At 45.9% G+C, this 576716-nt stretch overlaps 1 protein-coding gene and 1 long non-coding RNA gene across 2 annotated transcripts; one reads left to right on the top strand and one right to left on the bottom strand.

Moving 5' to 3' along the window:
• Positions 1-8661: 8661 nt before the first annotated feature.
• ITIH6 (inter-alpha-trypsin inhibitor heavy chain family member 6) lies at positions 8662-467301 on the bottom strand. The gene is made up of 15 exons (XM_069645329.1): positions 467084-467301; positions 362851-362886; positions 227265-227419; positions 168509-168619; positions 163942-164189; positions 160739-160908; positions 150033-150149; positions 148900-149071; positions 93511-95109; positions 92682-92711; positions 87341-87364; positions 24738-24782; positions 24537-24650; positions 17237-17617; positions 8662-15026 (listed from the first exon to the last, which is right to left on the bottom strand). Exons 1-15 carry the CDS (start codon positions 467189-467191, stop codon positions 14773-14775), a joined length of 3564 nt encoding a protein of 1187 aa, XP_069501430.1. The 5' UTR covers positions 467192-467301; the 3' UTR covers positions 8662-14772.
• Positions 147039-147943, top strand: LOC138567282 (uncharacterized). Its single transcript, XR_011302151.1, has 3 exons — positions 147039-147167; positions 147608-147737; positions 147876-147943. It is a non-coding gene; the product is annotated as an uncharacterized lncRNA (long non-coding RNA).
• Positions 467302-576716: the final 109415 nt, after the last annotated feature.

Here is a 576716-nt window from a genome sequence, read left to right on the forward strand (position 1 = left end):
AGACAAAGTCGGGTCAGGGGCCAGTATTTGGAAATGAGTTTTCATATTTTTTGAGAGTGGGTACCGTGTGTGATGACACAGGTGGTCCTAGCACGGGAGCTGGGTGTTTTTATTTCAGGTGCCAATAGAGCCTCCCTATTGTAGAATCTGGCACTTTTTCTGATTTAGAGATTATGTGACGTGGATATCCTCTCAGGGTCAATCTGCTACCTAGATCCTGTGCATGTTCATAGAAATCTTCAATGTCAGTACAATTTCGTCTAATTCTTAAAAACTGACCAAAAGGAAGGTTTTCTCTAAGGTGTTTCGGGTGGTCGCTGGAAAAGTGGAGAAGAGTGTTTCTGTCACTTGGTTTGCGAAAAAGGTTGCATTTTATCCTCCCTTCTTTGTGCTTTATTTCCAAATCCAGGAAGTTCACCGTGATCTCACTAAATTCCATTGTGAATTGGATATTGGTGTTCACATTATTGAGCCAAGTTAGGAAGTTGTTAACAGTATCATTGGTGCCCTCCCATATGAAGAGAATGTCGTCGATATATCTCTTCCATTGGTGTATCTGACTTTTGAATGGGTTAATCTTAGCAAAAATGTTGGTCTCCTCAAACTCTGACATAAAGAGGACAGCTAAACTTGGTGCAAATGTCGCGGCCATTGCTGTCCCTTTTGTCTGGAGATAGAACTGGCCATCAAAATCAAAGTAGTTCTTGCTCAGGGCCAGCGATAGTAACTCAATAATGAAAGGTACGGGGACTCTGTTCTGAAGGTCATATTTAATCAGTTGTCTCCTCATACATTCATTCGTCTCACCCTGCGGTATGCTAGCATACAAGGATTTAATATCCATGGTTACTAGCAGGTGTAATGCCGGGTCAATGGGTAGGCCTTTGAAGGTTTGGATAGTATGGGTAGTGTCACGTAAATATGTGGGGGTCAGGACGCTCATGGGTTTCAGGACAAAATATATGAATTTACAAACTGGTTCCAGGGTAGATCCACACCCAGACACAATCGGCCGGCCTGGTGGGTTAACACTATTCTTGTGGATCTTAGGGAGGGCATAGATGGTAGGTACCCTCCCTTGATTGTTGGTCAGGAATTCTAATTCTTTCTTATTAATCCAGTCTCTATCTCTGGAATAGTTGGCAGTCTCAATAATCTCATCAGAGATGTTTTTTGACGGATCTTGTCTTATTTTCATGTAGCTTGTTCCAGCAGCTAGGAGGTCGTTGACCATGAGTAAATATTGGGTTGGTGTCATCAGGACAATGCCACCGCCTTTGTTCGCTGGTTTAATAACCAGTGAGCGGTTTTTGGATAATTCAATGCTTGCTCGGTTTTCCTCTCTCGATAGATTATGGTGGTAATTACATTTTTCTTTTTTTTAAGTTATGTAGATCTTTGAGGACACATTTCTCAAAGGTAATAATTTCAGGGGGTACCTGATGGTCCTGTACCAAACAGTATCAAAGTGGAACATGAGGTAAAAACACTAGCCTTTTACCTTGACTCAAACCTGTCATTCGCCAAACAAGTCAACTCTTTAGCGTCCACTACGGCTTACACGTGCAAACTCATCCGCACAGCTAAGCCGTTTCTCTTTGACACTAGCTGCACCATCCTGGCCAGAGCCCTCATCCTGTCTCGCCTGGACTACTGCAACGCCCTCTATCTAGGGTCAACTATAGCCACTATCAGAAAAATCCAAACTTTACAAAACAATGCCCTCAGAGCGGCATTAGGCATTTCTAGAAGATACCACATCTCTGAGAGTAGTCGACAGAATAACTGGCTCCCAACAAACGACAAAATACTTCTAAAAACTCTGTCACTCACCGACAAATCTCTCAACAATGCTGCCCCTATTTACCTGGTCGACAGATTCCATAAACAGATCTCCCTGAGACCTTCTAGAACAGCTTACAGAGATCCCCTCTCCATTCCTAGCTTCAATCGATCCACAATCGGAGGCAACAGCTTCCTTGTGAAAGCAGCTAAATTGTGGAACTCCCTACCTCCCACACTGAGAACTGACCAATCCTACCAAAATTTCAGGAATAACACTATCCTGTGGCTGAAATCGAAGGATCATTAATGATACCCCCTGCCTAGCAAGTAGCCAGGATTCACTGCTGTTGGTAGTTACAACTACTGTTGTACTTGTACTCTACTAACACCTACATGTGCATACACTGCTGATGTGAGTTGTTTCATTTGTATATTTGCTTCTGTACTATCCACCTGTAAATAGGTACTATTTGTATATACCCTATGTAATTAATACCTGTATGTACATTTTGACTTTGATGTGTAACCAAGCTTTGCATATACATGTAACTGCTGCGCCCTGTTACCTTAGGGTATGCTGCAAATTATAAATATTAAAACAAACGAACAAACAAACTTGATGTGTGGATATGAGTAATTGAAAATATTTTTGTATTATTGTACTATATCAATAAATTCAGTTAAAAAATAGAAGAGTATGTAAAGTTTGCAGGCTCTGACGAGGCATTATTACAATAATAGGTTATTTATAATGCGCCAGAGGTTTCTAAGCGCGGACACGGGGATCGCACCTGTGTTGCTCTGCGTCATCTTGTTCAAAGTTCACCTACACTAACTATGCAGATGATACCCAGATCCTCCTCCCGCTTTCAGGGGATTATGAAAAGGATTTGGCCTTGGTGAATAGAGTGTACATCATCACCCAGGCATGGATGGCCACGCATGGACTATGCCTGAATGATGAGAAAACCGAACTCATCATCCTGGGCACCCCCTCCAGCCTAAAAAAACTAGGATCTGACTATTCCTCATTTATAATTGATGGCAACAGTATAAAAGTAGATATATATATATACAGACAATAGGGGTGCCCCTTTGTGCAAGCGTGAGGGGGGCAGGGTATACTTTTTAAACAAAACCAAATAAGGTACCCACGCTGTAGACAGTCCTAATTTCTGTCAGTTATTTTAGTTAAATCTCCAAAGTAATGTAGAAGGAATGTGCTTTCAAAAAAAAGTCACAAAAAAGGAACAGATACTACCAGGGTGTATAAATAATTACCCTGGTAGATTAGAGTGAGAAGTTATTCAATCAACTGAGTTTATATGGTTATCTGCCAACATGTAGGAGAGATCATAGACTTGTTCCCAAAATACTTCCAATAAAATAGGGAACGAAACACATGGATAAAACGTTTCGGCGTGCCAGAAGGGCATCAGTAGTTGGGGCCTTCCTCAGGGCAGGAATAATGTGGTGAGATAGTTTCTCCCTAAAGGGGGAAGAAAAGAATGGGACATGGTTTATACAAAGAGTACTCTATTGGACATGTTCTGAGGTATAACAAAGTCTATTACTGCTGTCACAAATACACGGATCACTCACCCTGTATGCACATTGGGGACAGGGGGAATCCGTGATGCTGTCTTCCCGGTATATTAGGATTCTTGCACTGGCTCTCAGTGAGAGTACTGCAGCCAAATGAACAACCTGGGCTGGTGCTCTAACTTGCTGTGCTAAGAGTACAGCAACTGTGGGAGCAAGAAGAAGGAAAGAGGTCCTCAGGCATATAAGAAAAGATCAAAAGGTCAGCAGGTAAAAGTACTGCAAGCGAGCATCAACATGTAGTGTGTTAGTATGTTGCTGGGCACAGGCCAAAAGTGAGTGTGCCGGGTTTAAATGAACACTGATTAATGTGGTCAATGTAGAAAAAATAAATGAATAAGTAGGTTGGGCAAAAAGAAGAAACGGCAGACACAATTACTGGATGGCTCCAGCACCACAGGCCAAGGGCGAAAAAGAGCGGATGCTCGTGGAAGTGAGGTAAGGCGCATGTGAATCACACCAGTGGAATAATGTAGTATGGCAAGAGTGCAAGAAAATGCAGAAAGTTATACCTTTTTGGCGGTTTACAGATGAGACTGGACTGGATCTGGGGCACTCAGAGGTTGGGCTAATAGGCACGGACCAAATCCGGTGGCACACGTAGTACTGTAGAGGACACAACCGACCAGAAAGAGTAAAAATAAAAAAGTAAAAAGGTTGGCATGTTTGTTATTGTAATTGTTAAAAGCACCTGATAAATGAAGCAACTGGTCGTGCCACAAAAGCGGGGGCCCTAGGTTGCGTGAAAAGAGGGAGAGCGCATCTGGTAATCTGCTTACCTATGCACTCTCGAGACGGCGACCGCTCATCTAAAGGGACTCCTGAAACTGGAGCGGACAGCAGGGAGAAAGCTGGGGCGTCATGCTGCTGGAGATGTTACAGCAAAGCCTTCGCGGGACGTGCAGCTGAGGGTTAATGGAGCCGGCTTGCAAGTCACGTAAAGGTTGCCGTGGCAATCTGGCTCCAGGCAATGGGAGCGGGGGGGTGTCAAGCACCGAGGCACGAAACGCAACTCATAGTGGAACGAGTCACGGGGCTGTTTGACCAATAGGACAGGAGGTAAGTCACCTGCCTCTGGTGTAGTCACAGCCTAACTGGGAAAGTGGACAGAAGGGGTTGGAAGTGGAGCAACGTGCGGCTGAAGTAAATAGCGGCAAGTCAGCGTACCAGAGAAAGACTGAAAAAGTCAAAAGGGCAAAAGTGCCAGTGGTTCATGGAATGACAAATCTGTTTGTGGGGAGGACACGGAGGTGGGGGGGTCTGTAAGGTGGGGGGTGGGTGGGAAAGGGGGAAAGAAGGAGGAATGGGTGGGAGGGGAGGGGCGGGGGGTTTCAGGTGATACTAGCCAAAGTCAAGATGGATGATAGTGACAGACCAAGTGAGAGCAAGGAACAAAATCTGGGAGCAAGGTTATGGCTGTGAATATGACTAAGTAACTAGTCATAGTGTGCATGACTGCTATTCAAGGCCGAGGAGGGGTCATATTGGAGGTATACATTCCTCATTCAGGCCATTGCGAAAAGAGTCAAGCCGATGGATCCATCGGGCTTCTTTAGATAGAAGACTCATGAGGGCATTCGACGAGTTGACTATTATGTCTACAATCCACCAAGTAATGTTGTCAACTGAGGGGTGAAATTTGACATAGTGCCTTACAAGGGGTGCACTCAAGGTCTTGCAGCGAATTCTGGAACGATGTTCACAGATTCTGATGTGGGCTGCACGCATCGTCTGACCCACGTATCTGAGGCCACAAGGGCACTCTATAACATACACCACTTGCTTGCTCTTGCAGTTGGTTAGATTGTGGAGAGTCCATGGTCTTCCATTTACCACAAAGTCTTTTGTCTTTCTTGTGAATTTACAGGCCGTACAGTTCCCACAGGCAAAATGGCCCACAGTGCTCCTCAGGTTCCACAGGCCTAATCTGGGTGCAGGCTAAACAAATCTGGAGTGGACAAGGTGATCTCTTAAGTTCTTGCCACGTTTGTAGGCAAATCTAGGGACTGGCTCATCCTGGAGACAAAGTCGGGTCAGGGGCCAGTATTTGGAAATTAGTTTTCATATTTTTTGAGAGTGGGTACCGTGTGTGATGACACAGGTGGTCCTAGCACGGGAGCTGGGTGTTTTTATTTCAGGTGCCAATAGAGCCTCCCTATTGTAGAATCTGGCACTTTTTCTGATTTAGAGATTATGTGACGTGGATATCCTCTCAGGGTCAATCTGCTACCTAGATCCTGTGCATGTTCATAGAAATCTTCAATGTCAGTACAATTTCGTCTAATTCTTAAAAACTGACCAAAAGGAAGGTTTTCTCTAAGGTGTTTCGGGTGGTCGCTGGAAAAGTGGAGAAGAGTGTTTCTGTCACTTGGTTTGCGAAAAAGGTTGCATTTTATCCTCCCTTCTTTGTGCTTTATTTCCAAATCCAGGAAGTTCACCGTGATCTCACTAAATTCCATTGTGAATTGGATATTGGTGTTCACATTATTGAGCCAAGTTAGGAAGTTGTTAAGAGTATCATTGGTGCCCTCCCATATGAAGAGAATGTCGTCGATATATCTCTTCCATTGGTGTATCTGACTTTTGAATGGGTTAACCCTAGCAAAAATGTTGGTCTTCTCAAACTCTGACATAAAGAGGACAGCTAAACTTGGTGCAAATGTCGCGGCCATTGCTGTCCCTTTTGTCTGGAGATAGAACTGGCCATCAAAATCAAAGTAGTTCTTGCTCAGGGCCAGCGATAGTAACTCAATAATGAAAGGTACGGGGACTCTGTTCTGAAGGTCATATTTAATCAGTTGTCTCCTCATACATTCATTCGTCTCACCCTGCGGTATGCTAGTATACAAGGATTTAATATCCATGGTTACTAGCAGGTGTAATGCCGGGTCAATGGGTAGGCCTTTGAAGGTTTGGATAGTATGGGTAGTGACACGTAAATATGTGGGGGTCAGGACGCTCATGGGTTTCAGGACAAAATATATGAATTTAGAAACTGGTTCCAGGGTAGATCCACACCCAGACACAATCGGCCGGCCTGGTGGGTTAACACTATTCTTGTGGATTTTAGGGAGGGCATAGATGGTAGGTACCCTCCCTTGATTGTTGGTCAGGAATTCTAATTCTTTCTTATTAATCCAGTCTCTATCTCTGGAATAGTTGGCAGTCTCAATAATCTCATCAGAGATGTTTTTTGACGGATCTTGTCTTATTTTCATGTAGCTTGTTCCAGCAGCTAGGAGGTCGTTGACCATGAGTAAATATTGGGTTGGTGTCATCAGGACAATGCCACCGCCTTTGTTCGCTGGTTTAATAACCAGTGAGCGGTTTTTGGATAATTCAATGCTTGCTCGGTTTTCCTCTCTCGATAGATTATGGTGGTAATTACATTTTTCTTTTTTTAAGTTATGTAGATCTTTGAGGACACATTTCTCAAAGGTAATAATTTCAGGGGGTACCTGATGGTCCTGTACCAAACAGTATCAAAGTAGAACATGAGGTAAAAACACTAGCCTTTTACCTTGACTCAAACCTGTCATTCGCCAAACAAGTCAACTCTTTAGCATCCACTACGGCTTACACGTGCAAACTCATCCGCACAGCTAAGCAGTTTCTCTCTGACACTAGCTGCACCATCCTGGCCAGAGCCCTCATCCTGTCTCGCCTGGACTACTGCAACGCCCTCTATCTAGGGTCAACTATAGCCACTATCAGAAAAATCCAAACTTTACAAAACAATGCCCTCAGAGCGGCATTAGGCATTTCTAGAAGATACCACATCTCTGAGAGTAGTCAACAGAATAACTGGCTCCCAACAAACGACAAAACACTTCTAAAAACTCTGTCAATCACCCACAAATCTCTCAACAATGCTGCCCCTATTTACCTGGTCGACAGATTCCATAAACAGATCTCCCTGAGACCTTCTAGAACAGCTTACAGAGATCCCCTCTCCATTCCTAGCTTCAATCGATCCACAATCGGAGGCAACAGCTTCCCTGTGAAAGCAGCCAAATTGTGGAACTCCCTACCTCCCACACTGAGAACTGACCAATCCTACCAAAATTTCAGGACTAACACTATCCTGTGGCTGAAATCGAAGGATCATTAATGATACCCCCTGCCTAGCAAGTAGCCAGGATTCACTGCTGTTGGTAGTTACAACTACTGTTGTACTTGTACTCTACTAACACCTACATGTGCATACACTGCTGATGTAAGTTGTTTCATTTGTATATTTGCTTCTGTACTATCCACCTGTAAATAGGTACTATTTGTATATACCCTATGTAATTAATACCTGTATGTACATTTTGACTTTGATGTGTAACCAAGCTTTGCATATACATGTAACTGCTGCGCCCTGTTACCTTAGGGTATGCTGCAAATTATAAATATTAAAACAAACGAACAAACAAACTTGATGTGTGGATACGAGTAATTGAAAATATTTTTGTATTATTGTACTATATCAATAAATTCAGTTAAAAAATAGAAGAGTATGTAAAGTTTGCAGGCTCTGACGAGGCATTATTACAATAATAGGTTATTTATAATGCGCCAGAGGTTTCTAAGCGCGGACACGGGGATCGCACCTGTGTTGCTCTGCGTCATCTTGTTCAAAGGCGAGCACGTTGCCCCTGAGCTATCCTCCCAAGACATTGATGCTTGAAGTGCAGGGTTCTGTAGAGAGAGCATGTGTTAACGAGCATGTGTGAGTGAATGCAGGTCTGGTGGTTGAAGAATTGGATTTAAATTAGGTTGTATGGTTTGGAAGAGCATGGATGTTGGTTTTTTGTTTGGGCGTGAGATGGGGGGATCCTGACTACTGAATGTGGTGTGATCCACATGTTGATGCCTTACCTCAAGCGAGACATGCAGGGTTCCTTGTACTGTGACCAGCCATGCCAACCACGTCCAAACTGGAGAATCCCTTTGCTGCCGAGGTCTGGGCGAGGATGCCATGGGGAAATGCTGCAGGAGACCGGAGGGTGCCACGTGGCAGTGTTCTCCCAATCTGGCATGTGAATCACACAACTGCAATGTTTAGGGGTATGCGATCCTGCTGCTAGGCAAGGAGGTACGTGTCAGATCGCAGAGGGGCTGTATCTTCATGCATTCTTCTCCTTGTGTAACAGTTTTGTAATATTGTTATTAGAAACTATAAGAACTAGGCATGCCTTTCACATATACGAAGTAAGGGTATGTGATGTTGGGTCTCACAATTTAACACTGCCCCCTATCACTGTGGGCAACAAGGCACAGACCAACATATTATAATAATTAGATCTTTATTATATAGACAATATAATCTTTCCTTTGTCTTACAAAATATACATATCTTTAAAATACACATAAACAACAATTAAAACCTGTTATTTCATAGCTTACGAAGAAAGAAAACAGAAATTTTAAAAATAAACAGGTCAGTCCTCCGATGACTTGCTTGCTTACTTGGTTTGTGCATCTTATAAGCCAACATGAGCAACGTTTATTGGTCGGCATCTCAATACTTTGGAGTTACCCTTATGAAGTGTTTTCATAAATAACTTGCAAGAACAGAAAAACCGTAAGCAAATGGCAATGGATCTGCCTCTCGCTAGGACTTTTTTAGCTTAAACAAAGTTTTTAAATTCATTCAGAATAGGCAGTTAGTTTCACATCTAAGCTCTTTTATATATACGGCAAGAGCCAACCACACCTGCCCCTGATTGGAGAAGCTCCCATTGCCTTACTCGTGGTCTCTGGCCACCAATGTTCAGTGAGATGTTTTCTCCTACACACGGCTTAGTGCATTGAAATAAGCCCAGGTCTGAAGGTACTGTTTCTTTCTGCGCGGTCTCCTTTAAGGAATTCTCAGGGGCAAGGAGTTTCAAACATTGTTAAATTACATGATTGGTTGCCCGATTATAAAACCTTGTACCATCAGCACCACCCACCCACTTTTGTTCGAACTAACTTGTAGGGGGGGTCTTCATTTGAAAAATCACAAAGCAGATCACAAGTTATGTGGTCCATTCCTGGTTCCAGTTTAGCTTTTCCTTTGAGGCATCTTTGCCACATCAGGTACCTTGCTCTTTTGGGCATTTGATCCTACTCATGGCTGCCAGATTCCAAGAGAGCTATGTGATCATGACGACCCCCAGAATTTCGACAGCTGAAAATGCAGACTTTTTTTTCCAACCCACTTTACACCTCCTTAGCCCCCCTCATATTACTATTATATCCCATACCCCTAGACATGTATATGTGGTGTAAGGGGGGGGTAAAGAAAAAATCGGAATTCCGGGAGTCGGAATTCTGAGGGCGACATTTTGGTGCATTTCCGTTCCAAGTATTTCTTTTGAAAGATCATGCTAATACTAAGAGAGAAGGGAGACTGTGCCAATTGTGCCTAACTGGCTTTGCAATGGTTTTGAGGGCTTTCCAGCACTGCCAATAACTTTGTTGCTGGTGAGATCCATTCATATATTTTAGCTCTCGCCATAATTGCAGAATAGCCTTTTTTGCATGTTAGTGTTTATCGTCACTTAAGTTTGACAGTTTTGATGTTGGTGATCATCCCAGCAGATCCAGATGTTAGCCTACATTATGCTGATATTTGTACCTCCATATTATACCGGTGGATTTTCTGCTTCATGCATAGTCAGGAGCATTTGTAGTAAGTACCCAGTCAGCCCTTTTAGGTTTCTGTAGGCAGAATAGCACCGAAAGGGGTTTACTTGTTTGGATCTCAGGTGTATTTACCCGATGGTTTGGTATTATGATGCCCAAGTAAGGGGCATGTCCGACTTTTGCCATTTTACCCCCTCAAGAAGCCTTATTTTACAGTGACCAAAAACCATTGTTTTCTACTTCTCAACATTTAAAGCTTAGATTTGGGGAGGATGTTGAAGCCCAGTTGGAGTCTGGCCAAGCAACATCTACAAGGCTAGGTGGAGACATTGTAGGGTACTAGAAACCAAAGGCAGCCAGTTCAGTGAGTAAGGTGGGGCTCCTCATCACTATTCTTCCACATCAAGCAAGAAGACAACTGTTATATTGCTGCTGCTGTTGTTTGATTGGATGCAGCAGAGCTGCACACGCTTAAGCTGCGTGTATGCGCTACCACATCCAAATCTCCAGAGTAACAGCTGGGGAAGAGGTTTACAGGGATACTGGTAGGCAGGGTCTCCTAACAGGATAGATGTATTGCTTAAGACTTGGAATTGTCTAACATGAGACCCGAGCCACTATTTTGCTAGTGAGTGGCCAAGTCTCTGTGCACACAGTTGATTGGCCAATAACCACTCAAGTGGGATTTCTGCCAGCGTGTTACATTTTGATTGGTCAGTAAATCTCTGCTTGGCAGCAAATGCAACTTTATATATTTATTCATTTATTTATTTAAGATTTATAAAGCGCGAACTAGGGGCCGAAGGCATCAAGGCGCTGAATGGTGGGACATTGTGAATGTTGTCATCCTGTTCCTGCAGGCTGGTTCCATTGTGCCTGTTCCTCCTTTGGCGTACAGCATCATTACCCTCCCACTCTCTTCCAGGTCATCCACTTCTGTGCCAGTGCTGCTGCCGCTGCAGGATGAGTGGGATAAGGGTCAGTGCAGTGCTCACAGCATGAAGAAGTCCACGGCACTGCCTGTCAGTGAGTGGGCTCATAACTGACTACAGCTCTGTGCCACTGCCTGGGTTTGCCTTCTGATGTGTCCCTAATGTGCTAATGTGTTAGGTAGTCCTTGAATGTGTGCCTGTGTGTGATTATGTATGACGGCTTTGTGCATAGTGTTCAAAGGTCAACATGTTCCTGAGGCCATGTTTTGCTAATGCTGCCGGAGAGGACATATTTGCTAAGCTCTGACAATGTGTAACTGTCATGGCAATGCATGCTTTGCTGGGCTGATGGTTAAACTGGGATAGCAATGTGTGCTTTATGGGGGCCATGAGGAAACTTCCCCAGTAACAGCCAAATTGTCAGGATGCTAATGTGGAACCTGGCATCATGGCTATATCTTTAGCCTAGTGGATAGTTCTGATGTTAGAGGCATCAGTAAGATTTGTTGGGGGTGATCTATGCCTTGCTCCAGCCCTAGCAGTCTCTATATACATCACATTACTGGCATATTGAGCAGCCTTTTCATATATGAAGATCCCCAATGGAACAGAGCAGCTAGGTCTATTTGAGCAACCAAGGCCTATTGACGAGTGGGAATGAAAGAATGAAGCATAAAGCAACACTGTGGCTTATTTGAGCAGCACCCTCACCTGTGTGACTGCACCCTTGGTTTAAAAGCCACACTGCAGCACCGAAACATATTTGAGAAATACCGGATGGCATTGGCAACACCCTGAAATATTTGTGCAACATTTCGATTAAGATGTATGTTGGAAGCCATGTTACATTGAAAGATAGCCTACCTCCCCTCATGTCAGGGTGTCCTTATGTCATTTTATTGTATGGCAGCTATTTGGTGGCCTATTAACTACATACTCCTGGCAGAGTTTTTGAAAACGGCGTTGTTCTCGTGGCACAGGATCCCTGGTGGGAATTTCTTCTAGTGGGCGTGCTGCTCACGTTTGGGGATTTTTGTCAGGAACGTATATGTGGGAAGGCTTCTTGGCAGTCGCTTCGTGAATAGGGTGTCCCCACTACCATAGTCTATGTATTGATCAGATTAATTCTCAAACTGTTATGCCATAGCTAGTTGCTGCTTTATATCCGGCATCTCAAGAAGTTTACTCTGGCACCATCTAAGCTAGAAGGTACTGCACATCAATGTGTTTAAAGGAAGTGGATATAGAATAAACGGTACTGGGGATTTGGGAGAGTCGTGTGGTGCGCATCACCCAATTCTTTGGGCTGCTAACTGGATGGAAGAAAGGTCATTATGTAGGCTTCAATTTATTTAAAGGTTTGATCCTGCTCAGTGCCTTATTTCGAGGATTGTGAAGTAGAGTGATCAATCGTGTTGAAGGCGGCTGGCCAGTCTTGACAGACTGGCACCATGACACCAGAGTTCTCTACCACACTCTGTCTTTCATGATCAACACTACTGATAATTCCCTCCCCTCAGGGCTCTAACATAGTGTTGGACTCACTTGTGGGTAGCACACAATTGCTTGTTCGATGAGTTTTCAGGTGACCTGATTTGGAATAGGCAAAAAATGTGCCGTCAGTTGAGTCTTTCTCATTGTTTGTGTTTTAGTAGTGGTGTAGCACATGCACATTGCAGATCAGGTCACACCTCTCTATGGCTCCATGATGCATGTTTGCCTAAATTGCAGGAATAATGTTCTACATAATTCTGAAAGTGCAGGGCAATGGAGTTATTTGCGATTCACACTTCCGGTCAGAGAAATGGGCTGTTTTGGGCTTTTGTATTTATCTCCATGCTTTCTTATATCCTGCATATATGATTTTACTGGTCTCGTTGTAGTGTTCCTTTGCCTCCTCATTCTGGGTGGAGCAGGGGGGAGGAGATAACACATTTGGCTATTCTGCTTCTTTGTTATGGTGCATTGTTGGATGGTTTTGCGGCTTTCCAATCCTGTTGTAATCTGTGCTCTACCCAGAGAAATGAGAAGAGATTTATCAAATGTCTCGCCAAACAGTGTTAAATTCCTGCTTCCATACTGTGGCAAAATTGGAAGGTCAAGTAAAACTGCCCAGTTAGGAGGTCATATAGAGCACGGGAGTTTAGCAAGGGCATTTAAAGTGCCCTCTATTCTCAACAGTATAGCCAACATATGGCATTCTTTATCAGGGGGTTCAAACGCTTGCAGAATGAATTAAAGAGCTTGCAAATTTGAAATACAATGTTGTGAGGCAAGCTGTCCTTGCATGTTCACCCACATATTGTAATCACATTAATGTGTTAAGTAATCATGGCTCTTATGAGAACCCTTTATAGGACCATGATCCGCTGCTACCATTAACAGGAATCATTTTTAGGCTACAACTTACTAAGCTTTTTGTTGCAAAATCTGTACGTCCTGATCAGGGTACAAAATTGGCACTAGCCACAGGCTAGGGAAGATTGTCTCTTGGCGAGTATGAGATTGTGTGCTGTGTGTATGTGGAGGTTTGAGGTAGCAAGTTACCTTTTATGGCTGGTTAGTAGCTTGCAATTTGATTTTTTTCTGCTTTTCCTGATCATTCATCTATGTATAAAACAAGATCCTTGACTTTCATTGGAGGCAGTCATTTTAAAGCGTGTAATCCTGGGTTCGGATGGCTGTAATCATTAGAAGCCTGTATTTGTTGCCCTCAACTTTAGGGGTGGGTTATACAGGTATGATCCTCTGCTCATACTGCTAGTAATCCTTCATAACATGATAATTTCTGGATGATTCCATTGGCTGGATTCCTTGTAAGTGTATGAGCCTCCTTTTTTTCATTGGTAGAATTCATTGATGAGGCTTTAATGGTTCTCTCGTTCAGTAAAGTCCTTTATGATCATTTGCTTTTGTTGGTGGAATTCTTTAATGAGCAATGATCCTCAGTTCGCATTTGTAGGAACTGCATTAAGATCAATATATACCAGCTACAACAGAATGACTAGCATAGTGGGAGGTGGGGCAGGGGAGTTAAAAATATAAAAAGGGGATGGGATTGGGGTGGGGAAAGATGGTGGTGGGGGAGCCGGCCGTCAGGTGGCTTGGAACGCAGGCTTACACCGGCAGTTCAAGCACGCGTTCGGAGCCACCTGATTGGCTTTTTCCCGCCTGATGGGTGTAATGAACAATCGATTTAGGGTGGAAGAGATGTGAACAGTTGAGGGAGATGTGATTGTGAAATGGAGGTGGGAATGGGGGAGCTGCTAACATGTAATGGGGTTATGGGGGAGAGTTGTGAATTGGAACTGGGGGATGTTAATAAATACTATAGGTTGGGTGGGTGAGATGTGAATGAGAAATAGATTTTGAATTTGGTAAGATATGAATGAGTGAACAAGTTGGGGTAGGGAGACATGTGAATGAGTACAGTTGGGGCTGGGGAATCAAAATGAGTGATGCAGCTAGGGAGATGTATATGACATTATAGACTGATGGGGAGAGATTTAAATTAGTAATGAGCTGAGGGAGTCAATGATGAAAATGTGTTGTAGAGGTACGGCTATGTTAATGTCTTTCCTGGAATGGTGAACAGCCCCTCACTCCCAGGTACGCTGTTTGTACCAGCAGGGTGTGCTGTCTCTTGCCCCCCCCCCCCCACTCTTGCTGCACTGGCAAGGCTGCATGCCCACACCTGCTAGTCTTTGGCTCATTCTCAGTGTTTAGCAGACTCCTAGAGAAGGTGTCCGTTTCAGCTCTATGTTGCGATAAGTCTAGAAAGTCAGAGGTTGCTGCCACTCCACCACAGCAGCACCTACCCAGCCCATTCCCTGGCTTCTCACATGTCCAAAAGATGAGAGACTAAGTAGCTGCTGTATACACCATCCAGAATGGCATCCACATCATCATGCTTCACCAGCCAGCACTGACCCTCATGTGAGTGCAGGCTGGAGTCCTTCAGCATCTTTGTTACCAAGGTTACAGGCACAACCAGGTTGTTCCTCTGCAAGGTTGCTGTGGAAGTAGGAGGGCCGTCCAAATTGGCCACAATTGTCTCTTTGATGAGGTGCATATCAGCACTCTGGAATTGACCTGTAAGAAAGCACAGTGATCAAGATCTGCTCCTCCACTGTTCGGTCAAAATACTTCCAAACGCAGGTTAATTGCTGTGCTCTAAGTTAAGGAAACTCAAGTGGCCTGTAAGAGCTGTTCTTCAACGCTCCCACATTACATAGATACACATCCTCTGATGGCTAATCATCATTTATGAGAATCTATGGCAGATGTCAATGCTGTAGAAAATGCACCAACCAATGTACCCACCCAGAGAGCGGGCCAGGAGCCATCTTGCAATGCACATTCTTCACATAAGCAGTACTCTCCATGGATGGCCCCTGGAACTTCTCCGGAAAAGGCTGCCCCAAAGCAACAGGTCTACGGCGCAAGCTCACATCTTCCCTAGCACGGGTACTGCATAGCCACATAAACGTGGACCACGCCTTCATTTTAGAACATTTAAAGGAGTTAAGTATTTAGCACAGGTTCTGTAGAAAAGGATGGTTCTGGTGAAGGGTATTTTTCTAGAGTTTCCAGTGTCTCCGTTTCAGAGTACTTACTGTTATGGGCGGACTCCATAAATGTAGAACTACCTCACAGACCTGATGTTCCTTCTAGAAGATCTGCTCTAATAAGCCGATTTTTCTTTTCCCTTGAGCACTCTATCTGTATGCAGTACATACCAAAGACATATCAGCCACTTATAAACTCCCATAAGCTTTATTCATCTCTAAACCTTACTGATGCTTCCTTACTTGAAAGAGTTTTCTGCTGGCCACCTAGCACAATATTACACCTTGTGTGATGAGAACATGCAGGGCACAGCATCAGAGCTGCTCACTGTCCTTCTTGGATTCTTATTGAAATGTTTCCTCTCTCACTGGTCCTTAGAGGCACACAGCATCTAAACGTAACATGAGTGATGTTTGTGCGCACCCTCCTCTACAAAAATAGCCAACAAAGTCTTTGGCATTTAAAACCTTACAGTCTCAAAGGTTCATCATGGAACTGATGATGAACACAATCCCGTGAAATGGCTGTCGGGCCTATGGTGGAAGTTCTATGGGAGCTTCATCAATGTTTGTATGAAAGATCCAGGCAATTATGCATTATTCTATAGGGCGGTGTCAGGGGTTTTACTATAATAAATCAACTCTGTGGGGTAATTAGGGCACCACCAGCAGTGAGGAATCAGATGGCGCCATTTGGGGTCTAAAACAACACATTTGGATACATTGTAAGGGGGCGTGGGAGCCAAAATGGCAATTTGCCTCGTGCTGCATACATACTTGTTCTGGGTTGAGTTAATGGTTCTAAACAAACAATGGCTTTGGAAATATAAATCTTTTTGGAATATGAATTGTGACCGTTCACTGAGAGGTACATTCTCAGTCTGGGGATTTGCTTCCAATTTCCTGCAGTAACTGCAGTTCAAAATTGTGGGACTACACAACCCTGCGTTGTTAGCCTCCAATGCTGCTAAAGGAAACGTGCAAACCTAATACACAATTAGAACCAGCTGTTCAAAAGCTTCCACAAATCTCCATGATTTCACACTGCAATGGGTGTAGTGCTCTGGGACAGACAGACAGACTAATTATATTGTGACAGACAACACCAGGGTAGACCTGGCATGGTCTTTTTAATTCAGTGGGTACTAAAATGGGCATTTAAAATGGGTTCTTGGATGGATGAATATTTCCACTACAACAACTTAATGGGACTGGTTCCTTATCGATGGGGGAATTGACAGCCTGAATGGGCCTGGCAATTTGTAGCAGTGAAATAGTCTGACTGTTCCACTCTGCGTATTTTTGTCGGATATGGGTTGTTTGACCTAAACAATTTGACCTACTGCCCATTTGACCACATTTTTTTAACCTAATTTATTTTACCTACTGCGGAGGGAGAGCCGCACAACCCCCCTAATGTGGCGGCAGACCACCGTTCCCCCCGCCCCCGACTTCGACCCACCTCAACCTATTCCCTTACCCCACCCCAACCCACAGCTATCTTTTAAATAAAGTGTACCATTTGACCTACCAAATTAGGTCAAAAAGATGCGGTCAAATGGGAGTAGGTCAAGTTGGCATTAGGTCAACTATGCAATACCTTTTTATCCAAATGAATATCTCATTTTACATGTGAGTAAAAATTGATTCCCATCAATATTAGTGGGTTTATGAAATTTAAACCCCAGTCTATTGCTTCAAGAAAAATGCTCCTGTAAGCTTGATTTTACTCACCTAGAAGTCCATGTGCCGCAGAGGACAGGGTCTCCGCCTTCACAAGGTAGAAGCCAAGATGGTCCAGCTGGAGGTATGTCGGGTGCCTATAATGGTGGAATAGAACCATCAGCTCTAGGCCTTTGCCAATCGAGATGGTGATATTGGAGGATGGGGACACCTTGAGCACCAGGTTAGGCTTCTTGATGAAGGCCGGCTGCTTGGCAGGGATGGTCAGGTGGCCTTCACTTTGGATGTTAATTGCATCTAGGGTAATATTGATGACATAATTTATGCGTGGCTTTTCTATGAGGATAGTAATAATGTCAAAGTAAGTGCGTATTCGATCTTCATGGCCCTTCTTGAAAGGAGCAGCCAGTAGGTGACCGTTGACTGTCACTCCTAGAGGAGAAGCAGAGCAAGGAAGTTTTAGTTGCATTGGAGAAACTCGCCATCCTGATATTATTCCAGGGTAATACCCCTCCTGCTTCCATCTTTCTCTTGGAGAACATTCCCTTCACCTTTCTCCTGCAGAACATACACATTCTGTATGTATTACAGAAGTCTTGTTTCTAATAGGCATCAGCCCACCCTGTTTCTACTAGCAAAAAGTCCCCAATCGCTTTATAATATGAATATGGCGACCCTGTTTCCACTGCAACACATGCACAGACTGTTTGTATTGGAAAAGTACACACTTTTTTTGATGAGCATGCTGAGAACTTGCTGGTCCTGTTTGTGTACAAGACAGCAAACACTCTGTTTCGTTCAGAGAAATTACACAGCCTTTCTTCAATGCAGCACACCTGATCTTCCATTGGAAAAGGTGCACACCTTGTGTTCTATTTCCATGAAGAAGGTACAGAACCTCTCCCCCCCTAGTTAATTTCCAAAAGAACATTCTTGTAATCCCTTAATTGTCAGCCCTCTGTGTCCCCACACACCCTTTCCTCTTGCCTTGCTCCCTTTTTTCTCCTTCCCTTAGCATATTTTAGACTGCTTAGTTTTCCCAACCTCTTCATCAGCTGGGTTAGAGGACAATTGATCTTTTAATTTTCTGTGGCATCGGAAGATCTGATGGCTGTGTCATAGGAACTTATGCATTGCTTGTAAAGAGCATGACCATGCGCAATTTGTTAAAAGGGTCTAGAAGCACATGGCTACTCCCCTGCTCTAGCTATCATTTACCTCCCACAATGTCATCAAGGATTACTGTGTCCCGATAAGGATACATCAATAAAAGTAACCCCATTGTCTGTAACTTGGTCAAGGCTCAAACCCCAGAACTCCAGGCTGCACAGTGACAAACTGGACTAGACTTTATTTACTTCTCAACAGCAAGACCATGACAGAACTACGGCGCACAGCTCACTGTCATTGTTCTAGGTAGCTTCTCCCACTATACTTTTGCACCCTTTCAGAGTAGCCTCTCGCTGACCAATAAATGTAACACATTGTCCACAGAATTTGCATCACTGGGCAATGAATATCTGTACCACCCATATACTCTATAAATATTGGAATGGATGATCCATCTCTGCATTAAGTTCCCGTTGCTTACATCCTTCATGCAGAGCTTTTAGGATCTCTGCCTACTTTACCTAAACAAGACTATCCAGAAACGTATAACCGCCCATTCGCTGTGCACCTAAGTGCTTGGATTGCACATCAGACTGCATTGTCACAGTCATGGTTATGGATGAATAAGCTCACAATATGCAGTACACAAATGGCAATCTCTCCTCTCACTGCTCTTCCGTACTGTCCTGAGACACAGAACTGTGCACCTTACTGTGGAAAATTGCTGATGGTGTGTTTCCACAATTTCTCCAGCATGGGGTCTGGCATGGATTCACATGCTCATGGGAATCCTTGGTAAAAGAAAAAATACTTTCACTTACAAACTGTATTTCTCCTTTAAACCAATCACTGTCCTCTGGGTCATACTGCCCCCATCCAATGACAGTTCTCTCCTTAAGCCCCTCCTCTTGCAGCCATCTTTAGATTGGTACTGGACACTTCAGTGTTGGGAGTCCTTGAGTTTGCTCTGCGAGCTACTATGTTTGTTCACATTTTCGATGAAAAAAGGTTCTATTTTTGTTCCAAAAGAGACCTTATGCTCTCTTCTCCATCGGCCAGCAGCGGGGATCCGTTGTCGGTGAAATTCAGCACCCTTCAAGGGCAAATATCGTCAAAGATTCTAGAAGGCCATCGGGCCTACTTCGTGCCCTCTGACCATGACGGAGGAGAAGAAGGAGGAAAGGTCCCTCTTCAAGCCCTGCACCAAATGCGAGCTACGGAATGTGTTTGTGGAAGACAATCACCTCCAATGCCTCTACTGCCTGCATCCGGACCACAAGGAAGTTGAGATATACCTCGGGTTCTCCAAAAAGACGTTGAGGGACATGCATAGCAGACTGGCAGTGTGGCTTAACGCCAGGGTCTCTTCCCCATGCTCAGAGCAGGGTCATGTCTCACCCAGGACCGGCCGGTCCGAGGAGTGGTCTTCTAAGTCCTTTGAGGGCACCTCATCTGTGGAGCCCCAAGACAAGGCCGTGAACCGCAAGTATGAATCCACTGGGTTCGCCGCAGAATTGTGTCCTAACGGGGATAGGGCGCGATGGACATCACCCTTCGCCTCCATTGCCAGCCGGCAATCAAGCTCCCCCTCGAAGAGGAAATCATCTAATGCGGCTAAACTGCAGGAGAAGTGTGAGAAGCAGCGGACGGAGGAGAGGAAGGCCGAACAGCCCAAACAGGCCCAATCGGCACAGGCCAAGACTTCGTTGTTGATGGAGTTGGTGGCGGCTACTACTGCGACGGCTAAGGGAGCTGACCCTGCAAATGTAGACCCAGCAGCATAGAAGGACACCGCCGCAGTGCCTTTGGCAAAGTCTGCTGGCACGCCAGAAGGGGGGGAAACTGGCTCAGACCCCGGTTCGAAGCCCTGCAGGGGGGAAACTATAGAGGGGGTGAGGAGGCCCCCGAAACAGCCCCCCCAGACCGTGGCCCAAGCCATGGAGGTCTCGTCCACGGACAATGATAACCAGGAGTGCTTGCACACGGTCCATAAGGACGTGGAAGAGGGGGATGACGACAACGGCGCAGGCCTAGTTTTCCAATCCCGCCAGTTCAGCCGAGGGATGTGTCTCTGGACATTCTGTCAAACCCTGCACACCTGGGTGTCAGAGATCCAGAGGAGGATGCCCCCAGACCCGGGTCCGGTTGTCCCCCAGGTTCCCGATCAGCCTCCAATAAAGAGGTAGCGTCATCCGACGCCCCCATTCCAGCTTCCACCTCCACTTTGGGCCCCTTCTTCCCCAGCAGACCCAGACACGGGGACAGATACGGCCACGACAACAGACAACGACAAAGATATCGTTGCAGAAGATGGCAAGTCTCCGCATTTGGAAGCTCCTGACAGGGTGTCCCCACCGGACAAAGTGGGATCGTCCCACTCCATGATCTCCAGAGCCTCCAAGCTTTTCCAGCTTGTGCCCGAGGACACCAGGAAGGGGGGTTTCTTGTACCAGAGGCAAGAGGCCAAGAGGAAGACAATCATGGTGGTGCCCCTTCTGGATGATGTGTGGGAAGAGGGCCTAGCCCTCTGGAAGAACCCTTGCACAGCTCCAGCCAAACAGGATAGGCTGGAGAAGAGGTATCGGGTGACGGACTCTGCACTCAAGTGCCTGAGGTCGGAGCCATCGGCGGATTCGGTGGTATCGGTGGCTGCGAGGAAACGGAACCCGTCCTTGTCTTCGGTCCCTCCGGACAGTGAGGGGAAGAGGATGGATGCCATGGAAAGGAAGGTGATTTACACCACAGCGTCTACTATCAAGGCGGCCAACGCACTGGCGATCCTAGCCAGGTACGACGGAGAGTTGTGGTACATGCTGGGGCCTATTCTGGAGTTCCTCCCCGACGACAAGAGGATGGAGGCAATCATGCTCTTTCAGGAGGGGGAAGTAGCGTCTGATCACGCCATCGCAGTGGCGTTGGGCGTCGCCGACAGAGGGTTCTGGCAGATGGGGAAGGGTGTCTGCCTTTCGTCGCCAAGGCTGGAGGAAGGCCACGAATTTCTGGCAGGAGGTGCAGGCGAAGGTGTTGGACATGCCCTTCGACGGAGAGGACTTGTTGGGGAAGGTCATTGACGAGTCCCTCCAGGCCATCAAGGCAGATACGGAGACGGTCCTCCAGGGGAAAGTCGAGCAGGTCTGCCAAAGGTTTCTCAGCTTCGTACCATCAGCCCTCCAGATCCACAACTCAGGAAGTCTACAAAGGCTGTTCCCAGGCCTACAGTAGCGGAGGACAGTGTCGTTGCTGGCGATGAAGCAAGATTTAACTGGCCGGGATGTCGGGCCCCCACGCATGCACTCCGGTGGGAGGCCGGCTGGTGAGGTTCATCAGCGAGTGGAAGAAGATCACCGACAGATGGGTGCTGGATGCTCTCGCCCAGGGACACACCTTGGAATTTCCATGCAGGTGTCCGCAGATCCCTCCGGTTGCCAGTCAGGAGCAGCACATCTCTCAATTCCTGGAAGAGGTACGGGCCATGCTGTGAAAAGGGGCGATAGAGCTAGTTCCCCAATGGCTCTGGGGCTACGGAGTCTATTCCCGATAATTTCTGGTCAGAAAGAAGACAGGGGGCTGGAGGCCAATCCGAGACCTGGGACGTCTCAACAAATACCTGAAGTCCTAAAAGTTCAGGATGGTCACGTTTCAACACTTGCTCGGCCAACTGGAGAAAGGAGACTTCTTGACGTCGCTGAACCTGGAGGACGCCTATTTCCACATCCTCAGTCACAAGACAAATCTGCTGTTTCTGCGTTTCGTAGTGCAGAGACAGCACTACCAGTTCAAGGCTCTACGTTTCGGATTTAAGTCACAAAATACCTGGCGCCGTTGGCTGCCCATCTACGTCTACGGGGCATACACGTACACCCGTACCTCGAAGACTGGCTCATTCGGGCCCGCTCGCGGGAGTTGGCCGTCGGACACACAGAGAGGACCGGCCAGCTACTGACGGATCTTGTCATGAACCATGGACATAGCCCCTTCTGGTCTTCCTGGTCCTGGTCCAGACGGAGAGTGTGCTCCTTGATACTTCCAACATGGCCGTGCCCAGTGCCGTGTTCCGTACTAGCCTGTACGTCGGACACGGAACGTTCTATAAATGGGCCACGCCCCCGCACCTCCGCGCGTCTCAACGCTATCTCTAGGTAGTGTCTCGACGTGTGTGTGCTGCTCGGCGTTACACTTCCAAGTTCCTGGCCAACTCCCTTATTCTTTCTTCCCTTTTCCCCTGTTTCCAGTATCTCTTACCTTTCTTCGATCCTCTTCCTGGATGTCCTGGAACACGCGACTTCCTGGAACTTTGAACGCTTGCGCTGGAGTCAGACTCGACTCGCGCGCACTTATGCAAGTCCCAGTCCGGCCAGGAGAAGGAGTCCTCCGCGGAACGCCACAAGAAGAGAACTCAGGTGAGCCGGGGGGAAACCTTTGACAGATCTGGGATTCTCCATCAACTATCCTAAGTCCTGCTTAACACGTTCGCAGAACACGCTGATCCTAGACGCCAGACTCAATACGGTGTCCTGCCTGGCATCACCCTCGGAGCAGGGCATGATGTCGTCCTGCATCTACCTCATCCAGCTCTGCAGGTTGCATATGTTACCCCTTCAGGAGTTCCTCGATACTCACTGGATACAGGTGTCCGGAAGCTTTGCGGTCAAGATCCCTCTCGACAACGAGTTACGTCAGGCCATAGGATGGTGGTGCGTCCGCTCCAACGTTGCCCAGGACTACGGTCACACGTGGAAGCATTTAGCTACGTAGTGCCGGTCACAGAAGATTACCCCTTTGAGGGTCACGGCCCCACAGGTCCTTCCATACTTGCTATCCTTGGCCAAGGCCGGACTGGCACACGCCTCTATCAAGGTACATCTGGCGGCTATCTCCCGCTACACCAGGTCACCAGAAAGATCTTCAGTTTGGTCCCACCGACTCATCAAAACAGCTTTCCTTGTGGCCATCACCTCTGCCAGGAGGGGTAGGTGAGATCCAGGCCCTATCCTGCAAGCAGCCTTACCTGACTTTGCACGAATCGAGATTGGTGCTGCGTATGCACCCCTCCTTCATGCCGAAGGTTCCATTGGAATTCCACCTCAACGAGCCTTTGGTGTTACCTGTTTTTTTCCGCAAAACCTTCATCTCCAGTGGAAAGGGCCTTGCACTCGGTGGACGTTGAAGAGTTTTCGGAAGACTTCACAGCTGTTCGTGAACTTTGGTCCTGTGAACCATGGAAGGTCTTTTCCAAGGCTTCCATTTCAAGATGGCTCTCCGGCTGCAACACGCACTGTTATCGGTTGGCTAATCGCCTGCTGCCCGGCCACCAGAGAGCCCACTCCACCAGAGCAATTGCTGCGATGACAACGTTCCTGTCTGGTGTGCCACTGCTCAACATCTGCAGGGCTGATATGTAGAGGTCCACGCACACCTTCAAAAAATTCTACTGCGTCAACAGGGATTCCAGAGAGGAGTCCAGATTTGGCCAAGCAGTGCTACGCAAAGTGTTTTGCTTGAGGTGAGTATGTTCCAGGGGTAAGTGTAATTGCTTCTGTTGAGCCTTGCCACCTCCCGTTGTTGTGTAATGTTGTACTGCTATGTATTCATTATTCATGAGCATGTGAATCCATGCCAGACCCCATGCTGGAGAAGGAACAAGTTACTTACCTGTAACTATTGTTCTCCAACATGGGTCTGACATGGATTCACAAGCAAACCCTCCCTCCGTCCCCTCTGCGGCTCTTCTTGGTCATACTGCCACTTTACATGCTTACCAAATCTGAAAATGGCTGTAACTAGAGGGGCTTACGGAAAGAACTGTCATTGGATGTGGGCAGTATGACCCAGAGGACAGTGATTGGTTTAAAGGAAAAATACAGTTTGTAAGTGAAAGTGAAACTGTTTTTTCTTTTACTGAGGATTCCCAGCCTGACGACAGGGAATATTCATGAGCATGTGAATTCATGCCAGACCCATGCTGCAGAACAATAGTTACAGGTAAGTAACTTAAACTTTCCAAAGTACATTGGTATATCCAGTGCTGGCATCTCCTAAACAAACAAATAACCATACGTAGTTCCATCTAGATTTGATATACCGTTACCAATGACCAAGAAGAAGTCTCTCTTTTCTGTTCCCACACATTGCTTTGATCGCCTGTGGGAGCCACTGGCTATGCATTCACCCCCTGAATGTATTTTGTATGACAAATAGCTTCCTTCAAATATTAAATGATTGCATTTTCTTTACTCTTCACCTGCAATAGGATCAGACAGAAGTCTTAGGATGTCATCAGGGCGCCCATCAACCGTGAAGCACAGCTTGTCCTGCGAGGAGGGCAGCCTCACCACAAAGTGTGGGTCTCCATCAGCTGAAAGGAAGATGAGGGTGAATTTATCGACTTGACAACTGAGGTGTTCTCTTATGCTCCTGCTAGATCAGAGCAGAGATGCCTTACCTGATGATGTGAAGGACTGGGCCCCTGTAGATCCAAGCATGTAATCTGCAATGAAAAAGTGGGTTCATGGTCATAGCACAATAAAATACACTATCTTGCTCACCCACTTTTAGTGGTCTAAACATATCGTTAAGAATTGGCATTCCACATCTACTGGACCCAAAACATGTTGTCCCTAAGTGATTCCACTTCCTGACTCTAATACAACCCTATGGCACTGTAATTGGCTGCAGTGGGTTGCTAGTTACGCCTCATCACACAAACATGACTCTCATTGCATGACGGCTGCACTGGTTCTTTCCTCAGTCATTTAGTGTGTTGCTTCTGTCACCCACAACCCTACAACTGTGCTTCAGCTATATTCTGTTGGTTCTGAGTGAAGCCCCCATTCTCTTCACTTGTGACCTATATAAGCATAAGCTGCCTAACCTGTTGGGTGCAGGAAGTGATTGGCAAGGGAGCAGGGTACCACCACAAGCTGCATGATGCTCGACCAGTGGTCAGACTGGGGTGGATCTCCTGGCTAACCCCACTATGCCACCCTCTGGCAGCACAGGCTCTCCACATGGGACCCTCTGGGGGAACCAATTGCTTTTATGGCTCACAGAAGTACTGATAGCAGCAACAATACCGTGACACCAGAAATACTGTCTGTCCCTTTAAGGACTGTAAGCATGTGGAATTATTCCCAGTATATCAGAGAACTCTCTGCACCCATTTACAATTGGCCAAATCCTATTACACTGAAACTAATGGTGTGTCTTCACTTACCACCGGAGAGGCATTCCACAGGGCAAGGAGCTCAAGCAATATGGTGACCATGTGGAGTGAGAAACACCAATTCTCGTGCTTCTATGCACCATGTCAAGAATCTGAGATGATGGACAAGCTTCTTGTAGGCTAGGACCACATCGCAGCATGGGTCAGAGGTTCCACTGATTCAATTGAACAGACTAAAGCCTTTTCTGCAGTCAACCAATCACATGTCAGGCACAATCAGGCTGGTTCTATGTCATTTCATCGATGGGTGAAATTTCAATGGGTTTTTTCCAGAGTATTTCTTAACGAAAAAACTCATTGAAATTGATTTTTATTTTATTTTTGGGTGGCCCCCCAAACCCCTCATCCCCTATTCGTTTTTACCTATTCCTGACCAACCTCACCCCATATATATACTTTTCTAACTCCCTAAACATTTCGATGAGTTTTTTTGTTAAAAAATACTCCGAAAAAAAAACATCAAAATTTCACCCATCGATGAAAGAACGCTATACCATCAGGCTAGCCAGGTGCACACAATCATGATCCTGCTGGCTATGGGGGGGGGTAGGAACAGTGGCCATATATGTCTGGGCCCAAAGGGTAGGTGTGGATGTTCTTTGGCAGAATGAGTTCTGAGGTTGATGGTGACCAGTGTTTGGAGAGGCCTTTAGGGATTTACTGAGAGGGTGTGGAAGGGAGTTAAACAGGAGGTGGTGGAGGGAACAATTAAGGAGGAGGAGAAGGAGAGAGAAGGAATGGAGGACGTGGCAACGAGAGGTAAGGCGTAAGTACGGGAGAGAAGAACCAAGGAGGATGTGGTTGAGGGGGAAGTTGAGAGGAAGTGACATCTCCTGCCCCCCAAACCAATAGCGTGAATGACAAGGGGGTGAAGAGGAACACGCATGGGGTGATGCATCAAGGAGGATGTACAGTATTTTACAAACACTGCAGCGAGCAAGAGACAAGTAGGGGAAGATAAGTCGAGAACAAGCAAGCAGAAAGGTGGTGAGAAGGGCAGTCCGTTTGGGTTGGCGGTGGCTGAGGGTTAGGGAGATAGTTCAGGGCCAAGAGATTAACCTTCAAAGTACATGCAATGGTCTCTTCTCTAGCGAAGGCTTTAGGCATTCTTGAGACAAGTCGATGAAAGCTAGAACCCTTGACCAAGGGAGCAAGGGCACATTAGTAGTTACCAAACATTTTAGAACATTTGGCCATTCTGAGTTTCCTTGTACAGCCTCCAAATCATTCTTTGTTAGATTTTGCTTTGGTTATTGTATCCTTTGTGCATAGAATTGAATATGCGTTGACAGGGCTATTATAAGAGCCCTTGCAAGCATTAATAGTACACAGTTGTGTCAAGAAATAATATCTTACAGTCCCCCACCTTTCAGTTTAAAAATGGCCATGCACCGTGGTTAATCACCACACATTAACAAAAATTGAGGTATTAAAATAACAATGCAAAGGAATAGAAATAGGTCTTGCATAGGAGAGCCAGGCAAAGAAAAAGCCTTGTCCGCTGGCTTTTCTCAGGTAAGCTAGTGTTGGAAGGACCCAAGACAGCGCACCGTTCTTAAAAGGAATGGCCTTCAAAATACTTTTTATAAAATAACATTTTTAAGTAATTGGTCATAGATACTGTTACTTTCACTGGCCTGGGCTCTCAAGCATTGTCTATCACAATTCTCTCCGTTTTGGGGCCCTTCTCTCTGACTCACGTTCTGGTGCCAACGGGCTGGATATCATTACATGTTTTTATTTGTTTTTGATTCTTAAAGAACCCTTACAAAATTTAACAACAATAAAAACATTCACTTTTTCAATTTAAAAACTTAACGGATACACCGTACTGAATACAATTCATCATTATTTGTTACAAACGGACTGTCGCTGTTACAATAACACTACTTCAGTTATACACGTATTGCAATTCCCTCAAAGCACCGAAACGTTAAAACCCTTCAGCATGTTAAAAAATATATTTCATCAAATTAGGTAAAACGCATAAAACACATACAAACTCTATTATACTTGGGTTAACACAAGTAATCTACAAGCCTCGCAAAGTATGGGTGCCTATTCAAGGCATCTCTATTTAATGCTAGACATTTTTCAATGTGACTCCATACCCAATACAAGGCAATGTGAGCATTCTCCGAGTTACTATTGAGGCAATAATCCAAAACGCCTCACTCTTTATTGAATCCTAATTATGCACATACTTGCCAAGTAAGGGCATGTATATGGACCCCAGGACTTTGCATTTAGTAAAAACATGCTTTGGAGTCTCAGTTGACCCTGATGTATTGCAAATGCCCCATGTGCTTTGAGCTAAAGGTATTTTAAGTTTTGTGCACCCTTGAATATGAAAAGTGGGAGTTGGTTTGTACGCAGCCTAAGCATTAAATTGAACACTGCCAGGCTTGGACTCTGCTGCAAATAACTTTGGGTTATTAAGAACTTATGAGTAACTTTTGAGACGTATTCATAGGCTCGCAGGGTTGAAAGGCGAGCGTAGTTATTAGTGCAATCCCATTGCTCCAATCTTTTACTAAATAAGGCTTTTAAGATGTCAAATTTGGTCCCCCATTCAAAGTTTGGGTGCCAATTAATATTAAGAGTTGGAATTCACTACCACCACTGTTTTCTGAATCCCCCCTCCTACTGCCAGTAGTTGTCATTTGGGTTAGAGTTCGCTTTTAGGTACAGTACACCTTGTCTTGCCAATAATAGGCCCTTCAAAGATACTAAACCCAATTCAAGCATAAGAAATTCTACCGGGCCGAGGGAGGGAGCTTTAAAACTCTTCTCCAGAAATATCCCTCCACCTTATCTAGCCAGCCTAAGTCACTCATAGCCAGAGCTTCCAGGCCATACAAAACCATGGGACAGTAGCATTGTTTGTAGAGGATGATTAACCCCTTGATCGAGTAGCCAGCCTTATGATTGGCAAATTTGCCAATCATATATTTCAGGAGACACGCCTTTATCTTCTTGGCTTCTATTATGTATGCGTAGTCTTTTCTGGCACGAATTTCCAGTCCCAAGTAAGGGTATTCCTCAACATAGGCCAGATTGACCAAGGTAGTAGAGAATACGGGTCGATTGGTCTTTTTAGCTGTTATCAACATCACTTTTGTTTTTTCCATGTTGATGATAATGTCATTTTCAGCAGCGTATTTGACCAGTTCTTCGAACATCCCCCTTGCTCCACTGTAAGCGTGATTCAAACATCACTAAATCATTGGTGTAGAGCATACAAGGGATGGGCAATCCCCCGATTCTAGTACAACATTCGACTGCTGCAGAGAAGCTTCAGTGAAGATCAACAAGATATATATTGAACAGGAGGGGGCCAAAGCACATCCTTGTTAAAGTCTTTGGGTTGCCCGAGTAAAGGGTGGGCTGGTGTTCCTGAGGAACATGCATCTCCTGACCTGGTAAGTCGCCCATCAGCTTCTGTATTTCCTATTTTGTTTCTTCATGAGCTTCTCTCATTGAGCTTCTTCCCCCATGACCAATTACTGCTGTATACACATTTTCAGTATGGAGATGCTGAGCTACGGTCAGGGGCCGGACTTCAGACAGGACAGCTTCTTCAGGTTCTTTTTCTTATAACATTGGGCTATCTATCTGGCTGTTCCTTAGGATTCTTGACATGTTTTCTGTGGCCAGATGTTATGAACATTGCTCTGGAATTTTCCCGCCTCTCTAAATGAGTTCTGTTACTCCAACTCCATTATTTCCCTTGCTGCAAGGACACCTGTTTCTCTGTAGCTTCTCTGGAAACATTCTATTGCCAGGTCTCTATTAAGGGACTGTTGCTCCACTGTGCCAGGGATTTTTAGATTTAATCTTTGAAACCTTTTGCTCAGCTGTGTTCTCCTGATACTTCTTCTCTTTGGGACTTTCACATTTTAGAGTCCATTTTGCAATTACCTTTGGAGTCCAGGTTCTTGGAGCAGGGCTGCCTGGCTTATTTCCATTCTGAGGGAGTCGTTGGTCTTGCACTAGACATTTCAGGAATCTTTCTTTAGTGTTATTGATTAACTGCCACTTGTTTCTACCTGCCTAGTCTCGCCCTGAAAGGACATATCTGAATCATTGCTTCCTTTGGCTAATTATACTTTTTTAGGATACCCTCTCCGTTTCAGAGAATACATCATTGAGTAGCCCAAAACACCTAGAGCTAAACACGTTCACTTGGATTTATTTGGAGAAAAGAAAATCCTTCCTCGCTTTCTATTTTTCTATGGTACTTCTTGAGTGACTGGTTCCCTAATCAACCAAAGAGTTATCTTTCCTCTGCACACTGTGAATGGTAGGGGTAATCTCAAACTTTGTCCTACATTATGGTTTCCCGAAATCTAAGCTTATGCCAGTTAAGTGTTTCTCAATGTTGCAGTTCTTTTTTTATTGTGTCACTTTTGTTTCATCCATAATGCTGTGCTCTTCTGGCTCTCTCTCCATGTGCCTTCTACCAAGCCTGCTCCCAGATGGTGGGTCCACATTGTACCTGTGGAATCGACACAGCTCCCTTGCTTCTGTTCCCCTTTCTGCAAGTAATGTTCTAGTTGATATATATTCTGAACTCTTCAAAGGCTTCCGCATTCCACCAATGCTGAGACACATCTCTACACCTTGCCATCTACACCCCAGATAAGCTGACCTGGCAATGTAGGTGCTTTACCCCATCCAGGAGAGGACTGGCAACCTTCGGCCTGGGAGGTAAGTACAATTGTTTGACCCATGGTGCAGTGGCCCAAGCCCACAATGAAGTGGCCCGACTTCCAGAACAACCAAACTCAATACCAACCCTTCCCCCACGCAAACATTTTCAGGTATATATAGTAGACATTATTGACATTACTTTCCTTTCATGCAACATCTCTTTCTTGAGTTTAGACACGAACCCCAGGAGACCTACCCCACATACCAAAAGTAGTAAAATGATTTAACCAGGATAATATAATTTGATATAATGGGAAAGTGGGGATTTGGGCACAGGTTTCCTCGTGTACCAGTTTGCAATTTGACAGCAGGCTACATCTCCTCCCATCTCATCTCATCTCATCTTTAGTTTTATGCCAATGTAAAATGGTGAAGAGACTGCTAGCAAATTCATAGTGAGGGCTGTGCCAGGGGGACTGGCTCTGCTCTAAAAGCTTTCAAACATACTCTGGCACACCAACAGACACATATATGTCTTCCTGCCTCTACACCCCACAACACAAAACCCATACCTGGCACCCCCCTGATCTACCCCAACCCCACAACGTAAGAACTTCACTTGGCATCCTGCCTCCCCGCCAGTACACATTATGTAAATGGTAATTTTTTATTTTTGGAGTAACATTATAGATTATAGGATAAAGAAAACCAGGCACAGTGATTAAAAAAGTGATTTGCTCAGGACCACATAATGTGTCAATTGTGGAAGATGGGGATTTGAACCCTAGCTTCGTGGTTCCATAGTTTCAAACTGAGACAGCAGAATAGACTTCATCTTCTCTTTCATTTACAATATTGAAACCAACAAAATGCTTTCTGCAAAGCCGTTATTCATGGGATAAGCTAGTATACTGTTAAATAAATCTGGTGTTCAAAACACCAGATCACATGATAAGGCAACCTGACATAATATAAGAGAATTCTTAACTGAAACATATTTTCATAAAGCAAGTATGCATCACATCATTAGAAAAATGAAAGGGGTTGGCCAGTCCCACAATTGGATGCAGTGGGATGTAGGTCAGGCACGGATCTCAGCCACAGTCAGTCAATCTATTGGCCTAGCAACCACATGTGCACCTCTATCTAATTTACCCTATTTCCATCACCCTCCAGGGTTTTTCTGCACCACGTCCTCAATGCCCCTTCTCCCATTCCTTAAAATGAACTGTCAGACTTCCATTGCCCTTTTTCTCCATCCCTTAAACCTGAACTCAATCCCCTCCCTTAGCTCGCGCACACCATCTTCCCTTGCCCAGACTGTTCTCCACTTGGACAATGCAGACGGCAAGGAAACAGGGCTTTTATTGTGCTCACAGGATAGACTTTCCTGGAAAGTTGGCTGCATGTTTCAGTAGATGGAAGCAGTGAGAACTGCGAGGGGAGTCCACCGGGCCTCTGGTGATGGAGAGGGAGTAAGAGTGGCCTATCAAATGTAGGAAGTTGTGAGTTATACATATGTGGAAGGCTGTATCTGTATTCATGTGACTATGTATCTATACATGTGAATATGTTTTGTGTGTGTGTCTTTTTGTTGGTCACATAGAATTTTGGACAAGACAGAAAAGTGAACACTTTAAGGGCTAATTCAGAGCTGGGTGTTATTGGTAAAATTGGCAGTATTTGGGAAATATTCCCGATTTATTATTGACCCAATTCAGGGTTTGATCAAATACCACTGTCAGTATTCCATGGGAATGCCAATGGCAGTATTTTCGGCTGCCTTTCTGCAGAAAGTCTGTCTATTATCTGTGGTGGTAAAAAAAAACTTGGCCCCAATTTATTTATAAAGCTTTTTTACTGAACAGACGGGAAGTGCAGACACTTCCCTTCAATAAAGTGAACACTTTTTTTCTTTTACAAAGGGCCATGATTAGTGGGAGAAAAAGTGGCCATCTGTGATGTGCCCACTCACTGCCTTAACAATGCAATGCATGCATGGGTCAGAATTTACACTTTTGTGCACAAAAAAGCGCAGTAGTGGTGTGAATAACTACTCTACATGCTGCATTTACATCTTCACACTGAAGGTGCAAATGGCTGGATTTTGTTTATAAAATACCTTTTTACATTACCACTGGCGGAGGTAATATTTGTAAAAATCTCTGGTGGTATTCCAGAAATACCTCACCTGCCAATGGTAAACTATGAATTAGACTGATTTCCAGAAATACCACAGGTGGAGGTGATAAGGTGATGTCTTTCTCCAGCGGTATTTCAAGCAAAGCCACACAACTATGAATTACCCCCTAGTTTGTCGTCTACTAATAATAACTGAATGTTACATCTTTCTGTGTGTGTTTTTCATCTATGCCCAAAAGTGAGTACCACAAACAATTCAATGTCCATTTCTTTAAGCCCCGTATAGTAACATCCAAGGGGGCTATTCCGGGTGCTAATGGGCTCTTTTTTTGTAAGTAACTTCACCAGTGATCAAGAAATTCACCTGAGCGCAGGGGAAGCATTCATTCAGAATGAAACCGAGGCCAAACTCCAATAAGATCTGGACCCTTACTTTCTTGGCAAGTAGAGCTGGGAGAGCCAGGAAACCAAGGGAGAGGAGAGGGCCAAGCCAGGGCGTCTGGCCTGGATCCAGGGGCCAAACATGGGCTTAAACAGGAAATTGGCAGCGGAAATCGGTGGCCAGTGGATAAAGTAGATGATGGTGAGGGGAAAGGCGAAAGGACAACATCAGTGAATTTGTGGATGGCTAAGGAAGGGAAGGAGAGACAGTGGAGCTACAGAGGGTGGTGGGGGTGTAAGGAAAGCACTGGTTTATCTTTGGATGGTTCAAGGGAAGGGGGGCGGGGGAAGTGACGAGGGATAGTAGTGACTTTTGGGACATCAGCAATGTTTTTTGAGTGGTGCGGGAGGTGGGCTGGGAAAGAGGGATAGCAGTGCTGAGGGAGGGGGGCGGGTAGGCACAGTACTGGTTGTATTTTTGGATGGGCCTGCGGAAGAGAAAAGGGGTTGGCTGTACTGGTATTGGAGGGACAATTGGAAATGGCTGCTACCAGGGAGGTGTAGAGAGTGGGCCTAGAGTGGGGCAGAAATTGGTGGCACCCATTTTATAAAGCAGTAAACATGCTTTAGATGTGTCACCATCCACTACACCATATCAGGAGGTGCAGTGCTCTTCCTTTCCTGCAGCAGCCAGGGAAGGCTTTGAGGCAGGCTGGATTCTGAAGTATTTATATTTACAAATGTGTTTTACATACTGCAGCTCTGGGGGGGTGGCGGTGTGTGGGGGTATGGAGGTATTAGCCTCCTTGCCCTCCTTCCTACCCCGACCCTGGCCCCATCATAGTACATTTTGGAGATGGTGACTAAAGGTCCCAATATGTCCAAACATTACCATAAATCCAATCTTAACATTTTAAAGAATGAGTTCTCACACGTTTACTTTTTGCAATGTAGTCCCTTGCCTAACATTGGGGATAGACAGTGGAGTGGTCCAATGGGCTGCAGGCGGCCCCAAGCTAGTGAATGCTGGACCTGGAGGAGACTTACGGTAGATCCCCAGACCACCCTCACTGCTTCCCTGCACCAAGGCAGGGGACAGTCACAGGATCCCTACTAAACCTACAATCACTAATGACATTGAAGGTAAGGGGGTGTGGGACAGGCATGGTATCAAGAGAGACACAGGCTCAGGTATTAGTGTTAAAACCTTTATTATAATACTGGGGTTGGTGTAATTCCTAACTGGCCCTAACAGCTGAGCAAAGGCCAGATCTGGGGGTTCCATGTCTTAAAATAGCGGCAAAAATGGCAGTGAATACAAAATATCAGGGCAAAAATGCTGTGATTTTTTGCGCTACAATCATGTAAAGGTTGCGGGGGCCACCACTGTAACCCCCTGTCCCATTATACCATTTAAGGGAAGCGGGGGACACCCCTGCAACTCCCACTCCCCTTAAATGGTATAATGGGGTACACCTCTACCAGGTCAAACCACAGCATTTTTGCCACGATTATTTTTACCGGTGACATTTTTGCCGCAATTCTATTACCTGATACCAATCTGGGAGCATGTCAGAATTTTCATCACCTACTAGACGAGGTTGGGAAGGAGTATGTTGTTTATCAGCATCCCCAAAGCTAAAGTATCCCTCTCAGTGGTATCTCTAACAGCCTCTTCCTTGGGGATAGGTATCATTACCCTCTCAAGTATTCCTCGGGCTATTTGATCGCCTGTCTGTATGATCAAGGTTTCCTCTCCATGATTGTGGAGTAGTAACTTTACTTCCCGTCGAAAGTCCAGATCAATCATTCCTGCCAGGACATCAATACCATATTTCCAGGCAAGTCCTGACTCGGGTGTTAACCGGATATGGGTTCTGGGAGGTGGTATAAGGACAAGATCTGTAGGGATAAGACATCTTTCTTTTGGTGGAATGGCAAAGGTCAAACCCAACAGAGCCCTTCATGGCTACAGTGGGGTTAGACACTCTGCTGCTTACCTTTTCATACTTTAGGTTTCCCTAACTTGTTTCAGTTGAGTCAGATCCCACAGCTGACACCATATGTGAGACATGCATAGTATCAAGAGCGACACAGACTTGTGTATTATAGTTTCAAAACCTTTATTCACTATAATGCTGGGGTTGGTTTAATACCTAAATGGCCTTAGCTCTAGCTCTAAAGGGATGGTCCCCTCAACTGATGTTTCTAAGGGCTGTCGAAGTCTGAAAGTCCAAAACCAAAATATGTCTGTATCTAAAGCTATGCTTGCCCTCACCCTCTGATAAAATGTGATAGGACATCTCTTTAAAGAAAAATAATGATCCAAAAAGAAATATATATCACGGCTGTTTTCAGGTGGTCTTCTCACCAGTGGTGGCTCGGTCAGTATCATCAAAGGTCAGCACAATCAAAAAGAGGTTGTTCATTAACTCTTCTCCACAAAGTTCTTGCACTCTGTTCAAACAACTCCCAATGTCTTTAGTTCCTGGGGATTCCCTTGCACGAGATTCAATCCTTCCAAGTTTCAGACACAACAAAAATATAACAGTTACTCTCAGGCTCCTCAGGGTTCACTTCCCCAAGCTTATTCCTCCTTGTTTCCTCAAATAAGTATTCACCTTTGTTAGACCTCTTATAGTTCCCATCCCCAAGATTAGGCCCCGTCAGTTCCAAACACAAGTTCAGTTTGATAACACAACTCCCCTTAGGCCTCTCAGGGTTGCCTTTCCCAAGCTTAGGCCCCTTCAGTTACAAATACAAAGTTCAGTTTGATAACACAACTCCCCTTAGGCCTCTCAGGGTTGCCTTTCCCAAGCTTAGGCCCCTTCAGTTCCAAATACAAAGTTCAACCTGTCAGGATGTATCTTCTACTTATTTACAGTTCCTTATACACACAACCTTCTGATAGGGTAACATCAGAGACTTTTGAAAATGCTAGGTTCTTTGCTCCTCATAAGCATGACCAATCTGATCTATATCACCTTTATGTATTTCTTATACCTGCTTTCACCTTCAGGTGCCTCCTGCACCCCTTGTTCTCTTCCGCTTTGCTGAGCAGGCTGGCGCCTTTCTCCTCTTTCACCTTGTCGTGACCCTGACACCTTTCTTTGATTCACTTGTTTCACTCCTCGGTGCTCACTTGCACCTTTCCTTTCCTTTTGGGTCACTCACACCCTTCTTATTCACCTTCAAGCCTTTTGCTTTCTTTCTGCTCTCTCAGCACCTTTCTCTCACTTTCCAGTCACTTTCCGCTTTCTCTCTTGCTTTCCGCTTAATGGTGTTTTTCAAAATCTGTCTTTCTCCCTTCCCGCTCCAGCTAGCCGCACGCTCCTGAGTCTCTCCCGCTTACTGACTGGAAACTCACTGGGTAGCATTGTGCTAGCAAGCTGGTTCTCTCCAGACATCTGGGATCGAGGTCAGGGTCTCACCACCTGCCCCTCAGACCCCCTTCGGACAGGCACACGTCCCAAGGGAACAAGCACTTTTCCGCACGCCGCCAGCGGGACATGCCTCGCTCCGGCTCCCTGGAGATACGGCTCCCTTACCACACTGCAGCCACTTTGAAACACAGGGCCAGCATCTTGCATGCTGTTCTCCTCCAGATCCTCCAGGCTTCTCTCCCTGCAGCTCCCTGCTCATTGGCTTCTCGGCTTCTTTCAGGATTCATAGCTCTCTCTCCTGAAAAACAGCACCTTTTATACCTAAAACAGAGTGAAGTGCAGCCAGGTGTGAGTAGTCAGTGTTAAATGTTTGACCCTGCCTGACTCTATTAATGGGACAACCTAATGGTAGTAGGTGGAAGTCTTCCTTCTGTTTCTCAAGGTGTTTCTTGCAGGTAATCCTCACTACTCTCAGTTGCCTCTTCTTCCCAGTATTAGTCGGAAATGGGGGGTGGTGGGAGCTAGAATGGGATTGAAAATATCCCATGAAGGCTGAGGAAGGGGTTTCTGATGGAAAATGGGGAGGGTGGAATACCATTACTCCCCCTCGGGCATTCTCCTCCCAATCCCCTGTGACCCTACACTCAGGTGATCCTCCCTCGCTTGTCCACCCCTAGGGTCGGGATCCAAAAGCGATGGCCCTTCCCTTGCCACCTGAATGGAAGATCCTGGGGGAGTAGGTGGGAGAACACCGTCAGGTTTCTCCCAGGGATCCGACACAAACCCCTTTAGGATCTCTCTGATCATAATACAAGAGTTTCTGGAGAGCTATTCCAGCCCCTTAAACCTGACCAAAACACCCACGGTAGGATTAAAACATTTCCCATAAAGGATATAGAGTTGCAGCATTTTGACTTCACGAATGACTGTGGAAACAGATTTCTTCGATCAGCTGCTGAAGAAACATTCACAAGAATGAATCAGGCTACAACGTTGTGCCGGACAAACAAAATGAAACGTGGGTGTGTTATCCATGTGAGGGACAAATAATATTGCCATACCTCTCCCACTCATGTTGCAGAGATTGCAAAGTTGCTATTTTCCGGTGACCACTGCTTTACATTTCTAACAGCTTCCTTTGCTTACCAAAGGTTTCCCTGGCTTTTGATTTAAACACTGGGAAAACAGAGGGACCCTGTTCAAATCAGTCATCATCAGCAGGGCTCCAATGGGGGAGGGAACGAGACCAAACACATGTCCAAGACAGGTTTAGAATTCAAGATGGTGGCTGGCATTAATATAAGCTTAGGCCAATCCCCTTCCAGCCCACATGACAACAGGCACATGGCCCAATCAGCGGACAGTCCTACATACACTATACAGGTGCAACCCACATCCCTCTTACCACCCAAGGGGAGGAGATCCCAAACTATAAAAGTGATCTTGCTCAGAGAGTTTGGGGTGTTCAAGGAGGAGCTGGAGGAAGGTGTATGGAGGAGTTTGGTGAATGAGATATCTATAGCGTGGAGAGCTGGAATGACATTTTGGAGATTGAATGGAGGGAGTTACATTGTGAGTTACCATTTGAAGATATACTGAGGAGGTTGCAGGAAGAGCATTACCATCTGGAGAGTGCTATACGATAGAGGTTGGATGGGTAGAGTTACCATCTGGAGAGAGCTATTCTGAGGAGGTTGGAGACAGATTATTGACATGTGGAGAGACTTATACTCTCTACATCTGGAGAAGAGGCCTGGAGGAGGTGGGTGAAGGAGAGAACCATTGCCATCTGGGGAAGAGGAAATCCAGAAGGGGAGCTAGATTTGAAAAATCTGAAGAGGAGAGAGAATGGGCATCTATGCTAGCCAGATAGCCCAGGCCAGATTTCAGCAATGGGAGGAGGTTGAGATGGGGCAACGGCACTGTGGCTACATGGGTAGTGGAATGTCAAGGGAACCAGTACAACAGAAGTGGGAGGTGATCTGGTGACAGGGCACCCCCAAATTCCCAAAGAGTTGACCGCTGATGAGAAAGATCCTGCTTGGCCTTCAACTTCTCAATAGACTTCAAGTTTTGTTCAAACCTTTGGCATCTTGGTAGTAAAGGCCCCTCACCACATACTTAGTGGAAATGTGTTTGGGAACCCCAGAAACCCACAACACGAAAACAAAGATGATGGTTTTTGGCTGGAAATTGTATTGGAGCCAAGACAAGCCCAAATTAACAACTTTCATGGGGACTTCTCCTTTGCTCACGATTCTCTGGTCAAAAAAACATCTTTGTGTTGTGTAAATAAACATCACCTTCATGAGAACCATATATTTGTATGAGCCTCTTTGTGCTTCCTGCTCGCGCGGCCCACACCACTACACAATCCACAGTCTAGTGGCGCTTAAGATAATTCTTCCAGGTACTGGTATACTGAATACACAGAGAAGTGTCATATTTAATATCGATCCAGAACACTGAACATTGGCAGGGTTGTGAGAATTGCCTATTCCTTTAGACATGTTCTGGTAGATTTCATTGATAAAGGGAGGTGAATTACCTGAGTAACCATACACAGAGATTGGACCATACATGGAGATTGGACAGGTCGGCTGTCCTTTTACTGCAGGGAATCAGTCATGATTCACTTATTTTCTTGCTCAAATAAAATGTCAGCTTTTAGCTGTCCTCGAACATGTTTGAGATTAGCAGCTGATATCAAATCTACATCACCCCAGATAGCGTGTCCTGGAGTCCATAAGACATGTGAGCAGTAGTACTGTTTCCCATATTAGCCAGACAGGAGATGCTTTCTATTCACCTGTTCTTGGTTCCAGCAGTGCTACTTCTGCGCAGTACACAATGCCGGCCATGAAATTGATCATTCAGCCCCCACTAAAGAGGTTCACTAACTCTGTCATTCATTGCTTTCATGTTGACCTACACCACCATCTCCACACAGCCCCAATACCTTCCTAAAAGCAGGAAATGGAATCCTGACCTGCTAAATCTGCACTGGCTCACTTCTCCCCGGGAGCCTGGCACACACATATGGGCCCTCATTACAACTCAGGCGTTAAGGGTTTAACGGCGCCGTCTGCGCCGTCAACCCTTAACGCCTGATTACAAGTGTCCCTTTGCGGGTTGGTGTTTAACGCCTGCTTTCAGCAGGCGTTAAAAATCCAACCGGCAAAGGGACTTTGGAGCTAATTACGGCACCGTAATTTACAGTGCTGTAATTAGTGCCTTCCCCATTCCCATTATGCCCTATGGGGGCAAAAATGGGAATGGGCCATGGTGAATGGGGAATTACCGCCCCGCCAACCTTGTAATGGGGCGGTAATTCCGCCATCCACCATGGCGGAATCGTAACCTTAGCGGCATGGACCATGGTGCTAATAGCACCATGGTCCTCCGCCAAGGTTGTAATGAGGGCCATGGTGTCTCTGCTTAGATTAATATTCATTTTAGGTACAGTTAATGAATTGATTTAGATACAAACACATTCTAGTAAATTGCTTTGCACCCATGGTTTCCCAGTAGTAAGAGAAGATTATTTACTCATTTAGAGAAACATGATACCAAATAATTGCTTTTCATAAAATGTACTTAAACACAGTTAATCATATCAGCGTTCTGCTGGGCAGTATTCCTCCCAATGCCTTCACTTTGATCCACTTCTTTCTAGACATTAATTCTTTACAGAACCAACTTTATACACTCCCTCAATTCCGTCTGTTTTAAATCATTAGTATATCTCACCCAATATAGATGTACACTTAAATCAATTACACAGCTTTGGCCCCTAGATAGATGCAATCTAATTTACAAACAAAAAACACTTTCTCCTGAAACTGTCAATGTTATCTTTGTGGATCTTTTGTAGTCACCCTTGGGCAAAATAAAATAAACAGTCTACACCTGTTTGAACTATACACTATTTGCCCATCTTCTTCAGGACAAACGTTAATGAAGTTTGTCATTTACACCAGTAATATGCTGTTAAGCAATGACATGTAAATTGATCTTGGATAGGTTATGTTAAGGATATTTTATAATGATCCCATCAACACTGTAGTGGTTTTATAGTGCTAAACCTTGTCCAAATAGTCGCGATGAATTGTGGCCCTGCCAGGGGTAAACCAGACTGATCTGTGAAGGGCAAATGAAAACAGGAGTAGTTAAGTGGGTGGGACTACTGGAAATCGGACAAGACGAGACATATGAAAAGATGTGTAGTCCAAAGGGAGTTGAACCTAATAACGCTTGAAGGGGAACACCCATGAGGAAGAGAATCATCAGTGCCCCACCCCTGAAGAGACTTGTGAATGCCCAGTGGAAGAAAAATGAGAGGATGAGAGATTCCATCAACTACAAAGCACTGTGTGGATAAAAAGAATAAAGACTGGAGCACTGGAGCAGGAGCTCCTATGTGGCAGTTCCCTGAGCTGCATACTGCACTCCAGCCCTGTGACGCCCAAGGAATGCTGGGCAGAGTCCTTAGACCTTGAGGGACTTCAGAGTGGTGGCCACTTTATCAAACAGTACTTACCTCACTGGGAACCACTCCTTGGTTCCCTGATAGACTGCAGCACGGCCACCATTCCAGAAATATAGCAGCCCCATGCGGAGAAAAGCAGCCGCCTTAACCCACTATTTCAAACATTCTATAATACTGATCCCTCCCGGGTGCGGTAAACAGAACCAGATTGGCCACGGCCAGATGACCAATAAGGATGTAGGTAGGGAGTTAAAAGAAGCAACAGAAAGCGGGAAGGTGTGGGTTGTTTGGGTGAGTCTAGAGGAGAAGAGTTGAGACCAAGAGAGCAGCAGGAGAAAGGACGGTGGACTGGATTGTGGAGGCGACATTTGTAGCAGTTGAGGAATTGGTTAGTGAGTAGAAGTGTTATTGTGTTGTGAGTGTGACAGATGAAAGTGTGGCAAATGTGTTTAGGAGACGAAAGGCAGGGAGTGAATATGAAGTTATTTTGTTAATGAAAGAAGGGTGTTTGAGTAGAAGGTGGGGTGAAGTAGTTGTGCAAGACGGAGCAGTATTGTGGAAGAGGGAGTATTACTATCAGGGAGGAAGTAGTAACATCAAAGGGTGGAGGCAAAGCTTGGAGGTAAGAGACATCAGAAGGACATAGGAGGGGGATGCAGGGGAAACAAGGAGTGAAGGAGGGAGGTGTTAAAAGGAAGAGAGCAGCGAGAGAAGAAAACCAATAAGGGATATTGAAAGGGGACTGCACCGGGTAGAGTGTCTGTAAGGCACAATCCAATACCCCAATTAGAACACTAACCTCTGGATAGAGTAGGGACAGTCTAGGAAGTCCTTGAGAAAGTTTAGACAGAGAAGGCCTTCAGGTTATTAGACCTTCACTTCTAGATCTATTAATAACTTATATAGGGTGGAGTCTTCAATACATACTTACCTGGGGAGTAAGGATGCCTGTGTTAGGGTGGATTGGGGCTTTTTAGACTAGGGAGAGAGAGTGACGGCTTTAAGGACCAGAACATTCAAACTCCTTTTAGCCTGGATGAGTGAAGGAGGTAGTCCACAAGATCCAAACACCCCCAGGAAGAGATATACCTTAAGCCCTATAAAATACCTGAGACCTGAAACAAATAATTTGAGAGGAATTCATGAAGATGCTTGAATTGGGGGTCACTAAGAAGTCGTACAGTGAGAGGTCCTCCCCCTTCATCCTCATCTTGAAACCTGATAGCACATGGTGATTTTGCATCGACTTCTGCTGGTTCAATGCTTATCCTATGCCACGGATTGACTAGTTGGAGGAGACCCTACGGAATGGACGATTCATTTCAAAACATGACTTGACAAAGGGTTACTGGCGAGGACCCCTGGATGAAGAGGCAAAACCTAGGCTTACATTCTCCACCCCGGAGGGGCTGTCTCAATTCACTGTACTGTCCTTTGGTCTACATGGAGCCCCAGCAACATTCAGTTCATTTGCCTGGGCCTTCCTCAATGATATTGTCATCCATACTCCCATCTGGAGAAGCATCCGACAGCTTTCTGTGAACAAATGTGGAAGGCCCAACTTACTTCCAACCCAGTTAAGTGCTACCTAGTGTGTTCCAGTGTATAATACCTACACTTCCAAGTTGGTAAAAGACAGGGACTAACTCTGCTGGTCAAGGTTAAAGGCATTCCAAAAAGCCCCCCGGCCAATTACAAAGATGGACAGAAGAGATTTTCCGGGGATTAGTTGGCTACTACATACTCTTGATACCAAACTTCTCCAGCAAGGCTGGATCCTTAACCGACGATTGGGGATGAGCCATCCCAAATATTGCCCAGTGGGATAATGCAGCACAAGTTGCGATTAACCAACTCAAGGAAGCCTTGTACAAAAGCCTAGTGTTGACTATGCCAGACTTCTCTAATGAGTTTATTCTACAAACCAATGCCTACACTATTGGCCTTGGGGAGGTACTACCACAAATACAGGAGCAGGAGGAAAAAACGATCATGTATGCCAGCCGAAAACTATTCCTCAGGGAAAATAATTATACCTTAGTGCGACCTGAATTCTTCACAACAAAATGGTCTGTGGAACTATCCTTATAGGCTGGCAATTCAAATTAGTAACAGATGACACTCCCTTAGTTTGGATGGGCAGGAATAGCAATACAAATCTCTGTATCTTGAGATGGTTCTTGGCCCTACAACACAATAGTTCACACCAGAACCAGGGGGAATGACGCCCTTGCCCTGCAGTTTGTTGTTCAAATGTACTTTCAGTTTCTTCAACTTTCAGGACCAGGAGAATGACACCCTTCTCCAGGTATTGGTTCACACACTCTAATATAGCCCACACCAAAGCCAACAGGAATTACTCCCTTCCCCTGGCGTCTCTTGATCCGAAAGGGCTTCCAGTTTCTTCAACTTTCAGGACCAGGAGAATGACTCTCTTCTCATGGTATTGTCAAAGTCCCAAGTACTTCTTGGATGTCAGTGGACATTTCCCTGCCACTTTCGACGGTGATGCTTCCCTCGGATATTTAATATGCTTATGTCGGGGTCCCAGGCCCTTCTTTGGTAGTCAGTGTGTATGTTGCTGCCACTGCGATGAGGAAGTTCTCCTGTGATGCTTGATTCACTTGTGTTAGGGTCCCACACCCTTCTTTGGTGGTCGGTAGGCGTGTTGCTGTAACTGTGATGAGGATGTTTTCCTTGGATGCTCGTTGCACTTGTGTTGGGGTCCAATACCCTTTTCTATTGGTCAGTGGTTTTATTGTTGCCACTGCTATGAGTAAGTTCTCCTCAGATGCTCAATATGCTTGTGTTGGGGTCCCAGACCCTTCTCTGATGGTCAGTGGGCCTATTGTTGCCACTGCGACAAGGAAGTTCTCCACAGATGTTCAAAACAGGGGGGGGGTCTGGGAATCTCTCTACCAGCACGAACACAGCCCAATGACCTGTTCTTGGGTGAATAACCCCTCGGAGAGACTCTACCAAGTCTTTAGTTCACTGTCCCCTTCACAGAGAAGAAATGTCCCTGCATATCAGTCTTTGTAATGCCCAGGGGCAGTCCAGCACCGAAATACTAGGCAATTTTCCTCTGAACAAGAGTACCAACAGCAACCCCATACAAGTGTTTCAGCCTTGTTGGGCATCATCAGTTAGGTGAAGCTGTGCCTCTCTAAGCAGATGTTCAATAAATCCTTCCAACCTTGTCTCCCCTCCAGGTCTCTGGTATCTCCCGTTACCTTCTTTGGGGCTTTGGTACGCCAGCGGGGCTTCCAGGGTGTGGGGCCCAGCTCTTCAGGCTTCTCTCCTCTGCTTCTGTAGCACTACGGCACCTTTGCGCTAGTCTGGTGTGCTCAGCTCTCTCTTCCTGCTTCATGTTGGGGTCCTTTCCAGCTGGACCCATGGAGAACTCCCTCAGCACTTCACTGGCAACATCTGCTCTTCAACATCCCGGTCAGCTAACAGGACCCACTCTGAATGTTTTCCACACCTGCTGCCTCTCCCGGCTGAGCTTGACCAAATCTTCAGTCCCTCTTCTCTTCTTATACATTGTTGTCAGTCTCGCCCTGGCACATTGTCGAAGTCCTTTGTTGTTTTTGATGGATTGATCTTCATGCTTCCTCTGGGCCACCTCATACCAGTACTAGCAAAGTTAGCAATCTTCATGTGTTCTGTGCTATTATTCGTCCAGGTCTGTGCTATTATTCGTCCAGGTACTTTCTGTTGTGGCTGTTTCTCCTACACTACAGTAATACATGGTTCTACTCTCAAGGAAATGGTATGGCATAGAGGGGGTTTGGGCTGTGACATTGGCCAACGGGATATTCCCTAGGTGATCAACCTTATTCCCAGAGGGGGTGTCCCTACCCATGAGGTCCTCCCACATTCTACCACCCCTGAGGGAACTATTGGGTAGCGGCCGCACCTCCCTATCCTTATGGGAAAGGGCTCCCTTTGGGGAGAAGTGTCGATACCTAGCGAATCGTCACAATATGCTTCTTAAATAATAGATTTGATAGAGTAGGTCCGATGGTGTGTATACATTGAGATCCCCTGACTCCTTCTCTGAAATGCACACACACGGAAGATGTATTCTTGGAGCCAAAAGGATATCTTATTGTGTGCATATCTAGAAAAATAAGGTAATTTAAGTAATTTCCTGGTTACATCACCAAGCAGAGTCCTGTTACCAGTGATACGTTATTCAAGGAAAAGCAAAAGGATTATTCACTACCCCTTTTCCACCTTTAAATTGCCCATTGAAAATGTACATTTTTCACATTATTGCAATAGAAACACCACTGAAGGGAATTTAGCAAATGTATGCTTTCAATTTGTAAGCGATTCACACGCAAGAATGTTGAGTAGCTGGTTTCAATTGAGTTTTCTAGAATGCTGCTTAAAATTCTGACATGTCCATTGATTGGGCGGGAGGTGCAAAAAGCTTATTTACGATGAATAAGAAGCAGAATGATTTAGGTAGGCAGGGATGCTCTGTTTTAATTTGGTTTCCGATAAATGGCAATTTTATCCTGAGTCCCCATATGCTGTTCAATGCAAGGTGGATGCATGCTCAGGATAAATCAGATGTATAGATGGTGACGTGTGTGTTTTGCGACTAATCTAGCAATATTGCCACTGATTCTCTGTAGGGAAGCTTCTTTGACGTGGCCGGGAAAATGCAGAAGCTACCTGACTCCAGCCCTGGGGATGATTATATGCGGGAGGACCACACAGGGGAAGACCAAATCCAGTTTGGTAGGAAAACCATAATGCTAAATAACCTGGCAAACTTAATTCCACATGACACCCATACACCTGAACAACATACTTGTATGGCTTATTGAGACATAGAGGAAGAAATCCCTGTTTCTTCCAGCCAAATTCCTTCTGCCCCGTCCATTTAAGTACTGAGACAAGAAAGAGTGATGGAGCAATGAAGATGCCTAGAAGTGGTAAGCCAACGATGCGTTCTAGTCTTTGTAAACAATTGACTGATCATAGGGAAGACAGACCGGCTGACAGGACGTGTGCCTGGTTAGGGGACTGAACGAGAAGCCAAAGGGGAGACATAAGGGCCGCCAGAGACGCCCAGTAAACCAAGGGAAAGGGAATGGGTTACCATGGTGCCTAACAGTGAATGCTGTGTCACGCTGAGCATGCGAGAGAAAGTAATTGAAAATAGTAAAGGGACAGATATAAATGAGAACATTGTTAAAGACGGGTTGCACAATCTGTATACAGCCCTGCCTGAAGATCGTTCTGTCTGTTCCCCCTTTTCTTCCCCCCCTTAATGTGCAGTTGAAAAAACTGCAGAATTGCGGGCAGGCCTATTGGCTGTATCTAAACTGTTAAATGTATAATATTGCACTTAATCTGCCTGTACAGACCGTTATTGTCTCCGAAATTAAAGGGCTCTGAGCGACTGTTGTTTTTCCCCATGTTCCTTCCCTCCTTGAGTGCTTTGAAACACTTGCCTGTGTATAGGCGCTACATAAATAAACATTACCAATTGGCAAAAGTTGGTGACCCACTATTCCAAAGGAGGGAATTATGTGTATGTGAACATTGTTGAACGTGAGACGGAAGCCCAAAACAGTAAGAGAGGAACTGTTATACATACAGGCACAGTTGAAAATGAGTCGGAGACCCAACCTTTGGAAAGGGGATACAAAGTAAATACGAACTCTATTAGAAAGAGGTCAGTGACCCAACTGTGGAAAGCATACATTTGCTAAATTCCCTTCAGTGGTGTTTCTATTGCAATAATGTGAAAAATGTACATTTTCAATGGGCAATTTAAAGGTGGAAAAGGGGTAGCGAATAATCCTTTTGCTTTTCCTTGAATAACGTATCACTGGTAACAGGACTCTGCTTGGTGATGTAACCAGGAAATGACTTAAATGACCTTATTTTTCTGGATATGCACACAGTAAGATATACTTTTGGCTCCAAGAATACATCTTCCGTGTGTGTGCATTTCAGAGAAGGAGTCAGGGGATGAAAGAAAGAGTGAATAAAGAAAGAGAAAGCCCAGGCAGGTTATACCCAGCAGGGGGAGATATGAAGCAAAGTGATATCCTGGCAGGAGAGTAAACCATGAATGAGAAGCAAAGTGATATCTTGGCAGGACATTAAACCAGGAGTGAGAAGTGAAGTGGTATCCTAGCAGGAAAGTAAACCAGCGGTTAGAAGCAAAGTGATATAATGGGAAGGAAGTAAACCATGAGTTAGAAGTGAAACACTACCCTGATATTGGAGCAAACCAGGAGTGAGAGGAGAGGTAAAGTGATATCCTGGCAAATGGGCAAACCAGAAGTGAGAGGAGAAGTAAAGTGATATCCTGGCAAGGGAGTAAACCAGGAGTGTGAAGGCAAATAAACTTGGAAGTTGTCGAAACAAAAGGGAAGACTCATACCCTTTTTTAAGGATTGAAGAGAAAGTCACAAATACCCTGGCAGGAGAGTACACTGGCGGTTTTAAGTGGACAAAGTGTAACATTGTAAAGAAAGTGCATGCTTGAAGGACATTCAAAGGAAGGCTCATGTCCTTGTGAATACTGTTAAACCGCGAGAAAGAGAAGAAATTAAACAAACAAGAGATCTGTGTGCTTAAGAGAAATGCAAGGGAGGAATCATACCCCTGGAGTAAAGTTGAATTATAATATATAATAGGCGAAGGAACTGGAAGAGAAGATTCATTCTCCTGATGCTAAGTGGAATGGTCTTAAAGTGGGAAGTATTGAAAGTGAACTCTGTAAAGGAAAAGCAGAATTTTCCATAAAACTGTGGAATTGTAAGAAAAGAAGAACTTCAAGGGAGAAGGTGTTCCCCCTTGAATTGGGAAGTAAAATACTGTGAGAAGAGTGATACATAGGGGAGAACCTAACCCCCATCACCATTTGTGTGGATCATTACTGATAGTCATCCGGGGGTGCTGGATAAACTTCTAAATTACTAGAGAAAACCAAGGGGAAGGAAAGATCCCTTTCTCTGTCAAAACGTGCATGTCCGTTTTCTCATCTGCACCTTGAAACTTTCTGTTGATAACTTTTTAAACAAGCTACAAGTATATATCTTATCAGAGCCTCCCTGTACACATTATAGTGCGTTTAGAGTCTAAGGGCCAGATTAGGATTTTTGGACACAGGGCAATCTTTTGTTTACATCCAAACACAGACGTTGCTTAGTTTTGTTGAGGTAGGGAAACCCCTCCTAAATGTAGGGATAGGTAGGATTTCACCATCTCGTCTTATTTTTTTTTATCAATAAAATATCAAAATTTTATCCAGACTGGTGACTGTGTCTAAATCTTTCTCTTGACCCCTTACAGTTAGCATAAGTCTATTCAAGTAAATGTAGCATAGAAAGTAATGCGACCAGTGTATTAATAATTCTTCATTGAAGTTTCATAGATGCAGAATTGGTTGAAATTTACATTGATTCAATTATTTCTATTTATTAATAAACAGACCTTCTGCGCAACCCTGTGTGTTTATTGACCTGAAAAGGGAGGGAGGCTGTAGGGAATCACTATTGTTAAATTAGGGGTTCCAGGTTAATAAAAAAGAAGGATATTAAATAAATGAAAATTGTGCATGCCTGATTTGGGGTGGATTGGAAATTGCCACTTACTAGGTGTCCGATTAAAACCTCCTACAAAACTGATGGTCCCACCAAGATAAGATTTCAGAGATTTTTAATGTCATTGCAACAGACAATTTATAACCCAAACCCAAATTTTACAGAGTGCATGAATGCGTGTGTAAGCTTTTGCTACATTTCAGTTACATGGTATTGACACTACAAGGCACAGGACAAGGCGGGATTCTTAAGCACAACACACTCCCGGGCTTCTCTGGCACAAGCTCACAGTTCCTCTTCTCTATATCAGAGCCTTCTGTGCCCAAGTCTCTTCTCATGCAAGGTCTCTTGCCCCAGAGTGCCTGATATGCCAAAGCAACAAAACAAAGGTTCCTTCTGGTAACCTTCACGTCGGGTGATTATTCTTCCCCCTAGGACCCTGCCCCTAAGCCGGGCTCCGATATACTTCTTTCAGCGTTAGTCTCTCAAAGTACTTGCCAATTTAAACAGAGGCTTCTGAAAGGCGATAACGTCTCATTGGGTCACTCTGTTATTCTATGGCAAGTGTGTGCTTCACAATATCATACTTTGCACAGCGTTACCCTCAGCCGGGTGCAAATGCCAGTTTCACAATTCCCTCAGTTGGGTTCACACTTCCACAGTTCACAATTTCGACAGCGTGTCAAGGACTTTTTGTACAAGGGGTTTGGCTTGACCCTTGTATGACCACCTTGACACCTCACGCCGGTCTTCTCTATGGCCTCTTGGTACTTGTAGTTTTAACCTCTTTTAGCTCAATACTTTCTTTGTTCAGGAGTGGAGTACCATCCAAAGACTTTCGAATGAGCGCACATGTGGCGCTGGACCACTCTATCTCTGGTACCAGGTTCGTTCACAAAAGACCTCTGTATCTTAATCTTCTGAATGTTGCCACTGCAACCTTGAGCCTAACACAGTCTGGCCCACTATCATGTTCGTCCGACTCTCTGTCTGTGCTGACCTCGGACTCAAGGATGGTACCATGATGGCAAGTGCGGGAGGGTTCCATGTACCGCTGACATCTGTCACACCATTTGCCAGCTGCGATTCCTAGTGTTATGTTTCTTTTGTTGGAGGCTTTGTTGGAGGCTTTGCGGGTCTGTGTTGAAAATGGCAAGGGCAACTCCCTCCTTGACGTCGTTTCAGGTCTTGCCGCCTTTCTCCTCCGTTTCAACTGCCATCCTACAATGGCTGCTTTCTCATGCGTTTGGCCTTGCTCCGAGTGTGCTCTTGTCCTCCACCTTTTATCCCACTGGGGAAAGGAAAGGGCAGTCAAGTGTGTGTAGTCTGCAATTGCCTGACTCTGCCTGACCCTGGTGTTGGGACATGTCAGGTAAACGGCTCTGGTATTAGTCTGTTGTCGCTCATGGAGTGAGAAAGTGTTTGTGATGGAAAGCGGGGGGGGGGGTTAGAGCTTCAAAGTATCCTACTGGGCAGTGGGGGGAAAAGGTGTCATAAGGAATGGGATATCGCATCTCACCCTTCGGTGATCCACTTCCACTCCCCAAAGACACCCCATCCAGGTGATCCTCCCGCACTGGTCCACCCCTAGGAACTGCATCCTATAGCGATGGCCGTGTCCTGGCCACCTGGATGACAGATTACCGGGGTCTAGTGGGTGAGACACCTTCAGGTTCCTTACAGTACCCAGTGAAGAAATCAACAGGGGGGTTGTGGATATTTATTCAGGATCTTCGCCCCTAAACAAAATTGTTGGTGCAGAGTTTCCTCTGGTTTTCGAACCCTGATACAAAATTAAGTAACATCCTAGCTAAAGCCAAATATTTTACAGATATAGATTAAAAGAATGCCTTCTTTTCAATTCCCCTTCACGGAGACTCACAAGATTAGACTCCCTTTTTGTATAGAAATCAGTGATTAAAACATACAAGACTGCCTCAGGGGTACTGTGAGTTCCCATCAATTTTTAATAGAGTCCTTTAGATGAATTTAGGTATTGTACAACTTGAGAGCATGATAATTCAGTACGTAGATGACTTATTAGTGTGAAGTGAGCGAGAGGAACGATGCTGGGAAGACTCCATTCGACTAATGACAATACTAGCAGAGAAAGGATAAAAGGTAGACAGAGAGAAGCTACAATATTGTCAGGAAGAGGCCCTGTAGATGGGACAGCTTATCTCTCAAGATGGGAGAAAAGTGACACCTGAAAGAGCAGAAGCAATCATGAGAACTGCAGAACCTGAGACAGTAAGAGAAATGCAAATGCTTCTAGGCCTATGTAATTATTGTAGAGCCTGGGTTTTTGACTACATTACATGTATTCAAGCACTTTTAAAGGAAGCACAGAAGAGCAAAAGTAAAATAATATGGGCAGATGACATGACTGAAGGATTCAATGAATTAAAAAGAGCGATTTGTACAGCCCCAATGTTAGGAGTACCAGACTATAATAAAGAGTTTGACTTATTCTCACATTCAAATGGAGAAAGGGATGACAGCAGTGCTTACACAAAAGACGACATTATGACAGGGAAACAAACCACTAGCCTATTATGTGGGATTTAGACCCGGTAATGAAAGGACATTATCCATGTGAACAAGTGCTAACGGCTGCTGCTTTCACGATTGGGAAAGCCACCAGTATTACAATGAGATTCTTAATAAAATTATTTGTCGAGAACACCCTATTTGCCATTTTGGAGAAACCCAAAAGTACATTGACTACACAAAGGGCGTCTGGATACAAAGTGATTATTTTGAATCCAGCAATAAAAATTGTTAGATGTAGACTAGTGCATCTGCGACATTTATAGCAGAACCAGCAGGAAAGGATGACAATGTATATGACTGCACAACGTATACTGAATTTTATGATGCTATTCCTCATATTAGAGAAAATATATTTTCCAAATATTTCAGATTTTTTATTAGAGGATGTTAAGCAAGTATCAGAATGATGCATGTTGATGCAATAGACATGCATCGCGCCTTGAAACACTTGTGTATAGGCACGTTACAAATGCCATATCATATGAATAACAATGTCATATGTTATCCATTGTACAGTTAATTGAGCTGCAAGGTCGAGCTCCACAGGAAGAGCAGAATTTGTGGAGAAAACAGGGTTGTTCTTTATCCCCCACTGAGGCTTCATGGAGACAGGACAGCACTGGGAAGCCAGTTATGCCTCTAGCATTATTGAAGTTGGCGCTGGAGCAACTTCACTACCCCACGTACACCGCCAGAGAGAGTCTTGCTGCACCAAACGCAGAAGACTGGTTCACACCAAATCTTTTAGAACATGTGGCACAGTTTATTATAAATTGCATTGTGTGCCAGAAATGTACAGCAGGGCACATGAGCAATCCCTAGGTCCAATGGTCCATTTCAGCATCTACATATAGATTATGTGGATATGTTACAAGTATGTCATGGTTATAAGTACATGCTAGTAGTAGTACGTCCCTTTTCTAGATGGATTGTGGCAGGTCCATGCATGCACCCCGATGCCACATGCACTGCCAAGTTTCACGTGCGGGAGATGTTTCCTAGATGGGTGTGTGCGAAGTCCTGGGGTCTGATAATGGGCCGTATATTGTAAAGAAGTTGTTTGAAGTGATAGTTCTTCTAGCATAAAACACACGTGTTCCTCAGCTTATCACCCACAGGCGAGTGGTGTTTGTGAGAGGCTAAACAGACTTCTCAAAGAAGAGATAGCTCAAATAAAAATTGCTCTGAAGAAGGGATGGCTACATTGACTACCCCTTGCTTTATTTGCCCTGAGAATTCAGCTTGGCTCACATCACCACCTAACTCTTCATGAGTTGGAGACTGGATGCCGCATGAGAGTACCCACTCGAGTAAAAATTGATGCCCACATGTAGCAAAAACATTAGGTGATGAGATGCATGATTATTTTACAAGTATGACCACTAGCGTTTCTTTTATTTCTCTACAGATCAACAATCAGAGGGAAGGGTTGAAGAAGATTGAGGAAGACAACCAACCAACTGATTTTATTGATACACTCAAACAGCCTAGTTTGTATTCAGGGGATCAAGCGCTCATTGAGAGCTTTGTTAGAACTTTGAATAAGCCTCGTTTTGAGGGACTGTACCTAGTAGAGGGGGTCACTCCCACTGCAGTAAAAATCCAGGGACGAAGAGCCTGGCTGCACTTGAATTATGTGAAGCTCTACAAAGGAGAGACTCGACAGCAAGAGAAGAGGTTCCACGGATGCTAAACAGATCGGCTACCAAGGGCAAGGATAAAGAATCAAAGGATTCAAAAACACTGGGGAACAAATTGACATTTCCTAAGTCTAATAGGGAATGAATGGACTTGCTGCAGTTCCAGAACTTTCTCATTTGAACTAAAAGTAGATTGAACATTGAAAACACAACTGTCAAAATACTGAAGTAGTAGGATCCTGCAGGAGTGAAGCTGGCCCATCTAGCCTCCAAAGCCTGCCTGCTCAACAATCCTGCTTCTTTAAAACTATTGGCCAGGCAAACCCAAGGGGAAAGGGGAATGGATAAAACAACAAAAGACAAGAACTCCCACTGCAGGTACTTCAGAACGTCTTCCTGGAAGGTTATGGCTCAGACGGGATGTTCCTAAAAGGAAAATACAACTTTAAATGAATCTGTTCTTTTAATATCTTTCTGACTACACTTTGTTATATAATACTTTCTCCTAAATAAATATTACCTGTTGCCTAAGCTTGATTTGCCGATAGGCTGCTTCAGAGAGGTATATTTATATATTGCTGTGTGGCTGACTGTAGCTACTCATAGAACTTTCTTCTCTTTTTGTCTTTCTGCACTCTTGTTCTCTTTATTTTCTTGAATTGAATTCCTTAAAGAAAAAAAAATCATACCCAAAAATATTGTTGTCACTATTATCTATGTAAATCTACTCAGGCTGTAATTATAGAATAAAGATGTATGTAATGTCCATTACCTTTTGTGATTCAGATGACTCTTAGTAAAATGACTGAAATATTTAAAGTTCCAACAAAGATATTGTGCAGCGTACATCTAAAACTGCCTCTTACTGAGAATGTCTCTTTCCATTAAACACTCCGAAAAATCGCTGCTCACTCGAACTTCAAATGCTGTCTATTCTGCTTTATTCCGTTAGACTTACAACGAAGAAAATGAAGAGAAAACAATTGACTTTTAAAATGGCCGCGACGCACACGTGACGTCGCTGGGTCCTTTCTTCTAACTGCGCTTGGAAATCTTCAGGAGTACGCGACACTCTCTCGCCAACCGAACGAATAATAAAACTAAGGTTAATTCGTTACCCGAACTATGTTAAATGTTAAATACGCGGCGAATACAGTCCGCGCGCCTGATTAGTAATAAACGTTAATTTACTCTTAAATAAAAAATTATTCTTAATAGAATTTTTTATCAACAATTATATACATTGAAAAAATAAACGAATGTATATTTTTCCCAAGTCTTTCTCTACAACTTCAGTTAAAAAAATAATGAGTCTTCAATTAAAATACTGAAATCCACTTAGCTTATCAGTTTTTTCTAGGACTTGACTCTTCACAAGTTCAGCAGCAGACTGGAACTGGATTTCTTCAACTGCAGACGATCCATCCGTTATCTAACAACTAATACTAAGATATCTTTGGGATTAAACAAATGGATACTAATATCCTTTAAAAAGGGAAACTTTAATAGGAATTACTCAGGAGCTAATAAGTTTATGACCTACTCAGCTACAAACTTTAATGAAAGGCAGTTGAAAATTGCCATGAACATTCTAAATGACATCACAATACTGTATGTTGTAAGCTAAACCAATCACTACTGCAAAAGTGTTCCACCATCTTGGCTTCGGGGCATTTCATCTTTCTAAATGAAAGTTAGTTAAGGGACAATAGAATAATGTAAAAAAGAAATTTCCTGTTCTCTAAACAGAATTTATTTAGTATTTCAACCACACTCTCTCTCTAACTTTCCTGGAAAGATATTTGAAACTCCCTATTCTCTTAGGAATCTTATCAATGTGAGGTACCAAATGTGAAAACCTGACAGTACCCCCCCGTAAAGCCCTGTCCCAGGGCCAGGTTTAAAAGGTTGTAAACAGTGAAACTTTTTTATTAATCTCGAAACATGAACATCCTCACTTTTAACCCAAGATCTCTCTTCGGGACCGTACCCCTTCCAATCCACTAAATATTACAAATGTCCTCGAACCATTCTAGAATCCAAAATAGCTTGAACTTCATATTCAGAATCATCATCAGAAAATACTGGACCAGGTGTTCCCAATAATCTAGTGTCATTTCTACATGGTTTCAATAATTTAACATGAAATGTAGGATGTAGCTTCATGCTAGATGGCAACTTCAATTTCACGGTAACTGGGGAAAATACTGTTTCCACTTCAAATGGTCCAATAAAACGGGGACTAAATTTGTTCTTTCCTTTCAAAGCTACATTTTTTGTGGATAACCATACTTTATCTCCTTCTTAATATTTAGGAGCCTCTCTACGTTTCTTATCAGCAAAATTTTTATAACTCAATTTGCTTACTTTCAAAGCTCGAATTGCCTTTTCCAAATGTTGTCCCATAGTTATTAATCTACTTTCCACATCAGGAACCTCCACTTCCTCTAGAACTACTCCCCTCAAAAAACGTGGATGAAACCCCTGGTTCACAAAAAACAGTGACATAGAGGTTGATTCTTTCACTGTATTGTTATAACAAAATTCTGCCAACCACAACAACTCCACCCAACTGTGATCAGAACTTAAATAGCAACAAATGTATTTTTCTAATTCCTGATTTACCCTTTCTGTTTGGCCATTTCCCTAGGGATGATAACTAGTTGTCAGATTAATTTCAATTCCCTATTCCTTACAGAATGCCTTCCAAAATTTAGACACAAATTGTGTGCCTCGAACAGAAATCACTTGACATGGTAAACCGTGAAGTTTTACTACATTCTGCAAAAAAGCTTGCGCTAAAGACGTAGCTGTAGCCGCTCCCTTAATGGGAATAAAATGTCCTGCTTTAGAAAAAATATCTACTACCACCAAAATTGTAGAACATCCCTTGTCAAATGGTAACTCAACAATGTAATCCATTGATATTGTGTGCCACGGACGAGGTGGAATGGGTAGAGGTACTAATAATCTAGCAGCCTTTTGATGGACTGATTTTGCTCTGCTACAAACTTCACATGTTCTAACATAGTTTTCAGTGTCTTCACGCATTTTCTCCCACCAAAACTCTCTTCGAAGAAGTTCCAAGGTTTTCTTAACTCCAGGATGACCAGCTAATGGTGAATCATGATATGATATGATATGACATTTGTAACGCGCCTATACACAAGTGTTTCAAGGCGCGACGAGGCAGGGAGGGGGGAACAAGGGGAAGACAGACAACGATCCTACTAGGCCAGGTGTCATTCAGACCGCGCAAGTGCAGGGGTAGGGGGAAGGGAAAAGTGCAAGGGGAAGGGGAGGGGGGAAGTGCAGTACAAGTAAGTAGAATAAGTAAATAAATAGGGCCAGCTGGTGGCAAGTGCAAGGTAAGTCAGACAAGTGCTGGGAAAGGGGGGGCTGTAGGGATACAGAGACAATCCCTCAGTGCAGGGGTTGCTAGGGAGGCAGTGCAAGAGGAGAGTGGCTGGGACCAGGACCGAGGTCGGTGAGAGTGGTCCAGTTGCAGATTCGGTGCAGATTCAGTCGAGACTTTAGCAGGGGAGAGGGAGAGAGAAAGCAGAAGCAAAGAGGAAGGTTTTGAGGTGCTTCCGGAACCGGAGATGGTTCTCCTCAAGTTTCAGGGAGGCAGGAAGGCTGTTCCAGAGGGAGGCCCCTGCCACGGCGAGAGATCGACCCCCGACTCGTTGCTTCGAGAAGCGGCTGACCCTGAGGGAGTTGGATATGGATGAGCGAAGGGCTCGGGAAGGAAGATATTTAGGAAGAGCGAGTTGAAGGTATTTAGGCCCCAGGCTCCAGAAGGCCTTGTGGACAATGCAGAGGGTTTTGAACTTAATCCTCGCAGCCACTGGGAGCCAGTGTAGAGATTTCAGTCCTGGAGAGATACGGTCCCTGGGCTTGAGGCCAAGGACAAGTCTCGCAGTTCTGTTCTGGATGAGTTGTAGGGGGCGGAGAGTGGAGGCAGGCAGATTAAGATAGAGGCTGTTACAGTAGTCCAGCTTAGAGAGAACCAGGGCTCCGGAGACAGTGAGCTTCTGGGGGAAGGAGAGGAAGGGAAGAATACCTCTGAGGAGGTGCAGCTGGTAGTGTGACTTCTTAGAGATGTCAGATATATGAGGAGAGAAGGAGAGTGTGGAGTCGAAGATGACCCCGAGGTTTTTTGCCTTGCAGGTAGGAGCAGGAGGAGGGCCAAGCGAGGATGGCCAGAGAGCTACAGGGAAGGAGGGAGTGGGTGTGCCGATGAGTAGAATCTCAGTCTTACTAGCATTAAGGCAGAGGTCATTGGCGGCACACCATTCCTGGATGGCAGACAGACAGTCAGAGATGAGGGAAGGAAAGGAGGAAGCCGTGGGTAGCCTGAAAATGAGCTGGGTGTCATCCGCATAGCACTGAAAGTAGGGGCAGAGAGCAGCGATGCGGAGGGCAAGGAGTGCCAGATACTGGTTGAACAGCCAGGGAGAGAGATTAGAAAGATCATGGCAATTCTTCAGCGCCTCTTCCTGTAATTCTTCAGAAGGAAGATACAACTTTGTGTCTACATAAGGCAATCCTTCTCTAATATTTCGCACAGGATCTCCAGCTTCCCATTCTTCCAATTCTTCTTTAGATAATAAACGATGAATTTGTTCTCGAAAATCTACTTCTTTATGTACTTCACCCACCACAAAATTCTTCTCCGACAAGAGTGACACTGGAATACAATCATCAGCCTTCAAACTTCCTGGGAAACATCGCGATAAGGCATCAGCCTTTCCATTCAATCGCCCAGGCTTGAATGTTATTACAAAATCAAATTCTGCAAAGAACAGCGACCAACGTAGTTCTCTTGATGTTAAAGTCTTGGCGGAACGAAGAAAAGTCAAATTTCTGTGATCAGTTAAAACTGTAACTCGATGACGTGCACCCAACAGATAATGTCGCCATTCTTCAAACGCCCACTTAATGGCTAAATGTTCCCTGTCTGTAATAGTATAATTCCTCTCATCCGATGTAAATTTCTTTGAAAAGAATGCTACTGGATGAATCTGTCCAGTTTCTGTATGGCACTGCGATAACACTGCTCCCATGGCATAGTCTGAAGCATCTGCTTCCACAAAAAAGGGTTGATCAACATCCGGGTGTAACAAAATTGGTCCAGAACAAAATTTCTCTTTAAGAAATTTAAAGGCATTTTCTGCTTCATCACTCCATATAACTTTCGTTCCTTTTTTCAACAAGTTAGTAATAGGAGAAACCACTTCTGAAAAATTTTGAATAAATCGACGATAAAAGTTTGCAAATCCAATACAACTTTTAATATCTTTTACTGAACTTGGTTGTGGCCAATCTTTTACTGCTTTTACTTTACTCGAGTCCATCTCTAGACCTTCCGGCGATAACACAAAGCCTAAAAATTCCACACAATTAGTGTGAACCTGACTCTTTTCCAGTTTTGCAAAGAGGTGATTCTCGCGTAACTTCATTAAAACCTTCTTAACATGTTCCAAATGTTCTTCTTCTTCTTTTGAGAAAATTAAAATGTCGTCAATGTAAACCACTACAAATACATCCAAGTATTCACGAAGGACTTGATTTATGAAAAAACTGAAAGGCCGCTGGTGCGTTACACAGACCAAATGGCATCACCTGATACTCAAAAAGTCCATAACGAGTTCTAAATGCAGCCTTCCATTCGTCTCCTTCGCGAACACAAACCAAATGATAGGCTCCTCGTAGATCCAATTTTGTGAAAATTTTAGCTCCTTGAATCCTATCCAACATTACTGATATTAGAGGTAATGGATAGGGATTTTTATAGTTATTTTATTCAGAGCTCTGAAGTCGATGCAAGTTCTCAGAGTCTTGTCTTTCTTTGGTACAAAGAATAACGGTGAGGCTGCTGGTGATTGCGAATGTCTAATAAAGCCTTTAGCAAGATTTTACTAAATATACTTTTAAAAATTAATTTTCTTTCTCAGTAAGGGCATAAATTCTTCCACAAGGAATTGGTGCTGCAACTTCAAGATCTATTTTGCAATCGAATTCTCTATGAGGTGGTAATTCATTAGCTTCTTTTTTAACAAAAACATCTTGAAATTCCTTATAGCACTCAGGTAAGACCCCAGCTATTGCCCCCACTATATGCTCTTTCACTAATCCTGCAGCTAAACAAGCCCCAATAGATTTAGAAATTTCTCCCTGACCTTCTTTCGTCAATTTTATCAAACATTGTTCTATACAAAAACCCGACTTGAACTCTACTGTTCTTTTTGCCCAATCAATCAGAGGATTATGTAAGGAAAGCCATGGCATGCCTAATATAATCTGTAACTGTGGTGCATCAATTAGTTCAAATTCCATTTTCTCACAATGCTCTTCCCCAATTTTCATCTCCAATTTAGCAGTCATTTGAGTTATCAACCCAGAGGTAAGTGGCGACCCGTCTACAGCTCGTACTTGTTCAGGTATTCCCTTTTTAACTAATGGAATTCCCAATCTCCTAGCAAGACCAATATCAAAAAAATGTCCTGTTGCCCCAGAATCAATCACACATGGTCCACCACATCTTGACTTACCTTCCCATGTAAAGGATACGTTTAAAATGATGTAGGGAACTGCAGTCTGAACTGTATTCGCCACCTGTTGATCCTTTCATGGAAAATGGGGGAGATCGCTTCGGGGCACGTGGACATTTCCCTACAAAGTGAGTATTATCACCACAATACAAACACAAATTTTCTTTTCTTCTTCTGTCTTTTTCTTCCTTAGTCAATGGAGGTCTAACTGAGTTAAATGTATCATTCCGCATTGAACCCTTACCCTCTTTAATAACCTGTTCTGTTCTGGGACGTAGACTGCTGAACCAAACCTTATTCTCAGAAAAATTTCTGCGCTTTTCCAATCTCCTATCACCCAATCTTATGTCTAATTGCATCACCAAATTTATCAGATCTTCACTTGAAGTAGGTCTCTCTACAATATTTGATAGAGCATCTTTCAACTCATCACGCAGACCCCTATAAAATATGGAAGCTCTTTTTTCTTCTGGCCAACCACTTTCTAACACTAATCCTCTGAACTGAGTGATGTAGGAAATTAATTCACAATTCCCTTGACGTAACTCTAAAAGTTCTCCATCCACACACTGGGAATGAGTTCTTCTATCAAACATCTTTCCAAAAACCTTCTTAAAATCCAACCAATTGTGTACCTCTTATGCCCCTCTCTCTACATAAGGCACCGACCAAGCTGCTGCTCCTCCCGTGAGATAAGAGATTAAAAATGCTACTCGGGAAGTTTCTGTAGGGAATGCCTCTGGTCTGCACATATAGTGTAATTCACATTGCATAATAAACAATTTGATTTTTCTGAAATCCCCTCCAAATCTTTCTGGGGGAGCTAATGGTGTAGAAACTATTGTTCCTCCTGAAAACATTTTTTCCCCACTTCTCTTCTCTTTAACTACTCTAGATTATTTGATTTCAACTCCTTCTGGGTATAAGATGGGTGGTTCTCTCTCTATTCCAAAGCTCAAACCTAAAGCTCCTGCCGAATCCTCCTTTCTCACTTTACTATTCAGCTCCTCCATCTTAATTCCAGGGACAATGTCTCCTTTCTAGTCTCCTTTAATTCTGTCTTTAATTCTAGTAATATCTTTTGCAAAGTTACCAAACTGAACCCTGACTCTGGGTCCATTTTCACTCAGGCAGGATCAATTTCGTGGGCCTTTCATTCTGTCAAAATACTGAAGTAGTGGGATCCTGCAGGAGTGAAGCTGGCCCACCTAGCCCCCAAAGCCTGCCTGCTCAGCAATCCTGCTTCTTTAAAACTATTGGCCAGGCAAACCCAAGGGGAAAGGGGAATGGATAAAAAAACAAAAGACAAGAACTCCCACTGCAGGTACTTCAGAACGTCTTTCTTGAAGGTTTTGGCTCAGATGGGATGTTCCTAAAAGGAAAATACAACTTTAAATAAATCTGTTCTTTTAATATCTTTCTGACTACACTTTGTTATATAATACTTTCTCCTAAATAAATATTACCTGTTGCCTAAGCTTAATTTGCCAATAGGCTGCTTCAGAGAGGTATATTTATATATTGCTGTGTGGCTGACTGTAGCTACTCATAGAACTTTCTTCTCGTTTTGTCTTTCTGCACTCTTGTTCTCTTTATTTTCTTGAATTGAATTCCTTAAAGAAAAAAAAATCATACCCAAAAATATTGTTGTCACTATTATCTATGTAAATCTACTCAGGCTGTAATTATAGAATAAAGATGTATGTAATGTTCATTACCTTTTGTGATTCAGATGACTCTTAGTAAAATTACTGAAATATTTAAAGTTCCAACAAAAAATATTGTGCAGCGTACATCTAAAACTGCCTCTTACTGAGAATGTCTCTTTCCATTAAACACTCCGAAAAAATCGCTGCTCACTCGAACTTCAAATGCTGTCTATTCTGCTTTCTTCCGTTAGACTTACAACGAAGAAAATGAAGAGAAAACAATTGACTTTTAAAATGGCCGCGACGCACGCGCGACGTCGCTGGGTCCTTTCTTCTAACTGCGCTTGGAAATCTTCAGGAGTACGCGACACTCTCTCGCCAACCGAACGAATAATAAAACTAAGGTTAATTCGTTACCCGAACTATGTTAAATGTTAAATAGACGGCGAATACAGTCCGCGCGCCTGATTAGTAATAAACGTTAATTTACTCTTAAATAAAAAATAATTCTTAATAGAATTTTTTATCAACAATTATATACATTGAAAAAATAAATGAATGTATATTTTTTCCCAAGTCTTTCTCTACAACTTCAGTTAAAAAAATAATGAGTCTTCAATTAAAATACTGAAATCCACTTAGCTTATCAGTTTTTTCTAGGACTTGACTCTTCACAAGTTCAGCAGCAGACTGGAACTGGATTTCTTCAACTGCAGACGATCCATCCGTTATCTAACAACTAATACTAAGATATCTTTGGGATTAAACGAATGGATACTAATATCCTTTAAAAAGGGAAACTTTAATAGGAATTACTCAGGAGCTAATACATTTATGACCTACTCAGCTACAAACTTTAATGAAAGGCAGTTGAAAATTGCCATGAACATTCTAAATGACATCAAAACACTGTATGTTGTAAGCTAAACCAATCACTACTGCAAAAGAGTTCCACCATCTTGGCTTGGGTGCATTTCATCTTTCTAAATGAAAGTTAGTTAAGGGACAATAGAATAATGTAAAAAGAAATTTCCTGTTCTCTAAACAGAATTTATTTAGTATTTCAACCACACTCTCTCTCTAACTTTCCTGGAAAGATATTTGAAACTCCCTATTCTCTTAGGAATCTTATCAATGTGAGGTACCAAATGTGAAAACCTGACAACAACACAAATATTGCACTACACAGTCTATGTTGCCTGATACGTTGCACGCATTTTTGCATACTGTTTTTGTTTACATATTCCAGACATATCCAGCTCTAGTGTGATGAAACGTGGACGTTGTGGTATGTTTGGGCCTTGTTACACTTTCTGTTTGTGCGGAAGTCATAGAAGGTGGGGAGGCAGATTGAGTTTGATAGCTGACTAAGGAGTTTCATACGTTGCAAGTGCTACTTTTTCTCCTTTTTTTGGTTGATACCACATGAGTGTTTCAGGCATTGGGGGTGGGAATTGGGAGGGAGGGGATGGCAAAAGGGGAGGGAGTTGGGTATAATGTTTAAGAAATGTTAATGCGACAGACGCTGATCTTGTTCTGTGATATGTTGTTGTTTGGTATATGTTAAAACCAATAAATAAATGTCATTAAAATGAGAGAGGTGGGGCGGGGAACATCAGATGAAATCTGCTACATATGTTCTCTCATCCCTTATGCCATGAACAAGGCCAGAACATTAATTGCAAAAGAAATACCCACACATGATGCAAAGTGTTTCAGCAATATAGCAGCATGCAGAACAAGAGGGCAATTTGAAGGAAGATGGGCAACTCTACAATGGCGATCGAAGAAATAATTTCCACATGAAGATGCTTACATAAAAACACAGAAGATGGAAAAAGACATAGGTTGAATGAGCAGAATGCTCATATATTCATGCCTGGCTGGAGAACAAATAAGGATTGCTGAACGAAAGCTATTGGTGTATGGGCGAGTTGCCACCAGTACAGGATGGGAAGAAGGAATGCTAGCATGCTGTGCACATTTATTGATGACCTCACCAGTACAAATAGTGAATGATGAATGCCTAAAGTCATGGGCCAAATATTTGAAATTACTGACATGGGTTGGAAATGAAGCAGTACCAGTATCCATAGTGCCAATGAAGAACACAACACTGTGTTTCAGAAACAAAGGCCTGATCCCAGCTGGAGAAAATAAAGGATGCAATCAAATAATCAATGCACCAGGAATGAATGGAGGAATTGCTGTTCTGATGGCCATTATTGGGCTTGTGAATCCAATGCCTTAGTGATCATATATGTTCGGGCATTGGTGATTCCCCAAAGTGATCACCATATTGAAGCTTCCCGAAAATTGATGCATACCTGAGAAGGAAAAGATCGCTTAGCCTCATTCAACGAAAGAGGGAGAACAATTTTTCAGCAAAATCAATAGAAGCCTATCATGACATTCCAGGTGAGCATACATTGTTCAGCAAAACAGCAGTGATATTTACAGCTATATTCATGCCAGGAATTCAGACTGCAGTAAATGCCAAGTGGTTACAGATCACTAGATGGGATCTGTTACAAACGATCAACACACCAATAAAAGGGTTCAATGCGATTAGAGAAGAACTGAAGGCCATCAGACTCATGACCTCCCACAACAGGTATGTGTTGGACTTAATCATAGCAATGGAAGAAGGCACGTGCGCCAAGATTGAGCCTTCTTGCTGTACATTCACACCTGCCCATGATGGAAAAAATGTAACCCTGACAGAAGAAATAACTATGCTGTCAACCCTGCATACGAAGATGGTGGATGAAGTAGACGAGACCGAGGATAAAGATGGGTTTTCGTCCCTGTTGTCATGGGGTCCAACCTGGCTGGCGAATGCCTTCAAACTTCTTGGAGCAATACTAGTGTTAGTGTTGCTAGGATTTTGTCTTCTAAGGATATTCATAGGACAGTGCAAGAAGACAGCAAAGAAAGCATTTGGGATACCGATAATGATCAATGTGAATGCTGTGACTGAGGAGCACACAGACATAAAACACTACCCTTGAGCACTTGAAAGAAAGTCATCTGGCACCCCCAGGAACAAAGTTCTATTACCCTTAGGATCATAAGAACTATGTAGGACGTCGGGTGTTCTGCCAACCAACTGCGGAGTGCTACATGACATGGAGCGTGGATGAACACATCAAGAACGCAGGTGATCTGAGGAGGGGGTGACTAAGATATGGATCTCAAAATAAATCATTCTGTAGAAAAATTAAGAGAATTGAGGAAGAGGAGATGGTTGAGGACTTGACCTGACGGCGGAATGTAGAGGAGTAGACATGCACGACACCACCACCTCACATCTGACTTATTTTTGTTTGTTTGTTTATTTATTTGGTAATGTGCAAACAAACCCTTAGGTAGCGGGGCGCAACAGAGACAAGAAGGTTTAAAGCTTAGTTACAACATATACAATACATACAACATATGCAATAGGTACAGTAGCCTAGTTACAAAATATACAATAGGTCCAGCAGGTACATATAACTTAGTCACGACATGTCGGTTACAAGAAATGGTGGTGCTATAGTTCACTATATAAATTAGTTACAATATATACAATAGGTATACCTGGGACATAGACCTTAGTAACCAATGTCGGTTACAAGGATACAGTGGTGCTATAGGTAACGTAGCAGAGAAGAGTGGGATTAGGTAAATAGGTTAAGGTCAGTGCTGGTCATTGGGCCGACTCTCGGCGGATCCGAGATCCGGCACCAGATATGGAGCCAGATCTCGGGATCCGGCCAGAGTCCACCGCCCAAGCCCATGAACCGTGCTGCAATAGTAAAATAAAAAAATAAAACTGCACGCGACGGCAGCATTGCCTTTTACCGTGGCTTTGGCACTGGTGTGTAATGCACAATGCTGTGCCAAAGCTGGCGGTAAAAGGCAATGATGCAGTCGCAGGCGTTTTTTTTGTTTATTCTTTTTTTTAACGTATTCCAGCATTGCTGGTTGTCCACTACGAGCCCCGCCTCCTCTAGGCCCCGCCCCCTCGGGCACCGTCCCCCCAACTCCTCCCCCACCCCGGCTCTTGTGTTGTGGGATCCCCACCACATTTTTTCCATTTCCACCAATGTTTAAGGTAGGTACTGTGGGTGCAATAGAGGCGTAGGCCAAGGTACCATGTGACAGTTTGTAAAGAGGTTCGGGGATAGGTTAGAGAAGTGTGGTGTAAATGATCATTTGTTCGCAGCCAGTTCAACATGATGCGTCTGAATTTAAGATAAGGTTGTTCAATTCTAAGGGCTGGGGGAGAACATTCCAGGATGTGGCAGCTTTGACCGGGAAGCTTGAACCGCCTGCTTTGGTACATTTGTATCTGGGGATTCTTGGAGATGGGTGTTGGCTGATCTGGTTGGACGTGGATGAGCAACAGGAAGAAACTGTGAATGACACCTGGTATTATTCCAATACCGTATTGAGTGTATGAGAGACATTATGCACTCAGACAACCCTATCAAATGTACCCTTGAACTGAAGTGGTAGTAGGAGATTTGCACACATCATTGAATATGAAGGAGCTTTAAAGAGAACCTGACAGGTGCAAAGTGATGCCATAAGGAGAAATGACGCAATAAAATGACATAAGAATACTTAAAGAACGAAGAGATAATAATAATTAATAATAATAATAATTTAGCATTTATATAATAATAATTTAGCATTTATATAGGACTACAAACCCTAAGGCATCTGACCACTGTTTATTATTACCCACGGTGTGTTGTGCTCATTTATCGACCTCGGAAGGATGAAAGGCTGAGTTTGGCCTTGCTGGGATTCGAACCTGCGTCAGCAGGCTCTGCACAGATGTCAAAACGAGTGCTCTTCTCACTGTGCTATCCGACCGGCTATTAAAGATAATTGAAGAAACAAGATTAACCATACATACAAGTGAGAAGAAACCATATATACAAAGAAGATAAGTAACCAGATGAGTAGTAAATGTATATATGCAGAAATGCAAGGAAGATGAGCCATATAGAATCTTGCTGCAGTAGAAAATAGAACACAGGTAAAGTGGCCATGTGTTACACCTAATATGGTTGTTGGTTCTATATCCCGACTCTCGTACACGGCGTGAGCTGTTCCGGGTGTTTGCGGAACGAGCTGTAACGCTCTAGCGTTTTTACCGGATCTCAACCGAAGGTTGGCCACGCCCCCAGACTTCCGCACAGTATATCCGGACAATCAACCTGTGGCAAGGCGTGTTGCTTCTCTCCTTCTGAGTAGCTGTATGCTCCGTAGGTTCATGTAGATTTCAATCTGCTGCTACTACTTACTTTCCTCACTTCTTTATGCTGTTATCTCTAATAAACTGTGACGTTCTTTATTTTCTTCTTAGTGAAACCCACCGGGCTTCCAGCCAATGGTCTTTCCACCCTTACGGGTTCTGCTAGCCTCTTCAGCGACTCTATCAGGTGCGTTACTACGTACTTATTCTTACGGCCCTTTACTTTTGTCAATCATTATCTGGAGATTCTTTATCATTGTTCTAATCCTATTTTCCCCGTAGCACTTCTGATTCTAGCCACAGCACCAGAAGAAGTAGGATATCCTACCGGAAGTACAGGAAAGGGATTTCCCTTCGGTTTATTGGCTCAGGCGGTAAGGGAAGCATTTTGTGTTTCAAGACAAAGCCACTTGCACAAGACTTGAAGATTTATAACTTTATCCTTCTTTAGCTCATTTAGATTAGGAGTGAGCCTCTTCCCGCCTTTTTTCTTACATTTAGGATTGACCGAATAACACCCAGGTAATCCTTGTTTCCACTCTATTCTCATTCCTTATCCTTTCTACTCTCAAGTATTTACTAGCCTGTTACCTTTTGTATTATTACACCCAGTTTCCTGTTCCACTGACGATCACCAACTACCTTTGGCTGAGGAACATCACCCTATCTGTCCTCAGGATTCTACGGACCCTAGCAGCCCAACACAGGGTTTTTCCCCCGATTGGGGGTTTTCCCTGGGGGCTCCTTTGCGTTCTGGCTCTTGGAGCGGGAGGTGAAGGGATCCCTAGGAGGAACCTCATAGCCTTCAATAGAACAATTTCAAGCTCCAGGGAACAATCAAGTCTCGAGGTGGGTAATATCTTGTATGTTGACGCTTGAGTTTGATGAATAGTACAAGATTTGAAATTAGACATTACACCATGTTGGAAAGATGGACTCCGGCTTTCAAAATTAGTAAGCAAAGCGCTCGAAGGAAAGATATCAGGGCTGCAGAGCTGACAGAGGCTGGAAATATAAATTGGGCATGAACAAAGAATAGCTGTTGGCCAGAGATCAAGGATGCCACAGCGGGAAGCTACTGAAGGGTACAAGGGGAGTCAACGAGGATAAGCAATGTACGCAGGACATATTTCTCTTAGATTAAGTAAATGAGGGAACATTTGTGAATGGCAAGTAATGTTGAATAAAGATGCAGAAAAGCATACGTGAGATGGAGCAACAAAGTCCCCAGAGGCTGAAGAGGGTAATGACACTCGACATAATTGAATCAAATATCACTAAATAGAAGGCCAAATGGACAAAATCGTGGTCTCTTCAGACGTGGTGCAAGACCAGAAAACAAGGCCTACTCATAAGGCCTTGGGCGAAGATAACAATGTACCTTAACTCTCCTTAAGGTTCCAGAGAAGAGAACATCCAGCAAGGTCAAGTACAAAGGAGAAGCCTTGGCTGAAGGCTTGGCTGATGAGAGATGGTAGACTAATTGGGCAAGTGGCCAGTAGTCTGACTTTCTCTGCACCTGGGTTTCGAATTACTTACGTGCTGCTAACGAGCCGAGTGTCCAAGGTTGGGAGAGAATGCCAACTAATCGAAGAGTGGGCATTTATTGATTTATTGATGGGCATTCCAGCCAAGCAACTGCACAGGCTTCAAAAAGATCCAAATGCGGCCATTAGACTGGTCTGTCGTTTAGGCAGATCTGCTCATGTATCCCTCCTCTGCCTGACCTTACACTGGTTGACAGTGGAAGACTGTATTAAATTTAAGGTGGCGTGTCTGATCTTTAAGTGCTTAAATGGTCTGGGCGCGGATTATTTGAGCAATAAAATGTGTCATTATCAGCCAACTAGGACGATACGATTAAAAGACCAGTTGCTTTTGACTGTTACGTCGTCAGTATGTGCCACAAGGTGAGATGAAAGGTTTGCACTCTTCGGGCCCAGGCTATGTAATAGGATCCCTAAAGAGATTAGAGCTTATGAGATGCTGTATCAGTTTCGAAAAGAAAAGCCGTCATGGCCCTTCTTTTCAAATAAGAGGTATGAGGGAAATTGAGGAGCTCTTTTTCATTCATATTTTAAAAGGGTCTTTGTTGTGCACCATTCTTTCGTCTATCAATCATTGGTTCCAGCTGTGCTGTTAAACGGTTAAGTCTGTGTCCTGTGCATGTTATAAATAACCAAAATCAAATCAAACCTCTTCTGGCAGCACTTCAAAACTTTGATGGAAAGGATATTTCTGTCAATGGGATTGCGTATCTGGAATCAAAATCTGAAGCATCCTGTGATCGTTGTGGCTTCAGGTGGCACACCCATTATACTGCGAACAATTTTCTTCAGCAGGTGCAATCTGATTGTGTGAACCGTGTTCTCAGGACTCAAACAAACTATCCAATCAAGTTGAAGAGGAGTGACAATTATGTCAGTCTGAATGACACTTGTTACTTGATTGAACAACATTGCAACCAAATTGAATTGAATTTTCAGAATAATCTCGAGATCATTATTATCCCAGCAGGAGAACAAAGTAGTGAGGGGACCTCTTTTGAACTCATGAAAATGTATCCCTCTCCCAACAAGAAGTGATCTTCTAAGTTGTAAGGGGATACCTTGAAGTAGTTCTACACTCAGGAGTACCCCAAAGAATTCCAAAGTTCTCCTGAAAGAGTCCACAAACATATATTCATAATTTGACCGTCATTCAGAAAAAGGGTGAACGCACTTTCTTCTCCATTCAGATATGGAAAGATGGAGGGAAAGATCCTGTTCTCGCCAAAATCTGCTTTGATTTGACAAACAAATGGGAAGTTTTTGTCTGAAAAATCAAGATTCAAAACATATACTACCTAGCATGCTAATAATTGCAATTGGTGATAAAACTATTGACCGATATTGTTGAATCATTAGAGATGTGACAGGTGAAACAATTTATAAACATGTGTCATAACCACCAACAACAAGGATTGTCCCTACATCCTGCACCACTGGTTGGACCTAAATCAAATATTGGTGGATAACAGCGATCCTCAAAGTGTTACTTTGGGTGCAGTCACCTCTATTAGAATGGTGGTTGATTCCCAATTCTATTCTGCTGATTTAGAAAATTAAATTATAGATCCAATTGAAGATTGTTATGACAAGACAGATGGTATCTGAACGGAAAAGATTCATACCTGACAGGGGGGATTTCTTGGTCTATTATTCATGCCCTTACAGGGTAGATGAAGCTACCTGTGTGATAGGGTGGCCCGCCACAATTAACCACACTCGAGAGTGGAAGAAGTCCCAAGGGTTTGTTGAAAATTACAAGTGGTTGGTCTAAGAGATTCCAGGGTAGGTCTTGGGGTCCTTGGGGAATTTGACACTAGGGTCGTCCCTCTCTCTCGCAACTTCAGCGGTCTTCCCCACTTCCCTAACCAAGGCATATTTGGAGGTTAGTAGCTAGCTCCAGGTGACCCCTACTGTCTCTTGTTCTTTAGTGTGGCTTCCTTAAGATATTGGCTACCTGACTCCCTAAGGGTCTTCTAAATCTCCATCTCCTAGACCCGCTTAGTGTACTAGGGGTTTTATGGGATGGTGCTTCCTTCCACCCAGGTCCACCTGCTCGTCTTGCCCACACGGTCTCGCCTGACCCTTCCCTGCGCTATGTCCCAAGATACTCTCCTCCCACCATACTACTGCCCCTCCGATCTCTCACTCTACCCTTTCCACCTCCACCCTTTGATCTGACTTACTTCTCAGCTCCTTCACTTCTTACTGTCACCACCTCCTGTTGCCTTCCTTCTTTCTCCCAATCTACTTCATGCTATTCTTCTTGTTATAGATGCTGTCTCTCTCTAGCTCTACTCTTACCACTAGCTACTCCTCTCCTCCCACTCCCTGTTGCTCCTACTACTCTTCCTCTGCTACTATCCCTACTCTGTTATTAATGCTATCCCTTTATTACCTTTACTTTCTTCTACTACTATCAGTCTGCTGATGCAGAAAAACCAGGCAACCCAGAGTGTAATACATCTCTATCACATTCAAAATAATTTAATGTGACATCATCAAATCCATTATGACCACAGTACATTGGAATACACCTTGGCTTTAATCCAAGTTTAATACCTCCAGATCTCAAATACATAATCATCAAAATCATGGATCCAGCAATCCATAAATGACCCGAATATGATAAGACATTTTAGACATCTAACCCTTGTTCTAACCCAGACATATAGTAAGAGGCTCCACAGCCCACTTTCAATGTGGTAAATACCATCCAAAGATGGCGCCCAAATTGCGCCCATAGAGAGTCTGTCTTTTAATTTTTTTGGACTGTCCACCGGCACGCGAGTACGCTGGTCTCCACGGAAACCAGAATGAACAGAGAGAACTCCCAGCACGCGAAGGAGAATGATCCCGTGGTGAACCCGCGACAAGTAAGATTAAGATTTTGATCCTCATCGATTCACATAGTTTATCTGCAAAACCACATCAGATAAAAAGATACAATATAGTACCCTCTCGTTCCAGACATGCGATCGTTAGAGACACAGTGAATTTAGAGAATGCGCAGCTGCATTCGCCACGAAAAGAAAGCGCTTGGACGGGAACGAGAAAACAAGAGGCTGCGACCTGCGCAGAGGATAAGGTATGACCATTTATGTTTTAAAACCAGATAACAAATAATATAACATCCCGGCCTATTACGAACTAAATAGAGGTTGTTTCCTCCAGGCTTATCTAATCATCAGAGTTTCCTGTATACATACAAGAACATCGCAGATCCGCACTTTGCAATAGACTCAAGATTTTGGACTCCAGGTTTAACTTTGTCTTAAACAGAACTCGTATCACGAGGTGAACACTTTTATGCTAAAAAACGTTTGTGCAATATAAAAATGAAGGGCTCAGAATTGGGACACAGCGCTATTACGTAGCGACTGCTCGCAATTCTAGCCCACCTTTCATGACCAAACTCATGAAGGACATTGTCACTCATTCACAGATTCAGCTCCCTGAGCAAGAGGAGACTGATATACCAGCCAACACGTATTTCCACAATTTCTAGCCAGGCTATACCGCTAGCACATTAAGGTCAGTAGGTTTTGACATGTCGTAGCAAAAATATATAATTTCTTTAGTTAAATTGTAAAACACAGTCCAAAAAGACTGTCAATATACCTTTTATTTAATTTTTAGGAATTCTATGAATTTTTTGAACTGTCCATACCTGATGAAGGGCAAACTAGCCCGAAACGCATTGTATAGAGATACGATATATAACTCAACTATATGTATATCAAAATGCATCTCACCAATGGACTTTGAACTATCTTTGTTCTTACCAATTTCAGCTTATTCTGTGAAGTGTAATACTCACACATTTGATTTGTTTGAAAACATATGTTATCTTTTGTAAAATTGTAAACCACTGTATTATTTGTTGAATACATCACACCAAGGAGTGTGAATTGACTATCTGAACACTGTATTTACCACAATTGCGAATTAACTTGATTAATCTATACTTACCTTATTAATATGTACACTATTAAACACTTTATTTTTTACATTTGAATTGTTTTAGCATTGATCTTGCTACATGGTGTGCACAGAGCTATAGTTCCACTGATACAGCGGAGCTCACTTCTTTTCTATTGTGTAAACCAATCTTTAAGCCCAAGATCAGCATCTGTTGCACCTAAATACCATTAAAAAGGTTCAATATTGGACACATTCATTTAAGAGCAATAACAACTACTAACATTTTGAGTGCCCCTCTACACTGTCATTTGTTGTAGCAAATTTGTCTATATGCCATGGATCCCATAGACACAACATTTGCTGGCCCGGTTCACTTGGGGTCTTTGCGGTCTGATGGTCCGAAGGGCTGACCTTTGATGGCATACTTTCTCCATCCAAGCATCCAAACCAGGACATTTCCGTCCTATTATGAGATCCTCCAGAAGATTGGGATTTACGAAAACCTTGGTTTCCCAAGAAGATTCTCCGAGTTGGATGGGAATCTTAGTTGACATGTAGTATACCCAGTCATATTGGACACAACAGGTGGCTTCAGGTTTCCCATCAAACTAGCTGTTTGCGGGTACGAATTCTGGGCGGATGCTGCTGTAAGTGCTGCCAGAGTCTAAGAAGGCCCAGGTGGTATTATCTTGTCCCTTCACCTGCACACGGTATTCATCTTCCAGGAAGTCACCCTGGGCGTACAACAACCAAACCGTGGAGCCTTTTCGGAGCTCTTCCTTCTTCCTCTGTCCTTTTGTTTTTCCCTTGTGAGTATGGTTTGAGCGTGTATCCCTGGGGCTCGGGTCCAAGTCTGTCACAGCTGACCCAATCTCCTCTGTATGTTCATCATCACGCTCCTGCATAAAGTATTCTGGCCATTGTTGGAACAAGACAGCCCTCAATTGGGCTATCTCTCCTGGTAAGGGACCTTCCTCTTCTTCGTCTGAAAAGGTGTCGGATCTCAAGGTTGGGGTCTCGGGCTGGCTTCCGGTGTTGCTTCTCGGAAAATTGCCATTTTCTGGAGGTTTTGGGGTTATTGGGGTCGTATGACCCTTTTTAAAGCCCTTTTCAATGTTGTAACAAGATTTCCAACTGGATTAATTCCCCAAGAAATCATCTGGCTTCGGACATACTTGCAGGCTTGGCTCTGGGTTTTAGGACTTGCCTTAAGTGAGCTCTGACACAGTTGCTTAGCAGGTACATGACTTGACATCTTTTTCTTGTTATTTTCCTCTGGGATCGTCATCGGTGTTGGGGATAAACCTATACAGTCTTTTCTAATTTCTTCACGTGGCATGGTATTTCCTGCTCCAGTTTGAATTTGAGCATCCTGTCTCTCTGAACCCGAGTGGCTGCCAGTCTTCAGATCTAACTTGGATCTCCTGGGTATGAGTGCTGGATCCAAGAGCCTATATTTAGCCACAGACCTCTCAGTTTCTCCAGATAGGGTAGCTTTGCTGTCACTCTTGTAGCAATATCTCAGCTTTCTGGGGTTTGCATGAGGCCTTCTGTCAGAATCCCTGCAGGGTTGGTTCTGTGACAGACCTCAGACTTTCTCTGCTTTCGCTTCCAAACATAACTCAGTCTCCCAGACAGTATCGAAACAGAAGTAATTGAATACTTCCCCTCGCAGGTGAAGAGGACCCATAGATAGGTTCACCACGAGGGCTTGGATGTTGGCTGGATACTGTGCATGCTGATGACTTTGAGCACATCATACTGGGACTTTATTTGAGCCTGGTAGGCTGGAGCGAAATATCAAATACAGTCTTGGGGTAGATCCACTCTCAAGTCTGTCTCAATCAGAGCCTTCTTGTTGATGGGAAATAAATGATCATGCGCACTGCGGACTTGATAAGAAGTCTCCCACAAGGATCTCCGGGTTAGTATATGTGCACAAGTGGGCAATGGTTGGAAAATCAACCCCGCAATTCTGGTTCCTGGTAATAGATGTTCCAATGGCTCCCCCAGGGGATACATCTCTGTGTGCGTTGTTGTCTTTTTTATAGGTGTAGGCGATCTCTGGTTCGGCACCTGGCAAATCTCACTTCTAACACCACATGAGATGGGGCAGCCTGATGGGACGGCCTGCCACAAATAACCACATTCAAGACTAGAAGAATTTCCAAAAGTGTTTTTTAAAATTACAAATGGTTAGTCTAAAGGATTCACGGGTAGGGCTCCGGGTTCTTGAGGAATTTGGCGCTAAGGCCATCGCTACCTCTCTCAACTACACCGGTCTTCCTCACTTCCCTTACGTAGGCATCCGTGATGGGAGGTTAGTAGCTAGCGCCAGGTGACCCCTACTGTGACTTCCCTAAGGCGTTGGCTACCTCGGGGTCTTCTAACTTTCCCTCTCCTAGCCCCGCTTAGTGTCGTAGTAGTGTTATAGGATGGTACCTCCTTCCACCCAGGTCCACCTGCTCATCTTGCCCACGCAGTCTTGCCTGACCCTTCCCTGTGATATGTTCCAAGATACTCTCCTCCCACTGTACTACTGTCCCTTTGATCTCTCACTCTGCCTTTGATTTAACTTCTCCTCTTCTCCAGCATGGGGTCTGGCATGGATTCACATGCTCATGAATATTCCCTGTCGTCAGGCTGGGAATCCTCGGTAAAGAAAAAATCAGTTTCAGTTTCGTTTCTGAACTGTCTTTCTACTAGTAACCAATCACTGGTCTCTGGGTCATACTGCCCACAGCCAATGACTGCCCTCTACCTAAGCCCCTCCTCTGGCAGCCATCTTCAGATTTTTACAGCACGTTCAAGTGTTGGGAGTCCTCGTGTTTAGCGCTTGAGCTTTTACTGTGTATTGCGTTTTTTCAAAGAGTTTACTGTAATTTTTCGGTCAATTCGAGCCTCAAGCTCCACCGATTAACGGGGACCCGTTTCGGAAATTTCTCCGCCCCTCAAGGCCAAATTTTCATCAAATTCCACTTCTTGGAGGATTCCGGAAGATCTTTGAGGCCTACCCCGCGTGGACATGGGCCAGGACAAAGGTGATTCGACGCCCACTGGATCCAAGCTGTTTAGGAACTGCCCAGGATGTGGACTGCAGAACGTCTTTAAGGAGGATGAACACTCCTGGTGCCTCTACAGCCTGCACGCCGACAAGTCGCACGTGGAGGAAAACTGTGCGTTCTGCAAGAACATGTCCGCCCGGACCATGAAGGCCCATCGTAAACGACTCGCTAACTGGCTGGAGGCGAAGAGCACAGCAGCGGGTGAGAAGAAGAAGTCCAAGCGGTCTTCTAAAACCTTTAAGGGTGCTCCAGAGACAGGGGCCCAACAAAAGGCAAAGCACTGCGAGTCCGCGGGCACCGGGAGCGCCGTTGGTTCAGGCTCCTTGGCTGCCAGGCAGGGCACGATGTCACCAACGCCGTCAACCAGGAGCCAACGCTCCGGCTCGGTGAAAAGGAAGTTGGAGAACCCGAGTAAGCTTCGGGAGAAGCTCCGTTCCATCCCGACGGAGAAAGCCGAGGGGGAGCGAGGTGGGGACCCTCCCCCCACAGTGTAGGCCTCAGACGCGCCCAAGGTCGTGAAGGCCCAGATTCACCTGGATAAGGCCTCGATTGAGGGAGTCGTAGCGGCCCTGACAAAGCCTGCGGGGGGCGCCCCCAGTGGAGATGACTTCCGGGCCTTGAGTTTCCCTGCCACCCCAGAGGGAATCATCTTTCCAGCCTATCGAAAAGACCCCTGTGAAATCCCGGGACGAGAAGGAGGGGGGGGGCACGGTAGCCCTAACAGACTCAGATACCTCCTCTGAGGATGAGAGCTGTCTGGCGTCAAAGCTATCCTGGACAAGAGGTTCGAGGAGGTCAGGACCTACGGGAAGGATCCCGACGAGGTGGATGTAGAGAGTGACAGTGGAGCTGACGAGGAGCGGCGGGCTTGGGAGGAAAAGAGGACACCACGCCCCTGCCGACATTCCCGTCGCAACCGATGCCTCAGCTGCAGGACAGTTCTGGAGCAATCTTGATGGCTTTGCAGACCCTGTGCACAGAGATAAGGACAAGGTTGCCCTTACCTCCAGCGGACGATCCAGCGGCGCCTGGATCATCGGGGACCCCGCCAAACAAGCTGGAGGCGAGTCCACCCTCCCCCTCCCTTCCATCCTTCACCTGCATCCCCTCCGCCGAGGGACGAGACGGGGACAGTGACGGCGACAACAGGGACGCACGACGGTGGCGACGATGGAATGGATCTCCTGTCACCTCCCACCCGGGCGTCCCCTCCCGACGAAATTGGCTCCTTTCACGCCATGATCGCCAGGGCCTCGGAGCTCTTCCAGCTGTGCCCCAAGGAGCAGAAGAAAGAGGGATTTCTTTACCAGCGACGGGAAGCCAACAGGAAAACCGTACTCTTAGTCCCACTGTTGGATGACATATGGGACGAAGGGCTGTCCCTTTTGAAGAACCCGTCCACGGCCCCTGCGAAGAGAGACCGGTACGAGAAGAAGTACCGGGTCCCGGACTCCGCTCCTATGTGCCTCAGGGCACAACCGACTCTGGACTCAGTGCTCTCCGCGGCAGCCAAGAAGAAAGCGGCTGGGGCGACAGCGCCATCTTCCACTTGCCTGCCGGATGGCGAGGGGAAGAAGCTAGATGCTGTGGGACGTCGGGCCATCTCGTCAGCAGCGACGACCATCAAGGCGGCCAACGCCCTTGCGATTGTGGCTCGCTATGATAGGGAGCTGTGGTTCAAGATTGCTCCTATCCTGGACTTCCTCCCAGACGACAAGAGGGCGGAAGACCTTGAAATCCTACAAGAGGGCGAGGTGGCTTTGGATCATGCCATCACAGTAGCTACGGATATCGCGGATACCGGATTTCGTCAGATGGGCAACAGCAATGGCCTGCGCCGGCGCGGTTGGCTCAGGGCCACCGACTTCCGTCAGGATGTGGAGACCAGGGTACTGGACATGCCCTTTGACGGAAACAACCTGTTTGGCAAAGCAGTGGATGAGTCACTGCAGGCCATCAAGGCAGAAACAGAGACGGCCCGTGCCTTGGGCACTCTCCATCAGCGACAGCCATCCTTTCGGACCTCCAGAGGCAAATCTCAAGGTGCCTCCAAAGGATTCGGCGGCAGTTCCTCGTCGTACCGCCAAGTGGCCCGTTCCTCATCGCAGGAAGCATATAGAGACCGCAGCAAGGCTGGTGGATACCGTCATCATCGCCAAGGAGCCCAGGGTGGCAAGGCCTTGGCGAAACAGGACTGAACCAGCCGTGATGTCGGCCCCCACCTGAGCACCCCAGTGGGTGGCCGGCGGGTGAACTTCGTCAGCGTGTGGGAGTCCATCTCCACTGACCGTTGGGTGCTAGATGCCCTGGCCCACGGGCACACTGTGGCGGTCCAAAGGAAGTACCCCCATTTCCCACCTGTGGCCAGGAAAGAAAACCATGTTCCACAGCTGCTTCTGGAGGTACGAGCCATGCTGAGAAAGGGCGCGATAGAACTCGTCCCGAAGAGGCTCCGGGGCTCCAGAGTATACTCGCGGTACTTCCTCGTCCGAAAGAAGACCAGCGGCTGGTGACCCATCCTAGACCTTCGCCGCCTCAACAAATACATCAAATCCCAGAAGTTCCGGATGGTTACCCTTCAGCACGTGCTGGGACAGCTGTAGGAAGGCGACTTCGTGTCATCGCTGGACTTGGAGGATGCCTACTTCCACATCCCCATACACAAAGGACATCAAAAGTTCCTACGATTCGTGGTCCAAGGGTGGCACTACCAGTTCAGGGTCCTGCCCTTTGGGTTAAAGTCGGGCCCAAGGGTCTTTACCAAGTGCCTGGCACTGGTGGCGGTGCGGCTGTGCCTGCAGGGGATCCACGTATACCCCTACCTGGACGATTGGCTCATCCAAGAAAAGTCAAGAGAACTCACCGTCGACCACACAGCGAAGAGCGTCCGCCTGCTCACAGAACTGGGATTCTCGATCAACTTTGCGAAGTCTCACTTGGTACCATCGCAGGACGCCCTGTTCCTAGGAGCCAGACTCGACACAGTGGCGCGGTTGGCTTCACCGTTGGAGGAGAGGATGAAGGCCATCCTGGGCAAGGTACACCAGCTGTTGACCATGGAAGTGGCCAGGGTGAGGTCCCTGCTCGGCATGATGTCATTGTGCATCTACCTCATGCGTCTGTGCAGGTTGCGGATGCGGCCTCTGCAGGAGTTCCTCGACGCCCGTTGGATGCAAGTGGCAGGAAGCTTCGAAGACAAGATCCCCCTCAACGAGACTTTCCGTCAAGCGATCCGGTGGTGGGGCACCCGCGCGCATCTCGCAGCGGGCATGGACTTCCAGACCCCAGCACATCAGGAAATGGTGATGACGGACGCCTCCCTGGAGGGATGGGGAGCGCACACCGGAGATCTCCACGCAAGAGGCCTGTGGCTCCCAGAGGACAGGTCCCTGCACATTAACGTCTTGGAGCTCTGGGCCGTGTTCTGGGCCCTCAGGTCTTTCCTTCCGTCCCTCAAGGGCAACACCACCACGATGTTCTACATCTGTTAACAGGGGGGTACCAGATCCCCAGCCCTATCCAAGGAAGCGCAGGATCGGTGGCACTGGGCCATCACCCAGGATGTTCCTGGTACCTTTTCATCTGGCAGGAGTAAAGAACACTGTTGCTGACTCACTCAGCAGGGAGCTGTGCTCTTGCCATGAGTGGGAGCTTCAGCAGGATCAAGTGGATCTCCTATTCTGACGATGGGGCAATCCCCAGATCTATCTGTTCGCAACAGCGGCGAACACCAAGTGCCGGAGGTTCGCCAGCAGGTTTCCCTAACCGGGGAGCATGGGCGATGCATTCTCCTTCCCCTGGGACAGCCTGTTCCTGTATGCATTCCCGATGCTGCCGTTGTTTCTGCGACTCATCAGTCAACTCAGATGGTCTCGGTGCAGGATGATCCTCGTCGCACCAGCATGGCCAAGGCAGATATGGTTCCCGGACATTTTGGACATGTCGGCGTCCCCCGCAGTCAAACTGCCAACGGACGCAGATCTCGCCCGGGAAGGAGGCACCATCCTACATCACGACCCGGGATTGCTGAACCTGCAGGCCTGGCTCCTGCAGCACTAGAGTTCGGAGGCTACGATATCCCAGCGGACTGCAAGGAGGTGCTTGCAAAGGCCAGGGCATCCTCGACTATTATGTGCTATGGACATAAGTAGAAGAGGTTCTCTGTCTGGTGCCGTGCACAGAAGATCAACCCTCTATGGATTACGGCCCCTCAAGTGCTGCCGTACTTGCTGTCGCTGGCCAAGGCGGGGGTGGCACATGCCTCCATCAAAATCCATCTGGCGGCTATCTCCCGCTACACCAGAACTCCGGGGCGGTCGTCGTTGTGGTCTCATCGCCTGCTGAAGGAGTTCATGAAAGGACTGTTCCACTCATTCCCGCCGGTGAAGGCTGCGGCCTTGGCGTGGGAACTCAATGTGGTGCTGACCAGGCTCATGGGTCCGCCATTCGAGCCCTTGCATTCGGCACCGCCGAAGTTCCTATCGTGGAAGTTTCTTGTGGCCATCACCTCCGCATGGCGAGTGGGAGAGATCCAGGCCCTCTCCTGTAAGCCTCCATATCTGACTTTCCACAAGACGAGGGTAGTGCTGAGGACGCACCCCTCCTTCATGCCCAAGGTGCCGTCGGACTTACATCTCAACGAGCCCTTGGTGTTACCTGTTTTCTTCCCGTCGCCTTCGTTCACCGGCTGAAAGGACTTTGCACTCGCTGGATGTGGCTAGAGCGCTGAAGTTCTACGTGGACGGCACAAACAGTTTTCGGAAGATGTCACAGCTGTTTGTGAACTTTGGGCCTGTGAAACAAGGGAAGGCCCTCTCGAAGGCTTCCATTTCCAGATGGCTCTCCGGCTGCATCATGCACTGTCACCGGTTGGCAAACCGACCGTTGCCCGGCCGTCCAAGAGCACATTCGACCAGAGCGATCGCTGCTACTACGGCGTTCCTGAGTGGTGTGCCCCTGCTGGACATCTGCAGGGCTGCTATGTGGAGGTCGACACACACCTTCACGAGATTCTACTGCCACAACCGGGATTCCACGGAAGAGTCCAGAGTCGGCCAGGCAGTGCTGCGCAACCTGTTCGCTTGAATGTGAGCCTGGTGAGTTGTTGAAATGCTTAATGTTGAGCCTATCCACCTCTCGTGGTTGTGCATGTGTGTACTGCTATGTATTATTGTATTCATGAGCATGTGAATCCATGCCAGACCCCATGCTGGAGAAGGAACAAGTTACGTACCTGTAACTGTTGTTCTCCAGCATGGGTTGATTGCTGACGACTTATATCACTGTATCTATTGTACATGTTGTCCCTGTGGCCCTGCATCACCTGATTTATTGCACTTCTATTTGCCAGAGACAAGGATCATCCCTGCTACACCTAGCCCCTCACTTAACTCACACTCCAAGCTGCCTCGCTTCCACCACTCAATCCTGTTACAATGCATCCCTCACTCCCTCTGCTACTATTACTCACTATTTGCTTTTTCTGTCTCCCTTAAGGCCCTTGCCCCTTAAGAAACACATTGTGTTTAGGCGTATTATAAATACCCAATACATAAAATAAGACATTCCTTACATCCCCTCCAACCTGCTCTCCCCTTCAACCCATCATATCGCTGCATGTCGCCCATCCCAGAAAGGGCCATCTGGCTGTCTACCACTCTATACTTACATCTTTACCCTAGGCTTCCCGTCCTGTACTTCATCCATCTCCCCCTCATTTTAGTCCACTCTTGCTCTTCGGCTCTGGAATGCCGAATTATTCTACGAAAAAAACCCTTTCTCACGGGTCATTGCTCCACTCATATTCCCACACTAATGGTAATGGGTTTTAGCGAAGCCTGGATCTCAGCTCTGCTACCTCGGCTGCCCTGCACACCGACCCATCACCCTTTATCCAATCCCGCCTATTTAAAAGAGGTGGCTGAATGTGACCCATGTTAAATAGGGCTAATTCCTCTGCACCCTTTCACAATCAGACTTTCTACCACTCCCCTTTGAGCTCAGGGTCACCTTACTAGTATCACTCTTAAGCAAATTGTGCTCTCCCCCACGCAGAACAAAGATAACACCCTAGGCTTAGTCTTTACATTATCTCCCCTTATCACCTGCACAGATCCTAATCCACTCGAGAGGTTTGACCTCACGACCCTCACACTGTTGATACCCACTTCAACACGGCTCAGAAAGGCCAGGCTAAACGCCCCCTCACTCAGCGCTGATCATTCAAAACCTTTGCGGTCATTGAGCTGAAAGCACATTTTGCAGACTTTCCCACTACAGTGAATTCCTCGACCCTCCAAGAACTATTTAACAGCCCACTATGAAATTGGTGGACACTCATGCCCCCCTAAACACCAGCTGTGCTAAGAATGAACCCTCAGCCCCATGGTACACTCCTGAGCTCGCCTCTAACAAATGCTGAATCAAAACCCTAGAGAAACAACGACACAAAAACCGTAACTCTGGAGAAGACACCAACCTCCAATCTCTTCACACAAACTGTAGGATTCTAATTACTGACGCCAAAGCTGCTTACTACTCCGCCATCATTGCGATAGCCTGTAACAGGAGGAAAGGGTATCGTACTAAAATACCGAACGTGAAAATCGCGAACAAAAACATGCAGAATTTCCCTATGCACATTTCACCACAATTATATGTGGGGGAGGTTAGGGTATTTAAACATATGAGGGGAGTATGGTATGGAGCTGCGTAGTGTCTCCCCCCGCATATAACTCGATAACATGTGCAGAAAAAAAACAAAATGTTCATGTTCGGGATTATTTTTTGTAGTATTCACATAGATCCAGATCAAAGAGATCAAAGCCCTCTTTGAAGTAGTAAAGCATTGTCCCCAACCCTCAAGAACATGAGGTGCCAGCAATTCAGTAGAAATATGTCAGTATCAACACATTTTTTATTGAAAAATAGACAACATCCAACAAATCATAAAATCAATCTTCCACAGCATCATCCCTCCCCTCCCCACCCCCATGCCACCCTGTACCTTAGCATGCATATTGCCTCTCTGGACTAAATTCTCTCCTCTTATCTCCCCCAGACCTTAAAACAGTCTTGTCCCTCAAACCTAGTACGTACTCTGACAATATCATCCCAGCCTCCATCATCAAACAATCGATGGGCCTGGCGCTCAACGCACTGCTGAGCATCATTAATGCCTCCCTCACCAAAGGGTAATTCCGAATACCCTCAAGACTGATCTTATACCACTTCTTTTAAAAAAAAACGACCCTAGACCCAGAAGACCTGGCCAACTATCGGCCCATTATAAACCTGCAATTTATTATTTTTGTTCTTTTTTTTTTTTATTTGGCAGTGCTTATAAAGTGTTTGTATCCAAAGTGCTTTACAAAGGAAAAACAAAGCAGTACAATAACATGAATATGAGGAAAGACAAGCATGATCCAAGGATTTAGTTCATATGACGATTCTGGGAGATTTCAATCTGTAAAAGATGGTTTTTAAGCAATTATTTTAAATGAGTGACATAAAGACATGAGCGCATATCTAGAGTTAGGGAATTCCAGTGTTTGGGAGCAAGGAGTTGAAAAGATCAAAAAAGAGAAGCTGAACAAGAGGGATGAGGTACTAATAGAAAGACTGTGAGCAGAAGGAAGATTTTGACTAGGATGGTAGAGAGAGATCAGGGAGCAGAGAAAAGCAGGGGCAAGGGCGTGGAGACTTTTAAACACTAAGCAAAGATACTAATATTCACAATGCTGTTGAATTGAAAGCCAATGAAGATGAGCGAGATAAGGAGAAAAGAAAAAGGAATATAAAAAAAGAATCCTAACTGCTGAGTTTAAGATGGAGCATAAATGAAGAAAAGCGTAGTTTGGGAGGCTTACATTGAGGGAACAAGCGAAATGAAGATGAGAAAGAACCAGAGTTTGAAGCAAGGTTTTAGCAGAAGAAAAGGTAAGCAGATGATGAATTTTACTCATATTGGAACAGATAATAATGGCAAGATTGAACAACAGTTGCAATTGTATTTAATTATTTAAAGTTATTGTAATTACTTTGCCTATCATCCCCTGTCCTCTCCCTGTTGCTTTGTGAGTGCTTTGAAACATAAGCGCCTAACAAGTTAACAATAAATAAAATAAATACATTTGAAGCTGAAAAGAAAGAGAAGGGTCAAATATGGCACCCAGATTACACGTTTGAAGAGCGCTAGGAGGCTGAAGGGGAGAAAAGAGAAAATGAGCAGACATCCAGGATTCAACAGCGGAAAGACAGAAGGAAAGACAATGGTAAATAGAGTAATTGAAAGAAGGGAATGACATTAAAATGTGAGAATCAACAATGTAAAGATGGACCTGAAAGCCAAAATCTGATATTAAGGAAGCAAAAGAAGACGTATAAACCGTGAATAGTACCGGAACAACAACTGATCCCTGGAGAACACTGCAGAAAAGAGGCAAGGCGCATGAGGTCGAAGCCTTCCAGGACATTGTGAAGGAGCACATTAAAAAGATAGGAAGAGAACCATTTAATGACAGTACCAGAAAAATCCAATGGAAAAAGAATGAAAAATAGAGAGGGATGATCGACCGTATGAAACGCGGCACTGAGGTTGAGCAAAATCAAGATAGAAGAAAGTTTAAAATGCCGGGTTCGAAGAATAGAATAAGATACTAAAAGAAATGCAGTTTCAGTAGAGAAGAGAGTTGAACATAAACTTAAAGGAAAAAAGCCCTCCTGTCGCGCTTCTCAAAATAAAGTAATGACACTAATGGTGATATTCAACAAGATATTTAATTATAAGTCATTAAATTCAAGCATAGATAAGACAGACAAGCCTGGATACAGTGACAAAAGCAAAAAAGATCTTTTCTGATACTGTGACAAAATCCACAGTATCATTTAGTGAATAGACCCTGTGCTACAGACTAAACAACGTATTCTTCAATTATGTGGAAATCACCATTTTAACATCATTGACCTCGCACATAAATCTAAATAAAATTGTTCTACACCACAATCCTCCTGAAGAACCGCCGCGCATCAGCGGCGGGGAAACACGTGTTGAGGAATCACACTGCTTCGCTCTGCTAAACCATAAACCTTTTAAGCCTCAATCATCTTTATTAACTATCTCATTGAAATCAGGACTTCTACCGCGTTATCTAGTGAATACAACTAAGGATATTATAATTTGGAACTTTACTGGATTGCGGAACCATATTGCTTCGCTCTGTCAAACTAAAATCATTCAAGCCTCAATCATCTTCATAAACTATCTTATTTGAAACCAGGACTTCTATTCCAATACCTAGTGAACACAACTAAGGATATCACAATTTGGAATCTAACTGGATCAAAATAAAGCATCAGCAAACTTAGTGACGACAACTAAGTATTCTTACAAAAACAATCACAGCTAACGTGCAATTTACTTTGAGGACTTTGCGGCAGCAATTTAGGACATTAAAAGCCATCATCACTTCCATTAATTTTCTTTTTTTTGGAACCAGGATCCTTTCCTTGGATTTTGTCACAGTATCAGAAAAGATCTTTTTTGCTTTTGTCACCGTATCCAGGCTTGTCTGTCTTATCTATGCTTGAATTTAATGACTTATAATTAAATATCTTGTTGAATATCACTATTAGTGTCATTACTTTATTTTGAGAAGCGCGACAGGAGGGCTTTTTTCCTTTATAGCTTTCCGAGCCCAGGTCAGCCTCTGTGGCATCCCTCAGTTGCAGCATCTCAAACTCTTTTCCAATTGTCAGTCGGCTCAATATCATCCGCCCAGAGCGCCATCACTGTTTCTAAGGCTGATCCCTCCCCCTACTTCACTATGAACATAAACTTAAAGTTCCAAAAGTTTAGAAAGATAGGGAATAAGGAAAATTGGACAAAAATTAGAAGGCTACAAAGAGTTCAGTCAAGGCTTTTTAAGAAGTGGAACAACAGTTGCTACCTTAAACGCAGAAGGAAAATAACCCGACGATAAGGGGAGATTAAAATTAAATAGTAAAAACAGAAGCAAGAGCAGGAAATATAGACTTGACTATGGGGGCAGGAAAAGTATCCAAATGGGGCAGCCTGAGTGATCATAGAGGTAGTATCACCCTCATCAATTAGCAAAAGGAGGAAAGGAGTCACCTAAAACAAACATATCACGAGAAGGATAATCTCTACTGAAAGAGACAGAAGAAACATCATTAATTAGTGAGGATCTAATGTTTTTGATCTCAGAAAGAAATTTGCAATGTCTTCAGAGGAAAGGCTAGAAGGCATAGAAGGATCAATAGTGGGAGGAGCAAGAATTGTATTAAGAGTTGAAAAGAGCATTTTAGAGGAGTTTGCCTGAGATTGGATGAGTCTTTGAAAGTAGTTGGCCTGTTTAAGAGAGGAAGAATACGATTAGAGCAATGAAGAGAATAGTTGCTAGATGGAACCAGATTTATTTTTTTGCCAACATCGCTCAGCTCTGCGAAGTTAAATCCTAAGAGATTTTAGGAAAGGAGAAAAATTCAGAAAGAGGGGAAATAGTATCTGGAGATGAGCGCATAATAGAGATTTGTAATAAACGGGTCAATATTGGCAGAAAGAAAATGAGCATGATCTGATAACTGTGAAAATATGGAAGTAATAAGAGCGAAGGAATCCAAGTTATGCAAGTCACGACCCAACACCTATGTCAACACACCCTCCACACCCCACCTTACCTGAGACTGGGTAAAATGATCCCCATTATTCCCTCCCCTGGTTGTTTGTACTTCCCTTGCTGACAAATTGCCCGCCTTCCACCTCCCCTGTTGTTAGCTCCTCACTCCCTTGTTTTTCTGCCCCCCCACACCACGTTCTTCGCCCTATGATTGTAAAACGCTCTGTTGCTTCTCGAAGCGAGGTCCGCACTCTATTAACACCCTAATAATAATAAATAATTAAAAAAACATAAAAGAGCAAGAAAGTAAAAAATGATCAGCAGTTTACATAATGTTCGTATGAATAGATTCAAGACTGGAAGAAACAAAGATTAGGTTAAGATACCCTAACCCCCTTTCGGATGTGTAGAATGTGAGGGGAGCAGATTGTAAGCTGATTTATTGGCAAAATACAAAACTACCCACCAGAATCTAACAACTGCACCTCCTGAACTATCAGTCGGGGATCCACTCCAAGTGTAGCATTGAGACAGCCACCATCCAGGTGGTGGATGATACCCTCCAAATTATGGATGAGCATGACTCACGTCTCCTCGTCCCCCTTGACCTCTCTGTGTGGTAGATCACAATTAGGAGATGTACAAGGAGGCATGTGTTCAAACCTTACTTTTATTGTTATCTCAGAGAAACAAGACCTAAGTTGAGTTGTCCCTCAGTCTTGGGAACTAGATCCTATTTTATAACAAAAAGGTGTAAACGGGTGCTCGTCGGGATGTCTCTGATAAAACAACAGAAAAAAGTCCCCTGGACAAAACGTATACTTGCCTAAACTCTGACCCTGCCACTATCAAATAACCAAAGCAAATTAAGGGACAATACATTTGGGCCTTGGCCTTCGAAAATTGATAGCTACAGTGGGAAACCCGAATGCAGGGGACCAGCAGGGTCTGCTGGCCAGTCTGCATCTGGAAGCAACAATCCCATAGGCTACCCGAGACTATTCCCCAAACTTACCAAGATGGTCCCAGGCAGCAGACTTCGAAAAATGAACATGCACATTGAATTTCCTACACCTCTGTAGCCATTATGTGGCTGGCCTGCACAGAAAGAGTGGGTGGGGCATAGCCCACTTTTGAAGACTTCCTCGTGCACATACACACCCTGGGAGGGAAAGAGCGGAGAGCCAGGAAAAGCTGTCCACTTAGTACAGAGGGAGGGAAGTATAAGCAGGGGACAGGAAACGCTTATTGTGGGTTTTTCGGGTGAGGTTAGCAGTGGAGGTGGAGGAAGGAGTTGTTTGAGTAATGTTTTGGAGGGGGAGAGTAGTAGCTGGAGGCAGTAGTAGTTGGAGGGATGAAAATAGTAGTGATAGGAGGAGAGTAGTGGTGTTAGGGGGTAGAGTAGTGGTGTGGAGGAGTAGTACAACGGAGTGGGAGGAGAGGTAACATCAAAGGGTGGTGGCAAGGACTAGATTGTGAGAAAGAGACCAGAGGGACAGAGAGACACACACAGTGGGATAAGGGGAGGTGGAGTGTAGAAAGAGAGGGAGAAGAAAGGAGAGGACAGAGCGGACATGGAAGATAAGAAATCTTACAGTATGTTTGCAATGCACCTCCCAATTTCCTGTAGAATACTAACATATGGATTGAATAGGGAAAGCTAGGAGGTTCATCAGGGAGTTTAGATAGAAAAGGTTTTAGGTAGCCATCCATAGCCAAAGGTAGTAATTAGGCAGTAATAACATCACAAAATTCTGCAGAATTAGATATTTTTCTAATACCCTGAGGAAACTATATACTAGAAAATGTATTCCCATAGTTTGTAATAATTGACAGGATTTGTCTGACCAAAATGAAGAATTCCAATCCAAAGTTACTAAGTCCGCCCAAAGATGCCATAAGGATGTACTACACAGTCACGTGGTTAGTGTGGACATGGCCATGGCAATGACCTTTCACAGTATTGTACGGTTGCATGACTTTTCCTGGAAAAAAACGTTGTCCACAAAATACTTAGGTTTGCCGGAGCACATCTCGAGCCGCTCACTGATCCAAACCTTACATGTTCACCTTACTATACTCTGTTTCTTTTGTTTTATCAGTCATTTACACATTTTCTATTAATAACACACCTTTACAGCCTAAACAGACTCTGGTACCCTTCTCTTTATTACACACTAGTTTTCCAGTCAATGATTTCCAGCAAATTAAGGTTCTGCCATCCCTGGTATGGGGCAGACTCCGACAAGGTTTACACGCTTTAAAACCACTACGATGGTGAACTGGCGCAGCATTAAAAAAACAATACTAATAATAGCAAGAGGTGAAATGTCCCCTTGCAACTGCATGCTTCTACCCATCCCTGCCCTGTTTGTACTTACGAGTGTCGTCAACATCCGCAAAATCTTTGAAAAGAAAGAAAAGGAAGAGCACAGTTAGAATCTTTAGACTGTGCCCTGACGTACATCTGTCAAGCATGATAGCAAAAAGCACGTAGATTGTGCTTTAGTACAGGATCAATGCATTTAGTTGCGTATTACAGCTCTGGGAATTAGGTATTCAATGAACTTTGTGTGCAGTTCAGGTTATAACTCATGGAGCATCCAAACAACCTACAACCAACGACATTGGTCACGTTTGAAGAAATCCACCTTTTTTGTGCAGTTGTTGCCTTCAAGGGATAGATCCCACAAGTAAATTCCTTCGTAAACAGCGTAGTCTAGAGATGAGGCTGTACCCTACCAGTCATATACTAGTGTAACTTTGGCGCGACAGGAAAGCACCATTTCCTCATGTTATGATGGCACACATGAACAATAGCCCTTTTTTGCTAAAGGTGGAATGCTGTGCATGAAATCCTTAAAGTGGGCTTTGTCCATAGCACAGCAGACCAGGAACATCTCAACAATTTTAAGGAATTTAAATGAGAACCCTTATAACCGATCGGCAGGCTTAACCGGAGAATGGACTGGTTCACTATTCATGCCACAGGAGTCCAAGGCACACCCCACCAGCCAGGTTATAGCATTGAAGACCTTTGCATCGTACATGACTAAAGATCTGATGACAAGCCATGGCACATCTCCAACTATACTACAGGGTGGATTGTCACGGTGCAGGTTTAAAGGCCTTGAACATGTTGTCCATGTGCATGGTAATAGCATGGAAATCCTATTAAGAAAAGGTACAAGGGTAACACAGGATACATATTAGCCATATAGCAGTAGTTAAATGGGAACTTCACTAGTCACCTTGGGGATTAGTCTGGAACCAGCTGTACACATGTCACAAAGGTAAATCCGGCCTCTGGCTAGCGATGCTCCACAAATAAAATAGGAACCGCCGCCACCCCGTTATAGAAGCAAGCATTGACGTGCCCTAGCCATGTTACTGAAATAAAACCGTGGCATGCTAACTACAAGTTACAGGAATGCAAGTGCTGGAAAGCCATGTTACAGGAATAACATGTTTTACCACAATAACCATGTTAGGGGAATGAAACCAGGACCAAACTACACATGATTTAGAATTCAAATGGGAATAGCACTAGCAGTGTTAAAGAAATGCAAAATGATTGGCACTAACCATGTTAAATCATTATACAGGAAAAGCACTTAAAATGTAAAACATACTTTACAAACTATAGAACGCTAAGGAAGTCAAAACCCTGGGTGGTTATCTAGACTCCAACCTCTCCCTAAAAAACGAGTGAATTCCACAGCCTCTACTACGACATATACCAATAAACTAATCACTGCCTGCAAACCTTTCTTGCCCACACCCAGCTGCCTTTACACTAACCAGAGCATTAATCGTATCCAAACTGGACTATTGTAACACCTTATTCCTTGGTACCACTGAATGTAATCTGAACAGATGACAAGTACTGCAGAACAATGCCTTGAGGTCTGCCATGAATATTCCACGCTCTAGTCACACCTCTGCCATCCGACGGGACACACACTGGCTCCCAGTACGAGAGGGAATCCTGCTAGACACACTAGTCATCACGCAGAAATGCCTCTCACAAACAGCGCCCAAATGCCTGACTGACAAATTCTTGAGGAACTTACCCTCGAGACCGACCAGATCTCCATACCTTCATTGCCACAAAATCCCTGAGTATAAACTGGAAACTGCCGGAGGGTCTAGCTTTCCTGTGCTAGCAGCCAAGGGCTGCAATGCACTCCCTTCTACTATCAGAGCCGAATCGTCTTTCTGGACATTCAGATCCAAAGTGAAAGACTGGCTCTTTGCCCAGCATAACTAACTTACACTTCAGCTATTCGCTTGTCCCTGTAGGTTAGCTACCTGCTGCACTTGTGCCTCTGTACTTTCCAGTCATTACTTTGTGCAACAAGGACTGTTCCTCTGCGTCTTGTATGTATTACTTCTGTTGTAATGTTGACCAATCTGTAACATGGTCTTTATGCCTTGCCGCTTTACTTGTAACCGTACCTGTAACGATTCAACTATACTCAAAGCCCCCAGATACCTCAGGGTTAGGTGCGCTCTATAAATAAATAACCTACACTAAAATATAGAAGTAAAATGGCACGAGTACTGCAGGAGTAAAACGGGAACCACACTAGCCACCCTGCATGGGTAAATCTGAACAGAATAATAGTATTTTCGGGGGCGCAAGGACTAAAGCTCACCTTATATTGCTGTTTGTTGATGTGTATTTGTAAAAGTTGTTTTGTTTTTTGAACCTCTATTCTTATGTGTTGTATTGTAAGTCATTATGTTTTTATAGCCGTTTTCGTGTACTTCAGTTTGGCATGCACTATCCAAGTGCCCCCACACCACTATATGATGGGAAATTTTCTCTTGATCAATGGTTATTGTAATGCCCATGGTTGTGGGGTGACGAGAGCTACCTAATCCATGACCAGGGAAAGCTGAACTTGCTCCCACAACCAAGTGGTGTGAGTGATTGAGTGGGAAAGAGCACTCTCTTCTCCTGTAGCGCTATCATCTTGCACTGTTTCATTAGAAAGTGAGGACACCAACAATTCGTTTTCTTCAGAAAGATGCAGCTAGTGTGGTGATTGGACTATGGCATTAGTGTCAATTAGAGTGTAGTATCGATTACCTCACTATGGCGCTCATTACGGGTTTGGTGGTGTGAACAGAGTTACCACCGCATTACCGCCGCATTACCACACCGCTGAACTACAGGCTTGGAGATAAAGCAGAGGAAACACCTTCAGCAGAATGCTGGAGGTAATACCTCCTCCTCATTGCCCAAAAATGGCCAAATCGGCAGTATTACCGCTGGTTGTAATACCGCAGGTGGAAATACAACCGTAGCAAGTGGTGGTAACGGTAACACTATTTGGTTGTAACTCACTAGTATTACCGCCAAGATAACACCAAACTCGTAATGAGGCTGAATGCACTCATATCGCTGGCACGGACTTGCATATATACTAAACTGTCCAAATCGTGTGCCTTGTTATCTGCACGAATTATGACAGTGAAATGGGGTCATTTAATGGATGTGCCTTTTACTTTCCTCTTTTGGAACTACTGGTCTGCGAAGTGTATATGCTTTAGACTTGCAATATGACACCTTTATAAAGATAGGGCAGTGAGTGAAAATTATACTAACACAATCTCCAGAAATCTTTAGCAGCCTTTGGGGAGCCAGTTCTAACCTGCCAAAAGAGATACGTGTTCTTCACCGCATGCTATGAGAGGAAGGCGCTTGCCCCTAGGAACAGGATGAAGGGCCAGGTCGCCAATAGTAACCCCCGAGTTCTTGGGACCTTGGTTTCAGACACTGGGCTAGTGGCGGCTGGTGCACTTTTTGAATGTAGGGATCTACATTTTTCCCACAATTCAGCGCGAGCGACCGAGCGCGGCGTGGGATCCCACAGGAGGGATCTCCCCTGAGAAAAATGTTGAATAATGGGTTAAAATGGCGCATTATACAGCACACTTTCAGAAAAATTAGGTAAAAAGCCAGGCAGTTTGCAAACAGTTTTGTAGAGTAACTCATGGGAAAATCCAATACATGCAAGCCACCAACCCTACATGGGAGCATTTCACAACGCATTTTTATGATGCCTTCCTCCACAATATATGCCAGTATAATGTTTACGATGGCTGTGCCAATATATGCCAGGATTCTCATATAAGAACATAAACATGTTTGCTTTGCGCATAATGCCAGTATCCCCTTGGAAGAGCATACTCCTGTTAAATTGCCGTTTCAAATGCCGTGCCAAAATTAAAATAAAAAGTCTAAATTAGCTTCAACAATGTACGCCAGTTTATTCGAGTAAGTCTATTACAATGCTTGCTTACTGTTAAATGCCCAGTAAAAAATGCCATGCCACAGTAGCGAATCATAGCTGTGTGTGAGGTGTTTGCGCGCTCGTGTTCGTTGTGCCCGATTATTTTGTGCGTTACCCAGTTTTTTTTATTATTTCGTATTGTCTATCCAGCCCTACTGTGTGTTGGGTTTGGAGCATTTTCTTGTGCATTCCACTGTATATTTTTTAATTTTCGCAGGATTTTTTTTTAGTTTTTTTGTACCAGCAACCCTACTGCGCATCTATGAATATTTATATATTTTTTCCTTACAAAGTGAATATTCGATTTTCAAACTTTTTTTCAGAGTGCACAACATGGCAGACTAAAGCTAATGTGCGTGCCAAAATCCTAAACATTGAAGGAATCCATTTTGAGATATGCGGCACAAAAACATGATTTTTAAGCCTCTCTGGAAAGTGGGCGCATTTAACAACAATAGGGTGCTGGCTCCCTATTGAGATAATTACCTCCCTGCTGCGATGACGGAGGGGGTGGTTTTCATTACAATAGGGCGCTGATGAGTGATTAACTCCCTGCTCTGGCGCGGGAGTGGGGAGATAATCATCTTAATAGGGTGCCTCAGTACCCTATTGTTGTTAAAAGCACCCGCTCCCGCGAGCGCATTTAATTTCAAAAGGACGCCTTCTCCCAACACCAAAAAGAAACATTTGGTGCCTCCAACCCTCCCCCCTAACCCCCTAATTGACATGGGGCGCGCCAAATTGTTCTTTTTCTGACCGGGCGCTGCCGCCACTAAGGCCGGCACTGATCACATGGTTATGACTTTGGGTGATGCTGCTATATGCTTATAGGTGTAAATAATTGTTAGTCCAATATTATACAGTTGTTTTATTCTCTAAAGTTTTACTGGACTTTAGTTGTGGTTTTAGTGAATTTTTTCCCAAATGTTCATGCACTTTTTAACGTGGATTTCAAGAGGATACGTGGACGGCTAAATAAAGGTTATACTAGATTGGTTGGACTATGATTTCCGGTTTGCTGGACCTAAAAGAAAATTGCTTCATTTTCACTTCCTTATTAGCCAAGTGAACTCATTCGACTTGTTTGCGTGGATTCGACGGGCCTACAGTGGTTCTTGTGTGCCTTTCATCCGAGTTTTGTTTTAACTGTAGACAGGTGATATTCATAGTCACAAACATGAAGGGTGCTACCAAAGTCAGCTGGAAGTTGCAAAGCACTGGCTAAACGTCGCTGGTAGAGCACATGGCATGGTTAATCGAGGCAACTTGTTGTTGAGCACTGCCAATTAGTATCACCCTTGAGAAGGCCTCAGCCACACACATGCTTCCTATCTCACCAGATTTCACCGAAGAGATCTGTTCCTCTACCCGCTTTGGCAAACCCCTCTGCTTCTCAGTTAGAGTTTTGAAGTGCACATACCTGTGTAGTCATCGTAGTCCCCTGCAATGTCTGAGGAGGAGAAAGCAATGCAAGAATTAATGACCTATTCGCGGAAGTATACAAACCAACTTTTTGCAAATACCTTCCAGCCTCAGTATTAAAGGAAACATACTCCCTGTCCCATCAGAGATAGGCGTTGGGCAGGGTTCACTGTTTTTGTTTGATTTTTATTTTTTGTAAAAGAACAAACACCACCCTTATCAACCATCATCTTATATCTTCCATACCGCGCCTTACCACCACTCACAGGTGAACCCCCAGGCTGTCCACCACACCCCTCCATGTCCCCCTGATGGACAGCTATCTTGCCCTATGAGATGACCTGGCATTCTGGGCATTGCCTATCATGTCTCACCAACTCAGATACACCTCCATCTTTTGATGTTTCCCCTCACAATCTGGCACCCTCCACTTCGGTCCTTATATGTCATGGCTCCTCATCTCTCTCTAATGAACACCCATCTTTAACCTTGTGAATCAAATGGAATAATCTGCACCGAATGGACCATCATCTTGAATGTGGTCTTCAATACTACATAATCTTTCCCATCAACGACCAGTACCCTTATGTCTATAATATTTGACAATCTTCCCAAGATAAACTGCCACCTGGGATCAAACCTCTTTATTTGTCACAACCTCACAGCTATATTTGCTGTTCCATTTCAAGTCTCAGATGGCCCCCAAATGAATTAACCAACATTTTCTGTCTAACATTTCATACCACCCCAGGTCTCTGAGATAAACTAATGCCATGGCCCTCATAGCCCAAAATATCCCTCAGTTGAACACGGAGCTTCAAACTCACCTTTATCCCCAATAACATCTGTATCAGTCGTCAGAAAGCTGTACATGGGTGGAGGGTTTAGGGACTCCACAAACATCATGTCCCTGTCGGAGAAGGCTAGCAGTTCTGACTCTTGCATGGGGTCCAGCAGCTGAAGGGAGATGGGGCTCGTGGAGGTCATAAGACTGGGCAAAGTCCGGACTGATGTTCCATGTACACTGTCCAGCCCCGGCTGAGTCCCTGGCAGGGCAGTTGTATTGTGTGGAATGGTGGGGAGTCCAGAAGTAGTATTGAGCAGCACTTCAGCCTGCGCTTCAGTTGTAGGGACCGCAGTCGCGACATGAATATGAGTCACAGCCGTGGCTGTGCTAAATGCAATGGGGAGTTTTTCAGTTCTAGGGACACTGGGGGCCACTGACACAGGACTGTGGGGGTGGTGTTCAGCAGTCGGAAGTGACGTGGTATCATACTGATTCAGAGTTTTAGAGGTTTGAACTATAGCCCCTGCCGTGGGAAGATTTACAGTGTGTGTCGTCTTTGGCAACAGCAGCGGTGTCTCTGTGAGTGGCGCTCCCTTGGTACTCCCTATATTCCCTTTTGTCACCGGAGCCGGTGTTGTTTTGGGGTTCCCTGGTTTACTTGTAGAAGGGATTGCACCAGCTCTAGTGGTTTTGACCACTGGTTTGGCAACTCTTGGAGCGGACGTTGCCTTGGCTTTGGGAATGGTCGTGCTTGGGCGACTAGTGGTGGAAGCAGTGGTGGCTTTTGTGGTGCTTGGGGCCAATGTTGTCGGTGCCACCAGTGTTACAGGTGCGGCAGAGGTTGACATTTTTAGCCGCTTGTCTCTTTCCACTTGATCTGGCTTCACCACGATCATGGAGGTCACTGGTGTCACAAAGTTGTACTTGAGCGACAGGTTGGTTGCCTTTTCTGTCAGCAGCCTGCGGGTGGTGGTATCATTGGCTTTGATCCGAGCTTGCAGCAAGTCCTGGATGGTGAAGTACGCCCACAGCCGCTGTACAAAGATTTGAATTTGGTCAAGGTCCTCGGAGCAACCGAATGTTGGCTCACTGGCATTGCCTGTCACTGGTATGTCATTCTCCAAGCTGACCCTGTCCTTGTAATTTTGGGCCGTCATCCTTATCTGCAGGTCAGCCACCCCTGGCTTTACCTTTCCTGCCACCACTAGTTCGGAGCCAGCAAAGTAGTTGGGGAAGAGTGTCTGGGTGACATCTTGTACACTATTGCCCAGGTAGGCCAGCTGAATGTCATATAGAAGCGGGCTGGCTATCTCATCATAGAAGCCCTTCAGTTGCAACGTGGCATCGGCGTCTTCATAGATCCGTCGTGCCACACCGCGGTTGTCCAGTGAGAGGCGCCGCATCAAGTTGTAGTCTGCATCATCCCCGAAGGCCAGACCGAAAAGCGAGATGCTGCCCCCCATGGCCTGGCGGGCATTTGAAAGGATGCGACCGGCGGTGGTCACCCCAGAGGTTGGCTCTCCATCGGTGAGAAAGATGATGAGTGGGATTTTCTTCTTTGCTTTGGCTTTTTCCTTCTCTGGGAGTGTCTGGTTAAAGACAGAAGCAGCAGCAAGCAGGGCGGCATTTATATCAGTCCCTGGCAAGTAAGAGAGAAAGGCAATGGGATGAATTCCTAGAACAAGAAACATTGTCAAGTTAGTCATCTTTGCTCCTCTATGGAACACTTTCCAGAGCCTGAACGGAGCCGCCAAGAGATGAAGCTGGAGATGCTAGACGTGGAGCCTCATTACAAGTTGGGTGGATATTCTGGCAGAAACACCCCAGCCGTATATAATATCTCCACCAGTTGACTGTCTTTAAATCTTCGCAATTCATTGGCCCTCATTACAAGTCAGGCGGTGGACCATGATGCTATTAGCACCATGGTCCATGCCGGATTCCGCCATGGTGGATGGCGGAATTACCACCCCATTCCAAGGTGAGTGGGGCGGTAATTCCCCATTCACCATTTTCCCTTCCCCATTCCCATTTTTGCCCCATAGGGCATAATGGGGATGGGGAAGGCGCTAATTACGGCACCGTAAATTACGGTGCCGTAATTAGCACCAAGGTCGCTTGCAAAAAGCAGGCGTTAAAGTGTGAATCAGGCGTTAAGGGTTTAACGGCGCCGACGCTCTTTACGGCGCCGTTAACTCCTTAACCCCTGACTTGTAATGAGGGCCATAGTGTCATAGTTTACTACTGGCAGATGCACTGCTGTGATGCCACTGGGCATTATTCCAGCAATTCCACCTCCGCCCGTGGTAACCTTAAAGGCTATATATTCTCACTTATTTCTTCTACTCCTTCCCCTCTTCACTGTGAAGGTGGAAATGCATAATGTACAGTAGTCGTTTCTATGTACATTTCTGACCCTTTTCTGCAGTACATGGGGAATGGTGGCGTGATGAGGGGCATCAGGAATTCCCACTTTCTCAGCCTGCTTCAATGTCCCCGTGTCAACCTTCTAAACAGTTAAAAGGGTATCAGGTAATAATGTCCCCATACATAACGTCGCCGGGAAAAGCCATTGGCAACATTATATATGGTGACATTAGGTATGGGGACGGATTGCGGGGATGTGCCCTGCTCCCCATGTATAAAAAATAAAATTGGGGGTTGCGGGATGTCCCCCACATGTTAAATGGAATAATGTCTCTGCAAAAAACAGTGACATTTTTGTTAGGAGACATTTTTGCGGGGACATTATTACATGGAACAGTTAAAAGGGGATTGGAGGCCTTTTCACATTTTTTCCTCCCTCTCTGGAGTGGAGTTCAAAATAAATGGATTTTCAGGCTGTAAATCTGCCTAAGAAAACCTCTAGTGGTATTGCCACATAATTTCCCTCCAACTCTGAATCCGGCAGACGGTATAATTCTGGCAGTGTCTGGCAAACCCCGCCCAGTTTACAGTTGCCGCCAAAGACAAAATGGCCCCCGTTGGCCTAATGAGTTCAATGCTTTACATCTGATCCATGTACATCTATGTATACAGCTCTGCAGTTGCACCAATGGTCCCACTCGTACCACTCAGACTCTCACACAGGCGTTAAAAAGGTAAACATTAGCCAAAGCATGCCCTGCAGTATTGGATGCCCACTTAGAACGCTAGACTGCTCTTTTAACCTTCCATGCACTTATGCTGCTTTTGGGGTTCCTCATAGGCTGCCACATTCTGTCCCTCTCATAGGAGTATTATCTGCAAGGTATGGGATAAGATTGCAGGCTATTGGGAGAGCTCACAACTCCCGCAGTTTCTGCCTCTGACAGCAGATGACGCTGTAGGAAATGGCACAGAAAGCCTTGGTTTGTCAATGACTGCTGTGGCGGCGGAGATGGGTGTATTTACGAGGTTGGGTGGGGGAAACAGGGGATGGCCAGCCCTCCTCAACCTTTTTTTGGACTTGCCAACTTTAACATGATTGCATCTGCAAGATGTAATTGCAATCATTTCTTCAGATCGCTCCTACACTTAGCGGGCACACGGGCAGCAGGCAACAATGTCTAAGGCAACTTAAGGTCTGATGCACAGAAGTGTTTTATAATGGCGCTATCCCATAGGAAAATGTTCTGTGAATCAGGCCCTACTATAGTGGACCTCATTACGAATTTGGCAGTAGTGGTAAAACATCTGGTATTCTAGAATACCGGATGTTTTACCACTGTGCCAAATCATGAGTTTCACCACCGAAATGATTCCAAACTGCCTCCTTTTTGTGGAGGAAATGTCCTCCACACGAATTGCTTTGCATGCATGCGTTGTTACCCACGTGGTATTACCATACACCCTCAATGGAGCCCTACGGGACTGAAAGGGACGCATGACTATTACAGACGGACGCGTCCCGTTACCACCTGTGTACTGCATGCGATGGCTGTAAACAAGTTTGGTGGTATTACCACAGGAAATACTGCCAAACTCATAATGCGACCCAAAGTAACACTTACAAAGCCTTTAACCTCTGGATGGATGGGTTATTGCACTGGATAACACTCTCTCTAGCCGCTTCATAAAAGGGCTAAGCCTGGTAGTTGCCATCACTGATTGCTTTTGACAGACATCTCCCACTCCTAAATGAGCATTGCAAACACATGTCTTTGTTTGTCTTGGGTCACATAGTGCTTTGAATAGAAATACTTTACAAAAAGAGCATCAGTAAACACAATAGCCTCATTCCAGGTCCTTCACAATATTAGTCAAGTATATTTGAGTCCTCAACCTGTGGTGAGGAGGAAGTGGGACCATGAAAATGGGGGACAGGACATACTGACAGCATGGATGGCTGTTTACAGCATGTGCATTATTTCCGACAGTTTCATAATAAGCATGGGAGCAGGCATGGCTACACATGAAAGAAAACCAAGGGATCAGTAAAGCCTGGATCAAAATGGCTAACATTGCCTCCCCCACAAAGGGATAGTCCAGAAAAGGATCCAGGAGAGTTGGGAGGCCGGGGCTGCACCCATTAAACGCTGGGAGAAACGAGTTGATAGTCAACTTGATGGGGTCAGAAAAAGACTGGAAGACCCTTCGCATCAAAAGATAGGGGCAAGCCCCAATAGGGTGCAGAGAGTCGGTAATCAGAAGATCCACCTGAAAACAAGAAGGTACCATTACCTACGAAGAAAGACAACTGCAGGATGTACATGGAGGTAGAGGTCAGGTCCCTTTTGCTACAGCTACAAAATTTCTCGGACGAGGATGAGGGACCCTCTCCGAATTAAATAGCACACCTTACGGCTGTAGTACTACAGCAATGCGCCGAACAGGAAGAAAAAGAATTTGACCTCACATTCAGCTGGGAGAGCAAGACTGAGGAAATGTTGTGACTTGTCGGTGAGGTTAGGGGGCCCATTGAAAATCTGTGCACTCTCCCCATATACAATGAGCCAGATCTTACCCCATCATCGAAACCAGCACCACAAGGAAAGAGCAAGAGAAAGCCTTCCAAGGGAGTTATTGCCATCTATATGCCCGGGGTGACCTTGTGATAAATTGCCATCTGGCAAGGGTGTGAAGGCCCTGGCTTTTTAAATTTGTATTGAATAATAAAAAGATGTGGGTAATTCCATCTTTGAAAGGGAAATCTGCTATTCAGATTTCCCTTTCAAAAGCTCAGTGCCAAAAGCATAGTGTCTACGTGTGCCTTGCTGCATCAGTATCCTGATTCGCTGCACCATCTTTACCAGTAGCACAGAGCAGGTTCAGAGGTCACAGGCGCCCTCTTAACAGCTACAGTGACACCCAAGTCTCTGCACCGCAGGGGCAGGATTTAAAATATGCGCAGTTGATACAAAAATGACCTCTGAAGATGTTCTCCTGGTGGCACATAAAACTGTAAATATAAGCCATACCTGAGTTCGGGTACGGTGGCCAGCATCTCTCAGAGTTATCCCAGCCACATTAAATTGATATTGCACGTGTGTCAGCCTTGTGGACACAATTCAGCTGTGGAAGGGTTATGTGTATTCCCCCAGACAGGCTGGGCCCTGCCCTACTGGCAGGAAGGTAGCCTAGCGGGGTGCCTCTCTTTGATCCTTTGTAAGGACAGGAAACAACCTTCCCCCTGGGACAACAACCCCACAGGATGCTGGCCTGGGAAGAGAATCCAAGAGGCACACCCATTCACAGAGAGCCTGGGCTCACACCAGAGTGCTGCATTTCTAAAGGCCTTTGATCCTATTGAAAAGAAGAAGGGGCTGAATTGGGATAAGCCAGAGAGGGATCTGTGCAGTTTTGGGAGGGTTCTGCCATCTTCATTCTCTCTGCCTCTTTCACTGTCATGTCCCCTCCACCTCCATTTCCTCTGGAGCAAAGCACTTTGGGTGTGACATCATAAGGGAAAGATCCACACATTTCAAGAGCAGGGACTAGACCCCGAAAGCATGTTAGCTTTAGTCCAAGCATGTGGGAATTTTTTCCTATAAAAGAAGGGGTCTCCCACCACTACTTTGAATCATCTTGAAGCATCTTTCGATCATCACTTAAGAAGCTTTCGTTAGACCCAGATGAAAGAGCAGTCCTCTCTAAAGTCCTCCAGTTGTGAGGTGAAGGCAGGTCTTCCCTGGCAGAGACCAGCTCTATCCCCTAACCATCAGCAGGGACTATTGGGGGCGATCTGCTGCTGGAACAGCACATGCCTCTCCGCCAGCCACAGTGGTGCCTAGGACCTCGTCATGTTGGAGGACCCCTGCGTTTGTGTGCCAGCCTCCCCTGTGTTTAGGAAAGCAGGAAAAGGACTCAGCATGTATCTTAGCCTCTGGATTGGGACTCACAGCACTCTGAGAACCACCAAGACAGACAGGAGTCTAGTGTTTTTTGCAGTTGAACTGCTTGGAGCGTGTTTCGAGAACTATTCAGCACATTTGAACCAGCAGGACCCTCTGCTGCTGCCTTGCGCTCTCTCCTGATCTGCGGACAGCACAAAGAAGTCTGGTGTGATGCTGCTGAACCACCAAGCACTGCAATGATGGTACTATTGACTACTAACTACCCCCTTGCTCCAATTTTGGGCCCTATAGACTGGTTAGGCACTTTGAACCCTTTTTGCTAACAAGTACATATCCTTTTCCAAAAGTATTGGTGCTTTTGCTTGCCCTTCACCACTGATTCATTACCAAGAGTGTTGCATCTACTATCTTTGCTTATTATGTGTTTTTCCCTAGGGGTGAGCTTTGTGTAGTGTTTCACACACCTCTTAAGAGTATAGCCTTCCCTCGGACCATGTTACCAGAAAAGGCAAAGGAGGTACATCTCTTGACTGTGCCTGTTTTACCTTTATGACTGTGTTGGCTCTTGGTTTGTAGAAGTGTGAGGGCTGAGTGGGTGTTTTAGCATCTACTCATCCTTGTACTTCGTCAGGGTAGAAATCAATTCATCACATTGGCGGGCGGCGGTTGGGATTTGGAACACACTCTGCCTACAGCCTAATCAGCCAAGTGTACATCTAACGTTAGGTTTCACAGCCAAGGCATTTTCTTTTTTTTATTGAAATCTTTTTATTGGTAAATATTTAAAAGAAAAAAAAAACACTGCCCTAACTGGGGTGACTAGCATATAAGGTGCTCAACAACAGACCATACATTTCCAGTCTTGTACAGAAATTCCAAGTAACCCCCTCAATTCACCCAACTACCCCCATATCCCACCCCCACTGTGCATGACACAAAACAAAAAAGAAAGAGAAAGAAATCTGAGGGGACAGCAACAGAACCATTGAGTATCCAACATAGGCCTCTAGAGGCCACTCTAAGCTCGGCATGCACAGCAGGCACTATCATTACAATAATAGAGCATGAAGCATATAGCACAAATAGCAAGAATAGCGCGGAGGAGAACAATGTCCATAACCACTGGGCAAAAAAGTCCAACCCATAAGCGCGTGTGATGCTTCAGACATCCCATCTTCATCTCCCTGCTCCCAGCTAGATGACGCCACCCTCCACCATCCCAAGATCAAACATCAGAGAACTTTAAATATATTGATTGAATAGATCCCACATCTGATCCGCCCTGGTAGAGCAATGATGGTTACTATAAGCCCTTCTCTCGCAAGAGGAAAGCCTAGACACCAGGCCCTCGCACATACTTTGAGCCAGTGCATTCTGTGATTTCCACTTAATCAGGATTGCGTTAAGAGCAGCAAATAGCATAATGTGCATCAACATCCTGGCATGGTTATTATCATGCCAATCATCATCTCAGCGCCAAATACCATGGGTCGGGTTCCAGAATTGGAGCCACCCTCACGATTTTAACAAGCCTATTGAATTACAGTCCCTGAAAATGATTGCATCAGTAGATAAGTAGATCAGTTTTAATTTTAGATGGTGGTGGGGGGTAGTTGTATTGGACCAAACTATCAAACTGGGCGCTAATGCGCAGGATATTTAATTGCATGCATATGCAATTTGAAGGGGCCACACCACCCATATTCCATGGTCTGTTAGTCCTCAAGGGCATCACTTCCGATTTTTCATAATTAATCTTATATCCTGTCATCGGGCCATATTCCATTCTTGCAATATACTGCAGATACCCGGGAGATATGGTATATTTTTTAAGTGCACACTGGAACTTGATATAAGTGACGCAGCCACCTTGTCAGTAGGTGAACTGTGAGAGCTTTCTTAAGCTAGGGGTCTCGCCTATGGCAGATAGGTAAAGAAAACGGAATTGCTGAAAAGTCTCCAAGCTTTTGAGGGAGCTAGGGGGCTGAAAGGTTCCCTGTGGGCCAGCTTCAATGCTGAGCCTCCAGTTGAAGATCCCATTTCTCTGAAGAGCAAAGAAGTGGATGGTGGTGGGCGACAGTGGTAGCGCTTCGCACCATTCCCCTCAGAGAACAGGTCTGATAGTCTCCCAGAGGTACCAGAAATCTCACAGGTCCCAGGCCTCATCCAGGTCCCAAACCTCTGTATGGACAAGGGCTTCCGTTAAATCGAAGTTTAGCCAACCTGGAGCGTAGTTAACCAATAGGGAACCCTTCCTTGATGAAAAGAAGTGGGCTTTAGAAGTACTGAAGCAGAAGGACTCTGCTGCTCTGGAGAGACAGAAACAGAGGGCTGCTGTGGCGTTAGAAGAACAGAAACAGCAGAACTGTGTAGTCCTGTGCAAGATGGAGATCGAGCATCGAAGGGAAGAAAGGAGGTCTTCTAATGGGGAAGGGGGTTCCTCCAGTGCTGGCACCCAAGGGAAGCCTAGGCACCATATCCCCAAGTACTTAATCCCTCCTTATGAGATGGGGAAGGACATCATTGATTGGTTTGAGGCACTGGAGCTCGCCTTTTGCATTCAGGATGTGAAAGAAGAGTTGTGAGGTGCAGCCCTTATGAGCTGTCTATTGACGGCTGATACTGATGTTCTTATTCAATTGGCTTCTGAGGAGAGGCCTCATTTATAAGAACATGAAGGCAACTGACCTCAGGATGTTCTGCAAGATCCCAAGCAGTACCTCAGGATCTGTAGAGAGCTCACCAAGAAAGGAGGACACACTTTTGAGACGTTTTATGCATCAATTCAGGAAGAAGCTGAATGGACTGGGTTACATGTAACAAAGGTGACACATTTGAGGGCATGTTCAATTTGACTGCATGTAAGAGTATCCTTGAAATTGTGAGAAGGAGTTTGTTTGTTTATTTATTGTGCGCGCCGGACCCTGAGGTAGCAGGGCGCATGCGACAAGAGGGCTTACAGCTTAGTTACATACGTAACAAGTTTGCAGAAGTTACAAGTTTACAGAACATGGTAGAACAGTTTTCTTGGCTCCACAGGATGAGGGTTAGGCAATAGAGTACAAGTACAAGCGGTATGCTGACAACAAGCAAGTTACACCAGCATTTAGTGGTCAAGAATATCACAGACCCTAGGGAGCTTGCCAAGGCTGCTAACAGGTATGTGATTATGTGATCACGCGAGTCCAGAAAAAGTCCCAGGCTAATTCATCGAAGTCAGATGACAAGGGAAATTATAACAATCACAAGGAGGGAAAAGACAGAGGTTCTGACCCTTTCTCAAAGAAAGCCCCCCGAAAACATGAAGGGAAATCGCAGTCCCATGGTTCCCCACATAAATTAAGAGTGAGGGCCCCTCTAACACTGAGACATCTGCACCATCAACACACAAGGGTTGTTTTCTGTGTGAGGATATGACACATAGAAAGGGAGATCACGCTTGCATGGGCGGACCTAAGCAAGCATTGGCAACTATTGGACTCCTGGGAGAGGAGGCTATAGTTAATGTGGGCATCTTAGCAGATGAAGTTCCACTAGGCCAGGGAGTGGCCGAAAATGCCCTCATTCTGGGTGGGAACGGTACCAGTTCCTTTGAGGGGGCTCGATTTCCCACCAATACGTAGATATTTCTGGACATTGTGTCCATAAATGGGGAAAAGTCTTTCTCTATACGTGATAGTGCAGCAAGTATCACAGCCTTCAGGTGACAATGAGTGAAGGAAGAGCAGTAGGTTCGAGGACCAAAACAACTGGTAAGATGGTTTGATGGTCTGTCTTACTGTCCCTTAGCATTAGTAGATCTTAGTAGGAGGGGTAAGACCTCCCTGCACCGTGTTGCAGTCAAGAACTCCATTCCAGTTGGGTGTTTGTTAGGAAATGACCTCCCTGACCCAGACATAGTTGAGGCAGTGGTATGGTATGGAACAATACTTGTTAATCACAAACATTCACCTTACCAAGAAGCATCATGGCGCTGAAATAGTGGGTGCAAAATGATCCTGTCAGGCAGATGACAGAGATCCACTCCCCCCCCCTAGCCTCCTCACTCATGGTGGAAACAGAAACGTCTTTACTTTGTGACGGAAGATGACTTTCAATCCTCAGCAAATTTATCGGAAGCAAGTTTCACAGCAGGGCGGCTTGTACGGAAAAAGAACAACCTCCCCATTTTACCCATTTAAATTTAGGCACAGATAGTACATTGGTGGAGGCAGAATGCAGGCATCACCTGGGGACAGGACATAACTGCAGAGTTTAGCACTGATAAAGTTGGCAGATCAACCGTATAAAGCTCAAAGGACAATGTGCAGTGTCTTAAAGTTTATTTGTTTCTCGACCGGGAGCCAATGGAGCGCTTGCAGAACTGGCGATATATGCTTTCTCCGTCCCACTTTCACCAACAGCTGCATTCTGTATTCTTTGAAGTCTGCCTACTACAATCGTAGGCAGAATTAGATATGATGGGCTACAGAAATCAAGCCTGCTGGAAATAAAGGCATTCACAATTTGGATTTTATGCGCAAAGGCAAAATAATCCAAAAGATATTTTAGAGTCCGCAGATGAAAATAACAGGCATTGGAGACTTGAGGTATCTGTCTCTCCAAAAATGGAGAAGAATCGAGCCAGACTCCTAGATTATTTGCTTTTGGAGAGTGGGAGGGCAATTCCCAAGGGAAGCGGCCCAGAACTGAGACATCCATCTTGACGCCTCCTCAGCCCCAAAATTGCTGGGACTAGGACTAGCCGTGTGTGCCGAGCAGATCAGCATCTCCATTTTGACGTTAAACGTCAGCCTATTCTTTCACATCCATGTGCTGACCTGTTCCAAACACAATTTCACCGTATTACCAAGAAGGTCATCATCCTCGCCTTTTTGAAAAATGAACTGAGTATCATCCGCATAGATATAAAAGTAGACACCCGCTGACCTAATTATGTGTGCCAGAGGTCTCATAAAGATTAAAAAGCAGGGGGCTCAGAAATTAACCCTGCTTAACTCCACAAGATACTGATTTTACACCTGATTCAAAGGGGAGTTATACCACAACCTGCGATCTATCAGATAAAGCCAACGCAGTGCTCTATCTCTCACACCATAGCTGCTTAATCTGGACAAGAGAATAGCATGGTTGACAATATCGAAGGACGCTGACCGATCCAATAAAAATAATATCCCAGCACCTCCAGGGTCAACTGCCCATCTCAAATCGTACACTGCCACCACCACTACTGACTCGGTGCTGTTACCTGGTCTACAACCTGCTTGAGCTGCATCCAGCCACTCCGGTGAATCCATGTGAGTCTGTATTTGCTCTGCAGCTAAGTTTTCCATTAACTTGCTGATATAGGGAAGTCATGAGTTAGGCCTACAATCAGGCGTGGGCTGGCCCACCGGGACACCGGGAGTTTCCCCGCTAGGCCTCCGGCACATAGGGCCTCTTTTCTTTGGGGAAGGATACACAAGATGTACGGCCAAAGCAGCTGCCCTTTCAATATGAAGCCATGTTTGCATAATGTTTCATTATATTTATGATTGCCTGGAGCACTGACTGGGGATGGGGAACATACATTAGTCTGACACCCAGATCCACCCTGGGTGGGTTTAGTTCACATTGCAATCTGCCCATTGATTTGGCAGCTCACGCCTGCGCATTGTGGAGGGGATCGTAGGAAAAATGCGGCCCTTGCTCTGTGTTCCGGCGGCGAGCTGTGACCTGTGCTGCAAGGGTGACTGTGGCTGGTATTGGGGCTGAGGCCAGAGGCTCAGCTGAACACCCCGCTTGCTTAGCCAAGAAGATGAAGTAAAAAGACATCTGGCGGTGGCGGGCTTCTGCCACTGGCACCGACAGTCCCCTGCAGCTCGCTATAGTGCCTCCCTCACCGCTGCGGGCCTGCTTTCAGCTGACTGCTGCCACCACCAGTGCCACTGTGCACATGTACACATTCTCTCGCCAGTCGCCGTCGGAAGCTACACTACTGTCGCCATTGGGCCGCCCGCGACCTCTTCAATAATTTTTGTTTGTCATTTTAATAATCTGTAGTGTACTGTAACCTTTTCTGGGGTGCACAGAGTTATTGTATTACACGCGCCTTGTTCTTTTTCTGGAGGAAGGGGATAGAGTATTACCCAGTGAAGTGAATATTCTGGGTAGCCTCACATTGAGCTGTTACCAAAAACACGTTGCTAGCTCAAGCCATGGCTGTAAAAATGAACAGATGAAAGGGATCCTTTGTATTATTTTCTCGCAGTGTTTATTCGTGGCTTTCTCCCCGACTGTAATAGCAGTTTTCTTATGCCGCTCTGGGAGTCCTCATTGCCTTGCTAAATATTCCATGCATGGCGCACAGCGCTTACCTGCCAACTCGTGTTTATTAGCGGGTTGTACGCAAACGTGCGCAACAAGTAAAACAAGGGCAGATTAAAACAAAATAATGACGTGAAATAGTGCACTGGAATACCACTAAATGCCCACATAGTTCGTGGGCCCTACTTCTTTTCTGTGTAATTCATTCGCTTTGCAATTCCAAGCATTTGTTTCCGCTCAGTTTTACTTCCCCCATTTTCAAAAGGAGAGCTTTCAAAGCTGCTATGTCAGCAAGAATAAGCAACCCTCAAGTGTCTACCATGGCCTGACCTTGAGAAAGGAGGTATAAACCCTTCTATTGCAAGCAGGGCATGTGTGTTTTTTTAAACAATTTTGCGAGTGGGTCGAGGTCACAGCTCACCTGAGGGGCGGGCAGTGGCTGTCAGGGACGTCATTAGGGCCTTTCAGACTTTTCAAATGAAAGGGGCTTTGAGCCCCTTTCACTTGAAACTGCCCCCATGTAGCCAGTCAGCAATCGTGTAACACGGCAACATATTAATTTCCATATTTTAGTTCTGGGGCTTCAAATGTGCACTTTGCACCGCTCGAATAACAAGCTGCGTTTTCTCTATACAGAAGTGTTATCCACCTTTAAATGATCCAGGGGCATTCTGATGGCCCCAGGAGGCAGTTTGCTGACCGCTTGCCACGTCCGAACCGTCCCTGGGGGAAACTTGTCCCTCGTACCCTACGCGTCCCCCATCCACCTTGTGAGAGCCGAGCCTGATAGGCGCCCACAATGAAGCAACAAATGCGAATTTCCTCCACATCATGCATACGCGCTATTAAATACAAATGTGAGTTCACTTCTTGCTGATGTTGCTGGTTTCTCCCCAATGCCCGCTACCTGAATCCCACTTTTGCCAATGCATCAGGGCCAGTTGAAGAGGGTGAAATATAAATAGCCGGGTAACTTTTCAGTTATCTGTGATATTCCAACTCATACGGTGCCTTGTTTAAGTCCTAACTAATATACAGGAGGCCCACCTTCTTCGACAGGCAACCTATCATATTAAGCAGCACTAGCCGTCACCTGAGCTACCTTGTGAAGTAATGCATTTCAAATAATTCAAACTAGACATGCATGGAGTACAAACAAGCCGCCTACCTAATTCCCTCATTACCCTGAACTGAGCGTAGCCCAACACTGCAGTTGTTGAGGAGTCTGACTATCCTTATTGGTACAAGCACTCGCTGTACCTCCCCCAGCCTTAGTGGGCAAAAGGTAAGCATTGGGGCATTGGGGTTTCCTTCTCAACTAAGATTGCCCTGTAACTCTGCTTTGACAGATGCTATGTCACAACAGATTTGCCATTAAACCAATTCAGCCACTTTTCTTCTTTCTTGATGCTAAATGAGTTCGTCCTGTTGTGGGTGGGTGCTGCTGCCATGAACAAGAGTGGGTTCTTATGGAGGTAGAGTTTTTTCAATTTAAAACTCAAAATTCTCTCTCTGTAAGCTGCCTTTCCTCCCCAAAAGGCCTTACCCCTTCATTTGTTCTATGAACAACCATTGCCCTTGTTTGCATTTCCCTGATATATCTCACTTTCCTCCAGGAAAGTAGAGATGGGTGCAGTGGTGGACTGGCCTACAAGGAACTATGGATATTTCTTAGTGGGCCTCTGCACCATGGACCTCTTTTGTGTGGTTACCTTCGTTTTCAGGTCCTCTTACCCTCACTCTTCCATGCACCCTAACCCATTTCTTCCACCTCTCCACATCCCTTTTTTGTGTTTAACTACTTTTAATCCCAATATAGTAACACATATGCAACCAAATTCCCGATTTGGAGTCATTTATTAAATGTATTCTTATGGGGGAAACACCCAAAACCTCCTCAGAGGGGTTGGGCTTGCTCATATGGTGTAGAATGGGCCACTTTGAAAAACATTTCCTGGGCTTTTTCTGTTCCCAGTCCAGCCCTGCCTACAATTTGAACAGCAGGAGAGATCAATAATAGGTTTCTACAACAAAGGGGCCACTATGGCCTTCTTCAGCAAAGATGTTAGCACACCGAACTCGAAAGAGCTGTTAATGATTTAACACAACTCATGTGCAATCACCCCATCACAGCTTTTAGAATTGTTGCTGGACAGGGATCATAAACTGATCGACATTTTGCCATCACCTTCAATAAGTGTTCATGACTAATCTGAGTGATGTAAACAACCACCAACCACTGGCAACTCCAGAATCGAATCAATAACATCCAAGTGCAGGGACAGAGTTTAATTACTGAAGTTCTTCTTGGATTTTACTCATTTTACCCAAGAAGAAATCACTCAATTCTTCACAAAACTGTTGAAAGGGGGTCATGGTCTTCTTAATAGCCACCAGTTCACGAAGTTCACCCAAAACATAAACATGTCCTGGTCTATATTTGGACTGTGAATATGCAGTACTTGGAGTGCGAGCCAGAACAGCCGTACAAGAGGAATCGCTTCAGGGCCAAGGCCACAGGCTTCCTTAGCTGGAGAGTGCAAGAGACTGGTCACACAGGTTGTTTCCATTCCAGGCTGGAAGTGCCCTAATGCTCCTACTCGTGTGAGAGAAAACTCAGCGGCCACTGAAGTGACTATGGAGTTAGCACAGGATTCAATGATTTCAAGGTGGCATAGGGGCCTAGAGGAGATACCTGAGATGGCAGACAGGGAAGTTTCAGACCTGAAGGGCCTGACAGAGCAAGAAGAGTTGTCTTCAGCTGGAGGCCCAGGTCATGTTGACTTTTGCCAGGAACAGAGGGACTCCCACTCTGGTGAGTCTGTTGAGGCAGACACAGGAGCAGGGCAGGGGTCCTGAACCACTCCTAAAAAGGGAACAGGTGTAGAGCGAAGGTCCTGGCCTTTTCCAAAATCAGGAACCAGTGCAAGGCAGAAGCCCTAACCAGTTCACAGACAAGGAGCCCAAGAATTCTGGGGCAGGGCAAAGCCAGGAGTAGGTTGTTCACCCTGGCACCAGGGGTTTCCTACCAGACTGGGTTCATGATAAACCTGCTGGCCACTTAGATGTGGCTGCAGTGCTTTAAATGGGCTGGGGCCTGCCCAACTCCACCAAGCCGCGGCAGGTGCATCTCCCACCACAGATGCAACGGTAGATGACGTAGCCGGCCACCCATCAAGAGGTCAGGCACAGTAGAGTCAGGCAACAGGCAAAGCTGTGACAGACAGACTTGCCAGCCAGTCACAGCTTGAGCGACGCTGTGACTGGCTGACACTTCTGCCAGTCACAGCTGCCTGCTCCCAGAAGAGCATTACCTTGGAAACTAACTTCCTCTGCCAACCCCTCGCAAGGGTTACCAGAGGAAGTTAGAGAGTCCCAGCCTGGGAGGGTTCGACATCGCATAGACTTGCATTTCTTACCTGCTTTGGCACTGGATTCTGCGACAACCGGTGACGACCACCATCTGACGAGAAGGAGAAGCTACAAAATCACAGTAAGTGACTCCTGCCACTGGCTTTACTGATCCTGGTTGCAGTTTCAACTGGTCAAGGTAAACTTCGCACTTCAGTGTGTTCACCTCGGCCAGCTGAAACTGCAAAAAACACTTCTGTTGCTTTCACGATCTGACTGTATTTTTCCTTTGTTCCCTTTACTTTTCTGCTCGCATGCTTTTTCTTTCATTTATTTTCCTTTTTCCAAACGTTCTGCTGTTTGTTCCCTCGCATTGCTCAATGTGAGGGAACAAACAGCAGAAAGTTTGGAACAAGGAAAATAAATGAAAGAACAAGCATGCAAACAAACCGCAGAACGCATAGAACAGGGAAAATAAATTAAAGAAAATGCATGCGAGCAGAAAAGTAAAGGGAACAAAGGAAAAATACAGTCAGAGTGTGAAAGCAACAGAAGCCTTTCATTTATTTTCCCTGTTCTAAACGTTCTGCTGTTTGTTCCCTCGCATTGCTCTATTTTTCCCATGCACCATTTGTTGCACCAAAGTCAGCAGTATCCTCATGGTGGCTCTGTGAACCAGCCTGGTGCGCCCTGATATTCAGTTGTCTTTGGTCCTCTGGACCATCTTGGTTGCGTGAAGCAACATGGGCATTATGTTGGGTAGTTTTCCTTTGCCTAGCACAAATATGAAGCATTCTCCTGATCCTTGATGATCATTTTCTTTCATTTATGTTCCCCTGATTTTTATTCCTGGTGCTAATTACTGTAAGGCCGCATTTGGCATGGCATACCGGATTTGATACTGTTTTTGTTTCACACAATGCTGGCACTAACATCCTGATCTTTATTCCTGGTGCTAATTACTGTATGTCCATGAGCCGACATTCCACTTTCACAATATCCATTCCAATGTACCATCCATTCCAATGTATTTCGTTTTTTTGACTCATGGTTGGGACTTTGCTGTATTCTAATTTCATAACAAAATGGGAGACGGGTTTCAATCAGGTGTTGACAAATCCTACCCTTGTTACTTGAGTGTGGGCCAATACACCAGATAAGGCCTTGGCCCTGGGCTATAACATCCCACTATGGCATTAGAATACTGCCTTTGTCACTGCCTAACTTTTCAATATTCCTGAAAATTGTAATTGTCACAAGTGGTTTGCGGTGTATTTAACTGTTGCAAATGAACATTTTAAAATGCCACCTGGCAAATACACTTTTTTTTTCTTTTTCTTTTGCAATGTTTTCTTTTGCAATGTGACTCACTAGCAATGTGCCCTTATTGCCAATTTTTGTTCTATAAAAAATGCATGGGCATAGCATAAGGGGCAGGCATCGGTAGCATAAACTCAGGTTCACAAAAAGATAAGCTATGTTCAGTACAGTAAACCACATTTTCATTTTTTACAGATAGGAAGCTGAGAATTTCAAGCGTGCGTTAGAAACAGATCCGCTAGTGATATATCCAAGATTTTCTGCAGCCATTAACGATGTCGGCAAAGCCTGCTGTACTTCCCAAGGGTAAGTTTGTGCCGACTTCGCTATTTGACTACTTGCCATCACCGAAAAGATGTAAGGTGGCGGAGGCTGCCAACATTCTGAGTGGGGATGAGGAAGCTAGCCCATTCAATTGGAGAAGTGAGGCAGCAGAAATATGCCAGGATCTCCCGCTACACTGCAACTTGTACCAGAGCCCTGTGCTTCTAACCCCTGATTGCTGGAGCGAGCAGCAATGGTGCTATTTTAAGGGAGAATATGAATGGATTTTTCTGGCTTCAGGTCACATTGGATGATCTGTGTGTAGGGACGTGAGAGCAACAGGTGGCTTATCCGTGCACTCCTGTGGGCAAGGTTTGCGCATAAGCATGGAATGGGCTGATGGAAAGGTGGGTCCTTCAGGTTCTGGCAAACATGCTAGGCAGAAGCAGCTCCGAAAGAAGATTATAGAGCACAAGTCAAGTGGTGCTCATAAGGCATCAGAAGACATTCTAACAGCGCGAAAAAAGAACCACTTGACAGAAGCCATGCAGCAAAGCAGTGGCAAACATTTCAAAAGCACATGCAGAGTGTTTCACACTGTTTTCTACCTGACCAAAAAGAATCGGCCATTCACAGATCACCCTGATTTGGTGGACCTCCAGGAGGTGAATGCTGTTGAAATGGGTCGTGTGTTGCGCAGTAATGTTACTGCAACAGAGATAGTGAGACATATTGGGCCTCATTAGGGCTCTGGCGCTAAACCATGGTGCTATTAGCACCATGGTCCATGCCGGAGTCCGCCATGGCGGAATGGGGAATTACCACCCCATTCTGAGGTTGGTGGGGCGGTAATTCCCCATGCCGCCATAGCCCTTCCTCATTCCCATTTTTGCCCCATAGGGCTCAATGGGAATGCGCTAATTATGGTACCGCAAATTGTGGTACCGTAATTAGCACCAAGGTCCCTTTGCGGGTCCCTACTTTAACGGCTGGTAAAACCAGCCGTTAAGGCCGGGTCCCGCAAAGGGACCTCGTAATTAGGCGCTAGGTGTTTAACGGCGCCGCAGCCTTTTACAGCGCCGTTAAACACTTAGCGCCTGGGTCATAATGGGGCCCATTGCATCAGAAATGCAAAATAAGTTAGTGTGTTATATCAGAGAACAAAAGCCAAAGATTTCTGTGTTTGTGGACGAGAGCACCACTGTCAGCAACAACTCAACTTTGATTATTTATCTGCGGGGTCTTTTTGGGGCTCATGGTAAACCAGTCACCATTTTCTTTGGACTAGTGGAGCTTCAAGAGACAAATGCCTTGGCCATAAAGGAAGCTCTGCTGGGGTATTTTGAGAATGTTGGCATCACAAAGACCCTGTTGCATGAGATCTGGATTGCTATATGTTCAGATGGTGCAGCTGTAATGTTTGGTAGCAAAGGGGGGGTGACAACATTATTGCAAGTGGAAATTCCCAAATCTTGTGTTATCGTGGCATTGTCTAGCTCACCGCCTTGAAATGACCGTTGGAGACACTACTGATGAGGTTGGTGGGGCCAATCATTTTAAAATGTTCATGGACTCTTTATATGCCACATACAGCATGTCACCAAAAAACACAAGACAGCTACAAATGGCTGCCAGTGATCTGGGTTTGCAGCTGCAGAAGATAGGGAGGATGCTGGACACACAATGGGTTGCATCAAGTTATAGGACGGTTCAAACTGTTTGGAACTGCTTCCCTGCTTTGTGTAAGCATTTTGGAGAAGCAGCTAAGAATCTCTCAAGACCCATAAGGGACCGAAGCAAATAAGAGGGTCTGCTTAAGAAGATTACCTCCTGTTCTTTCTTGAAAGATTTAGGGCTTATGTGCGATGCCCTTCAAGAACTGAAAGACTTGTCTCTGGCTCTTCGGAGCCGGGATATCACAATTGTGGATGCACACAGACTCTTGGTGGGGCAAGTCCGGAGATTCTTTGCGATGAAAGAATCTCCGGGGGAGTTTGCTTCTACTGCTCAGAGTGCAGTTGATTGTGGACACTTCAAGGGCAATCATATTTCCCAGGGAAGGGCAAACTCTGTGTCTCTGAATGAAAGGCAATTTGATAAAAGCCTTTCAGTTAACCTTGCCAAAAGGTATGCTCCAGACTTGGATAAAGAACTTGTAGCCAGTTTCAGTGTCTTGGATGCAAAGAATTTACCGTATGATGAAGACATTGTACTTATGGTTAAAATGAGATTCAGAGACTGTGTACGAAATTTTATCTCCCAATTAGAGTCACCATCCATGCCTTCAGGGATTTTAAGGACTTTGGTGACAAAAGGTGCCCTGAAGCATTTAGGGCTTTGGTTGCTTGCATGGAAACGTTGCCCGCAAGAAATGCAGATTGCGAAAGGGGCTTCAGCGTCATGAATTTAATTGCTTCGCCAAGCCGAGCATCCCTCCATGTGGCCACTATTTCCTCATGTTTATGGCTGAAACTTAATGGCCCTCCAGTAAAAGCATTTAAGCCATTGTCCTTTGTGAAAAGCTGGCTGGCAAAAGTGAGACGAACAGCGGAGGAAACGCACTGTGAGCAAGCTAATGCAAAGAAGGACTCCCTTGAAGATTATTATGTGGGGTTCTGGGAAATTGTCAATTAATTGTTTACAAATTTGAATGCACCTGCTAATGTACCTCAACACCTATCCTTTCGTCAACGGCCCAGTTAAGGGTCCAATAAATAATCACCTTGAGCTTTGATTTGTTATACTTTAAGCCATGTAGCAAGCAGTCTGCTACACAATATGTACTTAGTAATGTAGGCCCGACCAGTTTTACCATGTCACATTTAGGCCCCGCCCACCAATTAGGCCACGCCCATCATGTCTTAGGCCACGCCCCTGAATGAGGGCCCCCCCCCCCCTCAGTTTCTTACCCACTTAAAGCACTGTGTGGCTGGGACATCTGACAACTTGTCAGGTAATTTCAGTAATCCACGTGTGAGATGGAAACTATGCCCTCTGCAAAGTTCTGCCCAATTACTGTAATGGTGCAGAGACAGGAGGCTGACACAGGTAGGCCATGTTGGGTGATACAGACGTTTATTAAAAGTAAAAGTAAAGGGGGTTGGGGAAACTCCTACCTTTCCCTAAAGCTATGAGGAATTTCCCTGCCTCAATCAAAATCACTAATATTTCCGTCAGGATGTCAAAAGAAAGCATCCACTGTCCTGTGCCAGAAACTTAACTCTGTCACTAACATTCTATCATAAACTAAAGAAAAACTGGGTGGCTTCTTAATGCAGAAGGGGACTTCTTTCGTTCCTCCGGATGCAAATTGAAATGTTCAGTTATTGATGAGGAAATACAATTTAACTTAAAAGTTCTTGATGTTGGATGCTCCTCCAGATGCTTACAAAAACAAAGTTTCCAAGTATCAGGGAGGACTATTCCCCTATTTATTTCTCCAGTGCACAAATGTAGCATCAAGTCTGGTTCACTATCCTGCCAGACTTAACCGTAAATCTTGTCACAACATACAGTTCACAAGTATCAAGGGGCCTCTTCCCCAATTCTTTTCCCAATTCACAAATGTAGTATCAAGTCTGGTTCACTATCCTGCCAGACTGGACTGTAGATCTTCTTATCAAAACAACCAAGGCCAATGACTCCCTTGCCCTGGTTCCTTGTCTTGGCAATGCTTGTACTACAACAGCCAAGGGCAATGACTACCTTGCCCTGGTTCTTTCTCTTGGCAATGCTTGTACCACAACATCCAGGGGCAATGACTCCCTTGCCCTGGTTCCTTCTCTTGGCAATGCTTGTACTACAACAGCCAGGGGCAATGGCTTCCTTGCCCTGGTTCCTTCTCTTGGCAATGCTTGTACTACAACACCCAGGAGCAATGACTCCCTTGCCCTGGTTCTTTCTCTTGGCAATGCTTGTACCACAACAGCCAGGGGCAATGACTCCATTGCCCTGGTTCCTTCTCTTGGCAATGCTTGTACTACAACAGCTAAGGGCAATGACTTCCTTGCCCTGGTTCCTTCACTTGGCAATGCTTGTACTACAACAGCCAGGGGCAATGACTCCCTTGCCCTGCACTGGTTCCTTCTCTTGGCAATGCCTCACTTGCCCTGCTTCATTCGCCTGACAATGCTTGTACCACAACAACCAGGGACAATGACTCCCTTGCCCTGCTTCATTCTCCTGACAATGCCTGTACCACAATAACCAGGGACAATGACTCACTTGCCCTGGTTCCTTCTCTTGGCAATTCCCTAGGCCAAGATAATGCCTCTCTTCTCTTGGCTGAATACTATGTTCAATACCAGGGGAAAATCCCTTTCTTCCCTTGGCTTTCCTCAAGTTGATGAACTGTCCCAGGTTTCCCAGTCTCTCCAATCTATTTGGTGTCCCAGACTCACCAACTCACCCAGTACTGGGACTATGAAGATTATGGTGAAGGAAGTTTCAAACACAGTCATTTCTTAGGTTCTCCTTGTCCTTACGAAATGCACCTGGTTCACTAACCTGCCAGGTTTCTTAAGGTTCTCTTCTCTTGGTTTCCAGACCCTGTTAGGCAGCCCTGGCTTCCTTCCTGACCAGGTATTGCAATGAAGGAGAGTTTTAGGGATGACCTCCTTCTTGGGTCCTGACCCTTCTTTCCACTTAATGTAGTGTTCTTGGGATACCTGTTCACAGATCTGCCAGGTATCCCGGTAATTCTGGCTTCTGATTACTTCCAATGGGTCCCAGACCCTTGTAATATGTTTTCCCGGGCTCCCCATTATGGCCCTGACTTCCCCTCTACCTTCAGGGTTCCCGCGGGTGCTTCCTCGCCAGACTCAGGGTTCCCCTATACCTTTGGGTTTCCCACAGGTGCTTCCTCGCCAGACTCAGGCTTCCCCTGCACTTTCAGGGTTCCTGCGGGTGCTTCCTCACCAGGCTCGTGCTTCTCCATGGACGTCTCAGTTTCTGCCTTGTGTTTGTGTCGCTTTGCGCAGCTCTGCAGTGTCTCTTGTGAAGCAGACGGCGCGTTTGCAATCCGGTTGTCTCCCTGGCCTGGACTTACATTTCTTTCTCTTTTCGGTCTGTCAGTGGAAACGCCTTGCCCCTTCGCTCTCGTTTTTATCTGCAACATTTTATCTGTAAGGTCTTCCCCCCATGAAACCAATGACGGTACTTTGGGATTCATCACAGCACTGGCAGGGCAAGAGAGGCACACCAGACCCTGTTAAATCTACTACCTATGGTTGTGTGGTCGTGTGAGAGGAAAAGTAATTTCTTTCATGTGGGATCTGGAGGTGTAGCGGTGCATCAGTGTACCTGCATAAGTACTGTGGACTCCTTCAATAAACCAAACAAATAGTCACTTTGTTCCTACCAGTTTACCATATTGGAGCTAGCTTTAAATGCGCTTTCCAGAAGATGCAGTGAGTAAGTGTAGCATGGCTTTGATTACAACCTGGAAAGCGGACGCTACAAGGGGCTGCCTTGTTTGACAGATGCACCTGTAAAAAACGAGTGGCAGCAAAGCAGTTTTGCACGGTTTATAGTCATTGCATCGAATGCAATAGCATCGAATGCCATACCAGAGATAAAAAATCATCGAAAAAAAGCATTGGCAATACCCAGATATCGTTTTGCACAGTGCTTAGTGCGCAGTCAATCCAGACATTGACGAAGATCAGACGGTTTTCATTTGCACCACTGGAAATACACGGGTATGGTATTTTGTTGTAGTGTAACTTTTGTTTGACCGTTTACTATTACAAACTTTTCTGGGTCAACACAATCCGCTCATAGAGCATATTTAACTTCTCAGTGCAGTAACATTGCAATGCAACTGATGTTATGGACTTGCCAAGCCCCAGGGCCCTCACAAGGAAGGGGTCAAACAGCTTCACCTTGTTCTGGGAATTAGAGACGCCCTAAACAAACGGCAGGTGTCAAAATGAGCACTGTATTTTGGTTTCCTTTTACTCACGTATGGTAGTAATCAAGTGTAAACGGGTTATGTTAGAGCCGAGTCAGTAGCATTTTTTCTAGACAGCCAACAGTACCGCAGGCAACTAAATATGTCGATTTTGCCTGCCGAACCTGCGTGTTTAGCTGGGACATTCTGGGTTTTGAGAAGAGCGTGGACTCTCTGAGTTTTCAATCCTTTATCCAGGTCTGTGATAGTTCGATCGTCAAACAGGCTTTCTAATGTAAAGAAAAGTAAGATGACATTGCCACCTTGTGGTATAATAGTAAATCAAGTATACAGAAACGTCCAAGACATTTCTTCTAACATAGAAGAAACACTGGGCCTCATTACAACTGACCCGGTATGGAAACAACGGTGGCGGTAAACCCGAGGCCACCGTTGTTTCCATGCTAGGTGATCACAACTCCTGCAGGCGGAGGCATCAAACCCGCCAGGTCTGACCTGCAGGCGGACGAGGAAACACCGGCACCATCAGGAGATGGTGCCGGTGTTTCCCTGATCCCTGTTTCCATTGAGTCCTATGGGAGATTAACACCATTGCGCCTACGGAATTTCCGGGTCACCGGGGTTGTGATGCCCCGGTAATTCCGGGAATCACGGAGGCGAATGGTAATACGAGTCTGGCGGTAACCAGGCGGTTTTACCGCCTCAGTTACCGCCGGATCCATAATGAGGCCCAGAATGTGTATTTCAGTGTTTTGTGTAGCGCACAGGTTTCATTGGTATGTTTTTGGAGCATATAGAGGATTTTTCCCCTGTTATAAAGCACTGTAACATAATTACTCAAAGCAATGTATAGGGGTATAAATCCCAGAATCAACTCAAAGAGGCTGGAAAGGTAGTCTACAAATGGAATGGTCTGTGGCACTGTAAACCTACTAAATTAGCTTTTTAAGGGCACAGGCACAGTTTCGTTTGGTGCAGTTTTGTGCACATACTCGATCACACGGTCAATATAGTTTATAGATTATAATAGAAATAGGTTTTCTAGTAAAAATCCCATTTATTACAATCAACTAAAAGTACAAACTGCAAACGGTGTTTCTAATAGCAGCTACAACAACTTAGTTTACCTTTTTGACATGTGGGTGGAGCCTTGGGTACTTCGGTGGAGTCTTGTGTGGCTGTGGGAGGGGCATACATTTCAGGGTATTTGATTATTCAGATGTCGGCAGGTATGGTGAAAGCTGGTAAAGCTTGCAAGTACAGTCTGTCAGTCGTCACTGTGCCAAGCGTCGGATTGTATGGAGGCTGGGCTGTAATGAGTGCCTAGTAGTAAGTAAATTGCTTCCGGGCCTGAGCTGTATCCAGATTTGCAGAGTGGCAATAAGGTCCGAGTGACAACCTAAGAGGAGCTGTTCCTTCACTCTACCTCTAGACTGGACTTGAGGAAAGTGCAAAGAAGATATACTGGACTCGATGTGAAGGTACCATGCCGTGGGTCTGGCAGGCTTTGCTAGGGCCTATTCTCAATTTGTGACAGCTTTGAGGGGTCAGTAATGCGAGGAGGACAACTGCTTGTAGTTTTCTCAGTAATTGACATTTTATGATGAACACAAATTACACAGATAACCTAACTAAGTCAACTCTACCACGGGATTCCTTACCTAGTATAGGATCTAAGGGAAATCTCCTAGCATACACAAACCTGGCCCTCACACTAAACAACAAAACATTCAAAACAAAGCATAAACAACATAAATGAAAGATGACCAAATAACCAGTGTCATGGATGACCACCACTTGTCCTGGGTAGACCTTGTTCCACAGGAATGTCCAAAGGCAATCTCTTCCAAAGAAAAATAAAGTCTTAAATCAGTTCTTGAAAAGTTCCAAAGAAAAAAGGTTTCATCATACAAAAATACTCTGGTAACAGTTCCTTCTTCGTTGGTTGAAAAAGGTCCCTTCCCAAGCTCCACAAAGAAAATAGCACCAGTGGTAATCCTGGATAACCTCCTTCCAGGATGGAATGGATAAAGTTCAAAACAAAAGTACCACTTTGTGTTTAACCATATTTCTTCTTCTGTATCCTCTGCAGCATCTTTAATACAACTTGTCAGGATGCTTCTTTTAAGGGGTTCCTTTCTCCTTGACACCTCCCCTTTGCCAATGATACTGTGAAAGCAGGCTCCTTTGCCTCACAGTCAACTACTACTTCAACTCCATTCAAATAGAAATGTTCTAACAAAATGATAGACAACCACAGTTCTACTGCTTCTGCTGCATGTGATACTTTGGAAAATATATTAGACAACTAAGACCCATTGACCTCTACAGGTAGGCAAGGCACTCTTCTTTCATGTATCATAAGAAAGGGCAGCCTCTTGACCTCTTTTGTCTGTCTTACAGCTACCAAAAAAATCTGTCTCTGCATCTAGACTGCTTCTCACTCTCAGCTTCTGGACTGCTTCTCTCTCTCAGCTTCAACAGTCTCAGCTTCACAGATTATTGCTTGGTTCTTTTAACAAGCACCTAGCACCCTTCCCCAGCTTTATGCACACCTTCCGGCTTCCAGTAGTTACCCCAAAGCTGTAGTGCCACTCCTCCAGCCTGGGTTAACCTTGTCACCCTTCTATCAACAACTTCAAAGCACCAGTGTTCAGGTTTTAAATGGACTGGTTACGCTTAGAAAGGAACTGCCTAATGGCTGGGGTAATGCTTGTTCTTTTCATGTCTTCGGCAACTTCTACAACTACTTGATAATTGTTCTGAATTTTACAAGAGTTAGGTTTCACTTTGGAAACAAATTTAGGTAAATGCAATCTCTGATGTTAAACTTGCACTTAAAGACATGCGTTCACTTTTGTGCAGTGTTCTGCTTTAACGTGGATCGGGAAACACAGTTTCATACACCTGACCTCTCTTTGATGTCGGACTGTCTGGTAACACTTCAGGAAAGTCAGCTTCTATTTCATTTAAATGCTACTGGCAATGTTCTTCCTATTAATATGAGACACATGGCCACTCTGGTAATAGTTTAAATGCAACAGATGGAAAAGGAAAGGTTTTCTTTCCATGCAAACACTTTAACTTTTGCGAATAAGCACATGATACAATTCCCTTTGATTTCCCACGGCCACAAAAACTTTACTCGCTTCTACTTACAAGCGAGCATCAATTCAGCTGGTTACAGTTACCGACAAGGAGTTTAGTGTGCTTTGGAGTACAGCGCTTCATTCACCGGCCCAAAGCCACAGAGGTTGTGAGCTGCATCCTCTTCCTGACTCTCCTTCTTCTATTACTACTGCTATGAACACTCTTTGGACCCACTCCCCTCTGCAGCATGGGTGTTTCAGATCCAGCCTCAACTGTGGAGAGTCTTCCTTTCTACGGCTTCCCTCGGCTTGCTTCTGCACACGGCCCTCGGATGGATGCATGACTTCAGATCTGCATTCACAGCAATTAGGCACACTTGGAAAGACTGCTAAATGCTCCCAGTTTCTTCCAAGGCTGCCACAGCCAAACAGGGTTTGTGAGCACATGACCAACTCAGAGCCTGTAGGTGGAATCTGCTCTTCTATTGCTCTGGCGTCCCTTCTGTTGTCACACTTCCTAGTGAACTGCCGGCCTCGTGCTCTGCTTCTTCTGCTACTGCTGCTCACCTTGCAGCTTCTGCTTCTTTCTACTGCCCCTTTCTGCTGCAGTCCTTTATGCCTCTCATGTGAGGCAATTGGCTTCAGGTGCAGGCTCTTAGAGTAAATTGCCAGACCCTGCCAAAGGCTGTTGTCCCTGCCTGTCTGTCCTTTACCTCTACATGCCTCTTCGGCCCTCTTTTTCATCACAGTCTCTGAGGGATTCTGGGACATGTAGTACTTTTTAGGGAAATTCGGTTTTCTTACTACTTTATTATTTTAACAAGGATTTCATTTCCCCTGATGTTGTTAGAGGAGAGAGTGTAGGGTTTAAACTTTCTAGAGACAGATGGAACAGGAGAGGCCATATTTCCGTCATTCCTATTGGCATACTCTTGGCGTTGGGGAGAACATGGGATTTTGGGTGTACAAAAGGCCTGGTCTTTGGACACAATACCTTGTTGGATTACACCCTTGGAGTTTACCCTTCCATCCTTAGTAGGAGCTCAAGATATATCAAAATGACAATAAGACAATTCTTCCTTTAACATAGTGTTAAGAGGATCTCTCTCCAAGGAGAACTACCGTGTCTAATCCTGCAAAGTCTACAACCCAGGTGATCCAGCCGCAGTACACTACCCCCAAGATTGGGATCAGGAAGCATCTTCCCTCTCCTGCCCACCTGGGAGGAGACTTTAGGCACGGGTTTAGTGGGTGAACCGTAGGATTCTCCACACAGCACTGAGTCACATGAAAAAAGTCACAGTTGAAAAATCAGGACCTTGGCATCAAACTCCCTTTCCATATCTTTTAATCAAAATGTTATTTTAGCGAATGCGTATGCAGAAGGCTCTGCAAAGTCTTGTGTACAACCCTTTTTTTAACGGTCTGCTTTAGACTCAGCAGCAATTATCTGTCAAGCCAGGATGTGATGCAATATCAGTTGCTTTAGATGTACCCTTCTTGTAGCGTACGCAAAGGCAAATATCATTTAATGTCTTATCTACGAGATGTGTACCACTTTAGTTTTCAGTAAAATGTACTTTTGTGTGGCGGGTCTTGCGAGATTGTATGTGATATTACTGCTATGTAGTTATTATTTGGCGTGGGAAGTGCATATTTATGAGTGGCCTGCAAAGTTTAGTTTCAGCAGGCGTTGCTGTCATTATCTCTGCCTTGACAGAGCTCCACAAAAACATACCCCAGAGACCAAAAGGTGATATTCCATAACCCTATGCTCCACTTTCTACCCTAATCTCAAAAGTGTACTTTGACTAATGAGTAATGCCACAGTAACACGTACAATCTTATACCAGAGAATCAATAATGACGTAACAATTTGCACAATAAGCCGTCATTTTTAATGCGTTTGAAGTCCTGCCTTAGTAGTGATGTAAAAGCAATGGGTGCATGTGCTGCTAGTTTAGCAGGGTGCGACAATTACAACCAGTCTGTCAGATTGGCTGTTACTAAAGAAAAGCTATTACAAGAGCACTCAATAAAAAGGTGCTAAGCCCCAGTGCCATATGTATTTTGGTCCAATTATAGACTGTGACATAAAGGATAACCACTGATCTCATGGTTTTGAAATGTGTTTAAGTTCGGTACTGTGAGAAACCAGAAGGCGTCTCACCCACTAGTTCCTGGGGATCTGTCATCCAGGTGGCTAGGACACCGCCATCACTTTTGGATCCAGTTTCTGGGGGTGGACCAGTGCGGCAGGATCACCTGGCTGAGGGGTCTTCAGGGAGTGGGACACTGGATGGTGAGACGCGGTATCCCCCTCCCTGTAACACCTTTACTCCATACTACCCGGTAGGATATTTAGGAACTTTCTCACTGACAGCCGTCTCTAAGGGAAAACAGACTAACACCCGAGCCGTGTACCCGACATGTCCGAAAACTATGGTCAAGCGAGGTCAGACAATTATCGACAATTACTCACACCTGACTTCCATTACACTTCCCCACTTGGATAAAAGGCGGAGCACGAGAGCACACTCTGAGCTAGGCAAAGCACACGAGGAAACAGCAGTTCCAAGATGGCAGTTTAACAAGAGGATAAAGATGGCGAAACAGAAGGGGGTCGCAAGGAGGGAAGTTCCTGTGACTGTTTCAACAAGAACCAGTTACTTTCACAAAACCTTGAGAGAAAGCATAAGATCAGGAAACCAGGCTGCAGAATCCTGTTGTGTGTCGGAGGTACCCAGGGCCTTCCTGCATCAGTAATCAAGATGGGGAGAATCTCCAGCCACCGTGGTACTGTCCTTGGCTCCCAGAACAAAGCTGCTTCAGTGAAAGCAACACAGCCGGTGATATAAGACCCATCTGTGTTGAAACCAAGGTTACAAGCAGCAACATTGTATGGGGAGTGCTGGAACGAACATTGTTAAAACGCGTGTGATAAGATACGCGAATGAAGTTAAACTGCTAATGGGTGATTGAACTTTAAATCAAGCTACAAAACTTTGACAGAGTGGTCCGGCACCGCGTGGGTGCTCAATCAAAGATCTCTGTAAGGTAGCCAGCTGCGAACTGATAAAACTAGATAAAGTTGATCCGAGCCCGGTGGAGGGAGATCAATTGAAAGAGACGACTAAATGTGAATCGAAGTGGTCCTGCGACGGGTCAAGTCAAATCTTGCATGCAGTTGAAAGTCTTCGATTTCGATCAAGTAGAGAAAGTTTGAAAAAGAACATGGATTTGGTCTGAGCCCGACAGAGGGAGATCAATTGAAAGCTTTGTGTTAAAGTGGTCTGAGCCTGGCGGAGTGGTCCCGGGGGGGGGGGGGAATTGAAAATCACCCAAGAAGTTATATGTGAGAATGCGGAAGAGAAACAAACTTTTTAATGTTTGTTTTTCCCATCAGGCCCTCTGAAGTAAGAGACTTTGCATGGCAAAGAGACTTTGACATAGAAGGCCCTGATACTAAGATTTTACCTGCATCCTCGTGCTAACGAAGCCAGATAGTGTTCTAAGCTCGAGTGTGCCTCCTTGTCCCATGCTGAAAATGTTGAGAAGGGAGGCCAACAGCTTGAATATCCTGACATATCATTTCTTGAACACTTTTCTTTTGCATAACATTGTTTCCTGCACTATTTGTATTTAGAAGTAAGGATTGGCAATAGCTTTATTACTATAGGCCATTTTATTTTGAAAAGACACCACTAGATTTAGGATTATTAGGTGTTTTTTAAATTCAGTTGAAGTTCAATAAACACCTATGAAATGTGATCACTTGTGTCTGTTGTATGGTTTGATACCATGCCTTCCTTACCGTACTTAATAAAAAAAATAAATCCACTTCTGTGGTTCTTCCAGGCCAATACATTTTGATAGATTTTTTGATGTACGCTGAGGTGTCCATACCAAAGTGTGGCACTTTGCTCATATAGCTGCCAGTGCTGGGTTTTATATGCAAAGGACTTACCTACAATTATACAATGAACAAAGTATATATACAACCAAATACAGGTTTAGCACCTTTGAGGAATAATTTTCTCCATAACAGTGTGTGTAAGGTGCTTGTTCTCATTTGAAATGTATAATAAATAACCATAAGCTTGGATTATTTGTCTTGAATGATTGACGTAGTGCATTATGCCATCCTTCTATTTGTATTGTTGGTTTTTGCATGTCCTTTCACTACTGATTCATAACAATTCTATAATTTCTTATCAATTCTCGCTCGTCTTCTTGATCTGCTTCTAGTTAACTGTCCTATCCAAGTTGTATCAAAATAATCGAGCAGTGATTCTAAGTATTGTTCATTGATTTTATAAAATTCAGAGTCAGTAAAATGTTCGTCATATTCTTCAACATGATTAATCGGGACAAAGGCTAATGAAAACAGTAATTTTATGTTGTACTGGAATTCTAAATCATCAATGTACCTTGACTGCATGCCATTTTGCCGTAATTTTTGCCAAATTGATTGTGCGAAATGTAAAACATCCCTGGATTTTGCACGATTGAAAAGGTTCATTAATTGCTTTAATTTGCTTTATTTCGTAATCAGGAACAATGATTTCAGGTGATTTGGGGGTAATGTTCTCACAAAGGAATCTAAAAATATGTTTAGATTGTTCTTCGGACTTGTTTGGCATAAGGACATATATTAACAGTACTAGTGATTTTCAATCATTGCATGTATACTATAAAACTGTGAAAAAGGCTTAGGACAAACTTTGAATGTTGCATCAACATGCCATATTTGTGAGTTTTTTAAGTATTTCATATTTGTGGAGGGTCTAAAAATCAATAATATTTGGTTGTCTGTTTCTTTATTTAATAATAAGAACCTTTCATTTGTATCCATTACTGTCATTCCTGGTGGTAATTCTATCGCTTGAAAGGTTTCAGGTGTTTTCGGAAATTTTGTTTTAGCTTGTCTTTGTTTACATATTTGCCTTTGCAATGTTTGAATCTGAGGCATCTGACCAGCAACATGGAATGGGAGCTTTGAGCATACATGTTTAATCACAGATCCATTTGGTTCGTCCTCATTTTCTTCAGCTGTTTCTTTCAGTTGTGTTATGTTATTTTTTAATCACGATTTTTGCACTATCTGGCAAGTGTTTGCGTTCCACGTTGTGAATTACGTTGTCCCCATGGGTTACAGACCTGCCTTTACATTTGTTGATGAAATTATCAGAATATTTCCAGTACATTTTTTCATTCATCTCTTTTTCCTTGTTGTATGTATAACCTTTATGTACTAGTTGCTGTTTTCCCCTTTTTGAAACCACAAATTCCATTGGTTCGGTCATTTTGTCGCACTATAAAATGTTAGAGAAATATGTTTGTTTTCATTTCCTTATTTGATGTATCTATTGATTTAATAAACGGTTCTATTTAACTAGTACTATGAATGTTCACTAACCTGTATTACTTCGAAATCTTTGAAATTGACCTGCTTTCTGCACTCACACAATTCGCCTCACAGGATAGCTGGTGAATGACAAAAGACTGTTGTTATCAATGATGTACTTCGTTAGGGCCCTTTCCTCATACTGTACTTTGCCTCATTGAACCTGCTAATCATTTCGATGAATCAGTATCAATGAATGTTCACTTTTATTTATATTAATAATGATTCAATGGTAAAGTTTTCAATGAAAAAGTTTAGTTGGAACATATTTCCGATGAAAGAAATTCAATGAAAAGACATGTAAACTCTTGCCGTGGCTTAGCTAAACAGCCTTGATGTCAGCCTTCTTTATTCTGCCAAATAGAATGTCGGCCGCCCTAATCCCTTTTTGTTTCTTCATGTGCTCTTACCAATGCTGCATCCGATCTCACTTTGACTGGCTCCTCCACTTGCTTCCATGTACTTGGTGAACTGACACATTTCTGCATATGCCTTCATAATCCCCTCCTACGTGTGTTCAGAGGCTGACCGGCCCCCGCAGGGGGCGCTAGAGGGACAGCCTACATAGCGGGCTGTCCCTTCTGGCCACCCCCTTCCGGTCGCTGGTCAGGCCTCTCTCCTCTTCCTCTCCTCCTCTGAAGGGGAAGAGGCGTTCCCAGGGGGACCTGGCTTCCGGTGAGGTCCCCCTGCGGACACTTATAAGGGCGGGAGCTGCTGGCCATCAGTCTCTTTGCCCAGCAGCTCCCGCCCAGTGTGAATTGACGTTCGTCGGTGCCCAGCAGTTCGGTCGGCCGCAGCAAGGACTTGGTAAGTATCGGGGGACGCGAGGGGTCTGCTCGCTGGCCGCCGTGCCAGCTTGAGCGGATCCGTTTATGTAAAGGAGGGAACGGATTGCGCCTTCCCCCCCTTTTTTCTGTTGCGACTGCCAACGTTATAACTGCCCGAGCTCTATTCACCCGTTTTTACGTGTTAACTATTAAGCCAGTCTCTGTGGCACAGTCAGTAAGTGTTGTGGCCTGTACCGGAGACGTTGTGGGTTCGAGCCTCAAGCGTCAAAATTCCGAAAGTGTTTTGTGAAATAATTATGGCCGACGGTTTGCAATCTTTGTATGTGATGGGGTTATTTGGTTTACGATTTTTTTGTTATTCGGCGCTACATTGCCGCCGCGGGTTTTTGTAGTTTAAAGTTGGAATTTGATTACATCTACAGTGTGACCACGACAGTAGGCTGTGGTAGTTGATGTCTTCCCGAGCGCAATTTACCCGTGTTTTCGTTTTCCTTATGTTTTAATTTCTCGCTGCCGCGCCACGCAATTTTGTGGCTCGAATATGCAAATTACAACAATATCATATGCGGCGGTTTGCTATCTGGCCGCCGCTCAGGTTTCCACATGCAACAATGGTGGCCGCCGCGCTTTAGCAATTCTAATGGCCTCTGCCACAATACCATAGGCGGCCACGTGTAAAAGGTTTAATTTTCGAACATGTGGCGATGAGAGCGTTACAACCACATTGTTTAGTACGTTTTCTAAAGATGTTGTTTAGTTAAATGGCCGCCGTGCCACACTGCGTTGGCAATCATAATTCAAGTGTTTTTATCTGATGGCCGTAAAGGGTAGAGAAAGTACATGTGAGGTGTTATGCATGGGTTTTATGATTACAAATAATGTTTCGTTGTCATCTCCTGCCGCCATGGCACAGCGAGTAGAGCGCTAGCGTGTACAGCTCTACAGAGCCTGTCGAGGCAGGTTCGAATCCCGGGAGGGCCACACTCAGCCTTTCATCTTTCCAAGTTCGATAAATGAGCACCACACATGCCCCTGCATCCCGTGGGCACGCACCATGGGTAATAATTTACAGTGCCCAGATACCTCAGGGTTTTGTAGCGACATATAGATGCACTATTATTATTATTAAAGCCCGCAGAGTGACGTTGTATAGTTAAAGGTTGCAAGCTAAAAAGTTTACGCAGCCCGCCGCGCTGCACATAATGTATAGTTTCGAGTGCGCGGGTTCGGTGGCAGATCAGAAAGTTGCGTGTTCGAATCACATCAGGGTCAAATGTAAGTAGATGTTAGCACGTCCAGCAGTGGCTCAACTGGTACGTGATTGCTCTGGGGATCTGAGTTCTAATCCAATGTCCGGAACCTCCGGTGCATGTTTGTTTTTCTCTAATGTACTTTTTGTGGCAACGATGCGGCGAGGTCGCCTGGTCGGGCCTTCAATAGGCCGAGGAATGTAGTTAGAGGGCAACCCGTGGTATGGATTAGGGCCGCCATGCCTCACAATGCGGAACACGTTTACACAGCTGCTGCTCCAAGAAAGGGAAGCAAGGTTGTTTTTCGGTTTCTTCTTTTTGGGCCTTAACTGTCCGGTCAAGTGGCACAGCGAGTAGAGCACTCGCTTTGACATCCCTACAGAGTCTGCAAACGCAGGTTCTAATCCCGGCAGGGCCGAATCTCAGCCTTTCATCCTTCCGAGGTCGATTAATGAGCACCACACACCGTGGGTAACAGCAGGCAGCGCTCAGACACCGGTGGGTTTGTAGCGCTTTATAAAAGCAAAATTATTATGATGGAATAATTTAACAGGATGAAACATCGCAGGGGTGTTTTCATGTTTATTCTGTTTTGCCCATTATGTTGAACTTCATGCTTTATTTTGAATAGAGGTCGGGCAAAGAAGCTGCAGATAAGAGGGATCTAACCCCCCCCCCTTTTTTCCAAAAGACAGAAGAGTGGTAAGGTACAGGGCATGTAATACTGTTTTTTCATCAAGTTGGCGACAGGGGGCTAGTCAAGGCACTTCTTGGGCCCAGCACCGTTTAATACACTAAAGAGGGTATTGATTGAACTCTTTCCCATTTCCAGTATAGGATGTCGTCTGTGGAGGATTCTCAGGACCTGTTCCACTCAATTGAAGAAGTGCCCAATACCCCGGGTTCAAGTGAGGAAGAGGACGAAGGGGCCATATGGGCGTTATTCCAAGAAAGGATGCGCAGTGAGGGGAAGGGCTGGGCTAAGAAAGTGTTAGCCAGGAAGCAACCGCTGCCCCCCCAAAGTGTTGGTAGATGCGCAAATCTGTCCAACCCCCGTGGTTGGCAACCCCCCCCCCCCCCCCAGCGAAATCACACTAAAGCCCTTACCTGCAAAAAGAAAACGCCAGCAAAGGGGTAAGAAAACAGAGGTGTTGCAGGTGTCGCCTGCTGTTCAAACTACAAGCGAACTTGGGCAAGTGGCGATGGCGGGGCCATGGGTTATGAGTATAAATCAAGCGCAATTGACCATAGCACCACCCCTGTTACAGGTGTCTGCTGCTAACTCAGAGGTGACACCATCAGTCAGCGGTGCAGTTGGGAATGAAAGGTTTGGGATGATTTTGGAGGAATTGTTGTTGTTAGTTAAGGGCAGTGGGGCGCCCGCTGTGGTGGCAGCGGACAAATTACCAGTGGCTAGGAGCGTGTGAGAGGGTACCAATGTGGGCACTACTAATAACAATCCACCCACCGCTTCCACACCCACCTCCCCTGCAACAGCCCTGGGGCCAGGCATCAACCCGGTCATCCCACCTCTTCCCCCACCTACTGTACCTTAGGGTGCTGTGCAGTCCGTGACAGTTGCACCTTTGTTGTCGGGCAGGTCATCCTTGGCATGGCATATACCACAGGACATTAAAGAACAGATATGGGCTAGGAAGAATATTGACATGTTCAGCCTTTTGGCAATAGAAGATGCCGGTCCCAATGTCACCTTAAGTGCGGAGGAGAATAATAAGAGGCACCGTAAGTATCATCCAGAGGAGAACATCGCTAACTGGGAGAAAGCGTTCGCTATACTGTCAGTAATAGTGATGGAAAAGAACCCTGAGCATGGACCAGGTTTGGTCAAATATAGGGAATCCATTGTAGAGGAGGCAAAAGAGTACGGTTCTACCGGGTGGATCGATTATGACAGGAAATTTAGATTTATGATGGAGCAATGCCACGAGATGACTTGGGACCAAAAGATGATGGATGCTTGGGTCTCTTTCATGGGTGGTAAGCAAAGGAAGAGCATTGGATGGGCTGATGTCCACAAAAGCGATAAGAGTAATTGGTATGGTAAGCAAAATAGTGGGGGTAAGGGGCAACCCTTTCACAATGCCCCCCAGGGACGGGGGGGTCAAGAGTCAGGAGCCACAGGATCTGGTGTTGCAAAGGGAACTAAAGAGGAGAAGAAAACAGGGAACAGAACATGCCGTTATTTTAATAAAGGCAGCTGCAACTGGGGTCCGAAGTGTAGGTACAGCCACGAGTGTGGGAAATGTGGTGGGAACCATCCCCTGGTCAAATGTTTGAAGCAGGAAGGTTTCTCCGCTGGCAGAGGTCAGCGGAAAGGCCAGTAAGTCCACTACCATTTCCCTCCCGCCCCCGGCAATCAGCGCAGCAGCACAGAGACTGGATTTGTCCACTAAGGGCCCCTCTCCAGTTAACTTACAGGTTTTAGGTGAACATCTAAACCACTACCCCAAACAGCGCGAGAGGGATTTGCTATTTCGGGGTTTCACGGAAGGGTTTGTTATCCCTTACGAGGGACCCCACACCTGCCGCTTTGCCAAGAACCTACCTTCAGCAAGGGACCTGCCGGGGGAAGTTGATAGAAAAGTGAGCAAAGAACTGGAACTAGGCAGGATTGCGGGGCCATTTGATGGCCCACCCCTCCCTAACTTCATTGTGTCACCACTGGGCATAGTTCCCAAAAAGGAAAAAGGTAAGTACAGGCTCATCCACCACCTTTCATACCCAAAAGGAGAGTCTGTCAACGATTGGTTGAGCCCTGAGACATGCTCTGTCCACTATGCTTCTTTTGATCAGGCTATGCTGGTTGTTGCCAATATGGGGAAAGGGGCTCTGATGGCCAAGGTGGATATAGAATCTGCATTTCGCTTATTACCTGTAAATCCGGCCAGCTTTCATTTGTTGGGATTCCATTGGAAGGAGGGTTTCTTTGTGGATAAATGCATGCCCATGGGGTGCTCAGTGTCTTGTTCCTTTTTCGAAGCATTCAGCACGTTCCTTGAATGGGCGGCGCGCAGAAGAGAGCTGCGGGGGGCTATGGTCCATTACATAGACGATTTTTTATTTACTGGCAAGGATGGGTCCGATGACTGTTCAAGTGCAATGTCTGCCTTTCAGCAATTGATGGGAGAGATGGGGGTTCCCTTAGCGCCTGGGAAGACGGAGGGTCCATGTAGAGTTTTAACATTCCTTGGCATTGAGATTGACACTGTTAAGGGGATTTGCAGGTTACCAGAGGATAAAGTCAAAGGCCTAAACGCTGAGATTATGAATAATTTGTCGAAGGACAGGACCACCCTGGAAAAGATGCAGCAACTCGTGGGTAAGCTGAATTTTGCGGCCAAAGTCATCCCAGCAGAGAGGGTCTTTGCACGAAGGCTGGCCAGGGCAACAGCTGGCGTGGCTCAGAAGCAACACCACATTAGATTAAGTGCTGCCCTCAAAGAGGACTTAAAGATGTGGTGCAGATTCTTAGATAGCTTCAATGGGGTTCAGATGTGGCGAACCCCGTGGGAAACCAGCGCCGAGCTACAGATGTTTTCGGATGCTGCAGGAAGCAAAGGTTTCGGTGTGATCCTAGGGCCTGAGTGGTGTGCTCAGAAGTGGCCGCAGCAGAGGCACAAGAAGGGCAGAACAAAAAACATAATGGTCCTAGAGATGTTCCCCATTGTTGTCGCATTGTTGTTATGGCCTACGATTCTGGCCAACAAGAGGGTACGTTTTTGGTCCGACAACAATGCGGTAGTACAAGCCATTAACTTACAGTCTGCTTCTTGCCCAGCAATGTTGAGCTTGCTCAGAAAACTAGTGGAAGTGTGTTTATATCATAACATTGAATTTAGGGCTCGACATGTGCCAGGCACTGCAAATGTTGCTGCTGACGCTCTTTCTCGCTTTCAGTGGTCCAAGTTCCGAATGCCCACCTGGATGGCAAGCTGGAGGGAGCACAGTTCAAAAAGGAATGGTGGCAGTTGGTGGTGTGGACAGGGCACTCGCAGAGTTGAGTGAGCGCTCACTCACGCCCGGAGTAAGATGCAGATACCAGCAAGGTTATGGTAAATTCAAGAGCGTGATTTCTTATCTACAGTGCGAAAAACGGACCGCGGAGGAACAGGTACGCACTTTTGTGGTTTGGGCACACTCAGAAGGAATGTCAAAGAGTTGGGCGGCGTCGCATCTGGCGGCGGTTGCCTTCCACTCCAAATTGGAGGGGAGAGGTGATCCCACAAAGGGGTTTTTGGTGCGCTCGGCATTGAAAGGCTGGGCCCGTTCGGAGCCAAGGTCTGAGGATGTGCGCAAACCAATTGACTTTGGGTTATTGGTGAGGCTGTTGGCCACATTACCTAGCATATGCTTTAGTGAATACGAAACGGCGCTATTCAGGTTGGCGTTCGCATGGGCCTTTTTTGGGGCCTTTAGGATTAGTGAGCTAGTTTCTGCATCCAAGAAAGACACATCTGGGAGGGCCATTGCTTTGGGGGATGTATCCCTGTTCCACAAAGATGCAGGTGAAGGGGTCAGTATATTGTTGAGGAAAAGCAAGACAGATCAGCAGGGAAAAGGTTTTCACATATGCCTACATGGGGCCCCCCTGGCGGATTGCTGCCCTGTGCACCTTTTCAAGAGGTTTATACAAATAAGAGCTACAAGCGCTGGCCCCCTGCTAACCCATGCCGACACTTCCCCCCTCTCTGTATTTCAATTTCGCAAGGTGCTGACAATGGCCTTGAAGGCCTTGGGAATTCAGGGGGAGGGATGGTCCACCCATAGTTTCAGGATAGGCGCAGCTACCACTGCCTTTCAGCAGGGCATGTCTCCACGGGCAATCATGAAGGTGGGGAGGTGGGAGTCGGGCCGTTATCGATTGTATGTCTGCCCCCAGCATAATGCATCCCCTGAATAACACTAGATACAGAGGGCACTCAAGGGCGGGGCGGAGTAGTGTGGGTGTTGGATCCGGGCGGATCAAAGAATTTATGGTATGGTATGTTTTTTCCCCTTAGATGATGCAGTATGGCTGATCGGCCACTCATTTGTGACACGCGCTGAAAAAAGGGCCAGGCAATGGACGATCGGCCACAACCTGGGTTTCAAGGGTACCGAGTGTGTGTGGCTGGGCACTACTGGCATGAGGTGGCATTCCTTGCTGCCGGCAATTCACTGGCAACTCCAGTGGCGGCGGGCACCAACGTGGTTATTGATTCATTTGGGGGGCAACGATCTGGCCAAGTTGGGTCGCGGACGCTTGCTCGCACAAATACAGGTTACTTTGCGTATAATGGCGCACGAGTTGCCAGGCACAGAAATATTCTGGTCAGAAGTTGTGCAAAGGCAAGTATGGAGAGACGCCATTTCTGTAGCCGGCATGGAGAAATCCAGAAAGCGCCTCAACAGAAGTGTTCCGAAATTCACCAAGGCAGAGGGCCTGCGGTACGTAGTGCACTGCTGTTTGAGCTCCTTGCCTTCCCATTTTGAAGCGGATGGGGTCCACCTATCTGATAAAGGCAACAATGTTTTCCTAACGGCTTTATTGGGCGAGCTAAAGAGGGCAGGTGGCAGATGAATTCAATGGTGAGTATGGTAAACTGTAATTGTCTAGTAAATTTGAAGGAGAAGCAAGGTCCTAGGGTTTGGGGGCATTGATGGCAGCGTCAGCCACCATCAAAGCGTGGCGGAGTATCGGGGCGGTCCTAGCCAATGAGGTACTTCACGCTGCAGCTGCAGCGGCTCGGGATTGGCCGGGCTCGAGCCGATCCCTCGACGGGCACTGACTCCCTTCCTTAGGGCTTTAGGCCGACAATCATCCTGGTCAGTGCCCCTGGTTCCTGCTGGCTGTGCCAGTGTAGCTGGAAGAACCAGCAGTTTGTCAGTTTGGCCAGTGGCTAAAGTGGTGACATGGTTCACCCGTATCTGACTGTTTGTAATGTGGCTGGTACCGTCCCAAGTTGTCTTGCTCCAAAATAAACTGTGACCTTGTGTTTTTCCAAAGAACTTTAATACAGTTCTCTGTGTATTCATTTATTCATTTCATAGTGTTCTGATAATGACCTAAGGAGGTGGGGGTGTCCAATGGGGATCTCCCCGCTATGTTCAGAGCACCAAGAAGGACTGGAGTTTCCCTCCAGTTGCCTCTCCTTATATCCGTATTCCATAGCGTGAAGCTATGTCATTTGTCTTTTGTTTGGGTGCTTGGATGCACGCCTGGCCGGCTAGCGCCGATGGCCAGACACACATTGGTGTGAAAAGTCTTTCTTCCTTTGTTGCTGTTGTCCCTTCCTCCCTGCCTCATCCTGCCCTTGGATCTTTGTCACCTCAGTGCTTATTAGCCCCCTGCTTTGTCTCCCTTCGGGTCTGATGCTAGTGACACTGGGCCATGTGTGATGGCTGGGGGATACTGCAGGGAGTGCTGGGCGTTGCTGTCGCTTATGGCGCTGTTTTATTTCTTATGTCGTATGGCATTGCCCCTTTGCCCCCTGCTTATTCTCCCGTGCCCTGGAGCTCCATGAGTTCCTCATTGCGCGGCACAGGCCAGAACTGTAGCAAACATGGACAGTGAGACAGCCCTGGCAAGGCTGTCTCCCAACTAAGGGCCTTTCATACATAGTTTACAGTACACTGTATAAACATGAATTTGTATCTATTTAGAAGGTCTATGTTTTATATTCTAAAGGACTTTTTTATATTTTTAAAGGGACTCATTATTTATGAACTCTTCTTTTTCAGTAATGCAACTTCTTAGGTGTAGTGATAGTGTATTTAGTGTTTGTGATTCCTCCTTCTTGCAACAAAACTTTAAAATAAAACTGCTGGTGTGCTTGGAAAAAAAAAAAAACAAATCTACCAAGTAAAGAGACCGTTTTGTAAAGAAAGTAAAGAAAGCATTTTGTTGTGTGCTAAACGTTACTATAACCCACTGTTTCTTGCCCAGAGGATTGGGGAACCCCTTTGCCTTTTATACCCACGTCCACTTCCCACAGAGGAGCTCCCAGGTGACGCAGAACGCAGGTAAGTGAGGGGGGGTTGCTGGAGACAGCCAGTAAGAGACGGGTTAAGTGTTTAACTTTAAAATAAGTGTTAGAAAAGTGTATTGCTGTGCCTGGCTAAACCTGTCTCGCAAAACGTGTGTTGGAACCGTCCCACCGCTACCATATGTATTAGTGTTTTGGTTTCTAACGTGCCTTCACACCACCATGTCCCACCTTCTTTTGCACTCATCTGCTTCCATCTATGTGAAGGGACACTTTCAAAACGGGGGGGAGGGTCCCCATTAACCACAACCGACATTCCAACTCCCCACCTGCCCTGAACCAAACTGCTCCTGACCAGAAATATAGTTCTGTTTGTTGTAAATATTAAAGTAGGGTCATTTTTTTCATTGTTTTATTTTTAGCTTAGCCATTTCAGTGAAAGTTCATTCTAATGTTTTACATACTTTCAGGATTCAGTTAAAACAAAAAAGCCAATCAAATGCAAAATCGATTAAATAAGTTGTCAGAGAGTCACAAAATGTCACACAAACATGCAATAGTTTACAGCAGGAGGACCCGGGACATTTTAACTACTGTGGTCCGAGAGTAGCTGTATTTGACTGGCGATGTTCCAGCGTGTAAATGCACTCAACAAGAACCAGCAACCCAAGCATGTCATTGGTGACGTGAGGACACACATGCTATGGACACTTACACAGAACACATCTGCCATTGGCATGGCTGCATAATGTTTCTAATTGCTCTGTTGCACAACTGCAGAGTCCAGTAGACTGCTGTCTAGGCGTTATGTGATGGGCAATTACATAGCGCACACCTGTCATTAGTATGGCTTCCTAATGCTTTAACTGGTCTGTTAGTGCATGACAAAGCAAAAACAAAGAGGTGATGGCTGGAAGGTTTAGACTGAATCTTAACCACTGGCATTGCTCGGGGCAACCCTCCAGACCATCGTTCTTCGCCTGCCAAGCCATTACAGAAGGGGAAAGACCATATGCAAATCAGGCTTGGCCCCACCCCAAAAGGGGCAGTCCAGCCCGAACTGCTAGGTCACATCCCTTCTGCACGAGACCACAAGCATCCCCAAACATGTTTCGCCCTTGTTGGGGCTCATCAGTGAGGAGTAGCTTGGGTCTCTAGGCCCAGCAGGCACGGGACCCACGTCTGGGCATACCCGTCCCACTCGGGGTGACAAAGCAAAAACAAAGAGGTGATGGCTGGAAGGTTTAGACTGAATCTTAACCACTGGCATTGCTCGGGGCAACCCTCCAGACCATCGTTCTTCGCCTGCCAAGCCATTACAGAAGGGGAAAGACCATATGCAAATCAGGCTTGGCCCCACCCCAAAAGGGGCAGTCCAGCCCGAACTGCTAGGTCACATCCCTTCTGCACGAGACCACAAGCATCCCCAAACATGTTTCGCCCTTGTTGGGGCTCATCAGTGAGGAGTAGCTTGGGTCTCTAGGCCCAGCAGGCACGGGACCCACGTCTGGGCATACCCGTCCCACTCGGGGTGACAAAGCAAAAACAAAGAGGTGATGGCTGGAAGGTTTAGACTGAATCTTAACCACTGGCATTGCTCGGGGCAACCCTCCAGACCATCGTTCTTCGCCTGCCAAGCCATTACAGAAGGGGAAAGACCATATGCAAATCAGGCTTGGCCCCACCCCAAAAGGGGCAGTCCAGCCCGAACTGCTAGGTCACATCCCTTCTGCACGAGACCACAAGCATCCCCAAACATGTTTCGCCCTTGTTGGGGCTCATCAGTGAGGAGTAGCTTGGGTCTCTAGGCCCAGCAGGCACGGGACCCACGTCTGGGCATACCCGTCCCACTCGGGGTGACAAAGCAAAAACAAAGAGGTGATGGCTGGAAGGTTTAGACTGAATCTTAACCACTGGCATTGCTCGGGGCAACCCTCCAGACCATCGTTCTTCGCCTGCCAAGCCATTACAGAAGGGGAAAGACCATATGCAAATCAGGCTTGGCCCCACCCCAAAAGGGGCAGTCCAGCCCGAACTGCTAGGTCACATCCCTTCTGCACGAGACCACAAGCATCCCCAAACATGTTTCGCCCTTGTTGGGGCTCATCAGTGAGGAGTAGCTTGGGTCTCTAGGCCCAGCAGGCACGGGACCCACGTCTGGGCATACCCGTCCCACTCGGGGTGACAAAGCAAAAACAAAGAGGTGATGGCTGGAAGGTTTAGACTGAATCTTAACCACTGGCATTGCTCGGGGCAACCCTCCAGACCATCGTTCTTCGCCTGCCAAGCCATTACAGAAGGGGAAAGACCATATGCAAATCAGGCTTGGCCCCACCCCAAAAGGGGCAGTCCAGCCCGAACTGCTAGGTCACATCCCTTCTGCACGAGACCACAAGCATCCCCAAACATGTTTCGCCCTTGTTGGGGCTCATCAGTGAGGAGTAGCTTGGGTCTCTAGGCCCAGCAGGCACGGGACCCACGTCTGGGCATACCCGTCCCACTCGGGGTGACAAAGCAAAAACAAAGAGGTGATGGCTGGAAGGTTTAGACTGAATCTTAACCACTGGCATTGCTCGGGGCAACCCTCCAGACCATCGTTCTTCGCCTGCCAAGCCATTACAGAAGGGGAAAGACCATATGCAAATCAGGCTTGGCCCCACCCCAAAAGGGGCAGTCCAGCCCGAACTGCTAGGTCACATCCCTTCTGCACGAGACCACAAGCAACCCCAAACATGTTTCGCCCTTGTTGGGGCTCATCAGTGAGGAGTAGCTTGGGTCTCTAGGCCCAGCAGGCACGGGACCCACGTCTGGGCATACCCGTCCCACTCGGGGTGACAAAGCAAAAACAAAGAGGTGATGGCTGGAAGGTTTAGACTGAATCTTAACCACTGGCATTGCTCGGGGCAACCCTCCAGACCATCGTTCTTCGCCTGCCAAGCCATTACAGAAGGGGAAAGACCATATGCAAATCAGGCTTGGCCCCACCCCAAAAGGGGCAGTCCAGCCCGAACTGCTAGGTCACATCCCTTCTGCACGAGACCACAAGCATCCCCAAACATGTTTCGCCCTTGTTGGGGCTCATCAGTGAGGAGTAGCTTGGGTCTCTAGGCCCAGCAGGCACGGGACCCACGTCTGGGCATACCCGTCCCACTCGGGGTGACAAAGCAAAAACAAAGAGGTGATGGCTGGAAGGTTTAGACTGAATCTTAACCACTGGCATTGCTCGGGGCAACCCTCCAGACCATCGTTCTTCGCCTGCCAAGCCATTACAGAAGGGGAAAGACCATATGCAAATCAGGCTTGGCCCCACCCCAAAAGGGGCAGTCCAGCCCGAACTGCTAGGTCACATCCCTTCTGCACGAGACCACAAGCATCCCCAAACATGTTTCGCCCTTGTTGGGGCTCATCAGTGAGGAGTAGCTTGGGTCTCTAGGCCCAGCAGGCACGGGACCCACGTCTGGGCATACCCGTCCCACTCGGGGTGACAAAGCAAAAACAAAGAGGTGATGGCTGGAAGGTTTAGACTGAATCTTAACCACTGGCATTGCTCGGGGCAACCCTCCAGACCATCGTTCTTCGCCTGCCAAGCCATTACAGAAGGGGAAAGACCATATGCAAATCAGGCTTGGCCCCACCCCAAAAGGGGCAGTCCAGCCCGAACTGCTAGGTCACATCCCTTCTGCACGAGACCACAAGCATCCCCAAACATGTTTCGCCCTTGTTGGGGCTCATCAGTGAGGAGTAGCTTGGGTCTCTAGGCCCAGCAGGCACGGGACCCACGTCTGGGCATACCCGTCCCACTCGGGGTGACAAAGCAAAAACAAAGAGGTGATGGCTGGAAGGTTTAGACTGAATCTTAACCACTGGCATTGCTCGGGGCAACCCTCCAGACCATCGTTCTTCGCCTGCCAAGCCATTACAGAAGGGGAAAGACCATATGCAAATCAGGCTTGGCCCCACCCCAAAAGGGGCAGTCCAGCCCGAACTGCTAGGTCACATCCCTTCTGCACGAGACCACAAGCATCCCCAAACATGTTTCGCCCTTGTTGGGGCTCATCAGTGAGGAGTAGCTTGGGTCTCTAGGCCCAGCAGGCACGGTTAGTGCATGACGTCATGGCTGCAGAAATAAGCAGACTAGAATCTAGGTGAAGGTCTGTCAGGGTGTAGCATATGGAGGTGTCCTCTAAATGTGGATATCCAGCTGTTCTGCCCCACAGGGGGGTTCGGGGGGGAGGGGGCTGGACTATTGGGAAGTATGGAGATTTCCTGGTAGCCCTCTGCACTCTGGGGCTCTTTTTTGTGGTAACCCATTATATTTTCACATTTTCTCATAGGAAAAGGGTTGGGCTTCAAGAGAACGTGTAATATGGGGCCACTTTGAACATTATTTCCAGGGCCTGTTTTGTCTGCCAGACCATCCCTGGGGCCCGATGATCTCTGAACTACTCAGCGCTGTGTCGCTGCCTGCATGCATGCATGCTCGCTGTGTCACTGCCTGCATGCATGCATGCATGCTTGCGTAGTAAAGGGCAGTGTTGTTCATGAGGGGAGCCTGTGTGTAAGCAGGAGGCAAAGTCTTTCTGGGCACCATCTCGGGTAGTGTTTAGTGGAATGTAGTTCCACGGCAATATCGTTTGGGACATAGGAAAATGCGGGTACTCTAGCCTTGTGGTGCAGGGTTGGGGGCAGAGGCGGTTACTCGCGCTTGGAAGGAAATCTCAGCGATAATTAGGGCTATTACAGCGCACCTGCGGTTTAGGCAGCCTCTGGCTTTGACTGTTTATGCACAGGACGGAAGGAAAGGAAACAGCATGTTTCTGAAGGCAACATATACACTCAGACACGCACCACTGTGAACAGGGATGGACTGGGAACCAAAAAAGACCCTGGAAATCATTTTCAAAGTGTCCCCGAATTGCACATTTTCCTATCCGAAAATGTGGAAATAAAATGGGTTACCACACAAAAGTGGCCCAAGGTGCAGAGGCCTAAAGGGAAATCTCCAGATCTCCATATATTCCAGTCCACCCCTGACTGGGAACACTGCGTGTCATACAAAGCACTGCACGTATGTCGAACAGAGGTTGCTCTCATCCACACATTAGACTTGCTGAACACTGGGCCCATGCCGTGCATAGCGCACGTGGTAAATGGGGGGGAAAGTGGGAATAGGAAGAGCCTAGGTAAAGTCCATTTGCACCGCATTCGGGCGAACGCAGCATCACGTTGCGAGGCTCTGCATTACTAATGTCATCTTGTTTCACGTGTCCAGGTGCTATTCTCTCCGTTAAAGTGACAGTGTACTTCGATGGCCTCATGTGACAGTCCTTTGCCTTAGGGCATGGACTGACTGTAGGTTGCACAGGGATCCTGCCGACTCCCCCACAGGCTACTCATTTGCTAGATTGGGGAGGCGCCCGGCCCTGCCGGTCACCATACAAGGTGTACCCAGTTAGCCTGATGTGGAGGGACAGGAAGGTTTATCTTAAGTGTTTGGAGTTATCCCCTTCAAGGAAATACAGAGGTCATCATGATCTCTGGGGTCTGTCCAAAACAGCCAACCAATCCTTTGCTTTGCTATGATACCTTTTCAGTTTCTACCTCTTAGTCTATGCATCAAACTGAAGTAAATCGATTCCAAGGATTACATCTTCAAGTAATTCCAGGAGTTCCGCGATTTCTGCTTCGTATGTCTGATTTTTCATTATTAATTGTTGACGAGGCCTTGGGGTAAACCTCTGACCCGATCAACATAGGTGAGTGAAACCAACCAACCTTTCGCAATGCACTTGTTCGATCAGGGACAGTTCTGAGCAGGCCATGATCTGGTGGCTTCCTCGATCTGTCAAGGCCATGACGTTTTGCCCTTCCATGTGGATTGGCAGGTAATAGCTTTGTCCTTGCGTCGCCTGTGTGAGCATCCTGCCCACTATCTGCTTTAAGGGTCCTGGTACTCAGGTTTCAACCACGAGGTATGTTTCACCGCTTCCATCTTCTTCTTATCACCATAATACCCAGCAGTGCAAGAAGAGCTACTTTTGAAACCAGACGGATGACCCTATAAAAGATCTTCATCTTGAAATGTCAGATCCTCATGAAGGCTTTTAGGACCAGCCTCTATTCTGGATCAGGAATATCATGAAGTCCTTCCTTCAATACCAGTGCCCTCATTGCCTATATAGGAGCTGCCCTCTTGATTGGATCTCAAGGACAATGAGTTGCCCTGGAGGCTGTATCTGGAGAACTGGCCAATAAGTTTTAATCATGCTGCACAATGTGGATCACTGATTGGTCTAAAATGGATCTTTCCATAGATTTGCAAAGAGGCAGAAGATACCCCCTAGGCTCTTCAAGTGTCCACCCCTCAGTACATCCAGGAGCCCTGAGGCCTGGGCAGAGAGCTAACCCTCGACAAACCTTTAGAGGCTCCTAGCTCGCCTCTTGGCCTCAATCTATCACTCATAGCAGGAAATTGAGGTCTCGAAGAATGCTAAATGTTGGGAGACCTAGAGGGCTTTGCTGTGGACCTTTATTGCCTTTGGAGGGCCACAGCGAGCTTATCCTCTTTATAAACGTTGAACATCGTCCTCCAATCAGTCACCAAATAATGTCACCACCTAGAATGCAATCTTTATATGTGCATTCTTCTATGAAGAGTTTGGGCTCTAGTCGAGCTGATGAATGTGCCTTCTCAGTGCCATCAAAGTTTCCATTGTTGAGATTGCAAATGTATAAAAGAGGGATTGTACCATGCAACTCTGTCATTGCGGACCAATAGGTATGATACTTGCAAGTATCATACCTATTGGTCCGCAATGACAGATGCATGCCAACTTAATTCTTTTTCAAAGCAGAGTCAACCATCCTGTTTGCAGAATCCTTTACAGGGCATCTTCTGTAGCCATAGAATTACATTATCTGAGTCTAATCAGCAGTTTGTCCCCCAACAAGGATGTATCCACCACTAAAGATGGACCCTTGCCTGCTAAAGAGTATGATGTTGCCATTAAACATGGAATAGCAATACATTCGGGTGCCTTTGGTTCCCAGAGTAGCTTGCCTTTTACATATACAACGAACGGCCATCCCTTCTGAGCTGGTTACTGAAATTACCTAATCCGGTGCTTTGGTGATGGGCCTGGCTCATCCTGAGAATCGACTCATTCTCTGAGTCACATGTGTAAGCATCTTGGTTGGGGCATCTTTTTAAGGTATTTACACCTGGGTTTGTTCACTGCATCCTCATCCTTTGAGGCTGAATCAGGCACATGAGAAGAAGAGGAAGGGACATGTGTCTGCCTGGAATACCTTTATTGGGGTTTTCCTAATCGTCTTAATAAACCTGTCATCAGAAGGAGGGCTATAGTCACATCTCAACCGATGCTACTAGCCTTCTTATGTGAGAACCAGCTGTCATCTCCTCTGCCATATTCCGTTGCTTGTCAGAGCCCTTCCTGGACCCGCAGCTCATCAAAACCCCTTATCTGTCTCTCAAAAATTACAACAATGTGAATCGAATCATTTCACCTGTATCTCGACGTCCAGCATTGCCTTAGGGGAGGCTGTCAATGGGCGAGGGTTACCTTTCAGACCTGCCAGGCAGGAGCAAGTGGCATCATCCCACAGGACAGGAAAGGAATCAGGAGGTTTATGGGTAAAAGAGGAGCATTTAAACACACAAGGTAGGGAAAAGCAGGCAGGGCTTTAAAAGAACAGAAAATAAATGCTTACTTTTAGAGAGGCCGGGGTCCTTTGAATGTGAACAGAGAAAGAGGGGAGTTTGCATAATGCCCCATAGGGGGTAGCTACAACACCTCAGTCTAACTGGTTAGTTTTGCAGCAACAGAGGGAGTAACAGTGGGGGCAGCGAGGGGTGTAGAACCTTTCCCAAAAACATACCGTGTGCCATTTAGTACCTACTGCAGTTTGGGAAGAGTACTCTGCACAGTCGGACTGCAGCTTATAATTGACTGGTACCCCAGTCAAAAAGTGGCAATCGCAAATGGCAATTCGTTGCTAAAATGCGCTCGTTCAGATGCTCCCTGTGAATTGGGCTGCTCCTTTTCTTTGGTGAAAGTGAAGAGATGCACTAGGAATTTCCTCCCTTGTGCCAAAAAAGTGATGCGGTTCTGTTTCCATTCTTTTTATTTAAGGGATTGTGTTTCCTGTACCACTGTACTTACCTTAATTCTGGCATTAGGCTACATTATACGAAAGGGGACACTTGGAATGTTAACGCTGAGTCAACAATGCACTGGCCACCCATGCAGTGACCAGGGACTGTGGACTGTTCCTGTTCTGGGACAACAAGGTCAAGAAGAAACTGTTGGCGAGAGTGTTAGGAGGGAGATGGGCCAGCTAAGTGAGGTTCAATCCCTGGTGCGCCATGGCTTTAAATAGCCCCTTGGGGGCTGAAGGAGAGGCTGGACTGAGGCATTTGAGGAGCAGGCCACTGCTGGTGACCAGAGCCCCTGGCCACATATGTCTGGTAGTTCTGGGTGAAAACAAGTGTCAAGCGTGGCCGGTGGACCATGAGACACAGGCCACGCCAGTGGAGTGGCCTGGCAAAGGAGAGAACAGGCGTTGGGCACTTGGACCGGAATACCAATTCACCTAGGTGAGGCAGGGCTCGGTTGGGGACAGTTCCATCAAGTCTGTTCCGGGCAGGTGGTGTGTGGAGCAACTGGGATGGAGGTGTCGTGCAGTGCAGATCTGTGCACACAGTGGCATGATGAAAGGCTTGGCAAAGCCCCCCTGGTGTAAGACGGGATGAGTTGTGGAGGGGTGGCACACTTCAGTGTTGGGAGGCAGATGAATACGCCATCCATAGCCTCTGCTCCTCCCTGGCACCAATACTGCAAAGGTGAGAGAAGTTACTCATTGAGACAGTGGTTCTGCCCTTATCCCCCACAGGTACAGCAGGGCTCCCGGACAATGTGAGCTAAAGCATTCATGCTAACATAACAGTAAAAGAGCATGAATTAGACACAAACCAAACATGTACTCCATATGAAAAACATGCACAATAGGTAATATATGTATTTAGACATGAAGAAAATTAACATACCATCCACAGACATGAAGAACACTAACATGATCAATGTGTAAGGTGAGTGCTGCATGAAAGGCAAGCGAATTACTCATTAACACAGAAGCAAGAGTGTTGTAGGGCAGCCATCTTATAAAAAATGGAAGCCACAGCACGTCTCTGAATGAGCACAGGTCTCAAAGCCTCAGGAAGACTCAAAAGGCTGAATCCACAGAAATGCATGTCCAGGACTGGAACGGCAAAACGCAAAATGAAGGCACGAGATAGCAATTCCCAAGATGCAAGCAGTATGCTCACAGATTAATTAAAAGTTTGAGAAGGGGACAAACAATCTTTAATGGTCAGGTGCAGTAAAACAGTAAGCCAAAAGACTCTTTGAAGCATAACCCAAGAGTGTCCCCAGAGTGTCCCCAGTGGCAGAAGACAACTCAACACACACATTACTAGTAGTGAAATCTTAATAAATAGAAGGTAATTTAATTTCCTACATGGTCTCATAGCACGTGACCCATAAACAGAGAACAATGGCCATTCATTAGAAGCAAACACAGATCGGACACTTGCCGTACTCCCTGAATGCACATGTAGACAAGAGACGCCACACAAAGCCAAGTATAAAGGGATTGCCCGGTCTCATCGCCTGAGAATGGGGGATGGTAACTTTTTTAAATTGGAAGATGAATGGTCTCTGGGGTTCATGCACCCTACTCTGTCTGGCTCATGTCTTGATGGCCTGTCAAGTGTCCAATGTTGGTTAGTAGAGAGCCAATCTATCAGAATCCCTGGTGTCATACAACCTATGCAGTAGTATGCCAACCAACCACTTGCAGTGCAGATGATGCAGTTTAAGCTTTATCTATATAGGGGTGGCTCTAGGTGGAGCCATCAGATACTTGTAACATAATAAAATGTTTAAGCCTTGTGGAATATATATGTAGCTAAACCCACTAACATATCACCGTACCCTGTAGGTTTTATAAACTGATATTATCTTATTACATAATTGATGATGAGTTTGTAGCACTTAAGCAATTGTTTTTAATGAACATGTTGAGAGCAGCGAGATTTGATGCTTGTATGCTGGCCCAGCTTTGTTGCAATGTGAACAAAGTTGGATTTTCCTGTGCAGTTTGACTACTACGTCATTGAGTCTGGTTCCTCCGATTCCTCCGGGTTTATTTGGGATTCGGGGCCGCCTTAACACCAATGTGCCAAGTGCCGAACATGGAACCAAAACTGTTGGCCATGGCTGCATAACACGGCACTCCACAGGAGAGCAGAGGCATTGAAGGACTTTTCCTATTGCAGGCCCACCCTGTCAGTGCTACCCAGGTATTACATTGCACAAGGAGGTGGGTCCGTTGGTGGGGGGAGCATTTGGCTCCATGATCGGCTGCATTGTGTGTGCGGTGGATCTCTGTCTCCGGAGCATAATATCCAACATCAACAGTGTATTAAGACGAGGGGCCCCAGAAATAAATGTTAGTTAGCTCATTAAGGTAGCCTTCATCAGCTTCATTGTAACAAGCAAGTAACCTAGTATCAGCTTTGTGTTTCTGAGAGGGTATGGAATGCAACATTGCTGGAGGTTTTCATCCATGCATTTATGAGCACAATATATGGTGGAGTTATAAACCCTGGTAATTCTTCGAGCAAATAGTGTAGAACTGGGGTAGGGATACAAGCCCACCCAGCACCACTATGTATTCTATATTCAGGAGGCAATGGTTGTCAAAGTAAAGTCTAAATGCCTTAGCCATTGAGTGCATCCTAACACTCATCCCTCTCACCAGCTTTCTTTGAGCATATGTTCAAGGATTATATTGGGACTAGATGGAAAGTGCCACCGTAGCTGAAACAAATTATACACTTTTATTAAAATGCCATTTCACTTTTGTTTGTCAGTTAACATCTTAATACACATTCCCCTATGGGGCAAAATCACTACGTGGTTGTCTTATGATCTGTTCTGCTTTAAAAGGGTACCACCCTAAACTCAGGATAGTAACCCCATCACATGTTGACATTCCTTATTTCGTAGGTTTTCTAACATTGTCTTCCTTCCACTTCTGGTCTTGATGGGTGGTTGGTATGTAGTGGTCCCTACCTGGCCTGATGACAAAGGCAAGCCAGTGGGCCAGGGCACAAAAAGAACTGACCTACACCAAGCATACTTGAGCTGCTCCACGTCATCACAACCATACCTGAGCTACATTATGTTATATGGGCTTTTTATATATCGCACTTAATGCTGGAGTCCAGTCTCTAGGTGCAAGAACTGGTATTGTACCCATATTGCACTGCGTTGTCTTGCTCCCATGACAAGCATGTTGCCCCAGAGCTATCCTCCCGGCCCTATATTTTTAATAATAACTTAACCACACTGCGTTATAGCAGTAACATCTGAGGCACGTCTTGCTATGTTAACCAAAGCTGCACCATATCATGGGGCATCAAGCATACCTGACCCACATCATGTTGTCTAAACTATGCATAAGCCACACCATCAACAACAAATCTAATAGGAGACAGAGTTAGCGATACAGGTACTGATCTCAAAACATCTAAACGGAAAGGGGGACTACGCGCATCTAAAAAGTTATAACAACATTTTTAATAATGAATCAGATAATTTAAATACATGATTAAATTCAATGGTCCACAATACAAAACTTCTAAAAAAAAACATAGGAATACGTAATTGGCAATAGATGCTAATTAGAACACTTTCAATGAAAATACATAGTACATGTAGGACAACCTGCTATGTACCAAACTCCATTTGGATTAATATATCATATTCTCATTTCTCTGTTTTCAATCCAGAGAGCTGTCTCAACATGTTTCTGTTCACAAACACAATTAACGAACATTCATCAGGAAAAAATAATAATTACAACGAAAAACCTAGTTCATATAGAGTCACAGACTTGATCTGAGTCAGTCTCTTAGCACCTGTAGAATTAAAACACATAAAAACGAAGAGTCAGCTGATGAGTAGGATGAGTAGCTAAATTGCTTCGTAGAGTTCTATATAATTGAAATGGAGAACCAAAAAGGAACAGATTACCTTGTCTGGTGCTCGTGGGGGCTCTCAACTTCTATGAATACGTTGGAATAGGAGAATGAATCAATCCTACAACGTGTAATGCAAAATAATTGTGCTTAAAACACATAGCAAAATCAGTGCTCACAACACTATTACTGAATCAGAAGATAAAACCAACACTAAAGTGGTGGAGTACAACAAATGGTATAGAGGACAAAGGCTCACCTGCCTTGGTGGGTATTAGGTAGGTCCAACTAGAATCTCTAGATCGGAACACGGACGTTCACCATTACATGAGTCAGCAGTTAGTTTCCTCGGGACAGTTAAAGCCTTGGAGTGTGCCTTATACCCATTTATTTGGGTTATACATTACTATGCCCTAGGCTTTCATCTGATCTTAATGATTTTTTTGTTAACTGTGTTGCGCTTTCCATGCAGAGTACATCATTATATGCTGTTCTAAGATGGTCGCACAAAAATCCTTGTTGCTTTACCTTTTTGCCTATGTCCTATATTTCATGGACAGAGTAATAGGACTTTGGCTGTCTCCTTGACGACGCCTATACAGCGGTCCTCCTCGTGCGCACTATCCTCTTTTGATGTAACCCGAACCGTGACGATGCACTTTTCGCCGTCGGACCGCGACCTGCAGGTATGCATCCAGGGTGAGGTGGCTCGAGAGCACTGACTTCTTGCTGACCAGCTCCATAGTATTACTAAGATAGAAGTTGGATTCGAATTGCATTCTCCTCGGCAAATATTAAATTTACTTTGCATATGCAGTATTTGAAAAGTGGCAGGTATGTGGTGTCCTGTTGCATTTTGGTCGATCTTGTGGTTATGGTCTGCCCCAATTACTATGGGCAATGCACGATTGATTTAGTTCATCTGAGGTTGTTGCTGGGTCTAACCTCCCGTAGTAGTTATGCTTTTATGATTACTGTGAGGGTACTTTTCCTTTTATTCACAGGTGAGACTCTCTCTCTTTTTGTCCCATCGTTGGACCTTTATGTACTACTTATTCGGCTATATCTAATTTATATGGACCCTAATGATCTGTTGATGACAATTGATTTTGGCCATTGGTTGCAGGACTCGCTATTTCAAATCCATTTGGGCTTTAACTGTCCCGATGAAACTAACTGCGGACTCATGTAATGGTGAACGTCTGTGTTCCGATCTAGAGATTCTAGTTGGACCTACCTAATACCCACCCAGGCAGGTGAGCCTTTGTCCTCTATACCATTTGTTGTACTCCACCACCTTAGTGTTGGTTTTATCTTCTGATTCATTAATAGTGTTGTGAGCACTGATTTTGCTATGTGTTTTAAGCACAATTTTTTTGCATTACACGTTGTAGGATTGATTCATCCTCCTATTCCAACTTATTCATAGAGGTTGAGAGCCACGACGAGCACCGGACAAGGTAATCTGTTCCTTTTTGGTTCTCCAGTTCAGTTATATAGAACTCTACGAAGTAACTTAGCTACTCATCAGCTGACTCTTTGTTTTGTATGTGGTTTAACTCTACAGGTGCTATGAGACTGACTCAGATCAAGTCTGTGACTCTATATGAAGTAGGTTTTTCATTGTAATTATTATTTTCTCCTGATGAATGTTCGTTAATTGTGTTTGTGAACAGAAACATGTTGAGACAGCTCTCTGGATTGAAAACAGAGAAATGAGAATATGATATATTAATCCAAATGGAGTTTGGTACATAGCAGGTTGTCCTATATGTACTCTGTTTTTTTATTGAAAGTGTTCTAATTAGCATCTATTGCCAATTACGCATTCCTACGTTTTTTGAGCAGTTTTGTATTGTGGACCATTGAATTTAATCATGTATTTTAATTATCTGATTTATTATTAAAAATGTTGTTATAACTTTTTAGATGCGTTTGGTCCCCCTTTCCGTTTATATGTTTTGAGATCAGTACCTGTATCGCTAGCTCTGTCTCCTATTAGATTTGTTATTGATCTCCCCGTCTGTAGACTGAGTAGACACTGCCAACTAGTCTGTACAGTAGTCTACCGGGTTTCCTTAGTTGATATTACCATAAGCCACGCCATGCCATGTCCACCATATCTCAGCCACATCAAGCTGTATGAAACATGTCTGTCTGTCCTGCATCATGTAACAACCATGCCTGCGCTGTACTTTGTTACATTAACAATATTGGAGCTGTATCACGTCATAAAAACCATGCCAGAGCTGCATCTTCTTATGACAACTATGATTGTGCTGCAGCTTCTTATATCAACCATGCCTGAGCCAAATCATTTTACATTAAGCATTGGCTGCACCATCTGATAGCCACCTTTGGTGGGACTTCACACCAAAGGCCTGACACATGGGCACTCTGCAGGCAAAATGTACTCACACCCCTCGGCTTCGATCCTGTTCACGTAGTCTTTGGCACCCTTGATGTTCTGAGCCGTGGCCTGGATTGACGGCCCGCTCTTCCAGACATTCACAGTGTCTGAAAATGTGATGAGGTTGAAATAGTCGTCCTGGTGCAGATCACTCAGAATCACGTGCATGGCCTTCTTAGTCTATGGAGGAAAGGAGAGGCTGGTGAAACGGATGTGCCAGAACATAACCACCCACTGGAAGGGGCTAGAAAAGTCTGAGAAGGTATATAGATTGCCGTTGACGTCTCATGACTCGGCCTCGTTTCTTATATTTTAGTTTTAGTTTAGTTTAGTTTATTATTGATATGGCGCGCCATACCCTGGGACAACAGGGCGCAAGCAGACAACGATATGCTCAACATAGTTACAAATACACAAAGGTAGGAAAAAATACAGAGATATGCTGAGCTTGGTTACAGATATGCTCAACTAGTTGCAAGTACATGAAGGTAGGGAACAAAAAAAAGTACAGACATCAACAATGTTACAATAGGCAGGTATGTACAAGGAAGGTCAGGAACAATGGGGACAAGGTGCATGTTCATGCAAAGTCATAGGCTGGTAATATACAGTAATGTACAGTTTGACATATCAGGTCAAAGCAGGTGTGAGTAGTTTAGCTGTCATTGGCTCTCAGCCACCTAGTTAGGTTCTGTCTAAAATTGGCGAAAGGCTGAGTTTCTCTGATGTCATGGGGGAGGGAATTCCATAACTGCGCAGCCTTGACAGGGAAGCTATTTCCTCCTATAGTGGAGAGTTTGAAGCGCGGAACTTGGAGGCAGTTAGCGTTGGCTGTTCTAGTTGGTCTGGACAAGGTTCTTTTACATAACCTGTCCATGAGGTAGGGTGGAGCTTTATTATTGAGGCATTTGTGGGTGAGGGAGGCGATCTTGAGTTGAATTTTATCAGCGGTGGAGAGCCATTTATATTCTCTTCTTATAGAGGATATATGCTCATTTCTAGGGATCTGTACAACCTTGGCGGCCGAAGCTGTGAGTCCATCACCCTAGGGCGTGGAGTACTGCTGCACCTGGATCACATGGAGCAAGTTGAACCCATCATTGGCAGCTTAGGTATGGAGGCAGCAAATTTGTGAGCTCACCTGTTTGATTTTCGTGCCGTACATTGAGCCGCTGACGTCGATGACGAAGACCACATTCTTCTGCACTGTTGGGAGCCCTCGCGGGGCAAAGTAGTGCACAAAGTAACCATTGTAGATCTGTTTAGGCAAGAAGGAAAGAGAAATAGACAAATACATGATCAACCAGGACAGAGAACAGGACAAAAGCAGGCTGCATGCCATCCACTGCCATGCCAATGGCTGTGCCTTCACTTGGCACTTCAGGACCTCACGCGGGCACTGGGAAGCTAACATCAAGCAGTGTTGCATGACTGGCAAGATTTGGAAAAGTGATAAAAAAAGATGGAGTATGAGGTGCAGTTTATAAGCATAAATACAACTCCAGGATGTACATATTGTTTCCCCCTTCTATGATTCAACACCAAAAAGAGAAATTACTAGGACATGTATCAGGATTAGATGAGCACAGTGACAGCTTGAAATAAATGATCAGCACAGAAAGGTTTGCAGTATTTATGCTATACTTAAATGATACCTGGCCAATTTGGTGCTTCAGACATGGGGAATGTAAAGTTAGTCCATGTCAGTAGCTGTTCCCTGTTGCTCCTATTGTTTTCTATTTAAGATCTGAGCTTCTGAAGGGTGTGGGAAAGAAGGTGGAGGGAAAATGTACATGTGGCTGAGGTCTTAGGATGCAAAATCCATAGAATGGTGTATGAAATCATGCAAAAGCCTTTAGAACAGCAACCGGGGACGTGTGACCTGGCTGCAGGCTAATGGCGGTGTAGCACTATCACACCAGCATTTCCGGAGCTAAGGCCAGGACCTTTGTTGCATTCATGAAGGTGATGACGGAAAAAGAGACAAAATGGAGGAGGCACCCCGATAACTCGGGCAGGGTCCTCCTCCTCTCTCCTCCCTGGGTAAGGGGGAGGGATAAGGCAAAGCGCGCCAAAGCGATGAGAAAGCCTGCGAAGGGCAACATAGGGGGCGGGCCAAGCCCCATATAAGCGGCGGGCGTCCCACTGCAGGAAGCATCCAGCCCTCAGCAGAAGGACACCCGCCGCATCAGGAAGGATTTTCGTTTTCTGCTTATCGTTCGTGTTACGGGATGCTGTTTGAGTTTCCAGTCAGGAAGAAGAAGGGTTCCGGTTTGCAGGATCGCGGGCCAGAGAAGGAGGCGATTTCGTTGCAGCTACGAGGGTGCGTCGGGTAAGGGCTCCAGAGTGGGGGTGCGCCGGGCACAAGGTAGTGGCGTATACTCGGGTTAAACTATTGCGATGGGGGCTGTGGTGCGAAACACGTTTCAAAGGGGGTTTAGGGCGTTTAATGCCCGCTTTTGTCACAGTACAAGCAGCGGGATAGTTGCAGCAAGGTGGCGGGTATACAGCAACCAGGGGAGTCGGGTAAGGATCCTGCTAGTTATGGAAAGGCAAGTGGGGCTCTGCGCGGGCCCCATCCCGTGAAACAAATGCAGCCAGGATATGGCGGCAAATCGGGGCACTGGATTGGAGGATGCGCCAGGAGCAAGATAGTAGCATTTACCATGATTATAACTAGTCCATGGCAAGGTGGGATGTGTCGCGAAACAGGTTTCAATGGGGTTTATAGCATTTGATGGCCGCTTTGGTCATAGTGCCAACAGCAGGATGGTTGCGGCAGACTGGTGTGCAGGAATGTCATTCGGGCTTACCAAGAGGTCTGCTTAAGGAATAGCTTGGCATACGGGTGCGCCGTAGAGTTAAATTTGGCGCCGTTGAGAGGGTGAGGGGGCCGCTGGTCACTTGAATACTGTGTGCGCCGGGAGCAAGATAGTAGCGTTTTCGCTGATTAAAACGAATTCATGGCAAGGTGGGATGTGTCGCGAAACAGGTTTCAATGGGGTTTTATCGCATTTGATGGCCGCTTTGGTCATAGTGCCAACAATGGGATGGTGCAGGACTGTCGTTTGGGCTTATCGAGAGGTCTGCTTAAAGAATAGCCTGGCAGGCGGGTGCAACGTGGAGTTAAACTTTGGCGCCTTTTGTGAGGGTGAGGGGGCCGCGGGACACTTGGATTCCATGGTCAATTCTACTGTTGGAGATTTAGCGCGTTAGCCGGGTTGTTGTAAAGCCACGCACGGATTACAGGAGGTACATTACGCGATGAAACAGCTTCTGACTACAATGCACGAGGTGGGGAGTTCTTGGGAGCAGTCTGGAATTTGTTGCAGGGGCGGTGCGAATTGCCTGGATAGTGGGTTTGACACATTTAAAAGTTGAGGGGGTTTGCCTTGGCCTCCCTGCCGCAGGCGTAAGTAGTAGCAGGAGGCTGCGATTTGAAAGCAGTCGTTTGTATTACAGTGAATTACTTGCGTTGTTGGGCATGGCCTCCGCGGCGCGCATTGTATTTTTTTGTCGTTATGTGAATTGGATGGCTGGTTGCTTGTTCATGGCCTTGGTGAGGCACGGCCGTTCAGTTTTGCTGTAATGTTTTATAACGAGTGCACACGGGGATTAGGGCCGCCGTTAGGTATCTGGGCAAGCAGCTGTGGCAGTTACACACAGCTGCGCAATTTATACTTGCAGCAGCTGCGAGGGTGTAATTCAGTTGGTCCTTTTAGTTTGAGAATATACGTCAGCTCGAGTAAAGGCATATGGGAAAAGGGCGCAATGAAAGTTTCTCGAAGTCGAGATGCCAGCATAGGGATTGTAAGTACAAAACACTGGAGCGAGCGGCCACCAATCTTAAATTGTGTTGTTTCAGTAAGGCGGCGTGGTGCTTGCTCCCATTAGCCATATTGGAAAGTTAAAGACAAAAAGGCGACAGTCATGGTTGGTTGCTTGATATGTCTGAAACACAGGCATAGGGCATGATTTGCACAGGGGTTTGTAAGAAGAAGCTCACATTCAGAATGCACTAGTAAAAACTGTTATTTTGGGACGCACGTTTCGAATTGTCCCTGCATTGCCAATAAGCGAGCTAGCGATAGGTATGTGTTGTCACAACCTTCACATGAACTTTAGTTTCATGTTTTCATACGGGAGTTAAAGGGAGCTCACTGCGGATGATTTCCAAAAATGGCTGTTAATTTTTTATGTAGGCTAGTGGGGCGTTTCGATGCTGGCATGGGTTGCGTAGAATTAATAGCAGGGGTGGCTGTGCGATTTGGAGATAGTAGTAGGACGCCGTAGGCTCTGCAGCCAGTTTGATGGGTAAGCAGGATTGCATTGGGGGATGTCTCTAGCGGTATGGTCACTTGAAGGGGAATTCACACGGGACACAGATGGTCGAGTTTGGGGCAAAGTTGGATGACGAGGTCGCTGGTTTCAGGGGCAAGGTAAGATACGCGTGAGGGTATGGGCTCCTGAGCCCACGACTTCTGGCCAGTGGGAAGAGGCTGCGATTGGGGAACAGTGTTTAAGAATTGTCGGCTTAAAGGAGGGCCCTGGCGAAGGTATTTCTTCTATTCATGGCAGCCGGTCAGAATGATAGTGCACGCTCCAAACATGGCAACCATAGCACTGAAAGGATACACTTGGCGACTTGCCGCAGGGTGTGGTAAGGGTCGGCTCATAGGAGGTATGCATGCGGAATGGCCTTTCATTACGTGGTAACCAAAAGGCTTTTTGGGCGCAAACGGGGCGGTAAGCACGCAGCTATAAGTAAAATGGCGCCGCAAAGCGCAGAGCAACCCAACTTGGCAGTCACGGGGTAAACGAAGACTAAGGCGCTCCAATCTAAGGAGTGGGAGAAAGGTACGACAGGGATGCCATTGGTAAGTGGCTGAGGACAGGATACGAAGGCAGGCATTATGAGACAGTAAGACATACGCTCGACAGGGGTGGGTCGCTTTAGTGAGGAGTTAAAGAAAGGTACCCAAAGTTGGGGGAAGTCTCGCGAGGACAGCGCAGCGGCAACGTGCTCGCCTGGGCAGTATGAGGTCACAGAACAACGCGGGTTCAGACCCTGGGTCCATGGATAAAACTTGAGGGTATTAAGCGCGTTGTAAATAACCTATCATATCAAGCTGAAAACTTCAAATTGTCTTGCCATCCAGGAGCTATGTACCTGGGAAGGGCACACGCCATGGTTTAAAAGGAGTAAAGCGCAGATGCAAGAAGGTGCGTTGCAAGTATATGAAAGGTTGAAGTACTCTGGATTTTAAAGGGGCCTCCTCAAGTTAGTCACAGGGTTATGCGCCTGCTGCAGATCCCATTTGCAACACAGGACGCTGTTAGGGGGCAGCTGTCAGGACTCTCGGAAAATATAAAACCCACTGGGGCAACCAAGGTTTATATCTGTGTTGTTTATAAGTGTGTGCCTTTAGTTGGCTAGTTGGAACTATATATCACCATGAGTATAAGACAACAGGTTGGATATGATTAATTGATGGGGTTAAGTTTGGAACAGGAGAACAGGAGTCGAGATTACGTCATCAGTCTGTGGGGGTTAGGTAGCCCTAACAGGAATCAGGAAGGATGATGGTTGACCGGGGGGATAGCAAGATTGTTGAAGTTGTGACCAGGGGCCACGTGGCAGGCATTACCGAAACTGCAAGGTAAATTGGGTGAGGCACCATTCTCTAGGTTAAGGTGTTAGGCAAGGCTCTGGGGTACACCGTTACCATGGGGAGGGTGCTGGTAGATTAGCAGATCGGCAAGGCCAACTCAGCCATTCATCCTACCGGGGTCGATAAGCAATTAGCAGTGGGCGTGGCGCAGCTCGTAGGAAGCTGTATGGGTTAAGAGGCGACTGGAGTGCTGGGAAAATGGGCAAGGGAGACCTAAACAAAACAAGGACAAGCCCGGGTTGTCAGCGTCCTGAACAGCACTCCTCCACCCTGTGATCGTCAGCAAGGGTAGGAAGTCTGCTTGGACGATAGCTGGGGAGCATCGGTTTACATATGGAATGGAAGCGAGGAGGGAAGTCTAGTTAAAAGGAGGGTGGCCCAGTTCCCTCTGGTCAGGAACGGTGCATTTCCAGCTTCGTAAAAATTCCAGCAAGGGCAGGTTATCCGCAGAGGATTTGGGTGGGGGAGCTTAGGCCGAGATGACAGGTAAAAATGGGGGTGGTGAGCCTCCCTTTTAAGCTTAGTGCCAGGGGAGAATCTAATTAAGGAATGGAAAGGGGCAGCTTCCCTTGTCAGTAACGGGGCTCCTCCAGCTTAAGAAGCCCCGGCAGGGGCGGGCAGACCGAAGATTCTGGGGGTTGTCGAGTTTGGCCTGATGAAATATGGAAAGGTATGATACAAAGGGGAAGGAAAGCAAAGTTGGTTATAACAAGGGAATAAAGCGCAACGTCACCCGTAAGGTAACGATGCTCCACCATCGTAGGTGACTCCTTCAAAGGCATGCGGAGCAACAAGAATTTGGTTGGGGAGCTTTGGCCTGAGAAAATGCAGAGAGGAAATTATCGAGGGTGAAGTATGACATAGGTGTTGACCTCAAAGCTGGGGGAAACCAAGATCCGGTGGTACGCGATCTTTCAAAGGAGGGAATGAAGTATTGCAGGGGCAGAGGTTTTCCCCCGATCACGCACGACCGGAACAAGTTGTAGTCCCCAGTAATCTATGCAAAGGACGGAGTGCATTGGTCAGCATTGGGCAGGGATGGTTACTACAAAGCCATTGGAATTATGAAGTAGGAAAGGGGGGAGCCGCGGTGGGCAGTAACCCACCTTTGGCGTGGCAGTGTTTTGGCGACCAGTGACAAGAAACAGACTCTGAATGAGCCATGGTAAAGCCGGAAGGGTCTTCGATCTTCTCGGACCAGCGCCTCTTGGGAGCCTAAGTGGCAGGGCGTCTGGAGGTAGCATTGAGGGCTCGGCTTCCCCCAAACAAACAGCGCTCTCTCAGCCTAGGAACACCTGCAGGGGCAGGCGGGTCTCAGGCACGAAGGGTTGGGGGAGTTGTGCCTACTGCAGACTTTGTTGGGAAAAAGGGAAAGCAGATTTTGGACACAGAGCAGTCGCCGCACCTTCGGAACTATTTTCACAATTGTTTGCTGTGTTTTTATTATGTGTGTGAAAATAAATCTGCGGCCTTTTTATGCCAAAAGGAAGACATGTCTCATTCTGCACCTTACTGGTTGGGAAAGTAAGGGGCTAAAAGGAATGAGCAAGAGTAATGTATGTTGGCACAAGTAATAGACAAATGCCCGGGTTATGAAGGTGAGAGCGGAAAAAGAGACAAAATGGAAGAGGCACCCGGATAACTCGGGCAGGGTCCTCCTCCTCCCTCCTCCCGGGGTAAGATGGAGGGATAAGGCAAAGCGCGCCAAAGCACTGAGGAAGCTCGCAAAGGACAACAAAGAAAGGGGGCAGGCCAAGCCCCATATAAGCGGCAGGCGCCTTGCTACAGGAAGCATCCAGCCCTCAGCAGAAGGACGCCCGCCGCAGCAGGAAGGATTTTCGTTTTCCACCCACCCACCCTGCATAAGAGATAACTACGGCGAGGCCTGGCAGTTGACTTCGCGGGACGGCGAGGCAGTGTTTTGGCGACCAGTAACAAGAAACAGACTCCGAATGAGCCATGGGAAAGTCAGAAGGGTCTTCGCTCTTCTCGGACCAACGCCTCTTGGGAGCCTAAGCGGCGGGGGCGTCTGGTGGTAGCAATGAGGGCTCAGCTTCCCCTGAACAAACAGCGTTCTCTCAGCCCAGGAATACCTGCAGGGGCAGGCGGGTCTCAGGCACGAAGGGTTGGGGGAGTTGTGCCTACTGCAGACTTTGTTGGGAAAAGGGGAAAGCAGGTTTTGGACACGGAGCAGTCGCTGTACCTTCCAAACTATTTTCACAATTGTTTGCTGTGTTTTTATTACGTGTGTATAAATTAATCTGCAGCCTTTTTATGCCAAAAGGAAGACATGTCTCATTCTGCACCTTACTGGTTGGGAAAGGAAGGGGCCAAAAGGAATGAGCAAGAGTAATGTATGTTGGTGTAAGTAATGGACAAATGTCCGGGTTTTGGCAGAAGCAGTAACGGTGGCGGTGTTGCCTAATTGCCCGTAGGCGAATGAAACCTCCTGCAGCCCACGCTCTCAGAGCGTCCTTGGCATGATGGCCGCTCTGTATGGAAATGGGTCGGGGGGGCTGAGGCCGCATTATACCTACTGAAGCCTGTCACGGAAGCTATTCACCCTGGCCCCCTTGCCAGGGGCGCACTGACGGAGCACCAGGGTTGAACTGGCAGAACTTACCGGGGCGCCCAGGAGCAGGTTTGCTTCTCCCTGTGACTTGGACCATAGCACTGTCAGCGCTTTCCCTTCTCCAAGCCCACACTGAGCCCGAGCACTCGAGCAGTTTGACCTGGTCTGGGCGGCATCTTGCAGCAGTCGCCTTCTATTATTAAGCCTTGGATCCCCGCTGGCAAAGTATTTTCGCAGCCTCCGATGACCAACGCCAGTACAGCTGCATTACTTCCTAACATAACCCGGGGGCCGGCTACTGAGGCAGTGCAGGACACTCGAGAATATTGAAGATTTTTATGAACACAGTGAATGTAAGCTGCATGCTGCGGGGCCATGAAAGGGAATGCACACCCCTGGTAATCCGGGGATATCATGGCCGACAGGGACTTACTTGCTGACTACACACAGTGCTGGAGAAGGGGGTCGCAATAGAAGACAACGGGAAGCACCCCCTGGCAATCAGTCACCATTGCATGAGGCATAGCAGGCCCCCTATAACCCGAAGAGCTACAGAGGCAGGCATTTCCCCAGCAGTAGGAGAGCAGAGGATTTGGTTTGAGGGGGTTGAGTCCACCGGAGCAGTTGGTGAGCCGACCTAGCAGTAAAGTCTGGGGGGTGCGACCCTCTGGCCAATGCTCACTATCTCACCCGGCCTTGAGGTGCTTCCCGGGCCTGGGGGCTCATGGGACCAGGCAAGTACTACATGGGAGCAGGGCTCTGGAGCTTTGGCAGAAGCTGGGCTTGCCTGGTGACCGCCCGGATGCCTGCCTGATGGGCGAGTCTGCAAGAAGCACATTGTGAGATACAGGGCCCACCTCACTGATCGATCTAGTGGCCCCTGTGTCGGGAAAGCCACGGGGTCAGGCAACCTCCTGGCTGGAAGGAAGCAGGGTTGAGTGGTCAGAAAAGCTGAACCTATCATGCTTTCACTTGGGGGCCAGGCCGGAGCAGGAATCCACGAGACGGCCTCTCTGATTTCCTGTTCTCCTATCATACCCGGCAGCATTGCGCCTGCCGAACTGCAGGGCTGCGGTGCCAACTGGCTCCTTGGGAACAACTGTAAGTGGGCGTTTGGCTGAGACACAAGGAATTGGACTCCGGTTGGGAGAGCGACCTGGACGACAGATCGGTGGAGGTACCGGAATAGGGCCGTCGAGCCTCCAAAAGGCATATCCTGCCCATTTTATACCTCAGCCCTAGCGTCTTCGGCCTCATCATGAAATCTAGCAAGCCTAAAGACAAGCCGGCAACCTTCATCAAAGCCTGCCGCTGAGGCACCCTCCTCCTCCTTGGAAGTAAAATCTCAACCAGGCATGAAAGGTGATATCACTAGATTGCCTCAATCCATCCAGAAAGAAATGGCCACTAGATTGCAGGAAATAAAAGGCTCCTTCCAGCAACTTACAGCAAAACCTCCACCCAGACGAGCTAACAAGAGTTCACATTTTTAAGACCAAAGACCTTATCTTTCAGAAAGCCAGAACGAGGCGAGGTCTGGAGTACTAAGGCGTCTCCCTCCAACTGTTTCAAGACCTGTCTCAAGGGATCATTCAAAGGCGTAGGCAGATGAGGCCGCTGACTGTGGATCGGCGTTAGAAGCCTGCGGCAGAAATGTTTGAGGGAGAAAAGACCGAAAGTTATTTTCACGAAGACAACTTTCAGTCTTCTCTCCACTGAACATTTCAGTCTTTGCCCTTGCCCCCACCCACACCGTTCACCCGCCTACTAACCTTGCAGCAGCACACTTCGCTGTGTGCTGCCGACTTGGTGTGTCACTGGTGCTGAGCTCCGTCCATTTGAAACAAAATCCGAAACTGGTACCCCCATCGGTATTGAATGCCTTTGCCAGTTAAACGTTTGACTTGCTGTGTCCCTGCGACGCCTGTGCCCTTTCATTTCCGTGATCGGGAACCGGTGCGGCAGGGCCCTTTCCTTTTTTAAATTTGTTTTTTTAAAACTTTTTTCGGGACCCGCTTTGGGGGGACACCCCTGCAATGCCTATTCACAATATAGTGAACAAGGTGTGCGCGGGACACCCCCGGAGCCCTTGCCACTGAATGGGGGGATTTGGTCGAATTTTCGGCCGTTCGGAATTTTCAAACGCCTGAAATTCGGCCAAATCTCCCATTTGGTCTTTATTTATCTGACGTTTTGGACGTTTTCTGCTGACCGCGTGGCTAACTGGCAAAGGCATTCAATACCGATGGGGGTACCAGTTTCGGATTTTGTTTCAAATGGACGGAGCTCAGCACCCGTTCACCTCTCTGAACACAGCCATTGAGACTCTGAAGATTCCACAGGAGGAAATACAATTACCCGAGAAACGTCCTCAAGAAACCTCTTCCACTGACAGGTCACGAGCACATACATGGAGAGGAAGGAGAAAGGATCGTAGGAGACCCTCTATGAATAGAAGAGAGAGAAGTAGAGACTCAGAGGCCCCCACATGAAAGTCAGTTGTGGCATCTGGAGGATAAGTTGCCTAAGTTGGTTACAATGCATTAGGTTGAGCAATGTAGACTATTTTTCGCTGGAGGTTGCGTGGACTGTCTTGTCAGCTGTTGTTGAGGCTTTGGAAGCCGTATTGTTCATATATAGTTCTAAGGGTAGCAGGAGCATGTGCCCCTATTCAGGAATTTTCGCCTGATCTTTACCCCAGACGGGTTGTTTTCTTCTTTGGTTTCCTTTCCTTTTTTCTCATTTCTTACCTTTTTTTGTATTACTTCTTCAAAATGTTTCCCAGTGGTTGACTTGTATGGGGTGTAGGTCTCAATGGGGGAGAGATGCTGACTGCCCTCAGTTGGGGAGAGGTTCGGTCCGGGGGCATATTCGAGGGTCAATATGGGAAGGCATAGAGGGTGGAAATGGAAGAACCTGAATCGGGGGAATGACTGATTTCATGGTTCAGCACCTGGAGTAACCCATCAATTGTAACAGGACCGACTATACGACATCGGGAATGGTGCTATAATGCATTCATGAGCACAGGAAACATGTTTAACAGTACATCGCTATGGTGCTGTTTGTTAGTTCTTTAATAAAATTCCAATGATTGAAAAAAGAACAGCAACCAAGCAAAGATGTTTAAGAAATGGCATTTAAGAAGCCTTCGGACAGCAACATGGGATGTATTAGCAATGGTAAGTGCTGAGAAGGGGACCATGCAAGGTTTATGGTATACTTGGGAGAACGACAGTGGTATGTCTGGAAAGATCTGGTAGTCATCAGCCTTTAGTGTGTCTGTTTCTAACACTCCTTTTGAGATGTATCTGGCTTTCACCATGCTAAATTACAGATGCCAGAGTCTGCAATTAGAGTCATGGTCTGATAGTCCCCTTGTAGCAGTAATGTTCGTGCTGCCTGTGTCCCAGAGGACTTAACCTGATGCACACTTGGTGTAACACTGGGCCCATGCCCAAACACTTTACCCAAAACATACACGATTCACACCTGGACCTGCTTACACACTGAGGAGGTCGTACTGTGATGTATGTACTCCACACAAGACTCTTATGACACACAATAGCAGGTTGCACCTGCATGCAGCACAACTGGTCTCACCTGCACGTCCCCTGCAAGGTCGTTCATGTTCACATCATACTGCACCACAAAATCAGCCATGATCCCTGTGCGGGAGTAGGAGGCCTGCTCGCTGGGAGATGGGCTGAAGGTCACCCGGGCACAGTTGGTCCCCTTCTCAATATGAGTGGAGGGAGGGACCTCTGCCTCTCCTGTGGAATAATACAGCATGGACATGAAGATCAGTGGCCATCATGCAGCATGAAGTGCGGTTTGACACGCTAAACATTTCTGCATTTTTCTGGAGAGGTGCCCATATTTCTCCTCAGAACATTTTCGCTCACTGCTTGCATTAACCTTCTCAACATTCAGAATTCATCAATTTCTTACTAACTAGAATACGATGCTCGGGGTCGGGAGATTCTATTGCAGCAGATTTGAGGGCCTCATCGCGGGTTTGGGTGAGCGGGAATATGTGGTTGTAACGCTATATTACCTCCCTTCCCAATCTCAAGTTGGGCAGAAAAAGGGAGTTTTACCTCTAGCTTTTTGCTGGAGGTAAAAATCCCCCCGTTCCGCCCGTTTTTGGCACGATTAGCGCAGGGCTAATTGCGCAGGCACTAATAGCGCCAAGAAACCCCCATTGGGTCCAATGGACTCAATGACAATGGGGATTTACCTCCTCACCACAACTTGGGATCCGGTGCAAATTGCACCGTACAGATTTGTGGTAACACTAACAGCATTGGGCGGTATCCCCGCGCATTTAGCGCCGGGATACCGCCCCCTGGTGCAATTAGTGCCGGGATACCGCCCAACTCATTATGAGGCCCTTGGTCAAATGCAAAACCATCAAATTCTTTTAACTGAATTTGGCCTAAAATAGATGTGGGGGTGGGTAAAGGTAATAATTGAGGTACAGAGGGTGAAAGGGGCGCAGGGGAGTCTCCCTCCGCATATATTGATGGCCAAATGGGTTAAAAGAAAAAAATATTGAGGGTTTTGCATTCAACAAAATCTCTATGATCAAATCACAAAGAACCTTGTGCTCTCCTGTGGAATAATACAGCATGGACATGAAGATCAGTGGCCATCACGCAGCATGAAGTGTGGTTTGACTCGCTAAACATTTCTGCCTTTTTCTGGAGAGGTGCCCATATTTTTCAAACTTCAGTACTGTTCAAACCTAGGCATTTCCCTTACTCTCTACTCCTTCCTACTTCTAGACAAGGTCCTCAGCTTTGCTATCCACACTCTCTACAACCTACCCAGATCCCCCCACCTCTACCTACCGACACCATGCTGGTTGGCTCTCCATGCATAGCCGCACCCTTTTTAGTTCCTTCTCCTAGCCTGCCAAGCTATCAATGGTCTTGCTCCTCAGTACCTGTCTCACTGTAGCTGCATCTACTCACCATCTTGTTCCCTATGCTACACCTCTACACTCAACCTCACTGTCCCATGCCCTTCCTGTCTCTTCTCGATTCCGTTCTTTCTACATAATGGCCCGCTCCGATGGAACCTGCTGTCCATCACAATCAAAGCCAGCCCAACTATGGATCTCTTCAAAGCTAGGCTTAAACTTCACTTACTTGCTAAAGAAGAAGCTCCCTCTGCCCCGCCTCCTACCTGAAAGCACCACTCCCTCCAGTGCTGCTTAATACTTAATAGTGCAGCCCTCTTAGGTTATTGTTACCTTTGTAAGTCATCTGTTGCTTATATATAATCTTTTGTGTTTGTTTTGTTAGAGAGACAGAGATAGAGAGAGAAAGAGAGAGAGATATGGACAGAAAGAGAGAGAGAGAGAGAGATAGATAGAGTAGATAGAGAGAGAGAGAGAGAGAGAGAGAGAGAGAGAGAGAGAAAGAAAAAGAGGTGCAGGCAGAGAGTCTGCTCCTGCATTTTGCAGCAAAGAAAATCAGTAAAACATTGCGGTAAAAACACTGCAGAGAAACGTCTTCGGTAAAAAAAGCATAAAACCTAGGATTAGAGTGGAACTAATCTATCCTCTCAATTCACCAGATGTATTCTTAGATACACGCTAAGTAAGGGTTTTAAACCTAGACATTACTTTTATTTGTCAAATTGTACTAGAACTGTGTTAGGTTCTTCAGACATACCACAATGCCTTGAGGATGTTTAGTGAACAAACAAACCCTAAGACAGGGTTGCATGTCTGGGGAGATCCTTTATCCATTTCCCTTATTGCATTCCCTTTCTCCTGTCCCAGCCTCATCTTCCCTCGAGATCTGGGGACTCTATTGCTGCCAGGGCTTGCTGCGGCCTTCCTTGAGCTTTGTCTGAATTGCATGAAGTGTTTCTCTTATGAACTGTGTGTGTCTTAAAGTATTCTTTCCCATCAAACTCCTACTTCTTAACTCTTGCACCAAAGTACACTTCCCAGTTCACTAGCACCCCTGAGAGGTTCCCCTTAGAGATTCAAGCAGCTGTAATGTTTGGGTCCAGGTTGCTGAGTTGAGAAGACGATTGTCTGAAGGCCCTTTATCTCTGCAGTAACTGCTTTGACCCCTTAAGTAATGGCACTCCCAGAAACGTGCCTTATCCCACAAAGTAAAGCGGTATCCAGTGAAAATCTCATATGGGAAAATGTCATCAGGGAGCGACATTTTCTAGGATTGGAGTTTAGAATCGTAAATGACACCCCTCATAGAATATTTGTGGAAAGTATTTTAGGGCTCTCAAAAAAAAGATCACCTCCCTGACGACATTTTGCAGGTGAGATATTCACATGGAACCAGAAAAGATGCTGATTGCTTTATCCCTTAACACTTACAAGCTGCAAAATGTCTGCTAATTGGTGAACTGGAGTTTACAAGTGCTTCCTGCATCCAGCACTTTTTAGGTATAGGGGCAGCTTGTTTGAGTTTAACCCCGAAGCTGCCGGTGAGCAGCCGATTGCTGGCTACCTTGGCACATCTAGAGGCATTATTTTCTCTAGCGTTAAAATTCCCTGGAACTATTGCGCTTCTGGGATCCCTTGCTAAGGTGGCGCTCATTGCCATATAACGCTTGATTAACTGAAGAGTGACCTTCTGTTGAAGCACTCCATTACTAGAAGTGGATATCTATCAATTATTTCCCTTTTGGGCAAACAGGCACTTGATTTCTGAATGATGGGAAGATCTGTCACTTGAAAGAAAAGTGTGGTACGGTCTCTGCGGTGTGGCAGGCCATGCTGTGTGTGTGTGGCTTATTCTCCCCTCCCGCCATTTTTGCCTCAATACCTCGCAGTGTGTTGGTGAGCAACCGGCTGGTACGGAGCGGCAAGACCCTCACATACTCGATCCCCGTGCGCTCAGAGATGGTCACCTCGACAGTCAGGTTCTGCACCACCTGCTGCGGCCGGATGCTGACTGCATGCTGGTACTTCCCCAGGTGGCGCTGCAAGAGTTCCTCGTAGATTAGCGTGAAGGCAATCTCTTCCCCCGCCTCCATGTTCACCATCACCCGGAACTTGTCAATCTCTCGGTCTCTGTGGAAAGAAACAGTAACATACAGCTGTCCGCAAAGCAACCACACCTGGCAATGCCCTATCCATGCCCTTCCACATGCCTCTCGCCTGAGGTAGAATGATTAGGCAGATGGGGAGTTGCACCATCTCAGGAAGCTTTAGTTAAGGGGAGAGCTGTAGAAACCAAGGTCTATCCTTTAGAGATTGATATGTACCCGGAAGAAGTTGTGTATGTTTTTGAGAATAGAAGGGATGTGGCAAAAGGTGTCTATAAGACAGTGTTGGGCTGCGGTATGAAAGAAGGCCTGCAGGCTTAGGGAAAACTGCATGCCTGTGATAGAAGTTGTGTGGACATTGTAAAATGACGGGGTTGTGAAAGCAGTTGTGCCGATGCTGGGGAATTGCAGGACAGTGGAAGAAGTTGTGCAGACTTTAGAGAATTGCGGGGCAGTGGAACAGGTTGTGCAGACTTTAGAGAATTGCGGGGCAGTGGAACAGGTTGTGCAGACTTTTACAGAATTGCAGGACAGTGGAAGAACTTGTGCAGACTTTAGAGAATTGCGGGGCAGTGGAACAGGTTGTGCAGACTTTTACAGAATTGCAGGACAGTGGAAGAACTTGTGCAGACTTTAGAGAATTGCGGGGCAGTGGAAGAAGTTGGCTATATGAGGGAAAGTCGTGTTTCGGTGGCATCTCTGCGCCAGTTTGTGTGTAAACACCAGAGAATGAAAAGGTTGTGGGCGCTGTATTATGGATTGTACGGAATGGCAAGACTGCCAGTAGCTCTGCATGTATTAACCATTGACAAGGCTATATCAAAGGAACTTTAGGTTTTTATTGTTAGTGGCCATGACCTTAAAAACATTTAAAACAATCCGTTACGAAACCTTTTAGGCTTGTAGTTGCACGTGCAGAAGCATCCAATAAATTCACCAACCCAAGTGTTGTGCTTACGTCAACTTTAAATTGAGATCTAGAAATTGGAACCCCAGAGCAACAGGCCTGAAATGCTGGCTCCGGCTTGATTATGCTTTGATTATCAGTATTGGGCAACTCATTAGAGTCACTCATGCTAACTGCAAAAAACAAAATTTTTTGTATGGAGTCCAGACCTGGTTCAATTCCATATCGTGCTCGTTTTGTTGCTTACGTACCGGTCGCAGGCAGGAGCATAACCGATAACCCATCTTCCTTGCCCACAACAATTCTACGCAGAGCAAGGCCATGGAGTCGCTGCATGCCTGTGTTGAAAGGCACATGAAGGTGGGATCTGCCTGTTTCCATGCCTTTCGCTGCATGCCTGTGGTGAGCTTGAGAACTTCACGAGGCACGCGTACACGAGCACGTGAAGATCTGCAGTGGCGGCTGCCAAAACAAAATGAGTGGCCGCCATTGCTCCATTCATTCACACGGATTGTATCAGGTTCCAGCTGGTGAAATAAACCCTGGCACACACGGTGTGAATACATGGATTCTGCACCCATGGGGGCAACCTGATCTCCTTGCACATGTTTACATGAGGGCGGGAAATCCGGCGCCAAGTTTCCTGCGAAACGTTTTCTTGCAGAGGGGAATCCGAATCCTGGGACTTGGAGGAAACCCACGCATACATATTTTGTGGAGGTTTCTTCTGTGCCCACAGCCTCCGGAATGAGGGTGATCGTGCTTTGAAAATTGTAAGTAGATGATTTGGAGCCGAGCATTGAGGTGTAACCACAGTACTCCACAGTACTCCTATTGCAATTGCCGGGCAAGAAATTGATTTGTAAACACAATGTTAAATTGTGAATATTTTTCGGTATTAAAATGGGCAGGGATTTAAAGGATGATGGAAAAACATGCTATAGAAGTTAAAGACACTAATCCAGAAGCATCTATGCCTCAAATCCTTATAACAACTCATAACTTTACTCAAAAGATTCACATTGTGTAAACAAAACAAAAATAAGAGTTTGGCAAAGCGTTGAATAAATCCAATGTCATGCAGTCCAGTACACCTTGTGGAGTACTAATAATTTGTTTTAAAGTGGGAATTCTTTCAGATCAGAGCAGGGCAGACAAACCTAAAGGCATTAATTAGACGGTGCAAGTTAAGGGCTAAAATTGGAGCAGCGGGTGGGACCATGCTATAATCTGAGATTAAGGATCTGCTGTTTGTGATATAGCATTGCCCATGCGATAACGTAGATTTAATCGAATACAATTTTACCTAAGGAGAAGTGACCGAATCTATTTGACCGAAAATGTTAGTTAATGTGGTAAAGGTGTAGTGCATAATAGGTGGGGTGTGGGGTAAGGGTAAAATTGGGGCAGGGAGACGCAAGGGGGGGGGCTCCGGGTGGTCTCCCCCCATATTAAAAAAAAAAAGTTTAAAAAGTAAAAAGTAAATTTTGATTTTCGGTAAAATAGATTCGGTCACTTCTCTATTAGGTAAAATATTTTCCATCAAATCAACCCCATCCGTGCCCAAGTAGTAGTTGGATTAGCCTGTTGATTGCAGTGCTACTATCAGTTTGTAAATGCTAATAAAACAAATAAACCAAGCTATTAGATATTGCGTCTGGAAGCCACAACATGTATCAAATAGGTGTGTATCATATGCAAGGAATATGTAAAGAAGATATATAAGGCACAAGCTGTAGCAATATCTTAACATTCATAAATACGTGGCAAAGGAGCTGCTCTACAGTAAATGGCATTGTTGTAACGTCTCATAGCAAGTGTGTTATGTAAGTCATATCGTTCTATATGGGGATTTTGGAGACAAACTGTAAAGATTTCCAATATACGTTTTAGAACGCCAGTGTTGAGTTGGAAGTTGTGCAGGTTTTACAGCACGATGAGCCTGGAAGACATTTTGTAGACACTGGAGGACGGTGGGGCATTAGTAGGATGTGTGTTGAGGATGAGGTTGCCAAGGCAGAAGTGACGTAGACTTTATCGAATGGCAGAGGTTTCACTAGAAGTCCTGTATACTTAGGTGAAAGGTGGCACCGTGAATGGAGCCGTATGTACATTAGAGCATTGTAGGGCTGTGGTAGAAGTTGTGTTGACTTTAGAGATTTGTCAGGGCTGTGCCAGCAATTGTGTAGATTTGAGAGATTAACAGAGTTGTGTCATAAGTACACAGTTAAGAGAGTGTCAGGGTTATATGGAAAGGCGTGAAGATTTTAGAGCATGGCAGGGCAGTGGAAGAGAATGATAACGGTAGCAGAGTTTGTGCAGACTGCGGCCGAAGTTGTGTCAGGATAGGGAATAGGAAGCGTGTCAGAAGATGCAAGGACTTTGGAGCGCAGTAGTGCAGTGATAAGAATATTTTATATTTTTAGCTTTCTCTTAAAAGTTGTGAACGCAGATCATAGTTTTGGGGCTAACCTTCTGGGATTACATGATTACTTTGTGCAATTTAAGAAAATGCCTGTTAATCATAAAATCGGTAGATTGACCTGACTGCTGATTGCCCTGGTAGTCCCTTCCCACTCCTGCAGGCATGGTCCGCACCCCCCCAGCAGGTAACATCCCGCCTGTGCAGGTTTGCTCCCCCAGGCAGAACCTCTTCCTGGCTATGCGGACACCTTACAGCCTCTGCAGGCTGCTTCCCATGCTTGCAGGCCATCGCGCACCCACGCTGCATACGCTGGCGGGTTACCTTCCCTGGCCAGGCATAACGTTGACATAATGGCAGACAGCTCCTGTGCCCCTTCTGTTGAAGCCCAGAATCACTGTAAGATCGTGTGTTAGCTGGTGGAGATGGGAAGGATATACCTGAAGATGCTACACAGCGACCATTCAGCAAAGATGTAAGACCCACCCTGATCCCAGGAGGCCTCTATGGCCTAAAAGGGTCGCTGAGCAAAGATGTAAGGATCACCCCGATCCCAGGAGGCCTCTATGGCCTTAAAGGATGGCTGAGCAAAGATGTAAGGCCCACCCTGATCCCAGGAGGCCTCTATGGCCTTAAAGGGTCGCTGAACAAAGATGTAAGGATCACCCCGATCCCAGGAGGCCTCTATGGCCTTAAAGGGTGGCTGAGCAAAGATGTAAGGCCCACCCTGATCCCAGGAGGCCTCTATGGCCTTAAAGGGTCGCTGAGCAAAGATGTAAGGATCACCCCGATCCCAGGAGGCCTCTATGGCCTTAAAGGGTGGCTGAGGAAAGATGTAAGGACCACCCTGATTCCAGGAGGCTTCTATGGCCTTAAATGGTGGCTGAGCAAAGATCCAAGGCCCACCCTGATCCCAGGAGGCCTCTATCGCCTTAAAGGGTCGCTGAGCAAAGATGTAAGGCCCACCCTGATCCCAGGAGGACTCTATGGCCTTAAAGGGTGGAAAGGTTCTTACCTGGTGCCGATGTGGGCTGCAGTCTTTCCTTGCATCCGCGCCTCATCGTATATTCTCTTAGCCTGGAGCTTTTCCTTCACTTCCGCCACATAGTCTTTCCCATTAACGGTCCTGCAACCAGAAAGAGATGCGAGGAGATGGGTACACGGTTCGAGTCGCTGAAAGTTCTAGGAAGTGAGCGATTTACTATGGATCTTATTAACAGTTCAGCCAAGTGTCTTACTCAAGGTTTCACAGAATGCCTGACTGGGTCTTACCGAAGGATGCCATGCGATTGAATGGGTCCCATTGAAAGTCGAACCAAGTGACTGACCCTGGGTCTCACTGAAGGTGTAATCAAGTGACTGCTGGCCTTGCTGATTGCATGAGTGAGTGTCGACTTAGTGGCCGTACCGATGGTGATATGTGTTTATTATTAAAGTGTGATCATGTAACTAAGTGTGTGTTACTGACGGTTTGATTTCTAATAGGTGACTTAATGCGGCTATTACTGACGTTTTTACACAGGGAACGACTCTGGGCATTAATGACATATTAATCAAGTGACTGGCAGTGATCCTATTAGTATTGGTAGAATGCCACTTTGAAGTGGCGGCTGGGGAGCCTCTGTTGCAGAAAAGAAACTGTTCTTGATTGCAATTTCATATTATAGGAAACATATAACAGAGCTATGGACGCCCCTCCAGGCACACCCTATAGCTGTCCTGATAACTTGACAGGCAATGAACCTTACCTTTGCACCACACTCTCTCTGGTGATATGTGACTGTGCCCCAATGGCCTACCAGAAATTAAAGGCATAACAAGGAGCAGGGAACCTCACAGGCAGGATGCAGGTAACATCAGGATCTGACTGCAACTCAACTGGGGCTGGCAGGCACTAGGTTTCTAGGCCAGAGTTTGTTCCTAACTTAGCAAGCAACACATGTATTTCACCCTATATTTCTCTCGTTTTTAAGTGTATCATTTTGGTATGTTACATCCCTACTATATTTGCGGATTAGTAGAATATAGATGTAGTGCCATGAAGCTGCATTATGCTCTAGTCCCACTCAGAGACACACTCGTGCACCTGCACACGGCCCTATTCACACATGCGCAAACTCCCTGAGAGGGACACACTGCCTGGCAGTGCTTCAGATTTCAATGTTCGGTTCCCTTTTCCCTCCTTGATAGCCTATCTCTCAAACTTTCCTTTTAATAACTTACATATTCAGGAGCCTAGCACATTAGTTTTCAGCAGCTAGCATGGCAAAATGGCCATCATTAAATATGCTTGCCAACTACACTTTGAAAGGCCGCAGGAAATCCAGTTGAAACGTTATCCAGTGATGAAGACGCCAAGGAAAATGCTGGCAGGGGGCTAGATGTACTCACAATTGGCAGGTGGCACCGTCAATAATAACAAGCTCTTTCCCCAAATTTTCTAAGGCCGGAGCTTAGAATAGTAAATAACACAAGTCCTAGAATAGATTCGTGGAGGCATTTTAGGGTGCAGGAAAAGAACACGCCCACTGGCCAGATTTTCCCGATGACTTTATCACTTAGTGCCGCTTAAAATAGACTATTAATGGTACCTTAATTGTAAACATGTCATTTTTCAAAGTGTTCTCAAAGCAACAGAATCATAGATGCAGTCTAATGACTAGGGGACAGTTATTTTAAAACATTATATAAAGTACATGCCGACACTTAGTAAGAGCCCCAAGTGAGGTTGTGCCTCAGTAAATGTATGTGGCACCAAACCTCCCCTGTGTAAAGGTGTTTTCAGAAAGAAAGGGGGGACCAGACTAGCCATATTTGCAAAAGATATTCGCGCCTTGAAATGCTGGTGTATAGGCGCGTTATAAATGCCATATCATATCATATCATATCATATCATATCATAGCCTGATTACAGATACATCGAATTCATGTGGCGACTTTGGATTGTTAGTTTCCACTGCTACATTTAATATACGCCCTATATCACGATTAAAACCAAATACAACTTTTTTACAAGCAGTGAGAAGGTTTTACTTCCTTTTTTAAAAATTGTTTTGGCTGATAAATCAACCTTTCAATACAGAAGGTTCTACTTTCAGAACAGCACAATTCATGCATAGTCTAAGAACATAAATATACACATGTAATCATTTGTACTAGAAAAAGTAGGTATTTGCAGAAAAATTAGAATAAAAAAAACAGGAGGCAGAAAATACACAAAATTTGTATTTGAAGTTTTCGACATTTTAGCAAATTGATAGATGGGGAGTGGGGGTAAGGGGATCTATTAGGGTTGGGGGAATGTTGGGGGCGTCCACCGCATTTCAAGACAAAAGTTTGAATAAAAACAATTCAACATTTTCTGCCTCAGTATTTTCTATACAATGTTTTCATGGACAACCAACAAAAGCACTGTTGAGAATTTCAGTGTATTATTTATAAATGGGTCACTAATGACAGAAAACCTTTCCAGTAATGCTTTGATTTATTCTGCAGGTTCTCGTGTTTAGTTATGAGTAGCTCCTTTTCAAGATGGCTGCCTCACATAGGACTGTTCGGCAGGCAGCAGAGAGTGGCAGTTGCTGATGGAAGCACTGATCTTATGATTTTACATAGGATCTTCCAGGCACTGGTGGCCAGAGGATTCTGATTCTGGAACAGATGCACCATTTTGTGCAAAAGGAATTGCTTCACCGATGCAGATGCACAGATAGCAGGGAGAGCAGTCGCTGCAGTAGCTGCAGTGCCGTTTCGAATGGTATGGGGATGTGTCAGGAACTGCATAGCTGCAGCAGCCCAATTTATATAAATGCCTCCTCCGAACCGGTTTGCGGGCACCTGCTCATTTTCCCACCCCTTATGATCTCATTCCAGGCATGAGCCACACCTCCACTCTGTCCGATGCCCCCATAATAATATTAAGCGGACAACATATTGTGGGTGGATAACGCTGCAGCTGCTTTATTAGGAAGGAGGTAACTTAGAGGTGTTCCACTTTCTGGCGTGCAGCATCAGGGTTCTGCTCGGAGCTGGTGCCCTAACACATTTATAACCTTTCTCAGATGATCTCCTCCTGCGAACAGCAGCTTTTCCAGGTTACTTAACCTCTTACACAATTACACGTTGCCCAGGTGTCTTGAGCCCTTACACCTTTTACTCGTATTCCCAGGTGCTTTGACCTCTTACTCAGTTTATCATTTCTCAGGTCTTTTCACCTCTTACCCAATTCCCAGTTGCCCAGGTGCCTTGACCTCTTACACCTCTTCCGCATATCCCCAGGTGCCTTGACCCCTTATTAATTTCCTCCTTTCCCAGGTCTGTTGACCTCTTACACCATTCCCCGTTTCGCCAGTGACTTCACCTCTTCCACAATTGCCCATTTCCCCAGGTTTTTTGTCATCTTGCATAGTTGCTCATTTCCCTGAGGTTTCCCCATGCTTCCTGCCCTTGCTCCCTTAACATTTCCCCCGGTGACTTGTCCTCTTCCCACGTGGTTGCTTCCCCTCCCCCCGGTGATGTTGCTTTCTTCCCAATTGTTCCCCAGGACGTTGTCCTCTTCCATGCTTTCCTTGCCTCCCCGGGTCTCTGGACCTCTTACCTGATTGTTGGGTTCCTTAGCTTCTTGACCTCTTCCTGCCTCCCATGGGTTTACCCTGCTGCTCTCTCACTCTCTCTTACCCCTTTCCTCATCTCTTTTGTTTCCATCCAACCTCTATGTCCTCTACTACCTCCCCCAGCTCACATGCCCTTTTGCAGTGCCTTTGGTCACCAACCTAACTTGTTTCCCCACCCACTTATACCTTGTTGTTTGCTAACCCCTTCTGCCTCCCACCCTAGTCCCAACATTTACGTTGCGTTTGCGCAACCTTTTCAATCCCCCCACGCCACATGACCCGTACTCTTCAGAGGTTAGGCCCCCGCCGCCATTAACTTCAGTGACTGCACAGTCCCTTGTGATTCCTGTCAGCACTTCCAGCCTGAATGCACCATGTACCTCCACTGCGACACATTTCTTCTGTAATTAGACTATGGGACCATTTAAACAGTGAAACATTTTTAACATTCCAACAGCGTGGCTGGGTATCACTTGTCCTCAGTTTCAGATCATGGAGAAAACTTCCCCTTTCCTGCTCTTTTCTCACCTTGGGTTCCTCATCCCCACCCATTTCCTTATTACCTGGCACCCCCCTCTCTGCCTTTGGTGTCACCATATGCTCGGGGACAGGGTTCACCAGGGTCATGTTGGGCGCTCCGGCTAAGGCCGCATCCACCAAAGCCTCCTGTTGACCGGCACGTCCCCTGGTATATTGAGAGCCCTGGAGAGGTTAGAGAGTGAGCACAGGATGCTGGGCTGACCATGAGCTAATCACAACCTCAGCAACACATTTAAAGCTGACTAGAGCAAGCCTTGCTGCAGCATACATGAGTTTGTCAATGTTGTCGATGGAAGAGACAGAACACATGTTGTCCCGGTGTGCACACATATGATGCCACCATTTTCAATACATACCATACTAGAGCCCCGAAGGGGCACTTGAAGTGGTCTGTGTCTTTTTCTAACAGAGCTGAACTTTAGCGAATGTGCGTGCACGCAGAAGGAATTGCTACAGAATGTATTTAAATCCAGACACTGCGCGGAGCGCTGCAAGGAAGTGGCACTTGAAGTGGTCTACGGTGGTCAGCGGGTTGTCAGCGGCATCACTGGGAATATGAAGGCGAAGTGAGTAACGTTTTGCTTTTACAAGCACCTTTCAATTAATTACTGTTTAAACGCTTGGACGACAGCCTTGGATTTAGCACCGAGAGTGAACACAAGGTTACCCATTTCCATCTTTATGTCTTCTTTGAGTGCTCCTAAATACAATCTAAGAAGCACAGCCGCTTGGCCACGATGATGGAGCCTCTAGCTTCAACCCAGCTTACATCGGCTCATGTAACTGATTGTTCGCCCACGGGGCACCCTGCCAAGGTTAAATCTAATGTTGAACCTGCTCAAGCTACAGCAGTGACAAAACAGAAACAAGTCAAAATAATGGACTTCTGCCATTCCAAAAAACACAAAATGCATCTTTGGGGGATTTTCCACCTTGCCCCACGGCTCCAGTTTCGAATTGTGTTAGATGAATCATTCTCAAGAATGTGTTGGGAGATGTGTGATGATTCTTTGACACCTCTCCCAAATATGAAACCTACAGCCATAAATACTGGCAGTCAAATTACTGTGAATGAAAACTCTAATAAGCATGACCTAGGTGATCATGCTCCATGGGTAGGTTTCACAACATCGATGAATTCACTGCAGAGTTTTGGACCAAACTCCTTGCCTAACGTAGATGTGCTGGGTCCATCCTCTATCGGTGCACTCTGCTTGGTTCTGGAATCAATTATACGCCTACACGACAACATTAAAGATTCAGTATCCAAACATACGGTTCTTTTAAAAATAATATCGGAGAGACTTGATAGTGAAACGTTGTCTAAGGCCAGAAGCCGGAATTATAATTCTCCAACAAGAGCCTTGACTCTGGATACAACGACCTGAGAGGTCCTTGAAACAGGCTCAATTCAATTTGTTCCATCTACGTCTCTGAGCACTCCCAGACTAAGTGCCTCTCCTGACTTATTTCAATAACAAAGTGACACAATACTTCCATGTTTGGGTTAACCCCACTTTACTAATCCTGCTACATTAGAGCATAATAATTCACCCGCTGAAACGAAAAAAAGGAAAAAAGTTTCAATGGCTCAACAGAAAAACAAAACGAAAAATATGTCTAATGTGAATTCTATGTCAAGACCGGAGGCTCCCATTATGCTTCTCTTTCTTTTATTTAAATATTTAAAGAAAGGCTCAGCAGCAAGATATTTTTGTGCACCAAGTGTTATATGAGTAAACATAGAAAAGGGGGTGCACTAAATATATAATATAACAAGTAAAACATAATATAACAGTAGTATCTTCGGAGTTCTGAAGAAACAAACTCCATTTCCCAGAGTTCCCTAGTGTCACCAAAGAAACATCAACATGTGACTTAGTCCTCCAATGGGTGTCCTGATCCCTTCATAAACAGTCCTAAACATGATGCGACTTCCTCTTTCTTTGCTGCTCACAGCAAGAGATAAGTACCTTCATGTTTACCTCTGATTATGACACGTTACATAATAATTGACATTGTTATATATATGAGCGTACCTTGCCTTTAAATTGATTTCATTTTGGTCAATTGCCTTCGTTGTTGACTCCGACGCCAGCTGCCTTCTGCTGGCGTCGGAGATCGCGGAATTCGAGGCCTCGCTTCGCGCTCGCGCTGACACAATCCGTCAGCTGTTTTTTCTTTTCGGCGGGCTCGCGTCGGCTTCCCCGACCCATCGGTGCTCTCCTCGAGCACGGGGAGGCCGGCGCGGCATTGCTACAGCTCAGCGACGCCCATAAACTCCGCCAGCTCTTTTTTCTTCCGCTTCACAGGCGGACCTCTCTGCGGGCTCGCGTCGGCTTCCCCGACCCATCGGTAATCTCCTCGGGCACGGGGAGGACGGCGCGGCATTACTACTGCCCGCAGTGCCGCCCGCTAACCACCAGGGGAGCTCCTGCTCTTCCTGGTCCCTTCCTCTATCCGGCGCCCGAGTGCGCATGACCCTCATTTTATAACGGTCTCTGCGAACTCGAGCGCCGGAAATTTCTCCTCAGGCGGCAGCAATACATACTTCTTTCCATCGGACCGACAGGAATTCGCACGCGAGTGCTGGAAAATATATCTGAATACATAATTTGCATAAATTTTAAAATAAATAAATAAATAAATTAAAAAAAAGGAGAGAAAATTCTCCCGTTCAGCATTCTATAAAGAAAGCTGAACTGATTTACTGGGCAGTGAGAGAAGGCGTTCAAGGGCCCAGAAGACAAGACAATAAAAAAAAAAAAAAAGTGAGTAAGGTGCTTTAAACTTTATTATGGCAGCGCAGTACTCACCCCAATCAGATCAGCCCTGGTCTGAGACGGAGGAAGATCACTGCTATATAGATGAGGTGGCAATGGCTAACAGCTTACAAAAAGTACTGGGATCCTCTGTGGAGACCAGTATTAGGAAAGCAGTAACAGACATGCTCATTCCCATTCAACAACGCCTAGAAACTATGGAAGAGCATTTAAGAGGGACCTCCCCCCCTGGGAGGAAGAGAACGCAAAAGAGGAAGCACCTTACGGAAGGGGGATGTATACCGGCTCGCAAGAGCAGAAGCTCTATGACCCCCCCGAGCCAGCCAACAGATGCCACAGCTGCCGTTTCGGACGCCTTCTCCAGGCTGAAACAAGCCTTTATGAACAGGAAGGTAACCTCTTCCCATGAACCCTCTTACCCAGAGGAAGAAATGAGGGAAAATGTACCCTCCAGCCCGGAGAGATATGGACAGGGCACTGAAGATGACCAAAACAAGAGCGTCTACGACGCTGATCCTTCTCAATCCTCATCTGAAGAGGAAATTCAAATAGAGGGTTCAAAACCCTCTGGTTCTGGGACTGCGGCAGACCCCATCCCCAAGAACACAACCGGAAACAAGCTTCCTGCAGAGGGGATGTTTACTCCGGAAGACCTTATGCACCCCAGATCCACAGACTGGGAACCATCTTCAAAGACATCAAAATACATTCATTTCAGGCTACGTAAGCCACTGGATAAAGAAGTCAGAGCTAGACTTCGAGCGGAATGTCCACGTCCGGATATTGCGGACAAAGTGGCTCTAACACCAGAACTAGATTCAAAGATGATTACCTTCCTAGGTAAAAACGTAAAAGACCCAAGGAAAGGCATAGACCGTGCCTGGAAGTCCTGCCAGGACAAAGTACTAGACGTGGCGGGGCCACTAGCCAAGATTTCAGATCTAGCGGAAGAAGCAATAAACTCCTCTAACCCCATTGACCCGGTAATACTTTCTGGTTGGGTTCAACGAGCAATTTGCCTTCTAGGCAACGCCAGTTGTGCTATTTCGACAGAGCGCCGAAAAGGCATCCTATATAAAATAGACGCCAAACTGAGCGAGCTGGCAGACACAGAGTCCGGTCCAACAGCACAAGGTCTGCTTTTTGGAGATCCTTTTATGAAGGAAATGGCGAAATTCGTGGGAACATTTACAGCATTGGACAAAGCACAAGCCTCCATAAAAAGAGTCTTCGCGTCCAAGGTTTTCACCAGGGCCGGACGAGGCAGAGATCGCTCCTCCGGCCGTTATTTCTTCGACAAAAGATCTCAACACTCCAGAGGCCAGCATAATTCCTGGCAAGAGCGCTCCGACACTTTCTTTCCCTCAAGAGGTCGTGGAAGAGGGCGCCCCTGGAGAAGATCGGCCAGATACCCAGCCCAACAACAATCTACAGGTCAGTGTACTTATAGCAGCGCCAGCGCCCATGACTCCTATAGGTGGGAGGTTAATGATGTTTATAAATGCTTGGGATACCTTATCAGGAGACGCCTGGGTCAGGGACACAGTTCGGGGCCTACGCCTAGAATTTTTCGAGCAGCCCATCCAGACATGTCGCCCTACTCCAATAGTAATGTCTCAGACAGATCAAATCGCTTTAGACAGCGAAATACACAATCTTTGTCTGAAGAGAGCAATTCGCCCCTGTCAAAGCCAGGGAGGGTTTTTCAGTCCCATATTCCTAGTCCGCAGGAAAGAAAAAGTACGACCAGTCATAAACCTCAAAGCTCTCAACGAATACATCATTTACCGCCATTTCAAAATGGAAGGTATACACATGCTCAGAGATCTTCTGAGACCGAACGATTGGCTCATGCGTCTAGACCTGAAAGACGCCTACTTGACGATACCAATTCATCAGGCACATACGAATTACCTGAGATTTTCCTGGAAGAATCGAGATTGGGAGTTCACAAGCCTACCTTTCGGGCTCTCTTCAGCGCCTTGGGTTTTCACCAAGCTTCTAAGGCCGGTAGTAGCTCATCTAAGAGAGCAAGGTGTTCGTCTTATTATTTATCTAGACGACATCATTTTTATGGCACAGTCGCAAGAGCTAGTTCAGAAAGAGACCAAACTAGCTATAGACTTGCTACACAGTCTCGGCTTCCTTATAAATTGGGAAAAGTCAGTTCTTCTTCCATCCAAGAACATGGAATTTCTGGGCTTTGTCGTGGACACCCAGAATTGTCAACTCCGACTCCCATCAGCCAAGATCCATTCTACCAAAAGGGAGATTCGCAGGATTCTGCAGAAGGACCTGTTCTCTCTTCGAGAACTGGCAAGAGTGATAGGGTTGCTATCCTCTTCCATTCAAGCGATATTTCCCGGCCCTCTTCACTATCGCGAATTGCAAAGACTGAAAGGCCAACACTTAAGACACAGTCTTTCATACTCTCAACTCCTAACATTATCTCCCCAAGCGAGGACAGAACTCAACTGGTGGCTCACCCACATGGAGGCCTGGAACGGCAGAGCCATTTTCGGATCTGCTCCAGATATCATCATCGAGTCAGACGCCAGCCGCTCCGGATGGGGAGCGAGATGCGGCTCCATAGCCACAGGAGGGACCTGGTCCTATCAGGAGCTAGGCCTGCATATCAACTGCCTAGAACTTCTGGCAGGTTCCTTTGCAGTACGCTCCTTTGCCAGAGGCAGAGCGAGTTGCTGTATCTTGCTAAAAATGGACAACATTTCCGCGGTAAGATACATCAACCATCTAGGTGGCACCAAATCAAGACCTCTAGCAGAATTAGCCAAGGACTTCTGGCACTTCTGTCTGGCGCATCGAATCTCAGTCACAGCAGAATATCTTCCCGGCCTATCAAATGTGGTAGCGGACTGGTACTCCCGCCACTCCACAGACTACAGCGACTGGAAGCTCGACAGAGGAGTCTTCCTCCGCCTCCAGGAGATTTGGGGCCCAATGTTCATAGATCTTTTCGCCTCCAGACTCAATACACAGCTACCACGGTTTTACAGCTGGAGACCGGATCCAGCAGCAACAGCAACAGACGCTTTTCTCCAACAATGGTCCCAAGGGGTACTCTATGCCTTTCCCCCATTCACCATGATAGCGAGGACCCTGGCGAAGGCCCGTCTGGAACATTCAGACTTAGTCCTCATAGCACCGGTCTGGACATCTCAGACCTGGTATCCAGTCCTTCTGGAACTTTCCTCGGATTTTCCAATCCTACTACCCCAATTTCCAGATCTTCTTCTAGATCCTTCAGGGCAGAGACACCCCCTTCTTCTCAACGGTTCTCTGACCCTGGCAGCATGGAGGATTTCAGGGCAAGATGGAGAACTCCAGGCATGTCACACAGGGCGATCAGTCTCATTGAGGAAAGCTGGACTCCTACCACCCTTAAGAGATATTCCAACTCTTGGGGCGCCTGGAGCACCTGGTGCCGGGAAAAAGGCTTACATCCAATTTCAGCACCTGTAGTGGAAATCTTGAATTTCTTAGCATCTCTAGTAGAAAGAGGGCTCGCCTACAGGACAGTGAACGCATATCGTTCAGCGATTTCAGCTGGTCACGACCTCATTGAAGGAATACCAGCTGGTGAACACCACCTCGTCTGCAGATTATTAAAAGGAGTAAGACTTACAGTGCCGCCCCTTTCCCGCTATGACAAACTTTGGGACGTTAACAAAGTATTGAATCTTTTCCTTTCATGGCATCATAATGAGGAACTATCACGTACAGCCCTCTCGGGCAAGCTTACTACTTTACTCTGCTTAGTCTCCTGCAGGAGAGTCTCTGATGTCAGAGCCCTTGACCTAGCGGGCAGAACCTTTTCTCCTGACGGTATTGTATTTCACATACACAGAAGAACGAAATGTAACTCTAGGGTAATTTCTTACCCCGCCTTCAAGGACCAACCCAAACTTTGTCTGGTGAAATGCCTGAAGGTTTATGAAGAAAAGACAGCCCCCCTTAGGGCCCTCCCCAACGGGCAACTACTGATAGCTCTGCGTAAACCACACAAACCAGTTTCCGCCCCCACTTTAGCGCGCTGGGTGCGCTGGACTCTAACTCAAGCCGGGATAGATACCCAGCACTTCGGAGCTCACTCTGTGAGGGGAGCTATGGCATCTAAAGCCTTTCAGGCTGGAGTTCGACTAGAAGACATTATGAGAATGGCAGACTGGGCAAGCGAATCAGTATTTAAACAATTCTACTTGAAACCAGTAGATCAACCAGCATCTATTGTGGTGAGTAAGCTTTAAACAAGCATAATGGGAGCCTCCGGTCTTGACATAGAATAAAGATTTTCCATAATAACTTACTAGAAAGTCTTGATTCTATTAAAGACACGGAGGCGAGCATTATCCCACCCAATGAGAAAATAATACTGTACATCTCTCCTAATTGTGACAATGTATTATTATAAGTTACTAAAACTCACAAAGAAATGATTGCATTTTATGAGAAATAAATAAATAACCAATGACATTTTCTCCCACCCCGATAAGGGAACTAGGGTTGTTATATACATGAAGTAATTTTGCTTTCTATCTCCTTTTTTCGACAGCGCCTGCCGACAAATCCACTTGATCAGCTGTTCAACAGATCTAACAAATTCAAGTGCTACCTTTCCATGGACAGCCAAGTTCGCAGCTTCGAAAGAGGAAGTCGCATCATGTTTAGGACTGTTTATGAAGGGATCAGGACACCCATTGGAGGACATGTTGATGTTTCTTTGGTGACACTAGGGAACTCTGGGAAATGGAGTTTGTTTCTTCAGAACTCCGAAGATACTACTGTTATATTATGTTTTACTTGTTATATTATATATTTAGTGCACCCCCTTTTCTATGTTTACTCATATAACACTTGGTGCACAAAAATATCTTGCTGCTGAGCCTTTCTTTAAATATTTAAATAAAAGAAAGAGAAGCATAATGCTCGCCTCCGTGTCTTTAATAGAATCAAGACTTTCTAGTAAGTTATTATGGAAAATCTTTATTGTAATAGAAGAAAATCATACAGAAAATGTCTTTGATCCTTTCCGGTTTAAATACTCAACTAACAGTGCCTGTAAGGGTTAAGATGCTGCAACCAGCCCTCTTCAAAGTAAGTTGAAAGTAAAAAAGTATAAAAAGTCCATCAAGAAGACCTTGCAAGAGAAAATCACTAAATTTCTATCTACTAACGACAACACAGAAGTAGTTATTCTGGATTCCTCTTTTTTGGAGGTGAATGTATCCACACTTACAGAACAGCCCTCTTTGGTTACAAGTAACAATAAGGCTATTGAGCCCAGCACCCGTGATTTAGCGAGGCCTAACACCGCAAAATGGAAACATTACTGGACCTATGGATAAGGAGTGTTTGGGAACTCTGCAAAAGGACAACTCTTTTTTTTAAAATATATTTGTATTGGTTTCAAATCAAACATTTAAAAACATGTGCACAGACATCAATCCCATCACATTATAACTCATTAGGTCTTCTCATTCCTTCTGGTACCTGTCGACTCTTACGTCTTTTCCATAAGTCAATCGTTAAGGTTGAGTTGTGTCTGCTTTCAGCAAGCTTTCAATCTCTATTAGAAAAGACGTTAATGGGAGTATCAGCTTCATATCAATCCCATTAAACATTTTCTCCCACCATTCGTCAGTACACAATGAAGGGTGTTTCTCAGTCCATGGGTCCGGAGGAATTGATCGCATGTCTCTCAGATTGCCACAGAACAGTACCAGATGCTTGAGGGTCTCCACCTCGCGTGAGCATAGTCTACAAGCTGTATCTAAGGATGTGTTACCTTCCCATACTTTAAGCCGCTCTTTAGTTTTAAAGGCGTTCAATCTAAACAGCATGAACACTCTCCTTACATTCGCACTCGGAAACAGTCCTGTATATCTTTGAAGTTCATTGAACCCCCTTGCTTCACTCGGTACATCAATCATCGGGGTATTGGCAGTTCTTTGTGCGCAGGTCACCTCGCAATCAGCACACCAGATTTTTAGCTTTGCAGCATTAGGATTGTCGTGCAATGTGTCCAAATTAATGTCAAATTCCACGAGAAGGTCTTCACAGCGTTTAACCCACATTGAGACCATGTTGTTTTCATCGGAGGATGCGTCATGTAAAATTTGAAATTGCTGAATTTCCTCAACTCTCCTGAAACTTGATCAGGAATGTGTTAGCTTTGACGATCGGATAGTCGGATTCAAAAATCTTACACAAATGAATGGTTCCCTTTCTCTGAATCACTCTAAACGTTTGCAGATATTGCTAAAATTCCAGCTTTTCACCTTTTACACTCTGGTGATATAGAGTTCGTTGAAATAACGGAGCAGGACGGTGATAAGGTAGTGGCTTATTTCTACTCCCATTTAGGGGTCAGAATGGATTGGGAACAAGCTGACGTGTTTAGAAGCATGGGTTTTGATATTCTCTCTTTTAATGATTCAAAGCATATAACAGCTTTTTTGGCAAACTCATACTTTTTTTGATAATAATCACTCCGAGCTGCATGTTGGTTTATTGAATCTACCTGAGAGCCTAAAGCAATAAAAACAATTCGGCGACCGATTGGTCGTGGTAGTTTGAGGCAATTTGTAATAATCTTATTCCTAAAGAGTGTCTAAGTTACCTTCAACAAGATCATTCATTTTTTTATCCTGGAACAGTCGTGGTTTTCAGAACAACAGAGATGGCCAACCATCATTCCTTGTTTATAGACTTTGACATCTTGCTGTTAAAGGAACATCTTGGTGACCTTATGTAGGACTGGCTAGTGCCACTGATCAAGAAATTAAATGCAGTCTTATCTTTTCGACTCCTCCTATGAGGGTATTCTTGCAATAGAGTTTGAGTCTAATTCGAGAATTATGGAAATTCTTAAAATTTACATTTATTGGAATCCTTTTAAGCCCAAACTCTGCAATGTTTAGATTGCCCTGGGGAAATTGATAGAGTCTTGGTTAAGTGAGGGTGTGTGCAAATTGTATAGTGATGTGTAGGGATACGACATAGTTAGTAAATCTCAACTTCCTTTTAAAACTAGGTATTGTGTGGACGGGAGAGTGATAATAGGCAAATCTTGGAGGAAATTCCTTGAAATTTGGAACCTCTCCCTGCTGGTCCCAATTGGGGCGGAATCAATGCCTAATACCCATACTTGGAATCGAGGAACAGCATTTTGTTGGATTGATCATGTGTTTATTTCTGATTGTTTTATGTCATTTTGTTCTGATCTGTCTCTGACGGCTGTGTATGTGAGTGATCATTCACCCTTTGCGTTTCATATTTTTTGAAATATCCAAAAACATGATTTGTCTCCCCTAGGGACATTTTTAAAACCCTATAGGAAAGGCACTACGTTAAAATGGAATAATACTCTCCTGACCAAGTTTACCAAAGCTGTATACAAATGATGTATTACTGACCATCATTCTGGATTGTTTTAGATCAATTATATTAATAAGACCTTTGAGAAATGTCTCCAAAAACTGATAAGTACAGGCACTTATCATAGGCCTAAAATGACTACACATGCCATGGCATTGGGATCGTTAATGTGAACAGGATGAAAGAAGCTCTGGTTAAAAACCTTAGAGACCAATTTTTAAATATGCATGACTATCTTGTTTCTAAAAGACAAATTTGTCAACAATATAGAAATTACACGAAAAGGTTAAAAATGCAGCTTTCTATATATGATAGTCAAAGGATAATCACTTATCTAATCTGCCTGAATTTTGGGAAATAACTAATTCAATCACTACGATTAATACATTGGAAGACTTATGTCTTATTGAAGAGAATGTGTGGGTTGATTACTTTACTAAAACCTACACTAAACTGCCGGACAATCTGACAGGTAAGTTCCCAGGTGATGTTTCTGTGGCTTTAACTCTTAATCCTTTGGAAGCTAAATATATAAGGGAACTTATTTTAAAAAAATAACCATCAAGGGCCGCTGGTCCCGACATGCTCTCTCCTATTACATTAAAGATGTCATGCATGCTGGACATTTTACCTCTGGATCTGGAACTCCGTCTGTACGCAGAACGGGTTATGCTCATAGAACTGCTAGACCGTTTTATTCGAGATGGAGGTTGTTTGATGTACTACCGGGAAAACGACGTCTGCATTATTCACGTCGCTGAATTCACGTGATTCAGGATAGTCACGTGTGTTACGGCAGAATGTTCATAGGCAGCGTGGATACGTGGCTCGCTGCTTCTGATTGAACATTTTGGCATCTTGGTAGTTGAACTCTTCATCTGCGTCTTCGCATCCCGTCAGTTGCTTCCTTGGCCTTCATCGACGTGTTTCCTTCACACGCGATCTCCTGTATCTGCCTTTAGCAGGTTTCGTTAGCGTGTCTTCTCACACGCGGGTTCCTGTTCCATTCGCATGCTGTTTTCCTGTCCGCGTGTAAGTTTCCACTTTCACTCTCACACGGACGCCAGAACTCTTCAAGCGCGGCTGACCTGGCTGCGTGTATTTGGTTCGCGTGTAAAATCCCACGCGGATGCTGGAACTTTTCAAGCGCGGCTGGCCTGGCTGCGTGTACTTGGTACGTGTGTAAAATCCCACGCGGATGCTGGAACTCTTCAAGTGCCGCTGGCCTGGCTGCGTGTACTTGCTTCGCGTGTAAAATCCCACGCGGAGGCTGGAACTCTTCAAGCGCGGCTGGTCTGGCTGCGTGTACTTGGTTCGCGTGTAAAATCCCACGCGGACGCTGGAACTCTTCAAGCGCGGATGGCCTGGCTGCGTGTACTTGGTTCGCGTGTAAAATCTCACGCGGACGCTGGAACTCTTCAAGCGCAGCTGTTCTGGTGGCGTATACTCTTGTCGCGTGAATCCAGCACGCGGTTTGTTTGAACCTGTGAGGAAATAACAGGTGGACTCATTTCAATTTTGTTCTGTTCTTTGTGGGAAAGGAAGGTTTATCTACAACTTTTATTTGAAGGTGACCGTGCACAGAACTATGGACGCTATCATGTGGTGCACCAACCCGGTATCTAGCGTGAGCCTTGTGCCGTTCGGGATAAGTCTCCCTTACTAACCTTCCCTCCTTTGTCATTGGTTCTTTTCCTGGATTTCTTCATAGACTTTGGTGGATACTCCAGTTGTAAGCCTAGAGGTTAGTGAAGGAATTAGCGTTATTGCCATTCTATCAGAGAGGTTAGTTGGGATAGTTTATCATTATGCTTTATTTTTTTCCTAGGCTGCCTTCCTATTACTCTCCCATGCCCTTTCCAGTGATCCTTCTCTCTGCCTGGTTTACCAGTCAGAGAGTTGTATCATTTGGAAGGTCTAAATTGACATCACTACTATCAAATCGTGTGAATTCAAGGATTCGGAAGACCCCTATCAATTGTATCCTTTTGGTTTACCGTATCCTTTTCATAAGATACTTTGGTGATTTATGACAAAAGAGCGATCCTGAACTTTGGTCACTTATTCTTTACAACTTATATTATGAAATCCATCAGCTGCTAGGATCCTCTTTTAAAAGGGAGATCCTGTTAACTACCGAACGATCGCCTTTTTAGATGCTGTCTGTAACATCTTTGCTTCGCTGCTTATGAAGGAGTTGCAGAGCTGTGTAGATAAATTAAATATTTTGTATAAATACCAAGTCGGTTTTTGACAAATGGTGGGTACTTCCCTTAATGGAACCATATTGGCACACATTCAAGCGTCTGTTAAAAACAGACTAATTGGACTGTCTATATGGCATCTATGAACATGCCAAGTGCCTTTGATAGAATTAACAGATAGAGATTATGGTATACATTGGTATCTTGGGGAGTGCCAGGTCCCCTGGCCAAGATGATTTCTCTGCTCCACCAGAACACGCATGTACAAATTAGATTAACAAGGAGTGGATATTTGTCAAGATCTATTTGAACCTTTGTGTAGCTCAGACAGGGATGTGTTTTAACCCCTTTGCTTTTTAATACATACATTTCTGACAAAGATACCCTTTGGGCTTTCATGAACGCTTTCCCGGTGAAGTTGGGGATTTTAAAACTTCAGTGGTTGGTCTTTGCGGATGATCTGATGCTCTTTGACTTAACGCACATCTGTTTACAAAGAAAGCTGAATAGCTTTTGTCGATATGCTAATCATAAAAACCTTCTTGCGAAAGGCAGTAAGTCATAGATCATCATATTTTGAGCCAAAAGGAAGCCCAAGATCATGTCCTGGATGGTGGGAAAGGACCACCTGGAATTTGCGCATTCCGTAAAGAATTTGGGCTTTAACATTTCTAACATTGATCCCCTGCCTGCTACTTAGGAATGCTTACGATCTAAAGTGCAGCCCCTTATTGCACAAGTAAAAAGGGTATATACATTTTGTACATTTTCACTTATACCTGTACGTAACTGCTACTGTTCGAAGATAGTTCCTACCATAATTCATGGTTTGGAAGCAGTTCTGGCAGATGTGAATCAGTATTTAAACTCCCTACAAGGTACTATTTGGAAACAAGTGTTGGGTTTGCCACCTTCAGTTCCTAACTGTGTCATTAGGCACCAGTTTGGCATGGCTTCTTTGGCCACATAAATTCACTGGAAAACAATATGTTTATATGCCAAGATTTTAGCTCCTCCAGTGAATTCTCTGTTTGAGGAACTGAATATAGGTCTCAAAGATAAATCTGTTGGTTTGGTATAGGTATACTTTCAACCTTGAAAAGGATAGGCTCTTACCAAGACAAATGGATTCAAAATCCTTCTAAGGTGAAACAAATCTCTTCAAACAAGATTGGTGCAACACAGTTGATCGTTTGGGTTCTTATAATTTGTATGTGAAATATCTGCAGTTTATTAGGAAAAATAACAGAGGTGGCTAAACATATCTATTTGTTCCCCTGTGATAGAACTCGTTCTATATTCCTAAGATTTAGGTTGAACACGCTCCCCACACTTGAATGTGTGTGCCGTAGCATAGGCATTTCTTGCTCTGAAAGAACGTGTAGAATATGTAGGCCCTTAGGTTGTTTAGAAGCACTCAAACATCTTATCCTCTTTGCAACTTTTGCATCTTTTAACCAATTCTGTTCTTATGAGGTGAATGAAATATTGTGGGATAGCCTGATGGAGGGGCATAGTGTATCTTGTCTATTAAGTCCATAGATTTTTAATGAGTGTTTTTACTATGTTGGCAACAACATTTTCAACCATCAACTGATGTTATTAATTGAAGCGGAGTGTATTGTTATTTTAGTCTGTATAATGTATTTGGTAGGTAAAATCAGTATATTTTTAACGTTTTTTTGTTGACAACAAATTTTCTGATTCTCTAAATATAATTTGGTATGTATTTGTAAGTATGTGTATGTATGTTTTCTGAAAATCACAAATATAAAATTAAAAAAATACATTACATACGTGAGCACACAGAGGCAGGAAAGATTGTCTTGGCCATTTTTGTAATACCTGCTACAATCCAGAAAGAAGATCTGATTAGGAGGAAACAGAAGGAAGGCCATCATTTGGATACCAAGTACTATGCTGAAGCTGTGCAGATCCGTCATACACGATCTGTGCCCACTGCCAAGGCTCTTCAGTGCAGCGAAATGGGCAGAACTATCATTTAGACATCAAAAGAAAGAAATGTAAAACCTGCGGCTCCAAAATGTCGATCACGGATCCGCACCGAGAATGTCTGTGGTGCCTCAGCGAAAACCACGACATGGAGGCCTGTATGAAGTGTCAGCCAATGACGGGCAAAGCCTTGCGAGAGAGGAAGGGAAAACTAAGGTAGGTTGAAAACCCAACCAAAAAACCTCAAGCGTCGAGTTGAGATCCCATGAGGAGAAATCTCCTCGACGCGAAAGGCGAAAACATAGGTCTACACCACTCTTCGTCTTTGACGAAAAATTCTAAAAAGAGACACCACCGGTCCCTTTCAACTCATCTTCGGACGAATCCCCCAAGAAAATGAAATGCCCCACAAAACATTCTTCCTCCGAAGAATGGGAAGCATTTAGAGTTAAAATGATGGAGGTTTTTGAAAAGGCCAAGCCTTGTTCTGAGCCTTCCTCGGAAGCTGGCCAAGAGCGTTACCGTTCTGACACTCGCGCGCCCTCGAGCCCGGTTGATCGAAGGAGGAAAGATCGGGAACCTTCCAGGACCCCGAGTGATAAAGATTGCTCGAGTCGAGTCGACCGCTCGAGGTCATCGACGCCGTCCGGAACCCGACACACCTCGAAGGACAAGCCTTCGAAGACCGTCTCGACGCCCTCAAAGCCAGCTCCATCGACAATTGCTATTTCGTCGATGCCATCAATGCCTTTGTCGACGTCGACCCCGAAGCCTTCGGTGCCAAAAGTTTCAAAGGCTCCAGTTCAGCCAGAAACTGACAAAATAGCAGCAAAAGAAAAAGCTGCAAAGACTACAAAACCTTCACCCTCCACTGTAACAGCTCCTCCAGAAAAAAATGTATAAACCTCTACCAAGGAAGGAATATTTTAAATCCTTCAATTCAATTTTTGAAGAACAAGAAAGGTCTGAGGCCTAGAGTATGGCCCCCCTAATGTCCCAGAATGTCTAATTTCTGAGGAAAGCAGAATGAGGGATTTAGTGAAAACCTTGCATAACGCAAGTGCAATTGACAGATCACCTGAGAGAGATTTTGGCAGACCAGAACCAGGGGAACATGCCTGTCCCTCATACAGACGACAAAGGTGGTGGATTATTTAGGATGGGCTAGACCACCAACTCAGTTCATCCAGGACGACTTGACTGACATATTGGATCATGGCCCCACCAAAGATCTGATTTTACCCTTCCATGTAGCCGTACAGAATAGGGTGGGCAAAAATTTGGAGACCCCGGACTCAATTCCTCCTGTGAATAAGTCCCTCACTTCAAAATACCACCCTTCCAGTAGCAACCCCGGCTATCTGTCAAAACACCCTACTCCTGAGAGTCTGGTGGTCCAGGCAGCCACAGCTTCTAATTAGGTGGCGTACCCTTTTACCCCTCCGGATAGGGACGACAAGCGTGTGGATTGTTGGGCACACAAGGTATTTTCAGCTGGGAGTATGGCATAAAATCGGCCAACTCCACATGTGCCTTGGCAAAATGTTCGTACACTCTGTGGGAGTGCATTGCAATGGCGGCAGAGCACATACCAGAAGAGGAAGAAAGGGAAGGATTCCTAGCCATCGTTCGAGATGGAAAGGAAGCCATGCAGGAATCCCTTCAGTCTGGATTGGACACTGCAGATAGCGTGAGTAGGTCCATGGCCTCTAGCACAGTAATACTCAGATTTGCGTGGTTGCGAAAGTCGGGTTTCGCACCAGACGTGCAAAACCGTCTTTTGAACATGCCTTTTGACGGGTCTCACCTTTTCGGCAACAAGGCTGACGAGAGCCTTGAGAGGTTGCAGACCTCAAAAGCAGCAGCCAAATCTTTAGGAGCTGCTATTAGGCAACCTCAGCCTTTTCGTGCATCAGGACAATCTTGGAGGGGACGATCTTATCGTTATTACTCCTCAAATGAAAAGGCGAGAGGAATGGCCAGTCAAAGAGGCCAGAGAAAAACCACTCATGGTGGACGAGGTAAACGTGCTAAGCCAGCCCCAGCTGCAGCCTCTTTGCCATCAGCAGCTGCAGCAACCGCCAAAAAACCACTTTGAGGACATGCATCACAAGACACCTGTAGGAGGCAGGCTGTCACAGCATCTGCAAGACTGGCAAGCCATTACTTCAGATGTTTCGGCTCTAGAAATAATAGCCCATGGTTACTGCTTTCTTTTTCTAACGCAACCTCAAAGCAATCCACCGTGGAGACACTCTTTGAAGCTTCCAGACCCGCTCCTACAGCAGGACGTTTTAACCCTGCTAGAGAAAGGTGCTATAGAACCAGTACCTGTAGCGGAGAGGAACATGGGATGGTACTCCCCATATTTTTTGATCCCCAAAAACAACAGAGGACTGAGATCCATCTTGGATTTAAGAGGCTTGAGCAAGCTCCTCAGGAAGGACAAGTTCAAGATGGTTACTCTTTCTCAGATCCTTCAGGGCCTTCAACTTGAGGATTGGTTGGTGTTATTGGACCTTCAGGATGTTTATTTTCATGTGGCAATCCATCTCAAGCACAGAAAATACCTGAGGTTTGCGGTTGGCGACTCGCATTATCAGTTTCGAGTCCTACCATTTGGGTTGACCTGTGCCCTGAGGGTCTTCACCAAGTTGATGGCAGTGGTGGCAGCGCACCTCAGGAGAGGGGGTATTCACGTCTACCCCTACCTGGACGATTGGTTGATCAGGGCGCGTTCTGCCGAGCAAGCCCTGAATCATCTGAAAGTCACCTGCCACTTCCTCCACAGACTGGGCTTCTCCCTCAATTTCAAGAAGTCACAAATGACACCTTCCCAACAGCTCCAGTACATAGGGGCTGTACTAGACACATCCTTGGGAAAGAGCTCGCCTCCCAAGTCGAGGGCTCAAGACATTCTTCAGATGGTTTCCAAATTCCAAAATGCCCAAAATCTCCAAGCCTACGATTTCTTGAGGTTGCTTGGCCTCATGGCATCCTGCATTTTCCTAGTGCCAGAAGCACGCCTGAGGATGAGATCCCTTCAGTGGGCTCTAAAGACTCAATGGTCCCAATTCTCAGGACAAATGGCGGATCTCCTTCAGATTCCGAACAAGGTTCAGCAGGATCTTCTGTGGTGGACTTGTACAAAGAACATCCTGAAAGAAGACCATTTTTGGCAACTATGGCCGGAGATTACAGTAGTGAGGGACCCCTCACTCATGGGGTGGGGAGCTCATGCCAACGATCTGACAAATCAGCGGTCATTGGTCTGCATCGGAGTCCAAACTACACATCAACCTTTTAGAGCTGAGAGCAATCAGACTAGCGCTGAAGGCTTTTCTGCCATCTGCCAGGGGAAAACATGTCCTGATAATGACGGACAACACAGTGGCCATGCATTACCTAAACAGAAGAGGAGGTGTAAGGTCACTACCTCTGTGCAGAGAGGCAATGCGGCTCTGGTATTGGGCATTTCAGGAAGGAATCTCCTTATCAGCAGTTCATCTAGCCGGGGAGAAGAATATGACGGCGGACGCTCTGAGCAGACAGAGTATTGTGTCCTTCAGGAGATCTTCACCCTTTGGGGAACCCCTAAAGTAGACCTGTTTGCGACCGGAATCAACCGGAAGTGCGAAAGGTATTGCTCAAGGGAATTTCCCCCGAGAGGAGCCCTAGGGGACGCGTTTGTGGTGTAGTGGAACTTCCCACTGCTATACGCGTTCCCTCCGATCCCCATCATTCCTCAAGTCATCAGGAGGTTCAAAAACTACATGATCCTAATTGCCCCGGATTGGGCCAGGAGAACGTGGTACCCGGACCTTCTAGATATGTCCATCTGCCCTCCATTACATCTTCCTCAGAGAGAGGACCTCCTCTCACAAAAGGAGGGCCAGGTTCTCCATCCAGAGGTCAGGACTCTCAACCTTCATGCTTGGTATCTGAAAGGCTGAGATACAAGAATTGGGACCTTCTGGACGACGTCATGGAGGTGTTGCTTTCGGCGAGAAGGCCAGCAACAAAATCTTTGTACCGTTGCTGCTTGAAGAAGTTTTGCAACTGGTGCAGGGAAAAGAATGTGTGATCCTTTTCTGTGTCATATTCCAGAAGTATTATCCTTCCTCTTATCATTGGCACATAAAGGTCTTAATGTTGGGACCATTAAAGGTTATTTTGCAGCGCTTTCCATCTTCAAGCGCTCTTCTGAAGAATGTTCCTATTTTAAAATTCCTTTGATAGTACAATTCTTAAAGGGACTCACCAATATGTTTCCTCCCTCTTCTTTCCAAGTCCCAGTTTGGTTCTAAAGTTTTTGATGTGTGCCCCTTTTGAACCTTTGCACACATGCCATTTAAGATTACTAACGTTGCAAACCATTTTCTTGGTTGCTTTAACATCTGCACGAAGAGTGAGAGAGTTGCAGGCACTGTCTTCTGGGCCACCCTTTACTGTGTTCCACAAGGACAGAGTTGTATTGAGGGTTAAACCCTCGTTCTTACCTAAAGTTGTGTCTGATTTCCATTTAAATCCGAAGATGATTCTGCCTGCGTTCTATCCTCCACCTCATCCCAGCAAGGAGGAGGAAAGATCAGACCCTCCAGCTTATAGAGATTTTGCGATCCTGCAAAATGCCGCGAAAACTGCAGTTTTGCGCATAAAGGCGCAAAAACGGCCGTTTTGTGCAAAAATTGCATCTTTAACAAAAAAAAAATATTTTTTAAACATTTTTTTAAAGTAATCTGCAAAAAATACTGTTTTAAAAAAAATAATACTCAGAGTGACAGGTTCTCAACTTTTTTTTACACAAGTAATGAAATGCGCTAACACATCTCATCACTTGCGCACCAAAAAAGTGCAGCCCCATCCACAAGGGACATATGAATGGGCACATTTTATATGCGCGCCCATTCAGATGGCCTTTTTCACCTCCTTGATCAAATAAGGTGGTGTTTCTCCCATAAAATCTATTTGTGAAGCAGTGACTTGGTCTTTGCTGCACACTTTTTCTAAATTGTATAATCTGGATGCTTCCCACTCTAAAGAGCTTACTTTTAGTAAAGCAGTGCTGTATTCAGCTATATAATATTAAAAATCTACTCCCTCCTCCAAAGAACTTTTACACTGCTTTGGGAGTCTATCTAGATGAGGAATACGTTGGAGGAAACAATCCATTCGAAAAACAAGTTACTTACCAACTGGTAACGTTCTATCGACTGGATGTTTCTCCAACGTATTCCTAATCGCCCTCCGATCCTACCCCTCTGTAGATTTTCCGGTGTTATTAACACTTCAACTCTCGCAGGCCTGACACCTGGCTACCTACACTATCTATAGAGCAGAGCAAGAGGGGAAAAACAGAACTGAGGCCTGCGGGTGCCACGCGTGCTACTTGTATACCCGATGACGTCACCCTCGACGGAAGCCTTCGAGGGACTTCAACTTGATGACATCGACGCACGGTGTCCTCTGCCGAGAAAAATTTTCCGAAGCAGCTAAAGCTGGACGAATATATCTAAAATGAGGAATACGTTGGAGGAACATCCAGTCGAAAGAACGTTACCAGTTGGTAAGTAACTTGTTCTTTTGTTGCATTTTCTAAATGCCTTCTCTGCCAATGATTATCGCTTTAGTTCCTGAAAACATTCACATGCCTAATTTGTTTCCATTTTTCAACTGCACATCTACCACTTTCCAACTGTACATTTCGTGTCCAACTGCACACTGGCAGCCAGTGTACCTGGAAACTGCAGATATGAATTGGAAGGTTTCCCGCTTTGAAGTGTTAAGAGGAAAGAGGAATCCTCAGGATCAGGCGTTAACTGAACCCCAATGGATCATGCGCGTGCCGCTGGAGCGGGTGGATGAAACCCGAACACCTTGCAACTGTGGTGGTAGGAGATTGTGCCCCAAAGGCCCATCAGAAATTCCAGATATACCAAGGAGCAAGAAACCGCTCAGTCAGGATCGAGGTTCAACATCAGGACTTTTTATTTGCTTACTACAGCACAGCAGCACCTGACAGGGCTGGCAGACATGCAGCTATGGTGCTTGGTCTTATCACTTCTATTGTGCTCTGTGTGTGCTCTTCTCTTCTCCCTGTGCCTTCCTATGGCATCATCCCACAGCATGACGCATGGGAGGGGGGGTGCATGTCGGGAGGCTCATCGCAAGGGCCTTTAACGAGGGTCCCGTGCCGTTAACATCTGTTATGGCTATTAGCACATCCGGGTTTGCAATCCGCAAACTCGGGGTGATAAGACTGATGTATTTTGTTTCAATGAACGGATGCCTTGTAGCGTCCCGTTCATTGAAACAAAATACTTTCTAAAGATGGCTGACATGGATCACCCTCTTCCATTTCCATGGTGGCCAGGAGGAACACGTAGCGGCAGCAGCAGCAGCAGCCACGGCGGCAGCTGCCGCCGCTGAAGTAATAAGGTAAGTGGGGGTGGGAGGGATGGGAAATTAAATTGAAGGGAAGGAGGATGGGGGAAGATGGCGGGGGAAGCAGCCTTGGAACGCAGGCTTGGATCCGTAGATTGATCCGGCAATCCTTGCAACCTGATTGGTTGCATCCCCCGCCCCGGGTGTTAATACACAACCAGACATGCACTATACACAACCAAAGCTTAAGGTTCAATCAAGTCACTGGTTCTTGCTAAATGGTAAATCAAGAGACGTTATTGATTTAACGTTACCAACGTTTTTAACCAGGTGGCTATTGGTTTTCCCGAGGGTTAAATAATGCGAATGACTGTGTTTTACAGACGGTTTCACCCGAATAATGCAGACTTGCCATTCTAGTAACAATGTGTGTCAGTACTCATAGTGCTTAGAGTCATTCTCTTGTTTCTTGAAGGGGGTGTCCCTGGACACCGTAGCCCAAGAGAGGAACAACGTTCATGTGCTGGGATCCCTGGTGCGAACGAGGCATTCTGGTGCGAAGTGGGGACCTGAGTTCTCCGCACATCTTCATATAAGGAACTTCCCTCCCACCTGCATATGTTTTAAGCCCTTGCAACAGATTTAAACACAGGTTCTGCATTACTCTTTCTCCTATCTCCATTCGGAGCACATGGCGTAAGTGCTACCTGATGCTTTCATGCCAAGGTGGTATATTAATTACATAGAAAAAACAAGCATTGGCAATGCCAACAATTTGGGATTTTGTATAGGAATGCGAAAGATACCTGCCAGGCACTGCCGTATTGGTATTAACTGGCCATTGATGGTAGCAGGTGCAAAATGGTGCGAGTACCTGGGCACCTAATAGCAGTGTCTGGCAAATTCCTAATACTTATACACAAAAGCCAAACATTTTGGTTTTGCCAATACTTGTTATTAACGACTTCAGTGAAGGACGTGCATAGTGCTTAAAAATCGAGTGGCTGAATGTTAGAAATTTTTATTACACTAGTAGCGTGTTTACAGCTCCAAATAAGTAATGAACTCTGAGAAGACTGCTTTGAAAAAACACTGACATGCCCTTCGAGTGCAAAATGTTATGCTAAGACTTGATTAAAGCGAGCTGATAGAGTTCCCACGAGGAGGTGTTTTGGGTGGGAGGGGCAGGAACTGGGTGGGTTTGGCTATAGGGATTAGCATGGCAATGGACAGTCAATGGCTGGGCAAATAACCAAATAGCACCTACAAGCTGTGTGTCCCTGCTCATGTGCCATTTTATCCTATCTGTACTCTAATGCAATAGTTTCGGCTTATAGGTGGCTCGGCCACCCAATAGCCCAAACTAACAAAAAAGGGTAGCATGGCTGGAAAGTTTAGAATCAATATTAACAAATGGCATTGGTCTGATGGTCTGAACAAACCTCCCGACCATCGTTCTTCAGCCTGCCAAGCCATTACAGAAAGGGAAAAGACCATATGCAAATTAGTCACCCCAAGTGGGTTGGCTATGCCCAGATGTGTGTCCTGACCCTGCAGGGCCTAGGGACCCAAGCTAGAGCTCCCTAATGATACCCAATGATGTCAAAACATGTCTGGGGCAATTACATAATGTTGTTGTATGTGTTTTAGACAAGAATTTTCATAACAGCCAACACATGTTTCACTCTGAATGAGCTTCATCATGGCCTAATAGACAATATTTGCGGCTGATATGGATCTCGGATAACAGTAACTGTAGGATTAAAGGTCCTCAAAATGCAACAGCGATTGTATCCTGAGATCTTATTTTGTATTTTGTCCCTGATAGTGTCATCTATTTTTCGGTTGCATTCAGATTAGACTGTGTTCTCTTTATTTGCTCTTTTGTGTCCAGGAGCATAGGGTAATTGAGTCAGTAACTCTGGCTGGTCCATCCCCAGGTTTGCGCACCACTCAGGTGCAAGGAAAAGGAACAACACGTTTCATTTAACCGTTAAAAGTTTTTTCATCTGATCTCCAAACTTGTAAATCCGACTGTGCAGAGTCTCTATTTACATTTTAGTCACTTCGTTTACTATAAGTCAAAGAGCCTCCTGTTTCATTTCCAACTCTTAGCAGTAAGGTCTGAAAATACATTTTCCCTAGGGTCATTAGCGTCTCTCTGATTTGCAAATCCCCATTTTCTTCTCTCCGTTTCTTCTGCCACTCTGAAAAGCCGAGGTCCTGTGTCCACCTAAAATATGGTTTATATGCCTGCAACAAGACCATGCCTGATTGCACATATTCTATATTTAGCGCAAAATATTATTTCATAATAAGATCTATGTATTAAATAACTCCATATCTCTCGACTCAGTAGTGGCAAATAGTCTGGTATTTCTCTTTGAAGAAGAGTTACAATTGAGAGTATAGAAATAATGTGCATGAGTAAACATTCTGTGATAAGGTCCTCTGCCTGAGCCTGAGGACTGGTATGAGGGTGATTCAGAGGGCCGGGGGCAATCTTAGAGCCAGTGGATGTTGGACCTAGGGGTGGTATGGGGGGGGATTACCTGGTCACCTTGCCTTGGTATGCACCACCTGGCAGAGGTCAGTGATTGCCTGAGTCCCAGACCCTCTCAAGCCCACTAGGTCATCAGAGCAGACCAACCCTAAGGGGTAAATCCTTAGCCAGAACCCTGGAAATAACCTGCAAAGTAGTGGAAAGGTCCCCTCCCCGCAGGTTAGAGCACAGAAATATGCAACACTGAAATTGAAGACTTTACCTTCAAGGGTAGCCTTCTCCTTGTCCCGGATGAAGATAGCATAGGTCTGGATACAGTTACGAGCTCGCTTACTTCAGGTGAATCCCATTTGGTGAGTTATGGTATATTCAATGAGTTTGGCAGTCCCTCAAACAGAATCCCTCGAGCCTGCAACTTCCCAAACACTGGAAAACTGATGCAGAAAGCAAAGTTACAGTTCCATTGGTCCCAGGAGAGTGAATCTCACAACAGGGAAACAGTGTATCCTTGTTCCCCTTGCCCCACATCAAAAATTAATTTGGAGGAGTTCAAAAATGTACCTGAGTGTTTCTAACTCCAACTTCACACGTGGGAAATACCACAGGCCTCACCATAGTGTGGGCAGCCATCAGGAGGGTCAAAGAAGCATGTGTAAAACCCAAGGTGGTGACAAACTAGGTATTGGCTTGGTCCTACCTCCTAAGCTCAGATCATCCACAGGTGCCCTCAAAGAACCCAGCCAATCCCAGTAGACCCTCAGTGAAAGGCCCATTCGGGAGGGGAGGGTGCAAACAGTACAAATCAATCCAATACAGTTAGAGAAGGAGGGCTATTGCAACAGGGGGCTTGCATTCTGTCAAGGCTGGACGTTGGACTGCAGTGGAAGACTAGGTGGCTACAGGAGTTGAGGAGACTGGAGACATGGTGGTGGAGAGGGCCTAGAATAGGTGATGAGCGTTGAACTGGTGAGGAAAGATGGGATATTAGCAACAGAGTTAGTGACATCAGGCGAGTGGAAGGAGTTGGTGATATCTGGTGTGGTGAGGATGAAGGCAGTAACCTCAGGAGCGGATTGGAAGGAGGTGATAACTTCGGAGGAGAGTGAACAGAAGGAGGTGGTAGCTGTCAAGGAGATGGCAGGGTTTGAAACCAAATGTTGCCAATGGGAGTATCAGCCAGAAGGAACAGGGCCCCCGCCTGCAAAGAAGAGAGACATGGAAGCAGCGCTAACAGCTGATGAAAGTGAAATAGAAGGAGCGGTGAGGAAGGAGAGAAGACTGATCAGGGATCAGTCATTCAGAATAGGCAGTTTCCGTTGGCCAGGTTGGCACTGTGCAGATCCAGATGATGGGAAGAGTAGCAGGATGTTGTTAGGGGGGAGAATATGGTCAGTACAGAGAGGGGAAGGAGCAGAAGTCCAGGGTTCCATCACAGTGCAGGTGGGAACCCTCTCTAACTCTTCCTGCCAGTTATGACCAATGGTAGCTCACAAAGCTTGGCGACTTCAATAGTCTAGGGGTATGGGACTGCAAATGCCTGCACCTAGAATCTGATAAAGAAGAGTGCTCGAGAACCCTCTGACGATGCATTAACAGGGAAGAGGGAATTGGCGCAACCTCCCTTGACCTTTAAGCACTTGGAGAGGAAGAGGTTTCGGGAACTCCATAAGCCTGCAGTGCCTGGTAAAAGGGAGGTGGTGCAACCTTCTGGGTACCCTGAGGATGTAGACTTTGATGCCAGATCCCAAGGCCAGGGCCTGACCCTTAGATCTGGCAGGAAAGAGACGTACTTAGAGAAAACCAGAGTGACTGTTTTGTTATTCTTATTACTTTTCTTTTGTTGGGGAAGTTCCCTTTTGCCTTTTTTTTAGTTCCCTTCGATTTACATACTCTTTAAATGCACCTAGTGAATGAAACCATTCTTGATTCCTGCTGTCACAATATAACAGTACCAAACGCAGCCAAGGAAAAGGAGCATTCCCTTATTCTTTGATTCTCCTTCAAGTGTCCTGCTGAACCCTAGGGTGGGCAAATGCCTGTTGTTTAGTTCTGTTTGTATCCTCGGATCTGCAAGTAGCGGATTCATATTCTGCCATCCATTCCTACATTAAAACCACCAGCACCACTGTCTGGGTAACTCTGAATTTGGTTGACAATTGTCTTGGGGCAGATGTTTTTGCCATCGTTATTTCCTCACACCAACCTTTCCTAATGAATAGCACACCCCATTGTCTCTAGGTATGGGCCACCAGCAGTAAATATGTTTTGTACCCATGACTGCTACCCCCATCATCTCCTTGTAAAGATGTACATGGTTAAAATATAACCTGCCCATAAACTGACATTCTGTTTCCATGAGGCAAGTTATTGATAACAGGTATCTATCTGGATGGTGCCCTCTACCAAAGTGGCACCCTATAGCACCTTTGACCTTACCCACAGCCTGTAAATGGTTTACGACATGACCTTCAAAAGGAGGCCTTTCTCTTCTCTGCTATTTAGCATAAAGCAAACCATCTCTAGCATCCCCTCCCTATTATTATTTTATATTGTTTTTCAGGCGAATTATCGACTTTTCACAAACCAAACAACACCAAATCACATACAATAGCATAAAAAGGAGAGGGGAAAGAAAAAGAGAAGAAAATAAAAGAAGAAAAGACAATAAACAAAACCAATTTAAAATCATTCATAAATTACAGTTCATAGCAATCAACTCTCGTCCAATATTCTTTTTTAAATTGGGCATTTATGTTTTTATAAAACCCAGTGAATCTAAGCCTAAGAGCACAGATGGCCAATTGGACTTCGTACCCCACTATCAGCCTCTCCCCAAAACATCTCTGAGGATAAAAAGTCGTCCAGATCCACACAATGCCTCAAAATCCTTACTCTCATCTCCCATGATCCTTAACACTCAACCATTATGTGCTTGAGAGATTGATTACTCTCCACTTCACACAGAGGACAAATAGGGGCGGTTTAGGAATTCTTGTTACAACTACACAGGATCTCTGACGTATTGACCAGATTTAAGCGGAATCTTAAGAATTCCTGTCTATACCTAGAATTTGGGAAGTGCCTTAAGTACCTGGCCAGAAATCCTCTTGGCTTGTTATATAGTGAGAGAGATTTGGACAGCTTTAACTTGCGCTATTAGCGATTGTGCGAATCCAATCCGTTTTTCCCAGAGCCTTGTTCACACCCAGTGGATTAGAAATAAGCCCCTCTTTGCCAAGAGCAGCCCTATGAGAGTAGCAATTGATGGTATAATATTGGAGCAAGTCAAATATTTTGATTACTTGGGCACCAGGGTGCATGAATTAGGTGGTTGGTCTGAACAACTACTTAAAGCCCAGGTTAATCTGGGGAAATATGGCAGGAGTTTATTCATTTTTCTCCCGCCAAGGTAGAGCGGCGGTCTCACTGGCTTTGAATTTGTATGAGAAACAACCCCTACCAGCAACTCTTTATGGGTTGGAACTCTGGGGCTACGCCAACACAACCCCACTATCTGTCTCTGAGAATAAATTCATGAAAAGGGTACTTCTGCTCCCGACAAATGCCCCAACTTCGTTGGTCCTAATGGATCTCAATGTCTTTCGCATAGCTGACCAGATTGATCTTATGCCTGTGCTTTATTGGGTCAGACTTTGGACTACCCTAGGATTGGCATTATATCAAAATACTTTGAGAAATGTTTTACTTCTGGAGGGGGCTAAAAGCTGCAGCTCGGTGGTCCATGTCAAGAAATTACTATATACACTGAATGCTGGATCTTTGTTGGACAGCCCCGCTGATTTTAAGAAGTCTTCAAAAATAATTCTTAAAGCTAGTGCTAGAAGAAACTCTGTGGGAAAGATGGAGACCAAGAGGGCTTTATTGAAAAATGACCCAGAATTTCTCTCTAGCAGTATGTTAGGAAACCGCAAGGACATTTTGGTGAAATTCATCCACCATATGAATGCTCTTTTTACCTTCGGCTGAGGCTGGGGTCATTACAGACTGCATGGCACACTCGGTCTTGGTCACCTTTGTGGTCTGGCACATGCCCTTTATGTGGAATTGGTATTGAAACACTTACATATTATATGCTAATATGTTCTGTAACTCTGGAATTAAGGTGTAAATATTTGAAACCAATATTGAATGTTCAAAGGGTATGTACCACATGTGAAGCTATGCAGTTTCTAATTTGCTCAACAGAACAGAAAGTGGCTTTTGCAGTTGCCAGGTATGTGCATTGTGCCTGGTTATTAAGGCGAAGGCTAGTGGGAAATTGACTTTGTCAGTAATGATTAATGTGTCTGTATTGGGGCTGTGAGCTTGCTCTCCTAAAATGGTGTTTGTTATTTTTAGGTAACAATGGCATATTTTGCACAGTGCTGTATCTGTCATGACCTACAGAACGTGCCCCTTTTGGACTTCCTGGTCCTTGTCTCAACGGGGCTTGCACTCCCTGGTACTCCCAACATGGCCGTCCAGCGTAAAACACCATCCTCGCTCTACACGTTGGACGTAGCGTGTTCTATTAATAGACCACGCACCCCGCGGCTCCACGCGTCTCAATGCTATTGCGAAGTAGCGACCAGACGTGTGCTCCATAGCTCGCGGTATTGCTTCCCTGATTCTGTCCCTACTAACTCCATTCCTAGACCCTCTCCTTTCTTTCTTACTTCCTGGACTCGTGTGCTGAGTAGTGCACTTTCTTAATTTCCGGGATTCCTGGATCGTTGCATCCCGGAACTTGAACGCACGCTGCTGGAGTCGGAAGAGACTCATGCAGCCTTATTCAAGACCCGATCCGTCCGGAAGAAGGCATTGACCAAGAAATCCAGCAAAGATCGGACTCAGGTGAGAAGGAGGGAACTCCTTGACAGTTTGAGACGCCACCCGACCGAACTCGATATGGACATGGAAGCGGCCGTCCAGGACCCGATGCGTGGCACGCAAGAACTAGCAACCGAGGTACAGAATCTAAAGGCGGAAAACGCTGCACTCAAACAATTAGTTCTATCCCGTGATTCTGCCACAAAAGAAAGTGTGTTGCTGGGTGGCATAGTTGACAAATACGATGGGTCGGCAAAAACCCTTCGTGGATTCTTGTATTCATGTTGCGCGCTGATGCCCACGGGCCTGATGGTTTGCGCGTTATAAATAAAATACAATACAATACAATGTTTGGTCCACTTTACTTTTAAGCCAAACTACTTTTCGACTCCCAGAGCTAAGGTGGGTTTCATAATTTCTCAGCTTTCAGGAAATGCCTTAACCTGGGCTACGCCCCTCATTAATTCCAGCGATGCTCTCCTAGATGATTATGATGGGTTCATACAGGCCCTTAAAACCATGTTTGACTGTCCAGAGCAGGTCTATAGTGCCCAGGAACGCCTGTTTGACATTCAGCAGGGATCCCAGGATATGCTCACCTTTGTAACCCAATTCAAGCAATTAGCCAAGGAAGCTGATTGGTCCCCTGAGGCGAGTTTTACCCTTTTCAGGAGAGGACTGAATGAGGAGATTAAGGATGAGTTAGCCAGAGTGGCTCGCCCAAACTCATTCCAGGCATTAATGGACCTTGCCATGCAAATAGACTTTCATATCCAGGAAAGGAAGGCAGAGAAGAAGAAATCCAGAGGAAATCCTCCGAAAGTGTCCTTTGAGAGCACCACCAAGAAGACACAACCCCAGGCTCAGTCACTGAACCAGAACCCATGCAGATATGAGCCTTCCGTGGACCTATATCCCCCGCAAGAAAGGATGAGAAGGATTCATACGGGGTTGTGCATGTATTGTGCCTCAGATAAACACTTGGTTAGGGAATGTCCTCTAGCCCCTCCTCGGCGTTCGGGTAACGCCAGCTCCCGATCCTAGATGGAACAGAGCTTCGGGAGAGAGATGTTTGCTCCACATCAATTCCATCCTTGAACTCTCCTGGACAAAACAATTTGGTGATACTGCAGGCCTTCCTATCGCCCTCCAAGAATAAAACCTATTCCATTTTGGCCTTGGTAGACTGCGGAGCTATGGGAATATTCATTGATCAAGATTGGGTTGTTAGTCATCACATTCCATACGAGACACGAAGCACCATGCAGCCAGTGGTCGCAATTGACGGAAGACCCCTCACTTCAGGGCCCATATGCCTGCAGACTAAAGAGATCCAGCTTTCTATAAACCATCACCAAGAGCGGATTAGATTCGACATCATTAAGTCAGCTCATTACCCTATGGTATTGGGTATGCCCTGGTTACAGAAGCGCAATCCGTATATAAATTGGACAGCAGGATCACTATTCCTAGGCTCAGAGTTTTGTATGTCTCACTGTCTAGTCCTGGATCCCTCCTTGACACCCCCTAAAGAACCACCAATAGACCAGCAAACATCACTCATGGTTTCCAATATCATACAAGTCCCTGAGGCCTATCAGGGATATGCTAATGTATTTTCAACTGCCATAGTCCAGGCCTTACCCCCTCACAGACCTGAAAACTGCGCCATAGATACAGATCCCTCAGCAGTGATTCCCTTCGGCAGAATGTTCATCCTTTCCGAACCTGAGAGAAAGGCCCTCCGAGAATACCTGGATACCAACCTTGAAAATGGCACCATAAGACCTTCAAAATCTCCAGCGGGTGCTTCGTTGTTCTTTGTTCCCAAGAAGGACACCAAGGAACTCAGACCTTGCCTCGACTATCATGGCTTAAATCAATGCACCCTCAAAGACCGGTACCTATTGCCCTTGATCTTGGATATCCTGGAAGCTGTGAGAGGTGCCGTAATATTCACGAAGTTGGATCTCCGGGGTACCTACCATTTGATCCGTGTCCGGGAAGGAGACAAATGGAAAACAGCCTTTAGAACACCCTTTGGTCAGTATGAATATCTAGTCATGCCCTTTGGACTAGCTAATGCCCCGCAGTTTTTCAACGTTTCATGGATAGGGTGTTCTCTGACATGTTATTCCTCTTCGTCATTGTCTATCTGGACGACATATTGATCTTTTACAAGGACCTTCTAAAGCATGAAGAACATGTAAAGGCAGTATTACAACGACTCAGTGAACACAAACCTTTAGCCAAACCTGAAAACTGCTTGTTTCACGTTACTTCTGTTCACTACCTAGGATTCATCCTTAGCCCAGAAGGAATTGGTATGGACCCTTCAAAGGTAAAGGCCATACTGGCATGGCCCGCTCCCACGTCCGTGAAACAAGTTCAATCCTTCTTGGGGCTTGCCAACTTCTACCGGAAGTTCATATCCACCTTTTCCGAGATCGTTCAGCCGATCGTTGCTCTCTTGAAGAAAGACACCCCCTTTATCTGGTCTACACCGCAAGATAAGGCATTCCAACGTTTAAAGGCAGTGTTCACGCAAGCCCCCCTCTTAGCCCAACCCGACATAAATTGACCATTCCTAGTGGAAACGGATGCCTCTAACTACGCCATAGGAGCAGTGTTGAAGCAGGAATTTGAGGATAAACTGGAACACCCCATTGCTTACCTTTCACGAACCCTGACTCCCAGTGAGACACACTACTCCGTCCTGGAAAAGGAACTGTTAGCCATCCGCCAAGCCTTCACTGAATGGTGACATCCACTTCTGGGTGCTAGACATCCAGTTCAGTTCCGCACGGACCATCGGAATCTTCAAATTCTACAGTCGTTGGAGTGTAGGAACAGTCGTCAAGCGCGTTGGGCCTACTTCTTTGCTCAGTACCAGTTCCACATCACTCATGTTCCCGGATCACAAAACCTGATTGCTGATGCCTTATCTCGACATCCTGACTATGTAACTACTGAAGATAGGCCCTATCGTAAGATGTTTCCCCACACAATCTTTGTAGCTCAAGCAGTCAATCTCCTGGAAGAAATTCGAGTGCAAACCCAATCCTCTGATCTGTGGAAGGATATTTCAAGGAAGAATCAATGGAATCTAAGAGTCAAAGAAGGATATTTATTCAAGGACAATGCACTGGTCATTCCCACATAGAAATTACAACAAAGAATAATAAACCTCTGTCATTATACCCTTCACTCCGGACATCGTGGCATAACCAACAACTTCCGCCTCATACAAAGACAGTTTTGGTGGCCTGGAATGAAGACCGACGTACAGCAGTACATCCAAGCTTGTGCTATCTGTAGTCAAAATAAACATGATAACAAGAGACCGGCGGGTCTTCTACTGCAACCTACACTGCCAACAAGGCCGTGGGAATTCATTGCTTTCATGGTCCTTGTCTCAACGGGGCTTGCACTCCCTGGTACTCCCAACATGGCCGTCCAGCGTGAAACACCATCCTCGCTCTACACGTTGGACGTAGCGTGTTCTATTAATAGACCACGCCCCCCTCGGTTCCGCGCGTCTCAATGCTATTGCGAAGTAGCGACCAGATGTGTGCTCCGTAGCTCGCGGTATTAGTTCCCTGATTCTGTCCCTACTAACTCCATTCCTAGTCCCTATCCTTTCTTTCTTACTTCCTGGACTCGTGTGCTGAGTAGTGCACTTTCTTAATTTCTCGGATTCCTGGATCGTTGCAACCCCGGAACTTGAACGCACGCTGGAGTCGGGAGTCTCGTGCAGCCTTATTCAAGACCCGATCCGTCCGCAAGAAGGCATCGACCAAGAAATCCAGCAAAGATCGGACTCAGGTGAGAAGGAGGGAACTTCTTGACGGTATCTTTTTATACATTTTTTTTAGTTAGTATTGATTAAGTTTATATACTCTCTATTTTTGCTTGACAGTATGGGTCTTTTAACGGATTGGCATTTTCCATTTCATCTTTCATATTTGTGAATATTTTAATAATTTGTTGTGAGTTGTTATAATGCATTTGTGCTAAAGGTTTTGTCAACCGAATAAAGCTTTGAAAAGTAAGAAATAAGGTCTTCCACCACACAATCGCACTTGCTCAAGACTCTAGTCACCAAACTCTTTGGATTTAACAGGAATGCTATTGCTTTGCCCTCGGCCAAGCTCTTGAGGAAACACTTCTTGAAGCCGCTCTTTGTAAATTGTGGCTGCATGACAATTGGCGAAGTCATGGCCAAGTGCTTGGACTCTACAAATGTTTTAGCGGTTTCTGCAACCAGTAGCTATTTAAGCTGGTCATGGAGAATTCATCTAAAAAAGTGCAAGGAGCCAGCGCAGCTCCTCCTAGGAACCATCGTTTACATTTTAATGCTGTGAGATTGTGCAATGCCCTTCACCCTTCTTAATTGTTCTTATCTATGATGAAATGATGAATGATTGTGTGATTTTAGGGTGTATTGGTGTATAGAGTGTCTGTGATGTATATTTGTAGTGTTGCACTGTTGTAGTGTTGTATGACTTTTGTTGTCGAAATAAAGCAGAATCTTTGTCCATACAATGCCTTACATCAACATGTAGAGAATTTTCCTGCTGGACCATTATCAGTCTATACAGCAAGATGAGCTGCCACTCCAGTTGCATTTGCATAGAGCAGATCCCTAGTTCATATCTTAGACTGGCCATTGAGTGGCTCTGGGGGAGCCTCAGTACCCTCTTCCAGATTGACCCCTCAATCTTAGTCCAATTCACTTTCCCAGATAATGGCCTTACATCCACTCTATATAAGAGAGCCAGGAGCACATTTGTAAAGTAAAATCTTATAAGCGGGGAGAGCGAGAATTTACAGTATGTGCTCATTAACCTGGACATCTGGCATGATAATGAATCACTTTCACACTCAAATCCTGCTCAAGCTGTGCCAAAGCCGGGAATGAATACAATCTAAAGCCCAAATATTTCACTTCCTTCTCCACTGGGATCACATGCTCTTCTAGTGACCACTTGAAGTGTGAAACAAGCTTTCCAGGTTTTATGAAGGGCACAATTTTAGATTTCCTTGGATTCATTTGTAATTCGTTTATTCTAGCGTAATCACCCAGAGCTTTTAACAGTCCATAAGGACTATATCGTCGGCATACGCTAGCCACATCATTGGGCGATCTCCAATCTAGGGGGTTCCCAGTGTCCCAGTGTGGTGCCAAGTACTCATCCAAATCTTCCAGATATAGATTGAAGAGAAGGCGAGGAATTATGCAGCCCTGTCTTACTCCCCCCCAATTTGCTAACTTTGTCCATGGATGCTCCCTGTTGACCATATCTAAAGCCTTAGAGAGGTCTATCCACCCTCCATATAAGACCTGGCCACCCTTCACCCACAAGCTTTCACACAACAACTTCATAACCAAACCATTCAACGATGCGGATAAGCCTCTTCCAAATCCTATTTGATGTTTCGATAGAATGTTATTATCTCTAGCCCAGGTTTCCGGTTCTCTTAGTACAACTCCTCAACAGATTCTACTATCTACATCCAAGAGGGTGGTAGTTCACTGGATCTGTTCGATCACCCCTCTTGTAAATGGGGACAACTATTGATATCCTCCAGGAGGCTGGAATACACCTGTTATGCAGGATTCCCTTAAATAACATTAATACGATTTTGGACCACAAATCCACATCCCCCTTTAGCGTTTGATTGGTCAAGCCATTGGGCCCTGCTGCTCTTGATGATGAAGAGCAACGGATAAGGTCTGCAATGATTTCTTGTGTCAAATCCAGCTTCCATGTGGTGTTTAGCTACCCATTACTGTGACCCATCTGGAGTTTACCATACTGGGAATTGAAGTGCTCACACCAAGCGTTCTCTGTCACTGCATTATCTTGCAAGCTGGCTTGGCTCGCTTTTTGTCGATTGATAAACTACTAGAAGTTCCGGGAATTTTTATTCCTCACTGGTAGCGTAGGTATCCATGAGCGCGGGACCAGGATTCCTCTAATTTCTGAGGAGATTAATTCCACTCCTAATATTTTGGAGTTCCTGATTGCAATAAGGAGGCCTCCTGCTGGCCGACCGCTTTTACAGTGAAATGTCGGTTGATGGAAAACAGAGAAACCTTCCAGCTGGAAACCCTCAATCAGCCATGTCTCTTGGAGGAAAATTAGATCTTGACACCAAATACCACCCTTTTTATTATAGCATTTTTAAATGAATTGGAACCCTCCGTATTCCAACTTAGCAGTCAGAGATCCCCCCAACTAAAGTACCTCCTCAGGGGCCCCTAACTTCATCCCCTCCCTATTCACAACTGGATACTGTTTGAGATATATGTTCTTACTAGCTCAACTTCCCAACCGTACACATTCTAATTAGAAGTATTTGTCTGACATTTAAGAATGTTGGTGTAACTTCATATATTACCTTTTAAACATGTTTAGAAAAAAAAGAAACTGAATGAACTTTCACTGGGGCCTCAGCTTCTCCTCACTTCCTAGCATCTACCAAGATCTTAATCTTCATTTTCTCTTGCTTTATTCTAGGTGTCAGTAATGCAGTTCATCTGTCACATGTACGCCCATTGGAAGCTTCTCAGACTGAATCACCAGTATCCCGCTGCCTCCCCCATGAGATTGCCCTCCCTGATTGGGAGGCTTCTTTGTCACTCATTTGGACCCTTCATATTAGCACCTGTTGACCCCTGCTGCTCTTTCCTGCCTCACTCTTCTCCATTTGTCTGCCTTGAACTCATTTGGTTTCTTTGCCCCTCCTTTTCCTTCCTGTCTACCAACAACCAAGTTGGTCAAGTCTCCAGAAATGTTTCCACATTCGGTGTCCTCCTAGAACCCTCCCACACTATCTGTGACATATTCTTCTGTGATTGATTTCCCTTCCACATTCTCAGGTTAGTGTTCACTATGTTTCTTACTTGTGCTGTTGTCTGTTTGCCTCACTGGTGGGTATATTTTCCAACTCTGGTTACCTGGGCTTGTGATGTAAATCTTGCCAGAGTAATGACATGTTCTTATCCACCAAATGTATGTTTTCCTGAAATGAATTACTATCCTCTATGATTGATGGAAATAAGTGTTCAGAGATGATCTTATCCTCTTTCTTCTGTGTTGCCCCGCCCCATTTCCTCCAACCTTGAATTTCACTTCAACTGCTTAGTCAATCTAGTCTGCTGGGGAGTTGACCCCTCCCTCCTCATCATCCTTCTTCCATTTCTTTCCCAATCTCAGACACTTCGTAGGTTCTCTCTGCAGTTTTACTCCCACCCATCGCCTTTGGGGATAATTAGATTGCTATTTTATTAAGTATCCTTTCCTTCGTGAGATATGGCCTTCTTAGTACCTAACCATAGTAACTATACTTGAGATGGACATTGGAGCTTATTGACATGAAGCAGGCAGCAAAGGGCACAAACTCTGCAGTGTCTCGGGCCTCCACCGAGCATCCCATGACTCTTATTTGGGGACAGCACCTCGCTCGGGTGTCCCTGCACCCTATTCTCGTGTACAGTCTGATATGTGACCTTAACTTCATCTTTGCTTTCTCAAGGATCTGCACTGTGCAGCTGGAGCCCAAGACTGACTTTAACCCATTCTCTGGGAAGAAAGACACAACTGCACAAGAAGGCTATGGAAATTGGGGGCACCATTTAGCCCCCACCCTAAATTAAGCACTGTAAATATGTTAGGTGCTGAAGGACGCACGGAAAAGGAGCCCTTTAAACAATCATACGTATTTATGGGCAACATGTACTGCAGTCCTCGCCTCAACCGAGATAACGAAACTGATCGACCTGCAGCGCATTGATGGCGAGAGAGAAATGACCTCACCGGCAAGGATAGGGTGCATTATATCACTCAGACATATATAAAGCAACATCTCAAGGCAGTGGTGAGCACAGGAAGATACTCCATGCACGTACTACGCATGCTCTTCCCTCATTCTCATTGCTAGCAAGCCCCAACCTCGCCACCCCTAAGCAGGTGCTGATAAAGGCTCAGAATTTCACCCACTGGGCCATGGGTATCAGAGTCCAGAGTAGCTGTGCATAGATATTTCACTCAGTGAAAATACTCAATGCCTATATTTCACTGCTACTGTATAAGCCGTCTCAGGGGCTTCTGTTACCCGTGCGCGATCACCGGATGCACATATGCTACAGGAGCACCAGATATCCCACAGCACCCCGGGCCCATAGAGCTTTGCATACCTTTCAGCCCATTGCTTTATCTGTCGAAACTTATAGGTACCCCCTATGCCATGCCACCAGTTGTTATATGCCCTAACTCACTGTGCCTACTGTTTCCAGCCTATTCTGCCTTGCATGTGAGCGCTACAACCAGCTTTCTGTACTCGAGCAAATGACTTGCGTATCTAAGAGTACTGTACACCAACTTGTGAAGTATGCTCTCAACTAACTGTGCCTTAACTGGTTTTTACAACTAGACTACTGCGCCTTAATATCTGTACTATGCTTCATGCCTACCGTGCCATATCATTTCATTTTGGTATTTAGCCTACGGTGACTACTGTGCCCCAATCAACGGAATTTCATATCTAGCTTACTACGTACAAACCTGAGCATTACTCTTGAACCCAGTATTCCGTGCTCTATTACTTGCTAGCACAGCGAGCATTTATCCATTCCCCACTATGTTCACATACTTTATTATAGCAGTGTCAACATTCCTCGCAACTTACATTCTAAACCCCACCAACATGACTATGACAGTAAAACCAGAGATAGCCCTGCTCAGTCAACAAAATATGAGCTCACAGAACTCGTGCCCTGCCCTGTCTCAATACCCACATGGTATGAGACTAGGTAATCACAATACCATCCCATGTACTACAACCGACAGAAACACCAAACTCTGTGCCAGACCCTCCAAAGTGCACGAACCACTTGCAAGATCCTGACTACCAACAAATAAGAGAACAATCTGCCACCTTAATAGGAACTATAATATTACCAACCAGCCTACCACCACATCTGATCCCTGCGCCAATGCAAATCAGACTAGGACAGCTAACCCAATGCCCAGGGTCACTAGCAGTCCCAACCCATTCCAGATCTCAGTCAAAACTGAGGCTCTCCCCCTCAAGGGTGCACTCTTAAACGCGAGATCCTTTGTGGCCCATGCCATTGACATAGCTGATTTAATCACAGAAGGAAACCTGGACTTCCTTGCCATAACAGAGTCCTGGCTACACAATGCCGCAGGACCTGCACTACTGCTAGCTATATCAAACGGTTATACCATCTCCAGACAAGATAGAGATGGTACCCGAGGTGGAGGAATCGCTATCATATCTAGAGAGAGCCTAGCTTTGAGACCAGTCCCACAATCAACCTTGCAATCACGCGAAAATCTCACAGTAAAACCCCCTCTAAATAACTACCAATCACTAACTATGCACCTGATTTATAGACCTCCAGGGCCCCTTGGGATATTTGAGGAAGACTTGCATGGTATACTTGCCACTAACCTTAAACCATCATCCCAACTACTGTTGCTATGTGATTTTAATCTAGGATTTAACGATCCTACGAACAAGCATGCTTTAGAAATAGCTAATACCCTTAATGCACTCGGCCTATCGCAAAAAGTCAACAAACCTACTCATATAAAGGGTAGAATTTTAGATTGGATAGCCGACTACAACTGTATAAGTACCATTACTGATATCACACCCCAAATCTGGACTGACCATTCGCTAGTGACCTTCTCACTATCTACCACCAGACCTCTACAGCTGACTTTATCTAAGGCCCCACCTTGCCTAACTAGAAATTTAAAAAACATCACTGCAGACATGGTGGTCTCTGCATCCTACCCACCTTAAATGCCTTGCCCGACAATCTAGACCCAAGTACCATGGTGCATGAATACAACAAAATCATGCTTACTACAGTGGATAAAATCGCTCCACTCAAACTTAGAGCAAGTAAAGCCAAAGCACACCTCAACAAATGGTTCACTACATAACTCAAGGACCTCCGCCTACTGAAGAGAAAGTGTGAAAGTTTCTGGAGATTATGCCCTTCTAATGAGAATAAAAACAAACTAACAACTACCTCAGCGCACTATAAAAAAGAAGTGTGCCTGGCAAAAAAGAATTCCTATAATGAACGAATAGCCAAATCTAATTCCAGTATGAAGGAATTATTTACAATTTTAAAAGAACTTGAGTCCCCAATCTCAAAACCCGATATATGCAACAAAAACAAATTATGGTGCTCTGATATTCAACAGGCACTGGCCAACAAAATCAACACCCTTCAAGAGAAAATACAATTAAAAAAGGACTCTCTAAACTTACCTCATTTGACTTAGTGACACACCAACTGCTCAGACTAACAGATTCTATTTTACTAAAACATCTGCCCTTGAGGTAGAAAAAATCATCTTATCCCTTAAGCCACCTAACTGTAAAGGACATATCTGTTCAGCGCAGATCATAAACGATGCTGCCAGAGACCTCTCGCCGTTTATCTCGAAACTGGTCAATGCTTCTTTCTCTACGGGCACCATCCCTACCAATTTAAAACAATCCTGGGTTCTCCCACTTTTAAAGGAGCAAACTTTAAATCCACTTATTGCCCCCAACTACCGCCCTATCACGACGGTACCATTTCTATTGAAAATACTGGACAAAGTTGCCTATAAACAGATTCAAAAACACCTGGAGTTACATAAACTCCTAGGGGTCAGACAATCTGGCTTCCACCCGTTACACGGGACAGAAACTGACTTGATTGATTTGAAAACACAGATAGATGAGCTGAGAGATAAAGGGAAGACAGCTTTACTCCTCCTACTTGATCTCTCAGCTGCATTTGATTTAGTTTATCACAAGGTCCTATGCAGACACTTGCACTCAGCTACCCTATTCTCCACTGAGGCTATCAAATGGATAGATTCCTTCCTGAGCGAGAGAACTATGAGGGTGTTCTCCCCATCGGCAGTGGCAGACCCCTCACCTATCCGATGTGGGGTTCCTCAGCACTCATGCATCTCCCCAACTCTTTACAATATCTTCACCAAGCCATTGTTTGGGTTCTACGTGATTTCATCGCCGCACTTTTAATCGCAGGGTTTTTTGCCGTGATTTTTTTGTTCGAAAAAAAACATTGAATTTTTTTTTTTTGGGGGGGGGGGGGTAAGCCCTCCAAACCCCCTTTCTTTATTTTCTTTTTTTTACATCCGAACACCCAAACCCATTTTTTAAAAAATGTACCCCCCCAAAAAAACCAATGTTTTTTTTTACGAAAAAAAATCAGGGCAAAAAACCCTGCGATGAAAAGTGCGGCGATGAAATGACGGTATAGCATTGTTTGATGATCTGGACCTTCTGGGTATCACCTACACTAACTATGCAGATGATACACAGATTCTCCTCCCGCTTTCTGGGGATCATGGTGAGGACTCGGCACTGGTGAACAGGGTATACCTCATCATTCAGGCATGGATGGCCACACACAATCTATACCTGAATGATGGCAAAACAGAGTTGATAATTCTGGGTACTCAGTCTAACATTAACAAATTAGGTCATAAATACTCCTCATTTACCATTGACGGAAATATCATCAAGGTCCCCAAGGAGGTAAAAACTCTCGGTTTCTACCTCGAGTCTACCATGTCTTTCGATAAACAAGTCAAATCCTTAGCCTCGACCACTGCCTACACATGCAAGCTTATCAGAGCTGGCAAGCCCTTTCTTTCTAACGAAAGCTGCATTACTCTAGCCAGAGCATTAATTTCCTCCAGGTTAGACTACTGCAATGCCCTCTACAGTGGTGCCAACAAAACAACCATCCAGAGATTACAAATCCTGCAAAATAATGCTCTAAGAGCTGCACTGGGCATGAAAAAAAGACTCCACATTGCCTCAACCAGACTTCAATACAAATGGCTTTCCACCCATAATAAAATACAGTTAAAAATGGCCTTTTTGGCTCACAAAGCTCTAAATAATGCTGCACCTAGTTACCTTATGGACAAACTGACAAGAAGAATCTCTAGTAGACCTACTAGAACTGGTAATACTAATTGCCTTGTGGTACCAAGATTCAGTCTAAGATTGGTGGCAACAGTTTCCCGGTGAAGGTTGCCAAGCTCTGAAACTCCCTGCCTCATGAGCTAAGAGCTGACCAACATTACTTACACTTCAGAAAGAGTTACATCACCCATCTCAATTTTACTATTGATTAGGTAGTTCTGTTCACATATTACACTTCACCTCTATCCTGTAATCATTTATTGGAACTTTACTGTATATTTATGAACTGTATATAAGCTGAACCTTTACACGTCCTTTTTACCTATTCTATGACTGTAAGAAATCTCACCTGCACATATGTGTTTATTTTGGGAACTACTTGTAACCCTGTAAGCCTTGCATATACTTATCTGCTGCACCCTGTTACCTCCAGGTCTGGTGCACTTTATAAATAAAGAAACAAACAAACAAACAAACAAACAAGCACAACTATCTTTGCTCCAAACCCTTCCTGTGATACGGCTCATACAACTGCATGAGACTTTGTCCATCATTGTTTCAGTAGGAGTGTCCTTGCCATTCAACTGGGACCTGTTAGCAGGGTCCTTGAAAGTCACTGTCTGGGACAGGACTTGGAAAAGCCAACCCAGGTTAGCAATTTTATTCACAACCGCACTTGAGCAAAGCAACTCTTAAGTAGCATAGGCCAAACAGCTAAGATGAACTAAGGAGGAATGGGCACTACTGTGTAGTACAGTTAATACTGATCAGGAAAAGACCCACATAGTTAAGTTATACAAATAACACTCATTTATTACAATACTACGCTAGGACACACTTTAGCTATTTCACAGTAGGTACACATAACAGTACACATATAAAACTCAGTTAGGTGACCCACTATGGGTTACCTACTACTTTAGAATCTCAAGCAGCCACTTAATAAATGCATTCACAGAAGTAGGGAGAACAAATGTTAAGCACATATCAATACATAGGCCTTATAATTATAAGGCACCCAGCACCATATACTACAACTTCTGAAGTCCAGCCCTAGCCGGTAATCTTTAAGGAGTCCCACATTTTTCCTGAGGAGTGAGGTGAGTAGCCCAGGAGGGCCCATTCAGCTGGTGCAGAATAAGTACTGAAGTTAGTTAGTGTAGGGCAAACGCAACATGCCCAATAGGGATTTCATGGTCTTAAGTTGAGTTCCATTGAAAGGAGCAGCAAATAACATCCCTGGGGTTCACAAGGATGAGCCACATAAGTATTGACCTGGACACCACTGTCCTGGGCCAAGCCAGCATAGCACTAAGGTGAGAAGGACTTTTTGCCCAATGCAAAGCCATTGAGGAGGGGGGCATTTCAAGAGATATAAAGCATCTCAGCCGCCCCCCCCCCCCCGCTCCCACACTGTGTCCCTAGAAAGGTAAGAACAATCCTAGGCAATAGCAAGATTGCTAAGGATGCCAAGCTTCACCCTTGTGGTCCCTGCGAAGTGCTGTCTGGTCGTGGGATCAAATTCAGCCTAAGAGTTTGGTCCCCCAGTCAACATTTGAGTTAACAATGGTATGTGGCCAAGGTTTGCCCCTTTAAAGCTTGGGTTTGTCCAACAGAAGGTGCTAGAGCAGTGTCAGTCTTGCTTATCTTTCCTAACTAACCCCAGCCTGCATTCTGCAGTGAGTGTCGGTAGCCACTACTCTTCCATCTCCTTGGTCATATGGACAGCAATTTCAGATGGAAAATCACCAGTAACAGTCCTACTTTGAGTACAGTTATCAGGGAGCTAGATGGTTTGAAATATGATGAGCACTTAGTGTTGCCAAGTAAATGAGAATAACTTGGTGAGTGCATAAATGAACAACTTGCAGGGCTCATTGTCATGGCCCCATGGCATCGATGCCATAGGGCCATGACAATGACTAGCTAGGTTCCCATTATGCACTATAACGAAAACGCCAGTAATGGTCTAGTGTTCCTCCAAGATGGCGGCATCTGCTACGTAGACCAGCTGAGAATGCTTATTTGCTCGAAAGGCTGAAGAGCAGATGCGTTGCAACGATTCTGTTGGCAAGACGCTCCAATTCCGGTTTCCTCTTGATTCTTTGGTTTTCTGCCCCCTTTCCTGCTCTTCTTCACTTCAGTTCCTCCTCCTTGTCTCTGCTTCTTGGTCCTCGTGATCAGCTCCTTTGCCTCTCTCCTATTCCTGATTCAGTCCTTGGTTTTATTCCCCGGGGGGTTTCCTCCCCTGTTTGGATCGGTTCCCTGTTGGGTCGGGGGGGAGGTGGGGGGGAGAGGGCTAGCCTGTCCGTTGCTATTAGGCATAGACCGTACCTCTTTGACAAAAAGAGTCTACTGGCTCTTGCTGTGATCTTCATGTCTGTTATATGGCTGTGACTGGGATCTTTGTCACCCTGCTTTGGGCCTCTCCCTCAGAGCTCTCCTTCCTGTACCCATAGTCTTGTCTGCTACCCTGGCTCATGACTCTTTTCTCTTGCCATTGTGATTCTAGACCTGCTGTCAGCTTTGTTTTGCCACCTTAGCTCCGGATAGGGGCTGACGAGCTGTTGCCTAACTCTCGCTATTCCACCCCACCCTCCTTAAAATGAATACATGTACGATTTACTGCAGACAAAAGAAAACACTAGTTTGAAAATGGCTTTTCTTAGGTAGAAGGTGTCATTAATCAAAACAAAGGGTTCCTTCTAGCACACGGGTCTGCAACATGTAGCTCTACAGATGTTTTGAACTACAACGCGTATGATCCCTCACAATGGACTATGCTGGCAAGGGATATTGGGAGATGTAGTCTGAAACATCGAAAGAGCCAAAGGTTGCAGACGCCTGTTCTAGTAACATTCTGCTGTTATGAATGAGGTGCTAATGTGTCGAGTAGGCCGCTTTTTGCATTTCACTTCCTATTCATGGTTCATCCCTATTGTGGCAGAGGCATCAGCTCCTCCGGGCAAGAGTAGTGAATTGGTCCATGGTTGAGAGACAAGGGGGTAATCTTGGTCTCGAGGCTGAGTTTGAAATCCTGCTACTGCTCGGCATCAAGAGGCCACAGCCCACTTAAAGCCCTGATCATGAGAGTTTTCTAAAACTGAGTTTTTAACATTTTGGTGCTAGTACTGGATACTAGCCCGAACTGAGCATTCAATTTTGCATGCTGAAATTGAGTAATGAGGATGTATGCACTCTAAAATGGCAAGTGGGCGTGCACACTGCATAGCACGTAGCCACCATCTACTAGAGTGAAACAACCCATGTGGGCGATAGGTTGAATACTTTCTATATCCTATTGCTGAGAGGATGTATCCTTGTCGTATGATACACTCTGCAGGGTCAGATAACCGCAGAGAGGGAATTATCCCCATAGACTAAAAAGAAACAGCAGCCTCCCTTGTAAGATGGCTACTGGCATTGCACACACATAGTCAATTATTGCTGCCCATTAGCTTTGAGTCGACCTTGGCAGTGAGTGCGCAAATATATAAAAAATCCAACAGTAAAGAGCTCAGTTATGGCGGCCTGGGAGGCTAAGCATATGTTCATTAAGTTACTGAGGGAGTATGTTACTAGGTAAAAGAGGTACATGTGGAAGGTGTGACATGAGGGACACCTGTATAATTACAAACAATGTGCCTCTTTGCTACAGAAGGAACAGGAGGACATGGAATTTGCAGCCAAACCAGTCCAGTTTTAATATGTAGATACAGTTTGGGAAAACCTATTGAATAAACTGCATTAGGTGGAGACTTCTTGAAATAAAGGGTATAGGTTAGTAGCACCGCATTGAGGCAGAAATTCTTGGATTGTGTGAAATACTCCCCACATGGAGAATGTGAGTGAGGGGTAGAGGGTATATGTACAAGGCAAATTAATGTCTGGTGGATTTGCATTGACCAGAGTGAAGGTGATGGTGTCCTGCTGCCTCATGTCAAAGATATCCCTGAGGAATTCTCCAGAACACGGCAAGGGGCAGAAACATGTTAGAGATACTGACATCAATGTGTAAAAAGGTGGTGTAAGCAGAGGGATTATTCACGTATTAAACCCTACGACCAGGTACCCCCTTTGCTTCTTAGTTCCTGTAAAGTTACATGTAATGGAATGTTAGAATACAAGAGGATGGACACTCATTGCAATATGTTTTTAATATGTTTTGTGTAGTTCCTGTTTGATGGCAGATATTTATTCAATGGAGAGAGTGGAACAGTAGGGAAGGAGGCTCCGTTGTCAGGTCCGGTGTTAGGCGTGACCCCCACAAACCCACAGTGCACTAACACCCCTCAGGGTTACAACAGAATAACCCAGAGGGGAGGTGGTAACCCCTGTGAAGGGAGAAACCTTCAGGAGCTGTACCACTCAGGACCCTAGAGGAAGAAACAAGAAAGGTGATTAGGGGACAGAGGTTAAATGTATATATATATATATATATATATATATATATATATATATATATATATATATATATATATTGTTGAGTATGTGGTAATCAGTAGCTGTCGATCTATTGTGTAGGTGTGATGGAAGGAGAGTCCAATGAGTCTGGCGATTTGTAAGATCCTGGTCCTGAATAGAGTCCAAACAATTTGGTGCCATACATAAGGGTCCGATGAAACAAGGATGCAACATCCAAATGCCAGTTAGGTTCTGTGGTGTGGGTAAGCCAACAGTTCATAGAGTAGAAGAGGTTCAGGAGAAAGAGGAATCGGCAGTCCTGGGTCAGAAGGAATGAGCGCAGGTCAGTATCCAGGTAGCCAGGAAAGAAGGCAGTGCTGAGCACCAGATCCGAGCATGCAGACCGCACAGAGCCAATCAATTGGAAACCCTCAGAAGCACCACAAGCTTAGAGAAAGGCACCTGTGAGCAGCGCTATTCATGCTTTCCGTGAAAAGATGATGGGACATGAAGTCTCCGGTTATGGAAGCCTCATGGTGTGCAGCTAACACGGTTCTGCCTGTGATCATGGTGGTGCCTGACATCCCTATAAGCAGTCCACTCATTTTCTAGCAACCTGCTGCTCTCCAGATGTTCTGGACTATGACTCGCATGATCACTCACCATTGATTATGCCGGATAGGGCAGATAGAATTTCTAGTCTAAAACATCTTGCGAGTCGAATGTTGAAGACCACTGCTCTAGGTTCATCTACTCATAACTAGGTCTGGTCAGTAATGCATTATTGTGATGTAAATTGAGATGAGGATAAAGTGTGACATCGTCCTGCAAAACCCTAAAGTCCATTATGGCCAACCTCCATGGAAAACAGTTGGTAGATACAGCAGGTTGTACAGAGTGGGAGTGATATACTCCAAGTGCGAAACACGAAGCAGAATATTTGCATCAGTGTTCTGCAGTTTTTGTGTCAGACACTCAGGGAAAGATGCATATAGTGTCTACATGTAGTTAAGGTGCCTTGACACAAGGAAGGGATTAGCTATGTTGGGTACACAAATGGCAAGAGAAGACCCAGACGTATGATTGTCCCGCTGCAACCTGTGCATGCATGTTAAGACTGTGGTTGAAGTGGATGCTGAGAATGCACCCCTGATTTACAGGGCGTCCGTAGCATGGCATTAACCAGAGGCAACTCGCACCTTTCCTGACCTAACCAAAGGTGATCTTGCAAAATCTACGATTACTATTTTCATTTGATCTCTGTTCAATCTGAGTGATTTTTCTCATTCAAATGGTGACTTCGGTCCAGCAAATGAAGGAATCCAAACTGATGGGTCCTATACTTCATGCTCCTCGTGTGTGAAGTGGCTCTGCACAGCAGTTTGCATGATGCATGTCCAGATGTCAAATAGTGAGGGTCTGAACCCCGATTTGATCAAAATTAGTGGATGTTCTCAGGCAATGTCCTTTTTTTCATAATTCATGTTTGTCCTTATATTTTCAAGTTTAATTAATTTTGGGTGGTATATGTATGTAGACCTCTTGTATAACGCTGCATTCAGGTCGCTGGTTCTGTAATTCTGGGTTGTCTGTAGTGAATTATTTCTCACTATTTAATTTCACAATCAAAATCCTTGTCCTCACCAAGTCTGTCATCTGGTTTCTTAAATACCATACAAATATAAATCCTCACATTCACAAGGAGTGGCGTTGAAGATCAAGAATAGTTCCAATATCAACAATGGTAGTAAAAAAATGAGAACACTAGAGTCACTGCATATAATACCCAAGATACAATAAAAATATGTCTTTTTTCTTTACATGCCTTAATGTAATTGTGTCGGAGCCTTTGCAAAGAAGGATACGAAAAAGAAATATACACATACTGGCTATACTCAATGTATCATATTCCATTTGCTCCTGGGGAAGGGCACTCAGCCAGTCAGGTGGCTGGAAGAGCGGGCAAGAATACACTGTGCACCGCCTCCTCATGATTTCATCCCCCGATTGACTTCCAAACCTGTTCCCCACCTCCCCTCACTCCCTCCCCACTTATTTGCTGCACCGGTGCTTTGTGCTCCTATTACGACGATACTCCCGGCTAAGTCCCTTTTCCCATGCCGGTGCCATGCTGGTTATTTTTTCTTTGGGAGATTGTGCTTGCACTGAGCACATCTCCCAAAAAGAAAATTAAACTATTTGCACCCTGGGAAAACTCTGGAGTACGAATAGCTCTCACCCCATCATTGGGGGATGCATACACAGCCAGCAATGGCCCTCTGCCCTTGCAGAGGACTTCTCTTTGCTCTTGCCTGGCTTGGTCTGGCAGGCCGTAACCAGCCATGTACGAACCCCGACTCAGGGGTGATTGCTATAATCTAGCTCTCTCTCAACTCTAATTCTTTACTTCTGCATCTCTCTCTCTCTCTCTCCCCCCTCTCTCGCCCAATTTATGCCTCTGTTTCTCACTTTTTTGGTGAGAGTTGTGTTGCCAGGTGCATGTTTGCTAGAGCCACTGAAAGCAGCACACCCAGATGCAAAACACCAATATCTTGAAAGGGCAGATGGGTCTTTTTTAGGACTAAAAGTAGAATGCGAGCAGCCGTGACAGGGGCCTCCTCAGCAGGGGGGGGGGGGGACCATCCTGGTATTCAGTGACATACATTGTCAAAACGTGTCTGCAGGCATATCACCATCACATTGAGAGTGCATTGTTGGTACAGTGGTAAGGGCAATGCTGATAAGCTCTGTGTAGTGTGCTGGGGTTCTGACAGACTTTGTAAGGGACCAGAGGACCAGGAGAAGTGTATGCGATTGTGTTTGTTATTTTCGATGTTTTCTTAATCATGGAATCAGATCATTGGATTTAATCTATGCACAACCCTTTACAAGAAGGAATGACATTTTGATAGACAAAAATTAGCTATGAAAGAAAAGCATTTCTTTGTTTTAAAATAGTAAACGGACATTTTAAAAATGTTAATTACGAATACTTACTTTTAGTACATATTGTAATCATAACAAGAATATTACACTTGAATTGTTGAGCAAAGAACATTATCAAAACGTGGGATACCCACATTACTTATTTTCTGAAAAGGGGTTATATTTGGCAATCCGGTACACTTCCATTGTACTCTTTCGAAATATGCAATTGTAGACTTGTAGGGAAAGGGGTTCAATAGCAAAATTAGAGATCCTCGTTGCTTCGCATGAAACCAAAGAGAATTTTGGGAAAATAAGAATGAATACAGATCCTTTTATTTGACAAATATGTCTGTGGTAAAAGGGTTGTATGCTTAAAGCACTAACTACACATATGCACACTGGGCTTGCTGCTCATTTGATTTTTCACAACACTCAACCTAACATTAAAATGTGTGTAATCATTAAGCATATACATAGTCATGCAGACACGCCCAGCATTTGTATTGTATTGTATTCGTCATTTATATAGTGCCCTTTCCCCATTTGTATGGCCTCAATGCACTTTGCGGTCGGAACGGCGTTGGTGACCGTAGTTCATGTGTAGGAGGTTTTAAGAGTTTAAATCAAAAGATGCACCTGTGCATTTTTGCCAGGTTAGGTGCTCTTGGTGGTTTACGATAGAGTGCTAGTGCTGAAGATATGATGTGTGCCCAAGTAGTCCAAAATAATGTCGTTGGTTGTCGCTGTATGCTAATGGCAGAGGTGTTGAGGTAAGTCAGGGGCTTCAGTGTTGATGGCTATGTGTGCTGCTAGAGCGGAATAGCATAGCCATAGCTGCATTCTAGGGTGCATGGAAGGGTGGCTGTGTCTGTGGCCTGTGTCCACAGATGTGGTGTAAGGTATACGTATGGTACGCTTGGATGGAGTTCGACTGCGTTGTTCTTTTTCTTGGTCCACTGGATTGACTGGTCTCGCTATTCGTGGTCTCCATGGAACGAATGTCTGAGCAGTGGGAGAGGAGCCCGGAGGGACGGGTGTGGGCAGGGGGTGAGGGGAGGATGATAGTTTGTTACGGTGTGCCTCTGTAAATGCTGCCAGCATCCGTGGGGTATTGGTGGGCAGGAGTATTGTTGTGTTTGGGGATGACAATAGTTGTTCATGGCGTGCCGCTGCAAACACAGCCGGCCGGCATCCGTGGAGTATTGGTGGGTAGGAATGTTGTTGTGTAGAGTGCGAGAGGATTTCAAGAGGAGGGAGGAAAAAGCCAAGTTTTGAGGGCCTTTCTGAATGCCAGGTGATTGTCAATTTTGCACATGTGCAGGGGTAGGGAGTTCCAGATGATTGGCGCTTGGATGGATCTGCCCAGTCTGGAGGAGTTGTAATGTGGGACAACTATGAGAGATGATGTGCAAGATCTGAGAGTCCTTGAGGGGTGGTAGCGAGTGACTTTGTCTTGAAGGAATTCCAGGCAGGTGTTGTGGATGGCCCGGTGGGTGATGCACATGGCTTTGAAGGTAGTGCGTTGACCAATAGGGAGCCAATGGAGGACTCAGTGTAGGGTTGATGTGTTCTCTGGGAGGTAGGTTAATGAGCAGATGGGCTGCAGCGTTTTTGATTCTTTTGCAGTTTCATTAGATGAAACGCTTGTGTGCCTCAGTAAAGGCAGTTTGCATAGTCTAAGCGGGAGAGGATGATGTATATAATGGCAGAGAAACAGTGAGGATAGGTGAGGTAAGGGAAGATACACCTGACGATGCACAGATGGAAGAAATGGGTTCTGGATACAGAGTTGGTGTGTTGGTAGAGGGAAAAATCTGTATCCAGTGTGCATCTGTGGTTTTTCACCGAGGTGGAGGAAGCTGTTGGGGGACCAAGGGATTGCGGCCAGGGAATAGGTTTGTGGAGGAGCGCGGTTTTCTCACAGACTAGGATTTCAGTTTTCCCAGGATTGAGTATGTAGTGGTTGGTCGTCATCCAGTAGTCAATAAGCGAGAGGCATGATGACAGATCTAGACGGTTGGAGCATGGTGATTTAGGGATTTTAAGGATGATCTGGGTGTCGTCTGCGTAGTTGTAGCAGGTAGGATTGTGGAAGCGGATGAGTGTGGGCAGACGGTTTAGATAGATGTTGCCCGAGCATGGGAGATAGGGATGCTCCTTGTGGGACTCTTTTTGTTATTGGTCTTGAGGTGGAGGTGAACGGGTGGAGGTACATGATTTGTGAGCGATTAGAGATGAAAGAGGAGATCCAACAAAGGGCAGTGGGCCTCATTCCGAGATTGGAGTTAGTCATGGTGCTATTTGCGCCATGATTGCCTCCAATAATGGGTCCGGCACTGGTATGGTTCAATGGGGACTTACCGGTGTAGTCCGACCTTTGCGGGACCGGTAAGTCCCCATTGAAAAAGCCATTCCCCATTCCCATTTGAGCCGCCATAGGGCTCAATGGGAATGGAGAAGGCGCTAATAACGGTACCGCAAATTGCGGTACCGTTATTAGCTCTGAAGTCCCTTAACGGGTCCCGTCCATAACGCCTGGTCAGACCAGGTGTTAAGGAAGGGACCCGCTGAGGGACCTCGTAGTAGGGCGGTAAGGGATTACCGGCACCGGTCTCCTCACCGGTGCCCGGTATCCCTTACCGCCCTACTCGTAATGAGGCCCAGTGTCTTTGATTCCTAATGAGTGTAGCCTGTCTAGGAGGATGGTGTGATTGATGGTATCGAAGGCAGCAAGGTCAAGAAGGATGAGTACAGCGCAGCCTTCTGCATCAGCTGTTCTTTTTAGGCCATCTCAAACGGACACTAGGGTGGATTCTGTTCCTCAGAACGGTCTGTAGCCAGATTGTGAAGGGTCCTGGAGTTTGTTGGCTTCAATGAAAAGGCCAAGCTGCTTGTGTGCTGTGAGGTCCATGAGTTTGGCTATTAAGCGGGTGTTGGGGATTGGCCTGTAGTTCTGAAGGACGAGTGAGTCGAGTTTAGGTTTTAATAGGAGGGGTTTGATGTAGGAGGTGTTTAGGGCTTCTGGGAAGTTCTGGGAAGGTTCCCGATGTTAGGGAATGGTTGAGGATTGAGCGTGCGATACTGCCTGCACAGGTTGAGGCTAGGATGTTTTTGTAGAGGGTGGGCGGACAGGGTTCCTCAGGGGAGCCTGATGGGCGGCTTTGTGCTAGGACCAAGAGGAACTCCTTGTGTGAGATTGGAGAGAAAGAGGTGAAGGCTTGTATTGAAGGGGGTTTCAACGGGGGTTATGATATGATATGGCATTTATAACGCGCCTATACACAAGTGTTGGGCTAGGGGCAGGGGCTGGGGCAGGTGTTTCAATTTAGAGATGATGGCGGAGTGTCTGTCGATAGCAACATTGTGGAAGTGTTCTGACAAGTTGTCACAAAGGGATTGGGAGATTTAGAGCATGCCGGGGAGTTTAATTTGGAAATGATTCTATGCAGTTCCTTGCTCGGGTTGCGAGAGTTTACAATTCTGTTCCCATAGGATGCTTTCTTGGTTTTCTGATTTCCAATCTGTATGCTCTGGTGGAGGGGGGGTGGCTAGGGTTTGGGGGAGGGTGTGTCCAGGGGAGTGCGTTAGGGGAAAGCGGTTGGTCGAGGTGGGTAGGGGCAAAGGGGTGGGCAATGGAGGGTGTGAGGAGCAGACGTGGGGGGTGGAGGAGGATCAGAGGCAATGGGTGAAGAGGGGAATAGGGCTAGGGCCGGGTTGGGTGCCGGCAGGGAGCTTTGGGCCCTATAGTGATGTGTCAGGGTTTGGAGTCTGGGTGATGCTAGGAGGGACCTGAGGTGGCCTTAGTCTGTGCCTTTCCTTGACTTTTGGGTGCCCATGGGGTGTGGGTGATATTTGGGGGGGGCTTTGGAGGTTGGGGTTTTGGCCAGGGCTGCTCTTCCTGCACTAAGAGAAGGAAAGCGCGCATTGGGGGCGGGGTGTCATGCACTCAGACAGTCAGGGCAACTCAGAAACCCAGGACACCTTCTACAGGCACATAGCACACACTCTCCCCTATAGAATTCACACACAGGGTGCTCTGCTGTAGACTTTCAACAGGGGAAGGATTGATAGAGCGCCAACTTTACCCATAAATTGTCTAATGGACCATGTACAACCTTCTACTTTACCTTACGCTTTCCAAATGGTCTCATCCACACTTGACATGATTGAGTCGCTTCATCTAGCTCCCTATCCGTCCCTTTCTGTCTACCTCTTTCTTTCTTTCTGTCTCTCCCCCTCTCAATGTCACTCTGACTTTATTTCTCTCGCCTGCCCTCTCCTTTTAAATCTGCTAACCCGTGCCATGTTTGACTTAACCAAAGTATTTCAGTCTCTCAGTGTTTCATTAAGTCTCACTCTTTTTCATAGATCAACACACCTGCTATGTTTGAATCATTCCCTGAGGGTTCTTTTTGGCTGTTTCTCTCGTTCTCCTCTTCCTCATCTTCTCTGGTAAATTACACGTCTCTCTGTATTTCTCTTGTGGGAGAGTTTGTTTTAATAAAAAGTACGAGGGCCGGCAAAGTTTCTTTTTTCAGATGGACTTTTCCAATCATGAATTGGATAAATCTGTCCAAGCCCTAATGATTTAATTTCACTATGTTCATTAGATGTGTTCTCCTGTCACAGGCTTTCATTAGGCCACCCCATCCCATATTGACCAACATTTGTTTGGACCATGGTCTCATTCAGGCATGCACTCTGAAACTCACCTTTTTATGTAATTTTTTAGCAACTAACCTAAGTAGGAAGTGATGGCTCGAAGTGTGTTATGATGAATCAGAATTTAACATCTGCGCCTAGATGCAGTTTCTGCTTGGACCCTACGGGGTATGAGCTCTATGAATGCTAAATCAAAATCAAAAAGGCCTACAGGTGCCGATATAGCCGGAGTAACCGTGCCAAGGAAGGTGGCCTGTGCACAGCAGACAGATCCAGACTGGACTGATAAGAACAATAAGGTGCTCAAAAGCGATTGGAATTCGTCATGTGGGTGGAGGTCTAATGCCCCTCGGCCAAGACTGACACGCAAGATATTTTCTGGGGGCAGAGAACTGAGGCCCATTGGTTGGTATCAACTGACCGGAAAAAGTCAAATTGCGTCATAACCAGAAATAAAAATTGAAAAGGTATTGGTAATTTATGAATGGGGTTACTGTTTTGGCAGGATAAATATATCGCAGGGCAAAGCCGTGAGATTCTCTAATCTTCTCGGGTCAGGTGACCAGTATTCTATAAAGGTAAGGGGTGTGGAGGGCGGGTCAGGTGTGGTCCCATTCGGTGCAAGGTGCTGTTTTTCCTTGACTTGCAAGCCAATGAATAAATTTCCTCTGTTTGCCATCACCCGACTGATGCTTTTGCCTGTTTTCTCGGACACTGTTCATCTTCCTACCCATATGTATTGCCTAATCTTTCTCCTTTTCTACCGCTCGGCTTTGTTACACACTTGCTCTACTCCCGTCTCCCACTCCTCTCTCTTTATCTTTATGTACTTATGTATATCTGTGCTTCCAGGCCCTCCAGAGAGGCCTATTCCAATTTACTAACTGTGCCAAAAACCCGCAGAGTGCGTGCTGGTGGCACAAGCTTTCCCACCATGGCATCCACCCTCTGGAACTCCCTTCCACCGCACATCAGACGACTCGACTCTCACACTGCCTTTCGCAAGGCCATCAAGACTAGTCTCTTCAAATAATGTGCCTGTTCTTTGTTTCGCTACCCTGGACCTATGTATCTGTAACTCTGTATGTATATTCTAAGAACTCCTCTGGGGTGGCTTTTTTGTAACCCTTAATCAAGCCTTCTTATGTACCACTTATCAGCGCCTCTATGCCTTAGGGCTGCAGCGCGCTTTACAAATGTAAAAAAAAAATAAAAAAAATAAATATATATTATTGTTGTATCCTGCACCACAACATCACTCCTTAGATCTAACATGTACCCAACACCAATGACAGCAGTCTCTGATTGCTCTTCAAGGAAACAGTAGAACTTGTGCATAAATGGTATACTTTCTACACTGTTATGAGCCCACAGGGAGAGAACGTTCTGTGAGGGTCAGTGACTTGGAGGCTGGAGTTGGGGAAGGCTCGATGTCGACCGCTTGTGATCTAATACATGTTTCCATCCCTTCAAGGGCTCAAGAGGATTTAGTACACTACAATCATATATAGTTACACCTCTCTCTTTCTCTCTCTGTGTATCTACCTTTCTCTGTCTCTCTCACTAGTATCACTCTCGCTCTGTTTCTGTCTCTCTCTTATTTTCCCTTTCTGCATCGTTTTCTGTATCCAGTCATCCCCCTGATATTCTTCTGCGCCTTTTATTGAGGATCACAACAAAAGTTGACGATTATTAAAATACATGCTTTTCTATTCTTTGCAAGCTACAACTTTAAGTTTAAAAGTATAAGTTTAAAGATATTTTTTTTGCTGCATGTTTTATTTGTTAAAGGTATGCTCAAAGTGCTTTTACCTGTGCTTACCTACTCACATTCCTTTGCCCCATCTTCCCGCCAAGCCTTTCGTTCATGTTCCCTATCGAGAAATCGTGTTTTTTTTCTGATGACATTATAATGGGTAGGAAACAACCTGTCATCCTCCTTTTCAACCTGCGGAAACGTTCTCTTCCTATCTCTGAAACCATGTGGGCTTCTCTTTTTAAAAAAGTTTTCTTTTTGTGTTAAAAGGAGGTGACACCGTCTGCCTGCCTCTTTCCATTCACTTGACCTCTTCCTCCTAATTATATTTACGTATTGCTTCTTTCGTTTTTTCACCGTGGCTCTCACGCTTGTATTGCATCCCCCGAATTGCTGGAAAGCCTGACAAATTACTACCTCTATGTTCAACCGTTTTGTCTTGTTAGAAGATATTCTCCATACATAGTGACATGCCACCTTGAATATACACCCAGGTATCCACCCGTTACTTTGCATGAAATAGGACTGTAATTAGGGGAGAGAGATTCATTCGGCAAGGTGTGAAGAGTGTATCTCGGTTTCTGGTCCTTGGTCGTGTGCAGCCATCAGATGTCTGAGAATATGCGGTATGTGACCGATTCAGAGCGATCTCGTAGTGTGGAACTGGGAGTAAGACTCTGAAGGCATGGACATAATGATTGTCAGGGTCATGGTTTAGGTGTGGGTTACAGGAGCAGCGGTCTCAACGAGGACACAGAGTGAAAGATAATCCACCTTAAGGGGTTGAAGAACTGCACATGGCGAAGCACTCACAGGGTGAAGTTGGAGACAAAAGCTGTGTTGGGTAAGTCGAGGTCGAAGACGGCCTCCTTGGCCTCAGTGTGAGGGTTGACCATGATGCACTGTACTTTGGTGAGGGCATATCGGGACACAATGGAGGTCTCCACATGGAAACTGTGAATGTTGAGCTGGGGAGAAGAAAGAGAGACAAGACATTGTCAGCCACAGGACTGTGGATGTTTGCTATATTTGTCATATTCATATTGTCAACAGAAGCGATATCATTTATCATTGAAGCAATATCTTTTCTCACACCAGAACACGCACCGTGCAGATATAGGTCAATATCATTCTCACACCAGAACAGGCACCCCACAGATCTAGCTCAATATCATCCTCACACCAGAATAGGCACCATGCAGATCTAGCCCAATTTCCTCCTCACACCAGAAAAGATCTAGCTCAATGCATCTTCACATCAGAAAAGGCATGATGCAGATCTAGCTCAATATCATCCTCTCACCAGAATAGGCAACACACAGATCTAGTTCAATATCATCCTTGCACCAGAATAGCCACCAAGCAGAGCTAGTTCAATATCACCCTCACACCAGTTTAGCAAGTTCTGTGAAGACACTCATCTTTTTGATCCCTTCCAGTCAGGGTTCTGTTCAGGCTGTGGCACAGAAATTAGCATGCCTTTCCGATTAGGGGGGAGTAGGTGCATTGATTTTATTAGATCTATCAGCTGCGTTCTATAACATCGACGACTCCACACTGCTTAATCATTTATCAGGGCAGGCATTTCAGGGACAATTCTGTCATGGTTTTGATCCTTTTTTACTGATCGCATGCAGTCTCTTTCTCTGCCACCTTTTAGATCTGCACCAGCTCCTTTGACTTGTGGTGTCCCTCAGGGCTCTGCCCTGTCCCTGATTTTAATATCCACATTCCGCCACTGGTTGTGCTCATCCACTCCCATGGCCTGCAATGCTACTCTTATGCTGATGATACACAAATTATTGTTCAACTAATCTTCTTGATCATGACAATGCGTCTCAATTGAGAGAGTGTCTGGAGGCAGTGGGTTGTTGCATTAGCAACAATTGGCTTAAGCTTAATGGCGAGAAAACTGAGGTGATGGTAATGGATCCTCCTTCAGTGGCCTTCTCTTTAGGACTTTTTGGACTTGCACTATAGGCTCACTGCCTGCCCCGGCGCCGATGGTTAAAAATGTGGGTGTGAAACTATCTTCATCTTTCTCTCTGGCCATGCAAGTCAGAACAGTTTGTCAGTTTGGTCACTTCCAGCTGAAGATGCTTTGAAAAATCCTCTGTTTTCTTCCATCCCACCTCCGAACCTCTGTGGTTTCTGCTTTGGTGCTGAACGGTATTGATTACTGTAATTCCTTGTAGTTAGCTCAGCCTGACTATCTGATCAAGCGTCTCCAAATTGTACAAAACTCTGCTGCGTGGCTGGCTACTAATTCTCATTTTAGAAATCAGATTCTCCTGCCCTTCGCTCTCTACATTGGCTCCCAGTAGCAAAGAGAGTTCAATTTAAAGCTCTGCGTCTAGTTCATCAAGCCTTTTTTGGGGTGGGGGGAATATTTACAATGTAAATTTCACCCATATGTTCCCTGCCGCCCTTTGTGCTCCCAGGGTCTGTGTCTTATCCAAGTACCCAGATTTAGTTACTCTCGGTTTGGAGGACTGGCTTTCTCTGCTGCCACAGCTAAGCCCTGGAATGCACTTCCTCAGGCCCTGTGGTCTACGCAGGATCATTTACTATTCTGCCGTTCCCTCAAAACGTGGCTCTTTTGAGGCCTTCTATCCCTAGTCTCTGTTCTGGCCCTTGTTTTGCCAACCTGGACTTTCCTAGCGCCAAGATGCCTCTCGACGAATGTCACGCTTTACAAAACTGATAACATAGCCACCACGCAGATCTTGCTCGATATCACCCTTGGACCAGAATGTGTTCCAGGCAGTTCTTGCTCAAGATCATCTTCATGCCAGAATAGGTACCACGTAGATCTACCTCCGTCAATAGGCACCATGTAGATCTAGTCCAATGTCATCCTCACACCAGAATAGTCACTATGCAGATGTAGCTCAATGTCATTCTGACACCAGAATAGGTACTACACAGATCTAGCTCAATGTTCTCTTCACACTAGAGTAGTCCCATTCAGATCCAGCCGAATATTATCTTCACATCAGAATAGGCACGATGCAGATCTAGCTCAGTATCATCCATACACCAGAATAGACAGCACACAGATCTAGCTCAATATCATCCTAACACCAGAAAAGGCACCATGCAGATTGAGTTCAATATCCTCCTCACACAAGAATAGGCATCATGCAGATCTTGCTCAATATCATTCTCACACCACACTAGGCACCAGGCTGATCTTGCTCAATATCATCCTCACGCCAGAATAGGCAGCATGCAGATCTAGCTCAATATCATCCTCACACCACGCAGATCTTGCTCAGTATCATCCACACACCAGAATAGTTACCATGCACATCTAGCTCAATATCATCCACACACCAAAATAGGTACCACACAGATTTAGCTCCATGTCATTCTGACACCAGAACAGGCACCATGCTGATCTACTTCAATAACATCCTCAACCAGAATAGTAACCACACAGATCTTGCTCAATATCCCCCTCACACCAGAATAGGTACCAGGCAGATCTTGCTAAAGATCATCCTCTTGTCAGGATAGGCAGTGTGCAGATCTATCTCAAGATCATACTCACAGCAGAATAGGCACCATGCACATCTAGCTCAATGCATCTTCACACCAGAATAGGCACCACACAGGTCTAGCTCAATATCTTCCTCACACCAGAATAGGCACAGTGCAAATCTAGCTCAATACCATTCTGACGCCAGAATAGGCACTGCACAGATCTAGCTCAACTTCCTCTTCACACCAGAGTAGTTACCATTCAGATCTAGCTCAATGTCATCTTCACATCAGAATAGTCACCATGCAGACCTAGCTCAATATCATCCTTACACCAGAATAGGCAGCACACGGATCTAGCTCAATATCATCCTCACACCAGAATAGACACCACACAGATCTAGCTCAATATCTTCCTCACACCAGAATAGGCACAGTGCAGATCTAGCTCAATGTCATTCAGACACCCGAATAGGCACTGCAGAGATCTAGCTCAATGTCTTCTACACACCAGAGTAGTCACCATTCAGATCTAGGCCAGTAGCATATTCAAATCAGAATAGTCACCATGCAGATATAGCTTAATATCATCCTTACACCAGAATAGGCAGCACACTGATCTAGCTCAATATCATCCTCACACCAGAATAGACACCACACAGATCTAGCTCAATATCATCCTCACACCAGAATAGACACCACACAGATCTAGCTCAATATCTTCCTCACACCAGAATAGGCACAGTGAAGATCTAGCTCAATGTCATTCAGACAGAGATCTAGCTCAATGTCTTCTACACACCAGAGTAGTCGCCATTCAGATCTAGGCCAGTAGCATATTCAAATCAGAATGATCACCATGCAGATATAGCTTAATATCACCCTTACACCAGAATAGGCAGCACACAGATCTAGCTCAATATCATCCTCACACCAGAACAGGCATCATGCAGATCTTGCTCAATATCATCCTCACACCAGACTAGGCACCAGGCAGATCTTACTCAGTATCATCCTAACACCATGCAGATCTTGCTCAATATCATCCACACCAGAATAGGCACCACACAGATCTAGCTCAATTTCATCTTCGCAGCAGAACTGATGGCACCCAAAGGTAGAGCAATAGCATCCCAATACAGAATATATAGCAAGTTGAAACCGAACTGAGCTGAATTCTATCTTCGTCAGGAACCAACACACCGGAGGACAAAGCATAAAAAGACTCCAACACCAAAAGAGACAAGACCAAAAGATAGGCTTTCGTGATCAACATCCACAGTCTGCGAACCCTCCCCTCCTCAATGGACCCTCACCCCTCAACCTCAGGCTTACTTCTACATTTTTATGGTTCAGAAAAGAGCACAAGTCCCATCTCTTCAAAGACCACACCTTTTCCAGAATGTAACACTATCCTCGATGCTCATCCACTCCTGATCATGCTATCATCTCTACTTATTTTTCACCTCCCTCGCAGTCAATCTGCGATCAGTAATTTTCACCTCTCCCTACCTGTTTGCTAATATTGTTCTACTGTACGCAGTGGCTATTTGCACAGCATTCAGTACCTTACTGAGGCTAGTTTTGTGTTAAATAAATAACCCTAAAAACAGGGGCGGGTGCAGGGACACTACTTTTTTAAAAATTTGTTTTGGCTACACAGTAACCTTTACAAAAATAGGAATCTCAGAATAAAAATACATAGAATTTCAATAGATAAAAACCAATACACATTGTATAGTACTAAAAACAGGCAAAAGTGTAATGTTACATAACTGATAACTTTTCTTCCTCCATGACCTTTCATGTTGCATATCTGTTAAGACTTTACAGCTTTGTCATTGAGTTATTCCGAGTCATCATAATTGTTTACCACTTAGTACCCTTTTTTCCCCAACTTTTTAATAGCACTCAGACCAATTACTCCACCTAATTTGCAACCTAGATCAGTGACCAGCATTCATCCTTGCAATTCACATTTAGTTTTTAAAAAGTGTAACACTGCCAATTGCAGTTTAACCCTGGAACCATGTAACAAATCTATCCAGAGTGCTTCAAGGATAACACTTTCTGGATTAGGCACATATTTAAGAAAATATTCAATGCATGCTTGTCTAAGTTCCACACATTGAGTCAACAGGTGTTGCAGAGTTACGTCCCTGGTATCTAGGTTACAAAATCGGCATTCAGCCGTTGCGGTAAGCGGACCTCGCCTTATACTCATAATTTGGCCAGTTGCCAGAACGTTGGAGAGAAATCTCATGAATTCCTGTCTAAGCCCTTTGCTGGGGAATTTCATGAGATAAGGTTCTGTAGTGCACATTTTTTTATTATTGTGGACCAGATGTGCATACAATTTTTTGCTGTGAATTAGATTGACCGTCAAGTTCCAGTCCGCATGTTGCAAGAGTGACTTAACCTTCATGGGGTTCTTAATAAGTAATTCTTTGGAAACCCCTACTTCTGCAAGGGTTTCCTGAGCCTCCCTTTCCAATTCCCGCAAAACCGCAGACGAATCCTCGCCAGCAGCCAAGCACCGTCCCAGGATTCTACGCCAGAGAATTATACTTGACAAAGAATATAACCCAAGTTCATAGCGTATTGCCGCAAGTGGGACACACTTCAGGAGGCACCAGACCAAAGACCTTAGCAAGCGGGCCTCATATTTAAATAATTCGCTTCTGAACCAGGAGGGGACCAGTTCCATCCCATAGCAAAACTGTGCTATAGATTTGCTGCGGTACACTTTTAAACAGGGTAACATCGAAAATGTCCCATATTTGTTATCAATTTTATGCATGTGGGAAATCAGTGGAGTGATTTTTTTTATCTAAATATGTACATAAGTTTGCCCTGGTTACAAACTCAAATATAGGGTAGCCAAGATAACGAAAGGCATGACATATTGAGAGTTTGGCCTGATCTAAGAACCAAGCAAATCTAATTGCACTCTTCCTATAGCTTAATCGCATGATGAACGTTTTTGTTCGATGAATGACTTATGAGTTTTCCACAGTGTATTTCTTAAAAGAAGATAGTACACGTTGCAAGCCTAAGGGGGTCAGGTCAAACAGGAGTACATCGTCGGCATAAGCGGTCCAGACAATCTTAGTACCCTCCACTTTAGGAGCGGCAAAGGATGCATCTTCCAAAAAATGGGCCAACATCCGATAGATATCTAGATGGTATAGACCTATCGCCCTTTTTATAGATGGGTACAACATAAGACATGTGTCAGCTAGTTGGGAAAACCTTGGATATGACGGTGTCCTTAAACAAAAGAAACAGAATTTTTGCACACCGAGTCGTATTGCCCTTAAAAACAACATTAGCGAGCATGTTTGGCCCTGGAGCCCGCGAAGACGAGCATCTTGATATAAGTCTTGGTATATCCAGCACTGTAAAGGGGATGTTCTATTGACATGTGAGAATATCAGCCGGTACCAGCCAGTGAGAGGCAGGTGGACAATATAGGGAGCCAAAGTGCCCTTCCCAGACAGCAGAGGAGATACACACTCCTTGTTCTCTTGCTTGAGTATCTCCTCTTCTGTTGACCAGGGTCCAAAAATTTCCCGTATTCGTTTTGGATAATGCCTCCAATATACTTTCATCGTCCTTCTGCAAGATTTTTTCTTTTAGTGTACACGCTTTGGTTTTCCATTTATTTTTTACTTTTTTAATAGCATCCCCCAATTGAGGAGTAAACAGGAGTTTTGCTAAACTACAAATCTCACGATTCCTCTCTTTTTTGAGTAGGTGCATCGTGGGATCAAAAACGTGTGTGTGGGTAGGACCTGCTTTCTTAGGTCTCCTAATCCCTTGGGGCCCAAGGATAACACCCTTGATATAACAATTAAATTCCCCATGTGTGTACATTATGATTTTTTTATCACAACCATTTTTGTCGTAGGCCTGGAAAAAGATCTTATTTACTTTCTCAATATTGTCCCCAGGCCAGTTAATTCTATTCGCAGCACTGTTGTGCTCCATCATCAGTGGATATACATCATTAGGAAAAGCCAGAGTTTGCACCTAGAGGGTCAATTTAAGGACACGGTGATCACTAACCATGGAGGGAATTATTTTAAAATCGGATATAAAATTAAGTAAGTGCTTGCTAACAAAAATAAAATCATAGTAGAGAACTCAGATCCATTTGTCCAGGTATAGCAAGCCACATCCTTACTCAGGTAATCATTTACACAGTTTAGGCACCAGCTCATCAAAAAATCATTCCACTGCAGGCCCTGAACTTGTTTTCTAGAGGAGCCAAAATTCTTGAGGCAGAGAGTGGACTCCCCAAGTGCCCCCTTTGAGCACATACCTGCTTCGGAATTAAAGTCACCCATGACAATAACATTCAAAATTTTACACAATATTTGGCACTCCTGTATAATACATCAATTAGGTTAATAAATTCCTTTAAATCTAGCTCAGGGCTCCAATAAACAGTGACTATCAACAGTTGGCCAAGGGGAACGGGGGGGAGGAAATGTAACAGCATAGCAATGCAACCCTTATGAGGCGAAAAGAGCTTTAGACACTTAAAGGGCAGTGAATTTCTCACTGCAATAAGCATGCCCCCCGAGGGTCTTCCTCTAGATTTTTTTACTGCTGGTACTTGATACAGACAGTACCCATCCAGTACCAGAGGAGAAAGTGCCCAAGTTTCTTGGAGACAAAAGATACTTGCTTCTATAAAATGGCTAACGCTGTCAGACGCCATCCTTTATTTCCCCTTGAATTACAGGATACAACTGCATATGTTGCAGGAGTCAATGGTTTCGCATTTAAGGCTTGAATTTTAGCTAGTGATTCACTCAGCGTTTGCGCCAGTCATTTTAGATCAGTTTCTGGAGTATGACTTTGTGTAGTTACCCCCTCGGCCCTCTCTGAGTGTGAATGTGAAGTAGCATCCAAAAGATAGCTTCCCTCTACCTCAACCCCTCGGCTAATCAATCTGTTATTGAATGGTTCTAGATCAAAGCCGAAGCAGTGGAGGGAGTCGATTTCCAAAGCTACTAATTCCATAATAGCCTGGGAAAAGAATACCAATCTTACACAATCAAACCTCAGGGGGTGGATAAAGTCAACCAATTTGATGTCGCCAGATGAAATCATGAAGAGCCTAGGGATTTCACTGAATAGGGCTAGACATCTTTGGCGATTTAGTGAACCCGGACCACCCTGCGAGAACATGTAATATAACATGATGCTAGGACAGTCAGTAAAAAGGGGGGCTCTCCAGTCCATTCAATTGGGCATCATATTATTTACAACTTGTTTGTCGGACCTATGTGGACTGTACTTCTCCCCCCCTTATAGGGTATTCAGAGCATATTCTGTTCTCCCCTTCTTTCTGCAAATCATTACCAAATGCCCATACATCAGCCATATGAGACTTACTGTTTGCCCCCTCAGAAGAATGCGCAGCTCGTGCCAGGTTCACCCATTCTTTAGGCGACTGGACATGCATTTTTCTTTCTGAGATATATCTCGTTTCGTGCTGCTCACACATCTGATTTTGCTGTAGTTTGGAGGATTTCAGGCAAGATTGAGTTGTCTGTATTACAAGTGTCTCATTTGAGTGTGTTGCATAGTCAAGCAAAGGGGGCTGAGCATTAACAACGTCCCCATGCCTCAATGGGATTCCGGAGCTATTGGGTGGATTATTTAGTTCACGACCCAGCCCAATCATGGTTGATGGCTCGAGTAGGTGTTTAGCTGTCACAACATAATCTTGAGGAGGTCCCAGTACTTTAATATCATTATAGGGTCCTTCTATATTATCCTTTTTTTCCAGTTAGATTATGCCTTGCTTCCGTCCAATTATAGGTAACTGGGAGTCTTGCACCCTGCCTACTAGAATCTGTTAACAAATTCTTTAAGGCCTGTTTTACAATGATTTTAATGTCCTCACTCGCAACCAGGGTGTGTGCCGATGACAATGACAGGTGCCCCCTCTCATTCCTTCCCATCGTATTTCCTGGGGTGTGGGATTCGCCTACATTTGTTATCTCCCCTGTATTTATGGAGGGCCCCACTCCCCTTAACCCTCCCGTTGGTACTTCCTTAACCTCAACCTTCTCTTGCGGTACAAGCGAGGAATTTCTCAGTACATGTTTTGAAAGTATCGACTGTGGGGCGGGTAGGGTGCTCTTATTCTCCTCACTGCTAAAGTGACTATTTTTGGTTTTTGGTGTAAAAAGGAGCTTAATGTCTGTATTATCATTCGGGGCCATTATTTTTTTATTACTTTTTGTTTTGTTTGTGTTATTTTTTAGAGAGGACAACACGTCATTACAACTTTTGGGGCCCTGAGGGGTCTTTCTCCCCGCTTGTCTCTCTTCAAATATTTGTACATTTTTTTTTACATTTTCTTTTTTATTTGTTTGCAGGTGTGCGTGTTTCCCTTGTGGCTCATAGCCTCAATCAGGGTATCAGATGCTTCTCCGTAATCGCCCTCCTCAGGTTCTAAGTCCGATGAACACTGGACATGGTCGGGAAGTGCAGCCCGGATGTTTTTTTTTGGGGTCCCTAATTCTTTCAGTTCTAATGCTTTTTTGCTTTCCTCATCGAGTTGTGACAAATTGATGCCACCTACGACAGAGAGTCCGCATATGTCTTTTAAATTGGCATTAGTATTGGCAATTTTTAAGGCAGGTAAGTTCTTGCTTTTTTCCCCCGGATTTTTAACAGAACTGTGTGCTCCAGCCGCCCTATGCCTTATGGCCCTGGCCCTCATTTTTGTCTCCCTGCGGGAGGGTTGTTGATTGTTGACAGTTGCACAATCTGTGGAGGAATCCCTATCCATGGATCCCCCTTCCTCACCTCAGGTGGGCCGGCAGTGTGTCATTGTTCCCTTTAATAAGAACCTCTGCATAGGATTTAGGGCAAGCCACAATTTCACATTCCGTTTGCACAGTCTGATCATGGCAGTATATTCGACTTTGAGCTTTGCCATTCCCCCCCCCCCATTCAATACACATTTCTCTGTGGCCAAAAGATAGCCCTCCAATTTAAAGGTTTTCTCTATGTTAACCAATATCAAGGATCTAAGTTCCTGGATGTCCAGGTGGGTCCGCTCGTAGCGCTTGTCCAGAAGATTTAGAATCCTTGTTAGGACTGGAAATGTGGCATATGTTGAGGCCGTGTCCTCAGAATTAATGCCTTCAAAAAACGGTCCTATAAGAGGATCGGTTATTCCAAATGACTGATTTGGTATCGGGGTAGTGGGGGAAGCGGGGCTTGAGGATTTTATAGGATTGGCAGCCCGGCTACAGTGCCCCTCATTGTCCCTGCTATATGGTCCTTTTTCCTTAGCCCCAAAGTTGGCACCAAAAGAATTTATACCAGACATGGGTATATGCGGGGGGAAAATAAAGCCTCATCAGTAGGTTCATGCAAATGTACATTGTCAAAACCACCTGCTCTGGGCCTACCAGGTGTTGACGGCCCTTTTGACAAGCGGACCCTTCTGTCAAGTTCTGCCAGTACCACTGGCGCCAGCAGAGACGTGTCACCCCCAATTTCGGTTTAGTTCCCTCCTCAATTTGCCCCACTGAGTATCTGCAAAGATATTCATGTACACTTAACAAGCTCTTCTGGGATAGTGCAGTGGTTGGCCTGATTTTGAAATTCTATCCCTTATAATCTCTTCCACCTGTGATGAGAGTACAGCACCCGTGCAATTCGCCATACAGTTGACCGGAGACAAATGTTGCCTTAGTTCACTATAACCATTTGGGGCATCTTTTAGTGAGGGATCAGACTGCAGGTCTCCAGTTGAAAGGCTATCCATATTAAACAAAAAATCAGGTTTAGCCAATGAGTAGGCTTTTTTCACCACCTGAATAGGTCAAACAGACTTTCTGTTGCGAAGTGTGCCAACCATGCTCCAGCAAGCAGTCAATAGAACTGATCCTGCCCAGTCAGGAGCAATGATGGCACGATCCACAAAGAAAGAGAGACCTTACCACACAAAGAGGGAGAAATTATGAGTACCAAAATGGACAAAGCCTTGTGTACTCCGTCCAGTACAGGAAGTATACTACAACTTTCCGCCCTCAAATGCGGAATACATATGACCCCTCCAGATTAAGGGTGTTTATATGCACAGGTAACAGCAGTTCCTTCCAACATACAATAAGGAATACCGGTTAGGCACACCCCATAATTTGCAAAAGGACACTGGTCGAGTCAACATACACGGCTAAACAGCCCCGAGTCTCCCTTTACACATTAACATCAGTACAGTACTCACCCGTGAATGAACTCTGAATTATTTCATAAATGAACCCAACCCTCAGAAATTTCCAAGGCTCGGGAGCAAATGGTTACCCTCCAGCGGTAATACTCTGGCAATTTCCTGAATGGGATTCTCTCAAAGACATAGGGGTCAAATCTGGGTAAATGCACATAATAACCCAAAAAGCACAAAAGATTACTCAGTCAAAGACCCCAGCATCCCGCGCCGCGCACCGTGAACAGTAAACAGTACTTAAGTGTACTTGTGGGTGCGCGCACGGGTGCGCTGGTCTCTATGGCTAAATCTCGTATGGAGGGGGTGTTGGCGCCCACGGGGCGGAGTCAACGCGTCAAGTCAAGACCTAACAAGATACAAAAAGAGAATTTTAGCACATGAACGCTCGAAGGTCAAGTATATGCCGACTAATTGGGCACAAACGTGCACAAACGGTCACCTTCTTTGTTTCAATAGTCCAGGCAAAGTAGGTGCAACCCACAAAGACCTCCTCCAGGCGGACGCTCACCCGAACAGTAAAGCAAAGTTCCACAGTGAGGCAAAGTTCCCAGCTCCGGGCAAGTGAGGTGATTAAAGATTCCACTGGAGCTGCTACAGCACACAGCACGCCGCACCAGTAAACAGTACTTAAGTGTACTTGTGGGTGCGCGTATTCAGGGACAATACATGACCTGAGGCTACAGGACAAGTCTCAGCTAATATCATCAATAATTGACACCATGATGGCAAAGCTGAGATCTTGCCTTCAAAGTTAGCATAAATTGCAGCTCTCGCCTGGAACTGGCATTTCAACGCAGCGGGCGGGTGAGTCCCTCCCCCTCCACCGCTCTCATGAAGCTTCTGCACTCTTAATAGGGAACATGCACAGGAAGGGCCGAGCTGGCAGCCGTATTGTGTCTTTGTTTTCAGCACACAGTAATTTGCTAAGGACAGGCAGGGTGGATTTTGGAATATTTTGGGTAGTCAGAAGTGAGGTGGGCACTTAGGCAGCTGAATGCCACAAATCCACAGAACTCCCAGCTTCTCTATTATCTACTAACCCTTCCAACAAAATAACTGTTTACGGTAAATAAACCGTTTTTCTTGAAATGTCTTAAAGCTCTTCAGCCCATGTCTGCGATCTGTTTTATTTTGTCATGGAACTGCACATTTTAATCACAACATCAACAAGCTGTATGTAGGTGTCAATGAGGAGTGAAAAGAAGGCATATGCATAAGAAGAGTTCATTTAGAAGGTGATTTTAAGGCTATAACCAAAAACCAGAGGACAGTTTACAGAGATCCATGAGAACCCATGTCGGGTGTGATATGATCAGCCAGCGCTTACCTTTAGGGTTCCATTGCCTTTCATTCTGGTACTTTTAGAACTTCACAACTCTGACTGTGTGGGGTGCAACTTGAAAACTGTTCTTCTACATATTTCTTTTAGAATCGCTTCACTGAGAAAAGTGGACATTAGCCTATCAGCCTTACAAGCTTTACAGCGTTTTCAGTTTTCTATCTTACCAGTTGCTTCATATGCAAGGTAATCACCATTATATTGTTCTTATTGTTGAGGGCTTCAGAGTAATCTCCAAACCCAAATTTAAAAAAAACACTTTTGTAGAAAATATGAATGGTTTTGGTGACAACATGACTACTGCTCTGCAGGAGTACAGGGACGAGTAGTGGCTAAAGCGCCTACTCAACCACTCACTATTACTAAACCATCAGCAATCACAATGATAAAGGCCAAATAGGCCTAGCCCTGCAGGAGGATATAACCGCCTTCACTGTTTTTGCTAGCGTGGGCCAAGGGCAGGCTATACTCCTCAGGAGAGGTGTGAGATGGCACAGTTGCAACACAAATGTGCAGTAGCACCTGCAAATTATCAAGTGCTGGACGGGATTACCACAATAACTGATTTAAAGGCATGGTCTAGTAAACATTTTTATTGTCCCTACGGGTCGGCCATGTTTTTTTAAGCCTAAGTGGCTCGATTTTAGAAAACTTTCCTATGCACCTTACCCGAGTTTTCGTCCATTAAATGCACGCGAAAACAAGCACCAGGGAGCCGCCATTTTCTGATAATCCTATCTTTTCTCCCATCGCCCTGGCTGACCTGCTTTTGCGGCACTAAATCAAATCCCCCGCCCCAGAGCCTGTCATCAGCAGACTCGTACCACCCATTTCTCAATGCCAAAGCACTTCTTGTGTCAACATTCGCTGCACTTCAGCTAATGACGTGTCGCCATGGAAATGGCAGGACCCCTCTTTCCTCAATAAGTATAAACAGACCGTTTCACAACACACAGCAGCATATTTTCGATTCCATTCCTCTCTCTGTGTTACTTTGAGTATTCTGTGACTTGTTTCAGTGCTCTGGTCAGCTACCTTCGCCGCTTGTAGCCCGTGTGAACAGATACCAGTACCACCGCTATAAATTATTTTAGTTTGTTTAGCACACAATGGCTACAATAATGCCCTACATGTACGAGCCCGAGTATACCGAGGAGGAACTACTGGAAAGGGAAGCACGCGAAAACGATGGGGATTCGACGGCAGTTGGCAGGACGAATCAAAAGATGAAGAGCCTGGGCCTAGTCAAATGGACAACGTCTCCAATTGGTGCACATGCAATCGGTGCAAGCTAATGCCAACTGAGGACGAGAACTGCTGCTGCCGAGAAAACTCAGGATGCCTGGCCTACATTTCAGAAGGCGAGCCACGACCGCAATGCATCACCAAGCTGCCAGACTTCAGGGCAGTCTGCCTCACACGGGCCGTGTTGAGAATAATGATGGTGCTTATGCACGAACTTCACGCAACTGTTCGTCCTCGTAATCCGAGTAACGAGTAAGTATACTCTGCTTGTCATGCTACTCCTATTTCATGGTCTTCTACTATATCCAAAATTACATCTACATGTCATTGTAACGCATGTAAGTCGTTCAATAGTGTGCATTGTCTAGATAGCATTTGTCCGTGCAGAATGCCATTAGTTACAAGAATTGTCATTGACAACAAACGTTTATTAAACTTATCTTGGTCATTTAAAACAGTTTGTTTCATTCCTTTTCACAGGTGGTACAGGCTGGTGGCCTATTGTTCCTTTACATGGTGGCTCCACGGGAGGCTTGGACACCGCGTTCGAAGAGTGATACCCGCCTGTGCCGTTCGTGCCATTAGAGAAATGTTCCAGAGTGACAGCGGTCAGTACAGGGGATTTTCTCTCGCTGTGCTGCAACCTGACCTGTATAATCTTTAAAGTCTTGTATTTTTGTGTCATGAAAATAAGATACAAAATAAAACACCACATATATTTTAACAACGGTTGTTTCGATTTTTAAATGAATCAAGTGTGTCTCCATTCAAGGATGGACGTCAGACATCTGTGCTCCGAATGGGTGAAGGTCTGGTCGCTGTGAAGCAGGGTGGTCACTATCTATCTAAGCTAACATAACATATTCTCGATAATGCATGCACTAAATAACACTTTTTCAAAGTCTTTCAGTGGGTTATGTCTCTATAAAAGTCACACATATATCTATACTAACAATTACCATTGGATTATACAGGCCTTAGGGTCTTGACCACTATAGTACACCGATTGAAGTGTGGGTCTGTGCTCACAAGAATCTCCAGTATGTGGCATTTGTTATTGATAAGCAACGATATACTATCATTGATATAAAGGCGATATACTATATATTGATATAAAGGCGGTTCGCGCCAGTGGCTGCGCGCTGACATGGGGGGCTGTCAGGGGCGCGAAAGGCCAAGGTGCCAAACTACATGTACACTTCAAAAGGTATCCCACGCCAAGGGGCCATCGGTCACATGGCCTCCTCAGACCCCGTGTCTCCAGCCAGGCCTCCCCTTCAAGCAGACCGCCCCCCTGCAATCCACATAAGTGTGTCTCCATTCAGCAGTCTTCCTGTGCCTTATCTGCACGCCCCAGGCCCATCCATCCCACCCCCCTCTATCAAAGGCGGTTCGCACCCGGGGATGAGGGCTGGCATGGGAGGCTGTGACGGGTGCAAACGGCCAAGGTGCCAAACAGCATGTACACTTCAAAAGGTATCCCACGCCCAGGGGCCATCGCTCACATGGCCTCCTCAGACCCCGTGTCTCCAGCCAGGCCTCCCCTTCAAGCAGGCCGCCCCCCTAAGACCACGACATACATACGTCATTCATTCACAAACACACCCCTGTTTCTAATACTTTATAAACCACTTGATATGTCTCATGAGAACATCTTTGTGCTTTGCAAGTCAACTCCTGAACGTGTTACCTGGCAACCACTGAGATCTACGCTAATGTGCTCGTCGTTGTGCTATCTGTGAACTTCTGTGACCTCTTAGAGCAAACCCATCAGTGTGCTACCTGTGGCCACCCACCTATTCTCCTGCAACATACTGCTCTGCTTGCTGAATCCAACTGTTTGTTGGTTAAGGTAAGGCCATGTATCCTAGTCATATTTCGCAGATTTTTAAATTTTATCTATTTGCGAGTAGAGTACACAATAGTGCTATGTTTATTGGTCTCATTGCTATTGACTTGAGTTTCCATTGCTATGCTATCAATAGATCAATTTATTTTCATCTGTGTCTATTGTCATCGAATTGCATCCTTCGGGGGTCCAGTCTATAATGTAAGCATGTTTCCTTCTCGTGCAAGACAGAACATCCAAGGGACGAGTCACATGTTCAGATTTTAGACACATCATTTATACATTTCTGCAACTTATGCCTGTTCGATTAGCGGTTGCCCTTCGAAGACCCATGAGAAATCTGAAGGCACTACAATGCATGTATTCCCGAAAACTGTTGATCGAATAAGAGAATGGGTCAGACATTGCGGATATCCACTGGATGAGCTGGAAAGTAGAGTCCAACAAGTCTTACAGGACAAGAGGGGTGATCGATACCGCATCTGCAGCCGGCACTTTTCCTTGGACATGTACACAACATCTTGGGTAACAAAGAAGAATAAACGGCGAACGACACGGAAATTGCTCGAAAACGCTATTCCCACTCTATACGTCCACATTCCGCCACTGGTGAGTCAAGTGTCCGGATTTAGCTTTAGGCCTTGCGGTAGTGTGTAGGTAGCCGAACGGATTAATTGATATTGTAGGTGTTCTATCCCTTGTAATAATTTCGATATTGATATGAGTGTATAGTTTTTTGAATAATGACATTTATCAATATATTCTTTTTCGATTTCATAACTCACAAACGCAATGTATATATATGGGAACAGGGAACTGTGCTGTATTGAGCATTTTTCAAGTATTCTGTTGCCTTACATGGCTATTTTTAATATTGGCATTTCATTATCAATCATTAATTTACCTTTACAACTTCTTGACTATCCCTTGAATCTAAAGCAAGAACATTCTACATCCTTGACATGGTCGCAGTTATCAACCACTTCTAGCGCGTATCAGGTAATCTTACTAGGCTAATCCGCTCCAGACTTGTTTTATGCATGTCAAGTAATAGTTTTATTTTATCGTGTAATTATTTTATCAAATGTTTGGTTAGTGCTTTCCAATTGATATACACCTTAGTTATCGTCCACTGGTGTTTGTTTTCAGTTATAATTAGTGTTATCCATACTAATGCAAGTACTGTCTTTCAGGGAGATGCTGAAGCGTCCGCCACATCTACAACGTTTCTAGATGTTCCTCACCAGCAGGAGGTATGGATACTGACAGCTCCATCGAGCGTCATCATCAGAGCTGGAATTCTTGTCGTTTGATTGTTCTACACAATGTTTCATTCGTGGTTAGCCGTTGATATGTACCTGTGCTGTCGACCCCAGGTGTGTGTTATGTTTTCACTATTGTAATCCTCACTAATGCAAGTACTATGTTTCAGGCAGTTGATGGAGCGTCAACCCCTGCACTTGATGCAGAGCCTGACATTCAAGTAATTCCAGGGGAAGTGGAAGCTGGACCATACGTATACGAATTGGCGCAACAGCTTTCGGAAGTGCGCACTACATTTGCAACATCCATGGATATTCTTCAGCAGCACAAGGTATGGATAATGACAGCTCCATCATGCGTGATCATATAACGTGATTCCATTTGCTATACTTTCTTCCCTATTTACGCAAGTGCTGTGTTTCAGGGAGACGACGAAGCTTCCACTACAATCACAACATCCAATTTAGATGATGCAGATGTAAATAAATCGGAGAAATAAGTCGATGAAATGTGATCATATTTAGATTTTCCTTGATTCTTTTGGACAATGCATCATTTGCGGTTATCTCTTTATATGTACCTGTGCGTTCGATCCCAAGTGTGTGTTATGTTTCCAATATTGAAAACCATACTAATCCAAGTACTGTGTTTCAGGGAGACGACGGAGCTTCCACCACAATCACAACATCTCCTTTAGATGATGCAGATGTAAAGGAATCGGAGAAATACGTCGATGAAATGTGATCATATTTAGATTTTCCTTGATTCTTTTGGACAATGCATCATTTGTGGTTATCTCTTTATATGTACCTGAGCCGTCGACCCCAAGTGTGTGTTGTGTTTCCAATATTGAAAAGCATACTAATGCAAGTACTGTGTTTCAGGGAGATGCGGATGCCTCCTCTCCAATACAACCATTCATGGCAGTCCATGCAGAGCTGGAGGTATGGATACTGACAGTTCCATCGAAATAGATCATCACTGGTCGAATACTTGTCGTTTGATTGTTGCACACAATGTTTAAATCGTGTTTGGCTATTGAGATGTACCTGTGTGTTCGTCCTCACGTGTGTTTTATGCTAACAATATTTTGATACATAGTAATGAAAGTACTATGTTTCAGGGAGACGATGGAGCCTCATTCCGTGCTGTCTATGCGGATACAGAAAATATAGTCGTTGCAGCGCAAGAGGAAGGGAGGACATGCGGAAACGAATCGGAGCTACAGCGTGCAGATGTTGAAGGTCGAGTCAAAAAAGTTGCAAAGAAAAAAAACCAAAAAAAGGTTAGTTACAAACAGTTCATAACTTTAAAAAAATGTTTGTGCGGGGGACAATTTTATGTTTATTTCCAGTCAATTCTACTACACTCCATCTTGTGTTTAAACTGAACATCCCTTTTCCAATATCTCCTCCAGCTACCCATGGGTGTCAGAACTATACATACACATACAGTGAAGCGAATGAGAGATGTGGCTTGCCAGACCGTGTACACTATGGAGGAACTATTAATTCAGGCGAGGCGTGTTCAGGCTCGAGATGCTCATGTCCAATGGCCAGAACATGAATTAACTGTGTTTGGAGACTACAGCAAAGTTGCATTGGACCATAGCTACAGTGCGACCGCACCACCACAAGAAGATGTTATTGAATGTATTGAAGATAGCTCTGAAGTAGTTGCAGATCAATTCACACAATCTACACCCGCCAAAAATTTGCCACCAAAAAACCTGTCGACATTGTTGTGTACTCCCATCAATGTTGAAGTAATAGATGTCGAAATGACAGAGAATGAACCAGCCGCAGCATCCATAGACGCATCAGAACTTGATATCAGCGATATTACTTTCCAATGTGTTGAAATCTCCACGTCACAGGCCGAAACAACGTTGACGCAGGATGGCAGTCTAATGAAAGAGAGGAAATACATTGTATTCGACAGTTGTTTGATGGAAATTATAAGTATGCTGAAATGTGTGCATTCCATTAGAGGGAAAGTATGTGGGAAGCCATTGATTAATGTGACTCGTCAAATAAAAGGCACTAACGTCAAAATAAATGCCGCCTGTAGATTAAATCATAGGTTCTCATGGTCTGCACAACCGATGCTGGGGAAACTGCCAGCAGGCAATCTACTGTGTGCAGCTGCATCACTTTTTAGTGGCTCAGGTTTTAGAAAGTTAGAGGCTTTCTTTCAGCTTGTGGGACTCCATTTCATTTCTAAAGCGCTGTACTACATATACCAACGTGATTATCTGTTTCCGGCCATTAGTGATGCTTGGAAAATTGAACAATTGTCTCCAGCAAGTACATTCGAAGGCAAACGATTCAGGCTAGCCGGCGATGGACAGTGCGACAGCCCTGGATTTTCTGCCAAGTACTACACCTACCACTTTCAGGACATGGATAGTAAGAAAATTGTGAGTTCGGTGGTCGTGCAGGTAACACAATGTACATTGTCAGTGGCCATGGAGAAACTAGGATTTATAAAATCAGTGGAATATCTACAATCAAGGGGAATGCACATCGACCTCATAGCCACGGATAGACACTTTTCAATTGCCAAGACAATGAGAGAGCAGTTCACACATATTAAACATCAATTTGACGTATGGCATCTTTCTAAATCAATCAATAAGAACATCTCGGCTGCAGGGGAAAAAAAGGTTTTGAAAGTATTTTGCAGTGGTCACATTCTATCACCAACCATCTTTGGTGGAGCTCAAAAACTTGTGAAGAGTCAGTGGAAATACTACTTGAAAAATGGCGGTCACTGATGCACCACTGTACCAACGTTCACCGCTGGACAGCAAATCAACATTTCCACCAATGTGAACATGGCCCTTTGTCCCCAGAGGAGGCACGGAAGAAGAAGTGGTTGATTCCATCTTCACCGACACACAAAGCCATTGAGAAGATTGTTTTCGACAAAACTCTATCAAGAGATTTGAAAGGACTGACAGAATTCTGTCACACAGGAGATTTGGAGGTGTTCCACAATATGTGCCTAAAGTACAGGCCAAAGCGCTTGCATTTTAGCTTTCGGGGCATGAAACATCGCACTCTACTAGCGGTCTTGGCCCATAACAGCAATGTCGGACGTGAACAATCTAGGACTAGGGGTAAAGTAAGGATGCCTCGCTACACTAAGGTGTTTTCAAAACCAAGTAAGCAATGGGTGATCAAACCAGTCTATGATGAAATGCAGTTCGACTTTGTGAAAGGCCTTATTGTTGCTGTGTTAGAGAAGCACAGATATGGAATTCTGGACGTTTCTGTGCAGAGCAGTGATCCATTGCCACCGAACATTGCGACTGTGCCATGCCCACCCGAAGCACAGCTGATTGTGAAGTACAAATCCCGGTTTAAATAATTGCAATACGATTGTCTTTTTGTAAATAAATGTTATTGTACAGTGTACCTGTAAACCTAACCCTACCTTCACCATCATGGGTGGCGAACAAGCTGGGTGTCATCTTTGAATTCTCTCTATTCACCTCATATATGTGTATGTATATATTTTTCTCATGTCTCATCTCATGTAAATGTAAATGCTGCGCACTGTTAACGGAGTGGAGGCTTGCGTATTGCAAATAATAAAACAAACAAACAAACAATAAATCTCACTTTTAACTCAACTCCTGTGGTACTTTATACTTTCCCTGACCTTCCGCCAAAAATTAAATGTCTCAATTTGGGCTGCAAAGCTTGCAGACAACGGGGAAAAAATTGGGGCACTTAGAACGCGCCAGCCAAGCGGGCCGTGGCATTTGGGAGAGAAGCCAGTTCGCATTTGCACATTGAGGCGCACTACATAGACGGATTCTAAACTTCAAGTTCTCACAAATGCCTATACTACGTGATGTTGCAAATAAAGAATGCGAAGGACAGCGCCCAGATGAGGCCCACAAGTCCCACTGGAAGTATAAGGGTCTATTGTTTTTTGACCTTGAGACAGGGACCATGCCAAAAGAACTACATTTGAAGGGGTGCGCAATAACGTAAGAGACGATAAGGCAGAAAATTCAGAAACTAGACTGAGTTTCATTTTAGTTCAGTATACGAAAAATCGTTGTCAAGAGCACGGTCCGTTTTACAGACTGCATTACGAAGAGACACAATGGAAATTTCAAATATAATGTAAGTAAATCTTTACACGTTTTTATACCGGAATGAAGATTTAATGAATGGATGCATGAATAAATGAATGAATGAAGAGCTAGGAAAAGCAGGTAACACGTGTTCGTAGTGGGCACATGGGCATGCAGGTCCACTGGTCTCACCGATCTCGGTCCTTGGCCCAGCCACTTTTCCCTGCACTGCCTACCTGCACTACGGGACTGTCTCTGTATCCTTCAGCCCCTTCTCCTGGCATTTACCTTGCCACCAGCTGGCCCTATTATTTAATTTGTATTCAACTAACCATGTACAGCCCTTCCCCATGCGCGATCAGAAAGACACCTAGCCTAGTAGGATCGTTGTCTGTCTGCCCTTGTTCCCCACCTGCCTCGTCACGCCTAGAAACACTTGAGTATAGGCGCGTTACAAATGCCATATCATATATCATATCATTCCTCACGCATGTAGACTAACTGTCGTTTATCGTTGTGTGTTGGCCTCGATTTATTTCGTTACTTTTCGCATTGATTTTAGAGCCGAACATACTCCATTGAACTATCCTTGTAAGCAAATAGTTTCTGATCGGCTGTAATAAATAAAATAAGTAATATTAATGAAGATCGGCTGGCGAGACTAATTATAATTTTTTTGTTTTCATAACAGGTATTTGCTCCCCTTCTGCTACTGCCATCGGTTTGAGACACCAGCAGATGGCTTTTACAGTAGACACCTGCAGCTTCGTGTGAACAACTGGAGCACACTGACAATTTTATGGGACAATTGCCAAGGGCCCACATGCCCTTACGCTGTACTAGTGGCTAGAAGCAACATATCAACATTTACGATGGACTAGTGACTAGTTGATGGAACAGCCTTGCGGTTCACCGTGCTTCCAAAGTGCTTCTTTTAACGAAAAGCAACACCCTGTGTACCATGGCGGATACAGACAAAATAAAATAAGTGGCTTTCGGAGTTCCTATGGCAATTGCTGAATATTCTCTAAACATTTAATGTAAAATAAATGTACTTTACCAAATGTACCGTGTTGCTGTTTGATTTTAAAGTACAGTTTCATATTCCGAATTGTGGCGCGCTGTGTTGTGAGATGGTCTGTGTTGGTTTCCGGGTTCTGTGTGGAGTCGGGTAGAAGATGACTGGGCGCGTTTGCCTACACAGCACAGTAACGTCACGGAGAGAGGCGGGGAATATGAATGTTTTGATAATGTCGGGCTCAGGGGCGGGGGAATTGATTTAGTGCCGCAAAAGCAGGTCAGCCAGGGCGATGGGGGAAAAGAACTAGTTACTCTTACCTTGTAACGTTCTTTCGATGGGATGTTCCTCCGACGTATTCCTTATCTTAGATATAAATCCTTCAGCTTTGCTGGCCTCGGAAAATTTTTTCGCCAGAGGGCGCTGCGCGTCGATGATCGCCGAGTCGATGACCCTCGACGGCCTCCGTGCCGACGTCGACGTCATCCTGCCTATAAAGGCCGCGCGCAGCGTCCGTTGCTCAGTTCCGTTTTGTAGTCCCCAGTAATGTTTTTGGATTAGACTAATCACCTTGAAGGAGCATAGGCTGCAAACCCACAGGAAGTCATACTGCGGGGATGGATGGGAGGGTCGATAAGGAATACGTCGGAGGAACATCCCATCGAAAGAACGTTACAAGGTAAGAGTAACTAGTTCTTCGAAGGGATTGTGTCCTCCGACGTATTCCTTATCTTAGATAGACTCCCATAGCAGTGGTATTGTGACTGGAGGCGGGAGTAATAAAAGTTATGTTACCCTTCCAGAATGGACAGAGTGTAACACAGCCTTGCCGAATCTAGTTTCTTGACTAGAGGAGGAATCCAGGCTATAGAATTTGGTAAATGTATGTGCGGACGACCATGTGGCAGCCGCACATATATCTCGAATTGGCACCCCTCTTTGAAGGGCTGAGGATGTTGCGATACCCCTGGTAGAATGAGCCCTTAGATTTTGAGGAGGCTCCTTTCCTGCCAATTTGTAGCACTCCAGAATGGCTAAAATAATCCATCTGGAGATGGTTTGTTTTGTTATTGGAAGGCCCAACTTATGTCCTGCATAACCTACAAAGAGTTGGTCTGCTTGTCTGATCTTAGCCAATCTGCTGATATAGAAGCTCAAGGCTCGCTTAGGGTCCAGCCTGTGCAGTCTCTCTTCCTCCTTCCCGGAATGAGGAGGAGGGTAGAAAGAAGGTAATATAATCTTCTGAGTGATGTGAAACTCCGAGACTACCTTCGGGAGGAAGTTAGGCTTCACCTGAAGAACAACTTTGTCCTTGTAAAAGATTGTATGTGGAGGTTTACACGATAAGGCTTGCAACTCGCTAACCCTTCTAGCAGATGTCAATGCTATTAGCAAAACAGTTTTGAGGGTGAGAAGCTTCAATGAACAAGAGTGTAGTGGTTCAAAAGGGGCACCCTTTAGGAAGTTTAAAATTAGGTTTAAATCCCATAAGGGAACTTGAAAAGGTTTCGGGGGATAAACATTAGTTAATCCTTTTAGGTATTGTATTACCAATGGAATTTTGAAGTATGAAGGCTCCTCTGCAGTGCGCTTAAAGATTGATAGCGCTGCGAGATAGCCCTTAATTGTGCCAACCTGTAGGCCTGAATTAGCCAGGTAAAGTAAGAATGACAACACCATAGGTGTACCACAAGAAAAGGGTTCAATATTCTTTTCTCTGCACCAGCTGCAAAATTTGTTCCAACGGCAGCGGTATAGAGTTTTAGTTGCCGGCCTTCTGGCCGAAAGCAACACCTCCATAACATCATCCGGAAGGTCCCAATCCTTGTACCTCAACCTTTCAGACACCAAGCGTGAAGGTTGAGGGTCTTGATGGCTGGATGGAGAACCTGACCTTCCTTCTGCGAGAGAAGATCCTCTCTGTATGGCAGTCGAATTGGAGGGCAGATGGACATGTCTAGAAGGTCCGGGTACCACGTTCTCCTGGCCCAATCCGGGGCAATTAGGATCATGGTCTTCCGAAACCTTCTCAACCTCCTGATCATTTGAGGAATGACAGGGACCGGAGGGAACGCGTACAGAAGTGGGAACTCCCAGTCCACTACGAACGCATCTCCTAGAGCTCCTCTCGGGGGAAATTCCCTTGAGCAAAATCTGTCGCACTTCCTGTTGATACTGGTGGCGAACAGATCCACTTGAGGGGTTCCCCAAAGGGCGAAGATCTCTTGAAGGACTTCCTGAGCTATCTCCCACTCGTGAGAGACTGTGCTCTGCCTGCTCAGAGCGTCCGCTGTCAAGTTCTTCTCTCCGGCTAGGTGAATTGCCGATAGAGAGATTCCTTCCTGAATTGCCCAAAACCAGAGCTGCATCGCCTCTCTGCACAGTGGTAGTGAGCCTACGCCTCCTCTTTTGTTGAGGTAGTGCATGGCCACTGTATTGTCCGTCATTATTAGGACGTTTCTTCCCCGTACAGACGGCAGAAAAGCCTTCAGCGCTAGTCTGATGGCTCTCAGCTCCAACAGGTTGATATGTAGTCTGGACTCCGATGGAGACCAACGACCGCTGATGGTCAAGTCGTTGGCGTGAGCTCCCCACCCCGTGAGTGAGGCATCCGTGACTACTGTTATCTCCGGCCATGGTTGCCAAAACATTTCTCCTTTCAGGATGTTCTCCCGACAGGCCCACCACTGAAGGTCTCGGGCTACTTTGACCGGGATCCGAAGGAGATCTGTCATCCTTCCTGAGAACTGTGACCACTGAGTTCTCAGTGCCCACTGGAGGGATCTCATTCTCAGGCGAGCCTCCGGCACGAGGAATATGCAGGATGCCATGAGGCCTAGCAACCTCAGAAAGTCGTAGGCTGGGAGATATTGGGCATTCTGAAATCTGATGACCATCTGCAGAATATCTCGAGCCCTCACCTCTGGTGGCAAGGCTTTTCCCAGGGAAGTGTCCAGGACTGCTCCAATGAATTGGAGTCTCTGTGATGGTATCATCTGTGACTTCTTTAAATTGAGGGAGAAGCCCAGCTTGTGAAGGAAGTGGCAAACATAATCTAGTTGTCTCTGAGCCTGTTCCGAAGATACAGCTCTGATCAACCAATCGTCTAGGTAAGGGTAGACATGAATCCCTTCCCTCCTTAGACTTGCAGCCACAACCGACATTAGCTTGGTAAAGACCCTCGGGGCGGAGGTTAGCCCAAATGGCAGAACTCGAAATTGATAATGAGAGCTGCCAATTGCGAACCTCAGGTATCTCCTGTGCCTGGGATGGATCGGCACATGGAAATAAGCGTCCTGGAGGTCTAGAGATACCAACCAGTCCTGAAGCTGGAGGGCCTGAAGGATCTGAGAGAGAGTCACCATCTTGAACTTGTCCTTTCGGAGGAATTTGTTCAATTCCCGTAAGTCTAAGATGGGTCTCAGTCCTCCGTCCTTCTTCGGTATTATGAAGTAGGGGGAGTACCAACCCTTGTTCCTTTCCGCTACAGGTACCAGTTCTATGGCACCTTTCTCTAGCAGGTCTAAAACCTCCTGCAAGAGGAGCGGATCTGGAAGCTTCAAAGGGTTGTTCCCCGGTGGATGACTCTGAGGGATATGTAGGAAGGGCAGGCAGTAATCTTGGGCTACTGTCTCCAGAGCCCAAGCATCTGACGTAATAGCCTGCCATTCCGTCAGATGGTGAGTTAACCTGCCCCCTACTGGTGTTCTGTGAGGGGAGACCTCAGAGTGGTTTTGAAGCGGCTGATGCAGTTGCCGAAGGTAAAGTGGCTCCTGCTCCTGCGGGTGCGGCTTTCTTTCCCCTACCCCGTCCACCACGGGTAAATCTTCCTTGGCCTCTTTGAGCCGGTCGTCCCCTGCCCCTTCCATATGAGGAATAGTAACGAAAGGACCGTCCTCTCCACGATGATCCCGAAGGACGAAAGGTATTCTGACGGATAGCAGCTCCCAATGACTTGGCTGCTGCCTTGGACGTTTGCAGTTTCTCCAAACTGTCATCCGCCTTCTTTCCAAAGAGGGTAGAACCGTCAAAGGGCATATTCAAAAGCCTGGTCTGCACGTCAGAGGCAAAACCAGACTTCCTCAACCACGCATGCCTGCGGATTGTGGTACTTGCCGCCATGGCCCTGCTGATACTGTCAGCAGAATCTAGGCCAGTTTGTAGGGTCTCGCACATCGCATCTTTACCATCCCTGATGATGTTTAAAAATGCGTCCCTTTCCTCTCCTTCTTGGAGGCAGTCAGCCGCTGATGAAGCGCACTCCCAAAGGGTGTGGCTGAACCTAGCGAGCGTACAGGTCGCGTTAATAGACTTTAACGCCATGCTACAGGCAGAAAAAACCTTCTTAGCCATGGCATCATATTTTTTGTCATCCCTATCCTGCGGAGCAGTGGGGTATGCAGATGTGCTGCCTGATGAGGTTGCAGCCTGTACAACCAAGCTCTCAGGAGTAGGGTGTTTTGACAAATATTCAGGGTCAGAACTAGCCACCCTGTATTTTGTTGACAGTTTTTTATTTACTGCCGGGATAATTTCTGGCGTTTCCCAGTTTGTCAAAATCCTTCTCTGTAGAGCAGAGTGAAATGGAACCACAGGATCCTCCTGTGGGCCCTTGTCCAGTATGTCAGTGAGGTCATCCTGCTGAAAGGCAGGAGAAGGTGCAGACCAACCCATAAATTCTATGATTCTAGACATCAGAGCTCTATATGGAGTCTCCGCATGTTCTCCTGGGTCTGGTTTGATAAATTCTGCTTCAGGAGAAGTGTCCAAGCCACTAGCTTCCTGAAGTGCATCCTGAAGATTTTTTAATCTTCCTTCCTCAGAGGCGAAAGTCTCTGGCTCTGGTGATGTGGTCCTCTGTAAATCAATATCTTGGTCTGAATCCTCCCTTTCCTCAAAAATCGAGGTTAAAGGGGGATACATTGGTTTTTGGAATGGTATAAACCCCATTTCCAATGCAGAAGGAGCCATCATCACAGGCCTTGAAAACGTCGATGTCGTCGACACCGACGTGAAAGTACTCGAAGGCGCCGTGAAAAGCGTCGAGAAATGTGTACTAGGCCTCGAAGAACTCGAAAGGATCGGAGTCTTGCTCGAGAACGACGTCGACGTTCTCGGCGTCGAGTCGGAGGTCTTTTGTCTAACCGTTGGCTGTGGAGTAGCCGTGGTTCTTTCCTTCACCGGCGTCGATATCGGCGTCGACGTCGGCGTCGACTCGATCGACTGATGCGCCGATGAATCCTTCGACAACGGCGTCGATGGCGCCGACCTCTGTTTCGAAGGAGTTTTCGACGATGGCGTCGATGATGCTTTATCTCCCGATGGCTCGAGGCGCTTTCGGGTTGACTTTTCCGCCGGGTACTGCGACTCGCGGCGTTTAGATTTTTTGGGTTTTTTTACCCGGGGTATCACCCTCAGCTGTCTTCGAGGGGGACGAGGCCGCTTTCTCGAAGACGCTTAGCATCTTTTTCCTGAATTCCTCCCACTCAGCTTGCGAGCTGCGTTTTGTGGGGCAATGAACTCTCTCAGGAGAACTCGACGAAGATGACGAAGGGGATCTCCTACGTCTCTTCTTCGAGTGTCTCGATGTCGACGAGTGGTGGGAGCCACTTCGTGATCTAGATCGAGAGTGTTTTTTATGGTGAGGAGACGAACGTCTCGACTCTACCGAAGAAGCTTTCGAGGAAGTTAAAGTTGACCTACCTCTCTCGAGCTTCCCCCTACGCTCCTTCAAGGCTTTCGCCGTCATGGAAAGGCATTCCTCACACTCCGAACTCTGGTGCGTGATTCCCAGACACCACAAACAGACCCTGTGAGGGTCCGTCAACGACATTTTCTTCCCGCAGTCTCGGCACTTTTTGAAACCGGACCGAGGGGTCGTCGGGTCGGAGGAGGATGCCATCGATATCGAGGTAAATAGTAGTTATTATATACGTTATCTTGACGAGAACTGAGCAACGGTGTTCCGAGGCACAACGAAGCGCGGAAAAACGGAACTGAGCAACGGACGCTGCGCGCGGCCTTTATAGGCAGGATGACGTCGACGTCGGCACGGAGGCCGTCGAGGGTCATCGACTCGGCGATCATCGACGCGCAGCGCCCTCTGGCGAAAAAATTTTCCGAGGCCAGCAAAGCTGAAGGATTTATATCTAAGATAAGGAATACGTCGGAGGACACAATCCCTTCGAAGATAGGATTATCAGAAAATGGCGGCTCCCTGGTGCTTGTTTTCGCGTGCGTTTAATGGACGAAAACTCGGGTAAGGTCCATAGGAAAGTTTTCTAAAATTGAGCCACTTAGGCTTAAAAAAACATGGCCGACCCGTAGGGACAATAAAACATTTTACTAGACCATGCCTTTAAGGCCCAAATAACCAGACACACTCAAGGAATATGGCAAAGTACTACTTTATTATCAATTCAATAAAGTAGTGAAATCTGACAAGCATAACAAGTCGTAGCTTACACACTCTTGAATACATTTCAGTTACACAAATTCTTTATACCTCAATATACATCAGCTATGACGCCATGCTACATGGCAAATAGTAAAAACCTATCGAACAGAGGATATGCTAGGTGAACTGTTGTAATGCGTTCTTGTTACTTAGGGAGTGTGAGATAGTGAACACTTCATATGGTCAAATGTGCAATAGCACCTGCAGCGCATCAAGTGCTGGACGGGATTACCACAATAAGTGATTTAAGGCCCAAATAACCTGACAGACTCAAAGAATATGGCAAAGCACTACTTTATTATCAATTCAATAAAGTAGGGCAATCTAGCAAGCATAACAAGTCGTAGCTTAGACACTCTTGAATACATTTCAGTTACACAAAGGCTTTATACCTCAATGTACACAAGCTATGATGCCATCCTACATTGCAAATAGTAAAAACCTATCGAACGGAGGGAATAGGGTAGGGGAACTGTTGTGATGCGTTCTTGTTAATTAGGGATTGTAAGATAGTGAATACTCCATACAAAATGTTATATTGTTTATTGAGTTCTCAGTTCCAAGCACAGCAGTTGGAGGTGACCAATGTGGGAAGGAGCGGTGCTGGGGGTCTTTTACATTATAACTTAATAAACCCAGATATGTAAGCCTACTTGTGTGTCAGAGCAGCATTCATTTCAATGGGGACGAGCATTTCTAGAACTTGTGGACCCCCCTTGCGTCTCCCCGTGAAGACGAGAGAAAACGGCCTCAGACTAATCCGCTCCACCTCATTAAGGCGTTGATACGGACAAGTGGTCACAGTGCCCAAGCTACGAAAAAAGGCAGTGTAATATGAAAATTAAGCCTGATCTCGCAAGTAAGTTACCTGCAACGGGTCATCGCGTTCTTCAGCCTTGTTACGTCTCCATTGCTTGTTCCTGGCCTACGAGGACAGAAGCTCTGTGTACATGCCTAGCGTTCACTGCAGCGGTGCCTGATTCGCTCTGACAGATGATTCTTGTGCATGGGCGAGCCTGTTTATGGAGGTGTCTAGTCAAATGGTCGACAGACAAATGGTCGACACAATTTGGTCGACAGGACAAATGATCGAATTTTTTTTTTAGTTATATATATTTTTTTAGGTTTTCGTTTAGGGAAAAAAGGGGTTTTTAGCAAAGAAAAGGGGGTTTGGGAGACCCCCCCCCAAAAAAAAAAGTGAAAAAGCAAAAAAAATAAATTCGATCATTTGACCTGTCGACCATTTGGTGTCGACCATTTGTCCTGTCGACCATTTAGATTCGACCATTTGACCTACAACCGTTTATGGAAACAAGCTGCCTTGCTTTGACAACGAACTGTGCGCTGTTTTGCAACACTGTGTTGCATTTAAGACAGTTCAACTAATAAAAAAATAAAAAAATAAAACAATAAAACGCATAACAATAATTTGGAAGGAAGCGAAGATGACAATTCCCCCAGTGCCTGGCCCTCCTGTATTCATGGCTTCACCAGGCCCTGTCAAAGTAAAGTGGGCCCAAAGGAAAAAAGGCTTCCTTCATTATATTAAAGCAGCTTGTGGAAACTCTTACTCCAATGACAGGAAGCTATCCCTTTTGATGCACTTTCTGAGTTATGAAGGACAGCACATATATGATACTCTTCCTCCTCTTGTTGCTGAGGGTGGAACAGACAATGCAAATGAAAATGACATAGCTCGGCACAAGTTGGACCTACACTACAACCCCGAAACTAGTACCATTCTGGAGCAGTACAATTTTGGGGTGCGGGTTCAAGAACAAGGCGAGAGTGTAGAAGAATATGTGACAGCGCTCCGTCACCTGGCTTTGTCATGCAAATTCAGAGAGTCCTTTGATGAGTATATACATTATTAATTCATGACTCATTGTAATAGCAACAAAATCAGAGAGGCATTATGGTTGAAAGATGAACCTTACTTGGATAAAGTATTAGACAATACAAAACGTGTGGAACATTCTATGGCCTGTGTAGCCAAATTGTCTGAAAAGGAGAACAGAGAAACAAAAGTGGAGGTGTTGAACTTCGCAGATAGAAGACAGAAGAAGAAAGGGAAAGAAAAGATTGTAGCCAAAGGAAGTGGCGACAACAAGAATAACCATGTGAAGGGAGAAAAGAAAGAAGAGCAACTGGGCTTTTGTTGTGCTAGTAACTTACACTTTGCTGGGTCAATGTGGTATTATGGTCAGAGAGCTGTGTGTGCCAAATGCAAGAGAAGAGGACATTGTGCTAACTGTTGCAAAAACGTTCAATTTAATCCAAAGCAAGTCTTATATGTGACTGAGGGGGAGGGTCAAGGATCCTCTTACGAGGAGGAAGGATGTCACATAGAAAATATTACTCTCAATGTGATTCAAGGTGTCGATGAGGAAAAGTGTGAGCACACTTATGTCCAGGTTTTGTGTTAATGGCAAGGAGGTATCCATGATGGCTGATTCTATTTCAAAAATGTCTCTTATGTTAAGAATGGCATTTGAACAAGATATTGGTGGGGATGTGCAGAATTTAGTGGATCCAGATGTGATATCGGGAGGCTACAATCAAGATAAGATTATTCTGCTTGGGTATTTCAGCGCCATATTTGAGTTTAAAGGAAGGATTGTCCAAGGCAAGGTTTATGTGACTAAGAAAGGAGCGACTTTGCTGGGATGGCATGATCAGAAAATGTTGCAGATAAGGTTGGACCCCAACACATCTGATCAAGTGTTACATGTGGGTTTCTCGGTGTGTGACAAATTCAGTAATGTGTTTAAGAAGGATGTGGGCAAAGTGAAAGGTATGAGAGACCACATTATATTGAAAAAAGGGAGTGTACAAGTGACAGCAAAGTTACCTCCGGTTCCGAGGGTATTAAGAAATGGTGTGAAGAGAGAACTTGAACATTTGCTCAGAATGGGTATTATTGAAAGGGCTGGTGGAGTTCAGTGGATTTCACCTTTGGTTGTGGTGAAGAAAGCTCCGGCAATTTGAGATTGTGCGTTGATTTCTGCAAATTGAATGAATGTGTGGTGGTGGAAGGGATCCATTACCGAATATGGGTGAAATGTTGGGCACGATTGGACATGGGAGAGTGTTTTCCAAATTAAATATGGCCTCAGCATATCACCAAATAGAACTGGAGGAGGAATATAGAAAGCTTACAGTGTTTATAACACATGAGGGAGTTTTCAATGGTTCTGAAGGATGCCATTTGGTCTCGTATCAGCATCTTCTGTGTTCCAAAAAGTGATGGGTAGGTTATTTAGAGGGATGACAGGCGTGTTTTGTTTTCAGGATGATGTGTTGGTGTGTGGAGAGTCTGAGAGCAAATATGATAAGATTTTGGAGGAAGTGTAGAAGATTCTGGAATTGAGAGGGGTGACGCTGAGGTAGGAGAAATGCATGTTTAAAGAAAACCAGGTTGAGTATCTGGTACATGAGGTGTCTGCGAATGGTGTGAAGCCTAAAGGTAATATGATAGATTCAACAAAAGAGAGAGGAAAGACCAAAGTCAAACAGTGGACTATGCTTGTTTTTTTGGGTATGATAGAGTTCTATCAAAAATGTGTAAAGAATTATGCAGATAAAGTGTCTGAGATAAGAACATTGTTGAAGAAAGGTGAGGGATTTAGTTGGAATGAAAAATGTGATAAAGAATGTTCCACCATAAAAGAGGAAATTGATTTGGCTCAGACCTTGAAAAGTTTTGATACTCATAGAAGGAGTGTGATAAAAGTGGAGGCGAGGAATAATGGTATAGGAGCTGTATTGTTGCAGGTGTGGAATTTTGCGAATTAGGAGATTATTGCTCATGCCTCGAGGGCTTTAAGAGGCTTTGAAAATAATTTTTCTGATTTGAGAAGGAGGCCTTAGCGTGACACTAGGCTGTCGAGAAGTTTAAAAACTGTGTGTGGGGCACTGAGTTTGTCATGAGAACAGATCATAAACCGCTTAAGTGCATTTTTGAGTGCAAGGGTTTGGATAAAGTATCCAGACGTGTGGCAAGTTGGGTGACAAGGATGCAAAGCAATACATTCGAAATTCAGATCATACCTGGCAAAGATAATATAATGGCTGATTGTCTATCAAGAATGGGTAGTCCCATAGAGGATGGGAATGTGGTGGACATTTCAGAAATGTTTTTTGTAAATCATGAGGGCATTGTGTGTAAAGAAGAGTGAATGGAGGCCATGAATAATGATGTGGTTTTGGTGCATGTCAAAACTTATGTGGATTCTGTTTGGCCTCTGAAGAATGAGTTGCGGCAGGGAGAGAGACTGTAAGGGAACGTGCGTGAAGAGTTAAGTGTGGTTGGTGATGTTTTGTTTCGTTGGGAACGTGCCATTGTTCCTGAATTGATTAGGAAGAAAATTGTAGATTTGGCCCATCGTGGGCATGTGGGTGTACCACAAACAAAGGCGATCCTGTGGGGGGAATACTGGTGGCCTGTCTTAGATAAAGATGTGGAAAGGAAGTTGGCAGGTTGCATTGAATGTGCTAAGGTTGGTAGGGGTGAGGTTGCCAAGGAACAACCTATAGTGGAGGTTGGTGTTCCCAGTAAATTTTGGGGTGACTTAGCAATTGATATTTTGGGTCCTGTAGATATGGGAGGTGGACAAAGCAAATTTGTGATTGTCCTCCTTGACTTGCTATGCAGTGGACAGAATATAAGATTGTGGAGAGAATAGTGTTGATTTTGTACAATAGTTTTTTGCGAGAGAAGGAGTTCCTGGAAGTATTTTAACAGATAATGCTGTGCAGTTTACTGGAGGATATTTTGTGCAGTATGTGAAGAGGTGTGGAATAAAACATGGACAATCAGCACTGCATCATTCCGAAGAGAATGGTATGGTGTGTAGAGAATGAATAGGTGTGTCATGGATGCCATCCGTATGACAGGAGCATGTGGGAAGGACAAGAAGATCTCCATTCAGGAGAAGTTATATGTGTGTCGTATGTTGCCCCATGTGGCTACGGGTGCAAGCCCTTTTGAAATGATGAGGGTTTGCAAGGCAAATACACAAGTGAGACCCCCATGGTTTGGAAGGGCAAGAGACTCAGATTGTGTGGTTGATGAAATGAGGAGAATGACGAAAAACAAAGAGGTGTGGGTGAAGAGGGAGAATGTTAGGTGTGGAAAGAAGGAGTTGAAAGTGGAGTGTGGTGATTGGATGAGAATTAAGAAAGGTGCTGTTAAGAGGAAGGGAGACATGTTATCCTCTGACCATGTAGAAGTGGTGGATGTTTTGAAAGGTGTTGTCAGGGTGAGTGGGGGTCAGGTGTGGAATAAGAACAGGATTGCAGTGGTAAAGAGGGTTTTTGCTAATTAAGCGAAGGGAGATGTGTTGTAATGTGTTCTTGTTACTTGTGGAGTGTGAGATAGTGAACACTCCATATAGAATGTTATATGTTATATTGAGTTCTAAGTTCCAAGCACAGCAGTTGGAGGTGACCAATGTGGGAAGGAGCTGTGCTGGGGGTTTGTTATGTTATAACTTAATAAACACAGATATTTAATCCTACTCATGTGTTGGAGAAGCATTCATATCAGGAACATGTTTACCTATAACGTATTTAGGTGTTAGTAACATTATTGGCTGCCCTTTATCAAGTAGGCATGCCTGGAACTACCTCGAACTACAAATAATACAGCTAATAGTAGAATAACAGCAGCAGATTGGCTTCTGCAACAGTGTATGGTCCACCATCACATAGGCCATCCTGACTGGTTGGCACTCTCTTCCAACCTAGGACATTCATCTCGTTAGCAGCAGGTAAGCAAAATAAAACCCAGGTGTGGAGAACAATGTCAGACAACTGCCCACTTGGCCAATTAGCCTACCATCTCTCATCAGATAGGCCTTAAACCAAGGCCTCTTTTTTGTAGAATTTGGGTGATTAGTTTGAAGGGGAAAAGCTTACCCACAAAAAGACCGTAGATCATTTGTTTGTTAGTACAATATTTTTTAATTCAACCCCCCAACTCACCCCTAATTACATTTTTCCTGGACACCGCTTCTACTACACGCCTGCAGCGTCAGATCATCAGTTCCGTCGAGTCGGATCTGATGCCGCAGGGTCCCTTTTTCTTTTTTTGCAATTTATTTTTGAGGAAGCGGGGGACACCCCAGCAACCCCAAAGCCAAAAATACTGAACATGGGGAGCAGGGGACACCCCTGCAATCCTTAATCCTCATGTTCGGTATTATCATCTTCGTACGAATGGTACTGGCCGTATAGGGTCAATTGTACCATTCTTACACAAATATTTAATCTTTTTGGATTTTCTAGGTATATTGCTATCTTCATCTGGAGCGTTATGAATAGGCCATGTTTTCTGGTCTTGCGCCACATGTGAGGAGACCATGATTTGTCCATTCTGTCCTTTTATTTAATGCTATTTGATTCAATTATACTGGGTGCTATTACTCTCCTTGGCCTCTGGAGACTTGGTTGCTCCGTCTTGCACATGCTTTCTGCATCTTTGATTGTCCAATATTTGCCACTCGCAAATGTTTACTCCTTTGCCTAATCTAAGAGAAATATGTCCTTCGTACATGGCTTTTCCTCTTACACTCCTTTTGTACCTTGCAGTTGCTTCTTGCTGCGGCAGTCTTGATCCTTGGCCAAACAAATAATCTTTGTTCTTGCATGAATTTGTATTTCAGTGCCTGTCAGCTCTGCAGCCTTGGTCTTTCTCCTTGGGGGTTTTAGCTTACTATTATATGAAACCAACATCCATTTTCTCATCATGGCTGCTTTACCCGTGTTATATTTTCTACTGTAGCAAGCTGCTATATGTCTCATCCCACATGTTCATTTACTTTGTTACTTCAGTCACATCTTTATTCTTTAAGCATTAGTATATCTTTTTATTGTGTCCTCATGTCTTCTCTTCTTGAAGTTATTTTACACGTGTCAGACTTTACTTATAGTTCTTCTATGTTGAGTGGTGTCTGTAGACATCCTTCTGCCACTTCAGTTCGAGGGTATATTCGGTACGGTTGTCTGAGTGCATAACGTTTTTCATATCTTCGATGACAATAGGGATGATACCAGGTGTCATGCACAGTGATTTCTTGCTACTCTTCCAATATGGCGGAGGTGAGGGGGTGGGCTCCATGAGTGACGTGTACATCTGCTTCTCTACACAAACAATGGTACAGTGGTATTAAAATAAAACCTTCCAACCAAGGTTCTATAAAAATAGGATATTTGATTAAAGTATCAGATACACACACAACTAATAAAACACTATTAGCCCATCCCTTCAAGGGAAAACTCAGAGAAAGCAGACTTCAAAGTAAAGAGAAATCTGGTTTGGAAGACAGAGCTGCTGAGAAAAAGTAAAAATGCAGTAAAAATGTACAGAAGGGGGGACTCAAAAGTCACTAGCGTCCTTTAAGGCAGCAGACCTGGGGGACAGGCCTCTTCAAATACCTTTTGTTCTTCTGTTTGGGGCTCAACAGCCTCAAGCCATACTTTTAGTTGTCAAACTAAGAGTCTGGACTCTTTTGGCGCTGACCCAGGAGTCTGGGAGCAGTGGCCACTGGTTCCAACAATGCAGAGGCTTTCAGCAGTGGCACCAGCTTGCGGGTCTTAGATGCTGGGGACAGTAAGCAATGTCGGATTGGCGGTGCTGGGTGATTCGGGTGTGGAGAAGCGTAGACTTGCCTTTGATGGCAAGTAGGCTAGGCTGGTTCTACACGGCTTCAGGGTACTGCAGCAGCATTGGTTTAAGCTCGAAGAAGCAGGTGACCAGGTGGCAGTGTTGTTTTAGGGATTCTAGAGACTCAGTGAATCATAGGTGCACAGCTTTGGCATCTGCGTCAAGCGAAACTCATGAATGTGGAGGTGACCGAGTGTCAAGGTCGGGGATGACTGGCGATTCTCTTGCAGCAGCTTGGATGCCAATGGTGCACAAACTGGTGTTGAGGTGGTCGGAGATTCTGTGAGAGCCAGAGGTCTCTTTCATTGTTCTGTGTTTGCTAGTAGACCCAGTCCAGAGTCTCTTTGGCAAAGTGAGAACTTTGCACCGCCCTTCCAAACTAGGAAGGTTTTCAAAGAGCACTATAAGGGTCACCTCCAATGAGCAGGGTCCTCGGTATCACTGCCTCAATTCCAGTAGGCCTTGTCCAGCTAGCTGGTCATCCCACATAGGCGCTGGCAATGGTTAGGGACAAAGCTGGCCTCATGGTTGGAAATCTCTGTCTTCACTTCTATACAAGAGGACTTTGGAATAGACTGTATCTCCAGCAGAGTTCCAGGTGAATCATTCTTGTCTTGAAGTCCAAAGATGAATCAATGAAGTGGAGGGTCTCTTGCACTGTATATAGGCAACAAAACTGCAGTGGATTGGTCTAGAGCAAGCATGTGGTCAAGAGTCCAATGCAGGCTTCTGTAACAAGTGTTCATGGCCTGCTGATGTCGTTCCCAGTACGCCTTGTCTGCAGGAAGTGAAGAGTGCAAAAAGGAAGTTTGGGGAGCCCTAGTAAATACAGGATGGGGACGCCCCTCTGAGGTCTGAACCTCTTCCCTGGACTACTCTAACTCGGCCCCTTCCTCTGTCTGCCTACTTTAAAAGGACTCCAGTAACCAGCAACCTGGTGTAAGAGGACCATTGTCTTGGCAGGGCTGTGTTTGAAGCACTGGTTCCCAGGGTACCTTCAGGGGAGGGTTCCTGTTCCCTTGGGGAAGGTGTTGACTAACCTCAGGAAGTTTCAAGAAGAAATCTCCTGGGCTGGGTTCCACATGGTTGTTTTCGGTACATCTAGGCCAGATGGCTCATACATACCAAGCACTTTCATGAATCAGTCATCTCACCAAGCTGACAATAATATGATATCCAATGGTTGTGGCTGTATAACTGTGTAACCTCAGCAGCCACCCTGTCATAACCAGACATCGCTAACATTTAGATTTGAATAACTTCTAACAGGCTGTACACACAATTATCATGGTTTGTCCAATAGTGTTACACTTCAGACTTCCCCGCCGGCATCCTTGCAGAATACAACTTCTTTACAGGCTCCTCTATGGTCCAGGTACAAGCTACCATGGCGTCTGTACAAACGTCGACGCACTCCAGGTCACCTGACACGCCTTGTACGTGGAAGACGTACAGCAAGCCACGCCCCTCTTACGACTATAAAACCACCATCTTCCAAGGGGCTCGTTGCTGCTAATTAGCGTTACCAGCTACACGCGGTTTCATCCGTTTCCTCTTCGTGTCTCCCTACACGAATCCTTATCTGAACTCCTGGTTTTGACCTTTTGCCTGAAATTTGGATTGCTTCGTCTCCTCCCTTATTCTTGTTGTGATCGTCTGGTTGTTGGACTCGGAACGCTACTGGATACGGCTCTCTTCTGTGTCTTGCGGTTCTTCCCTGGTTGCCGCTCTGCACATCAATTTGCTGTCTACATCCGGATCATCTCAACAACTACTCAACTATACTCGTGTACTCAGGTACATATCTATTGTCTTCCATGGACATTGTCTTCTGTTGGATTCTGGGACATTGAGTGACTTTCCTGTGAGATTGCTCTTTAGTGCATATGAACGCTTTCCTGAACTGCACCAACCCGGCACTAGTGCGTACCTCGTGCCGTTCGGGGTTACTTACCTATACTAACTTCCCTGTTTGTTATTTTCTCCTGTCGTTGTCTTCAGAATCCTGGACTCCTCTTACTCCATTTATCTTTACTCAGGTCAGTTGTTATCAATTCTATAGCTAAAGTGGGAACCGATACTGATTTAGATCAATTCCACTCATTCGTGTTATTCTTTGTAGATTATCCCGGGGAAATGCAACTCCACTCCAATATCCATATAGGTAGTTGTCCAATCATTTCAACTGTTCTAATCACTTGTTTAACATCAACACTGTCTAATATCTTGGTATTCTTTTGCAGCATTGGTATTGGCGGTGTGTGTTCTCCCCGCTCTTTTACTCAATTGACACCTCTGTCTGTTCTAACTAAAACAGCAGAGAGGTACATTGTGGAAAAGAGCCCCTCTTTGAGGAAGCCTGAGTCTTGTACTCAGGCGAGCTGGGATGGAAGGCTGAATTCGGAATTCTATACTACCAACACCTCCAAGGTCGTGTTCTCCGCATCTTCGGCCTATTCGGAGTGGTGAGTAACAGAATTAGCAGCCTTAAAAAATGTCCACAGAGGCCAGTGATGCTTTGAATCAAATCATGCAAATGGTCACGGATCTACGTACTGACTTGACCAATGCACAAGAAGCACTGCACCAACGCATGGACGCCATTCAGTCTTTGGTTACCACACCAGCGTCACAGATGGCTGGTGCCGGAGCTACAGCATCCGGTTCAGGGTTTCCACCTCCACAGCAGGAATCAAATCCGATCATGCTTACAACCCAGTTCCCGCTAGCTCCTCCTGAACGCTTCCTAGGCGACCCTAAACAATATAGAACCTTCATCAATCAATACAAATTGCATTTTCTGTGTCGCCCCGCCTCATTTCCCACATCTACAACCAAAGCGGCTTTTGTTTTGTCTCATTTGGGAGGCACTGCAGCCGCATGGGCTAACCCGTTGTTGGAATCTAATAGTCATGTTCTTTACAATTGTGATGCCCTTCTTGCTATGATGAGTAAAGTATTTGATACACGTTATACTACTCAAGCTACTGATCTGGAACTCTTAAAACATCGACAAGGAAACAATTCTTTATTGGTTTATTTGGCACGATTCAATCAGTTGGCAGCAGAGACTGACTAGCCTGAAGAAAAGAAGACAGCTGTCTTCTATCAAGGCCTCTCAGATGAACTAAAGGACATCCTCTCCACTGTTCCTGTGGTTCCCGCAGCATTCGGGGAACTACTAGATTTAGTCCTTCAGATTGATGCTCGTAAGTCTGAAAGACGCGGCGAAAAGAAAACAGCATTGTTCAGCTCGGTTGCAGCAGAGGCCTCATCTTCGTCATCTCCTGCGCCTGAACCTATGCAGATTGGGGTGGTTAGGGGACCGCTTACCCCTGCTCAACGAGAATATCGTGGATCACACAATCTCTGCATGTATTGTGGGGCCTCTGATCACTTGTTACCTGAGTGTACCAAAAAACCTAAAAGAAAGGCGGGAAACGCCAAATCCCGACAGTAGTCAGAGTCCCTATGTCGGGAAACTCACCCTTGGACTCTACAGTACAGAATCCGAGTCACTTAGTTTGCCTACCTGTTACATTTTCTTTAGATCATGGTGCTTCATTCCAGACTACAGCTGTGATCGATTCTGGTGCAACAGGTAATTATGTTGATCAATGTTTTGCCACCATGTCAAAAATACCATTAGTTCTCAAAACTATACCTGAAACAGTGAATGCAGTGGATGGTTCACTTCTTGTCTCAGGAATGGTAACTCACCAAACAGTTCCACTCCATATGAGTACTGACGAAGGCCATACTGAAGACATATCATTTGATATCATTAAAGCACCAGCTTACAAAGTCATTCTGGGCATTCCATGGTTGAAACTTCATAATCCTGCCATCGACTGGTCGACATCTCAGATTCAGTTCCCTTCCAATATGTGCAATACTCGATGTACTACATTACTCGGTATTACCCATGATAGTCCAGTCAGGGCACTAGTTTCACCTACTATGCATGTCGGAGCTGTCTCTAAAAACGTATCCTCTGTAATACCTTCGCAATATACAGATTATACAGATGTTTTTGACAAAGGGATGGCGGAGACTCTACCCCCCCATAGAGCTTATGATTGTCCAATAGACCTAATTCCGGGAGTAAAAATACCATCCGGCAGAGTGTACTCCCTCACTCTCAAAGAAGACGAAGTTCTTAAAGATTACATAGACAAGGCTTTGTCCATGGGATTTATTCGTTCTTCCAAATCCCCTATTTCATCACCACTTTTCTTTGTCCCTAAGAAGGAAGGGGATCTACGTCCTTGTATAGATTATCGTGCTTTGAATGCAGCAACCATTAAAAACCAGTATCCTCTTCCTCTGATTTCTGTCCTTCTTGACCAGTTGGGTTCTTCCAAAATATTCACTAAGCTTGATCTTAGAGGAGCTTACAATCTCGTCCGCATGAGAGAGGGGGACGAATGGAAGACCGCATTTAAAACACGTTACAGTCTATTTGAATATCTTGTCATGCCTTTTGGCTTATGTAAGGCCCCGGCCACCTTTCAAGCTTTCATGAACGATCTGTTTTATGACATTCTTGATCAATTTGTTGTTGTCTATCTACCTGGATGACATTTTGATTTATTCTCAAAACCAGGAAGACCACGAAAAACATGTCAAGATAGTACTCCAACGTCTGAGAGAACATAGATTGTTCGTTAAAGCCAAAAAGTGCATATTTCATGCCTCACAGGTGGAATTTCTGGGATATGATCTTACTAACAATGGTGTGCGCATGAGTCAATCCAAAATTAGTGAGATCTTGGAATGGCCTGTGCCCAATTCAGTCAAATCATTACAATCATTCCTGGGATTTGCAAACTTTTATAGACGCTTCATCAATGGGTTTTCTGAAATATCTGCACCACTTACCTCTCTGACAAGTGTCAAAGTACCATTTGTATGGTCCTCAGAAGCTCAGGGAGCCTTTGATCAATTAAAATCAGCCTTCACTTCCGCTCCTGTCCTCAAACATCCTGATCCCGAGCTTCCCTTTTTTGTTGAAGCTGATGCTTCAGGTTATGCCATTGGGGCGGTATTGTCTCAAACCTGTCCGCATTCGGGAGAGATTCATCCTGTTGCCTATTTCTCTCGTAAATTGACAGCTTACGAAAAGAATTATTCCATCACAGAACGCGAACATTTAGCCATCAGAGACGCATTCTTGGAATGGAGGCATCATCTTTTGGGGGCCAAACACCTTGTAACTGTATACTCCGATCACTTCAGTCTGTTAGCCTTCAAATCTATGAAATGTCTTACGGCTAGACAGGCGCGGTGGCATTTATTCTTTTCACAATACCACTTTGTTATTACATACCGTCCTGCTAAAGCTCAAGTTCCGGCTGATACTCTCTCGCGCTTACATGCGGATGGCCAGTCTCAACAGATCGAAGCTCTTCCTCTTCTACCAAACAAGGTTGTTTGTGGTTGTTTGGTTCAGCCCTCTTTGCGTTCAATTATCCTTGATTGGGTTTCAAAACATCCAAAAGAGATCATTGACCTCAATCTGGAAATCATTCAGGGTATGCCATTCATTCAAGGGCGCATCTATATACCATCAGGTCAAGCTAGAGATTTAGCTCTTCAGTGGTCTCACGATTCCTTGATTGCTGCACATCCAGGAAGTCAAAAAACTCTTGAAGCCTTACGGCGTTGGGCCTGGTGGCCTTCTATGGTTCGTGACGTAATGGATTACATTTTGACTTGTTCCATATGCACTCAGTGTAAAACTTCTAGAGCCAAACCAGTTGGATTGTTACAACCTCTTCCTGTGCCGTACAAACCTTGGCAGATGCTGTCTATGGATTTCATTGTGGAACTTCCTGACGTTCAGGGCTATGACACTATTTGGGTAATCGTTGATTACTTCACTAAATACGCATTGTTCATACCTTGTTCTGGTTTACCTGCAGCTCCTGAATTGGCAAAACTGTTCTTGACGAATGTGTTTCGTTTCTTTGGTTTACCCTCGATTATTGTTTCCGATCGTGGCACCCAATTTGCGTCACGATTCTGGAAGGGTCTTACAGCTTCTTTGGGTATTGAGGACAGGTATTCCTCAGCTTACCATCCTCAAACGGATGGGCAAACTGAGAGAACTAATGCTACCATCGAACAGTATCTACGCTGTTTATGCCTTCAGTACCAACAGTCTTGGTTTACTTCTTTGCCTTATGCAGAATTTGCACATAACAACTCTATGCATACATCAACTGGAGTTTCTCCCTTTTTTGCCCTGTATGGTGGTCATCCTAGGGCACTTCCACTTGATCCGGTATTACCGGCCATTAATCCTGCAGCAAAGGATTGCATCAGGGATATCGATAAGATTCATCGGGATGTACGCTGCCATTTACTCCGAGCTCAAGATCGTGCCAAGAAGTATGCCAATGTGCATCGATCACCTGCTCCAGTCTATCGCAGTGGCATGAAGGTGTGGTTATCGTCCCGTAATTTGCGAATTGCAGGTAAACGCTCGCTTCTGCCTAAATTTGTGGGACCCTATGTCATTACTGATGTCATCAATCCTGTGGCAGTTAAGCTTTCTCTGCCACGATCATGGCGCATACATCCAGTCTTTCACGTCTCCTTGATCAAGCCTTGCATCCCTGGGACCCGTCTGCCTACTCGTCCTTCGCCGATCTTGGTGGATGGTGAGGGGGAATATGAGGTCTCGTGTATCCTGGACTGCAGGGTGTCTAGGGTTACATTGTTCTACCTCGTGGATTGGAAGGGGTATGGGCCTGAGGACCGTACTTGGGAGCCACTCTCCAATTTGCATTGTCCGGTTCTTCTGAGGAGCTTCCATTCCACCAGGGGGTTGCCGGTGTCTTTGGGGGAGGATGCTGTTACACTTCAGACTTCCCCGCCGGCATCCTTGCAGAATACAACTTCTTTACAGGCTCCTCTATGGTCCAGGTACAAGCTACCATGGCGTCTGTACAAACGTCGACACACTCCAGGTCACCTGACACGCCTTGTACGTGAAAGACGTACAGCAAGCCACGCCCCTCTTACGACTATAAATCCACCGTCTTCCAAGGGGCTCGTTGCTGCTAATTAGCGTTACCAGCTACACGCGGTTTCATCGTTTCCTCTTCGTGTCTCCCTACACGAATCCTTATCTGAACTCCTGGTTTTGACCTTTTGCCTGAAATTTGGATTGCTTCGTCTCCTCCCTTATTCTTGTTGTGATCGTCTGGTTGTTGGACTCGGAACGCTACTGGATACGGCTCTCTTCTGTGTCTTGCGGTTCTTCCCTGGATGCCGCTCTGCACATCAATTTGCTGTCTACATCCGGATCATCTCAACAACTACTCAACTATACTCGTGTACTCAGGTACATATCTATTGTCTTCCATGGACATTGTCTTCTGTTGGATTCTGGGACATTGAGTGACTTTCCTGTGAGATTGCTCTTTAGTGCATATGAACGCTTTCCTGAACTGCACCAACCCGGCACTAGTGCGTCCCTCGCGCCGTTTGGGGTTACTTACCTATACTAACTTCCCTGTTTGTTATTTTCTCCTGTTGTTGTCTTCAGAATCCTGGACTCCTCTTACTCCATTTATCTTTACTCAGGTCAGTTGTTATCAATTCTATAGCTAAAGTGGGAAACGATACTGATTTAGATCAATTCCACTCATTCGTGTTATTCTTTGTAGATTATCCCGGGGAAACGCAACTCCACTCCAATATCCATATAGGTAGTTGTCCAATCATTTCAACTGTTCTAATCACTTGTTTAACATCAACACTGTCTAATATCTTGGTATTCTTTTGCAGCATTGGTATTGGCGGTGTGTGTTCTCCCCGCTCTTTTACTCAATTGACACCTCTGTCTGTTCTAACTGAAAGAGCAGAGAGGTACATTGTGGAAAAGAGCCCCTCTTTGAGGAAGCCTGAGTCTTGTACTCAGGGGGGCTGGGATGGAAGGCTGAATTCGGAATTCTATACTACCAACACCTCCAAGGTCGTGTTCTCCGCATCTTCGGCCTATATCGGAGTGCTGAGTAACAAATAGGTACAGACTGTTAAAAGGCCACCTTTGTCTGTTGAATCTTTGTTTCCCAGCAACTGTCTACAGGAATGCAAATGCGACTTATGAACCTGCCCTGTTGCCACTGCATGGCAGCTGCTGTAGATATCAGTAGTATGCAACAGCAAGGTACATGATAGCATCATGCTTTTTGGCATGGGTCATAATTAAAGGATCTGATTGGCAGAATCTTCCAGAAACAGTATTACTAACATACTAACATAATTGTATTATTAAAAATAAATAAAACAGAGGATTTTACATCCTCGCAGATGGCATCCAAATCATAGTTTCCAACTAGATTCTGACTATGGGCCTCATTACGACCCTGGCGGTAGCCGTGCCGGTAAAAACAGTTGGTTTTTTTCCGGCACCTGGCAATGGGGAATTACCGGGGCATTACAGCCCCGGCGGTCCCAGTAATTCCCCAAAGCCAGGCGCCGGAAAAAATCACTCCCCATTACCATTCAAGTCCCATAGGACTCAATGGGAATGGGGAGGACGGAAGCACCGGCACTGTGTGCAACAGTGCCGGTGCTTCCGTCAAAGTCTGCGGGCGTGTGCCATTCCCCCCGCCAGGTCAGGCCGGGCGCGAGGGATGGCGTCCGCCCACAAAACACAGAGTTTGCTGGTCTGGTAACAACGGTGCCGGTAGCTTACCGGCCCCATTGTTACCGGACCGGCATACTCATAATGAGGACCTTTATGTGCTTTTGGACAGGTCATTTGGACTACTTCTTAATAATTATCAAAAAGGACCCAGTCAGTATGAGTGTGATGTGAGGCCTGTATTTTCTAGGTCTTAATAATAAATGGAATCTATTTCTATTATAGATAATCATAATAAATACAACACACAGGTAGGTACACGTGCAATACTAAAAATGATGACACTCTAGTGTGACTGAAATAATTCAAGCATAATCTAATTTACAAAATCACATAGTGCTTGTGAAATATCTCATTGACACACATTAATATATACACTTATTGTAAACGATAGTACATTTTGAATAATATGACCACCAGTGTAATTATCACTTGGGCTATCAGTTATGAACTGCTGGTAAAAATTCTGAAGATCAATTAGGTGACACTCAATGATTCGGCTAACATGAGCAATACAATATGTTATGTCCACGTTCCTGGTTGTTATGAAAAAAAGACCATGCACGATATGTTCCAACCCTACAGGTTGCTGTAGAATCTTCCTCGGGCCATAATCATGTATCAGTGGAGTGCAATAACAAAAGACCTTCGTTTTAATTAGCAAAATTGACATTTTTGTTGATCTGATTACACTGTTGTTCGCAGTTGTTTTCCAACGTTAAGGCAGGCTTCAGTTATTAAGAAAGGAATATTTCGAAGATTCCTGTCCTCAGTAGTCTTTCATAAATGACAAGGACCTGTGGAAGGACATATAAATACCTAAATGTATGTCTATTAGGTGCTGAAACCTTTGTTATTCCATCTAAAGTACTAATGTTGAGCAGATTACATCTCCCAGGATCTCACCTGGAGGTATTGGTTCCTGCAGCCTCTGAAAAATGAAGATTTTTTATGTATATGTATGAATATTAATTCTGACACTTAACTGAACATTTATTTTATTATATGCTAATGTGCCTCTCTTCCTCAATACCTACCTCCCCCCGTTTCCCCCCTCCCCTCATATTTCGTGTTTGTCAAATGTCAGTCTTGTGTTTGTCCTCCCCCCACTTAAGACATCATAGTGCAGAAATCATTCCACACTAAGTTGTGCACAATACTGTGCTATAGTCGTTTCATTTATGTTCTCAATTATAAAGGCAATTTGTTCCTCAAATGCTCAACTTCAAATTGTATACAGTGCACTCTATTAATTGCTCCTTTGGATCACTTCCATCATACCACGGTTTATTCTTAATTCATGTAATGGTTCACTGCATTATGTTTATGAAGTTATGACTTTACTATTGTATACTATATACCTTCATAAAAATTATTAAAATAAAATACAAAAAGAAATCTGAACAAAGATTGCCAAGTGCAACTACAAAAGAATTGTCGGAAAGCATAACCGGTGTGGCTATCTGCATAAACATGTCGAAAAATGGCATCTGCTACAACAACTAATGTGAAGAGAATGGCCGAATTATGCCTAAGAGATGAGAAAATCATATGTAAGACTCGCAGATGGTTTGCAACTCGGTAGGTAGTGAGCAATGATAGTGCAGGCTTTAGGGAAACTGCGGAAACCTAAGAAAAAATACTAGAACGCTGATCTTGAGTTCTATTGTTGAAGTATCTCAGAGCGGCTTCGGGTGACAACGAATTGCTATGTGGTATTGTGCTTCTGGACTAGTACATTTATGAAAAAGTCTGTATACTTGAAAAAACGGGCTACAAAGTTCTTATTTACTGATGATGACTATGGGCCTCAGTACACGGATGGCGCTAAGGGATTACGGACACAGGTAAGGGCACTGATGCCGGTAATCCCTTACCACCTTATTACGAGGTCCCTTTGCTGGCCCCTACCTTAACGGCTGGTTTTACCAGCCGTTAAGGACGGCACCCGCAAAGGGACCTTGGAGGCAATTACAGTACTGCAATTTGCAGTACCGTAATTGCTGCCTTCCCCATTCCCATTGAGCCCTATGGGGGCTCAAATGGGAATGGGGAAGGGCCAATGGTGAATGGGGAATTACCGCCCCGCAAACCTTGGAATGGGGTGGTAATTCCGCCATCACCATAGCGCGATCGGTAAATTACCGGCGGCAACCGTGGCGCTAATAGCGCCATGGTTACCGCCTTTCCGTGTAATGAGGCCGTATGGGGTGGCGGTGACGGTATGAACGGTGCCAGTAAGGCAACGGCACCGTTCATACCGTCCCGCCGCATTACGAGTTCTGCTTGCGGGTTCCTGACAGCCCGCCAGGTCTTACCTGGCGGGCTGTGCGGCACCCGTGAGCATAACTCGTAATGCCGCCAGCATTGTTATCAACAGTGCCGGCGCATCCATGCTCCCCACACCCATTCTGCCCTATGGGGCAGAATGGGGATCAGGAGCCCGGCAATACCGCCACCTGTAAATGGGCAATTACCGGCCCATTCATCTCGTAATGGGCCGGATATTGCCCAATCGCGGGAGGAGGTGCCGGTAGCGAGCATGGCAGTAGCCGTGCCTGCCAGACAGGCACGGCTACCGCCATGCTCGTAATGAGGCCCAATGACTCTGGAACTCTGTATGTGAGAATTTCAGGAGCACTCTTCATGACACATGAGTGATGTTGTCTGTGCAGGGAAAGAAAGCGCTGCAGTCCCTCATTTGGAGGGTATCGCTTGAAAAAAACGAATGCAGAAACACTGCGGACGAAAACAACAAGTTTATTTAATCTTATTTTTTCTGTATCTTTGCACTTTTGAAAATGAATATAGATTATAGATGGGGGTTGGGTTCAGTTATAAAATAAGGTGGGGGGATGAGGGGGACTGCATTTAAAAAAGACAAAAAACGAGAAAAGAAAATCGAAATTCGACCAAAATAAATTCGTTGTTTTGGGCTTCAGTGTTTTTTGATGTTTTTTCAACGTAGATCCATTTGGAGTGCTACCTCAAACGAAGGCCAGCAAAAGCTTCTGTCCCTGCAGTCAGCAGATAGCAGCAAGGAGGTATGGGCCGTTGAAAGCTGTGAAGGTTTTTCATTTTGAGGCTCCTCAAAAGTCTTTCTGTGGGCCGGGCGGGAGACAGAACTCAGAGAGGGAAGTGACAGCCAGCTTCCCCACCTGCCTTCTGCTGTTGTGCAGGCAGAGTAAGGGGAGCGGAACAGGGAGGGACCTGGTGCATGACCGATCTTCACAATCATCATCAGATAAGTTTAAAAAAACGAATGTGTGTGTATGTATATACGTGGCTGTGCATGGAGGTGAAAGATGTGGGCTCAAGGTTTCTGCGCATGTGGTGGGGCGGCAGTGTAATGGCGCATTGTACTGCAGTGATATACAATGCTATCACAGGGCACATGCTTGCATTTTTGGGCAAAGCACTTGACAAGTGTGTTCTTGTAGGTCAACATACTAGCATGTTGGGGCAAAGTCAACACAACTTGGTTCTAACAGGGGCAGATACTGGCATATTGGGACAAAGCCATCACAAGTGTTTTCTCACAGTGACAAATACTAGCCTTTGGGGAAAGCCATAACAAGTGTGTTCTTTCTTACAGGATCAAATACTAGCATGTTGGGGCAAAACCATCAGAAGGGGGTTCGTAGAAGGGCAAATAGTGGAATTTTGGGGCAACGCCATCACAAGTGGGCACAGCAAAATTCACTGATGTGAAATTTCACAAGCTGCTTTAACATAAATGATGCAAATTCCCACCACCCAAAACCCCACTGCTTCAGCAGCTTTGTAAGACTTCATGGACCCAATAACATCAGGGGCACACAAATGTCTTTTTTTCTGGAGGGCAGAATGCTCATTAGCAGCCTTGTTGGGGAAGCAAGCCAATCAGGAGGCACGGAACACGGGCTGACACTGGTAGTGTTAGCCCACGTTCCAAGGTGCCTGATGGCCGGTTTCCCCGCCCGTTATCTCCCCCCATCTTTTTGTTCACCCTCCTCCAATCCCACTTACCTGATTGCTGCGGCGGTGGGACCCGCCACAGTAGCTCCTGCAGCTCCTGTCCCCACTCTGTTTGGCCGCCATGAAAATGGAAGAGCGGCTCCATACGCTGCAATCGGGCCCTTAAGTTGGGTGGTGGGCTGCTACCTATGGGGTCGGCTCGCCACCTCTAGGCATATTGACTCATTGCATGCCACCTATGGAGGGCAAGGCAGTCGAGCAGGCCTTCTGTCTGGAAGCTTTTTTTTAAACAGTGTCATTTTGAGGTGTGCTTATTAGCTATCTTGCTCTATTTTTAACTCTAACATCTGTATTACATTCTATTAAAAGTGAAACATTCACTGAACAAAATGTGTATTGATTCACAGAAACAATGAAAACATTAACTACATTTGCAGAAGAGTACTTCAGGGCAACATAAATACATGCAACTGACATGACCCACAAGCCCACAATTTAGTGTCAGTTATCGGGTCGATGTCAGTCATTTTGAGCTATAGACTGAGAAAATAGCAACAGTAAGGTATACAGTCTTTTCATCTACAGTTGTTTCATTGAAAAATGTTAATTGAAAGATTTTTCCATCGAAAAAATCTTTCAAAGAATATTTTTTATCGAAAATAGATGTATGGATGTTTGGATGGGGGAAAGGGTTCAATTTTGAAAACAGGAGTTTGGACGGGACCACTCCAATAAAAAATAAACAGTTAGAGGGAGCTGTCCAGTGCTGAAATACATTATAACTGTATGGAATCGATTTCAGCACTGGACATCTCCCTCTGACTTGTGTAGTATTAGCGAGTAATTTCAGGACTGGGGACTTTTATTTTATTGGGAGTTTGGGAAGGGGACCCCCCCCCATTAAAAAATACAATAAAAGTCTCAAGTGGACTCGCTAACACTATGCAAGTTAGAGGGAGCTGTCCAGTGCTGGAGTAGATTGTTATTTTTTGCAATCGACTTCAGTGCTGTACAGCTCCCTGTAACGTTATAACGTTACGCATGTTTCAGCGATTTTCCATTCAATAAATGAAAAGTGTTTATATAATGAAACTCTATTCGATGAAAGGGTTTCGATGTATAAACACTTTCGACTTTATGTATGGAAAGTCGCTGAAACATCTTTCACTAATAAAGATTCGATGGAACATTTTTCGATGCAAAGACATGTAACCCGACAGTAGATCACGTGCAAACAGCCTGCCTTCGCCCACTCTCCAAATCTCCGAGTTGCAAGCAAACCCCAGGCAATAACTCTCTAAGATGATGCTAGGAGAAGCTGGACCTCTCGTGCAGGACAGGTTAACGTCAATGGTGGGCAAAGCTGAGGAGGAACTGCCACTCCGGAAGAAAGGTTCTATGCAGTTTTGTCTGTCAATTTTCATGATCGCGCATAGATCTCACTAAACAAGGTTCTAATGGAGACTGTATCCTGTGCAGATTCCCTATCTTAGAAATGGCCAGCATGCAGGGTGGGACCTCAGACATTATTTTCATCGTGCTCGCACAGCGGCATGTGGACCTGCCCATACTCGCTGGTCCAGGAGGGCCATGTCTCACATCTGCCAAAAGATGTCATGGTGTCCAAGGTATAAGTGGCGCTGCACGCCCCAAACCCAATCGTTTATGCAAGTTTGGTATCTGTTTTGTTTTATACTTTGAATTGGCCTGAGCAAAATATTTTTTGACAAAATGAGTAAGATGCCTTTAGGTTGTAAAGCTTGAGCTAGTGCAAGTAGACTATACCCATGGTAGGCATCCCTGACCACTGCATGTGTTATATGGGGGCCCGAAATGACACTAAGGACACAGGGCATAGAGGCCTGACATCTAAGGCTAGACGGTCCCAGAAACCCCAGCTCATGATGTCCCCGGCAAGGCAAAGGAGGCGAGTTTGTCTCTGGAGGGCCGCATGAGCAGGTGCACTTGGAGCCCTTGCAAAGAAGGGATTCCAGCCAGAGTACCCATGCACATTCCAGAAGGAAACATGGGAAACAACCACAGTCTAGGAGTGCTTCTCTGTCCTCCAAACACATTGACTCTGACAACACTGGAGAAGAGGAAGAGTGATGTCTCCTCCAGGAACCTACCTAACTGGTCAGTGGTGATGACTCAGAGAGCCACGGATGCTGGTGACCTCACCAGTGCTGGTAGCACCAGGGGACTTGGAATCCTTCTGACATGATATGTTAGCTAGGTTTGCAGACTAGATCCAGAGACCCCTCGCATTGGGGCCCTGTGGCACAATAGCATCAGGCACGCCCGATACTAGGAAGCAGACGCCAGGTTGTTGACCTGTTTGCCAGGGACTCCTCCACGGACTCTATAGGTTCGAAGGTGGTGCTGCAGGGTATCAACTTGAGATTGCATGGTGCCTGCATGGCACTGCAAATGTTGCTGATTAGAGTACAATCATTACATTCTAGGCCTATGTGCTCTGGAGTGAAGGATGCAGCTTTGGAGTCACATAGGAAAGTGGAGGTCTTGTTGGGCAGATGTGATGTCAGGGATTTGACACCAGAGACTAGGAGGAGCATTACTCCATAACCTGTGAGGAATTTGAGGATGGGCTGGGGGTTTGGTGGATGAGAGTTTGTGAAAGACCTACAGGGTGCCAGTGGTTTGAACAAATCGCTTGAGGTTGCATTAAATGACCATGTATCTGAGGGCCCTAATGCATAATTTCTCTCTTATATGAGCCTCGTGTAGAGAGCTGTTGAAGCTTTGGACATTGAGGTGTTTCAACATAGTGGATCAGGGAGAGAAAGGCAACCTTACTGATGTTATGCACAAAGGTCCTCAGGAAAACCAGTCATTCCTATCATTTGGGGAGTGCTTCAAATATCCAATTACAGGCATTTGGGAGAATCCAATGCTTGTTCCCTGCCTTCAATCAGAACATTTTCAACAAGTTCATGCCAGTGTGGGGTTATCCCTCGTACTTATTTAACAACCCGGCTGCAGACTTCATGGTGGTTCAGACAGCACATTCTAGACATCGCCCTAATGCATTCCCTAGCTTGCCACAGGAAAGGGAGTCAAAGAGGATTGATGCCTTGGCCAAGGTGTTCACATCTGGATCTTGTGTGGCTCTGTCAATGCGGCCACCACTGATGGTCGTTATACATTTTCTTTTTTTTAAAAAATATCTTTTTATTGACTTGTGCAAGGAATATAGTTGAACTCCAGAGTTACTATTGCAGGTTTTGTACATCATCAAGTTGTATATCGAACATAAACAACTAAGACTGACAGCTCTCAAGTCCGAAAGTTGAAGAGCTTATTTATGTTAATTGTAGCAGTCACAATGGGGTGTGTGGACCTCTTGTCATGTTCCCGGTTGCAGGTGAGTCATGTGGATAGGTTTCCGAAGGTATGCCGTTAGCGCAGCACAAATGTCCTTCAGGCGAGCACTTGGGTGTCATATTTGCATAAAACTGTTCACAATTGATAGCCCATAGCAATTCATTAAACCATGCATCGATAAGCGAGGGTTGGGGAGGGATCCATCCAGACTTTGGTGGAAACCAGGTGCTACTACACGCGCGGTGCCTAGGATCAATCCCGAAGGACGGTTCTAGCCTAATAAGGACAACACATCTGTGAGAGCAGACTAATAATGGGCCAGGAACACATTTAAAGAATAAGCAACCACTCGAGCATCTATCAGAAGAGCCATAATCTAACAAATTGAATAGAAGAATCCAAGATTGTATTGGACCCTAGAGATCCAGCAACCTAAATGCATGGGTCCCACAATCAAGACCAATTGCCTTGAAGGCGGCCAGTTGTCGAAACACGTGTCGGCTGACAATACGAAAATAAAAATTGCGAGCACAACTAAATGGAAACTGTTAGGCAGAATTATATGCAGTACCCTTTGGGAACACTACACAAAATTAATACTGCAAGTGACAGTACAATTTCACCTTTGGTACAAGCCTGTACTACACAGTTATAGTGATAGCAGTAGCAGTAGCGGAGCAGCCAGGCGTATCTCAAGAGTAAGTGAGCAGTACAAATAGTTACACAAATGACAGCAATTACTATGATCCAGGCAAACACTGACTCAAGGTTTCTAAGCAAAAGAATATATATTTATTTACTCAACAGTTGTATAACATTTCACTATTCTAAGCAAGTTAAAAATCACAATCATAAATACACCACACCACTTCCCTTAAATTCCAGACAAGTTAAGCTCACAAAATGAAGTGGCAGCAAAATATCACTCCAGCAATTTAAAAGGGAGGGAAAGACAAGGTTATTGGAAATCAGGCAAAACCACCAGATAAAGTACTCAGGGCAATTGAACAAAAGAGACTACAGTGAGGAGATCAGCTAGAAAAGACTTAGGGCCAAAGTCAATGGGTCAAAAGTCTTTTGCTCAAGATCACACAGTTCAGGGTAGTTTGCGGTAAAGTTCGTGGCACAGATTCCGGACGAGGTTGGTTGGTAGAAAAGTTAGTTCAAAGAGAAGAGGACAAGCCCTCGGATTGGAGAAAGATTTCAAACACTTTCACCGCGGTTGAACGAAACGGACAACCGGATTTGCACAGTACCTTAAAACGGAGAGGGAGCTGTAGCTGAGGCGGACATTCCTGGTGGTTCCTGCAGGCTCACGGTTCCTGAAGCGACTGTCGGAAAGACACAAAGTAGGAAGACTGGAGGGTCCTGCGCCACCCAGGGAAGAAACCAGCAGCAGAGCAAAACAATGAATAAAAGGCGCGCTCCTTAAAACCCAAGCAGGGTCCGACCTTCCTGGCTATCCGGCCCACTGTAGCTCTGTACAACGAATTCGACCAGAGGAGGGGTCCTGGCTTGTAGTTTGGGCGAACTGGTTGGTCCCACCAGCTCAAGGCAAGAAGTTTCCTGGAGGATCTTCTCTGTCGTCGGATTTGGAGATTCCAACCTGCAGCAGGGCTTCACCGGGCGGTTCAGTCGTGGTAGGGGTCCTCTTCTTCCAGTTCCTCTTTGGATCTTTCGTTCCAGTGGCGACTCTGCTCTTCCATTCCCAGAGACCTGCTTTTTATGCAGTTTTCCCCCATTCATACAGCTTGGCTGTCAAACACACAGCAGGGTGGCTGGCCTGGCAAGGGCAGTCCCCTTAGCCAATCAGAAAAGAGTGTGACTTGGGTTACCAAGGGAACCCATGGCAGGGGTCCGAAGATCCCTCCCTTACATCCTGCCTACCTAGGCTATCGGGCGCCATAAGGATTAAGGAGGGCTTCTGTGCAGAAGCCTGCGAAAAGACAGCGCACAAAGAAGTCATCCCCGGTTTGGCGCGCAGAGAAAAACACGAGAAAGACTTTAACAAAAAGAAATGGCGAATAAACCCAGCCGGAACCATAATAAAATATGTTTGGTCAAGCGGGTTTATGTTTGAGGCTAATATAATAGCCTAAAACATTACCACATTTATATAAGATAATCGCGGTAGAAAAGTTAGGGTAGATACCACTGCCACCAGCCAAATCTTAGGGCCTCATTACACGGACGGCGGTGGACCAAGGTGCTTTTAGCACCTTGGTCCATGCCGGTAAAATACCGGCACCGCCTTGGTGGAAAGGGGAATTACCGCCCTATTCCAAGGTTGGTGGGGCGGTAATTCCCCCTTCCCCCATTGCCCTTCCCCATTCCCATTTTTGCCCCATAGGGCATAATGGGAATGGGGAAGGTGCTAATTACGGCACCGCAAATTGCGGTACCGTAATTAGCTCCCTGGTCCCTTTACGGGTTGGTTTTTAATGCCTGCAAAAAGCAGGTGTTAAATTCTCCAACCCGCAAAGGGACCTCATAGTAAGGCGGTAAGGGTTTACCGGTACCAGTAAAATACCGGTACCGGTAAACCCTTACCACCTACCGTGTAATGAGGCCCTTAATGTTAAGGGAGCGAAACAAGGATCCAAGAGGCACAGACAAAAAGGGGTAAGAGTTAAGCCTTTCTAATACTCCATGTAAGATGGGGTGTACTGGGCCTGTGGTTTAAAGCGACTATATAAAGTTAATGGCAACTTTACCTGTTTCTGGGGGACAGTAGTCAGCCCCAGAAAAATGGAGTCAGTAGGAAGTCTCAAAGACAACCCTGTGTCACTGCACTGAAGGTGCTGTGTAACACACAAAAAGTGGTGCACATGGAGTAGGTGAGGCTCCAGTGCCCAAGATCACACAAGTGAAAACACACACAGCAAAATTCATGTAAGAGTGGGAAAAAAGGCTCACACTCTTACCAGGTGAAAAAGATTAATCATAGAAATCAGCAAAGCTGCTGAGGGACTCAGTAGGTAAGGGAAATCAATCATTTATGAGAATTCTCCCTAAAAGAAACCATTGTATTGCATTAGAGAGAATACATATTCATACATGTGTTGTGGCTTTCTTGATCCCCATGTATCTGTCATAGACAGCCCAGGAAAGCAGGTTCATAGTATCAGGAGGTGGCCTCGCCTTCTCTAGTCAGGGTTATAATTTAGTTTTGTCCCAGTTACCCAATAGGTCAGAGTGCTGGCTGTATTCTTACACCTCTAGTACCAGTGGGGACAGATTTTCTGAGGGGTAGTTAACGTATAACAGGAGATGTGAAGCGTATAAAGACAGTGGGCCTCATTCCGAGGCTGGCGGTAAGGGTTAACGGTCACTGTTAATGGCAACGGTGACCGTTAACACTTACCACCATATTCCGAGTTCCCTTTTGCGGGTTGGCATTTAACGCCTGCTTTTAGCAGGCGTTAAAAATCCAACCCGCAAAGGGACCTTGGAGTAAATTACGGCACCGTAATTTACCATGCCGTAATTTACTCCTTCCCCATTCCCATTGATCCCTATGGGGGCAGGAATGGGGATGGGGAACCGGTATGGTGAATGGGGAATTACCGGTCCCTCCAACCTTGGAATGGACCGGTAATTACTCCATTCACCATGCCGGATTTCCATGGAGTAAATAGCTCCATGGTTGCTTACCATGGTGCTCTTTACTCCATGGATAGCGCCAGCCTCAGAATGAGGCCCAGTAAGACCATTGGGTTATGACGCTTCAGGCCCCGCCCTGTGTGCATGATATTCACGCAGTATGGATGTTAGGGGTTCCATTCCGATGCCAAATATAATATGGAAAGGGGTCATCCATGTCTAGTGCTGGGAGTCAATGGGAAAGGGTCCGATACAGTGCCATTAGTACAGACTTAGGGCCTCATTATACGGTAGGCGGTAAGGATTTACCGGTACCGGTATTTTACTGGTACCGGTAAATCCTTACCGCCTTACTACGAGGTCCCTTTGCGGGTTGGGGATTTTAACGCCTGCTTTTTGCAGGCGTTAAAAACCAACCCGCAAAGGGACCCAGGGAGCTAATTACGGTACCGCAATTTGCGGTACCGTAATTAGCGCCTTCCCCATTCCCATTATGCCCTATGGGGGAAAATTGGGAATGGGGAAGGGCAATGGTGGAAGGGGGAATTACCGCCCCACCAACCTTGGAATGGGGCGGTAATTCCCCTTTCCACCAAGGCGGTGCCGGTATTTTACCGGCATGAACCATGGCGTTAATTGCGCCATGGTTCACCGCCTACCGTGTAATGAGGCCCTTAGTGTATAAAAGGTGTACCAGTGACAAGAAATAGCAACCAACCCCCCCCCCCGATCCGTGAGAGTACAGAAACCATTAAATCCGACGGAGTCAAATGCTTTTTCTGCATCTAATAACAGAGCCACAGCATCCAGTTCCGGGTCAGCAAGTGATATAACAATAAAGAATTCTTGCATGTTATATGCTGTGGCTCTCCCTGGTGCGACCCCGTACTGGTCAGGAAGTATTATTAATAGGGGGGCATGAGGCGCTTGGCAAGGATTTTCACCAGTATCGTGTCTATATTAAACATGGATAGCAGGCAGCAGGATTTACATAAAGTTTTTCCTTTTTTGGGTTTGTAAAGCAGTACTATTAGCGCCCCGTGGTGGCACTTGGACTGATTTGCGGTACACATCGTCGTCCCTAAAAATACGGAAAAGGGTGCTATTTTCAGATGTAAATCACAGCGGTTGCTAATGTGAAATCCTAACAAAAAGTTTGTTTTTGTATATTGCGGGCCGAAGTCCTAGCCGGACTTCACAGGCCCCAGAACATTCCCCTTGTCTGTTTATTTCAAGTCTTATCGTTTATTACTGGGCTTGCACAGACACAAGTGTGAAATGGGGAGTGCTCTGTGAAGCCACAGCTCACTGGGAAGAGGTCATTAGCACCCCAAAGCCCCTCATCCTGTGTATACTCTACAGTGAATTCCTCCACTACATAAAACTTTTTTTTGTTTTACTTCACAAAACAGTGTGTTAATAATGGACTGCATGCTTGCAAACTTTATTCACAAGTTGCTTGTGGAAACAGTGTGTCTGATTCATGAAACATTTTCCTATGGGGTTGCACCATTATAAAATGCTTCTCTGAAGCACACAGAGATGTCTGGTTATATCTTAGAAATTAAGACATTTTCAAACATAAGAGTGGAGTAACTTACTCCTTGATTTCGACAAAAGGGGTGTTTAAAATGAACCTTAAAAAACGAGGAACAGGGTCATGTTTTAAAAAAATGGAGATGAGCATGGGCACAACTTTAGACTGAGAATGACACCACCAGGTAGAAACGCCTCCCTAGTGGTAGGGGGGAGAGGCTGGTCTTTTTCCGAGATAGCCTTTTTGTACATCACAAGTAATCTAGGGGCTATAGAATTTGCAGGGCAACCCAATACGCCCTGGGGCTTTACCTAAGTGTAAGTCTGCAAAGTCATCCAGAATTTCTTTCAAACTTAATGGTTAGTTCAGTGGTGCACTCTGCTCCTCCGCTAGCCAGAGCCTCTTGGGCCGATCTAAATGCAATTCCAACAGTGCAGCACTTTTCATTGTTTTAGAGAAGTAAAGGATAGTGTAGTACTGGACGAACTCGCAATTGATATCTTATAGAGTGCATACTGTCTTATTATCTCCGGTATTAATGGCCTCTATCTCAGATTTGCTACGTTCAGTTTGAATGGTCCAGGCAAGTTGTTTGCGTGGTCAATCGCCAACTACATATTTGCAGGCTTCTTTTGCATTAAGTCTGAATCGGGACTCTCTGTGAGATCTTGAAATTTCATTTGTGATTCGCGTATCTAAATTTTCAGACTGATCAAGGGTAAATTTGACCTCTAAGGCTTACAAGAGCTGTTCTGTAGATTTACGGGAGCTTCAGATATTTTGGAGGACTTCTGTCATTTTAGAAATGCTTTAGCCCCTTATATAACATTTAAATACCTCCCATATAACTATCGAGTTTGATACAGATCCCTCATTAGTATTGAAAAACAGACTAATGGCAGCATGCATGTCCTACTGAAAGGTATCGCTGAGTGTAGAGGTATGGGGGGAGCGGGGCAGTTCCTAAGCTTCTTAACCATGGAGCATGCCTGAAGGGTGATTGTAACAGGGGAGTGATCTGAGAGGGTTCTAGGTTGCATGGAGCAGTCCATAACTAGTATAGATATTCGTGTAGAGGAAAGTCATAATTCGAGGGTGGAGTAAGAATTCTGCACAGAGGAGTAGAACATGTATTTGCTCTCCTCTGCGTGTGCCCTGTGCCAGACGTCGATAAGAGGGTGGTCCTCCATGTGTTCTATCCTGGTGAGCGTTCAGTGCAACATTAAAATCCCCCATGCTCCCCAATTTAAATCTCACACCCATCCGAATGTATGTGATTTCTGGAAAATATGCTAGGAAAACTCTGGCACATCATTGTTAGGGGCATAAATGTTAAGTAATGGTACCCCAATCCCTCCAGGTGCCCGTGTACTATGATATATCTGCCTTCAGGATCAGTAACGACCTTCTGTCATGTTGAATCACAGCCTTTGGTGTATCGAAGTTAGGTCCCCTGTGGAGTAATTTGAGTATCCAGCATACCATTTATCTGGGCCCCACTCTTTGGTCAGACTTCCCTGTGCACCTCCTTTTAGGTGGGTTTCCTGCAGGAAATCTATGGATATGCAGTGGCTGTTTAAATACGCAAATACCCTACATTCTTTCATAGGGTTGTTAATCCCTTGCACATTCTCTGTTGCGCATTTAACAGTGGCCATACTAGCATAATATCTGAATGCTGTTAGCAACATGATAACCAGAGTTCTCAAGCATACACATACAATCTGTTGCCCACAATGGTCTTCCGCATCCTTACTGAGCAGTCATTTGTAAGAGGTACATTCTCGCAAAACCGAAAAAATAATTCTATAACAGTTCCTATGCCCTCAAACCCCAGGCCGCACCCACTCTAGCTTACCCTCAATTGCTAGGAAGCACCACTTAACTGTTTGTGGCAGAACTGCCCTGAAAATCTAACTGGTACTCTTGTCGATGGGATCACTTGCATGCCAAATCCGCTCCAGTTCAGCATTAAGACGTAAAACCATGACTGACATGTACTTCTGTCAATGCCAGCATTTTTCTGTGGTTTGCTTTCTATGTCCTCTGTTGAAGTCAGTGGCTATTGCTAGATCTTTTAATGGTGGTTGTGAGAGGTGCATTGTGTCCTCGGGCACACCATAGATATGAGTTGTGTTATTGTAGATAATTTAATGCTTTTCAGGGGAAAGCATTGCATACTGGATGTTTAACTCCCGGAGAACTTCAAGTTTTGAATGGATGGGCTGTAATCTGGGAATATCATGATTTTTGAGGCTCGATGCTGCTGGTCCCCTTTGGCTATTGCCGCTTTGACGATGAGGTATCTGTCCATGTAGTTAACGATACTCTCTATTACAGGGTGGGGTGGCAAGCCTTTAATTGGACGTGGACCAAGAGATCTGTGTGCCCTGGAGAACACTGATTGGTCTAAGAGTGCCAGAAGCACCTTTGCCAAGAACAGCTTAAGCAGGCCCATTTGGGTTGACTCTGGAAGGCCTATAATGTGGATATTTTTCTGCCTGGACCTGTTTTCCAAGTCTTCACTTCGCTTAATCACAGTAAGTTCCTTCTTGAGTATAACAAGCCAACTCTCCTGTTGCTGCGCAGTATTTTCAGCCTCAGTTACTCTCTGATCAGCTTTGCCCATTATGGTACTAAGCTTCTCAAGCTTAATATTGGAGATCTCTATTTTCTAGGTTAGAGTGTCAATTCTCTGGTCAACGCTACTGATGCTCTGCTATAGTTGTACACACAAGAGGGGTCCTGCCTGTAGGGATACTATTTGGTTGAACTCTGGTTCACTGTGCAAATCTAATCTCAAGGGAAGAAAGCACACTAACAGCCTATTATTAACTGTTAAGTAGTGCAAGACTGTGTCAAGTAGTGCAGTGTATTCAAAATGAGTTGCAATCTATTCTGCCGGTAGTTGACACATTTAATGTTACAAACATATGACAAAATTTAAAGCATTCTGTGTGTGCCTGTACAGTTGATACCCAGGAGGTTCATCTATTTAAACACAGATTATTACATACTGTACAGGAAAGAACATATAACAGAACAGATCCAACATTGTGCAAGGGTAAATTCCCTAAAAGCATACATACTCAGGCCACATATATGTCAGCATTACTTCATGCTCAGTATCCATGTGGCTATAGAGTCTATACAGTGTCAATACATCTTGCATGTAATGGGGATATAGCAGAGGCTACAAATAAACAGAATTGAAGCTCCTAGTGCATTGATTTCATGCAGGGTTACAATTCCTTATACACACTGTAAGCAAAAAATGTTGGAAATGGAAAAGGAGAGAGTCCCCGTATCTTTGAGTCCTTCCAGTGAGCATGAATCAGCACCTACAGCTCATAAGAAAATGTTATTTTCAGGGGGATTTTATTTCTCATCCTATTGAAACCTTAGGATGGTTTATTTGAGCCAGGCTGTATGGTGACCTTGTATAAAGTCGACGTCTAGATTGTAAATCAGGACCCTAGTAGAGGGTGGAATCTGTCAGCAGCTACACAAGGTACTGATGATGTTCATAGACGTTTCGGCAAATGTCATGGACAAGCCTTCTTCTGGAGCCAAGGCGGTGGTCCCCTGCGAGAAGCAGAGGGAACCTTGAGATAGGTGAAAGTGGTGTCCGCAATGGTAGATTGTACAGTGTAACTAGCTATATACAGAAGTGGAAAGGCAAGATTGACACAGACTTAATGCATCATTAAAAGTAAAGTGTATAATTTATGAGAAAACACAATTCCAAGCGTACACTGACTTGTACAGGGGTAGCAACAAATAGGGTTGCCTAGCTGGCTTTGTAAGTAAAGGGGTGGAGGGTGACAAGCCTGTATTTTGGAAGGCAAATCCGTCTGGTACACCATCCAACAATTCGATGATGGGGAACTGCAGAGTGTTCTAAAAAGCAGAGATTCCCCTTAGAAAATGCAACGTGAGCGAAAGGGTACTGATAAACAGGCATATTTGATAGAAAATAATCTGTCAAGACAACAGATCACGTGAATTTACATAAATAAATAAATAAATAAAAGGCTCTACAAGAGCTGGGTACCTCAAAGTTAGAGAGGCAGATCCTTCCTGGGTTGTATGAAGTTAGTCCCAGGGTCCCAGGAAAGGCGTGCAGCACCAGAGCAGGTGCGTGCTGCTACACAGGGAAAGGAAGGAAAGACTAATTAGTGTGGGGAAGTGGGCACTGGTTGGGTCCCCCCAAAGTGGCCAGTGACCGAATTTAGAAGGGGGAGAATAACGGCGGGCTCCACTCACCGAAAAAAGCAACAGCAGAATGAAAGAATCGTCTGCTGGATGCGCTGTGCGGCTCTGCTGGAGGGGAACTGCTGGACGCTGAGAGAAGTTACCGGCAGAGCTGTACATAAAGGCGGAGTGCGCGTGGGTAGCTCTAGGTGCGCTGATCACTCGCGCATGCGCACAGCTCCGTGCGTCGATACTATCCCCGTGCGCATGCGTGTTAGTAAAAGCGCCCGGAGGGAGCTGTTGGAGGAAATCCCCAGCCGAGGATCTCGCAGCTCTATTAGAGGATCGGCGCAGGTATTAGTAAGTGCAACAATGGGACACGGGGATAAACCATGAAATGAATCCCATTTAGTATGAAAAAGACAACTATGAGATGTGGCCCCCACGGACCACCGGTTATGAGAAGGTGCCCTTTCCAGGCCATTGTGTGAACTGTAAGGTACAGTTGGAAATGTATACAGTTACTGGCAAACCCAGGGGCAAACCTGTTGTCCTAGCAACAGTCCCCAGCCCACACAGATGTATGGATGTCAACTAAGGCAGTGGCTGGCTCGTACCCCTTGTCAATACATGGCAGGTATAGTGGGCGAAAAGGCCCTGTGTTCTTATGCCATGGGGCCTGCTGGGTTGGCCTCATTTAGACCAAGGGTTATGGATTTGAGCTTAAAAATCCACCACGCTTCTTTAAAGTTCAAAGATCCGCCTGCATTAATTGTCTGAGGTATTTTGTCCACTATCCACCATATGAAGTTGTCCGGGCCGTGGCGGAATTCAGTAGAGTGTGCTACCAGGGGTGCAGTCATGTTTTTACACCTTATACGTGACCTGTGTTCACTTATTCTATTGTGGATAGGCCTGGAGGTTTGCCCCACATATCTCAGGCCACATGGACATTCAATAACATAAATTACATTAGCAGATTTGCAATTTGAGAAGTGGCGAAGATGCCACTCCTTCTGGCCTGTGGAAAAAGATGTGGTTTTGCGTGTGAATTTGCATGCAGTACAGTTGCCACACGGATGGTGTCCTACAATTTCCCTAAGGTTCCACAGCGAGGACATGGTGCTAGTCTTGCTGATCCTGGCTTGAGTCAATATGTCTTTTAGGTTTTTCGTTCTAGGCAATGGTTCATTTGGGAGGCTTAGTCGGATAAGTGGCCAGAATTTCTTGATCGCCCCTTTAAGTTTGGTGGTGGTGGGGCAAAATGTGCTGACACAAGTGATGTTGTCTTCCCCACTGCGGTCTCTGTCTTTGATTTCAAGTAAGGTGTCTCTAGGAGTAAATCTTGCTCTCTTCTGGGTGTTGTGAAGGAGTCTCTTGGGGTATCCTCTGGCTGTTAAATTTTGTTGCAGACGGGATGCATGATTCTTGAACTCTTGGAGGTCGGTACAGTTTCTCCGGATCTGTAAAAACTGTCCATATGGTAGGTTGTTGCGTACATTTTGTGGGTGGTGGCTGTGATAGTGCAAGATGGTGTTGCGATCCATCTCTTTGGTAAAGAGAGTGCATTCCAGCTTGCCTTCCTTGTGCCTGAGTGTGAGGTCCAGGAAGTGTATTTCTGTTCTGCTGTGTTGAATAGTGAATTTGATTTCGGCCGAACAGTTGTTGATCCAATTGAAGAAGTTCGGAAGTTCATTCTCCTCTTCCTTCCAGATGAAAATGACGTCATCGATAGACCGATGCCAAAGTATAATGTTGTCCAGGAAGGGGTTGTTAGTATTGAGGAAGAAATTACGTTCATATTCGGCCATAAAGATGATGGCCAGGCTGGGTGCAAAAGCTGCACCCATAGCAGTGCCACTGGTCTGCATGTAGAAGGTTCCATCGAATACAAAGAAGTTGTGTGTGAGGGCTACCTCCAGGAGTCCAACTATCAGGTTGGTTGGTACTCTTCTTTGTTTCATATGATGGGTCAAGTGCATCCTGATGCATTTGATGGCCATGTGTTGTGGTATACTGGTGTACAGGCTGTTAATGTCCATAGTGACCAGTGCATCTTCTGTGGGGTTAATTGGTTGATTTTCAAATTTTAGTATTGTGGACATGGTATCCCTTGGATATGTACGAGTTTCTTGACTGAGTGGCTTGAGACAATAGTCAATGAATATGCTGATGGGCTCCAAAATGGAGCCGCAGCCTGAGACAATCGGCCTCCCAGGAGGTTTGGTTTGATTTTTGTGCATCTTAAAACGCTGGAGTCCTCCCTTCAGAAGTATTGAGAAAGATTTCCTCCTTGTCCGAGATCCACTCTTTGTTTACTGCGAATTGTGTTATTTCCTGAATCTTCATTTTGATGATTTCTGTGGGATCCTTTTTAAGTTTTTTGTAGTTCCCTGGGACACTCAAGATCCATAACCATATTTTTGTATTGGCCTATGTTTTGGACCACGATGCCGCCCCCCTTATCAGCTGGTTTTATAACGATGGATTTATTAGCGGCCAGGTCCTTAAGGGCTTTTTGTTCATTATAAGTTAGGTTCTGTCTTTTAGAGGCTGACAGTATTTGTTCCTTTCTTATTTCCTCTTTAATACATTTCTCAAAGGCTAGGACTGTAGATGGCATTTCATTGTCTTTGGGATTAAAGTCAGATTTAACCCTCAGGCCCGAGTCGTCATCCATGGTCGGTATCTCTTTGTCTTGAAAGAATATTTTTCTCCGAATGGTTCTGTATAAGTTGGTCAATTCTTGGTCTAATTTAAACCAATCAGTGTAATTTGTGGGCACAAATGAGAGGCCTTTGGCCAGAAGACTGTTTTCTGCCTGAGTCAGGGGGATCCCTGATAAATTGAAAATCGGGATTTCTTTCAGACCCTCCTGCGTCTCCTGCTGCGGTTGGGAGCCCTCCATTGTGGGAGGTTGTGGGAAGTTGTAGTAGGGCATTTGTTGAAATGGTGGCGGGCCCCAGAATCCGCCTCTGGGGCCCCCTTGCCCTAAAAAAGGCATCATAGGGGGTTGCTGAGGTTGCTCTCGAGGAGCATATCTGCCTCTGGTTGGTGCCTGGTCATCTCCAGAGGAACCCGAGCTCGAAGTATTCCAAAAGGACAGTGTTTTCTGTCGATTCCTGGAAGGTCCTGTTTGGTTTTGTAGTCTTTCTTTTTCCTTGTTTTCTTTGTAATCTACGGCCAGGTAAGGATAAACTGACTCCAGTTTAAAAAAATGTATGTCTTTTGCTAGTTTTCTATGTTTTTTCTCCAAAGTACTGGACATAAAACTGTCCATTGTTTTATCAATCTCCTTAAGCCTTTCACAGGCATTTTCTAGTGTTGCATCATTCAAAAATTTAGTTTCTTCGGTCTTGAGTTCATTGGAGATCTGTTGATGGATCCTTTGGGCTTTTGTTATCGTGAGCACCATGAGGTCTCTACTGCATTTAGTCGCAATGCTGCTGAACCCCTGCATGTAGATTTTATCATTGAGGAATAAAGCAGGTTCATTGCGAACAATCAGACCTACTGGTACTAGGCTGGCTCTCAAGTATTCTCTCTTGCTAGGACAACAGGTATGCCCCTGGGTTTGCCAGTAACTGTATACATTTCCAACTGTACCTTACAGTTCACACAATGGCCTGGAAAGGGCACCTTCTCATAACCGGTGGTCCATGGGGGCCACATCTCATAGTTGTCTTTTTCATACTAAATGGGATTCATTTCATGGTTTATCCCCGTGTCCCATTGTTGCACTTACTAATACCTGCGCCGATCCTCCAATAGAGCTGCGAGATCCTCGGCTGGGGATTTCCTCCAACAGCTCCCTCTGGGCGCTTTTACTAACACGCATGCCCACAGGGATAGTATCGGCGCACAGAGCTGTGGGCATGCGCGAGTGATCAGCGCACCTAGAGCTACCCATGCGCACTCCGCCTTTATGTACAGCTCTGTCGGTAACTGCTCTCAGCGTCCAGCAGTTCCCCTCCGGCAGAGCCGCACAGCGCATCCAGCAGACGATTCTTTCATTCTGCTGTTGGTTTTTTCAGTGAGTGGACCCCGCCGGTATTCTCCCCCTTCTAAATTGGGTCACTGACCACTTTGGGGGGACCCAACCAGTGCCCACTTCCCCACACTAATTAGCCTTTCCTTCCTTTCCCTGTGTAGCAGCACGCACCTGCTCTGGTGCTGCAGGCCTTTCCTAGGACCCTGGGACTGACTTCATCCAACCCAGGAAGGATCTGCCTCTCTAACTTTGAGGTACCCAGCTCTTCTAGAGCCTTTTATTTATTTATTTATTTATGTAGATTCACGTGATCTGTTGTCTTGAGAGATTATTTTCTATCAAATATGCCTGTTTATCAGTACCCTTTCGCTCACGGTGCATTTTCTAAGGGGAATCTCTGCTTTTTAGAACACTCTGCAGTTCCCCATCATCGAATTGTTGGATTGTGTACCAGACGGATTTGCCTTCCAAAATACAGGCTTGTCACCCTCCACCCCTTTACTTACAAAGCCAGCTAGGCAACCCTATTTGTTGCTACCCCTGTACAGGTCAGTGTACACTTGGAATTGTGTTTTCTCATAAATTATACACTTTACTTTTAATGATGCATTAAGTCTGTGCCAATCTTGCCTTTCCACTTCTGTATGTAGCTAGTTACACTGTACAATCTACCATTGTGGACACCACTTTCACCTATCCCACGGTTCCCTCTGCTTCTCGCAGGGGACCGCCGCCTTGGCTCCAGAAGAAGGCTTGTCCATGACATTTGCCGAAATGTCTATGAACATCAGCAGTACCTTGTGTAGCTGCGGACTGATTCCACCCTCTACTAGGGTCCTGATTTACAATCTAGACGTAGACTTTATACAAGGTCACCATACAGCCTGGCTCAAATAAAGCATCCTAAGGTTTCAATAGGATGAGAAATAAAATCCCCCTGAAAATAACATTTTCTTATGAGCTCTAGGTGCAGATTCATGCTCACTGGAAGGACTCAAAGATACGGGGACTCTCTCCTTTTCCATTTCCAACATTTTTTGCTTACAGTGGGCCTCATTACAACCCAGGCGTTAAGGGGTTAACGGCGCCGTAAAAGGTGTCGGCGCCGTTAAACCCTTAACGCCTGATTACAAGGTCCCCTTGCGGGTTGCACTTTAATGCCTGCTTTTAGCAGGCGTTAAAAAACCAACCCGCAAAAGGACCTAGGAGCTAATTATGGCACCGTAATTTATGGTGCCGTAATTAGCGCCTTCCCCATTCCCATTGAGCCCTATGGGGGCAAAAATGGGAATGGGGAAGGGCCAATGGTGAATGGGGAATTACCGCCCTGCCAACCTTGGAATGGGGCGGTAATTCCGCCATTCACCATGACAGAGTTGGTAATTAACCGGCGTCAACCATGGCGCTAATAGCGCCATGGTTAACGCCAGGGTCGTAATGAGGCCCAGTGTGTATAAGGAATTGTAACCCTGCATGAAAACAATGCACTAGGAGCTTCAATTCTGTTTATTTTTAGCTTCTGCTATGTCCCCATTACATGCATGATTTATTGACACTGTATAGACTCTATAGCCACATGGATACTGAGCATGAAGTAATGCTGACATATATGTGGCCTGAGTATGTATGCTTTTAGGGAACTTACCCTTGCACAATGTTTGATCTGTTCTGTTATATGTTCTTTCCTGTACAGTATGCAATAACCTGTGTTTAAATAGATGTACGTCCTGGGTATCAACTGTACAGGCACACACAGAATGCTTTAAATTTTGTCATATGTTTGTAACATTAAATGTGTCCACTACCGGCAAAATAGATTGCAACTCATTTTGAATATGCTGCACTACTTGACACAGTCTTGCACTACTTAACAATTAATAATAGGCTGTTAGTGTGCTTTCTTCCCTTGAGATTAGATTTGCACAGTGAACCAGAGTGCAACCAAATAGTATCCCTTCAGACAGGACCCCTCTTGTGTGTATAGCCTTTGTTAGCCCATTGTCCTGTACCTGTTCCGGGCTCTCCCTTCTGTATTCTCTGCTATAGTTGTAGCATCACTTGCATAGTATTTACTGACAGGGAGGTGATAATAGGTGACTGTGAGCTAGTTGATTGATCTACTGGTGGGTCTGTAGAGACATCTCTGGGTTTTTCAGTGAAGTTCTCCAGCTTCATTAGTTTCTTTGACCCTGATTTTCCAGCCATCATGTTAGGATATATTCTCGTAAACCTCAGTCAGGGTCGGTTGCTTGGTTCTGATAAGTTGCTGCAACAGTATTATTTCAGTGGGTAGCGGTCCTCTACTTTGAATGTTTGTTGACCCAATGCCTGCTGCGTACATCTCAGTATCCAAGTGTGGTTTTGCCCGCCAGCTCGGTGCTGGTTCTGCAGTGTTTTCAGTTGTCAGTTGCCCGTATATTCTACTTGGGGCTCCTCAGTCGTAATTTCAGCTGGATCTACTCTCTGACAACTCATGCTGCGCTGCTGATTAGCTATTTGTCTGTTGGTTTTTATAATATGGGTGTGTGCTGCTGTGCAGTTGCAGTGTACCCAGGCTTGGTATCTGCCACCCTGGTCCTCAGTCTATGTTGCTAGGACTAGTGGCTCTCTGCAGTGAGGCCAAGTTGGTGTGTGGCCCTCCAGCCTGCTCCTCAAGTACACTGCAGACCCCAGCGCCCCCAATGGGTCTGTCTACGGGGATCAGTGGGTCACCCGATCCAGGTGTTAAGTGCAGCATTTTGAGACAGCTGAGGGTTACGTTTCAGGTGTGCGGTCAATGGGGTGGGGTTAAGTGCCCGCCAGAGTCTCACCGTGAACATATGTCGGTGTTGCAGCAGCTCAGGAAGGACTGCAAGATGTCCTCACTCAGGCAGTGAGTTTGCCGCTGCGCACGCTCTCATCGCTGCTGGGCTCTGGTCATCTCATTTATCGCGTTATCCTCTGCGATTCTTCCCTGATAAATGCTTCAGCTATTGACTGAGAGTGGCGTGTAAACCAAATCTTGGAGATACCTTCATTAGCCAGGTTTTAACAAAGGATATTTCAGAACTGGAGCGTAGCTCTTCTGCTCGCGAGTGCCCACTGGTTGTTATACATTTTCTTTGTGGCATGTCGTGGAACAGTCTATTGACCACTTGCCAGCAGAAAGCAATGAGGCTATTAGATGTAGCATATGGTGTAGGCACACGTTTCAGGCTGCTTCAGGGTGACAAGTCTTCACAAAGTGGAAGATACTCTTTAGATGTTCAAGTAGTCTAGGCAGACAGCTGGATCCTTGAACCTTTCTGCCATTCCAATGCCTTCGTCATGGCCCAGAAGAACAGGGGCATGCCGACCATAAAGCAACGTTTCAGCAGAGGCACTATGGTTAGGAAGCCTTTGGAAGGCAGCCTGGGGAAGTTGCTTTGTTTCCTCGGTTCACACCCCACACGATGGGGGCAGGCTGGGGGACTTTGTCGAGGAGTGAAGAGATGGGACCATTGACCAATGGGTCTTGCAAATTGTGGAAAAAAGGTACAGCCTCCCTTATTTGACTTTTTTACCCAGAATCCTCTCTACAGCAGCGAGGTCAGGAACTCTACCAAGCCAAGCTGTTCTGGGAAGTAGAACAGATGATCCAGGAAATGGCCAAAGAAAAAGGTACCTGACGAGAACACCACACAGGTTTCTACTTCAGATATTTTTTAAAGCCACCAAGGGAACCAGGCAAATTGAGGCCCATCTAAGATCTAAGGGCAAGAAAATATACATGAGAAATGATAAGTTCAAGATGGTGGCTTTGTCTCTGGTTTTGAACACATGGGGTCTCTGGACCTATAGAGCCACTGGTTTCCAGCTATGATCCGTGCAAGCGTGTGCTCTTCCCTTCACCACAGCAGGGACAATCCCTAGGAGAACAACCACTTCCACCCACCAGTCCACCTAGATAAAAAGGGGCACTGAACTAAATAAAATGGCTGTTAACAGGAGATGGGTTATACACTGAGTTCTTAGATTACCAATAGACACAGACACCAGAGTGAATTTTACAGGGATCCCAACGTTAATTCCTTTCCAATTTCTCTACCCTAGGATTCCCCTGGTGTGCGAACCAACTAATAGGGGGATTTGACGCTAAAGACCCCTTACCTAAATTCAGTCCGCCGTACTATTCCACTCCCCCAGTACCCTGCACCAGGGCACCTCCCCTCTAGACCCTTTCTCCTATCACAACAATAGCCTACCTCAACTTATGTTTAACCTACATAACACTGCCATCAAATCCCTATTTCCTGTATAGCATCCTCCTTAACATTACTTATATAAATATATAAATATACATACATTGACATACACCATATATCCACATATAACACTATGGGCCTCATTACGACCCTGGCACTGACGGAATGAAGGGGGCCGGTACGGGAACGGCCCCCTTCATTCCATCAGGGCCGATTACGAGGTTCCCTTTGCGGGACCCGCGAGGGGAAGAGGGAGGTAACAACGGGCCACTTGTAATGTGCCAGTTGTTATCTCCCTCCCCATTCCCATTGAGCCCTATGAGGGCTCAATGGGAATGGGGAATGGTTCCTGCAAGGAGGACTTACCGGGTCCTCCTATGTCGGAATGTCCTGGTAAGTCCCCATTGCAGGAACCCGGTAATGGAGCCCGGGTTGGAGGTAGCCATGGTGCTAATAGCACCATGGCTGCCTCCAAACCCGTAATGAGGCCCTATGTAAACATTATGCAGGGGTGATGGCTGCAGTCAGTCAACCCCCCCCCCCCCAGAGTATCTTCCTGTGTCTGTCCTGCTGGCTGCCTTGTTGGCTCCCACAGGCCTTGGCCCCATTGCTGGCTGAAAGGGTCCTTGGCCCCCTGGTCTTCTTCTAGGGTGGCCCGTCCACCACTTGGGACTACCCAGGTCAGGGGTGGACTGGGAACCAAAAGAGGCCCTAGAAATAATGTTCAAAGTGGCCCCAAATGACACATTTTCAGCAAGCCCAACTCTTTTCCTATGAGAAAATGTGAAACTAGCATGCAAAAGAGGCGCAGGGTGCAGAGGCCTTTCTTTGGGAGTTTCTTTGAAAGTGAAGAAGTTGAATCTGACCCTTACTATATGGCCACAGTTAATAGGGGCAGAGTTAGACAACACTTAGAAGGGCCTCCACACCATCCAAAATGATTTAGGCCATCAAGGTGATGCTGGACAAGTTCACCATGGGAGTCATGCTCGCAGTTGAGTTGTTTTTGAAGCTGCTGGCCTTGGTAGCCATGTGCATCCTTCTCATACCTCAGGCAAGACCTCCAATGAGGAGACTCCAACTCAGCTCTAGGTGGTACCATTTTACTGGGTCAAGTGGTAGATCAGAACCAGGAGACGGACAAAGTGGCATTGTGTTCAAACCTTTCTTTATTTTTAAACCATCAGAAACCTATGTCTCTATCGCTAAGGTGCTTGGCCCTATTGTATAAAGAAAATGTTAAAAGGGTGCTTGTCAGGATGTCTGTTACAAATAGTAAAGTCCCATGTCCGGAATCCTATGCTACCTGAGGTCTGTCCATACCACTTAGAAAAAAATCACATAAATGCAACAAAATTACACTTGGACTTTAGCAAGTCACCTAACACCTAAGCAAGTTACTGGTGGTTGACTTCTGACCCCCCAGCAGTGTATGTCTTTTCTAATAGAGGCTCCTTGCCCCCCGGTGAAAAGGGTGAGCCAGGAGGTTGATTGATCTTTCCAGCTTTTCTCCCCTGTATTGTTCAAATCAGTCTAATAAATGTCACTTTCGTCCTGTCTTTGTGGCTTGGTTCCTCTCACCCCCTATTGGGGTCTCCAATCTCTCAACCTGCCTTGGGGGTTTGCTTCTTCTTCGCTGCCGTACGGTCTCAGGTTTCTCACCCCCACCATGGGGCTTCGTTTTTTTCTACCCTGTGTTGGGGTCTCGTGTTTCTCACCCCACTTTGGGGTTTTGTCTCTTCTTCCCCACCCTTGGGTCTCAGGTTGGTCACCCTGCCTTGGAATTCCATCTCTTCTCCCCCTGCTTCGGGTCTTGGATGGCTCATCCCACCTTGGGTCTTGTCTCTTTTTTCCCTACCCTCTGGTCTCGGGTCTGTCATTCTGCCTTGAGGTTTTGTCTCTTCTTTCCCCCCTGGGGCGTTCTTCCCTCTCCGCCTACCTCTATTCCCAGATCAGTGCTCGTTGGGAGAGTCAGGGAGTTTTGCCACCATGGTACGTCTTTGTCAGTCTCCTCCAGATGTCGCAAAAAAGTCAGAGCTTGTCCTTTTCTCTGTCTCAACCCTTGCTGGCCCCAGGTTTTGATTCAATCTGGACTGCCTCTTTATCTCTCCCTCTAAAAGGGGGTGGGTCTCTCCAGCCTATCCTCAAGCCTCAAGCGAGTCCCCTTCACAGAGAGGGTCAGAAACCACACCAGCCAGTCCAAAAGGAAGTTTCAAGTCATTACACAAGTTCAAATCCAGGTAGCCAACAAAAGTATTTTGACTACGAAAATAGGAAAAAAGTATGTCATCCCTTTCAGGAAATCTCTTATCCCCAGAGTTGGGGCCACCCTCAGTGGCATCACACTCGCCCTGTCCCGTAGCAGGGTGTTAAGATTAGTGGGCTCACCTTCCTATTCCCATATAGGGGTGGGTCCCCTCTGGGGAGAGGGAGCAAATACCCTGGATTTGTCAAAGTCCCTGGAGGACAAGCTACGGGTGAGAACCTGTTTGGTGCAGGACTTTAGTTACAGAGTAAAGTATGTCATGGTGGGCGATCCATTTGCACTCACACGTTTTCAAGCACAAGTCATCAAAGATGTTTCCATGATGGGTTGTTTACCTCTGTGGCCTGATGGTATGAGAGAAATGGTTGGAGAGGGGGGCTCCACACCAGTGTTGTGGAGGTGAGAGTAATTTGCCTCGCCCTGCTGACATGCAGGGAAAGACGTGATAATTTTGATGGACACACCACAGCAATGCATTAAGTGAACAAGTTCAGCAGAGTGGACTGCCTCAATCTCTGCAGGGAGGCCCAACCTTTGTTGGCGGTTGGTCGATCCAGGCCTTTCATGTGGCCTGGGATTGCAATGTATGGGCTGACAATCTCAGTAGGATGCAGTTGATGTTCCACAAGGGGTCTCTGGACCAATAAGTGGTGTTCTACATCTTATGGATGTGAGGCCTGCCACTGCTGGACCTCTTTCAGACCCATGTGCACAAGAAATGCCCGCACTTGTGTTCCTGAGAAGTTCCAGGAGGCGTGGGCTGGGCAATACCTTGCTGCTTCTGCAGACCTTCACAGGAATGTGCACATTCCTTCCAGTTCCAGCCCTGAGGAGACCAGATTAGGTTTTTAAAGGGAGTGATGGTTCTGGTGGCCCTGCATGACCAGGCATTGTTTCAACAACAAAAAAATGCATCGAAAAAATTCATTTCTTTGTAGGGAAAGTTTTTTTTTTTTTACTAAAATGGGTGTTAAGGGTTAAAAAAAACAGGGACCCCCCCATAAAAAAATGAATTTTTTCAATGCATTTTTTTTCTAAACTTTGCCATTCGAAACAATCACTAGGAACCGACAGCTCTGTTGTATTGTTACATTATTGTATTGTATTGTTACATTACATGTCATGTGACGTCATGTCATGGGACATATGATGTAATGATACAATAAGTGACTGTGGGAGTCATTCCGAGTTGGGCGGTAGCCATGGTGCTATGAGCACCATGGCTGCCTCCCATACCGGGTCCGGGTCCGGCTGAATGGGGATTTACCGGGTCATTCCGACCCTGGAGGACCCGGTAAGTCTCCATTCAACCAACCATTCCCCATTTCAGCCCTCATAGGGCTCAGTGGGAATGGGGAAGGCGCTAATAATGGGCCTGCTATTCGCAGGCCCGTTATTAGCGCCCTGGTCCCTTAGCAGGACCCGTAAAGGGCGTGTGGTCAGACCACACGTCCTTTACTGTTCCCGCTAAGGGACCTCGGAATTGGGCGGTAAGGGATTACCGGCACCGGTCTCCTTACCGGTGCCCGGTATCCCTTACTGCCCAACTCGGAATGACCCCCTGTATCTCTGCTTTATGTTGTAAGAGAACCCTTATGTCTGAAGACTGTTTTTGCGATGCAGTGCCACTCAATGGTGGGCAACATGTGGCTGGTGCACCAGATGAATCTCTACAGTGCCTGATTTATGGCTGTATGTTGTACTAACATGTAGTTGTATTCTGGTTGTGTGAGCTGTATACTTTAGAAAGCAGATTAAGCAAGCATGGAATTAAACAGGTTGACACTTCTTCATTCAAAGTTGAACAAACAGAAGCACAGTGATAATGTTCACCCATAATATAATGCAGAGTTTCACTGTCATGTATTATGTGCCACTGTTTACATTTGTCAAACACATGTTAAACGGACACTGAGCAGAATACATACACAAGCAACAATGAGATTATCTAGCAATTCTAAATGAGGCTTGTGATGCAATGGCCCTATTAAAGGTGCTCTCTACCTCACAGAAGAGCTAGTTGCTATGTAGTGGAACATCATTACTATGGGTCTTGTTACGAGTTTGGTGGTATATCGGCAGTAAATCCAGAGATATACTGACAAACTAATTTACTGTTACCACCATTCGGCCCACTGGCCTTACCACAGGATTATGAGTGGGGCAGGGAGGTGTAAATCCCCACTTTTGGCATCCATAGGTCTCCATTGGGAGTTTTGGTGGATTTACTGTGAGTGTTAATACTGTGGAATAAATCTGCCAATTTTTGGCATGAAAGTGGAGGATTGACCCCCAACATCCTCAACTTCAAGGTCAAACTGTGAATTTGGCAGTGCGGTAAGAGTGGCTCTAATGCCATTAGTGCCCCAAAAAAAGTAATTACTGCCACTTATTTACCACACTTATTTAGGCCGTTATCTTCTACCTTAAAATGTACATTTCCAGAACAACCCATTTGAAAATAAAACAACAACTCCGCTTTAGATATAAACTGTCGTGGAATACTGATAGACGAATTCCTAACCTGACATTTTCTCAATTGAATGACATGATATGATTGGTTATTTATAACGCGCTTAATACCTAGAGGTTTCTAAGCACGGACCCGGGGATCGAACCTGTGGTGCTCTGTGTCATCTTGCTTACAAGGCGAGCTGTGAGCTATCCTCCCGCGACAATAGTCTGGAGGAAGATACCCATGACACCACACATTTCAATTGTAATCATAGCCATTATGAATTGCAATGACTGATTATTGGAGGTTGTTCCCGGCTTTATTAATAAATCAGGCTCCACGTTAAACAAAAAGCAAAATAATAGCTGAACTAGGCCATCCAAATATACTGACTCTTCCATCCACTCTACCACCTCTCTCGGGTCAATAGCATTCAAATGGTAGCTCGATCCCCATATTCACACCATTGGTGTTTTTCGTGTATCAAATGTAACAACGCCCCCTGCCTGGCTCTAGAGGGAAAGCAGTGCCAGTGTCTTGGGGCCGGCAACACCCCTACACTCTAGGATGGTGGCACTGAAGCAGGCTTAGGGGAATCCCAATGCCCCCTTGCCATGACCCTGGCACTTGGCAGGGGACAGGCACCGAGCCACATATACCAGCATCCACCAGTCCCCCTGCTCTAGACCCTCCCTAACAGAGGTAAACTCCCAGGCACCGCCAGAACCCCCAAAATATTGCCTGGCTCTGCACTTAAGAGTGGTGCAGGTAGCCACCGACCCAGAGCTCCTTTCAGAGCCACTAAGGAAACTAAAATAACAGCCCACCTTCTCCCTTTAAAACACCAGTATCACAATGCCCCTCCCGTGCATTGAATAACATTACCAGTACAAAAGGGCTGCGAGGGACAGCACACTAGCTACAGGTGCACTGCCTACTGTGACTCCCTTGAAGAAACTTCCTGTCTTCAGAGAACACCACATGTGTAAACGGAAACACTGCAACTCTGACATTTGCTAACTTTTAAATTATGTCAAGAAAAGTGCTTTCTCTTTACATGACACCACCATAGATCCAGCCTCTGCTGCACTTCAGTTCATCCGCAGGGCAAGATCAAAGCATTTCTCAAACCAAGCCTCTGCCAGCTCAGCAAGAAAGTAGCAGCTGTAATCCCCACTATAAACAGAAGCCAGAGGACACATTTCAGAGCAGCAAGCAAACTTATGAAACCAGCTTCCAGTCTCTGCAATGCAAGGTTTGCACAGAGCCAATACAGGAAAACAAAACTTATATTTTAATCTGCATTCAAAATTCATGGGCTTGAGAGATGGTACAGAAATGAGAGCCTGCAAACAAGCAGGGTCCTAGATCAAGACACGTGGCCATCTAAAAACCAAGATGCTTACTCTTTTTTCCAAGTCCGTGCTCACCCGGGACAGCTTAGAGGGTGAAAACCTGAAATAATGAATTTTGATCATTTACTGAAAAGAGACTCGCTTGCAGATGAACCGCCCTATTGGTCCAACATATTGTAGGCTGCTGACAGGCCAACGACACAAGTCCTTCATCATGCAGAGAAGTGAGGTGGTCCTCACGTAAGTCTATGACTACTATTTGAGTTCCTTTTGTAGCTTCAAATCTGATTGACAATGTGGAGCCTATTGTGGAATGCTATGTCTGGGGGTTTTGTTACCCCACTTCCACTGCCTTTCTCGGGGACTGAAGGATGTCAATGGATCGATTGTTGGTGAGATCCCTGTGTTCTGCAGAAGGTCGTTCAAGGTCATATGTCAATGGGTTGGTACATCTCCCTCTTGGAGGGATCCATTTAGCAGTTTTTGTAATGAGTAGACAGAATGGGCCTCATTCCGAGTATGGCGGTAAGGGATAGCGGCCACCGGTAACGAGACCGGTGGCGGTGATCCCTTACCGCCATACTCCGAGTTCCCTTTGCGCCCTTGCCCTTAACGCCTTTTTTGAGCAGGTGTTAAAGTCGAGGGCGCAAAGGGGCCTCCAAGCCAATAACGGTGACCATAATGAACGGTCACCATTATTTGCATCTTCCCCATTCCCATTGAGCCCTATGGGGGCTCATTTGGGAATGGGGAAGAGCCTTGGTGAATGGGGAATTACCGCCCCGCTAACCTTGGAATGGGGCGGTAATTCCGCCATCCACCAAGGCGCTGCCGGTCCGGGTACGGCGTCAACCAAGGCGTTAATAGCGCTATTGGTTAGCGCCGTACTCGGAATGAGGCCCAATGTCTTGAATTCTTCTTCTTATATTTCAGCTGAGCACGCTTTCACAGCAGGTTAGAGACCTGAATTTTGGAGGCAGCTTTCTGGATTTGAGTCAGGCCCAGTGTATCTGTGAATTTTATAGAGCGCCAACCGCATTGCTTTGCAGGCATGCCAGAGCTCTTGGAAGGAGGAATCGAAGAAGTCAAGTATGGGTCTTATGAAGATGGATTTTTGAGTATGGCCTCAAATATTTTAATGCTTTTGAGATAAAACACAGCTTGAAGGCCTTGGAAGCGTTGGGAGGTGCAGGGCATGTTTCTTAACAGATTGGAGCCAGTGTCATTATCTTCAGGTTAGGCCTCGCCAGACCCAGCCATTTGTTAGTTCATGCGTTGATTGATTTCTCTTTCCTTATTTGGCACGGTGCTAACACAACTACTGCGCGTGCATTGTATAAATGCAGAGCATTGAAGCCTTTTCTGGAGTTTGCTGTAGCCTGTGGCGGAGAATCAAGATAGCAGAGCATGGTGACTATACACGTATTTTGGAAAGCCTCTTGGGGTACATGGTTGATGGTTTGGTAATGGGTAAGATATAGGGGCCTTGGTTTGGAAGAGGGGATTGTGGATGTGGATCACAATGGGGTATTACCCAAATTGACCTTTTACAATTCACCTTTTGTCCTAATTGACCCAATTATAGTGGTCCTAATTGACCTTCTGCACAATTGACCTTCATATAATTTTAGTTATTTTATATATGTATTGGGTTGGTTTTGGATTATAACTAATGTAAGGGGATTGGCTGTGGAGTTGCAGGGGGTTTTGGATTGGGTGGTGGATTGCGGGGGCTGTCCCCCCGCATATATGTCCTAATTGACCTTTTACATTAGGTCAATTCTCCCGAGGTCAATTGTGAAAAGGTCAATTAGTATACATCCATCTGGGGTTGTGGCCAGCGAGTTGTCATACCAGGACGCTGTCAGTACCTCAGGATAACATGCGTTCATATCATGTATGAAACATTAGCCCGATATATATTTCCAGCCCTGCAAGTGGGGCTTTTGACAAGTTGGTAATGGGTATATGGCATGCCAACTATTTAAAGTCTCTTGTTACAAATCCTTATTAGATTTTCAGTCAAACGTAAACAGTAGATCTCTCATCCAATTCTATACATCAAAGGGGAGATCAACTTGGCATCATCTAAACATTTATGTTAAATAGAAGCAGAGATCCGAAGCGGGAGGCGGGAAACAGAGAAAGTAGAGAGCAAGAGAAGGGAGAAAATAAGTGTAGACCCATCAAAGACGCCACGGCCAAAAAAAAAAATATCATATTTCACACATACAGTTCATTATAGTTTGCCCATATATATGATATGATATGATATGGCATTTATAACGCGCCTATACACAAGAGTTCCAAAGCGCGACAAGGCAACGGTGGGGGTAAGGAGGGAAGACAGAGACAGCGATCTTACTAGGCCAGGCGACATTGACATTGCCCAAGTGCATACCCTTTAACTTTGTCTTTCAATGTGACCAAAAGTTTGTCCTTTGCTGACCATGCTAAAAGGTTCTAGAACCAGTCATCATCCTCCAGCATATGCACATCTTTCGAGCCCCTTAAAATAATTTAAGCCCCACGGTCAAGGCCTGATACGGCCATCTGCGCTGGGGATCAATGGGCGTAGCGTGTGCAGGCGTAGGACCAGAACTGCCACAACTGCTGTTTGCTGGAGCAGGTCGATACTACAAGATCCAGAGAGTGAACTCTTCCTAAGTGAAGATTTTCTAGGACAGGGGTTGAAAGAATCTGGCCGAATTAAGACATTATTCTAAGAATGTGGTGACCGATGCAGACTTCCTTAAAAAGTACTAAAGAATAGTTAATGTGCGTGTGAGCGTTCCTAGTTTGGCCAGGTGTTTGATACTTTGCGGGATGTGCATTATGCGAGCTGTTTTGAGAATGGTACCCAAAGCAACTGCACCTGCTCCCCACAGCACAATTATATTTTCCCGATGCTGTGCACGCTCTCATTGTCCAAGAATACCTGCCAGGTTGCCTTCCTGCTCAATCATGCAACAGATAGGCTACTAATGAAGGTTGGCGGGGTGTATCTCCCTTTTTAGTTTGGGCTATTAGATGGCGCTCTGCATCACCTCTAAGCCAAAACTATTGTACTACAGTAGAGATAGGGAATAATGGCATATACGGAGTGATAAAAAGCTTATAGGTGTTGTTTGGTTATTTTCCCCACCCATTGGCTGCCAATGGCCATGCTAGTCACTATGACCATTCCCACCCAGTCCCTGCCCATCCCGGCCCAAAATAGCACCTCATGGGAACTCTTTGAGCTCTCTTTAATCAAGCCTCACCAATACACTTTGCACTTGAAGTGCCTACCAGGCTTTCTAAGCAGTCTTCTGAAAGCTTAATTGAGACTTAATTGGAGCTGTATACGCGCTAGTGGTGTGATAAAAATGTCTTAGCCAGGTCTGCCTTTAGCCACTCGATTTATAAACACTATGCATGACCTTTATTGAAGTCCTGTTAAAAACAAGCATTGGCAAAGACAACAGTTTTGGCTTGTGTATACGTTTTTGCCAGGCACTGCTCCAAGATGCCTAAGTACTCACTCCATTTTGCACCTGCTTCTGTCAATGGCCAGTTAACACCATTACGAAAGTGCCTGGCAAATGCCTACACAAAAGCCCAAACTGTCGGCATTGCCAATGCTTGTTATTTGTAGCCTTTGATACATTGAGCCACGCACTTCAATGGAGCTCAAGTCAAGCAAGCAGTAGATCTCCAAGGAGTCCTGAAGACTCACCCAGCACCAATAGTATTTGAAACCACTTATTGCCTTAGGCATTTCGGACTGTCATTCAACTCTTCTGCGGATTAATCAAATATAGCTGTGCATTAGAGGTCCTTAGGAGGGATATGTTTTTTGCGTCAGCGGGCTGCCCATGAGTCTGTCGAGGGGTATACACAGAAAAGTATCATAATACTAAGGAGGATCTTTGGGGATTTCTTTCAGGACTCTGCAAAGTGAGTTGGACCAGAGACACATGACGGTATCCAGGAGTCCTGTGGGCTAGTGATCAAAGGATGAAATCTCAAATCAGTGCAACGGTACAGCGTGACTTTTCAGATTAAGAGTTCAAATTATCGACCCTTTCTTTGGAGATGCATATTGTTGTGGTTGAACCTTTAGCCAACATTGATATTGAAGTTCTTGGTTGTATTGTATCAATATCTTAGAGGAGGTCCCAAATTCCCAGCTGGGCCCAGAGGTTTCGAACTCAGTCCAAACAAGATTCAATGACGGAGTAGACAAAGTGCTCGGCAAAACCCAGCTTTTTTCACATCAAGACAAAGCCGGCACAGCATACAAATATTCAAGTCCCGGCGCTCTCAAATTGTTAATAAAAAAAACAATAGCTTAAATATTAAAAACATGCAATAAATGACTTCAGAACAGGATATTAGGTCACATACCAATACCGGGAATGGGGATAGGTTAGTGGGTTTGGCTACATATAGATTCCATGGGGGTTAAACATTTTATTAGGTTACAAGTATCTGATGGCTCCACCTCCTCCCAACAATAGTGCATTATTTTCTGTCTGCTAATTTGTGTCTTCCAAAGGTGGCTCCCTTCAAAGCAGATTAGCAGAGGAAAAAGGTACCATTGGGTAGTCATGAGAGATTTGCATGCACCAAGAGGTAGTTTGGTTTGTGTTGTTGCCTGCTACAGGCGTGTCATGATCCATTGAAAAAAGCCTAGATTTTGCTGCCATACGTTCCACTTCAAGTATCGGATCCCCTTTTTCTGTTAGCACCATTCTAAATTTATTCACAGTAATTCCCCACCCACCAAACAAGCCTATTAAACGTCATAGTATGCTTCTACAAACACTTCCCGACTATGCCTATCACCAAGATTCAGAGTGCCCTATTGAAGCCCATTTTAGAATCAGTCATACCATCTCTGCGAATGCAATAGGGTCGCATCACCAGTCTTCCTGGAAGACCCATCTTCTAATTTGTGAAATAAAGAAGGTGGGTGGGTGGGTTAAGGGGCACAGCCATTCTTGCTTACTAACATCAGATTTTGGGTTTTCAATCCTCCACCTCATTCACTCTGCTCCGAGTCAACTAAACAAATATGCGGTTGAGCCTATTAGTGACTTCAAAATTGTTTGGGATAGCTGAAAAGGAGGCTCCTCTGATTTTGAAATGATGCTCCAACTTGAAATGTCCACTAGACGTACTATTTTGGAACGTCGCTGAGAAAAAAGGACATTTATTGTACTGGAAAATAGTGTAAGAAACTAGTGTTATCATCTAAATTGGTAACACTCGAGGGGAATGCTGTGACCGTGTGAAGATCTTGAGAACCTCCAGCAGCATAGCACTCGGGATGTAGTTTCAATAGATAGCTTCATGAGCAACGGGGCTCTGTGTAGTGACAGGGTTATCGCCCCCAGAAGCCAGAAACATTTCCCTGCTGGCACAAGGAACTGTCACTGAATTCTGGCACAGGTTGTGGTGGTGTGTCACATATGCTAGATGAGATGATCTTATGCGATGGAACATTGAGAGCATGGTGTGTGTGTGAGACATTAAAGTATTCTGAGGTGATAGTAGGCATCAGTTAAACCAAGGGTCTGCAACCTTTGGCTCTCTAGAGGTTTTGCACTACAACTCCCATCATCCTTATCCAGTATAATCAATGGTGATGTATCATGGGAACCATAGTCCAAATGGAACCCATTGTGAATACCTTGTTTTTATGCTCCCACACCTCATAGGAACACTTGAGCACATTTCACGGCCATCATACATCCATAACGTTATTTTAGATAATACAAACAATACATTGCACTGCTAAATGACTAGCGAATTGTCCAATATGAATAGTTCTTGATTCTTTTCATGGCCTCTTTTGGTCTAACCCGATACTACTATACATGCATCCCAGCAAAAACTAGCACTCAAACCTATGTTATCGTTCTCTTTTGGTTGTGACCTATGTCTTGTCTGTTTTGTTCTCATAACTTCTCCCTTTTTACCATTTCCTGCTTACCTTGTGCCCATTTCCTTTTTACTCCACAGCAGGGTTGGACTGGGGCATAAAAATGACTTGGGCACCAATGAAAAAGTCGCCCACAGTTGCAAATGGCAATTCATTTCTTTTGTGACAGATTGTTTAAGTAGTATCCAAGGGGGAGTTTTTGATAAAATGTAATTCAAATTGTGCAATTTAAAGAATATTCATTCAGCAACAATGGTCAAAAATGCTAGCCGCATAGTAAGGTTACTCATTCAAATGGCTCACATTGGCCAATAAAGAGGCCCACTTTGACCCAAAAAACTGTCCCACACTAGTATTTTGCATTTTTAGTTCGGGCATTGCGCTATAGTCCAGTTCAAGCCTGCTCCAAAGACCACGGACTGGTTTACACAATGGGCGGGGTCACAGGTCACCCAAACAGACAAGGTATCGGCACTTCAAGACCACTATGGAGGTGATGTGTGCAGTATAAAAGCAAATGAGCTAACATCAGGAGAGCCGCAGGTTGCAGACCTGTGAGTTAGTCTGAAGCTGGCATGCATGAGGCTGTGTTGGCGCTGTGTAGGTCTCAATATTTACACATCCACATTTGAACAATGGCAACGAGGTACGGGATGCAACAAATGTCAGGTGTGATAAAAAGAACTGCCTTTCAAGAGATTATTGAGTGAAAATCCTCACAAAAGAAATTATATTTTTGCACCTGGTTCTTAGCAATGTAGGCTAGCAAAGAAAGGGACATCAGGAAGCTTTCCTGCATAGAGGTACGTTGTCCAGTGGAGCAGCAGAAGAACTTGACATAGAAAGCTGTGAGGCCATGTGGTGGGTCTTGGAGAGCAGCGTGCAAAATCTGGGCCGGAGAATAGCACACTGGAGTCATGATGGCCTGGTGGTGTAGCAGTGCTCAGCAGAGGTCTGTACAAAAGATGGCACATTTAGCTGTGGAAACTGACGATGTGCAACAGAGTGTGCTAGTGTGCTGATCTTCATGCAAGGTGGCTGATGAGGACCAATTACAATGCTGCAGTGGCTAGATTTCCATAAGGGTCATAGAGCCCGGTAGGAGGTGCTGTGCCACAGGGCGGGGCTCATAGTGAGTGGCCGAAGTGTGTGATGGTGCTACTCTGTGGCTTCCGTGGTGTGGAGGTCCATGAGAAAGAGCAAGGAGTCCAACCAGATTTCTCAGCTGACAGGTTTTGCAGAGTCTGGAAGTTGGCCCGGAGCTAAGATGAGTGTCGCATTGGTGAGTGCGCGGACTGCAGAGCAACTGGTAGCCAGGCAAGTGATCTGCACAATCACGGTCTGTAGTAAGGGTAATTAAATTCACCCCATTACCAGAGGAATACATATGACTAATGTGCAATGCTGCTAGAAATTAGCATAGATTCTGTAGATCACAAATGTGTAGTAAAAACATAAAGGAAGGACTGATGGGCAAAATTAAATGTATAAATAGGGCCTCCAACCACTGGACCAGACGCTCTGAAAACATTGAGGATTATCTACTATTAATAGAGGTGCATGCTCAAATGCACTATTGCATGGTGTTGCCAGGGTACATATGGTCTATGGACGAGTCCAAAGAAAATTGAAGGACACAATAATGATTTGATATCTTGGGCAAATGTGCCTGGCTGTTGCACACAGTGGATAAGATGCATTTGTTGAAATAGGAAGGTATGGTAGGGTTTAATTTTTACTGCCAGTGCAAGTTTTTAAATGACAGGGTGTACATTTACATAGTGTTTTCTGAAGTGGTTGGAGGGAAACGCCGATAGGGGTTCCACAGAAAGAAAGGTGTCACGATACTATAGAGGAAGACGAAGGACAATCATCATGCCAAGTTTAAACAGTCCTGCACTTGGCTCTGTGCCTGATTCCAGAGAGAGGGGTGATTTTGGGACCGAAGTTGCAGTCCAGGAGCACGGCAACCTTATGGCATGGCAGCACAGTATAGTATCCGCTGCTCTGAGGAATCTGCAGGAGGGATACACCAGGGCTGAACGTACAGGCTATCCTTCAGGAAAGTACCTGGAGGTCAATAGGACAGTCTGCAGTGTGCATGAGAGGATGAAACGAGAGTGCGCTGAGGGACATTGCCACGACCACACGGAGTGTCGGGAGCATAGCAGGAACTCATCCTGAAAAAAGGCGCTAGTGCTTGATAATAATAATAATAATTTAGCATTTATATAGCGCTACGAAGCCTCGGGCATCTGAGCGCTGCTTATTATTACCCACGGTGTATGGTGCTCATTTATCGACCTCGGAAGGATGAAAAGCTGAGTTTGGCCCTGTCGGGCTTCAGACCGGCATCCAGGCTCTGCCTGGATGTCAAAGGGAGCACTCTACTCACTGTGCTATCTGACTGGCTTAGGTACACGGCCATCTTTGAGTCCCATGGCATGTATCAAGCCACAAGGTTAGTCCCCAGTGAGATATGTCCTATGGAGCGAAGGCATGTGACCACTGCAGGCAGGAGACAGGTCACCAGGGCAAAGTGATGCAGCAGGCTTAGCTATAAAGTTGGAACCGTGGTGCTGGCCCCAGGGAGTGAGAAAAGCAGGAGAGAGGCGGAGGCAGCACAGGGCTAAAGGGTTAATATGTTCAGAAGGAGGCCTGGGGGGGCAATAGCCTGCACAACCCTGACAACATAGGCTGCAGCCTGAGCCCAGTGGGTGGTGTGGTCTAGTAGGCACTAGGCAGGTAGCTCACTGGTAGCCCTGTGCCTGCCAAGGGTGGCTTCTGTGCCTGCTCGATGCAATGGGCCACCTGCTCCTCCAGTAGGGCAAACTGTACTTGTTGAGGGTTGCTGTTGGTTCTTTTGTAATTCAGAGAGATGACCTCAGTCGAGGATCCTGCAGTTTGATATAGTCTTGAAGGATGCTGAGGTGTCACTCCTTGCAGGTGGTGGTCTTTGTCTGTTCCCTGGATATGGAATGCTGTCAAGCTCCTTAAACTATTCCTAATATCCTGGAGAATGTTGATCCTTCCATTTACAGGTAGAGGGTTAGAAAGATGCTTGTTTATGGATGCTCCTTTGGGGTACCCGTGGTAGAGGTCTTCTACGGGTCGTACAAGTGAGGGATAACATCCACTGGCACACCCACTCCTGTGCAGCTTCAGGTCTATCTGACGCTGGCAGAGCATTCACCCAGGTTCCACGTGTAACATGCCACATAGCGTCACTCAGATACTCATGCATTCCGCATCACACAGATATTGTCACACACCCCAGACAGAGGGTGTGCACCAGTTCCTAGAACTGTGGTGAATTACGGGCAAACTGGAGCCCCTGCAATAATAATAATACCCTTGAAGAGGAGATTCTCTGAATCATATTGCTCATGCTCCCTGAAATGATATTGAAAATAGCTTTAAATAAATTAAACGTATTCTTCCCTCCTGCATTGAAACTGTGAATATAAAAAAAAAACACTTGATCAATAGACTTGATCTATAGACTTTTCTCAATTAGTGTTGTGAAAATCTTTTAGTCCGAATTTAAAAGTTACATTTGCTGACATGATTGGACAAGGAGATTATCCGTGCTCTATTTTGGGAACACAACAATGTTTACCATTCTTCAGGACAAGGGAACAGGGGCACCAGAATCAATTTCTTGTCTGACTTCCAACAGCAATGCAAATGGTAGATGGTACATTTTATAAACATCTCAATGGGCTGAATATATTTACAGGCTGCTTTACTGGTGGCTGGAGGGATTTGGATTTCCATTTTACTGGTCGAAGTTGATGCTCATCTAGCTAATAAATAGGAAACGCTTTCCGTAAACATTTGCCATTGAACTTCTGATGCAATGTGTTTCCTCCTTGTTCACGAAAGATCAGTATCTAACAAATTATTCCATGAAATGTGTTTTCTCCTTGATTATCCATCTGCCAGCATCTTAACTGCCTCTACCTTCGACTTGTCCGGATCTTCGGCAGCTAATGAGAGAAGCATGTGGGCCATTTTCTCTCCTTCTATACGTTGTCCTTGTAAGAGCTATTTTTGAGAGTCAACGGGAAAATTAAACAGTGCATGACAACCTGTCATATAAGCCTCCAAAAAAGATACAACCTGTTCCCGTTTTCTAGCGGAATACACGCTGTGGGATTTACCTCCACCTAAACTAGCCTTTCTTCTTTCTTTTTTACATCTTCCTGACAGGATCTATGGATTTTAATTACAGATTATAGCACCACATATAACTGACGGCAGGGCAGCCTAGATTGTCCTAGAATCTGCCGATCCTTCATTTTACATATTGAACTCTTGTATTTGCCGATAGAGTTCTTGACAAAACTGGTAACTAACCAGAGGATTTCTATCAAACATCCAACATAGATGCTGAAGTGGGCCTTTCCTTCTTTCTAAGGCAAATAAGATTGGGGTACGATTTAAGAGTAATGGCCCCCAGCTACTCAGAAGTTCAAATTGTCTGCCATCTATCATCTATAAAAACCATGGCAATTTGCATGTAATAGTTCTTAGGAGACGAGTTGAAGAATATACTTTGTTTTTGAGGTAAAGGAATCGCAAAAGGTCAATCATATCATACTGGATCAATAGTTCTTGGACTTACTCTTGAGTCTTAGGTTTCTGTCTTTTAGGCTGTGAGATGTCCTATTTGTAAGCCTACCTTAGCTATAGTGGGCAACAGTCAAGTGAGGGAAGCCCACCCAAATAATAAAATCCTAAAATCTTCCAGGTGCCTGGGTTCATCCTCATTAGAGTTGTTGTGAGGGTCCAGCGCTGTCAAACGGGGTGCCGTAACAGCTACATAAGTGATGGTGCGACGTCCACTGTGACGTGGTAGGTGACCTCAGAAAAGGTGATATCACTGCACAGGGCGCAGGTAATAGATATATTTGTTAAGACATAGGTTTTGGCAAAGCAGGAGAAGGCATGCAGGGCAGCGGGGAAATGTGTTTGCTGCTTGTTTAGAGAAGGGGTAGCTCGTGTAGCGTGGGCTAAGGGGTAGGGACGAAAGGGTACTTTATGGGATATTGTGAGAGAGGGCTGTGGTGCTGGGTGAGTAATATGGGAATAGAGAAGCCATTTTGTGTAGTTTCATGTAGAAAAAGCATTTGTGTAAACAGTGCATAATAATGGGCTGCAGGCTTTACTAATAGCAGGGGTCATTTCATGAATATGCAGCAGAAACAGTGCGCAGTAATGTTACCAGACTGAAGTTTGCCAGGAGAATGCAGTCTCATCAAAATTGTTTTAGGAGATACTTTTAAGGCCACCGAGTTGGGCTTCTTGGTATCTCAGGAGAATTGGCAGGGAAATAGAAATCAAATACAGTTAATTAAAATTCTGCCACGGTGTGGTACAGTTTTTGTCACAGCACATTTGGCAGTAAGGCGTGAGAAGAGAGCAGAGGAGCCAGAGCAATGGGGCAGGAGTTGTGGGGCGCGCGTTAGCGGGTCAGTCATCAGACAGAGGTTTCAGTGTCCTTAGGGTGCAACGTTGTAAAGTGTCCTTGCCGATGTCCATGGGACACATCATTGGTCGAGCTCAGTGAGAATGTCTCGCCTCTAGCCATCTCAAGATGCCATGTCCAATCAGTACACAGCAGTTTATCCAGTTGTATATTGAATAGTGCCAACCAATGACAAATTAGTGTTTTTGACTGATCAACACAATTATGTAATTGTGGGGTAAAGTGGGAAGGGTTGTGAAGTCACGAAGGGTGTTAATGTGATTTGCACCAATCGGCACCTGTGACCTGTCCCAAAACTGTAACTAAAATGTTGTATGGTAATTTTGCATTTTATGTATAAAAGATACAGCTGCAGTGGGTGGCGCAGAGCTCATTTCATTCAGTTCAGTTCCACGGGGCTGTCTGAACCATAGTTATCAGCTGTGTGGGTCCAATAAATCTGCGTTACTTCTTACTTGGTGTACGCTCCTTTATGGATTACTGTTTCTTTACGGGAATGACTTTTTGGTGGCGGTCCCAGGTACATTGTGCAGGCTCCAGCGAGATCTTCAGTTCCCTCGGCGAGCTGAGGGTATTCTTTCCGCACTCCTAGGGGTGCGGGGCAGGTGGGCTGAGACCAGTTCGAAGTGCACTAACAAGGAGGACCAGCAGACGTCGAGTTTGCAAAGCTCTGCCTGATCCCGAGCGTTGATGCGCTCAAACGGAGGTGCAGGCCATAGAGTAAGACTCAGCATTGAGATGGACTTGAGGATCTCAAGAGCACATGAGTATACATTTGCATGAACATGCTGCGCCATGCATGTGCGCACGCAGAGTTTTTTTAATGGTGTATAGGGCTCATTCTACAGTGGGGAGGATGATCGGCCATAGTAGTCGTAGATATTAGTTCCACCCCTCCAATAGGGAAAGGGTGTGTGGCGGGCACATTTATAGTAGAATAGTTGGAAGACTTCTGTTAGAATGAATAGCCTGTAGTACAGGCGATTGTATAGTTGCATCATTTATTGGGGTGTGAGGTAAGAGATTATTGTTTGATGAGGAGCGTGCGTAGTATATTAGAAATATTGTGGTATATTGCGTTGGTCGAGATGCCAGGGCTGGCACGAGGTTGTTTCTGCTTATTGATTATTTAAGTAGTTGGGTGGCCCAAGGAGGAGGGGCAAGATGGGTGTATAATAAGATAGATTAGTTGATATATATATATATATATATATATATATATATATATATATACACAAACACATATTACACGGCCTGCGGTCGCAGCCGTGTAGTTATGATTAAGATGCTCTATCCATAGGAAGACTACTTTTTGGGCAGCTTATAACTTTGGCACCCTTTGATGAATCCTCACCAAACATTGCAAACATTGCATATGGCCACCTTCAAATGATTATGCAAAGTTTGGTGCAGTTTTGTCAAGGGGGGACAAAGTGATGGGGGGTCCCAAAACCTTTGAAATCCTCATAGACATAATGGAGAAAAAAATTTGCTCACGCCTACGGCCCAAACCACTGGACAGATTTGCACAAAACTTGCATGAGGAGTGTCCGCTTGGTCCCGAAAGCGTGCTTTTGCAAATTTGGTGTAAATCCGTCCAGTAGGCTTTTTATAAATGGCCAAAAATGAGGTCAAACAGAATAAGAGATATCTGCGTTCAATCTGCAGACTAATTTCCAGATTTGTGGGCTGTGGACACCTCTGGACCAATCAGAGAGCCGCGTAACGTTCAGGGACATCGAGCGCGCATGCTATTTGGTCAATAAAAAACATGAGGTGCATCAAAACATTTGAAATGGACGCCATGTGGACTTCGTGACTGTGCCCGTAGTCCACGAACGTCGTGGTAAAAACATATTAAAAAACACAACATTAAACTTGTCAAACTATTACACAATCTCTGGGGAGGTGAAGGATGATGAGGATGGAATGGGATATGGGCATAAAAAGCTAAAAATCGAGTGTTTTCTCTTTTTTTCTTCTATGAAGTCCAACAACATCTCAGATATTCAGGTATATTGCTGGGATGTGGGCAAACTTGACAAAAGTTCGAAGAGATCTATGCCTATTTCTGCATTATATGGTCGGTGAAAATCTGTTTTTGAATGGCTTATAACTTTTTTGTGCCACTCAATGAAACCGCATGCATTTTTGCAATGTCATTTTAGACGCAATCCTGAATAGTTCTGCAAAGTCTAGTGCTGTTTCACCAGGCGGGGGCAAAATTAGAGGGGGGCCCCAAAATAATTGAAAGGCTTATAAATTTGGTGCCATTTGACGAATCACACAAAGGATTGCAAAAGGATTTAAGCCCCATATTTAAATGTTTTTGCAAAGTTTGGTGTGATTTTTTTCAAGAGGGGCAAAATTAGAGGAGGGTCTCAACATTGTTAGATGGGTTATAATGTTGGTGCCGTTTGACAAATCTGCGCAAAAGTTTACAAAACGATTATAGACACAACCTTGAATGTGCAAAGTTTGAATGGATTTTGTCAAGTGGGGTCTAAGTTATATGACTATTTTTTGCACGTACATTTTGACACTTTTCAAAAAATAAAACATGGACGGATTTGTAGCTAACTCATGCAAGAAGCATTGGCAAAGACCCGAAAGCATGGTTTTGCAAATTTGTCTGTATTTATTTTTTGAAAAGTGTTATAATGTAGGTACAAAAAATAGTGATATACCTTTGGTGACTGAGGTATAGCCTATGGCCATGGCCACTGGCCAGATTGTTCGGGTCATGGCCATGACCCAGACAATCTGGCTACCGGCCATGACCACAAGGGACCAGCAATGGGGTTAAAGTGGGCATGGTCACAATGGACGTGCTATGTGGTAACGTTTTTTGAAATCTGGATAGGTTTAAAGGGAAATATTCTGCTCGTGGCTACAGCTCGAAGTGCTGCTGGACGGGATTGCAGCAATCTTGCTCGAGGAGCATCCGCTAGGACCTCAAAGCATGGTTTTGCAAATCTGTTGTGTGTTTAATATTTTCCAAGTGTCACAATGTAAGTACAAAAAATAGTGATATAACTTTGGTGTCTGGGCAGTGGGCCTGGCCCTGAGCAGGGACAAATGTGTCCTCCGATTTGCTTATTGAAGCATGCAATATGACCAAAGTGCTAGGTTTCAATAGTAAAGAAAATTCTGCTTGTGGCTGCAGCCTGAAGGGCTGGACTGGATTACAACAAACCTGCGCGAGGAGCATCAGCAAGGAACTGAAAGCATGTTTTTGCAAATCTGTCTTGTGTTTTCTTTTTTCCAAAGTGTCAAAATGGAAACGCAAAAAACACTGATATAACTTTGGTGCCTGGACAGTGGGTCTGAACCTCGGCAAGGACGAATGCTTACTTTGATGTACTTATTGGGGCATGCAGTATGGCTGAAGCTCTAGGCAGAAATGAGAACATAAATTCTGATTGCTGCTGTAGTCCGGAGTGCTGGACGGGATTGCAGCAAACTTGCAGGAGGAGCATCAGCTAGGACTAAAAGGATGCTTTTGCAAATATATCCTGTGTTTTATTTTTTTGAAAGTGTGGCAACGCAAGTACAAAAAATAGTGATATAACTTTGCTGCCTGGGTAGTGGGCCTTTCTGTCGACAAGGACAAATCTCTACTCTGATTTGCTTATTGGGGCATGAAGTATGGCCGAGTCCTAGGCCCCAGGCCCCATGGATTGTGGAGAAAGGCCATGGCTACAAGCCATGAGCACTGGCCATTTTCCACATTATGAAGGTATAGGAGACACTGAACTAGGATGCAGGGTAGGTGCAGTGGATAACAGGGTGGTTTGGTGGGGCTGGCATCACGGGTAAACCTCTTGCCGTAGGCAATTCAACCATTACTTGCATCCCCAGCATGCACTGATGATAATGACACACATGAGTATGCGTTGCAAAAAATATGTTTGTAAAAGGAGGTTTATACTTTTTTCATATGTTAAAAGAAGAATTATTAATAACTTATATACAATGGTGTAACATCATGAAACATGTTCACTCATAAAAACCTATGAAATTCACTGAAAAAACCTTGTTAAAGGGACGTTAAGGTAACGGCGCGCTAATAAAAACCTATGATTCAGTGAAAACTTTGTTAAAGTGATGTTGGCGTGAGTTATGGTTGCATAGTTTATCATAACTAGCTAATTTCTCCCATTTTTTTTTATTTTACTTGTAACAATAACATCCCTTTAATAAAGTTTTTTCCCTGAATTTGATAGGTTATTTGATTTTATTATTATTAGTTTCAAATATTTTAATGAACTTTTGGACTCTTGGCCCTCGTATTGTAAGGATCCTTCACGGGAGTGTTGCGCATCACAATGGTGTATCCTTGCCGCCAAATCTTGGAGATACATATATCTGGTAGCGATTTAATTTCTGAAGCATCATCTGAAGGCGAGTGCTCCTCGAATGACTGACGACAAGTCAGTTTCATGGACAACATATATATATATCACTGACAAAAAACATTGCTAAAGGGATTTTACTGTTAAGTTGCACTAGTAAAAACCTATGCAATTCACTCACAAAAAACATTGCTAAAGGGACGTTATGGGTAAGTTGCACTACTAAAAAGCTATGACATTCACTGACAAAAAACGTTGTTAAAGGGACGATATGTTTCAGTTGCCGCGAGAAAAACCTATCAAATTCAGTGCAAAGGAAAGGAAAGGAAGCAAGGCAGCACAAGCGGCACCCCTTCCACAACAGCATACAGGCACAGGAAAGGAAAGAAACTCTGTAAATATCAAAATGGACAGCCTGGAAGTCAAAATGGATGAATTGGTGAGCAATTGTGCTGCCTTAAAAAATTGCACACAAGGCGATATTATGGACAAAATAAAACAGCACTGCCAGACCTGCACGTGTACCCCTTTCCCATGTCACAGCCCGCCATCCCCTCAAAATCTGTGTGATGGGAGACATGAGGATGATACCTCAATCCCTTCCTCCCCTCACAACCAACTTGTGCAAATCCCCAATTCCCCACAATAAATATCCACTTCTGCTACCCCTTCCCTTTCCTATTGGTGTGTATCGATGTGTTCAAGTAAGCGTTGACATTTAAATAGTTGCGCAGTGGACATGTGGTATTGTTTTTATTTTAAATGCTGCTATGACTGAGTGGCGCATAGTCCTCGTAGGAGTGAATGCAATTAAGCAGCAGGTAGGTGTCCTACGGACACCGCTTCTGCACAGCCTATCCGCAATGACAATGGAGGCATCCGTACGAAGGCAGCACAACCCGCATTTCCGCATGTTGTGCACCACCTATAATTACCTGTGGGAGCGGACATTTGTTTGTTGTGCAAGTACACGCATGTGTATCTGTTCCTCTGTGTCCTGGTAACACTGCCACTGTGCAGCATATGCAAACAAACTTTATTTAGTTTGAGCCGCCCACCCATGTCCTACAGGTAGTTATACAGATAAACATCCCACCTGCTATACCCTATAAACACCCAGCGTCTCCCAAAATGGTTGGCACACGTGTGTCGCACTATTGCTCAGTAGAGAAGTGGTGACAGTGTGCATAGGACACCTATGCACAGGCGTACAACGTATTCCGCCCAAAACGCGTCTTGCAGACAGCCGTCCCAAGGGAGAACAGTGGCGACATCACCATGTGACCGCGCCCATGATGCGGATGGGTCCTTATTTTGGGCACATGATCCGGACCCTCGGACAGCCGAAAAGTGCAGTGCTGTGCAATGTACGGAGTGTTTTTCAGAAAGTACACGCTGACAAACACACCACAATGTGCCATTGCACATGTGTACATGTTTTTCAACAATGTTGGCCTGTTTTCCGGGTGCAAGTTCTCCGCAGCAGCCCAACAAAAGGCCACGCCCCAAAGCTGCTCTGCAATCTGTTTGTAGCTTTTCAGAACAGAGTAGCAGGCCACATTGGTTTGCCCTGTAAGTGATGTTGCACCGAATCTGCTGTGCTACATTGCCTTTGCAAGTAATGGCAACCATGTTAGCCCGGCTCAGTACGCACAGTATTGGAGAAAACCATGTTAGCCCGGCTCAGTACGCACAGTAATGGAGAAAAGTATTAACGGCCCTTCCTGTGACCCACACCCTCAGTTGCGATAGTGCCCACTGTCCCATTCCCATGGATAGCATGCTTAAAACGGTAGTATGTGGCACGTGCGTTTCCCGAAATACGGTGAGGGACGTGTCCCAATAAAGTAAAAATATTCCTTCTTGCATTTCCACTTTCTCTTTCCAGCACACCGTCATTTGGTACTAGTAAAATGTTCCACACGCATCCACCAATCACATTGAAGAGCTCTACATGTAACAGTATCAATTCTGTACAACAGTTCCCTGCGTACACACCACACCCAGAAACATTATTGCACAATACCTCAGCCTCCACAGTCCCATTTCCATGGCCATCCTCAAAATCCCTGGATGTGGATTTCATGCTGCATGCAGGCGTTTGGGAATAAATTGCAACCAGGGTAGGGGAGTTTGTTTTTAGTGGCGGCTCTGAAAAGAGGCTTTTTTATTTAAGGCGCTTCTAGAGAGTCACCTTTTTTTCGGTTTTTATTTGATTTTGTGTGTTCTTGTGTTCACATTGTTACAGTAACCTCTTCAATGCATCCTGTAGATGGGCAAACAAAAAATCATTACCAATGGGCGACAACAAAATGCTGTTTGCATTACAAAACTCTGCATTTCCACAACTAATGAGGTCATTGTTGCAGAAGAACATCCCACAAGCAGACAAAAAAATCACACATGCTTCTGTTGATAAGAACCCTTCCAACCTCTGGCTCGGAACAACATACGTTAGCATTGTCCCATACTCTTCTTGGTGTTATGGATGAGAAAAGCACCTGTGCTGTGGGGAAAAAAGCCTCTTCACTACATTCATCAACCTCTTCAGTCGACGGAACAAACCTAAACAAGCCATGTAACCTAAATGCATGCCCCCGTAGTGTACAACGACAACATCAACACGAGCCGAAGTGGCCAGGCCTCTGCAAAGTGCATGCTTATCGGCGAAACTGCGGTCATCAACAGCGCTCCACAATGCGTCCACTCCTTCCAAACCGAAATTGCCATCAAAGTGTCTTTCCAGGGCATACTTGTGCATATCTATCACCAAAGCATCACCCAAAGTCAACACAATGCGTTTCTCCATGTCAGCCAGCCTCACTACGCAGAGTAATGTAAAACAGTATGACCGCCCCTTCCATTGGCCAGCATGGTGAGAAGGGCAGAATGTGGCACGTGCGCTTCCCAAAGTACTGCGAGGGCCGCGCCCCAGTAAAGCAGGAGCAGTCCTTCTTCCCTCTCCACTATTTTTTGTCCACCACTACCTCATTGGGTACGGGTAAATAGTCACACAAGCATCCACCAACGCCATCCAAGACATTTGCATCTAACACTGTCAGTTCTGCATTACACTTCATATGTACCATTACAAATTCAGCCTGCAAGTGTCCTGCCATTGCAGAGCACATCCAGCTGAAAGTTCAGTTAAAGATTGCAAGATTTGTGCATCCACATGAGCACACATCACCACAAAATGGATGTCTGAACACTTTTTCTGCAGGGTGTTTACAACTCTGTTATAAGTGCCTCTGCACACAGTATCTGCCACTGAGCGTCCATTACATTGTTAAAAACCATACTGTTTTTTCTCCCATACCCTACCATCAAGTGCCGCTTCAATGGTATATGCTTGCAAAGTTTTCATTTACTCATATCATTGTAATATTGAAACAGGAACTCTCTTCTTTCCTTCCGACAATGCTACAAATTGTTTTGCCCACTAACCCATCTCCAACATAAATGGTAAATATATGGCACCTTGACCAGCACTGAATGTATCCTACCAACCTAAAGCAAGTTGCCAAAATGTCACTGTCCTTACAGCTGTGGTTCTCTCTAGGCTGGACTATTGCAACAGCCTCTTTTTTAAATCTGCCCGCTTCTACTCTCTGCCTTCTGCAATTCATCCAGAAGAGGACTGCACAACTTGTCCTTGGCCTCAAGCCCAGGGATAGTATCTCTCCTCCTGGACTGAAATGTCTGCAATAGCTCCCAGTGGCTGTGAGGAATAAGATGAAAACCCTCTACATTATGCACAAGGCCTTCTGGGCCCTGGCACCTCAATACCTTCAACTCTCACTTCCTTATATCTCCCTGCTCAAGCTCTTCCCTCATCCGCCTCCAACTCCCTTCAGGGTCAGTCCCTTCTTCAAGCAACCAGTTGGTGGTAGATCTCTTCCTTCAGCTGGGGCCTCCCTCTGCAACAGCCGCCCTGCCTCCCTGACACTGGAGGAGAACCATCACCGGTTCCAGAAGCACCTCAAAGCCTTTCTCTTTGCGTCTGCTTTTTCTCCTCTCCCCGGCTGACTTCCTGACTGAAACCGATTCTTCACTGGTTACCTGGCCACTCTCTGATGTCAGGCCCAGGCCACCTCCCCCTGCCAGTCACACCCCTGCAATGTCTTTCTGGAAAACCGCGCACTTGGGGACTGTTTTCTGTATGCCTAACAGTTCCACCACCACCTGATGTCTGCACTTATCCTTGCACTTGGCACAATTGGGCAGTATTTTTACTTTTTGTCATTTGTTCTTCTTTCCATGTACTGCTCTTTCCCCTCCCCCGACCCAGGCAGTTGGGTGATCTGAGTGGCACTTGGCCTAGTAGGTTTGTTGTCTCTGTCTCCCCTCTGTTCCCCCTCCCTTGCCTCGTCGTACCTTGCAAAACTTGTGCATTATAAATGCCATATCATATAATTTCACATCATATGATATCATACACACATTGCATTCATTACAACAGGATGCCTGCCACTTGCCTTGTACACTTCAGTTTTTTTCCGCAGTAGCCACCCTTACTACAAACCTTTCAAAAATGATCGCACAAAAGCAGCACTGAATGCATTTTACCAACTTCAAACAAGTGCATACAGTGCATGCATACAAACAGGATGCCTGCCCTTACCTTGCACACTTCTACCATAGACTTCTGCACTTCTTTGTACAAAGTGACCTTCTGCCACAGTTTTTGCGTACACACCACAACCACAAACCTTATTGAGCAATGCCTTACCTCCACAATCACATTTCCATGGCTCCCATCCTGAAAATGGCCAGTTGTGGCACGTGTAATCCTGAAACTACCGCAGAATCCGCTTAGTTTTTGTGGGGTGGGGGGTGCAATAGGGTAGGGGATTGCATCTTTAGTGGTCTGTCTGAAAAGTTTTATTTTATTTATTTTTTTCGTGTTTTTTTATGTGCTTGCAAACAACCTTTTTTGTTTTTTCTCTTTCTATGAGTTTCTGTTTGCTTCTTCTCCTTCAATTTTTACTGATTTATGGTCAACGCTTCTTGCACAGTGTAAAAGAAAATAGTATTGCCAATGACGTTCAAAGAAATGCCATTTGCATGGAAGCAGTGTATATTTTGCAACTTCATGCTCTCATAGTGGGTGGAGAACATCCCATTAGTGCACATAAATGCAGACATGCTTCTGTTTATAAGACACCTTCTGAGCTCTGGCTGGGGACAAATTACACTGGCCTGGTCCAGACTCCTCTTGGTGGAATGGTTGAGAAAATGACCTTAGCAGTGGGAAAAATCCACATCACTGCATTCATCAACTTCTTCAGGTGACCGAGCAAACGTCCACATGACATGTAACCCAAATGTAGACCTCCATAATGCACCACGGCCATTTAAACAGTAACGGTAGAGGCCACATATCTGCAAAGGCAAACCATCCCACCGAAACTGCACGCATAGAGACTGGCACACAAAGCATCCACTCCTTCCAACCCGAAAGCAGCAGCTGCGCCTCATTGCATGGCATACCTATGCAGGTCTTGAACAAAGGTATTACCCACGATCAGCACTGTGCGTCTCTCCAGCTCTACCAACCTCATTACCTCATAAAACCGGCAGGCTACCGCCGGACTCGTGTTTCTCCAGCACCTGGCTTGCCGGTAACAGCAGGGGGTTCTAACCCCGCCGGTCCGGGAAGTTAGGCGCTGGAAAAATGGTATTCCCCATTCACATTTCAGTCCCATAGGAGTCAATGGGAATGGGGAACATGGAGGCACCAGCACCGTAAATAACGGTGCTGGTGGCTCTGTGAAAGTCTGCGAGTGGCTGCCGTTCCACCGGCCAAGTCGGCAGCTGCACGCAGGCTCGGAGTGTGCCGGACCGGCATGCTCGTAATGAGGCCCACAGAGAAGTTTCAGATAAGTTTTAAAGGTGCCCTATGGAATAACAGGACAGGACAAAGTCAGTAGGCAGATCTACGGTTGTGGTAAAAAGCCGGGTATGTCCCATTTCTATCCTAAAGGCACAGAGAAGACAGAAATCAACCACAGGTGTCACCAGAGCAGACTCTCCTGAAGAGATCCAGATCCAGATTTGATACCCAGCAGCCCCAGGGAGAAGAGATTCAGAGCAGGATTCGAGCCAATGCATAGCAATGGCCAAATTGTGTTCCAGGGGACCTGCTAGAACACATGACCAAGGTACACGGGACCACTAGAGATATTTATCTTGAATAACCCAGCAATGCAGGACCCAGAGGTAGGTATTCACGGTGGCAGTTTCCAAAAACTTGGCTCAGGACCGTTTAAACAACCTGTAAATTGAAAAACAGGATTCAGTCATTCAGGCACTTGTATTCCAGACCTACTGTGACTGTGGAAACCATAAAGAGGAAGAATCCATCTTACTAGGAGATGGTCCAACCAGCCAGAAGTGGAAGCAATGGCAGAAATGGCTCCATGAGGACTGAAGAAAGTTCTGGTTGCTCGAAGGACAAAGAGACGCAGCCCACCAGCAGAGTATGCTCCTACGAAGAGAAAAATGGAAGGGGAGACCCAGGACGGTTCAGACAAGCAGATGAGGTGGAGTAGTGGAGGATATGGCAGCTTCCAACACCAAGGTGCACAACCCAAGTGGTAAAAATGGGAAGTGGAAGTAAAACGGCCCAGAAAACAATCCCAGCCAATTGGGATGACCAGGGGGAGGATGAGGATAGCCCAGGAAAGGCTTCCAGCTGCAGATAATCAGAACCAGAGCTAAGTCCAGGGCACGGGGTACAGCCAGTATGGCCAGATTGTGCCCTGAAAGTGCAGCTTCTTTATGAAATACATCCTCAAGGAGATAAGCAGACCTACTGCAATCCCGGAAATCCAAACAGAATTGAGTACATGAACAATGTCTTCCCTAGATATTCCCTACACACATGAGATGGCCGAAGCTAGCACTTTACTCACAGATAAGGGCTTTAAAGAAAGATTTTGATGGCCAGCCATTCAGATTGGCCGCAAACATACCAAACACCTCAGACCAAATTACCAAACAACAGAGACCATCCCCATAGGATGTGTAATGGCTATGTCTGAGGCCAGGGTCTGGTCTAAACCAGCCCAAACCACTATAGAGCGGGCAGGACTGGGCTCAGAGTAAACCCATGTGTACATAACAGCAATTTTAAACATGCCCCTTCAAACAAAGGAATTCCCAAGAAACATAATAGCTAAGAGCAGGACTTAACAAAATGCATTAATACCCCAATGCCTATATTGAAAAAGTTACAATGAGCTCAAAATTCTAGAAACCCGCTTGGACCCCTGCTGAAGTGAAAACTACATTATAGTTGCCACCAGCCTACTCTCCAGAGTGGTAGGTTGAGAAATCAACTTGGGGCAAAATATACCATAGATTAAAAAAAGGTTGCAGTGAGAGGGGGGCATCAGTAGAAGTTTCCCTGACTACACAAAGAAGTCGGAGATGGTGGAAACCAGAGGAGGAGAAACACAACATTCTTAGTGTTCCCCCTAAACGAGACAAAAGAACCTCCAAAAATGACATTCTGCCATAAAACCTTCACATTGCTGAATGAAGGGAATGAAGTCCGTGCTCAGGTGATCCAGGGATGCCACTCTCTGAAACTCTGAAAACAGATACTGTGTGAGACTGGAGCTAGCTCCTTTGAGTTGGCCTCGTAAAGTTCAAATTAGAGGTCGCTGAGCGTTATCACAAACCCCAAACTTTGAATACTGAGTCACCAAACTAGGCCAGAGATCTCACAGCGATTACCAGACTTGTGCCACTATTGTGGACGGACAGAACACCAGACCGTGTCTGGCTAAGGGACAGACATGCTGAAGATGTGGAAAACCCAATCATTTTTCTGGAGTATTCAGATCATAATTTCCCCAGTAATGGTCAAGAGGCATAACAAATGCTGTAACTAGGAAGGGCCAAATAGAGCAAATTGCTACATCTCAGCGGAACAAGATTATGAATCGGAAAATGTAGACAAAGAAGTCTTCTTCGTTTTGACGCTACTGCGAAACATTGCGGACAACCTAGATGCATCATAAGCATCCATGATAAACACATGCCTATATTGACTGATTACCACTGGGCATCTGTCAATGCAATGATACAGTCGCTCTTCAAGTTACTGCGAAAACCCCAACCATTATCTTCCACCAAAGTTTGCATAATTACGTTTGGTGACTCAAAGCTCATTTAACTGGAACGTGCATTCATGGCTGAAAAATGCCATGAGCATTAGAAGATCCACTCCCGATTTTATGTAACGAAGTTTAGTAAGAGACCTTGCTTTGGTGTCATGCTAATAAAGCACTTGGCATGGTCAACTGCGCATTTGGAGTATTTATAGAGGATGTGGCTTCTCTGCAGCTATAACCAACTTTTCCAAGGGGGTGGACATCTCAAATGTCAGGCAGTGAGGCTACACATCGACACACCTATACAACCAATAGCACCCATACATGGTTGTGTGCAACTCCACATACGGCAGAAGGTGGAACAAGAAGTGTACAAATTGATACTAGAGGGTGACACGCCCGTGGATATCACCCATCCTGGTTGCCATGAAACTGAAGCAACAGGGATCATAGCGCGTCTGTGTCTATATGCGCCTCCCTAATATAGCAATAAAAGGGACAGACACCCAATACCCAAAATTGATAATATTGTCACCGACCTGCAGGGGATAGCATTCTTCTGCGTCCAGCATCACGCTACATTATCATGTACACCATGTATAGGGGCCTAATGAATACAAAATACTCTTGTTTCGCAATCTCGTCAGCCACTGAGGTGTTTTAGCAAACCATAAGGAATGTGCTGGCAGGACCCCCTGGTGTAATAAATGTAAGTGATGATATCCTGTTATTTGCGCTTCCACTGGGGTGGAACACATTGAACTTTTGCTCAACGTGCTTGCCAAGCTGCAGGAACAGTGGCTGACTCAACACAGCAAAAAAATTGAATTCCTTTGCACTAAGTTTGATTTCTTTGGTTATGCTTTCCAAGCAGCAGGCTTTTCTGCAGACCCAAAGAAGGATAAGAGATGTACATTTGGCAGCAGCTCCCACGAGCCTGTCAGAGGTGAGGCGCTTACTGGGTATGGTTATATACTGTGGGCAGTTCATAAAGAATTTGTCCCGTTTACCCGTACCGTTGCATAACCTACCTTTGAAGGACACTGTGTGGGCATCAGCCGCACTGGTCGAGCCCTCTTTCCAAGACATCAAGGCGGCTCTAACCAATGACACCATGTGATTTTTCTGAACCTGCACACCACTCAGAAATCAGAGTTGATGCCAGCCCATTTGGTCTGGGCACTGTTCTGACTCAGAAAGACCGGAATGGCTAGGTGATCCCCTCTGCCTATGCCAGCAGGGCCCTCTCTGTTGCATAGCCGAGGTATTACCACATAAAGGAGGAGGTCCTGCCAGTTTAATGGCGGTGTAAGTTCTATTGTGTGTATCTTTAGAAAACCAGTGATACTCATGGTAGTTAACAAGCCTTTAGTTCTCATAATGTCTGGATCAGTATTGCATCCACAACCCCGGCCACTACAATAAATGCTGCTACAGCTCCAGGAATACAATATGATTCTCATTTACATACCAAGGAGTGATAACCGAGCAGACTACGTATCACAACACCCCAATGCTACAAAAGGGGGAAAAGGACATTGATGATCTTGCAGTGGACAATCACATTTACTTTGTCACCAGGGCGGCGGCCCCTGTATCAGTGTCAATTGGCAGATGCCTCGGGGGCATATGGGTGCTTCCAAATGGTGTCAGACTCTGTCAAGACAAGTGCCTTGAGAGACCTTTTACAGTTTCAGGAATGTCGCACAGCGGAAGCCAAGGCAATGCTTCGAAGTTTATGGAAAGTCAGTAGAAACTGTCATTATCACCTTCTTCCCTGTTCTTAATGTTCTGGAGCTGGCACACAAAGAGCAAGACCAAGACTCACGTGAGGGGGCAAGTATGGTTCCCCGCCTCAAAGCATGGTTAGGCAATTTGGTTCAAGGATTTATATGTTGCCATGAGTCCGCCCCAACAATGCGCCCTCCTCCTATACTATCACAACAGGAAGCAAGAGACCATGGGCCACCATTATATGGATTTCTGGAATATTAACATAGATAAACATTTCTTGCCTGTTATACAGGAATGGTCTGGCCACCAAGAAGTAATTTTGTACAATCAACTGCTGCAAGCGAGGTAACACATGGAATGCTAGAAACAATAACAGACAGTGCCACCCACACCCAACTTTTCAAGGCAGGGGCGTGCATGATTTTCTGTCAACCCTCAATGCATCCAGCATGTGTGAAAGGCGCATTGCCAGCCTACCCATCAAGGGATATTCCCTGCATTGATAATGAAGTGGTTAGAGAAAGACGGGTGACCACCAATGCGAATGGAAATGATGGAAGATAAAGTAGAACAAGTGGATACTGTGCAGCTTATCTTTAGGGCTGGGAAGAATGTTAGGTTGTTCTGTTCATTGTAATTTTAAAGAGGTAATTTGAGTTTCTGTGGAGAATGTAGGAGTCATTCTGTGTGTGGGTGTGGTGATGTGTACTTTGGTAATTAAAGTAGTTTCTGTGTCTTGTATAAATGGAGATGTGGGACACTTCTGCAACTGAGTTTACTGTTTCAGGTGTAAAAGGTAGAATGTTTATTGATGTCTCTGCAGTGTGTGTATGAGATGGGTGGTCTGTCACATGCTCCTGTGGCAGTCACAATAGTGACCTATCAATGCAGAGACTTGTCCAGAAAGTGGCATATTATACCTCTGCCATGGGTGTCCAGTTTGTAGTTTGCTAAGTAAAATAAATTTGATGATGAGGTTGTCTCTGCTGTTTGTGATAGAGAGAAGACATATCAGCTCATTTTTTATTGTGGCATGACACAGATGAAAGGCATTCACACCCCATTTTCAATCATTTGCATGGTGGAGAGGAGGGCCAGAACGCAAGTTGCATTTCTGCCATCTTCCTTCCGCTCTGCCATACAAATGTTCCATGGATTTTCATGCCAGCGTAAATGCTGGATATCCTTGTGGGGTCTGCCGGCTTTATGCACCAGCGTTCTGCATTTCACAAGTAAAATAAAATGCTGTCTGATATGCGGGCATGTCGGGCAGCATTTAATTGTGAACGTTACTTACCATGTGGGCATGGTAAGCAGCGTTCACAATTAAAAGTAAACGCTGCCTGGTATGCGAAACTGTCAGGCAACTTGTACTCATTTTGTATGGCAAAGTGCTAAAGTACAGGGCAAAAGGCGGTGTACACACGTGTGCACACTTGTACAAGTGTGTACGCTTCCTTTTGCATTGCACATTTGCACAGTACCATGTAAATTATGAAAGTTTGGCGCGAGGAATGGGCTACGCCTGAGTGCAAATGTATCAGGTCACTGCCGTCAAATTATGTTTCGGAGATACACAGCGATTGTTAGCTCGTGTGTTGTTCCGATGGAGCTACTATGGTGGTGATTTGGCAGCATAAAAGCAGAGTAACATAACATTTGTGGTGAGTGTCATGTTAGTAAGTTGAGATGGTGTAATGTGATGTAAGATGGAATGTTGACAACGTGGCAAGAGCTTGAGGCATGTGAGGTTTCTGTGGTGACAGTTGGGAACTGGAGTGAAGCTTGCATAGAAGATGATGCACCAGTGATGTGTCTTGTGTCATGCCACAAAATAAGAAATACCTACATCTAACTTACCTGCAGTGGTGTCACTAGAAATCAGTATTAGTGGGGCAAACCAGGGAATTCAAATACAAAAGGGGGGTGGTGGCACATCAAATAAGGGTCAACAAGCCAAACTGGTTTCAGTATACCTATATTTTACCAAGATGGTAAATGAAATGTGACGCTAAGCATGTTCAGAGTAGGTTTAAGACAATACAAGTTTTGCATCAAGCTCATATACATCCTAAAAAGTTAACTGGTGCTCAACAGTTGCAAAAATGCTCCATGCACTCAGCAGGAGATTGCATTCTTCAAACTCAAGCAGACATTACCCCCTGCACAGCTTCAAATAATGTGTAGTTAGAAGTGGTATTTAGAAGAAGAGACATCACTTTCAGCTCAGCTTCAAATAATAGCCAGTATAGAGTCAGTTTAACAGAAAAGATATCACTCATACCTCATTTTCAAATGAACGTCAAGGACAGTCTATCAGATGAAATGTCATCTACAGGCGCAGGGCACAGAGGGATGGGAGGTAACTGCTCCTTTGGTTCTTAAGCAATGCTTGCAGGAATCTCACCCCCCCCTAGTCCCCCAGGGCGTAGCGAGGTAGCCTGAACCAATCGTGGGAGGTTTGGGGGGGGGTTTCAACATGAGAATATGTTTAAAATAATGACTTCAAATTGTACATTTTACAGCAGTTTAAAAAAAGAAAAACAATTGGGTAAAAAAGCCAAACAGTTTTCAATTGGTTTTGTAGAGTAACTCATGAAAAAATCCAATAGATGCAAGTCACCAACAACATTGCCCTAACAAGTTTTCATGATGCCTTTCACCACAATATATGCCAATATAAAATGCTTTTTCACTCTGGCTGGGCCCATACATTTGAACCAATATATGCAGATATTAAAACATGCCCACACGTGTTCTGCCAGTAATTGGCAGTATCCCTACATAAGAACATACTCCAGTTGGCTTTACCATTAAAAATGCCATGCCACAGTATGGAAACATGTCCTCGCAGGCTGCGTCAAAATGCCAATCTAGTCATGTAAAAACACTTATCATTTTTGCTTTGTCAAAGATGCCCAATACAAAATGTCATTCCAAAGTAAGAAGTGGCTAGACTAGCTGCACCAAAATGCCAGTCTAGCCATGTAATAACAATTACCATGCTTCCTTCATCAAAGATGCCCACTACAAAATGTCATGCCACAGTAAGAAATGTCTACACTGGCTGCCATACAATGCCAGTCTAGCTACATAAAAACACTTATCATGCTTGCTTTATCAAAGGTGACCAATACGAAATGTCATGGCACAGTAAGAAATGGATAGACTGGCTGCATTAAAATGCCACTCTAGCTACATAATAACACTTAGGTTTGCTTTATTATAGATGCCCAGTAAAAAATGCCATGCCTGCCCCCTAAGCCCCCAGCGCCTCTCACACACATAATCGATGTGAGTCATGGTATTTTTTACTAGGCATCTATCATAGATGCCCAGAAGAAACATACCATGCATGCCCCTTGTGCCCCCCAGCGCCTCAGGCACACACAATGTGACTATATGTGCATGTGAGGTACTTGGTGCCCAGCGGGCATGCATGGAATTTTTGGCACAACCTCCACAGCCCCCACCCGCCAAAATCAGCCACCTGGCTCAGCAAAAACACACGTGCACACACATTCACTCAACATTCACACGCAGCATATACTCGCTCATTCACACGTACACTCATCATCATACACTCATTCATTACATGGACAAACTCGGAAACTAACCGGTCAGCTGCGTGACTGCAACATTAGTTATTCTTGACTATAATGATTACAGTTATTTCTCATGAAAAATACATTTTAATTTGAATATACACTGTGTGCTCAAACAGCCTACACGTGTTTCAACATTCCAAAGGTCTTCCTCAGGGTAATGTCCTATCCTTTAATGCACCATAATCAACTATCCGCAAGTTGGTTTCAAGTTCTTTATTTTTCTCTCAAATGGTCTCTATGTCTTAAAATGGTAGAATTCTGGATTAGTTATCCTGTACTCATCACTCTTAATTTCTTTGTTTTGCACTCTTTGTTCAAGGCAGTCTCTAGAGTGAGTACTGCCAAATAATTATATCTGTGCCTTCCTTCAAGTTCTTGCTCTATTCATTTACTTTATAGTAACAGGATATGTATATCTCAAGGCTGTTCAGATACAGCTGTGAACAGCCAAATTATTGGGTCAAAGGATCCTCATTTGTAATCAGGTCGCCACGTGCAGCGTTACGCTTCACTCATTACACACAACACAAGCATGCATACATATATATTTAAAATAACGTACCATTTTGCCCCAGTCCTAAAGTTTCCTCCAACTGCTCCAGCTCCCACGTAGAACAAACAGGAGCAAAGAGCGCTTCCTGGTTTATGCAAATGCGCAAGAGGCGGAGTGCTGACGACGAAGCGCCCTGCTTCATTTGTATGTGCAGGGAGACGCAGGAGGGGCACCTCACACATTCAAGCAAGCAGTTCTTCAGCCAACATCCACAATGAGCCATGCCAGGCTGGGGAAACAAAACCCGCTGGGCTTTGCATGACCTATTGGACATGAGCGGCTGGGGAACAGAAATGCCAAAGGGAAAAACAGTTCAAACCAGCCCAGGAGCGCTCCCTCAGCTGAAAAAGGTAGCTGAGGGAGTGCTCAGTGTTTACACTGGGCTGGCTCAGCCATAATGGGCAAGGGTGCTGGTAGGTCGGTGTCCCCTCACCCATTATGGACGGGCAGCCACTGGTACATCCTCAATGAATCTACGCACAGCGTCAGTGTGGCTGGAGATTAAATACTATTGACTTTGAAAGCATGTACACAGGCCTCCAGATAAGGTTCGTACCAAGCCTTTTTGTGCATGACAATCTTGTAAATACAACAGCTTTATTATGTTCGGGGTACATTTACGCACAGGTTTAGATCAGAGGGCAGTGCAAAGGTCAGGTTACTTGACAGAAACCAGAATGCTTCTTTTGATTTTTATCTACATGGATGTAATTGCAAGCCATGGAGAAAAACCTCTGAAACAGAATTGAAGCCTTTCAAAAAAAGCAACTGCACACTGTGATAAAAGGAATGGTTTCTTTCCATTCAGCTCCTGCTGTGTTGTGTGTACATGGTCATGGAGAAAACAGAAGCACTGTGCACATTTATTTTTCTAGTATTTTAGGATTGTACAATTAATAAGATGGAAAACTAAATGATGCTTTTTTGTCCCAGAGAAAGCAAACCAGTAGTGCACAGTTGTATTTTTCAGAGTCGCTGTGATGTGTGCATAATCATGCAGATGCCGATCATTTTTACATTTATAATTTAATTTACACTTTAATTATAAAAACAGTAAAATGATGAGTATGCACGGTCTAGTTTATCTCCATTTAACCTTGCAGTCAATGGGGTATTACTATTAATGGTCAGTGGCAGCAGAGTCTTTGCTCAAGGGTGAGTGATTGTCATTACACCAATCACTTGTGTTATAGCCTCTCAAATATTCAAGACTACAATTAAAACATCCAAAATCTGACTCGCCAGGAAGTGCAATCGCTGTTCAAAAACGCACAAATTAATAGAAACTCAGAAAAACCTGTCCCTGTGATAATCCAGATATTTAACTCTATGTAGCGCTTCATACACGGTTCGTCCAATATCGGGGCACTGTGATTATTATACCCCAGTCGATATTCAGTTTACCGACCTCTGATGGATGTTGGCCAATGAGATAGCTCAGCCGGTTGAGCGCTCCTTGCTGCGATCTGTGCATGATCTGTAGGTTGCCAGTTCAAATCCCAACATGATCAACTCCTCCTTTCAAGGTTGATAAAGGAGTACCAAGTTTGGTTTGGTGATAATTGTGATAAATATGTTCTATGTACAGCACTTTGCCAAAAGTGCTAAATAAATAACCGTTTGACCATGAGATTAGGTATAAAATTTAGCAAGGACTCCTTGCCTCCGTGCCCTGCTGTTTCATAACATTGTATACCATTAGGTAGAGATAGCTCCAGGAAATTAGGGCTTTCATTAAACATCAAAAGACAGTTCTGCTATCGAATCTCACAACACACAATAGAAGTTTGCTTTACTATGTTATTGGCTAGGCTTTTGTGTTTTCAACATTTAAATATACAGGCGAGATCAAATGGCCAGAAATAATGAAAGGTGTATTCTGTCACAATGCAGAAAGCTACCGCATGGTAATAATTGCCATACAGTTATTGCACATGTTTACGGGATGTCACATACATTTTTACTCTCTTGAAATCATATTTACTCTCAAAGTTTAAAAATTGGGAGCAAAATACACCCATCTCAAAATCTTACCTGGAGCACTGCATGAACATTAACTGCACTGTTGGTAATGCAGTGTTTTGACCACATTAAGGGATCCATATACATCCCGAACAGTAGAAGGCTACCAGGGTAGCTCAGCGGGTTGAGTGACTGTTGCTGAGATGTTATATATTTAACACTGGCTGTAAATCTTTTTGCAATTCCTTATAGAAAACAAGTACTATAAAATGTGTTCAGCAATGGGATGGGTTGGGATGGTCAGGGATGGTCATTTGCTTATATTCAGGGTGGGGGTGGGGGAATTTCTGCACTGTATTGAAAATCAAAAGTTATCACACATGAACCCACAGTTTAGTTTCTTATTTACTGACAGCACAATAGAAGCATTTATTTGTGATTAAGCAGTTTGACAAGCGTATACCATCTCTAGAAATACACGGAGCAACACATGTTCGATCCCTGGGTCCGCGCTTAGAAACCTCTGGGTATTAAGCGCGTTATAAATAACCTATCATATCATATCATATATCCTATGATAAAACACAAAGCAAGGGGCACAAAAATCACAGGGTGTTTGTGTGTCAGTCCACGAAAGATAAACACGTTTTACAGAAAACTGGTGAATGTAAGTTCCAGAGGGGGGACCGGCCACCAATTAGGGGGGCAATGCAGCAAATGGGGGGCATGTGTCCCCCTTTACTCTTCGAGGGATGCCTATGCTTACCTGCACCTACTTGTCTAATGGCGTGTGATCATAGATATGAAGGTCTCCCACGCACACATCTTTGCACAACTGTGGCCTATTGGGGAGGATGGATAGCTCAGGGACAACGCGTTTGTCTTGGAACCAAGAAAACGCAGCGCAACACAGGTTCAAAGCCCGATCCCGTGCTTAGAAACCACTTGCTGGTAAGAAGTGTGTTATAAAAGAACAATTATAATTCATTATAATATGATGCTGTAACAGTACACAACACATGGGGTGTGTCTTCGGCCACAGGCTGGCATGTGTATCTCATCTGTTGGGTAGCAGCAGTGTGCAGCCTCCCAAATTCCTCTCCTCGGAGAGCAGTGTATTTTCTTATGGCTTAAACAATCATTAAGGAACTTAAGGGCAGCAGTACAGTGACAGGGGAGAAAAAAACAGCCCGGGCAGTATTAACAGACCTCCTATGAGGAAGCCAACATTTAACTACTGGCTTTGCTTTTAGATGGCCCATGCCTCCAATGATTGCCATCTATTTGTGGAAAGAAATCGGCTCTGAGTTCGAGTGAAAGAGGCATCTAATGGGCCAAAAGTAGGCTTATGATCTATTCAGCCTCCAGGGCTACAGAGGAAAGAAGGAGAGTGTGGTCACAGTGCAATGGGTTGAATGGCCGCAACTCACTACCAGGTTTCAAAACGGATACCCCACCCCAAAATGAAGAGGCTGGCTCCGCCCCTGCCCCTGTGGGAGGTAGTGAGAAGTCAGTGCTTTGACCTGCCAGCCTATCACGTGACGCACGCTGCCCCATCCCTACCGGTCCTTTCTGTTGCACGTTCCTGTCAGGAGACTTTTCTATGTCTCTACCCGCCAGGCTGTTTCTTTGCACAGTGCCCAGGGAGAGAACACCACTCAGGTTATACACACGGATTTAACAGTCACGCTTCAAAAACGTAATCACGGAAAAAGAGTTCTTTACACGTTTAGTCACGCACCAACGGAAGCTTCCAGCGGGTCTTCCCCAGTCCTCGCGCACAAAGGCGGCAGTGTTCACGAGGCGCGATCACTGGGAACCGAGCGATGGCCCCTAGCACCTGAATCGGTCCTTTCAGGTCTGGGAGCGTATGTCTATGTATTTATGGTAATCCCTTCCCTTCTGCACGCAGGGCGGTGTTATGACAAGAGTTGTGTTTCCTACGCAAGGCTGTTCCAGATTCTGCTAACCTCTCAGGTCCCCACTTCCCCGGGGATCACCATTGGGAGGCAAGGCCGGAAGAGGAAGTTCTGTCCACGAAATGGAAAGCGGACGTTTCAGCGGCAACGTGGGCAGATGATATTCCTAAAGGAAGAAAATAACATATTTTTCTAGACGCAAGAGACGTTCTAAACATGAGTTGGTATTGGTAAAATGAGTTCCAGCCATGAGATTTGAGGACAACGTTTCAGTGGAATTTTTTTAAGATAACAAGACAACATAGACACTTGGCGGCGCCCATGCCGCGTACTCAGGGGTGGGGGCTCATCCCACCCGCTCCGGGACACCGGAGCTCCACACACGTGGCCAGGTCCACCTGGCCACCGCGGCCCCGGCTCTGGGGGCACCCAGGCCGGGGTCGCATCCCCAACCCGCCTCACATGGTTGGGGGACCCACAGGGACGGCGTTGCCCGGCAGGGGCACCGTCCGGACGGCGTTGCCCGGCAGGGGCACCGTCCTCCAGCTGGGCCCCGACCTTGGGCCCAGCACACGTGGCGAGGCACCCCCCAGGCACCAACACAACACACCACGCGGAGTCAGGTTCACTCGTGACTCCCGAGCCGGAAGCGGCTCGGACCTTTTATTAGGTTGGTCACATGGGTAACCATGTGACCACACAACTCCATGGAACGTACCATGGCCCCTCACAGGGGTGCCATGCAACAAGGGCAGACAATAAAACAACAATCCAAAGGTGAAATGAAAAAAACAGCAACCAGGATACCAATAGGGGAAGACAACACTGCCCTGACCAGATAGGAGCTTCAAATAATGATGTTCAGGTTGTGATGTTGGAAGACGGCATTCCAGCACCATGCTGTTGTATAAGTCTGATGAGGAGACAGTGCTCCTGATTTGAGATGGGATGAGATGGTCCAAGGCACAATACGTGAACTGGAAAACAGGGGAGAAAGGGATAGATGGTAAGGCAACTAGATGGCAAGAGGAGCCCCCTGATGGGAGGCTGAAGATGGGAGATTACATCGTTTCTGAAGCACAAATAGGAAAAAACTAGAGCAAGATAAGACTGGAAGACCACAATCTAGAAGATGCGAAGACACCGAAGAGCAAGTGTACCGCAGAAAAGAAAGTGATGAACAAATGCAAAATAAATATGAAAGTTAGAGTCACGTGGCACAGCGAGTAGAACGCTGCTTTGACATCCGTGCAGAGGTTGCTAACTCAGGTTCGAATCCCGGCAGGGCCAAACTCAGCCTTTCATCCTTCCGAGGTCGATAAATGAGCACCACACACCGTGGGTAAATATAAGAAGGGTTTGTAGCGCTATATAAATGCGAAATTATTATATTAGAAGGGAAGTATATGGCTGTTTACAGGGGGAAGCCTAATCAATTTGTAAAGTAGTCTTAAAAACCCATTTGCTCCCACACCTGCTGCCCCCATCAGCACATGGCGGGCACTCTTCCCAGACTAAGATCCTTCACTCAGAACTATTCTATCTAGAAATTAAAGTGCCTTCACTGTGTAGGGCAGAGACTACGTCTGCTGCACATTATGCACTGTATGGCTGCAAGGCGCTTGAGTGAATTTAGGGCGTACATTTGGTACTGGAAGAGAATGCTGGACAATCATAAAAACATGCTGGCAGCTTAACAGACATTTGGTGATGCATGCAGACCAGGGCACGCGACAATCCTAAGGGGAAGAGAGATATCCCTCTGGGTAAACACAAGTAATGCCCAGTGCTCACTAGGGTAACTATCGGTTATGGTGAGCAACGTCAGTTGCTCCACCTCACAGTGCCACTCCCACCCATTGCAGTCCTAGAAAACTCATCTTGACCGTTAGTAGGTTATTCACTTTCCAGAGGAATTCACCCAATGGCCTCCTAGGATTTTATGCATAGAGAAGGGTAGCACCGGATTGAGACCAAAAATAGTATCTACCATCCGGGGGGCACATTTTTGTGGAAATTGTGTGGGAAATTAATATTTCAAATCAAATTGGCCCACTATCATTGGTTGAAATGACAGCGATACCATACACTAAATCACTAACGTGGGCCACAATGGCCCGGAAAATGGTCCCACACTGCCTCTTGTTATGTTATGTTAAGGCTTCTTATAAAGCGCACAGTCGCCCAAAGGCCTAATGGCGTTGGAGAGAAGAAAGACCCTGATAAACAGCCATCAACCACCCTCCATCGTGATTAGAAAATATATGTTTTTAAGATCTTCCTAAAGGCCAGGTGGTTATGGATCTTTTTAATTTGGACAGGCAGCTTGTTCCACAGCTGAGGTGCTGCAACAGAAAAGGCACATCCACCCAATCCGGAACGGCAAAATGATGGTATACAAAGCAGACCAGCTGACTCAGATCTTAAAGAGCGCGTGGGGAGGTAGCGAAAGAATTTACCATGCAAATGTACAACTCCCTGACCATGAAGTGCACGATGCACGATACAGAGTGACTTGAATTCAATACGTTGGGACACTGGTAGCCAATGGAGACGGCGGAGGACTGGAGAAATATGAGCATCGTGCGGTGATCCAGTCGCTACACGAGCTGCAAAATTCTGAAGGCGCTGAAGCTGATGTATCAGCCCCTTAGGCTGTGCAAGATACAAAGAGTTGCAGTAATCCAGTCGGCTAGCTACCATAGCAGCAACCACCAGCGGCCGCAAGGAAGGCGGTATAAGGTGAAGGATTTGTCGGAGGATTTTCAAATGAAAAAACCCGGACTGACAGACCTATGATATCTGGGCTTCCATCGAGAGAGTGGCTGTCATGATAACTCCCAGATTTTTCTAGTTTCACAGCAGGCACAGTAAGAGGGCCCAAGGAAGAGGGCCAGAAAGGTGAAATCCAAAGTGAGAGGTCAGGGGGAGAGCCCACCACCAGTTCCTCCATTTTGTCACCATTTATCTTTAGCCACATGAGGCCCATTTACACCCCCACGGCCGTCAGGCACCTATGCAGGCACGACGACACCTCAGTTTGATCGAGATCCAGCCGGATCAGGATCTGGGGGTCGTCGGCGTACGAATAGCACCTGACACCGAAGGAGCGGATGAGACACACTAAGGCCCAGATGTATATGGTAAAGAGAATGGGTGACAGAGCGGATCCCTGAGGAACACCACAAGTGAGAAAGGAAGATTCAGAAAGAAAAGGGGAAAGCAGGAGAGATTGAGATCCTTAAGAAAAGAGGAAAACCAGGCAAGGAGTTAACCGGATATGCCGACTCTTGGGCACTCGTGCCTAGTCCAGTGGGAGGAATTCTGAGAAAATTGACTTCAGATTACCTCTGATTGCGACTGTGTCCACCGGCTGCCGTGTGGTTTCCCGGCTTTCTCTGCAATTTAGAAGCTAATGAGGATGATCACATTTCCTCCCATGGAGAAAGAGTTAAACGGCCGCATATTAGACCTCCTGTACGGGGCATGGCGGCCTGCACAGAGAACTTCAGTAGCCAAGACAATAATTTGTAAGGGTACCTATTACAGTGGCACAAAGGCTCTTGGGAACCGTACTCTGCAAACACAACTGAAAGGTGCAGGTAAACATAAGTGCCTTGATTTGAGGCAAGAGCATAAAGTGTGATCAAATACAAATCCAAGGCTCCAAGTCTTAGAGGATAGATTTGGAAAAAGGGCAAAGGCAGCTAGATGCACCATGACTGTGTCTAGTGTCATGATTCGAAGATGGAGATTGTAGATTAGAAGACACATTTTCTTCTTCATTGAGTTGGAGGAGCCTACCTGTCCTCCACTTCTTAGTGATTCCGAGACAGGCCTGAATCTCAGATCACTGGATGAATTCTCAAATTATGTGTATAAGTAACTGGGCTCATTCATGCCTAAGAATGGTGGATCTTCTCCAAGTTGCTGTTGACAGATAGATAAGGCAGTGTCCTATGTGACGTGGTATTGCCAAGTGAAATATGGGGAAGCAAACTTTGGGGAAATTTTTACACCGGCCCCATGGTCCTATCGAACGCCCTTGCTGCAGTCTTCAAATAGGGACAACACTATCTCATGTTGAAGGTGGCATACAGGACAAGCAAGCAGGGGAGGACAGAAGTAGTATTCTACTATCATCAGCTGAGTGTACAGGCTGAATGCAGAGCAGTTTTTGCCTCGTGACCATTTATTATTAAAAGTTATTAAACTTGTTGGGGCTGAATACAATTCTGGGAAATGCTGATAAGGTTAGCAGGATGTTTGTTATTGGATGATAGAGCCTGGATTCAGTAGAGGGCAGAGCGGTTTACTTACTTAGCTACAAGATGATGTTGACTTTATTTATGATTTATACCGTTCCACGCGCTGTGGGATTTGCTTCGGAGCAGGAGCATGCTTTATTGAAGGCTCTCAGTAGCCAGGCTTGTATTTCAGATCATCAATGATGTGGTAGAAGCGGCACTTTGTTTGAGAACCATTGTGGGCCTAGGCTGAGCTGTGGCAGACAATTCCACAGCAGTTCATCACAAAATCTGTCAATGGGCTCGAAAGAGACGGCAATGCCCACATTAGTTTTGGTGACTTGTAACTTTGTGGCGATAAACAACCATCTCTTTGAGGCCCACCCTGTCAAGAAATCCTGGCTACACTACTGCTTGTCGCCTTCATTTGGAAAGGGTGGCCATAGGAAATTCAATAATTATCTGACATCTTTCATGAATTCCTGATGAGTCTACTCAGGGACCTTGAGTTGCATGTGTGGGTTACCACGTGGATGAGTTTTGCTTGTACGCCCCTTCTCTGTTTATGAATTGCAGTGAGTTGTATTAGCAATCAAGCATTATTTGAATATGTCTTAATGTGTTTTACCCTACTTCTTTCTACGGTATGATGGTGCCTTTTACAGTGTACATGTGATCATCTTATGGGCTACAATGAGGCATATAGATTTTGTGAAGATATTGTGCATATTATATATAAACCAGACTTTTTTATAGACGGTTTGTGACACTTATTTAACCCCCCTGGTCTTACCCCTTCTTTTTTCTGTCACAATCTTCGTACTTTCAATACCCCTCTCTTTGTATCTCTGTTCTCCCATCTCACTCGGCTTTTTCAGCTCTCTCCATGGATATACTGCCTCTGTTTTTTCTTCTTCTCTTTCTACTTCTCTTGACACTTTCAATTCTCTTTCAAATTGTTCTCCTTCTCTTAAGCCTTCTCAGCCTTAGCATTCTCTGTATCTTCGCTCCATGAGTAGGGCTATATGTTGCCTGGAGCTTCGCTGGCATGAATCTTGATTTGTGGCTGACGGTGTGCCCTTCTCTTCCTACCATACTTTATATGAGGCACTTCTTTCTTCTAAATGTCTTTATTACTCTGATCTCTTGCACTCTCAATCCTCCCACCCTCGCCATCTTTTCCAATCGGTCTCTTGCCTATTGCCCCCCCCTTGCCCGATCACTCCCTTCTATCCACACTTACTGCATCTGACTTTGCTAATTTCTTCACTTCTAAAGTGAATTCTCTCTGTTCTGCCATTCCCCTTGCTCCGCAGTCTTCATCCTGTTCCGTTCCCCCCGACCCACAGCTGAGGTTCTTTCCTCTTTCTCACCTATCTCCAATTCTGACACTTCCTCGCTCATCTCTCAGGCACATCCCACTGCTTCCCCTAAAGATCCTGTTCCATCTGCTCTCATTTCTAAAATCTATCCTTCTCTTAATTCTTACATTACTAGTCTTCTTAACATTTCTCTCACTACTTCTACTTTTCCTCTTCTATTTAAACATGCTATCATTCTTCCTGTTCTGAAAAAACCTTCTTTGGATCCTGCCATTCAATCAAATTTCCATTCTATTTCTTTTCTTCCATATCTTTCTAAATTACTGGAACATCTTATCTACTCTCAGGTTTCTTCATTTGTTACTCCTAATTCTATTCTACCTCGCTTTCAATCTGGTTTCGAGCTCTTCATTCTACGGAAACTGCTCTTTTATCTGTTTGTGACTTTCTGCTTTCTGGGCGCTATGCAAAACAGTCTTCTGTTCTTAAACATTTGGACTTATCCGCTGCTTTTGACACAGCGGATCACACACTACTTCTTCTTTCTCTCTCTTCCTTTGGCTTTTCTGGCCTTGCAGTTGTATGGCTTCAATCCTATCTTGCTAATCGTACCTACTCAGTATCCTGGGCTGGTGTTAATTCGGATTCCTTTGCTCTTCTACACGGTGTCCTACAAGGGTCTATCCTTGGTCCATTTCTCTTCTCTTAGTATATTTCTCCTTTAGCTAAGATTATCTCTTCTTTTGCGTTGTCTCATTACTTTTATGCCAATGCCACCCAACCCTTTCTATCCTTTTCTTCTTTCACGTCTGATATAGATTCAAATCTTTCTGCTTGTCTTTCCATGATCAGAACTTGGATGTCGGACCATTTTATCATCCTTAATCCATCTAAGACTGAAGTTCTTTTTATTTCCGCCAATACTATCCCCCCTCCTGTTTCCCCTCCATTTGTTCTTTTTCGCCCTTTGGATCTACCTTTTTCTCTGACTGCCTGCAACCTTGGGCTTCAGCTTGATACTAATCTTTTCTTTTGTCATCATATCTCAATTAGATCTCGTTCCTGCTGCTTTCATCTTTTTAACATCCGGAAAGTTAGACCTCTTCTTACCATCAGTGCTACAAAGCTTCTAATTTCGTCCCTAATTGTCTCTCGATTATTCTACAATTCTGTTCTTCTTGTTGGTCTTCCCGCCTCCCTTCTAGCTCCCCTTAAATCTATTTTCAATTCCTCTAGCCATCCCTTGTTTTGCCTACCTATTTGTGACTCAATTTCCCCTTACTTGGCCTCTCTCCGATGGCTACCTTTTCATTCTCAGCTTAAATTAAATGTTCTCACCATCGTATTTAAATCTCTTTATGGACTTCCTCCTATCTACTTTGCCTCTCTTGTTTCTTTCTATGTCCCCAGCCGTACTCTTCGTTCCCTAACCCACTTTCTGTTCCTCGTCCCCCTTGTGCTTCCTCTCGTTTCTGTTCTTTTTCTCTTCTGGCTCCTCTTTACTGGAATGCTCTCCCTCTCTCCCTCCGGTCTATTCATTCTTACTCCACCTTCCATTCTGCCCTAAAGACCTTCTTACTTCTGCCTTAATTGTACTGTGAGTTCTACTGTAAACTATATTATTTGATTGTATCCACCTGCTCCTTTTATTGTACTGTAAAATTGGTTTTGTACAGCACCTTGGCGTAGGCGCTATATAAATAACAAATAAATACAAATACAAAAATACAAATACAGTCGAATTTTCAGGCATTAATTGAGGAGATGTGTGCGGTTAAATGTATTTATATAGGGCTGATTTACTACGCTCAAAATGTAGCTTAAGTAAGACAAAATTTACTAAGCTGAAAAAAATAGGGTAACTAGAACTCAAGCCATTTTTTGGTGCATGTTTAACTTACACTTTTTTTAGCTTAGTAAATCAGACCATATATGTATATATATATATATATATATATATCAGTAAACCAATTTAGCTAAAAGGTGGCGCTCTCCCTCATTTAGTGGCTGGTGCTGGAGAAACGAATTTAGCCAAATTCGTTAAACATAGAAAAAACACATGCCCCTACGCGGTTGTAACACTTCAAAAAACCACCCAGTGGGCATGTACAAAAGCACCCCAGCACACAAGACCTAGCTATTTTAAAATGTCATCTTTATTGTTGCATAATACAGCACATCATTAAAACAGAGGTGAAATCATTCCCCCTATGACAGACGTAAGGTTTGCAAAAAGTACCCACCCTACGGGTGGAAAAGAGTCACGCGTTCCGCCTGAATGCTCAGGCTTCCTCAGACCTTTGCAATCCAAATGCGCCATTCCCATCATAGAGTTTAAAAAGAAGTGCAATTACATAGCATTCCCACTCGTGCCTCATCACGTGAATAGCGGTCATGTGACCCCATCAGGTAAGATGGTAGGAAAATATCACATATACTGACCTCCATATTGGAATGGTCAAGTACCTATGAATGAAATATATTATATGGAAAATTACATGAGTGTATCGTACACAACTCCACTATATAATATTTGTGGCTACCGCGATGATGGGACGATCTTAGAGACGCTCGAAACTACACATTTCCATTTTTTTCATTTAAGATCAATCGATGTGTAACACAGACTGTGATTTGGTGGATCCTTAAATGCGGCAGTAATAGCGTTAGCGCCGCATTTAAGAGTTACCGCCAAACTCGTGATGAGGCCCAGAGTAATGAAATGCATAAAAAGATCATTGTTTCAAACATCTTTTTCTGTTTACCCTTAATTTCTAATCACCCAAAGATCACACTTAAATAGCTTCTTAAAACTGTATATCATTTTAAGAAAGAAGTGCCATAGCAATTGTCACTGCCAGTTACCTTTTTCCTTCTCTAATCAGTTCCTGTTGTAAATAATCTGCCTCTGAGACACATTAAAAAGATAGGACCCCAATGGGAGGGCCTGTGCTGCCCTGGGTGTTTCTTTTTGAGGGGGGGAGAGGCAGAGCGGGACGGCACTTGTCCCATGTCGAAATGTTAAATCCACCTCTCATTGCACTCTTTAGGAAATATTTAAATACTACTTTTTAGGTTTAAAAGATGTGCACCTTTTATACTTTGCCCGCAATAATTTAGGAAACGCTCTTCTCTTGTGTTGTTTTCCAGGTGTTCGTGATTAATCTTCGGAGAGGCAAATTATTGAATGTGCTTGAACAATCTTCAAATCCTACTACACCCTCTCACACAGGGACTGCCTGAACACACACTACACATGATTTACATCAGTTTCCAAACACGACTCACAATACACATGATGAATTCTGTTTGCATATAGATTCTGTTAAGTTACTCAAACAGTATGAGGTTATCAAGTCAGTACTTATCAGTTTGAATCATGAAACGTTCTGGCAGGGCAGGCTAGGCTTTCACACAGACAAACCTACATTCTATTCAGGTCAGAACCCCACTGGTAAGTATGCATGAGAAGAAGATATGAAACAGGTCCATACTTTCCATCCTAGTCGTGTCATGTTCAGGTAGGGCCTTGTTAGACCAACTCAGTGAGGTGCAGCTTGCTTCCCAAGGCGTAGCAAGCAAGGCAACCACATCTTGGCTTATACACTTTCACTTAGGGAGACACACTGATACCAACACGCACTGGCAAAGCCAACAGCTTGTATTTTTGAGTAATCATGGATAGGCATTTGCCAGGCACTGCCATAGGGGTACCACCTGGCCATAAAAAGGGAACAGCTGGAAAATGGTGCGAGTACCTGGTCATATAATGTCATTGCCTGATAAGTGTTTGTCTAATACCTATACAGAAGCCAAAACTGTTGGCCTTGCAATTGCCTGTTTTAGACATGACTAGAGTGCAAGGGAAAAAGGCAAGGGGCCTCATTACCCGGTAGGCGGTGAGCCATGGCGCTATTAGCGCCATGGCTCATGCCGGTAAAATTCCAAGGTTGGAGGGGCGGTAAATCCCCCTTCCGCCATTGCCCTTCCCCATTCCCATTTCTGCCCCATAGGGCTCTATGGGAATGGGGAAGGCGCTAATTACGGCACCGCAATTTTGCGGTGCCGTAATTAGCTCTGAGGTCCCTTAGCGGGTTGGATTTTAACGCCCGCAAAAAGCAGGCGTTAAATCCCCCAACCCACAAAGGGACCTCGTAGTAAGGCGGTAGGGATTTACCGGTACTGGTATTTTACCGGTACCGGTAAATCCCTACCGCCATCCGTGTAATGAGGCCCAATGACTCACACATTGCTTATAAAATCAACCGGCTGAAGACAAACATTGTTAAAAGATTTCCATTACTCCAGGAGCTCATTTACACTCAAAAGAATGCTTAGATATGACACTGGCAGGCCCCATACAGCGCAAGGTTTGGTGTTACTTTGTGATAGAGCTTGCTTAGAGAGTTACGTAGGGTACGTTTTGGTGGTGAGGGGCAAGTTATTGGTGGTAATGTTATAGGCATTAACATAGCATTGGGTGTCATTGGGTGGGTAAATGACCAAACACGGCCATAGAATGTGTATTTCCGCTCACATCCCATCTCCATTTTATCTGTGTTCCACTGCAAGAGTTCTGGTTTACACCTAATAGGCAAAAATAAAAAAAGAATGGAGGTAAGTCTCTGAATCAGTATTAACCACTGGCAATGCTCTAGTCAGTCTTCCCTACCATTGCTTTAAAATCAGCCTCAGCCCTGCCCAAACTGCTAGCCCGCAAGACTACAACGCCTAAAAATGCATGTGGTGGCAGGGCTTGTGTTCCAGTGCAGAGGGGACATGGCCTAGCAATTGAGATTGAGCTGCACCTTTCATGGCAGAACTAAGAGTTATCTGCTAATGATCGTGTCCCCATCTCTAATAAAGTAGACATATTAAAGAATTATGGTATGGTATGGAATATTGCCCAAAGCAATGATAATGGTAATGTTTAATTCCTAGCTTTGCAGCTATCACTTTGTTAAGTCACACATTCTCCCCTCCAGAATTACATTTTTATTACTACTAACCTTATTTTGTCACTTATACTCAAGGAGTTAATGCAGCAGAATATATACTTTGCATGCAATTTGTGCCAGCAACATCCGCTGTCATTTTCTGTTTGATATAGTTAATGATATGATATGATATGGCATTTGTAACGCGCCTATACACAAGTGTTTCAAGGCGCGACGAGCCAGGGGGGGGGGAACAAAGGGAAGACAGACAACGATCCTACTAGGCCAGGTGTCATTCAGATTGCGCAAGTGCAAGGGTAGGGGGGAAGGGAAAAGTGCAGGGGGAAAGGGAGAGTGGAAAGTGCAGTACAGGGGTAGAAGAATAACAAGATAAATAATAAGGGCCAGCTGGTGGCAAGTGCAAGGTAAGTGCAGACAAGTGCTGGGAATGGGGGCTGTAGGGATGCAGACAGTCCCGCAGTGCAGGGGTTGCCAGGGAGGCAGTGCAAGGAGTGGCTGGGCCAAGGACCAAGATCGGTGAGAGTGGCCCAGTTGCAGAATCAGTGCAGTTTCACTAGGAATTTAGCAGGGGAGAGGGGGAGAGAAAGCAGAAGCAAAGAGGAAGGTTTTGAGGTGCTTCCGGAACCGGAGATGGTTCTCCTCAAGTTTCAGGGATGCAGGAAGGCTGTTCCAGAGGGAGGATCCTGCCGCAGAGAGAGATCTACCCTCAACTCGTTGCTTGGAGAAGCAGCTGACCCATAGGGAGGTGGAGGCGATGAACGAAGAGCTCGAGAAGGAAGATATTTAGGAAGAGAGAGTTGAAGGTATTTTGGCCGCAGGCCCCAGAAGGCCTTGTGGACAATGCAGAGGGTTTTGAACGTAATCCTCGCAGCCACTGGGAGCCAGTGTAGAGATTTCAGTCCTGGAGAGATACGGTCCCTGGGCTTGAGGCCAAGGACAAGTCTTGCAGTCCTGTTCTGGATGAGTTACAGAGGGCGGAGAATAGAGGCAGGTAGATTTAGATAGAGGTTGTTACAGTAATCCAGCTTGGAGAGAACCAGGGCTCTGGAGACAGTGAGCTTCTGGGGGAAGGAGAGGAAAGGAAAAATACCTCTGAGGAGGTGCAACTGGTAGTGTCACTTCTTAGAGACGTCAGATATGTGAGGAGACAAGGAGAGTGTGGAGTCGAAGACGACCCCTAGGTTTTTTGCCTTGAAGGTAGGAGCAGGAAGAGGGCCAAGAGAGGCCGGCCAGAGAGCTGCAGGGAAGGAGGGAGTGGGTGTGCCGATGAGTAGAATCTCAGTCTTGCTGGCATTAAGGCAGAGGTCATTGGCGGCACACCATTCCTGGATAGCAGAAAGACAGTCAGAGATGAGGGAAGGAGAGGAGGAGGCCGAGGGTAGCCTGAAAATGAGCTCTGTATCATCCACATAGCACTGAAAGTTGGGGCAGAGAGCGGCGATGCCGTGGGCAAGGAGTGCCAGGTACTGGTTGAACAGCCAGGGAGAGAGGTTAGATCCATGGGGGACACCACAGGTGGAGAAAAAGATGTCAGAGAGGAAGGACCCCAGTTAACCATTTTATTATACATGATGGGAATAATTTATATTCCCACAAAAACATACTTTAAATTACAGAAATCAACTCATGATTTTAGGTTTGAAAAAATAGTTGTAGGCGTCCTGTGCACCTAGAGGTGTGAAGGGGCCTCATCTCCCTGGTCATTTGTGCTTTCATGACTGTGGAGCATAAAGCATTGTCCAGGGCAAGCAAACACATCCTGGTTGCGGCCTCTGCAATGCAGCTCCTCAGAAGGCTTATCTCTCTCAGGTTGGTGGCGCACGTTTAGAGCAAAATGCCCCACGCTTGTCAGTGGCGTTTAATACCAATGGCAAGGCCTGCTTTCTGGGGTGGGGCAGGCGTGGCTTTGGGGGGCCTGGCCCCCTTGCTGGGGACAGGCCTGCTTGAATGCCCTGTACCCAGGAGGTTTTAGCACCTTTCGTTTCTCCTCTGTGTTTCGCTCTCCTCTCTGGCCTCTGCTCCTGAGTTATGAGCCGTGCTTTATCATGTCTCAGCCCGTCTCTGGTTCGGGTCCACATGTCAGTACTCCATCTGGCGACTTCCCTCTGACCCAGTTCTAGAATTTGAAAAAGATTTACTGTGGGAACCCTCTCATCCTTGTGGTGGGAGTCGTGGAAAAGAGAGCGCGATGCCGAGCAGCATGGCCCCAGGCCAGTTCACGCAACAGTATCTCTTCATAAAATCCAAGCCTGGTCATTTGCATGCAAGCAAAGAGCATTATGGGAACATAGGAATGTCCACAATTTGACACATATTTGATAGTAATTCAGCAAGAAACGCGTTTGAGCGAGTAATGGAAGTTAGGTTCTGCTCTTTTTTATTAGTCACAATACTGACCCTAGCAAAAACAACGTCTGCAACTTGCAAGAAATATATACCAATTTGGACAGCTGCTAAACTGTATGTGAAGCTTTGGCTGTTTCTGCATTCAGTGTCCAGCACGAAATGTGGGAGTTTCCTGAGCTATCCCCTAGGCCCTGGGATCCAGCAGTGCTGGGCAACACAAACATTGCCAGAGCAGAGCTCCGTCTTGTTCCAGCCCATTTCCTGCCTTGCTCTGCAGCAGAGGGTTGTGACTCGTCTCTCCTTCTTTCTGCTACGCACTGGTCTTGTTTCCTCTGGCGGTTCTGTGTCCTGGATTGCGTGATTGCAGTCAGAGAAGAGAGACTATGGATGCGGTGTAGTTTGGTCCGGGCACTTCAACAGATCCCTTTTATGCTAATTCTTTTGAATCTTTTACTTGCATCTGGAAATTGCGCAGCCTGAACGTGACCTGTAGGCAGGGTACTGGCTCCAGAATTAGGTTACTCTTTGTGCATAAAATGCACTTGCTGACCAGGTTGGCACCATTCCATTTTAGTCTCTGAAGTTCCACTATAGGTACGTGCATACAATGCCAAAGAGGGTCCAGTGTGACACAATATTGGGCTTGAATTATGGACATGCTGCAGAAGGCCCCTTTCTGCTTCCATCCTCATAACGGAGGGGAATTCCCAGAATGAACCGCTGCAACATTCACTCGCTGTTTCTGTTCCCCTGATTACTTGTCGGCGTTTGATTCCTCTAGCGCCAAGGAAATGAATGCCACCTGGTCGATTAGAAGGGGTGGGAAGTACGCATTGAAAGGGCTTTTGGATCTAAGCTGTTGTTTGATCACAGAGCAATGGGAGCTAAAGGACAAGTTATAAACCTAGCTTAAGCAACGTTGCGGGCTGTAAACCTGCAAAATGTCGTAGCTATGTGTATGCATAGTCGTAATCCAACAGAAGACAACATGTAATCAAAATTTGATTGGGCCGGGTCCCATTTTTTAGGTCTGACTAGAGAGAGCTTCAGCTCTCTTCCAGAGCTCTTGAAGATGCAGAGAGGGACACTGGTTTCAATCAGATACTTCCCGATGGAGAACAAGAGTATCATTGGGAAAGCTCTGTTAATGTGGCATCCAGTTTCAAGAAGCAATTGGTACTGTTTACGTTGGGGAGGGAGTTGTTGAATGCCACATTTAAAATCTTTTTTTGTTTCCATGCTGCTTGGTACATCGTTTTTTGCACATCGTTTATATACATTTGTTTTGCTGTTATTTATTTAATTTAGGCTGATTGGTACTTTTATGGTTTTGTTTATCATCATCATCTAAAAGATTTATTTTCGATTACTGTCATCAAAGCATACAAAAATGGAATTATCATTAAGTATAAAATACAGCAAAGCCTCAGTTCTAATAGCGTAATAAATAACAAAAATAGAAGCATACAGAACTTCAAAAATATAATAATATGGCGTTAACCACCCGTTCCAAGGGCTGGAACGGGTGGTAACAGCCCGGGCCTGAGAAAAGCGAGGGCTTTCAACTAAGGCCCTGGGCCATTACCACCCGTTCCAGGCCTTGAAATGGGTTGTTAACTTCATTAGCACCCGCCCCAAGAGCTGGGGTGGGGCTAATTCAAAGTATTTTTGTTCCTGGATGGGTCGCCCCGCGGTGTCCCGTTTACGGTAGGAGAGGACTGTTCAAAGATGGCCGTCGTGGAATGGGAAGGCGTGGCTCAGTACACCCCCTTTCGTTTCCATGGCAGCCATACGGAGGAGAGAGGAAGCAGCGGCAGCAGCTGCGGTGGCTGCGGCACTCAGCGCCGTCAAAATGAGGTAGGAGTGGAGGGGGATGTAAAAAAAGGGGGTACAGAGAGTGGGGATAAGATGGCAGTCAGGCAAACCGGCTATCAGGCGGCTTGGAATGCGGGCTGAGATCGCCAGTTTCAGTCTGTGTTCCTAGCCACCTGATTGGTTGGCTCCCCTGCAGGGTGCTAATAAAATATCGGCTATCTTTTAGCTTATCTGGCTCTTCTATGCCAGGCACATATAAGATATTATGATGCAACAGCAGATATACAATCGACAGAAGACGAAGATCAACAATGGAACAAAGCACTTGATAAAGTTACAGCCCCATTTCCCCGCCAGCCATGGTCTTACTTAGCACCTGCGAATATCAATAAAGGCTGAACATAAGGCATGATATTGTTATTTTTTGTTATTAGAACTTGCCTTTTACTTTTCTATGGCTGCCACTGTTAGTGTGGAGGAAGATGGGGAGCCGGTTCTCAATGCTTACCAATCAGCAGCTTTGGGATGCAGAGAGTGCCTTTCATTTGGCTTTTGCATCCTAAAGCAGTACTTTCATGGGTGTGACCTTGGAATGGCAACTCTCAAGGAGATTATCTCCAGGGGTGAAAATGCACTACATAGCACAGAAATACTTTGCCTAGAAATCTCAAAGTTCAAAAGCAATCGAAATCTGGTGTTAAGATAAGTATCACGAGAGTGTTGCGTACCTGTTGGTTTGGTGGTAGATCTTGATGTGGCTGCCAGACTGACAACTGTTTCCAGACGAGCGTATGATGTGGGGAACCGGCCTTTCCTCCACCCAAGATGGTACTGGGTGAAAGATGGACCGAGTCCCAACGTCACGGACCGCTCTCTCCTGATTAGCATGACGTCGGGACAGTGCAAGCACTGGCAGGAGAGGCGGATGTTCAATGGTCAAAAGTCCGATGAAGATGACTGCCGGAGGGTGATGTCAGAAGAGCAAGTCCAGGAAGCTATGAAGCTGATGCGGAGAAAGGGCGAAGGTCCTGTGCTGACCAGGGTAACAGGCAGGAAGAGACCGGAGCTGAACCACCACAGTCCACAGGGGAGAAGGCGAAGCTTGCAAAGGCAGCGGAAAAGGATGGTCAGGACAGACTGAGGCAAACAACAGAGGGTCCAAGGAGTTCAGGACTGACAGGCAGGAGGATGAGGAACTGACCCAGGAGAAGGGAACAACCAGCAGGCGGAATGGGAATCACTGGATGGAGAAGGAAACTGCCCAAGATGACAGTCCAGGAGCTGGTACCCAGAATGACAGGAAAGAGAATCCCCCCTGGAAGGAAGGTCAGGGAAGACAGGAGACCCGGGAGACCCACAAGAAGGACAAGGCAGGACCCAACCAGGACCCAGGCAGGAGCAAGGCAAGGAGCAAGAAACCGGACAGGAACAGCTCGAGAGCCGAGCGAGCAACACGATCCAAGAACAAACCGCGTTGAGACGCGACTAGCTCCCGATCCCGGCTCCTCTTATGGGCCGCCAGCAACCGAGAGGCTTGAGCCGCAAGCCGCCTCGTTGCCCAGTGCTGGCGAGCCCAAAACGAGGCTTGGAAATCAAGCCGCAGCAGTTGCGAGGGCCCAGTCAACTGCGCATGTGCGGAACTGAGACTGCGGTCGTCCGCGCATGCACAGAGGCACACCAACACGGACCCCCGACACTCTCCCAGCAATGGACCCCCAGGTGCGGAAGCACGGATAGAGCCGCCAAGAGGGAGAGGGGCGAACTGGCGTAGAGGATCCCAGTCTCCAGGTAAGTGGCGTGACACTATGACCCCTCCCAGGAAGACCCGGGGCCCCAGGTTTCCAAGGAAACCGACTATAGAAGTCACGCACAAGGCGGGGAGTGTGCACATGCCGGTGTGGTTCCCAAGTGCGATCACAAGCCGGGTAGCCCTTCCAGTCCACCAAAAAATGGAGCACCCCCGTACGAAAACGGGCATCACAAATCTCCTGAACCTCAAATTTGGGGACACCTTGCACTAGGACTGAAGTCGGACGAAGACAAGAATGACCATAGGCGTCGTTGACATAGGGCTTCAAAAGAGAGACATGAAAAACCGGGTGCACCCACCAAGAGGGAGGTAGCTGGAGGCGGAAAGCCACAGAGGACAGGCGCTTGGTTATCTTAAATGGACCAAAATACCGGGGAGCCAATTTTACTGGTAAATTGTTGAGTGGCAGGTTCTTAGAGGACAACCAAACCCTGTCACCAACCTGAAAATCAGGTTCCACACCCCTCCTCCTGTCAGCCTGTAATTTCATACGTGCCCTTGCCTCCATCAAGGACTTGCGTGCCATCTCATGTTGCTTCTGAATGTTCGTTATCAGAGTATCAGCAGAAGGAACCGCACTGGGAGGCACTGGACGGAAAGGCATCAATTTCGGGTGCTGGCCTGCAGAACAGTAGAACGGACTGAATCCAGTAGAGGAATGGACGGAATTGTTGTACGAAACTTCAGCAAGATCTAGACATGACTTCCAGTTGGACTGAGTAGCGTTGGCAAAACAACGGAGGTAACCTTCCAAAGTCTGATTAGTTCTTTCGGTAAGCCCGTTGGTTTGTGGGTGGTAACCAGAGCTCAATGCCCTGCGGATGCCAAGATGGTCACACACTTTGCTCCAAAAACAGGAGACGAACTGAGACCCCCGATCCGAAATGATCTTTTCAGGTAGACCATGCAACCGGTATACTTCATGCAAGAAGGCGACAGCCATCTGGGCAGCCGTGGGTATCTTGATGAAAGGAATGAAATGGGCATACTTAGTGAAACAATCAACCACGACCATTATGCAGGTATATCCGTCAGAGAGAGGTAGATCAACAATGAAATCGGTAGCGATGGTGTGCCAAGGATATGGGGCTAGTTCCGTAGGTACAAGCAATCCCAAAGGCCGCCTCTTGGGAACCTTGGACTGGGCGCAAACGGGACAACTCTCCACGTACCTCTCGACCTCTTCAGCCCAACCAGGCCACCAAAACTGTCAGGATACCAGTTCTTGCGTAGCTCTAATTCCTCGATGCCCCCCAATCGGTGAATCATGAAAGCCGTGTAAAATGCCATCGCGAATAGACCCCTTGGGAATATACAGCCTTTTCTGGAAAAACAGGAGACCCTCACGTTCCGATACTGATGTTCGCCGAAGAAGACCCGTTCGTTCTGGATCCAGTTGGGTGGCATTGGAAATAGACTGTAAATGGGGAGACAGCGTCAACAAGAAATGGTGTGGAGAAATCAACGGCTGATCCAGACTGGGGTTTCCTTCCACCTTCTCCAAGGACCGAGACAAGGCATCTGCCTTCAAATTAGAAGTACCAGGGACGTACGTAACATGGAACTCATACGGAGAGGAAAAGAAGGTCCATCTGGCTTGGCGAGGCATATGGCATTGTAGTGAACGCAAGTACTGCAGATTACGATGATCAGTACGGACCTCCACAGAAAAACGTCCCCCAAGTAAAAGATGTCTCCACTCTTCAATTGCAGTCTTTGTGGGCAACAGTTCTTTGTCAATAACCGCATAATTCCTCTCACTGGGGGACAGTTTGCGTGAAAAGTAGGCCACTGGATGTTCGATGGACGTCTTGGGGTCACTCTGCAGAAGAACAGCCCCTACAGCGAAATCCGAAGCGTCTGCTTCCACGATGTATGGTAATTCGTCTTGAGGATGACGCAGTATAGGGGCGGTAATGAAAGCCGTCTTCAGTGAGTTGAATGCCCTGGTGGCAAGAGAATCCCACTCGTAAGTAATCTTGCTACTGGTCAACCTGGTGAGTGGCGCAGTAATTTGGGAAAAGTTCGGAATAAAGCGCCTATGAAAATTGGCGAATCCCAAAAAGCGCTGTAAAGATTTAACGTCATGAGGCTGTTTCCAATCTTGGATCGCTTGAACCTTCTTGGGATCCATTTGTATGCCAGTATGGTTGATCACATATTCCAAGAATTCAATACTTGGTTGGTGAAAGGAGCACTTTTCTGCTTTGGCAAACAATTGGTTGTGTGATAAGCGACGAAGAACCTCACGTGCATGTCCTACGTGTTCCTCTGCTGAACAGGAAAAGATCAGAATGTCATCCAAATAAATCCAGACTGAAATGCCTATTAGATCACTAAAGATGTTATCCATGAACCGCTGGAAAACAGCTGGGGTATTGCACAATCACAAAAGGCATAACCCTGTACTCATAATGCCCGAAAGGTGTTTTAAATGCTGTTTTCCATTCATCCCTGTTCTTAATTCGCACCAGATGGTAGGCTCCCCGTATGTCAAGCTTGGTGAAAATCCGGGCTGTGTGGAGGGTCTCCAGGATACTGCGAATCAACGGCAATGGATATCGATCCTTTGTGGTAATATCGTTCAATTCCCGGTAATCAACACAGGGTCTCAAGGTTCCTTCCTTCTTCTTAACGAAAAACAAAGGGAATCCTGCAGGTGATTTTGAAGGCGCAATGTATCCCTTTCTTAAGCATTCTGACAAATAGTCCTGTAACACTTGTCTCTCGTCCTGGGTTAGGGAATACAGCTTTCCGTGTGGAATTTCAAAACCTGGCAACAAATCAATGGCACAATCAAAAGAACGATGAGGGGGCAATGGTATGTCCCCTTGCTCCGAAAATACATGTTCAAAATCAGCATACACTTGCGGAACTTGGGAAATGGAACAAAGACTAGACCCTTTGCGAAGGGATTCCAAGGAAGTCGAGGTAACCTGAGTCTGACCTGGCAGGCCGCAATTCTGAGAGCAAAAGGTGGAGGAAAATGACAGAGTCTGTGTCTTCCAATTGATGAATGGATTGTGATGTTGAAGCCAAGGTAATCCCAAAACCACTCTGTATGTAGGTGACTTTATTACATCCAAGGCAATATTCTCCAGGTGTTCGGCAATCCGAATTGTTAGAACCACTGTGTGCAGACGGACGGGTCCGGAAGACAAAGGAGTCCCATCGATGACCTCCACAAGTAAAGCAGCGTGTCTGGAAAGGAGCGGTATCTTGTTGATGGTAGCGAACGCCTCGTCGATGTAGTTTCCTGAGGCCCCACTATCCAGCAACCCGTATACTTCCAGGGTGTTGCCAGGCAATTGTAGTTGAATCTTCAAGGTCAGTAAGACGGCTGGTTGCATGGGATGAAGCACAGAACAAAATGAGGAAAGGTCTGAAAAAGGAATGGGACCTGTCGTTGCCCTTCCATTACACAACAGGTCCTCTAGTTCTCTGCCTTCTTCTTCTGAGGGCGTAAAGGACATGTGCCCAAGTAATGCCCAGCAGCCCCACAATAAAGACACAGGCGTAACGTCCTTTTTCGTCTTCTCTCCTCCTCCGATAAAGGACCTCTCATGGCCACTAATTGCATTGGCTCTGTTCCAGAATCCGTGGAACCAAATGATCCGGCAGGTGCACTGTTCACTCTAGGGTTAAACCTCTCGGAATGACGTCTTTCCGCCCTTCGTTCCGCTAATCTTTGGTCAATCCGGAGCACCTGTTCGATAAGGCGTTGAAGGGTCTCTGGCTCAGGGATATGGAGTAACTCATCCTTATATTGTTCTCTCAAGCCTCAGTGAAACAGTGTCTTCTGCGTGATTTCTGGCCATTGGGAGTCGGTGGCCAGTTGACGGAAACGACTTATGTAAGTTATTAAGTCGACGTTTCCGTTTCAAATCCATCAATTGGTTCTGCGCTGCTGATGCCAGATTGGGCGTCTGAAAAACCTCCAGGAAAGCCTTCTCAAAGGCTACAAAATCGTTCAAAATAGGACTATTGGTAGCCACCAAAGGTGTTGCCCAGGCCAGAGCATTCCCAGCTAAATTACCCAGAATGTATCCAATCTTGGCCTTGTCGTTGTTAAAATGAGTTGATCTGAAGAGGAAATGGATCCGACAATGGTTACAGAATTACGCCACTCGTCGTGGATCTCCATCAAACTTGATTGGGGTAATATGCGCTAATGAACTTTCCGATTGCGGGGCACTCATTGCCCCCTGTGTTAACATCTGGCGTAATGCTTGATTCTCCTGGTGTAGTGCATTCATCTCTGCTCTGAGAGCCTGTAACTCGTTTCACATCTCTTGATTGTCCTCCATCTCCAGATCTGAAGGCAGGCGTCTCAATCTGTTAAGATGAGTATCACAAGAGTGTTTTGCATACCTGTTGGTTTGGTGGTAGATCTTGATGTGGCTGCCAGATTGACAACTGTTTCCAGACGGGCGTATGACGCGGGGAACCGGCCTTTCTACCACCCAAGATGGTACTGGGTGAAAGATGGACCGACTCCCAACGTCACGGACCGCTCTCTCCTGATGAGTGTCACGTCAGGACAGTGCAAGCACTGGCAGGAGAGGCGGATGTTCAATGGTCAAAAGTCCGATGAGGATGTCTGCCGGAGGGTGATGTCCAGAAGAGCAAGTCCAGGAAGCTATGAAGCTGATGCGGAGAAAGGGCAAAGTTCCTGTGCTGACCAGGGTGACAGGCAGGAAGAGACCGGAGCTGAACCACCACAGTCCACAGGGGAGAAGGCGAAGCAGGCAAAGGCAGTGGAAAAGGATGGTCAGGACAGACTGAGGCAAACAACAGAGGGTCCAAGGAGTTCAGGACTGACAGGCAGGAGGATGAGGAACTGACCCAGGAGAAGGGAACAACCAGCAGGCGGAATGGGAATCACTGGATGGAGAAGGAAACTGCCCAACATGACAGTCCAGGAGCTGGTACCCAGAACGACAGGAAAGAGAATCTCCCCGGGAAGGAAGGTCAGGGAAGACAGGAGACCCGGGAGACCCACAAGAAGGACAAGGCAGGACCTAACCAGGACCCAGGCAGGAGCAAGGCAAGGAGCAAGAAACCGGACAGGAACAGCTCGAGAGCCGAGCGAGCAACACGATCCAAGAACAAACCGCGTTGAGACGCGACTAGCTCCCGATCCCGGCTCCTCTTATGGGCCGCCAGCAACCGAGAGGCTTGAGCCGCAAGCCGCCTCGTTGCCCAGTGCTGGCGAGCCCAAAACGAGGCTTGGAAAGCAAGCCGCAGCAGTTGCGAGGGCCCAGTCAACTGTGCATGTGCGGAACCGAGACCGTGGTCGTCCGCGCATGCACAGAGGCACACCAACACGGACCCCCGACACTCTCCCAGCGATGGACCCCCAGGTGCGGAAGCACGGATAGAGCCACCAAGAGGGAGAGGGGCGAACTGGCGTAGAGGATCCCAGTCTCCAGGTAAGTGGCGTGACATCTGGGCACATTTCGCCAGTGGCTGTGCACCACAGACATGGAGCTTTCTCCATCTTGAACTACCATGTGCTCACCTCTTCAAGAAACACCTTCAGCACATGCTGCCAGGACCAGATATAAACTGACCACTTCAGATGATGGCGCAATTATACCAGACAATACCAGGCTCTCTCCCTTGACACTATGCCTATGTCTCCCCTCACCCCTGTGCTTCACCTTCATAGCATTTGACCCCGCATGCTATCCTCTCTCCACACAAATGGACTTTTGAAGTTAACTGCCAGCCATACCCGCCCTTTGTAATCCCCTTTTAGCGGTCCTCTGTCCCCATTTGTGCCGTGTGGCTTTATGTCCAACTATGGTGGCTCCTGGGACCAGCTCTCCTGCCTTCTCTTGGCCATGACCATGAGAGTTTTTGGTCTAAAAGCCAGCTTGCGCGCAAGTTTATTTTTCTCGTTCAACAGCAACAGGGTCATTTCCTCTGCTTTCATAGAGAACCTATGGGCGTCCCTGAAGAGCAACTGCCGCAGCACTTCCACTTCATCCCCTTCACCCCACGGTCCCTCCTTCTGTTTTTGTCTTCCCTTGTATCGCTAGGAGAAGTAATGACTCAGTGTGTCATGACATGCTAGGGTAGCATTTCCAATCTACCCCACTACATGCCGTGGAATTAACCTAGGTCTTCCCTCCCCATCCACGCTTTTTGTTTCACATTTTTCCCATCCTCCCTCAGACATCCACACTCTGTAGCGCCGCCGCAACCCACGTACCCTCCTCGTGAGGGGATATTGTGTTTCATTGCCGTCATGGTCATGTTTTTGGGCTTGCCACAAACCTATGCCTAGTAATTATGATCATTACCCCCTCGTCTGTCTTCCTAACCACAGTAATAAATACCCTTTACAAACTACCTGGGAAATAGAACTTTCCAGCTAAGGTGGATACAGATAGTTATTGAACGCTTCCTTATTCTGGCCGAGTTAAATGGTTACTGTGTAGAAGGTGATTGATACACATTGTAATGCTTTAGACTGCCTAATATAGACATAGATACCACGATAAGAAAGACCATTGTGTAAAGATGCACAGGCATATTCTAAATGCCATCGTTTACGTGATATAGCAAATCGGTGTCCAGCAGTGGGAACCTCCATTAGGGAATGAGACATATATAATCACATCCCAGGAATCCTAACCAGTGTTAACAAACACAGAAGATGGACTGCCTTGAGAAAGCACAGGAAAGGGCGAAACAGATGCACGTGCCTCCTAGCGGAGTGATGTTGGCACAAGGTTAACATAATTCTCACCAATGCAAAACACTGTATATAACAGCACTAAGCTAATGTAACTCTCATATACTACTGTATACAATTGGCACACAGTCAATAAAGCTGTCACCAATGTGGATATAATTGTAAAACGTTTGAATTGAAATCATTTACCAATTACTCACTAAACAGTGTGCAGTAGCTAATTATTGCAAGATTGGACTATAAGACTAACGTATAAACACATGCGTAGAGGTCTACATAGAAAACCACTACCTTTATCCCAAATAACCGGCCAACAGGTGGATGTTGGCTCTTATGGAGACATGCAGCCACTGACCACCACATAATGTGGGCAAGTCAGAAAAAGGAAAAAGAGGATAAAAGACTACAAAGAACCAAAAACAAAAATCAAGGTGGGAGAGCGCATGGACTAGTGTTATTCACCCAACTTTGGATCATGGGAACAGTCGGGTCTTTTTACATTTTCAGATGATTTTTTTGTAAACTGCTGAAGTGAAAAGTAAAGAAAGAAAAGCATAAAGAATAATGCTAACCTCTGTGTCTTGACATAGACAGTAATTGGTCAAAGGGCGAGAGATGCCTACCAGTGCCTGTACTTCAACAGAGGCACTGAGGGCTTTCATTCTTCCTAACATATGTAGGAGCTTCATGGGATTTCTGGCCAATTTACTCTCAAACATTTGCAACTTTGGTCAGTGTTTGTATTTGTAAATTAAACCTAAATTTGTAGTTTGTGCCATGGGCCGGATGCATGGTTTTCTGCATTTTCTGTGATGAGCACTCAAGGAATGATACCCATAGTCACTCATCTGAAGGGTGGGGTGTTCAAGCATAGAGGGCTTGGCTTGCAAAGTCTTTTGATGAGCTCATGCCTAGTTCTATTAATCTTCTAAATCTTTGCCTAACCTTTCTTTTTCCCTGAACTGGGAATGGATTGGTACAAGGTTTTAGATCGAGCTGGGTATGATGCTAGGTTAGAACTCTTAGGTGAGTATAAGGAGTATGGTATTCTATCACAAGCAGTATTTTGATTTTGAAGTTGTTTAGGTCCATTATCTGTCACATGCATTTCTTCGACATGAAAATTGGGGGATTTGTATGCAGATTATTAATCCATGTTTTGTCAAATTATCCTGTTGTAATATTTGCTACAGCATTAAAATCTGTGTAGATTTCCACCAGACAAGATTGTATCCTCCGTGGCTCACCCTGGTTGATGCCTGGGTGTTTCAGGAGTATGGTTATACAGGGTTATGACTTTGGCTGCCCTTCTCTCCTCGTCCCGCTTTATTAACCTCGCTTTTATGACACTTCGTACCTCTTCTATGACTGGAAGACATTACAGTATCACTCTCTTTAAATTGTATTAATTTATAGCATTTGTTATTGTTGTGCAAGCAACAGCGTTTTGGGAACTTTTGTTTATTTTGAAGACGGATCAGTTGGTCTTGGTTATACCTCAAAGGTAAGTACTGGTATGGGGAGGAATGCCTGGATTATTTACCAGCAATCTTCATTACTCCTAGTCCTTCTCTGCCCGTCACAGTACTTGCATCCGCATCTTCCACCCAAATCGTGCAGATGATCATCCCATGAGATCCTGGGTCATTTTGAGAGGATTCTGTGTAATGCAGGTCTTTCATACTACAGCCACACGGTGGGAGAGGCAGGGCTAAAAAAAAAGATGACATCAAAACTCCTGTCTGTGTGGCAGGGCCAGGTAAAATGTAAATACTGTGATGAGGAAGAGTAGGACTAAAAGTAATGAAGAATACTAGTAAATAATCTACTCTGTCATCTTTTTGGGATAACCTGATCCACAAAGTACTAGAATGTTTCCCATGGTTTATTAGCATATACCATACTAATACGGAACTATGAAGATTACCAAGTGCAAAACTTAAATTGGAATTGGGAATGTTAGCATGTCCCACACTTAGATAGAATTGTGAAAATTAGCTTGAGTAGCATCTAGATAGGACTGCGAATGTCAGCATGTGCCACACCTGGATGGAATTCGAATGCTACCATGCGCCACACTTAGATGGAATTAGAATGTTAGCATGTGCCACACTTAGATTTGGAATTAGAATGTTTGCATGTGCCACACTTAGATGAAATTTGAATATTAGCATGTGCCACACTTAGATGGAATTATGAAGGCTAGCAAGCGCCACACTTAGATAGAACTGTGAACTTCAGGCTGCGACGCATCTGGACAGGATTGTGAATGTTAGCATGTGCCACACATAGATAGTATTGTGAATGTTAGCAGGTGCCACTCGTAGAGGGAATTATGAAGGCTAGCAAATGCCACACTCAGATGGAATTGTAAATGTTAGCATGTGCCACCCTTATATGGAATTATGAAGATTACCAAGTGCAACACCTCAATGGAATTGGGAATGTTAGCATGTCCCACACTTGGATAGAATTGTGAACGTTGCCCTGAGTCGCATCTGGATGGGATTGTGAAGGTTAGCAAATGCCACACTCAGACAGAATTGTGAATGTTAGCATATTAATTGTCATATAACCCACTAACCGAAAAAGCTAAAAGATTTCTGCATACTTATCTCACTCAAAAAATCTCACACAACCATATCTTGCACAGCAAGCTGCACACACTTCACCACACTACAACAACACATAAGCCACACCAACAGCTCACGAGGACTGACATCGATCCGATACTCGCACCAAAGCTCAGGACCCGGTTTATACCGAGTTGAAGCTGCCAACAGAAAACCACTCCCCTCACTATCCTACTCCCTCTTCACCTTACTAACCCATCGCACCTTCTCGTTTACAGATCGGCCAGAGTGCCTGGTGATGGTACGCTGTACAAATACCTTTAACATTTAACATGGTTTGTCCCCAACACTCCGTCCCCCACCATTCCCTTGTTAGTTCCATGTGGGACCCTCTCGTGTACAAAGCCAAGCTTATTGGCTTTTTGTCCCTGCTACTGAGTATACTCTGCCCAATCCTGCTGAAATAGACACCTCTTCAACTGCATTTACACCTGTGGGGCATTGGAATGTTTTTGCACCTAATAAAGCATACACTGCTACTATCTATAGATAGCCACTCTGTGAGATTCTGCCCACAGTTTTACAACACCTGTGATAAATTGTCATAACAAAACACTGCATTGTTTGCCTCTCACACGAAAGTCAGGTGGAGGCGTAGGCAGACAGCGAAAGAAATGTGTAAGTGGTACTTACCTCCGTTTTGGGGGCTCTCGCTTGACGCTTGAGTCTCTGCAAGGAATAGAATAGAAAATACATGTTAATTGATAGAGGAAACTCAGAAGTCATGCTCAAGATAATGCTACAAGGTAAAGCAATCTGCTTCCTAATCATGCATGAGGCATGTCAGTTTGCAGATTACAAGTTAGGGTGTTGCATGCATGATGATGCATTTGCCAGCTAGGTATTTAGGCAAACTGTGGTGTAGTGTACCTACTAAGGACAGGGTAGTGTAGACCTTTGTTAGTTTGCCTTTGAACTTGTCGTTTTTTATTCAGTATGTGGAAAAGAGCCACAATGGTATTCTCTTGGCTTAACTTGTTTCCATAAGGATGTACATATTTCCAGGATGCTTTACTATGTGATTTGTGCATTTTACAAGTAATCACCATAAAACAGTATTATGTCAGTCAATAAAAGACAAAGCTGAAATTATTGTACCAGGATAAGCTTGCAAAGCACGTGGTCAAGCCTAAATTGCAGAACAGGTTAACATTCTGGCTTCACTGCTTAAACAAAGTGTGTGATTCTGGGCAAATAATGTAATCTCACTGTGACTTAAATGCAAACATTTGAGTCCTTAGACGTGATTGAGTTTACACTGTTTAAAAAAAGACTTGCTTACAATGGGGAAGATTTAAGGATTTTAGGGACAACTCTGTGTCCCCTTGTGTTCCACTTTTGTGGCCCTGAGACCATCATCCAAAATTACGTTATTGTTGCTCTGGCACTTCCTCAGTCCTATTTCACCGGATTTGACAGGAAGATATATATAGGGCCTCATTAGGACCCTTGCGGTAGCCGTGCCCTTATTAAGGGCATGGCTGCCGACAGTAATGAATTTCTACCAGGTCCATGGAATGGGCAATTACCGGGTCATGGCAACCTTGGCGGACCCGGTAATTGCCCATTCCATGGATCCGGTAAAAATTAACCCCCATTCCCATTTGAGTCCCATAGGGCTCAATGGGAATGGGGATGATGCTAATAACGTTAATAACGGGCCCGCTGTTAGCATGTTTGTCCCCTCGCGGGACCCGCAAAGGACATCTGGTAAATGCTGTTAACCCCTTACCGCCCTCCTCGTAATGAGGCCCATAGTCTCACAAGCTAGTCAGTCAGTCCACCAGAGATCTTAGTATAGTGGACTGGTTGTGGTGAACCAATGTTAATTTCCTCCCCTGATTGCCAATCACCGAAGTTGTGTGGGCCAGGTATCCAGTCTTTTTAATGCAGACATTTCCTAGCAGATTTTTTGACCATGCCTTTTTTACTTAATTTGCCCCTCAAAATGCAGGGCTGAAGTGTGAGGTAATATGGGTGAAGAAAGAGTTGGGGGCATCAATGTATGCCCCTGCATTTTGTGGCAAAAACAATCAGTAATAAATACGGTAAAAAAATACCATTGTGACATTACTGTGTTACAAACACATAGAACACTTGGGCTGTCCAGAGTAATGTGAAATGCAAAATTTCAACCGATTATTTAAAAATGTTCTAGGGAGAAGCACCTGCCAAAACGTTACTGGATTAGTCCAGGTGTTCTTGCTAGATTTGGCTTGCTTTATCGAAGTACAGCCTATTGCAGCGGAATTGACCGTTGTCGATTTTGCCGCAATATTTACTTCGGTAAAACAAACCACATTTGGCCATAGACCAAACCCCTGTGCCCCTGCCCCCTTCTTTCCTTTTTTCTGGCTACCACCACTTCTCCTATACCCCTGTGACATCAGTTCCGTCCCTCTAACGCGGGGCGGATCTGACGCTGCAAGGTCCCTTTTCATTTATTTTTTATTTGGCTCCCCCGCTTCCAGTGTCAAGGAAGCGGGGGACACCCCAACAACCCCGAAAGCCATAATATCGAAGAGAGGGGGCAGGGTTGGTGATAAATGTGTTCACCAATTTGCTTGTCCCAAGACAATCAGACGTATTTCTTTACAGGCTGACAAGCTAGATCCTCAAAACAGATGTGTATATTTAAGTTCTGACTACTATGTGGCGCTGTAAGCACTGTCTATAAACTGAACCTATTGTCAAGGGAAGAGAATATAGGGTAAAGATCGTACGTGAGGATACTCACAGGGCCTCATTACAAGTATGGCGGTAAGGTAACAATGGCGCTGGTAGTGCTACCGGCACCAGGTGCATCTGACGTCCCCATTCGCATTGAGCCCTATGGGGCTCAAATGGGAATGGGGAATACTTTTTTCCGGCGCCCTTGAATGGGCAATTACGGGGTCCGCCAGGGTTGTAATACCCCGGTAATTGCCCATTCAAGGGGGCCGGGAAAAAAAGGACTCCGCCGGCAGCCGTGCATTGTAATGAGGCCCACAGTCTGTTAGTGTTGTTGGACTTTTTACCCATTGTGGCAATGCCAAAATATTATGATCATGGAGAAATGGATAGATCTGATTTGTTTTTGTTAAACATTTGCAATCTCAGGTTTAGGACTAGGGGATGGTTTGAGAAAAAATAGGGACATTCTTAGTAAACTTGTGTGGTTCTCTGGGTGCTCCCTGCGCCTCAAGGTGATCACTGAGTTTAACATAAAAATCCTAAACCTATTCTTAAAAGTCTGTGTCCCTCCAGGGGTGCTCGATGCTTTATGAGTCATTTAGCTTCCAGACAAACCCTAAGCTACCACACAAAGGTTTTCCATGTCTGGCCAACACATGTCTGGTTCATAGCCTATCCTTTTAAAGTCCATCCCTATTATGTAAACAACATACATATCAAATGCATTCCAAGGCAGTCCCCTTCTGGGGTTACTGCGGTCCTGCCTTCAGCAGGATCTTTGCTCAATACAAACTTGCCAGTCCTCCACAGGGCCTCTGGGTTCTAGTACACTTCAACCTTCTTAGGTCTTTCTATGAGCTCAGATTCTCTTAGACTTCTCGCAGGTTTCTTCGCTCAAGGCCAACTCCCTTATGTCTCTTAAAGGGTTCTTTTTCTCAGCATGAGCCTCTGGTTTCTATTCAGAAACTTTAATTTCTCCCAGATCTCTCCACGCCCTCAGGTTCACTTATAGCTCTCTTAGGTCTCACAATGGCCCCCAGGCTTCCAGGATCCTTTAGGTCTTTTTACAATCTTTGATGCACTCTGCTGTCACTCAGGTATAATCCCAAGCTTGGCTTCTCTCGGTGTCCTCTCACGTCTCAACACATCCTTGGTTTCTGTCAAGTTTCTTTCGGGTCTCACCACAATCTTGGTTTTACTCAGCTTTGTCTGGGGGCTCACTACTACCTTGGTTTCACTCAACACAACATTCTTGACAGTAATGGCTATTCCCTCCCTCATTCAGGAGACCATATTTTCACCCTCCTGCCTGGGGTTCTCCTCTGTTTTTTCAAGGAAGCAAAAGACTGCAAGGCCTATGAAGCAGAGCAGAGCCTCCTTGCTGCGTGATGGCCGACACCCGTGAATGCTTGGAGAAGAAGTGTCCACTTAAAGGAACAGTCGCAAAAGCGTCCCGGTCCGTGGAATTCGGGGTATATATACAGGTTTCACAAAGCCAAGGCCAGGGAGACCGCAGGGGTTGCAATTGCGACCCAATAAGAATGGCCCAGGGCTTCTGTTTAACAAAAATTTACAAAAAAAAAGAAAAACCTTTTGGGGGATTTAAATGTAGGGGTCGTGGGTGAGACCACATGGGTAGCGGATAAGACCACAGGCAAAACCAACATGTTTGTCTTGTGTCAATGCATTGTGAAAAGGCATTTGCCAGGCACTGCCATAATATGCCCAGACAACATTTGGCAGCTGTTTCATCTCATAGCCACGTAATAGCTAGGTTATAGCCAGCCTTATGGTAGTGGCTAAAAAAATGCAGATCCCATACCTATGCAAAAGACAAAACTGTAATCAGGGGTCTGCAACCTTTGGCTCTCCAGGTGTGTTGGACTACAACTCCCATCAGCCCTAGCCAGCGCAGTGAAAGGTGAGGGACCATGGGAGTTGTCTATAACATCTGGAGCACCGCAGGTTGCACACTCCTTAATTGGTACAACACCTTAGGCCTGATCCCGTGTATAGTGGAGATTAGTGTATGTAAGAGTTCATTGATTTCTTTTGAAGAAGTATTTTTAGACAATAGGCGGGCATTGCTTTAGTTTCACAAGAGAGCACTGTTCCCACATGGCCCACAGATTTTGTGGTCAACCTGATTGAGTTAACAGCTGGTCTGAGAGATTGGGATTATATTCCAGTGGTGAGAGAGAGCTAATGCGCGGAAGCAGAGGGGGAAAGAGGGTGACTAGCTGTTTATTAAATTCTCCAGCAGGGGCAGTTGGGAGAGTCTGACATTTCTGCTGAGTTGGAGGGGTGTGGAGCTGCGAAAGGAAGATGAGGAGGAAAGAGGTGGTGAAAAGGCAGCAGGGTAGGAGGGAGCGGGCACTGTGGAATGATAGTAATCTTGCCAGAGCATGTGCCAGTTATCGCTTTCAGAAAGAATAAGGGAAGAAAAGGTTGAGGAGGAGGACAAGAGAGCTCACTTGTGATCCCAAAGAGCTCTTCAGCAGTGGCAGGGTCATGCAGGAATGCAGAGGAGTAGGTGGGCAGGTTTGGTAAATTGACAATATGTGTGTTTCCTTGGCACAGGGTGGATGAGGTGGAGCGGCCTGTACTGTCTCTTTGAAATGGAGATGTATGCCATTGTGTGGGGGCAATGCTGAAGCCGAACACCTCATCTGCGTCCCTGTGCAGCTGCTTGCAGTTTTCGAAGAAACCCTGCACTTTATTAATTGCCACCAAACCTCATGCCCCATCATATTCTAACAATTAAGCCATCTTCAGGAGATTACAACATTGCATTATGTGCCTCCTGTAATGTGTTGAGCACATATCAAACATCACAATTCATGCTTTCCAGGGCTGTCTCTTTGGAGTCACTTGCATTAACATTACATTTGAGAACTTGTTCTGACAGGACATTGAACTGCAGGAATCTTTACTATTCTCTACTCTATCTTTCCTTTTTTAGTGTCTCTTTCCTAAATGACTTTATCCCTGGAAGGTAAACTACCTGTCAGTATGTCGAGGTGTGCTGCTTTCCCCTCTTCCTGCTCGACCACCAGCCCTAGAGCACACATTTAAAAAATAAAATACAAACCTCTTTTGGTCTCTGAGACAGGCATGTTATCAAGAGAGACACAGACTCAAAAGTATTTGTTTCAAAACCTTTATTTACTAAGGTTCCTGGGGTGGTGGAATGCTTGACTGCCCTAACTCTAAAGGGGATGGTTCCCTTAACTGATTTTTCTAATGGCCGTCTCCGTCTAATAGTCCAAAATAAAAGTAGGTCTGTGTATAAACCTATGCTTGTCCTCACGCTGTACAAAAATGTGATGCAAAGTTTCTTGGAAAGAAAAATAGTGGTTCAACAAAATGGCAAATCCAAAGTTGGTTTCAAGTGGTCTTCTCACCAGGTTCAATTTGGTCAATTCACAAAGAGGGGTTCACTCACCAGGGCTTTACATACGACCATCTCCATAGGGCCCCTACAGTGCATTCAAACACTCCCTATGTCTCTGAGTTCCTTGGGGTTCCCTTCCCCAAGCTTGAACTTGTTCACTTTCAGCTTGTAATGCAAAACACAAAGTCAGTTCCTTCAATAGGCCCCCCAAGGGTTCCCTTCCCTAAGCGCAGGCCTCTTCCACCTTCCAAAACACAAAAAACACAAAGTCAGCTTCTTCAATAGGCCTCTCAGGATTTCGCTCCCCAAGCTCATGCCTCTTCCAGCTGTCAAAACACAAAGCTGCTCAGGATGTTCCTTTTCTCATGTACAATCTTTTCCTGCATATCATCCTCTTCTGGGGTAGAGTCAGGCTTTCAAAAACGCTAGGCTCTTTACTTTTCCTCAACGCGACCACTCTGACCCTTTTGCCCCCTCTTGGTTCATTACTTTCACTTTCTTTTGCACTTTTATAACTTCAGGTGCTTCCTGCACAATTTTGCTATGTTCTTTTTCCATGCACACTTGCCCTGACCTTTCTTTCTTATCTTGCTTGTGTCTCTTGCACGCTTCTTTCATGCGTTCGCGCACTGTTAAGCTTGCTTCTTTCTTTTCGGGTCCCTTGCCCCGGTTTTATACTGTCTTTTCCTTTCGTGCCTCTTGCACCTTTACTTATGGCCTTCTGGCCCTCTTGGGTCGCTCGCACCCTCTTTTAAACTGTCCTTTCCTTCGTGCCTCTTGCACTTTCTCCACAGGCTTCTGGTCCTCTTTCATTCAACTTATTTCATAGTCCAACACACACATGCTACACTTTTACATTGTTACATTTTATCTTTGTCTCAGTTTTCTCGTCAGCTTCAATGAATGCCCATTCAAACGCGATCTGCTTTCTCACGCGTTTGTGATGTTACCTTGTAACGTGCTCTTCACAACCCGGCTTGGCACAGCTTTCCGACTCACCGAGCTGACTTCTGCACCGCCGCCTCATTCTGACTCTTTGTTCCAAGGTCAGGGCCTCCTCACCTGCCCCTTGGACACCCCTGGGCTGTCTCGCTGGCCCTTGGGAATGAGCATTCACATAAATAGGTTCTGTGGGGCACCAGCACACCTCTCGGCACCCATGTACAAACCCTTCTTGGCTACTTGGAGACACAGCTCCCTCGCCATGCTCCTGCCCTTTTGCACAGCAGTTCCACAGCGTCTCGGCTTCCCGGTCTCTGGTCCTGGGTAATTCTGGTAGCTTGGCTCTCCTCCCAACTCGTTCTCCTGCTGGCTCTCCTACTCGCTCTCTCACCTGTGCAGAACCACACCTTTTATAGTCCTCAGTGGAGTTTGGTGTGAATGATTATAGTAGAGTGCCTGACTCTGCCTGACTCTATTAGTGGGACAATTCAATGGTAGTTGGTAGTATTCTTTCCCTTGTTTCTTAATGGTTTTTCCATAGGTACCCCTTACTACTCTCGTTGTCTCTTCTTCGTCCCAGTATTAGTTGAAAATGGGTAGGGGGAGATGGAATGAGACTGAAGGGTAGGTCTATGTACTGAATCATTATTGTATGATTGGCTGAGGAGAGAGGATAATCCCCTAGCCGTGTGTTTACTCAATGGAGTGGCTTCTTTTTGTTTCACTTGGATTTAAAGTTTCATTCCTTCTAGCATGCAGCATCTAATGGTTTTACTCAGATTTATAGTTCTGTTTTACTAATTAACTTAATATGTAACTTGTCTGCTCTTTTGTGAGGTTTTCGCAGTATTCAAGAAACCTGGATTGTACTCAGTTCGATATTCGATTGGCACAGGTTGTACTTGATAACTTTTTTATTCTGTTCGGTATTCAATAGGCACGGGTTGCAGTCAGAACACACTTTTCATTCAACCAGCTGTGTAATATTTCTTTAATTCACTTCAAACAAAATGGGCATCATTCGGACACGTTCGAGAACGTGTTTCCTCCAACACATGACCACTGTGATGCAAAGTATTCCTAGCATTTCAATATTGGACAATAGATTGAATCAGAGACCTTCGAAAACGTTTTTCCTCAAACACACAACCATTCCGATACAAAGTATTCCTCGAACAGCAAAGTTCAAACGCTTGTGCACCAGTTTTCTAAATTGCTAGAAACTCACTGGTCATGTTCACAGCAGCATCGATCACCCCGCCCTCTGCTCTTCACGTCAGGGGTCCCACTCCTGCCCATCAGGCCGCCCTGTGTCGACATCCCAATAGAGGGAAATGAGCATCTTGAACACATGTAAAAGGGACCACCTCTCCACACGGCTCCCTTCGTAATGCTTGGTCTGCTTCTCAGTGCCCCTGCTCCAATGCCACGCTTCCAAAGACCGCCTCTTCTGCAGACCTCAGCATCTCAGCGTGTCATCAAGTATGGGTATACATGCATTTCACCGCGGTATTTTTCATCGTGGGTTTTTTCATCGCCGTTTTTTTTCCGAAAAAAAAATCATTGTTTTTTTTTGGGGGGGGGGGGGGGGGTTAAAAAATTAAATATATGGTTGTGGGTGTAAGGGAATAAAAATAAAAAAAAATAACGATTGAGTTTTTCGGAAAAGAAAACGGCGATGAAAAAACCTGCGATGAAAAATACCGCAGCGAAATAACCTAGAACCCAAGTATGGTCCCCTGCTGCTTGCACCAGCCTTCCTGCTGCTGCTCCTGTTGCTACTCCACACACAGGTCTCCATGTTGCCTTTTCTGCTGCTGGGCTGGTCTCCTTTTATACACCTGCAGCCCCTTGACAGGCTGCAGGTGTGGATGTCCAATCAGCCCTGCGTGACCACCATCAACGGGATATGCCTGACCTTTACAGCTCTTAGCAGGCATCTTCCTCGCCCCAGTACCACAGTGGTAAAAGAGTGTGGTCATCATTGATCTTAGTTGCCTCTTCTTTGTCCCAGTACTAGCAAGTGTCAAATGGGGAGAATTGGAGGGAAATGGCTTATAACAGCCCATGAAGGTTGGGGAAGGGTTAGGTTGGTCATTAATAGGGAAAGGTGGATACCATGTCTCGCTCGAGGGCACACCACTCGTACTCCCCAAGGACCCTGCACCCAGGTGATCCTCCCTCGCTTCTCTACCCCCAGGGTCAGGATCCAAGAGCGATGGCCTTTTCCTGCCCACCTATGCAGAGGATCTAAGGGGTCTAGGAGAGAGAATACAATACCCTAAGGTTTCTCACATACCCTTCCCCAATGCGGGTTGGACTGAGTTGCCTCACAGGGAAACCGGAAAGGAAGTCCATGTTACCTTGCTCTCTGCCTTTCCGGTATTCCACTGTGGAGCAACAAGGTTGACAGTCCAAGAAACCCTGCATATCCCTTAGGTTAGAGCCTCTTTGTTGGGATATTGGGTTTGCTTTCAATGAACTAACACTTTCCTCTCCACTAGCTCTTAATTTAAATTGGGGAGGTTCTAGTTTCACTTAGCGAGGAGGTCCAACTGTAGAAGTCTTGGAATGTATTTGGGCTACCTGTGAAACCATTGATCAACTTGGGGTATATCCCTTCCCAAGACTAATTGAGCTGGCACGTTGGAAATCACTGCTACAGTCAGGTCTAGTTTCTTTCCCAAAATGGTAATAGAGATTTGGGTTAACAGATATCTTTTTGTATGGCCATTTCCACAGGTTACCTTCTCTTTTCCAACTTCTTTCCACCCCTGAGGAAGTAACCCCGTTTTTATGGCACTTTCCTTACTTCTGGTATCCAATTCTGTCCAAACAGGTTTTTCCTCCAAGGGAAGATCAACTATGTTCAATGGACAACATCTCGAAATGTGTCCATACTCTTTACAAGAGTAACACTTCCGATAGGGGTTGAGAAATGGGTTTATCACTGAAGGGTAACTCCCGGCCTCTGCTTGTTCCCCTAGGGGTGCGTATCCAGTCGGCCCTTGTTCTGAGGTTGTCATTACCTGGGGAAGATGGATGTCTATTAACCCTGATTACATTAAATGATGACTTATTGGGGCTTTCTGGGGTCTCCCCAGAAGTACTTACTGAGATTGAATTATTGCCCTCTTTTCCCCTGGTTTTATGACTACCCAAACTTTCTGGGGGAGTGACTGATTTGGATAACATATCTTCCCCATGGGAGCATTGCCTTTCTGTTTCTAAAGAAATCAAAGGCAAGACTACGACTCCTCTCCTGGTCAGAGAGTTTCTCCCTATAACTTTCACTCAAAGCTGGATAGGAAAAAGTTATAAGATTCCATACCTTAAAATTCCTACCAACTGACCACGTTTAATCTCAAGGGGTTTGTCAGAAAAATTCAAGAGATCAAACTTCAATTCCTCTCCCCATGAGAGCATAGGCTGTATTCTCAATCATTTTCCTCTAGGGGGGAGTACATAAATACCCATGCCATAAGGAAAATAAAGTTGTAAACCCAAAGAGATTATTATTTTGTCTCTCTCCCGCACCCGACAATTGTGGGGACAAAAAAGAGATGGAAATCATTCCCCGCTATGGACTTCCTGATGGGGAGGATGGCCTGTGAATTCAATGCCTGAAAGGTTACTCCCACATGAGGTTCTACCTGGTGAGGAAAGTTAGTGTTTTCCCAAGGACTCATACTTCGTAGATCTGACCTGAAAAAAAGATTTAGGCTAGCTTCTGCTTCTTCAGATTTTAGTCCATTGGTGGAACAGGCTGATAATACAGCAGTATTTGTTTTCTGGCAAGCTACATGCCTTTATTATAGTCTTAATGTCAGTGTACGTTCTGGGCCAGAAAAACCCTTCTATTAAATAGGTATTCAGTTTCAAATGTTCTGGGTGATCTCTCGTCAAGTGTGACGAGCTCTCTCCAGGATCACCTTTTTATGACTTTCTGGGATCATCAATTGTAGTTTCACCTTACCTTCTGGAGAGGTGCCCCTAGAGAAACCCATGTTTCAGAAGGAAGAACAGTTTCCTTTTCTGACAGCCCTGTCTCTGAAACCACTTGTGAAAATGCCCTCAGTCAGAAAGGGGTTGTTTCTTTGGGCTATGGCTTCATCCAGAAGGGTAGTTGGTTCTCCCGTACAATCTTTTCAAGGTTGAGAGGGCCATCTGATGTCTCATTAGCCTCTCCAAAACCCTGGGTTTGCCTATCAGCGGCGCTTTCCTCTCCAGACTTTTCCTAAATCCTTGGAAATATGTTTTTTTCAAGCAATCCTTGAGCAAACTTATCCCGTTGGTGAATCTGGACTGGGTCCTTTCCATGATTTTGTAACAAGACATTGACATCCCTGTTAAAACATCCATCCCATATCTCCATGTTAACCCTGACTTGGACGCTATTCTGATGTAAGAATTAGAGGATGGAATCAATATCAAGTCAGTGGGTATCAGTCTTCTTTCACCAGGAGGAATTGTCTCATCCCTACTACTACAGATATCAAACCTGATAGAGCCTTTAGTGGCAACTGAAGGGTCTGATGCTCTGGCGCTTGGTTTCTCAAATTTTAGGGGCCCCCATCTTGTATCGGTTGAGCTGCATCCCACTGCTAACACCATTTGTGAAGGCATCATGAAGGAAGACACAACAGATTCTGAGTTCACATAAAAATGGTTTATTAATTTCAATACCAGGATGGCTGAAGGCCTAACTTGCCTTATGATAAGATGGGATTTCCCAACCTAAATAAAACTAAGGAAAGTCTGCGTAAAAGACTACAAATGAAGAATCTGTCTGTGTCCAAGACCTATACTTGCCCTCACAGCTAATCTATACAATGCATAGGGATGTCATCAACCAAAAGAAACAGGGCCTCATTACACGGATGGCGGTAAGGATTTACCGGTACCGGTAAAATACCGGTACCGGTAAATCCTTACCGCCTTACTACGAGGTCCCTTTGCGGGTTGGGGGATTTAACGCCTGCTTTTTGCAGGCGTTAAAATCCAACCCGCTAAGGGACCTCGGAGCTAATTACGGCACCGCAAAATTGCGGTGCCGTAATTAGCGCCTTCCCCATTCCCATAGAGCCCTATGGGGCAGAAATGGGAATGGGGAAGGGCAATGGTGGAAGGGGGATTTACCACCCCTCCAACCTTGGAATGGGGCGGTAAATCCCCTTTCCACCAAGGCGGTGCCGGTATTTTACCGGCATGAGCCATGGTGCTAATAGCACCATGGCTCACCGCCTACCGTGTAATGAGGCCCACAGTGTCCAACATAAAGTTCTGAGCCTCATCCAGCTCACAGCTTTCTTTTAGATCCCTTCCCCAAGTATAACTCAGTTCCAACAAAAAGTCTCAAATGTACTGTTAGGCAGAATTGCATGCAGTACCCTCTGGGACCACCACATACAATTAGGACTACAGGTGTAAGCAAAACCAACCTTTGGTATAAGTCTGTACTACACAGTTTTGTGGTAGCGAGCTGAGCAGCCAAGCTTATCTCAAGAGGGAATGTGAGCAGTACAAGAGGTTACACAGAGGTCGTACAATCACAGTGGTTCAAGTAGACACTTACTCTCAAGGATTCTTGGTAAAACACTAATTAATTTATTACACAATCATTTAGAAAACATTCACTAGAAGGAGGCAACTTAATATTATACACAAACACACTTCAATAGCAAATCAATAAGTTTCTGAACAAATTAGGCTCCCCTGAAATAGAAGCAAAAGGGCATTTCAGTTACTTTCAATGGGAGTAAAAAGGCACACGTTAGCAGAATAGATCACGAATACTTTCTTAGGCAGTGCAAATAGTAATAGTTCACTAGAGTACTCGATTCAGTTCAATAGGCCTAGGCCAAAATCAGTGGACTAGTGTCTTGGAAAGGAAAGAGCAGTTCTTGAAGTAAACGGTAAAGTCTTTGCCAAAGTTCTCAGAAGTAGTTTGTACGAAAAAGAATCATATGTTGGGTCACAAGCTGATTAGGTTTGCAAGTTGAGAAAGTTGCACGAACTTTCACAGCAAGAGAAGCGTTCTCTCAATCTGGTTGGCACAGTACCTTAGTATGAAGCAAAAGATGCAGCTGAAGACGTTGGTTCCTGGCAGTTCCTGCAGATCTCACTGTTCCTGAGCCTAAGTCGTGGGGACAAGAGGGAGGATGTCGGGAGACTCCTGCACTGCACGGGATCGTCGGAAAACACTGACAAAAAGCAGTAACTTCAGTTCAAGTAGCTGTTCATCAAGCACACAAGCTGGTGTCCTTCCCCCTGGTTATTCCTAACCAGCTCTGAGAATGGTATCCAGGTGGCTTATGAGTTGATTGGTCCCACCAACTCAAAGGAAGAAGTCGTCCTTGAAGGGCCTTCTCTGTCGAGGTGAACTTGGCAATTCGGACCTGCAGCAGGGCTTCACCGGGCAAACCAATGGTCCAGGAGTTGCAGCAGCCGTCCTCTTCCAGCTCGTCTTCGGTTCTTTCATTCCAGTGGTCGACTCTGCTTTACAGTCTAAGAGACTCGCCTTTTAAACAGTTTTCTCCCTTTCATTTCAGCCTAGCTGCCACTCACCCATCAGGGCGACTGTCCTTGCCGGACAGTCAGCCAGCCAATCATCCCAGAGTGCATTTGGGTCTCCTTGGAGACTAAGCACAGGGAGTTTCGGGCACCTCCCTCACTTCCTGCCCACCCAAGACACTCAGACGCCAGAGGCGGTCTTCAGTCCTGAAGCCCTCCAAAGGCATAGAAACAAAGGGATCAAACATGGTTTGGCGCGCAGAGACAAACACTAGAAGGACCTTTCCAAAAAGAAATGGCGAAAAAAGAAGACCAGGACCTGTTTAAACAAAGGGGCCTAAGGCGCCATCTTAAAAAACATGGCTCCCATGATTTTTAGCTACCGGTGTTCGCTGTCGGGAAAAATCATGGTAGTTTGTTGTAAAACCACTGCCACCAGCCATTTCGATAGAAAAGGGTAGCATTTGACTGCTACATGAGTATTTTAGACACAGGGGATACTAGGTAACCCCTCCAGCATTTTATAGGAAGATAATGTGTGCTGGCTCTAGGAATTTAAAAAGACTAGTAAAGTCAATTTAACCTTACATTCTCTGGGAAACAGCAGTTTAACCCAGAGAAGGTATTTAAACCTTTGGGAAGACATCCCTGTGTCACTGCACTGAGGGTGCTGTGTAACACACATGAAAAGATGCCTATGGAGTTATCTTAAAACTCCATAATCAAAGAACACAAGATCAAAACATACATCAAAATACATGAAAGAGTGAGAAAAAAGGCTCACACTCTTTCCAGGTACAAAAATCAAGTCCTCAAAATCCAAAGTTGCTGGGGGTCGCTAAGGTGAAGGGAATTAGCACATTTTTTAGAATGATCCCTAACATGTACCTCTCTTGAGTTCAGGATTATACCGTTTTAACCAATACTCGGGGTTCCCTTCCCCAAGTTCCAAGTAACACAGTCCAAGCACCAAGGAACCTTGAGACTCCAGTGTCAAGTCAATAAATGTCTCAAGTCTCAGAGTTCTCTTCCCAAGGCTTAATTTCAGCAGCACAACAATATCCCTTATTCTTTTAGAGTTCTTTGCCACTCTTGTGCCTTCTTTTTATGGTGGGTTTTTCATACGCAAATCGTGACTGTGTTGGAATAAACTTCAACATTTTAGTTAATTCTGCTTTCAATGTAATTTCCTGTTATATGCAGTTTTCACGTGATCTGGTATCCAATATTTCTTTCTTTGTTTCAATATTAAAGTTCTATTCACTTTAACCCCCCCTTCCCTCATTATCCGTCCCCACAGACACATTTAAAAACTTTAATTGAACAGTTTCAACAGATTAGACCAGCTGAAAGTGGGCGTTCCTTGATGTCTTCCGGACCAAATCCCAGACCTGCGCCCATTCTTTACCTGATATTGGACGCCCCATGTCCGCCTCCCACTTCTCCTTAACCTTCAGCTCCCCCTCTGCATTCCCCTCCCCAAGGGCCTTATAGATCTGTGAAGTGCGCGCCCTACCCCCGTCTGATCTAGTAATACTCGAAGAACCGGACAAGGCTCCGGTTCCTCAGAATTCTTAACCATGGGGTGCTGATCAGAAGCTCCGTCAGGCGATTCGGAGGGTGGGGATATGGAGGCTGAGGGAGAAGGGATGTGAAACGGTGGGGGATCTCCTTGAAGGCGGGAAGCTCCTCACCTGCAAGGAATGGTGCAGTAAGTTTGACTTACCGCAAGGTTTTTTTCTAGCGTATGGGGTGGTGGTTTGTAGGATGGCGGAGCTATGGGAAGGAATTCCAGGGGAATTACTAGATCACTAGATTACTAGATCAGACGGGGGGTAGGGCGCGCACTTCATGGATCTATAAGGCCCTTGGGGAGGGGAATGCAGAGGGGGAGCTGAAGGTTAAGGAGAAGTGGGAGACGGACATGGGGCTTCCAATATCAGGTAAAGAACGGGCACAGGTCTGGGATTTGGTCCGGAAGACATCAAGGAACGCCTGCTTTCAGCTCGTCCAATTTAATATTTTACACAGGGTATATGTAACCCCGGTGTTACTCCGGGCAATGAACGGGGATCTATCGGATGAATGTCCTAGATGTGGGTCAGCGCAGGCAGGGTTCTGGCATATGGCATGGGAGTGCGGGATAATAGCAGAGTATTGGGACGAGGTGCTTAAATGAGTGAACGAGATGCTGGGAGCCAGTCTGGAACGCTGCCAGGAGACTTGTCTTTGGGGTAAGCTGCTAGGGGGGAAAAGATACAGGATATGGAACAGAATGGGCCGGTTTTTGCTTATACTGGCTAAGCGCTGAATGGCGATAGCATGGAAATGCCCGCAGGGCCCGGCGATCAACCTATGGCGGAAGGACGTGCAGAGATGGGATTTGGCAGAATTAACGGTGCTGCAGAATGTGGACTCAGAAGAGGAAAGGGAGGATTTAACAATTTACTGGTCCCAACTGCTAAATGATCTATCAAAAGACAATGACTTACGTCCACCGTGAAGGAGTATGTGTAGGGATGGGAGTGTGAGGGGGTTAAAAGGATGGGGGACAATGTGGACATGTGAGCTGGCGGGGGATCCGCCAAATTCTCAAGGAACCATGTACACTGAAGATCTGTATGCTGTGACCGATGGAGAGAGTGGGAATCAGACAGGATATTTGAATGTTGGGGGGGGTAGAGAGGAGTGGGTGTGGTTGGGAATCTGTTGAAACTGTTCAATTACATTTTTTAAATGTGTCTGGGGGGACAGATAATGGGAGTAGGGGGGAAGGGGAGGGGAGTTGGAAGTTCCGGGGTTGACATTACAAAATGCCAATAAAGAGTGTTTAAACAAAAACAAAAATGTAGCACATAGTGGTTTCACTTGGATTTAAAGTTTCATTCCTTTAAGCATGCACCATCTAATGGTTTTAGTCAGATGTACAGTTCCATTTTACTTCTGAACTTAATATGTAACACTTCTGCTCTTTTGTGAGATTTTCACTCAATTTGGTATTCAAGAAACATGGATTGTACTCAGTTCGATTTTCAATAGACACGGGTTGCACTTGTTAAGATTTTCATTCAGTTCAGTATTCAATAGGCACGGATTACGCTTTTTTTCATTCATGCCTCTTCTTTGCCCCAGTGTTGTCAAGTGTCAAATGGGGAAAATTGAGGGGGAACTGGCTTAAAATAGCCCATTAAGGTTGGGGAAGGGTTGGGTTGGTCATTAATAGGAAAAGGGGGATACCATATCTCGCTCAAGGGCACCCCACACCCAGTCCCCAAGGACCCTCCACCCAGGTGATCCTCTCTTGCTTCTCCACCCCTAGGGTCAGGATCCAAGAGTGATGACCTTTCCCTGTCCACCTGTGCAGAGGATCCAAGGGGTCTAGGATTGAGAATACACTCAGGTTTCTCAAACTTTATAAAAGAAACAGTTCTGTAGAGTGTTTGGGTTATGCACTGCAGGGGTACCTGGCGATGTTGGAGGCGTTGGTGCTTGACAAAGTGGACTGGATTCCAACCCTGCAACACAAAGATGGTGGCCTTGCTGGGTCGCGTCACCCTTTCCAAGCTGGTAGGTGCTGTGCTTCATGTCTCTGGAATGGATGTTTCTAGTTCTGGGTCCTAGCTGCAGATCACTATCTCCAAGACACTTTAAGAATGGGAACCCATGACTACCCACACCTGAATACTGTAAGCCTCACTCTCTGCTCCTCCGTTCCTTGTCCTACATTGCCTTCCATCTTCTCTTCTTCAAGTCTCCACCTCCTGTGTTCTCTTCCCGACTCTTTGATGTCCTGTGCCTGGTCATCCCTTCATTCTGGTCACCTCCTCATTCAGATCCTCCCTTTATCCTCGCCATTACTTCATGCTGCGGAGGATTGGTATTCCTCCAATCTCCTGGACTATTCTGGTTCCTTCATCTTCCTAATCCATTTCTCAAACTCCATCTCCTTCTTGAAGATTTGCCCATCACAGGCTTTTTCACGTTTGGGGTTTTTTCACGGCCAGAACTCTGGCTTCACTGTGGGGGTAACCATATTGGCAGACTTCTGCTGACATGGTGACTTCTTTAGAAGGAAGACATCTTTTCGCACAAAAAACGTCGACTTCAACCTCTGGTAGGACCTACCCATGACAGTATACTACTTCGGGATCTTGTCCCATATTTGCTCTCCAAAGTCTTTAAGAGACGTTCTGGCAGTCACACAACAATTTAGTGTCAAACTCTCTTCACTGGGCTATTCAGTTGTCATCTTCTGGCTCTCAACAATGTCAGGGGATCTTCAGACAACTAGAACATAGAAGCTTTCGGCAATTTATTTCTTGTACCAGGTAAACATCCCTTTGGCCTTGTCAGGCAAGCATTCTTAGAGACTGTCTTTGTTAGGCAAGCAGTCTTCATGAACTTCACCAGCCTATTGGCTTGGGCAGGTAAGTGTTTCCCCGGAGACTTAACAAGCCTTGTGGCTTTGTCAGGTAAGTGTATCTTCAGAAACTTCAACAGCATCTTGGCTTTATCAGACAAATGTTTATTTACTGACTTCACTAGCCTGTGCGCTTTCTCAAACACGCATTTCTTTTGTGAATTCTGCAGCTTCTTCATGTCAGGCAAATGTTTTCTCAGGGACTTCAAAAGCCTCTTCGCTTAGTCAGTTAAGTGTTCCACCGAGACTTCAAAAGCCTACTGCATGTGTTAGTCAAGCATTTCTTTAGAGGCTTCCCCAGCTTCTTGTCTTCATCAGGAAGGCATTCCCTCAGAGACTGTATCCGCCTCTTTGCTTTGTATTTGAATTGGTATTTATTTAAAAGTGAGAATGTCATTTCTTAATATACAGAGGATACCTCCTCACAGAAGGCAGAGGTATTGATGCCTTTCTGGATGAGAAAGAAAACAGGTGATGAAGAGTTGGGAAAATGTAACATAGGCCGGGGACAGTGACTAGATTTCAGACATAATAAAGATAAACCTTTAACATATTTTGTTAGACACTTCATCAACATCTTGGCTTTGTCAGGCAAGCGTTTCCTCAGAGACCTCTCCAGTCTCTTGGCTCTGTTGCAAAACAAAAGAGGTGATGGCTGGAAGGTTTAGAATTCATTTTACCCTCTGGCATTGCTCTGGACAACCCTCCGCACCACCGTCCTTTGGCTGCCAAGCAACTTAGATGTAGTCCCTGGTGATAGCCTTTGTATAGCACTTGGAAGGGTTGTGCAGTTGACCACAGTACTGCATTTAGTCGAGCCCATGAGGGCGACCAAGTTATGGTTTGTAGGATATTGTAGAATGTGTTCCACTACATGTAATACAGTTGTTGGCAGAATGCTGCCTTTTCGGTTAAGTGGTGTCTTGAATGTAGCCAATAATGATAGCTATATGCATACAGAATGCACCTACCATAATTTATCAACCCAGATGTTTTAGAATTTTGCTGAATGTACCAATTCTAGGTTTTCACTTGATTATAACCAATGCATTTTTTCCACTCACACTCTGCGCTTTTGGAATTAGCCTACAGTTAGAGGCTTGGATGCAATATTAGGGATCATATGGCAAAGACTTAAGGGATGCTACTTGATAGGAACAGGAGCAGAGACATGCAGCAGGAGGAAATCTATGCCAACTAAGCAACCATGGAGGATTCAACAGGCGGTGAAACTCACAAACCTGAAGGGAAAACAAACAAAGTGAGGGGGAGGGAGGAGTTGGTGCAAAATGGATAAGCTAAGATAGTGAAGCAGAGTACACTGTGCTGTGGTGCCAGGCAATTGGCAATTAGAAGTCCAATGTACTTATGCTGAATTGCCTTGCTTGACAGAATGCATGCCTTTACTTCTTCTGCAGTTCCTTTGCACAGAACAAATGAGACTCAAACATGGGTGCCACTGGTAGTCACATACAATCCAGAGTTGGAAGCCCTGTGCAAGATTTCTAAAGTGAGTGATCTTCCACAGTAAGAGTACCATGCAATAGACAAACACCAGCCCAGTTGTTGAGCAATTTTCAGAAGCAAATCACACCCTTGTTGATCTCATGATTGCTGTACTCTGGGGTAATTGCAGGACTGACAAAGCTAGGAAGACCTATGAATACAAATACATGCACATTTTCAATCCACTGAAGGAGGGCTTGAACAAACATCATGGTTTCATGAGCCACTATCCAAACTAACAGACTCTCCCTTTAATCACGCATAGGGATGCAGGGAACACAACGTTCAAGCCTGACACTTTCTAGCATCCAACTTCACCAGCCCCTATAAGATTCATTTCCAAACTCACTCCAGCCCAGCCCTATCAGCCCTGAAAATGACCCACCCTCACAAGCTTCCCAGAGGCCTGTGAGGCTCCTCCCTCATGTCAGATCCTGCCCTTTCCTCATGGTTGTGATGAAACACAATACTTTACACAATCTCACTACAGTGTGCTCCATCAGTCAAAGGCCTAACACACGACTAGTTGTGCATCCTCCTTATCTGCCTACTAGAGGCATAACCCTAATATGTGGCCAATTGTGCCACCACTGATCTTGCTAAGGGACCAGTGTGACATATGCACTGACATTCAACTGGACTGCACCTTCCAGAACGGACACTAGCCCATCTCCTCGTGACTTTCTGTGAGCACTCTAACATGGTGGACCGGTTGTGTGTGTGTTTTTGTCTTTTTTTCTTGTTCTTCTCCTCTCTTTAGTTCCACTGACCCCATGGAAGCCTTGAACATCTGTAATGCATGCTTCTCTGAACAAGCTACAAATCAGGTACACAGACATGCACAGATAAGGAAATAAGGAATCCATGAAGTGGCTATTTAAGCTGTAATGTTTTTCAAATGCTTCATTTAATCTATGAATAAGTACGTGGCCAAGACTACAAAAGCTTGGAAATACATTACTCTGTCAGCATAATTAAGTTTTAACCTTTCTTTTGGACAACATTTTATTCTATATTGTCAAAGGGTCAGCTAGCTCCTTGTCAAGAGGGGATGAGGAACCCTCTCAGCCTGAAGGACGAGGCCTACCACAGGGATTCCCAGAGCCAGCTCTGTCATTTATGTTTGTGCCTTCATGCATGATACAAGTACCACCTTGTCTTGCCCAATATCTGATTGCACAATGCTCCCCAGTCTGTGATTGTTTGCTTAAGGAAACTACAGTTCCCATAAGACCCGGCAGGAAAAGAACAGGCAACCAGCCCGACCAGGAGAGAAACAGCAAGAGACCTCCAGCCAGCAGAAAAATCCATGTAGCAAACCATCAATCACAGCAGCCCACATGACCAGAGCATGCCCGGTGGCTACCCCCCAGCACAGGCCGCAGAGTGTGCCATATCTCATTGCGACAAGATCAGCCACAAGGACTATATAGTTACCTGTTACAGGGCAAAGGTATGGTCTGACTGTTAATCTATCAAACCGCATATGCCGGGGAGAACACACATGTACTGAAACTGTTTGTTGCTATAGCAGGCTGCCATTGCTGAGAACCAGTAAGCCACGCATCAGAAAGGGGAGAGGCGTAAAACCCTTTCAAGTTTTCACTCACCTCTAACACCTCCCAGGGGTAGAAGGTAGCCAACGGTTGGAGATCTTGATGGACCAGGGGACTACCTTCATGAGCAGACTAATGTCAGAAGTAAAGGAAATTCTACATATAAAAACACATAGAACTTCCATTTACCACCCACAGATGGACAGATTAGTGGAATGGTTTAACAAGACCTTATAACATATCTTAAAGAAGTTAGTTGAAGCTGACGGCAAAAACTGGGATATCATGAACACCTTGGACCCTTTTTGCCAACCGTAAAACCCCACAATCCTCAACAGGATTCTCTCCATTTGAACTATTATATGGCACAGAGCCATGGGATGTCCTTGACATGCTGCAGGAGACTTGGAAAGAGCAGGAGAAAGCCATCTTGTCCTTTTCCCAAACAGCCCAACGATTAAAGAAACATATGGCTATGGTCAGGACAGTAGTTCAAAACTCATATAGTGAAAGCCCAAGAACATCAGAAAGGTTACCATGATAGGAAAGCTTTGCTTAGGTCCTTTTCCATTGAACAAAAAGTCCTTGTTCTCCTTCTGTCATCTGAGAATAAGATATTGTCCTAATGGCATGGTCCCTATGAAGTGATAGAACAAACAGCAGTTCGAAAACATGCTGAGCTGATATCATTGAACCATCTCAGAACCCTTGGTCCTTTCCGATAGTACATGTTAAAAACATATGATAGACCAGTGGATAGAGGATGGCGAGACTAACTAGCTCAACCAACTAAATACATTATACAAATGTTATTATTAAATCCATTACAAAAAATAATCATACATTGTATGTTAAACCATACTCATATATAAAAATAAAACAAATCAATCATCATGATCACAATTCTACACAATTGGGCTCATACTCAAACACCCTCCGGCACGCATTCATACAAATACTCATAAAACAGAACAGCAAAGGCTTATTATCTTAAAGTGTAAATACAGCTTGATATTACACCTATATTTAACATATATTTCTATACCATGTTTTTGACCCTATCTTTAATAATGGTGTTGTGCACAGTTTGTTATAATTTCCAAACGGTTTATATAGTCGACACGTGTTTTGGTCATGGGACACACAGTGCTGTCCCTCTCTTCATCAGGATGTAAAGCGAAGATTAGATGTCTCGCCTTCCATGGACTGGAGTAAACCAATTCAATTCTCTGTATTTCGAGTTCAGAGATGTAGAAGATGTGGTGGACTAAATCCCTCACTGGTACCTAGTAGTAGCCTGTTCAAGCAGGTCAGATTCACAGTGAAAATCTGTGCATCTGTCGTATTCTCTTGATACATATATTCCCATCATTTAACACATATGCAGCCTCTGCCTCTGTATCCCTCCTTGAGGATGAAAAATGGGTGGGTAGTTCTTAAGCCAATGGGCTTCCTCTTTCCATAATATTTTCGTTATGGAATAAATTATTATGGATTATTTTACTCCTTTTCCTGTACTGTGTTTCAGTCACTCGTACTAGTCACAGCGGCACCGCATCAAACGAAAAAAGTCTGCGAAATCGCGTTTCCTACTTGCTATAGTTGTTTGCTGTTACTTTACCTGAAGGACCAGGGATTATAGTACAGGTATTCCCTTTTTTGTATTGATTTCGATAGTACATGTTGCCAAGCCAGATCAATTGTGGAGATTCTGCATTGATTTCAGAAAGGTAAACTCAGTCTCTCAATTCAACAGTTACACTATTCCAGGGATAGACGATCTGATTGATCGATTGGGAGCCATTTTTTTCCAATCTACACAAGTGATCTGATGAAGGGATACTGGCAAGTCCTTGTCAATTCAGAGGATAAGGAGCAAACAACATTTTCCACCCCAGTGGACTTTCAGTTCAAGGTATTACCTCTGGTCTTACGAATCTTTCTGTGGAGCATACATCAATGATATAATCATCCACAGTAGGATGTGGGAAGAACGTTTACACCACCTATACCAAGTGATCAGAGCATTAAGAAATCCTGGGCTCACAGCAAATCCAAAGATGTGTCATTTGGCGCAATCAGCAGTCACGTATCTTGGATTCTTTTGTTGGCAATGGGCTAGTTCAACCCTAGACTGAGAAAGTAAATGCAGTCAAGGACACACCAGTACACAAAACAAAAGACCTAAGAGCCTTTTTCTTATTTATTAGGGTATTATAGACGATTCATCCACAGTTATTCATCCATCACTTCTTGCCTCACTGACAAACTCCAAAATGCAGAACCCCAAAAGGTAAAGTGGAAAGTGGAAGACCAACTGTGTTTTGATAGACTCAAGCACATTCTGTGTAGTGAACTGTGTTGAAGGTGGCAGATTTCAACAGGGAGTTTATTTTTCAGATGGATGCTTCACACGTTGGAGTAGAGGCAGTTCTTTCACAAGATCACAATTGTATTGAACACCCTATACTTTACATTAGTAGAAAACTGTTTCCCCGGGAAAATAACTATGCCACTATTGAACTAAAGGCATTGGCAATAAAGTGGGTGATAACCTACATTAAATACTATCTCACTGGGAGAAAGTTTAGATTTGTCACAGATCATGCTCCATTGACATGGATGAGCCTCCGCAAGGACACCAATATACGAATCAAGCGCTGGGTCTTAGACCTGCAGTCCTATTGTTTCAATGTAGTCTTCCTTTCCCATTTTTCAATAGGTACTGAGAGAATCAGCAGCATTAGGGGAGGGAAATACGATGAATCTGATGGAGTCATCACTGATTTCCCAGCAGTGAACTCCTCCCATATGGCCAGGGGACGGGAGCCGCTACCTGATTCTGACCCTGGAGAAGGCTATCGAAGGGAGCATCACATGCAGGGAGACAACCTCTGGGGATATGTCATGGCATGGCTTCATCGGGTGAGACATGGTATCCCCCATTTTCCCTTGAAGATAACCCTGCCATATCTAAAACCGTCATGGCCTACGGACATAGACTATGGAATAAGCTGCTGGGACATATCAGAGAGATTAAGACACTCATGACATTTCGTAGGGCCTTGAAAACCCATCTGTTCTGCTGAGATTTCCCACTTAGGGCACTTTATTTACCACATTTGAGAATGACTGTCCAAATGCTAAAGGTTCCACCTGTGCCCAAATACGATTAAGTTTGTCCAGTGCGCAGTATAAATGATTCACAATTAAAGAATAGGGAAAACCTTTTCCCCAGACCTGTAGGCCAACCTTCCAACTTTGGTCTGCCTTGTGAAACTTACCCATTGAAAATGCTTATCCAAGTTTCGCGAACCAATCATCAAAAATTGACAGTTCTATGTGATTACCGAGAATACATAACAGAGAATGCTTTTTCAGCGAAAACAATGACAGTGAAAAAATATTGAATGTTTTTTGGGTGGGTCCATCCCCAAGCCCCCATTTCTCCATGTGCTTAAATCAACCCCAATCCCACCCATTTTATCCCCTTGCCCCACCCACCATATTTATTTTTCCAAGTTTTCGTAGTTTTTTTCTCTGTTTTTGTTTCTCTGTAATTGTATTCTCTATTATCAATGGATACCAAATTAACTTCTTTTCCCAGAATTACCAAAATACTGGAATGTGGAAGAGGGGTCGAGCAGTGCAAAGCGAAGGAGGCTGCAAGCCCACCTAGCGGGGACACCAGGGCGTATCAGCGACTGGGCTGAAAGAAAATAATTATAAACAAAGCAGCAGAGAGAGAAAAAGTGAAAGGACTTATCGTAAAAAGGGGAATTGGCTTACGAATAAAACCCTTGCAAATATCCAAAAAAGTATATGTGCAACTCTGGGAGAGGGCAGAGACCCTCTATGAACAGAGGTCCTGATAAGCCCAGATAGTATACCAGTCCATCTCAAGTGTGTGAATACAAGAAGCTCTGACAGGAGAGTATACCAGCCAACCTCAGGTGTGTGAATTCAAGACGTCCTGGCAGAAGAGTATACCAGGCAATATCAAGTGTGTGAATACAGGACGCCCTGGCAGAAGAGAATGGGCCTCATTACGAGTCCGGCGTTAACCGAGGCGGTAAAACCGCCTGGTTAACGCCGGACTCGTATTACCATTCCGCCTCCGTGACTCCCGGAATTACCGGGGCATCACAACCCCGGTTTTCCGGGAATCACGGAGGCGGAATGGTGTAAATCCCCATTCCCATTGAGTCCTATGGGACTCAATGGGAATCGGGATCATGGAAACACCGGCAGCATCTTGTAATGCTGCCGGTGTTTCCTCGTCCGCCTGCAGGCGGGCGGTGTTAAACCCGCCAGGTCAGACCTGGCGGGAACATCACCTCCCGCCTGCAGGGGTCGGGATCAGGCGGTCCGGAAACAACGGTGGCGGCGGGTTTACCGCCACCGTTATTTCCGGACCGCCACGATCGTAATGAGGCCCAATGTCAAGATTCCTGAAAGAGACAGAATTACAAAGCCAAACAGTGTTGTGTGTCATTGTGTTTGTGGGCCTTGATAGACAGAAGAAACTGTTGTTTGTGAAACATCAAAGAGTATAGAGGAATCCAGGGCAAGGGAGCCATGCTCTGGGGCAGAGACCTTTATCCTTGAAGAAACTTTGTGTTGGAGCCATTTTATTCTCCCCTTATGAACACTTTTGTAAACAACCCACGGTTAAAGACATTTCCATTTTCACCTTATAATTTATCTTATAGTGGGAGGGTCAGAATAGAACTTTGGACACAGACCGTTTTGTTTTGGACAATCTGACGCAGACCAATCCTTAATTTTTGGTTTAGGTAGGGAAATTCCTCGTAGAACCAGAGAGGCATTTTCTCAACCCTTTTAGTTTCAATAAAATTATTTAACCAAATCCTGGCTAACTTGTGTTTGAGTTTCATGCCTGACTCCTCACAGCTACACAGCATTCTTTGTCAGAATAATGCACTGGCGAGTTGGGAAGATACCGCTGTTTTGCTGATTATCTCACTATGTCGTGAAAGATGATATTGGAAGTGCTGCTTTTTACCAAACAACAGAAAAAACGCGGGGAGTTGATGACGATATCCATACCTAACAGAGTTTAGCCCAAAACTTCTTTCAATGGGTGTCTTAAAGTGGAGATAGTGCAGTTGTGTTTATAGATGTTTCAGGCGTGCATTCTTTTGCATTGTGATGCCCATAGTTTTCCTGGTAGGATGGGTAAAATAATGCTGCAAGGTTATCATGTTTCCATAAGGATTTAGTTTGTCACGTTGCTACAACTGTGTTTATGCTGTTTTCAAACAAGTTGGGACATTGAAGGGTCCCTCACACGCTTCCGCGTATGTATCATGGGTCAGTTGGCGATGGGCAATTATGGCATATTTGGTAATATGGGGCTCCGAAAAGGATATGTATTGGAAAACTTGCAAATAAGTCTGTAATGTTTCTAACGTGTTAGCGAGTGTTTATCTAAAGAAGGTAGTAGGAACAAGTAGGCCGAATACGGGTTAAAAAGTGATGCAAGGGTATGTAACTATAGCTTTCCGCAACAGCAGTGAGAGGTTTGATACGCCCAGTCCATAGTATAAAGGGATGAATTCTGAAATTTTGCTGGGGAAGATTGGGGAACAAGCAGCATCCAACTACTGGCAATCCGGGAGGATAGCTCAGGTGCTACGTGTTCGTCTTTGAAGTGGAAATGTAATTTGCTTGCGATTGTTGTGGCATGTGCATTGAATGGGCAAGGGAATAGTAATACTTGATAAAGGGTCGCAACAAGGTTCAGGTTGTTTATCGCTATTAATGTGCTGCATAGTAGCAGGACACCTGATGTGGGATGCCGAGGACCGGATGGGGGTAGCAAGACCGCCAGGTGGCTCAGACAAGTGGCTGGACAACAGGGGTAAATAAAGGAGTTTTTCTCAGGTCTGGGAAAGGACACTAACAGTATCGCTAATTTATTCTTGCCATGTCACAGGATAGAAGGACTCACAGAGGTTATCTAGGATATGAGGTTTGTAACGAGTGGCAGGACAGGAGAATGACACGTGATCGTGGACATACATTGGTAAGGTGCAACTTGTGGGGGAAGGGAAGGTGGTGTGCCTCAGGTGACCAGATTTGTAAAAAAAAAAAACGGGACAGGCCATAGACAAAGAAGTAGGACTAACGTAAATACTGTAGTCCTACTTCTATGTCTCTGGCCTGTTACGGGGAAGGGGAGGGGTGTGCTCACAGGCACACTCCTCTCGTTGGAGGAGAGGGGCCGGGGAGAGGAAGGTGGAGGAAATGGCGTGAAAAGCATTTCACGCCCCTATTCACGCAGGAAGAGTTGTGCCGGGACCCGATTTCCCGACAAAAACCGGGACCGTAGCCACCCACCCTTGGAAACCCGGGACGGGGTTCATAAAATTAAAAAAACTCCCAGGACGGAGGGTGATTTCCCCGGACTGTCCTGGGAAAACCGGGACGTCTAGTCACCCTAGGTGTGCCCCACAGTCTAAGGTCATCACCTGGAAATGTTGGCAGCAGGGAGAGTATAGTCCTGTAATTGAGTGATGCAAAAGAGATTTCCGAATTGGGTGCGCTTCTCTGGGAAAGGGTACCCATATGTGAAATTGGCAAGCAGGACACTGCTTAGCTGGGCAGATGCCACTTCTGCAGAGCAGACCTCTGCACTCTGATGCATATATAGGGTCCATCCCCTCCTTTCCGTCTGTTTCAGGTCTGGTAGTGCAGAGAATTCCAGAACATCATGTTAGGTCTGGGTTGAATCAATCTCTGCAACACGCCACTGTTCTGATCCTCCCCTCCCTTTGGCATTTTCCTTGAGCACAGTTGGACCCAGCGGATACGCAGGATGAGATGTTCAAGCTGTTCTTGTGACTAAGAGATATTTGCTAAGAAATAAACATCCATATTTTTTTGTTCTAGACTGCAAGCATATGAGTCTCTGCACATATGGACTACGTTGGAGGACGCAATAGATTCACACCTCACCACATTGACGGTTCTACCCTGAAGAAGGCTGTTCTTGATAAAATATTTGAACCCAGGCTGAAACTCGAGTTGGCAATTTTTTCATTGCACATTATGCCAACGATTTATTTTTTAAATAATTCTTGTCTTTTGTATATTTACACAGTTGTTACACGTATGTGTAAAATTACCTCGGGTGCTACGTGGTACAGAGTAGTGGTGCACAGTATTTTATGGATTGGCGTCTTTTGGTACACATCATCATTTTTTCAGTTCAAGTGAGCTAGTTGTATAATATTTTTTCATTGTTTGTGTCACGGTTGTTTGAGTGTTAGGTGTGTCAGGAACGAGAGAGATTTCTCCCCACCACTTAGTGTCCATTTATTTTTGTTATTTCTGTATCTTTAGTGTGTATACTGTATTGTAAAGGAATTTTTTGATTTTTTGTATAATTCATAAAAGTTTTGTTTAACTTTCCCTATTGTTTGTGTTTCTCTCTTGAGTTTGTTCTGTGCATTTTTTCTTATATGTCTCCCAATTATGGTACGGGCTTCCTTGTTTGTTTCTATTGTAGATTCATCAATTGAATCTGTGGGTTTACCTAATTTTTTGTGTTTTTTACTTTCACAGAAGGATGGCATGAGAGTTTGGTAAAAACAGGTTTAGAGGTGGGGAGTAACATACAGGGGGAATGTTTTTCTTCAGTCCTTGGCGCATCCGCCCATAGTATAAGTGCTATCGAATGAAGGGTACGAGCGGCTGCACACTTGTTAGGAGCTAGTGCAGAGTTATGTTATGTTATGTTATTTCAACTTGTAAAGCGCACGGTCGCCCAAAGGCATCATTGCACTAGAGAGGAAGACTGCTCAGTAAAGGAAAACTGGTGGAAAAGCATGGGGCTAGAATAGATTCGTTTTCAAAGCTCTTCTAAAGCAAAAGTGGTTAGAAGTGGCCTTGAGTAGCGGAGGGAGATTGTTCCAAAGTTTGGCCGCGGCAATAGAGAAAGCTCTACCGCTGAGCCTTTCCCGGTTGAATCTAGGAACGATGAGTAAATTAGAGGTAGCGGAGCGAAGATCCCGGTCCGGGGAGTATCGGGAACATTTAGACTGCAAGAATTCAGCTCCATGGCCGTGGATGGCCCGATGGACGATACACAGTGATTTAAAATGAATTTTTTGAGACACCGGAAGCCAATGGAGTTGGCGAAGCACAGGCGAGATGTGAGCACCATAGGGATAGCCAGTGGCTAACCTAGCTGCAAGGTTCTGCATACGCTGGAGTCGATGAGTAAGACCAATGGGTTGCGATAGATACAGCGAATTACAATAGTCTAGCCGTGTAAGGACTAGCGCAGCAACTACAGGGGGCGGAGGGCTTCTGTGATCATAGGCATGACCCTCTTAAGGACCCGGATCTGGTGGTGGCCGGACTGGCAGACGGCCGTAACCTGATTGGAAATGTACAAGGAGGCAGAGAGAATAACCCCTAGGTTCTTCACTTTGCTGACTGGACCAGGTAAAGGGCCCAGAGAGGAGGGCCAAAAGGCAGGGGTCCACAGTGAAGAGTTGGGGGACGTCCCACCAACAGTACCTCTGTCTTATCTCCATTTAGCTTTAACCAATTCTGATCCATCCAGATCCCGACTGCCATAAGGCAGTCATGTAGGCAGTCTGACACCTCAGATTGCTCCTGATCCAGACGGATCAGGATTTGTGTGTCATCCGCATAAGAGTAACAATTAAGCCCATAAGAGCGGATGAGACAGACCAAGGCCCAGATGTATATATTAAATAAAATCGGCGAGAGAGAGGATCCCTGAGGGACACCACAGGTGAGAGGACAAGAGGAGGAGAGAAAGGGTGGCATGGCAAGGGTCTGTGAACGGTCAGAAAGAAAAGAGGTAAACCAGGCAAGAACAGAGCCAGAAATTCCAATCTGAGACAGGCGAGCAAGGAGGATAGGGTGGTCAACCATGTCAAATGCAGCAGATAGATCTAACAGGATCAGAGCCCCAACTCCGCTCGCATCGACTAATCTGTTCATGTCGTCCTCCACTGATACAAGCACACTTTCCGTACCTCTCCCTGGCCTGAAACCAGCCTGGGCATGGTTAATGATTTTTGAGGATTCCAGGAAAGAAGACAAAAGAGGTGTAACCAAGGATTCCAAGAGTTTAGCGAGAAAGGGGAGCAGGGAAATGGGACGAAAATTAGCAGGAATAGTAGGGTCCAAGGAAAGCTTCTTAAGGAGGGGAATGACCCTCGCAGATTTCAACTCCGGGGGAACTAGCCCGGACTGGCAAGAATTGTTTATAGCCATTGTGATATCGGTCAGAATGTCAGGGGCAATCGTCTTCATAATAGCGGCAGGAATAACATCCTCGGGGGAGGAAGATTTAATCTTAAGGATGGCTGCCAAGACTTCTGCTTCGGTAAATGGTGGAAAGGTGGACCAACTGAGTCAGTAGAAAGGTCGGGCACAAAGCCAGGGATATCAGGGGACAATATTGCAGGCGATTTAGCGATGTTACCTCGAATGGCCTCAATTTCTGTGATAAAGAAAGAGGCAAGATCATTGCATAATTCTTGTGAAGGCTTAACCATAGAGGTAAGAGTCTCCGAATAGGCTAGGGAGTGCACGATGGAGAAAAGAGTTTTGGGTTTGCACAAGGCATTTTCAATTTTCTGAGCAAAGAAGGTGGATTTCACCAGTTTGATACTGGCCCGATAAGTGGACAAGTTAAGTTTCAGTTTGTATAGATCTCTAAGCTCAGGATTGTAGCTAATTCGCCATTCACGCTCAGCTTGTCTGAGTTGTCAGCAGGCCGTTTTGAGCTGGTCCGTAAACCAGGGTGGCGAAGGCAGTCTGCAACCTTGAGTCAGTTTTAATGGAGCACAGAGATCAGCAGCAGTCCTCAAAACGTGGGAGAGTGAGGTTAGGGATAGAGGCCTCAAAGAGGCACAATTGGAGGCTATATGGGTACTGAGAACCTTCGGGTCGACTGACCGCCAGGAGCGTAATAGCATCTTGGGGGGAGAAGTTTACAGGGAGAAATAACTGGCAAGAATGAGCACGAGACTAAATGATGATCAGACCATGTCACTGGCTCAACAGAGCCAGGGCATAGCAGAGAGTCTTTAGCAAATACTAGATCAAGAATATTACCATGTAGATGAGTTGGAGCTTGGATCAGTTGGTGCAAGTGTAAGTCAAAGAGACTATCAAAAAAAGAAATAATCTCGGCAGAGCATGGCATATTGGAATGCAAGTTAAAGTCGCCTAAGATCACAAGATTCGTAAAGTGCAAGTTCAGGTTTGCTATGAGGTCAGCTAGACCTTTCCCAAAAGATCCTATAGGGCCTGGCGGGCGGTAAAGGAGCAGAAGATGAATAATCAGAGAAGGCGTGATAATACAACAAATAAAAAGGGCCTCCATGCTAAGTGCATGAGGGCATGGTAGCTCAGTAACAGTATACTTCTCACTAAAAATGACCGCAACCCCTCCACCCCATTTAGAGAGTGGGCGGTCGCAGTGAATAATGAAGTAGGTAGGAGGAATGGCTTGGACCACAGCAGGTGCCGAGCTCGGTGTGAGCCAGGTTTCTGTTAAGCACAGAAAATCAGGTTGCCTGCTAGTAAGCAGGTCCCAGATCTCACCTGTGTGAGCCGGAAGAGAGTGTCGTGTTCCAATGCACAATGAAATGGGTAGTAAAGGGGACATCATGCTTATATTAAGCCACTTTTCATAGTAGACGCATGATTAGGTGCCACTTGTTTGTTAACGTGGCTGTTCTAGGTTACAGGCAGGAGCTAATTAGTTCCAAGCCCCCCCCCCCTCAATTTCGAACATTGCACTATAAAACAGGTATGGCCAAATTGTTCTCCCTTCTTTCCTATCCAGTAGGAAGAGTAGTAAATCATATATCACTCTAGTACAAAAGGAGTTTTATTTGAGGTTAGACAGCTGCACCAGAGGTTTGATGCACTCTTCCGGCTAAAAGGGAGCTCATGTCAGCAGCCATTTCCAAGTTCGATTGGGCAGACCGCTCATCAGATGGGCGGGAACAACAGGAAAATTGTTTGGCGATGTGGGATATTATTATTTATAGTACACAGGCAGAAGGAAAAGGACAGGTAGAGATTAGGGCATGTGTCCCCCGCATGTTCAATGTAATAATGTTCCTGCACAAACTGCGACTTTTTTGTCAGGAGACATTTTTGCGGGGACATTTTTACATGGAACCGTCAAAACTGAATGGGGGCAACTGGTGTGATGGACCAGACGCTCTGGGACTCGGGAAGCATTCGCTCACGCCAGGAGTAGGTCCAGGTGCCAGCGCTGCTATGGGCACTGGACTTCATGAAGGTATCAAACCAACAAGGTTTGTAAAATGTAGCGGCCCAGGTGTAGAAGATGTTATGTTATGTTATTTTTCTTATACCGTGCCAAAGCCGTAGGCATCCAGGCGCTGAGAGACAGAAGTTGGCGGCAACCAGTAAGGGAAGTGTACTAATAGAAGAGGTGAGTCTTCAAAAGTTTCCGAAACACGAGCAAGTCCCAGGTTTTAGGCAAGGTAGCTGGCAAGGCATTCTAGGCCTTGGCGCCTTGGATATGAAACGCTCTGCCAAGCCCGCGGGCTCGTTTCACGCGATGGTGGGCTAATAGAAGATCTTCAGCTGATCTGAGTCTTCTTGTAGGTTGATAGATATTTATAACATATTTCAGGTAGCTAGGTGCAGACCCATAAATACATTTATGGCAAATGGTAAGTAGCTTAAACCGAATGCAGGCCTCTACAGGGAGCCAGTGTAGTTTTATTCTGGCAGCAGTGATTGGTTCAGAGTTTTTCATCTGAAAGATGATGCAGATGGCTTTGTTTTGTACTTTCTGAAGTTCATGGAGATCAGCTTTACTTGCCCCACATAAAAGTGCGTTACAGTAATCCACACGTGGTAAAATGACAGCTCTCACAAGTTTAGTGCGGTTTTCGATAGAGACAAGTGGGGCAACCTGTCTGAGCACTTTAAGATGGTAATTGGTGCTCCTTGAGATAGCTGTAATGTGAGCATCACAATCTAAGCTGCTCTCCATGTAAGTACCTAGCGTTTTAACTTTCTGCACGACTTTTATGTCACTGCCATCAATCCTAAAGCCTGAGTACGCCTGGTCCAGTTTAGTTAATGCCTGGGTGGGTCCAAAGAGCATAAGCTCAGTTTTTGATGCATTTAGGCAGAGGCAATTGGTAGACATCCACTTTTTTATTAGTTGATACACCCTGTCCACCAAATGTTGGTCAGTATCATGATTGCCAGTGATGTCAAGGACCAATTGAAAATCATCGGCATAGTTGCAGAAGAAGATTTGAAAAAGTTCTAAATCATAACAGAGGGGGAGGATACAGATATTTAAGATAAGGTCAAGCTTGGACTTCCAGTGGATATTTCAGAAGATGGCTCAAAAAAAGGGGGAGGGTCGCCCACAGTCCAATGTCATCCCTTTGGTCACTGCCTAGTGTTTAGGTGGAGCTAACATGTCGAGCCTAGGGGCACGCTGCAACTGCAGCGGAGTGAATATCGTCAGGGCAATGAGTGAGGCTGCATTTCGGACTAAGAGGAGGTCACATGCAGTGTTTTGATATTGCCATAGGATTTACAGTTTGATTAACATGGGAAAGGGATTTACACTAAAATAGCTCAGCAGGCTGGAACTGGGCCAGATCGTTAAAATGCAAGATACAGGGGAACAATTGTTAGTGGCCAGGGATCTTACGGATCGCAGCCCATGCATTGTATGCATATGGGGGATGTGGCACTGTTGTGGGTGCAAGTTCACACATTGGCTGGAAAATGGCCAAAGGGCTGCAGAGGACGCGACACAGGGAAAGAAAAGATAAGGAGATTGGTCAACAGGTCTTGGTCTAAGCTAGGGATGGATGAAGAGCAGGCTGAGCAAGTCCTTGCACACAGCGGCACAGTAAAGAAATGACTGTGGAACAGGTCCCCACATTGGAGACCCCCAGCCAAATGGTTAGAGCATGGGTTTACTAGTGGAAAGGTTGCAGTTTCAAGTCCACGCGTTGGCTTGACAATACTCACATGACTACAGAGCGCTGTACACTTAGAGGAAAAGGAGAACTTTGTAGACTGGTCTCCAGTGTGAAGAGGGTTGAAAATAATAATTGATTAATTAGCAACGCTGGCCGTGTAATATGGACAGGTGTCCTGAGGTTTGAGTGCGCTAGTTTCACTGGTTGGAAGGTAAAGAGAACATGGCAAGAGCAGGATCACCGAGTATGGGCCAGATGGAGGACGGCTTTAGGCTCTGTTGGGCAAACTCCAGCAAACATTGCGATTTTCTGGTCAGAAATAATACCCAGGAGATTATGGCTGATGACACCCTGACGGACAGGGGGCACTCCTCAACAAATGTAGTGGCTTGGGATTATTTGCTTTGCTCCGTACAAGTGTATGGGAGTTAGACTGTCCTGGCAGTATAACATCCAGCAGTGGGCTTGACCCGTTAAGAGCTAGAACAGGAAGTGACGGGGTCACCTGAAAGGTCATGCAGCCTTGGATAATACCGGGAGGAGAGGAAACAAAAGGTGTGAGAAGGTTATGCTGATGGAAGAGGTGGGGGTTTGATCAGGCATAGGATGCGGGGTGAGAGAGACCTTGTCAATTTTTTCAGTGATGGGGTGCCCCTGGCAGATAGAGGTCACAATGTTTTCGTTTTGGATGTTTTTACAGCTCTCAGGAGAGTCCAAGGTGCATAGGGGGCTATGGTGAGAATACGGAAGAACGTGGGGTCATTGAGGGTTGCTGGGGGCTCACCCCCAAAGCGTGGCAGAGTTACGGGCGGTCCTAGCTGAGAAGGAGTCACGATGCGGATGCTGCTGCAAGCATTACCCGCTGGCCGCACCAGCCAAGATGGGGTTCGACAGGCACTGACACTATTATGGACAGTTGGGATTCCTCAACAACTGACTGCAGTGGGCCCAGGGTTCTTCGCTCCATACAAGCATATGGGAGTCTACTGGCCTGACAGTAGAACAACCCGCTAAGAAATGAGACCGGAAGTGGCGAGTTCAACCAGAAGGATGTTAAAACCAAAGTGAAGGCTCACTGGTTTGTGGAACCGTGGGAATGGTGAGGTGTTTGTAGGCCAGGTACACTTGTGGTCTGAGTAAGGCTAGGGCCACCCATTAGGTTGACTCCAATAAAGTGATCATGTTTCTTCCAATGTAAGAATTGTGTCTGCAAATTATTGGTGTGCAAAGTGATGATTTTTTTATGGGTTTGGGAGGACGCAGTAGGGGCTAGCCCAGCTGTGTCCATACACGGCTTTCTATGCTACCCATCACTCGTTGACAAGCACTAGCTGTGCAGTGGGAACAAATGTCGTGTAAGGTGGAGGGGCTGCCACTGCCATAGTCCTGGAAGCTTTACCTCGCACCTCCTGTAGGCACTGATGGGTTATTTGGGGGTTCCTGCAAGCAGAACGAGCGACACGGTACTGTAGCTGACTGCAAATACTATGCTCAGCCAGAAGGACGCAGCATTGACTCTGGCAGCCAGTGCCCTTAAATAGGAACGAGTGCCACGAAGCATTGCTCTCAGGGATCGTGGGTAGCCTCTTTGGTTTAGTAGCTATGTTTTTTGTCCATTCGAAGGAATTCAGTTTTAATTGTAAATGAATTAGAGCACTGCTCTGTCTTCTGCGGAAGAGACTGTCAACATAGAAGGAAGTGTTGGCAGTGGTTGTGAAACTGCTCCCATAGCTGACAAAGGGTTTCATAGTAAGGGCCCTCCTATACATTAATACATTATACATTATGCCCGTCAAGTGGCACAGCGAGTAGAGCGCTCACTTTGACATCTGTGCAGAGCCTGCTGACGCAGGTTCGAATCCCGGCGGGGCCAAACTCAGCCTTTCATCCTTCCGAGGTCAATAAATGAGCACCACACACCGTTGGTAATAATAAGCAGCACTCGGATACCTGAGGGTTCGTAGCGCTATATAAATGCTAAATTATTATTATTATTAAACCGCAGGGACAATTGAAAGCATTGCCTGCACGGCCTATCGTATCCCAAGGATCTAACTGCACTCCTTGCAGATCCAGTTATGACATAGTAGCCTCTGTGGATAGGCTAGTCTGAAAAACTGCGTGATGAAACACAATGAAAGCTGTGGCATGTCCCTGAGCCTAGCACTGCTGCACAGCTGTTAACAAGCGCATCAAGATGGCCGCTTACCATATCACACGATGTTATGCGGTACTTGCAGCGCACAGTTACAGCCCTAGGGCCTTATTCACTGAAGCGTTTTTATAATGGTACAATCCCATTGGAAAATGCTCTGTGAATTAGGCCCCTACTGTGCAATGGCTGTTCCAGTAGAACAGAGGATATGACGGAACTGGGAGAGCTAAGAGACTGATTGTAACTCTTTTCTGCGGGTGGATTTAATGTTCACAATGCGAAGTGCCAAGTGCGGGAGGCAAAGAATTACGCAGTTATGGGGCCAGATATGGCACATACAGATCTTTGGATCACATAGGAGATGGGACCCATGGGGTCTTAGAACATGAAAGGATATGTAATAGGTAGGCCTGTGCTTAACAAAGTGCAGGTAGGTAGTCAAAAGTACATGCCAATTTCATTCTCACACAAATATTTGTCAATTGTACACTAGTAAAACCAACAGAGTTCCAATCTAGATTCAAACAGCGACCATTCATGTATTCCTCAATGAAATATTTCACATTTAATTGAGGCCTATTCTCTTCCTCTATAAACCGTAACAACCTAACATGTTTCCGCATTGCGGTGGCTCTTATTGCTCAGATTTTCTTCACGGGTCGCACGAGCTCTATTATTTCATTAACATTGGGACATGTCCATAGCAGAGTGGTTGATTCTATTCAATTTTCGCAGCTGTAGAGACAGGAAAAAAGAACCAGATAGGACATCTGATTATCTTCTTGCCAATCACAGGACATTGGACGAGAGGCAATGTTCCCCAAGCCCTGTTACTGGTAGGCCACGGGACGAACAGGGTCTTACTGTTGATGCGCTCCCCCACCCATGCATTCAGTGTGCGGATTTGGAGGCTCAGACCCTACAGCTCCTGGGGTAAATTCATTGCTGAATGTGGGAGCCAGCCTGTAATAGGATGCGGTGTAGACCACTTCCCTCAGTTTCAGCAATTAAGTAAGGACCGCTATTACACCAGCAACACAGCGCCATTGTTCACTTTGCAGCAGTGCTGCAAACACAGGACATGCTCCCAACTAAGGCAGATGCGTGCACCTCATCAAGCATGAAGGTTAGGAATTGCTAAACAATGTTGCCCTTCATTTTACATCAATACTGGAGTTTACCTTCACTGGGGACATCTTCGCCTATCAGAGTAATGAATCCCTGCTAGATAATACAATATTTGATTACACCAAGGTATACACCACACCTTCACTAACCTGTCTGCTATATGAGTGGTGTATGGCTCAGAGGATAGACCACAAGGCTGGGAAATTCCCTGTGGCCGCGGTTTAGAGCTGAAGGACATCGTACCTACTAGGGCTGGGTGGCGCTCCTGCAGAGACCAGACATCTACACATTCCCCCTAATTGCGTCCAGTGCTGCCCACAAGTGTAATGTACAACGGAAGGGTGATGACGGTGACCTACCTGCATCTGCTGAGCTCTGCCATTTATCCGGGCTCATAGAGCTCTCAACTTGCAGTGGATTCTACAATCTAGTTGCAAACAGCCGTCTTTCTGTAACAAATGTGCACCTCTGATTAATGAATTGTAAGCTAAGCTCCGGATCCAAACCTCAAGGGTTGATATCACTGTACTATGATTCCTGGTTACAAAGCGGGGGAGCAGCAATTGCCAATCGAAGCTAGATCGCTTCTCCAAGAAGGATTCAACTGGCACAATGGACCAGTCGACCTCTTCATCTGTGAGCAGGGCTGAGGCCTCGCTCTGGGATAACACTTACTCTGCTCTTATTGCAGTCCTACAACAATTGCAGCAACCTGTGGTCGCCATAGGCCAGGAGCTAGATACTCGTACCTTGAAAGTAGAGGCCTCGCCCCATAAAATAGAACACTGGGCAGTCGCATGACCAAAGGAGACCCCCACGGAGCTCTGTGCACAGTCTACAAGAAACTGTCTCATCTTTCCCCAAGGATCTGGAAAATGTGAGAGCGAAAGGCGATTACCTCATAGCTTGCCCAAGGAGGACATTTTAGGGCAGCCAAAATCAACACAAACCGACCCTATGGAATTATTTCTTCAAGCACTCCTTCCTGATCTTCCTTGCAACACCATTTTCTCTTCGCATTTTCAGATCGAAAGAGCGTATAGAGCGCTTGTCCTGCGACAGACATGTAGCCTCCACCAACCTAGACCATTAATTGTCTGTGTATCTATTGCGATTGCGACTTAATTAGGGGCTGCGAGAGACAAAACAGACCTGCAACATTAATCAGCTAACATTTGGATTTTCCACGAATAATAGCCCTGTAGTACAGTCCTCCAAAAAATGTTTTAATGGTTTCAGCAAAACACTCAGAGAAAAAGGGGAGCAGTACCCTAGGATGGCCCCTGCTAAATAGAGAATTCTGCACAAGGGAAAAGCCGGTTTCTTTACTACCCTGATGAGGCGTCCTCCGAAGTGATCATGCATGTTAAGAGGGCTAGCCCTGCACCCCGGGTTCTTTTCATAGGCTACTTGTGACATCACAACTGACCTGCAATAAGAAAATGACATCACAGCTGCTCTGTAATCAGTTATTACGCTTCAGTTATGACGTCACAATGCCTGCTGCTTGAGGCAGCAGAGAGGAATCCAGCGGTCACTGCTGCACTTCATTAAAGCAGTGGAAAGCTTTTCAAATACCGTGCTTGCAGAATAGCTTTCTGTGTCACTTTACAGTCATGAATTGACAAGAACCGGTTTATGGTCGAATGCTTAATTTGTGCACTGCTGGACTTAAACACATGTGAGCAAGACTCTGCATGTTATTACCTATTTTAAAGCACAAAATGAAAACGTTATTTGTTATATTTTATTAAACTACTTGAACTATTTTTATGCAACACATGAGCTGCATGTTTGCTTTTGTAAATTATAACAGATTCTATATTGAATAAGTGGATCAGCAAATGGAAGTTCTCTTGCATTAAATTATGCAACAGACGAGGTATTAAAGGGAACGACAGTGTGTGGCTTTGTATTGTAAGGAATAAAATTCCCCCTACAATACATAAAAAGGATATTGCAAGTCACCTTGGAGTTCTGTGACCTTATAAAGGAATTCGTCCTTGGGCCTAGTTCCTCTATTTGATAACAAAACTCCTGAGTATCTTGCAATTTTCTTAAAATGTACACTAGGGGCTACTTTATCCCATATATTATGGCTTCATTTACTACTACATTTGTGTTATGTCTGCAGTGTTGTAGTTATGTTGCCACAACTAAGCTCTCCTTTTTAGCCCTGGTGCACTCTGCCACATCAGAAGCTAACCAGTACTGTAGTCTATCAGATCTTAGGCTCTTTCCTATGGATAACATACTCCCAAGCAGGGGTGTTGCAAGGTTTGTAAAAGTTCTGGGGCTGCGCTAATATCAGAACTTGGGGCTAACTAGTCTTTTGGTTGTAGCCCGGAGTTTCGATCCGGGGCTACAACCAAAAGACCCGGGGCTATAGCCTTCCCACCCCACCACCCCTGCCCTCCCTAGCAACGCCTCTGCTGCCAGGTTTCTTCCACCAAGTCCGTAGAAAGCAGAATAGCACTCAGGAACCGGGTACTTCTGACCTGCACCCATCAACCCCACAGGTTCCACATCTGCCTTTCCCCCTGTCCCACCAATTCACCCCACCCCCTTTTGAACTTTCAGAGCAAAGTGCAGTAAGGCCACCAGTAGTGGCCATCAGGTCTTATAGAAGGCCGCTCACATTACTTGACATGTTACTGTGTTGTGACTTAGCTCTTACTTTGGTAGCACGCCTGCCAGATGCTGATCCCTCATAGTGTATTTTTCTCCCACTTGATACTGTTTCGGCACCCCTTCTCTGCAGCTATCCTTAACCTGATGTATTGAGTCATCATGTGTGCCCTTTATTATGCTCAAATGGATCTGATCTATAATATTTTAAGAGCGCGCGATCCGCATTGTCGCAGTGCTAGGGCTCCCATTATGTATTTGTTGTTATAGTTGTTGGGCAACACTAACTGGATGTTGGGTTTTACCAGAACCGATAGAGCGAGGTTTTAGAAAGTGGGATTTCATTTTTCCCACTTTTTAGGGAGAAGTTGAGCAAGTTTCACACTGCTCTGTGAAGTGATTGCAACGCAGCACATGTAAAGTAACGCAGTAAAGTGAATTTGTACAGCGCGTATGCTTCTTACACATGAATTATGACTACTACTGCCAACAAAGTCCAGACAGCTTCCTGGAACCTAAGAGGTGTGAATAATCCAATCAAGGCCAGGAAAGTTTTAGCCTATTTGAATCACCATCATGTTAAAATCGCTCTCCTGCAGGAGACGCACTTGGCTGATGGGGAATTTCTGGCTTTGCTTGAGCCTGGGATGATCCTGCTGGTATTCAAGCTTCACATTCGGTTCAGGATGGGGGTCGGGGGATCTGCTTTTACTTGACTGGGTACTTTGAATCGCATTAGATTGGCTTTGATCTATGTCTATCCCCGAAATTACTACTCTCCCGATCTATTTCATCAGATGTTCTCTAAAAGTTACAAATTCATAGGTTCAGTGCGGCTGGTACGGGTCTTTAGCATGCTTCACGACACTACGTTAGATAGGCCCTCTAGTACCCCTCATACACTGTCACAGTGTACCAGGACCTTTGAATTGGGAGATAATTGGTGTAGGTTGCGTGGCGAAACGAGGGAATACGCATACTATTTAATAATAATAATTTGCATTTATATAGCGCTAAGAAACCTCAGACATCTGAGTGCTGCTTATTATTACCCACGGTGTGTGGTGCTTATTTATCGACCTTGGAAAGATGAAAGGCTGAGTTTGGCCTTGCCGGGATTCTAACCTGTGTCCGCAGGCTCTGCAAAATGGGAAAGCGAGCGCTCTACTCACTGTGCTATCTGACCAGCTATTTGACAGTAGGACTCCTGCTCAAGGTTTGATGTATGGTTCAATCTGTGGGCATATGTCATGCTGTCTCAGACTCTGTGATACTCTCCCAGACTCTCTCCAATCCTTCCCTAGTAATAACTCTCACTGGTTCTGCTCGATCCCCACTTGCCCTGCCATTTTAAACCTTACTCCCAGTCAGGCCTTGCGTTTCCCACAGCCCTTGCTTGGGAAATCTCCCTCTTCTTGTCATGGAATGAGAGATCGGTTTCTCGCTTTGCTCAGGCGTGGAAGACCTTTACGTTCCATGCTCACAGTGTGACCTCCGTAGGCTGGAGATGGTCTACAATACACACTACCCAGATACTCTCCTTCCCAACAGCGGAGAGACACTTGTACAGTTTCGTAACATACCGGTCATGAGATGAAACGCATGTCTCTTAGAGTTATGCGCTGAAGCTTCTTGGGGCTTTTTTCTTACAGATTTGCGTGGCGACACCTCTAAAAATGGTTATAATGCTACTTGTCGCGTCTTATAAGAGTATAACGTCGAAAAGCCAAATGCCACTCTTATAACCACCTTTGATAATACTCAATAAAAACAGGTGCCACATTAAATAGTGTAACATCACTACTTATTCATCCAATGTTAGTCCCCTCTCGATGACACGTGTTTCGGCTATGCGCCTTTTTCAAATCAGGGCATATTTGCTCATTTCATCAGTCCTGAACAGTCTTATTTGCTTCGTAGTTTTGGGTTAAATCCCAGCATTGTTCTGCATGGTTCATCTGCGTCGGCTCTCGTAGGGTAGAGTTATGGCCTGTAAATATGCAGAGGGTGACTTCCCAGGAAAATTATTATCCAAGATAATTCGGCAATACACACGGGAAAGAGAAGTATTGGAAATTGAAAACTCAGAAGGAGCCCTATGTATAGGGGATAAAGAAGTAATAACATGTTCATGACATAATAAAACAATAATACCCACCTCTCAGAAAGACATCTATTTACTCTGCGCCGCTTCAGTCTAGCTAAAGGGCTCACATACATTGAGACTTACAGGGTGCTCCCATAGAGGAAATTTAAACTGCTTGTGTGATCCGTGATTTTGCTTCAAGTAAAACCCTGGGACCTGATTTCACAATCAGTTCTTGGATCTTGTCAATCCAAAATGTAAACATATTTGCCAAGAATCCTTTTTGGGAGGGACGTTGCCTTCCATTGACTATAGAGGCTTCAATAACAGTGATCCCCAAACCGGGTAAAGGGAGAACTAAGTGCCGGTCATACAGACCTCTCTCTCCTCAAATTAGCTCATCCAATCCTGGCTAAAATATTGGCGGTACGACTAGTTCCCTTTTTTGTCACAGAAGGTTTGATCGGACACAACCATCTGATCTTCAACGTTTCTTTGATGCCACAGGCGTAGTTGGCTTCTCTTGCAAATACTGATGCTGAAACTAGATCATTCACATTATAGAATGTGTCCAAGTATTGGTTCTTAACATCATGGAAACCATTTGTGAAATGTACTTTGCTAGATTGTGTGCTTCATACGGTCAGATTATGTGCAATCAGATGTTTTTTATATTGAATGCAACAAATCTAAAGAAAAATGTTTTTAAAAAAATAATAAGAAGAATAAAAGACACTACACAACGCATGGAATATTGATTGTCGTCTAGCTATAGAAACAATGCACTTAGGTCTGCATATTCTGTCTGGTTGCATTTTATTTGCTTAAGGTCCTGCATGTACTATCTGTTTTATTTTAGGCTGTCTATGGGTCTGCGTATATGGTCTGACTGGATCTAGGTCTTCTAAGACCCCAAATACACTGTCCGATAGCATTTTGGTCGCCTAAGGCCCTGCATATACTTCTGTACTCCACAATAGTTGCTCAAAGTCTTGTTATGCCACCATCTGTGACAAGCATGGTCTTGTTTTCAACCCGCGGAAACTGCACTCTGTTTTCTAACAACCCGCACTCCTTGATTTACAGCCCTTGCCCCAACACTCACTTTTCTTGCTGTTACCCTTTTACTCTACTTCTACCTCTTTCATAAGTGTGTGCTTCATCCCCCTTAATGCTACTACCCATTCTCTGCTTACCCTGCTCACACTGCTTGTGGGCCCTCTCCGCTTGGCAGCTTGCGCTATCTCTTCCACTCTGCTCTCCCCAACGTCCTATTGTTCTATTGCGCACTGTGTTGTCAGCCCCCCCACCCCCCAACAGGCCAATTGGACAACCAACTTAGGCTCCTTATCCATCCCTGTGGCCTCCACACTAGCATTCCGTTCTTTCCCCTACCCTCTTCTACTACTCGTACACTCTGGAGCAATATGCCTCCCCAAAAACCCCCTTCCTAGCCAATCACTTTGTACAACCCTCTCTGGCTTCTGAAGGAGTCAGTGGGGTTGGACTAATGATTATTAAGGGTCACTCATATGCCCTTTAAACTCTTTCTTCTAAGCCCTTGATGTACTCTTAGATGTTTTCAACCTTCCTTAAATCTCCACCACCCTTCAATTGGAACTTGACTCCCTCCTCTCTGACCACCTGACCACTACCTAACCTCCCTTCGTAAATCACCCCATCATTCCCAAGGGAACTCTTTCACCTTGTGTAACTCCCTCCTGGGGCGGGGGGGGGGGCGAGGGGAGAGAAAATAAAATAAAAGTGAAGGATCCCACAGACAAGGGGACCCTTCAAACAACAAAAAGAAAGTTGGGTGTGGCTCTCTGCACCCCGTAGCTAGGAGGGGCGCTGTGTTCAGGTAAGGCTTTGTGAATCTTCTGCACCCCATTGTCTAGAGGGGCACTGCACTGAAGTTCACGCTCTCTTGCCTCCTGGGCTGCTCGTCCTCATTACAGAGCGCTCCCCGCCGAGAAAGGGGAGTGCCGCAGGAGCCTTTCTGGGTCCTCTCACTGCTACGTCAAGCCCCAAAAGCACTCCGGACCGCTGCTGGCAGATGCGGTCATGGTGAACATAAGTGACTAGGGCTCCCTGCTGCTGCAAACAATGCCAGGCTCCACCTGGCATTCGCAGTCCAGCTAAAATGTCTTAAAGGACCCCCCAGAAACTCCCCATTCTGATGCTAATGTGCAGGGCTGCCCCTCTGTGGCAAAGCCAGGGTAGGGGCAGGGGGGGTCAGCCGCTCCTCATGACTCTCCCCTGGTACCCAGTGCATGCCCCGGTGCCCCCCAGCGTACCACTAGTGCCCTATAATGCAACCCCCAACACCATGGCACCGGAATCTGACTCTGTTACTGTTTTATGTGAATTTACCTGTTTTAAAAGGTCTCAAGAGAAAAGGACTGATTTACTTTGACCGATTTTCTGTTGATCGTTAAACCGTCATTGTAAAGGTCTTTTCTCCTGAGACCTTTAAAATGCGGTTTCCGCTTCTTTTTTTAATATTCGGGGGGTTTCACCCCCCCACTGCTTCCCGAAGCCCCATGGTTCTCCTCCCTCCCAACCCCCCCACCCTCTCATGTGGGATTTCAGCCCCAGCCCCCTCCCCCCACCCTGACCCTTGCAATTTCAGTCCCAGACCCCCTGTTACGAGTGGCTGCCCCTTTAAGGCAGCCCTCGTTAGGTGGTGAGACGTCACCACAGGAAATGACGGAGGGAGAGGAAGAGGGTGCCGGGGAACGGGACTTGTGATTTTGTATGAGGAATAAAGAGACGTACTTCCACCCGCTGGTGTCCGTGTATTCATTGGGGCCTTCCAACCCCCAACATTGGGCGACGAGGAAACCTCCTGCCAGCGGTCCTCCTCCTGCCCACGCCGGAGATCCCTCCGTGCGTGCTCCTCCTGATATCCCGGTGATCCCACTGGCCTGCGGATCCCCGCTCCTGCGAACGCCATTCCTGGACTCCGCCTCCTTCCCGCCTGCAGTCCCACTGAGAGGAGAAACAGCTGTGCAGTAATCCTGCCGCACGCATCGTTGCACAGGCACCAGGTTCAAGGCTGCTGGCGCAGTTGTGTGCAACAAACCAGGCCCCCAAGACATTTTCACGGGGTCCCCAGGATCCGGCGGCTATTTCCAGAAAAAAAAATAATAATATTTTTGATTATGGACTACTCCTCATCCTGCTACAACCCTCTTCCTCGTCACAGTACGTGACACGTGGGCAAGCAAAAGAAAAAAAAAAAGAAAATGACCACAAAGTGTTTCCCTTGCCGCACGACCACAGCTAAACGCCCAGGAGCGCCCCCCCAACTGAAGGTGGCACCACAGATCATCACAACACGGTCATCCCAGCCTACTGTGTCATCGCTTGAGAGAAACGCTGCCCGCGAGGAACAACAATCGCCTCACCATGAGTACTACAGCAGATCAAGCTACCTCCAGCTCGCAACAACCACCTGCAGTCACGAGGTCCACCGCCACCGCGTGGCGCATGCCGCCCCCGTTTTCCATGACGCCTCAAGCTGACAAAAGAGCAAGGTGGGTGGAATGGTTGGAGGACTTCAATAACTTCATTGATGCTGCAGGGGAAGAAACCTCCCCACGTCTACGCAGTATGTTCATTAACACGGCGGGTACAGAGATAAAAACGCTGATTAAAACCATTCCACCCGCGGAAATCACTGACTTTGACAGTCTCATAGCCGCTTTAAACAAGCGCCTCGTCATTGCCCCCAACAGGGATTACGAAAGATATGTCTTCAACCAATGTTCGCAGCGCAGCGACAAGGAGGTAGATGAATTCCTCACGAGAATTCGCGTCAAAGGAGCGCATTGGCAGTTTGACGCGTTTTCACTGGATGAAGCACTTCGACTCAGGATGATTGAGGGATGTGTGTCAGCGACGCTACAGAAGCAGCTTCTAAAAAAACCCGTTACTATTGAAGAAGTGAGCGAAATGGCACGCATACTGGAGAGAGTAGAAAAACAAGCCTCACACATGGCCAGCAATACCTCCACAAAACACGACAAGTGTGACGTCATTGCGGCAATCAATGCTGGCAATTTCAGAAGCTACGACAGAAGCAGCAACCAAAGTGGTACATCGACCCCACGCATGCAAAGACAATGTTACAGATGTGGGATGGCATTTCTGCATGCAGGTTCCTGCCCGGCGCTCTCCCAAAAATGTGGCAACTGTGGCAGGGAAGGACATTTTCAGTCTGTATGCAGGGAAGGAATACCATTTCCCACACCACGTTTGGGTGTGAGCTCGCAGAACAGACCGACCCAAAGAATGTTCCCAACCCAAACTCACCAGGCACGGTTCTATCCACAAGGACCGAGGCGCTACGTACGAGTGGTGGAGGAAGTATATCCTGATGAAGACAGCCAGGAATATGCGGCGCAAGGACAAACCGTGAAAGTCATGGATGAATATGATGGACCACCACCGATACGTTGCGAGTCGCTATTCGATTCTCAGAGGGACTACGAGTACGATAGCGCATTTGACCCGCATGCCCATGATGAGTTTGTCAATCTTATAATGGATGAACAGGAAGCCCAGGAGGCGCCCAGAATTCCAATAGACATTGGTGACAATCGATACTGTTTTCTGATTGACTCAGGAGCGACGGTAAACGTCATGGGAGAAAAAGAATTTCAATCACTTCACAACAAGCCATTTCTGCACCCGTCAACTTCGAAAATATACCAATGGGGAGCAGATGCGCCGCTGAAATGCATAGGGTCATTCAAAAGGAGACTAACTTTCGCCGACAAATCCACTGACACCGTCATTCACGTCATAAGAAGCCCCACCAAAGGGCGCTGCTTGCTGAGTTATCTGACAGCATCATGCCTGGGTCTAATCAATATACCAGTCCGAGAGGGAGATGTCGTCGGATCTTCAGAGTCAAATGCCAACAAGCAGGGACAAATACGTACCATGGTATCTCATGACAGCTCTGTCATGACGAAAGATGACATCATCAAGGAATTCCCACAACTGTGTCAGAGTCTAGGTAAAATGAAAGGCCCACCGATTAAGCTACATATAGACCCATCCATTCAACCAGTCCCACAACACCCGCGTCGGGTAGGATTCCACCTACAGGATGCAGTCTCAAAAGAGCTAGACCAACTGCTACGCGACAACATCATTGAAAGACCCACGGGACCGACACCGTGGGTTTCACCTCTCGTAATTGTCCCAAAAGAGGGTGGTCGCCTGAGACTATGCGTGGACATGAGAGTAGCCAACATGGCCATTCAGCGAGAGCGACATCCGGGACCCAAGATTGAGGACATGATAGTTCAGTTAAACAAAGCCGTCCTCTTCTCGAAGTTAGACCTAAACCAGGGATACCATCAGCTGGTACTTCATCCTGAGTCACGACCCATCACCACATTCGCATCCCATGATGGACTATTCCGCTACAAGCGGCTCAATTTTGGGATCTCCTCTGCGGCTGAGATTTTTCATGAAACAATTCGACAGGTCATACGTCCTGTAAAAGGGACTCTTAATTACAGTGATGACATCCTGGTCTTTGGAAAATCTCGCAGCGAACATGATGAAGCTCTAAGAGAGGCATGCCAGGCAGTGCAGGATGCTGGACTAACCCTCAACATTGACAAATGTCGGTTCAGCAAGGCCAAACTCAAGTTCTTTGGCCACATTTTCTCGGCGGATGGAATGACCCCTAACCCCAAAAAGTGTCGACCATCTATCAGCTGGACAAACCTACCCAGGTGGCTGACATCAGATCATTCCTAGGGATGGCCGGGTACTGCGCTCGCTACATTCCGCATTTTGCTTCCATCACTGAACCCCTGAGGCGCCTACTGCAGAAAGATGTCACATTTGCATGGTCTGAGGAATGCCAAGTAGCTTTCGACACTATTAAACACGCCCTCACAGAGGCGAGGAAGCTAGCATATTTCGACCCCGAGTGGCACACGGAGATAGTGGTAGACGCCAGTCCGGTGGGCCTAGGCGCCATCCTAGCGCAAACCAGTGGTCAGGACACGCACCCAAGGCACATAGTGGCGTATGCCAGCAGAGCCCTAGCCCCGCCTGAATCTGCCTATTCCCAGGCAGAGAAGGATAGCCTGGCAGCTGTATGGGCGTGCGAACACTTTCAAAATGTCATCATTGGTAAGAGGTTCACCTTAATCACAGACCATCAAGCCCTACTGTCCCTTTTTGGCAACACACGAACGAAAATGCCCCCCAGGATCGAGAGATGGGGTATCCGTCTGCAAGAATATGATTTTGACATTATACACAGACCAGGAGGGGAGAATAATCCAGCGGACTACCTCTCTAGACACCCGGTTGATAACCACGCACCACGGCAGGGTGACTCGGAATACATTAGCTATGTCACTGCCAACGCGTTACCACCCGCCATATCCATCGAAACTATTGCTGTTGCGTCAGCCGCAGACCCATCAATGGTGCTACCTATCAGCTTAACAGTAAACAGCAAATGGAAAGACTTTCGCAGAGCAGTCCAAAAACACCCAGCCGCATGCCGCGATGAGATTGAGAGACTGGCGAGGGTGCACACGGAATTAGCAGTCCAGGATGAGTCTATCCTATTACGAGGATGCAGAATAGTTATCCCCGCTACTTTACGCTCGGAAGTCATCAAGACGGCACATGAGGGACATCGTGGAGCGGAGAACATGAAAAAGCAACTAAGATGCAATGTATGGTTCCCCTTCATGGACGATATGGTCGACCGATGGGTTAAGAACTGCGCAGCATGTCAGTGCACTGCAAAACCTCAACCCTCAGTACCGCTCAGAGCAACCACAATCCCGGAACATCCTTGGGAAAGAGTCGCGGTCGACTTTTATGGACCACGGGAGGAAGGCGACTACTTGCTACTGTTCATCGATGAACACTCTAGGTTCCCCATTGTGAAATAAGTCAAGTCAACGGCGTTTGCCCATGTCGCTGCGACATTCGATGAAGTCTTCAGCGAATGGGGAATACCGGACACACTGAAATCAGACAATGGAGTGCCTTTCAGTGGTCATGAATTTGGAGTGTTTGCAAAACACATGGGTTTCCGTCACCAGAGAGTAACACCAAGGTGGCCACAAGCGAACGGAATGGCAGAAAGGTTCATGGCGTCCATCAAAAAGACCTTACAAAGAGCACGTCTAGAGGGGGTTGACCCTCACCAAGCACTATGCAGGATGTTGAAAGACTATCGCAACACACCTCAAGAAGCCACCAATAGAACCCCAGCAGAGCTCACGATGAAATATCAGGTCAGGACCAGAATCGTCACCAATCCAGCAAGGTGGCCCGAAGCAGACCAAGAAGTCATCAAAAGAGATGAAGAAACAAAAGAGAAAACTCGGGAACAGACTGACAGAAGGAGGAGTACCCAGTCGAAGGAATTTCAATTAGGAGATGAAGTGTGGGTCCAAAGGGCTGTAACAAGAAAGACAGACTCACAGTTTGCACCCGAGCCGCTTCAAGTAATAGCGGTGAAAGGAACGATGGTCACAGCCGCGAATGAAGAACGCGAAGTGACGCGCAACAGCTCGAGGTTTAAGCATGTCATGAGAGGAACAGAAGACAGGACACTTCCCGAAGATCCTGAATTTGAACATATTGACACTCACGATGAAGCGTTGGTCCCCTTCGGACCACAGGTTCAACGTCAGGTCAACCCTAAGGAAGACGCTGGCGGCGGCCTAAGTCTAGAGCCGCGAGGAAGACCCCAAAGGAGCATCAGGAGACCTCCAAGGTTAGTGGAGGAGTGTTAAGGTTATTGTCAGTTGGACAGTTTTCAAAGTTACTTACAAGGACATTTGTCCGGGGGTATTGTTACGAGTGGCTGCCCCTTTAAGGCAGCCCTCGTTAGGTGGTGAGACGTCACCACAGGAAATGACGGAGAGAGAGGAAGAGGGTGCCGGGGAACGGAACTTGTGATTTTGTATGAGGAATAAAGAGACGTACTTCCACCCGCTGGTGTCCGTGTATTCATTGGGGCCTTCCAACCCCCAATACCCCTCACCACCCACCCCTAAACCAAAACATATACACACAACACACACACCAACACACACACTCACAAACCCCCTATCTCTCAGCACCACCCCCCAAACCAAAACACATACATACTCACAACACACACACACCAATACACTTACCCGTTCTCCTGGTCCTGTGCTTCCGGGTCCTGCGGTGTATGTCAGGCCCTGCGTGCACTTGTGTGCGACAGGGGTGTGACAGTTCACTTTTCGAAAGACCTCTCCGTGCGGTCACAGGAAGGTCCTTCTAGAGCGACCTTTCAGTGAAAAGATCTTTTGGAAAAAGATTTTTTGACTGGGAACATCCGCTACTGCTGCCCCTGGCATATGCAGCCCGGCTGAAGGCCACTCTGTGGCCCCCTACACCCTGCTGCTGCCCTGACTGCACTGTTTCCAAGACCTAGAAGCACCAGAGTCCATCACCTGCAGCAGAAAGGACCTTGAGCCTCACAAGTAAGGATTTGTTTAATATAGTTGGAAAATATAAAGTGCACTTTATAACAACTTTTAAAATACGTTTAAGGACTCTTTTAGTTTAAAGGACTCTTTTTTAGTTTACTGCAGCTGCTTAATGTGTACTGATACTGAAATTGATATTTTATTTGTATCGCGCTAGTGCACAAGTGTTTTAGAGCGCGACGAGGCAAGGGAGGGGAACAAGGGAGAACAAAACAACGATCTTACTAGGCCCAGTGACATTGAGAACGTGCAAGTGCAGCGGAGCGGGAAGGGGGAAGTGCATGGGGGGAGAAGTGAAAAGTGTTGAGCAATGGAATACATAAAACAAAAAACAGTGGTAGTGCAGCCAGCAAGTGACAAGTGCTAGGTTTAAGCCTACAGACAGGGTGTTTCTGATAAGTGCAGAAAAAAGTACGTAGTAGAAAATAGTGTCTATTGAGATTCCCCCTTTTTTTTTATACAAAAACAAAAAAAGGTTCAAGGTGTCAATATGCAAATCAATACTTAAACATACCCGGACACCAGCATACCCGTGTCTGCCTATCCTTGTGTGTATATATTTCTTATAACCATGTGTTACTTCCTCTGGGGTTTGGGGAATTCTAAGCATTTCCTTTCTCCTGCAGAGGCACACCAAGGGTGATCCAAACACCCAGGTAAGCGAGGGTTACTTCAGACAGGTAAATGGTGGGTTAAGTATTTAAAAGTAAGACAAAGTGCATTGCTGAGCCTGACACCTGTCTTCCACTAAGTGTGTTAGATCCATCGCCCGCCACACTTGTTTTCATCTCTTCTGACCACTCTCTCCTCCACTTCTCTATTGCCGTTCATCACCCACTCTGTTCCACTCCCATCTCTAACCGAAAATGGAAACCTGACTCCATGGTCCGCTATTAGGTCCTCTCTTCTCCATTTTGCTCCTAGTCATGCCTCTTCCATTGAACAAATATTCTCTGACTTTAACTTGGCCTTTTGCTCCCATTTGAACACCACTAGCCCACCCACTCCTTTGCTCCCTCTACCCCTCGCCCCCCAACCCTAGATCACCCCTTAGAACTATCTCAACATGGAAATGCAACACCACTTTTGAAGATTGTGTTAGGACTATAGCTCCTCTTCTCCTTACCTACAAAGATGCCATCCTTTCCTTCACCACAAGCCTGGACTCTGACAAATCCTCTTACTTTACTCACCTCATCCCTTCTCTCCACGCTGACCCCAGAAACCATCTTCACAAGTCATGTGGGCACCACATTGCCCTTGTGCTGGCGCTGCAACCCTATCTGCTAACTATTGTTGCACACTGCATCTCATCTAGGGTCAGGAGGATCTGCAGCACCCACACAACTCTCCTCTCTCTGCCTCTTTCGCCAACTGCATACTCATCTCTACTGCTTCTCATATTTGCTTCTTCTTGCTACCTTCTCCCACTGAACAGGCACCCATCCTGAAGGCAGCCATCCCCTCCTGCCCCTCCGTTGATCCTTTTGCTCCACAGACAGTCACAGAAATCTCACCTCACACCTTCTCCTATCTCTCCTTCATGTCCAACCTTTCTCTTTCCCCTTGAATCCTTTCTGCCTGCCTTCAAGACAACTACTGTCCTACCAATCCTTAAGAAGCATTTGTCTGACCCCGACAACCCTGCAAACTATCATCCTGTAGCTCTCCTCCTTCACTACTCTACAATCTTTGAACTAGTCATCTTTAACAGGACCTCCTTCTACCTTGGCACCCATATCATCTGTGACGCTCTTCGGTCTAGGTTGCATAACCACCATTCTGCAGAAATAACTCTCATCTATGTCCCTAATCTTCTATCCTCTGCTAATTATCACAAACTCTAGTCTAATCCTGCTAGACCATTCAGTCTGCTTTTAATATGGTGGATCATCCCCCTCTCCTCCAGCCCTTTCTGGCCTTGCAATCAAACGCACTGCTCTGGGCTGGATTGCTTCCTATATTGATGACTATTACTTCTCCATCTCAACCAAATTGATGACCTCCGAGACACAGGCAAACCTGCGCTCCTATTGCTCCTTGATTTATCCGCAGCCTTTGACTTGGTGGACCACAAGACACTATGCCACCATCTCACCACGCGGCTAACTTCTCCCCCAAGGCTTGTGCTTGGATTGCCTTTTCTACAAGACAGGGCTACGAAAGTTTTTTCTGACTCTGCCTCTGCCACCCCCAGTCTCCTCAAGTGCAGAGTCCCACAGGGCTCCTACATTGCCCCCACCTTATATAACCTATTCACGAGGCCGCTGTTCACCCTGCTGGAGGCCCTGGGCATCTCGTACACCAATTACACAGATGACACTCAGATGCTTATCCCCCTGTCTGGGGATTAGCAGACCGACCTGAACACCCTCAACTCCATTTACTCCACTATTCAATCCTGGATGGCAGATAATTGGCTCTGCCTAAACATAGAGAAAACTGAACTACTCCTAATTGGATCCCTTTTCAAATTGGGCAAACAGTACAGCTCCTTCACTATTGATAACACCCACATCAAGGTGTCTCAAACCGTCAAGACTTTGGGCATATATCTTGATTCTAATCTCAACATGGATAGACAGGTTAACGCTGTTGCATCCTCCTCAGCGTACTACTCTAAACCGCTCAATGGAGCCAGGCCTTTCCTCACCCAACTGAATTGCCTTACCATTGCTAGGGCAAAAATAGGGTCACGCTTGGATTATTGCAATGCCCTCCTTGCAGGGACATCGGGCAAGAATATTGCCAAATTGCCACTGGTACAAAATAATGCTCTTAGGGCAGCCACTGGGATTTCCAAGAGGGACCACATCTCACAGGTGCGCAAGCAAGCTCATTGGCTCCCAGTCAAAGAAAGAATTGTTTTTAAAACTCTTGCCCTCACGCATAAATCCATGCATGCCCCGGGACCCCTATACCTGGTCCAAAGAATAACTAAGTCCTCCTCAACTAGGCCCACCAGGACAGCCTACGCTAATATGATCTCCCTGCCTAAAACCCGGAGAGTGCGCGCAGGAGGGACGAGTTTCCCCTCCTTGCTGCATCACACTAGAACGCCTTACCACCCCACATCAGGCTCATTGACTCGCACCTTGCTTTTCGAAAAGCAATTAAAACCCTGCTATTTGTCTGACTCCTAAGCAACCTATTGTCTAGTGAGACCCCTAGCTGTTTAACATAAGGGACAACCTTCTTCTGTTTTGTGCCTGCGATAACTGTGTAATTCTGTAATAGCTGTTTACCCTGTAACTAAGAAATTTGGGCGGCTTTTTTGTAACCCTTAATCAAGCCCTTCTTGTACTTGCCTGTGACAGCGCCTTGATGCCCCTGGGCTGTAGTGCGCTATACAAATCCAAATAAATAAGTAAATGTACAAATCTACAGCACATCCAGTCTGGAGCTGAGAATCGCAGCGCTCAAATCCTGGGAGTCAATACGTCTGACACTGAGTTTGCTCCAGGGCAATAGTCAGTTGCTTTCAAGAGAGTGCACCATTGCAAGACCACGTAGGGCTCTTTTGTAGAAAATGATACACCCCAGGAGAGATCTGTGCGGTTCTAGCGTTCCTAACCAATTTCCACACGAGTCTCTCAACCCAGTCCGAGTATTAGTAAGCCACTCCTCTGTATTTTGCAATAGTACTTGAGCACCAGCGCCGCCTCGCCTCCTATGCTAGAAATGTGACTGCCAACAATACTCAATTTTAATCTGGCAGACCAGCTGAAAATGAAGATCCAGCAATATCGACCATCCATGACCCGAAGCCCAGAGAATGATGTTTGGGTCAATAGGCATGTCATTGCATGAGCCACTGAAGAAAGGCATGCAAACACACATAACGCATGTCAGCTTGGTCTACTGTGGGAGATATAGCATCAAAGGAAGACCGCTCAGAAGATCATGCACTCAGTAATATTAAACCCCTCAATGACAAGTGAGACATCAAAGGTCATATTGCTCTAATAGGCATATTTGGCTGCCCGCCAATAACCATAGATACCGCTTCCTGTGTGCCACTGCCGGGCAGCAACTATCATTACCAGAGAAAAGAGTGCCCACTGCACAACGCTCAACATGGGTGGGCGGCTGGCAGTCATTTCCTGCTGACTACTGCATCAGGGCAGCCAAACTCCCGTAGGCTGGGTTTTCTACTGTCATGACATTAAACTGACAACAGGATGGCTAATGAAAGTTTTATGTGTATGAACTCCAAAATACACTTCCAATAAACCATTGTATTTGTTTTTCACACAAGATCTAATAACCATTCATAATGAAAATATAACTACTCCAACTCCAGTGAATCATAAACTTAAGAATATGTTTTCTTTTCCATATCCACAATACTGCTGACATTTTTTATTACTGTTGCACTGCATGTTTCGAGTTACCCACCCTTCTTCAGGTGTCTACTGGTAGGTTGAAAAATGTTTTAAGCATAGATTAAGGAAATCATTGCACACAAAATGTATCTGTGGCCCAACAAGCGATCGCAAATAACTTGTGCGTGATTCCTTATTCAAGCATGGTCGACATGAACTTTCACCCGGAAACGTCCTCCTTTGCCACTCAAAACGTCTCTCCTAGAGCTTTGCTTGACTCGATCTATCTTTATTGTCCTAAACGTGAACAGTGGACATCTTTTAAGCAAATGGCAGTACTGTGTGTTACTCAACAACAGGGGCGTTGCTAGAGGGGGATAGGGGGGCTATAGCCCCTGATCTTTTGGTTGTAGCCCCGGATAGAATCTCAGGAGCTACAGCCAAAAGACTAGCTAGCCCCCAGTCCCAACAGTTCCGACATCAGCATAGCCCCGGGTCTTTTCCAGACCTAGCAACTCCCCTGCTCAACAACCACGTCTGCCACACATTAATGCTTCAAATAAATATACAAATGATAGGCCTGTATCATCTCACGATTATCCCTAAATGATATGATATGAGAAGGCATTTATAACGCGCTTGTACTTTAGTGTTTCTAGGCGCAACAAGACAAGGAGGGGGAAACAGAGGGAGGACAAAACAACAATATTACTAGGCCCTGTGTCATTCAGATTGTGCAAGTGCAGGGAAGTAGAAGGGAAGAAGTGCAAAGGGGGTTGGGGGGTGCAGGTAACTCAATAAGTGCAGCCAGTGAGTGGCTCATGAGTGCAGATAGAAGGGACTGTAGGGTTTCAGATACAGACCATGAGTACTGGGGGAGCCTGGAGGCAGTGTTAGGACAACTGTGTGATGTTCGCCTGCCGGATACGGCAGGCGTGACAGATGCGAAGCGAGGGCCTCGCGCAGGGCTCGCGCTGTTGTCGCAGTGCGCGGGGGCGGCGCAGCAAATAAGGACAGGACCACGCTCGTAGCTGCATAAACCCGGACTGGCGTTAAGACGCCAGTTCCGGTGATACCTTTATTTCCACACCCCTCTGTCGTGTGTCACGTGACCCTGCGTCTCGGGACACATGACACCACATTCCTCCCCAACTTGGAGGCAAAACTCCCATGGGTTAACATCAACATTTTATATTGAGTCTTACTTCTGAATAGGTGAATGTCTCTGTCTCTGCTGCCGTCTTCTTTGGCATATTTCGTCTACTACATACCCTTGAAGGCGGGAAGATGGTCTGGGCTTTTCTCTCAGACTGTATCGGGTGCTTCTCTCTCGTGGCGCGTTTTCCGTGGTGGCCTCCACTTCACCATTTGCTTCTTCCGGCGCTTCTGTGGTCTGCTGTGGCGTGGGTCTTTGGGGTGAGTGCACTACTTCTCCCCTCTAGGGTGACCGTTGCTCTTCCCACATTTCTTGGGGCACTTTCCTGAAATGGGAGACGTTTCTGGTTACAGTCTCTTTTCCGCGGGTTGCCGTAATCATGCTGTGGTTGGTGGTCGTGACGGTCCACGGGCGTGCTTCGAAATTGAGGGACATTTTCTTCGGTGGTGCCCGGTTCCTGACGAGGACTGTGTCACCCGGGTTTATTTCTCTGTGATGTGCTCGTCGAGCAATGCTTTCTCGCTCGTTGTGTCTTTCTCGTCTGGCTTCCATCTCGATGATGTCTGGGTCTGGCGCTGTCCAGTCTGGGTGTATCGGTAGTTCTGCCTGGATGGGAACTCCAAACATGAGGGCCGCTGGACTGACTCCTGTGGCTGAGTGTGGGGTTTGGCGGTGTGTCCTCAGAAATCGATATACCGCCTTCAACCAGGGGTGTCCTTGTTCTTTGGCGATCCTGATGATCTTGTTCAGTGATCCCATGAAGCGCTCTGCGTCACCGTTTGCTTGAGGCCATCTTGGGGTGATGCGTTGATGCTTAACGTTGACCTCTTTGAAGAATTCCCTTAGTTCTTGACTGGTAAACGATGGGCCATTGTCACTTTTCATTTTCCTGGGAATGCCATGTGTGGCGAATATTTTCTCCAGTGTGAGGATGGTGGTTTCTGCGTTTGTCGGGGCAACATGCTCTACTTCAGGGTATCTGCTAAACTCATCTATTACCACTAGCAGGTATCCTTCTCCTGCGATGGTGCAGTGGTCCATACTGACGGCATCCCATCGTTTTTGGCTTCGGGGGGCGCAGCTGATTGGTTCGGGGTTTGCTGGTCTCCGTGAGGCTTGGCATGCTGTGCAGGATTCTACGAGTTCAGTAATTCTCTGGTGCATGTTTGGCATCCACATTCAGGATTTTAGGTAAGCGGTCGACTTGACAATCCCTTGGTGTCCGCTGTGGGCCATCTTGAGCGCCCTGTCCTCGAGGGATTCTGGCAATATGATCCTGTGTCCTTTCAGTATTACTCCTTCAGGGGCTACAGAGAGTTCATGTCTGATGCCGAACAGGGCCCTGAGTTTGGCTTGGGCCGTGGTTGTTCGGTGAGACATTGACATGAGGTAAGTCTTCCAGTTTCCTGACTGTATGGCTGCGGCCGTATGTTTTAGGACTGTGTCATCTGCTGTTTCTTGTACCACTTCCTGCAGTGTCAAGGCTCGTGGTCGGGCGCACGCTATCACGTGACAGACGTGTTCGTCCGTTTCTGTAGCATGGTGCTGTTCTTTGTTAGTGGCTGGCCGCGGATGGCGGGACAGGTAGTCCGCCGGGTTGTCCGATCCTGGGCGGTATTCTACTTCAATGTTGTAAGGTTGCAGCTGCAACATCCACTTTTCAATGCGGGCTGGAGGATGTGGGGCGGAGCCTCAGAATATCGGGGCTAGGGGCTTGTGGTCGGTGAAGACTTTCGCCTGTTTCCCTAACAGGTAAACTTTAAAGTGGCGACATCCCCACAGAATAGCCAGGGCTTCCTTTTCGATATGTGCGTAGTTCAGTTCAGGTTTGGTGAGGGCCCTGCTGGCAAACGCGATTGGGAATATCGTGCCATCTTTATCTGTTTGGGTCAGCACGGCTCCTAGGCCAACTGGGCTGGCGTCGACGAGAAGTTCGGTCTGTCGGTCTACGTTGAAGAACGCCATGGTGGTGGAGGCGGACAGGGAGTCTTTTATTTGTTGAAAGGCCTGTTGGAGAACCTCCGTCCACTCCCACTTTTGGTCTTTCTTGGTTAGCTCCCTGAGTGGGCTGGCGATTCTTGCAAGATCAGGGATGAACCGTGCACAGTAGGTGGCCATTCCCATGAAGCTTCTCACTTCCGAGGCCGACTGTGGTGGTTCAAATTCTTTTATGTCCTGTACCTTTGATGGGTCTGGGGACACTCCTGCTGCACTGAATATGTATCCGAAGAAACAGAGTTCCTTTTTGTTGAATTCGCATTTGTCTGCGTTGAGGGTCAGTCCGGCATCTTCGAGTCTCTTTAGGACTGCCGCTAAGCGTTGGTGGTGGTCGTCTTTGTTCGATGCATATACGAGGATGTCGTCACTGATGTTGGTGGTCCCCTCGAGGCCTGTGATGACTTTCCGGATCTCATGCTGGAATACTTCCGCCGCCGATGATATCCCGAAGTTGAGTCTCTTGTATCGCATCAGGCCAAGATGGGACGAAAATGTTGTGATGTATCTGGATTCTTTTGATAATTTCAGCTGATGATAGCCGGACCGGAGGTCGAGCTTGCTGAAGATCGTCGCTCCCGTGAGGTCCACAATGAGCTCGTCGATGGTGGGAGTGACATGGCGCTCACGGCCGATAGCTATGTCGCATACATATCCTTACCGCGCCTGGTTGTTTTGGTTTCTGGGCTACTACCATCGGCGAAACCCACGGGGTTGGTCCAGATGTTTTCTCGATGATTCCTGCGTTTTCGAGCTTGAGTAGTTCCTTTTCTACGGCCTCTCTCAGATGGAATGGGATTCGCCTGTGCCGTACTGCTTTGGGTTCGATGGTGGGGTCTATGTGTAGCTTGACCGTTCTCCCTTTTAGGCGCCCGATGCCTCGGAACAGCTTTTTGTGTCGCCCTAAGAGGTCGTGTAGTTCATCGTGTTGCGCACTGAATGCGAAGTGTATCAGCTCTAGCTTTTCGGCTGTTTTGCAGCTTAGGAGGGTTTCGCACCCAGCATCTACTACGTATATTCGGGCTCGGCAGCTGGCGTTACTGTGAGCGAGGTTGGATTTGAATGATCCTCGCACAGGCAGGGGTTTCCTTGATCCATAGGCGTATAGCCTGACTTTCCTCTTGAGGAGCTCTGGTCTGGGGTTGAGACTGTTGAATGCTGTCACGGGCATGACATTTACTGTGGCACCGGTGTCAATGATTACTTTCAGTGGGTCTCCATTGGAGAGGATGGTGCATGTTGGTCTCCTCTTCCGTCGTGATTTCCGTGGGTCCACTGCTGATATTAGGTGCACTCGGTGTATTCGCCTCTTCCCTTTCTTTCTCCTTTCTTTGCCTTGCCTTTCGGGGGATGAGTCGCTGTCACTCTTATCGCTGTCGCTCGTGGTTGGGGATCTTTGTGATTCGTCGACTGCCCTGGCTTTCCCTCTCCGCGTTGGTTGGCGGGGTTCCTTGGGCGCGAATCTCCTTCGTGGTTCTCGTGATGGCCGCGGGTCTGCGTCTCTGTCGTTTTTGTTCGGTGGATTTAGGCAGACTGCGGCGTAGTGGTTCAGGCGGTTGCATTTTCTGCATGTTGACCCCCACGCCGGACAGGATTCCCCTTTGTGCCATGGACCTCCGCACCACTTGCACAATTGGTCGCGCCTTTGTGGTGGTTGCATTCTCGGGTTCTGTTTCGGGCGGGTGCCTTGGTGTCGGGAGATGGCTGCTACGTCTTCTGTTGGTCCAGGGTTGTCTAGGGGTAGCCTCTGAATGGCTGCTTCCATTACTGCTACCAGGTCCTCTGTTTGTTCGCGGAGTCGTGCCATCTCGAGGATGCGTGATAGCCGTACGTTCTTCTCCGATAGTATCGCCCTCTTCAGCTTCTCAGAGGAGATGCCATTGATGATTTGGAGGCGGATGGCGAATTCCTCGTCTGGAAATTCGCAGCCTACAGCCATCTCGCGAAGGCAAGCATGAAACTTGTCCACTGTCTCCTTTTCTCGTTGTCTTGCCATGCAGAAGTGAAACCGCTCGTAGTCGGGGTTGAGGTCTGGTTTAAACATGTTGGAAAGAGCGGCTTTTGCTGCGGCGTAGTTGGCATCGCTTCCTCTGTTTGGCGTGGCGTTGAATAGGCGCAGGGCGGCAGATCCTATGTTGAGGAGGAGAAAGGTGCGCATTTTTTTGGGCGTAGCAATATCTCTCGCATCAAGATGCATCTCAAACTGTTGTAGCCATATTTCCCATCTGATGGCTGCTCCGTTGGTGAACGGGTCGAAAGGTGGCATGAACGTGGTTAGCGAGGGGTCAGTGCGTTCATCGGTGAGGCTCCTCCTGGACCTGGCGCTGGTCTCTGATGGGCTGAACGTCGGGTCGGACATGTTGTGCTTTGCAGTGTTGCGGCGCTGTGTTGCAGCTTACCGTGTTGTGGTAGTTGGGCCTGGTGTGCGTGCAGCGCGTGGTCCCACGTGCGGCGTCTTGGCAGGGTAGGCCGCTTGTAGTCTACGTGGATAGCCTCTCACTTGTCGTGTGGGTGGTGATTACTGCTGGATGCGGCTGCCAGGGTTAATGAGGCTGCTTCCTGGGGTGTTGTTTAATATGATTTTTTTTTTTCCTTGTTGGGGCCCTGGGGTACTGGGGCCACTCTCCGCCGCTGCGGGAGGATATCTCCGATGGTGGGCGGGGCCGGCGTCACTGCCTTGCCGGCTCCGCGATGGTGTAAACGCGGGTCCGTGGGTGCGACGGCTCCCGTTGTCGTCGGGGCTCGCAACCCACTTACCGCCTCGTCGCCAGTGTGATGTTCGCCTGCCGGATACGGCAGGCGTGACAGATGCGAAGCGAGGGCCTCGCGCAGGGCTCGCGCTGTTGTCGCAGTGCGCGGGGGCGGCGCAGCAAATAAGGACAGGACCACGCTCGTAGCTGCATAAACCCGGACTGGCGTTAAGACGCCAGTTCCGGTGATACCTTTATTTCCACACCCCTCCGGCGTGTGTCACGTGACCCTGCGTCTCGGGACACGTGACACCACAAACTGGACATGCAGGAGCCTGGGCCCGAGTTCAGAGGGTAGCCAGGTGACCAGTGCGTGGAGCAGTCGGGACATCAGCAGGGAAGAGGAAGAGAGAAAGCGGAAGCGAAAAGGAAGGTCTTGAGTTGCTTCCGGAACCCGGGGTGGTTCTGCTCAAGTTTGAGAGAGGCAGGGATGCTGTTTCAAAGGTAGGCCCCAGCCGAAGAGAGAGATCTACCCCCCCCCCACCCGCAGCCTGGAGAAGCATCTGACCCTCAAAGAGTTGGAGGTGGATGAGCGGAGAGCTCGAGAAGGGAGAGGTTTAGGAAGAGAGAGTTGGAGATAGTGCGGTCCCAGGCCCCAGAAAGCCTTGTGGGCGATGCACAGGGACTTAAACTTGATCCTTGCTGCCACAGGGAGCCATTGGAGGGATTTCAGAGCTGGAGGGATAAGATCCCTGGGCTTGGGGCCAAGGACAAGTCTTGCAGTCCTGTTCTGGATAGGTTGTAGAGGTCGGAGAGTAGAGGCAGGCAGATTTAGAAAGAGGCTGTTGCAGTAGTTCAGCCTAGAGAGGACCATAGCTCTGGAGACAATGAGCTTCTGCGGGAAAATGAGGAAAGGAAGAATACCTCTGAGGAGAAGCAGCTAATAGTTTGACTTCTTGAGACGTCAGAGATGTGAGGAGAGAAGGAGAGGGTGGAGTCGAAGATGACACCAAGCCTCACAGGTAGGAGCAGGAAGAGGGCCCAGAGTGGGCGACCAGAGAGAGAGGAAAGGATGGAGCTAGTATTCTGATGAGGAGTATCTCAGTCTTACTGGCATTAAGGCAGAGATCATTAGCGGCACACCACTCCTGAATTGCAGCCAGGCAGTCTGGTATCAGAGAAGGGGAAGAGGCGGCTGAGGGGAGACAGAAAAAGAGCTGGCTGTCATCTGCATTAAACACTGAAAGTTGGAGCAGAAAGTAGCAATGCGATGGGCAAGAGGTGCCAGGTAGTGGTTGAAATGCCAGGGAGAAAGGTTAGACCCCCGGGAACACCACAAGTAGTGAAAGGGATAGAAGAGAGGAAAGACCCCAGTTGGACCTGAGAGGGTCGATCGGTGAGAAAGGAGGTCAGCCAGGCCAGGTCCTGATCAGTGATACCCAGGTTATCATGGAGGTGATTGAGCAGGACGGCATGGTTGACTGAATCAAAAGCAGAAGAAAGATGGAGAATGAGGACAGAAGGAAGGTTAGAGAGCAGGTCTTCACGGGTGTTCAGGAGAGCAGTTTCCATGCTTCTGGCAGCTCTGAGGCCAGACTGGTGGTCGTGGAGACGACCAACAGATTCAATGTGCAGATTAAGCTGCCGGATGGCCAGCTTTTCCAAGAGTTTGCCCAGGAAAGGAGTGATGGAGATCGGGCAATAGTTAGCCGAAGAGGGAGGATCGGCAGAGGGCTTCTTTAGAAGGGGGTACACAATGGAGTGCTTAAGGGGGAGGGGAAAGTTCCAGTGGCAAAGGAGTGATTGCACATAACGACCAAGGCTGGAGCAAAGGTGTCAATGTGGTCCTTGATGGTTCTGGATGAGCAGGACAGAACCTGCTTTGACGAGGCTTCCATAGACCAGACTTGTCTGGAAATATCGTCTTAGGTGAACAAGGGAAATGAGGAGAATGTAGGAAAGATGGCCGCAAGCGGGCCAGGAGTAGAGGAGGAGGAGGAGGTAGAGGAAGAGCGGGTGGACAGGATGACCTGAGTTTCAGTGATGAAATGAGAAGCCAGGGCCATGGGAGGGAACAGGAGAGGTAGAGACTGCAGCAGGGTTGGTCAGCTCCTTGCAGATTTTGAAGAGTTGGTCGAGTTGTTAGATGCCGCAGAGATGTGTGCTTGGATGTGGGCTCTCTTCTTAGCGAGGACAGAGAGTTGGTATTGCATTTTAGAGCAGGTAACAGGCCAGTTTGTCAGGGGGTGTGCCTGATGCCCTCCACTTCCTCTCAGACTTGCGTTTAAGGGTGGCGAGATCGGAATCATACCACGAGTTGCACTTGGATTTGGGCTTCAAATGGATCCTCATGACAGGGGCAAGGGCATCAAGAATGTTAGAGATAGAGAGATGGAGTTTAGATAGGGCTGTGCCAGGGTGTGAGTCAGCCAAAGGTGCAGAAAGAGGAGCGAAAGTAGGGCAAAAGCCTCAACTGACACACGCTTCATGGGCCGGATGACAGAGAAGGTAGGTGGCAGTGCTGGAATCAGCTTGGCCTGAGGGGTAGAGAGAGGTGGGAGGAAAGGAGAAAGTGATCACTCCAGGAGAGAGGAGTGGTGAGAGGGTCATAGAAGGGGAGGTCTTAGGAGATCACAACATCCAGGGTGTGCCCTGCAGAGTGAGTCAGGCCAGAGGGAAGAATAGAGAGAGAGAGAGAGAGAGTAGCAGAGGTTGCGAATTAGTCCCAAAGAAGGGCAAGTAGCATCCTGGTGGATGTTCAGGTCTCGAGGAGAAGTTGAGAGATAGAGGCAAGGAGGTAGGAGGAGAGGTCAGCCCACTCAGAGAGAAAGAGGGCGACCTGTAGATAGTGGCCACAGTGAGAGAGAGGCCAGGAAAGATAGAGAGCCTGTAGGCCAGGTATTGAAATGAGGAACAGTCCTGCATAGGAATGATAGAAGCAGGGATCCACTCCAGGAAGATCAAGGCCCCCCCACCCCACTGGGACCATTTGTCCTGGGTTCAGAGAGGATCATGTAGCTATCAGGAAGGAGAGTGTGAAAGCTCGTGACAGAGCTGGCCGTGAATCAAATCAAGTTCTTCCAGGAGAAGGCAGATGTCAGAGGAGTGTTTGACAGCTGAGCAAAAGTTGAGAGTAGCAATGTGGAGCAGGTTGCCCCCATTGAAGTACTTCCGCGGTGAGGTACAGGTCAGAGGTATGCCCTGCAGAAGTGTTGGAGGTGCCCGAGGATGGGCAGAGGAGGAAGGTGAAGAAGGCAAGGTAGCCTGGGAGGAGGAAGAGGGTGCCAAAGGGGTGGCGGAAGAAGGAGGCAACAAGGTGACCAGAGAAGCAGCAGAGGGTGTCATACAGGTGTCAGAAGATGGAGGTGGCAGAGGAGCCAGATAAGAGAAAGAAGGGATAGCATGAAAGGAAAGGAAGTTGATAAGGCACAGGAAGCATCTATCAAAAAGGAGAGGGTTGGCCTGAGGGCCCTGGACCAAGACTGTGCCATTTCAGTAGACATTAATGATGGTCTTGAAGGAGTTGAAGGGGGCCTGTAGGGCCTCCCAATGGGTGCCACCATTAATGGGAGAAGTGAGAACAGAGACCATATGGGGTGTCCATAGGCCTGGAGAGGGAAGGACAAAGAGGATGTCAGTAAGGGTCTTTGTGGAGGAAACACTGGTGTAGGTATCAGCGGTAGGGAGGCCTGGGTTGGAGAACAGGATGACCTTTTTGAGCTTCTTCCTGCCAGACCTAGTGAGAGGGATAGGATAGTCAATATAAAAGCAGTTAGAGAAGATAGGTGAGACAGAGAGCACCATAGAGGCTACAGGGAGGAAGAGGGGTAGTGAGAGGGGGAGGAGCCCAAGTAAGGGTCGGGGGGGGCAGCGCTGGGGAGCAGGCAGGGGGAGACACCAGTGGGAGGACACAAGAGGAGGGGGCAAGCAATGAACAAGAAGCAACAGACCAGAGACATCATATGCAATACATAGTCAACAGCAAAGTACAGCACACAATATGGAAACTAAAAGAAAAAGAATGCAGATGCAAAGTACCAACAACAAAGCACAGAGCACATCAGGGGACCTAGAAGGGAAGAAAGAATAAGGACGAACAACAAAGCACAGAGTGCAGCAGGGGACCTAGAAAGGAAGAAGGACAGAGCCAACAACAAAGCACAGATCACAGCAGGGGACCTAGATTGGTAGAAGCAGGCAGTTTAGTGTGACGCCAAGAACCGTGGGGAACAGCACAATGTCAAAGCAAAGGAGAACAGCACAAAATCAGAGAAAAGGAGGACGCACAAGGTCAATCACAAATGGAACCTAGAAGTACAGAATGTACACAACAGGAATGCAGGCAATGACAAGTTAAGCCAACAACCGTGGAGCGACAAAAAACATCAAGAACAATACACAATAGGTCAAGGGAGGGAGGGAGCTAAGATGAGAGGGGGGGACTTGCCAGAGAGGGTCCATACCTCAGTTCTTATAGGCACAGAAGCTTGCTACGTATAATCGGGCAGCATCTCCTGCGCACCTGCGTCGCTCAACTCTTGAAGCCTTGTCCTGCGAGGGCTTTGCCGCAGAGGGTCCATACCTCTGTTCTTATAGGCACGGAAGCGTGGACGTAGTGAAATGTGCTATGTATAATTGGGCAGCATCTCCTGCGCACCTGCGTCACTCAACTCTAGAAGCCTTGCCCTGCAAGGGCTTTGCCGCAGAGGGTCCATACCTCGGTTCTTATGGGCACGGAAGCATGGACGTAGCGAAGCGTGCTGTGTATAATCAAGTAGCATCTCCTGCATTCCTGCGTCGCTCAACACTGCAGCCTTGTCCTGCGAGGTTTTGCTGCAGAGGGTCTGTACCGTTTTAATAAGTCCCTTATTAATAATGTTAATCCTCCTATATTGCACCTCCTTTTTACATTAGTAATGCGCAGGTGGAAGCCATAGAAAGCTGGCAGAATCCAGAGGCGTTCTTTGGCAGGCAGCTGCCATGCACCGACGCAGCGGCCGGCATTACTACTTCTTTACTGTTCGGGGTGTAAAAAAGGCATGGGAATTCAGGATAGTCCAGGTCATTGTGCTTTTCTTACTAGACGACTATTAAACCATCAAAATATCATGGAGGGCCCTCTCAAGGTTGTGGCCTTGTACCAAGTCCTTTACATGTGATTAGGGCCCAATGTTAAATGAGCCTAATAGTAAGGAACATTCAGGACTGAACAGTTTCTACAAAAAGCCACCTTGCTACAGAACACGTGCTATACTTTGCCAAACAGCCAAGCGCAACCGAAGCAGCACCAAACATCTACACTCTGGCCAATATCACCAACACAGATGCACCAACACTACTCTCTCCCACAGCCAACACAGCAGCAAAATCCATGCAGATGGCAATCTATTTCTGTTCAGCAGTGCAAACCTTAAACAGAAAACACAGCTCAGGCTGTCAATCCACATTGCCAGCTGTCTATCAGAGCGCTAACACCAGTTGGACAGTGCGATGCTAACTACATCCTCTTAAACTCTTCGGACTACCCTAGGCCACCTTCCATGACATATTGGCCTAGTTTCCAGAAAAAAAAACATGTCCATCTATCTGGCCATCTCCCAGCTTAATCTGCATATTGAATCTGTTGGTTGCCTCCATGACCACCATTCCAGCTTTAGAGCTGCCAGAAGCACGGAAACTGCTCTCCTGAACACCTGTGAAGACTTGCCCTCCAATCTTGACTCTAATCTCCCTTCTGTCCTTATTCTCCTCAATCTATCCTCTGCTTTTGACACAGTCAACCATGCCATCCTGCTCAATAGCCTCTGCGACAACCTTGGTATTACTGATCAGGCTCCGGCCGGTTGACCTCCTTTCTCACCGACTGACCCTCTCAGGTCCAACTGGTGTCTTTCCTCTCTTCTAGCTCTCTCTCTACTTGTCGTGTTCCCAGGGTCTAACCTCTCCCCCTGGCTCTTCAACCACTACCTGGACCCTCTTGCCCACCGCATCGCTACCTTCTGCTCCAATTTTCAATGTTATGCAGATGACACTCAGCTCTTTTTCAGGCTCCCCTCAGCAATCTCAGCTTCTTCTCTCATACCAGACTGTCTGGCCGCAATTCAGAAATGGTGTGCTGCCAATGATCTCTGCCTTAATGCCAGTAAGACTGAGATCCTCCTCATTGGGACACCCGCTCCCTCCTTTCCTCTCTGTCTATGGCTGCCCGCTCTGGGCCCTCTTCCTACTCCTTCCTGTGAGGCTAAGAACCCTCTCCTTCTCTCCTCACATCTCTGACGTCTCTAAGAAGTCAAACTATCAGCTGCACCTCCTCAGAGATATTCTTCCTTTTCTCACTTTCCCCTAGAAGCTCACTGTCTCCAGAGTTCTGGTCCTCACCAGTCTGGACTACTGCAACAGCCTCTTTCTAAATCTTCCTGCCTCTACTCTTAGACCTTTACAACTTATCCAGAATAGGACTGCAAGACTTGACCTTGGGCTCAAGCCCAGGTATTGTATCTCTGCAGCTCTGACATCTCTTCACTAGCTCCCAGTGGCTACAGGGGTCAAGTTCAAGACACTCTGCATCGTCCACAAGGCTTTCTGGGGCCTGGGACTGCTCTACCTCCAACTTTCTCTATCAAAACATCTTCCTTCTCGAGCTCTCCTCTCATTCACCTCCAACTCTCTGAGGGTTAGACGCTTCTCCAAGCAGAGCGTTGGGTGCAGATCTATCTCCTCGGCTGGAGCCTCCCTCTGGAACAGCCTCTCTGCCCCTCTCAAACTTGAGCAGAACCACCTCTGGTTCCAAAAGCAACTCAAGATCTTCCTTTTTGCTTCCGCTTTCTCTCTTCCTCTCCCCTGCTCATGCACCTGACTGCTCAGTGCACTGGTCTCCTGGTCACCCTCTGAACTCGGGACAAGGCTCCTGCATGTCCAGTTGCCCTTGCACTGCCTCCTGGCTCCTCAGCACTTAAGGGTCTGAGCTGCAGCCCTCCAGTGCCTTCTCTCTGTACTTATGAGCCACCCGCTGGCTGCACTTGTGAGTTGGCAGCACTTACCCCTTCCACTCCCCCTGGCACTTCTCCCCTTCCCTCTTCCCCGCTCTTACGCGATCTGATTGACACAAGGCCTAGTAAGATTGTTATTTTGTCCCCCCTTTGTTCCCCCTCTTTGTCTTTTGTCGCGCCTAGAAACACTTGCGTAAGGCGCTATATAAATGTCACATCATCATATCATATAATATATCTTACTTTCAACCTTTTGTAGGAAATTGTCTTGCTACTGTTGTGCTCCTTTTTGGGGCTGCTTTCAAGCCCTCAAAGAGATTATCATGCCGCAATCCTTTTCCGAAGCAATAAGAAAATATACTCAGTGGTTAAGTTAAGAACAACGCCATCCCGATATTGAAAAATCGCCAGACGCAAGAAATTCTGTTACAGAAAAACCTTTGCTATAAAAAAATTTGGGAAGTCATCAAATACACAAAATATTTTTTAAGGATCTAAAGTACTGCCAGTAACAGTGCTGGTACTACTATCACTACTACTAGTACTACTACTAGAAGTAGTACTTATTGTAGAGGAGCAGGTGGATGCTTTCACACTAGTTCCCGCCCCCTCACAGCTGTCATATTGGAAAAGTAGAAGAAGAGCAGTAAAAGGGACCCCCTGTATTGTTCCTATACCGCATTGAGTGTATGAGAGATGTTATGCACACAGATAGCCATACAGAATATACCCTCACACTGAAATTGGGGAAGGATGCCGCATGGAAGAATGTCAGCGTGCACCTATGAACATCATAGAACGTTAAAGTGAAACTTGACAAGGGCAGAGTGATGTCATGATAAGATATATAAACATATGTTGAAACGATATAAAAATACTAAGAGTAACAATGTAACTGAAGCACCAAGAGTACCTAAGGCTAAAGTAATTGTGAATACAAAGAAGATGAAGGCATCACTGGTCAATAACTGTAAATACGCAGTAACGCATGGCAGAAAGGAAACATATAGAGGCTTGCTTAAGAGGAATATATAATGTGGAAAGGACGGGCATGATAGGAAAATGGATGCTGGCTCATGTCAAATTCAACCAAGTTACCTCAGAGACAAACCAAGGTTGCAGAATCAGGAGAGGTTGGAAAGCTCCGCCTGCAGAACAACAGAAAGGCTATGTTGGCCTACGACCAAAGATGCTATTTTAAGGAATAATTGCAAGGCATAAGGGGAGTTAATCAGGATAAGCTATGAACAAAGGAGACATTTCTCTTATATTAAAGAAGAAGAAACATCTGCAACGGCCAAAAGCATTGGGCAATTAAAAGTGTATGAAGTCTATGTAAGGTAGAGTGAGCAAGTCTCTAGAGGCCAAAAGAAGCAATAGCACCCAACATAATTGAATAAAATAACAGTAAATAGAAGGCTAAAATGGACAAATTCATGGTCTCTTCACATGTGATTAAAAAGTCGAAGACAAGGGCTATTCATTAGAGCCTTAGATGAAGATAGTGGTGCGCTCACACTCCCTTGAATGTTCAAGGACAGTGAGCAGGCTAGAAGGTCAACTACAGATGGAAGACTTTGGCTTATGGCTGACCGATGAGAGATGATGGACTAATTGGGAAAACGGGGAGCAGTCTGATGGGATTCAACCACCTAAGTTTAATTTCACGTACGTGCTGGTAAAGAAAGTCCAAGGTTGGGATAGCATGCCAACCATGCAGTGCGTCTAAGGGGCAACCTAACATACAATGTTGCATAGTCCAATCGACTGCCATTTTGTCTGCTATAATCAGTACTATGCGTATTTAGAGGTAGTTCAAGGTGTGCCCTATAGATAAGGGGCAGCCAATGAAATACTAAACCATATGTATTCTATATCTAGATATGTTCCCATAACCAATCCCTTCCCTCAATAGGTTTTATAAGTTGCCATGTAGAATTACATCATAGAGAACACATATTGGGGTATAAGACCTCTATGTATGTAATCAACCTGCTGTGTGAGTGTGCATGCATCAGTCCGATGATTGTCAGTTCTCCCTACTTTATTAAATGAGAATAAAGTAGGACTTTGTCATATTCCTTTAGTCTGTTCAATTATTTGGTCTGAGATCATTATTTGTAATTCCATCTAGCACAAAAGATGCACATTTTGGTAGCAGAGGATGGTTAGGGTCTAATCGACCTAGGCCAGATCCAGACCCCCAGATGCTTGGCTGCTCCTGCCATTAGCCAGAAGACGGCGGAGCTTCCTGTGGATATCGTTGCGCAAAGTTGCATACACAAAGATTCGTTTTCCAGGTGCCCCTTTGATGGAATTTCTGTCCGACACCCGCAGATGCCCCGCGAACGGAAGGTGAACTGGTCGGTCGTGGGAGAGTCGATGCCGAGGGACTCGAGCTGAGTCACAGATGTAAGTAGAACAATAAAGGTGGCAAGAATATGGGGATGGATTGTGTTGTAGATAATACATATAAAAAGTAACAGGATTTTTTGGGGGACATTTTTGGGGGATTCCTGATTGCAAGGGGACAGATGGGTACACACTAAAGTAAAGACTTCAAATAGGGGTGTTAAGGATTCCTGAGGTAAGGCCTGCAGAAGAGTGCGTATCAAACACTGAAATGGGGTGAAACTGAGAAGGGATACATTAGTAAAGCAAGGCATACACAGTAAAATTGAAAAGTTGCACATGTGTGGGGTTATAAAATGTTAACATGAAGCTTTTGTTGTGTTTAGACTAATAAATATAAAATGATAATACAAAATTAAGGAGATTGGTGAACATTTTCACCAAGAGATTGACGTCAATCAGGAGGGTGAAAACTGAAGGAAATTATTATATAAATAAAGAAGAGACTCTTAAAATACTAATAATAAAAGAATGAGATAAAAAAAACTTGATAGAAAGTGTAAATGAAGGAGTAAACAGAATATCATTGCATAGATTTTTAAATAAAAGTGTAAGCAGTTAAAATATTTCCTTTTGTGATTATTAACAGTGATTGATGGTGCCTGCGCCAATTGATCGGGGTGTTATATTTGATCAAATAAAGAATTGAATAAAAGAACGGGTAAGTATTGACGGTCGAAATCGACTCATCATTTTGGGGGACACTCCTCTTTTACATCTGTGTAGGACATTGCTAAGATACACAGCGAAGATAAGGAAATATCATTCGGAATGGGTCTGAGGCAAGACTAATAAGATGCTCATGCCGTGGGCTCAGGAGGGTTCACTTTCGAAAACCATATATTGGCTTATGACAATTTATTTGCATGCCACGTATAAGGGAAAAAGGTTACAAAAAAGGCTGGTCATTTTAGAATTATGTTAGATGTATCAGAGTGAGAAAGAAGATACAGCCAAGAGGGAGTGGGTGCTCAATCAGCATAAAGGGGAGGATAAAACACCTTTGGCTCCCCTTTCCCCTCCTGAAGATAAGAGTGTAGGTACAGAGGAGAAGGGATTTTACCCTTTAAAGAAATTAAAATCAGCAGCAGGGTATGTTAATCCAACATATGTGCCCCCCCGTTTATAGCAGCGAGCAGAATGTGGAAGAGAGCAAAAGCAGAGAACGCAAAGATATATCACTACGTGATGAAAGTAAACAGCATGATGAGAGAAAGGACAGGTAAGACAGACAAATGGAGATAGAGGAAGAATCAAAGAAACAGAAGGAAATAAAGGTCAAGGCTAAGGGATTAACGATAGTATAGAATGAATAAATCAAAGGACAAATATTACTTGAGCTAGACGATAAGGGCATTGATGGGGTTCGAGAAAGAGAGGAAAGAGAAGAGAAGGAAGAGGAAAGAGCGTACAAAGAAGAAAAAGACAAAGAATGCAAGCAAAGGGAAGAACAAAGATATGAGGCAAGGAAAGAAAAGTAGAGATTAGAAGAGAAGAAACGGGAAGAGATAAAAGCCCAAAGAATGAAAGGACATAGGTTGCAAAGAAGGCAAGAGGAAGATTAATTGAAAGAGATGAGGGAGAGAGAAAAAGAAATGAACAGGAGTAGCGGATTAAAAAATGACGAGATTGAATATTTATGTCATAGGAGCATAGTGTTGATTGATGTAAGAGAAAGACTGGAGGAAGAGAGAGGGTCACAACAGCCCCGTAGGGAGCTGCCAGGAATGATGAGATCAGCATAGGCTGAAGGGCAGAAAACAGAAGAATTATTAACGCAAAGACTTGGGAATTTGTATAGGCAAATAAGGAATAACAACGGGCATAACATCCAAGAGAATGTACAGCGATCTCTATTAAGGTGAACTGAAGACATGTTAGATGATGTCATACCAGACAATTATGAAACATTGTCTTTAAACAGGTTAGATTTTTATGATGCGAAGAGGGATAACAGCCATACGAGTTGGGGCATAATGATGTCAGATGAAGAAAGGGAGGAGAGTGATGTGGATTTTTAAGAGAATCAAGTGTAGGAAAAGGGATAAAATGGTCAGACCTGGAGGACCCTAAAGAAAGAACACTATAACCAACACCATATACTGAGTGACTACAAGCACAATCGCGCAGTACATGGGATATATCCTCGCCATATGCAAGCAGATTAAGATTACTACCAGGAAGGAGACAAACGGGTGAGACTAACCTCGCTTGGAAGATAGGAGTGTAGGCAAGTATGATTATGGACTGCGGTTTTCACAACTCCCATTATTAGAGAAGGGGGAGGACAACCACAATATACACCGTGGTACAGATGGAGAAAGACAATTTAAGATGTAAATTGCTGAGTTTGACTTCTGGTACAGTTAAATGGATTTATGAGTTAGAGAGAATGACATCAGGAATGACACTAGCTATAGGTGACGTTAGAGACTTGCTATCAGCTATCATAGGGGAGAGAGCTGACGATATTTGAAAACGAGCAGGATACGCAGGTGTGACTGCACAAAACACGACACACGATGGAGCACTATTTAATTGCAGAGCAGATTTATGGCGGGCGCTCAGTGTGCAATACCCTGATACATCAGACTTGGGTGCGATTATGACTAGGAAAATGGGGGAGGATGAAGACCCTATATTCAAGATATTCAAGATAGATGGCGTCAGGAGACTTGTGAACCGCGGGAAAAACAATTGCATAATTTTACCATATTTTGTGTCAAGGGCTGCCAAGCCTGTGCATCTGCAATTGAAGAAACAGGTGGGAATGGAAGCAAAACCATGACCGGAGATACAATTGGCAATCGTGCATCACTGCCGATGAATGCAGGAGAAGAAGAAAGCTAAGAATAGAAAGCAGGAGGAAGCAAAGTTGGCTCAGAACAAGTTGTCAAGCACAGCCATAGAGGGAGCGGTATTGACGAGTAATGAAGGAGTGGTGACACAGGAAATGCAGTCAGGGCAGCAAAATAACGCAGAGTATCCCGCAGTTAATAGTTGGTACAACCTTTGGCCGAGGGGAAGAGGGAATGGGCCCAGAGGAGTAGGACGAGGTGGATGTTTTAAAAACCCTGAGGGAAGAGGAGTATTTAATGGCGGACAAACGCAACAATGCTGGAATTGTGGAAGAATAGGACACATAGCTAGGACATGCAGAAGCAGAGAAGGATTGCAAAAGAATTGTCAAGTTGCAAGAGGGGGGATGGGTTATGCTCCACAATATAATACAGAACCACAGGAATATTAGGCCCAAGATCACACGCAGGCTCAGACATATGCGCTGAAACCTCAACAAATGCAGCCACTGCCGCTGTAAATGCAAGTACCAAAAGGGCAACCACAGCAAGTACCCATGCAAGCACAACAGGTACAACTGTAGCAAGCACAGACACAGCAGGTTATGGTAGGACAATGGAACATGACCCCAGGAGCTCAACACGCATCGCACCCAAATTAGGGAGTGTGACTGTGATAGGAAGAAATCCTTTCACAGGTACAGGGATGAATTTATACCCAGAATAGAACAGCCCACAGAGTGACCTGATGTGTTCAACACTATCAGTGACACCAGACCCCCAAGAGGAACCAAGGGTCAGGGTAACGATAGGAGGCAAACATTTTCATTTCTCATAGACATTCGAGCCACTTGTTCCTGTGTCCATGAGGAAAAATACCCAATGTCAGGTACTGCCATGAATGCTCAGGGATTCTCTGGGGAAATGAGTTTAGATCATTTCACAGACAAATTGCCAATCTCTATAGGAGAACACGATATGTCAATGCCATTATTATATTCTAGGCAGACGCCAGTTAACATATTAGGACGTGACCTGATGACAAAGGTTAACATGACAATATCTTTTACTGACGAAGGAAGTGTGCTCTACTCCAGGGATACACTATATGAATGTGGGAGAGTTTATATTAGCCTTTATAGGGCAGAAGGCATTACGAGGAGTTCCTTTAGATCCAGAGGTATTTTTGTATGGAGTGACTATTATATTATCATGGTTACCCAGATTGGTGGATAAAATATTGAGAATACCTGATGAATTCTTGTTCAGACCAGAGATTCCCATGGATGATGAGGAAGGGCATATCATCCCCTTAGAGGAAGAAGCAGAAGTGACCAGAGAAGAAAGAGTGATGCTTCATGGGACAGACGATGAAGGAAGAGGACGGAGAACAGTGATAGCCTTCAGGGAAGAATATAAGTCTCACTTATTTGTTTAAAGTAGAGAATATAGAAATACCGCAGAGAATGGTGTTGGTCAAAAGAAGATCGTCATTCTTTCAGGAAGACTTAGAGAAAGTACCAAAGAGTTTATGGACCATAAGTCCATTTGATGTGGGTCTATTAAAAGGAATTGGTTAAAATTAAACTAAAACCACAAGCCCTTTTGTCATGAGCTAAGCAATATCCCATGTCCTGGAAGGTGGATGAAGGTTTATTTGAGACCAATTCCGCTTTAATGAAGCAATGCATATTAGTGCCGTCGAGTTCATCATGTAACACAGCTGTGTACCCCGTGAGTTAATCAAAGGGGGGTCATGGAGATTTATACAGGACCTTTGCCCCTAAACAATATAGTCGAAGATGAGTTTCCTTCAGTTCCAAATCCTGCAACAATACTGTGTAACATCCCATCTAAGGCTAAATATTTCACAGTTATAGATTTAAAAAATGCATTCTTGTCAATTCCCCTTCATGAAGACTCACACGATTTGACTCCCTGCAACAATACTGTGTAACATCCCATCTAAGGCTAAATATTTCACAGTTATAGATTTAAAAAATGCATTCTTGTCAATTCCCCTTCATGAAGACTCACACGATTTGACTTCCTTTTCCTATAGAACGATCCACCTGAAACATACTTGTTTGCCCCACGGGTACTGTGAGTCCCTTTAAATCATTAACAGAGTCCTCCAGTGCAATAATCCAGTAAGTGGATGACATTTTGGTATGCAGTGAGACAGAAGAAAGATGTAGAGACGACTCAGTAAAACTCATAACTATATTTTCAGAAAAAGGATACAAGGTAGACAAAGAGAAGTTACAGTACTGTCCAGAAGAGGTCTTGTAGATAGGACAGTTGATCCCTCACGAAAGGAGAAAAGTGACACCTGAAATAGCAGAAGCAATCATGAAAACCGTAGCTCCTAAAACAGTGAGGGAAATGCAACCGTTTCTAGGCTTATGCAACTACTATAGGGCCTGGGTTTTTGATTACAGTACATATATTCAATCACTTTTGAAAGGACTTAAAGAAGCACAGGTGGACAAAAGCCCAATAACATGGACATATGAGATGATTGAAGGATTTGAAGAATTAAAAAAGGCAATCAGTACAGCCTGTGTTGGGGATCCCAGATTATAATGAATAATTGTATTTATTTTACCATTCAAATGGAGAGGTTATGACTGCAGTCCTTACAAAGAAGATGACATTAGGACATGGGCACAAACCATTGGCTTATTATAGTGGGATTTTGTTATTCAGTTATGAAGGGACACTATCCCTGTGTGCAATCTTTAGCTGCTGCTGCATTCGTAATTGAAAAGGCTTCAAGCATAACGATGGGGTGCTAAATAACGTTATTTGTAGAGCATGCATTATTCGCGATTGTAGAGAAACCCAAAATTACATTGACCACACAAAGACCTTCTTGATCTGAGGTGATTATTTCCAACCCTGCAATCAAAATTGTTAGATGTAAGACAGTAAATCCAGCAGCGCTTATAGCAGAACTAGTAGGAGAGGGTGATTATTTACTTGATTGCACAACCTATACTGAGTGTTATGATGATATTCCCCAGGCTAGAGAAAATGCCCTCGGTAAGGGGGAAGTTCTTCTTTTTATGGTTCCTCAGGAATGGACCAGACAACTGGGGAAAGGCATACTGGATCAGCCGTAGTAAAGCTGAATCGAGAAGGTGAATTTGAGGTAGTGACGAGTATGAGACTGTCTTTAAATTATTCTGCAGAGGCTGCAGAATTAGTGGGGCTCATTGAAGCGCTGCAGAGATTTGAGGATGATCAAGGGATGTGCACTCTGACTCTGCCTATGTGACGTCATCTGTACATGCAGGTTTGTCATGCTGGAAAAGGAGGGGCTTCCTCCATGCAGACGGCACTCCAGTGCAACATGCACCCCTGTTGGATAGGGTTATAGAAGCATTAAGTCTCCCATTGACCCTCGCAGTCGTAAAATGCACAGCGCATTCCAAAATAACAGATTTAATTTCCTGCGCAAATGAAGCTGCAGATTTAGTGGCTAAAAAAGCAGCGTAGTATCCACCCATATCGTGCCTTGAAGAAAAAGATGTTAAACAAACATCAGGATGATGCATGTTGGTAAAGGAGGGCTGCAATATGCTGTCTATTGTCCAGTTAATTGAGATGCAAGGTCGAGTCCCACAAAAAGAACAGGATTTATGGAGAAAGCGGGGGTGTTCTTTATCCCCCACTGAGGCAATTTGGAGACAGGAAAGCACTGGAAAGCCAGTTATGCCTCTAGAATCATTGAGAGTAGCGCTGGAGCAACTTCACTACCCAGCACACATGACTTGAGAGTCTTGCTGCTACAATTGCAGAAGAATGGTTCTCGCCCAATCTGTTAGAACACGTGGCACAGTTCATTGTAAATTGCATTGTGTGCCAGAAATGTACTGCAGGGCACATTTTGCGATCAGTGAGAGGAGCAATTTGTTATAATGAGTGTCTTCCCTGCAGTGGTGATGTCAGTGGAATGTGGTGAGGTCACTGTGCTTAGAGTGTTGTCATCTGAATGTGTGGCCCGGAGAGGAACAGCCCACCAATTCACCAGAATAATAAACTGACATAGTGGGGAACACTCCTGCAATGCCCCAGTCCAAACTCTTCCTAGGGAAAAAGTAAAGTTAACAACAATGCATGACATTACTTATTCCATTACAATGCACCTCATCATAACTTTACGGTCATGTTCATATTTACAACAAAAACGGGCCACAACATAAACATCCACACACTCGCGTACCGGCCCGACACAATAAGTGAATCGATACCAGAGGCCACAACACGTACACGTGACAACATCACACTGCCCTTACTGCTGCAGCACAGATCCGGCAAATATAAAAACGTCCTGCTTGCATCAGAGTGCCAATCCATATTGTTACGTCCGGAAACCTCTGCCATCACCCGACACCACTCCACAGCTATAAACAGCACTTCCTTAGTCCTCCATGAACCTGCCGTGACATGATCCACAGTTATCATGGACACAAGAAAACGTGACCTTCTTCCCGTAACGGAGACGGCAGCGTCACTCCGTTCGCTGCGCACTGCACACGCAATGCATTCTGGATTCCCTCCGTGCTCCATCTTCCTGCCCAGGAATGTTCCTTGATGACACACAGACGTCATCATTTCACGGCTGCCTCCACCAGGTCCACACCTCTGACGCCCCCTATCAGGAGGATCTGCAAGATCATAAAGGCGCTCAATTACATCAATGCCAGTCCTTTCCAGGCCGTGGACGCCCCTGTGACAACATTGCGGACGCCTTCCCAATTCGGACTCCGGGATATACATGCCACAATCAGATGCCCCGGCCACAAGCCACACCGCGCTCGACCCCCTCCTGCACTGGGGAGCGCAGGCGGCTCTGCTCAATAAGGAACTGCAGACTTCCTCGCACAAATGACTGGACCACCTCACACAGATAGCTGGACCACCCGCCCCCCCCCCGCAAAAAAAACAACAAAATGAGGCAGTAGGTGCTACTGCACTGCAGGCATTTCACAATGGGGCCAAGAATCTCCTCCACGCCGGCACCTCTTTCACTCCGCTCACTAAACCCTGGGACCCACGCTCAACAGGTCCCTGCTACAGACGACCGAAAAGGGGTAGCAGAGATTTCCGAGTGCCTCCGCTCTACCTGGCACTAGCAATGCCCGGACCAGGGGGCAATGGGGCTACCAAGCCCCCGCTACAGGCTGGAGGAGAACACCTTGGCCATTCCAGACAGTCCAGGTTCCTGTCCTCAATATATCAGGAGCCTCCTCCTCTTGTTCAACACCACCCGGCCTGATGAACTGCAAACACAGGTTTGGACTCCAGAGCTGCACTGCTGGCTGCTTCCCAGGACATGGACACTTGGAGGGTGGTGTCCTGATCAACTGCTGTCCCCTCCACGACAGGATCCCATCCTCGTCACCAGTGTAACAAGTTGGGTTAGTGCCCGGTGGTTGCTCTTTTGGGTTGGGTTGTGCCCGGGGGTGGCAGCCCTGGTGCCCTGGGGTGCAGACCAGGGCAGAAGGATGTAGGTGCACTTAAGGGTCGTGGTTGTTAGGGTGATATCTGCTATTGGGGACACTGGGGTGTGGCAGGCCCTAGGCTTCAAGGGGCAGCTTGAAGCAGGTGGAGTTCTTGTTTTATTGTTTTGTTCCTCCAGTTCAGTAGAAGGGAGGTGCAGCCCTTATTCCATGTCGGTGGGTTCCTCTGTTGTGAGTGATTTGGTGGACAAGGGATAGTTATAGTGTTGTAGGGGGGATCTGTGTTCCTTTTGAGTAGGAGTCATTGTGCAAGGTTATGCTTCCACCTGTTTTATGCTTTGGGTTTTATTAGTGGAGAAAGAGTTTCAATGGTGTCAGTGCGCTTCTGTACCTTTATGGTAGTCTAGAGTGTTTGTGCTCTGTTGTGGGCCTGGGTGTGTAAATGGGCTTCATGTGGACCATTTCCTGGGGTTTGGGTCTCGTGTTCATATGAGCTTGGCTGTTGCTGGGCAGGTACGTGGTGGCCACGCGTATTTGTATCGGTATTGTGTAGGGTGGTACTTTGTGTATGGGAATGACTAGTACTCTACCAATGTTGGTGTGTCCTATTATTAAATTAAGGGAGGGAGAAGCGTTATAATGAGTGTCTTCCCTCCTGTGTCTTCCCTGCAGTGGTGATGTCAGTGGAATGTGGTGAGGTCACTGTGCTTAGGGTGTTGTCATCTGAATGTGTGTTCCATGGGGGACAGTTGGAGATAGAGAGCTGGCTGGTAAAGATGTGCCGGTGTTTCCTGCTGTGTACTTAACTAATAAACCAATATAACTTACCTGCTGGCTCAGGTGTGTTGATGACAATACAACATTGTTACACAATTCCCAATGGCCCATTGCAGCATCTACATGTAGATTATGTGCATATGTTAAAGACATGAAACGGCTACAGATATATGCTGGTCGTTGTATGTCCTTTTTCTAGATGGATTGAGGCAGGTCCATGCATGCACCCTGATGCCTCATGTGCTGCCAAGTTCCCTGTACGCAAGGTGTTCCCCAGGTGGGAGGTGTGCGAGGTTTTGCGGTCTGACCATGGGCCGCATTTTGTAAATAAGCTGTTTGAGCATATAGTTCTATTAGGTATTAAACATAGGTTTTTTCCGCTTATCATCAACAGGCGAATGATGTCTGTGAGAGATTAAACGGATTATTAAAGGAAAGAATAGCAGAGCTCAAAATGATGTTAAAAAAGGGAGGGCTACATTGCATTCCCCTTCCCCTATATGCCTTGAGAAATCCGCCTGGCTCAGATCACCATCTAACTCCTCATGACGTGGTGACTGGGTGATGTAGGAGAACCCCACTTGATCCTCCAATTAGAGTAAGAACTGATGCCCACAGTGTAGCAAAGGCACTAGGTGATGAGATGCATGATTACCTAACAACAATGGCTGCAAGTATTTCTTTCATGTCTCAACAGATCAAGAACAGAAAGGAGCAGTCAAAAATAAGTGACAAAGACAATCAACCTCTTGAAACAGAAGAATTGCTAAAACCCCAAGTTTGTATCCAGGAAACCAAGTGCTGGTGCACGAATTCCTACACACCTGGAGTATGCCACGCTTTGAGGGGCCACATGAAGTGGAAGAAGTTAGCCCGACCGCTGTGAAATTAAAGGGACGCAGAGTGTGGCTGCATCTATAAGACATCAAACCCTATAAAAGCGAAACACCAACCCCTCCTGCAAATGCCCACAGTGAAGCAAGAGAGGTAGTTCCACACATGCTGATGCATTCAATGGCCAGAAGCAAGGATAAAGAGAATGATGAGCACATCAGTCCTTTAGATAAGGGATTAACGTTTTGCAAAATTCGATAAGGAGAAAATAGACTTGCAGCTATCCTGGAACTCTTTTAGATAGGATGAAAGAGACAATGAGAGAAGAATCCAGAGTTTGAAGAGAAGAAAGAGTATCGTTTAACGTGTATGCTACCTATCATAGTGACAATATACACACTCTTGCATGCTATTTGTTCCTACATATTAGTCTTATCCAGCCCTGATCTGAAGAGGAGTAAACATTGTTATGTTTTTCGGAGATCCCAAGAATAATTGTATTGTTTGGAGAGTGGTAACTGCAATTCTATTACAGTTTCTGATATTAAAGTGATTCAAAAGGAGATAACAAATTTGCATATTAAAGTATACACAAAATGGAGAGGTTTCAAAATTTCAGAGATTCACTAGCATCCAGAAAGTCGATAGGTTTTCATGGAGCATTGATGGGTTTATCTTTTGGTATTATGATTTGTGTTCCCTCCTTATTATTATGGCATTTCAACATGTTATAAAAAGTGATACAGATATGGAGGGTGTCAATGGAACATTTATTATTGTCCCCACTTAAGGTACAGAGAGTCTGTTTTACAATATAACTAGGGGTCTATTTAGATTTAAAAGGGATGTTGAGGAGAACCATGAACCTATAAATATATATCTTGAAAATTCTGTTCAATTAAAGAATAATCTATAGTATCGCATATAAAAGAGGTGCAAGAAACAATGTCAAATGAAAGCTGTTATGTTTGTTCCCTAACACCATATGCCATGAATGCAGCAAGAACATGTATTCCAAGAAAAATGTCTACACATGATGCAAAATGCCTCAGTCATCTAGCAGTATGCACAACCAGAGGACAATTTGAAGGAAAATGGGCTATGTTAGGATGACGATCATCAAAATTAGCATTCCCATATGAAGACACCCATGTGAAAATGAAAATGATGGACAAGCAAGAAATATATCTATTGATCCCAGATTGGAGAATGAATAAAGGCTGTCCCGATGAAGAAGCTGAATTGCTCAGACATAACTAAAAATCCAGGAGAGCCAAGATGCAGAGAGAGACATCAGCTAGTGATATATGGACGTGTTTTCACTACTACCAAATGGGAAGAAGGACTATTGGCTTGCCCTGCACCCTTATTGAAGAAAGAATCTGCAAGCATAGTGCAGATAGTAAGTGACAAATACCTAAAATCATGGGATAAGTACTCAAAGTTGCTTACATGTGTCGACAACGAAGCAGGACCAGTATCCATAAAGGAATGCAACAACATGCTTCAAGAATGATGGCTTGATCCTGGTTGGAAAAAACAAAGGATGTGGACAGATAATTGAAGTCCTGGGAATGAATGAAGGAACTTCGACCTGGAGTAAATGCCAAGTGGCTTCGGATTACAACATGGGAGCTACTGCAAACGATCAATGCAACAATTAAAGGAGTTAATGCTATCAGAGAAGAATTGGGAGCCATCAGGCAGATGACCCTCCAGAAGAGATATGTCCTAGACCTGATTACAGAAATGGAAGAGGTGTGTGAGCCAATATCGGGCCTTCTTGCTGTATGTTCACACCATTTTATGATGGAGGAAATGGAACCATGACAGATGCAATAACTATGCTGACGACCCTGCATACACAAATGGAGGATGAACCTGATGAGACAGCAGGAGATGATTGGTTTTCAACTTTATTGTTGTGGATTCCAACCTGGCTGTGAAATGCTTTTAAAATACTTGGAACAATACTAATGTTTGTGTTGCTAGGATTTTGTCTCTAAAGGATCATCTTGGGACAGTTCCAGAAGACAGTTAAGAAAGCTATTGGGATGAAGATAATGATTGCTATAGATGCTGGAACTGGTGAGGAGATGCAAAATGAGGAAACTGCCCGTGGGAATATAAAGAAAAGCACCTTTGCACCTCCAGGAACCACGTTTGACTACCCCACGGATCATAAACAATATGTAGGGCGTTAGATAGTCTGTCCACCATCTGGGGAGTGCTGTCACATGACCTGGAGTGTGGATGAACATATAAAGAATGCAGGTCACCTAAGCGGGGGTGACAAAGATATGGATTCCCAAGAAACGATTTTATGAAGAAATGATAAAGGAGAATGGAAAACAGCATGAAGAGAAGATGAAGACGAATGATGAAGAGAAGATGAAGATAATGGAAGAAGAGAATCTGGTCGAAAATTTGACCAGAGGGGGGAATGTAAAGGAGCAGGTGGTTCCCACCCCCTCAATGCCATCATATTGGAATAGTAGAAGAAGAGCAGTAAATGGGACCTCCTGTAGTGTTCCTATACCGCATTGAGTGTATGAGAGAAGTTATGTACTCAGACAGCCATACAGAATGTACCCTTGCACTGAAAGTGTGGAAGGATACCACATAGAAGAATGTCAGCACCCACCTATGGACATCATGGAACATTAAAGTGAAATCTGACATGGGCAGAGTGATGTCATGAAGACGATATATAAATCTATGTTGAAACGATATGAAAATACTAAGAGTAACAATGTAACTGAAGCACCAAGAGAAAGATGTACCAAATGCTAAAGTAATCTTGAATACAAAGAAGATGAAGTAACATACTGGTCAATAACTGTAAATATGCAGTAACGCAAGTGGGAAAGGACACATTTAGAGTCTTGCTATAGGGTAATATATAAAGTGGCAGCCATGATAGGAAAATGGATGCTGGCTCATGTCAAACTCAACCAAGCTACCTCAGAGACAATCCAAGGTTGCAGAATAAGGAGAGACTGGAAATCTCCAATTGCAGAACAGCAGAAAGTCTATGTTGGCCTAGGGACCAAGGATGCTATTTTAAGAAATAGTTCAAAAGGCACAAGGGGATTTAACCAGGATAAGCTATGAACAAAGGGGACATTCCTCTTATATTAAAGAAGAAGAAAACTTCTGCAACAGCCAAATGTATAGAGCAATTAACAGTGTATGAAGTCTATGAAAGGTAGAGTGAGCAGGTCCCTAGAGGACAGGAGAAGCAATAGCACCCAACATAATTGAAACAAGTAACAGTAAATAAGAGGCTGAAATGTACACATGTGTGGTCTCTTCACATGTGACTCAGAGGTCAAAGACAGGGGATATTCATTAGAACCTCAGACGAATTTAGGGGTGTGCTCACACTCCGTTGAATATTCTAGCAAGGTCACCGTTGCAAATGGCAATTCATTCCTTTTGTGACAGACTGAATAGTACCCAAGTGTGAGTTTTTGGATAAAATGTGATGCAATTTAAAGCCTATTCATTCAGCAACAATAGTCAAAACTACCAGCCGCCTAGTGAAGTAACTCGTAAAACTGGCCCCCATTGCCAAAAAAACTGGCCCACTTTGACAAAAAAAACTGGCCCCATTAGCGTTTTGGGTTCAGGCATTGCACTATTGCCCTATAGGCCAGTCCGAGCATGTGTTCTATGACAGTGAGCAGGCTACAAGCTCAACTACAGACGAAAGACTTTGGTGTATGGCCGATGAGAGATGATGGACTAATTGGGAAAACAGGGAGTAGTCTGACGGGATTCAAACCTAGGTTTTGTTTCACATACAAGCTGCTAAAGAGCCAAAAGTCCAAGGTTGGGATAGCATGCCAACCAATCAGTGGGTCTAAAGGGCAACCTAACATACAATGTTGCATAGACCAATCCACTGCCATTTATTTTGTCCACTATAATCAGTACTATACGTATTTAGAGGTAGTTCAAGGCGTGTCCTAAAGATATGGGGAAGCCAATGAAGTACTAACCCATATGTATTCTATATGTAGATATGTTCCCATAACCAATCCCTTCCCTCAATAGGTTTTATAATTTGCCACGTAGAATGACGTCATAGATGACACATATTGGGGTATAAGACCTCTATGTAATGAAGCTGCTCTGTGAGTGTGCATGGATCAGTCCGATGGCTGTCAGTTCTCCCTGCTTTATTAAATTAGAATAAAGTAGTACTTTGCCATATTCTTTGAGTCTGTTGGATTATTTGGTCTGAGATCATTATTTGTAATTACATCTAGCACAAAAGACGCTTCAAGGTGCTACAGCACATTATACAACTACTATTACTATTGGCCCTACGTCCAGTGGGAGCCATAGCAAAAGTACTCCTGACAATAACTGTTCTACTACTGCTGGTATTACTCTTACTGCAGCTACTACTGGCTGTCCTATTACTATTTCTACTAGTATTGGTAGTAATGCTACTAGTACCCGTAGAAATACTATTGTGGTTAAAGGTACTGCTACATGTAGCTGCCGTCATTTAACTGGTAGTAGAACCACTACTCCTATAGTGGTGGCGCTACTGTGGGCACTACCAATAGTAACCCTGCTACTCCCAGTGGTGCTGCTATTGCTGGGTGGGGTAAGTAAGTATCATACATGTTTTTGGTGTAAAGTAAAATAAAATGCACCCTTTGACTTATCCCTTGGCTGCTATAATGCATATCCAGAGTGCACGTCCTCTGCTGCTCTGATGCAGTGTCCGCTTTGGAGGTCTGGAGGAGAGCCACAGCAAGAGCCATGCTTAGAAAAATGTTGAAAATAAGATCGATGGGAAAGTGTTTTCACTGGGAAAATGGTAGAAGATAAAACATAAACACTTGGGAACACCATACTTTAATAATTTAGTAAAATATGCATGTCCCCTGTAAGTGCAAAAAGATAAATGTTTGCGATGTGTGTGCTAAATGGGAGGTCTTTTTTTATTGTTGTTCTATAGTTTACTACAGTGTTTTTTTAACTATTCCTTAAATGTGATAACTTTTTTTTTCTCCATTTCTACTTATGAAACTGTAAATTGTAATTTCCATTGTAAATGTGTAGAGTAGGAAATGCTGACATCTGACCCGCTGGCATGCATTAGCTCTACACGTCATGAACCATGATATGGTCCCATGAATCTGCACATGAATCTCCCTGGTTCTCGGCCCCAACAGAACCCCTCTTTCCAAAATGGCACCCCATCTCTCTGTGTTTCTGGGATTCCCTGTTTGACACACGCAACCATATGATCGTGTCACTGTTTGCAGCTGCGCGCATATCGAAAGTTTCCTCTTTTGAAATAAACCACAAATGGTGCACAACGAGTTACCTTTATGAAAATGATTTTTTAAAAAGGACTTCGATTCTGGAATGTTGGTGAACAAGGCAGCAGTTTAAACCAACTGCTCCTGCTCCCTCCCAGCCTATGGATTATTATTATTGAAAATTGAAAATTGGGAAAAAATTAATCCTGCGCTAATATCAAAGAAGAAGATTGAGATCCCTGACAACCCCAACTCCAAAAAAGCTAAACAAGGGGAGAAGATGGATGAGAGTTCATGAAATGGTGACATGTATGCACTGCTTCTCCAGATTGCCAGGATGTGAAGGAAATGAAGTTTACCCTCAGTGACTTGTCCTCTCAAGTTGGTCACCTGGAGACTAGAGTCACCAAAGTGGAAGCAGAATATACAACCTTGGCCACAGAGGTTGCAGGGAGTTATAGGGCCTACAAGGAGTTGAGATATGAAGTTTCTGATTTGAAGAGGAGGAACTTGAGGTTAGAGGCTGATCAAAGGAACTTGAACTTGCGCTTACTGGGTGTGAATGAAGACTCTGCTTTGGACAAAAACCTTGATCAAAGAGTCAAAGGAGTACTGGAGGCAACTTTGGGTAACAACATCCTAAAGGAAATGGACATGGATTACTCCTTTAGAGCTGGTAAGCTGGTCCGTGCCGGAAAACCAAGACAGATCATCATGGTGATGTCTAGAGTGAGCGCAAAGGAAAGAATTTTAAAGGCTGCAAGAGAAAAAGGAAAACTTCTACTAAATGGAGATCAATTGGCGATTTATCCAGACTTCCCTAAGGAAATAGTGGAAATGAGGAAGGCGTTCAAAAGTGCTAAAGCCTTAGCTCAAGAAAAAGGGATTAAAACTCTGCTGGTGAAACCAGCGACACTGAAGATATTTTTTCGATCAGGTGTCAAAACCACAGAGGATCCGGTTGAGGCTGAAAAGTGGCTGAGAGCTGGGGATTTGAACTTGGATAATAATATTACAGATTGATATGATATATGAAATATGAAGCTGTGAAGATGTAAGGTTACTTTTCTTTATTGATTCATTTTTTCCAGAAATTGTTAGATGGGAGTTTGTTTGTTTAGGTAGCTGAGCTTTATTTATATATCAAATATGCTGTAACGGTTTTCGCTCGAGCGTAGGCTTGATGTGGGCTTGGATAATGGGTGCTTTACTCTACGGTAGTACGCGCTCTGTAGATTTATTAAGGGTGATGGTGTTTGTTTTTTTTGTATGGACGGGGTGCCGGAGGTGTCGTGCGGTCCGGAATGGCGGCCGTGCGGCCCCCTTCGGAGTCTTGCCAGCAACGAGGTGATGGATTGGTGGGTGCGGGTGACTGGCCACTGATGACGCGCGTTTGAGGTAGGGCGCAGTGGAGCTTTCTCCTTGGGGCCGCGATGCGCGTGTTCCGGGCAGTACGCCTTGTTGCATGCTCACGTGTTTGGGGGGCACAGTGGATGTAGGGGCTGGGGTGTGTGTGTTGTGGCCGAGGGAAGGGACTGCTCTTTGCACGGCTTTGTCCCGGACTGCTGTGGGCACATTGATCGTATTGTTTCCATAGCCGGAATTTGATGAAGGAATGCTACGTTTGGGAGAATGCTGCCCAATGCTTATCCCTGCACACGTAACAGTTGTTCTTGTTCTGGTTGCACACCCCTGACATGCTGAGTTGGGTGTATTTGACATGTACACTGTATGCTATTAACATCACTGCATAAAGAAGGTGAGAGATTTGGTGTTCCACTGTAGTGTACACCTTTTACTTTGCTTGGGTACATTTCCTTTCGGACTGCAATGAAATCAGCTGTGAGAATGTAATAAATCCTGTCATCTAATGTGAACACTGACAAGGTTTATGGTTAAGATATGATTTATTGTGCACCTCTGTGCACCTCTGTCTACTTACCAAATCACAGACAGAATCTTCGATGAGGTTTTTTAGCAGTAAAGCTTCTGTTAGAGAGGGTTCGATTCCATTCTCAAAGCGCAATGAATGAGGTGCCAACACGTTATATCTGAAGTGCCCAGTTATACAGTGCATTTGCAGTTTTGTGCCATGGAAGTCACTTGGGGGAATGTAGTGTCCAGGAATTGGTGACTTATGACACATTTAGGGATGGGGTATGAACTGTCAACGAGGATTATATTTATGGGTATTAGTTGGATGGGGGTGTCTGTTCCCCCTACCGGAGAATTTGTTTTTATGCTTGGCAAGATGAGTAGTAAGGCCGCCTGGAAAAGTCATGGATTGGAGTGTGAATGCCATGGAAAAGTTTAATGCTGTATCTGGTTTCTAATCTCATTTGGTAGGGTGCAGGGACACAGGTATTTTGCAACTCACGGTACATTTGATCACGCATTCTAGTGATGATTCACGCTCAATTGCTCTGCATGCCTGCAGTAGTTGGTATTTCTGATGTTTAAACTGATGGTTGTGAGGGTAGGTGGATTAATATGATTCGTTGATGGTTATAATATGAGAATTCAGGCTTTGTCTAGGCATGAGATTGACACATGGTGTGGTATTTAGCATTTTTGAGTATGAGATGTTGCGTCTATTCAAGAATGCTTTTATTCGTGCTTTCATTTGCTGGAGAGTTGTGCGAATTCATTTAGAGCAAATAGTATTTTTAACTTCATTTTGAATTTGACCAAATGTGGTCTGTGGCACATTTTTGGGCTTTCTATAGGCTGACCTAAGGGAGGGGGGGGGGGGTCCCGTTCGGCGTATAGCTGGAAGGGATGTTCTGGATGGTTGGGTGGTTCAAGCCCAGGAGTGTTTTTTTATTTTTTATTTTATTTCTTTACTTGACTATAGGTTTAGGTAGTATTGTGTCTTGTGAATTCATTGCAAGGATTGGGAAACGAGATCTAGCAATGTCTTATCAGAGGAATTTCACAGTGTTATCTTGGAATGTGAATGGTGCACATTGCGCTGTCAAGAGGAAGGTGATTTTGAGTAAACTAGGGGAGATGGGAGTGGATGTCGCGATGCTTCAGGAGACTCATCTGTTGGATGCGGATATAGATAAGTGGAAAAAGGAGTGGGTTGGTGATGTTTATGGTTCGTCGTTCACTACTGGTTCTAGGGGTGTGTGTATTCTTTTTAGGAAGAATCTCCAGATCACTGGGGTGAAGTGTGTGAAGGATGGGGATGGAAGGATAGTGTGTGTCACTGCACATATTCAGGATGCTCAGTATTGTTTTCGCAATATATATGCTCCGAATGGGGGTGAGGGTAGTTTTTTTGTAGCTTTAGCGCAAATGTTGCAGAATGTAAATGCGATTAATGTAATTTTGGGAGGGGACTTCAATGTGGTTTTGGAACCTGGACTTGATAAAAGTGGGGGGGTGGACAATGCCAACGATCTGAAAAGAACAGCATTAAAGAGACTAATTGATGAATGGAACCTCACAGATGTTTGGAGATTGCAAAACCCTTCTATGAGACAATATACTTTCTTCTCTGCAAGGCATAATGCTTACTCGAGAATTGACCTCCTTATGACCTCTGGCCTCTGTACACAATCATTCCAAAGGGGAGACATCGGATCACTACTTGTTTCGGATAATGCTCCAATCTCCATAGACTTGCAATTGACCTTCCCGGTTCCTAAGTCTAACACCTGGTGGATGAATGTCTTCCTCTTGGGCGACGATGAAATTGTGGACAAAATTGTTCAAGAGGCGAGATTCTTTATATCTGTGAATTGGACTGGTGAAGTTAGGGTGGAGTTTGTGTGGGAAGCCTTTAAATCATATATGCGAGGATTGTTGATTGGTTTGTCAAGCAAAAAGAAAAAAATGAGAGATGCAGAAGTGAAAAAGCTTACTGATGACATTCAGGATCTTGAGAGAAATAATATGCAAAACTTTTCAGATGAGACTTTAAAAATATTGAAGCAGAAAAGGAGACGATTGGAAGATTTGTATTCTTCAAAGGCTAAGTGGTTGCTTTTTAGAACCAAATGCAACTACTATGAAAAAGGTGAAAACTGTGATCGGCTTCTGGCAGATCGGTTGAGGGTTATGGATAATGGCAGATCTGTCAATGCAGTGGAAAGACAGGATGGGTTGGTGACTTTTGATCCTGCGGAGATTAATGCAGCATTTCTGTCATATTATAAATCCCTGTACTCTTCAGAAACCGACTTATCTGAGCGTACAATTGGTTAATTCATTGAGGACTGCCATCTGAAGAAAGTGAGTTTGGAATCCTTGGAGTGTGTGGAAAGAGATTTGAGCGTGGAGGATCTCAGGTTGGCTGCTTATGCGTTGAATTCTGGGAAGTGTCCAGGTCCGGATGGGCTACCAGCTGAACTTTTTAAAATGTTCCCAGAAGAGGTTTTTGCTTTGATGCTAGAGATGCTGCGCGCCTCTTTGAGGAATGGGTGCCTTCCAAGTTCCACAAGACATGCTTCAATCTCTGTTTTTCTGAAGGAGGGACGAACACCAGTGAAGACTGGGAGCTATAGGCCGATCAGCTTATTGAACACGGACAACAAGATTTTCGCCAAGGCGTTAGCTTTGAGGATTGAGAATGCGCTGATGGATATCATAGATGTAAGTCAATCTGGATTTGTAAAAGGCAGACATGTTTCAGAAAATATGAGACGATTGTTGCTGACACTATATGAAAGCAAAGAACACCATAATGATGTGGTGACGTTATCCTTGGATGCTGAGAAAGCTTTCGACCGTATTGAATGGACATATCTTTTAAGTACATTGAAAGGCTTTGGTTTTGGAGATACCATGATCGGATGGATAAGACTGCTGTATTCACGGCCGACTGCTTGTGTTCTGACTAATGGCATGAACTCAGGCATTTTTGAACTTGAGAAAGACACGAGGCAAGGCTGCCAACTGTCGCCGATTTTGTTTGTGATCGCCATGGAATTGCTGGCTGTGAGGATAAGAGAAGAGGATAGAATTGAGGGCGTACGCTTTGGTGCAGCCTCCCAGAAAGTTTGGTTGTATGCGGATGACATGTTGGTGGTAGTTCAGAATGTGGAGAGCTCCATTCCTGCGCTGATGGAGTTGATCGATGTGTTCAACAAGGTTTCCGGATACAGGATCAATTGGACCAAGTCGGAAGCGCTGCCGGCATCAACCACTTGCACTGTTTTGAAGATGCGGGGCTTTGCCTTTAAGTGGTGTCCGAATAAGATGAGATACCTTGGGATTTGGCTAACGAATGATGGCTCAAAAATAATGGATGTCAATATTACACATGTGATTCAATCTTTGGAGCTTGACCTGAAGAGATGGAGTGCACTTAAATTGAGTCTCTGGGGGAGAGTGAATACCATCAAAATGACATCAACACCACGAATCAACTATGTGCTCAGTGTGCTTCCCCAGGAAGTTAAAAAGGGCCATTGGAGGACAATTGAGAGTTTAATCCAGTCTTTTCTCTGGGAGAACAAACAGCCACGGCTCAGTTTGTGGAAATTACAGCTGCCCCAAGACTGCGGGGGTTTGGGGGTTCCGGATTTTGAGAATTATCATTTGGCTTTTGGAGCCAGGCATCTGGTTCCATTTATTGAAAATTCAGAGGATGTTTGGACGCTGGCGGAGTCAAGTAGTTCTTCTCCGTTGCCGCCTAGAGCCATGCTGTCCACGGTGGATGGATCTGGTTATCGCTCATTTCCGCCGACGAAATTCCTGAGAACTTGCTGGAGGGAACTATGGAAGAGGAGTAAGCGCAAGGTATGTGATAATGATTACATCCCTATCTGGCTGAATCCAGGTATTTTGCTCAATGGGAGGCCTATATTGTGGTTGAACTGGCTCCTGAGTGGTGTACTATGGCTGAGTGATCTGCTTGAAGAAGGCAAATGGATAAGCTATAGAAGACTTGGACAAAATAAAGATCTCAGAGACTGTACAATGGGTGAATACAGAAAATTGAGAGGTTTGCTGCGGAACCAAGGAACTGTTAAGGAACTGGCGGTGGTTGGCAGTTATGGCTACCTGAATATAAGACATTAGGAGGTATGGCGTCCAAAGTATATAGAAATCTGAGCCAACAGTACACGCCAGCAGAGGGGTTGTTAACTAAGTGGTCTGAGATCCTTGGCTCTGATATGACTGTGGAGAGGTGGAGGTTTCTTTGTAAAAACGTGACTCTGACATCCATTAATCTTGGAGAACAACGCCGCCAAATCAAAATTCTTAATAGAGTGTTTTGGACTCCCCAAAGACTTTATGCGAGAGGGATGATTGACTCAGAGGCTTGTTGGAGATGTAAGCATGATGTCGGCTCCTTTGAGCACTTGATCTGGGTCTTTTATGAACTGAGGACATTTTGGAGGAGTGTCACTGAGAAGATTAATGAGGTTCTATTGCTGCAAGAGGATTTTGATTATAACACTATCATCTTGGGTGAGGATGATAAAGTGGAAGATCTCACTTATCCACAGAAATTCTGTTTTTTTAGGGCTGTAAATTCTGCGAAAAAAATCGTTTTGAGAAAATGGAAATGTGATGAGAGGCTGACCTGTTCAGAATGGGTGGATGACTTGAGGCAAGTTGCCAGAATTGAGAAGGTTATCCTTCGCAGGAACAAAAAATTGAAATTGTTTGATGATATGTAGGGTGGGTTTTTGGATGGCATGTGATAATAAGTTGGTCTGTTTTGCATTTAATTCTGTGAAGGTTGGGGATGGTTATGGGGGTGTGGATTCTTTGCGATGAATTCTACAATTACAATGCTGATAAGTTTGATGTTTGTATGTTTTCTATAAATTTCAATAAAATTAATAATAAGAGAAGAGCACTAGAGATAGTGCTTAATTAATAACACGGCTGAAACATGTTGACTATCGATGAGACTACAACTAGTTAGTCTTTCATTTTCCAGAGACTATTTGCAGTCTACCCGAGATTATTTTAGATTGTGGTGACTAATAGACAGTATTCAAAGTTTTGTAATTTCTATAGTGTGGAATACATTTTCTAAATATCTGATAGGTTCTCTATGTAATAATTCCTGTTACAATTTAGTTTGGACTACCATGAAGCTGTGGAATAATATCATATGTGTCAACTACTAACCCCGTTGTATTTCATGTTTATGATTCCTCTTTTGTACATTTTATTATAAATGATGTTGTGTTTTAAGGTATAATTAAAAAGAAAATACATTTTCAAAAAAAAAAAAGGAATTGCTTCATGCTACCTCATTTGCATTGGTTTAAATAATGCCCACGTGTGAACATTGCACCTTGTGATATAAAGTGCACCTCCCAGTTGCATGGCTATGAGGAGTGTTCTTGCTTGCATTCCAGCCTGAGAAAGTAGACTCTGTACTGCTACAACACTCACAACACAGACCCCTGCACACCTCTGCTGCCGAGCTTTCAGTATGGCCCGACAACCCCAGGCAGTGCCGAGAAATGCATTCCAGACAGCCCGGGGGAGCTGCAAGAGCATATCAAGTGCAGATGTGCAAATACCTGTAACACAACCCAACATCAGCTGGGTCAGCCTGATCTAATCACTAGAGCAACGGATTCTCCTAGAAATCACTCACAGATCAAGAGGCGCACACGTGCACTGTCATCAGTGGGGATATCACGTGTGCAACTCCTGCTCCTCTGAAAACAGATACCCGGAAGCCGCCAGCGCCGTCTCATAAAACAACACACCTGGAAGCCAGCAAGCAGTAAAGGAAATGGCGCAGCACCCTTCCTGGTCCAGAAGGGGTTTCTTTCTGCGGCTGGTGCGACAGCAATGGAATACAGAAATATTCTGCACAAAGGCCGGTGTTTCGAAAAAACTGAAATTGAAAGGGCTGGAAACTGTAGCGGCCTCAGTTGGGGCTATGTGCACGGGCAGCGCCCAGCGCGGAGAAACACAAAACACATGTGCACACCAGGAACATTAAACATGGATTGTCTTATTGGCGTGCCTTAAGCGCTCACATTAACATCGGCCAGCTGACCGTGACGTGCGCACCGCAGAGTCCCTTGTCAGGTGACTCCTGGCGATGCTACATCTCCCCCAAAATTACATTGTCCTACCTCATTTCCTCGATCCACGGTCTCAGTCTTCGCATGGTGTGACATGGTCTATTGTTTAGTTGAGGTGCTGTGTTCCTTCCATCTCTCTCGGCCACCCTCAGCTGCACTCTGCTCGCCTTCTCCAGACTCATCTCGTCTGCTGAATACCCGGACATCTCTCTTGCATAGTCCTCTTCATCATTGCTCCATGTCTGAAGCGCTTGGGTGCTGTTGCCTCCTGCTTTCCTAAAAAATGAACTGTTCCTTATCACTGTCCACCCATTTCCACCGTTACCATAGATCCCTTCAATCTGGGTTATGATCAACGGCCTGGGGTCAAAAGGTGGGACGTCCTTGTGGGACTGTGACTGACATACTAACACCTGGTCCAGTACCCCCAGGTTGGCCACCCAGGCCAGGTTGCTCTGATCGACATATTCCTTCATTTTCTCCTTTGCCAGGTCATCTTTCCTCCTCACTTTGCATTCTTTTGTGATCCCTTCTGCTGCTTGATTATCGTGAGGCAGTCTTGCACGCACTCTGCGACCAAACATCAGTTCGGCCGGGCACATCCATGTGGAGTCATGCAGCGTGTTTCGATAATCCTGCAGGAGCTGGTATAGTGATTGTTCTACAGGAATATTGGTGATGTTTGCTACGCATATAGCACTTTTGACGTTTGCCATGAATTGCTCCACTGTGCCATTTTCCCCGGGACACAACAGCGTGATCTTGCGATGCTGGAAAACCCATGTAGGCGGCAAAGTTGTGAAAGTCTAAGCTAGTGAATGGAGGGCCATTGTCTGATTTGACCACTTTGGGTACTCTGAACGCTGAAAATATCCTGTCTAGTACTGGGATTATGATGTCGGCAGCTCTGGACGATACTAGTTCTGCCTCGGGATACCTTGAACATTCGTCCAGTACTACCAGTACATATTCACCCGATCTCAGTGGGCCAAAGAAATCGATCGCTACTTCTTCCCACACCCCTTCTGGGAGTGGTGTCATGTGTAATGGCTCTGGGAACGCCATGGGTTGTAGGCTGAGACATATATGGCATGACTTCAGCGTTGTCTCGATCATCTTGTCCATGCCCGGGAACCATAGCTTCCTCCGGAGCATGCGTTTTGTGTACATGATGCCCCTGTGGATTTCATGCGCAATGTCAATTGCTCGTTTGTGGTCTCCTTTGAGAATCAGTGATGAGGAAGATATGGACAACTCATCCTTTGATTTGGCGAGTGTTGTCAAAAGATGTTCATCATGGGCCTGGTTGTCACGTAAGGACGCAGTGGATGAATTCCGTCTTCTGTCCCTGATGCATGATGATATAAGGGCGAGCGTGACATCTTCCGCCGTGTGCCTTGTTAGTTCTGCCTTCGAGGTGGCTGGTGGCACTGAATAATGGATGATGTAATTTATGTAGCCCTCTGCCTGGTTGCTCGATGTTTGGGGGCCAGCAGGCGGGTGACGATTGAGAAAATCCACCGGATTCTCCTCTTTTCCAGGCTTGTGTATGATGACTTATTTGTACTCCTGTAGGCGCATGCGTAGCCCATCTTGCAATCCTGGGTGGCATTTGCGTGGTTTTCCATAAATGGTGACAAGTGCCTGATGGTCAGTGATTATCGTCAACGGCGTACCATGCGGGAATAGGTGGAAATGCTTGCACGCCCACAGACAGCCAGGGCTTCCTTTTCCGCCTGAGAGTATCTCGGTTCAGCTTCAGTGAGGCTCTTGCCTGCAAATGACACGACTTTCATCTGTGCGTGTTCACTCCTCGAGTGTGGGCCAACACTGCACCCAGACCCACCGGGCTTGCAACCACCGTCACTTCGGTGTGCATGTTAGGATCAAAGTACCACACACACACTGTCACAGCGATGTCTTTCTGGGTCTTCTCGAAAGCCACATGCTGTGACTGGCCCCATTCGAAAAGCCTGTCCTCTTTCATGAGTGAGCGAAGAGGAGCGCTTCTGGTGGAAAAATCCGGCAGGTACCTGGTACAAAAACTCGCCAGTCCAAGGAAGGATCTTATTTGTGCAATGTTTACTGGGCAAGGGGCCTCGGTAAGTGCACAGATCTTGTCCGGGTGAGGTTGAATACCATTTTCAGAAAATATGTGTCTAAAAGATTTCAGTGCGGTCTTGTTAAAGTCACATTCGTCCTTGCCAAGGGTCAGGTTGGCGTTGTTGAGTGCTGCACACACTTTTATTCAGGTGGCGTCATGTGCTTCCTGGATTGGCCAAATATCAAGATATCGTCACTGGAGTTAATGCATTGTGGAATGTGGCAAATGATCCTGCGAATTTCCTCCAGGAATATTTCTGCAGAAGATGAGATTCCAAAGCTCAGGCGTTTATAATGTAATAGTCTGAAGTGGGTTGTAAAGGCCATGATCTAACGCGACTTTTCAGAAAGCTCAATCTGGAGATACCCTTTGTTTAGGTCTAGGCGAGAGAAATGGCCCCATTTAGTGTATGCATCATGTCAGTGATGTGCAGTGACTGGTGGTGCTCCCTGAAAATGGCCTGATTGGGTGCTCGCATGCCCACGCACAGCCTTATGTGTCCTTCTAGGCCCTGGTTTGGCAAAGGCACAACCAGAGAAAACCATGGAGTTGGCCCTGATGCAGGTTCTAGTATGTCCGCCTCTACTAGTGCAATTCGTTCTTTTTCCACTTGGTGTTGGATGTTGAATGGGATACCCCTGAAGTGTTGTGCTATGGGTTTCAGGGTCGGGTCAATATGTAGCTTGATTGTTCACCCTTTTAGCTTCCCTATGCCTTTGAAGAGTTGGGGAAAGTTTGTTGCTATCTTGGCAGCGGGCGAGATGTACTTGTTCGCCATGATTTGATAGAGTATGTGTATCAGGTGCATTTGAACAGCCGATTTGAAGCTCAAAATACACCCACTGGCCTTTTCTGTCGCCAGCACACACGTGGACGTCTAGGTAGGCGTCAAATTCTTTCATCCACCTAGTCCATCTCAGTCCTAGACTTGTGGTATCTATGGTGTCAAATGGCATTATTCACGGTACTGGAAACACATCTCTCCCTTTTGAATTAGGGCCGGGAGCTGGCATGGCCTGGTCTTGGCCTTGTGCCGGATTCGACATTGCACTGGTATGTGTACTGGGGCACTAGATCCCTGCCACTGTGAGCCAATGTGTCACTCCTTGTTCAGGTTCCCTTTGGGATGACATGGGTGGGTTGTGTTGTGCTAGTGGGGCTTGACATGCACTTCATGCTCGTCCACTCTCCCTTTATCCGTGGGCCTCTGCCAACCTCACGTTGTTGGTATCCACTTCTGCCCCCTTCAGGCTCGCACTCACTCTTTATCTGTGGACGGTGGGCGTTGTGTGCCGTGTACTCGTTTCATTCGCCTTCCAGGATCCTACTGGGCTGCCACTCTGCGCCTTTTCACTCTACTTCTCTCACCGAGCCTACAGGGAGCAGGGACGTTAACGAGGGCAACGGCGGGCTGCAGTGCGCCGGTGCCGTAGGCTCTCATATCCGTCGCCACTGTAGCTGCCTCACTTGGGGCTATGTGCGTGGGTGGTGCGCAGCGCAGCGCGGAGAAACACAAAACACACGCGTATACCAGGAACATTAAACATGGATTGTTTTATTGGCGCGCTCACATTAACGTCACTCAGCTGACTGTGACGTGCGACTCCTGGCGATGCTACAAAAACCACTGCAGGATTCCAGGCACCTTCTCAAACGCCAATAGATAATAGTTGTAATAGATCCGTTGGGCCCTGGCGCAGTGCAAGCATCCACAGGACGTGCAATGATGAGGATGGCACTGCCCAATAGGACGCGAGCTCGGGAACCTGCATAGCTGTTCCAGAGTCTGGCACCCTCCTGTGAGAACCTATGACTTCCTTGGATGTTCTGTTTTGAGCAGAGTTGCGTTGGATTGAGACCAAAATTAGCGTGTACTATCAGGGGGGCACGTGCGGGAAAGTAATATTTGAAAGCCCATTGGGCCTCAATCACTAGAGTGGCCCCCATTGGCCAGAAAACTGTCCCACACTGCTCCTTGGGCACTCCTGCCTTTCCCTAAAGGGCAGACTGTGCTGGTCCAGTGGGAGGAATTCTGAAAACATTGACCTCAGATTACCTCTAAGTGCGACTGGGTCCACCGGGTGCGGGGCGGGCTCCCAGATCTCTCAGCAATTTGGATTGTGGGCTTTATATTGAAGACACAGAATTTTTAATATATCCTGGGGGATGCCAGACGCTTATGAGGATGATCACGTTTCCTTTCCTGCAGCAAAAGCTGACTGGCTGATTATGAGATCAAGGCAAGAATGTATAAGGACTGCTACTGGAGCGAGCAAAGGCCCTACGGAGCTCTGCAAACACACCTGAAAAGATGCAAGTAAGGGGAAGGGACTTGATTTGAGGCAAGAGCGTACAGTGTAATGAAATCGAAATCCAAGGGTTCAAGTTGAATAGGATGGAATTGGAAGATGAGTTAAGAAGGCGAGGTGTATTAAGTATGGGTGCAGTGTCTGGATTCGAAGAGGGGGATTGTAGATTAAAAGCTCTGTTCTGTGGTCGTCTGATTTGGGGGAGGCGATGTAAAGATGAGGCCACTGGCTGGATTCTCGAGTTAGGGGGATAAGTAAGTGGGTGTCATCCGCGCCTTAGCATGGTGGAACATCTTGAAGTCGGCGTTGACAGATGGATAAGACGGTGTTCTAGGTGACGTGGCATTGCCCAGTGAGATATGGGGGAGCAACATTTGAGGACATGTTTAAACCCTTCATAGTGCAGTACCCGAAAACCTCTCGACGCACAGTCTTCTAAGAGGGACAACAAAATCCCATGGGTGACCAATGCCGAAGGAGGCCTAGGGGCAAGCAAGCGGTGGAGGACACAAGACTCACCGGCGCAAGCGGTGGAGGACACAAGACTCACCGGCCGAGGGCTGGGGGTAAACAGAGAGCGGAACTTCACTCGTGTCCAGCTTGGAAATGCCGCTGAAAGGAGTGAAGCGTGGTGGGGCTGAATGGAATTCTGGGAATTGGTGATAAGTTGAACGGGAGTGGGATGTTGGCTATGGAATGATAGAGCTGGGGTGACTGGCGCCCAGAGCAGTGTGCTTACTGTAGCATTTCCGACGGTAGAATTGGCGACTTGCTACTCTGCTGCGATCAGTGGATATGTCGCCCAAATCACTTGCAGTCGGGAAGTGCCTTACACAATTTACCTTTTTTTCGGGAAAAGAGCGAGGGAGGGTAATTTACTGAAATCACACAGCCAAGTGGCCATTTAGTAAAACCGCCGGGGCGTTTACCGAAAACACAGACACAACTGTGCCTTGAGTGGCGCCGCAGGCATAGCTGCGAGTTTAAGGACATGTCGGGAATGTACTGTCACGATAGACACAATAAGCCTATTGCTGACACCAGAGATGTAATTGGGCTCTTACCGAGGCTGGCGGCAGAAGGATGCAGCCGTAATGACATGTTTTAAAGCTGTTACATATATGTGAACAGTGCGAGCATACTCAAGATTGCTGATATAAACCAACATAATCCTCACAGTATACAGGTTTTCTGTACCTGAGAAATTAAAAAGCACTGCACTGCACGAGATACTTTAAGGCAGAAGTAGTGGCGTCGCTAGAAATCAGTATTAGAGGGGGCACACTGAAGGGGGAGGAGAAATACAACATGGTGGGGCGGGGTTGTGGCGCACCAAATAAGGGTCAACAGACCAAACTGTTTTAAGTATACCTATATTTTACCAATCTGGTTAAAAAAAAAAACGTTTCATTAAGCTTGTTCAGAGTAGGTTTAATGCAATAAAATGTTTGCATCAAGTTAATATACAAAAGTTAACTCTTGTTCAACAGTTGCAAAAATGCCCTCACAGTCGGCACGAAACTGCATTCTTTTACTTCAAGCAGACATCACCCCCAGCACAGCTTCAAATAATGTGCAGCTCGAGATGGTATTTAGCAGAAGAGATATCACTTCTGGCTCGGCTTTAAATAATAGCTAGTCAAAAATAGTCAATTTAACAGAAGAGATATCCTTCATATCGCAGTTTCAAATGATAGTCAAGGACAGCCTGTTTAACAGATGAAATGTCGCTGACAGGCGCCAAGTGCAGGGGGGAAGGAGCTGACTGCTCCCTTGGCTCTTTAGCAACGGTTGCAGGAATCTTACTTTGCCCCCGCAGAATTGTTCACAGTTTTCCCTTTCTGGCTGTGCATCCTAGTGGCGGCTGATGAATTTTTAATTGGAGGGGCGTAAATACGGATAATGGCTTAAAATGGTGCAAAAATTGGGTAAAATGACAAACAGTTCAGAGGAGCATTTTGCCAGCACATTTTCAGGTTGCTTTTGACCACAATATATGCCAGTATAAAAAAAATGTCATGCTGGCTGCAACCATAAATTTCCATGCTGGCTGTGCCAATATATGCGAGTATGCCCATTTAAGCACATGGTCATGTTTGCTTTACGCATAATGCCATTAATGATACTATAAGAAATCATGTCCCCGCTTGTTCTGCCATAATATGGCAGTATCCCCAGGTAAGAACATACTCCTGTTGGCTTTAACATTAAAAACGCACTGCCACAGTATGAAAATATGTCCAAACTGGCTGCATTAAAATGTCATTATAGCTACATAATAAAACTTATCATGCTTGCTTTATCAAAGATACCCAATAGAAAATGTCATGCCACAGTAAGAAATGCCTAGACTAGCTGCACCAAAATGCCAGCCTCGCCACATGATAACACTTATCATGCTTGCTTTATCAAAGATGCACAATACAAAATAGCATGCCACAGTAAGAAATGGCTTGACTAGTTGCACCAAATGCTAATCTAGCTACACAATAGCACTTACCATGCTTGCTTTATCAAAGATGCCCAATACAAATGGTTTACCACAATACGAAAGGGCTAGACTGGCTGCATCAAAATGCCAGTCTAGCCACGTAATAACACTTATCATGCTTACTTTATCAAAGATCCTAATACAAAATATCATGCTACAAAAAGAAATGGCTAGACTTGGTGCATCCAAATGCCAGTTTAGCTACATAATTGCACTTACCATGCTTGCTTTATCATAGATGCACAGTAGAAAATCCCATGCCTGCCCTCTGGATCCCCCAGCACCTTGCACACACACACAATGCGATTATGTGTGCATGCGAGGTGCTGGAGGGCCCAAGGAGTAGGCATGGTATTTTCTACTATGCATCTATGAGCAGTAAAAAAAAAAACATCCCTAGAGCTGATTTTGGCTGATGCACAACTCCCCTCCTGCAAAATAAGCTACACGTCCCAGTACAAACACACACACACATAATTCACACAACCTTCACATGCAGTAGCTCATTCACACGCACTCCCATTATCATACACTCACTCATTACACACAACACAAGCATGCACACATACATACACATATTTTAATTAACATACCTTCTACCACGGTTCTGATGTTCCCTCTAAGCGCTCCAACTTCTGTGTGGCATGAACAGGAAGAAGGAAGTAAAGAGCACTTCCTGGCTCATGCACATGCGTGCAAGGGCCGGAGCGCTGATGACGAAGTAGCCCTCTCTGTTTTTGTATGTGCGAGGAGGCACAATAACGCTTCCCATCGCTCATACACACATGCAGTTCCTCAGCTAGCATCCCCAGTGGGCAATGCAATGTTGGGGAAGCAAAACAACCCCAGCTTTGCATGGCTCATTGGATATGCAAGACTGTGGAAGAGAACTGTGTCAAACGGAAACCGCTTTTTTCGTTAACAGTTCAAGCCAGCTGAGGAGCGCTTCCTCAGCTGCATAAAGCAGCTGAGGGCGTGCTCAGTGTTTACACTGGGCTGGTTTCTTGGCTCCTCCATAATGGGAGAGGGAGCCCGTGGGTCGGCCACTGGTACATCATCAATCTATGCACAGGGTCAGTGTAGCTGGAGATTAAATACTGTTGACTTTGAAGTCATGTACATGAACTGCACTGTTGTTAATGCACCGATTTTGAACACAGTAAGGGATCCATAGGCATGCCCTACAGTAGAAGCCTACTGGGGTAGCTCAGCAGGTTGAGTGAATGTTGCTAAGATGTTATATATTTAAAATGGGCTGTAAATCATATGACTTTTTGAAATTCCTTTAAAAAAACAAGTGCTATAAAATGTGTTCGGCTGGGGGATGGGTTGGGGTGGTAGTTTGCTTATATTCAGGGGGTGTGGGAATTTCTGCCCCCTATAGTGAAAATCAAAAGCTGGCATCCATGAACCCACAGTTTAATTTCCTAATAACTACTGTCAGCACAATAGAAGCATTTATTTGTGATTAGCAGGTTGACAAGCATATAAAACACAAAGGAAGGGGCACAAAAATCACAGGGTATTTGTGTGGTAGTCTTACAAAAACAACACATTTTAAAGAAAACTAGTGAATGTAAGTATAAGAGCATGTTTCAGTTTGAAAACGTCGTTTTTGTTTTTTCTGGACAAGTGTAAGATGCACATTTGGAAAACAATAGTGTGCCCAGCATTTGGGTAGCCTGCTTTTAACAGTGATGGCCCCCACTCCAGTGATAGTCATGGCCCACTGATTCCTGTGTGTCCTTTTCAGGCCAGAAGAAAGTACTCAGGCTAGGTAAATGTAACCTGCAAACGTGTGAATGACGGCTGAGCGAAGGCTCCTGAAAGAGTTATTTGCCAGAGAGGGAGGGGGCGGGGGACAGGCCACCAATTAGGGGGGCACAAAGCAGCCAATATGGAGGGAATCGCCCCCCTCCCTATCCCCCCTCTAAGGACACCTATGGGAAGAACCTTTTCTCGGTATTTGGTAGTAAGAGCACTCACTCAAAGACTGAAAGGTTCTGCCAAATAACAGTGGGTGGGAGGAAGTTGTCTCAGATTCTAGCAGCGTTACGTTTTTGCGAAGAAATGATGACGATATTTTGATGAACTTGTGTATTTTCGTGCTGGAACTGACAATTGGCAATGTTCCGTTATGTATTTACATGAAGTCTGCTTTATTTTTCTCTGTTTGATATATTGTGAAAGATTGCCTACCAACCAAACCACAACAAAGATAATAATGCGTAAGTTACATACATACAATTTCTTTATTTTTTATTTGTTGGGTATGTATAATGTATAATGCGCCTATATAGCAAATGGTGTTTCAAGGCGCAACAAGACAAGAGGGGTGGGGGTGGGGACAGGGACGAAGAAAAACAAAAACAGTCCTACTAGGCCTTGGGTCAACCGGATCGTGCAAGTGCAGTAACAAGAAGTGCAGGGGCATGTGGAGGGGGGGGAGGGCGTGCCAGTCAGAGCGTAAAGTGCTAATGTTAAGGAGGGAAAGGAAGTGCAGGTCGGAATGGTGGGCGTGCAATTGCTGAGACGGAAGAGGAGGGGGTGAGGAGTGCCACTGGGTTAGGCGAGTAGTAAGGGGAGGCCATGTGGACAACGAGAGCGCAGGGGAAGGAATATCCACGAGCAAGTGCGAGGACGGGACAGGATGGACTCAATTGGGGAGCAGGCTAGTGCACGGGGGAGGGAGCCTGATAGGGCAAGTGAAGTATGGGGGTAGGGTGATCAGGGGCAGCAAAGTGCTGGGTTAGACTGGTCGAGGAGGGCCTGGTGCCCTGTATGAAGCTGAAGGAACCAGGCGGCCAGTCAATGAGGCAGAGGGGGACGTTAGCAGGGGAGGAGGATAGGGAAGGAGGAAGAGAACAGAAGGGTCTTGAGAAGCTTCCGGAACTTAAGGAGATCGGACTCAAGTCTGAGAGGGCCAGGGAGGCCATTCCAGAGGGAGGCACCTGACCCTCGGAAGAGAGAGAGATCTACCCCCCCCCCCCCCCACACACTTTGATACGGCCATAAAGCAGCCACGCGGAACGCCATGGATGCAATATAGGAACCCAAAGAGGTTTCTGATCAATTGATGATGTTATTGTGCTTGTATCAGAATGACCTGAAATAAACACTGAACCTCGCGTAGATCCTATTGAAAGAAAGGATGGGACAAGAACACTGTATGGAAAGAAAACTTGGAGAGAAAAAAACTTTGAACTAAAATAACAACCTTTGAAGTGAGTGAAACGGAAAAGAGGAACAAGACTAATTAGCCCTGAAGAAAACCTGTGAAAGGTTGAAACACGTGTTGGCTGCACAAAGCACAACGTGTTCAAATAAATAAAACTTTCCCCGTTAGGAGTATCAACTCTGTAGATATTGTTTCCAAGTGAAAAGAATGTGGTAATGGCGCAGATGGCCAGTTGAACGATTTAGGTCTATGTATTATTTTAAAGGCCTAGGGGTTAAGCCTTTTTACAACAAAGGCCTTTGCTAGCCATCCCCCATATTATAGTAAGAAGACCAAATCCAAGATGACCCTATAATAGTCAAGTCTGGTAGAAGCTCTGACTGGGTGCAACCCACATTTCTTTTGGTTAAATAAACACCCAAGCGGTACCGTGTGTAGTATGGTCCACTGAGGAGGTACTGGGGTTCTGCCACCTTAGGCTTTGTGGTTCATTAGCATGTTAACAGTGGCCCTTGATGGCAGCACAGGACCATAGCCTGGTTTCACCCGCAGCATGCACTCCCAAGCTTAGCTCTTGGAGCGGACAATTCTTCTCGTCTGAAAACTGCCACACACTGCCACGAGACATTATAAACAGTAAAGTGGACTACCGAAATGTTGTCCTCATGGACAGCTTCTAAGAGAAACTAGCCAGATTACAGCTTCTCCAAAACAAAGCCCTTCGTGCCCGGGCCCCAGCCCCTTGTACTACTGCTGACCCCACGCACCCACATTACATTATAGAAACTTGGCATTAAGCCCTAAGTGGTGTGGGGGGAGGGTGGGGCTCGCAAGGGCTCCGCGGAGCATATCTTGGTGCCATGCCTAAGTGAGGTTCTGCAACACCGACAACAACACCCCTTAAAATAGAGGCAATCTTGGCAGCCACTCAATATTTCAGAAGCTTGGACTGAAAACCATGTGTGAGGCTCCGCCCCTCTGTGTACAGCACAGGGGCCCTCTTTTGCGAAGGGAATAGACCGGGAGGGCTGCCTAGGTCTATTCCAGGCGAGTGATGGGGCAGAGCTGATGTGTGCCCCCCTCGCCGCCTCTCCAGAGGGTTCCGAAAGGCTGGTGGGGCCGGACCAGTGTTTATGTGAGGCAGAGGCTGGAGGGTCTGGGCTGGTGTCAGTCACGCTCCAGGGGGTAGAGTAGGAGGCTTAAACCACGGATGGGCCGGTGGGGCTGGGAAAGTGTCAATCCCACGCAAGCCGCTGCCTGCGAAGGACTCGCAGTGGACTGGGTTAAGTGGGCACACACAATGACGGACCCTCTCCCCAACAAAACGCGGGTAGGGGCCTCCTTGCTGCCCTCTCCTGGAGGACCCATTGTGGGGGGGGGGGGGGGGGGTTCCAGCAATCGTGGGTGCCACAACACCAGGGAATGGGGGGGGGGGTTGGAGTTCCTCCCAACGTCACACCGTTATCCCTGAAATGGCAGGAGGGCTGGGAAGAAGTCAATCCCTTGGCAGACTTACCGCGGGCTGTGCTTGTCTCACCTCCAGCGGGGCGGCGGCTGCGGTCCCTAGTAGCGCCTGGAAGAGGAGAAGTGGCAGGACGGCGCTTCGCAGTGTCGCAGATGCCATGGTACACAGGGCTCTTGAACCCGTGAGCCGTCCGGACAGAGACTGGGCGCGCGGCGCCCGCGGCCCCCGCTCTTATACACACCACGAGCCGCGGCTTATTTTTCTTAATATTTTTCCTGTTTTCTTTTTTCAGGTAGCGGCAGGAGGGTGGGCTGGGGTGGGGGAACCGGGCTGTCAAAAGTCACATTCATGCCGCTACAAGCCGTGCTTGTGCGCGAGGCTTCTTATGACTGGATCCGCGCCAAAAATTCTCTTCACTCATTAAAGGTTTTTATTTTTTTTACGCTTCAGATATGTCCAAATTTCCGACGCCCCGGAGGAAGCCAGAAACGAACAACGCAACCGAGCGTGTGCGCGGGGGGCGGTTAGAGGTTAAACCAGAACTTTGAAGTGCCTCCAACTTCTCCTTTCGTATTCTAGGCGCTGTTCGAACTAACAATTACTGATCTAGCCCCAGTTTGACGCATACCACGTTGCCACTGCCCCACGAATGACTCAATTTACGACAATATAGTATGACATCAAAGAACATAGCTTAACCAACATGGCACACGTAATTCGATGTGATAATAACGCTTCTTAGTCTGTGTATCGTATTTTATACCTCATTACACCACCAGCATGTGCTTCTATTTTTCGATTGATTGGTTTTCAGTTTATCAACTAAGGAAGGCGGGCTAACATGCTGGGATTTGAACCCGTGCCCCACATCCCCAAGAAAGTAGTGTAACGTAACATAACGTGAGAAAAAAGGCCACGACATAGCATTTCGTGCATGACAACCTTATACATTGTACAATTGCAAGTATACAACTCATATAACATGCTGTGTTGCTTACGTCATGCCACGGTACCTATTTCATGTCATGTTTTGCTTCTTTAATTTAAAACGCGAGTGGTCATTTATAACGCGCTCATTACCCAGAGGTTTCCTAGAACGGCCCCCGAGATAGAACCTGTGTTGCTTCGCGTCGTCTAGTTTCCAATGAGCGCGAGTTGCCCCTGAGCTATGCGCTCGAAGGGACCCGAGCAACCCCACGTGCTTAGGAGCTGTGTAAGGTATAATCTGATATTTCCACGGATGTGAAATGTAATGCGCTTCCTTAAGCCTGCCAGGCTACAGTCCACCCAGATCCCAGAAGCGTGCAGTCCAGATAGATCGCAGATGAGCACTCCACGAAGGACACTGTGCTTCCTTAAGCCTGCCAGGCTACAGTCCACCCAGATCCCAGAAGAGTGCAGTCCAGATAGATCGCAGATGAGCACTACACGAAGGACACTGTGCTTCCTTAAGCCTGCCAGGCTACAGTCCACCCAGATCCCAGAAGCGTGCGAGTCCAGATAGATCGCAGATGAGCACTCCACGAAGGACACTGCGCTTCCTTAAGCCTGCCAGGCTGCAGTCCACCCAGATCCCAGAAGCGTGCGAGTCCAGATAGATCGCAGATGAGCGCTCCACGAAGGACACTGCGCTTCCTTAAGCCTGCCAGGCTGCAGTCCACCCAGATCCCAGAAGCGTGCGAGTCCAGATAGATCGCAGATGAGCGCTCCACGAAGGACACTGCGCTTCCTTAAGCCTGCCAGGCTGCAGTCCACCCAGATCCCAGAAGCGTGCGAGTCCAGATAGATCGCAGATGAGCACTCCACGAAGGACACTGCGCTTCCTTAAGCCTGCCAGGCTGCAGTCCACCCAGATCCCAGAAGCGTGCGAGTCCAGATAGATTGCAGATGAGCGCTCCACGAAGGACACTGCGCTTCCTTAAGCCTGCCAGGCTGCAGTCCACCCAGATCCCAGAAGCGTGCGAGTCCAGATAGATCGCAGATGAGCGCTCCACGAAGGACACTGCCCTTCCTTAAGCCTGCCAAGCTGCAGTCCACACAGATCCCAGAAGCGTGCGAGTCCAGATAGATCGCAGATGAGCGCTCCACGAAGGACACTGCGCTTCCTTAAGCATGCCAGGCTACAGTCCACCCAGATCCCAGAAGCGTGCGAGTCCAGATAGATCGCAGATGAGCGCTCCACGAAGGACACTGCGCTTCCTTAAGCATGCCAGGCTACAGTCCACCCAGATCCCAGAAGCGTGCGAGTCCAGATAGATCGCAGATGAGCGCTCCACGAAGGACACTGCGCTTCCTTAAGCCTGCCAGGCTGCAGTCCACCCAGATCCCAGAAGCGTGCGAGTCCAGATAGATCGCAGATGAGCACTCCACGAAGGACACTGCGCTTCCTTAAGCCTGCCAGGCTGCAGTCCACCCAGATCCCAGAAGCGTGCGAGTCCAGATAGATCGCAGATGAGCACTCCACGAAGGACACTGCCCTTCCTTAAGCCTGACAGGCTACAGTCCACCCAGATCCCAGAAGCGTGCGAGTCCAGATAGATCGCAGATGAGCGCTCCACGAAGGACACTGCTCTTCCTTAAGCCTGCCAGGCTGCAGTCCACCCAGATCCCAGAAGCGTGCGAGTCCAGATAGATCGCAGATGAGCGCTCCACGAAGGACACTGCGCTTCCTTAAGCCTGCCAGGCTGCAGTCCACCCAGATCCCAGAAGCGTGCGAGTCCAGATAGATCGCACATGAGCACTCCACGAAGGACACTGCGCTTCCTTAAGCCTGCCAGGCTGCAGTCCACCCAGATCCCAGAAGCGTGCGAGTCCGGATAGATCGCAGATGAGCACTGCACGAAGGACACTGCGCTTCCTTAAGCATGCCAGACTGCAGTCCACCCAGATCCCAGAAGCGTGCGAGTCCGGATAGATCGCAGATGAGCACTGCACGAAGGACACTGCGCTTCCTTAAGCCTGCCAGGCTGCAGTCCACCCAGATCCCAGAAGCGTGCGAGTCCAGATAGATCGCAGATGAGCACTACACGAAGGACACTGCCCTTCCTTAAGCCTGCCAGGCTGCAGTCCACCCAGATCCCAGAAGCGTGCGAGTCCAGATAGATCGCAGATGAGCTCTCCACGAAGGACACTGCGCTTCCTTAAGCCTGCCAGGCTGCAGTCCACCCAGATCCCAGAAGCGTGCAAGTCCAGAAAGATCGCAGATGAGCACTCCACGAAGGACACTGCGCTTCCTTAAGCCTGCCAGGCTGCAGTCCACCCAGATCCCAGAAGCGTGCGAGTCCAGATAGATCGCAGATGAGCACTGCACGAAGGACACTGCGCTTCCTTAAGCATGCCAGGCTGCAGTCCACCCAGATCCCATAAGCGTGCGAGTCCAGATATATCGCAGATGAGCACTCCACGAAGGACACTGCGCTTCCTTAAGCCTGCCAGGCTGCAGTCCACCCAGATCCCAGAAGCGTGCGAGTCCAGATAGATCGCAGATGAGCACTACACGAAGGACACTGCCCTTCCTTAAGCCTGCCAGGCTGCAGTCCACCCAGATCCCAGAAGCGTGCGAGTCCAGATAGATCGCAGATGAGCGCTCCACGAAGGACACTGCGCTTCCTTAAGCCTGCCAGGCTGCAGTCCACCCAGATCCCAGAAGCGTGCGAGTCCAGATAGATCGCAGATGAGCGCTCCACGAAGGACACTGCGCTTCCTTAAGCCTGCCAGGCTGCAGTCCACCCAGATCCCAGAAGCGTGCGAGTCCAGATAGATCGCAGATGAGCGCTCCACGAAGGACACTGCGCTTCCTTAAGCCTGCCAGGCTGCAGTCCACCCAGATCCCAGAAGCGTGCGAGTCCATATAGATCGAAGATGAGCGCTCCACGAAGGACACTGCGCTTCCTTAAGCCTGCCAGGCTGCAGTTCACCCAGATCCCAGAAGCGTGCGAGTCCAGATAGATCGCAGATGAGCGCTCCACGAAGGACACTGCCCTTCCTTAAGCCTGCCAGGCTGCAGTCCACCCAGATCCCAGAAGCGTGCGAGTCCAGATAGATCGCAGATGAGCGCTCCACGAAGGACACTGCTCTTCCTTAAGCCTGCCAGGCTGCAGTCCACCCAGATCCCAGAAGCGTGCGAGTCCAGATAGATCGCAGATGAGCGCTCCACGAAGGACACTGCGCTTCCTTAAGCCTGCCAGGCTGCAGTCCACCCAGATCCCAGAAGCGTGCGAGTCCAGATAGATCGCAGATGAGCGCTCCACGAAGGACACTGCTCTTCCTTAAGCCTGCCAGGCTACAGTCCACCCACCCAGATCCCAGAAGCGTGCGAGTCCAGATAGGACACTGCGCAGTGTTTGTTTTGTTGCTGTGTGCGGGATGCAGCGGCATGCCGTGTGGGTTTGTTCGGTTTATATGTCTGCTACGAATAAAGAAATTACAGAATGGAGCAACAGCTCGCCGAATGTGAAATTGCAATACAGATGGCGCATGCATTTCAGGATCAATTCCCCCAAAAGATAGTGCTTGAAACAAAAGAAGGCATTTTCAAAAAAAAAAAAAATCAGACACCTAATTTGTAGCAATCACATAGACCTGGTTTGTTGTGGGATTAGATTTGGTTTGTAGTGCCATGTTGCTGTGCCATGGTAGTATAGAGGAGCAGCTGAATGCCTCTGCAGGAAGTTCTACCGCCTACTTCCAGTATGTCGGGAGCCCGAGATACAGCCATGCCTGACACCAGCAGTTCCCACCATACCACAGAGAATATTCAAAAGAAGATACCCTTTGAGAAAACCTTATCAAATGTATTCCAGAAGAGATGACAATTTGAGGGAGGAATTTCCCGAAGGAATATGAGGAAGATCAAAAGAATAGCTGATGATGTCACGAGAGACGAGCATGATGCGCCAAGAAGACAGACCAGAGAGAATGCCTGGACTTTATGGAACCTGAGGATGAAGTTAAGAATCAAGTAAACTGTCATGTGCAAAAATAAGATTGCATGTGTGTGATGCATTGCAGGAAATGCAAGCCGTTCAATGACTGTACAGATGCAGCAACGCATGTAGACTAAGTGATCAAAGAAGCTGGTTTTGTGTAGTAAATACATTTCAGGCGGAGCTGCTATTGTATAGAAGCTGGACATCAGTGTCATGTATTAGTAAGCCCAGACCCATGAAGAAGGAAGGCCGCGAGTTGTGTCGCAGCAAAGAATTAGCTCAGACCGTGGACATGAGTGGCAAGGCTGCCTGGCTCGGTACCAAATTTAAAGCAACCCAAGGTCGGTTATCTATTCTCAAGGCAGTTAAACGTGAGAAGCTGAATCATTCCTTGTTAAGGTGCAAAGAAAGAACACCAAATGTGGAAAGTGTTATTCAATTAATAGATTTCAATGCTGCAAACTGGTCTGAATCATGGTCTCCTATCACGTGAACTGAGGATGAGAATAGAGTTGGGCATTGAATTTCAGAAACGACAATAGTGTGTGCCCATAGTCCCTTATATTCCCAGAGGCAAGAATACATTTCAAGGCCAAGTTCAAAGACAATCTCGATGGCTGACGGCTTGGGTGATGAGAGTGGTGAGGCGAAGCCAAGTCCATCTCCTGGCACCTGGGTCTGAGCTCACATACTGCTACGTGAACTGAATGTTCCAGACATGGCACAAGCGTGCCAACTAAATTGTAGAGGTCCATATAACAAAGAGCCTTATAGTTTGAGAGCCAATAATACACTGTGTATCTAATAAGTATTGAAGATGACTTGCAGTAGAGGCAGGTACAAAGTTGTCCAGCTGACAACAGATATCCAATCACAACCTTAACCCTTAGGCAAGTATCTGAGAACCCTGTCTCCAAGAAGAACTCCTTGTTCTTAATGGAGTAAGCCAAACAAGGAACCTGGGAAAGGCTTCTTTTCAGTTGTTTAACTGCCTCAGCTTGTTCCGGGCCCCACTCCCACTTGACTCCGCCCTTTAATACATTACATCACTGTGCCTTCTGAAAGGACAGTTTTGCTCTGACTTTCTGCAACTTGGTCAGAACATAGCAGATTTCTGCTATATGTTCCTCTACAATTGAGCTCTTGATCAGAACATCATCTACAAAGGCCAGGTTTCCCCTTTCGCCTAAGTCGGGCAAGGCCTTATATAGAATGATGTTGAGCTCATTGCCAGAGTTGATGTATCCAAAGGGGGTTCGGGTCCAGGTGTATTTCTGCCCCTGAATGTAAAGGCAAGCTTGTACTGGTCTTCTCTACTCACAGGTACTGTCCAGTAGCCATTGGTCAGGTAAATGGTGGTGTACACCAGGGGTGCACAACTGATTTTGACAGAGGGCCAAAAGTACCTTACATGATGGCTATAGTGGGCCGAAAAGTAAATGTGTGCGGGGCGGTAGGCGGGGCATGGCAGGAAGCTTTTTCAACCCCCAATTTGTATTAAACACATGGAAAAAGAATGTTTTTGAGGATTGACGATTTTTATTTGTATTTCAAACTTACATTTTGTACTACACATTTTCCATTGTTATATAGGAGTGGTGTCCCTAGGTAGATACTAAACAAACGGCGCAACTGGGAAAGAAAAATTTTAAAACATGTTGTAAAAACCTATGAGGTTATAAACAATGGGAATAAAAAAAAAAATTGTTATATATAATTTAATTAAACAGACGACATACAATAACTAAATAGAAATAAATTATATTTTATTGACCCTTGATTGGACATTCCGTTTTCTTGGACTGCTATAGTTTGCTGTTTGGGTTGCCCAAGAGGAGTATGGTCTTCATTGAGTCAGGTTTCCTCAAAAAGCAAAGGATGTACATCTCCTAACTGTGCCTGTTTTAGCTTTATAATTGGGTTCACTCTTGAAGTGCAACACTATGCCCCATGTCTCCCACCCCCAACCAAACACTATGCCCCATGTCCCTCACCCCCAACCAAACACTAACCCCCATGGCTCCCACCCCCAACCAAACATAATGCCCCATGGCCCCCTCACCCCCAACCAAACACTATGTCCATGGCCGCCTGACCCCCAACCAAACACTATGTCTCATGGCATCCTCACCCCCAACCAAACACTATGCCCCATGGCTCCCTCACCCCCCAACCAAACACTATGCCCCATGGCTCCCACCCCCAACCAAACACTATGCCTCATGGCTCCAATCCCCAAACAAACACTGTGCCCCATGTCCCTCACCCCCAACCAAACACTATGCCCAATGTCCCTCACCCCCAATCAAACACTGTGCCCCATGGCTCCCACCCCCAACCAAACACTATGCCCCATGGCCTCCCACCCCCAACCAAACACTATGCCCCATGTCCTCCTCACCCCAACCAAAACTATGCCCCATGGCCCCCACCCATCAAGCAAACACTATGCCCCATTGCTCCCACACACAACCAAACACTATGCCCCAAACCCCCCACCCCCCAACTCAGCATACAAACTCTCAAACATGCACCCATACAGACCCACCCCACCACCCCCCAACTCAGCATACAAACTCTCAAACATGCACCCATACAGACCCAAACCGCCACCCCCCCAACTCAGCATACAAACTCTCAAACATGCACCCATACAGACCCAAACCCCCCACGCCCCCAACTCAGCATACAAACTCTCAAACATGCACCATACAGACCCGAACCCCCCACCTCCCAAATCAGCACACTCTCAAACAAGCACCCATACAGACTCAAACCCCCCACCCCAACTCAGCACACACACTCTCAAGCATGCACCCATACAGACCAGAACCACCCACCCCCCAAATCAGCATACAAACTAGCAAGCATGCACACATACAGACCCTGCATCTCAACATACACCGCACTTACACTCCAAAACAAACATTCATGCACACCCAACAACCCCCCACCCCCGCATCTCAACATACACAAAACAAACATTCAAAACCAAACATTCATACACATCCAACACCCCCCCACCCCCGCATCTCAACATACACAAAACAAACATTCAAAACCAACCATTCATACACATCCGACACCCCCCACCCCCTCATCTCAACATACACAAAAAAAATTTCAAAACCAAAGTTTCATGCACAACCAGACCCCCCCACTCCCGCATCTCAACATACACAAAACAAACATTCAAACCAAACATTCATACACATCCGACACCCCCCTGCATCTCAACATACACAAACAAACATTCAAAACCAAACATTCATGCACATCCGACACCCCTCCAACCCCCGCATCTCAACATACACAAAACAAACATTCAAAAACAAGCATTCATACACATCCGACACCCCCCACCCCGCATCTCAACATACACAAAAAAAACATTCAAAACCAAACATTCATACACATGAATACAACAACAAACATTCATACACACCCGACACCCCCCCCCCACCCCAACATACACAACACAAACACACAGCAAAACAGACCCGACACACAAACACAAACAGACCACTTACCGGAGACGTTCTGGAAGGCAGGTAAGCTGGAACGCTGGCGAGGTAACTGGAATTGTACTACGGCTGGCGTGGTCCAAGGCTGAAATGCCTTGCGGCATCAAGCCTTATCGACCACGCCAGCCGTAGTGCTGGCACTCCATTGGTGCAGCACACACGCACTACTTGGCTCGTAGGAGCGACGTGGTGCATGTGTGCTGAGCCAATGAGGGCCAGTGTTTTGTCCGGACCGGAAGACAATAAAGACTTTCCTAATGGAGGGCGGCCGATGCTGCTTGCGGGCCGACCTCCATTAGGAAAGTCTTTGTGCCTCGCGGGCCGGACAAAACAGCATGGCGGGCCGCAACTCGCACGCGGGCCGTATATTGTGCACCCATGGTGTACACCTTTGACCCTTGGATCTGGGGCAGTCCTTGATCGATGTAGGGAAGACGCCATCTTGACATGTGGACCCGTTTGTTCAACTCTCTCAGGTCTGCACATAGTCTCCATTGACCATTTGGTTTGAGTAGCCCCAGTAACAGATTTTCAAGGTACTGTGGATAGATTGGATTATCCCACGTGATTCTAAATTCTTAATTATCTTCATGAGTAGATTAACGCAAGAGGTAACTGGTATTGTTTCACAAATACGGGAGCCATCTCGGGGTCCATGGGAATGGTGGTTGAATGAATGGAGGTGCATCCACAGTCATATGAGTCCACTGAAAAGATATCTAGGAATTCCAAGAAGACCTGTTTCAGCCTTTGTCTTTGCTCCTTGGTATCGCAGGCATCAGCAAGATTGATCCTTTCCTCAACCACCTGCTTGAAACTTGAAAAGACCTCAGCCTTGGCAATTTCAGAGGTATCTTCCAGTTGGGTGGAGAGATCTCTTTTGATGGTGTTGACCTGGAGAGTAGGTTCAAGGAATTTGAGGTAGTGGTCCTTGACTCTGAACACTACATCCTCCCTCCTGATGTCACAGCTCACCTCTTCCATCCCGTAGGGGCAGGACAAGTACACAAATGAAATTAAAGCCATGCCTGGGAAAAATCTTTTCTGGAGGAACACCGTCGCTGATTTCGAAACAGTCATTTGGGATTGGTCCCATGAGTTCATTACCTAAATCAATAGAAAAATGTTGGGCATCAACCGCCATTCCAAAATGATACTTCGAGGGTCGCTGTTATCCACCAATATTCGAATGTTGTTGTATTCTAGGTCTACTAGAGGTGTTGGGTTTAAAGACAAACCTTTTTATTGGAGATGGCAATTCATATTTATATAGGCGTTATATAGGAGTCCTGATGTTTTGAGGTTCTGTCCTCACTTAATTTTGAGGGGAATAATGGACATTTTTGGCATACACCTGCTAGGCAGGCGTTGTTTGGAATATGGGGTTTCCAGAACCATTTCCCATTTGTCAGTCAATTTAAATGTGGGAATGGTCTGATCTTGTGGGAGTTTCCTGAATAATCCTTTGCTGATGAAGCTCCTTCCATTTTTCAGGCATACTCTGGCGAGCACCGGCTCCTCCCCCTTATTTAACTGAATGGGGAAAAACATCTAAATGTCCGTCCGACTTTGAGCGGGTTCTTCCTTGTCTGCTTTCACTGGACTCAAGGTTTCTTTGAATTTTGGACTAATGTAACATTTTAGGGTGTTCCCTTCCAGTGTGGATTGCCACTTAAAACTAGGAGCAAGGTCGATTTTTAAGAATGGAGAAGGGTTCCCATCACCAGTTTGTTATCCTACAGAGATGACAGTAATGTCTGGGACTTGGTTATTTTTGAAATGGAATACTACTTTCTCAGAAAGCCGTTCAATTAAATGACAGGTACCATTCAAGCTTATACAACCGGTACTCATTTAACATTTTATAGGCTGGTTAGTCTGGATCCAGAGGACATTGTTTACACAGTCGACCAAAGGTGATAACCTTCTCAGAAGATAGTCCCCCACTAAACAAGGTGTGCCCAATTTGTTTTTCAGATCCACAGTCCCTTCGACAGAAATGTCATTCCCATCGAAATTTTTAAGTTGTCTGGGAAGTGTTTTGAGGGTAATTTGGTGCCCCTCCCCCCACCCTGAGTTTAGTTGGTCAAAGGCCTTTTTGGACAGGATGGTGGCTTGAGATCCCGTTTCTACCAGAGCTGATAATTCACACTGACCCTGGAGCTTGACCGGCGCATAGAATCAGCCTTCTTTCTCCTGCAGGGTGCGAAGAAAGTGTGCCAGCCGGTGATCATTTTCTTAATTTTGAACTCAGACAATGTGTGGTCTTGGGCAATTTTCTGTGTCGGAGTTCGGAAATCTGTAAAGAAACCTTTACAACTCACAATGGGAGTTGTTGGGGAATCCAGCTGCTTGGCTGTCCACCTTTAACTGGAGACAGTAACCCATTTGGGAAAAGGACACCCCCTTCCATTTCAATTCTGTCTAACTCATATTTTTGGGGCTGAAGAGTTTTCTGTTCTGGGTCGGTTTTTGAAAGAGAAGGTCTGCTTATCTGAATCCTCCAGGGATTGATCTCTTCCAAAGGGGATGATGTTGATCTCCTCCACAAAGTGGGTTCTTCTTTGGCCTCTCCTACTTACCCTTTGCCCTTTGCTCTTTGGGCGCTAACATTTCAGGGGTAGAAGAGACACTTTCAAGCTGAGAGATTTTTAGGGGTTCTGTAAGGTTGAGACAGGAAGCTTCCTATAGGGCTTGGCATCTTCCCTCCACCCGGGCCCCCTTCTCAGGAACCTGTGGTTTGTCAGACGTTTCCTCCCATCATTTCTGCCCTGGGGCATCAGACCTGGGTGTTGGAGAATGTTGGAAAGCAAGGTTAGGTTGAGAGTTGTACTGAGCCCTGAGTATGCGCCCAGGTCGTCGCTCAGTTGCTGGACCTGCTCCAGCTGCAAGAACCTTTCTGGGTGATAGGAAGGTCTCGAGTCCTACCTCTGCTGCTCCCGAAAAGGGTAACTGTCCCTTCTCCCGGAGCAGCTTGGATACTGGAAATTTCCCCCATCATTCTCAATCCTGAATCTCCTTTCTCTCAGGTTCAAGGATCTTGTCCTAGAACCGGGTAGAGAGAAGAGGATTATTTTGGAAATTCTGGTTCGGTGGATATCTGGGGAAAAGTTCAAATTGGTAGGTGGAGTGATACTTCTCTCCTGAGGGAAGTTTGGAGAGAAGTTTCTCGGGGCAGTACTTACCTTATCAGTCCCCCAACTGGGCTGAGGGAGTGCATACATACCCCACAATAGGTTTGGTATCCTTGTACCTAGGGCTTACATAGGTGGCAGGGTCTGAGGGATCATTTTCTGGGTCCCTGCTGACTACCATTTGATTGGGCCGGGTTGGGAGGGTCCCTTCTGCCTTCCATTTTGCTTTTTGGCAAGAGGGTTACTTTTAGGCCTCCCATCTATATATTCAATGGAGGGGTAATTTTTATCTCTGCCACCGTTGCAGCAGCAGGGCTGTTGGACCTCATAAACCCTGGTGGCCTGTTCAATCACCCAATCCTGGGTCATATGCTCGTGAAAACCATGCACCAACTGAGTCATTATGTATTTGGGGAGTGCAAGGAAATATGTAGTCCATTCACCTTCAGACTCAGAGCTGCTATTGGTACTCCATTCTCTCTTTTCTAGGTGCTCTCTATCTCTGTGAGAATGGGACTACCACCCAGAACCACAGGGTCTGGACTACTCTCACCTCTGCCGCTGTGAATTCTCACCGTAATTTACCCTGTAGTCATCTTTTGGCACAGGATAATACTCATTCTCTTCCTCAGGCTGACTCAACTGTGTAGCTTCCCCCCTTGCAGACAATCTGGGGGAATTCACCCCTTCCCACGAATGTAAGGAGGCTGCAGCTTTGAATGTTCTTCTCCAGCAAAGCGAGCTAGGTGGTCTCTCGGCAATCTCATTTTTTTAAGTCCAACTCCCTCATTTTCTCATCAAGGGAGTTTTCATGATCTGAACTACTCACTGGATTATTCACTTCCCAGGACACACTGGTCCGGCCACCTTTACCTCTGTGTGATAGAGGTGAGGACTCCTCAATCTCAGATAAAGACTGGCCTTCTGGCTCAGTTTAGCTAGGCCCGGAAAAGTCTAAGTGCCTCATGTTTCCTTGTGCTTGGTAGGAGGGAGGGCATCGCTGCTGGATCAGAGGGCCCTTTCCAATATCTTGATTGGTCAGGGTACCTCAATGCAGGTGTTTGTGTTTTTCAATTTCATTTGCCAAACTCTCACACCTGTTTCTCTCTGTCCTCATTTCCCTATGCTGTTTAAAGAGCTGGTTTTGTAACTCTGGGACCAGTGTCTGATTGGCCTTGAGCACTTTATTCTGGGCCATTAATCGATCTTTCAATTCCCTGATTTCATTATAACTTGACTCATTTTCATTTTTTGGGCCTGCATTGCGCACACATATTCAAATCGGTTTGCTTTCAAAATACCAATCTCTTTCCCTTATGCGTTTCTACACTGCGCTGCCTGTAAAAGGTCAGCTAACTCTTGGCTCACAGGCTCCATGATTTCTACATTGTCTTGCCTATTTCCAGTCAGTTCCTGAGAACCTGACTGACTCCTTTGTGTATCTATTTTCAACTGATGCACCGCCTAAGGTGCAAGGACACTATTCTCCGGGTTCAAGAGGTCTTTTCCTTCACCAGTTGAATTTCCTGTTGTTCTAAAGTATGTATCTGTTGATATATCTGATCAATTTCATTCTAGCAATCAACCCCTTTTATAATTAACTGACTGTTTTCATTTTTCAACTCCTTTATTTGTAATTGAAAGGCCATAAGGTCACCTAATAGCCTTCTATCATAACTAGTCTGATCAATGATCTTATTTTGTAGTGTGCTCACATTTTCTACACACTCTTTACGTGCCTCTTGCAGCGCAGAAATCTATGTTTTACGCCCTGTACTCTCTTGATGAGGGGTTTTTAACTCATCTTCGAGTTGTTCCATGAGGTTCTCTTGTTTTTACTCGAACGCATTACTCTGCTGTGCTTGATCTAACTGTTTAAGTTCTTTCTCCGGCTCATTTAGAATCTCAGTCTGACTTTGCACACATGCCTCACTCTTCCACACTCACTCTTCCACTAACTACAAGTAGAAGGAGATATAAGCGGTGAGTTGAGCCATTTGACTCAGTTGTTCTTGTGCATTCCAGGTCATATAAAATGCCTCTAATGCTTTGTGCCATATCCCACCCTCACACCAAATGTCAATTCCTTCTCATGTACCATCTTGCATCATTTTAGCTTGCCAGCTCCCTTCATCCCCCTCTGTCCAACCACCATGGATGAACAGCTTATTAGGGAGGTGTCTCTTGGCATCATTTACTTCAATTGAATTCATTTTTAAAAATGGCCTTTTTGCAGTTTTTGTAGAATTTCCTTTGCGGAGGGGCAAAAATCACTGTGTTCCTGCTTAATTTCCACCCACAATGCCAAATTAAAATCAATTCTTGCACAATTTCAATTACACCTCCCTGGAACTCAGGGGTCATGTCCTTGTGGCACTTTAAGAAGATAAAGATGACTTTCCCTCCATTTTAATGCAATTCCATCAAAAGGAATAGTCTGTCACAACGCACTTGTCAAGAGTCAAAAATAACAAGCCAAATCCCAGATGAGCCACCAGTTTGTAATGGTTTATTGAGATGCCACCCTCAACACAGGGAGTTCTTTCCCTCCACATGCTAAGTGTCTCACAATAAACGGTTAATGCCAGTTCTTTCATTCAGCCCTATTTCAGCCTAATTTCATGCCATTGGATCCCTCTCTGTGAGCTACCAATGAACCAAGAACCAGGCCGGTGTACGGGATATATGTTTGTATTTATTTGAATTATAGGTAATAGAAATCACACTGAAGTACACACACCACCTTCTTTGTGGATCATAATTAACTTCTTGTTACAAAAATAAAACCCACAAATGGGTTGGGAAAAACACAAATCACAATTCTCTACTTTCTACAGAGTTCACGTCAAGAAATAGTCACATTGTTCAATAAACAAAAACAGTTATGTATGCAATGCAGTGCAATTTCAATTTTCCTGCATGCATAACAGGCTAACAGTAAATAAACACAGGATGATTTAGCAATGGGTTTTTCAGACCTTCCTACTTTGGTCTGTATTGGGGAAGTCAGACAGAAAAATTGGGATGATTTAAGAATTTGGGATTTCAGAACCCCCTCCAGTTAAAGCCCTTTGTTGGGGAAGCTGGATGGTAAAAATTGGGATGATTTGAACATTTTGGATTTTAGACCTCTCCTCCACTTTTAAAGGCCTGTGCTAGGGAAGCTGGGTGGTAAAAATTAGGAACATTTGAGAATTATGGAGGTCAGAACACCCTCCAATTAAAGGTTTGTGTTGTGGAGGCTGGACAGCAAACATTGAGATGATTTGAGAATTTTGTATTTCAGACCCCCCTCCACTTAAATGCCTGTGTTGGGGAAGCTGAAAAGAAAGATTGTCCAATTATATTACAGGCTATAGTTTTCAGCTCAAACTTGGAATGAGCTTTGTAATTTCAAATATTAAGAAAAATCATCCTGTGGTGTGGGGCCAAATGGGGAATTAATTAAATTAATATTTTTAGTTAAACAGTCTAAGGAGCTACACAGTTGTGCCACCAAGCCACTATAAATGGATGGAAAGGATTTAAGGCAAGCAGACTTCCCTACCTTTTGGTTTCATATGGCGCAATTTCACGTGCATTTAAAATCTCTGTTTAAAGTTCAGGAAAGTCAGCTGTATTTCAGGACCCTCTGGCAGGACAGGGCAGGGGTCTGTTCACTCCACTCTCAGGGATGGTCCTTAGCACTTCACCATAGGATCATGTCAGCTTTTAGGCCTTCCCAGCAAAACACAGCTCCATCCAAATGCAATCTCAGCCAAATCTCCTTTTGGTGTTTCATTGTGGCTGTTGGATAGTACGTTTTAGCAGCTCTCTTGGTGATAATTTCAACAGCTCCCTCCCTCTCCCATAGGGCATCAACTTTATGTAGGAGGGATGACACCATCAAAATTTCAATTTTGGGCAGTACCCTGCAAGAGCTCCTGCAACAAGGACTGGGCAGTTACTCTTCTCTCTCCTCTCAAGTCCAGCCTCTCTCTATGGATTGGTTTAGAAGTCTGGAGTGGACATGTGGCAACTTCCATTTGAAATCCCCTTTTGTTACCATGTCAACTTTTTGGGAAAAATCTAGTTCTGCCTCAAAAATGTTGTGATTTACTAGTAACTGCCATAATATATGTATGTTTGGATTCAGCTAATCCTGGGGAATTTAATAAAATGACAGCCGGTCCGTACCATGTTTCACGCCTGTTCGTCAATTTTCTGCAGTTTTTACAAAAAACAGAATAGTCAGAAACATGTAATTTACTCCCCGCATTCATAATTTTACCCTGCACCAGTTCACTAACTCTTACATTCAGGCCATTTTCAGATCAACCAGAAACCCATTTTAGATGCCCTTTACAGTTCCCTGCGTTGCAGGTGGATACATTTTATTTCAACAAAATCGCCTGGAAATTATCTAAAAATTGACACATAAATCAATGCAGTATGATGTTTGGTTGCTGAGAAAAAGGCCTACACTTGTGATAGTCCATTTAAACTTAAGGGGGAATCGCCACATATGCAAATTTGAGTTTCCCTTCCCCCAGGCCATTTGTCACTCTAGGCCAGCCTCTGACCAGGACTGTTTCTTTCAGTCATTAACAAAATACACTTTTAATTATCTGCTGTTCATTTTTCTGCAGAAAAGTGGGTCTCAATTGTCACAGTGCACCAACTGAAAATGCTGCATTTATTTCTCAGCCAGTAATGTGGTTTGCTTTGCCAATCTGCACTTGGATTACATTTTTGTTTCAGCTTTCTCTGGATTTCCACTGCAGAAAGACACCCACATAGTCTGTCTCGGGCCTACAGGAACTTTTCATGGCAACAAAGAGGGCTTTTCTTTTCAAATGTTTTCAGTATTTTGCATGTGAAGCATAATATACATTACTTTTTGTCAACACACACACCGTAGGCTCTATCACAAATTGGGCGTTAGCCCTTAAATGCAGCAGTGAAGGTATTAACGCCACATTTAAGGGCTGGCCCAATCTCGAGTTTGGCCCTGCCAGGATGCATTCACCTCCAGCTCACAGCTACAGTTGGAGGTGAATGCACGGGGGAGAGGGTGTTTTTACAGCGCTATGTGCGCCGGCACACTTTGCACCAGCGCTAATAGCCCCCCAGCCCCATTGGGTCCAATGGACCCAATGAGGAATGGGGAATTACAGCTATGCCGCTACTCGTGATCCAGCGCAAGTAGCGCTGGACTGAGTAGTGGTAATTCTAATTGTGTTGGCAGTATCCCAGCACAATTACTGCTGGGATACTGCCAACCTCCTGATTAGGCCCCATGTCTTTTCCCTGACATCTTTATGTTGGCAGGTGAACACTTTTTTCATGTCTTGCTTTAACTTGCAAACACACATGTAAAGCCATTTTGGTGTCAGTAGTTTAAAAATCCTGTTTTACATGTGAAAGGGACTTTTGAATTTCTTCTGCCTTTGTGAATTAAAATGCTGCATTTCCTTTGGTAATGACAGGTAGACCTTTTTCACATGGCCCTTCGGTTCTATTGGTTTGGGGCCTTTGATTAAACCCCACATACCTCCTTCTACAATGTAACTGTGAGAACAGCTCCCAAAGCCCCACAGTTAACTTCACCAGTATTGTCAACCAGAGTTTTGTTACTGTTACTACAACTTCTACTGCTTCTCAAAATGCTGCTTCAATTACATCTTTAAAAGCAAGCATTACTACAAGACATCTTCTACCGCCAAAGGCTGTCAAGACACTCTTATTTTGATATCTTCACAGAGGGCAGCCTCTTTGTTTGTCTTGCAGCTATCACAGATTCTGCTTCAATTTGGTGAATAAGTACCCAGCTCCCTTCCCCAGCTTTATGTACACTTGGCCTTCAGTGGTTACCCCAAAGTGGGGGTGCCACTCTTAGGTCTATGGGTTTTGGCATTCATCCAGATCCCTCTATGGGCTTTGGCATTTCTTGTTCTATCTTCAACTTCTACTACCTCTTTCATCTGCTACTTCAACCTTTGATGTTTTGCAAGGTAAATGTTCACAATGGAAACCAAAATTAGGCGCATGCGATCACGTTCTAATATTGAACTTGCACTTCAAATAAAGACTTGTTCCAACCTTTCGGTCAGCACTCAGCCTCCAAGGCACAGGAAAACATTGTCTCATGCACGTGGTCCCTTTGCGCTGGTATTCTGAAACACTTCAGGAAAGTCCGTTTCGCTTTGCTTCGGCTACCGGCAGCGTTCTCCATGCTAATCAGAGACATGTGACTGCTCGGCAACAAAGTATTTCTGCTTCTCGGGAAAGAAAGGCCTTTAATCACATGCAAACATTAGGAGCTTGTCGTCGTCGACGGTCAGCTTGTCCGACCAGAGCCCTTGGGCCTGCGTCCACCGGTCCGCCAGGAACTCTTGAATCGGCCTCATGAACAGGCGGCAGTTGCCCACTAGAGGAATGCAGGACGCCATCGCGCCCAGAATCGACACATATTTTCTCACTGATAGTCTGGTATTGATTCTCAGCCGACTTGCCAACTGATTGAGTTTGGTGATTCTGTCGAGGGATGGCTTCACGATTCTCACTCGCTCATAACTCAAGTACAATTGAAAGCTGGCTACAGTTACCGGCAAGGAACTTCTGCTTCTTAGGAGTACAGAGCTTCTTCTTCCAACTCCCCGTTATGAAGGTTGCGTGCTGTAGCGGTTTCCCGACTTTGCTGCTTCTCCTGCTACTTCTACGGGCACTGAGGGGACCCACAGCCCTCCACTGCACAGGTGTCTGCGATCTGGTCTAATTAAGGGAGAGCTTCCCACTCTCCAGTTTCGCTCGACTGGACTATGCACAAGGGTCTTAGGAACAACTTCAATTTCAGCTCAGCACACACAGCAATGAGGCACACCTGAGAAGACTGCCTGCTGGTTTCTTTTCACTCCAGTGCTGCCACTGTTCTTCAGGGTTTGTGAGCATAGGACCAACTCAGAGTTTGAAATTGGAATTTGCCCATCTACTCCAGTGTCCCTGTTATGGTCACACTTCTTCACGTTCTGCTGGCTAAGTGCTCTGCTTCCCCTTCTTCTACATTTTCCGACCTTCCAGCTCCTGCACCAGCTTCTTTTTGCTGCTTCACTCTCGGGCAGCATTTTATGCCCCTAGGGTGGGCTGATTGGAGTGAGGTGGAGGCCCTTAGGCTCAAAGTCAGCATTTTGCAAGCTGCGGTTTCAAGCGTTTTTGTTTGTTGTCTCTTATAAGCTGTGACTACTGAGAGAGTGAGGCTACGTTTAGTACTGAGTGATCTACAATATTCTTGTACAGAATTGTGTAAACGACGGCCTCTACCAGAGTCTAAGAAATGGTAATGAAGTAATTAATGTCTGCTCTCGAGAGGCTATTTGAATGCCAAAACTGTCCTCGCCGACGATAAATCTAGCGCGAGCAAGTAAATCTGCCTCAAATATTCGAGCCTGCGCTGTCATGGCGGATATAAGAAAATACTGCGTGCCGGGGGCAAAATTGGGAGAGGATGTTCATAAAAAGCTCCCAAGTGGGATTAGTGGAGGTTCAACCAAGCAGGGCCCCCGTGTTTTGATATAGAGGATGGGGATGCCCCCTTGGTTGCTTCCCTACCTGACTCGCTAATTGCAGCAGGAGCTCTTGTTTTGGTACAGCAAAAACGGGATACAATAGGGGAAGGAAATTTCCCGAAAGACCTGGCAATAAACCAAGTGGTTCCAACAAATATTAATGATGTAAATAAAAAAGTGAGAGACACGACATCGATAGCCACTTTTGTAGCAAGTGGAGTTATGGACGTTGTGGAAAATGTTCATAATACCACTCTGGTTAGCTCGCCAAAAAACAAATCCAGTATAAATAGTTGTGATTTGGATGAAAGTTTAAATAAGCATGAACTATATTAATCGCCAGTGATGTTCTCTCCAACTGCAAATGTGTCCTCAGTAATATCCTGCTCCTTCACCAACCCGACCCCCCCGTCATAATCATTCTGCCCCTACGGAGAAAATACAACTGATACCAGGAAATGTTGTAATTGGTCTGGAAACATCATTACAGAAGATGAATGCGGCCTTGTTTTCACTTACTCGCTTATATGACACTATAGACACAAAAATAAATGATGAACACGTGCTGCTAGCTCAACTATTACAGGTGAATAAAACTAGCCAAATTCATTGTGCATGTTGTGAAAAACAAAAGAAATCAGTGAATAACTCTATAGTGGAAATAAAAATGGGGATGGAGGAATCAAGAATAGAACAGGATGAGGTGCTATTAATTGACTGCACGCAAGACCAACAGGAGCTAATACAACTAAATGCAAAAAAAAAAATGGGAAGCCTGAATGAGCTTGTTAATAAATCGTCCTCCATGGAATCACATAAAGAAAAATGTGTGATAGAAACTGTCAAAGACAAAAATGATGAATGCAAGATAGGACAGACTTGTACTAAAAAAAAAACGCAAAGCCAAGAACTTGGAAACAATGAACTCACCCTGTCAGAGTAACATACAAGTGTCCAGGAAGACTCAATCTGTAGTAGAGGTACCGGAGAGCAGTAATGCGCTTACCTATAACATCTTTGATATGAAAAAGAAAAAATTGACCCCTAATTTGAAAATAATAACAAAGCAGCCAAAAAATATTCTGACTGTACCTAATTCTAAGATCACAGGTACTCGACAATTCATTCGTTCATTAACAACACCAAAATCTGCCACAGCCCTTGCTCGCACGGCAATTGCCAACAAATATCGCAATGTGCTATTTTTAAAAACAGGGCAAGGTCGTCAGAAACAAGCAATGCCATTAGCATATGAACCCCACAGGACAATTTAGTCCTACTGGCTAAGCAGGAAAAGCAAGGGGCTATAGACATTACACAAAATGATGAAAGTGAATCGAATACCACCTTAAAATTGAATAACACTGTTGAAATGCTGCCAAGCCAAACATCTAGTGATTTAAAGTTGTCTGTTAAAATGACATCGAATGTGCAGTCAGGCCGGAACTGCGAGGCGGGACAGTGCGATACAGCAGAGTTGATTCAGGAGAAGATAATATCAATGGGTGAACGGAAAACAGAAATGGAGCAATCATTAAAAAGAATTATTGCTCAAGCGAATAAACAAGAGAATTACACATCGAATGCCGAATGTAGTTCGGTTCAAACTCCGATCACGAACAATCATGATTGCCAATCGAAATTGCAATTTCAACCTAAAGTAAATCAGGCGACTAAAGGTGATTATTGCACACCACAGAGAGATATGACTTCAAACTCCTTAACGATGCAGTGTCGCCCCCACCCTTATCGCAGTTCCGACCTGAATAGACAATCAGTGATGAATATATTTGCTGATGTTCCAGCTCTTGAGGGAATATGCTCGGGGGACATAGATCAGATAGAGTTTGTCCACAGAAGTGATCTCTCTGTAGTAAAACTCTGGATGAAATCAGGTTTTGCTAAAAATGCGGTGTGGCAGGTGCGAGATGAATTATATCGACTAGGCTTTGTGTTGTTGACTCCATCATCTCCTGATCAACAACAGCCTCCAATACTGAGAAACCAATACATCTCTAGAGCTAATCTATACACCAAAAACCAGGGCACAAATGCGCAAGCTGTAACAACAAGAGATGATGGATCAACGAGGGATGTTGGTGAAATGAGAATCAATAAAAACGAACTAGATCACCAGATGAGAACTATCTCCCTAGCCTCTTGGAATACACAAGGCTTTAAGCACCTCACTGAGTCTAAAGATAGCATGTTGACAAGGTATGACATAGTAGCGTTTCAGGAAATATGGCTTTCTACAGTCCTAATTTGGGACAAACATTCGGTATTACTGGTGCCAGCCATTCTGCCAGTCAGGGGTAGACCAATGGCTGGTCTTATGGTAGCGCTAAAATCATCACCTTATTTCAGATTGAGCCATGGTTTTCTCCTAACAGTTTTTTGCAGATGGTGAAAATAAAGTTCCAGTATTTAAATATGGCTTTAATAAATGCTTACTGGAACCATGCTGCAATAAATGATAATGATTTTCTTGATGCTATGGATGATCTGCTAAAATTAACAATATTGGACTCGTGCTGTGAGAATGTAATAATTACAGGTGATCTAAATTTAACCTGCATAGCACATGAGGGTAAACCTTTCACTCAGGCAGCTGTTAGATGGAACTCCTTTATGGAGGAACGTCAGTTCTTGAGATTAAATGGAGCCAAAAAGGGAGATATTCCTCCCAAAACCACATGGCATAGAAATACTCAAGCTGCTCTGAAAGACTACACCTTTGCAGACAGAAATTTGTTTGTCTGTATATCTGAGTTTCAAATAATATCGCAGAACAAAAGTGTCCACGACATACAATCTATTCAATGGTCCTGGCGTGTCAAAACAAAAATTCAAGAATTATCCCTAGCATGCAATATGAATTTAAATTCTGCTCAAAATAGATTTCATTGGACTCCTTTTTCTCTGGAGACCTTGAATAATAATGTACAGTGGTCATTAAATCACAATATTTACAATGGCTCTGAGGCGCTGACCTCTTATGTTGATGAGATGCAAATGTTTATTGTAAAAAAACATTAAAAAAAGATCAATCCAGTAGGTCCTTACTTGTTGCATATATTTGATCATGAGATTGCTCTTCAAAAAACTCAATTTATAGCTGATAAAAGGAAGCTCCTCAAAGTAGGTCTGCCATAGCGTTTGATAAAATTGAAGACATTGAAGTCTAAATACAAAAACTGGTTGAAAACAAGGCAAGCTTATATGTACCAGCGGGACGCAGAGTCTATGCTAATGAGTCTGCAATCAAAGAACTCAGCTAGAATCTGGGTGCATCTAAGATATACGCAAAGCAAAACACAGATGATGATCCAAATAAATCTGATTCCACAGGAAGTCTGGGCATCCTTCTAAAAATCCCTATATGCTGATACAAAAAGCAGTATATTTGAGGATGTTTCTGAGGAGAGACAGAAAGAAGATCTAGTCTTTGATGTTGATGACATACTGTTAGTCATATCTAAGTTATCAACATCTCGTGCACTGGGTCCTGATGGATTATCAAATTTCATGATAAAAAAAATCCAGCTGCGTGGGCCCAAATTTTTGTGACCATATTTAATCAAATCTTAATAGCTCGGCATATTCCTAGCTCATGGAGAAAATCGATCACTATCCCCATTTATAAAAAGGGGGATAGTGCTGATCCAGCGAACTTTAGACCGATATCCCTTTTGGATATCCCGAGTAAAATATTTGCACGACTTATATTAAGGGATCTTAATAAGTGGCTAGATGAAGTTGGAACGAGAGATCCAAATCAAACTGGTTTCATGCCAGGCATGTGGACGGCAATTAATCTTCATATCCTGGAAGTCATAAAGGACCAAGAACAGCAAAAGGGCCGGTTGGTTTATATGGCCTTTATTGACTTCCAGGCTGCTTTTGACTCAGTTTGTAGGAAACTTTTACTAAACAAACTGAGATAGGCAAATTGCCCGAACTATTTGATGTTCTGGATAAATAATAATAAACTCCACTCTAAAACAAGGGGCCAAATCAGACTATCCTTAGACGGCACGCTATCAGATCCAATCGAGAACTGCTGTGACTTAAAGCAGGGGTGCATTCTGGCTAGCACACTATTCAACTTTTTCATGTCGGCTGTGAGTCATGATTTCTTGGACATTAGATCTGATGCTCCCCTTATTGGCAGTCATGCGGTCCCCTGGTTGTTCTACGCTGATGACCTTGTACTATTAGCCAAGACACCAGGGGGCTTGCAAGCTCTATTGTCATGCTTGAGTAACTATGCTGAGACAAACCTACTAAAAATCAATCAAACAAAGTGTAAAATGATGATCCTTGGCCATAAAAAACGTGGGATACATAATTTAAAACAGTGGCATATACAGAACGCAAATATTGAAATTGTATCGGAGTACAAGTATTTGGGTCTAATCATTAGTGATGATCTTTGTGATAAACCATACTACAGAGAACTGGAAAAAAAATGACCACAGGCATAGCGCAAACAAAAATCATACAGGCGAAATTCGGAAAATTCTCGCTATTACCAGCTATAACATTCTTCAAACAAAAAGTCACCCCAATAGGGACCTATAGGGCAGAATCGAGAGGTATAGTTTCTGAGAGTGTATGGGTAAAACTGGAAGGCCGATTTTGGAACAAAATATGTTGTCTTCCGATGTCTGTATCAGTTTGCTTAATTAGACATGAAATGGGTCTATTATCTTTAAATGCAATCTACCTATGGAATACTTTGGCTTTATATCGAAAATATGTGATGGCCAGAAAACAAAATGGCATAATGTACAAAATGGGACAGTACATGTTGGAAACTAAGAATCCCAAAATCGTGCGATGGCGAAACTGGCTAAAAGTCTTGATGGAAAGGGCTGGGATTGATGGAGATCTCCTCATCACAAATCCCGAGAGAGCTGAAAAAAAATTGTGGCTGAGGGATTGGATTGAAACTAGAGATTAATTTATGAAACTAAGAGTATTCAAACAACAACCGTTTGCAATTAAAAACTGTGTGTCATTGAAAGATATCTAGTTAAATTCCCTGATCCTAAGAACAGATGCGCATATATGAGAATAAGATTGAATATTTGCCTTACGAATGAAGTTTGTTGTATGAGAAAAAGTACTATAAACTCCAACTGTAGATTTTGCCTTATTCCTTTAAAAATGGAGACGTTGAAACATTTGATTTCTGAATGTCCTGCATTAATTAACCAAAGATGTGTATTGTTTAAACATATGTTCGAGAGCTTTCGTATGCTGGACGCGGAAACCCTATGGAATATTTTGTATAATAGTCAATCGGTAAAGATGAATATTGCAATATTATTATTTGTTGAATCTCTAAATTTGATGAACCAGTCTGATATTGTCGACCATAAAATCATACAAAGCATCAAACAAGTATCATAATGAAGCATGTAACAAAGATTGAGAATGGCATTTCCGTTAAAAGAGAAAAAATGTATGTCTGGATGAGATATGTATTTTTCTACAAAATAATCAAGTTGTATTTTGTTTTATATGTAATCAATTGTATTTTAGCATATTTTGTACTGCATATTTTATTGTAACTATTTTATTATCATTGAACTATGTTTATTTTTGAAAGGCTGTATTTTTACAGCCATATCAAAAAATAAATAAAAATGTTTTAAAAAGTAGAAGGTTGTGGCTCTTTTGGTGAAAAGCATTTGCGTGCGGAGTATAAAGATGTTCTTTCAAAACATTTTATGTGCATGGCAATTGATACGCAGTGTTCCCTCTCAGCAGATGTGACGACAAACCTTTTGTGGCCTTCTCACAATCCAGGAAAGGCCTGGCAGTGTCTAAGCAGACGATTTCCCAGAAGATGCATTGCAGAATGCTACCAGAAAGTGGGGAAATAATTGCCATCAGGTATCAGAACGCATTCCACCAGGGGCGTGGTGACCTCTTCGGCATTGCGAAGGGGTGGTCTAGTAAGAGTTCTGTTGAGCAGCGGCATGGTCATCGTTCCAAATGTTTACAAAACGTTACAATCTGGAAATGGCCCGTAGCGCTGATGCCCAATTTGGAAGAGCGGTGTTCAAAAGCTTCTTTGTTTGAGACTTTCATCCTGCCTCCACACGCTGTACTGCTTTGGGTGTTTATCAAATGAGGAATCTGTGGGAGAAAGGCAATCGATTGAAGGAGAAATTACTTAACGTTAATGTTCTTTATATGAATTCTTGTCCCGCAGATTCCTCATTGCCCTCCCGTCCTGCCCTGAAAGTGGTCTATTGCCACACCTAGTTTCTGTTCGTTGGCAAAACGACAACTTAAGGTTGTTTTGGATGATAAGCACATTTCTGTGCAGTTTTAATTGAGTACTGTTAGCCTATTGGGAATTAAGTGTGTGGGATGGTGAGTCACGCTCAATCACTGTTGATTGGTAGCAGCAAAATCAAACAAGAGTACAACTGCCATTAAGTGATTTTAAATCCATTTGTGTGTATCAAAAGCTAAGTGTTGAACAGCCCCTATTACTTACAGTATGGTGACTTTTCCTCGGAACAACAACAAAATGTTTTTGGGCTTCTCGTAAGCTGACTCCTTTTGGATTCTTCCTCTTGACTGCTGAGATCAAGGGGAAAAAGGTGCGAAAATTAGGTATAGGAGTGTAGTGACATGTTATGTGTACTGCTGACATCACATCCAGAGTCGAGGGGTGGTGCAGTGGAGCCATGAAAAAGTCAACTGTCAACGTCGACACTCACTATGCCCCCTGTCGAAAAGGTTTCTGAGCTGCTGATGCTGGATGGGATATCTATCAGATGAGGAATCTGTGGAATAAGAATCCTTAGAAAGAACATTAAAAGCAAGTAATTCCTCCTTCTACAGAGTGCAAGAGTTCTAACTAAGGGGTGTATCTGTCTCATACTTTGAGCTCCTGTGGGCTCACACCAACTTAGCCCAGGCTTCCCTATTCCCCAGGATGCAACTTGTCATTGATAACCCCTATTCTCTAGGCTAACCTGCTATAGTGGTGAGGGGCTAAAGGCTGCATCCTTATCTACCTTACTCCCTCCAGCACTTTATAAGTATTTCCCACTCTCCGGGCGCCCCACAAGGAGATCAATAGTATTTCAGATGGTGACTGTCCCTTAACATGCTCTCTTTCTTTCACTCTTTCTCTCACTCCTTTTCCTGATCGTATCTCTCTCCCTCTCTCTGTTCTACTGCAACTATCAGCTGGACTACCCCCTTTGGGTTGGGACCAAGCCTGATTTGCATAGTGTCTTTCCTCTTTCTGTAATGGTTTGGCAGGCTGAAGAACAATGGTCAGGAGGGTTGCCCAGAGCCATTACCAGAGGTTGAGATTCATTCTAAACATTTTAGCCATCACCTCTTTTGTGTTGTCTCCTTCTACTCTCTACGCTTCTCACCCTTCTCCATGTTTCTCTCTCTCTCTCCCTCTCCCTCTCTCTCTCTCTCTCTACTAAGCCTTCCCTCTCTCACTCTACTACATCTTTCACTCTCAGGTTCACTCTCTCTTCAACTCTCTCAGTCTCATTGTCTAATCTCTATCTCTCCCCTTTACTCAAATTTCAGTCTCTCCTATCTCTCAGAACACTCTAGCACACACTCTCAAAATGACGGTTTCAACCTTTCACGCTTGATATCACTTTCACCTGCAATACCATACCTGCTCTTGTCCTTCTGCCTGGTCTCCTGGTCCACCACCACACCTACTGACCTCATTCGAACAATTTTCACTCTTTCTAGTTTCCGATAATTTTTTCTACACGTGACTTCCTGGCTCTTTCCTCCCCTCTCTTCCCATTGGTGCTGTGCCTCACCTGACTGTTTGGGTCAATATAGCCCTATTGTTTTCCCCAGGGCTGTGTCATCAAGATGCTTGGCTTCAAAAGCCCCCTTAGTCCTGCCCTCTTCCCATGTGCAGGTTTTCCTTCAGTCTTTGAAGTTTGCTCAAGTCAGTGTTTGTCTAGCATCTCATGGTTTGTGTCGTGTTTGGCATCGCTCTGCCTATTTGCTGTATTTCTCTGCCTCCATGTTGCATTCTCGGTAATGCGGTCCTACAAGCAATAAAAGATACCTTTGGCAATAAAGGAGGCTGGGAGGCATTAAGTCATCGAGAGTGATGCAACTATTATCAAGCAGCATACGCAAATATACGCATTCAGGGGGTTCAGGATCTGGGACCCACACCCCAACTCCTTCATCCCACCTCTGTGGTAGAATTGAGTCTGGCATTCAGCCCAGCAGGCAGCCTACCCCAGGTCAGCAGGGGTCCCTGTTCCCCCCCTCCGACAGGGTCAAGCCCCTGACACTGTGACACCCCCATATATTTTCCCTTGACCTATCTTGTTCCCAATCCATGACAAAGTTGATATCCCACTTCAGTATGAGGTGTGCCCCTAACCACAGTTTGAGGCATTTGCAGGAAGTTTCTAAACAAAGTTGCACTGCCCTTTGTTAGGGTACTAGACCGTGGCCAGGGTAAGATTCTAATTTTGACTTGTCCCTTTCAAAATCTGGTTCGTTTCTTCTTTATCTGATATCTTTTTAGAGATCAAAAGAGGGAAGTTCCCAGAAATAAGGATCCCCAACCCACATTTTGTCTCTTTGGCAGTGGCAAATGCTTGTAACAGGAGCAATTTACACTGGATCTGTGTTGTATCTTTGCTTATCTTTGGTCCCTGATCAACTGCAGCAGCGGAATCCTTTTATGTGAAGAGTGCAATCCCCTCAGATGAAGTGCAGCAACCTTGAAGGGGGGTTTTGATAGAGTCGTCTGTCACTTTCCAGGCGCCTACCGGCCTTCATTCTATGACATGGTATTGATGTTTGACAAAGCCTCCTCAGCTATAAGTAGATCAATCCCTGTTATGCCCTTCGCACCGCTCACATTGTCCCACAACAACAACATTTTTAACCTACTTGAAATTAACTAAAAGTCTATCACACCTTGCTGTAAACTCAGAAGTGTACAAAAGGATTACGATGGGTCGGTAAGGCCCCATTGATGACGATAAGTGAGTCCTTATTGAGCTTTTACCAACACTCTTTACCCAGTGCTTCCCAGTTTCTATTTGAGCTATTGCAAGGTCTACAGTCCCCCCACCCCCTTGGTGATGTAGAGGGGTAGCTAGCCCTGGCAGTCTAGTTATTGTAGTGCCTCAAACCTCACACCTTGTTCCTGTATCTCCCCTTATACACTGGACTAAGAGATCTCGTGTGGCCCATTCTAAATGACCAAATCATTGCCTTGTGTAATCTTGAATTCCACTTCCCCCGACATCTATTGCCTATCCTATCCAAATGAGACCACAGCAAATGTTATCACGTGCTTTGATTCCCTCATGCACAACTGATTCCCGGACCAATAATCCACCTCCTGATCAGTCTCCAAAATGTCAAGCTTGTGTTGTAGCTGATGAGGATGTTTATATTCAAAGCTAAGCAGCCATCTTAGTCACCGTCCGCCATACTCCGCCAGGTGAATTTTTAAGGAGACTGCTCCAACAGAACTGCTATGTTTTAATGGGACAATTGTAAGGAATTCATGGTGGCAACAGTAAAGACAGACACAAGTGACACAACTGATCACAGTTCAAGGGTGTTTATTGGACAATGAATGCAGGGTGGAAAAACACCTGAGCTAAATTTAAATCTAAGATGGGAGCAAGCGTCGACCATCAAATTAAATATAAGGCAGTCCTAGTGGGGTTGTGTCAAAATAAAAGAGCCTATACTAAGAAAAACCTATTGCAAATTCCTTACAACTAAGTATAGAAAGAGTGTGGGTTAGGGTTTCAATAAAGAAAAGAAGTGTTCCAAATAATAAGTCAGGATGTGATTGCCAGGGATCTCCCTTCGCCATGTTTTCAGCACGGGACAAGATGGGACCTTGGAGCACAGCACACACTCGAGCTTTCTCTACACGAGCCAACAGCTATCAGGTTCTTCGATGGTAAAGTCTCTTTTCATTAAAAAGTCTCTTGCCTTCGAGGCCTGATGTATCCAACAAATAAACACAAACAAAAAGTTCCTTTCCACAGTTCATGTTGGGTGATGGCTTCACCCATGGGTCCCCTCTTCCGGGCACCGACCCCTTGCATATAGTATTCAACCGATCAATTGAACAGTTCCTTTCTCAATTAACTTTGGGTGATGACTTTTCACCCCTGGATCTCCCTCGATGGGGCTCGGACCCACTTGACAAGGGGGACAATTCCCTTCCCCTCATCTTCCAATGCCTCTTACTTTCACGAGTCTTAATGTTTTTTTAAACAGCACTTCAGGATTCGTCTCTGATTATCGGCTTCCCTCTTCCGGGTTCACTCTCGCCAACTTTTGCCACATAATTTACTCACTCTAGGGTGATGGTTCTTCACCACTGGGTCCCCCTCTTCCAGGCGTAGACCCTTTTTGAATATTTGTCTTGGTTCTCAGCCTCCCTCTTCCGGGTTTACTATGGCTTTGCACAAATACAGTTCACCTTTTAGCTTTCAGCTGTCTTAATGTGTTTTCAAACAATTTTTGTGGACATCCCTCTACCGCGTTCTCTTTTACCACTTCTCAATTTCCTTTTACTTTTTATGACTGTGGGATTCACTTCCCTTGCTTTCTCTTGGTGTGGGATTCATTTCCCTTAGCTTCTCAATCATCTATTGGTCAAAGACTGTCGACGGTACAGAGGATTTTACAAGACCCATGTATGACCACTTTGACCTCTTCTCGCCTCTTCCCAAGGGCTTCTGGTTACAGTGGTTTTCTACCATCGGGTAATCTCCCAGAGTTTCCTGCTTCAGCACCCATCTGGTGCCGGCCTCCTCTGTTGCTGGTTTCCCCCTCGTTCCTCAATCGTATCTTTAAAAGTGCAAATTAGCCGTTGGCTACTTTTCATCCAACACAGTTCGGTTTCTTATCGATTCTCCCCTCGACTCACCAGCTGTGGTGAACTGCTTGCCTTTCTTTATCCTTAGAGTCAAGGTTGGTACTACCAAGACCAGCGTCCTTCCCCAGCTTGGTTATCAGCAGAGGAGGGTCTCGCATACAGTAGACATCTGCTGCAACACACACTGGCTATTGTTCGCGGCCTTATGCTTCCATCTGCGGAGGTTTCACGGGCCTTGATCGGAAAGGACAAGGTTAGTTCTCTCCTTGTCACCCTTTCAGTATTTGCCGTCTTTCGCCTCCTCTGGAACTGCCGTGCTGATCTAGCTCTCACGTCGTGCGGTCGGCCTTGCTCGTATTGTGCTTTTGAGCTCCACACTTTATCCCTATGGGGAAAGTAAAGGTCCGTCAGGTGTGTGTGATTCGGGTTAATTGCCTGCCTCTGGCTGACCCTTGGGTTGGGACATGTCAGCTAAACAGTTTTTTAACAGGAGTTCAATTTCTATCACAGTGCAAAAAAGGGTTCATATTGGAAAAGGCGGGGGTGACATGAGGAATGATATCCTTCGTCCTAGGAATTTTGGTCAACTCAGGAGGGTGAGATGGGTAAGGTTTGTGAAACAAATGAAAATTACCAGAGTTTTTATCGTGATCTGAACAGGGGGAATTGTGGGAATGGTAGTGTGTTGTCTGAGTAGATTGAGAGTGCAGTGAATAATAATCAAAAGAAAGGGAAGGAGAATGACTGGGAATATTGGGGCGGAAAACTACTGGGAAACAGGGATTCTGGGGGGTGTGGTTTTCGAGAGTCGCAGGGATTGGGCTCCTCTGGGATTTCCCAGATTTGTAAGGGTGTCGGAAGTTGAGTAAGGGAGCTTCTTTGGAAGGAAGAGAGCTAGATGTAGCATAACCAAGAAAAAACTCCCAGGACTTTGTCCTCTTCACTATGCACTTCAGTATTATACTGCATCTCACCTTGGATATTCCCCCTTGCATGACCCTGGGCTCCCCTACCCAGGCGATCCTACCTCGCTCGTCCACCCCAGGGTTGGGATCTGAAAGCGCCAGCCTATGCCTGGCCACCTGAATAAGGGATTCCTGAGGTCTACTTGGGAGAATACCCTCAGGTTTCTCACACAATCCAGGTACTTCTTAGCAAGGCGTTTTTACTTTTGATAGGGCAGTACAGGCCTGTCTCATCAGGATTGACATACATTCAATGGTACGGTATAGCATGGAACTCCTCAACAGGGCTGCTTTACGTGAAATGGGATAGTGTTGACACTTCTCAGAGGGATGCTGTGGTTGTGATGGGGCCGTCTTGGCACTTCTCGGCAGTATTTTGGTCCTTTTATTGGTACAGTAGACCACTTTGCAATAGGGCATCAATGCACTCAATGAGGCAGTACTGACTCTTCTGATCAATGCTAATTTACCTTTAATGGGACAACACCAGAACTTATCAGTAGGGCTGTCATACTGGGTTGTTATGCCCTTTTCAATGTTTAATGAATACTTCTTCAGCACCGATGTGCCATACTGGCATTACCCCAGTGGAGTAGATCAGGCTTTATTGAATTGGGAAACTCTGTGTTCTAAAATAAGTGTGGATTATCCGATGGTCACAATCCAGAGGGTGGAAAGAGATGGGGCAAGGTGTCCTAGGATTTTGCAGCTGGAATGTCAGGAACAGCTGGTCCTTAGAAACCACCCTGATGTGTGGACGAGGGGGCACCTGGTGAAAGGTGTCTGAACCAACAGACAAGGGATTGTGACCCTCACCCTACTTGAACAGGAAATCAACTCTCTCAATTAGGTGTACTCTTTTATGACAAACTGGCCTGCTCGGGTGGAGTTCTCAGACACTCAACAGGAGTGAGATCTCAGAATTTGTGGCCAAGTGCATATTTTTTAACATGCAAGAAATCAAATGCTTCCCATGAGTGCAACTGACAACATTAATGTAAATAGGGTAATTGGGGTTGGCGTGAGCCAAAGAGTTCTATCGGCTGTGAGGCTTTGCTTCAAGGTGTGAAGAGGACACAGTCTCAAACTGTGAAACTGACACTCAATGAATGCAAATACTCCCATCAGTTTAACAATTTGTCATGGTTTATTTCACATTGGTTGAGTGAGGCTGCACTATGTGTCACACCCCACATATGATAAGGGGATAAGGGCAATTGGCCCTGATGGGCTCTCTAATTCTGTGCTCAAAGAATATCCAGAAGCATGGGCTTCTATTCTGCGGGTAATATTTGACCAAACTGTCTATACATGTAAACTTCCAGCTTCCTGGCAGAAATCTATTATAATACAAATTTACAAAAAAGGGGGACAGAACAGATCCAAGGAACTACAGGCCTGTGGCATTGTGTATGCACCTGGCAAGTTATTTGCTCGTATAGTGCTGGATGAATTTAATAAATGGACCAATAAGTTTGAAATTAATGATCCTTTTCAGACAGGTTTTTGACCCGGTTTAGGAACGGCAGTTAATTTACAGGTTATCCAGGCTATTAAAAAACATGAATTGTAGATGAAACAAAATGTATTCATGGCATTTATAGATTTTGAAACTGCCTTTGACTCTGTGTCTAGGCAGTTATTATTCGAAAAATTGGAATCTAAAAAGTGTCCTGAACATTTGCAATTCTGAATTCAAAAGTTTCATACGAACACCTCGATTCAGGTCAGAATATCATTGGACGGCACCCTGACTCGTTGCATCCATACCTTTAGAGGTCTGAAGCAGGGATGCCGAATGGCTTCCTCGCTATTTAACTTTTATATAGCGGACTTAGCGGATGAATTCAAAAGGGTGGTGTCAGATTCGCCTCATTTGGCTTCAATTGCGATCCCCTGGCTATTTTATGCTGATGACCTAGTATTGTTGGCTAAAACAGCCAGGGGGTTACAGAGATTGTTGGATGTAGTGGGAACATATGTGCGGGAGAATGAACTGAGTATAAATTTAATGTAATCAAAAACCATGAAGTTGGAAACAAAGCATTAAAAAAAGGCAGCTCATCTCTCTTGGCTTCTACAGTCTCAGCGCCTTGAAGATGTCAAGGAATATAAATATCTAGGTCTGAATATGAATACTTCTGAGTCTGATATTCCATATTATGATGAAATTAGAACGAAAATGAAAACAGCTACAGCTCTGGCCTCGTTGTTGAATTATAAATATGGAATGTTCTCCTTGAAACCTATAGTTATATATTATTGTCAAAAAGCTGTACCAACAGTGATATATATGGCGCAGAAAAAAGAGCTTGGAGTGATGAATTGTTTTGGTCAGTATTAGAGGGTTCTTATTGGAAACCACTGTTGAAGTTACCTAAATCTGTTTCAATATGTTTGGTGTGATATGAATTGGGGCTGAATTCACTCTACACAATGTATATGTGGAAATTGTGTTGCATGTATCGCAAATTAATAACAACATCAGCAGTGAATTCAATTATGCACATACTGTCCATATATATAAAAACAATAGATCATTACTCAATGGCTATATGGAGGCGGAGGTTCCAAGAATTTCTCCAGAATGCCAATGTGTCAGATGATATGTTCATAACTAATGCAAATAAGGCTAAGAGAAACATTCTGCTATGGGATTGGACTAATACGGATAATCAATGTGTAAACAGCAAACATGGAATTATTCATACAATAGTGATAAAAAAAGCTAAGAACAGCAGAATCATATGTATTAAAATTCCCAGGTGTAAAATATAGAGATATGTTCTTGAGATTCAGATTTAATGTCTGGCACACCAGGGATGTTTTGGCTAAAAAGTTAATCCCGGTGAAGTTGAATTTTTGTAGATTCTGTAAAAATATGAAAGTGAGTGAAACATTACATCATTTAATAGTCATTTGTCCTTCTCTAATTGATAAAAGAACTGTGCTCTATAGACCACATTTTGAAGGCTATACTCTACTGACGAATGAATCATTTTGGTGGTATGGATACAACACCAGGTTGACCAAAGTAAGAATTGCAGTAGTTAACTTTCTATTCTTTCTATTGGCCTTGAAATTAACAGATGATAATAATGGTGCCGGAGAGATTAATGGTATTCTGAACTCAAGATGTTTATCTACCAGTAATTTCAATGGTCATGATGTTGTTGTTTGGAAGTGTGCCAGCTAATGTCCTACAATAGGTAAATCATTTTGGATTGAGTATGTTTGGCTTGAAATACGAGGAAAAACTGTGACCTTGGTTCTGTTGATTGCATCTCCTCTTGATCCTTGTTATGGGGTTGTGGGAAAGAAAATCAATTAAGATTGTTTTGTATTGTTCTTATTATCCTTGCTTTAATGTAAATAGTTAGGAAATATGTGTTAGTGAAAACAATGTTTTTTTTTAATGTTATTAAGGATTTTTTTTATTTCTATGTATATTTTATATTGAAAAGTTGATTTATCAACTGTAACAATAAACAAAACAAAAAATATAAGATATGATAGGTTATTAAAGCACGCACCCGGGGATCAAACCTGTGTTGTTCTGTGTTGTCTTCCTTGCCCCAGAGCTATCCTCCCAAGACCATGGGGCAGACTGTGCTCTCAGATGTGAGAGTTGCATCAAAGGATTGAGACGGTGCTCTATGGCGGGATATTTAGCTTTGATGCGTCTCTCAAACGTGTTCCAAGAGGCGAGATGGCGATCTCTTGCGCGGGACTCGCGGGCAAGGAGTAGGACTGTGCTGCAAGGTAGGACAGTTTCCTGAGGAAAAAAAGGTGCGAGCTGAACACCTGAGCGACCCCCAGATCTATGTGTCTCACTTGCAACCAATGAACTGGTGCTTCACGGTGTAAAATGTGAGCCTGCCCCAGGGAGCGTGACCTGAGAGATGAGACGTGCATTAAAAACTGAGACTGTACTTCAATGCTCGCAGCCTGTCCGTGAGACTGTGCTGCCTGGTGTAGGGCGACCAGACGGGCCGAAATTGGGTGCTTTGTCTCAGTATTTTTCTATTTGAAGACGGAGTGGTTTTCGGTAGTTGTTCTTCAATAGCAGTCTGACAAGAAATTATGCATTTGACATTTGAAACTAGTATTAGTGTGATAGATTAGAAACATATTATCATTAATTTAACAGTAACACTGTAACCGTAAGCCATCCCTTGGTGTCTTTGAACCACCAACCTTTTAGTTGTATGCTGTAGCAGTAACCAATTGCACCACAGAGGCTTCTTGGGAAACTCCTTCAGACACGTCTTCAATATCAATTGGAAAACAAGTTTCATTATTGTGTTGTTGTATTAGTATGGCGAATGCATAACACAGCCCCCTCTTGTTCCCCAACCGCTAATGAAGTGCAGCACCTTGACAGGTACTGTGGAAAGTGTTTCCTACTTCTATGTTAGTTGCCCTGTACCTTTTTTATTTTATTTTGAACGTCTATCACCCTAGCCTAGTGCGAGTCTCCAAATAGCTTGTGAGTTCACACACGAGGCTCCCGCGCAATGACAGACCGTGGCCCTCATTACAACTCAGGCGTTAAGGGTTAACGCCACCGTTAACCCTTAACGCCTGATTCCCACCTTAACGCCTGCTTTTTGCAGGTGTTAAGTTCCATGGTGCTAAGGCACCTTGGTGCTAATTACGGCACCGTAATTTACGGTGCCGTAATTAGCGCCTTCCCCACTCCCATTATGCCCTATGGGGCAAAAATGGGAATGGGGAAGGGAAAATGGGAAATGGGGATTTACCGCCCCACTCACCTTGTAATGGGGCGGTAAATCCGCCATCCACCATGGTGTAAACGTAGTTTACACCATGGTGGTAAAGTTGGTGCACTTAGCACCTCAGTTGTAATGAGGGCCACGTGTCCAGAGGCGTGCGACGCTAGCCTTCCCAACCCAGACTAGCATATATCCCTCAACGTCATGTCTACACAGACCCCTCCTGCTCGCACACTCTCCAAACTGGCACACAAGGGGCGATTGGCCGGTTAAGCGAGCCGGCATTAGCCCAGAAGACAAGCAGTATCGGCACCTCCAGAACGGGTCCACGGATTCTTTAGGTGTGCCGTGTTGGGTGTGATCACTACCCCCTCCCTTCAACATCAAGCTAAGGGCCGCCGCAATGGACAAAATAATATACCATCACGCCTTATTAGCATAGCTACAGCACCGGGGCCATGCCCTGCAGCCCCTCCCTCACGGAGCCATCACTATAAACACATGGCAGGTTGGCCACATGATCTACACAGCTCATCGTGCTTACGTGCAGGCCAGATACCTGCGCAAGGTGCTGGCTACTGAAGTCACATGTTCCCGTCCAAGAATGGGCAACGACTTTTTCATCCTTCTTTGTTTTATAAATTGCGCACCAATAAAAAAGACGAACATTGACACAGGTGCTGTGATACAAGCTAGTGCGCGCTATATAAACAGATAAAACTATTGTCCGTTACGTTCATTTTGTTTGCTCCCCACAATGCATGTGTACACTGCCTTCTTCGGTGATAGTGACAGCACCGTTTTACCAGTGAGCGTATACGTCCAGACTGGTCGTGTGTGGAATGTTTTGAAAGTTCTAAAAACAAGACTGCTGCCTCTTATTTCCCGGGCTGCTCTTGCATCCCAGTCCACCCTGTCCACCCCTATCACTGACTGTCAACACCTGGACACGCAGGGTCTGATTCACAAAGCGTTTTTCCACGGGACTTTCCCATCGAAAGACGCTTTGTGAATCAGGCCCACAGCCTCCCCAGTCCACCCACGCGAATCCCCACGTAATACCGACCTGCAATACCGCTCGCCGTTTGCCAAGAAATGTGCGTTTGACCGTTGGTTGCATTTTTCGACACGAGACCCCATTGTCCTCTTAACATAGATCCTGGAGGAGACGTTCGCACGCCAACTGCCTCCATCCAGCATCCGAGTGCGTATGGCACGGCTCCAGCCTGCCTGCGCCTCCAAGCCTTGGCACCGCACTGCCGCTCCTTCAGCAAAGGCACCTTATAGTCAAGCAGGCACATGCAGTGCGCAGAGTGGTGCCAAAACATACAGTGCCTGCCCTAGGCGTGGGCGCTCTGTACGGTCGCCCAGGGGCCCGTGCTCGTGCGGGCCTTCAGGCAGCTACTGTCACGTGTATACCACATCGAATATATCATATTCTAGGGGGGCTGCGCTGCTTCCAGACACAAGGCTCTTTTTGATTGTTTGTTCCAGCGAAGTTGTGCTGTCACTTCACTCATGAACCAAATGCCCGACACCTTCGCACTGACTGAGCCCTCAACCTCATAAACATTTTACCACTCATTCTTTTGGCAGATCTTTTAATGAGGGGGCTGTCTATTTTGTATTTGTATTTTATTGATATTTATATTGCGCTTTAGCCGAAGCGCTGCACACATTTATACAAAACGATACACAAGCATGACTTGGTGAAAACAGAACATTAATCAGCAGAGAGAGGCAAAATAGGGGGTTTAAGCAAGGGGTCGAAAGAGGATGGCCTTTTAAGCACGGGTGAAAGATGTTGAGAGAGAAGGAGGAACATACATCGAGGGCCAGGGAGTTCCAAAGTTTGGGGGAAGGAGGAAAAAAGAACGAAAGCGAGAAGGTGCACAGGAGGTTTAGAGATACTGGTGTTGTAAGCCGAGGGATCGGGAAGGGTAATAGGGAGAGATAAGAGGAGAAAGATGGGGGAGCTAGACCATGATCACATCTAAAAACTATACAGCGGGAATGGAAAAGGAGGCTAGAGTCATAGGAGAGTAGGAGGAGAGAGCAAAGAGAGGGGGAACAGAAGAGCGCTGGGGGAAGTAGAAATAGAAGACAACTAGAATCAGCAATAGAGCGGTAAGATGTGAACAGGGTAAACCTAGGAGGAGAGCAGAACAGTAACCGAGACGTAAAAAAATAGAGGATATAATGAGAAGTTTGGCAGTACGGAAAGACAGCGAAGTGCAAATACAACGAATGTTGTTAAGGTGGAAGCGACAGATACGGGCAGTTTGTGAGATATCAGACGAGATGGAGGGAAAGAGTCAAGGATGACTCCAAGGTATGAGCGGAAGAGGAAAACGGTAACAAAGGACGTGGGGGTGTAAAGACCAGGAGGAGTCCTGAGGGGCAGGGGTGGGGGGAGAGGCTGGAGGAAAGAAAATAATCTAATTTTTAGCAGGGTTTAAAAGCAGCATATTAGTGACATGTAGAAGAGCAGATTCAATTGAATGGGCAGGACGGAATCCAGTTTGGGTAGGAGGGAAGAATGGCCACCATATTGCGCTCACAGTTTTCACGTACCGGTCACACTACCAATTTCAGGATTCTCCTGGTTTGAAAACCAAAGTATAGACCCAGTTTAAAATCCAGTTTGCCCAATCTAGGCATATTTCCAGGTTGCGCAATCCCCAATATATTTCCTGTCCTCAAAAATCTAGTATATTCAATCGAGTAAGCAGAATGACAGTATACGGTTGAACAATTCCAATGTGCTGCCAGTTCAGAAAATCATAGTCTATTTCCAGTCTGCTCAATGCCAGCACACTCGCAGATTGCCAATGCTTGTGTGCGCTCTCACAAAGCCGTTTGGTCTCCACAAAAAGGCACAACAGAGAGGTACGGCTGAACCAGATTTAATGGGAAATATACAGGTTTGGAAATGCACAAGTTTGGATTCAGGGTTGGGCAGTATATGAATATAAATTGTTATTCCCAGTGTTAGAATCCTGTTACAGAACCCCTGTAAACGTTGAGTTTACTATTACACAATTCCAGCATTTATTTATTTATTTAATTTTTATAGCACGCATACAACCCGGAGGCTTTGATTATGCTCCCAGTTTGTAAACTCCCAGACTATATCCAGTCTTGTCAATGTCAGAATGCAACAAGTTTATCTGTCCCAGCATGCGCACAGCTTGCACTCCCACTACAATTCTATTTTTAAAGTTAAAGAAAATGTTCAGCCCTCACTAAGCCAGTAGCTTCCACATTTACACATTGGCCGTTGACACAATTCCAAGGTACTCCCAATTTGCACTTACACCATTCCAGGACATTCCCAGTCTGTGAAATGCCACTCTATTTTCAGACTGCACTGTTCCTGTGCAATCCCAGATGACAATCCCATTATGCAAAATCCCAGCAGAATAGTCATAGTTTAGCACAATCCCATCATGCAAAATCCCAGTAGAATAGTCACAGTTTAGCACAATCCCATTATGCAAAATCCCAGTAGAATAGTCAGAGTTTAGCACAAACCCATTATGCAAAATCCCAGTAGAATAGTCACAGTTTAGCACGATCCCATTATGCAAAATCCCAGTAGAATAGTCAGAGTTTAGCACAATCCCATTATGCAAAATCCCAGTAGAATAGTCACAGTTTAGCACGATCCCATTATGCAAAATCCCAGTAGAATAGTCACAGTTTAGCACGATCCCATTATGCAAAATCCCAGTAGAATAGTCAGAGTTTAGCACAATCCCATTATGCAAAATCCCAGTAGAATAGTCACAGTTTAGCACGATCCCATTATGCAAAATCCCAGTACAAGAGTCAGAGTTTAGCACAATCCTATTATGCAAAAGCCCAGTACAATAGTCACAGTTTAGCACATGCCAGTGTGTTCCACTTTGACAATCACAGTCTACTTCCAGTTTACGCAATCCCTGGATATCCGCATTTTGCTCAATCCCGGAATGCTTCTAGTTTTGCAACATTGTTGTACTGTACAGAAATATCCAACTTCACCCCTGAATGCCATGCACAATAATCTGCCGCTGCAGAAACCATGCATTTGCAGCTCAAACTAAAAAGGCACAACCCATAGGGACACACCCCATAGCACATAATGGAACGCAGTGTGATGAGGCTTTAGACCCAGAACACTGACATTCTCTGAGGAGGGCTACACTCCAGTTAATAAGGCCTGGAATTTGGAAGCGAGACGCAGAGGTAATGGCCATTTTCTGTATCTCAATAAAGAGCAAATTCTGCAGCCCTACCTCAGAAGGATTTGTGATACCAGGATCATTGGAGGCGCACACATACTGTCGAGCAATGTGTCATGCCGAAGTGGTATACCTAGTTTCTTTTAAGGGACTTGCTGTTGGCAAACTGTATATGTTTCCAGATCGAGCTTGAGACATACTGAGGGCTTAGTGAGGTGAAGGGTTAGACCCTGGTCGCCTGTCTAGTAGTATCCTAGATGGGTATACCAGTTGCCTAGCCCACCACTCCACAATCACTTTACTCTATGTAAATTGTGTGTGGATGAAGATTGACAACACTGTTGTGTGGGCAGCTATGGCGATGACTTGGCAAGGGAACACAAGAGTAACACAAAAGAAACAGAGGAAAGTCAGGAGTTAGACTCATTGAAAATAAGCTTTGAGAATGGCAAGAGTTTTGGCTTTTGTGTACGCGTGGAAAAGGCATTTGCCCGGCACTGCCATAGTGGTATTAACTGGCCATCGATGGCAGCAGCTGCAAAATGGTGCGGGTTCCTGGCCATATAAAAGCAGTGCCTGGCAAATACCTAATAAATACACACAAGCCAGAATTGTTGGCTTTGTCAATTCTTGTTTTTAACAGGACTTCATTGAAGGACACACATAGTGCATATACATAGAGTGGCTGAAGGAGGACCTGGTTAAGACTTTTTATATTACACCAGTAGCACATTTGCAGTTCCAAGTAAGTCATTACATCTCAGCAGACTGCTTTAAAAAACACTCACATCCACTTTGAGCACAAAGCTTGATGCTTAGTCTTGATAAAGTTAGCTCAGAGAGATCCCAGGAGGATGTGTTTGGACAGGGAGGGGCAGGATCTGGGTGGGAATGGCCATAGGAATTAGCATGACTATGGGCTTTCTATGGGTGGTACATATCCACACAACACCTACAACCTTTGTGGCCCTCCTCATTTGGTATTTCTCCTTAGCTGCACTCTAATGCAATAGTTTCGGATTATGGGTGGTGCAGTAGCACCACCTAACAGCCACAACTAATAAATAGGTAGTGTGACAAATCGCAGGTTTCGTTTTTTATCCCCAAGCCCCTCTCCCATGAGGCAAGGGAGGTGAGCCTGCTCCGCAAGACCTTCGCTAGGGGTCAAGACAAGTGGGACCTCACCGGAAGAGACTCCCCCTTTGGGGGCAAGGTCTCCATTCCTGTGAGGAACTCCCTGGGCCATCTACCACAGCCGCATAGATGGGACTACCTGTTGGGACAAATAATGTGGCATCTTTACCATTGGCTGAAGGCAATGCAAAAAGAAATCCATTATGAAAGAAAGGAAGATGTCTCTTTACCAAGAGATGCATATTTAATTGGGACGAGAAAGAGGAGAACCTGGTGCGCAGGGAAAGTCCCCTGACATCATTATGCCTTGTAGAGGTGGATTAAAGGCAAGTCACACAGCCCACGACTTTCAACGAGGCAGAAAATGCCAATATGAGACGCTGGAGGCCCGGTGTGTGTATCGGAAGGAAGGAGAGAGGAAGGAGCTATCCAGTGGTGGCATGACCACAAATGCAGCGGGTTGGACAGGATGCCCGAAGAACAACGCTAAGACCACCAGTGCCGCAAGCGTGGAAAGCTTCCAATTGCCAGAGCGAGTGCAGAGCAGTAACCCAACAAGGGACCAGGAACGGGAATCCGATGAGCGAGAGAAATGAGAAAGTACACCCGAGTGAGAGCCGAGCCCCGCCACCATCCCCGACAGAGAGATAGAGAGAGGTACTGGGGAAACCAGGAGAAGCGGGAGGCCACCAGGGCATCGTTATGAATCCAAAGAAACTCGCCCCAGTCTTAAGAACTAGAAAATAAAAGTAAGAAAGTAACTAATAAATCAACCAGGGAAGAGGGTTATACAACGTGAGAAACTCGTCCCATTCTTAAGGAGGAGAAACTAACACTAAGACTTGGTGATTGTAATTGTAATCCAGTAACGAATAACCTGAACTGGGAAGAGGATTATTGTATGAAGAGAGGAACTTGTCCCAGTCCTGAGGATGATATACCAAGAGAGAAACCAGGTAAGAGCAGAGGTGCAACACATGTAACAGAGGGGTTTAGGCAACCCAGTTGAGGACCAAGCAGAGACTGGAAACAAGTTCCCTGGGAAGAAGGGAAGAAACCCTGTCTCCTCAGAATTGAAGACTGGGGCAAGTCTAACATAAGAATATGTAATGAGAAACAGGCTATAACAAATAGACATAGTAAAGCAAAGAAGTTATGACAAAGAAAGACTAAATGAAGGATCAGGATAAACCCACCTTTGGAAAGCCTGAATGTAAACAGAGGAAAGAGTCTACAAGTGAAGACAAGAGTGTGAGAAAGTACCTGAAGAAAAGTTGTTGTAAATATAGGGCCAGAAAAAATATGAAAACCAAGACTATTCTTGAAGAACTACAAGAATTGATCTCAAAGATTATCCAGGGAGATTATGTCGAGAAATATCTCTAACAGAGAGAAAGACTGTAAATAAAAAGCCTATTGGAAGATCAAGAAAAGACTGATCAAAGACAAGACCTGCTCTTGGCCTTTTTAAATTAGTTAAAGATAGTGGTAGGGTCAGACAGAGTTAGTTTGGATGGAGGCCATTTTTACTTTAGACTTCCTGAAAGCTGACAAGCATCTTCAGTTTCCTTAGACTGTTAGAGTATTCCCTTTAGTGATAGGGAAAGTTATGCCTTTTACTTATAAATTAAATTAAAGTTTTGAATCATGTCCTCAGCGTGTCCAACTCTTTCTTCCGACCCGCCACAGTAAGGACCAGAAGGCAAGCACAAGAACAGGAAGAGAGGGAACAGCTGAGCTATAATGCAAAAGAAAAAAAGGGCACAAATGACAGCGGATTACTGGCCAGGAGAGAAAGTAAAGGTGAGCTTGAGAACCAGGAAACAAGACTGGTCAGACTGACCGGAGTCTGGGCAGGATGCAAGCGCAATAAGGCACAACTAGCGACTTGCAAAGCGTGAGTGTATACTACTCCGCAGGGGGGAACCAGTCATGGCCTCAATTTCGAGGTCTACATGGAAGTGCAAAGGTTGCATGATACCATGCCTGCACCAAAGTCAGACTGCCGTCGTCCATGCATGCTGAAAAGGATCAACATGGCAGCATCCTGTCCTGCTAGCCCGTCTGGCTCAGGCTGGTATTTCGGGTCAAGTGCTTGCCAGGTTTACTTTGTTCCTGCCCAATAGAACCCAAATTCTCTCACTTCCTCCTTTTCTTTCCGGTCCTTCTGTCCTTGTCTGTGGGGTTCCACAGGGTTCCGCCTTGTCTCCTATTCTCTTCAACATTTACATCTGGTCTCTTGTGTGTCTCATCCGCTCCTTCGGCATCAAGTGCTATTCAAATGACGACGACAGCCAGATCCTGATCCGTTTAGATCTTGATCAGGATGGGGTGTCGTTGTGCTTGCATCAGTGGCTGTCTGCCGTGGGAGGCTGGATGAACCACAACTGGCTGAAGCTTAACAGAGACAAGACAGAGGTGTTAGTAGTGGGTTCCCCTCTGACCCTTCACTTCCTTCTGGCCGTCTTCCCTTGGCCCCCTCCCGATTCTGGTTGCCAAGGTAAAGAATCTGGGTGTGGTTCTCTCTGCTTCCCTCTCTATGGCACAAGTTTAGGCGGTCTGCAAAGCAGGCCATTTCCATCTAAAAATACAAAGGCAGCCAGTGGTCGCAGCCTTGGTACTGAGTCGCTTGGACTACTGCAATTCACTATACTAGGCCCAGCCTAAGGGCTTAGTCCAGCGGCTTCAGCGCCTCCAGAACATGGGTGCCCGGGTGGCCACGGGCGCTCCTTATGAGGCCCATATTTCGCCAGTTCTGCATGCTTTACATTGGTTCCCTGTCACTATGCGCATTGAGTTTAAGGCTCACTGCCTGGTACATCGTGCCCTACACGGTCCGGGGGCTGAATACCTGCGTGCCAAATTTACCTGCTATCTTCCCGTGCGATCACTACGATCCGCTTTAGCAGGTCTGCTCTGCGCTCCTCCATTTCGCTGATCCCGCTTTGGAGGCAGGGCCTTCTCGGTTGCTTCAGCTCAACTATGGAATGCCCTCCCATTGACACTGAAAAGCTTGGAAAATCTTCTGGCTTTTAGAAAGGCTTTGTTTTAGTTGACTAATCTGATGGTTTGCGGATTACTGACCTCCCTCCCTCCAGCGCCATGATACCCTCGGGCGACCGTGCGCTTAAAAATTCCTATAACATAACATAACCCTATGGCATCCTGCTGGCGCACTGATGCCATAATATTGTAGCCCAGACTCCATGTGCGGCGGGTGTTGAGCAACATAGGGATAGAGGGTGCTAGAGAGAGAGAGAGAGAGAGAGAGAGAGAGAGGGAGAGAGAAAGCGCAGCACCACCACCCAGGATAGAGTAGCCAGCTATCAAGTAGGCCCCATACCTGGAGGGTGGTAACCTACTAACACACACACGCACACTGTGCCCCTAAACAAAATAACTCTTTCTTTCTCCCTCTCCATTGAACCTCTGTTCCCTACCATTCACTGCCGAATTTAAACCTAGCATAAAGCACCTCCTTCAGCTCATTACCACTTAATTTGTTTACTTCCTGGAGCGACTTACGTGCTGTGTCACTGTTTGTGTTACGGACGGATGCCTGATCCAAAAGCCTGGCTCACCATTGCGGGTACGGTATGTGCTGAGCTATGTGTACCGGAATCTTGTGATGCACTGCAGAGACCACAAAGATGTTTAAAGAAATGCATGCAGAGGCCGTAAAGTTATTTAAAGAAATGCATGCTGTAATTGTAAACAGCAGGGCTGGAGCGGTGGAACAGTTTGTTCTTTTCTACTGCACCGTTTACATTGTTGCACTCCTCCACACACGGCATCCCTCTCTCCTTCGCCACCACCAGGCACGAGGAATCCTGTTCCAGGCCGTTTTTGGCACCTCTGATGCATTCCCCTAGTGGTCCCGATTCCCTACCACGCTAAGCTCAAAGGCTGGGCCTGAAGGGTTAACAGTAGCTATCGGATATATGCAGTGAAAACCTGGCTAGAAATCAAAGCAGCACTTTACAAAAAAAAAGAGAGAGAGAGAGAGAGAGAATGAGAGAGAACTTTGGCAAGTGGAGGGACAAAGGCTATCACGTGGTCAATGGGCAACAAAGGCCTTCGTTGGAGACCCTCCATTCCTCCCTGAGTTTCAGGTGAGATGGAGCCAATCTGGTGTGTGTTGTTCCAGAGTCTGGATGCGTAGTACAAGGCGTACTAGCTGATTTTGTTTTCCCTTTTTCTTCTTGCATGTCTTAGAGTCTAGTCTGGCAATGTTGTGGCTTCTGGTGCTGCTGGACCCTTTTGAGGGGGAGGAATTTACAGCCATTTAATATGGAACTTTGTCATAGCCTTGACTATGAGCCAGGCAGTTTTGAAGGTGACGGCGGCTTGGTGGTATTGTGGGGGTAACAGGTGTTGTGGGGTCAGAAAGTTGGGGGAGCTGGTTGTACGTCTTCAATCTTGCAGGGGGAGGTGGAATAAAAAGATAAGGGATTGGGGACTCGGAGAGAAGAGATAGAGGAGTAAAGGAGGTGAAAGTAAGAACGAGAAGAATGGAGGGTGTGGAGGAGGTCGAGAGAGGAGGCAGATGAGTGAAGGAGAAAAAAGTGAGATAGAGAAGTCAGAGGAGTGAGAAAGGGGGGCAGAAAGGTGAAGGCATAGATGAGTCCTGAAGAGGAGCAGATTAGGGAGTAGCAGAGTGTCAAGGAGGCGGGGAAGAGAAGGGGAGAGCAGATGAGGTGGGGAAAGAGGAGAAAGTAAAGGAGAGAATGAGTACAAAAGCAAAAGAAAAAATAGACCCAAGAGGGCGGCAGAGGAAAGAGGGCCACAGCCATAGCCCGAATTAAACTCTTGATGTGGTAGAAGACCAATTCAAGAGCTAGTTCGGGTCCACAAAGGGGTAAAGTCTGAGAAACCCCAGAGTATCCCAAGTTTAAGGGCTAGTGGTGCCAGTTGAACAAGTAGTCTTGGAAGACCAGCTCAGCCAAGGAAGGCCCCTTACTAAAGCCAAGAAAGAAGAGTTGGACCCTATAAATCCAATGGCCTAAAATTGGTTACAAGCCTTTTTGAATGAGGCTTTAGAATTGTGAAGGGGTGCTTTCCTATTGATAGAATGGAGAAGCACACATTCACTGGGACTCTTGGAAACTGCCTGTATTGGTAATTTCTGCTTTCCTATCAAGTTCTGGAATTCAATCGAAGACTCCATGTTTTGCACGACAGTCGTAGTGATCATCATCCAATTATGCTGAAATATATTACAAGTATGCCCAATGCCAGTATGCCACCTCATTTGTCAATGATGAATGTGGGCAACAGAAAGAGAAGAGTCACGTGGGAAATGGCCAATCAATCAAAAATACAAAGGGAGAAAATTACCCAAAACATTCATATAATAAACATACTATTGGATTTCTCACAAATGCCAAGTACTACTAATGTAAAATGTACTACTGTAATCTCGAATATATTGAACAAATTCCAGGCTACTGTAAAGGTGTAAATGTAGGAGGCTGACACACAGGTGGCATGCCTTTGGCTGTAGACTTTTATTGGATACAAGTTTAAAGGAAAAACCCTATCTATCCCTATTTCTAAAAGCGGTTTCCATGCCACAAATAAACTAAGGATTCTGTCAGAAGGTCCGTCAAAATCAAATAGTCCACTGTTGTGTCAAAACCTATTTCCTTCCCTTACATTCTTTGTTAACTAAGGAAAAAGAGGTGATTTCGCTGGTCCATAAGCAGGGGTGTTGCTAGGTCGGGAAAAGATCTGGGGCTACACTAATGTTGGAACTGTCGGGACTGGGGGCTAGCTAGCCTTTTGGTTGTAGCTCCTGAGATTTTATCTGGGGCTACAACCAAAAGACCAGGGGCTATAGCCCCCTTAGACCTCCCCTAGCAACGCCTCTGTCCATAAGAAAGATTCCCTTCTTCTGTACGACAGCCCAACATTCACTTCTGGATGGGGTAAGTGAAATGTTCTTCTCAGAAAGATACAAATCAAAAAGTCTAAAAAAATGTGCTTTGGGATGGGGAACTACCAAGACACATAAAAGAAAGTCTTGCGTCTTCACTGTATTAGGGGGATGACTCCCTCCCCCCTAACGTTCTTCAGGATTCTCAATGTGTTCCCCAATACCAGGGTAAGTGGCTTCCCTTCCCTGGCCTCTCTGTGCAATTCACACCGCCAAGAGAATGACTCCCTTCTCTTGGCCTTCTTTCACAATGGAATCTCTCCCTCCCCCTGGTTTCCCACAGGCTCTTCACATCCAAGAGAATGTCTTGCTTCTCTTGGCTTCTTTCACGATGTTCAAAACTCCTGGGGATAATGTCTCCCTTCCCCAGGTCCCTTCCAGCTTCTCACACTGCCAAGAGAATGACTCTTCTTTTGGGTTTTCACAGTGTCCACAAACACCGGAGGGAATGACACCCTTCCTGTGGTTCTTCTTAGCTTGGTGTCACCATCAACCTGGCTTACCATTTGGTCAGGTACTGTGACTATGAAGATCAATGTCCACAACAACATGTCAGGGGTAATGCTGTCCTTCTCCTTGCTCTCTTGGATTTATTTATTTATTTACATTTTAAAGCGCACAGTAGTCCTCGGGCATCGTGGCACTGTTAGAAGAATACTTTCTTAGTTACATTAATACTTTCTTAGTTACATTACAAGAATACTTTCTTAATCACGTTACAAGAGTACTTGCTTAGTTACATTGCAAGAATACTTTCTTAGTTACATTACAAGAATACTTTCTAGTTACATTACAAGAATACTTTCTTAATCACATTACAAGAGTACTTTCTTAGTTACATTACACAAATACTTTTTAGTTACATTGCAAGAATACTTTCTTAGTTACATTACAAGAATACTTTCTAGTTACATTGCAAGAATACTTTCTTAGTTACATTACTAAAATGCTTTCTTAGTTAAATTAGATATAGCGAGGAAGTGCTTAGCTCAAAGTATGAAATTGGAAAGCCGGCCTGTTATGTTGAAAGGAAGACAGACGGAGACTTAGTTCAGTTGTGAAAACCTTTAATTGAGAAAGGTTTAATGTCTGGAAACGACCCCTAGCAGGAGGCTGTACAAACGTCCTCCTTCCTCTCCCCAGTTCTCTCCTTGTCCCCCAGCACTCCAGACCCAGAGCACTCAGCAATGACAGTGCCTACGTTCTAAAGTAACCAAGGGTAATAGGATGCAAATAGTTTAGCTGTGTGCTAAAGAATATAGCATTCCATAATGCAATAATACCCTGTTAATGTAGTACTTGTCTTAGCAACTCCCTATCCTAACACGCACTCATGTTCTGAAGGCGGCTACTTCATCACATGTGATTACAGTTACAGGTTACAGAAGTCCAGCAATGGGAAAATGCAAGGTGCCAAACCCATGTAGCAGGGAGGCAGAACACACAGATGCGAAAGTCAGACAAGTGCACAGTATCACAGGGAGGGGGAGCACACGAGCAACACAGACAACCAAGGGGGGTTGGGTGGGGGGCACACACAGCATCACGAATGACGGCGGGACACTTTGCAATGCAGGTAGGCAGTATAGGAAAGCAAGTGCTATGTTATTACATGGGTGTGTGACACAGCGTAACACAAGTAGGAAGGTCTGATAATGTGCTCTTCAGTACTAAGATACGACTTCATGATGTGAAGCAGCTACTGGAAATGTTTCTCACGATCGATAGACAGCAGTGAATAGCTTCGGTGGTGCCGTTAATGGCGGTATCCAGCCGAGCGCTTAAAGCTAAGGACTATAGTCCTTTGCTGAGGCGAACGGGCGCTTTGCAGGGTGAGGTGCTTGGTAGGCTGCGGCAATAGTGCGGGGATAGGAGAGGCTAGTGGAGGTAGGCTGAGCCTCCAAATAAGGGCACTGTGCTAATGGTGGAGCGTGTGGCAGAGAAGAGCGCAGAGCAAGAGATCAGGGTAATAATAGAGTACGTTTAGTAGTCACAGTTGGTGCTGTTATGATGGAAGGTGAGGGATAGGAGAGCGCAATAGCAATGCTGCATCATCGTAACGCTCTCAACAGCAGATTTTCCAGAGCACTTAGCATTCAGCAGTGTTCATGTTATGTTCACGAGGTCCAGGATGAAGCACGAAGAAGGTAAAGAATACAGGTCAGCCTCCAGCTCTCCCGGCTCCGACAGGATCGGGACAGGGCCTTGTACTGGGGGCCTTGTGCCTGGCGGTTCGGCCTATTGGCTGAAATAGCCAAGAGGTGCCGGGTTGCTTAGCAACCCAATAAACAAAACGCGGCTGCCATTTTGGGATCAGCTGCAATACCGCTCTGCTTGGCGGTCTGCAGTGTTCAATAGAACAATCCAATCTCAGCAATTTTCAGTGGGTGCATCCAGTTCACGGATGTTGTAGACCTTGTGAAATTAGGTAGTTCTTGGGTGCATGTGTACATCTTATGCTGGCACATGGTAGACGTCGAGCGAAACACGCAGTCAGAAGGCTGTGGGTCGGCTGTTCACGAAGCAGCAGCAGTGGTGCATGGGCTCCTGTCCTGGTGTTGTACTGAAGACCCAGGCTCGGGACAGGGCCTTGTACTGGAGACCTTCTGTGTGGCTGGCCAGATTCACAGCCAACTTAGTTCACTTCTGTGCCAGATACTGTGACTGTGAAGATTGACCAACAATCTTTTCTTCTTAGGGTTGCAAGTCCCAGACTTACCTGTCTCAGATAGCTCCTTCCTGGTAGACTTGAGTCACTCTCCTGCCAAGAACTACCATATATTTCAATGGGTGTGAAAGTCTATTCATGACTGTGTTTCGAGTCACAGACCCTGTACTCTGGGCTTTCTGCTTGCAACCACCCCTTCTGGCCACCAGCACCTTTCTCCCCACTTGCGTACCTTGTTTTTTCTTGCAAGAAAGCTCTGGCTCGTTTCCAGCACCTGCAATCAGCCGCGGAACTCGTGGTATTCCCGCGAGCTTTGTTTGGTCTGCGGAGGCCGCATGGAGCCTTTGTGCGCCAGCCCACCGTCCCATTTCTCACTGCAGGGCGAGAATGTGACAGATGGTGCTGCAATGCTTCACATCAAAGTAAATACATATACTTTATTCAGCAATTGACACCATTGTTAAAACACATATATACCAATATATTATTTGAAAACAAATAGCCCTGCGTCCCACTTCCGCTCCTTTTACGTTTTTGTGGTTTTGTGGTCCTAATTCCTGGTGCCATGCAATTATGCTGCCTATTTATAAAAAAAAAGGACCAAAAGAATGCCCTGCTTCCTAGTGACTAATCTCTCTTTCAGACTCGCTTTTTAAAATATTTGGTCGAGTCCTCCTAGCCAGAATGGAAGAGTGGGCTGAAACAAATAACATTTTGTTTCTCCTGTGCCGATGGGGTTTAGACCAGGCATGGGCACCACTGAGCACATTTTAAACCTATATCAAATAGTAGCCACCTTTCTTGTTGTAAAAAAGGATTCCCATCTGCCTGGTCTTCATGGACCGGAGCACAGCCTTTGATAAGGTAAATCGTTCTAAACTATGGCAGGTGCTCAGATTCCTGAAGACTCTGGGATGGATTATAAGGCCCCTGATTATCCTCCATCAAAACGCCAAAGCTTGTGTCAGCAATGGAAAGAATGGTCATTGTACTGACTTTGTTTTCGGTAGAAGCAGAGGTGCTTGGTCCCCTTGCTTTTTAGTTTATACATAAATGGCCTTTATGAATATTTGGTACGTACAGGCTCCGACGTTCCAAGATGGGGGAATGAAATGCAACCTCTCTTGGCCTATGCAGACGACACTGTTTCAATTGCACGTACTCCCCGCGCACTACAAAGACTAATCTCGGACTACACAGATTTTATGAATGGGCTTGCCTTGAAAGTTAGCGCACTTAAATCTGCAGGTATGACCTGCCCCAGAGGAGGACGGACACCCACATTTCCAAATATGTTTAGCAATTAGTCTCTTATAACAATGCTCAACGAATTTGATTATCTAGGTATCTATTTCTCGTCAAAATGTTCTCCTGCACCACCCATTGTGAAACAGGCTAAGAGGTTTAAACAGCATTTTCACGCTTTATATCTATGTCAAACACTAAACCAATAGACCTAATCCTCAAAGTCAACCATAGTAACGCAAGCTCAGTAGCTAAATATTGAATAAAGCTCCAGTAGAATGCGAACACCAATGAGGTCCAGATAGTAAAGAATTACTTCTTAAAAGAACAATGTGGGATACCTTGTGCAGCTTCAAACCATGGTGCACACATGTAAATGGGTTGTACCCATGTTAATGAAGCCCTATTCGTTTAACAAGTTTTGCATTGGTATACAAAATTGTGGGACTCCCTCTACTAAAAATGAACACGGTTCAAATAACCTGTTCTATGGGAGGTTTCCCACTCAAGGAGGCATACAATCATGTTTCGGTTCTCTGTTCCTTCCCCAGAGGATAAATATCCATTTGCATATCAGTCTGGTCCCAGCACCAGGGCAGTCCAGCACCGAAAGGCTAGGCATTTGCAAGGCGTTTTGCTGTTCAGAGAATTGCCTAGCATTTCGGTGATGGTAAGGTACCGAGAGCTAAAACGTGATTGTAGACCTTTCTGAGTGGGAAACCTCCCATAGAACAGGTTCATTCTCAGTAGAGGAGCTCTCACAATTAAGTACAGTTTTGCATTGGCTAGAACTCAGGAGGAACAACAAGGCAGAACTCACCAAAGACCGTATTAGCTTTTCATTGATAAAGGATATGTAACTAAGTATACCTAAGATAAAAGCAACACAAATGAGGATCAATTAAATTAATGCACTTTTTTTTATCTTCATGTGCCAGCCAATTTAAGCCAACTGATGGCAAATAATCTGAAATGTAGGCTGGTAGCCCACATTCAGGACAGACGAGAGGTATCAGTACCCTTAAAAATGTTGGAGACAGGCTATCATCACAGAATGTGCTGTGCAAAAATGTTTTACTCTGGGCACTGTAAGAGACCTGAAGGCGTCTCCCTGACTAGTCCCCGGGGATCTGTCACCCAGGTGGCCAGGACACAGCCATCGCTATTGGAGTCAGTTCCTGGGGGCGGACCAGTGAGGAAGGATCACCTGGATGGGGGGTCCTCGGGGAGTGGAAGTGGGACACCGATGGGTGAGATGCTGCATCCCCCTTCTTCTGACAACTTTTCCCCAGCCTACCACGTAGGATACTCAAACACCCTACCCCATCCCCCTTTTCTGACACAAAAGCTTTCGCATACCACGAAGGACGACTGATAAACACCAGAGCCGTTTACCTGACATGTCCCAATACAAGGGTCAGGCAAATTCAGGAAATTGACCAGCATCACACACACACCCGATGGCTCTTTCCCTTCCCCACAGGGATAAAAGGTGGAGCACGAGAGCACAATATGAGCAAGGCAGACACACAATGACACAGCTATCCGGACACAGCAGTTCAAGAGGAGGAGAAAAGGCAGGGAGAACCAAAAGGGTGACAAGGAGAGAAGCAACCTTGCCCTTTCCGACCAAGTTACGTGAAGCCTCTAGGGAAGGAATTGTAAGTCGGCAAACAATGGCCAGAGTGTGTTGCAGCAGCTGTCAATGGTACACGGAGCATACCTACGCTGATAAGCAGGACAGAGAAAGACTCCTGCTACTGTGGTACTTTCCTAGACTCACGATCTGAGGAAAGCCAAGTGGTTCATCACAGTCGGTAAGTCGAGGGGAGAACCGATAAGAAACTGAACTGTGTTGAATGAAAGTCGCAAAGTGGCACATTGAAGAAAGTTCAAAGAACTGTACAACTGTTAAGGGAAAACCACCTGTGAGAGGGGTCCGGCATCACATGGGTGCTGACTCGAGAAATGTTGGTTGATTCTGCATTGAATGAAACTACTGATACCAGAAGGCCCTAGGAGAGCCGCGAGGAAAAGGTCAAAGTGATCGTATAGGGGTCTAGCGAAATCCCTGTACAATCGAAAGTCTTTGACCGACAAATGATTGGGAACACAAGGGAAGTGAATCTTGCATCATAAAAAAGTAAAAGGAATTGTGAAGTGGCAAGAGTGAACCCGACGGAGGGATGCAAATGAAGAGGGGCGAAGCCTAAAGACCCAATGAACAGTGTGTTTATAAAAGTGAACCCGACAGAGGGATGTCCATGGTGAACTGTCTAAAAAGACATTTTGATTTGGAAAGCCAAAGTGAACCCAGAAGAGGGAGGCTAATATTCAGCCCAGAAGACGGGGATCAAGCTGGTGAAAAGTCATCACCCAAAGTACATTTGGAAAGACACTTTTTGTTTGTTATTTTGAACACATCAGGTCCTCAGAGGCAAGAGACTTTTTGTAGAAAGGAGACTTCACCACCGAAGGTCCTGATTGCTGGAAACGGAACTCTCGTTGCATGCTGGAAAAGCTCTAGCGTGTGCTGGGCTTAGGAGTCCCACCTTGTCCTGTGCTCAAAACGTAGGGAAGGGAGAGCCCCCCCCCACCCCCACGGCTAGCACATCCTGACTTATCATTTGTGAACACTTCTTTCTTTCGTATGAATCTCATCCCACACCCTTTTGTATTAATTGTAAGGATTGGCTATTGGTTTATCTTAGTATAGGCCTTTTTATTTGACAAGATGCCCATATGACTACCTTATTATTATTTGATGGTCGTAGCTTGCTCCCATCTTAGATTTAGGTTTCAACTAGGCATTTTTCCAACCTGCATATACAGTTTAAGAAACACCCTGGAACTGTAATCACTTGTGTCTGTCTTTACTGTTGCCACCATGAGTCCCTAAAAGCACCATAGCGGTTCAGAAGAAGGATGCAGACTTTGATGAGACATTGCACTATCTCCTTTATTAACAAAAGGAAAAAATGCCCAGATCTCTGTATACAATAAGGAGTCTCTACCTAACAAAACTAGCTAAGGTGTTCATCAGTCGTCAGTGAATGTCTTAACAGAATCTGTACACTGTCCAAACTAACCTCAACTGGCCCTACCACTAGGATAACAACTAAGGACAGGAGAATGACTCCCTTATGCTGGGGTGTTTGCTATACACCCACATTCTTCAATACTTGATTTTTAGACAGTCTTTTCTGACTCTTTTGATCAGTTCATGCAACTCCTCCAATACCTTAATATGTTTGTGCTTTTTCTCTCTCTGATCCTTTTTCACTTTGGGCTATTAGCTGTCGCTTGAGACACCAATAAGCCGAAACTATTGCATTGGAGTACAGAGTAATGGCGTATGAGGAGGGAAATAGAGGAATGACATATGAGGAGGGACACACAGTCTATAGGTGTTGTTTGGGTATTTGCCCACCCATTGTCTGCCCATGGCCATTCCCAACCATTCCTGCCTCTTCCCACCAAAATCTCCTCTTCATTGGAACTCTTTGAGGTTGCTTTAATCAAGCCTTACCATCAGGCTTTGCATTCAAAGTGCCTGCCAGTGTTTGCTCAATGCAGTCTTCTGAGAGTTAATGACTAAATTGGAGATGCAAACACACTACTTGTGTAATACAAATTTCTTACTCTGTGTGTCCTTCACTGAAGTCCTGTTAAAACAAGCATTGGCATAGCCAACATTTTTGGCTTGGGCATACGTTTTAAGCTTTTGCCAGGCACTGCTATTAGATGCCCTGGTATTCGCACCATTTTGCGCCTGCTACCAAAAATGGGTATTTAATACCATTACAGCTGTGCCTGGCAAGTGTCTTTCCCATGCCTACACAAAAGCCCAAACTGTTGGCATTGCCAATGCATGTTACATATTTAGGTTTCAGTATTCTGACCTCCTTATCGCTAATGGGAGTAGTATGATTGGTCCCATAACGATTCTCGCTCACTCCTCTGACTTTTAATATTACAGCCTCTTAGACCTCACTGGCACAAATATGATTGATCTCACAATGATTCCAGTTCACTCACCTAGGTTTTAGGATTATAATCTCTTGGACGTAATTGGGACGAGTATGATTGGTCCACAATGATTTTTGTTCACTGTTCTGGGCTTTAATATTACAGTCTCTTGGACTTCACGGGGACGAGTATGATTGGTACCACAATGATTCCTGTTACTCTTCTGGGATTTAATATTACAGTCTCTTGGACTTCACTGGGATGAGTATGATTGGCCCCACTATGATTTGCTGTCCCCCTCCCGGGTCTCCTGTTTTCCCTATTACTTGCTGTTGGTAGGGATAATGTCACCAGAGTTTTTTTCTTCGCTCAGGTCTGTTCTCTCTTCTTGTCTTTGTCCAAGATGGTCCTGTGGTATTGTCAGTACCGTTTGATTCTGCGTTCTCCATTGTATAGTGTTGTCAGAGTTGTTTAGAGGACACCAGTCCACATCACGCTTGTTCTTTCCGTCTCTCTCTCTCTCTCTCTCTCTCTCTCTCTCACACACTCTCTCACACTCTTTCTCTCTCTCTCTCAGTGCTTCAGAATAGTGCGTGTCAGACTTTCTTCCCTTCAGTCTCCTGCTGTCAAGACTCAGCACGTCTAACTCTGTACCTCATTCCTCTCAGATTACAGGATGCTGCGCCTCCAGCTTCCCTTCTGTATCGGCTTCTCCGCCTGTTTGTAATTCGCAGGTTTTCTCCCTCTTCCAATCTCCTCCCACCTCATGTGTGACGTAGCTGTGGGACTTCGCCAGCGCACATGTCAGGTGGTTTCTCTCCTTGCCTTCATATCCTCTTCTTCGTCCCAGTAAAATGGGCTTTTTCATTTAAATATATATTTAGAGTTTCCTGATGATAGTAATACATAATGGTCTTTTCTTCATACCAATCTTCATAAGGTGCATTCAAAAAGGTATTCCTGGGCTGTATTTTAGAGAGTTTGTCACAGGAACGGGAGTCCTTATCCCTAAAGGAGTAGTCTCTCCCTGTGAGGTCTCACTTACCTCGACCCCTAGGGAGGGTGTTGCCGAGAAGGCTCAACTCTCTTGCCTCACAGTGGGGGGGCTCCCTCCTTAGGGAGAACGGATGAATTACCACAATTCGTCACAGCACTCAATCCAAGCTAGAGAATCATAATAACTAGGGCAAGGTTTAATTGCCTTGCACTCAGAGCCATTACATCTACAAGCACAATGTGAGACCCTTTGTCTCTGCAAGCTATCTTCTGGAAATGTATTTTTGCCCCATCGCCTGTGGGTCTAAGAGAAATTAACAGCGCCTCTCCCTTTATTCTTTGGTGTGATTCTGGGCATGCTCAAGGTTTTGGCTGAGCGGAGAGCATGGTGTTGTAGAATGACAGGCTGGGCTATTCCTTATATTTATGCTTGTATAGAAATCGTGGTCACACGATTTGTACTACAGGTGGAGGTTTTGAGAACTCAGCTTGGGTGCAAAGTTTCAATCTCACCTTACAACAATTGTTGATAAAGAGGTGTGGATTAAAACAAAATACTAATAATGAACTGTATTATCTTATTTCTGAAAGCAATTAGCCACATAAGAAAGCTATCAGTGAGCTTGGGAGGTTCCAGTGGTTCATACTCGGATTAAATCAATCTTCTCCTACTACAAATAGCGGGCGCGGGATTTGTGCTACCACAAGGAGAAACCAGGTTAGTGGGTGGTTCTGAATTGCTGATGTCAAGTACAAAGAGGAGTGCTGTTGTGGGGGAAGCTTTCATGAGGATAGTTGTTACTGGGAATCAACAGTCATGTCTGGGGGGCAGGTGTCAAAGGGGGGATAGGGATGGGGAACTGAAATGAACACTAAAGACGTGGAGGAGACGGCAGTCCGAGGAGCAATAGCAGTGACACTTAAGGATGCTGGGGTGGAAGTCATGATTCTGAAGTGTTCCTGCTGGGGTTCTTCCTCGAAGATATATTGCATATTTATGGTTCCATGTAATAATGTCCCCGCAAAAATGTCTCCTGACAAAAAAAGTCGCAGTTTTTTATGGAGACATCATTACATTTTTGTTTTTACACACGGTGAGCAGGGGGACATCCCCGTAACCCGTCCCCATACATAATGTCACCATATATAATGTTGCCAATGGCTTTTCCCAGCGACCTTTTGTATGGGGACATTATGTATGGGGACATTATTGCCTGATAACTCAAAAGCCCCCAACAGTGTCCCCTGTTCCAGCTTGACACAGGCAGCCAGCACCCCATGCTCCTTTTGTACAGTCTTCCTTAACAAGCGCACATTGTTACTTAGAAGGTGCCAATGTCAGCCCTGACCAGCATAGTTTGGTGAACATCCTCTGCATTTGGGAACGCTGGGGATAGGGCAAGCACAGGAAAGCCCTAGTTCATATAAAGGACTTTTTCCTGTACTTTATGAACCTCAGCTGGATAGATGTATTCCCCAAACCAGGAGGCACGAAAAAGAGTGGCAGTAGAACTGGTACAGCAAAGCCTATGGTCTCAATGTAAACAAGCTCAAAACCTTCCACATTGTTGCAGGATGTGTGTTACAGCTAACCAACCACCTTTACCCTTCAAACTCTGATAAATATGGGGGATAAAAAAGGGGAGACAACCTTGTCTTGCCCTGGGGACAGGGGCCGGTGGTGTAGTCCGGCACAGCAAGGTGTTGGCGCTCAATGTAAACACAAATCCCAGACTTTCACTGGGGTCATGTGCTATAGCTCTCCACAAGCTGCAGTGAATCCCTTGCCCCTTCTGGCGCCGATCAGGAAATGTAAATGAGGGCATCTTCTAGCGTGTGGATCAGGGGATGAGGAAGACTCTCAGACATAGTGGCATCTTTTCTCGCCACACTTCCAAGCAGAAATTTCTGTCAGAATGCCCACGTAAATCGTCTTGCTGCAGTTCCACGGCACCCGCATTTTTGTACGGTTTGGGGGACTTAATCTCGGAATAGGGTGCATCACAGGTATGCAGTTCACTGATGAGAGCCAGCTTTGCTTGGTCCAATGCTTGAGAAATGGTGCACCTGCCTTGGCGGGGAGTCTTGCCTTTTGTCTCCCTCTTGGCAAATGAAGAGGGTACAAGATGGGCGTGGGGACATAATGGAACAGACTCTGCTCCCCGCTAGTCCAGAATATCAGAACCTGTAAGATATCTTTCTGCTTCGGCAAGGCCCACTCAGACCAAATAAAAATAATAAATAACGGGAACTTAACTTCAGGCACAGAGTAACAATTAACATCCAGCTTGGTGGAGGAAACAGGCAAACTAAACAGGTAGGAGGAGCTCAAGTGATGCATGTCCTCAGACAAGGGGGCCAGCTACATGTAGGTGTGAATTTAAAGGGCTAGTGCTGGTATCTTGTTTTCAGGACATAGTGACACACTGTAAGTACTTGGGCAGGGAAGAACTACGAGATTGTAGTGAGGATGATCTGAAACCGAATGTGAGGTGGCATGATGCTTCAGGTCTGTGCCTGAAGTGAAGACCCTATGCCCACTCGGTTCACTTTATTCATTACATTACATTTAATTACATTACATTAAATTATTTATATCGCGCCAATATCAGGCCTGTAGGCATAGGGGTAAAGAACAGAAAAAAACATAAGCAAAAGGACAGGTAGAGCAACTGGACCGCAGAAGAACCTTTATTAAAAATTATGGGTTTTCAATCACTGTTTAAAAAGATCCAACAAAGCAACGCCTCTTAAGTAAGGGGGAAAGGTGTTCCAAAGTTTTGGAGCAGCAGAGAAAAAAGCACAGTTGGTAATCAAAGAAAGCTTTGTTCTAGGGACCACCAGGAGATGACTGTTATTGGACCGAAAAGTCCTACGGTTCGGGAGCCAATTAAGACATTCATATAGGTATGCCGGACTGCAGCCAAACAGGCATTTATGACTTATTGTCAAAAGCTGAAAATAAATTCTATTTGAACCTGGGAGCCAATGTAGTTCTCGTCTGGACTGAGATACATGGTCTCTCCTCCTCAAGCCCGCTACCACCCATACTGCACTATTCTGAAGTACCTGGAGCCCGTTCATGCCACTCTTGCAGATACCATATAGAAGGCTGCCACAGTAATCGATCTTAGTACCAATAATGGCCAGAGCAACTGTGGCGCAGTTCTGCTTAGAAATAAAAGGGTGAATTTGGGTCACAATCTTGATGTAGTATGCCGATGAGGAAATGGGAGAGATATTATTATTATTATGGTATTTATTGAGCGCGGACCTAGCTTCGACAAGCAATGGGGCGCTTTACAGAGGTATACACCAATACAGATATATAAAGAGCGCTTTAGAGAGGTGTACAACATTACAGATGCATAATAGAGCATTTTTCAGAGGTAACAACAGAACAGATATACAGCAGGGGTAGGATACAGAGGGGCATAGAGGAGGGGTACAGCTGTACCGGGTGGTGGGGAGGAGAGGGGTGGGTGGTGTCTAGCGAGGCAGGTGGCGCGAGGGGCGACGTGATGGCGTATGTGTTGCGGAGGAAACACTCCTTGAAGAGGTGGGTCTTGAGTTCTTTTCTGAATGGTAGGAGCGTGCAGGCTAGTCTGATACCAACAGGGAGGAGGTTCCACAGTCTTGGGAAGTAGGCAGAGAAGACTTGTTTTCTGGTCCGTTCCTTTTTGCAGCAGCATATTTCAAGTCTGCATGTGTCCTGGCTTCTGGTGGTACGCTGTCTGCCGGAGATGGAGAGTTTCACTGCTAGGTAGTTGGATGACTTGAGGGTGACTGCCTTATAGATTATGCAGCAAGACTTGAAGGTGATTTGTGGTGCAGTGGGAGCTAGAGAAGGTCGATGAGGGCCGGGTTGATGTGGTCTTATCTGCATAGACCCTTGGTGCGGCGTGCGGCGGTGTGTAGGACACTTCTCAGGGGCACAAGGGAGGGCGACGGGAGGTCTTCGAGGAGTGCATTGCCCCCATTCAGGTGGGATAGGACCAGTGCTTGAATGGTGAATCTAAAGCTGTCCGGGTGGAGGAAGAGCTTGACCTTTCGCAGGAGAAGGAGCTGATACCAAGCTGTCTGAGTTTGCTTAGCTATGTGTGTCCTGAAGGAGAAGTGTTTGTCGATGTGGGACCCGAAGGACTTGGCACAGGAGGTGAGATTGGGTGTGAAGCCCTCAGAGTTCATGGTTGATAGCCAGGTCTGTATGTCTGCGTGTTCGTTTTGTTAGTGAGGAGTAGGAATTCGGTCTTGGAGGGGTTGAGCTTCAAGTATACACTGGACATCCAAGACTGGATGAGCGAGAGGCTGGTTTTGAACCTATGGATGTCCTTGATGGAGTCGATCTTGAGGTATAGCTGTGTGTCGTCGGCGTATTGGTAGATGCAGATGTTGTGTGTGGCTAGGAGGACTCCCAGCAGCTCCATGTATAGATTGAAGATCACGGGGGAGATGATGGAACCCTGCAGGACTCCACAGGTGATGGGTAGCATTGGCATTCTAGAGGAGTCCATCTGACGAAACTGCTTGCAGTTGGCAAGCTAGGCTTGAACCAGCATAGGACAAGGTTGCTGATCCCCATGCACTGAATCGAAAGCAAACAAGAGGTCGAGTAGAACCAGGAGGCAGGGGTGGCCATCATCAAGGATGTTGAGGGCATCATCGACCATTTGAATTGTTGCTGTCTCTGTGCTGCATCTGAGTCTCAATCCGGATTGGTAGGTTTGGAGGAGATTGTTGGTGTCGATGTTTTGTGCAGTTGTACGGCTACTGCTTTCTTGATGATCTTACCTAGGAAGGGAAGATTTGTGATGGGATGATAGTTACCTAGGTTGGTGGGATCCAGAGTGAGTTTCTTTAGTAGAGTTTTTAGGGTCGATGGGAAGGTGCCTTGAGTTGGGGAGCTGTTTATCTCCAGGTAGGGAAGGAGAGCTTCTGCAGGGAGAGTCTTGAGGATGGATGCTTTGAGGATGTTGTCTGTATACGAAGTGGCTTTAAGGGTGGCCAGGGTGTCTACCAGGTCCTCTATTGAGAGTGTCTTGAATGTTGCCCAGAGTGTGGCGATTCACGAGGATGGACGGGGGGTGGGTCTGTGGATGCAGAGCTGGCATCACTCTGCTGGTGATTCTTGCTGATTTTTTCGATAAAAAATGTGGTGATGGCGGTGGATTTTTCGATGGAGTGTCATGTGGTAGGGTTGGGTAGCGGGTTGATGCAGAGCTTGACCGCTTTGAAGAGGGCTCTGCGTTTGTTGTCGGCTTCTATGGTATTCTGATAATAGGAGGCCTCGACTGTGTTTATTAGTTGTCCTTGGGTTGCTCAGAGCTCCTTGAGGTGTGTCAGATCGGATGCCATCCTGGAGCGGTGCCAGGTTTTCTCATGTTTTCTGATGACTCTTTTGATGAGGTTGGGTTCTTGAATGTACCAGGGTGAAGACGGTTTTGGTTTGCAGGTGCGTTATTTCAGAGGTGCGTGCCGGTCTATTGAGGCGTTGTGTTCTTCCAGTAGAGTTGCAGTTCGGTTCAGGATGTACAGTCATTGTAAGGTGTAGGTTAGCAAGGTATTCTGTGAGGGATTCCACTGGGATGCTCTTGAAGGACCTGAACTTTGTCTGCTGGGAGTGCTTGACTGGTGTGGTGTGCAGGATGTTGAAAGGCAAGACTAGGTGGTCAGACCAGTCAAGCGGGAGAGGAGAGCTGTTGTGGATGGAAGACAGTGCAGTATTGATTAGGTCGAGGATGTTACCTTTCTCGTGTGTTGGGTCTTTCATGTGCTGTGTGAGGCTGAGGGTGTCAAGAAGGCTGAGGAGAGCTTCCTTCATCAGTTTGGTGGTCTTGATGCCTGGGAGGTTGAAATCGTTTAAGAAGATGTTGTTTGCGTGCGTGAGGGACGTGGTGGTAACCAGGTCGGTGAAGTCTCAGCTGAAGGCGGTGTTGGGTTTTGGTGGTCTGTAGATGAGATGGAAGGTGACTGTGTCCATCGGGGAGAGCGGGAAGTGGCAGCAGAGGTCTTTGAAGGAGTCAATGCTCTTGACATCAAGTCTGGTGCAGGGCCACAAGGTCTTGTGTATGACTGCAAGGCTTTCCCCTGTCTTGTTCGGCCAGCTTCTGTGTTAGATGCTGTTGTCACAGGTTTCCCCCCTTCTCACCTGTCTTTGTTCTTTATTGGGATAAAGATACAAATGAATAGGTCTAAGGGATGGGGGGAAGGAAATCACCTTTGCATTCTCCTAATGAAAGCGTACGCTACGTAGCCCTCCTGGGCAGAATAGGTTCCTCACCAGGAGCTCTATTTATAAATGTGTTCTTTATTGGAGTTCTTTGAAGGAGTCTTCTCGCGCACAGTTCAGGTCTTGTATAACCCTGTGCGAACATCCTCGGGTTCCAGCGTGCGTTCAGCGTTCCGACTACTGGAACGTTCAGGATGTCCGGGAAGTCCTGGAAAACGATGAAGAGTGTACTCGGAGACAGGTACATGGAGATCTGGGATGCAAGAGGTAATAAAGAGGAAGAGAATGAATGAGGAGGGAAAATTTGTGTCCAGGAACCAGGAATCAAAGAAGGTAGCGAGAGCGAACTACGACAGCACACGTCTAGCCACTGCAAGCTGTAGCGTTGAGACGCGTGGGGCCGCAGGGGCGTGTCTTCTTTATAGAACGTGCTGCGTCCGACGCGGAAGCTGGTAAACAACGTTCCGTGTTTGACGGCCATGTTGGGAGTACTGCTGAGTGCAATGTGTCAGGGACCAGGAAGTCCAAAAGCGACGCGTCCGATGGTTCATGACAGCATGCCTCCATCGAAAGCCTGTACCTCTGGGTTTGCCCGGGTGTATAAAATGATACCTTCTGAGTAATCTGGGGGCATTTAGGTTTGAGATTGGTTCCCAGGTGCGTTCACTAGGAGGGTACCCTTTCCACTCAACCAGGTACTGTAGCTGACCACGTCTGTACCTGGAGTCACATATTCTGGACACTTCGTATTCCAGCTGATCATCGACAATTACAAGGGTAGACTTTGGGGCAGTCCGGGAGGACTGGACATACGGTTTCATTAGAGACGTGTGAAACACTGGATGTATCCTCTTCCAGGAGTCTGGTAGTTTGAGTCGGAAGGCCACTGGGTTTCTGATTTCCTTTATGGAAAAGGGGCCATAGTACCGGGGAGCCAACTTATTTGGTCGTAAATGTCGAGGCAGTAGTTTCGAGGATAGCCAGAACTTATCACCCACTGCATAGTAAGGTCCTGGTCTTCTTTTGGAGTCTGCATAATGCTTGATGTTAGTTTGTGCCCTTTCTAAGTGTTCTTCGGGTTCCTTGTGTACGTTGATGAGAGTTTCAATACAGGAGTCGACTGTAGGTATTGGTGTAGGATGTGGGAGAATGGAAGGTAGAACCGAAGGGTGGAATCCTCGGCTGAAAAAAAAGGGGTTGGTCTTGACAGCCGAGTGATCCGAATTGTTGTAGGTGAATTCAGCCACAGGTATTAAGAGTGACCTATCGTCCTTTACCTTGGTGGTGAAACAAAGAAGATATTGCTCTAGGGTTTGGGTCACACGTTCAGTAGCTCCGTTCGTCTGTGGATGATAACCTGAGGAGAGGGCGCGTTGGATTCCTAGTATACGTCATAAGTGTTTCCAAAATTGAGAGATGTATTGAGGTCCTCTGTCTGATATGATCTTGGAAGGAAGTCCATGAAGTCGAAATATGTGTTCCAGGAAGATTCCAGCGAGTTCTGAGGAAGATGGTAGTTTATACAATGGTGTAAAATTAACCATATGAGTGAATAAATCAATGGTGACCATGATAGTCGTGTATCCCCTGGAAGGTGGTAATTCCACAATAAAGTCTGTAGCGATGAATTCCCAGGGCCTTGTCGGTAGCGTAGGTTGAAGTAGGAGACCCGCCGGTCTCTTGTTATCATGTTTGTTTTGATTGCAGACTGAACAGGCTTGGATGTACAGTTGGATGTCAACTTTCAACTTTGGCCACCAATATTGTCTTTGTATTAGACGGAGGGTGTTGGTGATGCCACGATGTCCTGAGTGAAGGGTATCATGACAGAGGTTTATAATCCTTTGTTGTAGTCTCTGTGTGGGAATGACCAGGCCATTATCCTTGAACAGATACCCGTCCTTTGTTCTAAGATTCCATCGATTCTTCCCTGTAAATTCCTTCCAGATCTCAGAGGACTAGGTTTGCATCCGGATGTCTTACAGGAGGCTGATTGCTCGGGCTACAAAAATTGTGTGGGGGAACATCTTTGGGAAGGACCGATCTTCAAGAGTTTCGTAGTCGGGACATTGGGATAAGGCGTCAGCAATTATGTTCTGTGTTCTAGGGAGATGATGGATCTGGAACTGGTATTGGGCAAAGAAGAAGGCCCAACGGGCTTGACGACTATTCCTACATTCCAGAGATGCAAAACTTGAAGATTCCGATGGTCCGTACGGACCTGAACAGGATGTTTTACTCCCAGAAGTAGATGATGCCACTCTGAGAAGGCTTGACGGATGGCTAACAGTTCCTTTTCCAATACGGAATATTGAGTCTCGCTGGGAGTTAGAGTTTGTGAGAGATGAGCAATGGGATGTTCTAAGTTATCCTCGAATTCCTGCTTTAGAACTGCTCCTATGGCGTAGTTAGAGGCATACGTCTCCACTAGGAAAGGTCGATTGATGTCAGGTTGAACCAGGATGGGGACTTGTGTAAACTCTGCCTTTAATCGTTGGAACGCTTCATCTTGGGCTGCTGTCCAGAGAAAGGGAGTCTTTTTTTACCAACAATGTAATAATCGGTTGAACTAGCTCAGAAAACAAAGGTATGAATTTCTGGTAAAAGTTGGCAAGTCCCAGGAAGGATTGAATCTGTTTCACGGTAGTTGGAACAGGCCAGGATAGTATGGCTTTTACTTTTGAGTGATCCATTCCAATTCCTTCTGGACTAAGGACAAATCCTAGATAGTGAACAGTAGAGACATGGAAAAGCCATCTCTCGGGTTTAGCCAGGAGCTTGTGTTCACGTAGCCGCTGTAAGACTGCCTTAACATGCTCTTCATGCTTAAGATGGTCCTTGGAGTATATCAGAATATCGTACAGGTAAACTATGATGAAGAGGAACAGCATATCGGAAAACACCCGGTCCATGAAATGTTGGAGGACCGCTGGGGCATTGGCGAGTCCGAAGGGCATGACAAGGTATTCAAAGTGACCAAAGGGTGTTCTAAAGGCTGTTTTCCATTTGTCACCCTCCCTAATACAGATCAGATGGTAGGCACCTCTGAGATCCAATTTCGTGAAGACTACAGCTCCTCTCACCGCTTCCAGGATATCTGAGATTAAGGGCAATGGGTAGCGGTCCTTGAGGGTGCATTGACTTAAACCACGATAATCAAGACAAGGCCTAAACTCTTCTTTTATTTCTTTATTCAGTCCTCTTCGAAAAGGGTAAAGCAGGCTTCTGAGGACCAATCTGCTTCTTTGGCCAGTTGCTTAAAGCATGTCACATATGTGACCATATCCTGGGAACCTTGTTGGAAATCCAGTAGGCGTTCCTGGGCACTGTAGATCTGTTCTGGGTGGTCAAACATGGTCTTTAGGGCCTGTACGAATCCATCATAGTCATCCAGGAGGGCATCTCCAGAATTAACTAAAGGCGTAGCCCAAGTTAATGCATTCCCGGAAAGATGCGAAATCATAAAGCCCACCTTTGCCCTGGGGGTAGAGAAGTAGTAGGGCTTTAAGGTAAAGTGGACTAAACACGAATCAAGGAATCCGCAAAGGTTTTTTGAAGAACCGTCGTATTTATCTACTACTCCGCCCAGCAATACGCTTTCCTTGGTCGCGGAATCACGGGACAGGACTAAGGGCCTCATTACACAGTAGACGGTAAACCATGGTGCTCTTAGCACCATGGTTGCCGCCGGTACCATACCGGTACCACCATGGAGGAAAGGGGAATTACCACCCTATTCCAAGGTTGGCGGGGCGGTAATTCCCCCTTCCTCCGTGGCCCTTCCCCATTCCCATTTTTACCCCATGGGGCATAATGGGAATGGGGAAGGAGCTAATTATGGTACCGCAAATTGCGGTACCGTAATTAGCACCAAGGTCCCTTTGCGGGTCCCAACTTTAACAGCTGGTCTACACCAGCCGTTAAGGTTGGGTCCCGCAAAGGGACCTCGTAGTAAGGTGGTATGGGTTTACCGGTACCGGTGCCCTTACCGGTACCGGTAAACCCTTACCACCTACCGTGTAATGAGGCCCTAATTGTTTTAATGTGGCATTCTCAGCTTTAAGATTCTGCACTTCTGTTGTTTAACCTACTGCATGCCGCGCATGAGGTCTTGAACTGCCGCTTCCATGTCCGTATCAATTTCAGTTTGTTGGCTTCTCAATCTGTCACAGGTTTCCCCCCTTCTCAACTGTCTGTGTTCTTTATTGGAGTTCTTTGAAGGAGTCTTCTTGCGCACAGTTTGGGTCTTGTATAACCCTGTGCGAACGTCCTCGGGTTCCAGCGTGCGTTCAGCGTTCCGACTCCTGGAACGTTCAGAGTGTCCGGGAAGTCCGGGAAAACGATGAAGAGTGTACTCGGAGATGGGTACACGGAGATCTGGGATGCAAGAGGTAATAAAGAGGAAGGGAATGAATGAGGAGGGAAAATTAGGGGCCAGGAACTAGGAATCAAAGAAGGTAGCGAGAGCGAACTACGGCAGCACACGTCTAGCCACTGCAAGCGTTAGCGTTGAGACGTGCGGGCCCACGGGAGCGTGTCTTCTTTATAGAACGTGCTGCGTCCGACGCGGAAGCTGGTAAACAGCGTTCCGTGTTTGCCAGCCATGTTGGGAGTACTGCTGAGTGCAAGCCCCTATGTGTCAGGGACCAGGAAGTCCAAAAGGGACGCGTCCGATGGTTCATGACAGCTGTAGCCGTCGGGGACAAGGACGTGTAGGATGTGGGTGGAGGTCTCGGTGCTGAAGACAGTGGGAAGGTTGTGTGTAGTGATGAGGTCGGCGATGTCTGCTGAATGGATGGTAGCTGAGGGGGCGTTGATGAGAATCAACATCTGTGTTGTTGGACAGTGAGGGGGTGTTGATGGGCTTGAGGCTGATGTGGGTGAGGTTGCTGCATTGCAGAGTGCATGCCTTAGAGGAGGGGTGATGTCATTGACGTTGGCGTTGACTGATGATGGTGGGCATGGCCTGTGGGGACGAAGGGAGAAACACATGTTGGCGCATGCTTACCCTTGATCTAAGAGTTAAGAGCAGAAAGGAAGAGGATGGGCTAAGAAGGTGGGTGGGGCTTAGGCCAGGTGACCTAGATTCACTTGCACCTGCTCACCAACTGCAAAGGAAAAGAGGCTGGAAGGCTGCTTAAGTAGGGGGGAAAAGTTAAGAGTTAACATGAGATTTCATGTCCAGATGCTTATCAGAAACCGTCCCCAGGGTCTTAACTTTGGGTAGAGTGTTCAGCTTACAGCCCCCAATGACAAAAGACTGATAAGCAGAGCCCAGCTTATTACGCCTATCTGCTGTGCCTATAACCATCAGCTCTGTCTTGGCGTTATTCAAGGCCAGACCATTGGACATCAACCATTGCTGGATCAGAGAGAATGCTGAGTTTTTCACTTCTAGATCTTTTTTCATGAACACCGGACAGAGGGATTAGACACTTTGGGCCTCATTACGACCCTGGCGCTAAGGGATTACCGGTACCGGTAAGGGTACCGGTACCGATAATCCCTTAGCGCCTGATTACGAGGTCCCTTCGCGGGTTCCCACCTTAACGGCTGGTTTTACCAGCCGTTAAGGAATGGACCCGCAAAGGGACCTTGGTGCTAATTACGGTACCGCAATTTGCGGTACCGTAATTACCGCCTTCCCCATTCCCATTATGCCCTATGGGGCAAAAATGGGAATGGGGAAGGGCCATGGTGAAATGGGGAAGTACCGCCCCGCCAACCTTGGAATGGGGTGGTACTTCCCCATTGCACCATGGCGGACTCGTTACAATACCGGCAGCAACCATGGTGCTAATAGTGCCATGGTTCAGCGCCAGTGTTATAATGAGGGCCTTTGTATAATCTGTGTAATTGGTGTAGCTAATCCCTCTGTCATCAAGTAGTTGGAATAAAGGCAGAGTGTACATGTAATAAAGTGTTGATGACAAACACGAGCCTTGAGGTATGCCATACCAGATTTTTAACGGCTCTGCAGCCACATGCCCATGGGGAACTCTGACAGTTGTATTACCAGGAAAACAATCAACCCATCCTGCTGCAGTGCTGCAGATGGAGAGACGCCTGCTACCCCCGAGAGCCTCGTTACTACCCAGGCATGGTCCATGAGGTCAAATCCTGCAGAAAGGTCCGGCAACATTAAAAGGACTGCCTGACCCTTGTCCACAAAGCGTAAGATGTTTGATTTCAGATCTAGTAGTGCCGACTCCGTACCATGAGTAACACAAAAACCTGACTGCCTGTTGCCTAGAATGTTATTGGCATTAAGATGGTCCTGCACATGTAACTATGCAGCCATATCCAAGATTTTAAGGATGAAGAGGACGTTGGTGATCGGTCTGTAGTTAGTCGACATGCAGGGGTCCAGCTTCGGATTCTTTATCAATGGAGATATCCAAGAATGTTTGCTGCTATCAGGGACACCGTCCTGAACAGGCATCTGAAAGACTTCAAAGGAAAAATTCACTGCAACCAATAACTTTTTACCATCCAAGTTTTTCCTGATGCGCCGCAGTTTTCCAAACATGGCCTCCTATATTGAGGTGTACCCGAGCTGTCCTTGATAATCTTAGGCAGCTCATTGGACCACAGATAACTGGAAAAAGCTCTCTAGTATCCGAAGCAGCAGTCAGAAGTCTTATGTTGTGATTAGTTTTCTTAGCATTGACAATAGATGCTTTGTCATTTTTTGCTGCTGTGGAATGCAGAGCTTTATCCAGCTCAAATCTAGAGTTAGTCCTCTTATTGAAACATTTCCTTGGTATAGTCCTTGACTCATGAAGCTCTGGGGTGTACCAAGTATTCTGCTTTCTAGAGAGTTGGACCGAGTTTTTAACGGTGCCAGAAGGTTCACTGCGTCTGACAGAGCCTCTTGATAGCCAGCGGCTATATCGTCTGCTGAATTCAAATCATCTAACTTCTGCACAAAGGCAGAGAGAGAAGGGCCCAGCGCCTCAGAAGATAATTTACGCATATTCCTGGATGTCACAGTAACCCTAACTGCTTTCCTGATGATCTGAGACGGCAACACCACAGGGCAAGAGTTAACACAGTGGTCTGACCAAGGGCATGGAAAGACCCTAATCCCCCCACTTGAATATTTAGAGTAAGAAGCCAATCCAGAATTGTACCCTTACTATGAGTATGCTCAGAAACAAGTTGGTGGAAACCTAAATATCTAAAGGCAGAGGACATGCGTAAGATAGCCTGATCATCACTTTCAGCAAACCAACGATTAATTGCACCCAACAGGATACTTTTTTCGAAGAAGACTTGAGCACGGGTAACAACATACTCAGGATTTGTTCTGGAAATTCCAGCATAATAATAGGTGGTCTACATAATAACAGAAAGTTAAGTGTAGTATTAGGATCAACTAGGATTTTAATATGGCTGATGTCACATTAGAAGGACCCTGTACTTCAACCTCATGTATATCCAATGAGGATTTATAAATTAAGGCAACCAACCGGCCCTCACCCTCTCTACCAGTAGATCTGCTAGTGCGAAAAATGGCATTGGTCTACGGGAAGGCTAGAGAGAGAGAAGGGCCAGCGGCTTCATGTAATAAGGATTCTGTAATGGCACAGATTTCAATGTCATGGGCAAAGATAACAACAGAAACATCTGAAACATCAGTCGCATGCTTTATCAGTGATCTGATGTTAAGTCGCATACATTTCAAATGGTCACAAGGACCCTCAGCTACCAGCTGAAAGGGTCCAGCCAGCATCTCCACAGGAAGTTCCACTGTGCAGCTGTCATTACCTCTACCTAAAGCCTGCATTATTGCAGGTTCACTCATTGGGACAGTGTCAGCATTCCTTTCCAAGCAAAGACTGGGACTGCAAAACCCAAGAGGGCTGAGTGCCACGTAAGGAACTGGCACCTGCTGGGGGTACAACCTCCAAACTCAAGGACTCCAGGTCCATACATATGCGAGCATCTTCTCGTTCAGAGACCTGCCGGTTCTCCCGAACAGTGCTGCTAACTACCCAATTAATAAAGGGCCCTAAAAGCATACTGCAACACCGTGACCAGACGCGACGGCACCTGACCATGAATTAAACAGCTAAGGCGCTGCTGGGAATTGTAGTTCCAGTAAGCACGACAGTATGAGAGTGCAAAGAGAAAAGCCTTCCTATAAAGCACGCTAGTGCAAGACTAGACAGGTAAGCAAAATATGCTTGCATTTCATTGGTTTCAGTACTCTTAGCAAACACAGTCCATCTAAAAGAGACACAAGTAATCACGAGTGATTTAAAAGCACAAACGTGCGTGCATTCGAGGTTGAAACAGTCAGAAGGTACGTGCACGTGGCAGGCGGTAGACGATGGTAGACTTCTCAGTGGATACTCTTTTAGCAGTGAGGACCTGAGCAGTCCACAGCCCAATTGATCATACATAATGTGACCATTCCGAGAATGCAAGTGGTGTTTCTTGGTTCCAGGATCCATTACAAGATCCCTTCTGCAAGGGCCATATAAAAAACGGTGAAACAGTTAGAGAATCACCCCCCAGCGGTAAGTGGGAAAAATTAATAAAAAAGGTTTTAGTTCATGTAAAAGGGACGGAAGTGCATTCAATGGGCCTCAATGGGAATGGGGAGGGTGGTAGCACCGGTACCGTTAATAACAGTATTACCATCAAGTTCTGCTCACGGGTGCCGGTACTGCCACCTGGTCAGACCAGGTCAGACCAGGTGGCTGCAAGGGCACCCTCGAGCAGAACTTGTAGTATGGTGGTATGGTGGTATGGTAACAACGGCCCATTGCTCCATAGACCAGAGAGGGAAAACAATTCCCCTGCACCTGTTCCAAAAAGGAGCAGGCACATGATTTATTTCCGAGGCATTGGGCCTCATTACGACCTTTGCGGAATGGGTTAACGGGTTCTGCTAATGGAGGCGGACCGGTTAATCCCATTTCGCAAGATTACGAGGTTCCCTCGTGGGACCCGGTAAGGACGCCAAGCGTCATTACCAGGTCCCGCGAGGGGACCAGGGAGCTAACAACTGGCCGGTCGTAATCGGCCCGTTGTTAGCTCCCGTTCCCATTCCCATTGAGCCCTATGTCCGGGCCCGGGTTCCCTCTCGGAGGAATTACCGAGCCCTCCAAACTCGGAATGACCGCCAAAGTCGTAATGAGGCCCATTGCCATTAACATCCTCTTGCCACTAGAGGATGTAACTTGCAATGCCTGAAAAAAATACTCCCCCCTGGTGGGGGCGCTAGTGAGCCCGACCAAGATGGCCGCAGGCCCCTGAAGCTCTCCAGCACATTCTACATTCGGCATGTTATCCAGTGGTCTCTGCAACGGTTTTTATAATGAAGAGCTGACATCTGAAGCAGGAACGCATCAAGCCCCCGCAGAGGTTTTCCTGGGTGAAATCGACGCCGGCAGAGCAGTAAATTGGTACTGTGGAAACTCGGCGGGGTCCCGCTCCGGAGAAGAGTGGGGGAGGTGCAGGCCCGCTGGAGGCGCGGCACAGCGGCTCTCCGCATTGGCTGCCTACGGCAAACTTTTTGAGTGTGGCGGGCAGGGTGGGATACCCCCTCTCGAACAACAGCAACTTGGAGGGTGGAGCCTGCCAGGGCACCCTTTCTCCGTGGGAGGTGAGGAGGAAGCGGACTGTGGAGGAGTGCGGCGGCCTGGCCCGGATCGGCTGGAGCAGTGTGTGCCTGGCCGGCCGTGGCGTTGGGCGACCTGGTACCTTCGGGGGCTGGATCGGCGAGGCGGCCGTTCCGTCTGAGGCGGCCGGGGCTGTGGACCGCCTTTGCAGCTGTGCGGCGGTGAAGGAGAGAGAGCGGGCAGTGATCCTCCTCGGCAGCGTACCTTACAAGTACTCCGGAGGTACGGGGGGGCGTATGCCTGGTGCCGTTGGGGAGGCCCTGAGGCGGGAGGAAGGGGTGCTGCTTGGCCGGCCTCAGGGCACCCCCCCTCTGGGGCCAGTTCTGTTGTTGCCTGTTTTGGTCCGCCGGCACAGGGAACGATGTGCGGCGGGAGGTCGGCTCTATAGCCCATTCGGGAACATCGAACATGCTGGCCAGGATCTGAAGCGGCTGCCTACTTGTTATATCTGCTCTGGAGGACTGGGGGGCTGGGCACCACACGGGCACGGCGCTGAATTGACTGGTGGCAGCACTTATGCAGGGTAGCGCGGTCGTTGTGCGGGGATCTGCTCCGTGCAGTTTGGGGCCGTCTGCCCTTATGACGATGAGTTTTGTGGGTTCCTGGAGGCTGATCCCCTGAGCAGCGCTGAATACACACTGGACCCCATACATCTGGAGTCACTTGGTTTGGGCGCGCAATAAACTCTGGCGGAGCATATCCCTGGAGCCTGAGCTGGTCACAGTGAACCCTGGTGTCAAACAGAGTTCAGGCCTGGTCCCCCCCAGTGAGGAGGGGGGCATGTAATACGGGGGCCCGATTGGCCCCGGTCAACATACCCGGCACATTATCCCGGTGACCCGCTTCTCATGCTGACTATGTCTAAGTCAAGAAAGGGGGGTAAGCAACAGTCAAAGTTGAACTTTGAGAAGTCCACACAAGCTAAGAACTGCGGAACAATAAGCGATTACGGCGGCGCCGCATACCGCGGGATCGGAGCCGGACCCCCCTTTCTGCAGCTACAGTCTGGGATACAATCTTTGGATGGTAAACTGGACACTCTGTCTTGCAAGGTGGACCACATGCAGGTCCGTTTTGACAAACATGGGGAAAGATTGGACGAGGCGGAGGGGCGCCTGTCAGGAGTGGAGGGTGTGGCGACGTCGGTCTTGGGAGAAATGTCTGTGGTCAGGAAGGCCCTGAAAGAATTTAGGGAAAAGCAGGAAGACCTTGAATTGAGATCTCATCAGAATAATATATGAATTGGTGGCTTATCTGAGTCGGCGAGCCAGAGGGACATGGAGTCCCTGGTGGAGGAAATACTGCGAGAAACACTTGGACCTGAGGGCTTCTCCCCGCTCTGAGTTGTTGAAAGAGCGCATAGGATCCCTAGTGGTTGGAGACCGATCCCGGGGGCCCCGCCTCGTCCACTGATTGCCCGGTTATTGAATTATCGAGATAGGGATACGGCCCTCAGGAAAGCTAGAGAGAAAGGTACCCTGTCTTATAAAGGGGATGTGATCAAATTCTTCCCAGACTTTTTTGATAGGGTGCAAGCTGCCAGGAGATCTTTTCTGGACGTCAAGAAGAGACTGAGAGAAAGAGGTCTGAAATATGCAATGCTATTCCCGACCAAATTGCGAGTTGTACACGACGGAAAGTCAATGTTTTTTCAAACTCCGGAGGAAGCCTCCTCTTTTCTCGATATGCTGCCTGTGTCTCCCAGACCGCGGATGGACGATGCCTGACTCTGCTCAAACATGGAAGGAGTTTTTGATGTTGCTGCTGTCCTGGGTAGTTGGTGATAGACCTATGCATAGAGACAATTATCCTGGAGTGGTGCAATGGAGGGTTGGGCTCGTAGTCGCCCCTTGAGCGAAAGCTGTTTGCATATAAGCTAACGGTAGTTGGGGAGCTGGAATGTTGGGGTCTCCAGTATAGGTGGAGGGGGTTCATGTTGGGGTGCAGGGGGGCGGGGTGGGGTAGGGGGGTAACCACTGACAAGTTGGGCAGTTGTTGGTAGTATGGGGGGTGGGAGGGAGGGTGAGGGAATTTTGTGGTACACACAGAGGGTTTGGAAGCCTGTGGGGTTAAGTGGGGCTGGGAAGGTGAGTGCTCAAACATCTTCGAATGGCGACAGTGAATTTTATGACCTGGAATGTCAGGGGCCTTAATAGCTTGCCTAAATGTCAGAAAGTTTTGCAATATCTGGAACGGCACAGGGTGGGGGAAGCCTTTCTTCAGGAGACCCACTTTACGGCAGCTACTGAGTCTAAGTTTGGCAAGAGCTGGGGGTGCCATAGGTATTTCTCTTCTTATTCTTCTTATTCCAGGGGTTTGTGCATCCTGGTGCATAGATCGGTGGGGTTCCGACTGATCAATTTTTTGAAGGATCAAGAAGGTAGGGTGTTAGTGGTACAGGGGGTTATCCAGGGGATGCTTTATACACTAATATGCTACTGCGGTCCCAACCAGGACACAACAGAGTCTCTTGACTGGTAGAGAGGCAATTGGGGGTACTTCCCGAAGGGGAAATTGTATGGGCAGGAGATTTTAATTCAGTTTTGGACATTTCTTTGGATAGGATGGGCAGTGCGGTGTGTCTGGGTAGCAGGAACTCCACCAGAATTCAGGGCATGTTTCCAGTGTGGGGTATTGAAGATATTTGGAGGGTGAGAAATCCTGGGGTGAGCCAATTTATGCGCTACTCTGCGCCGCATGGTTCGGCGGCTCGGCTAGACTATTTCCTGGTGTCCCGGGCAATTATAGGTCGGTCTGTGGGGGTAGGTATTCTGGCCCGCACTCTATCGGACCATGCTCCTGTTCTGCTATCTATTCGTTTAGAAGTCTGCGATAAGGTGAAGCCTCCCTGGAGGCTTAAGAGTGAGGTACTTACAGACGGGGTCTTTAGGGAGGAATTAACGATGGCTATAGATGTATATTTTGAAGTCAATGATGGGTCGCTGTCGTCCGCTGGCATCCTGTGGGAAGGATTTAAGTGTGTGATCAGGGCTGAATGTATAGCCAAGGAGTTAGGGATTCTGAAGAAGTTATGGAAAGATCTGGCTGATACAAAGGAGGAAATACGGGTCTTTCAGGAGAGGGCCCCCTTTCCGACTAAAACTCAGCATGGAGCTATTAAGTGGAAGTTGCAGGAGTTTCAAGCCCTTGCTCAGCGGGAGGTCAAATATATGTGGGATAAGACAGCCCCTCGGAAGTATGGAGAAGGGCAGGCCCCGGGGCGGTCGCTCACGAGAGCTACTCGGCTGGGCGGCCGGGATAACAGGGTGACGGTGATTACGGATGAGAGGGGAGTTGATAACTACGAGGATAAGGGGATAGTCCATGAATTCCAGGAATTTTATGGCCAGTTATACTCGTCTCAATTGGCGGTGGCGCAGGCGGATATAGACGCTTTTCTTGATGATGTGGGGTTGTATTGGTGCTCAGAGGAGCAGACGGAGTGGTTGAATAGGCCGGTGACGCTGGAAGAGGTGATGGAAGCTATTAAATCATTGCCAAGAGGGAAGTCCCCGGGCCCCGACGGCTTTACAGCTGAATTTTATAAGTGGTATGCTGAAAAGCTGGCACCATATTTACTACGAATGTATCAGGAGGCGGTGTCCAAGGGCCGATTACCAGATTCTCTTAGGGAAGCTGTTGTGGTCGTATTGCTGAAGCCGGGGAAGCCGGAAGGTGACTGCTTATTGTACCGCCCGATTTCGCTTATCAATCTCGATAATAAGATTTTGGTGAAAATCGTAGCGATCAGGCAGGGTTCATTCCGGGTCGGTCGACCTCGTTCGGGCTGCGGAGGATGTTTGGTCTGATGTCGGCGTTACCAGCAGACGACCCGGTGGTGGCGGTCCTATTGGATGCCACCAAGGCATTTGATTCTGTTGAATGGTCGTTTTTGTTCACAGTTTTGCGTAGGATGGGCCTGGGCAAGTTTTTTTATCTCCTTGGTGTCACTTCTATATACTAACCCGGTGGCTAGGGTGAGGGTGAATGGACAGACCACTGGGATATTAACGCTCCAGCGGGGGACGCGTCAGGGCTGTCCGTTGTCCCCCCTGTTATTCTCCCTGGCGATAGAGCCCTGGGCTGAATGGGTTAGGGAGTTTCATCTACACCAGGGAGTTCAGCTGCATACTGATAAAGTGGTAATATCGTTGTATGCAGATGATATGGTCCTGTTCGTTCGCTATCCTGAAATGAACCTAGACCCGATTATGTTGGATCTTCAGCGATTTGGAGAACTTTCAGGGCTCACACTAAATGCCAGTAAGTCTGTTATCTTCCCATTAACGGGTGGGGCATCTAAATTTCGGGATATTTGGGGATTCCAGTGGGATCTACGAAGCACTCGGTACCTGGGGGTCACTATGGCGAGAGAAGAGGGGGTGGTGTATGCTGCGAATTACGTGGAGGCACTGGAATCGGCTAAACGGGCGATGTCGGGTTGGACCTCACTCCCACTTAACTTATACTGTAGGATCTCGGTGGTCAAGATGACTATTCTTCCCAAATTTTTGTATGTGTTTCTAAATGTGCCTATTAAGGTGCCTCAAAAATATTTTCGGGACCTTCGTTCATCGATAGCGCACTTCATATGGGCGGGTAAAAAAGCTTGGGTTTCCTGGGGGAAGCTTACAGTGCCGGTTCGAGAGGGGGGGTCTGGCATTGCCCGATTTTGAGTTATACTATATGGTGGCGCAGACCAGTTACCTCAGGTATTGGTATGGGATGGCGGCAGAGCACAGACACGTGGAGATAGAGAGGTAAATCACATCACCGGCGTTGCTACGGTTGGTCATTCTAATGGCTCTGAGCCGCTCTCGGGTTCCTTGAGACTTGGTGGGGCTTACGTGTTGGGCCTGGTCTCTTCTGGAACATGTGCCTAGTGGCGGTATACTTTACTCACCGGAAATCCCACCAATATTTATTCCTGGTGTTCCCCTGACTAGTGAGGCCATTATGTAGCTACGATGATATGGTTAGGTGTCACTAAATTAAGTGAGCTGTTTCCGGATGGGAAGTTTATCTCTATCGATCAGCTGAGGGAGAGGGCAGCTCTGTCGGCATTAGATGTGTTTCTATATCATAGGCTGAGGGTGACGTTACAGCGGCTGTTCCCTTCTTTTCCTGGGCCGCCCGCAGTGGCTGGGATGCTCGATAAGGTGATGGGGGGGTCACAGGGCGGCGGGTACTTTCCGAATTGTATGGGTTGGCTCTGAAGGGTAGGCCAGGTATTGGGATGTCCTCAAAGGAACTGTGGGAGAAGTCGTTGGGGAGGGAAATACCTATTCATATATGGGAGTACTGTTGTGAGATGACCAAGAACGGGGCGGTTAACTCGAACTTTAAGTTGATTCACTTTAAGTTTTTGCATCAATGTTACTACTCTCCGGCCCAGCTAAAAGATTATTTTCCTCAGAGGTCGGGGGCCTGTCTCAGATGTGGACGGGAGATGGCAGGTTTTCTCCATGTGGCTTGGGAGTGTGTGGAGCTGGTGCAATTCTGGCAGCAGGTATTTGTGGTGATTGGAGATATTGTGGGGCAACAGCTTACACCAGATCCCGTATTGGCTTTATTGGGGTACACGGGGCAGATACCCAAGGGGACTAGGAAATTGATAGGTCTCCTCTTAATTCTGGCAAAACGTTGAGTGGCTATGGGATGGGGAAGAAAGCAGAGTCCAACAATTGCCCAATGGTCAAAGGACATATTGTATTGCAATGATATGGAGACTAGATGGGGTGTGTTGAGGGGGAACAGTCGGGGTGATAGTCGGATGTGGGATGCGTATATGCTATACCTCCTCGGCCAGTCGGGGAGGGAGAATCCTGAGTCCCCTGCTATGCAAGGATCCCCCACTCAGCCTGGTCTAGGGGTGGGATCTCCACCCTCTCCCTAGAACCCGACCCGAGGAATGGGCAATTTGGGCTATATGGCCCCGCCAACATGGAGGCTGGACTGGGAGGGTTATCTGTAAGATGCTGGTACTGTTGCCCAGGCTGCTTCCGGCTTTCTTGTACTACCGTCACGTGTGTACCGGGGGTGGGGTAGGTTATTTGGTTGATTGTTTGTGTTGTTGAGTGAAATGCCAATAAAGAATTTTTTTTTAAAAATAAATACTCCCCCTGACACATGGGGGGTCATTCCGCGTTTGGAGGCAGCTATGGTGCTATCAGCACCATGGCTGCCTCCAAACTCCGGTCCGGGTAGTCGGAATGGGGATTTACCGGGACATTTCGACCTATGCGGACCCGGTAAATCCCCATTTCGAAAACCAATCCCCATTCCCATTTGAGACCCAATAGGGCTCAATGGGAATGGGGAAGGAGCTAATAACGGGCCCGCAACTTGCGGGCCCGTTACTAGCTCCATGGTCCCTTAACGGGTCCCGCTAAGGGTGGCTGGTAAAACCAGCCGGCCCTGGTGGGACGCGCTAAGGGACCTCGTAATAGGGCGGTAGGAGGTTAACGACACCGGCATCCATACCTGTGCCATTAACCCCCTACCGCCAGGGTCGGAATGACCCCCATGGACTTACATGTTGCAGTGGAAAAGGAGCAGGGCCCTTTAAGAGGGACGATCTGCACCACGCATGGGAAGGCCGGAGGACAAGGAAAGGGAAAGTTGGTTGTATTGAGGAAATAAAGGAGTAAAGACACGAGCTGCCGGTGTCCCGTGTCTTATGTGTTTGGAAGTGCGTGAGTGGGCGCAAACAACTGGTGAAGAGGCGCCGCTACCCACATGAGGGAGAAACAGAACAGACCAGAAAGGTGACAGCGACTAGCCAAACACCCAGGCGAGGAGGAGTGGAAGGACCGGAGGAGGCAGCTGGACCACTTCAGAGATGGCAGGGACAAGCCTGGCTCCATGAGAGGCACAGTGCGAGACGCACCGGCCTATGAGAGAAACCAGTGGTGGAGGAACAGAGGCTGGACCAGAGGGAGCACAGCCAAAGAGCGGCTGCATCACCTGGCGCGCAAGGAGGGATGCGCCGAACTCAGGAGAGAGTGGAGCCGACACACATGTGTGCAGCCCCAAATGACACAATGATAAGGAGGACCAACCCGGGGGGGTTGCCGGGAAGCCGCGCACAGCAGCCAGGAGTATCTGACACGCGCCTCACTTCAAACGGGGACGCTTATTATTCAGAACAAGCGGCCTCACCCCCAACTACACCACTAGAACACAAGGATGGAAGAAAAAGAAAAAAAGACAATAAAGAGGCTCGCCGAGCCAAACAGCAAGGTCCGCTACTGCGACACACCATAGAGGCCAAGTATCAGTTGCTACACATGGCCTCTACCTGAAAAGGGATAAAATGAAAGGCATAGTCCAGTAAAAAATGTTATTGTCCATACGGGTCGGCCATGTTTTTTTAAGCCTAAGTGGCTCGATTTTAGAAAACTTTCCTATGGACCTTACCCGAGTTTTCGTCCATTAAAAGCACGCGAAAACAGGCACCAGGGAGCCGCCATTTTGTGATAATCCTATCACTTGCCGCATCGCCCTGGCTGACCTCATTCTGCGGCACTAAATCAATTCCCCCGCCCCTGAGCCAGACATTATCAAAACATTCATATTCCCCGCCTCTCTCCGTGACGTTACTGTGCTGCGTAGGCAAACGCGCCCAGTCGTCTTCTACGCGACTCCATACAGAACCCGGAAACCAACACAGACCATCTCACAACACAGCGCGCCACAATTCGGAATATGAAACTGTACTTTAAACTCAAACAGCAACACGGTACATTTGGTAAAGTACATTTATTTGACATTAAATGTTTAGAGAATATTCAGCAATTGCCATATGAACTCCGAAAGCCATTCATTTTCTTTTATCTGTATCCGCAATGGTACACAGGGTGTTGCTTTTCGTTAAAAGAAGCACTTTGGAAGCACGGTGAACCGCAAGGCTGTTCCATCAACTAGGCACTAGTCCATCGTAAAGGTTGATATTTTGCTTCTAGCCACTAGTACAGCGTAAGGGCATGTGGGCCCTTGGCGATCGTCCCATAAAATTGTCAGTGTGCTCTAGTTGTTCACACGAAGCTGCAGGTGTCTCACGAAAAAACCGTCTGCCGGTGTCTCAAACCGATGACAGTAGCAGAAGGGGAGCAAATACCTGTTATGAAAACAAAAAAATTATAATTAGTCTCGCCAGCCGATCTTCATTAATATTACTCATTTTATTTATTACGGCCGATCAGAAACTATTTGCTTGCAAGGATAGTTCAATGGAGTATGTTCGGCTCTAAAATCATTGCGAAAAGTAACCAAATAAATCGAGGCCAACACACAATGATAAACGACAGTTAGTCTACATGCGTGTGGAATGATATGATATATGATATGGCATTTGTAACGCGCCTATACACAAGTGTTTCAAGGCGCGATGAGGCAGGGGGGGAACAAGGGCAGACAGGCAATGATCCTACTAGGCCAGGTGTCTTTCAGATCGCGCATGGGGAAGGGGGGAGGGGGGTAAAAGTGCTGTACATGGGTAGTCGAATACAAGATAAATAATAGGGCCAGCTGGTGGCAAGTGCAAGGTAAATGTTGGGAGAAGGGGCTGAAGGATACAGAGACAGTCCCGTAGTGCAGGTAGGCAGTGCAGGGAAAAGTGGCTGGGCCAAGGACCGAGATCGGTGAGACCAGTGGACCTGCATGCCCATGTGCCCACTACGAACACGTTTTCCTTGCTTTTCCTAGCTCTTCATTCATTCATTTATTCATACATCCATTCATTAATTCTTCATTCCGGTATAAAAGCGTCTAAAGATTTACTCACATTATATTTGAAATTTCCATTGTGTCTCTTCGTAATGCAGTCTGTAAAACGGACCGTGCTCTTGACAACGATTTTTCGTATACTGAACTAAAATGAAACACGGTCTAGTTTCGGAATTTTCTGCCTTATCGTCTCTTACGTTATTGCGCACCCCCTTCAAATGTAGTTCTTTCGGCATGGTCCCTGTCTCAAGGTCAAAAAACAATAGACCCTTATACTTCCAGTGCGACTTGTGGGCCTCTTCTGGGCGCGAGCTGAAAATCAAAGCCGCTGTCCTTCGCATTCTTTATTTGCAACATCACGTAGTAAAGGCATCTGTGAGAACTTGAAGTTTAGAATCCCTCTATGTAGTGCGCCTCAATGTGCAAATGCGAACTGGCTTCTCTCCCAAATGCCACGGCCCGCTTGGCGCGTTCTAAGGCCCCCAATTTTATCCCCGTTGTCTGCGAGCTTTGCAGCCCCAAAAAATCATAAGTATGGAGACATTTAATTTTTGGCGGAAGGTCAGGGAAAGTATAAAGTACCACAGGAGTTGAGTTAAAAGTGAGATTTATTGTTTGTTTGTTTGTTTTATTATTTGCAATACGCAAGCCTCTCCTCCATTAACAGTGCGCAGCATTTACATTTACATGAGATGAGACATGAGAAAAATATATACTTACACATATATGAGGTGAATAGAGAGAATTCAAAGATGACACCCAGCTTGTTCGCCATGATGGTGAAGGTAGGGGTGAGGGTTACAGGTACACTGTACAATAACATTTATTTACAAAAAGACAATCGTATTGCAATTATTTAAACCAGGATTTGTACTTCACAACCAGCTGTGCTTCGGGTGGACATGGCACAGTTGCAATGTTCGGTGGCAATGGATCACTGCTCTGCACAGAAACGTCCAAAATTCCATATCTGTGCTTCTCTAACACAGCAACAATAAGGCCTTTCACAAAGTCGAACTGCATTTCATCATAGGCTGGTTTGATCACCCCTTGCTTACTTCGTTTTGAAAACCCTTAGTGTAGCGAGGCATCCTTACTTTACCCCTAGTCCTAGATTGTTCACGTCCGACATTGCTGTTATGGGCCAAGACCGCTAGTAGAGTGCGATGTTTCATGCCCAAAAAGCTAAAATGCAAGCGCTTTGGCCTGTACTTTAGGCACATATTGTGGAACACCTCCAAATCTCCTGTGTGACAGAATTCTGTCAGTCCTCTCAAATCTCTTGATAGAGTTTTGTCGAAAACAATCTTCTCAATGGCTTTGTGTGTCGGTGAAGATGGAATCAACCACTTCTTCTTCCGTGCCTCCTCTGGGGACAAAGGGCCATGTTCACATTGGTGGAAATGTTGGTTTTCTGTCCAGCGGTGAACGTTGGTACAGTGGTGCATCAGTGACCGCCATTTTTCAAGTAGTATTTCCACTGACCCTTCACAAGTTTTTGAGCTCCACCAAAGATGGTTGGTGATAGACTGGGACCACTGCAAAATACTTTCAAAACCTTTTTTTTTTCCTGCAGCCGAGATTTTCTTACTGATTGATTTAACAAGATGCCATACGTCAAATTGATGATTAATATGTGGGAACTGCTCTCTCATTGTCTTGGCAATTGAAACGTGTCTGTCCGTGGCTATGAGGTCGATGTGCATTCCCCTTGATTGTAGATATTCCACTGATTTTATAAATACTAGTTTCTCCATGGCCACTGAGGATGTACATTGTGTTACCTGCACGACCACCGAACTCACAATTTTCTTAGTATCCATGTCCTGAAAGTGGTAGGTACAGTACTTGGCAGAAAATCCAGGGCTGTTGCACTGTCCATCGCCGGCTAGCCTGAAACGTTTCCCTTCTAATGTAGTTACTAGAGACAATTGTTCAATATTCCAAGCATCACTAATGGCCAGAAACAGATAATCACGTTGGTATATGTAGTACAGCGATTTAGAAATGAAATGGAGTCCCACAAACTGAAAGAAAGCCTCTAACTTTCTAAAACTGGAGCCACTAAAAAGTGATGCAGCTGCACACAGAAGATTGCCTGCTGGCATTTTCCCCAGCATCGTTTGTGCAGACCATGAGAACCTATGATTTAATCTACAGGCGGCATTTATTTTGACGTTACTGCCTTTTATTTGATGAGTCACATTAATCAATGGCTTCCCACATACATTCCCTCTAACGGAATGCACACATTTCAGCATACTTATAATTTCCATCAAACAACTGTCGAATACAATGTATTTGCTCTCTTTCATTAGACTGTCTTCCTGCGTCAACGTTGTTTCGGCCTGTGACGTTGCGGAGATTTCAACACATTGGAAAGTAATATCGCTGATATCAAGTTCTGATGCGTCTATGGATGCTGCGGCTGGTTCATTCTCTGTCATTTCGACATCTGTTACTTCAACATTGATGGGAGAACACAACAATGTCGACAGGTTTTTGGGTGGCAATATTTTGGCGGGTGTAGATTGTGTGAATTGATCTGCAACTACTTCAGAGCTATCTTCAATACATTCAATATCATCTTTTTGTGGTGGTACGGTCGCACTGTAGCAATGGTCCAATGCAACTTTGCTGTATTCTCCAAACACAGTTAATTCATGTTCTGGCCATTGGACATGAGCATCTCGAGCCTGAACACGCCTCGCCTCAATTAATAGTTCTTCCTTAGTGTACATGGTCTGGCAAGCAACATCTCTCATTCGCTTCACTGTCTGTGTATGTATAGTTCTGACACCCACGGGTAACTAGAGGAGAGATTGGAAAAGGGATGTTCAGTTTAAACACAAGATAAAGTGTAGTCCAATTGACTGGAAAAAAACATAAAATAGGCCCCAGCACAAACATTTTTTTAAAGTTATGAACTGTTTGTAACTAACCTTTTTTTGTTTTTTTCTTTGCAACTTTTTTGACTCGACCTTCAACATCTGCACGCTGTAGCTCCGATTCGTTTCTGCATGTCCTCCCTTCCTCTTGCGCTGCAATGACTATATTTTCTGTATCCGCAAAGACAGCACAGAATGAGGCTCCATCGTCTTCCTGAAACATAGTACTTTCATTACTATGTATCAAAATATTGTTAGCATAAAACACACGTGAGGACGAACACACAGGTACATCTCAATAGCCAAACACGATTTAAACATTGGGTGCAACAATCAAACGACAAGTATTCGACCAGTGATGATCTATTTCGATGGAGCTGTCAGTATCCATACCTCTGGCTCTGCGTGGACTGCCATACATGGTTGTATTGGAGAGGAGGCATCAGCATCTCCCTGAAACACAGTACTTGCATGAGTATGGTTTTCAATATTGGAAACATAACACACACTTGGGGTCGACGGCACAGGTACATATAAAGAGATAACCACAAATGATGCATTGTCTAAAAGAATCAAGGAAAATATAAATATGCAGATTTCATCGACTTATTTCTTCGATTCCTTTACATCTGCATCATCAAAATGGGATGTTGTGATTGTAGTGGACGCTCCGTCGTCTCCCTGAAACACAGTACTTGCATTAGTGTGGTTTTCAATATTGGAAACATAACACACACTTGGGGTCGAACGCACAGGTACATATAAAGAGATAACCACAAATGGCGCATTGTCTAAAAGAATCAAGGAAAATCGAAATATGATCACATTTCATCGACTTATTTCTCCGATTTATTTACATCTGCATCATCTAAATGGGATGTTGTGATTGTAGTGGAAGCTCCGTCGACTCCCTGAAACACAGCACTTGCGTTAATAGGGAAGAAAGTATAGCAAATAGAATCACGTTATATGATCACGCATGATGGAGCTGTCAGTAGCCATACCTCGTGCTGCTGAAGAATATCTATGGATGTTGCAAATGTAGTGTGCACTTCCGAAAGCTGTTGCGCAGATTCGTATACGCATGGTCCCGCTTCCACTTCCCCTGGAATTACTTGAATGTCAGGCTCTGCATCAAGTGCAGGGGTTGACGCTCCATCAACTGCCTGAAACATAGCACTTGCATTAGTGAGGATTACAATAGTGAAAACATAGCACACACCTGGGGTCGACAGCGCAGGTACATATCAACGGCTAACCACGAATGAAACATTGTCTAGAACAATCAAACGACAAGAATTCCAGCTCTGATGATGACGCTCGATGGAGCTGTCATTATCCATATCTCCTGCTGGTGAAGAACATCTCGAAATGTTGTAGATGTGGCGGACGCTTCAGCATCTCCCTGAAAGACAGTACTTGCATTAGTATGCATAACACTAATTATAACTGAAAACAAACACCAGTGGACGATAACTAAGGTGTATATCAATTGGAAAGCACTAACCAAACATTCGGTAAAATAATTACACAATAGAATAAAACTATTACTTGACATGCATAAAACAAGTCTGTAGCGGATTAACCTGGTAAGATTATCTGATACGTGCTAGAAGTGGTTGATAACTGCGACCACGTCAAGGATGTAGAATGTTCTTGCTTCAGATTCAAGGGATAGTCAAGAAGTTGTAAAGGTAAATTAATGGTTGATAATTAAATGCCAATATTGAAAATAGCCATGTAAGGCGACAGAATACTTGAGAAATGCTCAATACAACACAGTTCCCTGTTCCCATATATATACATTGCTTTTGTGGGTTATGAAATCGAAAAAGAATATATTGATAAATGTCATTATTCAAAAAACTATACACTCATATCACTATCGAAATTATTACAAGGGATAGAACACCTACAATATCAATTAATCCATTCGGCTACCTACACACTACCGCAAGGCCTAAAGCTAAATCCGGACACTTGACTCACCGGTGGCGGAATGTGGACGAATAGAGTGGGAATAGCGTTTTCGATCAATTTCCGTGTCGTTCGCCGTTTATTCTTCTTTGTTACCCAAGATGTTGTGTACATGTCCAAGGAAAAGTGCCGGCTGCAGATGCGGTATCGATCACCCCTCTTGTCCTGTAAGACTTGTTGGACTCTACTTTCCAGCTGATCCAGTGGATATCCGCAATGTCTGACCCATTCTCTTATTCGATCAACAGTTTTCGGGAATACATGCATTGTAGTGCCTTCAGATTTCGCATGGGTCTTCGAAGGGCAACCGCTAATCGAACAGGCAGGCATTGTTGATAAATCTGAAAAGTAAATATCGACATTATTATACAATCTTCAAGAATAAAGATTTGATACAAAAGTAAATGAACCATACAATGATCAATGCAAGGTTTGTTTTGGTCGCAGGAACTATACCAGTTCATTATGTGCGGCTTGGTATTTGCATAAATTGCAGAAATGTATAAATGATGTGACTAAAATCTGAACATGTGACTCGTCCCTTGGATGTTCTGTCTTGCACGAGAAGGAAACATGCTTACATTATAGACTGGACCCCCGAAGGATGCAATTCGATGACAATAGACACAGATGAAAATAAATAGATCTATTGATAGCATAGCAATGGAAACTCAAGCCAATAGCAATGAGACCAATGAACATAGCACTATTGTGTACTCTACTCGCAAATAGATAGAAATTTAAAAATCTGCGAAATATGACTAGGATAAATGGCCTTACCTTGACCAACAAACAGTTGGATTCAGCAAGCAGAGCAGTATGTTGCAGGAGAATAGGTGGATGGCCAAAGGTAGCACACTGATGGGTTTGCTCTAAGCGGTCACAGAAGTTCACGGATAGCACGACGACAAGCAGATTAGCGTACATCTCAGTGGTTGCCAGGTAGCACATTCAGGAGGATTGGCTACCATTACATTGATGTGTAAAGACCTCAATATAAAACATCAAAACTTGCCTGGCTTAAATTAAATTGCACAAAGCCAGATTTGAATACTTTCTAAATAAATGCCACACTTTTTGTTAAGTTTGGTTGTTTTGCTCTTTTGTTTATTTTGCTTATTTGTTGGTTTGATTTCTTTTTTCATGACCCTAATGTTTTGTACACTACAGCGCCCACAAAACACAAATGCATCTTACTTGTTATGAGTTCTCTCAAAAATGGGTCAATGAGTACATAGTCGGATTGCACTAGATAATATTGGAGCTCTGTCAGTAAATCACAGGAGTAATATCAATATATAGATTTTTGTTGGAGAAACAAGTTTAGCTTGCTGTACTAGGAACAAACTCTCCTCTGCAGATAGGTTCATGCACAAGAGCTATACCTGAAACTAAAATGTAAATGTTGGTTATAGTGCTTAAACATAGAACCTCTGTTTTTTCTTTCATATGGACAATCCTAGTGTTTAACATTGTCTAGCATCTTGTTGCTTTATACACTATGGCAAATTGTAACATAACAAGTCTGTTCTGCCTAAAGATGTGAATATGATTCTTTTCTTTTTTTATCACATGTAAATAAACACATGCTCCCTGAGTAATAAGGGTACATAAAGAATGATTTAATCTGCTTTGTTATCTATAGAGAAATGCGAGTTCATGTTCTAGTCCTTGCAGGTTTGGAATAGGGTGATTACTTTCAAATATCACTACAGTTCCTTCGAAATATTACATTCCACATTTTCAGAATGGTTTAACTTTTGAAACGGCGGTAACCACCCCCCTTGTTATACAGTTTAGCACATTCAGGAGTTGACTTGCAAAGCACAAAGATGTTCTCATGAGACATATCAAGTGGTTTATAAAGTATTAGAAACAGGGGTGTGTTTGTGAATGAATGACATATGTATGTCGTGGTATTAGGGGGGCGGCCTGCTTCAAGGGGAGGCCTGGCTGGAGACACAGGGTCTGAGGAGGACATGTGACCGATGGCCCCTTGGCGTGGGATACCTTTTGAAGTGTACATGCTGTTTGGCACCTTGGCCGTTTGCGCCCGTGACAGCCCCCCATGCCAGCGCTCATCCCCGGGTGCGAACCGCCTTTGATAGAGGGGGTGGGATGGATGGGCCTGGGGCATGCAGATAAGGCACAGGAAGACTGCTGAATAAAGACACACTTATGTGGATTGCAGGGGGCGGCCTGCTTCAAGGGGAGGCCTGGCTGGAGACACGGGGTCTGAGGAGGACATGTGACCGATGGCCCCTTGGCGTGGGATACCTTTTGAAGTGTACATGCTGTTTGGCACCTTGGCCGTTTGTGCCCGTGACAGCCCCCCATGCCAGCGCTCATCCCCAGGTGCGAACCGCCTTTGATAGAGGGGGTGGGATGGATGGGCCTGGGGCATGCAGATAAGGAACAGGAAGACTGCTGAATGGAGACACACTTATGTGGATTGCAGGGGGGCGGCCTGCTTCAAGGGGAGGCCTGGCTGGAGACACAGGGTCAGAGGAGGACATGTGACCGATGGCCCCTTGGCGTGGGATACCTTTTGAAGTGTACATGTAGTTTGGCACCTTGGCCTTTCGCGCCCCTGACAGCGCGCATCCACTGGCGCGAACCGCCTTTGATAGAGTGGGTGGGATGGATGGGCCTGGGGCGTGCAGATAAGGCACAGGAAGACTGCTGAATGGAGACACACTTATGTGGATTGCAGGGGGGCGGCCTGCTTCAAGGGGAGGCCTGGCTGGAGACACGGGGTCTGAGGAGGACATGTGACCGATGGCCCCTTGGCGTGGGATACCTTTTGAAGTGTACATGTTGTTTGGCACCTTGGCCGTTCGCGCCCCAGACAGCCCCACATGCCAGCGCTCATCCACGGGTGCGAACTGCATTTGATAATATATCGTTGCTTATCAATAACAAATGCCACATACCGGAGATTCTTGTGAGCACAGACCCACACTTCAACCAGTGTATTATAGTGGTCAAGACCCTTAACCTAAGGCCTGTATAATCCAATGGTAATTGTTAGTATAGATATATGTGTGACTTTTATAGAGACATAACCTACTGAAAGTCTTTGAACAAGTGTTATTTAGTGCATGCATTATCGAGAATATGTTATGTTAGCTTAAATAGATAGTGACCACCCTGCTTCACAGCGACCAGACCTTCACCCATTCGGAGCACAGATGTCTGACGTCCATCCTTGAATGGAGACACACTTGATTCATTTAAAAAATCGAAACAACCGTTGTTAAAATATATGTGGTGTTTTATTTTGTATATTATTTTCATGACACAAAAATACAAGACTTTAAAGATTATACAGGTCAGGTTGCAGCACAGCGAGAGACAATCCCCTGTACTGACCGCTGTCACTCGGGAACGTTTCTCTTATGGCACGAACGGCACAGGCGGGTATCACTCTTCGAACGCGGTGTCCAAGCCTCCCGTGGAGCCACCATGCAAAGGAACGATAGGCCACCAGCCTGTACCACCTCTGAAAAGGAATGAAACAAACTGTTTTTAAATGACCAAGATAAGTTTAATAAGCGTTTGTTGTCAATGACAATACTTGTAACTAATGGCATTCTGCACGGAAAAATGCTATCTAGACAATGCACACTATTGAACGACTTACATGCGTTACAATGATATGTAGATGTAATTTTGGATATAGTAGAAGAACATGAAATAGGAGTGGCATGACAAGCAGAGTATACTTACTCGTTACTCGGATTACGAGGACGAACAGTTGCGCAAAGTTCGTGCATAAGCACCATCATTATTCTCAACACGGCCCGTGTGAAGCAGGCTGCCCTGAAGTCTGGCAGCTCGGTGATGCATTGCGGTCGTGGCTCGCCTTCCGAAATGTAGGCCAGGCATCCCGAGTTTTCTCGGCAGCAGCAGTTCTCCTCCTCGGTTGGCATTAGCTCACACCAATTGCATGTGCACCAGGTGGAGACGCCGTCCATGCGACTAGGCCCAGGCTCTTTATCTGTTGATTCGTCCTGCCAACTGCTGTCTGAATCCCCATCGTTTTCGCGTGCTTCCCTTTCCAGTAGTTCCTCCTCGGTATACTCGGGCTCGTACATGTAGGGCATTATTGTAGCCATTGTGTGGTAAACAAAGTAAAATAATTTACCGAGATGGTACAGGTGTTCACATGGGCTACAAGCGGCGAAGGTAGCTGACCAGAGCACAGAAACGAGTCACAAAATACTCTAAATAACACAGAGAGCGGAATGGAATCGAAAATCTGCTGCTGTGTGTTGTGAAACGGTCTGTTTATACTTATTAAGGAAAGAGGTGTCCTGCCATTTCCATGGCGACACGTCATTAGCTGAAGCGCAGCGAATGTTGACACAAGACGTGCTTTGGTGTTGGGAAATGGGCGGTACGAGTCTGCTGATGACAGGCTCAGGGGCGGGGGAATTGATTTAGTGCCGAATAAGCAGGTCAGCCAGGGCGATGCGGCAAGTGATAGGATTATCACAAAATGGCGGCTCCCTGGAGCCTGTTTTCGCATGCGTTTAATGGACGAAAACTCGGGTAAGGTCCATAGGAACGTTTTCTAAAATCGAGCCACTTAGGCTTAAAAAAACATGGCCGACCCGTAGGGACAATAAACATTTTTACTGGACTATGCCTTTAAGGCATAAGCATGGACACTCCTTACAGAGGGTGCGCTTGATCAGCAGCACGTGGTCTCCATCCAAACAAGGAGGGGGAGGAGGGAACCAGTGCGAAGGAGGCAGCAAATCCACACGGCAACACAGAGGACACGCTCCTCAAGCAGCACGTGGCTGCCATCTAAACAAGGAAGGGGAGCAGGAAATCTGTGTGAAGGAGACAGTAATCCTGCCCAACGTGGTGGGAAAGGACAATACAAAAAGCCGACCAACAGTGGCAGCCAGGAAGAACAGCACACACATAAAGACAACAGAAGGAGAGGTGACATGCAAAGGGGCCACATGGAGGGCAGACACCTCAGCCATACCCACCTCCACAGACAAGAGGAACACACACTCCCGGCAAAATGTCACAAGGAGCAGCAGCTGATGCAGGAGCACAAGTCGATGTGTGGGTAAGCCTCACATCTAGAGCCACATTTCTACGGCGCCCCAACCCATTCACACTACAAACACACCAAGACCAAGGCCAGAGATGGGCGGAATGGATGGAGGAATTTGAGTACTTTATAAGAGCCGTGGGAGACCAGGATGTACCCAACAAGATAGACATTTTCACGAACCTCGCGGGGAAGGAGATCAAAGGGATCATAAAAACCATCCCACCCCAAGAGACATACCAACGCCTCACTGCTGCGGTTAACAGAAAGTTGGTTGTCCTCCCCAACACAGATTATGAAAGGTATATATTCAACCAGTGAACACAACTACCACACGAGACAATTGATGAATTCATCCTCCGACTCCACATAAAAATAACACACTGCGACTTCGCCAACTTCAATGACGACGAAGCCATCAGACTCAGGGTAATAAAAGGATGCATATCCTCACAATTCTGCAAACATCTATTTAAAAAAAACTGCCACTACAAGAGATAGCGGACCTTGCAAAAGTATGTGAGATGGTAGATGTACAGGCAGCCGCCATGGAGAACATAAATAAGGCAGACACTGTCGCAGCCCGAGGCACCAGCCTGCAAGGACAAGCCTGGTACACTAGCCCTCTGACCAGCCAAGAAACATGGAATTCAAACCTCCGCCCCTCGGCAAAGAGACAGTGCTACAGGTGTGATTTTGAATCCCCCCACAAAGGCCAATGCCCAGCCATAGGGCAGATGTGCATGAGATGCGGACAAGAAAACAACTTTTAAGCAATGTGCCGAGCGAAAACACTGATGCTATCCACATACAGGCCACCACAATTGTCAGCGCCAACCAAGGAATATGCAATATGACCCACCGAAAGGACCAGTTCCTCGACCATACCAAGAAAGAGCAATGGGAAACCTATCCCAAGCAGGAATATGGCAACCTACCTCACCCTCCAGGTGTTCATAAGAGCGGTGGAAAATCTGAGCGTTGACCTCCTGGAAAGATACTTCGACACACCTGACTATGCCCCCACCTTGCAACTGAACCATGCAGGGGAACCAAGGAACGGGCAAGATTACGTCACCCATGACCCCTACGAAAACCCACTGAAGGAGGAAGAAGAATACCCAACAAGGGAATTCTATTATGAATATGACAGATACAGCAAGGATCACCTCCGATGACAGCACAGCGCCAAAAGTCACAGTACAAATAGGGGGGCTAAACAATCAATTCATCGTAGAGACAGGGGCAACAGTTAATGTCATGAAAGAAGGAGCCTAAAACTCCATAGCAAATGCATACCCCCTACAACTCTTGCAGGCCTGCATCTACCAATAGGGAGCGACCATCCCACTCCAATCTGAAGGCCAATTCAGCTGTGACCTGATCCATAGAGGACGACGGATATCTACCACCATCCACGTCATACATAGCACGACAACAGGGAGATGTCTCCTCAGTTACCAGTCTGCCAAGGCTCTAGCCCTAATTGACATTCAATATGACCCCTCAGAGACAATACACAGCCTACCTCCAAGCACCCAAATCCACAGGGCACTGTCCCAACACAAACTGGATACAGAGGAACTCAAATCGACATTCCCGCAGTTATTCGAAGAAGTGGGAAAACCGAAAGACACAGTCATAACGCTCCACATTGATCCAACAGTCAGACCAGTGCCGCAGCACCCCCACAGAATAGGGTTCCACCTACAGGGTCGAGTAACGCACAAGCTGCAACTCCTCCTCGACAATGACATCATCGAGAGAGTAGATGGCCCCACACACGTGGGTGTCCCCCCTGGTTGTAGTGCCTAAAATCAATGGCCGCCTATGCCTTTGTGTAGACATGCAAATCCCCAACACCGCAATCCAGAGGGAGAGCCACCCGGGACCAATCACCACATTCACAACATATGGGGGACTGTTCTGCTACAATCTGCTCAACTTTGGGATATCGTCCGCAGCGGAAATATTTCAAGAAACAATCTGACGGCTGATCTCACCCATCACAAATGTGTTAAACTATAGCGACGAGATCTTAGTGTTTGGGATTACCCAGGAACAACATGACACAGCACTAAGGTTGGTGTGCAGCATCATTCACAAGGCCGGCCTCACCCTCAATGGACCCAATTACACCATCAACAAGCAAAGCCTACGCTTCTTGAGCCACATCTTCTCTGATCACGGGATCATGGCCGACCCCAATAAGATAAGTGCCATCATCAACCTAGAGGCCCCGAATGACGTTGCTGAGTTGCGCTCTTTCCTGGGAATGGCGGGATATTGTGCCCGCTACCTGCCCCACTATGCAACCCTCAGAATCCCCCTCCGGAAACTCCTAAAAAATGACTTCCCATTCGATTGGGACGAACACTGCCAACACACGTTCTGTACCATCAAGACCGAACTGGCCAATAACCGGTGCCTGTCGTACTTCAACCCGGACTGAGGCACTGGACTCCCCGTTGATGCCAGTCCGGTTGGCCTGGGAGCCATATTTGCCCAAATAGACCCAAACAACCGTGGCAAGGCCGAGATAGTAGGCTACACCAGCAGAGCGCTGTCCACCATCGAACAGGCATACTCCCTGGCTGAGAGGGAGAACCTAGCAGCAGTCTGGCTCTGTGAGAAGTCCCATCATTTCATCATCTGCAGGAAATTCGTCCTCATCACAGACCACCAGGCACTGCTCTCCCTCTTCAGCAACCCCAAAACCAAAATGCCCCACACATAGAATGGTGGGGTATCAGACTCCAGGAGTATGATTATAGCATCGTCCATAAACCAAGGAGTGATGCCAACCCAGCTGACTATCTATTACAACTCCCAGAATTGACAGCGGATGAAGCCATGGAGAAAGAGGTAGAAGCCTACATATGATATGGCATTTATAACGCGCCTATGCACAAGCGTTTTAAGGCACGGCGAGGCAAGGGAGGGGGAACAGAGGGAAGACAGAGACAACAATCTTACTAGGCCAGGTGGCTTTGAGATCGTGCAAGTGCAGGGGAGGGGGGAAGGGGAGACGTGGAGGGGGAAATGGGGGAGGGGCAGAGTACAGTGCATAGGATAGCAGTAAAATAAATAAGACAATAAATAAAAGGTGCGTGCAAGGGTTAGTGCAGACATCAGGTGTCAAGTGCTGGTAGGGGGCTCTAGAGGTACAGAAACAGTCTCAGAGTGCAAGAGTTGCCAGGGGGGCAGTGCAGGTGTGCAACTGGTGGGGAGGGGACCTTGGCCTGAGAACAGAGGGCAGCCAGGAAACCAGTGCAGTTTCAGTTTCAGCCAGGAGATCAGCAGGGGAGAGAAGGAGAGAAAGCAGAAGCAAAGAGGAAGGTCTTGAGGTGCTTCCGAAACCGGAGATGGTTCTCAAGTTTCAGAGAGGCAGGGAGGCTGTTCCAGAGGGAGGGCCCAGCAGAAGAAAGAGATCTACCACCAACTCGTTGCTTGAAGAAGCGACTGACCCTGAGGGAACTGGAGGTGGATGAGCGAAGAGCTTGAGGAGGAAGATATTTAGGAAGAGAGAGTTGAAGGTATTGAGGCCCCAGAAGGCCTTGTGGACAATGCAGAGGTTTTGAACTTAATCCTGACCGCCATTGGGAGCCAGTGCAGAGTTTCAGTCCTGGAGAGATACAATCCCTGGCTTGAGGCCAAGGACACGTATCGCAGTCCTGGTTTGGATGAGTTGCAGAGGGCGGAGAGTACAGGCAGGAAGATGTAGAAAGAGGCTGTTGCAGGAGTCCAGCCTAGCGAGAACCAGAGCTCTGCAGACAGTGAGCTTCTGGGGGAGGGAGAGGAAAGGAAGAGTACCTCTGAGGAGGTGCAGGTGGTAGTGTAACTTCTTAGAGACGTCAGAGATGTGAGGAGAGAAGGAGAGGGTGGAGTCAAAGATGACACTGAGGTTTTTAGCCTCACAGGTGGGACCAGGAAGCGGACCAAGAGAGGCCAGCCAGAGAGTGACAGGAAAGGAGGGAGCAGGTGTGCTGATGAGGAGAATCTCGGTTTTATGGCCGTTAAGGCAGAGATCATTGGCGGCACACCACTCCTGGGTAGCAGACAGACAGTCAGAGATGAGAGAAGGAGAGGAGGTGGCGGATCGGAGCCTGAAAATTAGCTGAATGTCATCCGTATAGCACTGAAAGTTGGAGCAGAGAGCAGCAATACGGTGGGAAAGAAGTGCCAGGTATTGGTTGAAAAGCCAGGGAGAGAGGTTAGACACCTAGGGAACTCCACAAGTAGAGATAGAGATAGAGGAGAGGAAGGAACCAAGTTGGACCTGGGAGGGTCGATTGTAGAGGAAAGAAATCAACCAAGCCAGGGCATGATCGGTGATACCCAGGTTAACACGGAGATGGTTGAGCAGGATGGCATGGTTGACCGTGTCAAAGGCAGAATAGAGATCAAGTAAGATGAGGGCACAGGGGGTGTTGGAATCAACGTTGGAGAGCAGGTCTTCACGAATGTTCAGGAGAGCAGTTTCCATGCTTCTGGCAGCTCTAAAGCCAGATTGATTGTCATGGAGACAAGCAACAGATTCAGTGTGAAGATTAAGCTGGGAGATGGCCAGCTTTTCCAGGAGTTTGCCCAGGAAAGGAGTGTTGTAGATTGGGCTATAGCTAGCCGGGCAGGAAGGGTCGGCCGAGGGTTTCTTAAAAAGAGGGTGCACAAGGGAATGCTTCAGGGGGGGAAGGGGAGACTCCAGTGGCGAAGGAGTGGTTGCAGAAGTCAGTCAGAGCAGGAGCGAGGGTGGCAATGTGGTCCGTGATGGTTTTGGAGTAACAGGGGTGAACCTGTTTTGACAAGACTTTCATAGTTCTGAATGGTCTAGAAACCTTGTCTAGGGAGAACAGGGGAAAGGCAGAGAAGGAGGGAGGAGAGGTGGCCGAGTAAGGGCCTGAGGAAGAGCAGGGAGTAGAGGGAGTATGTGGAGAGGAAGAGAGAGAGAGGACAGGATATCCTGAGTTTTGGAGATGAAACAAGACGCCAGAGCCGTGCAGGGGGCCTGGTAAGGGACAGGAGAGGTAGAGACTGCAGCAGGATTGGCCAGCTTCTTGTAGAGTTTAAAGGGTTCGGCCGAATTGTTAGATGCGCAGAGACACAGGCTTAGATGTGGGCTCTCTTCTTGGTGCAGACAGAGAGCCGGTATTGCCTTTGGAGAAGGCGACAGGCCAGTTTGTCAGAGGGTGTGCCGGAAGCACGCCATTTCCTCTCAGCCACCCTGCACTTGTGTTTAAGGGTGATGAGGTCTGAGTCGTACCAAGAGTTGCACTTGGCTTTGGGCTTCAAGCGGATCCTCATGACGGGGGCAAGAACATCGAGAGTATCAGATATAGCAGAGTGGAGCATGGAAAGGGCTGTGTCAGAGTGGAGACACCTGAATACGGAACACTTTGTGAACCGGGAAGTGGACAAAAGAGATTCTTAGAGCTCCCTAGAGGATGGTGAAAATCCAGAACGAGCTTGCCACGACAGATCAAGGGACACTACTGCGTGGCAACCACATAGTGGCCCCCAAGAGCCTTAGGAAAGCGTTAGTGATCATTACCCATGAAGGCCACAAGGGGCCACAGATGGGCCGCTAACACAAAGAAGATACTGCAGAACCAAGTGTGGTTCCCATACATGGACACCATTGTAGAGGACACGCTAATGCACTGCATACCTTGCCATAAAACAGTGGCGAACAGCCCCCCGTGCCCAATCCAGACAATACCCCTACCGGATGGACTGTGGCAAAGAGTGGCAATGGATTTCTATGGCCCTCGGAAGAAGGGGGACACCTCCTGGTGACAATAGACGAATACTCACGCTTTCCCCCTCATAAAACATGTACAGTCCACAGCATTCCACCATGTGTTAGGGATGATCAATGAACTGTTCAGCGAATGGGCGATCCCCAACACTTCCAGGGCCAAGACTTCCATAAGTTTGCTACGCACCTACGCTTCCGCCACCAAAAGATCACACCACTGTGGCTGCATGGTGGAACAGTTTATGGCCACCATCAAAAGGACTCGCCAGAAGAAGCCGTGGACCAGATGTCAATGCCACAAGTCTTCTCCCAGATGCTGAGAAGCTACCGAAACACCCCCCATGAAACAATTGGGGGAACATCCCTGGAGCTGATGATAAAATATAAACCGAGGACCCGGCTCCCACTACTGGAAGACTATACGCCAGAGGAAGACGCAGAGATCGGAGAAAGAGAAGCTGAGAAGAAAAGGAAGGCAAAGGAGTGGACAGACCGGGAAAGGAGAGCCAAAGACCACCAGGTCTTCCAATTGGTGAAGTCGTACTCATCAGACAGACGCAGCAACAGAAGACTGACTGCCAGTTTGCGCCGGGCCGCTACTGGTGACCGAAGTGAAAGGGCCAATGATTACTGTGACAGGGGAAGAAGGAGAGATAACCCGCAATGCCTCATTCTTCCACAAGCTCTATCAAGAGGAGACTGATGCAGCCCTGAAGACAGCAAGAGAAGAAGAGGAGCCGAGAACAGAAGAGACTGGAGATCCGCCGGTTAGAGAGCCGGACGGCTTTTCCGCCCGCAACAATCCACCCGGAAACCTACATGTCATCGTCGAGCAGATGCAGACTGTGAACCTTCCTGATAAGTGTTGCGGTGGAAAAGGAGCAGGGACCTTTAAGAGGGACAATCTGCACCACGCAGGGGAAGGCGGGAGGAGGGAGGTAGGGGAGGGTGCAAGGAAAGGGAAAGTTGGTTGTATTGAGGAAATAAAGGGATAAGGACATGAGCTGCCTGTGTCCTGTGTCTTATGTGTTTGCAAGTGCGTGAGTGGGCCCTAACATTACACAACTGCAAAAAAAGGGTGACAGTCTGCACACATTGGATTGCCCTTTGAATACATTGGGTGCATGTCCAGACAGCCAGATCGGCTCGTGAGAGGTGGACAGAGCATTCGCAAGAAAAAATGAGAAATCCCCTGTAGCCAGACATTTCACCAGGGCTAGACACACCATTGCACAGCTAAGATTTAATATACTGGAAGTAGTTAAGAAACCTTCCAGAGGTGGTGATTACATGAGGACCCTTGCACAAAGAGAGATGTTCTGGATCGATCTCTTGAACACTATATCCCCCCAGAGGTCTTAATGAGGAGTTTTCTCTGAATTGTTTCATTTAGATAGACACAAGTTGGCTGATATCCCCTCTTTTTCCCTTTGCTATGCGTGGACAGGTCGAAGTTGTAGGCCATTGTAGTTTAATTTGATGAGCTGTGTGACTCCACCCTCTCTGTAGATTACTCTATTTTTTTGGTGGTTGACTTAAAGTGACTCTTGTACTATGAATGTTAATTCTTACCTTAGTGGTGATCCTTGGTGGTTGTTACCACCTGGCTCTTTAAGGAATGATTTGGTTGAACTCCCTTGTGCATTCCTTGCTGTGGGGACTTTCATTTTTTCCTTTTTTCTTAATTTGGCATTTTAAATGGTCCAAGTCTATTTATCTATATTACTTGTGAATAAGATGTATTTTTGCATTTGTAAATGTTTGAGTCTTTTCTCTATGTCTATTGTTGTTAGTTAATTTGGTCTCTTTTCACTTCACTTTTGTTTTTTCCTTTTATATTTGATCCTTTTAATTTGGTGTTGTCCATTTCCTCAATACTGTGTACCTTTGAACATCTTTAAAGTCTTATTATATATGCGAATCAACGGGATCGTTAGAACGTTCCCGAGTCATGTGACATCGTCACGTGATTGCTCACCCCGTGGATATGCCCATGCGTTTAGATAATATACATCTATCATACTGATGCCCTATGTGTGTCCGTTGTTTCCTGCATAACATCCCTGGTGCTGGTTTAATTGGGTTCGCGAATGATAAACGATAGAAAGTTTCTGGGTCATGTGACATCGTCACGTGACCACTCACTTCCTAGATTGGGTTAAGTATGCGTAGAGGATACATTTGGTACACGGACACCTTCTAGGTCAGTGGTCTTCAAACTTTTTTGGCCTGGGACCCCATGAGCAAAGTTTGGGCAGGCCGGGCCCCCCCAAAAGTGCCAGATAGACACTATGTAGAAATCGCTATGAACTTTTGCATGCCGTCACCGCACCCTACTCCCACCACTATCCCAGTGCTGCCGCCCATCCTGCTCCCACCACAGTCCCATAGCACAAGCATACACACATCCATACACATTTAAATAAAAAATAAATTGCCATAAACGTACCTTCTGCAGGGGCCTGCGCATGGTTGCTAAAATGCCCCGCTCCAGGTTGCTCTGCCCGTATGTGCGAGGAGGCGCAGGAGCACCCCTTGCACATACATACGTGCAGTGCCCCAGCCAGCATTTCCAATGAGCTATGCAAGGCTGGCGAAGCAAAACACCCCCAGCGTTACATGGCTCAGTGATCATGTGCGGCTGGGGAAATGAACTGTCAAAGGCAAACAATTTTTCCCTTTGACAGTTCTGCCAGCCCAGGAGCAGTCCCTCAGCTGGAAAAAGCAGCTGAGGGAGTGCTCAGTGTTTTCACTATGCTGGCTCCTCGGCTCCTCCATAATGGGTGAGGTGACCAGTGGGTGGACGCCCCCTCACCCATTATGGATGAGCAGGCAGGCTTGGACTGGCCTATAGGGCGATAGGGTGATGACTGTACCAAAAATGCAAAATGCTAGTGTCGGCCAGTCAAAATGGGCCACTTTTTTGGCCAATGTGGCCCAGTTTGAGGAGTTACTTCACTATGCAGATAGTAGTTTTGACCATTGTTGCTGAATAAATATTCTTTAAATATCACAATTTGTTTACATTTGAACAAAAAACAACCCCTTGGGTACTATTCAAACAGTCTGTGACTAAACGACTAAGATGGTAATTCATAGAATTTCTCACAAAAGTGGCACACGCGGCTGGCGCACAGTGTGCGCGTGCGAATGTCTGCGCCAGCCGCGTGCGCTAAAATCGATTTCCGCGCACAGCGTATTCATGGATTTTAGCCTCCAAAACCAGCCATGGCGCAGAGTGGCGCAGCGACCCTACAGCAGCGCCAGTTACGCCCCCAAGAACGCCCTCACGCAAGGAAAAGCCAACAAAATTCCCAATTCAGCGCAAAGGGCTGGCTAACCCTGGACCAGTTTACCGGGCTGCCAAACAGCAAACGCCAAGCGGGGAACGTGTATTATTGGGGTGCGCGTGAAGTTTCACACGCGAAAGGGCCTGTGCGAATGGGGTACGTGTATTACGGGGGTGCGCAGGAAGTTTCACATGCGATTGGCCTGGGTACATGTATTTCAGGGGTACGCGGGAAGTTTCACACGCGATTGACCTGTGTATGTGTATTTCAGGGGTGCGCGGGAAGTTTCACACGCGATTGGCCTGGGTACGTGTATTTCGGGGGTGTGCGGGAAGTTTCACACGTGATTGGGCCTGGGTACGTGTATTTCAGGGGTGCGCAGGAAGTTTCATGCGCGATTGGCCTGGGTACGTGTATTTCGGGGGTGCGCGGGAAGTTTCACACGCGATTGGGGTTGGTAGTGTATTTCAGGGGTGCGCGGGAAGTTTCACACGCGATTGGGCTGGGTACGTGTATTTCAGGGGTGCGCGGGAAGTTTCACACGCAATTGGCCTGGGTATGTGTATTTCAGCGGTGCGCGGGAAGTTTCACACGCGATTGGCCTGGGTACGTGTATTTCAGGGGTGCGTGGGAAGTTTCACACGCAATTGGCCTGGGTACGTGTATTTCAGGGGTGCGTGGGAAGTTTCACACACGATTGGGCCTGGGTACGTGTATTTCAGGGGTGCGTGGGAAGTTTCACACACGATTGGGCCTGGGTACGTGTATTTCAGGGGTGCGCGTGAAGTTTCACACGGGATTGGCCTCTGTATGTGTATTTCAGGGGTGCGCGGGAAGTTTCACACGCGATTGGCCTGGGTACGTGTATTTTGGGGGTGCGCGGGAAGTTTCACACACGATTGGCCTGGGTACATGTATTTCGGGGGTGCGCGGGAAGTTTCACACGCGATTGGGCCTGGGTACGTGTATTTCAGGGGTGCGCAGTAAGTTTCACACGCGATTGAGCTTGGTAGTGTATTTCAGGGGTGCGCGGGAAGTTTCACACGTGTGATTGGCCTGGGTACGTGTATTTCAGGGGTGCGCTGGAAGTTTCACAAGCGATTGGCCTGGGTACGTGTATTTCAGGGGTGCGCTGGAAGTTTCACAAGCGATTGGGCCTGGGTACGTGTATTTCAGGGGTGCGGAGGAAGTTTCATGCGTGATTGGCCTGGGCATGTGTATTTTGGGGGAGCGCGGGAAGTTTCACACGCGAATGGCCTGGGTATGTGTATTTCGGGGGTGCGCGGGAAGTTTCACACGCGATTGGGCCTGGGTACGTGTATTTCGGGGGTGCGTGGAAAGTTTCACAAGCGATTGGCCTGGGTATGTGTATTTCAGTGGTGCGCGGGAAGTTTCACACGCGATTGGCCTGGGTACGTGTATTTCGGGGGTGCGCAGGAAGTTTCACACGCGATTGGGCTTGGTAGTGTATTTCAGGGGTGCGCAGGAAGTTTCACAAGCGATTGGGCTGGGTATGTGTATTTCAGGGGTGCGCGGGAAGTTTCACACGTGATTGGCCTGGGTACGTGTATTTTGGGGGTGCGCGGGAAGTTTCACACACGATTGGCCTGGGTACGTGTATTTTGGGGGTGCGCGGGAAGTTTCACACACGATTGGCCTGGGTACGTGTATTTCGGGGGTGCGTGGGAAGTTTCACACGCGATTGGGCCTGGGTACATGTATTTCAGGGGTGCGCGTTAAGTTTCACACGCGATTGGGCTTGGTAGTGTATTTCAGGGGTGCGCAGGAAGTTTCACACACGATTGGGATGGGTACGTGTATTTCAGGGGTGCGCGGGAAGTTTCACATGCGATTGGCCAGGGTACGTGTATTTTAGGGGTGCGCTGGAAGTTTCACGCGCGATTGGCCTGGGTACGTGTATTTCAGGGGTGCGCTGGAAGTTTCACATGCGATTGGCCTGGGTACGTGTATTTCAGGGGTGCGTGGGAAGTTTCACACGCGATTGGCCTGGGTACGTGTATTTCAGGGGTGCGCGGGAAGTTTCACACGCGATTGGCCTGTGTACGTGTATTTCAGGGGTGAGCGGGAAGTTTCACACGCGATTGGCCTGGGCACGTGTATTTTGGGGGAGCGCGGGAAGTTTCACACGCGATTGGCCTGGGTACGTGTATTTCGGGGGTGCGCGGGAAGTTTCACACGCGATTGGGCCTGGGTACGTGTATTTCAGGGGTGCGCGGGAAGTTTCACACGCGATTGGCCTGGGTACGTGTATTTCAGGGGTGCGCAGGAAGTTTCATGCGTGATTGGCCTGGGTACGTGTATTTCGGGGGTGCGCGGGAAGTTTCACACGCGATTGGGCTTGGTAGTGTATTTCAGGGGTGCGCAGTAAGTTTCACACGCGATTGGGCTGGGTACGTGTATTTCAGGGGTGCGCGGGAAGTTTCACGTGCGATTGGCCTGGGTACGTGTATTTCAGGGGTGCGCGGGAAGTTTCACATGCGATTGGCCTAGGTACGTGTATTTCAGGGGTGCGCTGGAAGTTTCACACGCGATTGGGCCTGGGTACGTGTATTTCAGGGGTGCGCAGGAAGTTTCATGCGCGATTGGCCTGGGTACGTGTATTTCGGGGGTGCGCGGGAAGTTTCACACGTGATTGGGCTTGGTAGTGTATTTCAGGGGTGCGCGGGAAGTTTCACACGCGATTGGGCTGGGTACGTGTATTTCAGGGGTGCGCGGGAAGTTTCACACGCGATTGGCCTGAGTACGTGTATTTCAGCGGTGCGCGGGAAGTTTCACACGCGATTGGCCTGGGTACGTGTATTTCAGGGGTGCGTGGGAGGTTTCACACGCGATTGTCCTGTGTACGTGTATTTCAGGGGTGCGCGGGAAGTTTCACACGCAATTGGCCTGGGTACGTGTATTTCAGGGGTGCGCAGTAAGTTTCACACGCGATTGGGCTTGGTAGTGTATTTCAGGGGTGCGCGGGAAGTTTCACACGTGTGATTGGCCTGGGTACGTGTATTTCAGGGGTGCGCTGGAAGTTTCACAAGCGATTGGCCTGGGTACGTGTATTTCAGGGGTGCGCTGGAAGTTTCACACGCTATTGGGCTGGGTATGTGTATTTCAGGGGTGCGCGGGAAGTTTCACACGCGATTGGCCTGGGTACGTGTATTTTGGGGGTGCGCGGGAAGTTTCACACACGATTGGCCTGGGTACGTGTATTTTGGGGGTGCGCGGGAAGTTTCACACACGATTGGCCTGGGTACGTGTATTTCGGGGGTGCGTGGGAAGTTTCACATGCGATTGGGCCTGGGTACATGTATTTCAGGGGTGCGCGTTAAGTTTCACACGCGATTGGGCTTGGTAGTGTATTTCAGGGGTGCGCAGGAAGTTTCACACACGATTGGGATGGGTACGTGTATTTCAGGGGTGCGCGGGAAGTTTCACATGCGATTGGCCTGGGTACGTGTATTTTAGGGGTGCGCTGGAAGTTTCACGCGCGATTGGCCTGGGTACGTGTATTTCAGGGGTGCGCTGGAAGTTTCACATGCGATTGGCCTGGGTATGTGTATTTCAGGGGTGCGCGGGAAGTTTCACACGCGATTGGCCTGGGTACGTGTATTTCAGGGGTGCGCGGGAAGTTTCACACGCGATTGGCCTGTGTACGTGTATTTCAGGGGATCAGCGGGAAGTTTCACACGCGATTGGCCTGGGCACGTGTATTTTGGGGGAGCGCGGGAAGTTTCACACGCGATTGGCCTGGGCATGTGTATTTCGGGGGTGCGCGGGAAGTTTCACACGCGATTGGGCCTGGGTACGTGTATTTCAGGGGTGCGCGGGAAGTTTCACACGCGATTGGCCTGGGTACGTGTATTTCAGGGGTGCGCAGGAAGTTTCATGCGCGATTGGCCTGGGTACGTGTATTTCGGGGGTGCGCGGGAAGTTTCACATGCGATTGGGCTTGGTAGTGTATTTCAGGGGTGCGCAGTAAGTTTCACACGCGATTGGGCTGGGTACGTGTATTTCAGGGGTGCGCGGGAAGTTTCACGTGCGATTGGCCTGGGTACATGTATTTCAGGGGTGCGCGGGAAGTTTCACATGCGATTGGCCTAGGTACGTGTATTTCAGGGGTGCGCTGGAAGTTTCACACGCGATTGGGCCTGGGTACGTGTATTTCAGGGGTGCGCAGGAAGTTTCATGCGCGATTGGCCTGGGTACGTGTATTTCGGGGGTGCGCGGGAAGTTTCACACGCGATTGGGCTTGGTAGTGTATTTCAGGGGTGCGCGGGAAGTTTCACACGCAATTGGGCTGGGTACGTGTATTTCAGGGGTGCGCGGGAAGTTTCACACGCGATTGGCTTGAGTACGTGTATTTCAGCGGTGCGCGGGAAGTTTCACACGCGATTGGCCTGGGTACGTGTATTTCAGGGGTGCGTGGGAGGTTTCACACGCAATTGTCCTGTGTACGTGTATTTCAGGGGTGCGCGGGAAGTTTCACAGGCAATTGGCCTGGGTACGTGTATTTCAGGGGTGCGCTGGAAGTTTCACAAGCGATTGGCCTGGGTACGTGTATTTCAGGGGTGCGCTGGAAGTTTCACACGCTATTGGGCCTGGGTACATGTATTTCAGGGGTGCGCGGGAAGTTTCACATGCGATTGGCCTGGGTACGTGTATTTCAGGGGTGTACGGGAAGTTTCACACGCGATTGGCCTGGGTAAGTGTATTTCAGGGGTGTGCGGGAAGTTTCACACGCAAGTGGCCTGGGTACGTGTATTTCGGGGGTGCGCGGGAAGTTTCACACGCGATTGGCCTGAGTACGTGTATTTCAGCGGTGCGCGGGAAGTTTCACACGCGATTGGCCTGGGTACGTGTATTTCAGGGGTGCGTGGGAGGTTTCACACGCGATTGTCCTGTGTACGTGTATTTCAGGGGTGCGCGGGAAGTTTCACACGCAATTGGCCTGGGTACGTGTATTTCAGGGGTGCGCAGTAAGTTTCACACGCGATTGGGCTTGGTAGTGTATTTCAGGGGTGCACGGGAAGTTTCACACGTGTGATTGGCCTGGGTACGTGTATTTCAGGGGTGCGCTGGAAGTTTCACAAGCGATTGGCCTGGGTACGTGTATTTCAGGGGTGCGCTGGAAGTTTCACACGCTATTGGGCTGGGTATGTGTATTTCAGGGGTGCGCGGGAAGTTTCACACGCGATTGGCCTGGGTACGTGTATTTTGGGGGTGCGCGGGAAGTTTCACACACGATTGGCCTGGGTACGTGTATTTTGGGGGTGCGCGGGAAGTTTCACACACGATTGGCCTGGGTACGTGTATTTCGGGGGTGCGTGGGAAGTTTCACACGCGATTGGGCCTGGGTACATGTATTTCAGGGGTGCGCGTTAAGTTTCACACGCGATTGGGCTTGGTAGTGTATTTCAGGGGTGCGCAGGAAGTTTCACACACGATTGGGATGGGTACGTGTATTTCAGGGGTGCGCGGGAAGTTTCACATGCGATTGGCCAGGGTACGTGTATTTTAGGGGTGCGCTGGAAGTTTCACGCGCGATTGGCCTGGGTACATGTATTTCAGGGGTGCGCTGGAAGTTTCACATGCGATTGGCCTGGGTATGTGTATTTCAGGGGTGCGCGGGAAGTTTCACACGCGATTGGCCTGGGTACGTGTATTTCAGGGGTGCGCGGGAAGTTTCACACGCGATTGGCCTGTGTACGTGTATTTCAGGGGATCAGCGGGAAGTTTCACACGCGATTGGCCTGGGCACGTGTATTTTGGGGGAGCGCGGGAAGTTTCACACGCGATTGGCCTGGGCATGTGTATTTCGGGGGTGCGCGGGAAGTTTCACACGCGATTGGGCCTGGGTACGTGTATTTCAGGGGTGCGCGGGAAGTTTCACACGCGATTGGCCTGGGTACGTGTATTTCAGGGGTGCGCAGGAAGTTTCATGCGCGATTGGCCTGGGTACGTGTATTTCGGGGGTGCGCGGGAAGTTTCACATGCGATTGGGCTTGGTAGTGTATTTCAGGGGTGCGCAGTAAGTTTCACACGCGATTGGGCTGGGTACGTGTATTTCAGGGGTGCGCGGGAAGTTTCACGTGCGATTGGCCTGGGTACATGTATTTCAGGGGTGCGCGGGAAGTTTCACATGCGATTGGCCTAGGTACGTGTATTTCAGGGGTGCGCTGGAAGTTTCACACGCGATTGGGCCTGGGTACGTGTATTTCAGGGGTGCGCAGGAAGTTTCATGCGCGATTGGCCTGGGTACGTGTATTTCGGGGGTGCGCGGGAAGTTTCACACGCGATTGGGCTTGGTAGTGTATTTCAGGGGTGCGCGGGAAGTTTCACACGCAATTGGGCTGGGTACGTGTATTTCAGGGGTGCGCGGGAAGTTTCACACGCGATTGGCTTGAGTACGTGTATTTCAGCGGTGCGCGGGAAGTTTCACACGCGATTGGCCTGGGTACGTGTATTTCTGGGGTGCGTGGGAGGTTTCACACGCAATTGTCCTGTGTACGTGTATTTCAGGGGTGCGCGGGAAGTTTCACAGGCAATTGGCCTGGGTACGTGTATTTCAGGGGTGCGCTGGAAGTTTCACAAGCGATTGGCCTGGGTACGTGTATTTCAGGGGTGCGCTGGAAGTTTCACACGCTATTGGGCCTGGGTACATGTATTTCAGGGGTGCGCGGGAAGTTTCACATGCGATTGGCCTGGGTACGTGTATTTCAGGGGTGTACGGGAAGTTTCACACGCGATTGGCCTGGGTAAGTGTATTTCAGGGGTGTGCGGGAAGTTTCACACGCAAGTGGCCTGGGTACGTGTATTTCGGGGGTGCGCGGGAAGTTACACACGCGATTGGCCTGGGTACATGTATTTCAGGGGTGCGCGGGAAGTTTCACACGCGATTGGCCTGGGTACGTGCATTTCGGGGGTGCGTGGGAAGTTTCACACGCGATTGGGCTTGGTGGTGTATTTCAGGGGTGTGCGGGAAGTTTCACACGCGATTGGGCTGGGTACGTGTATTTCAGGGGTGCGTGGGAAGTTTCACACGCGATTGGCCTGGGTACGTGTATTTCGGGGGTGCGCGGGAAGTTTCACACACGATTGGCCTGGGTACGTGTATTTTGGGGGTGCGCGGGAAGTTTCACACACGATTGGCCTGGGTACGTGTATTTCGGGGGTGCGCGGGAAGTTTCACACGCGATTGGGCCTGGGTACGTGTATTTCAGGGGTGCGCGGTAAGTTTCACACGCGATTGGGCTTGGTAGTGTATTTCAGGGGTGCTCAGGAAGTTTCACACACGATTGGGATGGGTACGTGTATTTCAGGGGTGCGCGGGAAGTTTCACGTGCGATTGGCCTGGGTACGTGTATTTCAGGGGTGCGCGGGAAGTTTCACACGCGATTGGCCTGGGTACGTGTATTTTGGGGGTGCGCGGGAAGTTTCACACACGATTGGCCTGGGTACGTGTATTTTGGGGGTGCGCGGGAAGTTTCACACACGATTGGCCTGGGTACGTGTATTTCGGGGGTGCGTGGGAAGTTTCACACGCGATTGGGCCTGGGTACATGTATTTCAGGGGTGCGCGTTAAGTTTCACACGCAATTGGGCTTGGTAGTGTATTTCAGGGGTGCGCAGGAAGTTTCACACACGATTGGGATGGGTACGTGTATTTCAGGGGTGCGCGGGAAGTTTCACATGCGATTGGCCAGGGTACGTGTATTTTAGGGGTGCGCTGGAAGTTTCACGCGCGATTGGCCTGGGTACGTGTATTTCAGGGGTGCGCTGGAAGTTTCACATGCGATTGGCCTGGGTACGTGTATTTCAGGGGTGCGCGGGAAGTTTCACACGCGATTGGCCTGGGTACGTGTATTTCAGGGGTGCGCGGGAAGTTTCACACGCGATTGGCCTGTGTACGTGTATTTCAGGGGTGAGCGGGAAGTTTCACACGCGATTGGCCTGGGCACGTGTATTTTGGGGGAGCGCGGGAAGTTTCACACGCGATTGGCCTGGGTACGTGTATTTCGGGGGTGCGCGCGAAGTTTCACACGCGATTGGCCTGGGTACGTGTATTTCAGGGGTGCGTGGGAGGTTTCACACGCGATTGTCCTGTGTACGTGTATTTCAGGGGTGCGCGGGAAGTTTCACAGGCAATTGGCCTGGGTACGTGTATTTCAGGGGTGCGCTGGAAGTTTCACAAGCGATTGGCCTGGGTACGTGTATTTCAGGGGTGCGCTGGAAGTTTCACACGCTATTGGGCCTGGGTACATGTATTTCAGGGGTGCGCGGGAAGTTTCACATGCGATTGGCCTGGGTACGTGTATTTCAGGGGTGTACGGGAAGTTTCACACGCGATTGGCCTGGGTAAGTGTATTTCAGGGGTGCGCGGGAAGTTTCACACGCGAGTGGCCTGGGTATGTGTATTTCGGGGGTGCGCGGGAAGTTACACACGCGATTGGCCTGGGTACGTGTATTTCGGGGGTGCGCGGGAAGTTTCACACGCGATTGGGCCTGGGTACGTGTATTTCGGGGGTGCGCGGGAAGTTTCACACGCGATTGGCCTGGGTACATGTATTTCAGGGGTGCGCGGGAAGTTTCACACGCGATTGGCCTGGGTACGTGCATTTCGGGGGTGCGTGGGAAGTTTCACACGCGATTGGGCTTGGTGGTGTATTTCAGGGGTGTGCGGGAAGTTTCACACGCGATTGGGCTGGGTACGTGTATTTCAGGGGTGCGTGGGAAGTTTCACACGCGATTGGCCTGGGTACGTGTATTTCGGGGGTGCGCGGGAAGTTTCACACACGATTGGCCTGGGTACGTGTATTTTGGGGGTGCGCGGGAAGTTTCACACACGATTGGCCTGGGTACGTGTATTTCGGGGGTGCGCGGGAAGTTTCACACGCGATTGGGCCTGGGTACGTGTATTTCAGGGGTGCGCGGTAAGTTTCACACGCGATTGGGCTTGGTAGTGTATTTCAGGGGTGCTCAGGAAGTTTCACACACGATTGGGATGGGTACGTGTATTTCAGGGGTGCGCGGGAAGTTTCACGTGCGATTGGCCTGGGTACGTGTATTTCAGGGGTGCGCGGGAAGTTTCACACGCGATTGGCCTGGGTACGTGTATTTTGGGGGTGCGCGGGAAGTTTCACACACGATTGGCCTGGGTACGTGTATTTTGGGGGTGCGCGGGAAGTTTCACACACGATTGGCCTGGGTACGTGTATTTCGGGGGTGCGTGGGAAGTTTCACACGCGATTGGGCCTGGGTACATGTATTTCAGGGGTGCGCGTTAAGTTTCACACGCGATTGGGCTTGGTAGTGTATTTCAGGGGTGCGCAGGAAGTTTCACACACGATTGGGATGGGTACGTGTATTTCAGGGGTGCGCGGGAAGTTTCACATGCGATTGGCCAGGGTACGTGTATTTTAGGGGTGCGCTGGAAGTTTCACGCGCGATTGGCCTGGGTACGTGTATTTCAGGGGTGCGCTGGAAGTTTCACATGCGATTGGCCTGGGTACGTGTATTTCAGGGGTGCGCGGGAAGTTTCACACGCGATTGGCCTGTGTACGTGTATTTCAGGGGTGAGCGGGAAGTTTCACACGCGATTGGCCTGGGCACGTGTATTTTGGGGGAGCGCGGGAAGTTTCACACGCGATTGGCCTGGGTACGTGTATTTCGGGGGTGCGCGGGAAGTTTCACACGCGATTGGGCCTGGGTACGTGTATTTCAGGGGTGCGCGGGAAGTTTCACACGCGATTGGCCTGGGTACGTGTATTTCAGGGGTGCGCAGGAAGTTTCATGCGCGATTGGCCTGGGTACGTGTATTTCGGGGGTGCGCGGGAAGTTTCACACGCGATTGGGCTTGGTAGTGTATTTCAGGGGTGCGCAGTAAGTTTCACACGCGATTGGGCTGGGTACGTGTATTTCAGGGGTGCGCGGGCAGTTTCACGTGCGATTGGCCTGGGTACGTGTATTTCAGGGGTGCGCGGGAAGTTTCACATGCGATTGGCCTAGGTACGTGTATTTCAGGGGTGCGCTGGAAGTTTCACACGCGATTGGGCCTGGGTACGTGTATTTCAGGGGTGCGCAGGAAGTTTCATGCGCGATTGGCCTGGGTACGTGTATTTCGGGGGTGCGCGGGAAGTTTCACACGCGATTGGGCTTGGTAGTGTATTTCAGGGGTGCGCGGGAAGTTTCACACGCGATTGGGCTGGGTA

Source organism: Ambystoma mexicanum, chromosome 2p (assembly GCF_040938575.1).
Source record: "Ambystoma mexicanum isolate Mex_15411 chromosome 2p, UKY_AmexF1_1, whole genome shotgun sequence".
In the NCBI taxonomy this organism is placed as follows: domain Eukaryota; kingdom Metazoa; phylum Chordata; class Amphibia; order Caudata; family Ambystomatidae; genus Ambystoma; species Ambystoma mexicanum.

Coding starts and splice junctions, on each gene's coding strand:
- ITIH6 (XM_069645329.1), bottom strand. CDS start 467,191: ATGGCATCTGCGACACTGCGAAGCGCCGTCCTGCCACTTCTCCTCTTC. Junction 362,887..467,083: donor TGAGACAAGCACAGCCCGCG/GTAAGTCTGCCA, acceptor TATTCCTTGCAG/AGACTCAAGCGTCAAGCGAG. Junction 24,651..24,737: donor CCAGTCCTTCACATCATCAG/GTAAGGCATCTC, acceptor TCTTCCTTTCAG/CTGATGGAGACCCACACTTT.